This window comes from Mesoplodon bidens (genome assembly GCF_964165515.1).
Source record: "Mesoplodon bidens genome assembly, chromosome: 16".
Classification (NCBI taxonomy): Eukaryota; Metazoa; Chordata; class Mammalia; order Artiodactyla; family Ziphiidae; genus Mesoplodon; species Mesoplodon bidens.
The window spans coordinates 17,986,883-18,563,598 of NC_138173.1; the positions used below are offsets into that span (position 1 = coordinate 17,986,883).

The window sequence follows — 576,716 nt, forward strand, 5'->3', positions numbered from 1 at the left end:
TATTTATCCACATGAGTGATAATAGGGAAGTTTCTCTTCACAGAGTATCCCAGCTACTAAATGAAGAAATGATAGTATTACAGTGTTATAGTCTTGCAAACCTTAATTCATTAACGGATCTTGGCAATTGTGATGGTTAATTTTATGTGCCAACTTGGTTAGGCTCTAGAACCCAGCTATTGAATTAAACACTAATCTAGGTGTTGCTGTGAAGGTATTTTGTAGATGTGGGGAACACCTACAGCCAGTTGATTTTAAGTAAAGGAGATTACCCTCAAAAATCTAGGTGGACCTTGTCTAACCAGTTGAAAGCCTTAAAAACAAAACTGAGTTTTCCCTGAGGAAGGAAATTCTACCTCAAAACTGCAATATTAATTTGTGCCTGAGAGTTTCCAGCCAGTCTGCCCCCATAATCCCATAAGCCAGTTCCTTGAAATCCCTCTCTCTCTCTCTCTCTCTCTCTCTCTCTATCTATATATATATACACGTATGTGTGTGTGTGTGTGTGTGTGTGTGTGTGTGTGTGTGTGTGTATAATTTCCGGACAGATACAGCAATGTTAATCAAAGGCAGTTCTTGCCAAAACAAACAAACATGACGCTGACCAAGATTTTAGATCTAACTATCCATTTAGAAAAAAACATAGAGCACAAAGGAACATATGAAATGGCATCACAGGGATGCAGTCAGCAATAACGGATTGTGGAGTTTCGACGTGTGACAAATACTCTTGTTCTTTCAACCAATAAATTGTTATAAATAAATAGAGAGATGGGAGGGATAATACATAGATTAACAGAGACGAGACATAGCAAACAGGTACAATGTATGGACTTCATTTGGATAAACTGTTAAAAAAAAAAAGAAGAAGATACTTTATGAGACCATCATGGAAATGTGAGCACTGACTGGATCTTTGGTAACATTAAGGGATTACAATTAATGTTTTAAGGTGTAATAGTGGGTTTTGTTTTGAAAATAGTGGTTTGCGTTTTTAAAAGAATTCTTATCTTTAGAGAGACATACTGAAATGTTTATGGATAAAATGATTAAATGTTTGCGATTTGCTTCAATACAACGGGTGTGAGAGGGCGACAGTGAGAGTAGAGATGAGAGAAGGTCAGCCGCGAGTTGCTAACTGTCACAGCTCAGGGGCTGGGACACTGGATTTTATTATCCACCACCTGCTACCTTTGGATACGCTGGGCACTCTCCACGGTTAAAAAAATACCAAACTGAGCTCCAGCTTACAGAGAGAAGGAAGGGAAAAGAGAGAGGCATTCTCCATCCCTTTAAAGTCACTTCTCGGAAGTCATACACACAATTCTGCTTACATCCCATTGGTCAGAACGTAGTCACGTGGCCACAGCGAGCTGTAAAAGGAAGTGACAAAATATCTTCCATTCTGGGAATCATGTACCCAGCTGAAAAATCAGGGGTCCTTTTACGAGAAAGACGAGGGAACAGGCGCTGTGAGAAAACTTTAGCAGTCCTGCCACACCGGCTAAGGCAAAATATCTATTTAAACATGTGAACATGTCTTTCCCTCCCTCCATGTCTGATAACATAATACAGGACCTATTTAGTAATGGTCCAGCAGAATTTGAGCAAAAGGTATCAGAGTATGACAGATTTGGGGTCGTTATGTCACAACTCTTTAAAAACAGACAATAAGTCGTTGCTCTCCTAAAATATAAAATCAAGATGAAAACTGATCCGTTAACTATAGGTCAAATACTACTACAATAATCCACATTGTAACCACAGTCTCTGTTATAATAGAGAATTTTTCCAAGCCCAGTGGAAAAATTTGAATAATCAATACAGCAGAATCTATATTGATGGCAAACAGTGGCGAAGCCCCCCTCCATTATGTGGGCCACAGACTCTTCCAGGGGCCCTGTCACATGATAAATTCATCCATCCATCGGACCTTTCCGAGCACTTAATACACGTAAGTCGATTCAAAGAACGATCTACGAAGTGTTCCTCTAGGCTCTGCCCGCATGTACCACTGCCTCTTTCAATGATGCAACATCAACAACCCAGCTCGTGAAGGATCACATGATACGACCACTTAATACAGCACCTGGAACGGAGCAGGCATCAAGAAGCTTTAGCTTTTACCGGATTAGTCTTCTTAGTTCCCCAATCAGGGATCGAACCTGTGCCCCGTGCTTTGGAAACTCAGAGTCTTAACCACTGGACTGCCAGGGAAGTCCCTTAAGCATATTGCTTTTAAAAGCAGAATCCTTAACCAAAATGTTTTAAATGTAATAAAAGGTGGCTTCAACAGAAATCTGGTTAGATCTATCTTTAGTTTTGAAAGTACTAAGAAGGTAAGAGGTACCTGTTAACAGAGACTGAACACACTGAAGTAACACCAGCATGTTAATGAAAAGTTGCTGAGGTTAATATAGGAACTTTCATTAAGAACCTATAGTATGAAGAAGATCTTTAATTTCTTAGTGATGGAGAATAAAATTGTTCAGTGAAATGAAAAACAACTATTTAAAACCTCTATTTTTAAAAACAGCCTCGGTTGGGAATTCCCTGGCAGTCCAGTGGTTAGGACTCTGGGCTCTCACTGCCTGAGGGCCCGGGTTGAATTCCTGGCTGGGGAAGATGCACAAGCTGCAGAGTGCAGCCTAAGTAAATAAACAAACAGATAAAAAAATAAAAACAGCCTCGGTCATTGCAGTAAAAATCCACTCTTATGGAAGAACTCCTGGAATTAGAATTGTCCATACTCCCACATCCACAAGCCAAAATCTAAAGATGAGGAAGGAGATAAGTGAAAGTCATTGGAAATTTAGTAGGGTAAGCATAGGTTTTCAGTCAGGTCTATACATCTGTATAAGAAGAATATCTTACTGCTGTCTGAATTGCAATTCTTACTTGAAAATTAAGGACTGGTTCAACAGAAATCACTGATTTACAGACCAGTAAGAGACCTAATCTTCTAATTTTTGAATTAAACAACTGAGGTTTGGGAGGGTTAAATGCTTTACCTCTAATGTGTATATAACAAGGAACAAAAAAAATAACTATTAATTTTATCAAATTCTTGCTCTTTTTTTTTTTTAGGAGGGAGGAGAGATGGACAAGGGAAAGCAGTTTAAAAAGTATTAAGATTAAGCTCTAGCAAAATTAAAAATAAGAAGCATGCAAAATACTAGGGAAAGTAACTGCTAAAACTGTATGCAAAGTTCTTATCTGGACACAAGTATTTCCCATTTCCCAAAATTCATAAGCAGTTAATTAGCCCATTTGTGTTTAAATATTCAACTCACCGGAAGAGTTACTTAAGCATTCTCTAAGTTAAGAACACACTAGCCTGTGATTTAAGAAATGAAGAAATAGGGACTTCCCTGGTGGCGCAGTGGTTAAGAGTCTGCCTGCCCATGCAGGGGACATGGGTTCGATCCCTGGTCTGGGAAGATCCCATATGCCGCGGAGCAACTAAGCCCATGCGCCACAACTACTGAGCCTGTGCTCTAGAGCCCCCGAGCCACAACTACTGAAGCCCGCGCGCCTAGAGCCCGTGTTCCGCAACAAGAGAAGCCACTGCAATGAGAAGCCCGCGCACCACAACGAAGAGTAGCCCCCACTCGCCACAACTAGAGGAAGCCCGCGCGCAGCAACGAAGACCCAAAGCAACCAAATATAAATAAATAAACTAATAATAAAAAAAAAAGAAATGAAGAAATAAAGAAGCAATAGCTTAGGGGCTTCCCTGGTGGCGCAGTGGTTGGGAGTCCGCCTGCCGATGCAGGGGACGCGGGTTCGTGCCCCGGTTCAGGAGGATCCCACATGCCGCGGAGCGGCTGGGCCCGTGAGCTATGGCCGTTGAGCCTGTGCGTCTGGAGCCTGTGCTCCGCAGCGGCAGGGGCCGCAACCGTGAGAGGCCCGCGTACAGCAAAAAAAAAAAAAAAAAAGAAAGAAAAAAGCAATAGCTTCTACAATATATCCACACCCACCTATACACCCTAAAGACCTCTGTTCCTTCCCCATGCCTGTCACCCAATCCTGGATGGAAAAAACCCACTTATTTTCTTGTTAACCTTTCTGTGCCTCAGTCTCCCTAGCTAGGGAATGATAATCTCTGCCTTACAGAGTTATTGTGAAGTTAAAGGGAATTTAAGAAAAGCACCTAGCTAAATGCCCAGTGCACTGCTCTAATTCTCAAAGAAGAATCTTCAGTTCAGACCACAGTAAGGTATTTTTATACATAGAAACAAACGACAGCTGCTATTATTATCATAATCATAATTATAATCATATCATAATATCATGACTGTTATTGTTATAGGACAAGAGTCAACGAATACCTGGGGTCCAGGAGGTCCTGGTTGACTCAGTGCTTCTTCTTTCCCTGTCAGGGTAAATATGCAGCCCTAGATCTCTCCTGTTCTTACTCATACTGTCCCATTCTTGCCTTACGGTTTCCATTCCTTCCTCTCCTTGAAAAATATAAATTTTTTTTCCAAGATGTCTATTATTTTTAGTTTTCCCATTTGCTGCATTCACCAAGTCTCCTTCCTTGTGGTTCCCTTTCCTTATATGATTTGTAATCTTTGACTGCGAGCTCATCTTTAGAGAGATTGCTATCTACAGGAGTTCAGTGTTCCCTGAGTTGTGGAAACTGCTATACATCTCTCTGTATGCTTCCCATTGGTCTCTACTTGGCCCTGGGTTTCAGAGGTGTCAGGCCAGTTAATATGCCAGTTTCTTAGACTGTGGTCCCTAAGTCATATAGTAATGTGAATTCAGACCTCAGACTTGAGCTGGTGCAGGGTATGATGCTCTAATGTCTAGCAGCTGACTCTTTCCTACTATAGTTCAAGTGGACGGCAAGCTTCCTTACAGCCTCCCCAGGCCAATGAGGGGTATTTTTCTAGTTATCATCTCTGTGTCAAGGTACTTGTGGCAGGTTGCATTTTCCAAAGAAGGATGCACTAATATATATCATCTCTGCAAGTTCTTCCTTCAATATGACGTTGACACTCCTCCATCAAGAGGTGAGGTCTGTGTTCCTTTCTCTGAAACTAACTTCCTTAGTCAATAAAATGCAGTAGAATTGACACTGTGATGTTCAAGGCTGGGCCATAAAAGATGATACAGTTTCGGGGCTTTCCTGGTGGCGCAGTGGTTGAGAGTCCACCTGCCGATGCAGAGGACATGGGTTCGTGCCCCGGTCTGGGAAGATCCCACATGCCGCGGAGCGGCTGGGCCCGTGAGCCATGGCCATTGAGCCTGCGCGTCCGGAGCCTGTGCTCCGCAGCGGGAGAGGCCACAACAGTGAGAGGCCCGTGTACCGAAAAGAAAAAAGATGATACGATCTCCACTAGCTAACTCTCTCAGGACACTCACCTTTGAAACCCGGCCACCATTTTGTGAGGAAGATAAGTGATAGGAAGAGGCCACCGTAGAAAGGTTCCATCTGACATCCACAGCTCAGGTCTCAGTCCGCAGCCAGGATCAGCCACCAGACATAGGAGTGAGTGAGCCTGCAGGTGATTCCAGCCCCGAGCCTTCAAATCTTCCATCTGAGGCCCCAGACATGGTGAAACAGAGCCAAGCTGTCCCTGCCGTTCACTGTCCAAATTCCTGCACTGTCCCACAGAATCCATGAGCACAATAAAGGGTTGTTTTGCACCACTAAGTTTTGGAGAAGTTTGTGATGCATCCATGGTAACTGGAACAGTACTCCTTTGTGACTCCCAGCTCTCAGCAGATGCTCAACGCTGCCTTCCTGTGTGAGCATTCCCTCATTTCTGCCACCTGGGGGTTTCCTCCTCTTGGTTCCTAGCTCAGCCACATGGCCATAAATTATCTTAATATACTTTACCCCGCATTTGAAATATATGGAAGCAGTATGGAGTTTCTTCATGTCCGCTTCCTCTGCCACACTGACCAGAAGTTCCCAGAATAGCTTTTCAAACGATGACATAAAGAACTGAAGAATTTAATTTCTCTTGTATGTAAAGATACTTAAAAATCAATAGGAAAGTGGACCCCAAGATACTGTGTTTATTAAAGAACAGATAACTCATTACAGAAAAAAATGGTCAATAAAAGTTTGCCCTCACTAATACTCAAAAAAAAGCAAAATAATATAATGAGCTACAACTTTTGCCCTGAAAATAGCAAAAATTTTTTTTCTCTACTCCTAGACAGTGTAAGATGGGGTTCAAGGAAACAGCTACTCTCGTAAGGTTTCAGTGGAAGTATTAGTATAGTTCCAGAGAGCAATCTAGCAATACATATGTCCTTATAATTTTATATACTTTTGACTCAGCAATTTCACTTCCAGGAGTTTATCCTAAAGGAACAATCAACGATACATCCAAATATTTACCTTCAAGGATGTCAAATCCTACATTTTTTATAATAGAAAAGCAAAAAGGCTGAAAACAGCCCAACATCAAAGAGCAGATGGTAAGATTATCTTTATTTTTAGCTTTGATTAAACCAAAATAATCATCAAGTGAACATAAGGAAAGGCAAGTTGTAGATCCTTTGAGAAAGCTAGTTATTTATATATTTGCAATGCCAGTCATTGTGCTAGGAGGTGCAATACAAAAATGATTATGATGCAAAAGCGTACAGTCTACAGGGGGAACAAAGTAACCAAACACTTACACTTCACTATAATACATATTGATGATAAAACTGTGTTTAGATTTTGTGGGACAACAGGGCCTTTGCTGACCTAACCAGACTGGGGAAGAAGGAGAGTTTTGCTGTCGTTTATGAGCAAGGGTTGTTCAAGCCAAGTCCCACGGGTTTTGATAAACAGAAATGGACTGTGGCAGAGTAGACTGGATGCCCAAAATTCTTGTTCCTCCGGAGAACACAGTTGTTCCTAGAAAGTGGTTACCTCCTTGTGGTTGGAATGGGAGTGAATGCAACGTGTGACACTTTGTGCAAGAAACTTCAGAAGCAGGTCTGCTTTTTTTTTTCTTTTTTTGAGGTCACGCAGCTTGTGGGATTTTAGTTCCCCGGCCAGGGACTGAACCCAGGCCCTATGACAGTGAGAGTCAGGATGCTAACCACTGGACCGGCAGGGAATTCCCCCAGGCCTGCTTTCTCCATACTTCCCCCTTCCCAGCCTGCTGGCCGCAGTTAGCCCATAGTGAAGCTAATGAATGGCAGAGCCTGGGTCCTACTACCAATGGGAAGAAAGCTGCCTGCTGACCAGGAACACCTGCCTTGGAACTGTTATGTGAGCAAGAACTCAAGTTCTGTATCCTAAATCACTAAAACGTTGGGGACTGTTTGTCGTTATAGCTATCAATACCCTAATACATGCAATTTTTTATTCCCAAGGGTGAATATGTTAGCTCACTTACTCAAATACATTCGCTAAGCATATACTATCTGCAAGTCTATGTGCCATGTGCATGACAAATACAAAGGCAAACTAGAGATTCTGCCTTCACAGATTTTCCAGTCCAAAAGGAAAAACCATAGCCACTCATGCAACTATAGTATAAGGCAAAGTGTCACATTACAGCCTTAGGGGAGCTAAATGGACAGATATACAGCATCTCACATCTGAGGAGTTCAAAGGAGAGAGATGTAACTTTCACAAGGGGGTTCAAAAAAGACTTGGAAGAAACTAGACAATGACATTTAGATAGAAATGTGGGTAGAGGCCCTGCTGGAAAAGGTAAAGATGCGAAAGCTGCCTTGGAGAGTGGAGGAGGGGTTCAGCACCGAGGCAGGACCACAGACGCATTTGAACGCCGGCCAAAGTGGCGTGCACTTTCTCTTTTAGCAATGAGAAGGCATGAGGGTTTTCGAACAGAGGTGTGGCATATTCACAGTCATGCTTCAGGAAGATTAAGATGGCAGAGACTGGAGCCAGGTTAAGAGACTACATATAATAGTTCAGAGTGCTTAAATTAGAGTAGTGGAGAGAATTTGACAACACTGACAATTGACTGAATATTGGATGTTCAGGAAAGGAGAAAAAGAGTCACAGATGACTGAGGCTGTGAACTAGGGTGACCAAAAGAATTACGGAAGCATGAATTCAATCCAGAGAAAGTGCGAGTCTGGGGGTGGAGGGCAACAAGCAGCTCAGTTTTAGATAAGATTAGTCTAGGACATTCAGGTGGAGATATATAACCTGGATCTAAGCTATAGGGATATTGAAGACTATAGGTTTGGTTGGGAGATGAAGCTTTTAAGAGTTATCGATTTACTGGTGAGAATTAAGGCCAGAGATTGGATAAAGTTGGCAAAGGAGATTTTCCAGGGAGAAGAAAACCAGATTCCTTTAAAATATATGCAAGCCAGGAAGATAAAGAAAAGGCAGAAAAGTGACTGGGAAAGGCAAATGATCCAGAGGAACCAGAATTGTAGGAAGAACCGGACCATGTCCAATTCTACAGGAGTTAGTAGAGAAAGGAACTACATATTAACAATACTGTAACAGCAAACGCACGATCTCTTTTAATCCTCAAACAACCCAATGAAACACAATGCCCAGTCAATTACTCACCAGGAATTCAGATCCGACAAAGAACATAAGCATTGCAGTTAAATGAACCAGGATTCTAATCGTGGCTCTGCACTTCAATAGCTGCATAACCATGGGGTCATGAAGAAAATAATAGTGCCTCTGACTCTCACAGGGTTAGTGAGTATTAAATTTTAAAATGCATGCAGGATTTTGTGGCTTTGAAAATTACCACAAAAATTAAAAATGCTACTTTTGAAGTTAAAAAAATAAAATAAAATAAAAAAATAAAATGCATGCAGGGGCTTCCCTGGAGGTGCAATGGTTACGAATCCGCCTGCCAATGCAGGGGACACAGGTTCGAGCCCTGGTCCAGGAAGATCCCACATGCCGCGGAGCAACTAAGCCCGTGTGCCACAACTACTGAGCCTGCGCTCTAGAGCCCGCGAGCCACAACTACCGAGCCCACGAGCCACAACTACTGAAGCCCACGCACCTAGAGCCTGTGCTCCACAACAAGAGAAGCCACCATCATGAGAAACCCGCACACCACAAGGAAGAGTAGCCCCCGCTCGCGGCAACTAGAGAAAGCCTGTGCGTAGCAACAAAGACACAACACAGCCAAAAATAAATAAATAAATTTATAAAAGAAAAATAAAAGTAAAATGCATGCAAAACGTTCAGCACAGTGCTGGGCATGTAATAAACACTCAATTAATGGGAGATATTGATTTGTTTTTTAGACGATAATAAACACAGATTTTTTTCACCACAGCCTGTTGATGGACATGTTAATCAGTAAAGACTTTTTGGAAGGCAAGATCCCACCAAAATTTTTTAACGTACATACATCTGACCCAGCAATTCTGCTTCAAGGAATTCACTTTATAGAACTGTTCCCATGTGTAAGAATGCTCATTGTTGCATTGTTTGTAATAAGGAAAAATTGGAAGCGATCTTCAGGAGAAATGGTTACATAAATTATGATACATCTATACCATATAATCATACATCTATGTGACACACCTATGAAATATTCAATGAAGACCTAAGTAAACTGCTGTGAAAGGTATTCTCCACATCTTAAGTGAAAAAAGCAATTACTCAAAAGAATCCATATATTCCACTGATGACCAAAAACAAATGAAAAGAGAATAAATACTAAATTAACTGTAAGAAGTGTTAGAAAGTAAAGAAAGGACCAGAAACTAAAGAGGGCTTTCACCTCTTAAGTCTATATACTCCTGCACCCGAGCCGCCCGCAGCCTCCGTCAGGTCCTCAGCCCCGGCCTCCCCGCCAGCCCTCCTCCAAGAGCGTCACGAGGACCCTTGGGGAGACCCGTGTGCGTCACTAGAATAGATGCCCTTCTTGGGAGGGGGCCGAGCCAACTGACCTCAGGGACCCACCTCCCCTTCAGACCTGACCCGGCCTCCCCCGTCCCCTCCACCGCCGGCACGCCCCTGGCCAGGGTTCCCCGGGACCGGTCGCACTCACTGTCCCCGCAGCTCCGCCGTGGAGGGGAGGGGCTTCTTCTCCGGCCTGGCCCGCGGCGGCGGCGCCCAGGTCTGGGGCGGGGGCACCGGGCAGCGCGGGAGCCAGTGGCGGCCCGGAGCTGAGCCGAAGCCCCGGCCCAGACCTGCAGAGCCGCTGGGCTGATTGCGGCGGCGGGGCGGGGCGGGCGCCCGCGCGCTCGCGCGCGCTCGCTTGGGCGCCGCTCTCCGGACGATCATGCTCAGTGGCCAGCAGCCCGACGACACTCGTGAGCGCGGCTCGCCCCCTGCCCCGCCGATGCGCGCCCGTTGCTAGGCGCCCGTAGCTTCCGGGATGCCTTCCGAGCGGTCACCGGGCGCCGTCCCGCAGGACTCTGGGGGTCAAGTCAGGTTGCCGCGCCAGGATGGTGCCTGGGCGGCGGGGAGACCGCTAGGACTCACTGGACTACTGTAGGGGGCCGCCGCAGTCGGAGTCACGGCTGCAGGGAGTGGGGTGGCAGGAGGCTGCGGAAACGAGCCCCAGTCGTGACACCAGGTCAGTGCGGCACGAAAGTGGCGCCACCCACTGTAGACAGGGTGGGTAGTGGGCAGTTGGACAAGGTTGGTGAGGTTCGGTTCTCTGGGTTGCATTTTTAAGATTCAAACTAACCAGGCTCTCCAGAGTACTGATGAGAGTGGACCAGCAGGACCTGACTAGAGCAAGCTTCGGCAAGTGCCGTAGCCTTCCCGAGTTCCCTCATCGTGCGCTCCCGGATTCCGCGTTCTACGCCTCCACTGTCCAGGTTCTTCCGTGAAAGGCTCAGCGCACGTATCCTCCCTAGCTGGGAAGCCTAGCGGCCTGACTCAGACAGTAGTGGCTTAGCCTATGTATACTCTTACCAAGTTGTTCCAAACCCTGTCTTCACGTCTTGACCCCTCCGCTAGGGCTGCAAACTTAGCCCTGGTAAGATGGTTTCGGATCCCACAGAACTCCTGAAACTGCTCTCAGCACACCACTTTTGTTTTCATTAAGTTTGATACTAACCTTTCCTAGCTCCTCTGGTTAAGAAAACCAGCTCAAATTAGACCTGGAACCTAACCACTTAGTTGTGTGACCCTGGAAGTCGGGAAAGTTAGCCCCTCGTCTAAAAAATGGGGACAGTGGTATACTTCCCTAATAGAATAGGCTGCACATTAAAAATCACATGGAGACTTTAAAGGGAAAATGCCTGGGCCCATCCCCAAACCAATTACGAATTCAGTTCTGGAGTTGCAGTCACAGTGGAGACCCACCCAACCAGGATAAGGTGGATTAAGTGTACACTAGCCCTCAATATATGATCAAATGTTTATTATTAAATCAGTCTGTTTTGAGTTTGCTATCCCCTCCTCTTGGCTATCAAACCCCTCACTGACACTCTTACCCAACTCTCTGCCTTGGCTCATGCTGTTCTACCACCAGGTGCCCAAATTCGACCTCCTCTGTGAAACTTGCTAATCCTCACAGCAGGAACCATCTCGTATATTTCTCTAACATATTTTCACATACTATTACCCCTACCCGATAAACCTCATTTTCCCAAGTCCTCCTGAGTAAAAAAATATCTATCTAATCTCCATAAGCTTCCACTCCTCCTCTCACCATTCCCCACCCAAACACCCAAGGACTAAAATGTGCTAACACTGGAGATGAAAAATTTTAAATGGCTATTGTCCATAAAAGGCTTGATTCACTCAATCAAAAAAGCAAAGGACCTGCAATGCACTAGGCATTGTTCTAACTGCTGGAATAGAGAAGGCTAAGACTCAAACCTGATACATACTCAAATCTTCAGTGGCTGGGAAAAGTAATAGATAACAAGTAAATGAAAAAATTATTTCTGATAGTAAAAGATGCTATAAAAAAACAAAAACAAAAAACAAGGTTACATGAAGAGATGTCAGAGATCCTTATCCAGAACGAAAAAGCCAAGTACACAGACCTCCTCCTCAGGGCCGAGTGTTCCAGACACAAGATTTCAAGTGCCAAGACTGTACATTAGAAGCTTGACATTTTTGAGGAAGAAGAAAAAAATATAGCTGGGAGCCACAAATTAAAGATCAAAGAATGGCCCTCTCAAATATCTCCCTGCCCTAATTTCTAGAACCTGTGAATATGCTACCTTATGTAGACTTTGCAGATGTACTTATATTCAGTATTAAGGAATTTGAGATGGAGAATTATCCTGGATTATCTGGGTGGCCCAACATCATCACAAAAGCCCATAAAAGAGGGAGGCAGGAGGATCAGAGCCAGAGATGATGGAAGGATGGAAACAGAGATTACACTTTGAAGATGGAGAAGGGGCTACAAGCCAAGAATTCTAAGCAGCTTCTAGAAACTGGAAACGGCAAGGAAACGGATTCTCCCCTAGAGGCTTTGGAAGGCAGGAAGGCCTGCTGACACCTTGATTTAGCACAGTGAAACTGATTTTGAACTTCTGACCTTCAAAGCTGTTAAGACACTAAACTTGTGTTTTAAGTCACTTACATTTGTGGTAATCGGTGACAGCAGTGATAGAAAACAAATACTTAGTGCCTCGTACATGTCACGTCAGGCACTGGGTGGGATGGAAAAGCGCCCACCTGAAACAGTTAACTGCTGGGGCTTCCCTGGTGGCGCGGTGGTTGAAGTCCGCCTGCCGATGCAGGGGACACGGGTTCGTTCGTGCCCCGGTCTGGGAAGATCCCACATGCCGTGGAGCGGCTGGGCCCGTGAGCCATGGCCGCTGAGCCTGCGCGTCCGGAGCCTGTGCTCCGCAACGGGAGAGGCCACAGCAGTGAGAGGCCCGCGTACCGCAAAAAAAAAAAAAAAAAAGTTAACTGCTGAAGAGAAGGGAGCACTTGAATGAGAGGCACGTGTATATTCTGGCTAGTTTGATACCAAATCTGTAAAGGAAAACAGCGGGAACAGAAAGTTGTCTGTCTTCCCTGCAGATGGTCCCCAATGACACTTCAAGAATCTGTCACACCCTAGCCATCCTTGTGTAGCACTCATGACATTTGTGTTGTCTATCTTGCCCATTAACACAAGAAAGCAGGAGCTACTTTCCTTTGTACACCCCTGCTAAGTGCTCAAGCTACACAGTAGACAGCATTTACTTAGCACTTTGGGCCAGGCACTGCCCTAAGCATTTTCCATGACCTGACATATTTAATCTTCACTAAAACCCTATGAAATTCGGTACTATTATTTCCCCCATTTTGCTGGTAAGGAACCAGAGGTGAAGTAATTTAATGGCTCAAACTATTAAGTGGACGCTGGATATGAATTCATGCAGTTTGGCTCCAGAGCCAGCATTCTTAATCCAGTTTACTACAAAGGAACCTTCAAAGATAAGGAAGACCAGGAAGCACCGGGAACAGACAACTCAACTAGGGTAGCTATAGGGGAAGACCTAATAAAGCTGGAACTCTGAAGGGTACAAAAAGGCAATGTACTTATGTGAAGTGAATCTTTGCCTAAGTAGAACCTGGGTGGCCCAGACTTTCATCAGAGGTTGGTTAGCCTTCTAGTGCATGTGAATGATCTCTTGTAGAAAGTGACACCACTTTCAGGGGAGTTTTTTAAGTAAAATAAGATATTAAGGTGCATTTCAACAGGTTCTAATAGTTCACAAAATATTCTCATGCTCAGTTTTAATCCTTACAATCCTGTGAAGGCAAATGATTATCCCAATTTACTCCCTAGCAATCTGACAGCTGTAACTGTCACCTGACAGCATGCTTTTTTTGTTTATTCCCATTGCTTTAGTTCTCTACCATATGCCCAGATGTCCTCCCCACCTCCAAACTCTCTCATACATTTCCCTATCCTCTGGTCCTCTAGCCACATTCGGAACCTATGTGGACAGTGAATCCCCAGGACTGAAAACAAACGTGTCTGCAGAGGACAGGCACAGCCCAGACACTGTTTCTTTCCCCTCCATATACCTACAGATCTTCCTATCCCCCTCACCAGCTTCACCAGTCTTTGCTATTTTGGGTAATGATGTGTCAACATCCATGGACTGCAAAAAATGTGCCACTCAGTGTCGAGAGTGGGGGGACGGGCTGCTTAGGGGCAGGAGGCTGTAATGGACTCCCTACTTTCCACTCAGCTTTGCTGGGAACCTAAAACTGCACTTAAAAAGTTAATTTTTTTGAAAAAGACATTATTAAATACCACCATCCCATATATAGAATGCCATTTCTATTACTATTCCAAATCCTACATGCCTAGGTAGTTAGCAATATGCCACCTGAACAACTTTATTACAGTAATTAGATGTTTTCTTCTGAGCCACTCCTACCGTTCAGAATACTGGATGTGCAAAGACTCGTGGGCTATACTGTGTAGTTACCTACCAAAGCAGTAAAACAAAACAGGTCATTTCAAAACTTAAAAGACTTTTAGGCTCCACCAAGAGACTAATGTATGATTTTGTTACACATTGATCCAACTGTTTACCAAGATATTAAATTTCTTGCAAAACACTATAGACATGTATACACGTAACATTGGTTTTATAAACCAATAACCTTGATTTCCCTCCAGGAGTCACTGACCTTAAACTCACTAATCCAAATAGCTTCCAACACCCAAGAATTTAAATGTATTTGTCTAGCAACTTTCAAATACTAAAAAGTCATGATTCTGGTGCAACAAAATCAAAAGAATAGGGCATCTATTTCATATGGCATCATACCCTTGGCACAATCAGTGAGAATCATAAACCTTTTTACTTTTATTATATATACTTCCCATTACACTACACTTAAAACTTTCAGGTTTGCTAGCCTAGGTGAGATGATACATAAAAACATACAGGGGGGGCTTCCCTGGTGGCGCAGTGGTTGAAAGTCTGCCTGCCAATACAGGGGACGTGGGTTCATGCCCCGGTGCGGGAAGATCCCACATGCTGCAGAGCGGCTGGGCCCGTGAGCCATGGCCGCTGAACCTGCGCGTCCGGAGCCTGTGCTCTGCGACGGGAGAGGCCACAACAGTGAGAGGCCCGCGTACTGCAAAATATATATATATATAGTTAATGTTATTTATAAAAGCCTTTCTATTTCAAGTTTTTGCTCACTGGTATTCTCATGAGTTCTTTAGGTGCTCCAAATAAATTGCATCCATGGGCACATTTCATTTCTTCCTTCTTGATATGAAATGTGTATGATATACACAATATGTAGTGGAATTATTAGGAGCTCACGTAAGTATGGGTAGAAGATGCAAAGCAAAAACGTAAAAGTGAAATGCAAAAAGAAAATGACACATTTACTCACTACCTTATAGGCAAGCCAAAGCCTGAGAAAATGGAATTTCAGCAACGGATTTTTATTCGTAAACTGAACCTTTACTCATGCACAAAGGCCTGTGAAATGGGCTTTCTTAGAATAGACCCATTTTGGCCAACTCAAAAGTGAAAAATCAGGACTTCGTACAGGAAAATCTTCAATAAACCCCAGGAATGTTTTTCACAAGATACAAACTGGACCCTAAGTTTTACACACAACAGGCTGTTGATTTGACTTAACTGTGTCATACCAAGATTTGCCACAATAGTTAGGGGACGGCAGAGGAAAGATAAGAAAAAGTCACCAAAACAATACATTTCAATTTGAAAGCAGTCACTGTTTATTAACTGACCAGATTACAAAAATAATCATGGTAGATACCTGAAAGGAAGGGAAAAAAACCCATTAAACACCTTAATAACTAAAAATTAACATAAACCAGGAAGTTATAAGAAATACCAATTCAGCCATTATTAAGTAGGAAGGAAAAAAAAAAAGGCTTTTTCTTCTCTCCATAAACGTCCTCAAAAGGAGAAACCAAACCAACTACGATCATATATGATGGCTGATTTCCGCCCCCCACTAAATACTGCGTAGAACTCAAACCAAACCCTTACCAGCATTTAAGTCATTTTCCCTCCAGTATTAAGTAAACTTCTTTCAGGATGTAGTTGCTCACCTTAGTTCATCCTTCTTATAAGTCTGTTGATCTGGTCTTCCCTGTTGCCAGCATCTCCACCTTCTACAAAATGGGTAGTCTTTTTCTTCATTCCACCTCGTGGAGAAGACAATTTGAAGGGCCACAGGAAGTTGTTTGCTTCTTTGAAACGTTTTCCAACAGTATAGATCTCATGAATCAGATCCTCCATGCAGATAATACCGTATTTGCCTGAACATGTTCAAGATGATTTAAGGTTACTAAAACTGTTTATTCTGAGACTATTAAATTTTTAAGGCATAAGATAGGCTGTGACATAAAGAATTAGAAGTAAATGAAGAGTAAAGTAACGAAGAAGGAAATACATGACTTTATTTACAAAGATACAGCTCAAGCCAACAAAATCATACCTTCCATTTTTCATAAATATTGTAGGGAGTAACGGAAGATTCGTAATAGTGAGAAAAGTCAGGCCACAAGATGCCAAAAATATCATTTTGTCTGATACAATAACTTTTATAATTAATAGTAATAATTTTTCCCCAAAGAGGCAGAACCTACCAAGAGATCGAGCAATCAACACGTTATCTGTCAGGGCAATTCGCTTCTTGTTGATTTTGCCATAACCACGCTTGTAGATCAATTCATTTACTGACTTCAGGTTTGGGTACCTAAATATGAAAATACAGATATAAATGACCAAGTAAGACTATCACTGTCAAAACACCTGCCAGTTTACCAAACAGAAATCAAAGACACCTACCCCCATGCAATGTATGGTTCCACAATTCTCAGCATGTTAATTGAAGCCTTGTTGAGCTTCACAAAGGTGCCATTGAAAATCTGACGGAGGCGAAGAAGCTGCAACACCTTTCGAACCTTTGGGCTCACACCATTGATACTGCAATGAAAAAACACAAAAAATTCATTTAGCTTTTATCAGAATTTTTACTAGTAAAAGACGAGAAACTAACTATTACAATTTTGGGTAACAAGTGTCACACCTAAATAAGAATCCTCTCATGTTACAAAGACCACTTTTCCCTTTAGTTAGTTGTATTCTATTACCTCTGCCAACTTGCCTCCCCTGCAAGTAAACTGTCTCTTGACACATACCTTTCACACTTAAAACCTTCCCTAACGCTCTTATTACTTCTAGTTTTGCATACATCTTTGTCATAGCACTTATGAGGCTCCAATTTAACTGCTTTTGACGTTAATCTCCAGGACACTGAACTCCGGTGCTCAATTCGAGAATGGATAGATACTTTGGGCACAGGGCTTACAATCACTAAAATACTCTCCTCACCACCCAAATATTTTCATTCCAATGTTTTACAACCAAGGTCCCCACAAGTCCTGTGAAATTTTGCTGGGATTGTGTAGCTTTCCCTTTAAAACCAGAATGCAGTAAAAACTGAACTTACCCTCTGATCCTGATGACAAATGCCAGTTTGGGTTCTGCGGGTACGTAGAAGTTGCCAGCTTTTCTTGCCATCCTAGCCATTCGAATTTCCGTTCTGTACATCTGCCGGTATTCCTTGTGATAGTGCTTAGCTTTTTCATAGATAAGCTTCCTCCTTGCCTTTCGAAGCTGAAAACCAACATCAGTTATTCATCTGCTTTTTAGCTCCCAAACACAACTAGCAGTATCAGAGTTCTTTCCAAGAAAACCCTTCCCTTGACGCTTTCTCACCACAATATGCGTTAACACTGCAAGAGGGAGATAACTAAGTTCCTTTGGAAAGGTCGTTCTAAGTTAACCACACTCACTGGTTCAGCAGCTGAAGTAAACGAGCCTTGTTAAAAACACTCACCTCATTTTCAAGCACAGGGCCTTTTCTTAACTTGGTGCCTCAAAAAAGTTTACTTACCATCTTCTGGGCAAATTTCTTTCTCAGGCGCTTGATCTTAAGCTCTGCGAAATTCTTTCGCTTTTTCTTAAGGGTTTCTGGCACAGCAGGAACCTTCTTTTTCTTCTCCCTAACGTAAGCAGACAGAGCGTTAGTTCAGAAAGCTCACAGCACTGCAGCACTCCCATTCTGTAGAGTGCTCTCAACACTACTATGGCCACTGACTTCAAACGTACTTTTAACTGCTGTAGCGTGCTATGGTGTATGATGCAGATTTTGGGAAATTCCTAAGCCAGTAATCTTTACCTTTAACACGGACCACTTTCTTTAAACGAGTCACAAAAATAACAAAGTCACATTTAATCTACCATCACTCTCGGGGTCCCACGACAACAAAAATGCCGAAAGCAAACCGTGCAGAGTAAAAGGCTGCCGCAAAACACTGATCCCTAGACTATTAGTGAATGTGAGTCTAAGAGGACTTAAGAGTCTCAAGGAAGAAAAAAAAAAAAAAAGCCCCAAACAAACCCCCAACGACAACCCTGGTTCAAGCCTCAAGCTCCATATGCTGTAAGCAGAGACCTGACGGCAGGGACGCTTCGGACAAATGCCAGCTAAGGAAAAAGAACCCCATTCAAAGATTCTGAGCCTCCTTCAAAAGACGAGGGACTGGACAACCTGTCGGTTCCGCACATATTCAGCTCTCACACCTCGTTCCCGGTAACTCCAAAACCTCCGCCCCAAGGCCTCCTGAAGCCCATTTTAGCCTAAGACCAGCAGGAGTGTCACACAACTTCACAAACACACAGGTAAGTCGACAAAGAGCCACGTTACAAACAGAACGAGAGAGAGTGAGACAAAAGCCTCTGGTTTCGGGGATGGAGGAGGATACTCGAGAGGACGAGGAGAAACTTACTTAGCAGCCTCCATGGTTCCAGCCGGGAAAGAGGAAGTTTGCGCATGCGCGCTGTCCACTTAAAGACGGCGAGCGTGAAGCCCCACGGCTTATAGGTGTCCCAGGATAAGCCAGAAAAGAACTCAGAACTGAGAACTCGTATTGCAGACGCAGAATTAAGAACTGCCTGATTCAGCCTCTTACGATCAAGTTTCAAGTAAAGTCTGTATGGGAAAAATTAATGCATTGGCTAGACTATTTAATCAATATGATGAAAGCAAAGAGTGCCGATACCTTGACTACTCGGGGTCCTAATCCCTGGGCTGCGTTGACAGGATACGGCTCGAATTCTACCCAGTAATATATGCAAATGACGCGCGGCCGGGGCGCGAACTACAAATCCCGGCATGCATCACTTTCACGGCCCGCCTGGCGGGAGGGCAACGCTTGACCGGGTCGGCAGGGAACCACGGCGGTGGTGATTCCAGCCGGGGAAATTGAGAGCCTTTGGGCCTACGTTCCAAAGGGCTAGGTACGATTCGAAGTTGCTGCCGGCTTTTGACCGCCTTCTCGGCTCTTTGCCGACCCCAGTAGCAGACCGGCACGCCCGTTGCCGCGCTGCCGAGGTCCTTCTCTTCGTTCCTCCAGCCTGCAGGGCTGTCTTCCGCAGCGCCTGATCGCAGGCGGGGCCACCCAGAGCCCCCTGGTTAACGAAAGTGACGAGACGGGGACAAGCGAGGAGCGGACGGCCAAAGGAAGATGGCCGGGGCACTGCCGACCGTCCGGCCTGGCAGGCGGAGGCCGGGACACCCCATGGCAGGGGGCGTGAACCGCGAAGGGAGGTGCGAGGAGGGCTGGAGGCTGCGGCCACGGCCATGTGAGAGGGGCTGCCCCGCCGCGGTTCGGCGGACGGCGAGCGGGCGGCGAGCGGGCGGGGGGCTGGGCCGGGGGCGGGGTGCGCCCGGGGGCGGGGAGGGCCGAGCCGAGGGAGGGCCGATGCCGCCGCCGGCTCTTCCCGGTCGCGGGTTATATAGCGCGGAGTGTGGAGCCGTCTCAGAGGCGGCCGGGAGCGCTCCGACTTGCAAGCGGCGCTGCACTTCGGAGCCCGGTGCCCGAGTGACAGCCGCGGGGAGTGCAGGGCAGGGGGACACGAGACCGCGGAGGCAGCTGCAAGACGTTGCGGAGCGCTCTCCTGCACCGAGCGAGTCGCCCCTTCCTGGCGTTCCCGCTGCCCCGCACCCCACTCTTCCACCCTCTCGCAACTTGGATCAAGTTGACAACTCCCGCGGCGGCCGGCCGGCCCGTGCCGTCTCCGCTGCGCGCCCCTCCCCCGGAGTGAGAGGGAGCCGCCGCGCCGGCTCCGGGGACGCTCGGGCGGCGGCGGCGGCGGCTTGGCCATGAGAGCAGCGCGCGCCGCCTAACTCGCGGCTGTCACCGCCGCTGCAGCGGGACCGGCCGGCGGCGCGGGCGCTCCGGGACAGGCGGGCGGCAGCCGGCAGGAGGCGCCGAGCCGGGCGGCTGCCGCGGCGGGCACAGCCCGGGGCCACCGCGCCGAGCCCGGGCGGGAGTGGCCCCGCGCAAGCGGGGAGCGGCGCTGCGCACTCCAGCCCGGCGGGCACCTCGGGGGCGGGCGCGGGGCGCAGCCTTCTGGTCCCAGCAGCTCTGACAAGCGCCCCCAGGCATCTCGGGGGCTGCGGGGCGCGGGGTGGGCGCGGACGCGGGCGCTGGGCTCGTGCGGGGCCCCGGACGTCGCGATGAACATCGTGGTGGAGTTCTTCGTGGTCACTTTTAAAGTGCTCTGGGCGTTCGTGCTGGCCGCGGCGCGCTGGCTGGTGCGGCCCAAGGAAAAGAGCGTGGCCGGCCAGGTGTGCCTCATTACGGGCGCCGGCAGCGGCCTGGGCCGCCTCTTCGCGCTCGAGTTCGCCCGGCGCCGGGCCCTGCTGGTGCTCTGGGACATCAACACTCAGAGCAACGAGGAGACGGCGGGCATGGTGCGCCACATCTACCGCGACCTGGAGGCGGCGGACGCCGCGGCGCTGCAAGGTAACTGGGACCTGCACCCGAGCATTGTTGGGTCAAGCCTCTTCCCACCCCCGCGCCCTACCCCGGAGGGCCCCGAAACCCCACTGTCACGGTCAACCCTGCTCTCGAGGAAGAGGACCCTCCCCCCCCCCAGCCCGGTCCTCTGCGAGTGGAATTTGTCCCCTAATAAAGGAACACGATCACCTCTGTATTAGAAGGGAGAAAGTGCGCCAAAGCCTTGTCTTAACGGAGGTCCTGTCCCTTGGAGCACGACTGTGGGGTTTCCCAAGTCCTCGGAGGCTAAGGAAGGCGAGGGAACTTGTTACCACCGGTTTGAATCCTAAAGAAATGTCTCAGTCTCGTTGGTGAATGGGAAACTAGTGTCTTTGGGAAGTTGTTCTCAGACTCTACTGATGCATGTGTATATGTTACTGCGGTCTGAACAGCGGAGACTAGGGCAGCATTGATGATTTCACTATAACTTTAGCCACGGGAAAATAATTAACATTGTTTCACCAGAGACAAGTCAGTACTTTAGTTACATATTCAGCCTGATTGAAAGGTAACCCCCTCTCTTAAGGGAAAACGCTTGAAGGATTCAAGCCCTATTGTAAAATTCATTCCCTGTTTTTGATAACCTTAGGAAATCTGCATTTTTGGATATTTATTAACTAACCTGAATCTGAGATTTTTTTTTTTTTTAAAGCCAAAGCGGAGACCGTAATTGACCATAAGTTTGGTTCTGGGAGATTTGGTAATGGCTCTTGCTTTTTGACAATTTTTTCGTCTCCAGGGAAAACATTGAACTATATCGGGAAGATTAACTTGGGCACCACCCCCTCCCCCGTATTGATCATTTGTCACCAAAATTATTGGCACTTGCCTTTTAGGTCAGTAAATCAAAGGTCAAAACTAGTATGTTTTCACCATTGGTAAGAGAGTAGCAAATACAGATTTTTGTGCTCCCTGCCCAAACCTAAAAGGGAACAGTCGTTGTTTTCCAGGGAAGGTTTTTTGGTTTTTAAATTGAGTTATGTGGTAAAATTGCATATTTACCTGTAAACTTGGTTTATATAAGAGTGCTTCTTTGGGGAGTTCAGCTACTCCAGTTAGACCAAACCAGTGTGAGTCCCACTTTTTTATGAGAAGCTTGGTTGATTTCTTGGCTTTGGATGAATTCAGATCATTAATTACAATTTTGATTTGTGAGCCTTGAGGTGAGTTTCCATTTTGAGGGTGCACATACTAAAGAGTAAGAGCTGTTTCTGGCCACTGTTCCCCCCAAAAGAGGAGTGTGTAGTGCATGTGTTTGGGAGGAGGGGGTGTTACTCTCTGGGCTGAGATCAGTTCATTCCAGGTGTCTTTAGCTCCGGGAAGCCGATCCCATGAGGTCTGACTTGTATTGGGCTTGTCACAATTACATGATTTTCCCCTAAGCAGAGTTATCCAGTAAATTGCTGTAATTCCCAAAGACTTTGGGGGGAGGAAGGCAGCTGTAAGTTCAGTCATTGGCAAGGCTTACGGTGTTAGAAATTTGAAGCTCACTGTAGTGATTTTTGTTTTGTGTGATCTTTGTCCTACTGATGGCCATGTGACTCATGTTTTGCACCCCCCCCCATCCCTTCTCTGTTCCATTTTTTTTTCTTCATCTGGACTTCTGAGGACAGCTGGGAATGGTGAGGAAGAAATTCTGCCCCACTGTAACCTGCAGGTTTTTACCTACACCTGTGATGTGGGAAAGAGGGAGAATGTCTACCTGACAGCGGAGAGGGTCCGCAAGGAGGTTGGCGAGGTCTCAGTCCTGGTCAATAATGCTGGTGTGGTCTCTGGGCATCACCTTCTGGAATGTCCTGATGAGCTCATTGAGAGAACCATGATGGTCAATTGCCACGCACACTTCTGGGTAAATATAAACATCCTTGTTTTTATTACTGGGCCCTACTCAGCAAGAAGGCTGGGAAGGAGTGAGACTTCAGGACCAGCCTGAAAGCCACCTGCACTCTTTCACCACAAAGCTTACTTCCAATTCACTCTTCCTCCGGTGAATTACAACGTATGCCGGTTACTATTAGATCGTTGTTTTCTTTTTTTTTTTTCCCCTCCAATTCAGTATTTCTGGAGAGAGTGGAGGACTGAACATTTTGAACTAGTTTGGAAGATTGCCATAAAAATAACAAGAGGGAGCATAAACCCTGGGTTTGTTTATTTTACTTTCTGTTGAGTTTGTAAAACTTTGGTTGTTCTTATGAATTCCTAAAGTCAGAGTTTAGGCTTCCAAATTACTGCTCAGCCACATTTTAGAAAGTGCCAGAGATTCTGAGATCAGCACTTGTGGTCCCATGGGAGTGGTCAGGCCACCCTGGCAGTTGCTTACCATCCACTGACTGTCCCCAGGGTCTGTGACATTGTCCTGTTGGGGTATATCTCAGAACTTTCTCAGCTTAGAGGATGCGTCTCTTCGGAGAACAGAAGTCACCCTGATAGGACCACAGAGTCCCTATGTAGAGGGCAGGGGTGTTGTGAGACCTGGCAAACCGGGGACATGCACCATATCAGCTTCTAATCATCAGAGCTATTACATCATCTAAATAGATGAGAGGGGAGGGCCTTCTGCTCTGGGGGCAAAACTAACCCAAGTTTTGCAACTAAATTTATCTTCAGTAATGGTAGGTGTGAAGTTCTCCCCTGTAACTGTACACTCTTGACCCACTTTTTGCTTTTCTTCCCCCATAGTATTTCCCCTTTTCTTTTGTAGGCAGGTAGGATCCAATAAAGAAAGGGTAAGGAAATAAGTTTGTTGTTTTTCTTTTTTTTTCTCTCCCATAGGCGGCTTAGCCTTCTAACAGAACACAACAAAGAACTGTTTCTCCTAAATAGGTCACATTAAACCTCATTGATTTTTTAGCAACTGTTTTAAAAACTTAATCTAGCTATAGAAGCACTTATTCAAATGTTGCTCCTTGAACATTAAACCATTTCTCTGCCCCTGGAAGAAGCTTATTTTAATGTTGTATTTTTAAACGTGAGCTTTATTTAATTCATTTCCAAAGCTCCAGAAATGAACATTTAAATGACGTGAGCTAACTCATATCTATGTTTTAAACGCATAAGGAGGTTACCAAATACAGTTTGGAGGACTTTGAGTGTGCTTGTGTGTGTGTGCACCGGGGGTGGGGAACTGAATATAAGTCCTTGCTGCCGTGAGGGCCACAGGCGGCAAGTGACAAAGGGGTGGATCAGGTGAGTAAAAGCCAGCACAACAGAATAAACTTGGCAATTCAGTGTATCAAGAATCTTGTGTGTTTATGATTCTGAGTAAAACAAACAGCCACCACTTGAAATAAAAGATGCACATAAATTGCAAGTAGACTGTAGTTTTCATATTTAAAGCCTGGTAAGGATGAGGCTGCCAGAGAAACTCCAGCTGATTTCAGTCAGGTTGTCATCCTCAAACAGATATCCAGCCATCGGGCAGCTAGTTATGAACCACAGACACGAGGGTTGTTTTTTCCAATAACCTTTGACTGAGATGATATATGGTTTCCAAAATATGAACTTTTACCTACACAAAATACTCTGAAGTTTAACCATCTTGCCTACGTTCTCTGCATGAATATTTTGCTGAATTGTACAATTTCAAACATAACAAGATTTTTTTTTTTAATTTATATTTGGCTGCATTAGGTCTTCATTGCTGCGAGCGGGCTTTCTCTAGTTGCGGCGAGTGGGGGGCTACTCTCTTTGTTGCGGTGCATGGGCTTCTTACCGTGGTTGCTTCTCTTGTTGCAGGGCGCAGGCTCTAGGTGCATGGGCTTCAGTAGTTGTGGCACGTGGGCTCAGTAGTTGTGGCTCGCGGGCTCTAGAGCGCAGGCTCAGTAGTTGTGGCGCATGGGCCTAGTTGCTCCTCGGCATGTGGGATCTTCCCGGACCAGGGATCAAACCTGTGTCCCCTGCATTGGCAGGTGGATTCTAAACCACTGTGCCACCAGGAAAGTCCCAAACATAACGAGATTTTTAAAGAAACTCCATACGAACTCCATACAACTGCTCTTATAAGCAATTAGGTACTTGTAAGAGAAAAGAAGCTTCTTTTTGCTAGACATCCTATAAAAAGAGCTAATTAGAGTGTAGTAAGCATAGAAAATCCATTGCTTTAGCTTTGAAAATGCACATTTAATTTTCTAAGTAGAAAATTAAATCAAATTTCCAACGAAAAAAATTACTGTGGACCTGAATCTCTATACCAAGGAGGAACATACCACCTCCTCAGACTCCTTACTTTGCTTAGAGATGCTGCTTAACATCACTTTAGAGAGTTCTTGGAAGCTTTGACAGTAATGACGTCACTTCATATTAAAATATGGGAGGCTCCTGAATTCTCCAGCTGTTTTTCCCCTAAGCATCTAAACTTAAGAATTTATTTTCTAAATTGAGTCAAAAAATTCATTTCAGAGTTGGAATTTCTGGCTGCTTGCCAAGACTTACAGACCTTTTAAGAAGAGCTCTAGCAACCAAAATTTAAAAGAAGACTTACTATAATTTTATAGTGATTTATTTTGTGTGTTTTGAGGGGCGAGGTTTAAGTGGTACAAGTTACCACCTGAATTCAGCTTCCCTTCCCGTAGCCCCCTTAGGTGAAAATGCTCATGGTAACTGCTCCAAGATGTATTGGCATGTGCTCTTTTCCTTCCAGAAAAAATAACCAGCACGTCTTTTTACTGCATCTGGGTGGGGAAAAAAAGTTGCCCCATACATTTCAAAGAGTGGATCAGCTGAGCAAAGACTTGTTCATCATTTGAACAGGTCATCTTTAACCAGCCTTTTAAGTAGCAGTTGGTGTCTGTTTTCATAACATAATAAAGAGCGTGTTGATCCTGACCCAGAGGTAAAGTCGTAGGCAGTGAACTAGAAACCATGCGGACGTTCGTTCACTGAAGAGCTATGGGGGCTCCTCCTCCGAACCATGCCTCGTGCCCCTCCCCCGGCCTGGGAGGCCCTCCTCCGCTCCGCATATCTTTTGAGCCCTGGCTCAAGTTCTTCATATGACCTCCATCCCCACTCCAGCCCTTTTCTGGCATTTTTGCGTACCAGAGCCGCAGGGATCCTTAAGAGAGCATCTTGTGCAACCCCTTGTTTTCTGACGAAGCTGCCGTTAAATGACTTGCCTCTTCTTTCCCTTGATCTCTCCGCAGTGTTTGTTGTCACCCCCACCCTTTGTGCATAGTATGTGCTCTTTGGTGTAACTTTGGATTCGTTGTGCCCTGAGATCCCCCTGCCAGGAACAAAACTCCACTCCTAGTCACTCAGTAAATGTTTGATAGTATAGGCTAAGCTTCTGCTTAAATATTTAGAAGGTAACCTATTCAGAGAATGCTCACGTGGGTCTGGCTTCTGAAGTTTCAAAGGGTAAGCCTCATGTTGGACTAATCAAGCTGCATAAGATTGGCGGGATCTCAAAGGGAGGCTGTCTCATTCGTTACTGTGTCTGTCTCCTTTTGTTTTCCTCCACAGCTTTTCCATTCTCCCTGCCCTACCTGTAAGCTTGTTTTTTACTATAGTATATTGACTCTGCTCATTGGTGCGAGGCTAGTGACTTTGAGAAGGCTGGTGTTGATAGAGCAATTTGACTCAGCTCAATTTGAATATATGGCAGTCATTCATGTTTGCCAGTGGCCGAGCCTCAGGGAGAGGATTCCTGCTGCAGTTCCTTCCTTGCTTCTTAACCTCGAACCTGTTTGCATACACATTAGAAGCTTTTGCAGTACTTGGCATTATTCTGGCACAGCCCCCCAGTCTGCTGTGATACTTTACCATCCAGTGTTCTCCTATCACCAGCAGCTCTCCTAGGAACCTTCTCTTGGTCACCAGTCAAGAAGTGATAGATTTGAGGTAGGTTCTAATCAGCGTGATCTGTTGTGCAACATTCACAGTTAGGACAAGAACGTGAGAATGTGTACAACACAGTGCACTTGAATTTTGGCATAAGTCAGAGAAACAATCCACTCAGGTTCTTTCTGTATCTGGGTGAGATGCAAAAGCTTGAAAATACCTCTCTAGTATCCTTTGAAATATGGAGAGTTGGCCTCCATATAGGAACTGCAAACACGTTTCCCCCAAAACATTTAAGTATTGCTTCATTTGTTATTTTTTAAGAGGAATCTTAAAAAAAAAAAAAAAATCTTTGCTTGCCATTTCTAGAAGACAAAGTTTATCTGTAGATCCTTTTTGACCAAAGAGCTGCACTTGGCATTTATACATGAGCAGCAAATTGATCCCCGATTAACCAAAAGGGGGAAGCAAAAGCATTTAACTCCCGGCCTTTTATGTTCTGAAGAAGTTTTGCATGGTAAAGGACTAAATCTGTCAAATCTGCTAGTCGGTAATTTACTTCTATTGATATGATTGTCAGACAAGATAATTGGTAGTTAATTAATAGACCACTTAACTGAAAAGGTTTCACAGTTTTAAAATACTAATTACTGAATTAGGCATTTATCTATATCCAAGTGTCTAAAGTCTATTTAGTTAAAATCCATCCAGGAAAAGTAAAAGCCCACCAGCTAGATCTGAGTAATGTAGCACTTAAAGACATTAGTGCTATGGTTGTACCTTATATCTCATGAATGGTCCCTAATCATTAATGTTTAAGTTCTTATGTGATTTACTGGTTTTTAATCTCAAATACTATATTCCTCTGTTCTCTGGTTAGAGAAATCTAGTTGTGGTCAAGGCTTCTTAGATTTAGAATTTAAAAAAAAATTTTTCTATTCTTATAAAATTATTGGGCTGATACTTCCTCCTCCAAAGCATAATATTAAGAATTCTATGAAGTAGTGTTTTCCCTACTAAAAACTTGAAATTCATGGTGTATTTTCAAGTCTGTACTAGACCTGGCTTTTGTTATTAAATGAATTCATATGCATAAAAATCAAATGTTTGAGCTTCAGAAATAAACTTTTTGTGCCTTGAACCAAACTGTAAATTGACATAGGGTGAGCATACTTTATCTTATTAATTCTCATGGTCACAGTTAAAAACCGAGTAAAACATCTCTTTAGATAGCGACTGCTTGGATACTTGGAACTCTATAACCTATCAGGGTCATTTCACAGCCTACCTTCCTAACGTAAAATAAGATCACATGCTCACTGAGCTTTAAGTTTCTATATTTGATATATTACATGCTGGACCCAAATCTAGTGCTACTAGAAATAAACATCTATGACATGATAAACCGTCACTTTACATAACTGGTGCGAGCAGGGAACCATCCTATAAAAATCTTCCCAACACCCTTGATATATGTTGTAATCTGTGTCTGGTTATCTGAGTTGTTTAAAAAATATTGCTAAGTAACCAATGTCATACGAAAAAATAGCAGGGGCTTGCTTAATGGCCAAATCCAATGTGTGATGTGACCTTTCTACAGAACGTGAGCCTGTTGACCATCTCTTTGAAACGCTGGTGCTCTAGCTTCCATGATAAGCCCCCTTTCTCCTGCTTCTCTTCCTGTCTTCCCAATCCTCTTAGCCTCCCTACCTCCGAGATACGATAGCTGTTTTGTTTGGCACGCGCAGACCTCTTCTCATTGTGCACCTCTAGTTGAGTAATCTGTTTACTTCGGTGGTTTCAACTGTGATTTCTAAGAGTTCCCAAGTTCATACAACTGTTTGGGCTCTTCCACGCATTCCCTAAAACCAGCAAACCTCAAAACTGAACGAGTTCCTCTTCGCCCCTTCTTGAACTCCCTGGCGTGGCCAGTATCAGGCTTGGAAACCTCAGCAGTGTCTTTAGTTCTCCATCCCGCACGCATTCATGGGTCACCAGATCCTGACTGATCTGTTGCTGTCGTGTACTTTGATCCCCTCCTTTCCATTCCCGCCTCCTCCTTCGTGCTTCTCTCACCTCTTGCCTGGTCTCTACAAAGAATCTCTGAACTTCTCTCCCGTTTCCAGCCTTTGCTCTCCAACCCGGGGTTATCTAAGCAGACTTGAGTTTGTTATATGCCTGCTTATCGACGATGCTGACTAGAACCTGCCCCAAGCCCTGCGTGACCATATTGTTCACAGCGTGAAGTCCAGGCTTGTGAGCATGGCAGCTTAGGCCTTCCAACGCTGCTTTCCACCTGCCTTCCAAGCTCATCGCCTATTACACCCCCTGGTAGACTGTAAACACCAGCCAGGCTGGACACCACGCTGGGCCTGAAGGGGCCTGGCACACTCAGCTCTTCTGCCATTTGGGTCCTGTCTTACTGGGAGAGAAAAGTTGAATAGTTTAGACAAAATGTGTCACTACTCCTGAGAAAGAGAAACGAATACATTCAAAATCTTTCCATGTTGACATCATAGTGTCTTTATATATTAAGGGGGCAGTCCTTGTAGAATAGTGTCAAGTTCCTGGTTCAGGGAATGGTCCTCTCTTGTTTGATTATGTGCTGTTTATCTTGATTCCTGGAAGCAAACTTGGTATTCTTTTCTCCCTCGTTATTTCTACATCCAGGGCTTTATCCAGTATCTGCCCAGGTAGAAATTAATCTATACGGCATGTCAAAGTGGAAGCATCTGTTAACCTGCGCTAAGGCTAACACTGCTGGAATAGCTTTTTCAGAAAGACTGAGTGGAGAATGCCCGGCAGAGCCCTCAGCCACTGGATCCGATGCGTGATCGGGTCACTGCGGCCTGGAGGAGGGCTGCAGACCCTATGGTTAAATGCTTAACTGCTCACATTCTCAACTTATTCTCTTTCTTTACGTTTGTTTTTACCCTAACCATTTTTCAGATTTTTCAAGATCTTTGGCAAATTCTAGTGAGTTGACTTGAGTAACTTGAACATACCTAAGGTGTGACACTCAGAAAACACTTCCTAAGCAGTTTAATCACCTCACTGGGAAGGTGGAATAATTTTTTTAAAGTAGGAAACCCCTTTTTATTTAAGTTTTTTTCTTGAGTTGAGGAATATTAATAGCAGATTCATCTAAAATTTCTGTTCTAGTTCTTTCAGAAACTAAAATTAAAGCCTATTTCAATTAAGGTAAGTAGGCAACTTGCCTCTGTCTAACCCCGCTGTCTGCCTGCGTGGCTGGATGCAGAGAGGACGTGTGCGGTTTGCTAGCTTGTGTTGGAGCGCTCAGGGAAGGAGGCTCCTGACCTTGGCGCAGCTACAGACACTACACTTGGAAAAGTGCACTCGAGCCTGTGTGAAGTCCTAAGTCCCCGGGATGGTTTTGGACCCCCAAGTTGTACTATGCTGAAATTCCACTAGGGGGTGTGCTGGCAGGGTGGATTTGTGTCTTATTTCCTTCCGCACACAGCCAGTAATTGTCCCAAGATAAAGGGCCTTTTGTCGTTGATCTTTGGAGTATGACAAACTGATAGTCCTTAAGAAATAGGGACCTATTCCCGGCCTCAACTGAATGGGTTAAATCCAATGTTCTGAGCCTGTAACTCTAGGAATCAGATTAAAATGTGTGAATGTCTCTTGGTTTAATTAGTTGATTTCTTATCTCCGAAGTTACTATCTGTAGTTAGCTATTCAAAGAACTACCCCCTTCTTATAGTTCTATTAACTGAGCTAAAAACTCCTTTTAGGCGGAGACCCCTTGTAAAGCATAACCAGAAAATAACTTGGAGGATGGAGTCTTTTAATTCGTTCTTTGAAAATATACGGTAGACAGGTAAAGCATACAGCTGGGCCCCTAATAGGGCCGCCTCAGAGAACCTCCCTGCCTTGTGACCTAACCCTGTTCGGACACCATTGTTCAGAGTAGAGGTTGTCAGAGTACGGCCTTAGGACCTAATCTCGTTTACCCTGACACACTTGGCCAGCCGCTTCCCGTCACCTGGACCTCTGGGTTTACCCAGGCTTATCACAGCACTGGCAGGCATGCCTTCCAACAGAAGGATGCCAACATCTCTGACTTGCTCTTACCCAGCACGGCCCGTTCTTGAGTTTCTTTTTCTTTTTTACTTTATTTGTCAATTCCCTCAAAACTCAAGTTCACACCTGTCAGGGACCATTTTCCTAAATGCTCTGAAGCTGAAATTAAGTGAACCACAGGGAAAAAAAAAAAGAATATCCTCTCATAATGATGATAAAACTTTCAACACCGCAGCAAGTGCTGCTAGAATATTTAACAAGGAAGGGCAATTACTGCTGCAACCTTGAGTGCTGTCAAATGAGCCCAACTGACAAGCCACTTACAGTGAATTCACATTCGGAAACACAACGTGACTTGGTCTGTGAAACGTTCAAAGATCGCGCAAAGATGTGTGAAAGGTGACAACGGTGTTAACATCGTGAACATTGGCGTTTGCGGGGTTTGGGGAAACCACAGTGTTTCTCTCTCATTTGCTGCTTGCATAAACATGTGAATTTCTTGCCTTTCCTTCAAATGGCTTAGTACTGGAATTTCTGAATATTAACACGGTTCAGCTTCTTAGTGTTATTCTAAACAATGGGGCTCAAAATAACACTTCCAAATCAGTGTAACCGGGAAAATATTTGTGGTGTAACTTATGTAAGCACATGGGTATTTTGAGGACAAGTGCAACTTAAAATTCAAAGCCTGAATTTTTTTCCCACCTGCAAATTGTAATTAACATACTGCCCCCTACTGATTTCTCAAGGATTTTTTAAAATGGGGATAGTTCTACCATCTCTTGGGAAAGAGAAACATCAGGTGTAATAAATTATTTTTAAATAGTTCTGTACTAACTTTTAGTATTTTTGCATTTGCTGGACTCTTCTCCGTCAAGCAGTGTAATTTGTGTTTTTAAGCGTTGATTTTCTGACCCCAGTAGAACAGAACTAAAGAAAAGGATTCGAGAAGTGGCGTTACTGGAAAGTGTCGGTTGTTTCCCAGCATCTCCCGGGATTCCAGAGGAAGGGGGCAGGCAGCTGAAGCAGCTGTTAGCCCAGCGTTCGTGAGGCTGCTTCTAGTGGTCAGGTCCTGGGTTTTTGCCGGAAGTGTGGTCTGACACTACGTGGAGGGCAGGGAGGCTTGCGAGCCGTACATAGTAAGAACCAGGAATTGCAGGAACTTGAAGAAACGACATAACCAAAAGTAGATAGCACTTCTCACCCAAATAGCCTATAAATATATGCTTAATTAGCCTTGGGTACATTTACTCTACTTTTACCTAGCACTTAAATTTTACAAAGCCCTTTCATAAACACTTTTCTCTCATTTGCTCCTCATAGCAACTCTGAATTTTAAGTAGAGCCATTATCCCCATTTTTATGGATGAGGAAACAAACCGAGAGAGGTTATGGGACTTGCCTAAGGTCACCACTGGGGAAGGAAGAAGCTAGGACCCAGACCCTCAGCCTAGGGCTTAGTTTAGAAGCTCTACAAATACTTATCTGGGCTACATGTTCAAAGCTCCTGGTAGATTCTCCTAGGAGTCACTTATGCTTGTGCCCTGTGGTATAATGTAAGAATCCACCTTCAAATGTTGATTTTTTTTTTTTATTAGCACGGTTAGTTTAGCAGTGACTAATTAACCCTAGCTTAATATCTCCAGGAAGTTTGCTCCATAAATGAGACAAACATGTAAAATGTAAAGACCCAATACCACACTAGAATTCTATTACCAAAGCCCAATTCATGTGTTGCTCTGTCCTGTTTCTGTAATTTTCCATGGTCTGTGTCTGAGATGGTTACCTCATTGACAAGAGTGTGGTGTATCCTTGGTCCTTCAGCTTCCTTCTCGTCCTGGTTTGCATGTCAACATTGACAGGACAGACATAAAAAGTAATGAATAAAAAGGGCTCTTCTACAAAGACTGGATGAGCAAAGTTCTATAACTACTTGGAACTGAAATGGCAATAACAGTGTTGTTTTAGTTTAGGCTTTTGTTTGTTTTAAGCTTATCTCCTGGAAAATATAAAACCTTTAGTCTGTTACATAATATTCTTTTGAGAGCAGAATTCCAGGTAACTCCACGAGCTTTGCCTTGGAAGTGCTAATCATGGGGTCTCAAAATTGTGCAGTTTTGGCCAGCTGATGGCGTCCAAACTTGTGGCCCAAGTAGCTGACTTTTAAAGGGGTAACTTTTTCCTAGGTAGGGTTTTCTCACAGGCTTACCAAAGCATGAAAGCTTCAGAAAGGTAAATGTGGAAAATTAAAAAGGTAAATGCTGAGGCTAAAAGGGTCTAAATTCCGTGTCTTGAAAGCTAAGCCCTCAAAGCCTCTGTGAGTAAGGGGGAAGGATTTTGAAATCTTCTAGGTCTCTTTGAAAGCTTGTTCTAATGGGGTCAGGGGTGTCTTAGTCCATTTGGGCAGCTCTAGCAAAATACCATGGACTGAGAGGCTTATAAACTACAGGAATTTATTGCTCACAGTTCTGGAGGCTGAAAGTCGAAGGTCAAGGCTCCAGGAGATGTGGTGTCTGGTGAGGACCCACTCCCTGGTTTGTAGACAGCCATCTTTGCTGTAACCTCACACGGTGGAAGGCGGTGAGGGATCTCTCTGGGGTCTCTTTTATAAGGGCACTTATCCCATTCATGAGGGCTCCACCCTCCTGACCTAACAACATCACATTGGGCATTAGGTTTCAACATGAATTTTGGAGGGACACAAACATTCAAACCACAGCAGAGGGTCTTGCTAGTGCTAAAAATGGATCCAAGGCAAATATACATACAGTCAGTCTGTAAACTCCCATAGTTGTCCATACAAAGCTCCCAGGGATCTTGACATCAGTTTGAACTGGCATTTGTCTGATAAACATTACTGGGGAAAGGATGTGGGAAGTGGACAATGGGGCCTCTCAACCCCTAATAAATACTCTGGTTCAGAGAACACAGGTAGGATAGAGGGCAGAGAAATTAGTCTGCCTTTATTTGCTGAATTTCTAGGAGAAATTGATCTGAAGCCACTTGAGGTTTAGAGTAGACATTACCTGGCTCAGGCTACAACCTTGTAGCTCAGCCTGTGGTCCAGAATGGCAGCAATAACATCACCCCATCAGGCTGCATGTTAGAAAAGCAAGCTCTCAGGCCCTCTCCTCTCCCAGACCTACTGGATCAGAGTCTGCATTTGATTCAGATCCCAGGTAATTGTGCACATCAAAGTTTGAGGAGGAATGGCTCTTGAGCACGTATTTCCCTTCCCACTTTCTCAATATTCTGTTGTTGTTTTTTTTTTTTAATTCCCTGAGCTAATCAGCCCTTCAGGAATTTTGTACACTAGGAAAATACTAGACCATGCACGCTAGGGTCCGCCTTGTCTAGGTGGTGTTTTTGTTTTTTTATTTGGGTTCCAAGCCATTGTTAAAGGAGGAGCCCAGGTGCTCTCTTGCTTACTATCCCCCTTGGTTGCTGTGCCCAGGATGGAGTCTCCAAAGCCATAAACATCATGGTACAGAGTCAAGGCTATGCACTGAAGAGATATGTTCTTCCTGCCCAGGACCAAAAAGCTGTCTGGAAATAAGTTGCAGGAGGGCGGAGACCTTGCCTCTTGAGCACCCTGCTTCTCTGCTCCTAGCCCCTGCAGATTGTCAGCATTATCTCCCTTCAGTGGTATTTCTGAATTTAGTGGTAGAGTGGTGGTTTGAAGGTATTGGCATGTAAACTACAATGGGCTTTTGAGCCCATATGTAAGTTGTGACATTTTTTTAAGCCTAGAGTGTCTTGCTTGCAAAGCTAGAAAATGTCATTATAATATGAGACTTAGAGCTTAGAAAAAATCATCACGGGACTATATGGAACCTGATTTGCTGATGTTCACGTTCCTTCTAAAGGGTGGTTCTCATGGGGCTCTTTTCCCCTGAGGGGCATTTGGCCACATCTGAAGACATTTCCCCTTGTCAGAACTGGTGGGGTTGTTACTGGCATCTAGTGGGTCGAGGCCGGGGATGCTGCTAAACACTGTACAACGCACAGGACAGTCCCCACAATGTAAAATTACCCAGCACAAGATGTCCATGGGGCTGAGGCTGAGATGCTCTTTTCTAGAACACTGGCTCTCAAACGTGGCTGCATAGTCAAGTCACCTGGGGAGTGTCGCCTTCCCGGGCCAGATTCCCTCCCGGGTATAATTGGGCCTCAGAGGGGGTGTGCCTGGGCCTCAGAAGGAACACCTCCCCCGGATAATTCCAATGTGCAGCATAGTTTGAGAACTGATTTCTAGAAAAGGTGGCTTTTTACAATCCTTCAGTGTCTTTAAGAGGTTTGCAAAGTTTTTGTTTGTCTGGTTTTTTTAACAATGCGTAGCACAATACAGGTATCTCATAGACCCCCTTACACAGTGAGTTAAGTTCTAAGTTGTTATAGTGCATGCCTAAGAATAAAGTGAGTTGTCAGGAGTAACCTCTTGATTTTATGTATCTGGAGTTTAGGTAAACGTTTAATTTTCTATAAAGCCTCCACAGTAAGCACGCTGGAAAGCAGAGAAGAATTTGAACTCTTTGCACACGTGAAATACGAAGGGTGACGGAAGGGGATCACGGGGGCCTTGCTGGGCTGTGGCATTTGGGTTGGGCGCGGGCTGGGTCCCGCCACTTCAGATGGCCTAGGCAGTGGCTGAGCTCACACGCACGTGGTTCTGGCTCGTGGAAGTAGTTGCCAGTCGCTAGAGCAGAACCGAAGCCTCTGCCCTGTGGAAGGTCTGTTTTCATTACAGTTTCGGCGACGTGATTTGAGTTTGGGGCAAAGCAGAGAGAGGGATTAATGACAACCTGTTGTTTCGCAGACTATTTGGCTGCAATTTTGTGGGCTATTTTCACTGTTCTGTAAAGAGTTACTAGATCGGGTCAGGGGCTTGGGGAACACTCCTTTGATCATCTAGGACTCAGCCAGGGGGAGGGTCGGGGAAAGCAGCCTTTCAGAACCAGTGCGCAGCATTCATCGTGCCTTTTAAAACATTGAGCTTCCGTGGACTCAGGTAGAAGACAGAAAAACGATGATTGTAGTTTTTTTTTTTAATATGTAAGAGGCATGGATTCACATTACATTCTTTTAAAAGACACCGCCATGACAACATATAAATGTTTAATGAATAGATATTTTCACTGCTCACCAGATGCTGGCAACTGCACTAATGGAGTTGATACCTCATTGAGTCATTTATGAAAGTCTTAGGCAACGTTAGTTGTTATACCTAGTTATACCTCTGTGTTGCGACTTGTGTATTGAACATGTGGTAAGAAAGAACGAATTATTGGATGTAAGCCGTCATAACATTTTTGAGCTAAGAAACCTTGGAGATCTCCTTTTTGTCTCACAAATGAGTTAAGCCAAGAGAGGTCAAGTAACAAGGAAGGTTAAGTGATTGACAGTCAGGACCATGTGGTTTCTGGACTCTAAAGGCCAGTGTACTTTCCAGACAGACTGAGTTTTAAGTCCCTTCCTTTCTGGTATTTCTGCACAGGGAACTCCGAAGTGTCAGGGAATGTTGATATCTGAGTTGCTGCCTTGGGGTAGATTCATCCCATGTTTTAACAGTGGGAAGGCAAGTTAATGAAGCATTTATTTTTGCTGAATAACTAATGTTGTCATCATCTAGGTGTTCATTTGAAAAGCTTCGCTCTTTTATTAGCTTCTTGGTTGCAGGGCAACTGTAGGAGTATACTTGTGCATGTGTGTTAAGTATTAACTGCTGATGCCTCTAAATGTGAAAGCAAACCCTGTGGCCTCAAAATAATAACAAAAAGGACAGTAGATGTAACATTGATATGAATTTGATGTTTATGACATATTCTTCTCTATAGCTAAAGAGAGAACATTTTGTGTCAAGCAGGTAGAGATTTTCATGAACATTTTGTTAAGTCTGAGAGTCGTTCCAGGTTTCAGTATCTTGGGGCTATATTGCACAATTTGTCTGGAGACCTTTCTTATCTCTACAAACACACCCAAATAGCAAAGAGAAAAAAAAAAAAAAGCCGTCATCGAATTACATGAATTTCAGAATTTGTGCTGTCAACTGCAATTAAAGTATTTAAAGTCAGTTTATTGCTAACAAATACAGATTTGGGCTTTACTTCCTAGTTGAAGACAGTTTTCTAATGAAAAATTTCAAGTTACACTTTCTGTGGTCAAAGTGAAGTTTCTAGAGTTTGGTGCTCAGTACGTTGATTAAGCAGATACCTGTAAATCTACTGGACTAAGAATATTTAGCCATGGGTTCCTTTCCCAGATTAGCTTGGGAGTATGTCACCCTTTTTTTAATCTTTGAGCACACTAATGATTAACCCTATTAAATAGCCTTTTAAACCCAGTTCCCTGTATTTTCAGCACCTTCAATAGTTTGTACTCTTGAATCATAGTTTTCCAGGAGAAGTGACTGAATTTTCATAGAAGAGTGCCACCAGATGTCATTTTAGCCTTGTAAATAAGCAGTATGTTCCTCTGTGATTCCAAAAGAGATAAGTTACTCTCACAGCGGCAGGTGGAAACAGCAAAACACCAAGGAGAGTCACTGAACCATTTGGAGGGGAACCATAGGGATGTTCAGTTAAACGTTCTTTGTTCGATGGAGTCTTGATTGTATTTTTTCCAGATCATATATACTGCTGCTGTTTGGAGATTCTGAAAATCCTTAAACATAAATACCTCAGAAAACTGTACTGTATATGTGCTCATGGTGTTCAGCCTTTTCCCATTGTAATATGATTTTTGGTCCCCTTTAGAAATGAAAGTTTTCTGTTTCTTGGACATTCAAATGAGAGAAACCCTTCAAAATGATTCTTTTAAAAAGATACCTTTTCTTGAATTGACCACAGGACAGTCATGCAAATGCACAAAAATAGAGTTTGAGGCCTTTTCCTAACTGTGAGAAGTTAACTTTGCTTTTCCCTTAGTATCCATTATCCTTGAATAGCTTGCAAATACGGGAAACATTCCGAGTGTTTTACCTGTACCTTAAAAATGTCATCAATCGTGAAATTTCAAAAGTCAGCCTTTGCCGGATACCACATTTCTTCACGTTCTCTTTTGTTTAACTTTAGGTTAATTTGTCCTGACAGTGCAGCTGCGGGCTCTGCATTGCAGTCTGTCATTAAGAGCACCAAGAATGATCTGGAGGGTTGGAACTGTTGGAAGTTAATTTGGCGTAAACCTAACATTCAAAGATTTCTCAAGATATGACATGTCGTGTCTGTGTCCAGTCACACTTCTGTTTAAGAAGTTCTTGTTTATATTATAAATATGACCTTTACAGTTATCTTTCAAAGTGCCCAGTGCTTTGAAGAGGAACCCCGAGGAGCTATGGAGATACTAAACTTGTGAAGCATGTTTCATAGGAATGTCAGTGTCTGTTTGAATATCCTCTTCCTTCCTCCCTTCCTCCCTTCCTTCTTTCCTTCCTTTCTTTTTTTAGTCACTTGGCGACCCTGTCAGCTTGGCAGCTTATGGTATTGGAGTCTTGTGATAAAATTAATCACAGGTAATCAAAGGTCTATCATCACACTTTTTAGCCAGGATCCATTACTGAAAGAGTTTTCTCTTTTGCAGATAAAATAATCCCTGGGTCCCTTCCGATTCTAAATTGTCTCACTGAACATACAAATTGGTTGCTGACTCTGAGACTCCCCCCCGCCCCCCCAGGTCAAGAGTCAACCACATTTTCCTGATGACGATCTAGATGTCCTCCCCTGTGTCTCAGACATTTGAATAAGAGGACAGAGCTCAGAGTGCGGTTCTCTGACTTAGACTAAACATCCAGCTCACCTTGCCACCCACTGTTGGGACCAGCTAACTCTGGTGACTGACTCTGTGTATTTCCTTTAGCGATCCCTTTACCAGCTGGTAACTCCCGATCCGGATAATTCGTCCTTACAGCAAGAGAACACAATGGTCCCGGTGTTCGGCGGCGGAGTTGCCCCTCTCAGATTCACTGTCGGCGGCACGTGCGTGAATTTACACTCAAGCCACTTGGGCGTGTGCCGCAGATTTGCTCGTTATGTTCTTCTAACGAGTCTCAGACAAAGATCACGAACGTGAGCTTGAAGTGACTGGTGTCATGGTAACTAGCACTTCACCTCTTGCTGGTCCCCATTTCATACGCGCTACAATATTTGTGCACATTAATAATTCATCACAAAGTGCCAGATTTCTTTGTGCTGTCAAACTGTGTCAAGGACAGATTGTGCTGCGCTATCTCAGGTGTCACCCACCAGACTGCGGAGGGCAAGAGTAATTAGAAAAGAAAACTCGTCGGGAAAGTTCCCGCGAGCATGATGCCTTCTCACCACCCATTTACAGCACTGTTTCTCGTAACGTAAGGCCTAGACTTCGCGTTGATCAAAGTCTATTTGGTCATGTGCCCCAGACACAAGGCAGGGGTTTGGTTGTGGAAAGAGGGCCCGGGCGGTAATTGCTCACCTCCACTCAGGCAGCAAAGGAAATGATTAACAGCCTCAGCGCTCAGTCACGTGGATCAGGCTCCAGCCTGAGCCCTGCAAACTCGGGTTTAAAAGGAAACCTGAGTGTCCCTGGTATGAACGCTCTTCCCCCAGGCTTGCCCTCGCCCGGCATCCAGTAGGAGCTGAGTGGTGGCCACCAGCTTTGGAAGACAACCAGTCTGGGTCCCAGGGCCGCCCGGCCCTTGGATGGCTTACCTCCCCTCCCAGTTTCCTCAGCACCTTGTCTGGTGTTTCCGACATTGCTAGTAGTTGTAATAACTATAGTAGTAGACGTGCAAGTGGTGAGCCTTTCTAAATAAAGAGCATAGACCTTTGTCTTGGCATGTAGAAAGCACAGTGGCACGCTGGATTTTGTTTCTACAGAAGGTCCCGGATGAGGTAGGAGGCACAGATTTTATAAGAAGTGTTGACCTGCCACAGCCCTTTTTAAAAAAAAATCAACCCCTCCCTCTTAAAAGAAAGCTTCATACTAAAACAGACAGACCTGTGCCACACTTTACTAGCAGCTTAAAGTGAAGCCGATTTCCCTAAAAAATATGTTTGCAACCCACAGTTGGAAAAGACTTTAGCCACATAGCTATATTTGGATTCTTTTGTTGCTCTCTTTTTTCTTATTTCCTTTAAGTGCAAAACCAGTAGCTTAAATGTCCCTCCAAACTACTTTGGTGGGGGGCGGGGTGAAGGGAGGAAGGCAGGCCCAAATCACAGTCTTTACCATATGTAGCCACAGCACCCTGCTCTTGTAAAGGATAGACTAAAACTGTTGTAGGTTTGATGTACTGATGGAACACAGTTAGATGCTGGTGAGGATAAATTCTGCTTAGAGACGGGAATGAGACCTGCTGCCATGTTACCTGTCATCGCTTGGCCAGATCATAATACAAGACCTGCATGTAGTAGGTGCTCAGGAAATACTTGTGGAATGAATAAGCTAATTCTGCCAGGTCAGGAGGGGACGTGAATGCGTTTCAGAACTTTGCGAGAAATTCAACTTAAAAACAGTCAGGAGGGACTTCCCTGGCGGTCCCGTGGTTGAGACTTTGCCTTCCAGTGCAGGGGGTGTGGGTTCGATCCCTGGTCCGGGAGCTAAGATCCCACGTGCCTTGCAGCCAAAAGACCAAAACATAAAACAGAAGCAATATTGTAACAAATTCAATAAAGGCTTAAAAAAATAAAATCCAAACAGTGAGGAATTTGGTGGTCTTCTATCACCTACCTTCCTATGTGCTGGGGATCTGGATTAGTCATTTAACACCTGCAGGCACCACCACGGAACACGAACATGGAGAAGTCATTAGAGCCCGCCCACTGGGTGTCTGGGTTTCTAGTCAGGGCTGGCCACCGGGCAGAGTTAGTGTGGAAACAGGCTGGGAACGAGCACGGTCGGCGATTCGGATTTGTCGGGTAACCACGTAGAAAATTCCTACTGGTATTCTGTACTGTGTGTAATTTCTTAGGTTATACTCTTGAGTCCTTCTACTTACTTAACTTAAAAATAAGACCTTCATACTAAATCTATCCCTCTCTTTCAAGACTAGGGCAAACTTTTAAAACTTAGAAGTGGTCTCTGGATAATGTCAAGACTAAATTTTATACTTTTTAGCTAATTGAAGAACAATTAATTATAATCAGATATGTAAAAGAAGACTTAGGCATGATTACTTAAGGATGTGTTTCGTAGTTTAGATTGGAATAGATGAGCTTTCTTGTGATGTTACTATATTGTAATTCTGTCCCCATATATAAGCTATAAAGCCTGAAGTTTCCAGGTGCTGTAGACTGAAAGGACAAAACAAAACAAAGCACCGCAGAACATAATTATATGTTACAGTGAATGATACTGATTATATGTCTTAAAAAAATACGGACAGGGGCTTCCCTGGTGGCGCAGTGGTTGAGAGTCCGCCTGCCGATGCAGGGGACACGGGTTCGTGCCCCGATCCCGGAAGATCCCACATGCCGCGGAGCGGCTGGGCCCGCGAGCCATGGCCGCGGAGCCTGTGTGTCCGGAGCCTGTGCTCCGCAACGGGAGGGGCCACAGCAGTGAGAGGCCCGCGTACAGCAAAAAAAAAAAAAAAAAAAAAAAAAAAAAAAAAAAAAAAAAAAATACGGACAAAGTCAAGGTGAATAGAATAATATTAGACAAAGGCTTAATACCATAACTACCTGCGATAGAGAATTATTGAGAGACTCTGGTGACATAATTAACATACAGCACTTTGAAAAGCATGAGAGGCTATGTAAATACGTGATGAATATTACACTTTGAATTATATAGGAGGGCATCGGGGTAGATTGTCAGAGAAGAGTTGAGATCATGGGTAAAACCTTACAGGTGAGAATAAGCATGACACAGGTAACAGCAGTGAGGAGGCCCAGACACATGGATATAAGGGGACCAGGGGGTTATGTGATGATCAGGAGTCAGACTGGGGAAGACCTTGGGGTATTTCACAAAAATTCATCTGGCAACTGAATGCATCACGGATTGGGACATGGAAAAATTTCAAAATTAATGGAATGACCGTTTGATCTTGTACATGCAGAAGCTATCAAAACAAATAAAATATGTATGCAAAAAGTCAGTGATCTCTTAGCTGGGAAATCCTCTGAGAAGGGAATGCAACTCTCCTTTAAGTCCACTGGTTAGTGTTTGGGTTTTTTTAACTTCATAAATCATGGGAAGCTGTGTTGGCAGTGGGAGATAACTCAGCAGTGGACAGATTGCTCTTTGCTGCTTTCTTTTAAGAAGCAGGTTATAAAACTGTTGGGAGCCTGGTGGAGTAGTTAATAGATCGTCTTAAGCAATTTGAAGTAATTAAAAAAAAAAATACAGCCTTGCATCTGGGAGGCAAGAAAGCTAGAGAGAAAAGAGAAGTTCGGTGAGTGAGAAATCGATGCCGCCTTTTGGGTCCACCGCCCTGGGGCTTCTGCCACATGCTCTGCCCTCTAAGTGGCCAGTCACCTGCCTCCGTGGGGGAAGTCACCCCCCAGCGTACCCCACAGTGGAGTGTGGTCATTCAAATGCTATAAACTGTCTCAGCAGAGTTAGTGTTAGGACACATTTTTCATTAAAATGATTCTGTACTTTACCCTCCTTTTTTTACACCTAAAATACTTGACCTCCCGTGAGCATACTTTGATAATACAGCTTGGATGCTGGAAGATGCTTCTGGAATATCTCTTCATTCATGGTTCTGTTGCTGTGTAGACACAGCCATGAGGTAAACATTACACGAGGCTTCTATTCGTGGGTAAGCGGGAGGTCCCTCACAGACCATGAGATGCTGCACTGAAGTGTCAGAGCATGAAAAGATCTCTGACCTGGGAGTAGTTTAGATTAGCAGATAACTATCACTTGAAAGGTGATAAAGAGCCTTCTCCTAATGGCTTTCTTTTCATCTCTGGACATTGTCCCCGAAAGCTCTTGTGTTACAGTCTTGTTGGTCACGGCTTTTAACAGGCCTGCCATGCCAGTGATACGGTGCTAAGTGAACCAGACGCCTAAAGGATCTTCTCTTTTTGATAAATGTAAAATAGTTTCAAACAGATTGGGAAATGTCACATTAGGTGGGTAAAACTTTGTTGCGTGATCTTGGCTTTGTGGGGGTTTTGTTTGTTTTTTGTTGTTGTTTTTTAGGTGAAACCCATAATGTCAGTTCTAAAGCTTGAATCTTCCTTTTCTTTCAGACCACTAAGGCTTTTCTTCCTACCATGCTGGAGATTAATCACGGTCATATTGTGACCGTTGCAAGTTCCTTGGGATTGTTCAGCACTGCTGGAGTTGAGGTTTGTCATGATACAGCATTTCCTTCCTTCAGTCGGTTGATCTCGTGAGGAATACACCAAAGTCCTAGGAAGGGTACCTGCTGCCCGCATATTCCTGAAAGGCCATGAAAGCACGCTACCTGTGTGCTGCTTGTGGAATGCTCCCCGGCAACCCACGTGGCTCTATGTCTCCTGCCATAAAGTCACTTATACTAGTTTGACAAAGCAGCAGCAGCAGCAGAAGTAGGTGGGCCCGTCCTCAGGACGGCCCCCTTTTCATTAGCAGTTTTGCCTGACAACAGTGGGAAGGCACAGGGTCAGGATGAAACTGGAGGGCAGTGGCAGTGCCACAGGGAACAGATACATGAGGCCAAAGGTTGACATTCTGTTTTGGTCAACTTGCCGAAAGCGAGCTATCTTGTGTTAGCTCATCAGATGAGATGGTTAGGGCTGGTGTGAGGTGTCTGTAGAACTGGGCTTAACATAAGTCTGTAGAACTGGGCTTAATCAGACCCCGTTCTTCACCAAATTCAAGTTACAAAGCGTGTTTATGTGTATTGCTCGGTGCTGTTTGTCCCGTGGGTGCCTGTAGCGGAAAATTGAAAACACCATCCCGTGCAAATATGCAAAAGGATGCAGAAGAGACGGCTTCTACATTCTACATTTCAACTCCTCATTTTAAAGTTGGGTAATGGAGAAGAACTTTCTTTCTATTACCGTGAGTCCTTAGGTTAAGTTCTAGTTTAACTTTACAAGGTAGAGTTATCATTTCCATGTTCGCTTGGCCCTAAAAAGAAAATTGGATCATAACGGCTTATAACCCCAGCTAAACTCGCCTTTGTTCTCCTAGCATTAATTTAAACAAACTGGTTTTTCAGTCTCCTCTACTGAACAAGAGACCATTTGTAAATTTTCCAGACACTTCAAAGTGAGCCTCTCTCCATTTTTAGCTCCAGCTTGTTAGCTTTCATAGAGTCCTTTGTGGTAATTTCCCCAAAGTAATCTGATACTTCGTTGATGTGGCAAAAAGTGTTCATCTGTTTCTGCCGTTCCTTTGAAAATATGATTTCTGCACCGAACCACATCAGATATCTGTCTTTTAAAAATGCTCTCCTTTGCTTAGCTTAGTCACCTGTAACCTTTTATATCAAACATGTAACCGGAGTCACAGGACCAGGGCAGCTTGGGGTTGGTCAGGGATGTGAACATGTACTGAGTGTTTCTGCTCTTTCCCCTCTGCCCCAGGATTACTGCGCCAGTAAATTTGGAGTCGTGGGTTTTCATGAATCCCTGAGCCACGAGCTAAAGGCCGCGGAGAAGGATGGAATTAAAACCACGCTGGTTTGCCCCTACCTTGTGGACACTGGCATGTTCAGGGGCTGCCGAATCAGGTCAGTCAGGACCCGCCTTCACGCTGACAAGAAGCGGGGCTAACAGGTCATCTCTCCATCTTGGGAGGATATGTGGAATGAATCAGATCTCCAGCCATAATCCACCTTGCACCTCAGTATCTGTCATTTGGCAGTTCACTTGTAGCTTTCGTTGGTCAAGGTCTGTAAAGTTGAGGCGTGTACGACTGACAAGCAAGGACTGGTATTAGCTCACAGAAGGTGGCCTACGAGCATCAGTAGGAAACAGCTTTTCTGCACCTTCAAGGAGCAGATACTCAGGATTTTCCTTAGAAGCTCTTTCCTTAGGAGTGATTTTCTTTCTTTAATATTAATGTTAGTACCTAAATGCGACTTTGGCTTGGATACGAAACAATGTCACTGCCATAGAAGAGGGTGGTCTTTCTTCCAGAAAGACCCTTGAAGGAGACACCCCAGGTTTGGGAACTTCCTTTCTGCAGAGAGTGTATGTAGCTAGATTCACTCTGGCAGAATGAGAAGAAACGCTGAGATTTTCTAAACATGAAATGAAATACCACCACACTTTGGAAGGAGGAGGCACGTGGGAATAGCCCTGTCAAGTCACATCTGACTTGAGCTAAGCGGAGTAAACAAAGCCGTGACTCATCAAGAGGACACTTGTAAAGACCTGCTGACTGTGAGATCTTTGCTTGGACGAATTTGACAGGCAAAGCAAGAGAACCAAACGAGTTCCCCATGGGTCAGGGCTGACCTGGACACATTCGGAACCTGGCCACGCTGTGAACAGGTGGAGGTGATTTGAGTCGTTTCCATCTCAGGCTGACTCCAAGTCTGGACCAGGAGCGGACTCGGCCCTGCCCCTTTTACCGTGTGTGGGCGGGGTGTGTGTTGGTTTGCTGTTTGCCTCTTACGGACTTAGGAAGGGGTTGCTGCGGGTCTGAGGAGCTCTGTTTCCTGTTTAGCATCACAGCAGGTGTCCGGAGCTGCCGGGGGCGGGGGGGGGCGGGGGGGGGACGATGAAAAGGAAAAAGAATAAATTATATTAAGTTATTTCAGTGGGTGCCTGCATGAATTCAGCTGAAGGTAGGATGTCTCTGTGCACTTCATTTCAGAGACCCCCGGAGAAAATGCCACGGCTTTCCCTCTCCAGGCACCCGGGAAAGCACACAGCTGACTTATATTTCACTCAGAAAGGTTACGTTGCTGTTTACACACCATCATTTGAACTACACTTAATACTTAAAAGTTTGGCATCTTGTTTGGGTTTAGTGTCTGTTATGCCAGACACCCTCTCCTTTTTCAACTGAAAGAAAAAAAAAAGTAATTTGGAATACATTTCAAGGCATTTTGAAAACAGGGCTTTCTCACTTTACAGAAAAGCAGACCAATTCTGCTTTTTTTTTTAACTTGTTTTCCAGACTATGCAAATAAAATGTGTTCATAGTAGGAAAATTTAGAAGATACAGAAAAAGCTCAACGAAGTAAACAAAACGAATTCCAAATCCTGTTGCTCAGATAACGTCATCCTTCATGTTTTTTTTTTTTTTTTATAAATTTATTTATTTATTTATTGAGGGCTGAATTGGGTCTTCGCTGCCGTGCACAGGCTTTCTCTAGTTGTGGCGAGCGGGGTCCACCCCCCATTGCAGTGTGCAGGCTTCTCATTGCGGTGGTTTCTCTTGTTGCGGAGCACAGGATCCAAGCGCACGGGCTTCAGTAGCTGTGACTCAAAGGCTCTAGAGCGCAGGCTCAGTAGCTGTGGCACACGGGCCCAGCCGCTCCGCGGCATGTGGGATCCTCCCGGACCAGGGCTCGAACACGTATCCCCTGCATTGGCAGGCGGACTCCCAACCACTGTGCCACCAGGGAAGCCCCATCCTTCATGTTTTGATGTGTATTTCCAGTCTTCCCTATTTTGTGTTAACTCTTAATTTCGTCTCTTGAATGTGTAACTCTCAGGAAAGAAATTGAGCCTTTCCTGCCCCCTCTGAAGCCCGATTACTGCGTGAAGCAGGCTATGAAGGCCATCCTCACGGACCAGCCCATGATCTGCACCCCCCGCCTCATGTACATCGTGACTTTCATGAAGAGGTAAGTGTGAGGGGGCTCCCTCCTCGGCAGGTCTTCCCCTGTCCTCCCCGTAACGTACGGAACACGCCACGCCTCACGGTGGCTAACTGTGACTTTTCCTTTTCAGCATCCTCCCTTTCGAAGCAGTTGTGTGTATGTATCGGTTCCTAGGAGCGGACAAGTGTATGTACCCCTTTATCGCTCAGAGAAAACAAGCCACAAACAATAACGAAGCAAAAAACGGAATCTAAGGATCTTTTTTGTATGGAATATCATTTCTACCAGAAGACGATCAAGATATCTCGGTCCGACCCACATCAGCATGATTGATACTCTCTGGATTCTAAATCCGCATTGACTTTTTTTGTTTTTTTCAAATCAACTTTTTAAGAAAATAAAGTGTGAATTAACCGACTAGAGTGCTTGGAAAATGTGATCAGCGTAAGTGAGCTTAAGTTGTTGCCAATGGGGTCCTTTTCAGGCAGAACCCTAAAACCAGTCTTATCTTTTAGACAAGCGCTGTGTGATGTCTCCAGGCTACCATTATTTTTTCTGAATGAGCAGGGAGTCTCGAGATGATAACAACAGTGTGTTTCATGTGTGTGGTTTTTCTTAATTCCCATAGAGTTTATTAATTCTTGTAATTAATCTCTAGCCAATTGACACCCTTGCAACTTCAAGGACTGATAGTGCTATATTTTCTCATGTTTTTGAAGTTTCAGTTTTGCAAAGCCCGTGTGGCTCTTTCATTGTGTTTGTATGTACAGCTCTTTTAAAATGGCATTTTGAAATCTCTATCCATTGCAAGTAGATGATGATGTCTGTTACAGTAAAGGTGATCAGGTCTCTTTGTTAAAGTCATAACGACTAGAGTGTTGGTCGAATTTTAAAATGAGTCTCTGAGATCTTTCCTTGAGTATCTATTCCCCTGGAGACCTATTTATCCAAAAAAAGATCATACATTTTCTACCTATGAATTTTGCTGCATACAGAAAGTGCCCTTTCCTCAGGAAGTTGCTGTGTTTCATTTCTTTGGATGGACTTTGATCTAGAATACATAGCAGCTCTACAAAGAAACAGTTTCTAAAAATGGGAACTTCTGCATTTAAAAACGTCCCCATTTTTGTGCCAACTATGATTAGCAAGGGGGAAAAAAATCTTATACTATGGAGTACATATGGAAGGGTGTAAAGATTCTTTTGAAAGTTTTATTCACATTGTAGAACAGCAAATGACATTTTTACAGTATTTTTTTGTAAAGCAAACTATTTTGTGCCTTGAATTTGGTAAATGTGTATTAGTGAAACGTTGTAAAAGTGAACTTCTACCTCTGTATCTAAATGTATACCATCCACTTGTAAATTACTATAAACTATTACGTGATTGCTTTTTTTTTTTTTAGAATGTCCTGTTTAAATAGTGACCAATGTTTTAGGCTATTAAAATAAGCCATCTTTTACTAATTAATTGGGAAATTTTATAAAGGACTGATTAAATTTAAAGAAAACTTACCTACAAATGACTGCGTGATTATTAGTTATCAGCAGTGTCGCAGGGACACTGTGTTCTTTTTTCTCTCCATGCCACATCACACCTCGAAGAGAAATGTTTGAACGGGATAGTGTTCAGGAGCAGACATTGATAGCTTTGGTTGCCCTACACTCAAATTTCCAATGTTACCATCTTCTTAGATTAGAGACTTTATCAGGAGCTTGTTGATAGTGAAAGTGGGGGGATAGAAAGAATCCCATTACCTGTGTGTTGTCTGGCTGCACCACAGCTCAAATCTGCACTGTACCCACATACAGGATAGTGCTGGCTCACTGCTAGTGTCCCCAACACCGGTCTTAAGGAGCAGCTTCATTCTGTGTTTGAATTTCTTTTTATAAATGACAACTAAACCTGAAGCCATTATAACACTGGAGGCACCGGCTGCCTCTTATTTTCCATTTTGGATTTTAAGAACAGTTGACCCTTGAACAACACGGGGGTTAGAGCCCCGACTTCCGTGTAGTCAAAAATCCACGTGTAACTTATAGTCAGCCCTCCGTATCCGTGGTTCCTCCTTAACCGCAATTCCCCATCTGCTGATTCAACCAACCTTGGATTGTGTAGTACTGTAGTATTTACTACTGAAAAAAATTTATGTATACGTGGACCTGTGCATTTCAAACCTGTGTTGTTCAAGGGTCAACTGTACTTTGAAGTAACCTCAGAACAATGTGGGGTGGAGACTTATTTTCAGGGGTTCTCGGGGTCTGCCCATCAGTAAACCCCTAGCACCCTCCAACCATCCTACAGAGATCTGTTCTACTTTAACAACCCACTCAACAATCTTAAGACTAAGGAAAGTCTTCTTTACATTTAATTTTATTCTCATGTGTTATAACTTAAACCTATTTCTATTCTTGTTTGTTACTGCCCTTATAAGGTTGTCCATCTCTAAATTCAATAAACCAAATTCATTTAACTTTTTGGTAGAAGTCTTCAATTCCCATGTCCCAGCCTTAGTTGAATTACCTCTGTGGCTCTCCCTTGAATGTTGTCCAAATTCTCTTTCCCATCTTTAGCCGTGGAGTTTGGAAGGGGACACAGTTAATGCAAATTTAGGACTGCAGGATTCCTACGTGCTATGTAGCTTCATACCAGTCTCCTGTTCTTAGCCTAAAGCTGTACTGATGATGTGGATTTCCCCAAACGTGAACTCTCTTCTAGTCAAGCCTGCACACCTGTGTTGATCATTTAAGTAATTGCCAGTGTTACTTTTCTTGCTGATTATTCATCGACACCCCCGACGCCACCTTGAGATTAATGCTGACTTTGAATATGTTCCCTTTTTCTGTCGGTTGGCCCTTTTAGGCGATGTTCAGGACCTCTGGGCTCAAGGCTGACCCCCTAAAGAGGCCACTTCTGTTCCCCAGCTAGAACTGGCTCTCTCTCATCTTGGGGCCCAGGAATCAAAAGTTTTGAAGGCAGCAAAGATAAATTCCAACTATTGTTTTCCCCCTTGATCTACCAGGTCTGTTGCTTTGTCACAAAAGATTAGATTAGCTTGACAGGATTGAACTACATAAAGCCAGGCTGGTGTTTTTTTGTTTTTTTTCTTAAAGTATCCTGTTTCCTTGAAAGGCTATAGCTTTCAAATTTTTTCCCCAAGTTGAAAAAAAAAAGTCACATGTATTTTTCAAAGTTTTCTTTTCCAACTGGCAGAAATAATTTGAAATTGGTATTGACTTGAATCTTGGAAATTTGCTTTTGCCTCCAACAAAACATAAAATAAGTGAGGGTTGGGGGAGGAGGGTAGTTCCTTCTGTGTCAAATGTATTGCCTGTGTCTGATTAAAAAGAGGAGAGGATTTCCCTGGTGACGCAGTGGTTAAGAATCCGCCTGCCAATGCAGGAGACACGGGTTCGAGCCCTGGTCCGGGAAGATCCCACACGCTGCAGAGCAACTGAGCCCGTGCGCCACAACAACTGAGCCCATGCACCGCAGCTACTGAAGCCCACGAGCCTAGAGCCCGTGCTCCGCAACAAGAGAATCCACTGCAATGAGAAACCCGTGCATCGCAACAAAGACCCAACGCAGCCAAAAAATAAATAAATAAAAATTTAAAAAACGGAGGAGAGAAAGCAAGGCTGTAATGGGCCAGAAGTGGCTGGGACACAGGGCCAGGGAGCATGGAGTCAGCATTTGCCCACACTCAGTTTGATACACCAGGCATCTACTGGGCCCAGGGACTCAAGTAGCATGCAAGTCACAAGTTCAAATACAAGTACCTTTCTGTGCATATGCCACAGATGAAGCCTCAGGCGTGTGATGAGGTTTCAGCAAGGTGGGGAGGCAACTGAGATAAGCCTTGAAGGTTGGCGATGAAACAGAGATGAGGATGAGAGCTTGGGCGTTGCAAAGAATGGATTATCAGGAAAGGCCCAGGGACTTCCCTGGCGGTCCAGTGGTTAAAACTCCACACTTCCACTGCAGGGGGCACAGGTTCAATCCCTGGTCGGGGAACTAAGATCCCACATGCGGCGTGGTGTGGCGGGAAGGAAAAAAAAGAGGGAAGGCCCAGAGGTTGAAAAAGGACAATAGTCATTGTGCCTGAAACAGAACACGCGAAGGGAATGCCACGCATCCCCGACAAAAGGCCCGTTTTGAAAAGAGCCTTCATTCCAGGAGGAGGAATGGGTGCTTCATTTGGTGGAGAAGAGGGACGCCCTGGGAGGTTTCTTAGCAGGAAAGCGACAGGAGCACAGAGTTGCAAAGTTAAGAGCGCCAATCAAGCTGCCGGAAGAATTCTGAGTCACGGCGAGCCAGGAGAGCGGTCAGGAGGGAAGCTCACAGGCCTGTGAGCCAGCCTGGTGGTGAGACAGGAAAAGAAAAAAGACAGTGAGAATTTAGGAGGGAGAAGAACCCTGCAAGGCCGAACAGCTGATTGCCCATGAGATCTAACTTAAGCTTGAGTGACTGAAGCCTTGCTCGTCAAGGGCCAGGTCATTAATGGTTTTGTTTTTGTTTTTTTTTTTAACTTAAAATAAGTTTTGTTATTTGTTTTTTGTTTTGCAGTACGTGGGCCTCTCACCGTTGTGTCCTCTCGTTGCGGAGCACAGGCTCCGGACGCGCAGGCTCGGCAGCCATGGCTCACGGGCCCAGCCGCTCCGCGGCATGTGGGATCCTCCCGGACCGGGGCACAAACCCGTGTCCCCTGCATCGGCAGGCGGACTCTCAACCACTGCGCCACCAGGGAAGCCCTAAAATAAGTTTTTTAATTGAAGTATAGTTGATTTACAGTGTTGTGTTCGTTTCAGGCGTACAGCATGGTGATTCAGTTATACATACCTATATATATTCTTTTTCGTGTTCTTTCCCATTATAGTTTATTACAAGATAGTGAATATAGGACCTAGAGATTATCATACTAAGTGAAGTAAGTCAGACAGAGAGAGCCAGGTCGTTTTTAAGGGACTTACAGTGACTGTAAGAAATGTTGCATTCGAGATGATGATCAGTCCCTGGCAGACACGGGGACATTAGACCTGGCCTTCAGGAGAGAGGTGGGTGCTAGGATTCTGGACTCAAGGAAACTGGGAGTGGGGACGTGCAGAATGAGAAGGTCCGGTGCCCAAAACCTGGGGAACAGGAGGGAGCAGCTGAAGGGAAAGTCATAACGGGTGACGTCTGAGCGAATTTCGGAGGGGAACTTCCTCCTCCCGAGGAAAAACCAGACTAGAAACAATGATCTCCTCTGCCTGGGCCTAATCTCCAGTCTGAGTCACATTTAAGAAACCTCAGTCTGGCCCAAGAAAAAGAGTCTGTGTGGCCAGCCCTGGGGCAGATGCCCACAAGGTGAAGGGCCGTGTCAACAGATAGCCCAAGGGGTCTATCTACCCGGGCACCTGGGTCTGTAGTAACTGAAGCCATTGTTAAAATAACCAAAGTAGAATTTCTTCCGAAGTGAAGCCTGGAGACTTCAACATTTGACAGTGTTTTTTGCTTGGCCTCAGAAGCATGACTTGCTTAAATGTTGGAGGCCATGTTTCATGAGAACCCTGGGGAAAACCAAATGCTTTTCAAGTATCACCAAATGGATCCATGTTAGCTCAGATGAACTCCTTTTGACGTGCCAGAAAGATGGGGCAGAACCGGCTTCTATCAGTCTGCTCAACGAGACAGGCTCCTATCTGGTTCCCGCAAGTACTAAACTCTCAGCCAAGAACTGCTCCGGGCAGATCCCCAGGTCAAGATGGACCTCCGAGCACTCCCCCAGCTCTCCCAGGAAATGGCAAGGCAGAGCCGTGTGGGACCACAGTCCTAGGTACTATTTATTATGACCCTTCCTAGGCCCCACAGTTCCTACAATACAATAGCACTTAACACATTTTCCCTATGCTCTCTTTGGGCAAGCACTGAGAATGTGCAGTCATGAATCCTCCTCGCTAGGTAATTATTTCTCATTTAACTTGCTCCATTTCTGTAGAGTATTTCCAAGATGTCTTCCAGGAGCTTCTAACAAGCTTTTCAGCTGTCAAGTGTTGAAACCCTTCTAACCACTAGCCAAAAGCAAGAGAATTGATTAGCAAGAAAAACAAAGCATCTTCAGCCCAGATTCTAAGTTTGAGGTTTTCCTGTCCAGGTGATTTAAACCATGCTGCAGGGAGAGATGTGTGGTCATAGCAGCCATGAAAAATGCCCCCTTGCCTTGCCCACACGTCCTGGGTGGTCCGCCGGGACTGCACTTGGGAGGTCTCCCCTCCCCCGCAGGGGAGGAGCCTGGCCCCTCCGTCCCAGCCCCCTGCTGTCATCCCAGCTAGCCTGGCTCTGTGTGTAGGGCGTGCGAGGTCCAGGAGGCCAATGGGCTTGCTGGGATCCTGGCCCCAACACAGGCACACAGCATCCTGAAGCCATAGATTTCCCATCTGAGCTCAACATTTTGGGTCAAAATGTGTCCCCCCCCCTCCTGAAAAGATAATGTCCTGAAGTCCTAACCCCCAGATCCTGTAAATGTGACGGTATTTGGAAATAGGGACTTCACAGATACAGTCATGATAAGGTCATACTGCATGGGGGGGTGGGGGACCCTAAGCCCAATCACTGGAGTCCTTAAAAGAAAGATGGAAACACGCAGGGAGAAAACCATGTGATGACAGAGGCAAAGAGGGGAGGGATGCAGCTACAAGCCAGGGAGTGTCAAGGATTGCCAGCAAGGACAGCAGCTAGGAAGAGGCCAGGAGCAGGTTCTCCCTCAGAGCCTCCAAAAAGGAATCAACCCTGTCGACGCCCTGATTTCTGATTTTTAGCCTCTGGAACTCTGAGAGAATACATTTATCAAAAACGATATATAGGGGCAGGGGGAAGGGTAAGCTGTGACAAAGCGAGAGAGAGGCATGGACATATATACACTACCAAACGTAAGGTAGATAGCTATTGGGAAGCAGCCGCATAGCACAGGGCGATCAGCTCGGGGCTTTGTGACGGCCTGGAGGGGTGGGATTGGGAGGGTGGGAGGGAGGGAGACACAAGACGGAAGAGATATGGGAACATATGTATATGTATAACTGATTCACTTTGTTATAAAGCAGAAACTAACACACCATGGTGAAGCAATTATACTCCAATTAAAAAAAGAAAAAAACTATATATAGGGCTTCCCTGGTGGCGCAGTGGTTGAGAGTCTGCCTGCCGATGCAGGGGATACGGGTTCGTGCCCCGGTCCGGGAGGATCCCACATGCCGCAGAGCGGCTGGGCCTGTGAGCCATGGCCGCTGAGCCTGCGCGTCCGGAGCCTGTGCTCCGCAACGGGAGAGGCCACAACAGTGAGAGACCCGCGTACCACAAAAAGATTAAAAAAAAAAAAAAAAAAAAAAGAGGACACACATAAAGCACTCGGTACTGTGCCTACTGTCAATTATAAATGCCGAAGAAAAGGCATTAGGTTGAATTATATGAACTCGCTGTGACTCAATTAATTTTGACCTACATGCATCAAAAGGCAGTTTCATAGGGTCCAGCCTAACAGCAATGATAGTGATGGTGGTGGTGGTGAGAACAGAGACCTTGTTTATAATACCGTTTGGTTTTTCCAACAACAGTTCTCACTCTCTGACCCCAACCGAGCGTCCGACAGTTCAATTTCAGTGCTGACACCATTCAGCATTAGCACAGACCCCACAGGTTAAGGGCTCAGTCTCACAGAACTGTACCCACTTCAGATGCCAGCTGCAAATGGGGGCCCCAGACTACCCCCACATCTGTCCAGCTGACTCCAAATTTGGGGGTTCCCACAACGCCGCCTCAGGTTTGCTAATAATTCTCTAGAACAACTCAGAAGGTGGGCAAACCCTGTACTTAAGATTACAGTTTATGGGACTTCCCTGGTGGTCCAGTGGGTAAAACTCCATGCTCCCAATGCAGGGGGCCTGGGTTCGATCCCTGGTCAGGGAACTAGATCCCACATGCATGCTGCAACTAAGAAGCCCACATGCCACAAGTAAACATGCCACAACAAAGATCCTGTGTGTTGCAACTAAGACCCAGTGCAGCCAAAATAAATAAATAAATAAATAAATAAAATTAAAAAAAGTTTATTATAAAGGGTACGAATCAACAGCCCAATGAAGAGGTACACGGATCAAGGAGGGGACGGGGAAGGTGGCACAGGGCTTCCGCGCCCTCTCCAGACACATTACCCTCCCAGCGCCTCAATGTGTGCACCCACCTGAAGGCTCTCCAAATCTCGTAGTTCAAGAATTTTTATGGTGGTTTGAAGAATTCTTTGGCAGTCCAGTGGTTAGGACTCTATGCTTCCACTGCATGGGGCACGGGTTCTATCCTGGTCAGGGAACTATAAGATCCCTCAGGATGCGAGGTGTGGCCAAAGGAAAACAAAAATTTTTTATGATGGTTTTATTATGTAGGCAAGATTGACTGAATCATGGGCCACTGATGAATGAACCCAATCTCCATCCCCTCTTCCTACCCTAGAGGTTGGAAGTGGGAGGCGACAGATGGTAGTTGAAAATTCCAACCCCCTAAGCAAGGCCAGGCCCCTCCTTGCAACTATCTAACCGCCAACCTTTGTCATGTCATTAGCACAAACTCAGGGTCGGTTGAAAGGGGCTTGTTATGAATAACAAGAGACACTTCCTTCACTCTTGAAGTTCCAAGGGTTTTAGGAACTCTGTGCCAGGAACTGGGGGCAAAGGACAAATATACATATTATCTTTTTATTATACCACAAATTGTTTTGCAATTATTTGTACATCTGAGGACAAGAGTCCTGTTTACTCTTCTCAACCATCGTAGTCCTCGCACCTCAAATAGAGTCAAGCATGCAGTTAGATGCTCAATTAATGTTGACCTGAATGACCTCTGTGCTTTTCACATATTACCTGGTGGCTGTCTCATCTGTGAAATAAAAAGGCACTTTCCCAAGTCTTCTGTGCACTAAAGGAATTTTTTTTTCTGCTCTGTTGCTTCTAAAGGCACTACGAAGACAAAGGAATTTTCTATTCATATGACCTTGTTGAATTTATTCCAATCAACCTCACCGGTATGCAAGTTTCTGAAGGCCAGAAAAGTTTGTAAGGCACCTACAGATGCTGCTCCACGGATGCTGGCCCTTCCAACCCCTCTGAGTATCTCACCAGTCTTGGAAAGTCAAGAGAGAAAAACAAAAGTTAGCCACGTTTTGAAAAAGACAAGCATTGACACAGACACAGAGAAGTTGAATCGGACTCCTAATACACCATTTCTTCTGGCTTGAAGTGACAATGGAAAGCTTATCCTCTGAGGAAAAGAAGAAGAAGAAGAAGAAAAAAAAAGAATAACTAGAAGCTTCTATTGTCCAGACGCTGCCTTTCATTTTCTATCTACTTGCTTTGCCGTGACTTCGGCAATGGCATTGTCAGATTTTCTGGGCTTTACAGCAGGATGGATGCTAAAGGGTCTTTGCAGCAGGATGGATGCTAAAGGGTCTTTGCAACATCCCCGGGAGGGGACCTAAAGATGCTTTTCTCATGACAGCCTCTGGAGCCCAACCCGCTGCCCTCAGCATTCCTGAAGCAGAAGGAGGCCCTCCAGCACTGCGATCTGGGAAACTCGGAACCTAGCCAGGGAGTGAAGAAATGAATCCGGCTGTCACGGAAAGAACTAGATGGAGCAAAACCTGCGGCCCTGGGGGAGATTCCCTAACCACAGTTCCTCCAGCTGCTCCGACTTCCTGCTCCACCACCACCTGGAGTCTGTCCCTGAAGACCTTCCCACAGCCAGCTGAAAGCCCAGGAACCATTCCTCCATACCTGCTCCAGATGCAACACAGCACATTCTGGAGAAGACAGACTGGCCCAATTTCCCTCTCTGGGACGGGGCTTTGGGGAATGAGTTTCATTCGCACCTCTAGGTTTTAGCTCAGTGAGCCACAGAATAAAAAGTTGTGTGCAATTTGGGTACTTCTGGCCTATTCTCAATGAATAAATGTCCATTTGAAATGATTTATCCTAGAAGAGAAGAAGTAGTATTTTATGGATGGAAGAAAAAAATCGAGTAACTTCAAAGATCAGTTAAATGTCAGCTAAAGAGGGAACAGTGAAGTTATGATGGACTAGAGAAAAATGCACACAACTGCGGATCCCCCAGGCCAGTCTACTTGGCTCCCCTGGCAGTGGAGGTTCAGAGGCTGAGATAGATTCCTTAATCAGCCTTAGGGTTTCTAGTATTTTCTCATTGTATCAGACCCTTAAAATCAGATTCATCTGCAGTTGAACCAGTTACAATTTGGGAGGCAGGAAGATGAAAAAGGAAAGGAGAAGAAGAAGTTTCTGTGTCCAACTTCAAAAGAGACCTATTTAAAGAACACACTTCAGTCTTAGAAGAGCAGCTATTTCAAAGACTAGAACCCTTGTGTGCTGTTGGTAGGAATGTAAAATGGTGCAGCCACTATGGAAGAAGTACGGCGGTACCTCAAAAAATTAAAAATAGAATTTTCACGTAATCCAGCAATTCTACTTCTGGGTATATATCCAAATCAATTAAAAGCAGGGTCCTGAAGAGGTATTTGTAACCCATGTTCATAGCATCACTATTCACGATAGCCAAAAGGTGGAGGACACTCACTCGTCCACTGACAGATGAATGGATAAACAAAATGTGGTATAGACATACAATGGAATAGTATTCAGCCTTGGAAAGAAAAGAAATTCCGAGACATACTACAACAGGGATGAACCTTGAGATCATGGTGCTAAGTGAAATCAACCAGTCACAAAAGGACAAATACTGTATGCTTCCACTCATATGAGGTACCTAGGGTAGTCAAATTCATAGCAACAGGAAAGTAGAATGGTGGTTGTCAGGGGCTGGTCGAGGGGCCAGGAGCGGGGACGGGAAATGGGGAATTATTGTTTAATGGGTACAGAGTTTCAGTTTTGCAAGACGGAAAAGTTCTAGAGATTGATTGCACAGCAATGTGACTATACTTAGCCCTACTGAAATGTAAACTTCAAATGGTCAAAAGGGTAAATTGTACATTATGTGTATTTTACTACGATTAAAAACAAAACCAACAAACCCAAAACGAAAAAACCACTTGAATGGCCTGGCCTTTGGGGCCACTATTGAGAAGGCAACATTCCATCCATAAGTAGCCATAGCAGATGGTCTCCTTACCTGATGTCCTTGCCTGTGACAAGAGAGGGCAAACACTCTCCCAGCGTTTCAAATCACAGGGCAAACACTACAAGCTGATGCCACATGCTGGACACTTAGGATGCAGAGGTGACCAGGACACACATCCTCAGGGGATCGAAGGCCGGACACTCAGATGGAGTGACTTCCCTAGGAGCACTGCAAAAACTGTTGCCACGTGTACTTTCTAAGTGACCGGCACTGCTGCTGGCTCTGGCTTTCTGTGGCTTCTCCAGCTCCCAGGCTGCACCCCACTCACAACGTCAAGCATGCCCACGGGAAATACAGCACTATTTCCCCACAGGTCTCCTGAGATGCTCCTAGAAAAGCGCTCCGCTGTCAAGAGACTGTTCCCAGAGCACCATGAACACCCCTCAGTCCTGAGGGGTAGCCGCCTCTGAGCAACCCTGGGAATTTGGCTGCTGTTTACACCTCTGTGTGTTTGATCCTGGCTGGACCAGTGCTCTCCGTGCAGCAGGCTTGAATCTTGGTTTCCTCTGAGTGCTTGACACCCAGTAGGCCTTCAGGGCACACGAGCTATTGCTTTGCACCCTTGTTTTCCTTCCCAAACTGAGGAAAGAGTTTACCCAGTTGGGAGCCAGCTCTCTGACTGGCCTGGGGTGGAAAGTAATGGCAGCCACAATGACTCTTCCCAAGAGTTCACCTCAGTTGGAAATGACCTGAGGCTGAGGCCCTGGCGGGGAACCGACAGCCCGCAGGCAGCCTGCAGAGCCAGCCGTGGGCTCGTGAGGACCCCAAGGGCAGGGGGCAGGCCACCAGTTGTCCCAGGCTCTGCAGAGTGGCCAGGTGCTAACGTAGATGTCACCTAGTAGGAAACAGGACACCTCTGGGCTCCAAGGCCTTCAGGCCAACTTTTCTCAGCCACACTCACACACCTGAGTAATAGAGGCCACACCACAAACTGGTACAACTGCTCTGTTGCTGCATCTAGAGGACAGTTCCTGGCAGGTCGCTAATGAGCTTCCGGGCCCTTAAAATCCTCAGATGAAACTTCCCATTCACCTTGTTGTTGTTATTCTGCAGCTTTATCTCATCAATTCTTAATTGTGTATCATCTCATTCCTGCATCCGACCCACACCTGTTTCCCTACCCCCACCCCCACCCCCGCCTCCATTCCCAACATTCTCCTGGATTTACCATCTCCCTAGGGCTCTTTAAGCTTTGGCCAGGCCATTCCTACTATTTTCCCACTTCCAACATGGGGTCCCAGGCTTACTCCTTCCACAGGGCCCCAAAATTGCTCCGCCAGAAGTGCAGTCTCCCTCCCTCTGCTGAGCTCTCAGAGTGCCAGGTCTGTGTTAGGGGAACTCACTGTTCGCATCTCTGCTGAAAGCAGTTAAAAGGCAGGGAATCTTGGGGCTTCCCTGGTGGCGCAGTGGTTGAGAGCCCGCCTGCCGATGCTAGGGGACGCGGGTTCGTGCCCCGGTCCGGAAGGATCCCACACGCCGCGGAGCGGCTGGGCCCGTGAGCCATGGCCGCTGAGCCTGCGCGTCCGGAGTGGGAGGGGCCACAGCAGTGAGAGGCCCGCGTATCGCAAAAAGGCAGGGATCTTACCATATTCATCTTTGCATTTCTCCTCCCAAGTGCCATTACCCATGCGTCGTACACAATTTGTGCTCAGAAAATGTTTATGGCAGGGCTTCCCTGGCAGTCCAGTGGTTAAGACTCCACGCTTTTCCTGCAGGGGGAATGGGTTCGATCCCTGATTGGGAAAGAAATCCCACATGCCGCACGGCGCAGCCAAAAAAAAATTTTTGGAAAGAATACATGCAACTCAATAGTAAAAAACCAAACAGCCCAATTAAAACATGGGCAAAAAACTTGAATAGACATTTCTCCAAAGAAGATCTACAGATGACCAAACAAGCACATGAGAAGATGTTCAATGTCATTAATCATTACAGAAACGCCAATCAAAACTGTAAGAAGATACCACTCCACATCCCCTAGAATGGCTATCATAATAATTAAAAAACAACAACAGAAAATGAATGTTGGTGAGGATGTGGGAAAACGGGTACACTCATACATGGCTGGTGGGAATGTAAAATTGTGCAGCTGCTGTGGAAAACAGTTTGGTAGATCCTCAAAAAGTTAAACACAGAACTACCATAGGACCCATCAATTCCACTCCTAGGTATATACCACCAAGAATTAGAAATAGGTATTTAAACAAAAGCTTACACATGAATGTTCATCACAGCACTGTTGTCAATAGTCACAAGGTGGAAACAATATAAATTTCGATCAACAGATGAACCTGCTATACGTGTTACAACATGAATGAGCCTTGAAAACATTACGCTGAGTGAAAGAAGCCGGTCACAAAAGATGACACATTACTGTGTCATTCCATTGTATGAAATGTCCAGAACACGCAAATCTGTAGGGACAGGAAGTAGATCGGTTGTGGCTTACAACTGGAATGGAGATGGGGGTTGGGGAGGGATGGCTGAAATGTATGGGGTTTTTCTTTGGGGCGATAAAAATACTCTAAAATGGACTGTGATGATGGTTGCACAACTCTGTGTATAGACCCAAAACCATTGAATTGTACACTTTATTTATTTATTTTGGCCCTGCCTTGCAGCTTTGCGCGATCTTAATTCCCAACCAGGGATTGAACCAGGGCCATGGCAGCGAAGGTGCCAAGTCCTAACCACTGCACTGCCAGGGAATTCCCTGAATTGTACACTTTAAATGAGTGAATTGTATGGTACGTAAATTATATTTCAATGAAGCTCTTTTTTTAAAAGAATAAATAAATGTATTTAATAAAATTTTACCATTCAAGTTTTCGCATTCGTGTCTTTGAATACTCATGCCATATACTGAAGACGACATGCCATCATTTAAAATTTGCTGGGGCCCAATTTGAATTCCATAAGTCAAGAAGCTAACATTCTTGAGGGAGTTCTTGGGCCAAGTGAGGAGACCAGATGCCCGTATTAATGGATTTTGTACATTTAGTTAGAAGAGAAGTGACTGAAATTCTAATACCACTTTGTTTCTTTGTGGGGGAAAAAAAATGGCCCCAGTCAGTGAGGAGGGGAGTCATAAAACGAATAGGTATAAAAAAGTGATGTTGTTCACTGATTAGAATTCCATGAAAGTCTTTGCATTTCCCCAGGAAACACTGAGCGTCTAGTGTGTTTAGAATCCTGGCTTTTAGAGAGGGGAGGAAGCTACCACAAATCTGGAGGCAGTGTGTCCAGATTTGCAGTGCTTTTTCCACACAGGTGACTCCAACCTGGAATTGATAACCAAACAAAACTCACTGGCTAGAGATGAAGACCTTTGCATACAGGTACCATGCCTTCAGAGCCAAGGATACCCCAGAACCTCATCTACGACTCCAGGTCAGTTATGGACAATCAGGAGAGAGAAGCTTTGCTGGAGGGGGAAGTACAGGGGTGATAAAAAAAGATAGGCAGGGCTTCCCTGGTGGCGCAGTGGTTGAGAGTTCGCCTGCCGATGCAGGGGACACGGGTTCGTGCCCCGGTCTGGGAAGATCCCACATGCCGCGGAGCGGCTGGGCCCGTGAGCCATAGCCACTGAGCCTGCACGTCCGGGAGAGGCCACAACAGTGAGAGGCCTGCATACCGGAAAAAAAAAAAAAAAAAAAAAAAAAGATAGGCAGGCAACAGGGTGGCTGTGGTGGTTGGATCCTCCTCCAGGCGAGGCAACCACTGTATATTTATAGAATAACAAAACAAAATTCATCCTTTGTATGGTTGTTGAAGCTATTAGTTCCTTCCCACCCTTGTGTCTGTCCCCCACCTTAAAACAGCTGGGCTGTCCCTTGCTCTTGGCCACAGGAGAAGAAAACCTCACAGTAAAGGATCTGTAATCAGATCTCACTGTTAATCAGGGAAATGGGATTTAAAACCACAAAGATATCATTTCGTGCCTAACACTATTGGCAAAAGAGAAACAAGTCTAAAGCACATTGTCCAGGGTGTGGAGCAACAGGAACTCATAATTGCTGGAGAGAGTGTACAAGCTTTGACATCTCCAGAAAAATTCAAGTGGCACAGACAGCAGGACCCTACAACCCCACCCTAGATAAAAAGTCTAGAGAAATCCTCACACACATGCACAAGAGGATGTGAGTAAGAACGACCAATGTATTACGTTTGTATAAACAGATTGAAAATGACCAAAAGGTCCATCAGGAGAAGAACGGATACATTGTGATATGTTCATTCAATGGATTATTGTAAAGCAGTGAAAAAAGGAATGAACTATTGCTCTATGCATCAACATGTATAGGTCTCAAAATGTGTTGTTGAATACAAGAAGTACATTGCAGAAAGATGCACTATGTTATTTATTTACAGTTCAAAAGTATGTAAAACTATTTTATTTTTTTAAAATAGCAGGATTATTCACATCCTACCAATTTTTAAAATATTTTATTTATTTATTTATTTGGCTGCATTGGGTCTTAGTTGCGGCACGTGAGATCTCTCACTGTGGCACGCGGGCTCCAGAGCACACAGGTTCTGCAGCTGTGGTGCGTGGCAAAACTAGTTTATGCTTAGTTATGCATGCATATATTAAATATAAGTATAAAAGTATACACAAAATGCTAAGCACCAAATTCCAGATAGTGCTGTCCTCAGGGGAGAGAAGAGGATTGGATGAGGGCTGAGTATGCAAGGGCTTCAACTGTACAATGTTTTTCATATTTTTCTTATATATATACATACATATATATGTATCTCTGAAGGAAATACGGAAAAACGCTAAACTCTAACATACTGGGCAGTAAATGCGTATGCTCGTATTCTTTTTTTTTTTTTTGGCTGCGTTGGGTCTTCGTTGCTGCACATGGGCTTTCTCTAGTTGCTGTGAGCGGGGGCTACTCTTCGTTGTGGTGCATGGGCTTCTCATTGTGGTGGCTTCTCTTGCTGTGGAGCACGGCCTCTAGGCGCACGGGCTCAGTAGTTGTGGCGCATGGGCTTAGTTGCTCTGCGGCAGGTGGGATCTTCCCGGACCAGGGCTCGAACCCATGTGCCCTGCATTGGCAGGCGGATTCTTAACCACTGCGCCACCAGGGAAGCCCTATGTTAGTATTCTTTATATTAACTTTTATTCTTTTTTTGCATGCTTGAAATACTTCATAGTTTCCTAAAAGTCTAAAGATAAAGAAAAGAAATCTGGGAATCGCTTTCTGCATTTGTCTTCTAAAAATTTAGGAAATTAAAACATCCCTTAGAGGAAAGAAGAGATGTACACAAGGTATTTGGGCTCAGGGGGTTTAAGAAGAGTTAAGTGAGCCCACTCACCTTTTTTTTCTTTTGGCCGTGCCATGGTGCAGGCAGGATTTTAGTTCCCCAACCAGGGGTCAAACCCATGCCCCCTGCAGTGGAAGCTGCAGAGTCTTAACCACTGGATGGCCAGGGAAGTCCCCCACTCACCTTTACACCATGGAAATACTCCTAGGGCTGAGGGACTCACAGGGGAAAAATGGTCAAGAGGCCATGAAAGAGAATATAGATTCTGTAGTCCGTGGATAAAGAGCCTTCCGCCCCTCCCTCATACAGAGACATGAGGAGGTGACAAGAGCCAAGACAGTTTTGGGGGATTTGAGTTAGAAAAGACCTGTGCCCTATCCGAGGGACATGGTTGGGCAATCTGCTACCTTAGTGTGTCACAGAGACAGTACAGTAAGTGGGTTCAGAGCCCCAATATGACTTTTGTGATCCCGAGTGTGGAGCTACACAAAGCCACTAGGGAAATAGAATCCAAATGTGTATCATTAAATAACCATGAGAGTTGTGGTCCTACTAGACAGGAAGAATATATGGGAGTGGGGGGATTCTGAACAGAATTGGGCAATAAATAAATAAGATAAAGCAACCTTGGTGCAGACAGTTGCAGACTCAGACCAGATGGGAGACTTAGGCTATATATACCTTCAACCCCAGAGATTCCAAACCCCTCTACAAGGCAAGAGTTCAACTCAACCTGTCTGTGGGTCATGAGGAAAACTGGAGTCCGTGTCCACAGCAAAATCTCTGTTTGCTGTAACACCTCAGTCCGCTGAGATGGAAACTACAACTTGCTTGGTTCAACTTTACTCTTTCCTCCATGAGTAAGTGTCTTTTGACCTTGGAAAGGGTTCAAATTAAGTATTAATACTTTTCGACTGGATTTTGCAATGATTTGTGTATATTGGGCATTTTGAGTGTAATGTCTAAGAGGAGCTGGCATTAAGGAATCTAGTATATTATCTTCATGATTCCAATTTAAAATGTATAACTGAGTAATTGTTTAGATTTGTGATTTTACTAGGTTTATAAACAATTTTGGAATGTTTATGAGAACTTGAGATGCACTGGATTTTTAAGTTTAATTTATTATACTTAATAGGATTGTTTTAGTATTGGGGAATGTTCTGATTTTTAGATATTTGAAGTGTTTATAAATAAAACCAAATAGGCTACATTTACAAATCTGATTTAAAATATATAAGGGGATTTAATTAACAAAATGCAAAAAGCCCCTTTAAGAATGATTGTTAAAATTTACTGGATTTATAAATAAAATAATGAGAGTTGTCAGTTGAACTTAAAAGCTTAAGGAAAATTAGGGGGTTTTCCTCAAAGTATTATTTAAATAAATTGAGTAGAATTTTTTTTTAAAGTAACCACACATAGTGTCTCTTCTACACACAGAGCTCCCCTCCAGGACATTACACAAGTCACTGGCCATCCCACTTTACAGAAGTAGCAGAGGGGCTGCCCGGGGACCCACGTGTGGGAAGGGAGGACAGGCAGGGGCACCACTACAGGCTCATGTCTGGGGCCAGATGTTCCTCTCCCTGATCCCTGCCACTGTGTAAACAAAGAAGCTCCATGGAATCTTTTTTCCACCTTTTTATTATGAAAATTTTCAAACATACAAAAAATTGAAAAACATACAGTACAATGAACACCCATACACCTACCCCCTAGATTCAACAGTTGTAAACTTTGTCATACTGATTTTATTTACATCTATCATTTAGCTAGCTAGCTATCTTACAGAACCATTACAAAGCAATTTGCTGATATCATGACACTTTATCTCAAAATGCTTCAGTAGAAATCTCCTAAAAGTGAGGCTATTTTTTTTTTGCCATACGTGGTCCTCTCACTGTTGTGGCCTCTCCCGTTGCGGAGCACAGGCTCCGGACGCGCAGGCTTAGCGGCCACGGCTCACAGGCCCAGCCGCTCCGCGGCATGTGGGATCTTCCCAGACTGGGGCACGAACCCGTGTGCCCTGCATCAGCAGGCGGACTGTCAACCACTGCGCCACCAGGGAAGCCCGAGGTTATTCCTTTATAGAACCATAATACCATATCACACCTGACAATGTGAACAGTGGTTAGGACTCTGAGATTTCACTACCGAGGGTGCAGGTTCAGTCCCTGGTCAGGGATCAAGCCAGTTAGCACAGCCAAATTAAAAAAACAAAACAGGGCTTCCCTGGTGGCGCAGTGGTTGAGAGTCCGCCTGCCGATGCAGGGGACACAGGTTCGTGCCCCGGTCCGGGAAGATCCCACATGCCGCGGAGCGGCTGGGCCCGTGAGCCATGGCCACTGAGCCTGTGCGTCCGGAGCCTGTGCTCCACAACGGGAGAGGCCACAACAGTGAGAGGCCCTCATACAGCAAAAAAAGAAAAAGAAAAAAAAAAAAACACAAAAAACCCCCAAGGATTTCCTAATGTCATTTAAATTCTCAGGCCATATTCAAATGTTCTCAAATGTATGTCCAACTGATTTTTTTTCTTTGGGGTCTGATTTATTAATTCACATTATGTTTTTGAGATACACTTATGCAGTGTGATGCAGTAGTACATTAATATATACTTAAATAGAATATTGTACAATGTATTGTACTGCTACAACATATACCATTATAATATATATATATATGTTTATATATCCATTCAACTGGTTATAAGTGTTATCTTCTCAAGTTTTTGCTTATCCAAATGATGCTTTCTTAAACTACACTCCAAGCAAGAATCCTGCATTGTATGTCTCTTTATATTATTTTAATCTGGAACAATCCTTCATCTTCATCATTAATTTCATGAAGGAATGTTATTCCAGGGTCAGTTGTCTTGAAAAATGTCCCAAATTCTGAATTTGTCTTTTTTTTTTTTTTTTATGACAGTATTTAATCTGTTTCTCTATCTCTGGTTTTCCTGTAAACTGGAAGTTAGGCCAAAAGGCTCGTTTAGGTTCAAGTTAAATATTTTGGGCAAGAAAGCTTCATAGGTGATACTGTGTACTGAATATTGTATCATATCAGGAGACTCATAATATTAGATTGTCCCACTATAACTTGGTTAAGATGGCAGTGTGCTTGGTAAGTACTGGAACACAGCAAACACAAAACAAATATTGTCCATTATTAACCCCATTTTATAGATGAGGAAACTGAGACTCCTATGTTTTCAGCGAACTTTCTTCAGGTAACCTAGCTTATGAGTGACAAAGCTAGTACTCAATCCCAGGCCCTCTGATTCCAAATGCAGTCTTCTTTCCCTTCATGATCCAATTCCCAGCTTCTTAGAGCTAAAAGGTACCTTACAAGTCATTCAGTCACTTGTTAGTTCTTTCGGCAAATAAGTAGTGCAAGCTCACTATGAGATGTGCAGGCCGTGTCTCAGGCACAGGGGATACGTCAGTGATAAAACAAGTCCACAGGGAGCTTACACTGTAGTGGTGTGAGATGGGCAGTAAACATAAACAATAAGTAAAATTATAGAAGATGTTACATGATTTGGAGGAAAATAAAGGAGCCTCAGGGGAATGGGGTGGGTCTCACTGAGAAGGTGAATTTTGAGCAAAGACTTACAGGAGGTCAGAGGGTGAGCCATGTAGAAATCTTGGGGGAGAGGGCTCGAAGCAAAGGAAACAGCCAGGAGAAGGCACTGAGGCAGAAGCAGGTAGGGCAGGTATATCTGAGGAATATGGAGAATAGACCCTCCTGTTCCCAGCCCTGAGCCTATCCAGCATAGGTGCCCCATTACAGCCGTTCAGTGCACAGATATGTAGATATATGGACATATTCCTTTGCCTCTGTAATCGTCGGTGTATGAGTCCCCACTCAGGTACCTGCAGGTGCAGTTCTGTGTCCCTTTTGCCAACCTGCTCACCTCTGACCTCTACCACCAGGCCCAATCACCGTGTGATTCTCCCACAGGATGATCAAAGAGGAAAGGAAGGAAGCTCACGCCATGTGATAGCAGGGCAAAGGAGATGGGCACAGCTTTGGAGGTTGAAAGGTCATAGCTTTGGGGCCAATGGCCTCTCTCTGAGGCTTCCACCCACATGAGCCCTCAGCCTCTTAGAGGTCACTATTGCAGACAACGCGAGAAGAACGGTGACTGACAAGACAAGCAACCCACGAATCTAAATCAATAAGTAATTTGAGGTGAGGCCTAGTAGAAGAACTTGAATTGGAAGCTGTGGAAAACTTGGGTTTCCAGATTTCTGCAGCCCCACCCCTGATTTACCAAACTGGAGATGGGCGGACACAGCTGCGCATCCCGGGAAGAAGTTCTGGAGTACCACAGAGAGTAGGGAAACACGTGTCAGTCTTGGGCCTGCCCTGGGAAGGCCAAGATGGATCTTCACGGGCACCCATCGAGTTAAGAGCCCGGGCTGCACTCTCTTGGGTCAGTTGTTGGAAAAGTCTGAGCTCGAAGAGCTCATGAAGCTGATCAGAACCGGCGTGGTACCGTGCTGATCACAGAATGCATTCATTCACCCACTACGCAGACGAGGACATGGCTATAGGTATGCAGCCAGGATTTGGACCAGAGCCGTAGAGTTCCTGCCGCTGGAGGAAAGGATTATCCCGGAGTGGTTGACCTGTCCCACCGTGAGCATGGACGGCTCCAACCAAGCGCCCCAGATGCACCCCTTTGCCCAGAACTGGTGATGCCGCCATGGGCAGCCCTCCTGCCCTCATGTTCACACTCCATTCGGTACCCAGCTTCCTGTCCTGGCCAGAATGTTTCCCACCAGCTAAAACAGTTTTTGCTCACTGGGGCTGGAAAACAGGCTGTGTAATGAATAGTTAAAGGAAACATTCAAAGTGACTTTCTTCTCATCCCCAAAGTAAGAGATTTCCTGCCTAAGATTTTCAAGACTTGAAGTGAGGGTGTGAGAGAATCAGGGAAGCTGAAGGAAATGCAGATGTGGCAGAGGAAGCCATTCTTAGGAAAGGTTCCAGGTGGAGTTCCCCAGAAGGGTTTTCTACAACGTTGGGTTTAGGTTGGCCAAGTCTCATGCCAAGGGGACTGAAGTCTAGTGCAGGACAAGGCAGAGACAGTGTCAGGAGGCCCAAGTCGGAAGGAGAAGCAGGTTTTCCTTTCTGTCTGCAGTGCCCACGCAGCTGTGGTCTGGGGGACTAAACTGGCCTTTCACATTCTAATTCTTCCATTCTGTGTTCCTGGCCCCGTGTCTGATGATCAGAGATGCACATTTTTAAAAGAGTTTCATCAAAGTCTTGCTTAGACACAAGAGGAGCTATTAACTGAAACCACACTCTTTTCGCTTTGAAGACAGACAAACAACAGATAAGAGAGTCTTTGTGTAGTTCAAATGGAAAACGGTCCATAAAGAGCTCGGAGGACCTGGCTGCGGAGCAGAACAAACATGAGCTTGATGGGCCGTGTCCAGCTGAAGCCGAAATACAGAATGCCGGGGATAATAACAGCAGACTCTGACTGAGTGCTGGCTTTCATATAGTAGCTCAGCTAATCTTCACAACAACCCCGTGAGGCAGTTACTATTATTAAGCTCAGTTACAGAGAAAACAGAGGCGCAGAGACAGACATGGACTCATTCAGCCCAAGGTCATATAGATGATGCAGAGCCGGGCTTAGAAAACCCGTAATCTGGTTTCGGAGTCTGCACCCAGCTACTCCTGTTTCTCACTTGCCCTCACTTTAAGTCGGCGGCTGACGTCCCTGTTTAACAAAGGAGGTTGGGCTCCAATTCCTCCACCACACATGGAAGTGAAACAGGACGCAGAAAGCCAATCCCACACCCTGATGATGAAGGGAAAACCAAGGGGAAGAATCGCATTCTCCAGATGCATTTGCCTGTGAAGCACAACCTCACGCACGGCAACTGAGCCAAGTCCTGCCTCTGGTTCAACAACACCCAGTAAAGGAAAAGATGCTCAATAGCATTAATCATTAGGAAGATGCAAATCAAAACCACAGAGGGATCCCACTCCATACCCAGTAGGATGGCTATCATCAAAAAGTCAGAAAATAAGAGTTGGTGAGGATGCAGAGAAATTGGAACCCTCATACATTGCCGGCGGGAATGTAAAATGGTGCAGCTGCATTGGAAAATGGTCTGGCAGTCTCTCAAAAAGTTATAGAGTTACCATATGACCTAGCAATTCCACTCCTAGATATATTCCTCAAAGAACTGAAAACCAGGATTCAAACAGATTGTCGTACACAAATGTTCATAGATAGCCAAAAGGTAGAAACAACCCAAATGTCCATCAACGGATGAAGGGCAAAGCCAAAATGTGGTATATCCTTTCAATGGAATATTATTCAGCCATAAAAAGGAATAAAGTATATCAGTACATGCTACAATGTGGATGAACCTCAGAAACATTATGCTAAGTGAAAAAAGCCAGATCTATTCTATGATTCCATTTATATGAAATCTTATCCAGAAGAGGTAAGCCCCTGGAAACAGAAAATAGATTAGTGGTTTCCTTCCAAGGTCTGGAAGGAGAGAGGTCTGGGGAGTGATTACTTAATAGATACAAGGTTTCCTTTTAGAATGATGAAAACGTTTTGAAACTATAGAGTTAATGGCTGCACTACATTGTGAATGTACCAAATGCCGCTGAAGCGTTCACGTCAAAATGGGTAACTTTATGTTGTTTGAATTTACCTCCTTTTTTTTTTTTTTTTTTTTTTTTTTTTTGGCTGTACGTGGGCCTCTCACTGTTGCGGCCTCTCCCGTTATGGAGCACAGGCTCCAGACGTGCAGGCTCAGCGGCCATGGCTCACGGGCCCAGCCTCTCCGCGGCATGTGGGGTCCTCCCGGACCGGGGCACGAACCCGTGTCCCCTGCATCGGCAGGCGGACTCTCAACCACTGTACCACCAGGGAAGCCCTACCTCCATTTTTTTAAAAAAAGCAAAAATAAAACCTAACATGTAGAAGAGGGGAGAAATGTAGTTTGGCACCCATTTTTCTGAAAACCTGAGTGTTTTGGTGAGTGTGGCTGAGTGTGAACCTTGGACTTCATGATAATGATGACGTACCTCCTCTGCCCACGCACTGCTCTAGGGCCTCACACCGTTGACCGATCCACTCCTCACAACACCCTGAAGGCGAGGTCCAGGGAACATACAGTCGGCTGTACACATAGAAAAAGGCAGAGCTGGGATTTGAACCCAGGCACTCTAGAGTTCATGGCCTAACCCAAACAACTCTGCTTTTCTGTAGTAATAGTGACAATGGTGAGAGGCACACCAGCCAACACTTAATGGGGTGTGCTCTTAGTAGGTGCTAAGAAGTTTGGTTGTTCACATGTTCATTCCACAAATATTTATCGACCACCTACTCTGTGCCGGTTGCTCTTCTAGGTGACAGACCAGGTCCCTGTGCTCGGGCAGCTTACATTTTAGGAGGGAGAGACAACACAAGAATGAATGTGAATCTTACACCAGGTAAGGGCTAATCAAGAAAAAGAAGGTAAGGGATAGGGAGTGACAGGCGGGCTGGAGGGAAACCAGTTTAGCGGGGAGATCCGGGGAGACTGCTCCGAGGAGGTGACACTGAGCAGATGTGATGAAGTGAGGGAGGAAGATTGGCAAAGACCTCGGGGAAGAAAAGCTCGGCCAAGGAAACAGCAAGTGCACAGACTCCAAGATGAAAGCCAGCTTGGGGAGCAGCAGGGAGGCCCGTGTGGCTGGGATGCGGGGATGGGCATCGTGGGGTGGAGAGTAGTCATCAGATTCCTGCCCAGAAGTCAGAGCACAAGGGGACTCACAGAGAAATGTGAAAGTTATTCTGTCTCATGAGAAGTCATACACTACCTCGATGACCTCTCACAAACAACCCTATGAGGCACGTCCTATTATTGTTATAATCATCCCTGTTTCATAGGGAAAGAATCTGAAGCTCAGAGTGGTTAGGTAACAAATTCAAGATTCCAGAGCCACTAAGTCTGGAGCTGGGATTTGACCCAGGTCCCGTGATCCGAGAGCCCAAAACCTTAAATAAATGAAAATCTCACCTACAGATCTTTTAATAACACAAGCTCAGGGCTTCCCTGGTGGCGCAGTGGTTGAGAGTCCGCCTGCCGATGCAGGGGACACGGGTTCGTGCCCCGGTCCGGGAAGATCCCACGTGCCGCGGAGCGGCTGGGCCCGTGAGCCATGGCCGCTGAGCCTGCGCGTCCGGAGCCTGTGCTCCGCAACGGGAGAGGCCGCAGCGGTGAGAGGCCCGCGTACTGCAAAAAAATAAAAATAAAAATAACACAAGCTCAGCCTGAGGCTGAGCTAGTTCAAGCCCCGGTAGAAATGCACACGCTCTGCCTACACGCTGCACTTGAGGCAGAACTTGAGAGGCTAGGAGGTGACCAGAGAGGAAGGAGGATGGTGTTAGCCCTGAGCCCACACTATCTCAGCTCCATCCACTCTCAGCCTTGGAGCTTGGCAGGATTAAAGCCTGAGTTTAGCAGTGAGGAAAAATGAGACACAAACAGGCCTTTACCTTGCCACGTGTGCTAAGGGGGTCAGGTGGCAGCGCTGGAACTTGGACCCAGACAGTTTGACACCAGAGGCAAGGAGTTTACCCACAGACCGATGTTACTTTTATCATGGGTCCCTGATGGCATTAGATCCATGAACTTCAAATGGCATCGCCTCCCCCATCCTGGACGCCTACCCCTGAGGGAAGGCAGAGGACCAGCCAGCCACCCTGCTTCTCCTCCCACACCCCTCTTCCCAGTCACCCTACATCCTCAGAGCTTTCTTCCCCCCTGGCTGTCATCAAATCCTACCAGGCTGCCTTGAGCCTGCTCATTCCCTCTTCTCCACACCCAGTGCCCCGTGACTCTGTCACTCTGTCACTCACAAATTGGGAATGCAGAGATGACCAGACATAGCCCCACCCTCAAGGAGCTTACTGTCAAGCAGGGAGAAACCGATGAGTAGACAATTCATATACGGTGAATAAGTCCATGGGAAAGGAAGGCATAGGGTCACGCCTACAAGTGTAGGGGAGCGGGGGATAAGGGTGGACATCTAGGTAACCTGAGGAAGTCAGGGAAGGCTTCCTGGAGGAGGTGATACCTGAATTCAGCCTTGCTGGACCGTAGGGACGAGAGGCACAGGCCAGCTCACGATCCCCCAAGAATCCTGTGCTCTGCATACTCTCTAACCTACAACTTTTGTTCAAACAGTCATTGGAAGAGTACGAAGAAATGTTAACAGACCTGGGTTCAAATCCCCATTCTGAGACAACCCAACAGCCTTAAGTGGGTTGTTTAATCTTTCTCAGCCTTCCTTTCCTCAGCTGTGAAATAGAATAATACCTACTGTGTGTAGCTATTGGAAGAATTAGCAATAACATATGTCCCAACCTGGCACATGGCAATTATTTAATAAGTGGTTTCTCCTGATCGTAGACTGTTTGTTCTGCCTGAAATACCTTTCCCCTCAAACCTCAATTTCTTTAAGAAATCATCTGAGATCCAAGAGTTAAAATTAGTTATTTCCTCTTCCAGACCCATTTCACTGCTCTTAGCGCACATCTCAAGTCTGCCTTGCATTAGTGACGTATGGCGTGTCTGACTCTCCTAATAGATGCTCAGCTCTGAGAATAACAGTTGTGTTTCATTCATTTTTAACCCTCAGTGCTCAGCTCAGCCCAGGCTTATCACCAGTGTTTGTAAGATTGAAATATGGACCAGATCCTGTCCTGAGGGATGTCTGGGGAAATTGGGGGTGGGGTGGGGGGGTCATTCTGACCGTGGGCCACAGCAGGGACAGGCCAGGGGACAGGGACCCAATGTTGACTGTGCAGTGACGGGGGAAGGGGGTAGGAACAACATAGGTCAGATCCAGAAATGGTGGAAAATACAGGAAAGAGAAGGTGGACATTAATAAAACTAGAGGGCTCCCCTGCTGGCGCAGTGGTTGAGAGTCTGCCTGCCAGTGCAGGGGATACGGGTTCATGCCCCAGTCCGGGAAGATCCCACATGCCGCGGAGCGGCTAGGCCCATAAGCCATGGCTAACGGGCCTGCGCGTCCGGAGCCCGTGCTCCGCAACAGGAGAGGCCACAACAGTGAGAGGCCCGCGTACCACAAAATAAAATAATAAAATAAAATAAATTAAAAATAAAATAAAATAAAACTAGAATACTTTGAATTGTCTGACCCTATAAAATGGACATTAAAAAGCTTCACATTAAAAAAGCTTCCACAAATAGGCAATCCCCAAAAGAAGAGACTTAAAGAGACATTCATCGTATGAAAAAATGGCCAAACTCACTAGAAGTAAAAAAAATGAAAATTAATACAAGACACAAGAGCTCAGAGCGGTAGAGACAGAAACTATGTGTCCCACTAGCGACCCTCTCATCCATCCCCGGCAGGATGTAAACTGATCCAGCATTAAAGTGTGCATACCCTTTAATTCTATCATTTTACTTCTGCGAACTTCTCTTAAGGAAATTATCAAAAAAGAGTGTGATGGACTTCCCTGGTGGTCAAGTAGTTAGGAATCTGCCTTCCAATGCAGGGGATGTGGGTTCGATCCCTGGTGGGGGAACTAAGATCCCACACACAGCGGGGCAACTAAGCCCACGTGCTCTGAGCCCACGTGCCACAACTAGAGAGACTACGTGCTGGAAGGAAGATCCTGCGTGCCGCAACTAAGACCCATTGCAGCCAAATAAATAAATAAATAATTTTTAAAAAAGGAGCAATGTCAAAAAAAAAAAAGAGTGTAATAGTACATATTCAATACAAAAAGGTTTTACTACAGCCTTGCCTATAATAACAGCAAAAAAAATGGCAAACAATGAAATACCCAATGATAGGATGCTATTAAATAAATTATGGCACAATATTATGTAGCTGTTAAAAATAATGTGGCAAATCTGTATTTCTCAACATTGACAGATTTCATGATACGGTAAAAGTTTAAAAAGCAGGTTACAAAATGATAATATCCTATTTTTGTATTTGTATATTTATATACATAGAGAGAGAGAATTTTAAAACTCTCCTGTGTACAGTGGTCACATATACATACTTTCTAATTTTTCTGCAATTAAATAAAATAAATTTTGCATTCTATGTGGGCTATAAGCGACCTGGCCCTCAGGTAAAGCAGGTAGCCTCCTCCTGTACGGTGAACTCCTGGCCGCCTCGGTGTTCACTGCACCCGAGATCCCAGGTACTTGGTCCCCATCAGGACATGAGTCTAAAGCCACCAGCAGAGAAACTCTTCCCAGACCAGAGCAGGTCAGACTGTGTTGCCCATGAAAGCAGAAGGGGGAATCTGTTGGCAGATGGACAGATTTGTGAGGAGAGAGGTGGGGCTGCCCCCAGCAGCTCTGCTCTGGAATTAGGGGTTGCAAACTCACATGGGAAGTCGGACAGCCCAAGGTCCTACCCTACAAAGCAGGGGTGTGCCATCGTGGGGAAGGAAAGTAAGACCCTCTTCCCCAGGAGGTCACCAAATCAAGACCTCATTGTCACAGCCAGTCATTACAATGTCAGGTTTCTCCAAGCTCAGATAAGAGAAATCTGATATTTGATATTAACTGATTGCCAGCCAGTGTGAGAATTTCTCCCCGCTCTAGGCACATCTCTGTGCAGAGGGGTCCCCAGGAAGCTGGCTCCAGGCACCAGAATATGTTTGAAGTAAATCCTTGGGCTTGAACTTGCTCCAGGCTGCAGGAAGCTGAGACCTCTCTGGGTGAATAGAGAAGCAAACAGGATGGAGTTGAGAAGAAAAGCAGGAAGATGGTCCCTAGAGATAGGTCCTACTTCCTCTAAGAGTCCCCCAGAACTTTTCCTTCTATTATTCATTGACATTGAACACTTCCTGCTTGGTACTATTGTCTTTTCAGGCACTTCATAGCTTATCTCCTTTATTAGATTGACTATGCCCCGAAGGAAGGGCTAGTTTCACTGGTCTTTTTATCTCCCCGCCCCCTACCTCTTCAGTACCAAGCATGGTGCCTCGTGCAATAGGAGCATTCCTTCAACACGTACTTACTGAGGTCCTACTCTACTCTGTGCCAAACGCTGCTGGAGAGTCTGTAGTGAACAGGGCAGACAGGCTTTCAAACTCATTGAATACACATCCTAGTAGATGAACACCAGACCATATACAAATAAATAAATGAGAGAATAGGACACCTAAACAATTATTTGATTTACATAATTCGAACTACATTTGTTCAGCAATTCTCAGTAACACTGAGAATAATAAAAAGAACAATGACATAAGGCAAGCAATTCCACCTGCCACTGCATTCAGTGAGTCCACATCCAGAGAAAGCATGGAATGGAAGAAGGAAATCTGTTGTCCGGTCCTGAGCATCTCACCGTGCTGAATGGGACTCTGAGGTTCATGTAGTTTTTTCATAAAGCTTCACTCTTAAATAAAAACCATCTGGTGTTTAACCAAAGGAAACAGTGATCTGTTCCAACTTGGAGGGCAAAGAATTCTGTTAAACTTACTGAGAGATGGTCTGTGGTTTTTCAATATGGTGTCTCCCTTGGTGGTGGGGGGGGTTTTAAGGGTTATATTGATTACATGTCATTTCCACAGTACATGTAGACTTTAGACCTAATTCCTGATGAAGTTTGACTCCCCTGAATCTATGCTATCTGCTAATTCTCCTAACTCAATAGCTGGTATCTATTAATAACTCCATACCATTTTTTATGAAGTCCTTATTATGGGTCAGTACCTACTCTAAACAACGAAACTAGAGATGAATCCAAAGAAGTCCCGCTCTCAGAGTGTGAACAATGTCTTATATTTGCATGCTGTCTTCTATCTACGAGGTATTTTTGTAAAGCTGCCCTAATGGTTTTTCTGCCCAGCATCTCTCCTCTTTTTCTAGCAACTGTACCCCCTTGCACCCATACTTTTACGAAATGCTCCTTCTCAAGCTGCAACCCTGAGTTTTGAATGGGAGTTACCACTGTTTTCCAGTATCTCATCTCTTGTTCCTCAGTGGAATAGTACCCTGCACCAGCCTGGCCAAAAGTTCCAGGGTTTGTCCAAGTGGAACTAAAAGCAGAGCTGCAGGCATTTCCGGTGGGGAAGCGCTGAGAGCCGATGTGGCAGTCGCAGCTGGCCATGCTTCCGTGCCACGTGGAGAAATGGGAGCAGAAACGAGTGAGATGGGGAGGCAGCCTCCCAGCAGCAAGCATTCCTGCCGCCCAGAGGATTCCCCGGAAACATGAGATTTCCTATCGATGCTTCTTTTGCCTGAGCCAGTTCAAGCTGGCGTTCGGTCACTTACAACCAAAGCGTCTGAGATATACGCGTGTTGAGATATCTTATCATTTGCTCTTCACCTTGAGGAAGGAGCTCAGAGAGGTTAAGTGAGCAGACCCAGAGAGAGCAGCAAGAGTTTAAACCGTGCTTCGCATCCTTGACCCTTCAAAGGGGTTTCCCCGCTTCTGATGCCGCCCCCTCGCGCGTGCGTTCTGCGCACTCAGGTCCGCGTCTGTTTCACCGCGCAAAGCTGCGCTTGGCACGTCTGGGTCCCAGTCCTCCAGGGACTCAGTCCCGGCAGAGACTCCTCCGCAGTCCTCCTGTCCACCTTTCCAGCCCGCACTCCCTCCCTCAGCTCGTGTGTGCCCCCTGCAACTCCCAAGCCCTAGTGAGTCATGCGCTCGGGCTCTATGGGCACGCTGCACCCCCTCACCCCCACCCAGGACCCGTCTCCTGCCTGCCCACCTCAGAGGCCTGGAACGTTCCTCCAGTCCCCAGGCAAACGGTAAAGTAGCTGCCACCTGCCACCCCAGGCAGGACCACGCCTCCTTCCTTTGCACCTTTCTCGGATCTGCCCTAACAAGGCACTCGTGTCCTTGTTTCTCATCCTCATCCTCTGCCTTCTAGAATCCAGGTTCATGGGGACAGGGATAGTGGCGTCATCTATCTCTAGGCTCTGGCCCAATGCCTGGCACGTGCAGGTATTCACTCCATGTTTGCAGAGGGGACGAACAAGGGGATGAGGAGTATGGAGGTCGATGCAAATATCAAGCATTCATACTTCATTAATAATCAGCATCAGTTTGCGGGTCGACTGATGTGATCCTCTGAAGCCAGTGAGAGCTGAACAGGCAAATCTGAAATACCTTTCCAGAGATTCATCTTCACTGTATGTACCCAATTAATGCGGGACCATTAGTCCTTTCTGAAGCTGCCAGGACCTATTAAGCCATTTAACTTACCCTCAGGCATTTCAGGATCAGTCCCAAGGGCATTTTTTTCAGGCCTGGGCAGCCAAAGCCTAAATGACTTAAATGGTGAGCTTTCTATCACTCCCACTGGGAACCCATCCACCAAAGCAGCTTTAATGGATCTAAAGCACTGTGAAGCAGGAAATCTCCTACAGCTCAGGCTGGAATCTGCCTCAACCCTTAAAGAAATACTGGTCTGGTGCCCTTCCTAAGGGCTGGCCTTCTGAATAACGGGAACAGGAAACCACGCTCTGTAGAGCGATTGGAATGGTCCCAGGAAAGTCCCCAGGCCTAAAGCATGTGTGTCTCTCAGCCACTCACTACAGTGCCTGAAATTCCCTCTGTTAATCACTTAATAAATATTTACTGAGCACCTACTAGGTGCCAGGCACTTGGGGATTCTGACACGAATTGTTACACATTTGCTATTTTGAGCTAAGTGCGGGCTTTATGCTGAGCTCAAAAGCACGAGTCCCTTCGAGGGTGATCTACTAAGCGTTATCGGGCATTAATACCATCCTGCCAAGGAGGCTACTGGGGCAGGAGACACCTGCATGGTGGGGTCTTAGGACAGGTAGGGATGCAAGTTGCTGGGGAACCAGAAGAGGTGTGAGCCTACAAGCTAACTCCAAGCGTAGCAAGTGACCATCGTGGTCAAGGTTAGCCCTCTCTGTGTCCCCCCCACCTCACCTTCAGCACTCTGGAGTTGCTAGATCAGAGAAACAAGCAGAGTGGACATGTCAAATATACCTTGTTTATGGGATTAGCCTGTATTCCACGGCTCGGTCCCACTTTTAATTCCATCGAGAAACACCCCAGGTTTGCATTTGGAGTGTGGAAGCATGTCTAAGCTTCCTAGTTTTGGCATTCAGTTTAGCCCCTGTGAACAAAACTAATGTCAGGGTGCAGTCATAATTATAATACAACAACTACAGCTATCATTTATCAGGCACCTACTAGGTGGCAGCCACTTTACCAGATGCTCTATTTAATCCATTTTTCACAGTAATGTCGAGGGTGTTGCATTTTTAAGAAACCAAGTCTTAGAGGGGCTGTTTGCTCAAGGTCACACAATTGGTTGACATCTGAGGTAGGGGTGCCAACGCAGTCTCTGTGCGGCTCCAGAACCCATTTTCTTTACTGTTAGGCTACAGAAATCATGGGTAAAGTTAATTTTTAGTACCATCCTTGTCTAGACCCAGAAGGGGCAACATGAGTAATGCTAACAGAACTCAGGAAGGGGAAATGGGTTTGCCCTCTCAGACCTGATATAAAATAAAATAACAAGAGAAAGTTCCTCTGAGGAGATGGAATGGCTCAACCATGACCTGATTAAAGATACGGAGAAAGGAAGAGGGTTAGGTGGCCAGGAGGGGACTCCTACAACAGGTGAAATCAGGGGCACACATGTCTATGTTTCTGGCCCTGTTCTCTTAATACCAGAAAGGAAGTGATGGGCAGCTGTTGGGGCAGTTTTCCCTCTGGTGGAGACAGATGTATCGGAAAGTATCCCAGCCCGATGAACCCAGCCACCGCCATCTTCTCCCACTGGATGTTGGTTTCCCATAACATGCTGTCCAGTGGCCACGGATATCTGATCCTTGATGGTTCAGCTCGTTGTAAATGAGCAAACTGAAATTGTGATTATTCATTCTATTTCATGAACTTAGGGCCTAGTACCTCCAGATATACCAGTAACAGCCCAGAATCCAGACCCTGGGGCCCACCAGTGAGGTCGGTCTGAATGCTGAGCTGGCGGGTCCCAGGCAGACCCCCTAGAGGGCCTCAGGCCTTCTTAGATGGTTACAGGTCCTACCAACCCTCCTTCCCACCTTAGGAATCTGGTGCCTTTGAGCTGGCCCTGGTCCAGCTGCACTCTTCACGGGAAACCCAGGGACAACCTGGTACCCACAGGGGTGGGTGTGCATCTTGCCAGACTCCTTTCCCATTTTCTTTGGACTCTGCCTTCTAAGATTTCATGCACCTTCACCTGATAAGCCAATCCACATGTTACCTTTCCCCGGCATTGAAAATAAAAATAGCTTCTGAAACATTAAAAAATCATTATCATTTTTATTATAGAAAATATATCATATATTTCAAATGTATTATTAAATATTGCATTGTATATTATTTATAAATATTTTATAAATAAATATTATTTAGTTATAATTAAATTCTAGAACTTTTCAACATACAAAAAGCAGAGAGAAGAATATGATGAACTCCTACAGCCTCATCATCTAGTTTCACAATAATCAACATTTTTGTCAATCTGGTTTCATCCATCCCCCCCACGTTTTTGCTCTGAGCATTTTTAAAGGAAATACCAGAGGACATATGATTTTACCCACAAAAACTTGGGTATGTGCCCTTAACAGATAAGCATATTTTAAAAAACATAACCATAATGCCATTATCACCTTTAACAAAATAAACAATAAACCCTTCATATGATCTAAAACTCAGTCCCACTATTCAAATTTCCCAGACTGTTTCAAAAATGTCTTATTATAACTAGTTATTCATACTTCTCTGAAGACAGATATAACAACCAAATTCAGCGTATGAGCCTTGTTTACTTTATAGGTGTTGTCATAGATTACCTATCTTAAAATTCCCTGTCAGCCTTTCACTAGATAGTTTTAGCAGCCATTGATGATCATTTCTAAATCCATTATCTTATTAGGGGTTGCAAAAGTCATGATTTTCTAATTCTATTATTCCGTATTATTAGTGAGAATTTTGTCGTAAAGGTGAACTTTACCGTACCAGCTCTTTGGCTCCTCTGAGATACAGTTCATGCAGGAAAGGTGGGATATTCTTATTTCTATCAGTTTTCAGAGAGTTGAGTTGGTACCCAAACAACCTCTAACAGTGACCAATAAGGAGCCTTTTATTTTTTAATCGTTATGAACTTTGAGTTTTCTGTATTTTCCAGCTTTCAATACGTTGTAGTCATTATTCTTTTTGATGCTAAAAATTTCCCATCTCTGGCCATTAGAACTCTCCGTCTGGCTCCTGGGCCAGCTTTTGATAGCTTCCCTGCTTTCTGGCACAATCGTGGAGGCTCATCTTGAACATTTCCTGCCCTAATCAGAAATCAGCTATTTTTCCAAGGAGCTCTGGTTCCTTTCAGTGTTGCAAGCGTCTTTAAAGGATTCCCCTTGGGGTGATAACATACCCTAGAAGAACTGAATAAAACTGGGAATTGAAAGCACCAAGTTGAGTAAATAGGACAAAGGTTTTCTTCTTTGGGGATGGAGAAGGGTAGGATGAGGGGAGAGAGGATTGCAGAGGCCCTTGCACAGTTCTCCCTGCCCTGCTCATCTCTTTCTCTGAACCTCTGCTCCCCATACCCTCTATTCTTAGGACTAGAACTTTCCATTGGCATTAAGTGCAGGTGAAAGGCAGTCAACTCGGGACCCGGGGCCCCACCTGACCTCCCTTTTCAAAGAGGCCAGACCCTCTGTCCAGTGTTGCATCACTTCCCACCCAGCCCTTCCTGAGCCAACTCCCTGATGTCTCTGGGAGAACACGGCCTCATCCCAGTGACATCAGGGAAACTCCTGTTTCCAACAGTTTCTCCTTCAGCTGCAAAAATGTGCAGCGGTAGACAGGGTGTGGGCTTTTGAAGTCTCTGCAGGAAGCAGAGTTGTTTTCTCAGCACCACCTCTGAGCGCATCTTCTGTGAGATCTGTGGTTGCTCAGCTGGTGTGGCGCCCTCGCATCCCCTCACCCGGTACCACCACGCCCACGTGGGTCAGGGAAGGCAGACCTCCCACCACGAGGAGGGTGTTAAGGACGGCAGAGGACCAGCACAGAGGAGCAAAATATAACAGAGGCGGGCAAGGGGGATGCCTGATACCCCTCCTGGTTTTCCTGAATGTTCTTTGTTTCTTCCACCCCTGCTCAAAGAGACAATAAATATCACTGCACCTAAACTTACATCAGCTTAAAAGAGCCTGAAGGTCTGCCACACTCCACCAGTGTTCATGAAGCTAGAACGGCCATCTCATATGGTTACCACGGTCCCCTGCTACTGCCAGCTAGAAATGTTGTTTATCGGGACTTCCCTGTTGGTCTAGTGGGTAAGATTCCAAACTCCCCATGCAGGGGGCCTGGGTTCGATCCCTGGTCAGGGAACTAGATCCTACATGCATGCCGCAACCAAGAATCCGCATGCTGCAACGAAGATCCCACGTGCCGCAACTAAGACCCGGCGCAGCCAAAATAAATGAATAAATATTTTTGAAAAAATGTTGTTTATCATCATAACTTCCTCACTGTCCCCCAAATCCCTGAAGTCAAGGAAAGAAGAAGTCCCAGCTTAATAACACTCAGGTGCTGGCTAGAACTGACACACAGCTCAAAGGACCTACCGCGTGCCTGGGGCACTTTCCCATGTGTTGTGTTTGCTCCTTCCAGCAGGTCTGTGGACAGATATTGTTATCCCCATTGTACAGTTGGAGAAGTTGAGGATCGCTAGAGGTTAAGCCATTGGCCCAAGATCCCACGGTTGGCTCAGGTCAGGCCTCAATGTCCTGAGGCCTTCTGCTCCCCTCTGTTTCTGCTTTCCAAACTCGGCAGTGAACTCTTACTTGGGACTAGAAAACCTGTAATATTTTTCCTTTTAGGAGCAAGAAGTTGGATAATTATTGCTATTACAGTATTAAAACCACCATATCCTGGGTGATTACCACATCTGGACTTGCACTGCAGGTCACACTGGCCGCCATTGGGCATGGCTACCTTCCCTCAACTAGGCACTTTGTGTTTATTATCTCATTTCATCTTTGCCCCAGTTTATAAAGTGGCTTTTAATATGCCCTCTTTACATATGAAGAACTTTGTCTAATGCCACCAAGATTTGTAACTAGGCATGACTCCAAAGCTCACACCTTTTCCAATTAGCTGCCCTGCCTGTCAAAAGTAGGTCATCTCTCCATCTTTCCCAACCCTCAATTTCTCGATTGTGGTACATAAAATGCATAAAAATGCAAATAGACACTGCAGTGCTTCGATGTCTGAATGGTATTCAACCTCTGTTAACCTTATTATTTTTTTTTCTGGCCCCCTGGCTTGCAAGATCTTAGTTCCCCAACCAGGGATCGAACCTGGGCCCCAGCAATGAAAGCGCAGAGTCCTAACCACTGGACCGCCAGGGAATTCCCTTTGTTAACCTTAGAAGACACTGGAATTTGGGACCCCATCCAGCCCAGTGTTCATCAAAGTATGGCACTGTTTGGGACTCCAGAGCATTTTAGCTGATATTCAATATTTTTAATTTTTAATATGCTTTAGAAAAAATACAAGCAGCGCACCAAACCTATTATTTAAGATATTAATTAGGATGAAGCTATGTTTTTTTTTTTTGTTAATTTTTTTTTTTTTTTTTTTTTGCGGTACGCGGGCCTCTCACTGTTGCGGCCTCTCCCGTTGCGGAGCACAGGCTCCGGACACGCAGGCTCAGCGGCCATGGCTCACGGGCCTCGCCGCTCACGGCATGTGGGATCTTCCCGGACCGGGGCACGAACCCGTGTCCCCTGCATTGGCAGGCGGACTCTCAACCACTGCGCCACCAGGGAAGCCCTATGTTTTTAAAAGTCATTAAAAACAGTAAGGTAAGGGGAATTCCCTGGCGGGCCAGTGGTTAGGACTCCATGCTTCCACTGCAGGGGTCCCGGATTCGATCACTGGTCGGGGAACTAAGATCCCATAAGCCACGCAGTAAGGCCAAAAAATTAAAAATTAAAAAAAAAATAGTAGGAACTAATGTTGCAACGGGTTCACGGAAGTGGCAAAAATCAAGACTGTAAATGACAAGTATGAGAAACGTGTACACTTCAATGTGTGATGAGCAAACGGCTCTCCTGTCTCTGGGGATCCCCACCACTACACTGACTTTTTAGCAAGTTAATAGTAAGGATTATAGGGCTTCCCTGGTGGCGCAGTGGTTGAGAGTCCGCTTGCCGATTCAGGGTACACCGGTTCGTTCCCCGGTCCGGGAAGATCCCACATGCCGCGGAGTGGCTGGGCCTGTGAACCATGGCCACTGAGCCTGCGTGTCCGGAGCTTGCGGTCCGCAACAGGAGAGACCACAAGAGTGAGAGGCCCGCGTTCCGCAAAAAACAAACAAAAAAAGGATTGTAAAGCAGCATGGGGTTCGCTGGAATTGTCTGTTGCTGGCTTTTCTCACTAAATGAAAATGGAGCTATGGATTCTTAGTCTCCGCACAGAAATAGAAAACATAAAATAAAGAACATCTTTTCCGCTTTATGTAGACGTCTCGTGAGATTTACTGAAAAACTACCTTTAATGCTATGAGAGTTTATGGGACATAATAATCCGTCCCAAGAATAAAGAGTAAATGGAATGACGATTTTCTAGGAAGTGCTGAGTCTGGCTGCGGAAGCAGCAGAAACGAGCCCAGAGAGGTTTTTTAGCAGCACTCAAGGGCCTTGGACAGCCGTGAACTCTGATTAAGAAAGCACTCATCCCTTTATCTCCGTGGGAGTCGGGGAGCGCCTTCTGTGATGCATGAGGGTGTCTGTCTTATCTGGGGATTTCGTTTGGCACTACAGAAAATGATTCAGGGGTGCCTCCATTGCCCAGAAGGAGAGGCGTGAGGCGGGCCAGGGGAGACACTCTGTGGAGTCCAGATTCTCACTGACGTTCCTCAGCAACGCTGTTGAAATGGTTCATCCGCTGCCTGGCCTGGCTTGGAGGACAGCTCCAAGCTGGGTTTCTAAGACTCAGTAAAAGCCATGGTAGGAAAGCACAGTCGTTCACGGAATCTCTTTTAAAAACAAGGCTGTTCTGTATGCAGAAATGTTCATCATAGCACTACAGGCAACAGCAAAAAGTTGGAAGCAACTGTGTCTATGAGTGGGAGACTGATTTAGTATATTGTGGTATGTCTGGTATGTCGTGTGATGAAATACAGTGAAACTATTTTTTGAAAGATGAGAGCAGATCTCTGTGAATTGACAGGGAAAGACATCCAATATGTTTAAATGGAAAAGATAAGCCACAGAACCAGTAGTAGAGGGTGATCCAATCTCCGTGCATGGGGGAGAAAATGTGCCTGAAGACGGGGTGGGCAGAGCTCCTTGATGACCTTGGGGAGGGGGTGAGAATTGGGTCCCATGACGCTGGATACTGCCTCTCCTTTCATGATTAGCTGTTCTAGGAGAGGAAGACAGACATCTTTTAAATTTTATTTATTTATTTATTTTGGCTGCGCCGGGTCTCAGTTGTGGGGTCTTCATTGCGGCGTGTGGGATCTTTTAGTTGCAGCATGTGGACTCTTAGTTGCGGCGTGCCTGCGGGATCTAGTTCCCTGACCAGGGATCAAATCTGGGCCTCCTGCATTGGGAGCGCAGAGTCTTACCCCCTGGACCACCAGGGAAGTCCCGGAAGAGAGACTTCTGACAATCTGAGAGGACAAGTGGGCTTGTAACTGAGCTTGTTCCCAGGACCCTTTTGGGGAAACCTGAACCCTTTTCTGGAACTGGGAAGAACCGCCAGTGGGCCCCATCCATTGTCTGTGGAGGTAATCAGACTCACGGGGTCCTGAGGACCAGCCAGCCCAGGGCGACATTGAAGAGGTTGGGGCCTATTCCACCCCCGGGACAGAACCACTTCCTCTTCCCTCTTCCACAGTGTTCATGGTCCCTGTCCTATACCTGAATTACCCAGGGCCCACCTCTCTTCCTTGGTCATTTCCCTAAACTCAAGGTCTTCCCCTCCCTCTATCCTTTAATCCTATCAAGTCATCCTTCAAAACCCCTGGAAGGAAACCAATAAATTCTAGGTGGATCTGCCAGGCAACACATTTGCATATTAACTGGGATTTTCTGGGAAAAGCTCCTTACCCAAAACAAATCCACCCATTCTTTCAACATGCACTTGGTGAGCACCTTGCTCCAGGCCAGGTACTGGGAATAAAGAGTGAGCCCTGCCTTTATGGGAGGACGTCCTCCAGCCCTGCCAGGTGGAGGACATCCTGCAGGGTCGGAGTCCAACACAGGCTGGGAGAAGGGATTTCAGACAAGAGGGCAGCAAAAGATGTTTTGGGAGAAGTGAGCTTCGTCAGGGTGATCAAAGCAGACCAAGTAGGCACTGCCCCAGCACTTGTGGGAAACTATGTTCTTGGGAACAGTCAATTTAGGGATAGGAGAGCTGGGTCCAAATCTTGTGTCCATCACCTACTCCCAAATCTTGTGTCCACTTGGGCGACCTTGTGCAAATCAAGTCACTCAAACCTACAATCTCCTCATGAGTAGAATAGGGATAAAAACAGTGCCTGCATCCTAACCCATGGGATTCTAGTCATACTAACTGAGACGTGTTGTATTTTACGGTCCACATCACAACGTCTCAGATGAATGTTGTTGAGGTGCCACTAGCTCTTTCAAACAGCGCAGTGTGACCTTAGGGGGCTGGGTTCACGACACAGCAGGTTGACACAGTGGTCAGGGGCCAAGCAGCAGTGCCAACAGTGGTCAGATGCACAGACTCCAAGGCCAGGTGTCCTGGTCCAACTCTGTGGCCTTGGGCAGGTGACTTAAATTCTCAGGACCACAGTGTCCTCATTTTAAAATGGAGACAGTAATACAACTCAAGACATTGCCCTGTTGAGAGGATTAAATTCATGTGAAAGCAACATAGATGGTAATCTACTTGACATCAATCTTGGTGATTGTTTTTTTGGATTTGACACCAAAAGCAAAGGCAACAAAAGCAAAAATAAACAACTGGGACTATATCAGACTAAAAAGCTTCTGCACAGCAAAGGAAACCGTCAACAAAATGAAGAGGCAACCTATTGATGGGAGAAAATATTTGCAAATCATATATCTGATAAGGGGTTAATATCCAAAATATATGATGAACATATACAACTTAGTAGCAAAAACCCAAACAATCCAATTTTTAAAATGGGCAGAGGGGGCTTCCCTGGTGGCGCAGTGGTTGAGAGTCCGCCTGCCGATGCAGGGGACACGGGTTCGTGCCCCAGTCCAGGAAGATCCCACATGCCGCGGAGCTGCTGGGCCCGTGAGCCATGGCCACTGAGCCTGCGCGTCCGGAGCCTGCGCTCCACAGCGGGAGAGACCACAACAGTGAGAGGCCCGCGTACCGCAAAAAAAAAAAAAAAAAGTGGGCAGAGGGTCTGAATAGATATTTTTCCAAAAAAGACACACAGATGGTCAACAGGTACATAAAAAGGTGCTCAACGTTACTAATCATCACAGAAATGCAAATCAAAACCACAATGGTATCATCTCACCCCTCTTAGAATGGCTACTGTAAAAAGGTAAGAGAGAAATGCTCGTGAGAATGTGGAGAAAAGGGAACCCTTGCGCGCTGTTGGTGGGAACGGTAAACTGGTGCAGCCAGCATGGAAACAGTATGGAGGTTCCTCAAAAACTAAAAATAGAACCACTATCTGATCCAACAATTCCTCTTCTGGGTATTTATCCAAAAAAAAACCCCTAAAACACTAACTCAAAAATATATCTGCACCACCATTTATTGCTGCTTTATTTACCATAGCTAAGATGTGGAAACAACCTAAGTGTCCATTGGTAAATGAGTGGCTAAAGAAAATTTTATATATATATATATATATATGTAAAGTACATACTTTACAGATATAATATATATTATATATATATAATATATACTTTATAGATAAAATATATATTATATATATAATATATTTATATATATATAATATATATATGAGTATTATTCAGCCATAAAAAGAAGGGAACCCTGCTATTTGTGACAAAATGAATGGACCTTGAGGGCATTACACGAAGTGAAATAAGTCAGACAGAGAAAGACAAAATCCATATAGTCTCACTTACATCTTGAATCTAAAAAACCCAAAACCAAATACCAAAAACAAGAAAACGTCCTGAATTCATAGATATAGAAACAGATCTGTGGCCGCCAGAGGCAGTGGGTAGGGGGGCACGGGCGAAATGGGTGAAGGGGGTCAAAAGTACAGACTTCCAGTCATAAAATAAGTCAGTCCTGAGGATATAATGCACAGCATGGTGAGTATAGCTAATAATACCGTACATTTGAAAGTTGCTGAGAGAGTAGATCCTAAAAGTTCTCATCCCGGGGCTTCCCTGGTGGCGCAGTGGTTGAGAATCTGCCTGCTAATGCAGGGGACACGGGTTCGAGCCCTGGTCTGGGAGGATCCCACATGCCACGGAGCAACTGGGTCCATGAGCCACAACTACTGAGCCTGCGCGTCTGGAGCCTGTGCTCCGCAACAAGAGAGACCGCAATAGTGAGAGGCCCGCGCACCATGATGAAGCGTGGCCCCTGCTTGCCACAACTGGAGAAAGCCCTCGCACAGAAACGAAGACCCAACACAGCAAAAATAAATAAATAAACTCCTACCCCCAACATCTTGTTTAAAAAAAAAAAACGTTCTCGTCCCAAGGAAAAAGAAGTCTGTAACTATGTATAGTGAGGGATGTTAACTAGACTTCTTGTGGTGATCATTTCACAGTATATACATATATTGAATCATGTTGTGCAACTGAAACTAATACAGTTATATGTCAATTATATCTCAATTTTTAAAAAATTCCATGTAAAAGCAGGTGAGCAGTGCCTGACTTGGGTTGGTCCAGTGTGAGCTATTGGCAGGGACTGCCGAGGAAGGGTCATGCACTTGATGATGACTAAGGCCGGGTGGTGGGAGTGCCAAGCATGGGGGCTGTAGAAGAATTCTGCTTCATTTCCCAGCAGAAAGGAGCTGAGAAGAAGCATTGCATGACTAGTAGTGTCTATCACACTGATTCTCTGACTACAACATTAGTCACAGATAAAGAGGTGTCAAATCCCAGCATGTGAGGCTTTACATTTTTTTCTGAAAACAAGGATGGGGTCCAAATAATAAGACAAACAGTGGGCTATTTAAAAAAGAGCAAAGTTAGGGATTTCTACAACCAGTTTTGAGGAAATAAAAATCAATGGAAGACAACTATTCTGAAATGAATTACATTTCTGAAGCTGTTGGATTCTGAGAAGTGTCTTCCTGTTGACCTGGGGGATTCCAGGAACACTGGGGGCTTCAGGTGTCATTCAAGCGTCACTGACCTCACACCCTGTCGTGCTCACATCCAGATGGGAGATACGGGGAGACAAGACATAGCATCATCTGTCTTCTAGCATTAGCGGTGAGGTGTGTGCTAAGTGCCGGTGGGCAGCATAGCAATAAAGCCTTTGGGATTTCAGAGGAAGCCTGGAGTTTTGAGGCCTGGATGAGTAGGGAAGGATTCAAGGAGGGGTGGGCTCTGAGTCAAACAGGATGATGAAAAAGGCTTAGTCCTAGAGAAACTCTTTGGTACCAAAAAAGGATCCATTTTAAGCCTCTTCAAATTTGGTATGAGATGGACTAGAAAGGAAAGAAAAGGAGAATTTTAGGGATTAGTATGGCAGAGGATCTGTGGGCAAGGGTCTCTTGGACGAAGTAAAACCACAATCTGTCCACTGGCATAAGCTTCCTGGGGACCTGGAGACCTCAAGCCTCAGACCATCAATGTACCTTTAGACCAGACAGCAGTTAATTTTCTAAAAATATTTTTTCAAGGACTTCCCTGGTGGTCCAATGGTTAGGGCTCCGTGCTTCCACCGTAGGGGTACAGGTTCGATCCCTGGTCGGGGAACTAAGATCTCGCAAGCTGAGTGGCACGGCCAAAAAAATTAATTAATTAAAATTAAAATTAAAAATTAAAAAGAGAGAGAGGAGAGGACCATGTGAAGATAAAGGCAGAGGTTGGAGTGATGCATCTATGAACCAAGGGACATCAAGGATCACCAGAAGCACCAGAAGATGCACAATGCAAAGTATTCTCCCCTATAGCCTTCAATGGAGCCCAGCCTGAAGATACCTAGATTTTGGACTCTGGCCTCCAGTACTCTGAGAGAATACATTTCTGTTTTCTTCAACCACTCAGTTTGAGGTAATTTGTTACCAGCAGCCTCAAGAAACTAATACAAAACTCTTGAATTTTCTTTATATGGCACTTAACAGAAGATGTTGATTCAAAAGGGGTACTTTTATTTTCAAAGGAAGCCCTCTCCCCGCACTAAAAAAAAATTTTTAAGTCTTTATTGAATTTGTTACCATATTGCTTCTGTTTTATATTTTGGTTTTTTGTCCGTGAGGCATGTGGGATCTTAGCTCCCCGACCAGGGATCGAACCCACATCCCCTGCATTGGAAGGTGAAGTTTTAACCACTGGACCGCCAGGGAAGTCCCCCCCCCACCCCTAGTAAAATTGACCAGGGAGCATCATTCAGAGCAGAGGAGGGAGCAGAATAGAAAGCGTTTGGCCCCAGAATTGACTCCCGAGCTGTGCCCCTGGAGGAGTCAAGACACGTCTCTCCCTCATCTGTCAAATAAGGATATTCTGGAGACGAGCAAATGGATAAATCACAGGGACACATCACGTCGACATAAAGGGTTGACTGCTGCCTTTTCCATCTCTCTCACCTTCCGGTTCCCTACGAGGAAGAGCCCCCTTGTTGACGTTGTAGATCCAATGGCTGTTCCCTTAGAGTTGGTGGAGAGAGCGCAGAGTGTGAGCTCTACAGTCAGACTGCCTGGGCTCCCAAGTCTTACAGCTCTGTGACCTGGGCCAGTTCCTTCCCCAAGCCTCCACTCCTTATCCATACAGCAAACATAATAACAAACATATCTAGCCTACTGCACTGATCTTAGGTTGGATGTAAAGATCGAGGAACTTAATACATGGAAGGTGGTTGATTAGCGTAAGGCTTGGCCCATGGTCAGCTCTCAGAAAAGTTGCCTGTCCTCATCAGCACCATCATTCAGCTCTGACGATGACGGGTCCAAGCGTATGGCCCCATGGAATCAAGCCATCCGCCTCAACCTCAGGCCTCCCGGGTCCCCTTGCTTTCCCTTCTTCTCACCTGCAGAACTTGCCTGTTCTGAATGCAAATGCCATCCCCTGGATGAGGTAAAACTGATAATCCAACGAACAAGAAGCTTTATTGCCGAGGAGGAGGGGAAGCCAGGAGGCAGGGGAAGATGCCCGCCCGGCACTCAGCACAGGGTTTCTCTCCCTGCAGCCAAAGTTGAGAAACACGATCAACAAATCATAAGAGGTCCAACATATTCACTGTTTTCGCTAATGAAGAGGACGTTTTTCACAGTTAATATTTTTGTTGTGAAGAATCACTTATCTAAAGTTTGGCAATACCTTAGATTACTTTTTTTTCTGTTAAATTCAAGAAAATTTGAATGTTTACCTTAAAACACCATATATTAAATAATCTCATCTATGTCAAATTTATCTGACCCCTATGGTTCTGTAAGTCTATACGCACACAAAGATGTCGGGGAAGATGTTCATCAAATGTTGACAGTGGTACGTTATGATATAATTTTCCTTTGTACATTTCTGTGTTCCTTGGGCGTGTACAAAAAATATGTATTATTTTCACAAAAACAACAAAGTAATTTCTAAAAACTTATCTGTTGGTACCTAGAATAGGCAAATTCAGAGAGAGAGAAAGTAGATTAGAGCTTACCAGGGGTTGGAGGGAGTGGGGAATGGGAAATTATTATTTAATGGGTACAGAGTTTCTGTTTGGGTTGATGAAAAATTTCTGGAAATGGGTAGTGGTGATGGTTGCACAGCATTGTGAATGTGCTTAGCGCCACTGAATTGTACATGGAAAATGGTAAAAATGGTAACTTTTATTATACAAACACACACACATATACACATATACATACATGTATATATATGTGTGTGTATAGATATACACATATACATACATATACACATACATGTATATATGTGTGTGTGTATACGTATACATGTGTGCATAGATATACTCATATATACATATATACACACAGAATCTCTCTATATATATTTAACCATTAATGAAAAAAAAAAAGCTTCCCTCTTGTGTTTCCCGTCCCTCGGGCACTCTGACAGTAATTGCCTAGGTAACCAATATGGCGGATGAGCTTAGGCAATGGGCTGGCTTCTCCTGTTCAGTATTCGCATGAATGAACCTTAATGATTTAACCTCAAGAGGATACTAAAGTGGGGATTTGAGGACCTTAGGCAGGGCCCAAGGGAGAAAACCCTGCTAAATAACTTTGAATGGAAGAGAGGGGTGGAGTTAAAGAGAATCCTCCCTGTTGCCCTTGAAAGCTTGGCAGGTGGGTGGGAGGTTTCTTTTCCTTTTCCTTTGCAAAACTGACCAAGAAGTTCTGAGCTCTGAGCTGCTGTTGGATCCCTGTGCTCTGTTTCCCATGTTGGGCCCAGTGATCCAATAACCAATTCCAAGTTTACATCTGTGTGTCTGGCCTGGAGCCTGTCATCTTCTCAGGAAGTGTAATCCTGGACTTCGTGCTGTCTCTCTGAGGATGACAGATGGGTCAGCAAATCGTGGGCTGGAGAAGGGAACTCAGGCCCCACCTCCGGCCTGTCAATTCCAAGCCCCTCGGAACCTCTGTTGTAGATTGCTGCCATGGCAACTGCTGGGGAAAACACCTGGCCAAGAAGGAGCCTGCCAAAGCCCACTGTAGCAACAGCAAGAGACTAGGAAGAGGGTATTTCCAGGACAGTCAGTGAGCAATTAGAGATGAGGGGGCCAGAAGTGAGCCAGCCAACCTGAACAATCTGGAAGTGTTTGACCCAGAGTTTAAACCACAGAGGCCACAAATATAATTTTTTAAAAATCAATATAATTGCTTCTGTAAGTGCTAAATACTGAAGGACTCTTTGTAAGTTCCTTTCACAGTCTCTATTTTGGGGCATGACGACCAATAAGAAGGCTGGCCTCCATTCCTGGCCCTTCATGGGATTTATAATTACAGCAGATCCGCAGAGAGCTCACAAACACCCCGGCGGGCCAGGCGGACACCAGCTGTTCGCACACAGACCTTGAAGACAGCGATGCCTGCAGACAGTAAAACACATTCTCATATTAGCGTCTTGCTAGGAGCACTGCTCGCCTACACTGTTAACGTAAGTCACAGGAGGCAAAGTGGCTTCCCTGTGTGTGTTTCTCCTCTCCACTCCCCCTCCCCCCCCCCCTTTTTTTTTTAAAAACACGGAGTTTTAAATTTCAGGTTCTGTGATCTAACTTCCCATTTCCCACTCACAAACAAATGACATCTGGCCACTCTCAACAATAAACTTGGAAAGATGAGACATTTCCTGTTAGTTCTCCTTGTAACCCCTGCTTAAACTTTCAAATTCCTGAAAGAATTGCCTGAAAAATAAATGGATCATTAAAAAGTGAGGAAAAGGTGGGGACTTGGGATGGCAGAACCTGTCACATGGGCCCTTTGACAGTTAATGCTGATAAGCTCTTACCAGTACTTCAGCTTTTTTTTTTTTTTAACCATGTCATAGCACCAAAAGATCAAAACAGATTTTTGTTATTCTGCACAACCGCGCTGTGGAAATAGCAATCGGAAAAACCTTCCACCAGGCTGCTGAATCCCCCGTCATGACTAAGTGCCCAATCCCTTTCAGCGGTGGCAGAAAATATTATTTTAAAGTACTCGTCTGTTTTTTAGCACCCTGCTTATCTAGCCATTCCTGACAAATGGCATATGGCCTCACAACCTCAACAGTTACACAACGCTTTTCACCTCTTTCAGATCTGCATTTCCAAACCTGAACTTTATTGTCTCATCTTCAACTGCCAGTAGGACATCAGGGCATTTCTTCTTGGAGGGCTGCCTTTATCTCATAATCAGCATGACTAAGACTGCTTACTCCTTACCAGTTTCCCAAAGCCAGCTCCCTTTTCCACACTTCCCCTTTCTCTCGATGATTCTTTTTCCAAGACGCAGGCTCAAGCTGTGACGTCACTAACAAGGACCTGGGCTCTTCCCCACCTAAGCCCATGGAGACTGTTCCATCGTATCACATCACACATGTCCCCTCTTCCCATTTCTACAACCACGAACCTTCTCTGTGCTTGACAAGTCCACTGATTTCCTAATAGGTTTTCTCTGCCACTTCCTGTCCCCACCCACCCAGGAGGCACCCGACAGGGAGTCCTTCTAACCCATCACTTTAATCCGGCATTTTCCTGCTCGCAGTTTCTCCTTGCCCTCTCAACACTTACACAGCTTGGGGGCTTCCTGGGGGTACCACTGGGTGGTCACACAGCGCCCCACGTGGGCTCAGGAGGGCGCTGCACTTGGTTCACTGCTCTGCTGCACTGTCTTGAAACTTGCATGGTTGAACAAGGGCCCCTGAATTTTTATTTTGCGCTAGGCCCTGCAAATGAGGTAACCGGTCTTGCTTCTGTGCTAAGTCCAGACTCCTTAGCTTGGCATTAAGAACTCTCACAATTTGGCTGGCCCCTCCCTCTAGCCTAATGATTAGATCTTGACATCAACCCTCCACTGCAGCCATTCACACAGATGGTCTACTGTAACTGGAACACGCCATGCTCATTCCTGATTCGACTTCTTTGTTCATCCAATTCCTCTCCCCAACCATACCCTCCCTACTCCTCTCCATAATCTCTCCCTCTCTCTCTCACTTTTTTTTTTTTTTTTTGGCTGCACCACGGGGCTTGTGGGATCTTAGCTCCCCGACAAGGGATCAAAACTCAGCAGTGAAAGCGCAGAGTCCTAACCACTGGACGGCCAGGGAATCCCCTCTCCCTCACTTCAGTACTACTTCTATTTCAATATTCCCTTCCTCCATAATCTCACCCTACTCCCTACTCCTCTGACAATAATGATCAGCCTCATTTGGCTCTTACACAGTTATTTTTCTTATTTTCTCCTTTTACCCCCCAAGCCTTGTCCTCCCAGCCAGCAAACACTGGGTTCTGGGAGCACGTCTTCTGTGTCAGTGTGGTCCCTACCATGCCTTGTAGGGCGCATGGCTGATAACCAATGGATGAGCTATTTCTCTCGTCTCTAGTGAGGGTGTTAGAATGTCTCCACTTTATAGATGAGTAACATACACAAAGTGGGTTAAAATGTACTCCAACGACTTGTAGAAAATATTCACTGAGCATCTCTATACATTAGTTCAATAAACATTTATTGAATGCCTGCTTTGTGCCAGGCACTGTTCTTCTCTAAGCAATTAGAGAGGCAGCGGATCGGGTGGCTGCCAGCTATTTGGGTGTCCCCTACAGCCCCAGGGACGCTCTGTGGCTGGGTCCATTCAGTGCTGCCCTCGGACTCAGGGGCAACATCCTTCAACTCCCGGCTGAGGCCATCACAGCCATGTCTGCTCCGGGATCTTGGTACCCAGTTCCTCCTGGGCTCAGCCCGAGGCCGGATCTCTGGTCTCTTCTAGCTCAGGTTCCTCAAGCACACCTGAACTTTGTGCTGTCAGCTGTCGACTTGGGATGTGGCTTATAGGAATGTTGGGGGAGAAAGGGCGGATGCTCATCCTTGCCCCCTATCCTTACTTCTCCACTTTTTCTCCACTAACTCAGGAAATCGAGTTCATAAGGCATTTGTCCAAATCAACGGTTTCTGCCCCACATGCCCTCAAAAATCCCCAAGTCCCATCTTTCCCATCGTACCTTCCCTGAGGCAATGAACGCATCTCTGGGGCGGTCTGTCTCGGGGTGGAGCAAAGGGTACAGGGTAGAAGGAAATATTGGGGAGCAAATAAGTTAATCTTTTAAAATTATGTAACACCTCACACTCCTCCATTTAACAGATACTAATGGAGCATCCCTTCCACATGACAGGCCCTGCACCAACCACATAAACAGAAAATAGCAACAGCCCCTGCCCCTGGGGCCCATAACATACTGCTTTTTCCAATCTAGAGGGAAGGAATTACAGACCTTCCAGCACTAAGGAAACTCTTAGTCAGCTCTTCTGAAAACTGCTGTCCCAAAGGGAAATGACTTCTTAGACACAGAGCAGGAGGGGCTATTAGACTTTTTCTTTTTCTTTTTACTTTGAATTTTATTTTTTTATACAGCAGGTTCTTATCAGTCCTCCATTTTATACACATCAGTGTATCCATGTCAATCCCAATCGCCCAATTCATCCCACCACCACCACTTCCCCCGCCCTCTCCCCCCTTGGTGTCCATACGTTTGTTCTCTACATCTGTGTCTCAATTTCTGCCCTGCAAACCGGTTCATCTGTACCATTTTTCTAGGTTCCACATATATGCATTAATATACGATATTTGATTTTCTCTTTCTGACTTACTTCACTCTGTATGACAGTCTCTAGATCCACCTAGACCTTTTCTTATAAATACAGATAAAAAGAACAGACAGCTCCTGGTGGGAACAAAAGCACTGTGTGGGACACACACACACACTGATATATGTTAAATAAAAAAACTACGATTTCTTTGATCAGTGACATTCCTCTTCCTAAAACGGCCTCCGTTAGAGTTCATTACGCTTCCAGCTTTGGAAAGGAATGTGGGCAATTTTTCTTCCCTTAGGTCCTTTTTGGAAGTAAAGGGACGGAGGCCGGGGTGTTCCTGGTGGCCTTGCACAGGCAGGTGTGCTTGGGATCCTAGGTTTCCCATCCTGTGGTGACTGGCTGTCAACTCTGAGAGGAAGAGAAGTTTGAGCCAGAAAGGAGAGAGGGGGCCAAGCCTGCAGCGCTGGGGTGTTCGGACGGGAAGCTGCTCCGGTGGTGAATGGAAACGGTGCCTCATTCCCCTCTCAGATGGTGCTGAGGAAAACGCTGCCCCGAAAGATCCTCACAGGGAAGTGGAGGAGACGTCCCACGACCACAGGAGGCCAGCTACGTTCTGAGAAGAGCGGAAGAGAGAATTGTGAAACTCCCTGATGGCTCAATCCAGAAGAGCGGGATTTGCTTCTCGAACGCCCCAGAATTGCTTCCGGAAAATACTCATTTTTAATTCAGATGGATTCGTGATCACAAAGGAAAGGCATGTTGATGTCTTGTTCTCCGGCAAAGTGTTTCTCACGGTGGGATTTTTTTAAAAAAGATAAATAGGTCATTTATGAAGCTACTCATAGGAAACAAAATGTGTTTCATGCTTCTTTGAAAAAGATTGCATTTTTTTCTCAAGAAGTTCTTACCGAACCAAAATCAGAACCCAGCCACGGAGGAAGACAAAGGCATTTTTACCTTCCTCGGTGTTTGTTGAGTCCACGGGTGGGGGAGGGCCCTGGGCATTGCTTGATGCTGAGGATGAACGCAGGTAAGACAGAGCCTCGGTCCTCAAGGAACTTGCAGCCCCTGGGGTGGGGGGAGAGAGAGAAATGCTCAGATGGAGAGTGAGGAAGAAGAGAAAGAAGCGTGTGAGGTAGAGGTGGCTAAAGTCCTGAAATAGCTCACATAATTCATGCTGTGGCCTCTCCCGTTGCGGAGCACAGGCTCTGAACGTGCAGGCTCAGCGGCCATGGCTCACGGGCCCAGCCGCTCCGCGGCATGTGGGATCCTCCCAGACCGGGGAACGAACCCGTGTCCCCTGCATCGGCAGGCGGACTCCCAACCACTGCGCCACCAGGGAAGCCCCAACGGCTTCCATTTTGTAGTGGGTTAAAGCCAAGTTTCGACGCCATCTGCCCTGGTCCCTTGCTCTCTGGCCTCCTCTCCTCCTCTCTCACTGCCCCTCACCAGACACGCCAGCCTAGGGGCTTTCAACTTGCTGTTCTCTCTGCCCAAAACGCTCTCTCCAGAGGTCTGCCCAGGGTGGCTTCCTCCTTCAGGCCTCAACTCAGCTATCACCTTCTCTGTGAGGCTCTCCTCCCACCCTGCATCACCAACTTCCCAAAAGCAAATGGTGAACCCTCAGGGACCCGTGGGCCCCACTTTGAGAACGGCTGCATTCAGACTCCATGAGAGGCTCATTAATATCCAGCTTCCTAGCCTGTCCCCCCAGAGATGCTGTTTTAGTGGTTCCAGAGAAAAGCCTGGAACTCTGCATTTTAAAAAGCAGCTCAAGTGATTCTAGTGATGTGGTGCAAGATCACCCTTTGCAAAAATAATGGGAAGCCATTGAAAAGTTTCAAATTGGGAATGACAAGATTAGATCAGGCCTACAGGGAGGACTGGGGGGGGCCACAGTCCTAATCTTTAAGAGATCACGGGGGTCCAAATCAAGGGTCAGCTAACCATAGCCTGTGGGTGAAATCTGGCCCTCCACCTGTATGTGTAAATAAAGTTTTATTGGAACACAACTATATCCATTCTTTTACTTAATTGCCTATGGTTGCTTTTGTGCTAGACCTGCAGGGTTGAGTAGCTGTGACAGAGACTATAAGGTTGGCAAAGCAAAAAATATTGACGATCTGGGCCTTTTCAGAAAAAGTTTGCCAATCCCTGATCTAAAGCAAGGGTTGGAAGGCAGAGAGAAAAAGTGACCAATATTTGGAGACAAGACGAGATGAGTGGATGGGGTGAGGTTAGAGCAGGGAAGAGCCAATTTTGACTCCATGTTGGATCTGCATCTTTGACTTTAGCCTTTGCTGTTCGTTGCATTCATTATTATAATCATACATGATGGCCTGCCTCAGGGAACCCTACCCACGTGTGGATGGCTGCAAGAAAGAAGAAATTAACACATCCCCCCCCGCCCCCGGCCAAGGCTGGCGATTCCAGGAGATGTTTTGCAAGACCGACGGCCCTTTTTACTTTACTTCCTCCCTGCCTGTCCCTCACTATTTTGCCTTTTGACTCTACTTCCCTTCTGATGCTATAAAAAAACTGGCATCCAGACCCCGATAAGATGGTATTTTGGGGACCCTAGTCCGCCATCTTCTCGGGCTGAGGGCTTTCCCAATGAAGTCGCCTTCCTTGCCTCAACACCTCGTCTCCCGATTTATTGGCCTGTCAGGTGGGGAGCTGAGTGAGCTTGGACTTAGTAACAAGGTGGGAGTGGGGAGGGAGGAGCCAAGCCTCCAAGGGTGAGCCCCGGGTCTCAAGCTCAGACCACTGGGTGAAAGTGGTACCACCAGATGACATTTATGTTGCTGGAAGAAACCCAGAGTTTTCATGAAGATGGTAACTCTATGTTTTGGAACAGACATTTTCCAGGCGTAACATACAGTTTCATTAAGATTTTCTGTAGTTCATCCCTAGCAGGTGGGTATTTGCTGCTCAGAAGTAAGACTAACAGTTTTATCAGAGGACTAATCTAAAATGCGGTACCTCATTTATCCTCATCACCCGACGAAAAGGTACAGTTATTTCCATTTTACAGATTAGAAAAAATGAGGCTTACAGGTTAAATAATGTGCCCAAGGACAGATCTGTCAGATTCCAGGGTTTTTAACTTTGTCCTTTGCAAAACTGAAGATGGACTTCGTACACTGTGTGGTTTGCAAAAGTGGTTTTTAAAAGACCACTTCCAATGACAGGTAATAGAGGATTCTGTTGTCTGTGCTTTTCTGCCCAGAGCTTGTCTTATCCTTTGCTTCCTGCTTCTAAGTCAGTTTCTGATCCATAACAAACATTACACTTAATCCCATCTATGCTAACAGAATATTTTTACTAGCAGTTGTGCAAGACTAGCAGACTGGCCAAGGCTTCTGATAGGCTAAATAAATTACATCCACTGACAATTTGCTCACACTGATTGATACCTTCAGAACTGGAATAGGTGATCCAAGGTGAGATCCATGGTGCCTCCTATAGCCTGAGGGAAGAGACTGTGTGTCCCCAAACTGAGGATGGGCCCACTGACTTTTAGCACAAGCTCTACTTTTGTCACATTGAAGCTAAGTTCATTTCACAGCCAAGAGAAAGGAAAGGGAAGTCTTTACTCAGTCTATTTTACCCCCTCAGGTTAAGAGCCCAGCAAAGCTGCTACCACACGGTCCAAAAAAGAAGAGAACTGAGTTTATTCACCACTTTACTTCAAGAAAAGCAATACAGAAATCTCTTGCTAACCTGGGATTACTTTCCTACAAAAGATTGAGATTGAAGAGGAAGGAGGGGCTAGCAACAGGAAAAACAGTAAAATGATATGAGTTCTAGAAGATACCACTTCCAGCTGCATTGCTGTAAGAACCTGTTCCAGTATATTGTTCTTCCTTTATTTCACCCTTCCCTGGCTTCTCATTGCAAGTAAAATAAACTCTGAACTCCATACTGTGGCCTACCATCCCCTATGATCTGACCCTCACCTCCACGCTGGCTTCTGTGGGGTCCTCAGACTCATCATCCTTTCCATCTCAAGGCTGTTGACCCTCAGACTTCTCCCCTGTTCCTCATCCTTCAGCTCTTGGCTCCAATTTGACTTTTTACCCAGTGACCCAGTCATTCTCTTAGCATCCTTGGTTTACTTTCTTTGTGGCATACTGATCAGCAATACTCTTGTGTATGTATTTCTTTAGTTGTCTGTCTTTTGCCAGCCCTACTAGAATGCAGATTCCATAAAGTTAGAAGCTGTGTTTGCTTTTTCAGTGAAATGTATTGAATGCAGAGGACTGTTAAAAAAACAAAATTCAACTGAGTAAATTTAGAGATCTAGTTGGTTTTATTTAATGATTTATGAATTGAGCAGTAGCCCTTCTTAGCAGATAGAAAGGAGCTCCAGGGACTTCCCTGGTGCTCCAGTGGTTAAGACTCTGTGCTTCCAATGCAGGGGGCACAGGTTCGATCCCTGGCTGGGGAACTAAGATCCCACATGCTGTGTGGCCAAAAAAATAAAAGGAACTCCAAGGAAAAGGAGGCAAGGAAATTATTCTAACAAAGAGTGGATTGTTTCAGGGAAGGTCGCTTTCCTTTGAGGGAGGGTAGGGGTCTGTCAGGCAGATTACCTCACTACTGCTGACCAGGTAATTCCAGATTGACTGGTTAAAGATCACACTCCTGGGAGAGGCTGAAACTGAAAATAGATTAGATATAATATTAAGTCTTGGTTTGTTCATGTGGGGTTTAGCACGAGTGACTCCATTTTGGGCCCGTTGTTTCTTTTTTAAACAATTTCACCTTTTGATCAAACTCTCAGCTTAACTGAGAGATGTGACCAAAATTTAAGGCGTTAGTGCTACATCCAGCTACCACTCCGAAGTTCTCAGTTTTTGTTGAACTTGGAATTCACAGGTAATGACTTTTTGGGGGCGGGGCGGTACGCGGGCCTCTCCCTGTTGTGGCCTCTCCCATTGCGGAGCACAGGCTCCAGACGCGCAGGCTCAGCGGCCATGGCTCACGGGCCCAGCTGCTCCGCGGCATGTGGGATCTTCCCGGACTGGGGCACGAACCCGTGTCCCCTGCATCAGCAGGCGGCCTCTCAACCACTGCAGCACCAGGGAAGCCCGGTAATGACTTTTGATTCACATTTTTCAAGTTGGTCATTCTCTTCATTCCCTTTTTCATGTTCCAGTCTTAGGGAGAGCATTTGCTTGATGGTCAGTGACTGCAAACATGCATTTAAAGCTTTTGAGAGAATACAGTGCACCAGGGAGACTATTACAATTATTATAAGTCTGGAGTGCACTTCAGAGCCGTGGCCCCTAAAACCCAAACAAATCAAAATCAAGTTAGTCAAAGAAAGACCCTGTTGAAGGAATCACTTTCTTAAGCCAGTTTTCTCAAATAATCAAGAACTTGAAGACGAATCTTTGTTTTCTAGGCAGATTACTGTAGAAGATAAAGAAAAACCTTTTACAGTCTCTTATCAAGAGCTGACCAACAGTCTAAGAAAATTTTGTCCTTTTAACAGAGAGAAAACCAAAACCAAAATTTAATTTTGCACCAGCTTACTTTTGATATTAAAACTCATTTTGGGGGGCTTCCCTGGAGGCACAGTGGTTAAGAATCTGCCTGCTAGTGCAGGGGACATGGGTTCGAGCCCTCGTCCGGGAAGGTGCCGCGGAGCAGCTAAGCCCGTGTGCCACAACTACTGAGCCCGTGTGCTACAACTGCTGAAGCCCGCAGGCCTAGAGCCCACACTCTGCAACAAGAGAAGCCACCGCAATGAGAAGCCTGTGCACTGCAAAGAAGAGTAGCCCCTGCTCACCGCAACTAGAGAAAGCCTGCGCACAGCAATGAAGACCCAACACAGCCAAAAATAAATAATTTTTTTTTAAAACTCCTTTTTTTTTTACTCAAATAAAGTCATTTTAACCTTAGTCAGCTTGGTCACACATAAAATTCCTTTCCAAAAATTCTTTTTCCACATACCTTCTACAACTTTATTCTTTACATTCAGATTTTGTCCTGTTTTACTTCTTTCTCATTCTGAAATAACCAGCCTCAGTTTAGAACAAAATTACCTTCTTTTCCCTCAACAAATTGCATCTCTATTCCACATACCATCTTTTACCAAAAATAAGTTCTATTTCCTTACATACAGATATGTTTCCCCTATTATTTCTAGTAGTTTTAATCACATATACAGTTGACCCTTGAACAATGTGGGGATTGGTGTGCTAAAGACCCCTCCCCCAGTGCAGTAGAAAATCCATGTATAACTTTTTTTTTTTTTTTTGCGGTACACGGGCCTCTCACTGTTGTGGCCTCTCCCGTTGCGGAGCACAAACTCCGGACGCGCAGGCTCAGCGGCCATGGCTCACGGGCCCAGCCGCTCCACGGCATGTGGGATCCTCCCGGACCAGGGCACGAACCCGTGTCCCTTGCATCGGCAGGCGGACTCTCAACCACTGCGCCACCAGGAAAGCCCCATGTATAACTTTTAAGATGGACCTTCGTATCCACAGTTCCATATCCTCAGATTCAACCAACTGTGGATAGTGTAGTGCTATAGTACACATTTATTGAAAAAAATATAAGTAGACCTACATAGTTCAAACCCATGTTGCTTAAGAACTAACTGCACTAGAATTTTTAATGCTCAAAAACCTTCATTTTTAGTGAAAGCAGTAAACAATTATGAACTGCCTTTTACATTACTACAACTGAATTCTGAATATTTTCCCAGATCACGTGAACCTGAAAAGTATTTGAGTTAGTTTCTATTATATTTTTGAGAATTTTAGGAATACTTAATTCATACAAGCATTTCATTTTCTTTAAACCAATTAAATGGAGCTCTTTTACAAATGAATTTTGGTACTTCCATCTAGAGGGAGAAAAATACCACACATCCACAACATGTATATATGTACATATGTAAACATACAGAGATGTAAACAGAGATCTTACAGCTCCTGTTCTAAGATTTTAGCTATAAATCAGGTACAATGATACAAAAGTCACTATTTATAAAATAAGTTGTATTCAGATTGTGTTTTTAGCCGATGAAATAAGATTCCCAGCTCAGGCAAAGCTTTTGCTAATATTTGTGGAGAAGACACAGATTGTTCATTTGCCTAAATCTCAAATAATATTTCCCCCTTTTGTTTTCCTTCTGCTAAGAGTTACCTACCTGAAGTTTTCATTTCAAAGAGGTGACCTAGATAAGAGTTCCTGGAGAAGACCGGGTAGAATATTTATATCTCAAAAGCACAGGGAAAGAACGAAAGTTCCCCCAAGAAGGACTTTTTGTTCCCTAAGGCCAGAGTTTTTACAATATCTACAAACCTTTTGGGATGAACAGGTGAGGTTAATTGTTTAAAAGCGTAGGTGGACTTTGAATTGTTTTTAGAGCTGCGTTTCTGGTCTTGCAAAGATTTGTAGGATAAAGATAGTTGCTTCTAATTCTTCCAAGAATTGGGTTGTAGCCTAAATGATATCAAGGGGCTGAACTGCTCATCCAACTACATTATTCTTAATTTGCTTCTTTACGTCAGGGAGAAGATTTCCAACTAAGAGGGAAATCAGAAGAATTAGAGCTTTATCTTTGGAATGTTTTTCTTTCCCTCTGGGTACATTTAATTTAGGGGAGAAGGCCTAAAAAAAAATCCTATCAGGCATTTTCAAAAATCCTTTAAATATCTTGTGACAACCCTATGGACTCAAGAGGTATCCCCAAAGAGGTGGCAAAAGATATTTTATTTTTCTCTCTTTACTGGGTACTACATGCAGAGATTTGGGAGAGGCAACTGTGGTAAGAATTCCCACCCTTAGCTGACTTCTACCAGTTTTCCCAGGACCCCCCTCTGTAGGCTTTGGCATCTACCAGAATTTGGCAATGTTTTTCATTTTAGTTTCCCTTGGCTGTTTAAGGGAATAATGTCACAGTTTACTAGAAAATCCCCCAGAGACTCATCAACTCTCAGAGGGGGCCATATGGGAGCCCCCTCCCATAGGGTAAATATGGGGGCGCCTCCAAAGTCCTCTCAAAGTGCTCAGCTATGGTCATGAGTTCACTCAAACCAGTGGCCGCCCATCCTGTTTTCTGCCTTTTTATGAATCCACTTATCTCAGGAGATGATCCAATTACAAAATATTTTGAGGATCCTTCTTGGGTTTAGGAAATTCTTTAACTATGGCCCTTTGTTCAGCCTTTGACCAAAGAGTAAAAGATAACCTGAAGAGGATAGCTTGTATCCTCCAGCGGTCTTATTTTAGAAAGGTAACTGTTTGATAGTATCTTCAGAGTAGAAAAGCAATTCAGACAGAGACTTTCTAGAATGAGTGCTCAAATAAAGGAGGTTAGAGGAAAGCAGTAGGAGTTATGTCAGTCTTATAGTCTTTGGTTTTAGGTACCTCGTACATCTTTAATTTTTCATTAGCTTTTGCAACAAATCTTTCAATGAAGCTATTTTGGAGTTTTGAAGCCTTTTGGAGTCTTCCGCATGCCAATTAAAATAGGTATCCTTTTCAGTTTGTTTAATTTGGGAACCCTCGCTTTCAAGTGCACTTGTTAAATGAGCCATTCTGTTTAATTGGAACATTCCCCATAATGGCCATTGTAGTTCTAGGTTGCCTTAGTAAAATTTTGGCATTTGTTAGATACTTACAGCTACCAGGACCACAGTTCTTAGATGTAAAATAAGCAGAAGGTGGCATGCTCAACTCTGTGGAATTTAAGGATACTATTTTTAATCAGTCAATCAATTAATTAGCTAAGCCTTTGAATCTCTTGGAGCCAAACTAATTCTTAAGGGGGATTTGTCACTGAGTTGGAGACTGTGTGGTGTTTTACAGTGTACCTTGTCGCATGGAAATTTTCTTAAGGTTGACAGGTAATCTCATGTCAATCTAACCTATTTCGTGACCAGCTTATTCCAACACGGTTGTCTTAGACTTAGATGGTGAGCACTCTAACAGCTTTCAAGTGCTAGATCTATGCCCATCAATTTTGCAGCTTTTTGGCTTCCGAGATTTTCATTAGCAATAGCCTTTACCTCATGTGCACATTAATAGAAACCAACAGTAACTGAAGAAAGAGGACTGTGGACACCAGCATTAACCAAAGAGATATCGCTGTGGAGTGGCCAGTAGAAGGTCTTGTGCACACCACCAGCAATTTCCAACATGGAATTGGCGACTGGGGAAAGAATTAAACCAGGAGACCCCAAAGAATGGGGATGGCAGACTGAATCCAAACAAATGGGGAACTGCAGGTGCCACCAGCTGTTCCCAGTGTGGAATCTGGGACAGAAGCAAGGGCTGGGGTTTCCTATAAAGTGGGAAATTATGGACTGAAGTACCAGCAGTTCCCAACGTGGAACTTGGGACTGAACGAGCAGACCTTAACAAATGGAGCTGCACACCTACACCAAGAGCTACGAGGTCGGTTCTGGGTGGAACTGTTTCCAGCTCAAGCTGACCTGCCCTGGCCTGGAAAGAGAATGATATCAGGAGGTAGACGTGAAAACAGTGGAGCTCAGAACTGAGAGGAAGTTAACCCACAGTCCTCAGAAATGGCAAGAAACACAGAGAACTCAAAGTGTGCTTGGGTACCAATGCCTGTGTTTCTCCTTGTCCTATCACCCTGCCAGGTGACAAGAACATGAAAAATGTCACTATCTCAAAACAAAGGATTCTCCACAAAGACACCATTAACAATGTTAAAATATTAGCAACACAGTGAGAAATTTGCAACATATGTAGCAAGCAAAGGATTAGTAAAAAGAATATAAAGAATGCTTATGAATCAATAAGAAAAAACAGATAAATTAATTTTAAAATGGTTAAAGAATATAAACAGTTTTTAAAAGAGAAAATACAAATGGCCAATAAACATATAAGGAGTTAGTGTCTTTAGAATGCAGGGAAACATAAATTAAAACAACGAGGCCCTAGTTCACACCTATGGGATTGGCAATATTTAAGTTTGATAATATCAGTGCTGGTAAAGACGTAGGGAAAGGGAAACCTCAGAGGGCTTTAATTAGATTCGTGGGTTCGTATCACCTTAGGGGCAGCTATTTAACATATCTATTACAATATTGCAACTCAGATTTCCTATTCCATGACCAACAGTTAGACGTCAAGGTAGCTTCTCTGGAGAAACACCTGTACCTCAGTACAAGGGGGCACCTGCAATACCATCAGTGCAGCATTGCTTGTAAATGTGAAAGTTATAGACATGTATCACATGGGGAAATGCCTAAAGAGAACAATGCATGGTACCTTCAGAGAACTGAATTACATCTATATGGATCAATAGAGATAACCCTCAAAACATATTGCTAAGTGATAAAAGCCATGTTCACATTATATGTACAGTATGGTAGTAATTTGTATAAAAACACCCACATAGGGCTTCCCTAGTGGCACAGTGGTTGAGAGTCCGCCTGCCAGTGCAGGGGACACGGGTTCGTGCCCCGGTCCAGGAAGATCCCACATGCCGCGGAGCGGCTGGGCCCGTGAGCCATGGCCGCTGAGCCTGTGAGTCCGGAGCCCGTGTTCCGCAACGGGAGAGGCCACAACAGTTAGAGGCCCGCGTACTGCAAAAAACAAACAAACAAACAAACAAACAAAAAACACCCACATGAAATAATACTATGTATTTTCTGGGTGTGCATATAAATGTATGTAAGGTGTTAAAAGTGATCTGGATGTATATCCACCAATTCATAACCGTGGTTTCTTCTGGAAAGAGGAGAAGGTGGTGAGATTGGGGGAAGGTGGCTGAGGAGGATGTTAGCTGTCTGCAGTTCCCATTCTGCACCCAGTGCTGATCAGTGAGGGTGCTCCCCAACATCAAATAATTCATTCAATTCAATTCAGACACTATGTACATGGAGATAGTGTCAGATCCCACAGGTTAAGTGTGCAGTCCTACAAAACTGCCCACCCCCAGCTTCAGAGGCCAATAGCAAGTCCAGGTTGTTACTGGTGCTTCTGACAATCGGGATCAGAGGTTCCAACAACCCCCCTCCGTGGGTTCAATTAATTTGCGGCTCACAGAGCTCAGGCAAATATTTACTTACTATATTTCCAGTTTATTATTAAAGGATATAACTCAGGATCAACCAGCTGGAAGAGATGTACAGGGCAGGGTATGTGGGAAGAGACACAGAGATTCTGTGCTGAGCGCACCACTCTCCCCAAATCTCCACATGTTCACAGCCTGGAAGCTCTCTGAAGCCTGTCCTTTTGGGGTTTTATGGAGGCTTCATTACAGACAGACGCATGATTGATTAAATCATTGCCTAATGGTGATTGCACTCAGTCTTTAGACCTCTCCCTTCCCCAAAGGTCAAGGGTGGGACTTAAAGTTCCAGCCCTCTAATCACATGCTTGGTTCCCCTGGGAAGCAGCCCCCATTCTTAGGTTACCTAACGGCTTTCCAAAAGTCACCTTATTAATGTAACAGACACCTTTATCACTCTCATCACTTAGTATATTCCAAGGGTTTTAGGAGCTCTGTGCCAGAAGCAAAGATGAAGACCAAATATATATCTTTTATTATAAACTACAATATCACAGCAGTGCTCTGAGTTTTTGGAAGAATGTGTTCATCCATCTCTTGTGTAACTGAAACAAGTTTTTAAATGATTTTTATTTTAGAAAATAAACTGTTCTCCAAACGTATGGGCACTAAGGGGGGAAAGCGGCGGGGGCAGAGTGGTGGTGTGATGAATTGGGAAATTGGGATTGACATATATACACTAATATTTATAAAATAGATAACTAATAAGAACCTGCTGTATAAAAAATAAATAAAATAAAACTCAAAAATTCAAAAAAAAGAAAAGAAAAGAAACTGTTTTCCAAGGGTTAGGTACAGAAATTGACAGTAAGCCATCAGAAAATTTTATAGCAATTTGACATTGCCCCAACATCCAAGCTCATGATCAGTGGGCGCATCTCAATAAAGAGAATGTAGGCCGGTTATTGATCTCGGTGAAAGTTTCCTCCAACTGTTGGCAGAAGAGGAAGGCAGAATGATTCCACGTGAGAAAGATTTAAGATTTTCTGGTGTGAGGTGGAGGGGACCACCTAAGAAGGAATAGGAGTGACCTCTAGAAGCTGAGGGCAGGTCCTGATTGACCTCCAGCAAGAAAACGGGAACTTCAGTCTTACAACCACAGGAGCTGAATTCTGCCAATAACCTGAATGAGCCAGGAAGCAACTTTTTTCCTGAGCCTCGAGATAAGTCAAGCCAACATTTGGAGTTCACCATGAGTGCTATTTGAAAAACAACAACAACAACAACTTGGATCTAATGCCAGGGTCAAGGATGTATTTTCCTGGGATTGGTCTTCTGTCTATATATTGGAAAGGTGGTACCAACTGCTCTGTTTTTCTTTTGTTTAAGGCTGTGGTTCTTAGCTAGGGGCAGGGAGTGGAGTGCTTTCTTCCCAGGGGACAGTGTAAAATGTTTGCAGGGGAAAAAAATCTACAGGCATTTGAGATTGTCACAATGACTAGGAGTCTCTCTTGCCACTTACTGTGAGCATTGAAGATGCTACACACTAAACATCCTACAATGCAAGTCCCCATGAACATGCAGCAGCCCCATGAACTGTCCTGCCAGATGAGAAATATTGGCCTTAACAGGACCAAACTGAACCTCATATATGTAAAAAGGTCTAAGATACACTTTTTTTTAATCTATAAATTTAAAATTAGTTGGTGAAGGATTATTATACACTTCCATTTCCATGAAGGCTGCTTTTCTGTGCAGATAGGACCTCATCACCATCTAATAAGGCTCACTGATGGCTGAGCCAAGAATACATATCACAGGGCTTCCCTGGTGGCGCAGTGGTTGAGAGTCTGCCTGCCGATGCAGGGGACACGAGTTCGTGCCCAGGTCCAGGAGGATCCCACATGCTGCGGAGCGGCTGGGCCCATGAGCCATGGCCACTGAGCCTGCGCGTCCAGAGCCTGTGCTCTGCAACGGGAGAGGCCACAACAGTGAGAGGCCCGTGTACTGCAAAAACAAACAAACAAATAAACAAAAAAGAATACATATCACCCAAAATCAACAGGTAGAAGAGGGGTAGGAGGAGGAGGCCAATATCACACCCAAATTGCAGTCTTGCTGATTTCTAAATCTGTGCAAATTTATGAGGAAGGCCACAGGCAGGGCATAAAACAGTGGGCTGCTGCTTCTGGTGTAATAGATTTGATGCTGAATACATGTTATTGGGAATGGAAACTGGAGTCTGGAGAAGGCACCACGAATGACACCCTGGGGTGCAGGGCAGTGTGTGTTGGCAGCTGAAACTCGGCCCCGCAAGAACTCAGGCCTCACAGGCAGTTGGGCCAGAGAGATTTATGGACCCCAAGGAACGTGTGCGACCAAGGCTGCTCAAAGGAGGCCATACATTGTGAGATTCTGACTGTCAAATAACATGTTGGGGTTTCTTCAGTGGTCCCAAGACTTAGAGATTACATCTTTAACACATCAATAACTTAGCCTCTGGTTAGCAAGGTTCACTGGGGCATGACTAATCAGCGGATGAAAGTGTCTTTGTGGGGATTAACTTTAATGAAAAGAAAAGGAATAGTTATTTGGGGAGTTTGAAATCTTCCATAAATCAAAGCGAACACTGACAAAGCAGGTTCATAAGGTAAGAATGAAGCCATTGTGGGGAAAATTAAGGAACAGCTACTTTTTATATAAATCACAGATCAGGGCTACATTGGTTGAGGATTCCATGGGAACAGGACCATTTAACTTCTTCAGGTGTAAAGGAATGATATTTGGGGGAAGCTCCACTCTCCTTAAGGGAAACCAGATGTCCTGTGTCCTTATTAACCCTTTTTCACTGACTTGCAAAACAATCTGGCAATGGGCTTATTGAATCTTTGAGCGAGTGATCTCCACTTATTCCAAATCCAGCTTCCAAAGAACATGCTGAACCCATCCCTTACCTAAGGGCCCTGTAATTCGGAGTCTATCCTGGAAACCATGGGAACGACTCCGTGTAGGCCACCAATCACTTAAGAAAGATGACTCTCTGTCCCACTGAGGGCTTAGGCAGTAGATTTATAAGAATAAGCTGGACTTCACTGTAATCAAGTGATTAAAGTTTACTCCTCTAGGAATAGGTAAAACTGGCCCATACCTCCTGACACAATGCACTGAAAAGGATGCTGCATCACCAATGTTCATTTCTGCCAAAGACGTGTAACCTGAGCCTAATCAGGAGGAAACTACCAGATAAACCAAGGTTGAGGGAAATTCTACTAAACGACCAGCCAGTTCTCTTTAAAAAAAAATAATAATCAATTTTGTAAAAGACAAAGAAATTCTGAGCAACCATTCCAGAATAAAGAAGATTAAAGAGATATGACAACTAAACCAATGTGTCATCTTGGACCAGACTCTCCTCAAGACAAAAGTCACCATTAACAACATAGGGATATTTGTGAAATGTGCATATGACCCATGTTTTAGTAATAGTACTGAACCAATGTTAAATTTCCTGAATTTCATAATTAAATAGTAGTTATATAAGAGACTATCCTAGTTTCTGAGGGTTACATGTAGAAATATTTTGAGGTTAAAGTTCAAGGTGTCTGCAACTTATTCTCAAAGGGTTCAGAAAAATTACATATGTTATATATATAGATATCTATATCTTTATCTATATCTGTCTATAACTATATCTATATCTATCTATCTATAGAGAGAGAGGGAGAGAAATAGAGACAGAGACAGAGAGAGAAAGAGAGAAATGTAGCAAAACATTAACTAACAATTGGTGAACCTAGATGAAAAGTACATAGGAGTCTATTGTATTCTTACAATTTTTGTGGAGGTTTAAACTTTTTTCAAAAGAAAAAATATTAAATGAATCAGACACATTTTAAGAATAGTAAACGCAGGGAGAAATTCACATAATCTTTAAAATTTTTTCTAGCTGAATTCTGGTTGGTGGAGTCAGTGACAGTCTATTGGAATGTGTGTGGTATGAAAGAAATGGTTAATAGTGTCAGTTAGGAATGCTTTTGACTTTAAGTTTCCTAAACCCACCTTATACAAATATGAATCTTTTTCTCACATCAGTCATTCTGGAACTGGTGAGGAGATTCCCAGGCTCCTATCCTTTCACTCTGCATTTTAAGTGGATTGGCTTTGTGTCTCATTGATACAAGATGGCTGCAGCACTTCCAGGCATCATGTCTTCTTTCCAGAAGGAAAGAAGGTGGAAGAAGAAAGAAGAGGTTGCATCTGTTTAGGAAAGCAAAAGTTTTGCCAGAAGCTTCCAGAGGGCAGTTACAGGTAAATATACTCGGAACATGTCTGTTCTCTAGTTATCCCTTCTCTTGACCATGAAATTATATATTACCAAATTTTAGAGAAAGACTGGTAAGTAGGAGCCTGAAGAATGGGTTCAGTCCTGGTTCTGCTTTTCATTCTATATGTGACTTTAAGCAAGTTGGTCAATCTTTCTGGACCTCCATTTCCTCATTTTTAAAATGAGAGCTTTAAACTTGTTTATCTCAAGTTCTCTTCCAACAGTAATAATCTATGATTGTATAATATTTCCTAGTGTTTAAGGGTGCTTTTGTCTGAAGTGCACACAACTCTGACTCAAACTGGCTTAAGTAATTAGGAAATTTATTATTTCACAAAAGAAGAAGTTTGGGTGGACCTGGATTCAGGTTATTTGATTTAATGGGTTGATGGCACCACCCATTAGCATCACTGGCTCTTTCCATCTCTCCGCTCTGCCCCTGCTCGACTGGCTTCATCTTTGTGCTGTTGATGCAGCTCTTCCAGGTAGTGTATCCAGGCAAGACCATGTGCATTAGAAGAAGAAATAGTATCTAGTCCCACGGTTTTCTCACAGCAGAGATGAAACTTATACAGCAGCCTCCTAGAAGAATTCCTCTTATGTTTCACTAGACAGAATTGGCTTGTGTGTGGGTCCTGAGCCATCACTGAAAGAATAGAATTACATAGTTGGTTTAGACTAACAGGCTTAGGCTAATTACTTGAGGTCAAACAGATTTTAGGTAGTCAACCATAATGTGTTTGTATTAGTCAGGGTTCTCCAGTGAAACAGAACCAATAGGAAATTAGATAATAGATGATAGATAGACAGATAGATAGATAGGTAGATAGATAGATTAGATTTATTACAAGAATTGGCTCACATGGTTAAGTCACTGAGACAGCCCCCAATCTGCTGTCTGCAAAGCCAGTGGTATAATTCAGTCCGAGTCCAAAGCCCTGAGAACCAGGAACTGCAATGTCCAAGGGCAGGGAATTTGCCCTTCCTTTACCTTCTTGTGGACTGGATGAGGACCACCCACATTGGTGAGGGCAATCTCTACACAGTCTACTGACTCACACGTGACATCTCGTCCAGGAACACCTTCACAGACACATCCAGAAATAATGTTGTACCAGCTAGCTGGGCATCCCTTAGCCCTGTCAAGTTGACACATAAAATTAACCACCACAGTTATTTACCGATAATGGGGAACTATTTCGGAAAATAATTTTTCTTCCAGATGCCACAGGAGGGTTCATACACATCAAAGGCTCACATATATTTGTTCATGACCCTAAATCAACATTGGCCACTTTCACTTTAACCAGTGAAATATCTCCTTCACTGACTGCTCTAAGAAACAGCCCAAAAGAAAATACCCACAAGGGCCTGGAGGGGAGTGAATGTCTCTAGAGTTTGCTTATTTTAAGTATATGTTAATTCATTCACATACATATATTCATTGAACAGATATTTATTGTGCACCCATTATATTCCAGGCACTGATGAAAAGCTGTAGTCTCCGCCCTTAGAGAAGTTGTACCTTGGTGGTGAAACAGACACCTTAACAAATGATTAATGGTGAGAGTCAGTAGGAAAGAATACCTAAAGACTGGGGTGACATCGCAAAGGAACACTGCAACTACCTCAGATACTTGAGATTCCCATGATACTAATTACGCTATAAAATATAAGCAAGATGTTCGTGTATGTGAGTGTGTGTGTGTTGTGTGAGGCTACAAAAGGTGGCCTCCTTTTGTTTCTTTTATCTGAGATATTTTTTAAAAACCCTATGTGTGGGCTTCCCTGGTGGCGCAGTGGTTGAGAGTCCGCCTGCCGATGCAGGGGACACGGGTTCGTGCCCTGGTCCGGGAAGATCCCACATGCCGTGGAGCGGCTAGGCCCGTGAGCCATGGCCGCTGAGCCTGCGCGTCCGGAGCCTGTGCTCTGCAATGGGAGAGGCCACAACAGTGAGAGGCCCGCGTACCGCAAAAAAAAAAAAAAAAAAAAAAGGCTGACTTGCAGAGTCGTTCTAAGCCCTGTAAATACATCCATGGTAGGAATCATTAAAAAAAAAAAAAAAAAAAAAGATTCAGATATCAGAGTCTCTGGGAGGGGACCCAGACGTCAGTATTTTTAAAAGCTTCCCAGGTGATTCCAATGTACAGCCAAGGTTAAGAGCATTAACCAGGGACAGTGGGAGGAATATTTGGGTCTTTTTCTTTTTTGTTTATTGATTCTATGTCATTTACAACTTAAAAAAAAATCAGATCAACTATAGATATATTATAGACTAGAATGAAAAATCTATATGAATTTTCAAAGACATTTTCCATTTGCAATGAACTGCTTACTGCTTTAGGTTACATCCTGCTACCAAGGAGAGACATAATTTATGTGAAAGCATCTTGCATCTTCCAAGAAGCCAAGATTGAGCTGTATCATTCTAGGCAATCTTTGCCTAAATCCCTCAATTTGCATGTTGATGCAGCCAATGGATAGGATTTCCAGGGTTACTCCTCCTGCAACCAGCTGAATTTACTTTCTCCAGAATGCATTCGTATCTATTTTTTTCCTCCACCAACCAACCCACCATCATGTCTCCCCTGCCACCGGCAATGGCTTGCTAATGAGACCTCTGGCCATATTCCCTGCATTCCTTACCAATAACAAGATTGGTTATAGGAAATGTAAGTCTGATTGTGTATCCCTCTGACCCCAAACCTTCAATGGTTACAATTGCACCCAGAATAAAATTTAAACTCTTTACTTGGTTTACAAGTCCTGTCCACTGCTCACCTCCCCAACTTTGTCCTGCTTCCTTCTCTCCCAAACATCTTTGACAGCAGGCTTCTCTCAGCTCCTGAAAGAAATGATTCCCCATCTAAGGCCTTTCATCCACCTCAAAAAATTTCCCCAAATCTCCTCATCCTTCAGCAATTAGTTTAAAAATGTCACCCCAGACAGCCTTCCCCCCCAGCTTGTCTAGGGCAGGCTCCCCGGCCCCCAACTGTGCTCTATTGTACCTTCTGTTTCATCTAGGCCCTTTAGAACAGTTATCACAGTTTGTGATTACTGTTTTCTTCCTCTCCTTCCTCCCTTTCCTCCTCCCTTCCTCCCTTTCTTCCTTCCTTTCTTTCTTTCTTTTCTTTCTTTCCTTTCTTTTTCTTTCTTTCTCTTTCTTCCTTTCTTTCTCTCTCTCTCTTTCTTTCTTTCTCTTTCTTTTTCTTGCTCTATCCCTCTAGAATCTAAGTTCCTTAAGAAAAGGGATTAAGTCATTTGTTTTCCACTGTGTTCCCAGGACCAAACACACTGAGTAGGTGCTCAGTCAATACTTATCACATTAATGTTAGTTTAGTGTTGCTATCAGCCAACCGTGACTTCTCTCTTGTCCACACAAGTGACATGATACGCATGGACTGGCGTGCCCCAGCCCATAACGTGAGCTGTGGGACAGGAGTGAAGGAGGGCCAGGCCTCTGACGGGGCAGCTGCCACTCATTCCTGCCAACTGTCACCACATAGGCCCTTGGTTGCTGGATCTTCCAACATTTCAAGAGATGCAGACAATCCAGATCTTATGTGATTTAAATATCTTGGCAACTAAACTAAACTTAAAAAAACAAAACAAAACCCAGCCCTCTGGGAAGCCAAACAAAACACATAACACATCAGTGGGCTGGATCCAGCCGGAGGGCTGCCAGTTTGCAACCTCTGCTGAAATCCAGATGGATGAAATCCATGACTCTGCTCTCATCTGCCAGCCCAGTCACCCTATCAAAGGGAGGAATGGGGTTAGATACGGTTTGGATTATCAGTGTTTCCTAAGAAAAGATAGTCCTTTGAACCATGAATTCGACTCTGTATTTCAAGGGCTGTTGGCCCAGGGATGGGGCGAGCCCAACAGCCTGCCAGTCATTAAACATTTCTTTGTACCCAGTAGGTGCCAAGGAGGGTGCAGCCCTTGGGGCAGTGGCTGGAGCTCCGAGCCTTGAGCCAGGCTGCTCCAGCCGGCTCCTTCTTCACTCCGCCCTCCCCACCCCGCCCCCTTGAAGCTCCAGCTTCACTCCTCCCTTCTGCTCCCCTCCTGGCTCCCTAGAAACCTGCTGGCCCCCAACCCCACCTCCTCCCCAAAGTCCTGTCAGAGGAGGTGTTCATCCTTCCAGCTCCCCTTGCCCAGCAGAGGCAGCGCTAAAGGCGATGGTTTGGGTGATGACAAGCACCGGCTGTTTTGCTACACTTTATTTTACTATGTTTGTTTCATCACATATCTATCCATCCAGCCCTCTCTCCATTTATCAATACATGTTCTTTTCTGACGCATTTCAAAGTAAATTGTACACATCAGTATATTTCCCCACTTCAACGTGCACTTTTTTTTGGCCCTGAGGCATGGCACGTGGGATCTTAATTCCCTGACAAAGGATTGAACCCATACCCCCTGCAGTGGAAGGGTGGAGTCTCAATCACTGGACCTCCAGGGAAGTCCCAACGGGCACATTATTAATATTCAATATTTGTTAATGTTTTTTAATTTGAGATAAACATTTACCTTCAATGAAATGCACAAATCTTAAGTATCTAGTTTTGAGCTCTGACAAATGCGTATACCCAGAACATTACAATCACCCCAGAGAGTTCCCTCATTCCCTTTCCCACTCAATCCCCTACCCTGTCCCCCAGTACTGCCCTCATAGTTCTCATCATAGATGAGTTTCCCTGTTCCAAAACTTTATATAAATGAAGTCATTTAGCATGGACTCTTTTGTGCAAGGCTTCACTCAGCATTTGGGATTCATCCAAATGATGAATTTGTATGATCCTTTGTATGTTTATCTAATTTCCTACTGAGGGGCATGTGGGCTGTTCACAGTTAGGGGTTATTAAGAATAAAGTTGCTGGGCTTCCCTGGTGGCGCAGTGGTTGCGAGTCCGCCTGCCAATGCAGGAGACACGGGTTCGTGTCCTGGTCCGGGAAGATCCCACATCCCACGGAGCGGCTGGGCCCATGAGCCATGGCCGATGAGCCTGCACGTCCGGAGCCTGTGCTCCACAATGGGAGAGACCACAGCAGTGAGAGGCCTGTGTACCGCAAAAAAAAAAAAAAAAAGGACAGGCATTTTGGTGTTCATTTCTCTTGGGTAAATCCTTAGGGGTAGAATGGCTGGGTCACAAAGCAGATGCATATGTCATCGGGTTTTGATTGGAGTTTCCATTTGATCAAATGATATCAGCAATCACATCTGAGTTTCTCCTCTGGGCCGGATCTGGCTGGATGTGTCCAGAAAGTAACAGACAGAACTTGCCTTCAGAGAGCTTGGAGTTCAGTGAGGGGGACAGGCATGCACATGTAGCCACTTAAGTGACAACATGTGGGACCTGGGGCTTACCATCTGCTAAGGAGAGAATGAATAAGGCAGCCCATGCGTTTGAGCAGACAGAGGCTGGAGCATCCCGGAGGGCTTCATGCAGGAGGAGGACTTGAGCCGCCCCTGGAAAGGAGGGGGAGGAGGGAAGGGGGAGGGGCAGACATGTTAGAAAGGAGGAGGTGAGGAAATCACAGGTGCAGGGCAGGGCCCGGTCTGTTCAGAAGAGGAAGAGAAGACAAGTTGGCCTGGCCTAGACGGGTCTGGAGAGGCTGCAGAATGTTTGGGGCTCAGACCATTGACAATCAGGTTCCAGAGCTACGGGTCTTGAAAGGTTCTCCTCCTTCTTCTTCTGGGGCTCAGTGAGTTGGGTGATCAGTAATTTTAGTCCCCAAACAAAACTCTCAAAATCCAGAGACTACTGTGGAATTTTCAAGGTCGTTAGAATTTCCGGTTGCGGAAAATTATGTTATTTCGGCGCTGTCCTAGTGATGTTCCAACTTTTTAGTTTTTCAGGCAAGTAGATAAGCTTCACAAGAACTGCACACAGCAGGAAATCTCTCATCCTAGCACCAAGCGGTCACTGTCACTGTGTCTTAAATGCCGCCCTTTGTGACTTTGGGTGCCCTGCTCTCCGCCCTGTGCCGCCGGCGGCTCTGGAGTGGGGGGAAGCAGGACTGGGGCCACAGTAGTTAAAAGAGAACACCTGGGATGCTCCTGTTCCGTCCTCGTGGCCTGGCCCACGAACAAGCCGCTTCAGATGGGCCGACAGGGCTGGGGGCTCCCACGTGACAAAGAGCCTGTGCTTCTTGCGTTTTGCACTCTTTCCTGGTAGGACATTCCATCTCCTGACAAAAAGAAATGTCTCCACTCCTTAGAATCTGTGTATCTTTTCCAGACTTAGCAAGGGCACTACCCTTGACGAAGCTTAGGTCTCTGACTCAGAATCCTATAAAGATGCTCAGATGGCCTCAGGCAGGAGAAAATCTGTTGACCAGCCCTTGCAGATCTTACAACACACTTGGGTTGCTAAGGCTCCAAACTGGCCTATGTGTGACATTACGGAATAGGCTGCCCTGGGGAGATGGGCCCTCCGAGAGGCGATGGAGAACCACAGTGAGAATAACCTAGACTCTTGGCATATGATTTCGTTTTCTTTAGCGTTAGGAGACACAGCTTGCTGAAAGGGCTCCAGTGGAGTCCAGGGTTACAAATCTCAGACCTCTTCGTGATGGATGTGGTGAGGACAATGGCCTTGAGTTCCTGGGGTGGCAGAACCGCCCACGGCTAGAGGGCAGCTGGTGTGCAACTGCAGGGATCTTCGTGACTTCCTCTCCCTGCTCCCAGGGGATGGATGCTGGCAGAGCAGGGCACAACTATCCCTATTTGTTTGGTGCTTCTGGTTTTAGCATTAAAAGTCCCAGGTCCCAGGAGACTCCTGTCCTGCGCAAACCGAGAGGGTCAGTCACCCCGTAAATGGCAACAGTCCTATGGGGCACTTTCCTCTGAAGTTTGGGTTCCTCTACAGCCTCAGAGGTATATGATGACAGCTCCCAGCCCAAATCCAGAGCCACCTCTCCGCCCAACAAGGGCGGCCAAGTGGAGGGCAGCAAACGGTCCTCTTCCAGCCACGCCAGCTGTGAGAACGGGACACAGTGCCTTGGACACAGAGGAGAAGTCAGGGCCACAGGTTCAGCTGCAAAGATGGTTTCTGGATTAATTTCCACCGTTTCTGATGAGGCAACAGATTTTTTTTTTTTTTTTTTTTTTTTTTTTTTGCCGTACGCGGGCCTCTCCCTGTTGTGGCCTCTCCCGTTGCGGAGCACAGGCTCCGGACGCGCAGGCTCAGCGGCCGTGGCTCACAGGCCCAGCCGCTCCACGGCACGTGGGATCTTCCCGGACCGGGGCACGAACCCATGTCCCCTGCATCGGCAGGCGGACTCCCAACCACTGCGCCACCAGGGAAGCCCGAGGCAACAGATTTTAAACAGCTGTTTTATCTGCAAATTTCAGAAGGAGCTAAGTCTATACCCGCATTGAGATTGGCTCTCTGACCTGGAGGTTGGAGATCAGGTCATTGTCAGCTTTCAGAGGGCTTGGTTCTGGGCTGGGTTAGTAGGCTTTGGGTTCTTGGTTCTGGGCTGGGTTAGTAGGATTTGTCCCCTTTCCCACCCAGAGGAAAGAGGGCATAGCTTCGGAGCACTGTTCTTTGTTACACAGCACAGAGTCAAAAGGAGACACCTCGGCTATGCAGGTTTTATCTCTAGAGGTTCATTCTCTTGTAAGTGTGTTCCTCTCTACTAGAGTTGAAGGATCTGAGATTCTTACCCCAAGGAGGCCATTTTTGTCCTCCAAATACGTGAGAGCTGCTCCTCCAAAGGAGATCACGGAAGCCGTTGCTGTGTGATTGGGTCTGCACCACTGGTCTCTTGAGCCACTGTCTTTCTGAGATGCCATGGAAGTCTGGGGTGCCCCATTGTTCTACAGGTGTTTTGCCAAACTGTCTGAAAGAGATCTCATTAGTGTGGACATGCCGCATCAGGCTCCGTGTTCTAGGGGTCCCTTCCTGTCTCTGTCCGTCCCTCACCTCCAGTCCTGACACTGCAACGATGCTCTGATGACAATATCACCGACTGTCCCTTGAGGATGTGAGGCTGAGCTCAGTACTGGCGGCTCTCAGACAGCTGTGGCATCTGTCCTCCAGCAGCCATGCTAGCCAAGACGTACAATGTGTTCTTCGTTATGGGCTACACGGGGGGTCTGAATTACAAGGAAATAATTCAATTTAGCAGGCTAGGGTGAAATTGCCAACCAAAAGAACAATTTATGAGATCATCCAAACCTGGATGTGAAATTAATGCCATACACGATAACTCACCACAGACCACCTTACTTAACTTTGTTTTTTCCTCCTAATAGGATTTTCCTGCTATCATTTATGTTCCAGACAATATGAAAACAATACAACCATCATGCTAGAAATTACGCTAAACCTGAAATACAAAAAGTTATGACAGTAGTGTGAGCTTTAAGCAAATTGGGCCTTTTATAAATGAATTCATTTGAGCTGACCAGTCAAAGGATGCTTTTTAATAATATTGCAACCTCGTGGGCTTCCCTGGTGGCGCAGTGGCTGAGAGTTCGCCTGCCGATGCAGGGGACACGGGTTCGTGCCCCGGTCCGGGAAGATCCCACGTGCCGCAGAGCGGCTGGGCCGGCGAACCATGGCCGCTGGGCCTGCACGTCGGAAGCCTGTGCTCCGCAACGGGAGAGTCCACAGCAGTGAGAGGCCCGCGTACTGCAAAATAAAAAAAAATAATAATATTGCAACCTAGTAAGAAAGGTGGGATTTTGGCCAGTGTAGCTAAACCAGAACTTTCTGAGGCACTCTTGTTTCCAGCTCAAGCCCTGGTCCACAGGACCACACTCTCCTAGTGAACTGGTATTGACTCTGGATTCCCACGGGGCAAGAAGGAGCATGCTTCAGGCTTTTCTCATCCTTTCCTGATCTGCCCAGCAGGGGTCAGAATCCAAAACGAGTCATTGTCGCTGTCCTTGAGGAGCTTACAGATGAGATATTGAGGAAAAGTTAATACAGACAGAGCAACAGTAAAGAGCACAGGATAGCACATGATGGTGGCCTGGAGCTTAATGGTGGCCAGAGTGTTTGGAGCAGCTGCAGGGCTGAGCGGGGCTCACAGTGGACCCAGGGCTGGGAGACTTGAATCAATGATGCTGACTAAAGCCACAAACACACAGTGATTGTGATCGTGTCATAGCACGTAACTAAAATTAGCCTTCAATGCAAGAAAGAATGGGAACTTAGTCATCTGGGCTCACCTAGTCTTGGCATCTGGCCCTCTTCTATAGAAACTGATGGAAAAAAAATTAGTGCTGTGTTCAGCCGCCTGTGTGAAAATGGCTTCAGCCCCAAGTGGTTCTACTCACTCATTTGGAGAAGGCCCCCCTCTTCTCCAGTTCACTCAACAAGGAGACAGAAGGAGTGAAAGAGAACTCCAACCCTGTTGTGCTACTGATAGGGAATTGTGGGAAGCATTCTGTGCAGCAGAGACGGAAGCCAAAGGGTGATTTAAGGTTTGCTTTTGCCAGTTTACTCTAGCATTTGGGTTCAAATCTATAGAAAATATGAATGAAACTGTCCAGTTACCTACAGCTGCATAACAAATCATCCCCAAACAATCCCCAGAGATGGAGCAGTATACTTTCTCACAATCCTGTGGGTGACTAGATAGCTGGGTGGTCCCTCTTCTCCACATGATGGTGGCAGGGGGGTGTGGTCACCTGAGGCTTTATTGGTTTGGAGCCTCCAAGATGGCCTGCTCACATGGCTGCCAGATGATGCTGGCTGTTGATCTGGAGCTCAACTAAGGGTATTGACCAATGTGCCTATGTGTGGTTATGGCCTACTCCCTGTGGCTTGGGCTTCTCACAGCACGGTAGCTGGGTTCCAAGAGTGAGACGTGGAAGAGTGACCCAACGGGGAAGAAGCAGGAGGCTAGACCTGGAAAGTTAGGTCTGGAACTGGCACGACATCACTTCTACCAGATTCTATTGATTTAGCAATTACAGGGCCAGCCCGGACTCAAGGGGAGGGGAAAGAAACTCAGTGGAGAGAGTGACCATTTACAGCCATTGTTAGTCCACTACCATTCAAGCTTAATTATCACATTTCCATATAAGTCAATGTGTCCCAGTCTGTGCCCGCACAAGCCCCATCCTCTCAACCTGAGTCCCCTGCACAACTCTTGCTAAGGACCCTCACACCAGGCTGACTTCCAATGGAGTTTAAACCAGTACCCTCTTCGTGGCTCTTCTCTCGAAGTAGAAGCAGAGTTAAGACCACAAGCCCACCAGAATGAAGGACAACTTCCTGCCAAGTGGGAAGGAGCTTCCAGCTGGGAGCACCTCGGAGGGGCAGCATGCACAGGCTGGGCACCCCATGCCCATCTATCCGCAATTACTCCGTCTTCAGACGCAGCCAACACCCCCCACCAGTCACAGGTCACTGGGGAGCCCTCAGATCTGAATGACACTCGCTAATTTGCAAGTTCCCATGGGCACGGCCCCCTCCTACAGCACGAACTGCAGCCAAGCAGGCACCCAAGCGGGCAAGTGGGCAGAGGTACTGACAGCAGCATCCCTTCTTCACCAAGTACGTGGACACACATCGCCAAATCGTCCTCCAGGAAGTTGTACCAAGTTACAGTCCTCATGTCTAGTGCACGAGTTTATCAAGTAGCTGGAAGACAATGGACTTAGACTTGGCTTGAGGCGCTGTCCGGCCCCTCAAAAGGAGAGTCAGGCTGCACTTCTGTGCATCCTCCTCCTCCTCCTTCCTGAACAGGTCTGACAAAGGTCATCCAAGTCCTCCTCATGCCAGATCTTAGGGGCTCTTTTCCTGTCTTTTCTTGCTCACTCATTTCCTCTCTGTGGCAATTGGCGCTCTGGACCCTCCCGTCCTCCCCCGGCCATCATTTTCTTACCACGTCCATTCCTTCTCAGACTCCTGTATGAGCTTCTATTTCTCAGTCTGTGTCTTCAATGTTGGTGTTTCCCAAGCTTTGGCCCTTGGCCTTTTGCTCTTCTCTTACTCTACAGGATCCATCTGGAGGATCTTCTTGAGTCACATGTCACTGGTTACCACCCATGTGCTTATTGCTTACAAATCTCTTCTCTTAAACTTTGATGTGTCTCCTGATCTTGGATAGTACCTCCTCAGTTACCAATTGAAGATCTTTCTCTGGATGCCCTGCAGGCATGTCAGCTAAGTCCAGAACTGAACTCATTACCAACTTGCTCTTCCCCTGTATTTCCTAGCTTAGTGAATGGTACAGCCACTTACCCGGCTCCCCAAGCCAGGGCCTGGGAGCCAGCCTAGAATGGCCCCCTTCAGCCCACCCCTACATCTGTCTGGTGATTAGCCCCGTCCAACCTACCGTTTTATGCTTCCTGTTCTCCCTCCTCTTGCTGCTGCCCTCATTTGGACCCTCGTTATCTCTACTCCATTGTAAATAGCCACTTGATGACCCACTTCCTGTGCCTCTACTTCTCCTTCTCAGGGTGGTATGCTGAGAAACAAGGGAAGAAGACCCTGGTAGTGATGGCATATTTGTAACCAGATAGGACAGAGGGATAAGCCGCCTTTTCCATACTGGCCATGGGGACAGGGCTATTTACAGTTCTTTCTCTTTACCACCAAGAAACTTACCAACAGATGCCGAGACCAGCCCGGGTCTGACACCTCAGAGGTACCTCACCAGTCTTGGTTTCCTGACTGCCGACATTGTGTGTGCCTCTCTGGTCACTGGTAGCCCTCTTCTGCCATCTTCCCCTAGTTCCCTGAGGAGTCTAGGGCAAAAAGTGTAGCATGAAGTGTGTGGGGAACGTGTAATCCCTTTGTCAGAAATAATTCTCTGACCTGTGGGTCATTCTCACCAAATGAGTCCCAAGAGGCATTAGGCACCACAGATATTTGGCTTTGTGGAGAAGGCATCTCAAAGATGATGATCCTGTTGTCTGAGTGGCCCACAGGGGCTTCCTGTAGATGCTCCCTGGCCCAGGTCTCTGAGAACATTCAGTTTAGAGTAATATTTGTTTGTGTGCATGTTTTATAATTGCCTTTAAGAAACCAAAATTCCCTAATGCAAAACAGGGCTGTGACTTATTCATCTCAGCCTCTTTCTCTTCTCAGCACCTGTCGTATCTGGCACACAGGAATTGATCCATAATTATTGATTAATTCACAGACTGGCATTTGGTCAACAATAACTCATGTTTATCAAGTACTTGCTCTGTGCCACACACAGTTCAAAATACTTCACGTCTTAACTTGTAAAACTCATTTATTTAACCCACAGAACAGCACTGCCATCCTCACTTCATAGCTGAAGAAAGTGAGGCTTGGAAAAGTTAAGGGAACTTACCTAGAAATATACAGGGAGTTAGTGGAAAAGCCAAGTTGAACCTAGGCAGTCTGACTCTTGATTCCCAACTCTTAACCGTATCCAACACTGCTTTCTTGGTAAAAGGTGGATCAGGATTATACACCAGTAGTTGGGAAGGTTGCTGTTGGTGGTGGAAGTTGTGGTTGTGGAGGGGATGGTGGCTCAAAAAGCCTCAGTTATCACGGGAACTTACCCCAGAAAAAGTAACCATGCAAACTGTATTTCTACAGCACCTTAGTTGAAGGTTGGCTGGTCCAGGTCACCTAATCTGGAAAGCAGGTATCCAGGGTAGACATTCTTTTCAATATCAAAACCTGGGTCACTGGCCTGTGTTTCCCCACGATGCTTCTCATAATCACTGTGGAAGCAGGAGAAACTGAAATCAATTCCTAATGAAGTGTATCTATTTGTCTTATTGCATTTGCTTCCCTGTGCATCTGGTTGCCATTTCATCTTCCCAGTTGGACTGGAAGTGCTCTTTTCTGCTTTGGGTCTTCATTGCTGCTCGCAGGCTTTCTCTAGTTTTGGCAAGCGGGGGCTACTCTTCGTTGCGGTGCACGGGCTTCTCATTGTGGTGGCTTCTCTTGTTACGGAGCACGGGCTCTGGGTGCATGGGCTTCAGTAGTTGTGGCACGTGGGCTCAGTAGTTGTGGTGCATGGGCTTAGTTCCCCCGCGGCATGTGGGATCTTCCCGGACCAGGGCTCGAACCCGTGTTCCCTGCATTGGTAGGCGGATTCTTAACCACTGCCTCACCAGGGAAGTCCGGACTGGAAGCTCTTTGAGGGTAGAGACATTACTTGAAGCTTCAGGGGGTTCCCCACAATGACTAACTCAAGGATGGAGACTCAATCCATATTGCTAATTGATGAATAGATTAGAATTTGGTTAAGGTTGGAAACTAGAAGGGAAGATATGTTTAGCCAGACATTTCCAAGGCTAGTGGTGTCTTCTCCTCCTAAGACAGAGGAAGTGTCTGTAGCGGGGATGAACACTTGAAGAGCTGTTGTGCATTATGTTGTGATGACTGTGGAAGCTACTCTGGTTCCAGGCCCCCCCCCAAAAAAAAAAAAAAAAAAGAGTCCTGACCTTCTCTGATATCAGAGATAACCCCATCAGCTGAATTCCCCTTGGAGTTCACATCCAAGCCTGATCTTTGCCAAAACTGGGGGCTTGATAATGATCTCAAGTTGGTGAAGAAGGATCTAGTTCCTACCCCTGCACTCTGGGAATAAGGAAACCCGAGTGGCCAAACATCTTTCTGGAAAATGATGACCCGTGTAGCTTTAGGGGCAGGTCCAAGAGGAAACAGAAGATGCTGACTGCTCACTCCTGATGCTAAGATGAAAGCATTCACAGACTTACCTGCCGGGAACAGTGGCTCTGTTCCTGTCATAGGTGCCTTCTCCAGAACTTTCCACTTCCCCATGTTTCTCCAGTGCCGCTTGGCTTCCTCACCCACTTCACTGTTGAATCCAAATTTCTGATACTTTCTATTGTCTGCTTCCTCCCACCTACTTAAATAACCAAGTCTCCTCCCTTCTTTGAGCTCCCTTGAAAATTTAGAAGTGTGTGTGCTTTTTTGTTTTAAATATTTATTTATGTGGCTGCACAGGATCTTTAGTTGCAGCACTTGGGCTCTTCAGTTGTGGTATGCGGGATCTAGTTCCCTGACCAGGTGTCGAACCAAGGCCCCCTGCATTGGGAGCACGGAGTCTTAACCGCTGGACCAGCTGGGAAGTCCCCGTTAAGAATAAAGTATGAATGAAAATTAGACCAAGATGGCCTCCATCTCTACTCACCTCAGTTGTAAGAATCAGAAATGCCTTGACATTTACGATCCCCTCAGGATAACAAAAGCAGGGATGTGGCTGCCGATCTTCTGGTTCTGTAATCACTGAGGAAGGATGACAACTCTACTGCCTAATTATCTCATTATTCATGCTGAAGGAAAGGAGGCTTTTAAAAATATACTAATTTGGGATCACTGGGAAGTTTTCTTTTTTTTTCTCCTAGGTAGTTTTGTGACTCACTCAGGATAGCTTTGTGGTTCATCAGACCCTTGAAACTAAAGACCTAAAGGATTAAAGAAAACTAAACAAAACAGTAGAGGCTTCATAAATCTCTGACCAATCTCTGACTTTTCGGAGACTTACTTATTTAAGCTTCACTGTTTACATTGAAAGGAAGAACTACCACATGATTATAATGCACTTTGTCCCCTGGGAGGTAGCTGAGGCAGGCACCTCCTGGGTTTTCTCCCCAAACTCCCTTCTCTGGTGACTACTCTGCCCTGTTCCAGAGGGGCACAGTTGGTGCAGCCATATTTGTACGAGTGGGTCAGGGGTGAACGTCCCGTCCAAGGTGAGCCAATCAGGAGTCCCTTCCTACAACCTGGGGAATGAAATCCAGAGAGAGATTCAGTGCTCCTTCAGGTGGCTGTAAACTTGGGTGCTACTGGTAGCCACGTTCTCTGGTATGTGTACTTGAGAGGCAGGAGCTGGTGTGGAGGGAGAAATGATTCACACATTCAGAGGGAGGTGGGGAATTGAGAGAGAGGGAGAAGGAAAGCTTCCTGGTTTCCCCACAGCCTTGTACTTCCTGGCTCCAGTTAATTTCTGCATTTCTGCCCTGAGCTTCTCTAAAATGCCCCTGTGGCTTTAGAACACATTTTCCATTGCTGGTTTGAATAGGTTTTTACAATTCACAGCCAAAGAATCCTAACTGATATGAATAGTATTTTTCCTTGCAGGTATTTGATTTTAAAAATTCACATATTAGAGGCAAAATTTGAATTCAAGCATACCACTAGTAATAGAGGAATTAACGGTAATATAAATTTAGAGCTGTAATGCTCTTAGAGGCTGTCATTTTATAGATGTGGAAACTGAGGCCCAGGAAGGCTAAATCCCTTGCCAAGGTCACCTCTGTGTCTGACCCAGGACTTTAGACTCTTGACTCCTAGACCATGGCTCTTTCCCTCACACCCTCTAACTCTGAAATATTGAATCTACATTCATAACTTGTACAATTTAAAAAATAGACCATCCACTTCTGCATATTCTTATTCCTACTGTTTCGGATGAGAAGTTGAAACTTGAAGATGTTAAATGACTTCAAAAAGACTATACATTAACAGAAGTAGAACTAGAAGTTTATTCCCAGGCAGGAGGCTCCATCCAATAGGCCAGACTTCTCTGTCCATGCGTCCAGGTCACCACTGATCTGCTTAGGCTGGCAAATCCACCATGGCAGGGCTTTTAGGGTCATTCACCTACTCAACAAACATTTATTGAGTACTTACCATATTAAGGTGGGCACCATTCCACACCAGGAGATACAACGAGGGGTAAATTCAGTTGGGCAGCCTTGAGTGTAGGTGAGCTTTGAAAGCTTCACCTGGTATATGTATATCTGGGGCTGGGGGTGGGTCCGGTCAGTAGACGTGTGGGTTGTGTGGAGGTGAGATAAGATATACTACTAGAGTTCAAACGTGGTGGCTTTTTGACAGCGTCACCAGAATACAGCATGGTGCCCAAAGCATAGTGAGATGAGTGAGGGAAGGAATAACGACTCAGAGACAAACAATGAGCTATAATGCAGGGGTTCCGAGTAAAACACGCTCACCTCTCATGCTCATTTCCTGGTCTGCCTTTCCCTCAAGCTAGAATGTGCATTCCTGAGAGGGAAGTAGTTTCATTTGTTTATTTATTTTCTGCATTCCCAGCATACATCAGAGTGTGCTGGGCATCCAGTCAAGGGAGCTTTTAGTTATGTTAAGAGGTTAGAATGTAAGAGGAAAGTCAGCCCCACAAGGCAATTTATCAATGAGTCTCTGCAAGGTGAGATGGAACTTGGGTGGTGTCTGCCAGAAACCAACAGCTGGGTTTGACTCAGTCTAAGAAATCTTTGCTTTGAGCCAGAGAGTACAATGCCCCTCCTTGTGAGACATGTATCTGTGATTGTGGAAATACAGGAACGTATCTGGGGGGTGAGGACTGGAATTGAATCTTCTGGCCCGGGGAAGGGATATACATGCAAAAATGGGAAGATGGGAGGCAGGATGGTGGGTCTTCATGGGTCCAAAGTCCTCTGAAGTGAGGGTTTTTTTGACTCGCTATGTTTTTGGTTAAGAAATGCCAGAGTACCCCTGAGGTTGAAGGTACCATAATCTTATCAACAGTAATGCCATGTATTATCATGAGTCTCTGTGTCAGGTTAAGCAGTGAGATTTCAAATTTATGTCTTCAGCAGGTTTCTCTATCATCGTTTTGATAGATCATTCATTTGTCCACTTATTCATTTGTTTGATGTATCCATTTATCAGGCACCTATATCACGGGAGGGGGGGGTAGGTCGGGGGTTACTCAGAGACAAATTCACATGGGACCTTGCCATTAATGACTTCTTCGCTCCGTGTGCAAAACTGTTAGGTTTTCTACCACCCTTGCCATAATGATAACAAGTGGCCTTTGGAAATTGAAAGGTACAGGACAAACCCTGGGCAGGTGCACTGAAAACTCAACGGCAGCAGGAAGGATTTAAACACCAATCAATTGGTCTGGACCACATTTCCAAGGTCACTGGGAGTCCCGAAAACCTCCGTATAATAAGGTAAGTTTCTCATTAATCAATTTTTATTTTATGGTACAGGAAATTGGTTGAAGCTGTCAAAAAAAAATCACCATTGAGAATGTTTGCTGGGCAGAAGAATACGAGGGCAACTCAGAGAGGTCACCCCGGGAAAGGGGAGGAGGCTCCTTGTCACAGCCTGAAGGGTGGTGTCTCACCACTGATCTTTTGGCAAGTTGTGCTGGAAAGGGCTGGTCAGAGTTCCAAAGCACAATATTATATTTCCAATTAAAATGCAAAAACCAACCTTTGTCATAAAACACATTGGCCTCAGCACTGGGAAGTGACTACAAAGCCTAGTGCTGATTGAGAAAAGCTGAAAGCAGACACTGTAATTGATAAAGGAGATAAGTCAACCTGTGTCCTTTAGAGAATAACAAGTTCCATTTTTCATCAAAAAGATCTCCTTGTGTTGAAGAAACATTCTTTCAATAAATCTACTTAATGGTTTCCCCCCAATGATATATAACAGGGCAAGCGATGGCAGGCCACCCGTCATTTGCATTGCTAATTCAACCCAAAGAAAACCCAAACGGTTCCCAGGAAGGACTGCTAGCAAACTCTCTAAAGGGCAAATATCTAAAGGCTTCTCTGGGCTCTTCAAGCAGGTAGATGGGTGGGATTCTGAATAAATATCCTCTCACTAAACTTGAGATCCGATGCAAAGGTCCATCCCCTACCCACCCCGTGGCCACTCTGGCACGCTCAGCTCTGAGGGTGACTCCGTCAGATAGCTCCAGAGGCCAATGCCTCAGATACTTGGGTTGTGAGAACTGATTAGCTTTGTCTGTGCCCTGAGCTCATCCCTCTCCCACGACGGCCCTGACGGCCTTGGTGTTTTGGGGACTGTGGGCCGTGAGAGGTGGTCAGCGTTTACGGCATTTGGGAAACTGAAGATGCGTTTTAAAGATCCAGCCTGAAGTGGTGCCGGAGCCTCAGGTGCTGAAGGCCCAGGGGGAAGAAAGGGCCTGCCCCCTTCCGAGGGGATGATTTAGGGCCCTCTGTGCAGGGTGCCAGGCAGCAGACTTATTGTTCAACTCGGCTGATCTTCGTGAACCCCAACTTTACAAATGGGCTGTTATGTCCACGAGGGCCCAGCTTTATGGAGCAAAACCTATTTCCTCCGAGGGCACCCAGCCCTCTCGATGCTGGCGGACTTCCCCACATGGGAGTCGTTAAAAACAACCCTAGAGTGATTTCCTTCTGTTGCTGTTTGTTTATTGTCCAGTCGCGTGTGAGTCAGCCAGATCATGATTTGTGGTGGTTTTGCTCGTGAAATCTTACAGGAACAATGAGACGGCGTTGGCTGGTCAGGAACCCGGTTCCGAGTCACCCGGGAGGCGGCCCTGCAGTTTCGCAGAGACGGCCGGTGGCACGAGAACCCGCTAGTGTCACTGCTGTGCAGGGTGACAGGGCCGGGTGGGCAATGGCCTTTGAGATGGGTTACGCTGGGGTGGTGTTTCAGAGAGGAGAGCGGGGCAAGGAAAGAACAACACTGAGCACACTTCACACAGACACCGACCACATTTTTACTGCATTGGCTCCACGCTGGATTCCAACATGCTGGTCCAGAGCGTGGCTGGCTACAAGCTGGCAGGACCTCTACGGCTCCTCCCACAGCCACAGGCTTTCCCTTCCCCGCCATGAACGTTATTTCTCTTGATCCCACTCACTGCCCCAAGTGCAGAGGCAGTTATCAGAAAACACTTCGGATGCAAACAGTGAGTGTCTTACAACACACGGATGGGGTGGGTGCAATGTCCACTGCGAGCGTGGAATCCACAGAAATGGCTGGAGAGGCAAGACGCCTCCTTAGTGGCTAATAGGATGATGGCATTCAAAACCCACAAGTGGTTTTCGTTTTCTTTTTGAATTCCTGGAGTCTATTGAAACTAATTGTTCCTAACATTATTTCCTATTTGTAATCAAATGTCTGACCTGATTTCAACCATGTTTGTTGGCATACATCTTTGAGTGGTGTGCCTTGAAGTTATTCAGACTGATATAGGATGAAGATTACAAATATCTGCATAAAAAGAGAAACCGTGTGACCCTATATGAAGACAACGACCGTCACATTCCACAGCACATCATTAGTTAATCTTTGAATCGTCAGGCATTATTTAAAACGAGAGAGAATATAAGTGAACACAAGCCCCACGACAAAACAATCATAACAACAGAAGCAAACCCAATTTCTCTATTAATCACTTAAGAATTGTACCTCTGTTTCTAACGCTTTTCATTAATTGTTATTTTAAGCTCCAGTAGCAGGATCAGATCTCTGCTGCCTCTGGGCAAATGAGTTATGATCTGATCTCAAGTTCCAAGGGAAATGCTCAAAGTTTTATTTTCCCCCAGTTGAATAAACAGTACTACGTCTATGATCTCTGGTGTTAGAATAGTGTTGTCTTCACATAAGACCCAAATCATGGTATTCGTCATTCATTTCCTTGAACACAGACACCCTCATGCGTGCTGACAGGTTTATAAGGATGCGGTGGCGGCCGTAGCTCTGGGAGCTGCTACATGACCGACCTTGACTTCTTGCAGTCCTGAGCGATGGAGCCCGGGCGTGTCTGGTTATTGTCCGCTTTCTCTCCCAGATGCTGGGCTTGTCTGGAAGATTAATACATTAACAAGAGCTGAAGGTCCGGGGTTGCACATCTTCAGACATGTTTGTTAGCAGATGGCACACAGGATTCAAAGGTCACCACAAAAGTGACATTTTAAAGTGAAACAACAATATTTATGTTCAGATAGTCTACTGATGAGATCATGTGGAAATGGTTTTGATTAAATTAGCTTCTAAATGGTTGCCAATCTATAGACAACTTAAAATGCCACGTCTGTTTACCGAATGTTTTTTTCTCACACTCTCACCTTTTAAATATTAATGACCAGATGCTGTGTTTTTTTTTGGGGGGGGGGCGTTTAGGATTATTTAACCGCAGGATTCGTATATTTGGTTTTGACTTCCTAGGTTATCCAGTTTTTTTCATTCTAAAAATGTTATCTCCTGTGCGAGTTCTGAAATCTCACCTGCTATTATTTCTGCTTTGAAAGAATTTGGATTCCGCTGTTGTAAATACAGTGGCTTGCAATTTCTTTAGTATAAATTGGGTCTCTGGAGAGACTTAAAGTTCAGTCTCTCAGATCAAACCTTATGTTCAATATCATAAAAGAGGTATGAGCTGGATTTCAGAAATTCTTATTAAATCTGCCTCTTGGCTTCTGTAGCCCTCGGGAGCCACACTTTTGTGACAACGTGCGCTTGTGTTTCATACAACAATGTGAAAAACAAAATGCAGCCAAGGGGAAGGAGCCCTCCTCTCAGCTTCTTTTTTTTTTCCCCCTCTCTGTTGTGCCTACTACCTAGCAGGAATGTGAATGAAAATATTTACCTCAGAAAATGGTTTAGTCAGAGAATGCTCAACAGTCTGAAATGGGAATTCACCTTTTGCAAGCCTTGCAAACCTCCGTGGTCAGCAAAACCCACAGAAATATTTCCAGCAAAGGCATTAAAATGCAGAAATAATGATCAATCAGTAGATTAAAACTTTCACAGACATATTTACAGGAAACAAATATGACCATATAGACTGTCTCTTATTTCTTTACATTGAATTGCATTAGGAAACATTTTGTAGGGTATAGATATTATTGTCTTGAGTTTTTCACCTTATTATTATGTCTATCTTATTTTTCATACAGTTACAAAATTACAAATGTAAGAATACAACAGAAGATGTACTCACTTTTCAAGAGAACCTTTTTCAATATTCATTGCCCCTTCCATTGGATCCAATCCTTGTTCAGAAAATTGTTTCAAGGCACTTAAAGCTGCCTAAAAACGAAAACAAACATACAGACAAGCAGATTCAGTTACTGACTTTCATGTAATAAACAGATATGTAATAGTAAAAGAAAGCTTTGATATATAGTAAAGGCTATCATTTCCATTAGTCTAAATAAATGCTTTTCTGTATCATTTAACAAAACTACATTTAAGAGGCTGTATTATGATGAAGCAATGCATATGCTATGAAGGCTTTATTTTTGTGTGTCTGGGGGAAGAGGTGGAGAGAGGAGTCTCCATAAATCTCATGCCTTATCCATAATTTTGTAAAATCACAATGTTTTATCCGCAAATGTAGAAAACACCTAGTAGAAGCCTGTCATTCTTTGATGATGAGTTTTGCATCATTTCTCCTCACATTACTGAAACTCCACATTGTCTTCCTCCAGACGTGAGAACATCAGATTTTTTTCCAGCTTTCCAAAGTTAGCATAAATGTATTGTTCAATTTCATAGACATGTAGCCTCAAGCAAGTCACAGAATGTGAGCCCAGAAATGGACCAAATACACCCTTGCATACCGAGGGGATGGTATGATGGTATCCTGTGAGGAGAGAGAAAATTTGCGCTCCATGGGGCCCTGGGAAGGCAGGCCTGGCCGCGGCAGAGCCTCCTGTGGTGTGGATATGCCGGGGATGTGGGATGCAATGTGGATGCGTGGGATGCTGAAGGGTGTTGACAGGCTGGTGGGGGCTCGCTGAATAGCTGGGAGGCACCAAAAAATGTGATGCTGATAAGATCTGCATAAGTTGTTGACCCTCTAGTGCGCGGTCCAAATTGTTATTTCTTTGAATAAGAATTTGGTTCTTCATCCCCTCCCCAAACCCCAGCACTTCTCAGGTCAATTAGAAGAGCTTTGTTGTGTCTGAGATAGGTGTGAGCTGGCCAAAGTTGTTTGCATCTTGGAGATCCTGCTGGGTCACACTTTGGTCATCTGTAACTTCTCAACTGCCTCTGACAAAGAGCGAACTCTGCCAGTTGCTCAAACTTTTATCTGCCAGGGGCCCCTTTTGGGTAGCTGAGTGCATGATCTCTTCTACATCTCTTTTTTGTTTGTTTGTTTTTTGCGGTACGCGGGCCTCTCACTGTTGTGGCCTCTCCCGTTGCGGAGCACAGGCTCCGGACGCGCAGGCTCAGCGGCCATGGCTCACGGGCCCAGCCGCTCCGCAGCATGTGGGATCTTCCCAGACCGGGGCACGAACCCGTGTCCCCTGCACCGGCAGGCGGACTCTCAACCGCTGCGCCACCAGAGAAGCCCCTCTTCTACATCTCTTTATGCGTAATATATCTTTTTGGTTTTGAGTTTTCAGCTAATAGGCTTTATTTTTTTTAGGGCAGTTTTAAGTTTGCAGAAAAAATGGAGCAGGGAGAGTTCCCATATACCCTCTCCCACTCCACCCTCTACACTGTTTCCCCTATTATTAACATCCTGCATTCCCGAGGTACATTTGTTACAACTGATGAAATATCGATATATTATCATTAACTGAAGTCCAGAGTCTACAAGTCTGTGTTGTACATTCTATGGATTTTGACAAATGTATAATGTCACATGTCCACCATTACAGTATCATACGGAATAATTTTATTGCCCTAAAAATCCACTGTGCTTCAGCTGTTCGCCCCTCCTCTCTTTCCCCCCAATCCCTGGCAACCCCTAGTATTTTTTTTTTAATCTCTATAGTTTTGTCTTTTTCGAAATTCATACAGCTGGAATCACACAGTATGCAGCACTTTCAGATTGGCTTCCTTCACTAAGCAATATGCATTTAAAGTTCCTCTATTCTCTATGTCTTTTCATCTCATCTCTTTTTCACTGCTGAATATACTCCATTGCGTGGATGTACCATAGTTTCTTTATCCTTTTATACCTATTGAGGGACATCCCGGTTGCTTCCAGTTTTTGGCAATTATGAATAAAACTGCTATCAATATCTGTGGGCAGATTTTTGTGTAATATTTTTCCTCTCTTCTCTCTCTGTCGTTCTATCTTTTAAATCTCAACCCCTATATTCAACCAAAAAGAAAAAATATATCCTTTCCTTTCTTTTTTTAGGCTACTTCTTCCTTTCAGATCTCTAAGCTGGTCTCCCCAGTTCAGACGTGCTAATTTGAATGCTCACTCACGCCTGCAGCCCCAGCCCGGGCGGGCAGGGGGAGGCCGTGCTTGGGCTCTCTGTTTCATCATTATCTCTTTGAACCCGGAGTCCTGTGGGGATGTCAGTGCCCTACCCCACTACCCCTGATCTTGGTACAGGCTCCTACTATACAGCAGCTGGTGTAGGCTGTAGTGGCAGGTAAGCACTAACATCGGTTGCGTAGGAGCAATGTGGCCATCTCACTGGGCACTGTTATTGGTTGAATTGTGTCCCCCCCCCCATATTCATATGTTGAAGTCCTAAACCCCCACACGCAGAATATGGCCTTATTTGGAAATAGGGTGACTGCTGACATAATTAAGATGAAGTCATGCTAGATTAGGGTGTGGCCTGATCCATTATGACCAATGTCCTTATAAAAAGGGGAAATTCAGAAACAGAAACCCACACAGGGAGAACACCGTGTGAAGAAGAAGGCGTAATTGGAGTGATGCAACAGAAGTCAAGGAATGCCAGAGACTGCCAGCAAACCACCAGAAACCAGGAGAGAGGCATGGAACAGATTTCTCCCTCATAGCTCTCAGAAGGAACCAACCCTGCCAACACTTTGATCTTGGTCTTCTAACTTCCAGAACTGTGAGACAATAAATTCCTGTTGAATTTTTTTTTTTTTTCTGGTACGTGGGTTTCTCACTGCTGCGGCCTCTCCCCTTGCGGAGCACAGGCTCCGGACGTGCAGGCTCAGTGGCCATGGCTCACGCTCCGTGGCATGTGGGATCTTCCTGGACCGGGGCACGAACCCGTGTCCCCTGCATCGGCAGGCGGACTCTCAACCACTGCGCCACCAGGGAAGCCCCCTGTTGAATTTATTGTTGGTGGTCCTTGGTTATGGAGGCCCTAGCAAATGAATACAGGTACATCATCATTCCTAGTTAAGGAGAGTAGAACCTCCTTCTCCTCTCTCTGATGTTTCCTTATATTCTCTTTTTATTATAAAAATAGTTTTTCATTACAGAAAAATCATAATATGTAGGCAAGCAAAAAGAATGTGAAAATATTCACAGTCTTACCCGCCACTCACAACTTGGTGTACATCTTTCCATACCCTTTTCTATCCCCTCCCCATGTGTACACTCTCTAACCTGGATCATATCCTAACACTGTTCTAGAACCTGCTCTTGTCATTGAACGTGAGCAGTTCTCCACCTCAACAGAAACATTTCAGCAGCATCATTTTGCAGGACCGCACAGTGTCTCACTGACTTCATGTGCCTTTCTGTATTTAGACAATCCCTAGTGTTGGACATTGAGGCCACACCCACTTTTTAAGCTGTTATTAACACTGCACCAAGCTTCTTAATGGTTAAAAATCTTTGAGTACGTTCTCAATAATTTCCTTGGGATAAGTTCCTAGAAACTGAATTTCTGGGCCAAAGGGTGTGCACATTTGTAAAGATCTGATATAAACTTCTCCCTGCCCTCCGGGAGGTCGTACCCACCAGCACTCTGAGACACATCTGCTTCTCTAGGTGCTTTCGTAATCACCCCTCAGAACCACTCTGTGGATCACTGGAGCGAACCAGTTGTGTCATTTTACAGCCCCACTTTATTTTTCATTTGTCCATCCCTACCATTGACCTCATTCACTAGACTTGGCTTCGAGTGAAGTTTGGTTGCTTTCAAAAGTTAAATTCACCCTCAAAAGACTCAGATTTGGACACATTTCCGCCTAAAAGAAAGTAATTCGCAGAGATATTTGATTCTTATTAAATTCAGTTAGATGACCTCTGAGGTCCTTTCAAGTCCTGAAATGCTGAGGAAGCTGGGCAGCCCTCCCGGGTGACTTGGCTGAGAATGATCCCGTGGGTGTGCACATCCCTGTGGGCTCATCACTTGAACCTGAGCGCTGCAGTCCCGCCTTCTGTGAGCGTGCGCGGAGGTGGGAGCCCGGCCCGCTCGCTACTAACCTGTAAAGACCAGTCCGAGCCGGACCTCTCCAGGTAGCCCAGCTTCGTAGGGTGGGCGAACGAACAGAGAGTTCTTTGTATATTCAACAATTTTTTTTTTTTTTTTTTTTTTTCTGTACGTGAGCCTCTCACTGTTGTGGCCTCTCCCGTTGTGGAGCACAGGCTCCGGACGCACAGGCTCAGTGGCCATGGCTCACGGGCCCAGCCGCTCCGCGGCATGTGGGATCTTCCCGGACCGGGGCACGAACCCGCGTCCCCTGCACCGGCAGGCGGACCCTCAACCACTGTGCCACCAGGGAAGCCCTATATTCAACAATTTTGAACAAATGAACAACTATTTTGTTCTGATCCGTTAATGTGTGAATTAATGGTAGGAGTGATGATTTTTATCCATTTCTTCCCAAATGGATTATTATAGACGACTATTTCAGTGCCTTCTATAATAGTCTATCTGCAACGTGGTTGGCACTGCTGAACGAGACTTTTGAGCGCTCCAGGGCTTCTTGGTCCTGTTTTATTCCCAATAAGGCCAAAACGACAACCAAAACGAAATCGTTTTCTGAAAATCGCTTATAGGCTACTTGTAGCCCAGTTTCACTAGCTGCTTTGGAAATACTTGTTGCCTGAGTACCAGGAACCAAATGTCTTACTGCACCGAGTCCAGGACCCAGTGACACCTGTTTGCATCCACCCAAAAAGAGATGCACATATGAGATGAAGGCGAGGTCTCGGGGAGCAGGTTGGGTGTTTTAGCTCTTGCAAAATCTCCTGGATGATTTAATCAATGTGACAGGCAGGTCCCCAAGCGCTGTCAAGATGATTGTCATTGCTCCAGGCACGTCCTACCAGCTGGAATGGCGGAGTGCTCTTTCACTCGATGCCATGAAGGACTTTCAGAATTCTTGTGTGGCTGCTTCCCTCCAAAGGTATGTTTAAAAGCTTCCAAATAGGGCTTCCCTGGTGGCGCAGTGGTTGAGAGTCTGCCTGCCGATGCAGGGGACACGGGTTCGTGCCCCGGTCCGGGAGGATCCCACATGCCGCAGAGCGGCTGGGCCCGTGAGCCATGGCCGCTGAGCCTGTGCGTCTGGAGCCTGTGCTCCGCAGCGGGAGAGGCCACAACAGTGAGAGGCCCACGTACACGAAAAAAAAAGAAAAAAGCTTCCAAATAACATTCCCTTAACTGTCTGATGAGATAATTCAGCCCACATCTTATTGATAACCCTGAATACAATCCCTTATAAATATGAGAGGACTTCTTTCTACTTTATAAAAGGGAATGAAGACACTTTATCTTCTCTGTAAACAGCAATCGCTGCCATTTGATGAGCATCCCTCTGCCACAGCCATGAGACTGGGTCCCTTACCTGCGTGACCTCAGGTGTTACCACAGCCCTGCAAGATAGGTCCTTCCCATGAGGAATTCAGCAACCTACTCGAGGTCACATGGCTAGTAAGTGGTGGAGCAGAGAGAGATGTGAACCCAGCCCACATCCTTGGTCACATCACTTTATTTCCTTCAAACGTAAAATCTGCTCACATTCAGCCTAGGCAACTCCACCACAACTCCTTTTAATATCATTATTTCAAAATCACTCCTATAACCTCCTCTATATGAGTATTTCTATGGATTATTTTCCATGATAATGAATTGAGGTAAGCTCATGAAATGATCTCCATTTTCTAGAGAAGGGCTTTATTACCTTGTACGGAATCACACAGTTTCCAGTCTCCAGCTTTTCTGGGGTCCCTGGGTTGACTTCTGAGACCTCATTTGGCACTTCTATAACACTTTCAGTTTGGTTAAAACTAAATTGCTGGGCTTCCCTGGTGGCGCAGTGGTTGAGAGTCCGCCTGCCGATGCAGGGGACACGGGTTCGTGCCCCGGTCCGGGAAGATCCCACATGCCGCGGAGCGGCTGGGCCCGTGAGCCATGGCCGCTGAGCCTGCGCATCTGGAGCCTGTGCTCCGCAACGGGAGAGGCCACAACAGTGAGAGGCCCGCGTACCGCAAAAAAAAAAAACCAAACAAAACAAAACTAAATTGCTATAGCAATTATTTCATCACTTAGAATGACCCAAAGGCCATAATTCCTTGCCTTCCCTCCCGTCGTTCTCAGAAGAGTTCATCTGTCACCTTCCTGTGGTGGCTGGGAGGAGGGAGAAACGAGATGTAGTGTCTGCCTGGGATTGTGGGGTGGAGGCTGCCCACTGAGAGGAGGTGCTGGGACTGCAAAGGTGAAACAGAGAGAGAAAGAGGGCTTGGCTGTGCTTTAGAGGGAGAGATAAGCCAAACGTGTTCAGGGAAGTCGAGATGGGCAGGGGCTGCCAACCAGGCACTGCTCTGACAGGTACGAATAGAGCCCTGGCCCCGCTGCTTCCTCCCAGCTCCTCAGGAGCTCCACGAGGAATCAGGGGCTCTCCTTCCACTCCCAGCCCCACTCATCAACCACTACTTCCCCTGAAAGGACACTTTACCGAGTAAGAAAGTCCATGGAGTGAGACGGGTTTGCTTCGCCTTCTACAGCAAAACGCCCACAACAATAGGCTAATGCAGCAACCCCAAAATAGCCACATAACGTTTAGCACGACCCAAATATCGGTCATTTCAAAGAACAACGTACAACGGAGTAGCATTTCGAACAAAAACTAAAATTGAACAGTCCACAAAAATGTTTTACTGTGTTCATCCAAATCTGTCCAGAAGATGGTAAACAAAATCCTTATGTTTAAACTACCTGAGCTGAATAAGCTGTTACTTGCTAGAGGCCAGTTGCTTTACAAAAAATTAAGAACACGTTATAAATATGTGATGTAATATTAAAGGACACTTTGGAGTGAGCGAAAAATCAAATAGCCTTCATTTGGGGAGACATAGTTGAAGTCCGATTAGAAGCAAGTTCATACACACACACACACACACACACACACACACTGGAATATTACTCAGCCATAAAAAAGAATGGAATAATGCCATTTGCAGCAACATGGATGGACCTAGAGATGATCATACTAAGTGAAGTAAGTCAGAAAGAGAAAGACAAATACCACATGATATCACTTACATGTGGAATCTAAAAAAAATGATACAAATGAACTTATTTACAAAACAGAAACAGACTCACAGACATAGGAAACAGATTTACGGTTACCAAAGGGGACAGTGTGTGGTGGTGGGGGGAGATGAGTTAGGAGTCTGGGATTAACATACACACACTACGTAAAATAGGTAAATGACAAGGACCTACTGCATAGCCCAGGGAACTGTACTCAATAACCTATAATGGAAAAGAATCTGAAAAATAATATATATATATACATATATGTATGTATAACTGAATCACTTTGCTGTACACTTGAAACTAACATAACATTGTAAATTAACTATACTTAAATAAAACATTTTTAAAAAGAAGCAATTTCTACCTTGTCCATTACTGAGATGGTAAAGAGATAAAAGATGTTCAGCTCCTGCAGCCTGCAGGTCACCCTCTCAGCACAGACAATTTGCCATGTGATAAATGTAAACTAACCTTGGGGAGTCGTGGGGAGGAGGTAAATCTGGGTTCCTTAATGAACAACATCCTGAATGATGCTTAAACCCAAGTTGTATAACTTCCCACACACTGTGGATTCGAGAATTTCAAAGATACACTAACATAAGTACCCAGAACCCTCCATATGGCTTTGACCATAAACAAACAGACAACTATATGATTTCATTTCCAAGGTCAGAAAATGTTTTCCTAGCAAATCAAAACAAACTCACTCAGCATCCTTTTGTACATTACCACAGTCTACCAACTGGAATCTTAAACTTTAGCTTTATGATAATTTATATGTTCTGGGACTTTTTTTTTTTTTAAGGTATATCCAAGGCAATAGATGTAGCTTTGTTTGAAAGGAGAAAAATTTTTTAAGTGTTTTAAAGAAGTGGATGACATTTCCTTTTCTTATTCCTGTCTTTTCAGCTCAACACTTGTATCCATTTGTGTGTGTGTGTTTCCCTTAGAGGAGGGCATCTGCATAGATACACAGAAGTATTTTTGTCCCCCAAAGATTTTACAACTGTTTTGGGAATAACGCCCCACAGGTTCTAAAACAGATGTCGCTGCCATTTCGTGTATCGCTTGTTTTGTGCGTAGTTATAGCAATGCCAGAAACATGATGCCAATAAGATACTTTCCATGCCTGTTTGTTGGTCTTGGTTCACACGTGTGTGTGTGTGTGTGTGTGTGTGTGTGTGTGTGTCCACAGGATGGGGGTGAGCCTTTCCAGCCATTTCTGCAATTTCTAACTTTTCTCTTGTCGATCAGCAATTTAGCAAACTGTGTTGAAACCAGTGCCTATTCTTCTTGCTTCCTTCTGCAGGGACTAAAGAGTTTGTAATGACAACACAGCAGCGTTAAGTCATTCTCTGAGAGACAACAATGGTTCATTAGCAAAATGTGAATTTTAACTCATCCCCTCATGACACGCAGTTCTTTTCGGAGTCTTTGAACAGGATGCCCAATGGATCCTTTTCTTTTTTTTTCCATTTCATACTTTTCCCACCGATTTCACATCCTGAATCCCAGAAACAGACAGGCTGTTCCCATTAAAGTCAATGGTAACCATACATGTCCGAATGTGGCCTTCATTTTGAAGTAAGTGTTCAAGGTTTGTTTTGTTTTGCCTTTTCCCCCTAAAGTGCTTGCTCATATGGAACTCTTCCTGGGAGCAGGTCTAACTGCTGGATTCACTTCAGAACGCAGGCATTAGACATATATGCAGCTCATTAAATCAGTCTCCTTTAATGAGAAATGATAGGCTTCAAACTGCAAACATCTTCATTTGCAGCTGAGGACTCCCCTCACTTCTCTTCCCAACAATCTTTGAGACCGACTCTCCATGAAGTCATTTAAAAATGACTGAAAAACCAGAAGGTCTTTTCTTCAGTAGGCTTGAAGTCTTATTGCCCAAAGAATGTGAATTTTAATGTTTCTAAGTTATCATTTTCTTACTTTGAATGGTCTATAACAAAATGCCAAGTCTCTCTTTATATAAAATAAGAGAAACCCAAAAGAGAAAATTGTATTTCTAAATTTTATCACATTATGATAGGAGCCTCAGTCTATGACTTTTCAGATGAATCAATGGTAGGACTTTAAAAATAAAATAAAAAGTTGATTACATTGAGCTTTAATTAAACCGTTTGCTGCCCTGCTTTCTAACAATTTCATTATAGTCCACACTTTCATTTATGCTTACACAATCCTCTTGGTTCAGGTAATTTCCACAAAATTGGTACCTTATAAAAAAGCTCTTACTGTTGGAACAAAGGGATGTCAGTTAAGGTGATGGCTACCCACTGTTTTAAAAAAAAAAAAAAAAAAGAGGTGTGGGTGGTCGGAAGACTAAGGTGTGCCTTGGACAGTCTCCTAAGGCAAAGAATAGGAATTTTGGCTCCAGAATTTGGGGAATTAGTACAAAATTGGGCACTTAAACTATAGACTTAGCCATCACCTTTATTTCAGCAATCAGGCACTTACTGTTGGGTAATCCACGTAGTTGCCAGCCTTGACAATAATACAGAGTTGAATGTGAAGCAGGATTAACTGTGCTAAGGAATGTTTTCAGTGTGTTTAGGACAAACTTGAGCAGCGACATCCATGCTGCCATGGCTTCCTCCAGTCACGCTGTTTCTGTTTTACCAATAGCATTCCTTTTAAATTCGTGTGTTGTCTTTTACTTAATTATTTTTGTTTCAACAAAAACCCCCCTTTATAACGGTGTTTACTGAAACATGGTGTTGGGCACAAAGGCAAGTGTCCATCTCTCTCTGAACTTGGCAGGATAATCACCCACAAAGCTGTCCTACCCCCCAGAATCTGAATATGGCAAAAGTGATTTTGCAGATGGGACTGAGGTATGAACATTGAGATGGAGAGGTTATCCTGGATGATGCACGTGGGTCCAATCTAATCACATGACTCCTTAAAACCACAGAACCTTTCCTGGCTTTGGTCAGAGAGAAGGACGTGGCCAGGAAAACATGCTCAACAAAATGCAGTGTTGTTAGTTTTGAAGACGGAGGAAGTCAAGGAAGGTGTGTGGCCTCTATAAACTGGAAAAGGCAAGGAGACCAGTTCACTCCTAGAGCCCCAAAAAGGAACTGCCGACACCTTGATTTCAGCTCAGTGAGACTCCTGTCTAACTTCTGACCCACAGAGCTCTAAGACAACAAACACGTTTGTGTTGGGCTAAGCCACTCAGCCTGTTCATTTGTTACAGCAGCAAGAGAAAACTAATACACTCTTCCAGTCATCTAGACAAGGAAGTGAACGGGCATGGCATTTGGAGTCTGTCAGGCCTAGATTAAAATGTCAGCTCCACTGCAGACCAGCCGGGTGTCTTTATGCAAGTGACTGTATGTCTCAGAGCCTCGTTTTCATCATCTGTAAACCGGAAACTACAACACCTACCACGTCGAATTGTTTGAGAGGCTAATGCCTGGGCTATAGCGGTGTTTTATAAATGAAGGCCTGTAGTACACAACTTTGTCTGTTGAGCCCAACATTCAGTCATACAATTCTTTATGCTCTCTGTCTCCATGTTAATTTATGTCCAGTTTCCTGTATATTTCTATCGACTTCCTCCAGCACATTGCTCATCTATCTCTCTTCTAAGAGACCCCTATCATTCTGCCTCCCCCTTAATCAACAGCCATTAATAACTCACAGCCCCATGATACCATCCTATATTCTTGGCCTGGCATTCAGGGCCCTCCCTCAGCTGACACCAGTCTACCCTAGAACCTCACGTGCTGCAGTTTCATTAGTGTGTTTTCTAGAGTGTGATTTCCCCAAACAGCAGACCAGTCACCAGCCTCAGGAACACCTGGCAGGTGTCAGTGTTATCAACAAGCTCCCTGGCCTATCGGCCTAAAGACACACCAATATTTCAGAAGCCCTGCCCGCATGGATCTTCCGCCCTGGTCAGATTGATCTACCTCCTGTCTGGGAAGATATCAGGGCTTTCTACCTCCACACGTCTGTTCCTGCAGGCTTTCTGACTTCTCAGCGTGGTCTTCTTGGATTCCCAGCCTGTGTCCCACCCATGAATTTCTGACAGCCCCGGCCATTTACCTCCCTGGACTGTAAGTCAACTTTAACGTGTTTACATGCTGTCTCCCAGGTAGTTGGTCTGTTGGGGCCATTTTCCTGTTTGAAATCATCACAGTGTGTTTACAGAACATCTTCGAGGAATACTCTTTGATAGATTATCCTTCGGCTTCCATGTGAAGCTCACCCAGACAGGCAAGTGCTTGCAGACACATTTCTTCTTCCTGTTTTCTCTTTATTCTCCTATTCATCTTGCCCTCCCTTGCTTTCCTCCCCCTGCAGGGCCTCCTCCAAAACTTCTCTCCATGGAGGCTCTTCCTCCTCCCCGTCTGCACCCCTCCACCCCTACCCGCAGGCTCTGCGGCCAGGGCACCATGGGATAGGCCATCCCAGGAAAGCAGGGCTGGGTTGTAGCTATCCGTGTGAGAGAAGGTTCTCCTTCCCCACAACTTACCTCCAAAGAATACAGAGGATAGTTACTGCCTTTTCCAAATGTCAGTCATGGGCTGCAACCAGCGCTCAAAGCTCAGCCTTCCTGGGGTCCTGTGAGGCTACAGAGGGAAGTGCCTGGGAAACCCTCCCTGGGAGGACCCCACAAAGGGGGCTTTGCCTGAGACCCTTGAGATGGGGACATCCTGAAACAGAGGACCAGAGGGGAGCCTCTTCCGCCCAAGGAGGCCTGGCTCTATGGGGCAATCGAGGCTGAATTCTGCCTCGGCAGCCCTCCCCTCTGCTGCCCCAAAGGTTCATTTGGGATTTCTTGGTCCTTTGAGATGCTACTCCAAAGAGAATGAGAAGCATTCCCGCTGAACATGGGCACACACTGCTCTGTCTATTCAGGAATTTCATTTGGGTTTGAGTATGTGATTGATAAAAACTTACATTATAGTTATTTCACAATTTTTACTGCCCTTAATGTATTCTTGGATTGCCCGGTGGGGAAGGATGGGTAGGAACAGAGAATGATAGTCAAACAATATGATGTATAAAGTTCTGTTTAATTCTGAGCCTTTGGTTGTATTGCAATAGAGTCATAGGTGGTAAAGGCAGGTGGCCTGCAGGCCTTGTTGATTCTCTCAATGGGTGAGGCACGCAGAAGTCTGACTTTTTCTTGGGGCATTTGGTGGCCATCCTAGTGGTCAGATTGCAGGAGGGAGGGGCCAGAATAGACCTTCACCTCCATCCCAAATGCCTCCTTAGCCTCCTACTGACACCTGATTAAGGTCCAAGCATGCACAAAAGTACAAAGAATAGTACACTGAACCCTCACATGCTTATCATTCAGATCAAGAATTATCAGTATTTTACCAATCTTGTTTCATGTATCTTCATGTTTTTCCTGTAGTATTCCAAATCATATATCAGGTAAAGATACACGCCATTATCAGACCTAACAAAATTAACAGTATATCCTTTCTATCATCTAAATACCCAGGTCATGTTAAAATTTCCCTGATAGGGCTTCCCTAGTGGCGCAGTGGTTAAGAATCCGCCTGCCAATGCAGGGGACACGAGTTCAAGCCCTGGGCCGGGAAGATCCCACATGCCACGGAGCAACTGAGCCCGTGTGCCACAACTACTGAGGCCCTCGCGCCTAGAGCCCGTGCTCCACAACGAGAGAAGCCACCGCAATGAGAAGCCCGCGCACTGCAATGAAGACCCAATACAGCCAAAAATAAATAAAATAAAAACAAATAAATAAATTAAAAAAAAATTTCCCTGATAGTCCCAATAATGTCCATTAAACTTGGTTTTCAAATCTACATCCCATCAGTTCATGAGTTGTATTTGATTGACCTTTTAAGATCTAGGAGTCCTGTGGCAGCAGAATAAGGCCTCTCAAAGATGTCTGAGTCCTGATCCCAGAGACCTGTGAACGTTACTTTACCAGGGACTTTGTAGATGGGATAAACTGAGGGTCTGGAGATGGGATGATTAGTCTGGATTTCCCGGTGAGTCCAATCTGATCCAATGAGTCCTCAAAATTAGAGAACCTCCCCCAGCATTGGTGAGAGACAGACATGATGAGGGAAAAGGGATCAGAGGGATGTGATGTTATTGGCTTTGAATGTGGAGGAAGCGGCCAGGAACCAAGGAATGCAGGAAGCTCACAGAAGCTGGAAAAAGCAAGGAAACATTCTCCCCCTGAGCCTCGAGGGAGGAACACAGCCCTGCTGGCACCTGGATTTCAGCCCTGTGAGACCGTGGCTGACTTCTGATGACAGAAGTGTCAGATAATACACTTGTGTTGTTTTAAAGCGCCCCTCCTTTAACAGGGGGACTGAAGTCACACAGAGGTGTAAACTCTGACACCAGGTTCTTTCCCAGGAGAGACCAGGCTGGTGCTGGGCCCGAAAAGGAGGCCCGAGGGCCTGCCTGAGACGTCTGGGGAAAGGGGAGGCTGGGGGCCTGAGAAGTGGGACCGGCTGAGCTGCAGGCCTCATCAGGCCACAACCGAAGAGCTCCCCACCCGTCTCAAAGTGGGCTTCACCCTAAGATCAAGTCACTGAGATCAAGGCACCTAATCCCTTCTAGGACCTCCCTCTGCCCTCGGGGGTCCAGGCACCTTCGTTCCTGCGCTGTGCCCGCCGCCTCCTTTCGGTTCCTTGACTGTGACGAGCTCGCCCCCATCTCAGGGACTCATGCTGGCCGGTCCCTCAAGCCACCCCCTCCTCAAGACCGGCTGCTTGTCAGCCTTCAGATCTCAGGCCAAGGAGGCCTCCCTGACCGCTCCAGAAACTCACATAACTGTGTTCATTATCCTCATAACACCTGTCACTGCCTGTGATTAGTTCCTAGGGGGCGGGGTCCGGTCTGTCTGAGTCACGACTGGGTACCGACCTTCATTGTACAAAGAGTCACTGGGAAGCGGGCGCCGCACTGGGCACCAGGAAACTAAGCTCCGCGGACACACTCCCTGCCTGTTCGTGGCGCGCCTCCCAGCAGGAGGGAAAGCGTGCAGACCACGCCAGGCTAGCGGCTGACGCTGTAGAGGCAGCACATACAACGGCAGCCTCGAGAAGGGCGCCCAGGGCTCCCCGGAGAAAACTGTGTCGCAGAGAGGGCACATCTGGGGTGAGACTTAGGGTGAGGAAGACTTCTTCACGGAGGCGGACAGGGAGAGTAGAGTGATGCTGGCAGGGGGAGCTGCTCCTGCCAAGGGGCTGGAGCTGGGAGGGAAGGAGGGGTTGGGGACTCGATCGGGTTTCAAGCTGTGGTGTAGAAAAGGGAGGCGCCGCCGTCTGGGAAAGCCTGAGCCAAGCCCAAGGGGCGGAAGCCACAGGCGGAGAGATTTGGTCTCAGAACAGGAAGGAACCTCGTGTCCGCGGAGAGCAAGCTGGGCTCTGAGGAAGGACTGGGTGGCGCCCATTGCCAGGCCGGCTGTCAGGTAGGAGGCCGGGCCTGGAGCAGGTGGCCGTGAGGTCCCTCGTGTCTCAGGCTCTCTGATGCTCTGAGTCAGGACAAGGTCACACAGGGGAAGAACGCCAGTACATCTGCAGGGTGGGAAGGGCTGTTGGAGAGGTGACATGTAGAGCTGTGTCACCTGGGATGAGTGTGGTTTGCAGGGGAAAGCTGAGTCTTCCCTGATAGGGGTAAAAATTGGACCTGAGCTTCACGATGGGTCACGTGAGAAAGCGTCTTTCCCTTGTTGCTCCTCAGCATCTCCATTTAGAAGACTGAGTTGGTAAAACCATCCTATTACAGGGATTAACTGATGGACATGTCCTGGAGGTGTCTGCCACATACCGTCCTATGTGGTAAAAGTTTTTTTTTTTTTAATATCTTACTTTTTAAATTTTATTTATTTTTTGGCTGCGTTGGGTCTTTGTTGCTGCATGCGGGCTTTCTCTGGTTGCGGCAAGCGGGGGCTACTCTTCGTCATGGTGCGCGGGCTTCTCATTGCGGTGGCTTCTCTTGTTGCGGAGCACAGGCTCTAGGTGTGAGGGCTTCAGTAGTTGTGGCTCGCAGGCTCTAGAGCGCAGGCTCAGTAGTTGTGGCCCACAGGTTTAGTTGCTCCGCAGCATGTGGGATCTTCCCGGACCAGGGCTCGAACCCGTGTCCCGGGCATTGGCAGGCGGACTCTCAACCACTGCGCCACCAGGGAAGCCCCGTCTTGATCTCTAAGTCCATCCTTGGACCTCTTATCTTCTCTCTGGATAGTCTCTCCCTAGATGATTTCATTGAGGCCTATGGCTTAAATCCCTTCTAAATGCTGATGGCCCCAAATCCCCATCTTCAGCCTAGTCGTCTGCCCTACAGTTCGCACACATAGCCGCCTGGCGGGTTTCTCCACTTAGGAGTCTAAAAAGCATCGCAAACCTGCCCAAATCCGAACTCTGGATTATCATCGTCAGACATCACCTCTGGCAGGAAAGGGAACCCCCGTTCAACCCGTGGCTCAGGCAAAAACCCTAGGACTCAGCCTCACTGGCTTCCTTTCTCTCACCTCCCACATCTGACCTATTACCGAGTCCTGCCGGTTCTTCTTTGCAATGCAGCCAGAATCGAACTACTTCTTACCACCGGCTCTGCCCCAGCCTCACCCAAGCCACCATCACCTCCCAGCAAGACTCGTCATGGAGCTTCCTAACCTCTCTCCCTGTGTCTGTCTCTGCCCACCTAAAGCCCATCCTTCGAACATATCTGGAAAGACAGATGTGAAAGGTAAATGAGAACAGGTCACAACCCTGCTCAAAACCCTCCAGGGGCTTCTAGTTGCTCTTAGAACAAAACCCCAATTTCTGACTTGGGCCCGAAGCCCTCCGTGGCCTTCCCCATCTGCAGCTCAGTCTCATCAGCCTCATTACCACACTCTTCCAAACCATAGAGCTCCGGCCACACCAGCCCGTCTGCTCTTCACAGGGCACCCTGAGTTCAGTGCTGTCTCTAGGACCTTCACGTGCTTCTCCCTAGACCTGGGGCTCTCCTCCCAGGTCTCCACAGGGCTCTGTCCCTCACCTCAGCCAGTTCTCTCCTCAACTGTCACCCCTCGAGACCAGGGGCCCTTCAGGGGCCACACACTCCACTTCCAGCCTGGCGTTCTCGCGTCTCCTCACACCGTCTAATTTTTAGTGCTTACTGGCCCTAAATTTTTATTTATCTATTTAACCATTTCCTCGTTTATTGTCCACGTCCCCATTAGAATGTAAGTTCCATGAGGGCAGAGATTAGTCTGTTTTGTTCATTGCTAAATACTCAGCACCTAGAATAATAGGCACTCAATACTTATTAGCTGAATGACTGAACAAATGGTTAAAAACAGTGACCAAGTTCAAGAATATCTAGCCACCTCCTATATACAGTATAGTTTTAATAATTTTCAGAAGTTCCCTATGGAAATTAGGGAGTAGCTCATTTCCTCCATTTATTGAAACCCAGAAGTAAGCATTCATTTGATGTTTAAAGACTGATTATTCAGCTGAAGTGAGTAGCTGCTACATGTTGGTCTTGCAAATGCAGAGAATTAAGTATCGTGATAGGTCTCCAGTGTGGGTATTCTCACACATTGTAAACTTATTTTATGCCAATTACATCATTGCAACTTTGGAAGAAACGTTATTGGAATTAACTTTAGTTTTTTTCTAGAAAGTCTTCATTTTTTTAAGCTAAATGTAGTCACTGTAAAGTTCAAGAAGTAAATTTTATCTTCTTTTTCTAGGTACCACTGAAAGAAAAGCACATCTCTAATATCACACTTGGTTTGGTAATTTTTAGAAACTCCATTAAAAGTAATTGTTAAAGTTTATAATTAAATAAGCATCTCAAAGGAAAAACTAGTATCCCGGTTTCCTAAAAACATCTTCATTAAGACGATATAATCAAACAAAGAGATTTACTTTGTGTTTAAATAATTATGATCACAAATGGTCCCCTTCCCCCCACCTCCACACCAAAATGAGAAGTAGTTTAGTATACTTTTGGGGATATGGTTTCCGTCTGCCAAATACTTAAGTACAAAATTCTCCTAAGTCGTTTCAAGAAACTGCTAGTACTCTAAGAGGGTTGACATCCTAATATATCCAAACACAGTTTTTTTTTTTTCCTAATTGTTTGGCTGCAGATGAAGATGTAAGGTTATAAGTATAAGAATTTATGCAGTGATCAGTGATGGAATCCTAATCCATCTTAAGCTGTCAGCGTGACAACTGGCAGTCCCCAATGTGTATTAAGAGACAGCGATTTTTTTTTTTTTTTTTTGCCTGAGGGTACATTCCCTTTCAAAAGCAGAATATTTTTCTTCTTTTGCTTTCTAAAGATATCATGTTAAACTCCATTCTTAAGGGTTAATCTTTTAAGGAGGCAAGATAAATTGGAGAGAAAATGTGAGAGGTTTATAAATTGGGGGAAAATGCAACATGAGGCATTCCAATAAGCAATTTCAAATCAAAACCTTAACTTGGACAAGGGACATTATATCAACCAACAGCATTCTTTAGAAATGCCTGACATTCAGTTGGATAGAATTATATATTGAAATAGACTGTAGGCATATTGGGGATGTTTTCCCTCAAGCATCTGGTAGTATCAAAGCCCAGGAGGAAGAGCAGGTCACCGTGCCAGAATTTAAAAGCTTCCTTTTGGATAAATATGTGGAAAGGATAGGAATTAAGTTGTCAAAAGGCTAGAAGAATTTGCTGAAAGGGAGGAGGGTGCTAAAAGCAATAAGCTATTTGGAGTTCAATAGCACGCAACTTTAGGGCCTTGTAGAGCTTGTATTGTTAGCCAAGTAAGGGTAAAGTGATGGCTCAAAAGAGGAAAATTAATGAATAAGTACAAACATAAAAAGCAACAAGGCAATACCCTGATCTGTGAAAGTAAGAAGTACTTATAGAATCTCAGAGGCAATGTGGGATGAGCCCCAAGGGAAATCAGGTACCTCTTCTGTGAAGCCTCCTCTATATTTGGAAAAGAATAGTGACTGGTGATTTCTGTGCCCTGTATTAGTCAAGGTAAACTAACTGCTAAACAGTCACCCCAGAGACTCAGTGGTCATGGAAAGACCAATTGGGTATTGCTGGGCGGTGGACCCTGGTCAATCAAGGTCCCACACCCCTTCCATCTTGTGACTCTGCCCTCCTCTAGGCTTGCATTATGTTCTTCTACATTCAGCCAGTGGAAGAGAAAATAAAATGGAAGATAGTACATAGGAGGATTTTATGAACGAGAACTCAAAGCCCTCATGCTCCAGAACCTAGTGACATGACCATACCTAACTCCATGACTACAACCAACTCCAGGCTGGGTAACTAAGTCTGGCTGTGAGCTGAGGAGAAGAGAAGGCAGGTGTGGTAATTAGCCTCAATTAGTACTCACAAGTGGTACCATGTTATTGCACTCATTTGCTGAGGCATCTGCAAGCCTATCTCTTCGTGCTAAAATGGTAAGTCCCTAGAATAGGGCAGAGTTGGCTGTTATTTGTTTTGTAGCTATAGCACCAACACTGGCATGGAATTAACACTCAACTTGTAGTCAGGGGACCTGCGCTGCCTGGTTCAAAAAGCCCAGCAGGGTGACCTGGAGATGTTAAGACTGGTTGTCTATGCACGAATATTGCCAAGAAATGCCCAGATTTTTCTCCCTTCCTCAAGATGGCCTCTCTGTGAAGATATTTCCAGAGGGCAAAGGGACCACATGCCAACAGTGGGCAAGGGACACTTACTTTGTTAATTCTCATTGTGTCTTCATGCAAGAAGCCTTCCCAGAGTCTCTACACCTCTTAGGAGGTTCTTCAGTGGGGGAGGGAGAGGTTGGGTTTCTGAATGACAGAGGATGGGGTAGAGAGTTTCTAGTGAACCCAAACCTTGGGAATAAAAACAGAAACAAATCTTTATCAAGGGTAAACCAGACTTCCTTATCAACTGAGAATGAAGTCAGAAGTTATAGGTGAATAAGTAGGACTATAGAACTTTACCAATATCTAGAACCTTATTCTGTCTCCACTTGGTTTCATACAAAGTGGTAACAGCTCCTGTGTGACTGACAGAGTACTAGTATCTAGAATATATAAGTAAAAAACAAACAATCTACTTAGAAGATGGGCAAAGGACATGAAGAGAAGGTTCACCAAAGAGGATCTACAAACAGCAAATAAACATGTGAAAAGATGCTCAACGTTACTAGGCAATAAGACTACGATATCACTACAAACCTATTAAAACAGCTAAAACAAACAGTAGTGACCACACCAAATGATGGAGAGGGTTCAGAGAAACTGGATCTCTTATACATTTGAGATGGGACTATAAAATGGGCCAGCCACTCTGGAAGATAGTTGTCCAGTTTTATAAAAAACTAAATATAAACTTACTATACAACCCAGCAAACATATTTTGGGGCATTTGTCCCAAAGAAGTGAAAATTTATGTCCACACAAAAACCTGTACACAAATGTTCATAGCAGTTTTATCTATAATAGTCCAAAATAGGAAACAAACAAAATATTCCACAGTAGATGAACTATTAAACAAACTGTGGTAATCCGTACCATGGAATACTACTCAGCAACATACCGGAATGAACTACTGGTACACACAACAGCTTGGATGGCTCTCAAGGGCATTGGGCTGAGTGAAAAAAGCCAATCCCAAAAGGTCACATACTATATGACTCCATGTATATAACATTCTTGAAATGACAAAAGTATAGAGATGGAGAACAGATCAGTGGTTGCCAAGGGTTAGTGATGGGGGTGGGAGGAGGAGTGGGTGGAGGGTGAGACCATAAAGGGATAGCACCAGGGAGGTCTTTGTGGTGATGGAAGAGCTCCGTATCTTGACTGTGGTGGTGGTTACATGAATCTACACATGTGATAAACTGGCCATAGACTTACAATACACACGTGTCACTAGCATCGATGATATCTTGGTTTGGATAGCGTATAGGTGAATAAAATAGAACCATTGGGGGAAACTGAGTAGTACAGAGTACACTGGACCTTTCTGTACTATCTTTGCAACTTCTTGTGAATCTCCACTTATTTCAAAACAAAAATTAAAAACAAAATTAGAACCGTGCTTTTTGTAAAACTAGCATTTTTAATTAAAAAATGAATAAGTCTCATTGTAAAACTTTGAAAAATACTTAAGTGTTAAGGAAAAGTCCCCCATATTGTCTTACCCTTCAATTAACTCCAAGCCCACACCCTGAAGTAGCTGCTAATTATCAGTTTAGTGTGCATTTTTTCATCTATTTTATTTGATATATCCTTATATACATATATGTGAACTCTTTGTTTTTTCCTCAAATGGAATCACTACGCTTCTTCTTCTGCAACTTGCTTTTTTCAGTAGTAATAAGACACCTTGGACATCTTTTCATGTCACCAAAAATAACCCTATCTCATTCTTCTTAATAACAGCATAGAATTCTACGGTATGGCTGTGCCATAATTTATTTAATCAGCCCCTATACTGGACATTTCGATTGTTTCTAGCTCTTACAAATAATGCTGCAATGGATATTCCTTGTACATACCTTTTGTGCAAATACATTTATAAGATAAATTTAAATTTCTGATATTGTCAAATTGCTTTCTGAAGAAGTTGTAACAAGTTATGGGTAACCTCTACTTTAAAGAGAACAGGAAGTCAGGCTGAGTGGCCAGGGTCTGGAAGGGAGGTGATCACGGGAGCTGCCCCTGGTGGGGGAGGTGGGCCTCCTGAAATAACAGATCTGCCTCCCCCTCCATTCATGGGAAAGCCACATTTATTGGAAGTTAGCATCGTTTTCAGGTTTCCTCCCTCCTCCAGGTGGCTAGGGGACACTTCATCCGTATGTAGAAATGAAGTGGGAGGGTAGGGCTGGTCTTCCCTCTCAAGACTCACTGCGACATGCCCTTGAGCTGGGTAGGGGACATCTAGCAGTGGGATTATCAGCTAACACCATCCCAACTTCTCGTCATCAAATTAGTTACTAAAAATTCAATTCCCTCTTTAAAACCATTGGACATCTCAGAGAACTTTCCAGTTGACACTGGTTTCTGGATTTAGAGGAATACATTTAAGGAATTCATTTATGATGTTAAAATGTTTCCTTTAATGAAGGCAACACTCATGGAATGCTATGATCATTGTACAAACCAGTGAAAACGTCATTTTTCCACGATTACTCTAAGGAAATACCCAGTTTGATCACCCACTCTCTCTAACACGAGCGTCTCCGGACTCTTCACTGTCAGCTGACCACGTGAGCGTGGCAATATGGCTCCCGATGGCTTCACCACAAGGGACCTCTCCAAGTTTTAGCTTCTGCTACTCCCCTTCTCCCAGTTATTTCCTTTTTTGTAGCTTCAACTTGCATGTAGTTTACCTACATGCATAATGTTCTTTCTTACCTCCCTGCCTTTCTCCTCTGCTGTCTCTGCTTAGAAACAAACGGACTCCCCACCTGTCTTAACCTAGCTGACTTTTATTCTCAGATCTAATGTGGACATCTTTCGTCCAGGAAACTGGCTAAGGGCTTTCACTGGGACCAAACGTCTGTTCTGTGCAGACACCTAATACTTTCTACCTAATACTAAAATAATCTATTTGTCTGTCTACCCCAGTAGGCTAGGAGCTCCTCAGAACTATAGGCATGTCTTCTTACCCGTGTTTTTACACCCAGTACCTAGCAGAGCAGGAGCTTATCGCGTGTCTGTGCAGCTCTGCTGAATCATCCCCACAATGCACAGGAGTCTGACTTGAGTTGAGTAACTAAGGATTCCTTCTCTCTCCCCCTCAACCTGTATTTGTGTGAACACAGCCTGGGCTAACTTTTGGCCAAGGGCAATAGATGCAAGAAATCTGGAATCCCTGGCTGGCCTCCTCCCCTTATAGCAGAAGGGGTATTAGAATGAATATTTTTGTTGGTAAAACAAGTGGTACTCAAGATAAGTGGTATGTTTAAAATGACATGGGACCACCTCCCTTGCATTACTGAAGAATAAGGATTGGCAAGCCCAGCAGCCTGATTCCTTCTCCGTAGCCCTTGAGGTCTAGAGCTCCATTGTCCCCACCTCCTTCGGGGGTGTGGTCACCTGACCCACCTGTATGATTGGCAGGCCTTGTTGACAGGACATTGATGTATCTGCTGTGTCTGAACCTGCTGGAGCACCTGAGGCCAGGCACAGGTTTCCCTGCATTTACCAGAACAGGCTGGCTAAAAAATTTTTGCCCCTGTTTATTAAAAAACACATTGTGTGTTTGGAGAATTTGGTCTAATGATTGCTTTCATTTTAACACACCACAGGATGTAAAACAAGAGACAGCAAGCTAGCTTCTCCCATCCTTAGTTGCCAGAAATGACCAATATTGACCACAGGACCTGCTGGTTAATGACAGTCCCTTCAAGAAGCATGTGCCACGCTGGGTCTCAGTCATTGCCTCCTTCTTCGTTGTTCCCACCACAGACCTAACCCCAGCACAAATCCACTTCAACTTTACAACAGATTAGCCCAGCTGCCAAGTGACGGAACTTTCCTAAGGAGGACCCTGGGCAAAACTCTAAAATGCACCTGCTGTCAACTTGGTTCTCTCTTAGTTGTAAGCATCATTGAGTTTTAAACTAGAAGAAGTAAATGTTGGCAAAATCATCCTGGCTGACAGGAATTCATGGATCACAGATCATTTGGGAAGAGATCATTTGGAGAAAAAATTCCCAATTGATTTTTTTTTTTTTTTATCATTCGTTAACAGGAGACACAGGTCTTAGAAGGGTTGAGAAACACTGACTGGGACCTGCACCCATAATTTGTTCAGGAACTTGTATCTCAAGGAGGTCATGGATACTTCTAAGGTCACAGGGCTGGTAAATGGCCTGCCCTGGCCTTGAACCCAGATCATCTGTTCCCCTTGTTGGAGTGGAACAGGGCGAGGACAATCAGGCTGGAGGGATGGCTACATGCATTTGATCATTGGATACCTATGGCGAGCTGAGTGCCAGGCCCTAGGTCAGGATCTGGGAACACAGAGATGAAGGAGAGACAAGCCTGACCCGAGGTGTCCTGGGCAGACAGGGAGCACAGAAACACACGTGATGACACATGCAATCTGGGCCAGCAGGGTGCTGGTGGGGGGACCCGCAGCCTGCTGGGGGGTGGGGAGGAACCTCTTGGGTGAGGTGCAGCTCGAGGTTTGTAAAGAAAGAGCACATGTGGAGAAAGGCACCCAGGACGGGGGCCAGCATGGCAGGGGCACTGGGGTGAGAAGCAGCGTGCCTGTGTGCTCAGGAAGTAGAAGGCACCAGTGTTCCCGAGCAGCAAGGGGACGCCGGGCCTGTCCTCACAGGGGATGCCGGAGAGTGAGGCTGTATTAGTCCACTGGGGCTGCGTAACAAAACACCATGGACCAACAGACCGGGTGCCTTAGACAACAGAAATGTACCCTCACGGCTCTGGAGGCTGCAAGTCCGAGATCAAAGTGTCAGCAGGGTCTTTCCCCTTGGCTTGCAGACAGCCACCTTCTCGCTGCATCTTCACAAGGTCTTTCCTCTGTGCACACGTGTCCCTGGTGTCTCTGTGTCCTAATCTCCTCTTCTTATAAAGACACCGGTCAGATCGGATCAGCGCCCATGCTAACAGCCCCATTTTAACTTAATCACCTCTTTAAAGGCCCTATCTCTAAACACAGTCACGTTCTTCAGTACTGGCAGATGGGACTTCAACACATGCATTTTGAGGGGAAACAGTCCAGCCCATAACAAGGGCCATCGTGTCATTTCGAAGAGCAGGGACTCTAGCCACACACAGACGTTCACCAAGACAGTGACGTGACCAGATTTGCGTTTCTGAAGGAGCCCTGTGCTTGCAGCTGAACAGTGGCAGTGGCAGGGAGACCGGGCAGAATGTAGCAGAGCGGACCAAGCTTTTCTCTTCCCAACTGGATCCTTCCTCAGCTTTTCCCCCGACGACAGCCTCGTGGTTACAGTTTCACTCTCTTCGGGCCCAGGTGGCCCAGACCAGGGCAAACTGGTTCAGGGGCAGAGAGGCAGTTCCCGGGGCGTCTCCTTGCTGCCCCCTGAGTGAGGAAGTGCCCTGCTGGGTCCCTGCTCTGACCTGACTGCTGGGCACCTTCTGCCAACCCCGATGGAAGCAACACCTTCGTAGCGGGGCCACAGGGAGGGCCAGAGGTGGGCAGAGGCCAAAACATCTGCCAAGTGACTCAGCACGGGACCGGGGCCAAAGGATGGGCCAAGGCTCCCGGAGGCCAGGGGCTGAGTGGGAAACGAATTCATGGCCCATGGTTGCTGCTCAGACAGCATCCTCACGAGGCCAGGTGTTTGACTTTGGGCCCATGGATTTAGGGCTCTATGAATTCAGACAGGGAAGAGATTACATTATGTTATACGTACTAACATCTAACAGAATCTTAGCACTTCTTCAGGCAAAATATTAGAAACGTTGGAATTATATTAGAGGTATGGTTACCAGACCAACTGCTAGATCTTGTTAGTGTGCGAATAAACAGGTTTATTGCTACAGCACAAATGTATTCTTTTGATAATTGAATATTTTGATACTTGATTTCGATATAATTTTTAAAAATCTCACGTATTTTGGGGGTTAGGGTTAGCGAATATTCTTCTGTGCAAAGGTCCGCAGGTTTCACCAGATTGCCGTGGCTCAAAAGAGGCTAAAATCCCCTGCTTAACCAAGGCCATGGATGACGTGAGCTAGAGTCCAAAGAGAGCAAACTAAATGCCCATTTTACCCTCTAATAATAGGACGTTTGGGGACCAGGACTTCAGAAAACTGAAGCTGCTCCTGAGCAACTAGAAAGTTCAGGGCTTCAAAATGTAATACAGATCAAGACTAGAAGGAGGTGTTCCTTTGAGGACAACTGTTCTGAGCTCTTCATTTTCCTTTTGCACACGAATCACAAGCCTGAAAACGGAGAGACCGTTTGTGAAGTGCTGACCGTCGCCAGGTCACCTCTGCCTTCAGCCTTGGGTGTGTTTGTTTAAAAGCTACCAGTGTGCGCCAAACCAGGGGGAGGGAACAGAGTGAGGGGTTTTGCTAAAATCACACCAGTCAGTGTGTGTTCGGTCTTTGCTCCAAGCCGACTAGAAGCTTCTGTTGTTCTGTACGGAGACACCACGGGGTGTGGTGGCCTGGGGACTCTATCACCACCCCGAGAGGACAGGAGGCAAGAAGGCGCCGGCTCGTGCAGTTGCCCACCACCCTCTCGATCCTCTGAAACGTCTGTGCATGACACGTCCAAACACCAGCACACAGGGTGTGCAGACCAGGCACAGGAGGAAGCGTCCGTGAAAACGCCAAAAGGCCCAGTGGTCCATGTACTGGTGCTACATGCCGCCGGGCCAGGCACGCAGCTGGCGGGCATCTTGCTGCATGTCTCTCCCTAAGCAACCGGGTAAATGGAATCCTTCAACAGGACGCTCTTCCTCCCAGCCGCTCTCTCCTAATTCCAGGCTTTCTACTTTTGAGATGTTGTCTGTGTTCGTCCCACTTGAACCTACAGCCGTCAGCCCCTTTAATAGGGGTGTCTATAAAGAGCTGCCCTAAAATATGCTTTTCCAGCGCACTTAATGTCTTTCCAATTAAATCCAGATGTGAAAAGCTGAAGGAACAGTTCTCAGGACTGAACAAGATGACATAAATCTTGCAGCTGACAGAGATCCCACTGAGCTCGGTTGGGGAAACTCACAGAGAACTTGTTTGGGGCCAGGAAAGCGGCTGGGTATAAAGACAGATGTGTACACTCGGATGCAAAAAAATATGTTAAGAGAGAGAAAACACTCTTCTAACCCAGTGCCTGCAAACAGGACTGGAGGCACAAAGCAGGTTGGTTGAACTCCCCTCCCACACTCCGCTACATCAAAGGAGGTGATTGAAAAGGCTTTGCTAGAAAAGAGACCAACCCAGCGATGCTTCCTGGTCCCCTTAATTGCTCTTCTCAGGGAGAGGAAGGTGGGCACTCCTGACAGACCTTTGCTGGAAGAGAACAAGGGCTGTTTGTGCAGCTGAGATGAGAGTTTGGCTTTTATTTTTTTAATTATCAGGTTTTGTACACTTTCCAGAAAGTTCCTTTTAAAAATAGTATATTCTTCCTCCTCTTCTCCAGATGCTAGGAAGTACAGGTTCAACCCAAACCGTGTCTATTTCAAAGGGACACAAAACCCAGAGCTGGAGTTCAAGGAGTTTGGTGGCATGCTGCCCAAGGACTAAAGCCTTGGGTTTTCTCTTACCCTCCCGGTCATTTTGTTTTTAAAGCTTGGAACACAAACTCCCCTGGAGGATGGGCTGCTGCAGGATGCAGTGTGGAGAAGGGCAGGGCAGGCAGTGGAAACCAGCAGCCGGGTGCAGGGAAGGAGCCCAGGCCAGAGCCAAGGCGGTCACGCTGACCGACAGGTGTCGGGTGGACAACCAGCTCCCCGCTGCATCCGGAAGGTTCGCTTTCTAGAGTTTCAGGAGCTCAGGACAGCAGTGTGGGTTTTTCCCCCTCAGGAGCCTCCCCAGTTATCCCCTGCTTCTCCTCTCACCCCTCTCCTGCCCCATCATGGCAGCAGCTCTGCGACAGAGGACAGAGCGGCTGACACTTGCTCACGAGGCCCCCTGGCAGGGCTCATGAGGCCCCCGGTCCCCTCAGCGGAGACTTCTCGCTTTTTCCTGCCGTGCCTCCCACGGAAAGCCCTGATGAGAGTGCATTTCATTGACAGTTTTATGACCCTGACCATCCCCCCTGTAACCATATCTTTAAAATGGCTCCTTGTGTTCAGGTGGGTGAGAGCAGGGCTGTGCTTTTCTTTCTACTTCCTGCTGCTAAGACGTCTCTGCCTGAAACAGTGGGACTAAAGTATTAGAAAGTGAGTTCTGGATCACAGAGCTGAGCACATAACTTTGACCACTTTTATTTTCCATCTTGAGATAAAAGCCAAAACATGTTTTTTAAATTTATGTTTTACATCTTTTGGTTGGGTATTGTTTTTCTGAGCGAATTCGAAGTATTGTAAAGATGTCTTCAAAGATAGACAACTTCAGCTGGAAAGAAATGAATGCAAATTACAGTGTATCCCGGGGACATGCTAATTTATAGCACCGTAAAGGTACAGTTCAAAGCTCGAAGGAGCCAGAAGGAAGTTGGTGGATTGATGGTTTGCAGTAAGAAAGGTTTAGAAACAATAAAATGTAACCAGGATTTTAGCTTGAAAATGAGCTAAAGGGTCCATTTGTTCCAAGTTACTGAGTTTTTAATTTAGATCTGCTGTTAAAACCTAATGCATTTTGTATCTGTGGTTAGTAAATGACTCTAACCCAGTGTCTTTAGGAAAAATTACAAAAGAGCAGGAATAAGTCTCAAAGATAAGACTCACAGCTGCAGGTTTCTTAGCAAAAATGTAATCTCTATATCTCACCTTTAAAATGAGATTACAAAGCACAAAAGCTTAAAAAAAAAAGACACACCTGTGATTTTCTTTTTTTTAGAGGTTAGCAATTATTGTAAAAGGGAAAGCACATTTCCATACAGGCAAAATTCACCTGTAATAGCATATAAAATATTGTATATTCATGAACCACTGCTGGCAATTATTTACCCCAAACATTTGAACCTGAACAAGAATGCAAAAGCTATCATTCGACATATAAATACGTATATAAACATGTATTCCCATTTCTTTGCTCACTATTCATGTCATTTACACTCTACATCTACACTTAAGGTGGAAATGTATTCAGAAAACATATTCTTTAGATTCCAAGCGCTGTCTGGGAGAAATTGAGAGGCACTTCGCTACCCAAATCAAGCTGATGAAAATCGGCATAGGGGCTTGTCACAGCCTGAGTGCTTTGAGGCTGGAGTAAGTAGATCAACCAGTTTGAAACTGGATAGCTCTTTTTAGAAATCAGAAGGAGAAACTTTTTTTTTTCTTTTCTTTTAATGAATTCTTAGGATAGGTAGATTTTATTTTTCATTTTATACTAAAGAGAAATATAACCTCTGGTTTGGTAACACAAATAACATCTCTTTCTAAAAGACACAAAGCTATTGATTAGGCATGTCCTTTTTTTTTTTTTTTTTTTTTTTTTTTTAGGAAGACAAATGTCCTAGGTGTGGGTCAGAGCAGCTAAGCCACTCTCCCCATTGGGGTGCCTGTCTCCTGAACAGATGACTTGCCCCAGCGACCACTCTGTTCCAGAGGACAGGGCTGTGTGCCTTCACTTGGGTGCACGTCTGCATGGGCAGAAAACAAATGGGCACTTTCACTGAATGTTGTCTTCCTTTTACTCAAGACCATCTGATTCTAAGTATGTTTCTTAGAAGAAAAAAAACAACAACAACCAGAATATTAGACTATTTAAAAATGAGTTATCCTTAAATAAATTATCTATAAAATAGAGGTTATTAAATTTGCGAGCCGTAAAGCAGGAATTCCGTTTGCCAGTCCAAATTAGCAGCTACAAATTCTGCACTTTAGGTTGCATGTTCGTTTTTAAAATGCCACACATTCATAAAGTTGCTTTTTACTACACATGCCAAAACATTAAACAGTAACTATGATATAACACCCACTGGACAAATTTACAATTTGCAGGACCCTAAAGAATAATATTTCATCTGGGATTAGCTGGTTGCCTATTTCATTTGCAGACTTGAGCTAATTAAAAAAATATTAAGTGGATCTACTTTCAACCCACATACTTACTCTTGCTTTTTTTTTTTTTTTAACCCATTTCGCCCCCTGCCTCCCTGCCCCCGACTACCATCACCCCCCAACCGCCACCTCTGCTTCTGGCAACCACCAATCTCTTCTCTGTACCTATGAGTTTGGTTTTTTCTTTTTATTTCATACATACTGAGATCATACAGTATATATCTTTCTCTGATTTATTTCACTTAGCAAATGCCCTCAAGCTCCATCAATGTTGTCACCAATGGCAGGCTCTCCTTTTTTATGGCTGAATAATATTCATATATATATATGAATACATACATGTATTCATATATACATACATATACATACATATATACATATATACATACATATACATACATATACATACATATATACATATATATGTGAGCCATGGCCGCTGAGCCTGCGCATCCGGAGCCTGTGCTCCGCAACGGGAGAGGCCACAACAGTGAGAGGTCTGCGTACCGCCCAAAAAAAAAAAAAAAAAAAAAATTGAAATCAAGTATCAAAATATTCAATTATCAAAATACACATTTTCTCCATTCATTTGTCTATTAATGGACACTTAGGCTGTTTCTATGTCTTGGTTATTGTAAATCATGCTGCAACGAACATGGAAGGGCATATATCTTTTCTGTTTTTGTTTTCTTTAGATAAATACCCAGGAGTGAAATTGCTGGATCATATGATAGTTCTATTTTAAATTTTTTGAGAAACCTCCATACTGTTTTCCACAGTGGTTGCACCAGTTTACATTCCCACCCATAGTATACAAGGATTCCCTTTTCTTCTTATAATCCTTATGCTATCTACATATGCTTCTTGATAATGGCACCATAAAAATGGATTTAAAAGACTTCTTCATGTGATTTTCGTTCACACCTGTATTGAGGGATATGATTCTAAACCCTAACTCAGCGGTAGCAACAGAGAAGGAAAGTGAAGATTAGACGCACAGGAATGGGCCCTTGGGGCCCTTTTCCCAAGAGTACCATTTACCCATCCACTCTTCTTCAACATAACAAAAGTAATAACAGTCCATGATGAAGTCTTACATTTGAATGGCATTTGCCATTTAACCATTTTTATAGAGAGAAGGCTAAGAGTAAGAGACAAGGAAAAGACAAATGGGGACATTCTTTCAAAGGCAATTCAATATCATCTCAGCTTATTGGGCTGTAGATGTTCTAGAGCAGCAGTCCCCAACCTTTTTGGTGCCAGGGACCGGTTTCGTGGAAGACAATGTTTCCACGGACCGGGGCTGGCGGGGGGTCAGGGCGCGGTTTGGTTCAAGCTGTACCGCGAGCAATAGGGAGGACGGTTCAGGTGATAATGGGAGCGACGGAGAGCGACGGGGAGCGGCAGATGAAGCTTCGCTCACCCACCACTCACCTCCTGCTATGCGGCCCGGCTTCTAACAGGCCGCGGACCAGTACCGGTCGGCAGCCCGGGGGTTGGGACCCCTGTTCTAGATGGATGGCCTGTAGATGTATACTCATGCCCACAGAAGATTGCTTCGATGACTTTACAATAAGGCCAGCAGTGAGACTGGCCTCTCATGACGCGTGATGAGAGGGGAGACGTACAGGTCTGTCCTTGTTGGGGCTGGTGGGTGGGTGGCTGTGAAGCAGGCAGACTACTTTGGTGGGGAGGACTGGGTCCTCCCCAGGCTAGAAGAGGAGTGATTTTGGCAGTTCTTCCAAGTCAGCTCAGGCCTCAAGATAGGATTCAGCCTTGAGTAGAGATGGAAGTACGTAGCCTGGTCATCCTCTTCAGTGCTTGAAGCATGATACTGGAATTCTCCCATGTGCAAACCCACCAAATACATGCCTTGCTGCAGGCAGAAGGGCCACCTGAATCCCACCTCTTTGTACAGGTCAGGAAGCCCACTGCCTGCTCCGCTCAGGCTGGGGCAGAGACTCACTGCCATCTAATGGTGGGGATGTTTCCTCCAGGAGTTGTTCGCAAAGGAGAGGCCACAATGATTTGGAGAACTTGAGGGCTTTGGTCTCTGGTCAAACTATTTCTCTCTCAGGCTGTGAGGCTGAGGTGGAGGGTCCAGGAACCAGGACCACCGGTCAGGGGTCAGAAGCCAACATGCCCCAGAGGCCCACTCCAGCCACAGCGAAGTCCGAAGTCTCTGACCAGATCTCCCTTGACCTGGGAAGGGTGTGGGAAATGTTTCCAAGGGGCTCTGGGGCAGCCACAAGTCGGGGCAGGAATGGAAGAGTGTCCTCACAGCCCCCAGAAAGAGGCCCAGCGGGTGCTCCGTGGCTTTGATTGGGCTAGTCTCTGCCTAGAGGGCCCTTCCTGTCTGCCTTCCCATGAAAACCCACTACTCATTATTTAAGATTCAGCTAAACTGTCATTTCCTCCCTAAAACACTCCCCAAATTCCCCGAGAATGAGCTGTTCTGCTTTTTGTACTCCAGAATGCTTTGCCCATATACCCATTATAGATTTTTATTACACTGATGATATGCAAGACTACACATCTTTGTACCCACCAGGTCATGAGCTACTGAAGGTCAAGAGGTGTGTTGTATTTATCTCTGTAGCCCCAACACAAAACCCAGAATATAAAGCATGTTCAATAAATATGGATGGATGGATGGATGGATGAGAAGCTGAGGCCTTGTGTCTGAGGGTGTCAGCCAGATCAAAGTTCACTGGTTATTTTTAGAGTCTAAAAAGATGGGTTCAATGTCAAGGTGCAAGTGAAAAAGGAATCCACTTACTGGCACAAATTAATTGTGGAGATGTACTCTCTCTGTTGGGCAGGATCAGGCTTAGCAGTAAGACAAACACTCTTACAATATTCAGATCTGGGAGCAGATGTATTTCAGTCTTGTTGCCACCGAGCATTGTTGAATTAAAAGTTAAACAGGGCATAATTACTGCATGAGATTAAGCATAAAAGGACAATCTAAACTATACAGTGAGGTCTACTTAGATTCCAGTTGGTGGTATGGAGGAACTTAAACAGGACCTGTTTAAAATAGGTGAGCCTAAATTAATCCAGGGTAAGAAAGGGAACCCCTCAGCTTGCATTACATGGAGAAAGAATAACTGAAATCTGCCCAGAGTTATCAATCATTCATTCAGTCAGCTATCTTCTGAATACCTCCTAGGTGCACAGCATTGTCTGGGCTTCAAGGAGCGTGTAAAGAAATAGGCAGTGTGCACATGAAAGGAAGAATTTGTTAAGTGGGAGTGAGAGGGAGCAGGTGCTCCTCAAGGCAGGAGGGGGAGGGGGCCGAAGAGCCGAGATATGAGGCAGGAATGAGCAGGGGGCCCAGAGCTGGAGGTCTTGGCGAGGTTCCATTCCATTCCATCTTACCAGATAATTACTCTCTTCCTACCACTCATATGTGGGTCACCTGGGGTGATCCAATTCTATACTTTTAGAGGCATGGACATTTTCTCTAGGACAACACTTATATTTTTCAAATATGGAAAATTTATACACAAACACATTTGGGCATCCATTCAAAAATGGAAACAGTACAGGGACTGCTGAATTCAAATCTGAGGCGTATTAGAGAAAGTTTTTATTTTGTAGTGAACCACACACAGTGTATTGAATAACTGTAAACAGGGAAGAGCAAGATCTGACCCCATGTTGGTTCTGTTTCTTTTACTTTAACCTTTGCTTTTCATTGCTTTTGTCACTATAATCACTAAAAGGATGCTATCCATAGCTGTAAGCATACATAATGGCCTGCCTCGGGGAACCCTGTCCTTCTGCCTGAATGTTAAACTAAACTAAAGCCTTTGTTCGGCTGACAGGGAGACACTGTGACCCTGCCCACCTGTGAATGGCTGCAGAAAAGAAGAAATTAACATATTTGCTCCCCGAGCCTGGCCAAGCCAGGAGATTTTTGCAAGACTTATGGCCTTTTTACTTCCTCATCTCCTCCCCCTCTCTGTTCTATAAAAGAAACTAGCATTCAGACCCCGATAAGATGCTATTCTGGGACGCTAGTCCGCCATCTTCTCGGATGCCCAGCTTTCTGAATAAAGTCGCTATTCCTTGCCTCAACACCTCAGCTCCTGATTATTGGCCTGTTGTGTGGACCAAGCACACCGAGCTTGGATTTGGTAACATAACCACATTTACCAACTGAAACCAAGGTCCTTTTCTTTCCCCAAATCTCTAATGCTCTGATTTGATAAATGCATCGATACTTGAATTTGCTAATGACCTTCTTTTAGCCCTGACATCTTTCTTTAATTTGCATTGGGCACTCTTTGAAATGCTATGATTTTTCCTTGAGGGCACTTTATATCCATGAATTAAGATATTTTTCATAATTCTCTCTGGTCTTTTCTTGCTAATCCAAGGCACTGAAAGGTACAAAAATGACCGTTTCCCAGTGGGAAAAGGCGAGGACATTACAGACCTAATCAAGCTTAGAAATAAATACAAAGAAAGAAACCTCAAGAACCAAAAGAGTACTTCCCTTCTGATGTTAGCATCTAAATGCCAGTCAATAACACAATAGCCTGTAGGTTGGTGTCCAAGTACAGGCCCTTGGGGGCTGCAGGACCCACGAGCCCGCAGCAGGGGACCCCACAGCCTCGGCTCTTACACATGCAGTTGGGTCTTCATCTCAAATGAACCATTCATACTTAGGCACCCTCTCATATTTCCATTTGTAATGTTGTCATAAAGAAATCTCATTTTATACTTTCCAGACTAATGATTCGGTACAAAAAAGATACACTGCCAAAATAAGAGAATGGGGGAGGAAAAGAATTCTCGCAGACATTTGTGAATCAGCAAAGCGACAGGCCGAGAGAAACTATACAGTGACTTTCATCTCCTCCCACGTCCCAGTGACTCCGAGGCTTTGTGCACAATCTATTTAATCTGGGTTTTAAATACCACTCTTGGTTTTCTCTTTGGTGTCATATTTGTCTTCATCTAACTTTCCCTTCTACTGAGATTGTCTTATTTTAGCTGTTTTAATTTATATGATTTCCACCAGGATAGGCATGCTATGCAAAGTACTGAATGACAGCTTAACTAGGTTAACAAGTTCACATGGGCACTGACCAAGCAGAGCTGACTGCTGTCCTGGGCTGGGGAAGGGTCTTAGACGCCCCGTTTTCACTGGGTGTTACTCCTTTGGTAGCTGGGTCTTGAGGAGATGAAGTTGGGGGGATCTCAGAGGGGGACTTGGGGTTGGTGGCAGGCACTGAGAACTTGAGGCCACAGCTATTACCAATGGGTACAGAAGTATTTCGATATTTTAACAACCAGTATGGGCATACTAACATCCATCTGATGAATATCATCTCCATTAAGATCTATTTTAAGGGCTTCCCTGGTGGCGCAGTGGTTGGGAATCCGCCTGCCAATGCAGGGGACACGGGTTCAAGCCCTGGTCCGGGAGGATCCCACATGCCGTAGAGCAGCTGGGCCCATGTGCCACTACTGAGCCTGCGCTCTACAGCCTGCAAGCCACAACTACTGAACCCATGTGCTGCAACTACTGAAGCCCGTGCGCCTAGAACCTGTGCTCCGCAACTAGAGAAGCCACAGCCATGAGGAGCCCACGCACCACAATGAAGAGTTGTGCTTGCTCGCCACAACTGGAGAAGGCACGCGCGCGGTGATGAAGACCCAATGCAGCCAAAAATTAAAAAAAAAAAAAAAAAACTATTTTAAAATTTCATTCCTTAATCTGATTTTTAAATTTCCTTACCAGGAACCTCACAGGAGGAACTACTATTTAATTAAAATTCTCAGCTTGGGCTTCCCTGGTGGCGCAGTGGTTGAGAGTCTGCCTGCTGATGCAGGGGACACGGGTTCGAGCCCTGGTCTGGGAAGATCCCACATGCTGCGGAGCGACTGGGCCCGTGAGCCACAACTACTGAGCCTGCGCATCTGGAGCTTGTGCTCCGCAGTAAGAGAGGCGGCGATAGTGAGAGGCCCGCGCACCGCGATGAAGAGTGGCCCCCACTTGCCACAACTAGAGAAAGCCCTCGCGCAGAAACGAAGACCCAACACGGCAAAAATAAATAAATTAATTAATAAACTCATACCCACCCACCCACCCACCCAAAAAAAAAAAAATTCTCAGCTTTACTTCCATAAAATTGGCCCTAGAATTGACTTGGAATTTTGGTTTTCACAATTATGGTTTTTCTGATTTGACAATTCAGCTTCATGATAATGTATCTGAATCTCATGGTTTCTATTCTAACCCAAATTCAATATTCTAAGATATTCAGGAATATTACTTTGACTCCTGTTTTCATTTTAATGCACAAATACCTTTTTACTTTATCAGTTCTTTGGACTTAATCCTGTCTAGGAAGTTCATAGAAACAACAAAGAGAGAGAAAAAAGAGCTGCTGTTTCATTAACAGTTGCCAGACATCCCTCCCAGTACTTGTCCAGCAAAGCTCAAGGAAGAAGTTTAAAAACTGAGAACAACAACAACAAAAAATACCAACAAAAAAGTCGATATAGAATGTTCTTTTTTAAAAAAGAATCTTTACTCACTTGAATACCATCTCTGACTGTAATAAAAATGTTGGCTCTTTCTGAACCCCTTTAACAAAGATATAAGAAAGTTTCTCTTGTTACATGACCCGATTTTTATCATGTGTATTCTCAAAAGGGAAACCAGCATTTTATCCTGATGTGTTCAGAACCAAAGTGGTGTAAACCAAGCTCTGAATACAGAAAGAATAGGAGGAAGCTGAGGCTGGTCAATGGGCGGATGGCACTGGAGAAGGCAGTAACACTTGACGTTAATTATACATCTGCCCACCCGGTCCTAGGCAGGGTATTTGCCAAGAAGTTCTTACATTCCTGTGGCCAGGGAACAGGGCCACACTAAAGTTCCATGGAAAACAACAGTGCCTTATAAAACATTTTAATCACTCCAGCTCCCCGCGATGACTAAATAATCTAACAAAAATTTTCATTGAATGGAAGTCTACTTTTGTGAAAGTAATCAAATTTGGACTTGAAAGTTTTTTGTTTTTTTCTTTAAAGAGGTTTCCTTTCTTCATTTTTCTCTCATGACCAACAAATGCTGATTTAATGTTAACTTGCCAAGGTTTTTAGACTACAAAGATAGATGGTAGATATAATTTACAAAACAAAAGCCAAAAATCAAAAAACAACATCAAATAAAGGGCGCTCTTACTTTGAGTGTATAGTCACAGAAGAGAAGCAGAGATGCTTCTCACCTAGCATGAAACAAATTAATTTCCAACAAACACAGAGAATAGGAACCATTTCAGATAGGCTTTATCATTATATTTGTACAAAAGAGGCATAATTTTCCAGGCTATCGAAATAGCTTTAGAGAATACCTTTTCTGTACCAAAATCATAAATTCCTAAATCTGTTCTGAGAGCCCACTGCATGTCCAGGCTTTATTATAGAGGACAACTTTTTTTTAAAAAACTTTTTATTTTATATTGGAGTATAGTCGATTAACAATATTGTGATAGTTTCAGGTGTACAGCAAAGTGATTCAGTTATCTATATACATGTATCTACTCATTTTCAAATTCTTTTCCTATACAGGTTATTACAGAATATTGAGCAGAGTTCCCTGTGCTATACACTACGTCCTGTTGGTTATCTACTTTAAATACAGCAGTGTGTACATGTCAATCCCAAACTACAGAGACAACTTTAAATAGCTGCAAGGCGCTCTGGTTTCTGGAGCTGCATTTTTACCCTTCTCCTTGCCAGGAAGTGGAGGCTCCTACATGAAGTCTGTTCTCATTCAGGTGACTCCCCGCCACAGAGTCCACAAACAGGGGCCCTAGCATGTGCAGGGCTCCCACTGAAATCAAAACCCATCCCCGACTCATGCAGCTCTGTCCCCCGATATGGCTGCATCCCACACACGCTGCTGTCCTCACACCCACGCTGTTGTCACAGCACCCGCCGCACTGTTACTAAGGGCCCTGGTATGCTGCCGAATACACGCACTGAAGAGGAATTTCAAAACATATTTCAGGAATCCTTGTCCTTGGTTCCACGTCTTCATGTGCTCAATGTGGCCACTGTCTCTGGAGGAGCGGCTGCTCTCGGGCATGGCTCCCCGTGACTCTGGAGGCCTCCTGGTCCCCAGCTCCGGTCGTGAATATACAATGGACATCAGAGGAATGCTGCAGGAGGAATCTAGGGCGAGCCGAACTGGCTCGTTCTCCTCCTATGAGACCATTCATACAGGTCAGCACAGCTCACGTCACCCTCGTCCTCTCCTCGGCAATGGCTGCCAACCAGAGCTCCAACTCAATCCCAGTTTTGTATCCTTATCTTCTTAAGAGTCTCAGTGTCTTAGCCTGGGGTACCCGACGAGTTATGTGTCTGGTAAGCACCCCCCCCACCCCACCCCCTTGGGTGTTGTGGAGTAGCTGTTTTCTGTAGATTGAACCAAGCAAGAACTCAAAGAAAAGTTGTTGTTCTTTTGATTAAGTTGGTTTGGGGAAGGCCATCTGTTCCAACTGAGAAAAGGGGCCTGATTCGATAGATAGCACAAAGGACTAAATCAATACGTGGGTCTCTTAATTCTTGTTAAACATGTAGGCTAAATTCCTATAGGGGATGAGAGAAGTTTTGAACAAGTTTAAACATATTTGATGATATTTAGCTTCGGAACGCCTTTCCAACCTTTCCTAGAAATTGACATGAGTAAACCAACAGAGAGAAAGGATGGCTAAATGGTAATTACAAAGGCTTTTGAGGAAAACACTTAAGTGAGAGGGATGATTTCTGTCCTCTGCCAAGGCTCTGAGGACTCTTAGACCCACAGTCTTCTAGACTGGAGGTGTCTTGTGGCATTCCCTAGTTGCTTTGGAGGGTTCTGCTTTGGTGACACAGAAGCATCCGCTGCTTCTAGGATAAGAGTCACAATGATTTAGTGCCAGACTCTGCACATAGCTTTGTTTTCAGATTCTTCACACTGATGTCATAAGGAGCTCTAAGATTGTCCTAGCACACTTAGGACATGTCGGTCACATTCCACAGATTTCCAATATACTTCTGAGAGCAACTCATTCCAAATGGTTTAGCTGTTGGCACTAGAATCAGCTTTGGATTGGGAGTCTGAACTACAGCTCTGAGCTGTAGTTTTTGGGGTTCACCTGCTCCCCTCCCCATCTTCCCCCAACTCTTTTCCTTCTTTCATTTGAGTTCAACAAACACTCACTGAATAACTGTGTGGCAGGTTCTTTGGTATGTAGTAGGGGATTATATGGGCTGGGAGTCAGAGCGGCCTGGCCTGGAATCTGGCCGGGAGACTTTGGGGAAATTGCTTCACCTCTCTGAGTCTCAGTTTCTTCAGTGAGTGTCCTCAGATGAGTTCGTGCACACAAAGTGTTTCCCACAGTGCCTGGCACAAGGGAGATGTGCAATATATCGTAGCTCTCATTATCACACAGATGTACATGATGGAGCACAAACAGCTCATGGGCTAGTGGAGAAGGAGAACACTCAACAGGCCATTGCAATACTTCTGGTAAGTGCTGGTTTTGAAGGAGTAAGAACGTATCCCATCCTTAGTTAGTAATTAGGTGGAAGGTGAGGCTCAGGGGAGGAATACAAGAATTGAGACCTGAGCTATATCTTATTGGATAAGTAGGGGAAGACAGCCTCTCTCTTTGGTTTGGAAGAAAATCAGAAACCATGTGGAAGCCTAACTAATTTGGTATATATGGGGTGCCATTGGAGGAGACACACGATTTCTTCTGCGTATTTGCAAATGCGTCTATAGGCTAAGGACAGGATGCCGCTTACATCATGTCATCCTGGTGGCAGCCCAAGAAGTCAACAGATAGCGTAAGGATGGCAGCCCGTGGGAGGAGGATGGAGACTGTGTAGCAGGGGGAAAATGAGGTGGGGAGAAGCAGAAGTCAGGCAGGGACCCAGCCGCAGGCTTTCATCCATCTGTGGAATGTAGGGGAACTCTTAAACTTGGAGCCTGCAGGGATGGAACTGGCCCAGTCCCCTGGGACTTCAGGCTTGGGTCCCTGCCCGGCTGCGGTGCCACACCTTGAGCTCCAGCTCTACTGTTGCCAGCAGCTCTGCTCTCAGCCTTCTCCTTGGCCAATCCAACCTCCCTGCTTCTTTGTCTAGTTGGGTTACCTATCCCAAGCCTGTCACCTCACCTTCTCTGTCAACCTTTTAACCACTATCCCCCATTTATAATACTTTGTCCACATCTACTAATAACAAAACACTTTAAACCTAAAAAATATGTAAGAGATTTTCCTTATTCCTGCTGTATCCATGAACTTCAAGCGTCACCTACATTGTGATTTGCCAAAATGTGTTTTTAGTCAATTTAATGTCTTTATGATACCTACTATGTAAAAAAATATGCACCTCATTTGAGCGCTTTTGGAATGCACACAATCGATCAGGCAACAAAGACTCTGGGATTCCAGAGTGTGTAGCCAATGATGCGGAAGGAACTTCTCTGAAAATTGTTTGCGCGTTAGATAATTAACTTGAAGGCAGTCATATCAGGAGGTAATGAGAAGGTTTCTTTTTCTTCCTTCTGGTCTGACTGTCTGCCTGCTTTCTGCTTACCAACCAGCATTCACTGAGCCAAAATGGAAAAGGGGGGTCTAACAGACCTGGCTTTGACTCCTGGCTGTGTGACCATGGACTAGTTAATTAGTCATTATGACACTTGCTAGAGAGTGATAAGACTAATACTGCCTAGTTATATCTTACTTTATACCTTATCAAAGCAATATGCTGGTCTTTGAAAGTGAAAATGGCCCATAGATCTCTCTGTATGGCAAAGTACATGGGCTGGACTTGTACTGGTTCATTTGTACTCTTCCCTGACCTGCTTTGAACCAGCGAGATACAAAATAAAAATGGCTTTTATAACAACATTGTCCAGAAAAATTGTAATCCTCATATCTATTTCTAGTGTACCAGTTCTGAAGGGTAAATATGCTTTATGCATGAATTTCTGAGTACTTGATTGTAAAGGATATTGCTTCATAAGAAAGACTGTAGAAAAATAAATCACCGTAATTATTATGTAAGCTGATGACATATAACAAATGTTCACAGTTCAGGTTCCTAAATCTTTCTAAGTGGTCAAGGCCTTAATCTGATACTCTTTCCACGACTTTGCTAAAAGTTTATTTATTGATGTATAATCCATGATTCAGACCTTCCTTTTATGGAAAGCATATTCAAGCAGAGGAGTGGAACTATCTACTCCATTTGTGAAGGAGACTTTCAAGAAGGTAATTTCCTTTGGTTCTGATTTATCCCATATCTGGGGTGAACCAAAGTTTGATTTCTGCAGAATGATTTCTGATCAGTGAGCAGCTGCAAGGAACATCCTCAGGCTGCAGGATGCAGAGCAAGAGAAGGAAAGGACCTTACGGCTCATGGAATTGACTTGGAGCATTTTTCATCGGAACCTTGCCAGTGAGCAGGTTCACTCATCTTGGATGTGCGTGGACCAGGGAGTGGGGGCCGGTGGCTATGAAGTCAATACTTGAAGGTGGTGCATTGGGATTCTTTCTACTGAAGGCCAGATTCATTATGAAACTTTTTCTTTTTTTTTTTTTGCAGTACGCGGGCCTCTCACTGCTGCGGCCTCTCCCGCCGCGGAGCACAGGCTCCGGACGCGCAGGCTCAGCAGCCATGGTTCACAGGCCTAGCTGCTCCGCGGCATGTGGGATCCTCCCGGATGGGGGCACGAACCCGTGTCCCCTGCATCGGCAGGCGGACTCTCAACCACTGCGCCACCAGGGAAGCCCTATGAAACATTTTTACTCCACCAATTTTTTTTCTTTTGAATAGAGAGTCGGGATTTTTGAAACAATGCTTCCCAAGTTGCCTGAAAATGTGTAACAATTTCTAGCTTTTGAATGAAACTTTTCTGGGATATGGCCTGAAACAGCAGGCCCTAGTTTTGTTTGTTTGTTTGTTTCAACACAAGAAACAGGCTGGCAGATAGACCAGGCAGAGCCCTGTTTCCAGAGGCTACTCAATCTTCTAAGCTCACGCTAAGTATAAAGTTGGTTCTCAGAGTCTTCATTTTCTCTCCGAATCCTCTCTGAATGAAGGTCCTTGCGGCTGCTCACTATTCTTTTGGAGGGTGACACCTACTTTCTATTCTCCTTCACTTTGAATATCATTTTTCAAGCTTTCTGGGAAGCACCATTACACTTCTATGAAGAGACTCCAACTGCCAATCTTGAAATATTCTTTGAAACCAGTAACACCAGGTGCTGTGTTCAAGAAGGAAAGGAAGCAGCTCCATAGAATGTACAATACAACATTTGTTTGCAGGGAGCATTGGATTTAAACACACACACACACACACACACACACACACACACACACACACAACTGCAGCCTAAATAGCTCAATGTTTCTCTTGAAACACTCTAAGGGTTTCAGGAAATGCAAGGAAACTTTTAAAAACAGAGCATTAAAAAAATGGAAACAGAAGAATCAAAGGAAACATTAAAAAAAGGAATCCAAGTTGAACAGGGCTTGTAATAACATGCTTAAAAGAACGGAAGTTGGGAAGATAGATGAAGTTATATCATCAACCTGCAAATAAGAATAATCTCTTTCAGCATGAGAAAAGATCTACTCTTTGTAAGCAATTTTAGAGGGGGTGGATTTGTTTTTGTGATATCATTTTAGGAAGATACAGCTCAAATGAGCTCACTGCCTGTTGGAGGATACTGCTATTTTCTCAGCATAATTTATGTATGGAAGCAAAGTAAATGGAAGAATAAACATCAACACGATGTTTTCTACGCTTGCCAAGAAACTATTATTTCTTCTTGAATTTTTATACAGCCTTGCTCTTCAAAGAGCAGAGACCTGCAAAGGAGGAAATTCAGGTGGCAGAGAGCTGACCCCCAGTCCCTTCACGGGGGGGACCCCAGTGGGCTGGTGTGTGTGTCAGCCCAAACGCACCGACAGCTTGGGTCTGGCCCAATTTCCTGGTCACTCGGGCAGCGTGGCCAAACAGTGCTGGGGTATCTGATTCAATGCTCAACAGTTTAAAGACATGATAAACATTTCAAATCTTTTTGGAGGCATGTTTTATGTTTTCCAGCACTTGTGATAATATTTTATTAAGTGTTTGATGGCAGTTTTTTAAATCACAGTTCCTTTATGATATCCGAGAATACAGCCTATCCTCCTTACTTAGTTTCTACATTTAGTAGGAATGTATTTGACTGGAAATTGTGCTAGACCCATCTTCTTTGTTAGTGGAGGTATTAGGGTGACTCATTTTTTATTTCTTTTTTTAAAAATATTTATTTATTTATTTATTTACTTGGCTGCATCAGGTCTTAGTTGCAGCATGTGGGCTCTTTGTTGCAGCATGCGGGCTTCTCTCTAGCTGTGGCACACAGGCTCCAGAGCACGTGGGCTCAGGAGTTGCGGCAAGTGGGCTTACTTGCCCCACGGCATGTGGGATCGAACCTGCATCCCCTGCATTGGAAGGCAGATTCTTAACCACTGGACCACCAGGCAAGTCCCTACTTTTCATTTCTTAATTATCTCTTCACACTAATTATCTCTTTTAAACCAAGCTTAAGTAGCTGTATGTATTTTTTAAGGGAGGTGATTAACTTCTCTCCCCGCTAATGGTTTAAAACTCTCCTTCTCCTAAACTTTCCCAGGAGTGGCCACTTTAGATTTGTTGCGACTGACACTGAACATGAATAGTTCCGTATGTCCATCATAGCCTCACTTAGTTGTCATCCTTTAAACACATGTGTGCACACACAGGTATATGTGTGTACACGTATTGCTTAGTTATACCACAATGGCACTTAATATCCCTTGTTCTCCACTGCCTTATCTTTGTGTCTTCATTGTTCTGGTTTCCTGACCCCTGAGTTTAAAGGCTACTGCTATGCTATGGTAGGGTTATGCCCAAATGTTTTCATCTTTATCTTTTGACCAGTTCATCAAATGCTAGGGAAGCGCTTTTGCATTTTAGAATAGCATACCTGTAGATCTCACAAACCCAAATGGCAGTCCCTAAATTGCATTGCTTTAATGAGAAACACCATGGGGTAATCCCATAGCTGTTTTTCATGAATTTACTCAATCATCTTTACTATTTGTATGTTCTTTTCATTTTTAATGTGGCAAAAAAATGTGAGTCCTTCTTTCTTTACACTGTAGTTCTGGGGGTTAAAAAAATAATAATTTTGCCAGCTATTATTTCCCCAGTCTTTGTAATAAAATTCCTGTAGAGGAGAGGTGAAAGGGCTTGAGCAACACCTTCCAGCCTCTGGCTTGTTAGAGAGGATGAAGGGTTTCTAAGCAGGATGAAAGAAATAATCCAGGAAGGAAGCTAGGACGAAAAGGGGGTGGAGGGAAACCTAAGCCAGTGTCAAGAGGTTGGTAAATAGAAGAATGTGACACAGAAGAGCAAAATGAGAGAAGCTACTCGGATAAATCTCACCATCCATCCTCGAAGGCCAATTTCAAAGGCTTCTTCTCTGGGGAGCCATCTCTGCCTTCCTCACCCTCACACTCTCTCACCACTGGTGTCCCAGGACGTTTTATCTGCATCTCCCTTACAGTCCCTGCCAATGTCTACTTTGGATTATAGGTATTTGTGTGATTTCCTGTAAGCCCTCCATTCATTCAACACAATAAACAATTACTGAGCTCCACCTCCCTTGATACCAGGTGCTTTGCTAGATGCCAAGGGTACAAAGATAACTGGGACATCATCCCTGCCCTCAACAGGCTAACGGTGGCCCAGTCCTTGCCTACAATACCAGGCCTGTTCCCTGCTGAGACCCATCATCTGGTTTCTGTGTCATTTCTCTGTCAGTGCAGTCTCTCTTGCCTGAAATGTTCTTGTCTCCTTTTCCTTTGTTTGTCTGTCAAGGCTCAGGCATAAACTCCTCAGGAAGGTTTTTCTGAACTGCCAGACTGGGTTCCCATATCATATGCACACTTTTCTTTAGCACTTCTCATAAATCAAGACTTTCTGTTTACAAGACTATCTCCTCCAGTGGATCCAGTGTGGGAACCTTGCCTTCTAATCTTTGATTTTCCAAGATCAAGGACTATGCCTGGTCATAATGTCCCTCTAAGGTAAGGTGGGAAAGATATCATTTATCCCTTTTTATGGGTAGGAAAACAAAGGACAGTGCTGGAGGCTGACTCCCCTGCCCAGATTCATATGTTGAAGGCTAATCCCCAATGTGATGGTATTTGGAGATAAGGCCTTTGGGAGATAATTAGGTCATGAGGTTAGAGCCCTCATGAATGGGATTAGCACCCTTACAAGAAGAAACAAGAAGAAGATCTCTCTCTCTTTGCCAGGTTGGGGGCACAGCAAGAAGACGGCCATCTGCAAACCAGTAAGAGGGCCCCTACCAGAAACAGACCATGATGGCACCCTGATCTTGGACTTCTCAGCCCCTAGAACTATGAGAAATATATTTCTGTTACTTAATCCACCTAGTCTCTGGTATTTTGTGAAAGTAGCCCAAACGAAGACAAACGGAGAGGATAAGTGACCCAGCCCCAGATTTAAATGATGGTAGGGGTTGGGCAAGAAGCCACATCTTCTGCTCTATCCACCAGACTACCAGATTTCCTATTAGAAAAAGGTGTACCTGTTTCTTCTGTGTCATCTTAGAAAGAACGTTTGGATAGAAGACTGAGTAGAAGCATTGGGTGATGCAAAGATTCTGGGACAGACATGGTAGGATGCCTATTTGACAAAACAGGGAAATAAGTGAAACACTGTTTTGTAGTCTCTGAAGAAGACAGGTTCTTTTTCAGAAGAGGGCTAGTGCTGCTGCATGGATTCTATCCATGTCAATTCAAGAAAGGAAAATAATGTGGGTCAAAGGAAACAGGGTGTAAAGTAGATTATCAAGTGACTACTTCTGCCAGGCAAGAACACACATGAAAAAATATCCGGACAGAGGGCACCTGGGAAGAATTAGATTAAAGCTAGAGTTAAAGCAAAGCTGCATGGAGAACCAAGCTGCAATCCAGGAAAAATGGGAAACAGCTGAACAGGTTTATGAGTGAATATCTAATTGATGTGACTTTTAAATGTGCTGATATATTTTATTTTTATGGAAGGGTGACAAACAGGCAGCACAAAGCGGTGGAAGGGGCCTGATTGTCCCATTTTAATTCAGAAGCTCTGGTTTTAGGTCTCTCTCTTAAAACTCACAGGCTCTGTCACTTCGGGCAAGTAACTTAGCTTCTCTGAATCTTAGTTTCTTCTTAAAATGATATCATGCTATACTTTTATAGGGTCGTTGTGAGGACTGACTCTTCATTAAGAAGTCCAGATTTGTTTTTCACATTACTACATTCGGGGTTGGATTAGGCTGTTAGCCAGTTTTCTCAAAAGCCTGTAGGCAGATACCCCTTTATGTCTTGATGGCAAATTTCAGTTACATGGCCACCCCCAGCTGCAAGGGAGTCTGGGAAAGTAACTACCAGTCTTGCTTTGGTGGGGTTTGTTTGTTTGTTTTTGTCTCTATAAAGAGAAGGATTTCAGGCCGAAGGGAGTTAGGGAAGGTTTCTGGATCCGTCAACCTGTGCTTCAACACCCCACGCCCAGCTGCAATAGCACCTGCGTAAGTGGACAGAAGAACGGGATCATGGGACGAGCAAGCTATGCCGTGGGCTTGGGCTGATGGATCTAATTAAATAGCTCATTAAAAGTAATAGAGGCGGTGGGTGGAGTAGCCCATTAAGATGAACTGCGGAAGCGGTGCCACCACGAGTTTCCAGGAATAATACGTAGGCATGCTTCCAATAAAACTGAGTAGGAGATCAGGCTGCTTTCTTTTAGAGTCTCCCTTTTTCATGATCCGATGTCACCATGTGCTCTCACTTTTCACTTCTCCTTCCTACCCACCCCCAACCCTGATGGTTTTTAGTTCTCCTAAATCAGCACTCCAGAATGCCATTTTAGGGTGGGCCCCATTTCCCAGGATTTTCTGTTTCTCTCTCTTCTCCCCAGTAACTCAACTATCTTATGTTACATTTTCTCAGACTCCAGTTCTTGGTTAATTGCCTCTGCAACTGAAAAAGAAAGAAAAGAATGAAGAAAGGAATGAAGGGAAGGAGGAAGGGAGGGAGGGAGGAGGGAAGGAAGGAGGGAGGGGGAGAGAGAGAGGAAGGAGAGAAGGAAGGAAGGAAGAAATTCGAGCTAAGATGAGGTGGGTTAGCCCTCTCTTAAAATATTTACATTTTAATAGTAGCCGTTAATGTCAGAATGCAAAGTACTGCAATAGGTATGATTTGGGGCATTGTGCAATAGGATAAGACGAGTGGAAAAGAGATTTTCAGATTAGGGGACCTCGCCTTAACTTTGTCAGATAGCACATCCCCACATTGGTTAAGCCAAAGGCCAAGCCCGTGAACACCATGTGGGAGCAGAGATGCAGGAAGGGAATGCAGAACGGACTTGCCTCTAATCAGTGTGTGGGGTGATAGGACAGGGTGGTGGTGTGTTACAGCTGGGTGGGGAAGGACCGGTCTGTCCAAACATGAGAAGGAAAACTGATGTGCTAAGGAGGGATGACACTGGGTTTAAAATAAAGCTTCATAAAAAGCTACACAGTTGGGTAACACTCAATCAAAACGCTGCTGCTAATGGACGATTAGCATGGAGATAAAACTGTGAATTACACGTGGTAACCACGCGGGGAGGGGTGGGGATAGGGAGATAGGACTGGGGGAGGGCATAGTGAAGGTAAATAAAAGTTAGCCTCACACTAGAGCAACCCCAGGCAAAATGAAAATGTCTTTGCTTATTCTTCAGTAGAATGAATTTTTTATCCTGTGTGTTTAGCTACAAGTGTGTCCTATTAGAAAAGCATCAGTAAAAGAATATATACAGACAAATTAGGGAATAATTACAGTATAATCACTGGCTTTACCACAAGAATTCTCCTTGAGTTTTCCTTAAGTGCCACTTAAAATACTACTCAAGTTACCAAAGATCTTTTCTTTTTAATGTAAGGCACAGCTTTTAAGAATTCTATTTCGTAAGGTAATTCCATGTAATAGAGAGAGAAAGGTTTTGGTTGATTTAATTCGGCATAAAAAAAGAAGAAACATACACTGCTAATAGAGAAAGGAGATAGAAAAATGCAACCCACCTTCAGCTGTAATAACGGGTCATTTTATATGCTGTGCCAGTAAGCTCCTGTTTCACCAAGAAGAATTCATTAAGTTAGAAAGTCAATAAAAGTGAGCTTTATTAAAAAAGAACTGATGTAATTAAAGGTACTGGTGAAAACTAGCTCAGTTACAAAGGGGAAATGACTCAGCGGCACGTTTAAGAAATGAAACAATGTACCATGGAATCTTCTCCCAGTTTAAGTTATTTCAGAAAAAAAAAAAAAGTATGGTACTCTACATAATTTGTAATAGCCAAGGTGAATGCCAGCATGATGGAGGAAGAAGTGCTTCCATAAAACTGTCATTCTTCAAATAATGGTGAATTATAGTATTGACAGTGCTTGCAGCCCAAGAAATCTGTTCGCGGAGGTGATAAGAAAGCCCCCGCACGACTCAGGCTGGCAGCTTAAGGTGGGTAGAAGCGGTGTTCAGCAATACTGTTCTGGATGTTACCATCTAAATGAGAATACTGAGTCTCTGGAATACGTAAAGCTGCAGACTGGGGAAAATAGGTTTAATACTCTCTGAAAATCCCAGATCAAATGATATTGCTGTGGAAAGAAATGTATAGGCTAGTCAAATGAAAGAACATGCACACATTAAAGGGCAGCAGAGTGCCCGTGCAGTATGGTGTTTAAAAAGCATCATCCCATCCGAGCTTATGTGGTCTGAGTCACATGGTTGGAATATAGGGCAAAAATCCACACGCCTCAAGACCAAGTAATGTGTACGCTGGGCATTTTTGCAGACCTCAGATACAGGGATATGCAAAGAAGCCAGAAGAACCCTGTGAGTGACTACCACCTTCTCCCCCTTGGGGCCTGCAGCTTAACGTTTTCTAGTGATCTGAACACTGGCCTGGGAGACAGAGAAACAGCCCGAGGCCTGGATTTGCCAGTGATGCCATATGACAAGCTGCTGCCTAGTCTAACACCTTCTAATATAACACCATCCAAAGGATTAAGTGCTTACTGGCTAAAAAATAAAATGAAAAGGTGGATCAGAAGATGCTCCAAGCAATAGAAAGCGTAGTGCAGCATTCTACCAGCTGCCTCACCCCTATGTCGAAGGGAAAATAACAAGGGGTATTGTGAGAAGAAGAGAGATGGAGAAGCTTGGAAATTGCCAGTCACAAAAATAATAAATAACCTATAATAAAATCAGTTGCAAACGGATGGCACTTTCCAAATTGGAATAGAACATTTTCATATGCTCTGTGATCCACACAACCTCTCTCGTCTACCCCCAGAGAGTTGCCAAGACAATCAAATGAAATATTTTCTGCAAGAATGATTTATCAACTATAAATCCTTTAAGAATTTATGGTGGCGAGTGGTCTAAATGGTTAAAAAAACAAAACAAACCCCAAAATACCTCAGCAAGCTCGAAGAGGAGTGCCTGAAAATGGTTAGGCCTTCATCATATTCCTAGAGTCTGCAGGCATTTTTCTCTTGAAATGCCTGCCAACATACATCAGAACTGCACAATTTGGGGCAGTAAAAGGGAGACTGTCTAATAGAGTATAAATGAAAGTTGGGTGACCAAGTTTGGGGGATGGGTTATTTCATGATCTAAACTGTCAACTTACCATGATATGTAAGGGAAAAACATTAGAAAAAGTTTTGGTGAATCTGAAACTTTAAGTTTACCCTACCTAAAGCTTTTGCTACCCACAAATTGCTGCTCTGTTAACAAACAAAAGCAAAACCCCAAACTACCACTTTCTATCTCTAAGTATTGCTTAGGACTGAGTGTTCCTCAGCTTTGCTGTATTTGTCCCTCCTCATGCACAGGAGGTGTGTCCCATCCACCCCCCATCTTAATGGGTGTGTCTGTTGGGGAGAGAAGAGGAAAAAAGTAGGCTGGTTTCAACTAAAATTAATTCATGCCTTTTGATATATTATAAAGCTAATTTCTACCCAACCTTCCAACAGATCAATAGTCCATATGCCAATGTATCACAGAAGGCTACATTTAAAAATGGATCAGTCTCCCCATTGGAAGTGGGTACGTATGTTCTCCAAAAGATATAAAAGAAGGTACATGCCAATATTCATAATAGCCAAAAACTGAAAAGGATAAACTGTGGGTAGTCCAGTCATGGGATATTAAACAGCAATGACAATGAACGACCTGCAATTACACTCAACACTATATATAAACAAAAAATTGAGTGAAAGAAATCACAAAAGAGTATTTACAGCAAGATTCCATTTATGCAAGGTACAAAAACAAGCACAACTCAATGATGTTGTTGGGACCCTTCGGGAAGGGGGTGTGACTGAAAGGGACACAGTGGGGGCTTCTGGGATGTCAGTGTGTTTCTTGATCAGGCTACTGGTTAAATAGATGTGTTCAATTTTTGAAAATACATCAAGTGTGCACTTATGGACTTTTCCCGTGGTATGTTTTACTTCAGTAAGACATTTTTAAAAAGTGAAGCAGACTCTAAGTTGACGGGATTCAATTAGATTTGTTCTGACCAGTACTGTGATACCACCTGTTTCCAAACTTCCTAGCTCCCGTGGATCAGCAGCAACTGAGGAACAGAAATTTGATTGGTTTCTGAGGCTTAAAATTGAGACACAGAATATATAAATAAGTACTTTTACTTTTACTGTAAATCATGGATTCAGTAAAAGCATCTGTAAATTCAATGGGTCATGGATTTTATTTATTTGTTTGTTTGTTTGTTTGTTTGTTATTTCTGAGATATACATTTTAAAGTAACAACTAGAATTATGACTTATAACATTATACCAGAACATATAAGATTTTTAGAAATGTCATGTAATGTCTGAAACATTTATATTAACATATTTCCATACAAATAACCCAAAGAAAGTTTAGTATTAGTTGTTTTTTTGGTTTGTTTGTCTTTTTATACTGCAGGTTCTTATTAGTCATCAGTTTTATACACATCGGTCTATACATGTCAATCCCAATCGCCCAATTCAGCATACCACCATCCCCACCCCACCGCGGTTTTCCCCCCTTGGTGTCCATATGTTTGTTCTCTACATCTGTGTCTCAAATTCTGCCCTGCAAACCAGTTCATCTGTACCATTTTTCTAGGTTCCACATACATGCGTTAATACATGATATTTGTTTTTCTCTTTCTGACTTACTTCACTCTGTATGACAGTCTCTAGATCCATCCACGTCTCAACAAATGACTCAATTTTATTCCTTTTTATGGCTGAGTAATATTCCATTGTATATATGTACCACAACTTCTTTATCCATTCATCTGTCTATGGGCATTTAGGTTGCTTCCATGGGTCATGGATTTAGAGATCCATGGATAGATACTCTGAATTCAGCAGATGATATTTTGGTTATATGGATTTTGTTCTACTTTTGAGATGTCTTAAAAACCTTGGAGATGCCATATCCTCTATATGACAGAAATCTAAACAGTGAATCAAAACCATCTACTGAATTTCTTTAAATTGACAAAGGGTTTTCCCATTGATATATGATCAGGGTCTCATTTAATGCTAATTTAGAATCATTGAAGATCCCTTTGCAAATGATCATGTTATGATTTTTTTTTTTTTTTTTTTTTTTTTTTTTGCGGTACGCAGGTCTCTCACTGTTGTGGCCTCTCCCGTTGCGGAGCACAGGCTCTGGACGCACAGGCTCAGTGGCCATGGCTCACGGGCCTAGCCACTCCACGGCATATGGGATCTTCCCAGACTGGGACACGAACCCATGTCCCCTGCATCGGCAGGCGGACTCTCAACCACTGCACCACCAGGGAAGCCCGTGTTATGATTTTTAACACTCTCATTTTATAGATCAAGAACCTGAGACCCAGAGAGGTTAAATGATATGCCTGTGGCCAGACAGATATTCAAAAGCAGAATATGGGCTAGAATTCAGGTTCCCTAACTACTAAACCAATTCACTTTCACTCTAGCTTTCTGGCTTCCATTTCATTGTTGATTCAGGGAATCATGAACAACTAAAAAGAGATGGTATGAAATGAAGTTCTAATGGGCCAACACTAAAATTTTAATTTACTATGATATTTACACATTCTAAAGAGCACGGCCAAGAAAGTATGTGTTCCTAAGTGATTACTGATTTTTAGAAACTGGATAATATCAGTTTAGGAACTCATATGTTAATACTATCTTTTAAAAAATACTAATATATTGGAAATTATGATTATTTTTACCAATGGGAGCTGTGTTGGCTATTTTATTTTCTTGTTGAAGAACACATATTGTCAGAAGAGCACTAAATGTCCTCAGACCAGCCAGAACAGAATTTATCAGACCCTCCTACATACATCTGAAGACACATATCTGAGATAGATTTGATGTTATCTATAACTTCTTAGCTTCAGGCTACTGGTCACACAGATGTATTCAATTTTTAAAAATATATCAAGTGTACACTTATGCACACTTGGGCTATTTTTACCTTACAATGGCCTTTCAAGGACTATTTACCTGCTGTGGGTCATTACTATTTGTAAATAGTAATAATTACCTGAAGTTGAAACCATTTACAGTGTTCATTCCATTTCCCAGGACGTGTACGGCTCTGACTCACTAACTGTAGAGCAAAGTAATTTCATTATTTTTTAACCGATTTACCTTCTGGCTTTGTATTATGGGTAATGTACTGTGACTTGGTACTGTGACCCTTATTCAGATTAAAAATATAAGTTTCCTTGATCACGGCTGTGTAGCATTATAGTCTGATTCAGTACAGTTCTAATAATAGGAATTGCTAGATGAAACTAGGTTAAAAGGAACCATCGAACAAATGAATGAACAACATAAGATTTTGTGGCAGATGTTAGGATTCTCAGGCTAAGGCTCTCAGATGACTGGGTATAAACTGCATTTCCCTCTCATTTCCTGAAGAAATGGTAACATCTCTCATGGCCCTTGTACCCATGGATGGACCCGTTAGCCATAGGCTCAGTGGACACACAGAGATAAATGCTCACAAGTGGGTTCTAAGTACTGTAGAAACTCGAGCATAGAGAAAATATTAATTACATACCATTCTAGTCCTAAACAACAGCTGGGGGTGGGCATGATATGAGATCAATGCATCCAACAAATACTTCTTGAGCACCTATTCTGGCAATTGGAGCTTAAATGAGATAATCCATGTGAAGGGTTTAGCACAGTGACTGGTATATGATGAACACTTATAAATGTTATAAGTAACACTTCCTAAAGGAAGTGACATTGAAGCTGTCACAGGAAGGACGGGAAGAGTTAACCAGGCAGATGGGAGAGCTGTCAAAGACAAAAGAGGCCGGCACCACTCTGGGACTGTCAGGGGTTCAGGAAAGCTGGGACACGATGTGGCAGAGGCAAGGCCTGGGGCTACAGAGATGGGCAGGTGGCAGAGTATGAAGAGCCCCATCATCCTCGTTACAGAGGTTGGTTTTTATCCTCTGTGAAGTAAGAATCACAAAAAGCAGTGCTTTTCACACGGTAGGATCTCATCTATTAGTTAGCTCTGAAATCATTTTCATGGGTTTCAACCAGCATTACTTTCTCAACAAAAGAGATCAAAACAGAATAGGACAGGACAGAATAAAAAACATAAAACTTGTTTATATATTTATGTGTGTATTAGGTCATGATGTTCAATTTATTTCTTATTGTAAGCCACAGCCCCAAAGTTTAAAGGCCACTTCTTTGAAGTCTTTAAGTGGACAAATGATACAAACAGCCTTGCACTTTGGAAAATCAATTTGGCTGCCATGTAGAAAGAACTGGAGGGGAAAAGACGTGAGAACAGGGAGGACAATTGCCACAGTCAGGCTACAGATACAGTGTTCAGCTGAGGGCAGGTCTCATGAGGATGGATAGAAGTTCTGCAGATGGGTACTGGGATGCTGAGGAGGATGAGAGTGAGGGGAGGAAGGTGTCAGAAATGCAGCCTGGCTTGCCCAAGTTTCTATCTTAGGCAACAGGTTGGGCAACCAGATGAGTCTTGCTGCCCTCCTCTGGGGCAAGGAACATCAGAGCCAAGGCGGTTTTGGAGGCACAAGAAAATTATTAGGTCTGGACATGCTGAGGCACAAGGTTGAAAATATGAAGGGGCTTCCCGGGTGGTGCAGTGGTTAAGAATCCGCCTGTCAATGCAGGGGACACGGGTTTGAGCCCTGGTCCAGGAAGATCCCACATGCCGCGGAGCAACTAAGCCCGTGCGCCACAACTACTGAGCCTGGGCTCTAGAGCCCGCGAGCCACAACTACTGAGCCCATGTGCCACAATTACTGAAGCCCGTGCACCTAGAGCCTGTGCTCCGCAACAAGAGAAGCCACCACAATGAGAAGCCCGCGCAACCGCAATGAAGAGTAGCCCCCGCTCGTTGCAACTAGAGAAAAGCCCATGAGCAGAAACGAAGACCCAACACAGCCAAAAATAAAATAAATGTAAAAAATTTAAAAAAAGAGAAAATATGAAGAATAAGCACCATTTAGATAACTTTCTCTATAGAAGAATTTCTACAAACCAATCATTATCAAGTGTCTATTGTCTGACGCTAAAAGTTAGCACAAATGTTGGTACTAATGTGAGCAATACATGTGTGTGTGTATTTTTTTTTTTTTGTAGTAAGGAAATAAAGTACATAAGGGAATTGCAAGTGCCCAGACTTTAGGAACAAGTAGAAAAAAAAAAAAAAGATACCTTCTAAAGTAAATGCAATTAAGAATCCTTATTAACAGAATAAGGTTAAAGGTTAAGGACAATGTATATGAGTATCTAGCATAATACTTGACATGTAGTAGATGCTCTATAAATGTTAGTTTTTCTTTCCCTCCACTTTCCTATACCTTGTCAACAGGTCTCAAGATACAGCAATATAAACTATTTACATGAGTATATTTCAAGTCACCTGATAACTAGATTTACCAGATGATGCTATAATTCACAAAACTGATCATGTTCTTTGTTTTACAAGGGCTGCCAAGAAGTTAATGGGCAAATCCATGATGCGTCTCTAGTAAATGTACAGAACACCCATTGTGAGCATTTTGTATATCTCACCCCAGTCTTATTTCTAAGCCTTTTTCTTAATTCCTCAATTTCTCCCCTTAAACAATGTCATTGAGAAGTTTTTAAAGTCACTTTAAATCTTTTTTGAAATAAGTCAAAGCCTGTAGACGGATAGATGGACAAATAGATTAGACAGACAGATGGCTGAAATTCATGGATGGCTGCATATCTGATTATTAATCAAAGACCTATGAGCCTGAGTAGTTGAATTAGTTCACTGATTTCACTTGTTTCTTTCTTTTCCTAAAAAAATTTAAACATATACAAAAGTAGATAGAATAGTATAATGAATCCCCATGAACCCATGCCCCAGTTTCAAAAACTGCCAACTCATGGCCAGTCTTTTTTCATCTAAACCCCCATCCAACTTCCCAACTCCTGGCTTAATTTAAAGCAAATCTCAACCACTGTATCACTGCACTGGTAAATGTTTTAGTATAAATCTCCAAAAGATAAGGACTCTTTAAAAACACAACCATGGGGCTTCCCTGGTGGCACAGTGGTTAAGAATCCACCTGCCATTGCAGGGGACACTGGTTTGATCCCTGGTCCGGGAAGATCCCAAATGCCATGGAGCAAGTAAGCCCCTGCGTCACAACCACTGAGCCTGTGCTCTACAGCCCGTGAGCCACAACTACTGAAGCCTGCGTGCCTAGAGCCCGTGCTCCGCAACAAGAGAAGCCACCGTAATATGAAGCCCGTGCACTGCAGCAAAGAGTAGCCCCTGCTCGCCGCAACTAGAGAAAGCCCGCACGCAGCAACGAAGACCCAATGCAGCCAAAACTAAATAAAATAAAATAAAAATAAATAAATTAATTAAAAAAATTCTCATTATGAAAAGTATAATACAAAGAGTGCATATATACAAATTTATTTAAAAAAAAATCAACAAACATCCATGTACCCACGTCTCAGGATAAGAAACAGAACACTAGTATCTTGAAAAAGCCCTAAAATCTCCTTCCCCAGTTGCCTCCCACTCCCTTCCTATGAGTGACCATTATCTTGTTTTTCTGTGCCAACATTCCTTGGTTTTTCTTTATAACTTTACCATGTATATCCTACCGCCTAAACAACACTTGGGTTTAGTTTTGGAAAACCTCACAGCAAGCACAGACCTAGCGGTTTAAAGAAATTCGAGCAATATCGCTGTTACTAGATGGAAGGTCAGGAGAAGGCAGACTCAACAGGGGGCTAGCCCGGTTCAGGTTCTTTGAGGACTTGCAAGAGCGTCTACTGCAGAAGTCAGAGGGCAGCTGAGCAGCCCTGAGAGACAGAGGTCTCACCACCTCTAGGCCAAGGTCACAGCCACAGTGCCGACCAAGAACCGGACATCTGGCAGGACTGTGGTCAGGTGTAGGCTGCTCTCTATCTTCTGTATTTTTTTTTATTGTGCCAAAATGCACATAACATAAAATTTACCGTTTTAACCATTTTAAAGTGGACAGTACGAATTATTAGAGAAATGCAAATCAAAACTACAATGAGGTATCACCTCACACTGGTCAGAATGGGCATCATCAAGAAATCTACAAACAGTAGATGCTGGAGAGGGTGTGGAGAAAAGGGAAACCTCTTGCACTGTTGGTGGGAATACAAATTGATACAGCCACTATGGAGAACAGTATGGAGGTTCCTTAAAAAACTAAAAATAGAACTACCATACAACACAGCAATCCCACTACTGGGCATATACCCTGAGAAAACCATAATTCAAAAGGACACACATACCCCAGTGTTCATTGCAGCACTATTTACAATAGCCAGGACATGGAAGCAACCTAAATGTCCAACGACAAACAAATGGATAAAGAAGATGTGGCATATATAAACAATGGACTATTACTCAGCCATAAAAAGGAACAAAATTGGCTCATTTGTAGAGATGTGGATGGACCTAGAGGCTGTCATACAGAGTGAAGTAAACCAGAAGAAGAAAAATATCGTATAGTAACACATATATGTGGAATCTAGAAAAATGGTACAGATGAATCTATTTGCAGGACAGGAATAGAGACATAGACGTAGAGAATGGACATGTGGATGCAGGGGTGGAAGGGGAGGGTGCGACGAATTGGGAGATTAGGATTGACATATATACACTACCATGCGTAAAACTGATAGCTAGCGGGAACATGCTATAAAGCACAGGAAGCTCAGCTCGGTGCTCTGTGATGACCTAGATGGGTGGGATGGGGGGGCAGTGGGAGGGAGGTCCAAGAGGGAGGGGATATAGGTATACATATAGCTGATTCACTTCATCGTACAGCAGAAACATAATATTGTAAAGCAATTATACTCCAAAAAAAAAAAAAAAAGGAAACCAACCAAGTAAATACATAAATAAATAAATAAATAAAGTGGACAGTGCAGTGGCATTAACATTCAACTACTGTGCAAGTATCACCACCACCCATCTCCAGAACTTCTTCATTTCCCCGAACTGAAACTCTGTACTCCCAGCCCCTAGCAACCACCATTCTACTTTGTCTTTGTGAAGACAGGTACCTCCTGTAAGTGGAATTGTACAGTATTTGTCTTTTTGTGACTGGCTTATCTCACTTAGCAAAATGTCCTCAACTGTAGCAAGTATCAGAATTTCCTTCCTTTTTAAGATTGAATCATATCCCATTATATGTATATACCACATTTTATTTATCAATTCATCTGTTGATGGACACGGGTTGCTTTCACATTCTGGTTATTATGAATAATGCTGTATGGGTGTACACATAACCCTTTGAGTCCCTGCTTTTAAGTCTTTTGGGTATATACCCAGAAGGGGAATTGCTGGCTCATATAGTAATCCTATGTTTAATTTTTTGAGGAACTGCTACACTGTTTTCCACAGCAGCTGCATCATTCATTTTTACGTTCTCTTCGACGGTGCACAAGGGTTCCAATTTCTCCACATCCTTGCCGACACTTATTTTCTGTGTTTTTGACAGTAGCCATCCTTATGAGTATGAAGTAGTAGCACCTTACTGCAGTTTTTTTTTTTTTTTTTTTTTTTTCCCGGTACGCGGGCCTCTCACTGCTGTGGCCTCTCCCGTTGCGGAGCACAGGCTCTGGACGCGCAGGCTCAGCAGCCATGGCTCATGGGCCCAGCCGCTCCACGGCATGTGGGATCTTCCCGGACCGGGGCACGAACCCGCGTCCCCTGCATCGGCAGGCGGACTCTCAACCATTGAACCACCAGGGAAGCCCCTTACTGCAGTTTTTACTTTCATTTCCCTAACATAAGTGATGCTGCATATCTATTCATGTGCTTATTGGCCCTTTGAATACCTTCTTTGAAGAAAAGTCTACTTAAGTCCTTGGCCCATTATTGAATTGGGCTGTTTGGTTTTTTGTGGTTTGTATCCTCTGATTTTAAACTCACCATGTTCTACCTCCAGCTCACAGGAGAATATATTGGCATAAGTGAATTAAGAGTCCTCAGACGATCAGGAAGCAGGACATGGGGAGGAAGGTAGGAACTTCATTAATACATGATTAAGGGAAAAAAGAAATACAGCAAAGGATCTGGGCCAGGTTCACCTGGCATAATGTCTTCAGGTTAAAAAGACTGTACACTTCCAGTAGTGATCTCAACAGACAAGATGTCTAGCTCTTGAGTCATACCGCTCCACTCCGCATTATACATGACGTATCCTGGGATCACCCTTCATCCTCCCCATGTCCATGGCCTCTGCCCTGTTTCTATATCAGAGCTCCTGTGTCCTATCTTGTTCTTTCTCTCACTTTGAGGGGGCATATTTTCAAGGTTTTTGAGAAAGGGGGCATAGAAGGTAAATATTTTGAGACTTGGCATGTCTGAATCTATCTTTATTTGGTTCACTCATTATTGATGAATAGTTTGAGTTGGTAGAGAATTCTAGTTGGTGACTATTTTCCTTCAGAATTCTGAAGGCTTTGTTTCAGTGTCACCTTCCTGCACTGCTTTTCGGAAACCCAAAGCCATTATGATTTCTGAGCCTTTACTTGTGATCTCTAGAAGCCTGTAGTTCTTCTCCTTGTCCTCAGTGTTGTGAAGTTTCACAATGATATGCTTTAGTGAGGAGCGATTTTCACCCATTTCATCATGCACTCTGGGTTTTTTCAATATGGAAACTCCCTTCCTTCTTCTCTGTACTGTACTCTATTTTTTGAGACTCATAATATTTGGATGTTGGACCTCTTTTGTTTTCCTACTTTTCCATCTCTTTGTCTTTTTGTACTGCTTTTTGGCAATGTTCCTCAACTTTATTTTCTAATCCTCTTATTAGCAAACAAAAGCGTATTTCTGGGAAATAGCATCATCATATTTGTACGCCGCATCGCAATAAAGAAAAGGGAACACCTTCTGAGCAAAAGTTTTAGGCCAAGTATAAAAGGAAAACAGGGCAAAATGCTAGCAACAGCAGCTGTAGCTGTAAGACCAGGTGAAGTTATTATTAGTGCAGTGTGTGGCAAAGGCTATTGTATTTCTTTGGGTCTACTGAATAGTCAGCTTTACCCAATTGTTCTCTGCTCGCAGGACTTGTTATAAAATTTCTCCCCCTGGGAATTCCCTAGCAGTCCAGTGGTTAGGACTCAGAGCTTTCACTGTCAGAGGCCCAGGTTCAATCCCTCGTCAGGAAACCAAGATTCCGCCAGCCATGCGGCCAAAAAAATTTCTTCCCCAAAGACCCCACATTCCAACATAAGAACAGAAATTTCTATCAGCAGTAACATCTTGGAGTGTTTTTGTCTTTCAAAGAATTTGTTCATTTCATATAAATTATTGAATTTATTGCCATAAAGCTGTTCATAATATTTCTTTATTATCCTTTTAATGATTGTAAAATCTGCAGTAATGTTACCCCTCATCCCTGATAGTGGAAATTTTTGTCTTTTCTCTTTTTGTCCTGACCTCTACTCTGGCCAGGGGTTTATCAATTTTATTGATCTTCAAGAACCAGGTTTTGGTTTCACTGATTTCCTTTTTTCTTTTTGTTTACTATTTCACTGAGTTCTCCTCTCATCTTTGTTATTTCATTTATTCTACTTTGGGTTTATTTGCTTTCCTTCTTTTAATCTTTGGAGGTGAAAGCTGAGGCCATTGATCTGAGACCTTTTTTTTTCTAATATAGTCACTTAGTGCTATAAATTTCCCTATAATTACTGCTTTAACTATGCTGACAAATTTTAATGAGTTGTATTCTTGTTTTCATTCAATTCAAAATACGATCTAATTTCCCTTGTGATCTCTTCTTTGACCCATCCATTATCTAGAAGTGTGCTTTTTAGCTTCCAAATATAGGAAATTTTCAATATATTTTTATTAATTTTGAATTTAATCCTATTGTAGTAGAGAACATAGTTTGTGACTTGAATCCCTTTAAATTTATTGAGGCTTGTGTTATGGCCCAGAATATGGTTTGTAGAGGTGAATGTTCCATGTGTACTTGCAAATAATGTGTATAGTGTTCAGTGGAGTGTTCTGTAAATGTCAGTTGGGTCAAGTTGGCTGATAGTATTTAAGTTTTCCATACCCTCACTGATTTTCTGTCTACTTGTTCTCTCAGTTATTGATCAAGGGGTGTTGAAGTCTCTGACTATAACTGTAGATTTGTCTATTTCTCCTTGCAGTTCTATCAGTTTTTGCTTCATAAATTTTGAAGCTCTGTTAATAAATGCATAAGCATTTAGGATTGTGTCCTCTTGATGAACTGGTCTCCTTATTAACATGAAATGATCTTGTTTTTTTAGTTGGAAAACCCATTTTATTTTTTTTAACATCTTTATTGGAGTATAATTGCTTTACAATGGTGTGTTAGTTTCTGCTGTATAACAAAGTGAATCAGCTATACATATACATATATCCCCATATCTCCTCCCTCTTGCACCTCCCTCCCACCCTCCCTATCCCACTCCTCTAGGTGGTCACAAAGCACCGAGCTGATCTCCCTGTGCTATGCAGCTGCTTCCCACTAGCTATCTACTTTACGTGAAATGATCATCTTTATCTTTGGTAATAATCTTTGTTCTAAAATCTACTCATCTCATATTAATATAGCCATTTCAGCTTTCTTTTGATCTTCTTTGAATATCTTTGAGTGCAGAGAACAGACGGCCATGTATATAGAACAATCATCTCTATAAAATATCTGACAAAAGTCATAACATCAATACATTAACAAGTTCTGTGTGGTTGAAAAGATGCCATTTAGAGCAGGGCAGTGTGATTTCCCCAGACTGGCAGTATCAGCACCACTTGGGAACTCGATAGAAAGCAAATTCTCCAGCTCCACTCCAGACCTACTGAATCATGATTTCTGGAATGGGACCCAGAAATCCGTGTTCTAACAAGTGTACCTGGGAATTTCAAGGCTTGCCAAAGTTTGAGAGTCATTGCCTAGAGTCCGCTCTCACTTCTGATTCTAGGAATAAGTATCTGGATGAAAATACTTATTGGTGGTAGGGAGGTGAACCCAAAAAACTTTTCTCAAGCTAGAAGGGTATTTCTGCAACCTTACATTTATATAGTGTTGCCCCAACCAAAGGCCTGTTTTTGAATTAGTTATATAATAATACTCCTGATTAAAGTGTAATAACAATAAATAACTATAGAAAGAACTAACATTTGCTTTAAATAGGATCATATTTCAGGAATATGGGGAAACATGCATTGCTCTGAGTTTTCAGCTATGATTTTTAAAGGTAGAAAATGCTGCTTGTGGAGACATCATAATGAACTGTCACTGCATGTGACTCCCGAGTCTTGGGGATGAATCAAAGTGCAGGATGACTCAAAAACTCCCTCCTTTTCAAAGAACTCTACAGGGCAGAACTTTTGTTTTCCTTAAGGTCTGGTACAGAAGGCAGGTCATTTTCTCAGTGAAGTTTCCTTACTGTGCAGTTGGTCTGTGTATATATAGTCTTTTGAGTGCCATCCCACACAGGTGGGACTGTTCTTCCTTTTATATAAATGTACTTTTTTACCCGGAGAACTGCTTTCTGCTGCTGCTGCTAGTCTATACCATGTATAAAGCTCCTGCACTCGGTTCTTTAGACACATGATCTCATCTAATGCCCACGACCACTCTGCCAAGCAGGTCTTACGTTCCTCATTACTGACAGGTAGAGCAGCTGACCTGTGCTCGTACTGCCGGGGAGTCTAGGTGGGGCAGCAGATTTCTCCCTGAATCCAAACCCAAGAGAATTCCCACTGGGGCCACCACCGCTACTAGTTATAGCTTCAAAACATAAAGAACAAAGGGAAAAGACTCATGATCTAGAAAAACCTCTTTTTTTTTTTGTTTGAGTTCAAAAATTTCATACACATTTGAATGGTAAACAAGTTGGTTTATTTCAGCATACATGACATATTTCTAGGTATGAAAGGAATCCAAAAGAAGGAGAAGAAAGTCCTTGCCTTGGCACTTTGTAAACTTACTACACGCAAACACACACCCTCACACAAACACCCTAAGCCAAAAAAGTTCTTTTAAGAAACGGTAGCAGAAGTCATTTCAGTATATAACCTTTCATTTAATATGATCTAGACTACGTATTTGTATGAAATGTACTCAGTTTTATTTTTTATTTATTTATTTTTTTTTTTTTGCGGTACGCGGGCCTCTCACTGTTGTGGCCTCTCCCGTTGCGGAGCACAGGCTCCGGACGCACAGGCTCAGCGGCCATGGCTCACGGGCCCAGCTGCTCCGCGGCATATGGGATCCTCCCGGACCGGGGCACGAACCCGTATCCCCTGCATCGGCAGGCGGACTCTCAACCACTGCGCCACCAGGGAGGCCCTCAGTTTTATTTTTAACAGAAGTCTTATTTAGGTTACAAGCTATATATACTACTTAATTTTTTCATAGAAAGATCAAGACTCACTGATTGCGGTATAGAAATTTTATCATATAGCAATAATTGAGGACTGCAATATTTTTATGTATAGTTAATTGATTTGAACCACTCACTAAATAAAACTTAAGAACTTCATTTTCAGGATCACATGAAGGATTAGGTTCAGATTAAATGGTGCTATTTAGCCAACTGGGACGGCTTAATTGGTGGTTTTCTCGACAAAGAGTGGTAAACAGAGCTCCCATACCTTTTCTAATTTCCTTGTATCAGAACCAAAAATAATATTTAATATTTGCTTTGTACCTTACACAAGAAACTTTTTAAAAAGCCCCATGCAGAGAGTGGTCAGTGGTCAGCGGTCAGCAAAAGAATTTAAAAGCCTAAAACAAGAAACAACTGGAGGGTAGAGTGGTTGGTCTTCCCTTTTTGGCATCTATTCCTAGTAGCATAAAAATGGAGTTACAGAAAAAGTGTTTCAACATGCTGATAAAAGATTAAAAAGAATCACTTGGCTTGAAGGAATTTTAACAACATAACATTAAGAGGAGAGGAGGCTGTAAAACAAAACCAAAAAGCATGTCCACAAGAACTTGAAGAAATCAGGAAAAAAAAAAAAAAAAAAACCAAACCAACCCTCACAACTTGTCTAGACAATCATGAACAATCATTGACTTGGTTTGTTATAATTTCAAATTCACTTCTCTTAAAATATGTGATTTATGTGTGACCATTTACACAGCTCTTATCTATAATTTCAGAGGTGATCAGTTCAAACTTTAATGAATTTTCTTAATACTGAATTTTTAAACCTTTGAAATCTTATATTTCAGTAATGTACTATTAACTTAACATTTAAGCCAAGCTGCATGATCTAGAGAAAATGCAATCTCTTCTGATGATTAAATTTCAGTAATTGAACATAAAAACATGTGGAACAAGAAGGACTGTATAAATGAACTGTCAGCATATATTACAACATTACAGGGTTGCTTAGGTAAGAAAATGCTCCTTGAAGAAGTTGGCACAATAAGCAGCCGCTTGGAAAAACAGAGGAAGTGAGCTATCACTGCAATAACGAGGAGGAATTCCATTAAGGCTCCAGGCCAGGTATGTGAAGGAGGTGTGATTGATGTGCGGGACCCAGAGATTCACTGTGTGGGACATTCTGAGGCCATGCCTACATGCATCAAATGTAACGCTGTATTTGGTATCAGAGTCTGACTGAAGTGGCGTTTACAGAGTCATTGCTCTTGCTAACTCTTTACTTTTAAATGCTAAGGATTTTGTTTCAGCCATGGCGTCAGCAAGGGAGCAGTTTTTGCGAGGAAAAGAAAAATACAGCCATGTCCAGAGTTAGTCTCATATTAAGATGTGATTAGTGTTCACTTTTAGTGTCAACGACAATTTAAAAGGCTACATTTCATACAAAGTCAGGGATGACAATGACCATGAGCTCATCAAGTCCCCATGTTCCTATCATTAGGTCCCTTTGGCTATTGCTAATAAATGGTAAGATTTTAGAAGCCAGCATAATGACATGATATAAAAACAATTTTAAAAATTTGATATTTATGAGTACAGGAGTATGGAAGAAGTCATTGTTTTGAAGCTGCTTCTAGAATTGCTACAGAGCATTGGAATTTAGTTCAAGCTAACATAACTTCCTTGAAACGTTAAAAGGCTAAGGTTAGTTCCAAATATATATTTCTAGTGTAAGTGATCATATAATGGAATAGAGGTCAGCTGGATGGATTTGAATATTTTCGGTCTTTAAAACATTCTTTCTGGAATACAAGTGAAGCACTGGAAATCTAGCACAGTAGAACCTTGTTAATGTATGAATTTTTATTACATGAATTCTGATACAGGGACGGCTAAATAATGTTTTACCAAACCCACCTATTACTTACAATAAAAGGATGGATGATACCTTAGTTTGTAAGGTGGATGTTAGTCCCGTTTACCAACACCCAAGTTATAGAGAAAAGGTGCTGCTTTTCTGTCTCCTGCTACGCACAGAAGAAGGAAGCAGCCCGGGACCCCTAGTTCTGCTACTAGCTCATTGTGTGACCCAGTTAAGGCAGTCAGCTCTCAATGGCAATGACAAATGCAAAAACTATGCACGCTGGAGGTTAGTTTAAGGTTCCCTACAAAGTTTTCTCCAATAAAATAAAGTTTGACAACTGGCTCTGAGAGAAGTAAAAGACGTAACCTGAAGGTATTTGCTTTTTCCCCATTAATTATTTAGGAATTTTACATCATAATTGTACTTCATCCTTCTTCCAAGACCAAATTCAGATGGACACGTTCTAAATCCCACGGGCAAAAGAAGCAGCATGGCAGCCAGCACTGCCAGAACAGTCCCTGTTATTTGAATTCATGACGCCATCCTCAACACCAGCAACTGGTATTACAGGCAATTTCTAAAATGTTGCTCCGTTTTGCTTTTTAGAGAACTACATCCCTACACTTTTAAAATAATAATTTGTTCTAAAATGATTAATCAGTTTAATATGATATATAGCCACTGACTCTCTTCTCCGCACCATTCTGTGGACTTAGGAGACGATCCTCAGCCCTCGAGGAGTTTACAGTCCAATGACCAGGTGGCTCCAGAAGAGAAGTGAAAAGTGCATGGAGGTTCAGGAAGGGAGGGCTCTGAACCAGCCTAGAGAATTAAGAAACATGTTTCTGGATAACGGTGACCTCTGCAATGGGATTTCAAGAACCAATATAACTATGAAAGAAAAAGCAGAACGAAATGAACAGTCAGGAAAGCCCGAGGAAAATTAGGTGGTCTGGCCAAAGCCGGAGTGTCTGTGAGATAGTTGGGAAGAGAGGCTGGCAGGGAAATTTGGGGTATACAGTTTAGGATCTTTGATTCTTCTGATAAAGGAGTCCAGACAGGGAGGAAAAAAATGGAGGCCAGGCCTCTCTCCACGGACAACTAACCTGAAACTGCATCAACTAAGTACATGATATACTGTCATTCCGCTTATTGATTGTGTTCTCTCAGTGAGAACAGGAATCTTGTGTGCTGGCTCCTGAATCTCCAGGGCCTGCCCCTAACAAATACCTAAATTTTTGTTGAATAAATAAGTAAATGAACAAATAACTAAATCTATTAATTAAAGGTAAATGTGAAGTTTTATATTTTACTATTAGTATATCTCTTCGTGCAAATAAGTTTCTATGTGATTTATTTCAAGTAAATGAGCACCTGAATAATTCAGTGGAGTTTTCTTTCCTCCACATTACCTCCTTTTGAGGTTACTGAAAATATTATATAAATAGAGAAAAATTAACAAATTTTATGTGCAAGGAGTTGAAGTTGTAAGCTTGTACTAGAGACTGGTCTTGCATATTATTAACTATCTATTTGTATTAAAGCAAAATAATTATTTTATCAAACATGACCTCTAATAACAGAAAATGCTCTCTCAGTTTCTCCTGAAAAATATCTATTCTCCATATCTGCTTTTAAAAGGTTGTTTTAGGGGTTTCCCTGGTGGCGCAGTGGTTGAGAGTCCACCTGCCGATGCAGGGGACACGGGTTCGTGCCCTGGTCCGGGAAGATGCCACATGCCACATGCCGCGGAGCGGCTAGGCCCCTGAGCCATGGCCGCTGAGCCTGCGCGTCCAGAGCCTGTGCTCCGCAACGGGAGAGGCCACAACAGTGAGAGGCCCGCGTACCGCAAAAAAAAAAAAAAAAAAAAAAAAAAAAAAAAAGGTTGTTTTAAGCTAGAAATCCAAGAAAATCTCTTATAATGGTCACAGAAAACCGTATCTAATATTTCAGAATTTCCCTCTCTCATTGGCCATTGACTCTTGAAATTGGTGCCACTGACAAATGTAATATGCTCTTTCCCCCCAACCTGTGGCATCGCTCAAGCAAGGAAGTATTTTAATGGAGCCACGGCTTAAGAACTCTCTTGTCCATCAAGCTGACAATGCTATCCATACGGCAGTTAGGGAAATGATGCAAAGAACTTCCTTTTGAAAGAACTCTCCAGAACTTACTTCTGGGAAGGACCTTGGGACTCAGTGCCTGCTATTAACTCTGGTGGGTGGTGGGAGTGGAGGTTGGTTGTACTGATGGAAGAGAGGAACCCTGGTGTTTCCTCCCCAAACTGAAAACCGCTAATTGTCACTGGAAATTAATAAAGAGGTGACCAGACGACTTATGAATTTTCTGTAATAATAGAGGGGGCTCCCAAACATGGCAGTGATTATGGATGAAGAATGTACTTTTCTCTCCTTTCCTGTAAACACCCTGGAGTGCCCTTCTATTTGATAAAGAGGGTGACAGGGGATCTGATGTGTTTGTTTGTTTAATGTCCCGCTCTTGCCTGTTCCTGCTGCACTCTGCAGCACGAAAAAGAACACTTTTCTTGCCAACTGCACATGTAAAGCATCTTGGCACATCTTAAGAGCTTTAAATATATCTGTACAAGGCAATATTGTGGCATTATTATCAATGTTGAACAGTGGTTTAAATAATCCCAGACCAAATTAGCTTGATTCAGGTTAACGACTGATACAGCAAGAGAAAACCAACATTTGGCATCTAAGAAAGGAGAGATTAAAGTTACTTAAAAACCAGAATATAAATTTTCATTAGGTATAACCTACATATAACATAAAAATGAATTCATGCTTTATAATGAATCATAACCTACATTAACTGTGGTGAAATATTTGGGAGAATCAGTGATTCTGAAATGTAAATTTTCTTATCTAATTTGGGAAAAAAAATCAGTTTACTGTAAAGAAAAAACATTTTGTGTGATGCAAATATTTAATCCAGGCAAAAACAGTTTCAGTTTTGTGGCACAAAGTTTGTACTCAGTAAATGTTAAGGAATATACGGGTGAAAGAATGAAAATTTTACCATAAACATTTTTCGTCCTTTAAAAGAATAACGGGGTAATATAAGTGTACTCTTATACAGAGTATAAATTTTTAAATTACCTTTATATACAAACATAATTTAAAATTCCAAATAAAAAGATGGGACTCAAGTCAGAAAACAACATATGTATTTTTTATATTTTTACTGTGCTATTGACATCATGTTTGCATCCAGTTGTGAATGTTCAAAGGTTAAAAAAACATGTACAAGTTTCCTATTTAGAAGACGGAATTCATCATAAAATAGCTTTTGATTACAAGGAATCCAGTGTTTACGTGTCTGCTAGTCCAAGGAAATAAAGCTGCAATAAAGGAAATAAAGCAGTAATAAATTCCTCCAAAGCAAAGGTAAAATGACCACTCAAGCCATATCTCTAAAAATCACCTTGAGGTTAAATCGGGAAGAAAGATGAGGAAACGGGCAATTAAAGATCAGTCTTTTAAATTTGAGGTCTCCTCATTGACAATGAAAGATTCAGTTACTTAAACTGTTTTTCGCTTTTTCATTTATGAGTTGCTTTTAACAATATTTCATTCCTCAACAGAGGAAATAAGGAATGCTCTTAAAAGAGAAAAAGCTATACCAGGCTATTAAAATCTTTGCTAAGAAAAATAAACAAATCAAGATTGATCTCTTGGGTTTCTCAGGAGTTCACCAATTCCAAATCTTCACATAAGTTTCGAAAGGGAAGAGAACAATAAAGCTTCTCTATAATACAGTGCTTAATAACTCACGGGGGGGGGGGTTTGCAGGGGTTACTAACAGTGGCAATTTGTAAAATGCATTTGACTATAATTAAAATAAGTACAAGTTGAAATGAAAATCCAAGTTTCTGTCCCCCAGTACTGAGAAGTATGGGGCAGTGTTTTCTACCAATTCTTCAGAGATTTTCTAGAAGAGTTTTTAAGAAAAGATTGAATGTGCTGTTAGCAATACTTTGGCAGAAGGGATTGTGGGATGGGGAGGGTGGGAGGGAGGCTCGGGGGGAGGGGATGTGGGGATGTATGTGTGCACGTGGCTGATTCACTTTGTTGTACGACAGAGACTAACACAGTATTGTGAAGCAATTATACTCCAGTAAAGATTAAAAAAAAGAAAAAAGAAAAAACGAACAGCAATGTAACTATTAAATATGTCTACAGAGCAAATGCAAGGCAGACTTCTTCTACATTTAAGCACACTGGCAAGTTGTTTCTTTTTCAGGAGGTCTTCAGTGTTAGACTGATAGACCAAATGAAAAAGATAAAAAATATTAATCACCTTACTGAAAAAAGACCAGTGATTTCCCCTTGTTTTAACATTCTCCCCCTGCTTCTTTTAAAATCCACCAAAAAGACACAGTTTGCTATAAATGTCACACAAATGGAATGGATCAATAGTTCAGGACAACCAAAGGAGGCCTTAATCTAATGTACCGCTGTTGTCTGTCAGCCCATCTCTCCTGGTTTAACAATCGGAGTTTAACTACTTCACGATGAATGAGACAGGGTGCAAATGACCTGAGTGTTTCAGCCCATAAAACAGGCTTAGGGAAATAAAACTTGCAAATTTCATCACCAGCCTTAGATTGGCCATCACTGGCAATACGGTTAGGGTTTCGACAGAGGCGAACAGTTTGAAAGAAATTATCTAAGTGTGATATTGGGTAATGAAATGCCAATAATTTACATTTAAAGTACCATTTACCCCAAAGCAGCCTCCTATCGGCAAGATTTGCCGTTAGGTAACTGAAGTTCGGCAGCTCTGAACTGAAAGGCGGTGAGCTGATTGTCGGAGGACCCACTGAGGCTGAGAGTTCTGTAGACTCAGTTTTCAGAAAGTTTCTCAGGAGCATTAACATGTAGCCGCATTAAGCAAAAAAGACTCCAGTTGTTAACAGCGGTAGGTCTATTGTTCTACAAGAAATATATTTCAGGAGGTTCATTATCAAAGAAAGAGGATGGGGGAATCCTTTTTGGCATTCTGCATATAAAATCTTCTCAAAAAGACATCTGCAGTTTAAAAAAAATTCCACCTACTTTTACTACTACAACCCTTGTTAATTTTCTACAGTTCTCTGCTCTGACTTAAAAGTCATTTCCTTAAGAAAACAGATGACAGACAACTTGAGTGACTGATTATATTGTGCCATCACTTTGTTTTTCTCCGAGGCCTTGGTTTAAGAGGATGGATGTTAGTGTAAATGACAGAAAGGGGAGCTTTGCATAAGATTTCACTTCTGTTCAAAGACAAGCTAATGTAACCTCACTGCGGTGCAATCAACTTGACAAATGGACACCGTGCAACCCTCTGCCTCTCACTGAAACCCGAGAGCCTGATTTACACAGTGTTCTCCCTGTAGATGGAAAAAGACTTCATGCTGCTAGGCTGTATAATGGGTTGATCTGATAATTCTCTGCATGTCATGAAATTTGATAATATGGAAGTGAAATGCATCTCAAAGAATGAAGCAAGTTAATGAACTTATAAAACTACACTTAAGTCTTTTAAAGCCAGAATAAACAGAAAAAGGGACTTAGCTCAAACCACAGCGAGAAAATGTAGCAGTCCTCATGCCTAACTCTGCAGTCAATTAAGGATATATGGAGAGATCCCAGCTCTAAAGAGTACAGCTCTATTTAAACAATTCAATATAATCTGTAGACCTTGGTGTGCCTTATCTTTACCATCAGATTTTGCCAGCCCTCAGTTCTTTACCTCAAGAATTTTACATTACTTTATCCTGTTAAATTACGTCCCTGGAAACTTAATATTTTTCCTTTTAAAGTGGGAAATTTCTGAAAGAGTTTATAAATACTACCATATTTTACTACTATGTTTTACAATTACACTACTATAATTTGCAAAATTAACAAATAGTTCATCTGGAGATTTAAACATATCCTAAACCACTGATGGACACACACGCACACAAATCAGGGCTTCATAAGAAATATAAACTTTTGCTTTAAAGACACAGTATAAAGTCTTACTTATTCAAAGCATGAACGTTTAGATAAATTACTTTAAAAAGAAAACGCTCTGTAGTAAAACTGTCTGTTGGTTTTAATGCTTGCAAATAAACACCACGAATGTAAACTGCAATCAGAAGCAGTTTTAACACATGGACACGTTGGATGAGGTAGAATTTTAGTCTTCTGTTTACTTTGCTGTTGTCACAAATAAAAAAAGCACTTATGGAAACATTTCATGCTGAAGTGAATGGATTTCAACAGCTGCTGATTTGGTGACAGGGAGAACCCCAGTGGAGACATCCTGCTGAATTAACGTTTTGGAAATGTTGAAAAGAAACTTCAAACAGACCTCGTTTAGCAGGCGGTCAAAGATTTTGCTCAGTGGGGATCACTCAGCCATGAATCAGACTTGTCAATAGTTGCCCATTTTCTCAACAGGTGATTCAAAAAGGCACACAGTCTATTTCCCCTAACATTTCTGTGTGTGCTTGCATGAAAAAAAGTTATCCTAGATTTCAGCCCTGACATTATTTAGGAAGGCACAGCATGCACAGGATGCACAGTTGGGGAAATTGTAGTTTAAGGGATTTAAACACATTAAAAAACTTTTTGTACTTATGTTCTTTTCTAACCCAAAATATTTAGCTAAGCTATATTTAAAATCTACTGTTTTTCAAACAAAGTTTTATGCTAAGTTAGAAATCTAGAACAGATTCCATCAAAGAATTATAGAACAGCAAGGGATCTTGGAGATAACAAAGATCAGGCCCCTAGTTTTACAGATGAGGAAACTGAGGCCTACAAAGATTTAGTAGAGATTTAAGTAATTTGTCAGCGATCACATATGTATTGTCAGAGATCACATATGTATTTCTTGATGTCTTAGAACTTAGAATGTCCATCTGCTGACGTCCCAGCTCAACATTCATTATACTTACCCTTAAGAAATAAATCAGATTTAAGCTTCATTTAGCAATGTAAAAATACTTAAGGAAAGAAACTGTTAAGCTGGGCAAGATCTCATAGTTCAGTGTTTTCCTGATGTGGCATGTTTTGATTTTTTTTTTTTTTTTCTTTAAACTGGCCACAAAGAGAGTTAATGGAAAATTCCTTCCCCACATCACCAAGAAGTTGGGGTGGAGCGGGGGGGTGAAAAGAGGGCCAGTACCAAGCTTTGTTTCCAACTCTCAACATTTAAGAGTTTAGTCCAAATATAGAGTACAAAAATAATAAAGCATTTCATTGTTAGTGATTCAGATTGGCATTGTAAACTATGCAATACAAGCTACTATTATGTCAGAAAATTACCAGGTATCCATTCAATGAACCCAGACTATTTTCTATTGTTCAAGGATTTTTTGTTGTTTTTGAGAGCTGAAGTACAGAGTTCAGTGAAAGTTCTCAGAGGTGACTCCATTGTCATAGCGATGCTCACCAGCTTAGCAATCTCACCTACTGCTCCCATCAATACACAGTCGTTACCAACAAAAGCGAAAATAGAACCTGAGGCTTAGTTAATCACCTCATATTGGCAAGATGTACCCTGTTGGAAAATACTTTCCACATAATTCAGAGACAAAAATTAGGAGGAATCATAAGTAAATGACAATCCCATAAACAGACACACACAACCAGAGGGCCCAAGTTCACTAATTCTTGTTATCAAAATTTACCTTTTAGAAGTTTAACTCCTCATATGGTTAAGAGGAAACAGGTACTCTCATACTAAGGTTGATGGGAGTATAAAAGACAGATTGGGTTTATATATCAAAATGAAAAATGTCCTCAGCCTTTGACCCAGAATTCCCACATATAGAAATTAACCTTGAAAGGACATAATTCAACAAGCAGGGAAAGATATATGTGCAAGGATTTTCGTAGCAGTTATTTTTTATGGTAGTACAAAGTTGGAAATTAAGTTAAATTAAAATTTTAAATTAAAAATTGGCAAGAAAATAAAGGTACATACATACAACAGCACATATGCAGCTGTTACACATGGTCATTCACTTAATATAAAGCTACAATAAAGCTATTAAAAATCACCATTCATTTAATATAAAGTACCGTAATATTAGCATATAGACTGACAAATTGATTCATGGAATGGAATAGAGAGCCCAGAAATAGACCCACACTTATTTGGTCACTTGATTTTCAACAAAACATCAACGTAATCCAACTCTGTTAGGATTCCCTAACTGAAGACGACATGTAAACAGACAAACCAACAAACAAAACCTTGACTTCTTCTCTCACCCCACACAAAAATTAACTTTAGATCTATCTGAGACCCAAATGTAAAAGCTAAAACTATAAAGCTCTTAGATGAAAAAAAGGAGAGTATCTTCACAAATCAGGACCAGGCAAAGGTTTCTTAAAGCGGAGATAAATAATCATAATGTAAAACTTTAAGGAATGCATCAAAATTAAAAACCTGTGCTCATGAAAATACACTGATAAGAAGATGAATAAGGAAGCCAAAGACTGAGGAAAAAATATTTGCAAAGCATGCATGACAAAGAATTGGTATCTAGCATACCCATAAAGTACTCCTATAACTTAATAAAAACACAAACAACCTATTTTAAAATGGGCAAAAACTTGAACAGACTCTTCACAAAGAAAAATATATGAATGACCAATTAAACACATGTAGAAGTACGCAACATCATTAGTCATCAGGGAACAACAAATTAAAACCATAATGAGGTATCATTACACACCCACCATTATGGATAAAATGAAAAGGACACGCCCAACGTTGGCAAAGACGTGCAGCAACTGAACTCTGCACGCGGTTGCTGGGAGCCTCTAACGGTGGCTTACAGAAAATGTACGCCTGCCCGATGACCCAGCAATTCCACTGTTAGGGATTGATCCAAGAGAAATGAAAACATATCCATAAAAGACTTCTACAAGAATGTTCATAGCAGCTGTACTCAGGGTAGTTAAGAACTGGAAACAGCTCAGATGTCTATCAAAAGTAGAATGAATAAACAAACTGTGGCTTATTCCTACAATAAAATACTAAACTATTTGGCAGTAAAAAAAACAAAAAACCATGGACACATGCAACATGGATAAATCCCCAAAATGTTTTGCTGAGTAAAAAGCAGCATTACACAAATGAGTGTACACTATATGAGTTCATTTATATAAAGTTCTGGAACAGGCAAAACTAATATATCATGGAATAATACCAGAACAACGGTTGCCTTTGATGGTGGCAAGGGCTGGGATTTACTGAAAAGGGACCTGAGGGAACTTCTTGTGGTGATGGTAATGTTTTATATCTTGATAGGGGTTTGAGTTGCACAGGCATATAGTCAGAACTTGTCAACTGGTACACTTTAGGATTTGTGCGTTTTATTGTGCGTAAATTTTACCTCAAAAGGAAACAGAGGAACCATAAACAAATATGAACTCAAGTTAATGACATGCATGCTATATTATTGGGGGGGAAGAGTATAGGAATGTCTGCTCCTTTGAAAGGCATCCCCCCAAAGACAGGTTAATAGAGAGATGCTTAAATAGAGACATACATGATGAAGCAAGTATAGTAGTCACAACTGCAAGTGATTTACAATGAGCATGTACAATTTTTCAAAATAACATTTTTCCAAACTGACATTTTACCTCTACGAATAGATACTTCTTTCATCTTTGTATACAATGAAGTTTGATGACTGAATGATTTTCAAGTCTATCTATGGCAAATGTCAAAAGAAGATATAAAATAAAGCTAGCTCAGTCTGATCAGTGGGTCTGAATATTAAAGTTTGTCACGTTTTTGAACAATATGAAAATGCAGCAGTAGTTGTATGACCTTCTATTAAAAATCTATGACCTGGCTCAGAGCAAAGACTCTTTTAAAACGATCTGTATTATCAACAAACTGTAAGCCACTTGCACTGTAATTAGAATCTAAAAATTATTAAGAAAAGTTAACTTAAATTTTAATGTAAAGTTTTGTTAACAAGTAAATTTTAAATTTTATAGATTACTGATTTATACGCATACAGAAGGAAAAACAACATTTTCCCCATTGTGTTGTGTCAATAAAATGGAGATAAACAAATCGCAAGACACTGTAGAACGCCCAGGGTCAAGTATAATAACATTTTATTATAATCTCAAAGTTCCTTTATCATCTATTTAGAATAAAAACCTTAAGTCTCTTCCCATTTCTAAATTAATATATTCTATTGATAAAAGGAAGAGTTTTTACTTTTATTTGTTGGGTATGATTTTTTATTTGCAATTGAAACAATAAATCTACTTTATATCACATGCTGGGATGGTTGGCTATAACCCAAAATACCCATGTAAGGAAACTGATCTGTTCAAATTAGAAGTGGACTGGTCCCTTTAGGTATTCTAAGCACTAAGTATATTACTATATATAAAATTTAATGAAATACAGAGGAATATGTTTATGGCATTCAATAATTTACAGATATTATATTAAGTATGTTACTTCATATTATAAAAACCATGCCACATAACAGGCCTGAGAAGGATTTCTTCATTTTGCTCGGTGATATACTTTCTGCTCTGAGTTATACAAATACTTAGCATCACATGTAAATAAAGTAGAAGTCTCTGCCATTTAACTGGAAATGAGAGGGTTTTTTTTTTTTTTTTACTGGTTAATGAGTATAAGAAATGGTTAAAATTTTAAAAAGAAGTTTATTTCAAACATTTACATTTTTCTAACGTTATTTTAAAAAACAGATATCAGTTACTTTACCAAATGATTTCATTACTTATTTAGTGTCTCCTTTATTTAATGTAATATTATAGTCTTCCAGTTATTAAACAAAATGCCAACAAAAAGTCATGCTTTTTTCATTACTTAATTTACCTACATTACCCACATTTAAAGACAGGGGCCCTTAAAATAAATCATAAACTACTAGTAGGAGTAACTCACAAAGCTCAATATATATAATATATATGTATATAGTTAATACTAGTTCTTGGGTTTATCTCATGAAAAATGTGACTATAAAATAACAATGATTAAAATATCTCAGAAATTATGTAGACAAATGAGCACTGTCTTATTAATATTCATCTAGGGAAACAACAATTAATACAGTTGGAGAATTCCATTTTGGAATTGTCTTTCACAAGATTGTCTACCTCAAGTGTATGTGTTCTCACTCTCTCTCCCCGACACAAACACACACACATACACACATATGAAGCTGCCTTCTTTTATGATCACACTTTCAGATAACAATAATATTACTTAGCCAACATCTCCAAATAATTTGTAGTTATTTCTAAAAATCAAAGCCACCACAAAAAGTAATAAAATTGCTACCAAAAATGTTTGGAAAATTCTGAAGACATTTCTGAAAGTGGAAACTTACATGTATCACTAAAATAAACAAACATACACTGCCTCCCAAGATGCTAAGATGACCACTTTGGAGGAACCAACACTTACTGAGATGTATACGCTCTGGAATGTGTGTTTGTGTGTTTATGTGTGTGTGTGTGTGTTTTAACTGCCACATCTGAAGGAAGTGTCAGAATGGAAAGAGCTGGGTCAGATATCAGAAAGCCTGGGTTTGAGTCTCAGCTCTGCTACTTATAAGCTGTGCAAGATTGGGTAAGTCCCTTCACTTCTTTGGGTTTTGATTTCCTCCTCTTTAAAATAAGAGTTTATCTAGACTAGCACAGTCCAATAGAAATATAACCTGGGCTACATATGTAATTTTTATAGCCACATTTAAAAAGTAAAAGGAAACAGTTGAAATTAATTTTAATAATATATTTTTATGTAACCTGATATATCCCAAATATTATCATTTCAATATTTAATCAATCAAAAGTCATTAATGAGATCTTATACATTTATTTTTGGTACTAGATCTTTGAAATCCTTATGGCACACATCTCATGTGGACGAGCCACACTTCCAAGGCTCAGTAGCCACGTGGGCTAATGATTAACACACTGGACAGCACAGATCTAAATGGTCGCTAACAGTTCTTTCCACTTCAAAAACCTACTATTACTTTGTTGTCAAAATTAATATATTAACAATAGAATTAGTATAAAACTCAGCGCAAGCATATGAAAACCATAGATTTAATGCTTCCATGGAGCATCTACTTTCATCAGGAAAGGTTCATTAATTTCCTATTTTATCTGGCATTTTTTAAACTCTAGATGATTCTTCCCAACACTGAACGATCATTAAGAAGTAAAGAACTGGCAATTATCTTCTGGACTCAATGCCACAGAGAGTGGGTTACTTAATCTATTAAATTGGCTTAAGTCTATTAGTAATTGCCAAGTCCCCATTTCATATTATATGATGTAGATGTGGCCTTAATCTGAAGCTTAGATCTTTATGTAATCATAAAAATCATAAGACTGTTTCTCAAATGAATAAACATCCAAAATTACTACTACAGTGATAAAGCCTATTTAATTTCTGCTTTGTTTCATTTAGTCTAAATTACTAAGGCTACCAGGGTTTTATATTAGTGAACCGCAGCACAAGTGAATCAATGTCAATAGTAGATATCATTGTCAATTCTTGGGAGCTTATTACTGAGAAAGGCCATGTGCATTAAAACAGGTAATAATATTCAATTATATTTTCTTAATGATAATTGAGAAAAATGTATAAACCATTAGCTATGTAGTATCATTAGTCATTTAGTAATTTAACAGCTGGAGTAGAATTTACTTGCACTACAGGACAACTTTTCAATTATCAATTATACCTGCAACAGACTCCTACAAATTATTTTTCTCCAGGTACAACTGTACATCATCTCAATTAGCTTATGAGTTTGTTATACCAAACTTTACAACAATTATACAGATGTACTCTCTGGCATTACTATAATCTTTTGAACCTTCTCTGTCCTCCTTAAATTTATAATAGAATAATAATAGTACACTCAAGTGTTTCTGTACCATTATAAACCATTATATAACAGAATTCTTATTTTTTTAATAAGTTGCTAATAAAACATTCCACATGCTTCGTCAAAATATAAAGGTGTTTCTGCAAATCTCTAAAATGTATGTCAACATTATATACAGTGAAAGCTGGTGACATTAATTCATATTTATAGGTGGCAACATAACAACATATTGATCCCTTTAATAATTAGCATAACATATATTGTGTTTGTAAATGTCCCTATAGGATAGAATCACGTCATTAAGTCAATTTTCTACATGATTTATATTATTTAAGGAGTATTCAGCAGAGCCAAACTGACACATAATATTGTCATTTCTGGAGGAAAAAAGGTACGCGTTATTGCTAACCTGCAGTCACCTATAATTAATTTCTCCAGACTATTATCTTTCACATGTCAGAGGCCAGTGAAGAAAGTAATAAAGGCAGAATCAGGAAACTCTTAATGTTGTGTGGCCCATGCCTAGTGTACGGCCTGGCACTTTGGGGACGTGTAATGTTTGTTGTATGAATGGCCACACAGCATATACACTATACAGTACATATGTGTGTAAACACTGTGGCTTGCATTCATTCTATCTATAAAGAAACACACATACACACACAGTACATGTACGGTGTAGGCACGTTTCCTTGTTTTTATTCTTACTAGAGAAATCTGTTGGTGAGAACGGTTCATCTGATCCTGAAGTCTGAATCTTAGCTCTCCATTTGGGCGACATCAAAACTCGAGTCCTTTTCCTGCTTTCACTCATTATGCACTCCATTCATTCATATTCACATAACTGGCATATGATAGGCATGGGGCTGATACAAAAAGACTAAGTTTACCATGAAGACAAACAGACCAATCATTATTGTTTTGTAAACAAAGGAACTGCTATTTGGGGAGATCAAGAAACTTGCCCAAGGTAACCCAGCCTGTGAGTACAAGAACCAACTGTCAAATCTCAATCTGTGCGTCTTCCGACTATCCCTAGAGCTGAAACATACCGAGACGTGGTAAGGCAACATGATGGTTAATTTTACGTGTCGGCTTGGCTAGGCTGCGGTGTCCAGTTGCTTTGTCACACACTAGTTTAGATGTTGCTGTGATCGTATTTTGTAGATGTAATTAATATTTATAAGCAACTGATTTTAAGTAAAGGAGATTATCCTCGATAGTGTGGGTGGGGCTCATCCAATCAGTTGAAGATCTTAAGAGCAAAATCAGGTTTTTCAAAGAAGGAATTCTGCCTCAACACTATAACAGAATTTCCATCCTGCCAGCCTGCCCTACAGATTTCAGACTCAAGACTGCAACATCGACTCTGTGTTTCCAGCTTGCTGACCTGCACTACAGACTTTGAACTTGACAGCCCCCAAAACTGCATGAGCCGACCATTTAAAATGTCTTTCTCTCTCTCTACGTATACATGCTACTGGTTCTAGTTCTCTGGAGATCCCTCACTGACACAAGGGGTCACAGCTAAATACGGAGGTTGGGAAAACATCAAAATGTGGATGATAACGCAAGTCATGGAAGTGGACAGGACACAAAAGGAACCAAGGAAGCATGGGTAAAACAACTTGGGCACAGCAGCACTTAAGAGGCCAGTAAAAGATAATGAATCAAAAGGAAGTCAAGGGAAAAGAGGGTTTCATGAAGGAGGGAAGCAATCCTGCAGAAAGGTCAAATAGGATGAGGGCTGAGTATAGGCCCTGGTATTTGGCAATTGGTAGGACTAGGGTGACCATGGCCAGGGCACTTGTAATGGTGGTTGGGCTGGAAATCATACTGTATTCACTGATTGCCTACCAGTAAATAAAAGGGTGATAAAGTGCAAAGAGTCTGGCAATTGAGGAAAGGAAGAAAATAATATTAAAGCTCAAAAAGGAAGGTATAGTGGAGGGGGAAGATTTTTTGTTAATGAGGGAGATACTTGCAAGTTGAGGGCAAGAAGCCACTGGAGAAGATAAAGGTAACTGTTGAGAAACCAAGTCCCAGAGGACATAGAAAATCCTAGAATATGGGCTCTAGACATCAGGGGTAGGGAATGACTCTGATCAGAAGTGAAACAGCTCTTTGTCTAAGACAAGCAGTGTATAGATAAGAGATCGGTGCTCTCATGGATTGCTCTGGAGCTGGGGCTCCATGCCTTTATTTTATTTATCCTTTATTTTCTCAGGGAAATTCAGAGGTGAGGTTATCATTGAGAGTCTTTATTAAATTATATATGTGTCTAGTACTACAAGGGATTCAAAAAAGCATGAGACCTATTCGCTACCAATCTACTTGTCCAGCTAATATGGCCTGGTATGTATTTAGTCACTAAACAGACAAAAAGTTTTAACCATTCCTAGAGTTAAATTATTACTAGTATTGGGTTACACAGTATACTGTGGGAAACCTTTAGCAAAATACACTCATTTCTGCCAGTAATTAGTAAAAGTTACTACTGGTCCTCTGCTTTTCATCATTTGTACACATTTTTTAATAGAAGCTAGAAAGTAGGATTTCCGATACATGGTTTAGTTACAATTCCAATGATAAAGTAACTATATGATCTTAGTGTCCACAAGACCACTATTACAATATATGAGCATGATAAAATAGCACAGCACACTTTAATTTTATTATGTTCAAATGTTTAGAAGACTACACTTGAGACTAGTGATCAATAAGTCTTCTCTTTTATTATTTTCTTAGCTGTGGATATAAAGTGATTAGACAAATAATATGTAACAATTTTTTTCCTTAAAATATAAAGGAATTTACACAGTTTTCTCACATTCTATTAAACTAGGAGATGGGTGGCTAGAGGCTAAAATGTTTAGGTTCTCCAGTGATGCATTAACTAAACCAAAAGGGCAACTTTACTCATTTCAAAATGTTTTATTATAACAGCAATCTTCGAAGGCAAACACAAAAGGTTCTACCATGCTTCGATTTTAAAACATAAATAACCAATTTAATGCATCACTAATGGTGTACAATAGATGTCTTCTTGTAGTACCAATTCAAATAAGAGACTGATGTAATCTGCCAGATACTTCAAAGTAACTAATTTGGTAATAAGAAAACACTTCTATTGTGTAAACTTTCCTACTAAAAAAAATTGCGGAAACCTTCCCAGTTGGATATTTACTAAATAGAAGTGTTGAACTCTCATTAAAATGAAAACTAGAATTAAGGAATTTATGTCTTAAAAATTTATCTTGAATAACATTAGGCTTTTAAATGGAAATATATCTCTAAACAAGGAAAATAGATATTAATGGCAAAGTATGACCTATTTTAGAATTGTGTTTATATTCAATGTATTTAATGTCATATCTTAAAGTTTTAAGTATCTATTACATTTGTTGCTATTATGTTATACACCCTATATACACATACTCCAGATGCCTTATCTATGAAATAAATATAGTAGTACTTTTCTATAAATCTTCCCCAGCATGAATAAGTAAAACATTCCCCAGATTCTAAACTTCTGAAGGTAAAGGCTTAGGTCAGTTTCCTGATCATATTGTATTATAATGTTTAACATATTTTTCCAGAGAAAGAACCTTAGACTTCTCTCTGCCTTTCTTCTCCCTTACCTATCATGGAATCCATAATTTCAGCCTTAATAGAAAAAAAGAAGTATGAAATTCAACAAGTATTTCCAAAGCAGGTTTAATAAGATTATTGTTTGTTGACCAAGGCCATTTGTAATTTGTCTTTTGGCCCACAAATGTCAAGCAAAATATAAATGTAAATTAAGACATTTTCAATTATCAGTTGTTTCTTCTCCAGGAGCAGCTAATCCTGGGAAAGTACCTATTATTCCACAAAGGAACAAGAGAGAAGGAGTTTCCATTTCTGCAGCCACTGAAAGGGGGGTGTCCAGGAGTGGCACACAGGAGATGATTCTTAGGGCTGCTTTCAATGGTATTCAAAAGACCCAAGAGCTAATGACCTAATATTTTTTTATGGCTAAGGATAGAGGGGCAGACGTAACACCCATGATGTTACAGTAGGACTTTCCTTTACTGCATAATATTTTAGGATATTTGCTCTCAATTAAAGAAAAAAACTAAATGATTTGAACCATGTAATAACAAATTATATTATCAAGAGGGCATTATATTATTTATTCCACAGAATTTTAGAGCTAGAAAAAAAAAGATATTTCTTGAATTAATTTGCTAAATTATTTGTTGCTTAATATTCATTGTTGTGTATGTCCTATGCCAGTGAATGAGCCATGACTGCTTTGCATGCTTGCATATTTTCATGGCTTCTTATGACCTGCTGGATGACATCCAAATTCTTTGTCCTGGTGTCCAAGGCACTTCACGGTCTGATGTCTATCTCTCATTCTAGCCCTTGTTCCTACTAAGATCTGAAGACCAATGCTACACTTTAACCAAAGTGTCCTGTCCCCTACATGAGCCCCCCCACTACCCACCAGTGCCTGGGCTCACGCTAGCCCAGCTGCCAGACCAAATACCTTTTACTAAATGCCTTTTTCCTCTATTGTTTAGAGGGAAATATGGTTCATCCTTCTCCTTCTCTAGAGAAGGCCACCTTCTGCATAAAATTTTCTTAGTCAAAATCATTCCTGTCCCTCAAATTTCTTAAACATTGTGCTTATATTTCTCATAGGCCAGTTATCTTTAATTTGCATTACAGGCTTTCTTCTAATCATGGTGATCAATCTTTAGGGGCAGCATCCATTTCTTATATACACCTTGAGACACATATCATCACACTGCCCTGTATGCAGCAGACATTCAATAAAGGTTTATTGAGTGAATTAACTTTTATGTAATCATAACGTTTTATTCTGGATTTATTCTTACATGAGCAGTCACTGTAGAAACCAGCGGCAAAACCATTACTGCCTATAATCTCCTCTCAAAAGCAAATAAGAGAAATGATTAATCTCTCAATTACAAATTCAGTTGAAGGTGAGACTAGAGATCAGCCTCATTCATAAAATGAGACAGAAGAAGCCCATAACAATACTGATGCCAGGGACTACGCAAGAGGCCCTGAATGATAGGTTTCCTTGTAACTGTGAAAAAGATACACTGCATATCAAAGCGTGCATGGGACACATCATTTGGCGTAAAATAGGAATGAATACATGGTACACTGAAGCGCTTTATAATGAAGTTTTGTTGAATATATTCTTTCCTACTCTATTGAAGTGGTCAAATTTTAACATCTCCAAATCAATGAGGCTTAAAGTAATAGCAAGGCTCATTTCCTGGGATGATACGTGATTCTCTGTTCAGAGTTTGTCATCTACATAAATTGAAAAGCCTGTAATGGAAGAATTAATAAAATAGGGTTTCCTTTCATGGAACTGACCTAAACAGTGAATCACAATTTGAAAGTTACTCATTTAAAACAACAACAAAACACCCAAGCACCTTGCCTCTGCTTCAAAAAGCAACAGTGTTTTGTTTTGTTTTCATTTTGGCACATAGAGATACTGAATAAATATTTGTTGAATGGATGAATAAATGGCTGCTTAAAAAAAATCAGAGTATTAAATAAGAACACTGTGACAAGTGATGCAATGCTAATATCTGAGCGTGCACTTTAGGGGAAGAAACTAAAAATTTGTCTCTTGGCTGAGATTTGAGAAATGTCCCCCCAGTATACTATTTCTGGTTGTGCAGGACTACAGTTCCAGGGAAACTCCACTGCTCTCTGGTGATTCTGGCCTGAGCTTACAAACTTTACTGGGGGAGTCAGTTTCTGTTAGAATAAAACTGCTGCCTTTTCAAAGACATCTGGAGACAAAAGGACACAGTAAGACATATATAAAAAGAAAGAAAAAATACCTAAGAGAAGGGAAATCACTAGCAATGTTAATAATGAAAATAAAAGTGGACCATTATTTGGTGACTCTAACAAAAAAAATCTTTGAATAGCATACTTTAAACATGCTATTTTGTCTCAGGCTATCCTGAAGCATATTCCCAGTCCTATGTAATTAATGAGCCCTCCAGAAACTTTTTATATTCATGCAACTCAAGAGAAGAAAGCAACCTACAGTAACAGATATTGGTTTAAAGAGGACTTCTGAGAGCTTCCTATGAGCTACCACCAGCTATAGCAGCTTGCTTAAAACAGAATTGATCGTTTAGCTCAGAATTCTTCAACAGTTAGTATTTCCCAAGGACTCTTGGGACAAAATTGTCAATGACCACAGTAATTTTCTCTTTAGTATTTTATATAAATATTTTAGTATTTTACGTGGTGTCCCAAAACATTTATAACTCTTTGCAACCAAAACTCAGCACAAGATATATCTTCACCCTTCCTTCTTCTACTTCATAGGAAACTTTAGGATTATATAGACTATGTATGTCAAATGTATACAGTGTTTGAATTTTTCAAAATGACGGCTTTAAGGACACATCGCTTAGGAAGAAGTGACAAAGCAGGGTGTAGGAGCCCTGCTGTTCTCTCTCCCTCCGGCAGCTTACTTTTGCCACCTAGTGGGAGGCAGTTTCACAGTTAGGTTTGTGTTTTGCTCGAGGACTGTCTCCTTCCTTTAAGATCTAAGAGCAAAGGTCAGCTTCTAAATAGAATATGATCAAACACTTTTCTTTCACATTGGGGGTTTTAGATAGTTTGGGGATAACCTTAAGTAACTTCTCCAAACGGGTCTGTTCCATATCTATTGGGTTTTTTTCAAGCAGTTAGTTTTCACTACAATGATTAACCTAGAGGATTCAAGGTAAAATAAAATCTTCTTATATAAATTTCTAACTCGTAACTCTTAAAAAAACACCTGGACTTTTCCTGGTTTCCAAAGATTCTCTATCCCTTTACCTTGTAGGACTTCACAAAGTCTATGTTTTAGCTCATTCCTGTTTTTTATACTTATGTGAGGACCAAATCTATATTTTCATCCCTAATTTCTCATTGTGGTTCTAATCTCAAATTTTCAGTTATCTACTGAATATCATCCCTGGAACTGACACTGAGTATGTCAAAAACCTAAGTCATCATCCTCCCAAAGAATCAAAGAATGGGCTTTTCTTTTGAGGCAGTGTGGCAGGCTTAATCAGAGCTAGACTGCAGTCCAGGGTTAAAAATGGCAGAGAAAAAAATTTTTTTTTATGGATGTAAAAATTAATGAAACAAGTTAAGCAAAGGGAACAATCAGAAGTCAGGCTCAGTTTACTGGGCTGGGTGGGAGGAAACATGATGATCAAGAGTTTGGGTGGAGCAATAATAATGAACAGGAATTGAGGTCGGGAACATAGGAAATTTGAGGCAGGTCACAAAGCTTAAAACAAAGAAAATTGGAAATAAGAGGCCAGAGAGTTTGGAGAAAGTATCATAGCTCAAGTCCTCAGGCTTAGGTACATGCAAGGATGAATAGGGTGAGGACCAGCAGATTCGTGGAGTCTTGGGCCTGGAAGAGCATGGTGATACCTAGGTTCGCACTCCACCTCTGTCCAAACAGGAACCTCCCCTCCCGTGCCCCGACCCCCAATCCCCATGAGGTCTGCTGGAGACTTTCTTGAGTTCCTGACCCCAATCAATTATTGCTTATCAAAACTGCCATGATCATAAATGGCTCTATAATCCTCTCCGAGGCTTCGAAGCTTTTTTTTAACACCTTTATTGAGGTATAATTTATATACCATAAAGTTCATCTTGTGTGAGGAGTTTCAGTAAATTTAGGAAGTTGTAGAAACATCACCACAGTCTAATCTTAGAACATGTTTATCACTGCAAACAATTTCCCTGTGCCCATTGCGGTCAGCTACCATTCCCAGCCCAAGGTAACCCAGGATCTGTTTTCTGTCTCTACAGATTATTTGCCTTTTTGGGAAATCTGATATAAACAGAATCATACAATATGTCATCTCTTGTGTCTGGTGTCTTTCACATGGCATGTTTCTGAGGTTTGTCTTTGTTATAGCGTGTATCAGTTCATCCTCTTTATTGCTAAATAGTATTCCATTGTATGGCTTTATAGCATTTTGTTTATCCTTTCACCAGCGGTGGGCATTCAGATTGTTCCCAGTTTGGGGCCATTATGAATACTGCTGCTATGAATATTCACATACACAACTTTGTGTAAACATATGCTAATTTTTCTTGGGTAGATGTAGGAGTGCAATTGCTGGATCCTGGAGTAAATTTAACTTTTTACAAAACTGCCAAATTGTCTTCCAAAGTGGCTGTGCAATTTTCCATTCCCAACAGCAATCTGTGAAGGTCTCAGTTTCTCCATATCCTTGTCAACACTTGTAATTGTCTGCCTTTTTTAGTAAAATCATCTTAGTGGGTATGAAGTGGTATCTCACTGTGGTCTTACTTTACATTCCCCCAATGGCTAATGACATTGAGTATCTTCTCAGGTGTTTATTAGTCAGCTGTATATTTTCTTTGATGAACTGTCTACATGTATCATTTAACTTTTTTTTTGGCCATGCTGCACGTGGGATCTTACTTCCCTGACCAGGGATCGAACCCATGTCCCCTGCAGTGGAAGCGTGGAGCCCTAACTACTGGACTGCCAGGGAATTCCCATCATGTAACAATTTTAATTGAGTTGCTTTCTTCTTATTACATTATAAGAGCTCTTTGTATATCCTAGATACAAGTCACATTTCAGATATATAATTTGTTAATATTTTCTTCTAGTTGGTGGCTTTTCTTTTCATTTCATTCTTTTCATTTTCTTAATGGTGTCTTTTAAAAAAATTTTATGTTTTTGGCCGAACTGCACAGCATGTGGGATCTTAGTTCCCCGACCAGGGATCAAACCTGTGCCACCCCCGCAGTGGAAGTGCGGAGTCTTAAGCACTGGACCGCCAAGGAAGTCCCCTTAATGTGTCTTTTGAAGCACAAAAGTTTTAAGCTTTGATAAAGTCCAATTTACCAATTTCTTTTTTTTATGGATTGTGCTTTTGATGCTGAATCTAAGAAGTCTTGGCCTAACCCAAGCTCATGAAAATTTCTCCTGTGAGTTTTTCAGAAGTTTTACAGTTTCAGGCTTTACATTTAAGTCTATTCAGCCATTTAATTTTTGTATACAGCTGAGGTAAGAGTCTAAATTCTTTTTTTTTCATATGGATATTTAACTTTTCCAGTACCATTGGTTGAAAAGACTATCCTTTCTCCATTTAATGTCCTTGGCACTTTTGTTTAAAATTGATTGAACATAAATTATAAAGGTTCATTTCTGGACTATTCCATTTGATTCTGTTCCATTAATCTACATGTCTATCCTTATGCCACTAACTTGAATAATGTAGCTTTATAGTTAAATGTGAAACTGAGTAGTGTAAGTCTTCCAATCTTTCTCTTCTGTTTCAAAAATGTTTTAGCTATTCTGGGTTCTTTGCACATCTACATAAATTCTCAACTACATAAATTGTCAACTTCTACTAAAAAAAAAGCCTTCTGGAATTTTGTTAGTGACTGCATTGAATCTATAGGTCAATCTGGGGAATTTCCAACTTAACAATAATGTCTTCTAATCCATGAACATTTAATGTCTCTCACATATTTAAATCTGCTCTAATTTCCCTCAGCAATGTTCTATAGCGTACAAGTCAACATTTCTTTGGTTAAAAGCTATTGTGAATAAAATACTCAATTTTATTATTGGAGTATTTGTTTCTAGTATATAGAAATACAATTGACTTTTGTATATTGATTTATATCCTGTAACTTTGCCGAACTTGCTTTAAGTCCTAATAGGGCTTTTGTTTGTTCGTTTGTTTGGTTGTTTTTCTCTTAGGATTTTCTACACACAGGATCATGTCATCTGCAAATAAAGGTAGTTTTGTTTCTTCCTTTCCAAACCGCATGTCTTCTGTTTTTTTCTCTTTCTCTTCCCTCCTCCCCTGCTCCCCATATTGAACTGGCTGCAATCTCTACAACAATGTTGAGTAGAAGTGGTGAAATCAGGCTTTCTTCCCAAACTCAGGGAGAAAGTATTTAGTCTTTCACCATTAGGATGACATTAGCTGTAGGTTCTTCATAGATGCCCTTTATCAAGTTAAGGAAGTTCCCTCCTGTTCCTAGATTGTTCAGAGTTTTTAATCAGAAATGGGTGTCGGTTAAGCTAAATAAAAATGACTCACAACTATGAGTTCTACTCTTTAAAAAAAAAAAGAAATGGGTGTTGGATTTTGTCAAATGTTTTTTCTTTCTCTACAGAGATTATCACGTGCTTTTTCTCCTTTATTAATATGATGTAAACAGCAACTGATTTTCAGATATTACACCAACCTTGATAATGGTGTTTAATCCTTTTTATATGTTGCTTGATGTTGTCCAACAGTTTATGAGGCTCTGTTAATTTTTGTATTCCTTTTTCTGTTATTCAGAGTAGATAATTTCTTTTGATCTGTCTTGAAGCCACCTCTTTTGGTTCTTTCTTCTGCCATCTCAACTCTATTGTTGAATTCAATCCCTTTACTGAATTTTTCATTTCAGTAATTATTTTTTACCTGTGGAATTTCTATTTGGCCTTAAAATTTTTTTCTCTCTTTACTGAGGGTCTCTATTTGTTGAGTCATTGTCACTATGCTTTCCTTTAATTCTTTAAACATGGCTTCCTTTACTTCCTTGAACGTATTTATTATACCACCTTTGAAGTCTTTGTCTGCCAAGTCCAACATCTGGGCCCACAGCTTTTTTCCAGGGAATACTGGTTACCCTTTCCTTTCTTGTAATTTTTTGTTGAAAACTAGAAATTTAGATACTATATTGTAGTTACTCTCGGTTTTTTTTCTTTTTTTTTTTTTTTGTGGTACACGGGTCTCTCACTGTTGTGGCCTCTCCCATTGCGGAGCACAGGCTCCGGACGCGCAGGCTCAGCGGCTATGGCTCATGGGCCCAGCCGCTCCACGGCATGTGGGATCTTCCCGGACTGGGACACGAACCCATGTCCTCTGCACCGGCAGGTGGACTCTCAACCACTGCGCCACCAGGGAAGCCCGTTACTCTGGGTTTTAATGTTTCTCCTCAGGATTGCTGTTGTTGCTGTGGTTTTCTTGCTTGTTTATTAATCTGCCTAGATTAAATCTGTGCAATCTATTTCCCTCACAGCATGTGGCTGCTTGGTCTCTTCTCAGTTTTTTAAAAAATTATTTTCTTTTTAAATTTTTAAACCCAGTTTCCTAGGAGTAACCCTTGTGTCTGTATAGCTTAGTGGTCAGTCAATGATTGGACAGGTGGTTGTGCTTAAATATCCTATGCCAATAAAGCTTCTACTCCCTGCCAATGAATCTGTGTTTGGGTTGGAGACCACATTCAAAGAACAGGCAGTTCTCGAGTCTACCTTGGCTTTTACTTGCTGCTAGGCCCTCCTGCATTCCCTTTTAAACTCAGCCTGGGGTATGTAGATAGCTTGAGCCCTCTCTGTTCTCTCCTGCATGTGTATGAAGCCTTCTGGTCAGCTGTGTTGACTTTATTGAGGACCCTTATCACTATATCATTTTCTGAGTCTCCCTGATAAATTTCTGACTAGTCTGTTGGTCCAATGTTGACCCCAGCCAAGACTGTAAGCTCAAGTTCACTGAGCTGCTAGCTAGCCTTTCCTGTTTGTTTGCTACTAAGATGTTTACTGTTATTCACAAGGCCACTGGCATGGGTTTTTCATATTCCACTTCAAATCAAGTAAGGCCACTCCTCCAGTGAAACTGCTGGTTTCCATGGCTTTCCTTGCCCTTGCATAACTAATGTGCTGACTGAGCCTGGAGGTGGGGAATGAGATCAGCTCCAGGCAGGAACACCACAGAATTCTACCTTTCACCTGAAGTTCAGTAGTTTTTCCATCAATAAACATTTCTCAATTTCGTGAATGCCTCTGATCCATTTCCAGAGTCCTAAAATTGATGTTTTTGACAATTCTGTACAGTTTTTTGTTATTTATTTATTTATTTATTTATTTATTTATTTATTTATTTGTGGTACGCGGGCCTCTCACTGCTGTGGCCTCTCCTGTTGCGGAGCACGGGCTGCGGACGCGCAGGCCCAGCGGCCATGGCTCACGGGCCCAGCCGCTCCGCGGCATGCGGGATCCCCCCAGACCGGGGCACGAACCTGCGTGCCCCGCATCAGCAGGTGGACTCCTAACCACTGCGCCACCAGGGAAGCCCTCTGTACAGTTGCTTTTTGGAAGGAAGATTTGCCCAGCTCTCATTCTGCCATATTGGTAGTCTGCCTTTAAAGCTATTTTTAATTGCTCTGTTTCTTTCCACCATACCCAGCTGGTCACCAAGGTCTGCTGCTTCTTTCTCTGCAATGCTGTTTTCTTTGCCATTTTTAGAGTCACACCCATCAAGGTCATCAGCACCCATTCATTCCTGAATTACAATGACAGAAGCCTTCATCACAGTCAGTCCTGCATCCAGTTACTAGACTGACCTTATGGACACCAGTATAATCATATCCCTTGCTCCTGACTGAAGCATGGTTTTTTGTTGCAAAGAACATAAAACTCATACTGCTCCATCTAGATGTCAAGAATGTACTCAACTGTCTTGGATCTTATGCAACAACATTTATTCCTGGAGCTTCCGCCAGGTTGAGTTTTTCTTCCCCCACATATTCCTCGCCAACTTCCATGCTCCTATTTTTTTCTCATGTTGTTTCCCCTATATGGAAAGCCCTTATAATCTGTCTTTCATTTCACAGTCCATCAACTCCTAAAAGAAGCTTAATCAGGTAAATTCTTCTGCTCTTGATTATTTCCATATGCTACAGTAGATTTCAAAATTCATATATGCATAAATGGATTTTAAAACATTTCTGACACTAAATCATGTTGCTTTGCAATTAGTCCTCAATTGTTTATGAATATGTTTTGTTGTTTCTCCAACTTTTTTTTCCTTTTAAATACTTTATTTTTTAGAGCAGTTTTAGATTCACAGTAAAATGGAGCAAAAAGCACAGAGAGTTCCCATATACCCTGTCTCTAACTTTTAATTACAGTCAATTTGAGGGCTTTCCTTATTTACAAAATAGTAAATACTTCTTCAGCATCTAGTAGAGTGGCAGAGATACAGCTGGTGCTTAGTACATGACAGCTGAATGAATAAACTAAAATGTTTCTTGATTTCCTATGGACACTTTCAAAAATCTTTTAAGAAAAAGGATCACTTTAGAATGTCTTCCCTACCTCCCTGCCCCCTTGAAGAACTTAACTCTTTCATATAGCTCTGAAAGCAGAGATGATACTAAAAGTATTTAGTAATTAGTGTGGCATGGACACCAACCAAAAGGATCAGACAACAAAACTAGACAACAAAACTAGCTGGCCCAAGAAACAGACAACAAAACTAGCTGGCCCAAGAAATGATCCATTAGTTCCTAGATTGTGGAGAGATCCCAGAAGTCTCAGACATGAGGCCATGATGACAGAAGATGAAACATGGGGCAGAAACTATCTGCCAAGTGGCAGGAAGGTATTTAGACATTTTAACAATTGGTACAATGGGCACAGGCTGAATACCAGTTCTGCGAACAAGTAAATTATATCTGGATTTTATAATGACTGTAGACTATAATATCAATAAAATGGACCTCTTGTCAATCATGAACAGTTTCCGATTTGGAGAGCAATATGAGAAAAATGAGTCTCAGAAATGCAAGATGCAGCTAAGAATAGAAAATGGTCAGAAGCCAAGCTCAAGGGTTGGTTAGGCAGTACAAGATCAGAGAGAACAAAAGTACTAGCAGGCCAAGACAAACAAACAGGGCAGACCCTAGGTAAGTAACCAGGAGTCAGAGTTCAAGGTAAGGTAGGTTCAGTCAGGCAGACAGTAAGGAAATAACTAGATAAAGGCTGCAGCAAACAGTTGTCTGGAAGCAGAAATGTATCAGCAACAAGGAACTGGCAGACAGACAACTCTGTCCCTGAGCTGGAGATTTTCTTACTCTGTGCTCCCTACTACGGCAAGAACCTCCGTAGAGGCAGGACCTGTCTCTGCATGTGAGGTTAGGTGAGCCAGCTATAAGGTCTGTCAGCATATCAGCCTTTTAGAGTGAGAAACGTAAGTGTGGGTCTTGGTAGAGTGATGACACTTCTTACCAAAATGTACCAGGTTTGCGGGTAGCACATCACTGTACAGTCTATGAAGGGCAATAGGGACATTTTAAAATCACTACGTTGGCCCTTAGTATTAAATTTCATACATGTTAAATATTTAGGGTTTAAAAACATGTCTTTATATTCCTTCCATCAGAGGATACAAAAAAGAAACCAAGTCACTAAAGAGTATTTTAAAAATATGTGACCTGAAGAGGCATTAGCTGCTAACTTAGAAACAAAGAGACCAGGTCAAATAACTATTAGCAATGAAAGAATAAAATTGAAAATTCTGAAAAATAACCAGTAACTGGTTAGTCTAAAAAGTAGTTTTGGAAATGGGGAGAGGCATGACTTAATTGAAGGTGTATTGCTAAGAGAGAGAAGGTTACTGTTTTTCAGTTTTAAATAGTGTAATAAATCATATACAACACTGTAATTTGAGGTTACGAGGAAGGTAATACTCTTTAGGTTATAAAAGTCACCTCCAGTGGGCAATAATGCTCTCAAATCTGTGGCCTAGGGAACTATATTCTATTGATCGTCACTTTTAAAAAGTCTATATAGGCAACAGTTTTCCACTATAACTTTCACATCCATTTAGCCAATTATATACATATGGTATTTATTGGCTCAATAGTGTATCTGGTTATGCTTCATTACCATGAACTGTTAACAGAAAGGTTTTTAGGATATTTCCCCAACGATCTTCAAATCAACATCAAATATCTAGACCTACAGAATAGTAGGAATATTAAATTCTTACTTAAATAATTTGAAATTAGAATACCAAATTAAAATTAAGGAACTACTGGGACTTCCCTGATGGCACAGTGGTTAAGAATCTGCCTGCCAATGCAGGGGACATGGGTTCGATCCCTGGTCCGGGAAGATCCCACATGCTGTGGAGCAACTAAGCCCGTGAGCCACAACTACTGAGCCCGTGAACCACAACTACTGAAGTCCACGCACCTAAAGCCCATGCTCTGCAACAAGAGAAGCCACTGCAATGAGAACCGCATTGCGCGCACCACAACGAAGAGTAGCCCCCACTTGCCACAACTAGAGAAAGCCCACGTGCAGCAACAAAGACCCAACACAGCCAAAGATAAAAAAAATAAAATAAATAATAAAAAAATTAAGGAACTACTAACATGGAGTATGTACACAGGTCTAAAACTGAATAAAACTTATAGGGAGAAAATCTAGGAAGCACTTTTGGACTCTATTTGTCTCCTATGAGATCATGAACATGAAATTATCTTCAAAGAGATAACCTGTTGTGAAACACTGAGCTACAGGTAAGGTGAGGTACAGAGCAAATAACCATGCTGAAAATCTTTTCTAGTGCAGTTGGGGAAAAGTCATGTTTTTTAAAACCTAAAATTTCAACTTTCTGTTGATTAGCTGTTATTCATCACTTCAGGAAAAAAAAGCAAGAGAAGGAAAGCAATAAGGTAAATTCGTGGGTCTTGACTATAGTCCAAAATTATTTTATAGGTTAAGCTAGTAAGTCACTTGTGTGCACAATATCGCTGGATACATATAACCTTTTAGAAATGTGGTCATGCTGTACTAAGCATAAATGAAATTATGAGTCAGTTGTAAAATACATAATATTCAGTCTTCCCACTACCTTCCCCTATAACTCACTGTTGGTTCTGGAAACTGCTTATATATCTGAAATGAAAAAAGATCACTACGGAAACAATAGAATATTCCCTATTACTTAAAATAAAAATGCAGCTATGAAGCTTTTCTAAGTGGGATTTCAAAAAGGAGACAAAAGTAACCTTTGCTACCAGCAAACTTTCTTTCAATGCTCTGATAAATACTGATGAAGAAAGATAATTAATTTTTCCCTTAGAGAATAAAATTGGTTTCTATTGTCGAGTAAATAAATCCAAAATTCACAACCAAATCTAACTGTGCTATAATACAGGCAATATTTCCAGAAGATTAGCTCCTTTCTGAAAGAGAATGAACTCTGAATGACCATGTTTAGAATAACATTTGATACAAAATTCAAAAAGCGCATGCCTAATGTTTCTTCCTTCTAGTTCGGGGATTAGATCAGCAAACTTTTTCTGTAAAGGGGCAGATAGTAAATATTTTAGGTGTTGCAGGCAATATGGTTTCTGTCGTAATTACTCATTTCTGCTGTTGTAGTGAAAGTGGCCACAGACCATACCTGAACACATGGGCATGAGTGTGTTCCAATAAAATTTTCTTTATGGATACTAAAATTTGAATTCCATATAATTTTCACATCTCATGAAATATTATTCTTCTTTTGATTTCTTTCCAACCATTTCAAAATCTAAAAGCCATCCTTAGCTCAGGTGGTAAGCTGGATTTGGCCCATGGGCTGTGGTTTGCAGATTCCTGTTCCAGTCCATTGAGTAATAACTATCCAGTGGTGAGAAGCTGTTCCTGGTGACCTTACTTTCTGAAATATTTTTTGAAGATATGACTGAATTTGTAACTATGTGTGGTGATGGATGTTTACTAAATTTGTGGTAACCATTTTGCAATATATACATATATCAAATCATTATGTTGTACGCCTAAAACTAATACAATGTTATATTTCAATTCTATCTCAATTAAAAAACAAACAGCTAAAAAACAAAAACAAATGTTATAGAAAAAGGTTTTGACAAAATTCAACAACCATTATGATAAAAACTCTCCAGAAAGTAGGCATAGAGGGAACCTATCGCAACATAATAAAGGCCATATATGACAAACACACAGCCAACATCATTCTCAATGGTGAAAAACTGAAACCCTTTCCTCTAAGATCAGGAACAAGACAAGGTTGCCCACTCTCACCACTATTACTCAACATAGTTTTGGAAGTTTTAGCCACAGCAATCAGAGAAGAAAAAGAAATAAAAGGAATCCAAGTCGGAAAAGAAGAAGTAAAACTGTCACTGTCTGCAGATGACTTGATACTATACATAGAGAATCCTAAAGGTGCTACCAGAAAACTACTAGAGCTAATCAACGAACTTGGTAGAGTAGCAGGATACAAAATTAATGTGCAGAAATCTCTTGCATTCCTATACATTAATGATGAAAAATCTGAAAGAGAAATTAAGGAAACACTCCCATTTACCACTGCAACAAAAAGAATAAAATACCTAGGAATAAACCTACCTAAGGAGACAAAAGACCTGTATGCAGAAAACTATAAGACACAGATGAAAGAAATTAAAGACGATACAAACAGATGGAGAGATATACCATGTTCTTGGATTGGAAGAATCAACACTGTGAAAATGACTATACTACCCAAAGCAATCTACAGATTCAATGCAATCCCTATCAAACTACCAATAGCATTTTTCACAAAACTAGAACAAAAAACTGCACAATTTGTATGGAAACACAAAAGATCCCAAATAGCCAAAGCAATCTTGAGAAAGAAAAATGGAGCTGGAAAAATCAGGCTCCCTGACTTCAGACTATACTACAGAGCTACAGTAATCAAGACAGTATGGTACTGGCACAAAAAAAGAAATATAGATCAATGGAACAGGATAGAAAGCCCAGAGATAAACCCACGCACATATGGTCACCTCATCTTTAATAAAGGAGGCAAGAGTATACAATGGAGAAAAGACAGCCTCTTCAATAAGCAGTGCTGGTAAAACTGGACAGTTACATGTAAGGGAATGAAATTAGAACACTCCCTAACACCATACACAAAAATAAACTCAAAATCGATTAAAGACCTAAATGTAAGGGCAGATACTATAAAACTCTTAGAGGAAAACACAGGCATAACACTCTATGACATAAATCACAGCAAGATCCTTTTGGATCCACCTCCCAGAGAAATGGAAATAAAAATAAGAATAAACAAATGGGACCTAATGAAACTTAAAAGCTTTTGGACAGCAAAGGAAACCATAAACAAGACGAAGAGACAACCCTCAGAATGGGACCAAATATTTGCAAACGAAGCAACTGACAAAGGATTAATCTCCAAAATATACAAGCAGCTCATGCAGCTCAACATCAAAAAAACAAACAACCCAATCCAAAAATGGGGAGAAGACCTAAATAGACATTTCTCCAAAGAAGACATACAGATGGCCAACAAACACATGAAAAAATGCTGAACATCATTAATCGTTAGAGAAATGCAAATCAAAACTACAATGAGGTATCACCTCACACCGGTCAGAATGGCCATCATCAAAAAAATCTACAAACAATAGATGCTGGAGAGGGTGTGGAGAAAAGGGAACCCTCTTGCACTGTTGGTGGGAATGTAAATTGATACAGCCACTATGGAGAACAGTATGGAGGTTCCTTAAAAAACTAAAAATAGAACTACCACACGACCCAGCAATCCCACTACTGGGCATATGCCCCGAGAAAACCATAATTCAAAAAGAGTCATGTACCACAATGTTCATTGCAGCTCTACTTACAGTAGCCAGGACATGGAAGTGTCCATCAACAGATGAATGGATAAAGAAGATGTGACACATCTATACAATGGAATATTAGTCAGTCATAAAAAGAAACGAAATTGAGTTATTTGTAGTGAGGTGGATGGACCCAGAGTCTGTCATACAGAGTGAAGTAAATCAGAAAGAGAAAAATATCGTATGCTAACACATATATATGGAATCTAAAACAAAAAACAGTTCTGATGAACCTAGGGACAGGACAGGAATAAAGACACAGACATAGAGAATGGACTTGAGGACACGGGGAGGGGGAAGGGTAAGCTGGGACGAAGTGAGAGAGTGGCATGGACATGTATACACTACCAAATGTAAAATAGACAGCTAGTGGGAAGCAGCCGCATAACACAGGGAGATCAACTCAGTGCTTTGTGACCACCTAGAGGGGTGGGATAGGGAGGTGGGAGCGAGACACAAGAGGGAGGAGATATCGGGATATATGTACACATATAGCTCATTCACTCTGTTATACAGCAGAAACTAACACAACATTTTAAAGCAAGATGTTTAAAAAAAAGGTTATTTGAACTACTGGACTAGTTAGTGAAATACAAAATGTAAAGAAAAAAGATATGATTGAATTTCTTAACTATAAGATATATTTGTGTAAAATGGGAATTTTATATAATAAATGAAAAGCCAGGGGAAGAAAGTTTAGTCCTATAATCATGGGATAAGTTTCAGATAGGAGAAATATTTTGAAATATAAAAATCAACAAATATGAAAGCACTTTCCCCAAACAAACATCTTGATGTACCTTTTTAGTATCTTTCTCAGCATCCTACTTCATAAAAAGTAAACAAAAATCAAGTTATGTGTTGAATTTTGGCAGCTCCCAGAACTTCCTAGAAGCTGCCAATGGCAGTGATTATAACCTCTCTTTCAGAACTCTATGGCCCTCAGCACTGTGGCTTGATAGTGGAGCAAGTGGAACAGTGAAGTTCAAAACTTATACTGAATCTGTGTAATACAAAGAATGCCACAACCCTATCGCAGGTACCTCTAGGATAATGCAGTGAGGGCTGTTATTATGCAGTGTCTCTCCTAAGTGTCCCTTATATTAATAAAAAGCTGCTTTATTTGTCTTGGGAAATTGTTGCTCAAACCTATGAAGTTTGTGCCTCTTTATGTTCTGAGGGATGCAGTCCCAAATGGCGCTATGCAGTGAATACTGACTTGTATATTACACTGTGAAATGCTAGAAACAGGAGGCAGCCCTGGAACTTGAGAAAAAAGTAATTTAGACACTGAGAAGGATGTACTCGTATGCATGACAGGTTAGAAGAATTCAGTTACAAACAGATCAGTAGAGAAATTCACGGAGATACATGATGGATTCCTGATGACAGTTACATGTATTCAGAGTATGTAAATACTCTGAGGTCACATATGGAGGGCCTCAGGATGCTTTCACAAAAAACGTGCCTATAATGCCACCACCAGAGAAAGCATCCTGGGCCAAACATTCCATCTCTCTCACCAATTCTATCAAATGAACCCTACCAAATCCAAGTCATTCTAATTTTTCTTAGAAATTCAATTCATTTCCGTCCTATAAATATGTATGGAGTTACTCCTAAGTGCCAGAGCATAGACATGGAGAATACTAAGGCAAAGAAGACACCGCTCTGGACCTCACTGAAGTCACTGCCCAGCGGGGTAGACCAATATGGAAACAAATAATGGGAAAACAGTTGGATAAATGTAACGGTGGGATGATGTAAAAAGTAGTTTTGGGGAAGGCTGATTGACTGAAGTGACATGTTGGCTGGACCTGATGGATAAAACAAAGTTTCTCTTATCAGCAAGGAGAGAACAGCCCAGACAGAGGGAACAGTGCCAATAAAGACAGATGCAAGAGAGCAGGAGACGTGGTAACTCAATACGGCCAGGGTATAAAGCATGCGTACAAGTTAGGCGCAGGGTGAATAGTCAAGGATAAGGCTGGAGACACAGGCAGGGACTGAGTCATAATGCCCTTGGATTTCATCCTGTCCAACACACATGTGGCTACTGAGCACCTGAAATGTGGCTAGTCCAAAATGAGATGTATAAAAAAAGCACAAAATATCTCAGTAATTTAAAAAGTTGATTACAGTTTGAAATGATACTTTAGATATACTGGGCTAAATAAAATATATTATTAAGATTAAACAGTTCCTTTTTAGTTTTTAAATGGGTCTACTAGGAAATTTTAAATTACTTATGTGGTATTTTATCCATCCTGTAGTAGTCTTTGTGGTTGATTCCTCAATAACCCTTTCACCCCAAGCATTTAAAGTAGTAGTGATCCCTTTTCTCTTGCCAGTGACTAGTTTAGACATGGGCATGTCACCGACCCAATGCAGGCCTGAGCTACGAAGGAAAGATAGCTGGGGGAGTTCCAGATACAGATGCCTTTGCCCCTAAAAGGAGAAAGAAGAAGATCAGATCTCATGTTTTCTTTTGGATGTGGCTATGTGGCCAGTGACACAGAGAACTACTGTGGCCATCTTTCCATGACACAGAGGATAAAGCAGAGGATGGCAGAGTTAAGAAATGAAATAACCCAATTCCCTGCTGACTTCACTGAGCTGCTTTATCAACCAACCTTGGAGTTCACCCTTCCTCTGAACTTCCTGTTATGTGAGATAACAAGATTCCTTATTATTTAAGCCAAAATGAGTCAGTTTTCCTGTTACTTGTAGCCAAAAGCATCCTAGCTGATACACTCCATCAGACTAAAGGGCAAGGTAGTAGCTGTATTATCACTTAAGACCTTGTAGCACTACAAAAGTTCTGTACATAGTCTACGATCAATCAATATACTATTGCTATAACAGTATATACTTAGATATGAGAGAAGGCTGTTTCTCTTTTAGTTTTAAATTACTACGCAACTGTAAGACATTATGACACAATTACTCAGGCAAAGAGACTTGTAATTAATCAGAAAAAGAACTTTGAGCAGAATTTAATTAATCAAAAGTAGAGGAGAGTACCCATAAGATTTGTAAACTGTTACACTTAATGGTTGCTCTTTGATGGAGAGGTCTGCCTGGAGTTCTAGTCAAAGCACACAGGTTGATTGATGCTACTAATCTGGACATAAACCCTTAAAGGCAATGTAGCAGATGAAGCAAATAATCAAACGGTACAGCTTCTACCTCACAGAGTGACCATGAGAATTAAGCAAAATAATGTATGTCGAGCCTAGCACAATATATAGTAGTACATGGTAAACACATTATACATAAATCTGGTTCTCGTTCAAACTAGTAGTTACCAATGGGAAGGGGGAAGGGAGGAGAGGCAAGATGGAGGTAGGGGATAAAGAGGTACAAACTACTATGTGTAAAATAAATAAGCTACAAGGATATATCGTACACCACAGGGAGTATAGTCAATGTTTTATAAAAACTATAAATAGAGTATAACCTTTAAAAATTGTGAATCACTATGTTGTGTACCTGAAACCTGTATAATATTGTAAGTCAACTATACCTCAATAATAAAAAAAAGAAAAGAAATTTGGTTCTTGTTTCTTTTCTCTTGTAAAATCGTTGATTGTTCAAATTCTAAGTAATGTGTCAAGTATGCATTGTCAGTTACTCTATACAATAACCTCACTTTGTGATGACTAGGGTCAGATTACAGCAAATACTAATAGACATGTTATACTTCACTGGCTAGTTAGTACTTGGTTAGGTGGTTGATTTATTAGTTCATTCTTTTGTTTATACGAAGTAGGTGAGTTCCAGAGCTAACCTGAACAAAATAAGGTAGGGAGCGACAACACCATAAGCCAGGAATTAAGCTATGGTATTGTGACTAACCTATGCCTGCTTACCTAGTATTTGTGAAATGGTGAGATTCATAATTCAGTCTGAATGAAGATGAATAAAAAGAAAATATAAAGACAAGGAAGGAAGTTTGTGACTTTGAGGCTGTAACAGAAGGTGACTGATGTAATTAAAAGAGAGAGGGAGAGGTACTCAGTAACATTTAAGAACGACGAAGAAAAAAAAAAAAGAATGATGAAGAAAGATGTACTGATAGAAAGGGTATCAGGTCAGGAGAGAGTACAGATAGTATCTGCTGAGTTATACCAAGACAGGCTATCCTAAAATCCTTTCTGCAGTATTACAAACAATTTTGCTTTACTAATATACACTATACAATATAAATTTAATTTCCAAATAGGATATACTGAAAAATATTCAGCAAAACCCTCACTAGCTCAATCTGAACAAATAAGTGTGTTTTTTAAAATTCAATTTATGAATAAGGATGATGGCTCTTCACTGAAGCCATACGATCTATAAATTTTAAATTTCACAAGACGATTGGCTGAGCAGGCTATAAGAAGTTATTTATCTAGCTTATTACAAGGACTGTCAATCAGTTATCTTTGGATGCTCTAGAATCTAGTGCAGGATTCCCACATAGTTGTTCAGTTAACAAATGTTTCTAAAAAAATCAACATCTATAAATTTAAACTATATTTATATTCTGGACAATTAAACATTCTAAAATAATGTGAATTTATAATATCACATTTATTGTGATGAATAAGGCAAACACCTGTAGAACATCTCACCCAAACACGTGGGGACCTCCAGGCAGACACCACCCTGAATGACTGTCCACTGCTTGGATGAGAATTCAGAGTTCCCAAACAGGAAACACTGGCCGACAGACCCTTTCCCTAAAGTCAGACGGTGGCAGGCTGAGACCAGTTTTTGGAGACGAATAATTATTCTAGGAGGTCTGAAGCAAGCCTTAACTAGCCACTTGGTATTCGAAGGAGCTCTAAACCAGGCTATTAGTTAAATATAGTGTGTTTCCAAGGTGGACCCAACACATAGCGAATACAGGAAAGGGGACGTCATCCTTCCACATTTCCTTGGGATCAATACCACATGAGTAACTGATAAAAGAGTGAGTTTGGCTTTTTTTAAAGTTAGGCTTATTGAGGTATAATCTGCAAACAGTAACATTTACCCCTTTCAGTGTACAGTTCTGTGAGTTTGATGAATGTATACAGCTGTGTTTCTACCACCACAATCAAGATATAGTACATTTCCATCATCCCCCAAAATTCTGTCCTGACAATTTAGGGTCAATCCCTCCCCATCCCCTGGCAACCACCGATCTGTCTATAGTTTTGCCTTTTTCAGAATGTCACACACATCAAACCTACCGTAGTCTTTTGAGTCTGGTTTCTTTCATCCATTACAATGTAACTGGCAACAAGGCTAGTGAGACTGGGAGGAAGTGAAAAGGAGAAAGGCAGGAATTGAAATTGGAGAGGTAGAGGGGGCCAAACCACACAGGAACCTGTATGCCGTAACAAAAGGTTTGGATTTATAATAGGTGTGATGAGAAGCCACTGGAAGTTTCTAAGTCGCTGAGTAACGTGACTGAATGATTATCTTAAAAATAATTTTGGCTACTGGGTGGCAGACAGCCCATAGTGGAATGAAAATAGAAATAAGGAAGCCAGTTTAGAGACTACTGCAGTGGTCTGGATTAAAAGTGCTAGTGACTTAAACTAGAATGGTAACCCTGGAGGTGGTGAAAAGTGGTCAGATCAGAGATGTAATTTAGAGGAAGAGACGCTAGGACCAGATGTGGCACGTGAAGGGGAGAGAGGAGGCGAAGATGCTTCAAGGGGCTTGGCCCCAGCAACAAGGTAGAGATGGTCGTTTACCAGGATGGATAAAAGAAAAAGGAGATTAAAGATAAAAGCAGGGAAAAGCAGGTTTGGGAGGGGGGAAGGGAGATTTAAGAGCTCCATACATTTCGACATCACCAGCATATAGATACTGAATCTCTTCCCCAACCGTTTTGCATATCTATATTGACCTTGATAGAGAAATTTCACTTAATGGTCCCTGTCCTGTTACTCTTAATACAGTAAGGGAATGCACTGGTAATACGTTCAGTCTCCACCTCACTGGGTTCCTAGCGTTAAACGTATTTTTAATTAAGAAGTTGTAAACTCTATTCAATACTCTGTAACGACCCATATGGGAACAGAATCTGAAAAAGACTGGATATACGCATATGTGTAACTGATTCACTTTGCTGTACATCTGAAACTAACACAACACTGTAAATCAACTATACTCCAATAAAAATTAATTTTAAAAAATTAAAAAATATCACAGCGAGGGAAGACTGTACTAACATACTTGGTGATGCCAACCAACAATGCCAACCTAAAATAAACACTGGGAACTCCAACACCAAAAAAAAAAAAAAGATAAGCTGTAAAGGTTCAAGGCCAGAGAGTTCTTCCATTTCTCACCTCCATTTTCTATACAGATAAGAACAACCTGAGTTTCACAGGAAGGATGCCTCTAAATTTTACATATCCTTTTTTTTTTTCAGAATACTTATTCTCTTGTTCAACTGCAGGGGCTCAAATAATCTTTTAAATAACAGTAATTTTTCTTGCTTTAAAGTGCTTCCTGTTTTCTAGTATTTACAAATTAACAGGTGAGAAAGCATTCAGTGGCCCATCTTTTCCAACTTATGAGGTCACGTTTATGCTTTTGGTATGGTGAAGGAGTAACTCTTGCTTAGACAGACCCTTAGTTTTTCTACATTTCCAACCCAATGTAGAAAGGCCAGAGGGTGTGGAGTAGGGCTTTACTCTGTGTCTGCTCTCCTCAGGGAGCCCAGTGACCCAAGCACAAGGGAGGTGCATGGATCACACCACCGCCCCCACTTTGCACCTCTGAGGCCACCAAAGTAGAGTGTTGGATATACAGGATGGTCGTTCTAGTCACGGCTCCATTCATCCAGCCCTCTATCCATCCGCCCATTTGACCATTATCGACACATTTCCTGGAAGTCTCTTTCTTTCATCTTAAAATTTCATGCAAATTTGTCATCTATAATGCAGTTGTATTTACTTTATATAAAAATGTCTTTATTTACTTACCACTGAGTAATTGACACTCCAGATAGATGTAGAATAAGACCATTTTGTACAGCTGTGCAGGTTGTGCACTGCACACCTTGATGGGGAGGGTATTCACACTGTAGTGACTGGATTTACCTATTATGACAATTTTCTGTTGGACAGCAGTAAAGTGTTTGGAGGAAGAGGTACCTTTTTTCTAATTTGTTAAAGTGCCATATGGGCTAACTGTAGCCCTGGACTTTGAGTGCCTGGGCATATGGTCTGGGCACAAGCCTGAACAGTCTCATTATTTTACTCATGAAGAAGCCAAGGTCCAAGAGGTGAAGAGACAAGGTCCCACGGCCAGTTCCTGGCAACTCCAGGTTCGATCCCAGTCTCCATTCCCAGCCCAGTGTTCTTTCATAACCATAAACTACCTCCGCTAACAGTGAGTTGTTCTTCTCAGGTGTGTGGGTTTCTGAGAATGATTTCATTGCTTTGCCTAAGGAGAGACCTTTGCAGGATGGCTGTCTCATGCTGCTCTTGCCACGTGTTTCTGCCATCCGTGGATACAGAGTTAGATACAGCAGCAGCTAGACTTCTTGCCAATTACTCAAAGGTGCTGGAGGGTAAGCTCCATAGGAGCAGGAACCACGTCTAACATTCTTACCATGTCCTCAGCACCTGGCATTTATAGTTTTATACAGGGAAACGTAATCCTTTCTGTTGGCTAGTTTAGCCCCTGTCCCTCAGAGCCCTGCTGTACTCTCTTCTGCACCTGGAGCACACATCAGTGCAAAACCCTGAGAAGCACTGGAGAGACGTCTAAGCTGCTTCCCAGATCGACATGCTATTAACTGTTTATTACTGGTTGGGCTCATTCAACCAAGAGCAGGAAGATCCGTTATAGAATCATAAAATGGTGGCACTGGAATGAATCTTGTCGGTCAACTAACTCAACTCCCTCACGGAGCATCCTAGGAAACAGGGTCCTGAAGAGATGATAGAATCCACCCAGGGAGCTATCTGCAGTAGCTTACATATGCTGTGGTTACTTCCTAAAACTCAAGACGTTTTGACCAATTAGTTGTTCTTTCCAGGACACCACAATACCTTGCCACCAATCAAAAGATGACTGGAAACCCATAATGTCAGGGACATCATGAACTAGAGAGGTATGCCCTTAAGACTGTTTTCCTGTTTGGGCTGGACAATAAACTATGTATTTGAGAAGTTACACTATTATGCTCTTTTTTTTTCTCTCCATGCAAGGGCACTATTCAGATAGAAAGAAAAAAAGAATCAAGCAGACTATTAGGAATTCTCAAATTTACTGGGAAAAGGATATGAAAGTGGGTTATGATTGTTCTGTATGTAAATGGTTAATTTAAAAAGCACAGCTGGTTAGTCATACAGTAAACTGTGTATGTCTATTAATTTTGACTCCAAACTAGAAATTCTATGACCTAGGTCATTAGGTTTAGTCTAATCTGATGATTATTTTAATTGCAAATATGTATTATAAACAGGATGTATTCTCAAGCTGCTATCTAAACAATCAAAGGAATTTGTTTATTAAGAAAATATACTTTTCAGATTTTTAGCATTAGTTCAGAAACAGAACTTTAAAAGTAAAAACAACACTGGAACTTCATTTTAATAATATCCCAAGTTATAGGAGTAAATTGATGGCAAGGTTATCTTACATATATTCCGTAACACTAAACTCTCTTCAACAGCACTAAATGAATGTATCACAGTGAGACTCCAGTGTTATCTACATTATTTTGCTGACCCTTCTTTCTATATATAATTATTAAAAATAAAAATAACATAGGGCAATTACTTCTTCCTTATAAGAGGATTTTATATTTAAATTAATAATGAACCACAAACTAGAAGTCTAAACTAATTTAAATCTCCTAAGGTATCAGTTTCCCAACACACACACACAAAATCTTGATTTCTCAAAAGTCCAGCAAATGGCACTAGTGGCTCACGTATTAGGGAAAGCGAAGCTGTATGTGTGCACATAGCTTCCATTCTGGAAGCTGATGGTCTCTGATTTCTTAGCTGGGCCATAGTGCAGCAAAATGGCAGTGGCATATTATACCTGGTCATGGCTGGCTTCAATGGAGCTTCCAATAGCATGGAAAGTCATCTGCACAGGGGCTAATGTCAGACAGGTCACACACTCTTTGCCACTTTGTCTATCACAGTAGTGAACCTATAACAGAACACATGCAAATCTGCTGAACACCACTTGTAAGAGGGAGCCAGATGCAACAGGTCCTTTTCAAAGGTTCTAGCTTTCAAGAAGAAATTCAAATAATTTATGTAGAACGCAATTCAAATATTTAAAACCTTATTGGGACTTGAAGATCTATGGAAAATCTATTAATTCCGTTTTAAGTACTTGCGAAGTTGTAAGAGAGTTTAGGAAATGCTTTGCGGGGTGTTCTACATTAGTATGGCCAGTAGAGAAACTCACAACTAAATGCTACACCCATCTTTTTTGTCCAACGTTTCATAATGTATAAAGGACTCCAGGGTAAGCATAAGTCAAGTTCATTTGAGTCTAATGAAATTTTGTCAACCTGAATTTTCCTCATCTTTGACTCTGTGTGTGTGTGATTGCCACCTGATTGGTAGTGACATTTTTCTATTCTACACTATAATCCCTATAAAATCACTGTTGAATACACACACACACACACACACACACACATCTCACTACCTCATGCTCTGCTTGAAATTTTGACAGTATAATCAAATTGAATAAACCTGAAATGATTTGAAATGTGCAGATCAAAATAAAGTTACTATAATATCATTTTTCTTTTAGTTACATACAACCAACCATTATTAAAACCACGTGTAAGACACTCTATCAGAGGTAGGGTATGGGGGGGGCGGGTGGTGGGGGAAGTGTGAGTCCATCTGCCCATTGGGAAAATTTCCATCCTTCCATTTATCTACTTTCAAAAAAGTTCTTTCAACCAGTGTTTAATTCTAAGCGAATAAAGTAAAAATAGCATTGCTTCTGTAATAAATTAATAAAAACACGCCTGTAGATGTACATATATACATACAATATGGATCTGACAGAAAACGACGATATAAATCCTAGTCTAATGGTTTAATAATTCAACATTTTGAGACCAGTAAGGTTGTTAAGATTGGCCATCGGTGTCCATGAAGGTGGGGAAACTTCCTGGCATCTATAAAAAGTAGCTTAGAGGTCAAATCAAGCCAACATACAAAGCTCTGTTCCCAAAGTACTTTAAAGATTTTGTTATAAAAATATTTTTTCCAAATCAACTTTGGGGCAAAAGATTTGACAACAGTTTGAATTCACTGTACCTCCTGAAAAGGTCACAGTGTGCCTGAGTTCAAGAATGTGGACCTGTTGTTCACTATGCAGCAGTGAAATATGATGGGGGAAAATGAAACTTAACACGTAACAGGTTTATGCAAAAGCCAATCAGTGGTGACACTATAATAGATACAGTTCACAACCATTTACGGTACAGTTAAAATATTATGTCTGATATAGTGCTATCATAAAACATGCTTTTTAAAATAAAATATAATCACCCTTTGACATCAATTGAAAGTCTATATGAAAGACATGACACTCTCCTAAATATCCAAATTGACAGTGAACACACTCATGTATCAGCCGACTTACTGTAGCTTTATTTTTTCTTCTAGAGAAATGAAAACTAGGAAGGACAAGAATAGCACGAGACAATCCCAGTCAAAAAATAAATTTCAAACTTCATTTCCATCAGTGGCTTGGATACTGTGACGGAAAGAGTTGACTTTTCTCCTAATGCACTGTGAGCCCGCAATACCCTATAAAATATTATATATCCTGCAGGCATTAAATATTAGTGAACATGTAGAACTCATACATACAAGATAAATACAAAGGTGCAAGTTTCCACACAGCTCCAAAGAAAATGTCACAGCACCCAGTAAATGTGACAGAGATTGCTAACTGTCCTCCAATATTTTTCCACAGTAATTATTAGCTGGGCACAGGATAAAGATATTTCCCAGGCTCCCTTGTAGCTATGATTAGTAGCTATGACTGAGCAGAATGTAGATGAAAATGCTGCGGTAGTTTTCTGGAAACTTTTAAGAGATTTCAGGTGTGTGCCTTTGGCTCTTCTTCGTCTGTTTTGCTGCTTGGAAATGTGGACATGGCCATCTTTGACCATGAGGACAAGGGCCGAAACTTAGAGATGGTCGAGTGGTGAGTTGGAGGGAACGTGGGTCCCTGAAGAGTTCATGGAACAGAACCACGACCCTGGCCCTAGACTGCAAGCTTATGGACCTTTATGTGAGAGAAGAATATACATCTATTTTGTTTAAGTCGCTGGGCTTTTTCTTACTCACAGAAGAACCTGATCCCACTGAGATTTTTCCTATTGCCCCAAAACGGACACCAGGACCCAAAGCCAACAACAAAAGGAGCTCTAGAGAGCTGCTGACATTTAGGGCCAGGTCTTATTCTCTCTTCCCACCTGCTTGTTAATAGTCAGCAGAACTGGTCCAACCATAAAGAATACAAAGAGGCACTAGGAAAAGGCAGGTGAGTGGGAGGGGATCATTTGGCTGTCAGCCTTATGAGGAATACAGTATTTCCTGTGAGTGGGGCAGCTCTAAGAAAAGAGCTGACAGAGATGAGGAGCACCTATATGAATGGGAGACAAATTTCGTCCCCTGGCAGTAGGTTTGCTGAGAATTGAACCTACAGGTCCCCACTGAAAAGAAATCTTGACTGAGTCTGATGTATGTCCCTAGCCATTTGGAAGCAGATGAAAATACAGAGACTGAGTTTGGAGATATCTGAGAGCTTGCTGAAGGAGCCCTAGGCACATAGTATCCCTGAAAACAAAAAAAGGATGAAGGAAGATGCTCACGTGGATCCCCACGGCCCTTGGAGGGAACGAAAAAGTGTCTCAGCAGAAGCCAAGGGGCTACTCAGGCCAAGCAAAGTGACACCTACCAACAGCGGGGCCAGGGGCATGCACCACTGGTAAAGCCGAAGGAAACATGGTTGCCCTTCAGGGACAGAGGGAATGGGGAGAAAGTAAACACTGCTTCAAGAAAATCATGAATAACTACAGATGGAGTATAAACTTTAGAAATTGTGAATCACTACACTGTACACCTGTAACTTACATAATATTGCACAGCAACTATACTTCAATAAAGAAAAAAGAAGAAAAAAAAAGATGAACATCATCTATGTGGAAGCCAGCAATGGATGAAACCAGGCTAAGGGTGGCACCCTCCCCTCCCCTAGTCCCCCTCTCAGGCTTCCAACATCAGAGGAGTAACTAGGTCATGAAACAGAGGTAGAGTATGGAGGAAGCTGTCTCAGAAGCAGATCAAGCTCCTACCCCACTAACCACAAATATTCAAAGGTGCTGGCGTGAGAGGATAACAAAAAGAAATCACCGTATACCCTCCTTCCCCTACGTGTCTTGAACCAAAACAACTGGCTGGCAATGGGGGGACATGAGCTTGGAGTTTTACGGTGAACTGGACTAGATTTTTTAAAGCTAAAGGTAACTAGAAAACTATGGGATTTGCCAAAGATATAAAGAAACATGAATGGGAGATTTGACAGAGCATGGGGGAAAGTGGTGACTAGAGAAATAGTCATTCCATGTTTATCCCCCCACTGCACTGAGACTGTACCCCCCAAACAGATAAAAATATGTAAAAAATATAGGAAACTACTGTTTGAGGACACAGTTTCAAATTAAACAAAAATTAATAATATATAGGTAAAAAGCCTTAAGAAAGAATCATACTTTACACAATCAATCCCTCATAAAAACAAGTTTGATATGGCTCCTCAGTTATTTATTTTCTTCTTGGACATAAAAACATTAGAGTTCATAAAATTGTGAATTTCAAAAAAAGAAATGTGTGAATGACATTTTAAAATTCATCCTTCTAAATCGAAAAATGCTTCCTATGATTCAAAGCATCAGCAGAAGCCAGGAATCTTAGAACTCTAGAATAACACAATTAGGGTAATAAAACTCCATTACATTCTATAAAGCACAAATCTTCAGGATTGATGGGTGAAATAATTCTGCTACAACAAAGCAGTGTTTCTACAAATATGGCTCTAAAATTTCCAATATGCAATGTCATGGGCCTTGATTTTGATGAAAGAAAAATGAATAAAGATAATTTTAGAAGATTACAAAAGTCATCTCCTATGTTGATTTTAAGATTTATTGTTTATGAATCATATCATTTTGCTATCTTTCATACTCTAAAATGTAAGCAACTAATCTTGATTTTTTATACTGTTGCAGCACTTGCTCTGGATTTAAAACACCATCAACCACAGCAAACTGACATTTTGTTTCTTTCTCATGGACTTACAAAAATTATTCCACTGAAAGATGGGTCAGAAATTTCAATATATGTTAATTTAATGTGGCTTCCTTTGAAATTTGCAAATCTATAATAATTTTTATTTTAAAATAAGTTCCCTAGCTTGATTTGTAATCATATAAACCCAGATGAGATGCTATAATTGCGCATTCTGATAATGATTTTGCCTGTCTAGAGATTTCTTCTTCTTGAAGGGAGAGATACAAATCACTTCAACTATTCAGATAACTTACAAACTAAAGAATTCAAAGTTCACTCAATTTGTGATGTTTTGTTTAAATGGCAAATCTTGACTTGATTTGAATAATCCCATTCCTTAAAAAAAAAGAAATAAAGAAAAATGCTATAAGCTTTAAAATAATTTACATGAAAAGCTACGTATGTGAATGTTTTTCATGCCCAGCTGAAAACATGAGGGAGCCATTCAAATGAAAATTTAAATTTCCTTCCCCCTACCTCCAAAAAAAGTTGAGTCAAATTGTTTCCTGCAGGGCTGAGAAATTCCCTGATGCTGTAGGACTACAAAATATTTTACTAATCTCATCAGGGAACCGGTTAACTGCTTGTCTGTTAGATGTTTTTAATGGTCACCCACTGTGGGACAAAAATGAAGAGGGTATGAAAAAGATCCATGTGCAAAGAAAGCTGCTCATTAGATCATTAAGGAAAGATAAAGGCCTGTACATTCACATGTGAGAACACAATCACTATATCAAGAAAACATGCTTGGGCTTCCCTGGTGGTGCAGTGGTTGAGAGTCTGCCTGCCGATGCAGGGGACAGGGGTTCGTGCCCCGGTCCGGGAGGATCCCACATGCCGCGGGGCGGCTGGGCCCGTGAGCCACGGCTGCTGAGCCTGCGCGTCCGGAGCCTGTGCTCCGCAACTGGAGAGGCCACAGCAGAAAGAAAACATGCTTGATTAGTACACCTCAGGTTCATGGGTTTACTCCACAGCAGCAGGCAGGGATCACAATGTAGCTACTGCATAGAAGCCCTGCAAGGAGGGGTAAAGACAGCAAGGAGCTAACGGGCAACAGTTCAGTACTAGATCTTACGATACTCAAAACGTGCTTGATTCTTGCAGAGCCTGCACAGTAGCTACACAAAAGACCTAAATCTTTATTAACATAAAAATCAGCATATTTTTGGCAAAGCACAAAACAATACTGCTTGACAAATATTACACTAGTTAAATAGGGTAAACTGGTATTAAACATTTCTTAACTACTTTTTTGGATGACTTGAGAACATGTAAACCATCTTACTTATTTGGGTTAACTACGGGCAACAGTACAAATCTATGTTATTATCTATTTATAATTATCGAATTCATTTTTAAGTAATAAATAAAAATAAATAAATAAAAAATAAAAGGAGTTTCTCCATGAAAAGCACTTAGAACAATGCCTGGCTTATGGTTAGCATTAAAATAAATATTAGTCTTATTATTAGAATAACACATCCCATAATACAATAAAAGATATGACATGATGTATAATTATGAAGAATAATATTACATTAGGATAATGTCTGTCACTGACTTTCCCTAAAGCTTCTTTCCCCAATTCTTTTCATCACTAAAGGCAAGTCCTTTGTAACTAAAATGTAAACATATATTTAACATGCTCAGTCATGTACTGAGTGTTTTAACTGTATGAGTAATCTGTTTTACTCTGCATGCAATATGCTTGTCACATTAATGCCTCGAAAGGGACAAGTGAATGAATGAAATCACATTATACAGACTGAGACTCAACTTGTAATTATCTTTTCTCTCTTTTGGAAATTCTATGCTCAGGAAAAGCTTTGAAAATTACATGCCTATATTTGGTGTACAAAATCTACCAGCGATGTACTGATTTATTTCTAGTATAAGTCACAGATAAAAACTGTCTAACAAATGCAACAACAGATGTGCTGTCAGGATTGATAAGGAAGATAATTGTTAAAGAAGATAACATTCTTTTTTTTTTTTGGTACGCGGGCCTCTCACTGCTGTGGCCTCTCCTGTTGCGGAGCACAGGCTCTGGACACACAGGCTCAGCGGCCATGGCTCACGGGCCCAGCCACTCCGCGGCATGTGGGATCCTCCCGGACCGGGGCACGAACCCGTGTCCCCTGCATCGGCAGGCAGACTCCCAACCACTGCGTCACCAGGGAAGCCCCTGCATTCTTACTTCAAGTGATGAGTTTGTACATCACACAGATCCTAAATTTTTGTTCACTGCTTTTCTGTTTCCATTGACTATGCCAGTGAAGGTCTAATGAGGCAGCTAATTAAGATGTAAATTATATATATACACACACACACAAATATAGTTATTTTAGTTTTACACTTCCACCAAAAGAAAACACTAGGTGATTTTTAAGTCGATTACACATCTACCAGAAAAAGAGCCTCCCTCTTTTTTTTTTTTTTGCGGTATGTGGGCCTCTCACTGTTCTGGCCTCTCCCATTGCGGAGCACAGGCTCCGGACGCGCAGGCTCAGCGGCCATGGCCCACGGGCCCAGCCGCTCCGCGGCATGTGGGATCCTCCCGGACCGGGGCACGAACCCGTGTCCCCTGCATCGGCAGGCGGACTCTCAACCACTGTGCCACCAGGGAAGCCCTCCCTCTTTTATATAGTATGTACTCATGCTTTGATATACTCACACACATCTACTTACAAGCTGCATTAAAATCTACAGGCTTGGGACTTCCTTGGTGGTCCAGTGGTTAAGAATCCACCTTCTAATGCAGGGGACATGGGTTCGATCCCTGATTGGGGAACTAAGATCCTACATGCCACGGGGCAACTAAGCCAACGCCCTGCAACTACTGAGCACACAAGCGAGTCACAACTACAGAGTCCATGCGCTCTGGAGTCGGCACGCCACAACTAGAGAGAAGCCTGTGCACTGCAACGAAAGATCCCTCACGCCGCACTGAATATCCCACGTGCCACAACTAAGACCCGACACACCCAAAACTAAAATAAATAAATAAAAATTTTAAAAAATCATTAAAATCTACAGGCTTTGCAAATAAATAACCTTTTTTTTTCCTGTTGGAATGTGTTTTTTTAACATCTTTATTGGAGTATAATTGCTTTACAATGGTGTGTTTCTGCTTTATAACAAAGTGAATCAGTTATACATATACATATATCCCCATATCTCCTCCTTCTTGTGTCTCCCTCCCAACCTCCCTACCCACCCCTCTAGGTGGTCACAAAGCACTGAGCTGATCTCTCTGTGCTACGCAGCTGCTTCCCACTAGCTATCTATTTTATATTTGGTAGTGTATACATGTCCATGCCACTCTCTCACTTCATCCCAGTTTATCCTTCCCCCACCCCGTGTCCTCAAGTCCATTCTCCAGTAGGTCTGCGTCTTTATTCCGGTCCTGCCCCTAGGTTTTTCAGAACTTTTTTTTTTTTTTAGATTCCATATACATGTGTTAGCATACTGTATTTGTTTTTCTCTTTCTGACTTACTTCACTCTGTATGACAGTCTTTAGGTCCATCCACCTCGCTACAAGTAACTCAATTTCGTTTCTTTTTATGGCTGAGTAATACTCCATTGTATATATGTGCCACATCTTCTTTATCTATTCATCTGTTGATGGACACTTGGGTTGCTTCCATGTCCTGGCTATTGTAAATAGAGCTACAGTGAACACTGTGGTACATGACTTTTTTTGAATTATGGTTTTCTCAGGGTATATGCCCAGTAGTGGGATTGCTGGGTCGTATGGTAGTTCTATTTGTAGTTTTTTAAGGAACCTCCATACTGTTCTCCATAGTGGCTGTATCAACTTACATTCCCACCAACAGTGCAGGAGGGTTCCCTTTTCTCCACACCCTCTCCAGCATTTATTTTTTGTAGATTTTTTGATGATGGCCATTCTGACCGGTGTGAGGTGATACGTGATTGTAGTTTTGATTTGCATTTCTCTAACGGTTAGTGATGTTCAGCATTTTTTCATGTGTTTGTTGGCAATCTGTATATCTTCTTTGGAGAAATGTCTATTTAGGTCTTCTGCCCATTTTTGGATTGGGTTGTTTTTTTGATATTGAGCTGCATGAGCTGCTGGTAAATTTTGGAGATTAATCCTTTGCAGTTGCTTCATTTGCAAATATTTTCTCCCATTCTGAGGGTTACCTTTTCATCTTGTTTATATTTTCCTTTGCTGTGCAAAAGCTTTTAAGAGAAATAACTTTTTAACAAGGAAAACTTTTTCCAAGGTCAAAGGAAAATTACAGTTATACAGGCACTCGGTATACCACCAAAGTCAAACATGAAAAATCTTCTCCCAAGACGGCCAAACAATTCTACTACTTTTCATGTATTAAAATTCTGCTGTATTTACTATCACTTCCAAAAGTGGGTATCAAAGACCTTACAAATCTTTTCATTACATACTGGTTTAATTCATAATGGCATTTAATTTTTTTTTTACAAAAATATTGGAATATTTTCTTCCTACTCAGGAATTATAGATTTTAGAAACATACTATATTTGTATTTAAAATATAATGAAATTCATGATGAAAAGCCCATTTATGACTTCTGTTTCCAAACAAGATGGAATAGATGTACTTTTCCCTATTCTTTCTGCTAAGCATAAGTAAAATCCCTTGATATATACATAAAACAAACATAAGAGGACTCAGAAAGGTACAGAGAAAGAGGAAGACCAGGTAGGGGTTTCATGACCCAAGGAACAACACAGTGGTGAATTCCTGGTTTTTCTTTTTGTCTTATTTATCCTGGACTGGGTGCTAGAATAGTTAGCACCCTGGAAATGTCAGTGGGTATAGGAAAAGAAGCCGCAAGAAAGCCTGCTCTCTCTAACCAAAGGGCCAGAAAAGGAATAACGTAAGCAAGAGAGAAAATGTTTAGACAATAACTGCCCTCCTCCAGTCAAACACCATTAAAAAGTGGCACACCCCCAAATCCTCACCCCCATCAGCAAACGTCTACTGGGGAGCCTAGACTTCCACTCTTGCCAGACTGGCATGAGGTAACCCAATTCCCCTACTAAGGTGATGACATGACACAGAAGGCTGAATGAGGAGTCAAGACTTTCATGCCTGCTGGATTCCCAGGCTTTTCAACTTTATCTGGTGATGTTGGGCACCCTACCCCTTCTCACTGGAGTGGTATCAGGGGGGCATGGTGGAGGGTCAGGACTTCCGCACCATCCATCTGTAACAAGTCTCCTTCCTCCCACCAGGTTGTCAACAGAGACTAAGTGGGGAAAATGAACTTCTACCCATACCTGGTAGCACAAAGACAGCACTCCAATACCCAACTTGGCATACTGCCAGAGGAGGCTTACTGAAACAGAAGACTTAAATAAGATACAGAGACTTATTATACCCATAATGTCCAGGATTCAACAGAAAGTCATTCATTACATCAAGAACCAGAATAACCTCAACTTGAATAAGAAAAGACAATCATGAGATGCCAACACCAAGACAGCATACTTGTTAAACTTATCTGACAAATGTTTTAAAGCAGCTATCATAAAAATGCTTCAAAAAGCAATGACACACATACCTGAAACAAATGAAAAAAATGTATAATCTCACCAAAGAAATGGAGATATAAGAAGAACAAAATAGAAGTTTTAGAACCTAAAAACCAAAATTAACTCAATGGATGGGTTTAACAACAGAATGGAGAGAACAGAGGAAAGAATCAGTGAACTTGAAGATAGAAAAATAGAAACTCCCCAATCTGGACAACAGAGAAAACAGACTCAGGAAAAATGAACAGAGCCTCAAAACCATGTGGGACCACAGCAAAAGATCTAATATTTGTGTCATCAGAGTCCCAGAAGGAGAAGAGATAGTGATTGCAGCTAAAAAAGAATTTGAAGAAATAATGGCTGAAAATTTACCGAATTTGGGTAAAAAGATATAATACACCTACAGCTTCAAGCAGCTGAACAAACTCCAAATGTGATAAACACAGAGAAACCCATGCCAAGACACATCTTAATCAAACTTTTAAAAGTTAAACTGTTATTCTGGAAGCAGTGACCTATAGAGGTAAAACAATTTGACAGTAGTTTCTCAACAGAAACCATGGAGGCCAGAGGAATTGGAACAACATTTTTTAAGCACTAAAAAACTGTCAACCCATCATTTTACATCCAGCAAATATATCCTTAAACAATGAAAGGGAATCTAAAACATTTTCAAATGAATGGAAACTGAGAGTATGTTACCAGCATACCTACCCTAAAAGAATGGCTGAAGTAAGTTTTGAAACAGAAGGGAAATGATAAAAGCAGGAATCTTGGAACTCCATTGGGAAGAAAGAAAGAACACAGAAAGGGGTAAAAATGTTGGTAAACACAATAGACTTTCTTTTCTTGAATTTTCTAGGTTATGTTTGATATTTGAAGCTAAAATTATAACACTGTCTGATGTGGTTCTTATATATGTAGAGGAAATATTTAAGACAATTATAAACTGAGCATATAAGGCACTGAGAAGGGCACATCACTTCTGTGATATTCTTACCAAAATGCATGACCTCAATCAAATAATGAGAAAATATCAGAAAACCCAAATTCAAGAACAGTCTATAAAATAAGCAACCAATATTATTAAAAATTGTCAAAATCATGAAAGACTAAACAACTGTTATTGATTGGAAGAGACTTAAGAAGCATCACAACTAAATGCAGTGTGGGATCCTAGACTGGGTCCTGGACCAGAAAAATGGCATTAGTAGGAAAACTGACAAAATCTGAATAAGAGCTATAGATTAGTTAATAGTATTATGTCATCATTAATTCCCTAGTACTGACAAATTTATGTTATGGCTATATAATTGTTAACATCAAACTCTGTAGTATTTTTCTGCTTTTCTCTAAGTCTAAAATTATTTTTTAGAGGCCATTTATAGTAGGAGAGAAAACCTTTAGTGCTTCAGAATAAAGGAGACTTGAAAGAAGCGAAGAGGCTATTAGAGGAGATAATAAACAAATTTTTCTACGCCTATCAGAATTTTATACTAAAAGAATCTTCAAACACAAGAGAAGGGAATCAGTGGAGACTAAATTATCTCTTAATTAGAAAAATTAAGTCACTGAGCAATGTGGTACTTTCTATCTCTGACACGGGAAGTAAAAAGGTTGCAGAAAAAATTTTCCCAAGCATAAAAGCCTAGAAAATTATAATATCCAAAGCATCATGAAAAAGAGAAGTTAAAGGTTCCTGTTTAAGTTAGAGTTTTAAGGAGAAAAAATGTGTAATATAGGCCTATGCCTGGGAAGCCTACCAATGGGGACCAAGAAACTTGAACCGAGAAATATCAGTAAATGCTACTGATGTGCAAAAGGTAAGAGGAAATAAGTTGCTGCTTAAACTGCAAATCCAAATTGGTAGCAAACACCACCTATGACAGATTATTTTTTAGCTATTTCTATTTTAACTCTAGGAAAGTACTGCTATTACCAACTCAATGCCCCCCACACCCCATATTCACTTTATTATAGAAAGTTTCCACTGAAACTCTTCTAACAGGGAGCAGTAACCACCTAAAAGCCAATTCTGTTAGGTTCTTCTTTGACAGAGAAGTTATGGAAAACCAAGAGATGCTACTATCCTAGAAGCCAAAAGAAGAGAAAGTTCAGTATGAGACAAAGTTTGGAGTCTGAGTCCATCAAGGTTAAGGACCTCAGAAAACAAAATTCAAAGTATGCAGAGGAATGTAACAGAACCCAGTCTCTGTAATGTACCATTAACAACAGTCAAGATGCAATCCAAAATTACTTGATCTAGAATAAATAGGAAAACCTGACACACAATCAAGTGAAAAGACAATTAAGACTGAATCCAATATATCTGATGTTGAAATGAACATAAAAGGTGTTTAAAGAACCTATTATAACTATTTTCAAGGATGTAAAGGAAAATATGTCTAAAGTAAATGAATGAATAGGTAATATCAGCAGAGAAACAGAAACTAAAAAGAACCATATGGAAAGTCTAGAAATGAAAATACAATACCCAAAGTAAGAAAAAAAAATCACTGGATGAAAGAGATATAGAACTTATAGATACACAGAAATAATACAATCTGAAGTTCAGAAAAAATTTTAATGAATAAAGCCTCAGGATTCTCTGGGACAGTATAAAAAATGCATGTAAATGGAGGGAGGGAGAGAGAAAAGGTAGCAAAAAATTTATTTGAAGAAAATATGGCCAAAAATTTCCCCAATTTGCTGAAATCAATAAATATACCAATTTAAGAAAGCAATAAATATGCAGTGAGTTCAATAGTAGCCCCCAAAAGATATGTTCAAGTCCTAATTTCTAGTACCTTTAAATGTGACCTTATTTGAAATAGGATATTTGCAGATATAATTAAGTTGAGATCATCCTGGATTTAGAGTGGGCCTTGAATCCAATGACAAGTATCCTTGTAGCTTTCCCACATTTTGAATTATTTGCTTAGGACAAATAATGTCAAGATGGCCAGTTAGTAATTAAGTGATTAAGTAATTAATGGGTATATTCAGTGGTATTTAAGAACAACTGGTTGTGTTCCAGTTTCTGGTAATGGAAGTATAAATTCACGAGACAAAGCCTCTTGCAGATAACAATACACGATGTCGACAAAATAAAATATTTGAAGACAGTGGAATGTGATCAAAAGTAGGAAGACATCAGGGCAGAATTTTCCCTTAAAAGACCAAAACTATATGGAGTAAGAATTGTGAGTTTATGGCTTTTTCTTGCCGGAGGGCATTCCTCGTTTCCTGTGGTTCTACTGGTAGAACACTGCAGTCTTACCAGCTGGAGATAGCAGTGGAAATAGCTTAGGGGTGGCGGATGAGCTGGTCATTGAGGGAAGAGATTCTAGACATGAGGTAGCAGTAGACGTGGTGAAACACGAAATCTGAATATAAACTCCACCCAAAGCCCTGCTGACTGCAAAGCTCTACACGGACAGGAAAGACACTAGAAGACCTGGCGTAGAAACAGGCAGAAACCAGCGCGAAGTCCGTTAAGGTCTAAAAGTCTGACACTGTTTTGATTGAGTGTAGTCCCTCACGTGCACACAGCTCAAATGACAGAAAGCTAAAGCTTTACTGGCCTGAAGTATCAGAGGAGATGGGCTGGCAGATCAGCTGAAAATTGGGGGTTGTGGCGGGGATGCTAGAAGCTAGGAAATGCAAAGGGTGAGCTGGAGCAAAATGTGCCCAAATAATTAGGTAGGCACAGAAAGACTGCAAGAGGAAAGGCTGCAGCTGGAAACTGAAGAAACTAAGTGGAAATATCAGCTGAGGGATATCACCACGGTGGAGTTCAAAGCTTCAAGTTTTAGTCCAGGCAACTTAACTGAGTACTAGACCAAAAACAAAAAGAAAAACAATAATCTACAAAAGAAAAGACGATCCAGAGTTGCTATGACATATGATAATATGTCCACAATGTCCATTTTTCAAACAAAATTACAGACATGCATAGAAATCGAAATGAAGCATATTCATAAATAAGGTGGTCAATAGGAAACTGACTCCTAATGGGCCCAGAAGTTGGGTTTAGATGACAAAGACTTCAAAGCAGCTATTATAAAGATGTTCAAATAATTTTAAAAAGTGTGCTCTCAATGACTATACAGATATGGAATCACAACAAAGAAACAGGAAAAAAAACCCAGAAGAACCAAAAAGAAACATTAGATTAAAAAAACTATAATAACTGAAGTGCAAAATTTATTACATGGGCTCAACAGCAAATTGGAGAGGACAGAGAAAGTAGTCAGTAAATCTGAAAATAGATCAACGGAAGTTACACAATCCAAAGATGGAGAAAAATAAACAGAGTCTCGAAGACCTGAAGGACAATATCAAGAGGCCCAACATATATGTAATTGGAGTCCCAAAAGGAGAGGAAAGAGAAAAGGGCAAAAAAATCTTTTGAAAAAACTAGCCAAAAACTTTTCAAAACTAGTGAGAAATATTATCTTAATCTAAGAAGCTAAATGAATCCCAAGCAGGATTAAAAACAATCCTAGACATAGCACAGCCAAACTGGTGAAACCAAAAATGAACAGAATATCTTAATAGCAGCTAGAGTGAAACAACACATTACATATATGGTGCAGAAACAACTGGTTATCCTATGGGAAAAATAGGCTTCAAGTCTCACCCATACCATACCCCAAAAATTAAATAGATATCAGCATTAAACATAAAAGCACAAACTACAAAATGTCTAGAAAAAAATCAGAGAAAATCTTTGCAACCTTGGGGTAGTCAAAAATTCCTTAGATAGGACCAAAAAGGCACAGTTTATGGGAAAAAAATGTAAACTTGAACTTGATCAAAATTGAAAACTTCTTTTCCACTTTTCAAAAGATGCCATTGAGATAATGAAAAGACAAGTCACAGGCAGGGAGATAATATCTGCAACAGAAAGGGCTTGTAACCAGAATGTATAAAGAACTCTGAGGACGCAATAATTTAAAAAAATCGCAACCAGAAACTGGGAAAAAGATGCGGAAATTTCACAAAGATATATAATTGGCCAACAAGCACAAGAAAAGAAGTGCATATTATTGGTCATCAGGGAAATACAAATTAAAATACCAGTGAGATACCACTGTACCCTTCACAGAATAAGACTGATCATATCAATGTATGGAACCCTCATACAGCGCTGATAGGAATGTAATATGATACAACACACTGAAAAAGAATCTGATAGTTTCTTGTAAGCTTGTATGTATACTTACCATGTGACCCAGGAATTTCACTCTGAGGTATTTTTCCAAGAGAACTGGAAATATGTCTGCACAAAATCTTGCACATGAATGTTCACAAACAGCTTTATTCATAATAGCCCCAAACTGAAAACAACTCAAATGTCCATCAACAGATAAACTGATATATAATTTGTGGTGTACATCATACAATGGACTAGTACTTAGCAATACAAAGGAACAAACTACTGATATACACAACATCGACAATCTCAAAAACATTACAGCTAGTGAAAGAAGCCAGAAACAAAACTATTCAGGCTGGATGATTCAATTTTTGTGAAATTTTAGGCACAACTAATCTTTGTGACAAAAAAGATATCCTGGTTGCCCAGAGCCACAGAGAGGTGAGGAAAACAGGCTACAAAGAGGCACCGGGGAATATTTTACAGTAATAGAAATATTCCCATCTTGACTGTGGTTGTAGTTACATGGTGGTATACATTTTTCAAAACTCATCAAACTGTATAACTAAAATGGGTGTGCTTTATTGTATGTAAATTATACCTCAATAAGGTTGATCAAAACATTTCAAAAGTGTAGTTATCTGATACAACACTTGGAGATACTAAGTCATTGCTCATACTTCTCATAAATAATCATAATTAATCTCCCAATTAATTTCCAAGTAATTGCTACCTTAGGAGACTAACCATTTGAATTTATCACGTGTTCAGATGTGACTGTTTGTCCTTTCACTTCCCCCTTTCCCCTGGCGACACTCCACATCCCACCACCAACAATCCCATCCTAATGTCAGCTACATGAGGGCAGAACCCTTGACTGTCATTTATGCTATATCCTCAGTGCAAAAAGTGCACCTGGCCCATGGCAGGTGCTCAATAGACTTTGGTTGACATAATGAATGAATGAATCTCTCACATTGTTGGTATTCATCAGGAATCTCTTCCTAGGCCTTTACCCACTTTCCCTGGTCAATCTTTACTACTTTTTTTTTTTTTTGCAGTACGCCTCCTTTATTTTATTTTATTTATTTATTTATTTTTTGTGGTACGCGGGCCTCTCACCGTTGTGGCCTCTCCCGTTGCGGAGCACAGGCTCCAGATGCGCAGGCTCAGCGGCCATGGCTCACGGGCCCAGCCGCTCCGCGGCATGTGGGATCTTCCCGGATCGGGGCACGAACCCATGTCCCCTGCATCGGCAGGCGGACTCTCAACCACTGCGCCACCAGGGAAGCCCTTTACTACTTCTGTGGCTTCAATTACATCTGTACATCGATGACTCCCCAATCTCTGTGTCCTATGCTCTCTTGCTCATCACCAGACCCACTGATGAATGCCTACTGGACAACTGCCTTTGAAAGTCCCACGGGAAACTCAAATTCGCCATGTTTAAAATGGAACTCATTAACCTCCTCTAAGTTTATTCATCACGTTCATACTAAAAATAAAACCTTTCCTAAAACATTCGTATTACCTTCCTACTTTACTTCATTCTCAAATTCTTGAAATGAATGGTCAATTCATCCTCAAAGAGTCTCTAATTACTCTTCAACGCCATTTAAATGTAGCTTCCATCCTGACCAGGACAGTGAAAGCATCCTCACAGAAGTTAGCAGCCGAGATCATTTAATTCTCTCAACTGTACCGTGGATGCCTGCACCTTAGCCCCACTCCTCTACGACCATTAGCTTTGCTTAATTCAATCTTTGCTATTTCTCTACTGGATTCATGCAATGTCACTCTAATTGGTCTTTCTGCTACCAATCTTTTTGTCTAGTTCCTCCTCCACATGCTTACAGAATTATTTTTCTAAAATACAAAACCAATGTCACTACCCTTTAAAAAAGAAGTTGGTGGTCTCTGACTAACAGCTAAACTCAAATTCTCAGCAGCACACGTCTTTTCAGCCTACTTGCCGACCACTTCCACTTTGAACTTAAGCATTTTCTAAAACATCATGCCCTTTTGTTTTTAGTAGTCAGCTGTTTCTGCCTGCAATTTCTTTTCTTCTTATTCACCTTAAAAGTCTATGTACTTCTGGGCTTCCCCGGTGACGCAGTGGTTGAGAGTCTGCCTGCCGATGCAGGGGACACGGGTTCATGCCCCGGTCCGGGAGGATCCCACATGCCGCGGAGTGGCTGGGCCCATAAGCCATGGCCGCTGAGCCTGCGCATCTGGAGCCTGTGCTCCGCAACGGGAGAGGCCACAACGGTGAGAGGCCCGCATACCACAAGAAAAAAAAAATAAATAAATAAATAAATAAAATAAAATAAAATAAAAATAAAAGTCTATGTACTTCTTAAAGCTTATTCAAATGTCCCTCTGCTATGAATTCTTCTTAATTCCTTCAGTCAGAGCTCTTCATTCCCATCCATGATTCTTGACATGGCTAATCATACCTCAAGTGATGACACTTACTATGTGGGGCAGGCATTATCTACGTTGTTTCCTGCAGCATGCTACAAATATTTAATTTTTTTATAATTAAATTTTTGCGTAATGTTCAAACACTGATCCCTGGAGACCAGACTCAATTGTAATAGTGGCCACTCTTCTGTATATTGGTTTTATTTTCCGTCTGTCTCCAACTTGACCATAACGCTTCCTGTACCCACTGTGTGGTATGCTACCTGGCACGTGTAGGTATGTATTAAGTATCTGCCCAGAGTGACTAAACAAACGTTCCAGTTCCTGTTGTTCAGCTAAATCAATTCCAGTATTCAATGAGATGATATTGTATAGCCAGATTAACTTCATATCCATCCAATTCTTCACATACATACTGAAATGACTGAAAACTATCCTTAATGCACTATTTTTCTCTTAATAAGAGTTTCTGAAGCTATGAACTGTGTATCCTTTTCCAGCTGTACTCCTTGTTTTCTCAAATGTTCCACTACAGGACTTGATTCTGAACTTTTCTTATACTTAAAAAAATGACAATACTACAGATAAAAAACATTTTCAAAGTTTTTCAAATATCTCTTATCTCTCACAGTTGTATCTGCTTTTTGATGTGACCATGTCAAGATACCAGAACTTTCCTGAACCTAAAATCTATAAGGGTTTAAAATTAACTAATAATTCTCTATGTGGAAATGAGTAAACTGCATTACTAATAGGATGTTTTACTTCTGTGGTCCCTCAAATGTGTATTTACATCATAAAGTTATATCTTTGAATAAAAACTAAAGTTCCTTCCAGCTCAAAAGAGAATTCTTAAATGACTCAGACTCAGTTGTGTACCTAGTGGAGGGCATAAATAAATTTATTAATGAAATCTATGACTAAACCAAAACAATATCCAGAAGACCATGGACTACCACGAACACTAGTCCAACCTTCAGGGATCAGGCTTCAAACACTATACAATAGCTGGATTTAAAATTAAATGAAGATTTGTAAGCAAGAAGCAAAAATGTATCAGGCACTTCCGCTGCATCATAAAATAATGTAGGTAATGCCTCCTTCACTATCTGATACATAACGAGGCAGTCAATAAATGTTAGTTTCATTTCCCTGTTTACTCATATATCTCCTAATGCCCCTGGTATGTCAGAGTAGTTTTTTTCCGTGTGCAGAAATCTTTTACATGCAGTATTCCACATACTGTTCTCCTTCTCAAGAGTTGTCCTGGGTGAGAAGAGAACAATATATCTGAAATTTTAGATGAAAATTCATGAAATTCATGAAAAAAAAATCTCAGCCATAGCTGAATGCTGGAGAGAGGGAAACAGATAATTTCAACATGACTTAGAATGAACATAGGTATATAGATACCAGCCTGACATGTACCCGATGGGTACTACAATTAATCTTACGTTACTAAGTAAAAATCACATCATTGCCAACCTTTTCTAGCAAAAGGAAATGAAATTCACCTTTAGATGAAAAATGATCTCCTTTTCCTCAAATTGATTGAAGAAATAATTGATTATTGGTTTTCAAATAATTCCAAATAGAATTCTCATGCTGACTTTAAATCTTTTCCGATACAAACAGAAAAGGCTACAGCTATTTCTACTTGGGGATGACACAGAATGGCAACTATTTTTTTCTGCACCTCAGTGGCTCATTTCAGATCCACATCAAAGTCACTGTGCCAGGACAGCTCTTTTGTGTTTGTATATTACTCTTGCTTTGAAATATGTGTCTTACTCTGTATGTCCTGGCATATCAAGGCTCAGAATGAGTACCTTTGTCTTTCTGATTACATTCTGCAGTGATTTAGGGTGGAGTTAGTTAGTCCTGAATAGTTTATGCAGTAATAATAGACTGTTTACTTGAAGCCTGATTCTTATTTATGTTACTGTTACTCATCACAGTATGTTTTTATATGGATCAGGATTTCTTTCTTCAAATGTAATATTTTTCTCTAAAGAGTTGGAAATTTCAGCAAAGTAAGGTGACCTATAATTCTACTGGTTTTTATGAAGTATGGTTATGTGATACGTAGTCTGTGTACCCTTAAGGGCTTGGCCAAGTACATCAAGGCCTAAAGAAACCAGACAATAAGTCAGTTTGCATGAACGTAGGCTGCCCATTTGAAGAACAAACCTGAGTTTTAGGGTCCCTACAGGAAAACCAAGCCTTCAGGAGAATACTTCCAATTTCTCCAAGGTCTCTGAAAAGCAGGAGAGGCTAAATCCAAGAGGGCTTTTTAAGAAGTGACTATAAATCAGAGCAGAATCTCTTGACCCCATGCTAAACCAATATATGCTTTGCTCACTGTACTCTGAGTAATTTCTCATCACTTTATACATTGTGTAACAGTGTAGACGAAAATTTGGGCTCAGAAGTGACACAGTGAGTTATGTTTCAAGGACAAATTAGAAACGGGGGAAAAACATATTTCTAAGTGGAAGAGTATATGTATATGCATGATTTCTTTCTCCATATTTTCCTATTAGAAATCTACAAAAGTTGACTTAAACTGGTCTTTAAAAAAAAATGGATCCCTTACTCTTCAAAAAAAACAAGCTGCAAATAGCCACTTTGATTATAAATATATAGATTACAAAAAGTGAGGTATAGGGAAAATAAGAAAAAAGAGAAAGGAAAAAGGTTGATTCTCAAATTGGCCAAGCCCCACTCCCCATGTCCCAGCTCAGTGTAGTCTGTACTACGGTCGTATTGTTAAAATATGCTATGTGTCATACATGTCAAAAATAAATATTGAAAAGAAGCTCATAACCATAAAAGAAGTCTGCTATAATCATACTAAACTTCAAAAAAGGAGATAAATTATTATGGTTGAAATGTATTATGTTTGAATTGTATTTGAAAAGAAAGTTTTTAATTAAATAGATACTTCTAAGCCTTCTACTGACATTCTCATCTTGCTAAAAATGGCACCAGCATCATAAACTCACAATAATGAACAGCCTCCCTATAAAACACTCCTTGATTTTTATAAAATATACTTATTATGGTTTAACTAAGACACCAACTAAGTGCTTCTTTACATTCTTTATGTGAGAAAAACAAATCTAGTTTATCACATTTTACCCTGAAGGCTTTAAAAACAACACTGTTCAGTGGATGATAATCACAAGGAAGGGTACAGACTAAAAGATTAAAATTAAATCTATCTATCAAGGATAATTTACTAAAATAATTCATTTTAATTTCCAATCTAATCATGTTCTAATGACTCATTTAAACAATGAAACTGCTTATAGTTAATTATACAGAGAGATTTCTAATGTAATTATATGGAAAAGCATATTAAAGATGGAAAAACTTAGAATCATGTAAATTATAACACAACAAAACAGTCTTCTGCTTCAGCTCAAAAGCAGAGCATTTCAAAAATGTCTCCATAACAATTTTCTTTAAAAAGCTGAATGATTTTGAAATATTTTGGCATTGTAATTAAAGGGTATCAAGTTACGCGCCAAGGAACCCTGAACATACAGTATAACTACATTTCAAGTGAATTTTTATGAAATGCATAGAAGTTATAGAAGCATACTAACTAGGCTGGACAAAGTCTGAGGTTCACAGAACTACTGATATAAAACTTTCTTCTTCTAAAAGATAATAAATCAGTAAGAACATTCAGGTTTTAAAAGAAGATAATAAAAATGTACTCAATAAAAATTCAAAAAATAAATATTCACTTATGATAGAGATCCAAAGGCTTGCATCTAAAATGTGATTAAAAACTTTAGGTGAGCCCAAGAAAGGATAAAAGAATTACTGAGAATGTGCAAGTGTTCAGTCATATTCTGACCTATGAAGTCAGCTTTATTAATAATAACTTTAATTGTATAATAAATTATTCTGTAGATTTAAGCAAAAGGACATGAGTTTAATACCTACATTCTGGTGAGCAAATAAGCTTTTTGTAACTTATAAATTTCAATTAATGAAAAAAATTTAAAAGTTAAAACAACGTAGTTTTCAGTACACTAATATATTTTTTTACTTTGTAATACAATATAGCTGTCACATACAATGGCTCTGGTAGGCTTAAATCAAATGTCAGTGGGCACGGAGGGCCAGAGAAGGGTTTATATACAATATTCAATAAGCAAAAATATCTACTCAGTGTACAGTAACAAAATTTTAAAAGTACTAACCTAGAAACACAGAAAAAGAATTTATTGTTTTTAAATTCCAGAAATGAAAATAACATAACAGCATGTCATCCATAACAAGCTGGCCCTATAATTTCTAAACTACAGTCCAATTAAAACATTTAAGAAATAGAAACAATCTACATGTTTTTCTACCAGGTAAATATACCTGAGAAAGTTACCTATAAAGAAAGAGGCTTTAAAACTCTTAACCACAAAGACTCTTCTACTGTGACATTACGAGGACGTGCTGGGCATCTGACGGGGAGGGAAGCCATTTCCCACAGTCTGTTCACCACACACTGCAAGCTGCAGCCCGTCAGCAAAACAATACTTCATACCAACACCAAGCTCATTTGACCAAAGCAGTACAGTAATGTTTTAAAACCATCTGTTTATCTTCATTAGTATGTGAAAATCACCGTACACAAATTTGGAAATGTTTAACGTGTCCATAAATAAGAGTGTATTATCTCAGCATAAGCTTTAAAAAAAAAAAAACAAAGGTCTGAGTAGTCAGCCCAAATATAGGAGAAACAGATTCTACATTTTGACTAAAGTAAAGGTATTTTAAAATTATAGTTGTTGTCATTGCTAAGAATTAACAAATAAATACAAATTTAGAACTTTAAGTAGTTCTTCTGGCAGCAAAATTACATCTACCAGAGGAACATCTCCAACCAGAAAATCAATTCAGAGCTTGAATGCAATTTGTGCTTTGTTTCTATAAAAATGCAAATGCAGTGTTACTTTCAGACATTTCTAAATGACTAGATCTGTAAATAAACAGTGAACTCCTTTTCATCACAGTTTATTTCTAGTTCACCCTATGCAGATTATAGATAGAACTAAAAATTGCTTAGTTTTTTTTTCCAGTACTTTAACTGTGTGAATCAAGGTCCTTTTATTTTAAACAGTGATTTATTGTTATTCTTAAGGTAAACAACGAAAACAAGTTCTAAATTTTAATTTTTAAGTTAAGTGTTTAAAATTTCAGATGACAGAGCCAAAAACTGGTTAACAGCTTTTTAGATTTCGTATTAATCGTCTAAGTAAAAACACTCACGACTACCTGGCAATAGATGTGAAAGAATCAGGTTTCTGTGATGAGAAACAAAAAAAAACATGCAAAATACCCCCTAAAACACATGTGATCTTCTCTCTTATATCTAAATTTGTAAAATTTTTATAAATATATGATCATTCTACATAATACAGATCTTCTAGAAGATTTCTAAAGGAAATTACAGTTTTTGGTCTTAAGGAGTAAGACTAAGATGGAAAGGGGGGTGAAAATAATGAAATCTGAGGGAGCAGTCCGCTCTTTCTACACACAAGCACGCTGCTGTTCACCCAGTCAAGTGAACGATTACAGTTCAGTACAGGATTTTCAAGGCAGCTAAGAAGTCAGAACACAGGTATTTCCTCTTCCTAGAGTTAACAATTCTTTAAAAAGTTCTATTCATAAAGGATTGTTGGTTTTTTTTTCAAAAGGGAACACTGACTAAACGGGGGGGAAAAAAGTTTCCAGCCCCCAATTCATATACACAGCAAGCGGACTATAAGCTAGATTTAGACTGCCCGGTGAAATGGACTTGTTGGTACCGCTTAAGGTAGGCACTACCCTAGATGGTTCAAAACACGATCTAGTCAAACGATACATGTTTTTATGCCTCAGACAACTAGAAAGCATTACTGTTCTAATACCATGTTTAACTAACTCCTAAGATAATAGACTTCTAGGATGTTGTACCTTAGTGGTATACCTGAATCATTACTAGCAATAGAATGCCAAATTCAAAACTGCTATGAAAGTAAAATCATCATTAGAAAAAACCCTACTGTAAAATGAGGGAGGACTTAGTGCTAATACTAATACCAAATGGATGAAGGCAGAATTCTGGTTTGGGGAGGAGAGTGAGGGAACAGATGCACCCAAGCAGAACACAGAACAGAGAATGAAAAATGTTTTAAAAAAAAGAAGAAGAAGGAGGAATATGGAGGAGAGCCAGGCAGCAAAAGAATTACTGGAGAGAATGAAAAATCTTTAAAATGAGGCACGTGCACATGACTCGTTTTTCTGTCCTCTGTGTTCCTAACGATTTACAATGTAAGTGGCACAGAAGTCACACTAGCAGGCAAGGATGAGCTTTCTGATGGATAGAGATGAAGGATTTGGGGCTAACGAACTGTTTTGTTTTCTTGTTTTTGTTTTTGCTTTTAATTCATACCTGAAAGCCTTGAATCCTTGCTAAATATTCCAGCTGTTTTGAAGGCTGTACTGGAGAACAAGGGGGAGGAGGAGAACTTCCTTTTAAACCTATGGCTTCAGCTGTAGGAGATGCTCCATTCATAAGGAGTTCCCTGGCAATTGTAGCTGAACTACTCGAGGTGGGAGATATACTGAAGAAAGAGCTTGAGGGTTGGTTCATGTCTTTGGGTGACAAATAGCCTAGAGTAGTGCCAGAGATTACTTTGTGGCGGCTCGCTTCCATCTCTTGATAAACATCAGGAGACAAATGAAGAATTCCTTTTGGAGCTACAAGTAAAATAAAGGAACATTGTTATTACACATAAAATAAGTGGAACAGAAACATGTTATAGCATTATTAACTCAAGGATTTCACTCGACACAGTGACTGAGCAGTGAGAAACGCTGTTAAGCAAGCACCTTCCCCACGCTTGCAGAGGCAACGGCAGTCTCCTGTTTGGAGGTGAATAATGTATGTTTCAATATTCCTAGTATCATTAGTATAAACAAGCCACCAAAGTGACTTCAGGGGAAAGTGTACGTGGTAGGGAAGCTATGGAAGTGCAACATGGGATAAGATTAGGAATGTGCAGGGTCTTCATCTTGCACCTTGATATTTTATGATCTCATAAAAGAGATCCCTAACATGGATTTTGCTGCAAAATCCCTAACATATGCAGCAATTGAGACACAGTGGGTAAAAATGAAGGCTGGGTCAGTCCAAACCACCTGAGGAACAAACTCATACATCCGACGGCCTACTGGTGTTCTCCTATGTCCCACCGTCAACTCTATCTCATGAACATGTCAAAAAGCGACAGAGCATCTTCTCCCCCAAACTGTCTCCTATCTGGCTTATCTCATCATGATACCACCAACCACCTGCTCAGCTGCCCAACCGGGACTCCTGGCAACCATCTTTGAGTCACCCACAAACAAGTAACTGCCGTGTGCAGTCTAGAATTTGCCCCATCATCACCAAGTGCATTAGTTCAAGCCAGGCCACACACAGGTTCTAATATCAAGAGGAGTGAGCCTGGGGCTGTGTCATCAGTTGGCAGGGTCGTAAACATATAAAAACAGCACTTTCCTTTGACTACCATTTGTCTCAGAGAGGTTTCAAACCACATTTCACACTGCTTGTTCTAATGTCTTTGGGTCAGATTTTAACGACTCTCAAATCATGATATTATCTTTTGAAATTACTGATAAATCACCACTTTTGGAGAACGGGCTCTGAGAGACACAACTTAATTCCCTTGGTCCTGCCTCCCCCTTTCCCACCACTAACCTCCTGATTCAAGCCCTCAGTGTTTCTGGCCAGGGTTACTTTAACAACCACTAAAAGTTTCACCGCTGCTAGTCTCCCCGGTGTCCATTTCCCAAAATGTGTTCTATAACACAGTCCCCCAATATAAGGGTTCCATGATAAATAAATTGGGGAAATAATGAAAATTATATCACACACAAACAGCCCTTCTGGAGGATTAAAAATGCACATTAGCACAGTAAAGACTGAGAAGTCCAGAAGAACAGAAATCTATTCAACTTGGTTTAACCCAGGATTTCCCAAATTTATTTTATATCCAGGCTTTTCACATAATATTAATAATATCTAACACTCTGGGAAATGCTAAGACCAGCCACTCTCTTACTTTAAAGTCTTCACTGGCTCCCCATCACTTACACGATAAAATCTAAACTTCTTAGGATGACATATGAAGCCCTCAGTGACCTGGCCCCTCCTCACCTCTCCATCCTACTAAAATATTCATGCGGAACCCATGCTCCCATCATGCAAATATATTCACACTTCTTCTAATACTCTGGCGTGTTTGATCCCATCATATCTTTATTTCTATTGTACACACATACACATACACACACCAGTTAAGCTCCGACTACTAGGTTCCAGGCACTGTGCTAACCAATACTGTCCTGACCTCAAGTCACCCTCAGTCTCTCAGGAGAGGAAAATGAAAGGGATAAATAACACAGTGCGGTAAGTGCCTCTGGAGAGGTGGGTTAGGGAGCGGTAGGAGTGGGAAAGGAGAAGCACTAGGAGCTCAGCAAAGGCTTCCTGGAGGTGGTACTGACGGCACATTTCAATGGATGAGGAGAACTGGGCCAGGGAGGAAGAGGGCTGAAGGCAGATGGCAGCATGAGCAAATGCAGGCACCGGGGGAAGGAGGAGGCGGGAAGGGGCCGAGCTCCAGGAGACTTCATCCTGACGGCTTTAAACATAAAGGAGTTGCTTTTAAAAATAATTTACATATGGCACTTCCCCGGCGGTCCAGTGCTTAGGGCTCGGCGCTTCCACCGCAGGGGCTTGGGTTCGAACCCTGGTCCGGGAACTAAGATCCCGCATGTCGCACGGCGCAGCCAAAAAAATAAGTGATTTATATAGCTTAAAATAACATATCAATCCCATTTTATGGATTTACTTTATGCCTTTGTGTTTGTTAGCTTTATATCCAGGAAAAAATTCAACAAAAAAATTTAAAAAGAAAACATATGCATTGGAAAAAATACAGATGAATCTAACTAGCCAGAGCAAACTACTTTTACATTTGGCTTTAAAAATATACTTTTAGTCTTGTTTCCTATATACCTTCTTGTTAACTTGAAAAAATAAGTTAAAACATAAAAATACCACATGAGGGCTTCCCTGGTGGCTCAGTGGTTGACAGTCCGCACGCCGATGCAGGGGACATGGGTTCGTGCCCCAGTCTGGGAAGATCCCACATGCGGCAGAGCGGCTGGGCCCGTGAGCCATGGCCGCTGAGCCTGGGCGTCCGGAGCCTGTGCTCCGCAGCGGGAGAGGCCACAGCGGTGACAGGCCAATGTACCGCAAAAAGAAAAAAAAAAAAAAAAAAAAAAAAACCCACATGATCCTTTTGTTGTTTACAAAACAATATACTTTCATTAATAATTTTAAGGCTTAAATTTTCATTATATGAATTGCTTCCTTAAACAATTCTGCATTGTTGGACATCTAATTTATCTCCTTTTCATGCAATTAAAACAATAGAGTGAAACACATTTTTTGCAATTACATCCTTATTCACATGAAGATTGATTTCCTTCACTTAGAAGCAGAATTGCTAGTTCGAAGAACACGCATTTTAGTTTTTCTGACACTAACAAACTGCTCCAAGTTGGTACAACTCCCACAGCTGAGCCAATTTCACGCTTCCATACTAATATATGCAAGTTTCTCTTTCCTACTTTGGTATTGGACATTATTCTTAAAAAAATCCTTGCCACTGTTCTCTGTTAGTGTTGGTAAGTGGCAAAGATTTTTTTAATAATATCTCATACCAAAATAGGAAACAAAGGTACTTTTAGGCCCACCACCTGACATCTGGGGAGGTGAGAGGAGCTGGAGATTTGAGCTCAGTCATCAGCGGTCAGCAGTTTAATCAGTCATGCCTACATAATGGAACCACCACAAAACCCCTAAATGAGGAGGTCTGGGAACCTTCTGAGTTTTGAACACATCCACGTGCCGGGAGGACCGGGCTCCCCACCTCCATGGGGACAGAAGCTTCTGTGCTCTAGAGCTTTTTGAAACTCACCCTGTGTACCTCTTCATCTGGCTTTTCCTTTTAAACTCCTTTATAATAAACCGGTGATAGTATCTTCCCAAGTTCTGTGAGCTGTCGTACCAAATTACTGAACTGGAGAAGGGAGTTGTGGGAACCCCCTGAATTTATAGCCAGTTGGTCAGGAGTACAGGTGGCAACATGGGACTTGTGACTGGCAGAATGGGGCATCTTGTGTGGTGGAGCCCTTAATCTGCGGGGTCTGTGCTAAGTCCGGGGAGTGTCAGAACTGAACTGTAGGACACCCTGTTAGTGCCTGGAAAATTGGAGAGTGGGTTGGTATGGGGGAAAAAATGCCTATACATTTGGTATCAGAAGTGTAGCAAAAACAGTCATATGTCAACACTGATCAAACTGTACACAGATGTGCAGTTTATTATACTTCAATTTTATCTCAACAAAGTAAAAATATCTGCCAGTTTGATTAAGTGCTATGTCATATTATTAATTTTTTCACTAGCTGCACAAACACCATATGTAATTCTTACTTAAAGAATAACTCAATGTATGACTCTAAATTCTATACTCAATTTAAGAAATCAGGAAACTAACAGCATTATCTCAGCACTGCTATTATACAGAAGTAATGGGCTTGCCAACAGCAATATTATAAAGCAACGAAAATGCTCTCCCAACACTCAAGAGAGGCATTACATCACAGTATAAGAACTCATGCAGAGTACAGGCTCCCTTATTCTACAGTAAAGCCTGAATCGACTTTTCTTCATGAATATATAAAGAAGATTCCTTTCTGCAGAGCTCAAGTGATGTAACAGCCATTGAAAGACTGTAAAGGCACATGTGGATTTATGCGGTCAACTACTGAATGATTTTCAACATGAATATTAGTAACAGTGTTTGGATCAGTCACAATTCATTTAGGTTCTTCCTGTTGTAAATTTAAGTCACTTTTCAGTAGGTAAAGATGGAAAAGCAGATCCAAAGAGTAAGTTCAGATATACATATCTAAGGACTTTCAACTGTCTCCTGAAAAACTATATCCATTTATTCTTCTATTAGCAATGGGTGACTAAAACCTGTTTTCCTACACGTCTGTCAAAACAGGCTTTAGTTATTCGAAATAATTACTGCCACTCTGCAACTTCATTGTTACATTAATTTACATTTATTTGATTACTGCACAGATAAACTTTCTCTCATGTGACCACCTCAGGCCCAAGCCTTTTTTCCTGTTGGCTTTGACCTCAGTTTTGCTCATGGCCTTGGAAGGTATTCCCTTGCTCAGGCTTGTTATATCTGTTATATTTACCCTCTATCTGAAGATGTCCCAAACCCATTCTCCCATCATTTATCTTCTGTCCCTGATTTTGCCTTTAATACTCCCATCTTAATACTGTCAATCTGAAACCACTGTACGTGGCTACACCGCAGATACAACACTGGCACTATTCTAGCTCTTTACACGCATTATCTCATTTAAACCCCACAACAACCATATGAAATGGATTTTTATTTCTCTATATTATAGATGAAAAAACTGAAGCACAGAGAAGTCACAAAACACAGCCAGGGTCGTATGGATAATGATTAGCAATGCTAGACTTTAACTCCAGGTAGTCTGTCACTAGAGCTTGGATACTTAAACATTACATTAAATGGCCCCCTGAAAGAACAAGAAGAGCACAAAATGCAATGTCCAGCCAGTTCCAAACACCTAGGTTTAATCCAGGAAGTAAACTCCAAGACTGAGGTTTACCCAGATTGGTTCCACGGTTGACCAATGTCATCATGGTTGTTCTTAGATGTTCCAGAGATTGCCTCACCAAAATCTCCCTAGATTATACAATGTTCATACAGGATTTTAAAAGCCCCAACTTGCCAGGGACTGCGACATCTTACAAATAAGGAATGCCAGGCCATGGTGCCCTTTTTACTTGTTTTCCCCATTAGGTTCACGCTTCCCTCAAATAGGTGTGTAAACCCTCCAGCACGCAAAGCCTCCTGCAGCATTTTCCTGGAGCTCCAGTTCTTACTGGAAGAGCTGAAGAGGACATTTTGAACTGAGATCTCTTAAAAGGTCTTATCATATGCATAGATAAACAAACTCAGCAGAACCTGGCCTTTTGATGTTCACTAACATCGTAACTCTTCCAGAGGCTGAAGAACACAGATGAGTAGTAAGTGGTATCAGGCGTATCAGAACAACAGGGCAAGTCAACGGAGCAAGAAAGATAATGTCACTTCACTGGTACAAGTGGTTAATATTAGTCTGTAAAGAGGGATTTCTCTGCAAGTCTGTGGAATGAACACATAGCTACTGCTTAATAAAATGAACTTGTCACTTTTTATACCAAAGCTCTGAGAGAGAAATCTTACTGCTTGTTTCCAGAAATCACCTTGAATTCTTGCCTCAGTACTGTTAGACTCAATGTTCTGTTTATAAATATTCAAATACCCAACAGTACTCAGGTCTACTTCTGTCACAGTGAGTTTTTCCTAACAAAAAGTTATAATTCACACAGAGGTAAAGTACTTGCGTAAATGAAAGAAAGAGCAGAAACGGTGGTGGGTTCTTCCGACTGAGATTTAACACGTGTGGGTAGACTCCGCTCCTATGTAGACACCATCAAGGATGACTCGCCACATTTTAAGAAGAAAGTCAATTATGTGTATGTGTTTTGAAAGCTGGTGCCTCAGAATTTTGTTCCTTCTCTGATCAGACGTTTTGTTTAGTACGACCTCAGAAGACAGAGTCCTGCTTCCTGACTGGCATCAATTATCTTAAAACACACCCCAGTTTTTGAGGGTGTGTGCCTGCCAATTTAGAACTGGATATCTCAAAAGTTACTTGGTTGCTACTGGCAAAATAGATTCTTAATGAGTTTTATTTTAATCTTCTCTTGTCCAACGTTTCAAGTTTCAGCCAGGTATAAATACATTATGTGACTGGTTTTCCTGTTGTAAAAGTAAAGTCCACCTCTCCTAGCATTTGCTACTCACTGAATTTCCCTTGTGTGTCCTGATGGTGGCAAAATCTCATCATTCTAATCTGTTTAAAAAACCTTATCTTTAAAGTTTCAAAAAATTATAATTGAAAAATTCCTAAAACCTGGAAAATAAACTGCTGGTTCAAAACAGGAAATCTGAGAAAAGAATGAGCAAAAACAGCAAGATTTATCAGTTTGATAGTGATTCTAAAAAGGCATTTATAAGAAAACTCACAAAATCCAGGTAAGGTCTGTAGTCTAGCTCATTGTATCATACCTGTGTCAATTTCCTCCTTTCGATAATGTACTATAATTACGTAAGATGTCACCACTGGGAGAAGCAGAGTGATGGGTACACGCAACCACTCGGTACCATTTTTACAACTTTAAAAAGTTTTAAAAACCCAACTACACGAAAGCATTGTTATGCTGCTCTGGGCATCTCCCAGAACAGAGGTCCTAGAACAAAGCAGTGGTGAGAGGTCAAGGTAGAGAGGACCTTGAGGGCTCCAGCTTTGACCACTGATGTGCCTAATGTGCAGCCCTGGCTCCCCAGGCTCTGGCTGCTTGACCTGTCGTTCCGTGAAAGTAAGGGAGAACCTGATGGGGGTGTGGGCCCCATGGCTGGGATTCTGCTCTTTGCCAGGGAAGCTTGAGGTCATTTATTAGGTGAGAGTACATGCGAGCCAAGAAAGAACCTACTGGACCACCATGGCCATCCTCCTGGAGTGGAGGGATAGACAATCCATCCTCTGCGTGATCTTTAAGCTGCTAGGCTGTTTGGAACTTAGAAATTCCTCCTTCCCATGGCCCTGCTGTTGAGATGAATGAAACAGGGATATTTTGGTGGGACCCCACCTCTCTCTTCCCACACAGCTCGTTATCTAGCTGGTCTTCCAGTGGAGGGCCTTGGGTCACTAGTCCTGCTGGATTTTTAAGCAACTATTTAAATGGAGACAAAAATTAATAATGCAAAATTTGAGGGAAACTCTTCTGAAAATTAAACTAAGAAAGGAAATGCTGGTTAAAAGCAATACAATGAAAAAGTAAAACAAACAGGTAAATAATTTGTTAGAAGTTCCTTTTTTAAGGTCAGTTTCAGAATCACCTTGGAAGGTGAAGCCTCAACTAGCGAAAATCTGGTCACATCTTATGGTATAGATGAGACTGAACCTATCTGGATTAAAAGAAAAAGCTACATTTAAAAAAACAGTCATTACTGAATGAATGAACAAAATGATATATTTTAATGTACTCAAAAAGCATAACTTAAATCAGCGGTGAAAATTAACCTGGCTCTTGCCCTTGAGTTGGATGAAAGCACTGATTTTGTTAATTTGTGTATTTTATTGGTCTTATTTTTTTTTGCTACATTTAACATGATGTATGTGAAAAGTTATTAATTTGGTGAATGCTTATGAATAAAACTACGGACAAAGAACTTTTTGGAAGATATGCAAGTCTTGTGGTGAGCACAGTACCAAGAAGGAGAAGTGCTTAGTCCATTCCTGATCCACAAAGGTGGAACTCCAGGGCAGAGGCCTGACAGGACAGCATGATGCAACAGCCAGCACACCTAAAAGAGACTGTGCCTTGACTGTATCAGCTGTGCAGTTTGCGGGGGGGGGAGGGAACAAAATGGTAAATGATAAGTTTTCTTTAATAAAACAAAAACAACAATAACAGCAACAAGAGAGTTTTTTTGAATATTCATCGTTTCATTTTTTAAGAAAACAATTTGAAATGAACTGGGCAATGCTTTTGGAAAGCCTGTTCTATTACACAAATGTACACTAGCTTAGCCAAAGAAAGGGGCCAGTCAGAGTTTTCAAACCCAGGGTTGAATTGTTATTTTTTCTTTAAAAGAGAAAAATAAAAAGTATATAATTACGAAGGACAGGACCCTGAGTATGGTGAGTAAACTCACCATTCATCTTAATAGTAAAGGAGGTCTCACTTAGTTGGCTTATGTAGCAGAAATGTGTTCAAGGCTCAACATTTTCCATGAAGATAGAACTGTGAATATTTCTACTGAGCAGGACAAAACTTCTGCGGTGATAATGAAGTGTGAGAGCAGCTTGTGAAGACAATGAGTCGCGTTCAATTATTAAGTTTATTCAAACGGGATAAAAACATTGCTGGTAAAATAAAGATCACCCTCATTAGTTATCTTTCTTCACAGGAAAAAATCCATTAGCGACTATTTCCCTAAGACCATAAAAAAGACTAAAACACGGATTATGTAAATTGCCACATGACACAAATGACCAATCCCTCAGCAGGAAGAAACACATACTGAAATGCCTAACACAGCAGCCCCAACAGTATCCTTCTGCTAGCATCCTGAGCCTCTGTTACAGAAAGCTCACAAGACAGTCATAATTATAGCTAAAACTCATGCAGTCCTTACTAGAGAGCAGGCTTTGCATATATTAGCTCAGTAATCCTCACAATGACCCTATGAAGCAGGGATTATGATCCCACCCCATGGTCTCAGTGAAGACCACACAGGGAGCCTGGACTTCTACCCCAACCTGGCAGTAACGAGTGGTGTCAGAAGAGGAAGAGTGGAGAGTCAGGACTTTAATCATCACCTAGTGGTAACAAGGTTATCCCCACTGTGGTGTCAGTGAAGACCATGTAGCGACCAGAATTCCTACTCCATCCAGCACTAACAAGGAGTCCCCCACACTGGGCACCAAAGGAATCAGAGTGTGGAAACTGAACTAGAATTCTAAAAAGTGATCAAGTAACCCACAGGGAGTAAGAAAAAGAAAAGAAAACAGAAGAATAGAATAAGTAAATAGGGACTTTCCTGGTGGCGCAGTGGTTAAGAATCTGCCTGCTAATGCAGGAGACACAGGTTCGAGCCCTGGTCCGGGAAGATCCCACATGCCGTGGAGCAACTAAGCCCGTGTGCCACACCGAAGAGTAGCCCCTGCCTGCCACAACTAGAGAAAGCCCGCACACAGCAATGAAGACCCAATGCAGCCAAAAAAAATAAATTTTTTAAAACCCCTACTTTAAAAAAAAAAGAATAAGTAAATAAGATGTCAGACTTAAGTCCTAACATATCAATAATTACACTAAATATAAATGATCTAAATATACCAATTAAAAGGAGATTGTCAGAGTAGATTAAAAATATGACCCAACTACATGCTGCCTAAAAGAAATTCACTTCAAATATAATTATATAGGCAGGCTGAGAGTAAAAGGATGAGGAAAAAAGACATATCTTATAAATATTAATCAAAAGAAAGCAGGACATTCTGTTTCCAAATGATGACATGTGGAGATCTACAGACCCACCCTAACAAACAGCCAAAACTAGAGAATATTCATTTTAAAATATTTTTAAGTCCTTGGAAATTGAATATAAGGGCATATAACAAACAAAACATTCTCCCATGTAATGAGAATTTGGCTGGACTTTGTCCCCACTTCCTGGGAGATAGCCTCTAAAACCTTAGAATTTCATGAGTGACAGGAGTGTCTTTGTTATTCATGGGGCACCCCTTGGACCACGTCAGAGTTTATGCCAACAAGATGACTCAGACTGGGGGATGGTTATGTCAGAAAAACCAACTATGTGATTAGAGGGTTGGAGCTTTGAGTCCCATGGTAGCAGCCCAACCTCTGAGGAGGGGAGGAGGGTTGGAGATTGTTATCAACCTCATGGCCAGTGACTCAATCAGTTATGCCTGTGAAATAAATGCCCACAAAAATTGCACAACTCTGGAAACTGAGTGTCTAGCAGGCAATACTCTGTGCATATTACACATCACTGGGTAGGGAGTGACACATTCCTGACTCCATGGGAAAAGGACATCAAAAAAAGTATACCAGAAGCTTTGTGTTTGGGACCCTCCAGATCTTACCCTATGTGTCTCTTTCTTTTAGCTGGTTCTGACTTGAATCATTTTTGCTATAACAATATTGTAATCATAAGTATAAGACTTTCCTAACTTCTGTGAGTCATTCTAGTGAATTATCAAAGCTAAAGGGTAGTGGGAAGCCTTGAATTTATAGCCAGTTGGTCAGAAGTGAGGGTGGCTTTGGAAATCCTCCCAGTAGTGGCTGGTGTCTGAAGTGAAGCAGTCTTGTAGAGGACTATGCCCTCAACCTGTGGCACCTAGCCTAGCTCCAGGTTTTGCATCAGAAGTCATTGCACATTTATTCAGGAAAATCTAACAAATCTCAATAAGAATAAAAGTCTTTGGCACTTGAGCCATGACCCATTCCGTCCGCCACATGCAGCTACAAAGATGGGGCTCTTTTTCTCCTCAACCGCCTATAAGTAATATGGTATCTCACCAGAACGGCAGGCCACCAGAATTTCTCACTTCCCCCAGCTCCAAGCTTCAAAAGTTAAATTCCGCATGTATACAGACAAAAAGTCAGGCAATCCCTTCTTCCACCCAGCCACCACTCATACAGGCACAGCAGGCTGAGAACACTTGAGAACTGACTGCTCTCTCCTCAGCTTGCTCATAGGATGGAAGTTCATGTCAGAAAAGGCAAAACAAGAACACCAGAGATTACCTCCCCTGACCAACACCCTGCTCACAAAGCAGGGGTGTCACTCTCAGAGAAGTGGGCCACTGTCCCCATTCCCACTCCAGAACAGTGACTCAAAATTCTGCCCAGGGGTGAGGTAGTCCTTGAGAACAGAGCTCTGAAGCTTTCCCAAAGAAAGTGACTTTATTTTAAATGGAATGTAGGGAAGTTCAAGCCTAAGGGCACTCTTGAAAACACTGGAGATTTGGGGGCTAAGCAATTCACAGGAGTCTAGTAGCTTCATGAAAGCAGCAGCAAGTTCCAACGTAAACCAGCTAACTTCCCAGAAAGAACGAGGGAAAGAGACAGCTAAGAAGAATGACCCTAGGGACAGAACGAATCTGAAATACTGGCCTCAAAAACTCTCCTGAAAAGGGACCAAATTTAATTGTATCAGAATGAGAGCAATTTATATTCTAAGAAAACAGTAGGGCTATATGCTGCAATTAGTGGAGCCTAACAGCTGAATGTTATATCATAATAGAGGCAAAAAGCTTAACAGATCAGAAAGAGAACAAAAGAGAGCCCTACTAAATCTGTCATTCCATGTGACCATGAGCATGCTAAAGATACTGCCTCTGAGAGTTGACAACCAGAGGCTTCATTCTGCAAGAGAAATAAATTTCATAAAAATAGTCCATAGCAGAAATTAAGGAAACAATATTTCTGAAGGACAAATTCTGAAAAATAAAAATTTGGGGTCAGAGTGAATACATTAAAAAAAATAGTCCAGCTTTTCCTCTAAAATCAGGAACAAGGCAAGAATCCCCCATTTCTGACACTTCTATTCAACAAATATTGGAATTTCTAACCAGAGGAATTAGGCAAGAAAAAGAAATAAAATGCATGCAAACTGGAAAAGAAGAAGTAAAATTATCTCTATTTGCAGATTATATAATCTTTTATATAGAAAACATGAAAGATTCCACACAAAAAACCTGCTAGAACTAATAAATGAATTCAGCAAAGTAGCAATACATAAAAGTCAACAGACAAAAATCAGTTGTTTTTCTATACACTAACAATAAACAATCTGAAAAGGAAATTACAAAAACAATTACATTTACAATAGCATCAAAAAGAATAAAATATTTAGGAATTTTCTTAACCAAGAAGGTAAAAACTTATACACTGAAAATTATAAAATACTGCTGAAAGAAATTAAAGAACACACAAATAAATGAAAAGAGATCCTGTGGTTCATGGATTGTGAAATGTAATATTATTAAAATGTCCATACTACCAAAACAATCTATCGATTCAATGCCATTCCTATCTAAATCCCAGTGGCATTTTTTTACAGAAATTTTTTAAAATCCTGAATTTCATATAGAACTACAAAAGACCTTGAACAGCCAAACCAATCTTGAGAAAGCAGAAAAAAGCTGGAGGCATCACACTTACTGATTTCAAAATATATTAGAAAGCTACAGTAATCAAAACACTAGAGGGCTTCCCTGGTGGCGCAGTGGTTGAGAGTCCTCCTGCCGATGCAGGGGACACGGGTTCGTGCCCCGGTCTGGGACGATTCCACATGCCGCGGAGCGGCTGGGCCCATGGGCCATGGCCGCTGGGTCTGCACGTCCGGAGCCTGTGCTCTGCAGCGGGAGAGGCCACAGCAGTGACAGGCCCGCGTACCACACACACACAAAAAAAACACTAGAATACTGGCATAAGTACAGACACAGAGACCAATGGAACAGATTAGAGAACCTAGAAATAATACACATATATGGTCAACTGATCTTCAACAATGGTGCCAAGACTACATAATGAGGAAAGAACAGCTTCTTTAACAAATGGGGAAACTGGATATCCACATGCAAAAGGATGGAATTGGATCCTTGTTTTATACCATACACAAAAATCAACTCAAAATGGATTAAAGACTTAAACATAAGACCCAAAACTATAATACTCCTAGAAGAAAACATAGGGGAAAAGTTTTATAACATTGGTCTAGGCAATGATTTCTTAGATGTGATACCAAAAGCACAGGCCAAAAAATGCAAAAGTGGACCAAGTGGGAAGATGTCAAACTAAAATGCTTCTGCACAGAAAAGGAAACAATGAACAGTGTGAAAAGGCAATTTATGGAATGACAGAAAATAACTGCAAACCATCTATCTTATAATGAGTTAATATGCAAAATATATAAGGAACTCCTGCAATTTAATAGCAAGAAGACCTGGTTAAAAATGTGCAAAGAAAGACACTTCTTCCAAGAAGACATACAAATGGTCAACAGATATGAAAAGATGCCCAGCATCACTGATGATTAGAGAACTGCAAACGCAAAACCACAATGAAGTATGACTTCACACCTGGTAGGATGGCCATTATTTTAACAAAAAGGAAATAAGTGTTGACAAAGGTATGGAGAAACTGGAATCCTTGTGCACTGTTGGGAGGAATATAAAATGGTGTAGCCACTATGGATGGAGCTACCTCAAAAAATTACAAAAAGAACCACCACATGAAACAGCAATCCCACTAGAGGGTATTTATCCAAAAGAACTTGAAAACAAGTTCTCAAAGAGATATCTGCACTCTAGTGTTCACTGCAGCATTATTCACAACAGTTGGGAAGTGGAAATAATCTAAATGCCTATCAATGGTTGAATGGATAAAGAAAGTGTGGTTTATACACATCATGGAATATTATTCAGTCATAAAAAAGAATGAAATCCCATCATATGCAACAACACGAATGAACCTTGAGGAGCTGATGCTAAGTGATATAAGTCACTCACAGAAAGACAAAACTACTTGATTTCACATAGATGAGGTATATAAAGTAGTCAAACTCATGGAAACCAGAAGCAGAATGATACAGGGGAAATGGAGAGTTGCTATCCAATTAGTAGAGAGTTTCAGTCATGCAAGATGAAAAAGTTCTAGAGATCTGCTGTACAACATTGTGTTTACAGTTAACACTATTGTACTATACACTTAAAAACTGTTAAGAGAAAATGGAACAGATGAACCGGTTTGCACGGCAGAAATAGAGACACAGATGTAGAGAACAAATACATGAACGCCAACGGGGGAAAGTCAGGGGTGGGGGAGTGGCGGTGGTGGGATGAATTGGGAAATTGGGATTGACATCTACTAATATGTATAAAATAGATAACTAATAAGAACCTGCTGTATAAAAAAATAAAACTCAAAAATTCAAAAAAAATAAATAAATAAAATAAAATTATGGATAGTAAATATCTTATATATCAACAATGAACAAGTGTAATTTGAAATTAAAAACACAATACCATTTATATTAGCATCTCCCAAAAATGTGATGCTTAGGTATAAATCTAACAAAATATATACAGATCTGTATGAAGAAAACTACAAAACTCCGATGAACAAAATCAAGAAAAACTAAATAAATGAAGAGATATTCCATGTTCATGGATAAAAAGACTCAATATTGTCAAGATGTCAGTTCCTCTTAAATTGACCTACAGATTCAATGCAATCCCAATCAAAATCCCAGCAAGTTATTTTATGGATATCAACAAACTGATTCTAAAGTTTATATGGAGAGGCAAAAATCCTGTAATAGCCAAGCCTGCATTGAAGGTGAAGAACAAATCTGGAGGACTGATGCTACCCGACTTCAAGACTTACTACAAAGCTACAGTAATCAAGATAATGTGGTACGGGTGAAGGAATAGACAAACAGATCAGTGGAACAGAAGAGAGAGCCCAGAAATGGACCCCCATAAACACAGTCAATTGATCTTTGACAAAGGAGCAAAGGCAATACAATGGAGCAAAGACAGTCTCTTCAACAAATGATGCTGGAATAACTGGACATCCACATGTAAAAAAATTAATCTAGACACAGACCTTACATCCTTCACAAAACTCATAGTAATATATGTAAAATGCAAAACTATAAAACTCCTAGAAGATAACACAGGACAAAATCTAGATGACCTTGGGTATGATAATGCCTTTTCAGATATAACACCAAAGACAACATCCATGAAAAAAATAATTGATAAGCTGGACTTCATTAAAATTAAAAACTTCTGCTCTACAAAAGATATTATCAAGAGAATTAGAAGTCACAGACTGGGAGAAAATATTTGCAAAAGATACATTTAATAGGGGCTTCCCTGGTGGCGCAGTGTTTGAGAGTCCACCTGCTGATGCAGGGGACATGGGTTCGTGCCCCGGTGTGGGAAGATCCCACATGCCGCGGAGCGGCTGGGCCTGCGAGCCATGGCCGCTGAGCCTGCGCATCTGGAGGCTGTGCTCCGCAGTGGGAGAGGCCACAACAGTGAGAGGCCCGTATACCGCAAAACAAAACAAAACAAAACAAACAAACAAACAAAAAAGGTACACTTAATAAAGGACTGCTATCCAAAATATTTTACAAGGAACTCCTAAAACTCAAAAATAAGATATCAAACAACCCATTTTAAAAATGAGCCAAAAACCTTAACAGACACCTCACCAAAGAAGATACCCAGATGACAAATAACCATGTGAAGAGATGTTTCATATCCTATGTCATCAGGGGAATGCAAATAAAAACAACCAGATATCACTACACATCTATTAGAATGGCCAAAATCTGAAACACTGACATCACCACCAAATGTTGGTCAGGAGTTAAAGCAACTCCAACTCATTGTCGATAGGAATGCACAATGGTACGGCCACTCTGGTAGGTAGTTTGGTGGTTTCTTACAAAAGTAAACATACTCTTACCAGCAATCATGTTTCCTGGTATCTATTCAAAGAAGTTAAAAACTTATGTCCGTGTAAAAATCTGCACACAGATATTTGTAACAGCCTTATTCATAATTGTCAAAACTTAGAAGCAACCAAGATGTCCCTCAGTAGGTGAATAAACTGTGATACACCCAGACAATGAAATATTACGCAGAGCTAAAAAGAAATGAGTTATCAATCATGAAAAGACATGGAGGAACGTTAAATGCTTATCACCATGTGAAAGAAGCCAGTCTTAAAAGGTTACAGATCTGTGATTCCAACTACATGAGATCCTGGAAAAGGCGAAACTATGGAGACAATAAGAAAAACAGTGGTTGTCAGGGGTGAAGGGAGGTAGGGAGAGAGAAAAAGACAAAGTACAAAAGATTTTTAGGGCAGTGAAAATATTCTGTATGATATTGTAATGATGGATATATATCATTACACATTTGCCCAAACCTATAAAATGTACCTAAGCTTCACTATGGACTTCGAGTGATCATGATATGTCAATGTAGGTTCATCCTTTGTAAAAAAAATTAAAAAATGTACCACCTAGTGAGTTATGTTGATAATGTGAAAGGTTATGCATATATGGGCACAGGGTTTATATGAGAAATCTCTGTATCTCCCTCTCAATTTTGTTGTAAATCTAGAACTGCTCTTAAAAACTAAAATTTTTTTAGAGTAGCAAAAAAAATAAAATGTGTATTAGCACAAAATGTAACAAAGAAAAGGACACAGTTCAGTGGTAAATGTGCTCCACTGAAGCCTTAGCTATCAGAGTTCAAGTTGCAGATTGTCTCTTTACCTTGTTTCCTTCAACTGTAAAATGAATTAGACTAGAACCTGAAAATCTCTTTCAGCTCTAAAAGTCTATGAATCATCTTAACACAAACCAGAAAGCTTGGAATAAAACAGTACACTTGAATAACATCACCCCGAAAGCCTGAGAGTGTTTTTAAAAATGGACTATTACTAAATTTTTTAAGTCTTAAGAAAAGTCATGTAAAGCAGATGGCTGTTCCATTGTTAAAACAAACACTGCACATGCTTCCTCAGCCATTTTAGTGTTTTTACATGATCCACCCAAATATCAAACTGGTATCTGAAACAATAGTTTGGACATTTTCCACGTTATGAAACATCCTAAATGTTTTTTTTAAAAGATTCTGGTACCTGATATATGAAACATTCTTTCAGGAAAATGTATACTTAATTTTAGTGGAATTTCTTTAAGAAAACATTATTCAAAATTTCCTTAATTATCAGCAAGTGATATATATAGAAATAAATATGTTGTCTAGTGACAAATGCAGACCTCAGAGTCCGAAGACACAAGTTCAAGTTTTCACTATCTCTAACTGAGTTGTCCTCAGGCAAGTTATAAAATCACCTGAGCCTCAATTTTCCTGTTTGTAAAATAAGAGATTGGATGTTCTCCAACCTTTTCACACTTAGGACTTTTGTCTTCTTTTTGTTCTATGCATACCATGTTTCAAGGATCTATCTTTCGGACAGACTGCATTTCTTTAGAAATAATAAATCATCTTCCTGTTCCTTCTACCAAACAGTGCCAATCTGAGATTCAGAACAGTCTGAGATATGAATTCAGACATACATTGTTCTAACCCAAAGCAAAGCAATCTTCTAAGAATGAATGCATTATTTCCATTAGGTTGTTGAAATACCAATAATGACACCTATTATTATAGCAAGTGCAGCAACACCAAGCTGAGAACCACAAGTCTAGATGATATCTAAGACCATTAATATAGTGGGAAAAAAGTGAAAACACTGTTTTTTCGTTTGTCCAAATATTAAACACTGACAATTTCAGGTACTGCACTATATGGTTTTATTTTTAAATAAAAAACAATAGATTTTTTTTTCAAATTACACTTTGCATTTTTTAAAAGTTCCCCCTCCTTTTCTAATGGGGGGAAGGGGAGGAGCTAACCACGTTTATATTACAGATTGACAAGCTTTTCAAGAAGTAATTTCAACTTTTAAAAACTTCGTTGAAATCACCAATAAAACAAAAAATAGTACAATGCAGTCTATAAATACTTTCTGAATGAATGAATGAATGCTACACTGATCATACACAGACGTTTTAGGGAGACTGTCGCCACTGCCTTTCTGAACCTAACTGCCTTCAACCACACAGTTCCCTGCTGCTTCTTTTAGTGCTTTTAATTGGTGCTCTGACTACCCTTGCTCCTCTCATTTCTCATGTCAAGGAGATTTTTATCTTCTCAATTACTTATAATGCATGTAGTATGTGCAGAAAGATCACAGACAAAGCATATCTTCTTCCACATTTGTTTTAAACAAAGTTTAAGTTTACTCATGTTAAAACAAAATACTCAATGATTAAAACTGCTGCATAAATAGTCAAATGAACAGAAGAGAATAGAAGGTCCAGAATAATACCAAATGCATACAGAATCTTAGTATAACAGTCAAGTCTCAGTGCAATGGGGATTAAAGTTGGATCCAACTTTCGGTATAAATCCCAGAGGGATCAAAGATTTAAGGACAAAAAATAAAACTAAAGAAGTTCCAGAAAGTAACTTAAAAGGATTTTATATAATCTCAGAACGGGGAAGGCATTATTAACTATGTTAAGATTACAAATGCTATAAAAGATTATAAAAGAAAGGCCATTCAAATACATTAAAAAGAAAACCAAACTTTAAAAGAAAATTCCAGTGGGATAGGGAGGGTGGGAGGGAGATGCAAGAGGGAGGAGATATGGGGATATATGTATATGTATAGCTGACTCACTTTGTTATAAAGCAGAAACTAACACACAACTGTAAAGCAATTATACTCCAATACAGATGTTAAAAAAAATGAAAAATATAAAAAAAAGAAAATTCCACCATAAACAAAGAGAACAAGAAAAAATTAGCAAGTCATATTATAAAGGTACAAACACACACACACGCTCTTTTCAAGTAAGGAAAAAAAAAGATCAACAATCTAATTTTAAAATGAGCAACAGATATAACTATATCATTGACATAAATAGTGTAGAAGTGAAAAAAAGTACAGAAATGACTCATAAATGTACAAAAAATATACTCAACCCCACTCACAAAAGGAAAAATGCAAAATAAAACTACACAGAATACCATAGTTTAGCTATCAGATTGGCAAATGTCCAGAAGTTTGAGAGCACCCTGTTACTGAAGCTGTGGGGAAACAGGAAACCCCATAAACTGCTAGTAGGAATGTAAACTGGGAAATCTCTATTGAGCATAATCTGGCATCATTTATCAAAATTATAAGTGCACATATTCTTTGACTTAGTATTTCCACTTGTAAGAATTTATCCAACAAATACACTAGCACACACTTAAAAGGATGTATGTATGAGGTTTTATGCAGCAGTATTATTTATAATATAAAAATACAGTAAACAATTCAAATGCCCATCAGTTCAAAACTAGTTAAGTAATAAAGTCCTACACATTATCAATATGGAAGGATCTTCAGGACATATTGTTGAGTGAAAAGAAAACTATATAACAGTGTGTCTACAATGCTAGAGGATAAAATAATGCATGTTTGAATTTGCTCCTATATGTATAAAAAGGTTCTAGAGTAATATTAAAGAAACTAATCAAAAATTACTTGTTTGGGAGACAGGGTCGTAACTGTGCTAATGGGGACAAAAGCACAGGGAGATTTCTCACCTTTTCTGCATTTAAAAATTTTATCCACTCAAAAGACTAAGTAAAAATAGAAGAGTAAAATAAATAAGATTTACAATATAGTGGAATTTGAACTGAAGTCCAACTAAACTCATCACTAAAATGAATTCAGAGGTACAGAATGATTTTAAATGTTTCTACTTCTACTAGATACTTTGAAGGGCTCTCCACTCTTCCACTACAAAGCAAACAGTATTTCCTGTAAATCTGAATGTACACATACCCTGTAATTCATAGATTCCACTCCTAGGTATGCTCCCAGAAACTCTTACATATGTGCACCAGGAGACATGTTCAAAAATGTTCACAGTAATATTGTTTATAATAACAAAATCCTGAAAATATCCCAAGTGGGTTAATAGGAGAATAGATAAATCAATTATAGAATATGCACACAGTGGATGAAATAACTATATGTTAACAAAATAAATTAATCTTAAATTATAATTTGAAATGGGAGAAAAAAGTTCCAGAAAGTATACAGTACAATGTCATTTTTCCTAAAGTTAAGAAAGCAAAACTAAACAAATACTGTTAAGGACTCATACTTATTTGATAAAACTATATGAAATAAAGGGTGGGGTGACTATATATAAAATCCAGAGAGTGGTTACCTCAGGTGGGGAGAAGCAAGGTAGGCCAAGGGACAAGAAAGTGGTGAAGGTAACAACATTGGTAACGTTCTGGTCCTCAAATGCAGTAGTGGATTCGTAAGTGTTCATTTTATCATCATGCTTCATAACTTGTATGTGTTAAATTCATTATGTATCAAGTATTACCTATATTTTTTCTTTAAAAATAATACATGTTTAACATTTCTTCGCAAATTATAATATATTATATGGGAGTTATAAACCTCCATCTTTCTAGAGAAGCTGATGAATGAGTACTTACAAGAATTACCCTTATTTTATCCTATGTTTATTGTAGAATTTCTTTGATAACAGAGAAAATAATTTAGTAGTTCTTAATACTTCAACTTTCAGTCTCTGGGAGACTTTCATCTGTGTGTCACTGTTCTGCTCTGTTTTGGTTATAAGAATATGAGTTTTAAACACCTTTGATCCCCGCAGGGCTCTGAGAATAAGGAGCACATATTTCAGATTTCCAAAACAAATTTCAGAAACTGAAATTTCACTCAAACTTTAGAAAACTACTCATTTTCTCCTCTTAAAAAAAGTCATAAAAGTCTCCCCAAGTGGACTTAGGTATTCAGTAACTACCTCCATAGCTGTTTAATATATACCATTTGTTTAAATTCAGCCAGATTGTGCAATTCAGGCCAAAGTTTGTGTATCTGTCAGAGTTTTAAAAATACTTCAATTTTTTATGATTATAAACCTGTGTATGTTTATTATGGAAAAAACATTCTCTTATTCCATATCTTTTAGTTAAGCTTTAGAAAAAAATGGGCCTAAGCTTTGTATTCTTGTTTCTTCAGAAAGGCAGTGCTAATTCACAATCTTCTCAGCAGTAAGTGAGTACCTGTTTCTTCAATGGCTAGAATCATCATTTTTAAATTCTTGTCAATTATATAGATGCGAAATTATATAACATTTATTTCTAATCTGGACTTTCCTGATTGCTGAACAGTTTTCATTATTTAATGTCTGGGTTTTTTTAAATGACTCCCTAAGTCCTTCCGCCATTTTTCTATTGGGAAGTTACTTAACCTGTAGGTGTCCTTTGGGTATATTTAACCTGGTGCTTACATATGCTGCAAGTTATGCTTTCTGTTTGTCATTTGCCTTTTTATTTTCTTATGCTGTTCCCTGAATTCATTTTTAGTTTTTATGTATCTAAATCCATCTCTTTTTAAGTTACGATTTCATCCTTTGCTCTTATGCTTAAAAACACTCTCATACTGCAATCAATAAATGTATCCTAAAATGGTTCATATGGTTTCATTTTTTAAAAAACATATATCTGAAATCTTTTTGTATGTAAAAATGTAAGTCAAACAAGTTTTTTAAATCATGAAAATTTTTAAATTCATTCAATCTTTCCTGAGAATATTTCACAAAGATACACTGTGTTAATCTGATTACAGGGACTTCCCTGGTGGTCCAGTGGTAAAGAATCCGCCTTGCAATGCAGGGGACACAGATTCAATCCCTGGTCAGGGAACTAAGATCCCACATGCCACGGGGTAACTAAGCCCGTGCGCCACAACTACTGAGCTCGTGCACATCAACTAGAGAGTCCGCATGCTGCAAACTACAGAGCCCACGTGCTCTGGAGCCCACGCGCCACAACTAGAGAGAAGCCTGAGTGCCACAATGAAGAGCCCGTGTGCCTGCAACTAAGCCCCGACGCAACCTAAATAAATAAATAAATAAATAAATAAATAAATAAATAAATTTTAAAGTCTGATTAAAGACTTTCCTTCTAGTTTTAGATTATTTTTCCTTAAATGAATGGGCCCTTAACTACAAACTCAACTGGTATGCCTAAAACAAAAGCAAGCTTAACACCGTCTCTCATTCCCCTATTGAAATACCAATGGAATAAATCTAAACTAAGAAGGTAAAATACCATACTCAGAAAACTGTAAGACACTGATGAAAGAAACAGACGACAACACAGATGGAAAGATATACATGTTCATGGATTGGAAGAATTAATATTGTTAAAATGACCATACTACCCAAGGCAATCTACAGATCCAGTGAAATCCCTATCCAAGTGCCAATGGCATTTTTCACAGAACTAGAACAAATAACTCTAAAATCTGTATGGAAACACAAAAGACCCTGAATAGCTAAAACAACCTTGACAAAGAAGAACAAAGAACATGCTCCCTAATTTAAAACTATATTACAAAGCTACACTAATCAAAACAGTATGGTGGTACTAGCACAAAAGCAGAAACAAAGACCAATGGAACAGAATAGAGAGCCCAGAAATAAACCCATATACTTCTGGTCAATTAATCTATGACAAAGGAGACAAGAATATACAATGGAGAAAAGAAAGTCTCTTCAATAAGTGGTGCTGGGAAAACTGGACACCTACATGTAAAAGAATGAAATCAGAACATTCTCTAACACCATATACAAAAATAAACTCAAATGAACTAAAGACTTAAATGTAAGAATGGAAACCATAAAACTCCTAGAAGAAAACATAGGTGGAATACTCTTTGACATAAATTGTAGCAACATATTTTTGGATCTGTCTCCTAAAGCAAAGGAAATAAAAGCAAAAATAAACAAATGGGATCTGACTAAACTTAAAAGCTTTTGCACAGTGAAGGAAACCATTGACAAAATGAAAATACAACCTATGGAATGGGAGAAAATATTTGAAAATGATATGACCAATCAGGGGTTAATATCCAAAGTATATAAACAGCTCATACAACTCAACATCAAAAAATAAACCCCATTAAAAAATGGGCAGAAGACCTGAATAGACATTTTTCCAAAGAAGACATACAGATGGACAATAGCCACATGAAAAGATGCTCAACATTGCTAATCATCAGAAAAATGCAAATTAAAAACACAATGAGGTATCACCTTACACCTATCAGAATGACTATCATCAAAAAGACCACAAATAACAAATGTTGCTGAGGGTGTGGAGAAAAGGGAACCCTCCTGCACTGATGGTGGGAATGTAAATTGTTGCAGCCACTATGGAAAACCGTATGGAGGTTTCTCAAAAAAACTAAAAATAGAGCTACCATATGATCCAGAATTTCACTCCTGGGGATTTATCTGAAAAAAGTGAGAACACTAATTTGAAAAGATACATGCACCCTAATGTTCACAGCAGCACTGTTTATAACTGTCAAGATATGGAAGTAATCTAAGTGTCCATTAATAGGTGAATGGATAAAGAAGATGTGGTATATACGTACAATGGAACACTACTCAGCTATAAAAAAACAACAAAATTTTGCCATTTGCAACAATGTGGATGGACTTGGAGGGTATTATGCTAAGTGAAATGAATCAGACAGAGAAACACAAATACTGTACGATATCACTTACATGTGGAATCTATAAAAATAAAATAAACTAGTGAATACAGCAAAAATAAACAGACTCACAGATGTAGAGAACAAACTAGTGCTTACCAATGGGGAGAGGAAGAAGGGGAGAGGCAAGAAAAGGGTAGGGGATTGAGAGGTAAAAACTACTATGTATAATAAATAAATAAGCTACAAGGATATACTGTACAACACAGAATACAGTCAGTATTTTATAATAACTATAAATGGAATATAACCTTTAAATACACCTGAAACTTATATAATATTGTACATCAACTATACTTCAATTTTTTAAAAAAGACAACAAATAACAAGTGTTGGCAAGGATGTGGAGAAAAGAGAACTATTATGCACTGCTGGTGGGAATATAAATTGGTGCAGCCACTATGGAAAACAGTATGGAGATTCCTCAAAAAATTAAAAACAGAACTATGATGCAGCAATTCCACTCCTCGGTATTTATCTGAGGAAAATGAAAACACTAATTAGAAAAAAACTTATGTTCACCAATGTCTTACAGTTTTCCGAGCACAGGTCTTTTACCTCCTTGGTTAGATTTATTCCTAGGTATTTTATTTTCTTTGATGCAACTGTAAATGGGATTGTTTTTTCAATTTCTTTTTGTGACAGTTCATTGTTAGTGTACAGAAAAGCAACAGAATTTTGTACCCTGAGGACAATTTAACCTGGCACAGCTAGCACCTAACTGTAAGTAGACAAAAAAAGTTAAAGTATATGTGCATTTAATTTTTGAAGTGGAAGATATTTTTTAAAATATTACAGTCATAAGAAACTGCTAACAGTTACAACTAAAAAACAGTTTAAATGGTTTTGTAAGTGACTGTGATTGCAGAGCCTGGTTCCTGACGACTTGACTGCCTGCAAATTTAAAACGTGGACCTAATTTTTGCATGCTTCCCAGGCTTTCTTCATTGTACTGAATTGCACTGAATCCACAGATTGCCTTGATACATACAATGGAATATTACTCAGCCCTAAAAAACAATGAAATCTTCCCATTTTCAACAACACGGACGAACTTAGAGGGTATTATGCTAAGTGAAACAAACCAGACAGACAACGACAAATACTGTATGACTTCACTTATATGTGGAAGTTAAAGACAAAACAAATGAACAAACATAACAAAACAAAAGAGTTATAGATACAGAGAACCAACAGGTAGTTGCTAGAGGGGGTTGGGAGGAAAGAAATAAATGAGGGAGATTAGGATGGTACAGACTTCCAGTTGCAAAATAAATGTGTCATGGGTATGAAATGTACAGCGTGGGGAATATAATCAATAACTATGTAATATCTCTGTATGGTGAAATTATAACTAGACTTACTGTAGTGCTCAGTTTGAAATTTATAGAAATATTTAATGACTATGTTGTGTAACAGGAACTAACACAGTGTTGTAGGTCAATTATACTTCAAAAACAAACAAACTCATAGAAAAAGAGATCAGATATGTGGCTACTAGAGGTGGGAGGTAAGGAAGGGGGAACTGGGTGAAGGCAGTCAAAAGGTACAAACTTCCAGTTATAAGTACTAGGGATGTAATGTGCAATATGATACATAGCATTAACACTGCTGGATGTTACAGATGAAAGTTGATGAGAGAGCAAATATTAGGATTTCTCATCATAAGGAAAAATATTTTTTTCTACTTGTTTAATGTTGTATGAGACGACAGATGTTCACTAAAATTACTGTGATAATCATTTCATGATGTAAGTCAAATCATTATGCCTGTACATCTTAAACTTATACAGTGCTATATGTCAATTATGTCTCAATGAAACTGGAAGAAGAAAAAATAAAATAGATTGCTACAAGTCAGCTACACTCTTAGATTTCCAACATAGTATTTATATGTCTAAATAAATAATTAAGTTGAATCATTTGGCTCTGTATTTAAATCTTATTGGCTCCAACTAATTTAACTGTCTCATTACGAAGTGGCTTCTGCTATGGGAGCCCCAAAAGGGAACTGTTCAGGGAATTCTCCCAAAACACTTAAAGAATCTATTAATCTATTCTCACCCACCCGCCCCACTCCAAAATGTAGAGGTTCTAAATACAGCACACAGCATAGGGGAAACAAGCATGCAATCTCTCTGATGTCATGTCACCAGGATGGTTTATCCTCCTGGTTTCAGGATGTACAGAGTTTAATAATACATGGCTATAACACAAAAGTGACCAAAATTTTGATAAGTCAACTTCAATACTGAAAAGGTTATTAAGAATTCTTTCCCATCCCAAAAGTATTTGTCTTGGGTCATCTCTAATGAGCCTTAGAAGAGCCAGCGTATTTCACAGGGGCTAAATAAAACTTTTTAAAAGGTTAACGGAAAAATATTTATGTGAAAAATGCCTCCGAACAATCTTTTAGTGGGTGGATTCGGCACATACCAGTGAATGCCTTTGAGCTTAGTCCAATTTCGAATTAAGCTAGAGTTTACCTTTAAGAAACAATGAACCTGCTTTTAAGTAAAACCCTGTGTTAATAAGAAACATGGAATGTGAATACAAAAAAAAAAAAGATTTTATCAACTGAACTGTATCTAAAAATTTTACAAAGTTTTCCATGAGCCGTCAGTAAGTCTTTAAAATGCATGATCTTTTAAAAAACTTGTTAGTCATTCATCTGTAAAAATCTAGCTTCTTATGTGTGTGCCAAGCATAAAATTGCCCCATGCTAAATTTAACACAAACCTCACATTAAAGAGTTATGTGTTCTTGCACTTCAACATGACTATGACAGTGATTCACAGGGTGAAAATACACTGAGAATAGTCTACATTCTGCAATTCAGTGCAATGAGGAAAGGCTTGTGAAGCATGCAAAAATTAGGTCCATGTTTTAAATCTGCAGGCAATCAAGCCAGGAACCAGGCTCTGAAATCACAATCACTTGCAAAACCATTTAAACTATTTTTTTGTTGTAACTGTTAGCAGTTTCTTATGACTGTAATCTTTTTAAAAATATCTTCCACTTCAAAAATTAAATGCACATGTACATTAACTTTTTTTGTCTACTTACAGTTAGGTGCTAGCTGTGCCAGGTTAAAATTGTCTTCTTTCCCCTTTCCAATCCTGTATTCTCTTCTTTTAATTTTTTTTTGAAGATATAAATTTTTTTAAATTTTTGGCTGCGTTGGGTCTTCATTGCTGCACGCGGGCTTTCTCTAGGTGTGGTGAGTGGGGGCTACTCTTCGTTGCAGTGCATGGGCTACGCATTGCGATGTCTTCTCTTGTTGCAGAGCACGGGCTTTAGGCACGTGGGCTTCAGTAGCTGCAGCACACGGACTCAGTAGTTGTGGCACGCGGTCTCAGCAGTTGCGGCTCATGGGCTCTAGAGCGCAGGCTCAGTAGTTGTGGCACACGGGCTTAGTTGCTCCGCGGCATGTGGGATCTTCCCAGACCAGGGATCAAACCTGTGTCCCCTGCACTGGCAGGCGGATTCTTATCCACTGTGCCACCAGGGAAGTCCTCTTCTTTTAATTTTTGTACACTGTGGTTCCAAGTTAATTTCATAATATTTATCCAAATAATTGTTGGCTAAAAATTTGTTCTTTTTAACTACAATTTGTGAAGTAACGTAGTTTAATCAAAAACAAATGAAGAGAGTCACTTTATGATGACATTCTGTTTTCTACAAAGTAATATGTTACCTTTTCATATGTTATTCAAGGATGATTAATCATTTTACAAATGCTAGAAAATTAAAGATACTCAACACTATAAATTGATGTGTAACTCTTAACAGAGCACATTGAAAAATAAGATGTAAACTGAGTTGCTCAAGGTCAGACAATATGGCAGTGAGGCAGGCAGCTCTGGCAGTCTCTCAAATTCCTGTCTTCCCACATGTGCCATACTGAGACCCCTGCTCTATCCCCTGCCTGCAAAACACTAACACAGGTATTATCCACAGGACAGGAACCACCTAGGGCAGAATTTCAAACTTAAGGAATTGATTAAGTAGAAGAGAATTTAACCTAAATGTTATCATAATATATGACTTCAAATTATTTTTTAGGTAATGGAGTCATCATAGCAACCAACTTTTTCCTAACGTTGTATTTAAGTAGCTATGAGCTGGCTCCAGAGGACCTGGGGGCTCCACTAGAGAGAACTAGCGCTGGGGAAGAGAAACAGTTAATTTTCAGAGCTGGGCTGCCCTCATTGTCTGTGGTAACCTGCAGGCCACTCACAGAAGAACCTTGTATCAGCTTTCTCACCTCCTCACACTGGGAAGGGGTGACGGATCATCCTTCTTTCAAATTTTCAATTTGAACTACTCCACTGTAGACCAGAGGAAGTCCTAAAGTGTTAACAGTTTGGTTAAATTTTGAGGGGGCTTCAAATAGCTTTATCACTTCTAACATTACGTTTAAAGCAAATCTTTTATGCAATCTTACACGTTTCTCATTACTGAAACTCACTGGCCTCTTTGTGATATTTCTTCCCCTACTTGCAAAGGAGTTCCAAATCCCTTAGCAAATTATGAAAAAAATCAACAGACATAAAGATGAGGGTCAAAATATCACTGTTTAATGATGGGAGTTTGCAGGCTATCTACAATATGCTTTCATGTTAAAACTATCAAGTTAACAACTATCTGACTTCCATATTCAAATACATAATGTTTATGTTCTTTGAAAAAATATCTAATGCCAAAAGTAACTATTCAAATATAAACCATATATATTCTTTGGTTCACATGTACATGCAAAAACTCTGACAGATAAAAAGTATAAGAATGGAATTTTTGGCAAGCTTACACTGAATTATAGAATTTTTATTTAAAAAACGAGAGAAGGCATGGAAGGAAATTAACATTCATTATGTGCTTACTAAGAAAGAGATACTGTGCTAAGTACTTTACATAAAACTGAAATCAACTGAATGTTTCTTACATTCCTTGACCAAGTAATTATAATCGTATATATTCAAACATCAAAGGAATTAAAAACAAACTCTCTGAGAATCCTGAACTGATTCCATTTTTTCTTTGGGCAATGTGCTAAGCCTATCACATTCATCATCCTTACATACAGAGACAAAAGGCCCAGAGTCATATTACATTATTTAAATTATTCCCAGAAAGTAACTCATGAATACTATTACCTCACTGAAATAGACTTTCCAAGAGGCTAGTTTTGATGATCCAAGAATTCAATTCTCATAAGCATGCTTTGATAAGAGTTTGTTACAAATTTCATTATACATCAAGAGATGAGCTGCTAACATGAAAGAATACTCTCTTCATTATGACAATTTACATATTTAAGCTAATTCAGCTTCTGAAGGTTATGAAGAAGAGAACTAGGGTTAGAAGTGAGAGAGATCTGACTTCACTTCGATGGGGTCTTCACTGGCTGGCTGTGTTGTTTTACTGATTTACAGTAAAATAGTCACTTCAGTGACAACAGATGCTTTTTGGGAAAGGTGGGGAGGAAATTAAGCAAAATATCTATGCTTCCAGTGCATAACCGCTTGATCATGTACCTTTGAAAAAAGAAATAACCTGAAGTGGATTTTTAAATGTCTGATATACTATATTTGGAATAAAATTGTGAGCAATTTTATTCTTACATTTCTGATATTTCAATTAGTGACTTTAATAAAATATCAAAAATTCTAATGACTCAGCATGACCTGAAAAATGTGGGTATTACAATGTTAAATGAAACCCAGTACAAACTTTTGTCTATATTATAACTATGTAAAAATGTGTGTGTGTGTGTGTGTGTGTACCTAAAAAGTAGAACTGTGAAAACAGTTGATGTTGGGTTATAATGGGCTGATAGATAATTGTTTTTCTTTCTTGATTCTTTTCTATTATAATAATGTCACAAAAAAACAACTTATAAAAAAAGAACATCACTGCTTTATGGATAAAATAGTACTCCGTCTGCAATGACTTAACCATGTTAAAGATATGAGTACCTGTGTCTTCTGTCAGTTCCAGGAAAGCAAACACCACAACTTCCATGCATCCCTCATAACACTTAACGTCTCATCTCAGGTCCAAACAGACCCAGTAAATACCCAATGAGGGACAAGTCACTGAACCACTGATGAACACCAAGTGTAGTTAATATAAAAATAGAAACTTACTGTTATTTGTTGGTTCAGGAAACCCAGCCTTTGGACCACTCCATCCTTTGTTTTCCCCTGTCTGAAAAATTAAACCAACTGTTTAAGTCCTGGGAAAGAGACTCAAATTCAAAAAGAAAAAAGTTGACTAATCAATTAAGCAAGGGCAAAGGTTATTCTGCTCATTCTCTCCACCTCTGACCCCAGAACCATGGACACAAGAATAACTAACATGAACAGTACCATCTACCCCTTTTCTACATTCGAATTTGTTTCTTATGTCTCCTGCTTTTATCTGTTTATTTAAACTTATAATTTAAGTCATCAATAAAGCCCCATATTTAGTATATGTATTATATTTATACAACATGGGCTCTACCAAGGTGGTGAAGAAGTAAATAATTCTTTTTCAAACAGTAGACAATAATCATCACAAGTGCTAAAGTGACTAAAAGGGCTTCTTTATCACTTCTGAAGTCAAATTAACAATAGAAATATTACTATGTCTGTTCTGGAAAAGTCCTGACAAGGGTCGCTGAATATTGCTAATGACGTGCAAAAAAATTGAAAACTAAACCCTAACTTTAAGTGAAATCTGGAATATCCTGGCATTTCCCAAATGATTTGGTCAATGTGTAGTGTAAAATACATTCTGAGCTCAGATATTTTGAAGTAGTAAGTATTTTAATCACATTATAAGTGACTTTAACTGGTTACATTCTCTTTTTGTGGAGCTGGTGTTAAGTACTCCAGGAGGGGAAAAGGCCTATTTCCTATTATAAGCAGTATTTATGTTATCAGATGTCAAAGATCAAATGGACAAATTAAATCCATATATAAACACAAACTACATTTCCAGCAAATAGTGTACAACTGTGAAAGGACGGAGGAGAAAACGTGTGTTAAATGCAGATACACATGGACGGGAAGGCCTGAGGAGACTCCCACTCACAAGTTCTCTGTGAAGCACAAAACAGGATCACAGAATGAGAGGAGAGCTGACGGAGGGGGTTATAAATCCGAGGAAAGTGTACACAGCAAGGAATAAGTCACTTCAGGGGAAGAAAGAGCTGGCTGATTAGAAGAATACAGATCCTCAGGCACTTGAGTGCTCAGCTGAAGTTGGTAATAATACATTTAGCACTTCATTTCTCCTTTTCTCTCCTTCTACTAATAACCAAAGTTACTTAAATATTAGATTTTATTCCCTAAGCCTAATTTTTCACCTTCAACTGACTCCCAAGCCTGCTGCTCTCTGATTTCTACCCCAACACTCTAATGAAACTGCTCTTGTGAGGTTTCTGCTTAAACATGACACAGTGACCACAAAGCATAATCTCTTCTCTCTCCCCAAACAACTCTGAATTGATAATCCAATAATCCATAAACTCTCTCTCTTTCCCTCGGCCCCTACCCTCCCCAGAATATGAAAGGAATCAACAGCAGAAGAGGTAAGTCCAAGTTGGTAACCTGGAAAGCAGATTAGTTGCAACTAACTTCGCAGATGTGAGCTGGCTGAAACCTCACCTGCAGAGCAAGAAGCCAGCAAAGAGCTAACAAAGAGTAAATCAGTTTGTGCTCCAGGACCCCAGAAAGCCTCGGGAATCAGAAGCACACCTGGTACTTCTAAAGATGAATCCTGGAAGAGCCTGAAAACAGAAAGATTGTTTGAAGGTCTTTCAAAATGCTATGAGACTTCCAGGTTACCTCTTTGACCCCAAGGAGACAGATTTCCTAAAAGGTTTCCTCTTCAGAAAGGCCTAAAACAGAGAGACTCTGGACACCAGGTACAGCTGAGGATGGGATGGATCTATACGCCACACTGCAAATAAGGAGATGGAGTCCAAAGCTACATCCTTACATTCTAGAAGATAAGGTTCCCCAGCTCCCTTCCTCACTGGGCCTCAGAAGACAACACCCAGCCTACCAATCCACAAGGATGGTGAGGACAACACAGGGAACTGAATAAAACTTCAAAAAAAAAAAAAAAAGGTTTAAAAAAAAAGTTCTCAGAGAGAAAGAAAGAGAGAGAAATATTACACCCATTAAACAAGAACAGGAGGTTATAAAGAGGAATATTCTGAGAATGAGAAAGAGCTCTGGGAAATAAAAAATACAATAGCTGAAGCAAAATATTTCAAAGAAGGACTGGAAGACAAAATTGAAGTAGAAAATAAAGAAAGAATCAAGATCATCCATTAGACTAACAGGTAACCTAGAAACAAACATTAGCAACAATGGAAGGAAAGAAATTATCAAAGAAAAAATATAAGAAGTTTTCCACTTTTAAAGTATATAAATTTCTGGACTGAAACCCAAACACCTAACAATATTTATAAAAGAATATACAAATCAAGTCAATCACCCATGAATTTTCCAAACTCCTGAGAAAAGAAGTTAGAAAAGCATCAAGAGGGAGACGAAACATAAAGGTTTCATAACAGGCTGAAGAATCAGAAGGCTTTGATGTTTCAACAGTAATGCTGAGAGGTAGAAAACATTGGTGCAATGCCTTCAAAACTCTGTGAAAAAAGTAGTTCTAATTTAGAATTATGTCTCAGAAAAACTATCAACTGTGTGGGAAACATAAAGATGTATCAGACCTATAAGATCTCAAAAAAATTTACTCCCCATGTATCCTCTATCAAGAAGCTACTAGAGCTTCCATAGTAACAGTCTGACAGAAGAAGAGATGTGCCTATTTCTCAACATAAATGCTATTTAACTCAGCCTCTAATGTTTCTCAATACACAATGTCCAACATTCATTCAAACATTATGAGACACCCAAAACTGCAAAAAGAAATAACCCTTTGTCAAAAGGGGGAGAAGTCAACAAAACAGGACCCAGAGATGACCCAGATGCTAGAACTCTAAGAAATAAATTTTATAATCCCTATGATTAATAAGTTAAAAGATCTAATGTAAAAGGCAAACAACATGCATGAACATTTGGAGAATTTCAGGAGAAAAACAGAAATTATAGAACAAAAGCAGATAGAAATCCCAGGGAGATAAATACCACAGAAGAAAATTAATATTGATGTCATTATTAACAGATGAACATAGCTGGAGAATAATCAGTAATACTGTAGATAAATCAATAGAAATTACTCAAACTGAGAAACAGGAAAAAAAAGGAGTGAAAAATAAAAAGGAACAGCAGATTCTGGATCTATTAAGACAATACCAATGGGCTAACAAATGTGTAACTGTAAACTCCCAAGGAGAGAGAAAACAAGGAAGAAGAAATATTTTAAAAGATGATACTTGAGAATTTGACAAAATAACTGAATGACAACAAATCCTAGATCCAATGTGTTCAGAGACCACGAAGCAGGAAAAATACAAAAAGGGGAAAGGAAAGAGGAAGAGGAAGAAAAGGAGGCAAAAGGGAGAAACGAAAGAGGAAGGAGGGAGAAGAGGGGAGAAGAGAAGAAGGAAGAAAGGAAAGAATCAAATTTAGACACATCAGAGTCAAACTGCTGAGAACTAATGAAAAAGGAAAATTTTGAAGGCCTTCAGAGGGGAAAAAAAAGCACATCAAGAGGGGAAAAAAAAGGCAGATAAGAATTACAACAGATGTCACATTAAAAAAAAAACTATGCAAGTCAGAAGACAGTGGAACAAGATCTTTTAAAGTGCTGAAAGAAACACAAAAACCCAGAATGCCGTACCCAGACAAAAATAACTTTTAAAATGAAGATGAAATAACAAATTTCTCATCAAACAAAAGCTGACAGAAATCACTGCCAGCAGACCTGCTAATACAAGTAGTATTAAAGGAAGTTCTACAAGCAAGAGTATAATACCAGAAAGAAATTTAGATTTTTACAAATGAATGAAGAATTCTGAAAATGGTAAAAAAGTGAAACTAAATATAAGATACTTTTCCTGATTTTAACCACATAAAAAGATTGACTATATAAAGCAAAATTAGTAACAACAAACTGTGGGTTTTATACTATATAGAGAGAAGTAAAATGTATGACCACATCGAAGGTGAAAGAGAAAAATAGTGAACAAAGAGTAAATGGAAGGAACAGAAATAACTAATAAGATGGTAGATTTAAATCCAACCACATCAACAGCTATAATAAGTACAAATGGTCTGATCACCCCCAACTAAAAGGCAGAGATTGTCAAATTATATTTTAAAAAGCAAGACCCTATTATATGCTTTCTAAAAGAAACCAATTTAAACATAAAGACACAGATAGGCTAAAAGTAAAATGATGGGGGGAAAATATCCCACACAAACACTAATCAAAATAAAACTGGAGTGACTATATTAACATCAGACAAAGAAGAATTCAGAACAAGGAATATTACCAGGGAGAGAAAAAAAATCACATAATAATAAAGTGGGCAAGTCATCATAAAGGCATAACAATCCAAAGGTTTATGTATGTAACAACATAGCTTCAAAGTACATAAAACAAAATTGATAAAACTGAAAGTAGATAAATCCAAATTTCTAGCTGGAGACATTAACACTTGATAGAAGAAGTAAACAGAAAATCAGAAGAGACACAGGACTTGAAAGAAGAAATCAAAGGGAAACTAGAACAAATTTTGAAATGAATAAAAATAAAAACTCAACTAGTCAAAATCTGTGGGACAGTGCTAAACCAGTGCTTAAAGAGAAATACATATCATTAAATTCTTATATTAGAAAAGAAGGAAGTTCTCAGATCCACAGTCTAAGCTTCTAGCTTACAAAACGAGAAAAAGAATGGAACACTAAATCCAAAGCAAGTGAAGGAAGGATAAAATAAAGAGCAGAAATCAATAAAATTGAAAATAGAAAAATAGAGAAAAACCAATGAAACCATAACCTGGTTGTTTGAAAAGGATAAAAATAACTGATACACTCCTAGCCAGACTGGTCAGGGGAAAGAAAGAGGAGAAACAAATTATCAATATCAGAAATGAGAGCGAAAGTACCACTACAGATGCTGTAGCCATTAAAAGAATGATAAGGCAGTGTTATGAACAATTTTATATACCATTAAACTCAACTTAGATGAAATGGACAAATTCCTTGAAAGATTCGAACTGCCAAAGCTCACTCAAGCAGAAGTAGATAATCTGAGTAGTTTTATATCTATTTTTTAAGCTCAATTTATACTTAAAACCTTCCTACAGAAAAAATTCTAAACCCAGATAGCTCCACTGGTAAATTCTACCCAACAATTAAGGAAGAAAGAATACCAAACTCTTTGAGACGATAAAAGAGGAGGAGATACTTCCAAACTCACTATAGGAGGCCAGCACTACCCTGACAGTGATACTAAAACCAGTGTTTCTACTTGGGATGATGAAAACTTTCTGGCAGTGGATAGTGGTGAGAGTTGCGCAACACTGCAATTGTACTTAATGCCACTGAAATGTACACCTAAAAATGGTTAAAGCGGTAATCTTTGCTATGTATGTATATATAGCTATCCCCCACCTTTTGAAAGTTTACTTTATGCCATTTGCTTTAATGAAAGACCTGCACTAGTACCTGTTATTGCTGACCAAAAGAAATCCAAAGAGGGTTTTCACTTTTATGACAAACCAAAACTACTATTCAGCATTTATTTTGCAGGTAACCATCACTGAGGCAGTGCACACCAAGAGCGGCAACTTCATTCAGCATCTCAGCATCCAGCCGCCATAGCTTTGAACTGCGTCTGAAGATCTGTGCTTTATCTGGATTTATGTTGTGCATCCGTTACCAAGATGTGTCCTAAGGTAAACACTTCCTCATTTTAGGCCATTCTGGCTTACAAAATGTTTCATAGGAATGCTATACTTTCAGATAGTGGGGGAAACCTGTATCACATAAATTTTAAAAAATCCAACAATAAAAAAATTCACCATATCCACAAACTAAACAGAAAAGTCATATGAGTATCCCAACAGATGCAGAGAAAGCATTTGGCAAAGTTCAACATTCACTGATAATTAAGGGGAAAAAAAACTTCTCAATAATGCAAGAATACAAGGAACCATCAGCCTGATATAGAGCATATATAAAAAGCCTACAGGGGCTTCCCTGGTGGCGCAGTGGTTGAGAGTCTGCCTGATGATGCAGGGGACATGGGTTTGTGCCCCGGTCCGGGAAGATCCCACATGCCGCAGAGCGGCTAGGCCCGTGAGCCATGGCTGCTGAGCCTGCGTGTCTGGAGCCTGTGCTCCGCAACAGGAGAGGCCACAACAGTGAGAGGCCCGCGTACCACCAAAAAAAAAAAAAAAAAGCCTACAAGCATCACAGTATATATTGATGAAAGACAATGATTTCTTCGTAAGATCAGAAACAAGGTAAAGATATCTGCTTTCCTATTCAACAATCAATCACTTCTATTCAACACTGTTCTGGATGTTCTACTCAGGGCAATAAAGCAAGACAAATAAAAAGCATACAGATTAGAAAGAAAAAAAAACTGTCTTTATTCACAAATGACACATCATCAATGCAGAAAATCACAAAAAAATCTATAAAATAAGCTAATCTAACTGATAAGTCAGTTTAGCAAGGTCATAGGATACAAGGTCAATATATAAAAGACAATTGTATTTCTATATGCTAGAAAAGAAGAATTGGAAATTAAAATTAAAAACCAATACCATTAACAATAGCATCCACAAACATGAAATGCTTAGGGATAAACATTAAAAATGTACAAGATATTTCTATGAAAAAGTACAAAACACTGCTGGGATCTATTTCCAAAAACCTAAATAAACAGGGAGCTAGATCTTGTTCATGGGCTGGAAGGCTCAATATTCTTAAGATATCAATTTATGCAAAACTGATCTATATAGTCAACACAACCCCAAAGAAAAATCCCAACTGGATATGGTTTGGTAGAAATTGACTCTACAGTTTATTATGAAAATACAAAGAGACTCTAGATTAGCCAAAAAGATTTTTAAAAAGCAGAACAAAGATGGAGTTCTTTATCTGATTTGAAACCGTAGCAAACAAGCTACACTCTATATACAGTTGTAATAGCTAAAGAATAGACATACAGATTAATGGAACAGAATAGAGAATCTAGAAACAGACCCATACATATGTGGTCAATTGATTTTCAACAACGGTGCTAAGGAATTCAATGGAAAAAACACTCATCTTTTAAACAAATGTGGTGCCTGAACGTACATAAAAAAAGGAGAGAAGGCAGGAAGGGAGGAGAGGGGAGTCCTTCATCTGATAGAGGACTGGCACACAAAATATATAAAGAACTTTTACAACCCAATAAGGAAGCAAACCATCCAGTTTTTTAAAAGACAAAAATTTTGAACAAATACTTCATGGAAGACATATGAATGGTAAATAAACACATGATAAACTACTCAGCATTATTAATTAGGGAAAATTTAAAATCCAAAGAGATAATGTTATACACCTACCAGCATGATCAAAGCTAAATGACAGTAACAAGAGCGGGAAAAGATGTGGAGTAATTGGAAATCTCAAACATTGCTTGTGGAAATGCAAAATGGTACAGCCTCTCTGGAAAACATCTTCAGTTTCTTGTGAAGTGACACGGTACTCATTATTTAACTGTGTACCTATAGGATATACTAGAGAATATGTACAATAAAGATTTTTACATGAATGTTTGTAACCACTTTATTTATAATAGCCTCAAACTACAAACAACCTAAATGTTGGTGAAGAATAAAACAGTGACAAACAATAAAACAGAACAAATGAATAATAAATGCAACAACGTGCATGAATCTCAGCAATAAGAAGCCAGACACGGGGCTTCCCTAGTGGCACAGTGGTTAAGAATTGCCTGCTATTGCAGGGGACACGGATTCGATCCCTGGTCCAGGAAGATCCCACATGCCACAGAGCAACTAAGCCCATGGGCCTCAACTACTGAGCCTGCGCTCTAGATCCCACGAGCCACAACTACCGAAGCCCTCATGCCTAGAGCCCGTGCTCCGCAACAGGGGAAGCCACCACAATGAGAAGTGTGTGCACCAAAACAAAGAGTAGCAGGGGGCTTACCGCAACTAGAAAAAGCCCGCACACAGCAATGAAGACCCAATGCAGCCAAAAATAAATAAATAAACTAAATAAATTTATTAAAAAAAAAAAAGCCAGACACTAAAGGCTACATAATGTACGATTCAATTTATACAACATTTTGGAAAAGGCTAAATTATACAGACACAAATCAGACCAGTGCTTGGCAGGGGCTGAGGAAAGGGGAAGACATTTACTATAAATGGGCATTAAGGAACTGTTTGGGATAACAGAAATGTTATAAATCTTAATTGTGGTGGTGGTCAGTGCATGTACACACACAAACACACACACACACACGTCGAAATTTATTGAACCTCAACTCGATAAATCTGAATATTTTTAAAGGGGGTATGTTAGTGCATACACATAGAATATCTCTGTAAGGATATTTATTTCATCTTTATTTATCAAATCCTTACATAAGATTCACTGTATTTCAGACACTATTCTACACGATGTACAAATATTAACTCACTGTGGGAGATAACTTTTTAGTTAGAGAGACCAAGAGACTGAGGGTCTCAGGGTGAAGTGAGACATTTTTTTCATTTTTTTCACTGTTTACTCTTTTGTGCTATTTAAATTCTTTTAATCACGTACATATCTTGCTATTTTTTTTAAAAAAAGCCAACTTTTAAAAAACTGCTTTCATAGGTTTTTTTAAAATTGCTTTTGCTACATTCTCCAAAGATCTTCTTATTGACAAATCATCATATTCACTCCTTCTCTTATTTGATCTCTGCAGCACACGACTGCCACCTTCTCCTTAAAATCATTCTCTATTGTCCCTTTTGCAGGTATTCTTTCCTCCTCCTTCTTCCTGTACCCCCACACACATTATCTGCTACTGAGATCTCACCACGTACACCTCAGAAGGACTGCTGGTGTCTTTCCCCTCTCCTCTCTACCACCACTGCCTTAGTTCAGACCCTCAGCATCTTTCACCTGAACAATCCTGCTAGCACTGGCCTCCCTGCCTTCAGTCCTGTCCTGCCCAAATCCATTCACCTCATTACTTACAGGACTGTCTTTTGAAGAAAGCAAACCAGATCATGTCACTTTCAAGTTCAAATCTCAAATTAATAATTCAAAAGCTTTTACTTCACATAAAAGCAGTGGTCTCAGCTATTCCTGACTTTCCAGATTCATCTTCACATATCTAGAATTTTAATTATACTAGAATTTTTGTTATATGATTAAAGCTCCTCACCCCTAGCACTTACTGGTCAGTTTCTCGAGTGCAGGGACAAAATTCCAGTCATCCCGTTATCTTCAATTTTAAGTGTTTGGCATTTAGTGGGGGTGGTGGTTAATTTTATGTGTCAACTTGTCTGGGCTACAGTTCTCAGATATTTGGTCAAATGTTATTCTGGGTGTTTCTGTGAGGGTGTTTTTGGAAGAGATTTACATTTAAATCACTGAACTTTGAATAAAGCAAATGGCTCTCTATAATGTGGGTGGGCCTCGAAGTCCTGCCTAGAAAAAGGCTGACCTTCCCTGGAGTGAGAGGCAGCTCTCTAGCCAATCGCCTCTGGACTCTGAAGCTCCTTCCTGAGTCTCCAGCCTGCCAGCCTCCCCAGCAAATTTTGGACTAACCAAGCCTCCAAAATTGCATGGGCCAATTCTTTAAAAAAATCTCCGTGTGATACACACACGCACGCGCACACACACACACACACTCACTCTCTCTCTCTCTCTCTCTCTCTCTCTCTCTCTCTCTCTGTCGGGCTCTGCTCCTCTGGAGAACCCTAACTAATAACACAGTGGGTAAGCAAAAAACGTTTTTCAAATTAATGAAATTAATGCCAGTTTTTTGTTCTATTTTATTTTCACTTAACTTACAAATAAATGTCTATGAGACTTATTTTGACATATTTTTATAAATCACCTATCAATTTTAAGTCAATATAAATGTACTAAGTTAAAACAACATATACACAATATAAGAACTATAGAAACTTGAACACATGTTAGGTTTCATGTTACAAATACTTTTAAAAGAAGAAAAAGCATTCGTTAGCCAGGTTATAAAAACAGAATTGAAATCTCCAGTGATATCACACAGACAAATAATTTTTAATCACTCAAAATAACTGCCTAGATATTCGTAGTGTCTTAAAAAGAAAAGCATATCTGAATATTTTTTAATAGATGATTTCATTTCTACTCTAACCTTCAGAAAGGTGTTCCTTCAGAAACTGAAAATATCCCTGAAACAGAATCCTTATGTGAGAAAATGGCATGGAAAAAAGCATATTGTTTATGATAGAAATAATTATTATGCCTGTTTTGTGAATGTTCATACAAATAAAATGTTTAATAAAAATAATTTATACATATGTATAGATAAAATGATAATTTAATACGAAGTGAAATGAAGCCAGTTCCTGCCAAGTTATCTGCCAAGTCCTGAATTCAAGGTTCTCAGCTTCTCTTGCAACAGAGGTAGGTGTTAATGATGTCATTACATGCTGCAGAAGAAACAGGGGACCATGAACACAAGTCTTGGCAGAAAATAAACACCCTCTGAGTTTACCTTTAATTTAAAGTAAATAGAAAAATTAGTTTATAGAGTGTCTGTCCTATATAGTTCCTGCCCTAAAGGTGTAATCAGGATCTTTATTTCTAGTATTTTCAGCTGTATTCCAGAAATAAAGGCTAACAACCTCTATTCTTAAAAAAGCACGAATTAAAACTGTGTACATAAGGCAAAAATCATCAGTCAGTGAGCTAAAAATTATTACATTGGTATTATATAAGATATGTAAAATGATACAATGAACTTTTAGTATTTTCTAATTGTAAGATTATAATATTTTATCTTGAACCCTAAACAGCTATTATTTTATACCTGGAGAATCTATCTTTAAAGAGATGAAGACAGAGTACCACCTTAGAAAAGTTGAAACTTGACATCTACTTTAACACCAGTTAAGACAGTACTTAGAGTCAAGGAACGCTGGGACAGAATTTGCTCATCACTTTTGTACGCTGACAGGATAGGACTTGTCCATGCAAATTTAACTCTCACCTTGTCAAGTTGATCTTGAAGACTAGTGGATGCTTTATAACCAAGTTGTAACAGCATTGCTTCTGCAGCATTTTTTTTGGCTATCTTTTTATTAGGTCCTGTTCCAGTAGCAACTTCATTGCCTACCTTGACCTGGTAAGATTAAAGTAAGAAATTAATGATAGTTGCTTTGGTAACAAACCTTAACACCATAAAGCAATGTGTTCTGCTCTCTAGCATGCAAAAATATAAAGTTTAGTCCATAATAAAAATGGCAATTAAGATCCCTTTTATGTAAAATATATATGAATATATACATGGAGAAAAGTATGGAAACATGGTCCTCAAAATGTCAGTGGGGGTTATCTCAGGATGACAGAATCTTAGAAGATTTGTAGTTCCTTACATATTTCTATATTATTTGATTTTTAAACAATAAACTTGTATTATTGATATAAGCAGAAAAATAAAATTCACATTGTAGAGAGTTGATTACGACTACATTTAGTATTCTTTACTTAATAAACTGAAAAGGCTGAAATCCATGTTGCTGCCATTTAAAATAATGTAAAAATGGGCAGAGGAGCTGAATAGACATTTCTCCAAAGAGGATGTGGAGATGGCCAAGAGGCCCATGAAAAGATGCTCAATATCGCTGATCATGAGGGAAATGCAAGTCAAAACCACAGTGAGTTATCACCTCACACCTGTCAGAATGGCCATCATCAAAAAGAACACAAATAACTAACGTTGGCGAGGATGTGGAGAGAAGGGAACCCTCCTGCACTGTTGGTGGGCATGTAAATTGGTGCAGCCACTGTGGAAAACAGTGTGGAGGTTTCTCAAAAAAAACTGAAAACAGAATGGGAGAGAGGGATAAATTGGGAGACTAGGATTGAGATATACACACTACTATACACAAAATAGATAACTAATAAGGACCTACTGTATAGCATAGGGAACTCTACTCAAAACTCTATAATGACCTATATGGGAAAAGAACCTAAAAAAGAGTGAATATATGTATATGTATAACTGATTCACTTTGCTATATCCTAAAACTAACACAACACTGTAGATCAACTATACTCCAATAAAAATTTTAAAAAAAAAAAAAAGAAGAACTACCATATGTCCCAGCAATTCCACTCCTGGGTATATATCTGAAAAAAACAAAAACACTAATTCAAAAAGATACATGTACCCCAATGTTCATAGTAGCATTGTTTACAACTGCCAAGATATGGAAGCAACCTAAGTGTCCATCAACAGATGAATGGATAAAGAAGATGTGGTATATATACACAATGGGGTACTACTCAACCATAAAAAGAGTGAAATTCTGCCATTTGCAACAACATAGATGGACTTGGAGGGTATTATGCTAAGTGAAATAAGTTAGACAGAGAAATACAAACACTGTATGATGTCACTTATATGTGGAATCTAAAAAATACAACTAGTAAATATAACAAACAAAGAAACAGACTTACAGATACAGAAAACAAACTAGTGGTTACCAGGGGGGAGAGGGAGGAGGGGAGGGGCAATATAGGGGTAGGGGATTAAGATGTACAAGCTACTATGTATAAAATAAGCTACAAGGACATACTGTACAACACAGGGAATATAGCCAATATTTTATAATAACTAAATTTATGAATTATTGTATTGTACACCCATAACTTACATAATATTGTACAATAACTATACGTGTATAAAAGTATTTAATCCAAAAAATAAATTTTAAAAATGATATCATTTACAAAGGTTTACATTAAATAGTTTCTGAAGATAATTAATATATAAAGGTTAGTACAATACTGTGGTTAAGAACAAAGACTTCCAAGTCAAATTCAGTTGAAATCCAACTCTACTACTTCCTAGCTGCATGAACTGATTCAAATTATTTACTATCTCTAAGCCTCAGTTTTTTAGTCAGTAAAAGAGAGATAATACAATGACCTAATAGTGTTGCTTTGAAAATTAAACACAAACATGATGTAAACTACAGTGTATGTTACAGTATGTGAGTATAACTGCTCAATAAATGGTAGCTTTTTATCATTAGAACTATTCCACAGTTACCTTTTGTGAACACTTGATATACACATGTATATATGTACATCAACATATTTAAATACACATCAGTCATTTTATATCCACGTGTACATTTCCTGAGTTGGGTAATGATTTTTGAGACTTGAATGTGCTGAGATAATACAAATATAAAAAGTAAATTAGAAAACAAAAAAGGAAAGAATTACAAGGAGAAATAGAAAATACACAATGAGAGTGGAATTTGTTTTTATACGTTGTTCTCAGTAACTGAGAGAAGCAGACAAGAAGATAATCACAATTTTGGAAATTAAACAATCTAAATAATCTATGGGCAAAGAAGAAATCTCACCGGAAATTAGAAAATATATTAATAATAATGGAAATACAATATATCAAAACTTGAAGGATGTAGCTAAAAGAGTGTCTAGAAGAAAATAAATAAGCCATAAAAGCTTAGAGAAAGGCAGAAAAGTAATAAGCTAACTATCCATCTCAAGAAGTTAATTCACAGCAAAATACACCCAAAGAAAATAGAAAAATAAAGACAAGAGCAGAAATTAAGGAAATATAAAACAAAGCACAACAGAGAAGTTCAAAAAGCTTAAAGTTGGTTCCCTGAAAAGACTAATAAAATGATAAACCAAAGGTAATACTGATCAAGAAAAAATAAGAGAAGACACAAACAAGAATGAAAATGGGAGATTACTATAGCTTCTGTGGCATTACAAAATAATAAAGGATACTGAATATTTCAGCTAACATTTTTTGACTATTTACATAAAATGGAAAAATTCCTAGACAATACAAATTACCAAAACTGGCACAGAATAAACTCTTAGCTATATAGGTCTGTAACTAAAGAAATTAAAACCACAATTAAAAACTTTTCCACAAAGAAAACTTCTGAGAGCTTCTCCAGCAAGTTCTACTCAACATTTAAGGAAGAATAATGCTAATCTTACAAAAATTCATCCAATAAAAAAAGAGGAATCAGTCCCCAATTATTCAGTGAGGCATCACTTTGGTTCCAAAATCCAACAAATATAAGAAAAAAATTTTACAGACCAGTTTCACTCATGAACATAAATACTAGTTTAAACCATATAATAGTACATAGAACAAAGCAATATTAAAAGGAAGAAAAATTGTGACTAAGTTAGGTTTATTCCAAAAATGCAAGATAAGTCTAACATTCGAAACTCAAACAAAATCAACGGAATCTGCTGTATTAATCAGTTGAGGAGACAAATCATATGATCTCCCTAATAAACGAAGCAAAAGCATCTGCTAAAACTCAACATTCATTCATGATAAAAAACTCTTAGCAACTAGGGAAGGAAGAGAACTCAAACCTCAGCAAACATTATACTTAATGTTGAAGTTCTGAAATTAGAAACAAGACAAAAATGCCCTCCATTTTTACTAGTACTTAACATTTTACTGCAAACCCTGGACATAGCAATAAGGCAAGCAAAATAAAAGGTTTAAGAATTTGAAGTGTAAGAACAAACTGTCATTATTTGCAGAAATAATATTTACAGAGAAAATCCAAGAAAATTTATGGGTAAATTATAAGAATTTATGAAAGTACAAGTTCTTGTATAAAAGACAGTATACAAAAGCCAACTGCCCTTGTATATTCCATCAACAATTAAGTAGAAAATGAAAAATATTAAAAGATACAATTTATATTAAACAAAAATCAAATACCTATGATGTTTAAAATCTTTACACATAAAACAATACACATTATTGAGAAATATTAAGATAAACCTAAAAGAGGTATGCCATACTCATGCACTGAAGACTCAATATTATAATATCAATATTTCAAATTGACCTATAAATTCAATAAATTCCCATTAAAATCCCACACATATTTTTACAATATTTGACAAGCTGATTCCAAAATTTACATGGAAATGCAAGGTGCAAAGAACAGCCAAGATCCTTTTGAGGAAGAACAAGGTGGGGGCATTATTCTTCGGGATGTCTAGACTTATTATAAAATTAACATCAGGGAAAAGAGAGATAAACTTGACTGCCTTAAAATGAATTACTTCTATTCCTCAAAAAGTATCATTAAAAAAGAAAAAGAGTCAAGTCACAGCACAAGAGAAGATATTTGAAATGCCATATAACTGCAAAAGGCTCACATTTCCAGAATATGTAATAGATTCCTATACATCAATTTCTTTAAAAAAACAGCCAAAAAACGAGCAAGAAAGCTGAACAGGCAATCTATATCTGAAATTTTGAATTGTTTTATCAAATGTCACTGAAATTTGTTTAAAAAAATTTAGAAAACTTCAATAGCTTCACGTCACTTTAATAAAATTTCACAATGACACTACTATACTGGGTACTAGCAATGAATGGCTACGTGATACAACTAAAACTAGTTTTCAGATACAATGTATGATAATTCTACACATATTTTTCTTTTTTGGCTTTTGTGTGTAATCGTAACATTGGTTATTTCACTTGTGTCAGAACATGTAGATTTTCATCTGGTATCCACACATGTGTACTGTCTGCCATTTATTCTTACACCATTATTGAGATTTTTATTTGTATTATTATTTCCGTCACTACTTTTAAGCTTCAGTGAACCAGTTCCTTTTAAGGAATTAGGGATATGCAACATAGTGCTTAAAGAAAAACTTAACAATTATAAATAATGTCCAAGTTATATGACAAAGAACTGCACTTTCTAAACAGAGTATAACGCAAGATGAACTAAATAATATACTTCTTGCAGTATATGAGACACTAAAAATGTACTCATTATAGAACCTCTGTAACAACTATCACAAATCTTATAGTTCAGATCTGTGCAACGTTTTTGAAACATTTCATTGCTTCTTCTCGTGAAACCAGAAACCACCACATTATGACAAATCAGCAGTAGTCTATGGACCCCACTCAGAAGCACTGATCTAGTGCTGTTCACGGCAGATCCTTGGAGCTGGGTGAACACACACACCTCCCACATCTGTTGGCCTGCACCTGACCCGATGTATCAAGGCCCTGTGTGTCCTTGAGTCCCTGGCTAGAGCCAGCCTCTGCTACCTGTTGTTTTTTCCAGTGCTTGGTTTGTTCCCCAGCTTCACCAGACCCTGTGTTGTTGCTGGAATGCATGCTAGCTAAAAGATTAGGCCAGCTACGTCAGAAGCTTCCTCTACTGCTCTGAGGGTCACAAGACTTGCCAAAGTAAATGGCAGCAAAAGATAACTGAGCAGCGAAAGGTGTTTCATCTGTTTTCACAAGCTATATACGTCTTGTCATTCTCATTCAAATCTTCTGCTGCTTCATCCCTAAATCTCATTTACCTGCCCAGGCCTGAGGCCCTCTGGCTCCAGGTTCCTGCTCTTGGGCCACGGGGTTCCCATCACAGAATTCACCTTAAATCTATGTCTGCTGGCTTTCCATCTGACCTACTCTGACACCTCAAGACTTATGTCCAGAACAGGTGTTTCCAGATTCATTTCTCCCATTCACCCACCCCTTGTCTGACACAAGTTTTTATAGTTGCATGGTTCAATAGCTTGTGAGTAGTTGGTTACCCCAGAGTTATTTGTTACTATTGAAAAAGACCACTGTGCTAAAGGACTTTGATTCCCTGCCAGCACTCACAGTGGTCACTCAAAAAAAAAAAAAAATCACTGCATTATAAAAGTCAAGTAAGTATGTAAGTAAACTTCCAAAAGTCATCTTCCTACAAAGCTCACAAATTTTATAACTATTGTAAGACTTTTAAATTAAAATGTTAATTTTTCTGCAAAGAAGCTCAATTATTTTGCTATGCAATAAATTTAAGACAGCCAGATTTTTTGGCTTTAAACAAATCATTTAAATTAATCAAGTCATCTGGACTTCCTGGCAGTCCAGTGGTTAAGACTCCACGCTTCCACTGCAGGGGGCACGGGTTTGATCCCTGGCCAGGGAACTAAGATCCCACATGCCACACAGCACGGTCCCCACCACAAAAAAAAACAAGAAAAAAAAAAAACACAAGATACTATTTAAAAAAATTTTTTTTAATTAATCAAGTCCTCAGAAAACCAACAAAAAAATTCTAAAATAGCATTTACCAAAAACTTAATTATCTTTCACTGAGTCACAAATGAAATTTCCTTTACATATATTTTTAAAAATCTGGAGATCTTAATCACAGGTAGAAAAATTAATATCATACAACACATAATAACAGAATGTGCTGATATACAATTTAGTTATTGTTATTTTCTCTTGAAAAATTAAAATATGCCTCTCCAAAAAAAAAAAAAAAAAACTTTAAGAAATTTTCTCTGGACCTAAATACCCAAATAATGTCATCAGAGATTTTCCTTTACCTAGTAATCAATAAAAGTAACTACATCCATTTTATAACACACGTTTGGTTTGTGGGGATTTTCTGGTGACAGATAAATATGAGCACATTATATTTAGACAGTTTACTTCCACATTCAATTATAACGATTCAATTATGATGAATGATAACATTGTTTAAGTAGTTTATACAAAAGCCTTTACTTTGATGAAGTTGCTGCAATACTGTAATGAATCCACTGGGGCTTTCAGAAGAAGGAAAAAACAATATGAATTCAGTGTGAAAACATTTAAAAGTACAGCCAAATGTTCCTGTTTGACTAGAATGTTTATGAATACCCATAAAATGGAAGCTCGCCTAAGATATTCTAAATTCCTCTTTCAGAAGGGGTACTCAATATACTCCACAGGAAAGGAATTGTTTAATAAAGTCAAAGCCAGTTTTTATTCCTGACACAGGTCTAAAATGTAGGAGATTTTTTTTTCCCTCAAGTTTTGGAGTTCAAAGAATATTTTCTATAATTCTTTAAAGTCAAGAATGTAAAAAGAAAAACAGTGCACATGTTTAACAAAGTGAAAATACTGGAACCACACCGTTGCAGGTCCCAGTGACATCCAGACAATAATGTGTTCACAAACCACAGAGAATTCCCCCTCTCTGGATATCTAAGTTCCCAACCATGGTTTACCTGTAACTACATCATAAGTTTATATCGCCAACAAAAGCCTAACATACTAGCTCTCAATCAGGCAGGCAGCAAATACACCTCACAGGTTTATGAAGGTCCTACTACATACATACCGCCACATTGGGTACTGTGAGATAAAGAAACATGGGGATTACAAATGAGGAAGGAAGGTAAAATTTAGACATGCGTGAAAGTTAATCGACATGAGATACTGTATTTGAGTCCAGAACGTTTGCCATGGGTCAGCACTTAATTAACATCTGTTGATTGTAACTGGGTTTTATTAAAAATGAGAGCCACAGGTTTGACTGGAAAAAGGTTCTCTGACAAGCCTATTATAACAGAAACAGTTGAGACAATGAGAATTTACATACAGACTGGGTGTTAGATGATTCTAATGAACCATGCCCAATGTAAGAAAATGTAAGAAAAACTTCCATATGTTTTAGAGATACACACTAAGTATGTAGGCTAAAATGACACGTGGCTAGAAAGTAGCTTTAAAATACTTCAGGAAAAGAAGGAAAGGAGGGTGGGAGGAAGGGAGGAAAGAAACACTGATAGCCAAAGCAAGTACAGCAGAAATCTTAATTGTTGGCTTTGGGTGATGGGCATATTCCCCAAGATGCCATTATACTCTTCCATTATACTACTTTTTAAAGCATACTATTAAATATATCCACCTTTGGCTATGTTTGAAATTTTCATAATAAAAATGAAAAGTTTCTGTGATACCAGGGCTTGACTTGGCAAATGAAGGTGGATAGCTATAGGATTTAAAACGAAGGAGGGCATTTTAGGTCTTCTACCTCATTCCAGTCCCCATCCATCGACCAATACACCAGCAACCATTCTTCAATCTTCTTGGCTTCACAACGCAGCAGTTAAATCTCTCAGCAATTCCGAGTCCCTCAGTCCTCACCACAATTAGGTAGCCAGCTAGCTCCCTTTTCCTAATTTTTCTAATAACCCAAAAGCCCATGCTCTTGGCCCTGTTCCACATACTACATCCACCCTTCTAAATCTTGTTTCTAATTCCATCTGTCTTTTATTCCCAGTAGTTAATAGACTCCAGCTGCAAATTGCAACACATTAAGTTACAGATAGGCATTCTCAGTGATGAACTCTGTGTGAGCTCACAGTCCCTTAGGAACTCATACTATCTATTCTAACATGTCCTTGACACTTGAATGTTTCAACCAAGTTGGTAGATGGGCCTGGAGGGAATGAACACTTTAAACGTAAACAGTTTTACCTTCTACTATTAATTCCTAGTTTTCTTTTCCACTGTATCTCTATTCCAGCTTCAGGATTTCTATATTTTTTCAATAGTTAAAAAAATCTTTTAATATAAAAGTTAGAAATACCTGCATCACAAATTCCCGACGTCGAGGCATTCCTCTTTCTGAAAGCAGAACGTAATCTGGTTCCTTTTCCTTTTTGGCCTGTTGAATTTGAGCCAGGCGGCTAATGGGGTTCATTCCTTGACCATATTCTGGTCCAGCCTAAAAAAATTTAAGAAAAAATTTCAAAACGTGAGACCTGCTTTTAAAACTTGTTACTAGATCCTTAAAGAAACCATGGTTCTCACCTCCTCCCCTGCACCCCCAAACTCTGTCTGAAATAAATGAAAATTTATAAAGGAAAATTATAAAATGGATCTGAAACTAGGCTTCTATAGGATTTAGGGCTCAGAAGTATTATTGATAAGTTGGTCAACTATCCTTCTAAACTCTTTAATACAGTAGGAGTTGCTTCACAACTTCTATTCATCAAAAAACACCAAAAAGAATGTAAGAAGACAAGCCATGAACTGGGGAGAGATATTTGAAATACATATAAGTTAAAAAAAAAAAGATACATCCAGTATCTAAAATATATTTTTAAAACTCCTAAAAAGTATTAAGAAAAAGACAATCTAAAATAAAAATGGGGAACTCTCTGGTGGTCCAGTGGTTAGGACTCTGCTTTCACTGCCAAGGGCCTGGGTTCTATGCCTGGTGGGGGAACTAAGATCCCGCAAGCCATGAGGTGTGGCCAAAAAAAAAAGTGTTAAAATAAAAATGGGCAGGACTTCCCTGATGGTCCGGTGGTAAAGGATCCACCTGCCAATGCAGGGGACGTGCACTCGATCCCTGGCGGGGGAACTAAGATCCCACATGCCATGGGTCAACTAAGCCCGCACGCCACAACTACTGAGCTTGCATGCCTCAACTAGAGAGCTCGTGTGTGGTAAACTATAGAGTCCACTCGCTCTGGAGCCCATGTGCTCTGGAGCCCACACACCACAACTAGAGAAGCCCACACCCACAACTAGAGAGAAGCCCACGTGCCACAACGAAGAGCCCGCGCACTGCAATGAAAGATCCTGCATGCCTCAATGAAGAGCCCACCTGCCGCAACTAAGAGCCAATGCAGCCAAAAATAAATAAATAAATAAATAAAAATTTTACAAAAGAAAAAATGGGCAAATGAGATGAACAGATATTTAACAGAAGAAAAAATATATATAAAAAAGATAATCCATCTCATTAAGACTCAGAAAATGCATATTAAAACCACAGTGAGGGGCTTCCCTGGTGGCGCAGTGGTTGAGAGTCCGCCTGCCGATGCAGGGGACACGGGTTCGTGCCCCGGTCTGGGAAGATCCCACATGCCGCAGAGCGGCTAGGCCCGTGAGCCATGGCCGCTGAGCCTGTGCGTCCGGAGCCTGTGCTCCGCAAGGGGAGAGGCCACAACAGTGAGAGGCCCGCCTACCGCAAAAAAAAAAAAAAAAAAAAAAAAAAAAAAAAAAAAAAAACCACAGTGAGATACTATTTCATACCTATCAATTTAGCAAAAGAAGTCCAACAGCCTCAACTGGTGAAGATGGGGAGTAACAAAAACTTACACAGTGCTGATCATAATATAAACTGGAAAACAATTTGGCAATGTCTAGTAAAGCCAATAAATAACCCACTCCTCAGTAGCCTATTCAACTAGAAAACTGTTACTAGCTCATTTGTATGGGAATATCCACAGCACATTATTTGAAAGAGCAAAAAAGAAAAACTGGAAATAACCTAAACATTCATCTATAAAAGAAAAAATAAATTATGGCATGTTCATACAATGGAACGGCACGTAACAGTGAAAATGAATTAAGTATTGCTACATACATCAAGATGAATGAATTTAAGAAAAAAATGGTAAGTGAGAAAAGCAAGCACAGAATAATATATCAAGTATGATATAATTTATATAAAGCCCATTAAAACTACAAAACACTGGTGAAATTAAATAAGATCTCAGTAAGTGGACAGACACACATGTTAATGGGTCAGCAGACTTAATATTCTTAAAATGTTGATTCTCTTCAAACTGAACTATCAATCAAATCTATCAAATCAGTCAAAATCAATCTATCAACCCCAATCAAAACCCCAGCATGCTCTTTTTGGGTAATAATTAATAAGCCAATACTTAAAATTCATATGGAAATACAAAGGACAAATAGCCAAAACAACCTTGAAAAAAGAACAAAGTTGGAGGAATCAGACTACCTGATTTCAAGATTTATTATAACGCTATAGTAATCAAGACAGTATGTGTGGTACTGGCAGAAAGACAGACAAAGAGATCAATGAAACAGAACAGCATCCAGAAGTACATCCACACATATATGGTCAACAAAGGTGCAAAAGCCATTCAATGGAGAAAGGGTAGTCTTTTCAACCAATGGTACTGGAACAATTGGATATTCACATGTAGAAAAAAACCAAAACTTCAATCAATACCTCACTCAAAAGTTAACTCAAAATGGTTCATAGGCTTAAGTGTAATATCTAAAACTAAAACTTCCAGAAGAAAATATAGGGGAAATTCTTCTGGTTTGGTTAGGTAACAATTTCTTAGATACAACACCAAAATCACATTCAATAATAATAATGATAATAAATTGAACTTCGTCAAAATTAGTAACTTCTGTTCTTTAAAAAGGACAAGCCACAGGCTTGGAGAAATATCTGCAAACCACATATCTGATTTAAAAAGAACTTGTACCCAGAATGTATAAAGACCTCTCAAAATTCCATAATAAATTTATATTTTAAATGTATTATTTGTTATTATTTAAATTATTACTTAAAAATTTTTAAGTGAGCAAAAGATGTGAACAACACTTCATCAAGCTTCATGTGCTACTGTATATACAAAAAAATGCTCTATCATTAGTCACTAGAGGAATGTGAACCAAAATGAGATATCAATATGCATGTATTTGAACAACTGAAATTTAACTATACTATGTGTTAGAAAGGATGTGCAGATACTAGAATTCTCACACATGGCTGCTGAGAATACAAAATGGTTCAATCACTTTGAAAAACTATTGGCAGTTTCTTAAAATGTTGTATACCTACTAAATGACCACACCACTCTACTCCTAGATGTTTACCCAAGAGGAAAAAAAAGCATATGCCCAGAAGACTTAGACACAAATGTTCACAGCAGCTTTATTTTTAATAGCCCCAAATTAGAAGCATCCCAAATATCCAACAAAGAGTGAATGGATAAACAAATTATGGTACAGCCATTCAATATAATACTACTTAGCAATAAAACAGAACCAACAATTAATAGCTGTAACAACATGGATGAATTTCTAAATTATTATACCGAGTGAACGAAGCCAGTCAAAAAAAGAGTGGTTGCTTGGGAATTGAAGGTGGGGGGATTCCAAAGGGGAATGAGGAAACTTTGGGGAGCAATGGACAGGTTCACTGTCTTGACTGTGGTCATGGTTTCACAAGTGTATACATACATCAAATCATATCAAATTGCATGCTTTAAATATGTACAGTTCACTGTATGTCAATTACACCTCAATAAAGCTATTTCAGAAACCAAGCAAATACCATTTTTCAGAAGAACAAACATAGTAAAACTGTAAGCTTAGGAAACATTAAACACAAAACTAATGATGGCAGGGTACCTAAGGGAGGTGGTATCAGGATGTCACAGAAGAGGGTATACAGACAGCTTCAACCTTACTGAGAAATGTTCTGTATTCAAGCTGGGTGGTAGGTCTTACTTCCTCTTACTTAGTATGCTTTGTAACTTACATACACATCCTATATGAACCGTTTAGAAGGCACTCTATTTTTAACTTTATATAAGGTAATGTTTATGAATAAAACTTGATAAAAGCTTTTTTTAAGTTTATGTATAGCCTTTTTAGTGGCTTCTAAAAGGTTTACAAACAAACAAAAATAACCTTTGCAAATCAACTATTTTTTTCTGCATGCAAACTAACTTTCTTCATATATTATTCTTAGAAATGAAGGTCTGCATGTCATATGGTCAGCACTTTATATCCACCTGTGAAAATTTACTCTAAAACAGGTATTAGAGGCAAGGGTAATCACTAAGTTACAGTTTATATACGTTACACTAAACTTACAGAAGAGCCACTATATAGTCTTAGCTTTTCCTGTGGTTGTTGAGTCTCGACCATATCTAACTTGGTGCTGCAGGTACAGCCTCTAAGTCAGATTCTGCAAGGTCTTTTAAATTATGTTTTGGGGATTTGGGGTTTTACCCAAAGAACAATGAGAAATTACTAAAAGATTTTAAGTAGAGGCATGACACGATCTGATCAGTATTTCTAAAAGACAACACTTTTAGAAAGATCTTTTGATGTCAAAATTACTTGTAGGAAGAAGGCCAATTAAAAACCTACTGTAGGGGCTTCCCTGGTGGCGCAGTGGTTGAGAGTCTGCCTGCCGATGCAGGGGACGCGGGATCGTGCCCCAGTCCGGGAAGATCCCACATGCCGCGGAGTGGCTAGGCTTGAGAGCCATGGCCGCTGGGCCTGCGCGTCCAGAGCCTGTGCCCCGCAACGGGAGAGGCCACAACAGTGAGAGGCCCGCGTACCACAAAAAAAAAAAAAAAAAAAAAAAACCTACTGTAGTAGTTCAGGCAAGACATGAACATGAGTTGGATCAAAAGGGTGGCAGGGAATGGAAAGAAATGGACCAACTTAGGAAATATTTAAGTGATGGAATCAATAGGGCTTGATGATTGACTCTATACAAGGAGGTGGAGAGATGTTAAAAATGACTCCCAGGACTCTGTTTCAGCAGCTGGCTGGGGATGCCAGTCACTATGATAAGGAATGCAGGAGGAGGAAGAGGTTCAGAAGGGAATGCGATGAGTTTTGGACAGAGTTTCAGGGGCCTGTGAACTATTAAGTGAGAGGCCCAATAGGCAGCGTCGGGCACAGAAGAATATTTGGGAATCATCTAAATAAGGACTGAATTGAAGCCCTAGAAGTATGAAGAGCAGCCTAGGAGAGAGTAAGAGAGGGAAAAGACTGAGAACTTCAATACTGCACTAGTTGGGTGGAGGGGGAGAAGAAAGAAAAGGAAAATTTTAGCTTTTGATAAAATACTGGTTTCTACTTCTACTTACATACCAAGAAAATGAAAAATATATATATTGTAATGGAAGTAAAGAAGGACTGATGAGAAAAGACAAATACAGATAATAACCCGTAAGTCTAAGATTGAAATGCCAATGAAAAGGTAAAGGGAAGCTCTTGGGTCTCGCACTAGAAGATGTCCATGAAGATGGTCACATAAACATGTACTTCCAATGGTATGTTGTCTTTATTCCTGTTTAAGTTGCCTATTTTATAAGAATGTCTGTAGGTTCCAAAGATGTTGTTGATACAGATTCCAATGACAAAGAACCAGATGCATAAATCCAATCAGAGAATAATGGAGTTCTGAGAACATTAAGAATGGCTGGTTTCTTCCCTCGATTGAAATTAACTACTAGCACCCTTGAAAATTAAGTTATTCCTTGGATAGCAAGTCTTAGATTATCATTCTACAAACCAGTAGGGACAGTCTTATTCAGAAAACTTTATCTCCAACATCAGAAAACCTTCTTTGAGGCCTCATCTTATAGAAGAGAACTACATTAAAGAACAGAATCTAAACCCAAAGACACCATCAGGGCAGTATTACATTTTAATAACGTGACTCTGCAGAGTAAGTTAAAATCCAAAAGGAGTTCACAACCAATCAGTTTCAAATGGGCACTGGCATCAGATGTGACTGGACCTGAAACCTGACTCTGCTCTGTGATCTTAGGGAAGTTTCTTAAACACCAAGAACCTCATCTGTAAAATGGGGATAATATCTACATCACAGAGTGATTAAGAGGATCAAATGAGACAATGTGATAATTTCATTATTCTAAATAAAATCAAGGTAAATCATCAACAGCTATTTTCTCTACTTCTATTGCATAATAAGGAATGGTAGACCCTAGATGTAGAAGACATTTAAGGAAGTGACTAAAATGCTGAAAACCAAGACACTATCCAAGCTGATCCACTCACTGGCCCAGTAAGTGGAAGGTCTGATCATACTCAAAATTCTCTAGATTCCAACTCATTGTATGCATGCTGCTTTCTCAAAATAACCTTACATTTCAGAGAATATCTACAGACTTTAACATAAGACAGATATGGTACAAGAAACTCCAAGTGTGATGTATGTGAGGAAAATTGCAGGGGGCAAACCAAATCTGGGGCTGGGGGAGGATCAGAGAAGCCATCCCTGAAGAAGTCAAGTTTAAGCTGAGATCTAAATGGTGGATAGGAAGAAAGTTCTAGAATAACAAGCTTATATACTGGAGGTAGTAGCATATTATTTTTAAAATTCAAAACGTTTCTCCCCACTTTGTGGAATAACATTTAAACAATACTCCTGCTCTTAATGGCTATGGTTAAAAGTAACAAGAGTTATATTTATATTCTACTATAAAAAGTGATAGATCTTTTCTAGACTAAAGGCTTATGATTCTTAATTTATTAAGATTAGATTTAGTTTAATAGATTAGGTGGAAGTTAATGTGACCAGTTTTGCACTGCCATTCTGATGCAGAACACTGTTCTTCCATCATGGAGAAGCTATAGATTTTATATGTATAAAGATTTAGGAAAACAGGCCATGGATACATTCATGCACATATAAAATGTGAATAGAATTAGATACAAAATAACAATAGCTAATGTTTATTGAGTAGTTATTATTTGCATTGTTAATAAATAGTTAATAATAATGACTAATGCATTCTATGTATTAGTTCAAGTAACACATAACAATCCCGTGAAGCAAGTTCAATTATTATTCCTACTTTATAAATAGAGAAGTGAAAGATTAGAAAAGTTAGGTAACTTGCTCAGGTCACAAGGATTCACACTCCAAGGTCATTTTCTGACTCTGATGGCCATTTTCCTAACAACCATATCCTACTCCCTGACCATGTGGTTAGAGCATATAAATGAAAGCCAGTCCTCAAAACCACTGTGACTCATGATGAGTGGATCTATTTGGCGTTTATTTTTAGTCTACCTTGCAGCACAACGTAGAATGCTATTTCAGGAAATGCATAATCTACAGCCTCTTAGTGAAGTAATGACAGTATTCATTAAAAAGAACAAGTATTTATGTAGTTGTTTATATAGGTATTTATGTAAATATGTATGCATGTATTTTTAAATAAAGCAAAGGTACAAAAATATAAAACCTACAGAAATATTTCAGTTGTACCATTGCAGGATCGAAACAAAAGAAATCCATCAAAGATAAAATGTACTTCCCTCCTGTCATCCGTGATACTCTGAAGAAGTCTGCTAAATAAGCGAGGCTGAGCTGGCCACCAATGTGCTGGCAGTTTAAGGCTTTCTCTGGGAGCAGAACTCTCGCTCCATTCACGTCACACACACTGAGTGTCTGCAGGCACCGTTCCGTGCTAAGTGCTAATTCATCTCATTCCTCTGACCTCTGCCTTTTTTTTTTTTTTTTTTTTTGTGGTTAACGTAAATAAAATCCGATTCAGTAAAAGAAAGAGTTACAACACCTTGAATGTGCTCTCTTTGACACGGTATTCATGCCTGAAAGAATAGAAACCAAATCGCCCCGCTGACCTCCTAGGGCTGCTATGGGGATTAAATGAGATAAAGCATGTGAAGTGCTGGGACCATGTCTGACACACTGAGTGCTTTATATTTACTGGCTGCTTCTGCTGTCATCAATGTGACGATTACTCATGATTATTACTCTGCATCTAACCACCATGTCCTGAAATCCTAAGCAGTCACCATACAGCAGTGTGGTTTGCAGAAAGAACATTGGATTACAGATCAGTAGTTCAGGCTGCTGCACACAACAGGTGAATACAGGTGAGAAAATTCTTTGAATATGTCTCATAAAACCTTATTTGTAAAATGAGGGGTAACACCTGCCTTACAGAATCATGATGAGAATTTTACCAAAGGTGATCATGAATGGGAAAGTATTTTTTAAACCATAAAAAACTATAACTATTTAAGGTATTATTATTTCATGAACAAACACAGGTATACAAGTGCCTAAAAGCAAAACAGAATTGTTATTCATTTATAGACACATGTCCAACCCTGATTTTGGGACTGTTTATAACCACAGGTTTAAGTGCCTGGCCTATGAAAAAACTTTTAGCTACAGATACTATAATGTTTACATAGTAAAACTAACGTTCACAAGCATATACTTACCTTTACTATTGTTTTAGGGCGTTTTTTAAAAAACAGTTTCGGCTTTTCAACCACAGGAAGAGGTGGAAGTTTCTTAAGCTCCTGCAGGACAGTGGTTGCAGCACGTTTCTTGGATAGTTTTTTGCTATTTCCCTCTCCTTCTGCAGAGAACTCTCCCACTGACACCCGAGTAACAAAGCTTTTCATATGTGGTGGTCCACTTTCTTTAATAATCTATTGAATGTAAGTAAAATATTCAGTACAGGCACTTAAGATGTGGTCTTATGGCATGAATCTTTCTTAATGTTCATATCATAATCAAGATTGAAATTATTAAGAATTATGCCAAGATCATAGATTCCTTCAATAAAGCTATTATGAAGTCATTATACAGGGACTATTCATTTATGATTCTTATGATGCCTAATGAACTGAATTTGAAAAAACAGAAATCTAAATAAACACATTCAATTCATGGTCAAAATTGTGTTTTACTAGCTTAAAACAGGCAATTCTAATTATGGTTACCCTGTTTCTTGTGGAACAGAAAATTAAGAACATAAAACATACCATATTACATTAGGTACACAGGACATCCAGAATGATAATTTGCATATAACTGTGTACATACCTTTCTCCTCTGTAAGAGTAAGTTACTGGAGTGCCAGGACTATGTCTTATTGGAGTTTTATAACCCATAAAGCAACCTGTATGTGGAAGCCTCTCAAAAACAGGTTATGTATGAAAAATAACCTAATTTTGATGGAGACCTCAAAGGCTGTTTTACAAAAAGGAATGTTTATGCTCTGTGACATGATCTTAAATAGGTAAGTAGATATGCCATAGAAATACCTAACTTTTTAGAGTAATGGATTATGAATCTGTCTGCTACAAAATGTTCCTAAATCCTGAATTAATGGCTCTTTTTAAACTATACCAGTTTTTGGAGGAAAAAGGCCTTCCAAAACCTGAGTGCTTTATAGTCTCCTTCAAAAGTCTGACCTAAAAAAAAAAACAAAAAAAAAAAACCCTATTTAAATAGTTTACCACTGAACATTATATTAAAAATCTGTCTTTTAATATTGGATACCAATTAGGAAAACATACAATATCTCAATAATCCAATATTATTGGGGGTAAGGAATTTATGATAAGCATATTTTCCAAGTAATTTAAGTTTACAAGTTGAAACACCAAAACTGTTTAACCATTTTGATGGACGTCTTCCTCAATTAAAAAATATACATATAGGGCTTCCCTGGTGGCGCAGTGGTTGAGTCCGCCTGCCGATGCAGGGGACATGGGTTCGTGCACCGGTCCGGGAAGATCCCACGTGCCATGGAGCGGCTGGGCCCGTGAGCCGTGGCCACTGAGCCTGCGCATCTGGAGCCTGTGCTCCGCAACAGGAGAGGCCACAACAGTGAGAGGCCCACATACTCACCCCCAAAAAAGAAATATATATATACATATATACTTTAGTGACTAAATATTTAACCTTTTATTGTTCACATTAGATCATCATTATGAACATAAGATATTCTACACTATACTATACTGATGCCTCTAAGGACACCTAAGACTTTTAAAACTGTTCCTCTTCACTGTAGCCTTTAAAAGGCCCCATCTTCCAATGACTTCTGAGTTATATGCAATTACTTTTGATAGGTTTTCCATATTTTCCCTATCATTTCTTGCTGGGACCAACAGGCCCTCAAGTACATTCTCTTCCTGCCTTCCTCCTTTTGCTGCCTTTAACCTCTATGGACTGAGAAATCAGATAACCCGACTTGTTAGGACTGTGTCTAAGGAAGCAAACAGGTCTTCAGTCGAGGTAAGTAGATCCTGCCAGAGAGAGTAAAATGTGGGAGCTTTCCAGTTGGTGACCATCACATAATTTGAAGGAAGATAGATACTCATCAACTGTTTCAGCTTATTTCCTGGGTTTGGCCTATTTTCTAGATATTTGAGTTGCAAAATTAGTGACCTCTTAATAAAGGAGGTATTATAACAATTTAACATTTTTTCTCTTTTAAATGTCACACAATTTTATAAATATTTTGTGACATTTATCTAGCTGTAAACTAAAGAGCTGCTTAATTACTTCTTGGTGACTTATTATTACAGGTTAAATTTAAACATATTTTGGCCTCCATAAATTTAAAAGAAATTAGATATTAATATATACATGTCACCAAATATTAACTACACTGAATATTTTCAATGTGATCTTATCAAAAACACCAAGTCTTATAGGTTATTACAAATTATCTTAAACTCAACAAATAAATTTTATGATGAAACTTGAAATATCATGTACACAAATGGCTTAATACAGAAAAGGCAAAGAGAATCAGCAGGAATCCATAAGTTCTATTTTCTCAGGGCTTGTATCATTTCATGATAGAGAGTTCAAATGTAAGGAAGCACATTAATTCTTTCAGGATACTAAAATTTTATCTGTCAATCTTATTTGTTTATTTAAAATAATAAGGAGCAAGGAGGGGAAAATGGGAGATCTCTGATGAACACATACCTCAAAACTGACGGGCATATTTCGCTTCAGAGCAATTTCAAACACTAAGCTGATCTCAGACTTATTTGCATCTTTGTCATCATCCATTTCTTTTCCTGATTCACCATTCTAAATCACAAAAAATAGGATGACATTGAATCTTCACTTTGTAACAAACTTTACATGTATTTAACAATCAAGAGAACCTATCTAAAATACAATAGGAAACAGGAAACCAGAAACTGGATCTTGTGGATTTCTATGTAACCACCGTAGTCCAGGGCTTTGTTGTGAGGCTTCTTGTGCTTTGGTTTTAGTTTTTTTCCTCAAAGTAGAAGGATAAATGCTGAGTGTGGAAATCTCTTACTCAACCATTCACTAATTTGAGTTTATCCTATATCCTCAGGCCCAGTTCTCTTTAGAGACCTCCATTACACACACACACACACACACACACACACACACACTACCTCCACTGGTGTATGATACTTAATCTTCTATGAAGACTAAGTTGAGGAAAGAGTGCAGGATGCAAACCAGGATTTTGGAGTTCTGCCCCAACTTATTTATTCACCTATTTAACATTTACTTCTGGAGGGCCTCACATATACTGAACACAGTACAAGCATTAAAGAGATCAAGAGACACTATTCCTGCTGTCAAGAAGCTTATGACTCAGTGGGAAAACAGATAAGCAAACAGATAAGGGTCATAATAAAAGTGTACAAGGACAAAAATTCTAAGTCTGCCATTAACTAAGATAAATCTCAAAGGGGGAAGAAAACAGGCTTGAGGAAAGGGAAACTGCACAGGCTGAAGCGCACAGTTTCAAATAACTAAGTGCAGAACTCGCTAAGAAGGTGACTTATTAGACACGCCTGGGCTGGAGATACTATTTTGAAGTCAACAGAGAAAGTAGCTGAAGCCATGGGAATGAGTGAAATTACTGAAGATCAGCCTCAATAACCTCACTGGTAAAATAAAGTAGGACTAAAAAGTTCATAAAGATCTCCTCCACTTTAAACTCCTTGATTCTAGATTAATTAATACAATGTAATCCATGCTCAATAAACCGTAGCATTCAATGCAAGGTAAATGAATATTATTTCTCATCCTTGCTCACATTCCCAAATCCTCCCTTGCCTGGAAACTCCACAGGGTGAACCAAAGTGCTCAAAGGTAAGGTCATCCCAGCAGGAACACAAGAGCCTAATATAGCACACAGGTTAGCTGAGGAGCAAATCATAGCAGATCGCTACTCTGGCGGTCCTTCCTATCAGCAGAGATTTCCCTTATTTGTAAAAAAGCATTTATTTGTCTTCTCAGTAATCTCCCTAGGCAACTATAAGAAACAGGCTGCCATATGCAGCAGTGACCCACCTGAGCTGACTTTTCTGGAATAGGTTCATTCTGCAGTGCTTGAAGGGCTTTCATTGCGGCATTGTGTCTAGCAGCTTGTCGAGTCTTTCCTTCCCCAAAAAATTCATTATTTCCTACTGTCAGCTGAACATAAAAGATCTTGGGCATTGGGCAATGATACCTAAAGTAAGAAAATAAAAATATTACTGTTAGCTCAATAAAATCACTCTATAGGGACTTCCCTGGTGGCTCAGTGGTTAAGAATCCACCTGCCAATGCGGGGGACATGGGTTCAATTCCTGGTCCGGGAAGATCGCACATGCTGTGGAGCAACTAAGCCCATGCGCCACAACTACTGAGCCCGCACTCTAGGGCCCGCGAGCCACAGCTACTGCTGCACGCCTAGAGCTCGTGCTCGGCAAGAAGAGAAGCCACCGCGATGAGAAGCCCGCGCACCACAACGAAGAGTAGCCCCTACTCAACGCAACTAGAGAAAGCCTGTGCACAGCAACAAAGCCCCAACGCAGCCAAAAAAAAAAAAAAATCACTCTATAATCATTAATAAGATTTATTTTCTTTAAAATGACACCAACCATATAATGCACTATACCCTCTTATTAACCCCAATAAAAATTTTTTTGTTCGTTTATTTACTTATTTGGTTGCTCAGGGTCTTAGTTGCAGCAGGCGGACTCCTCAGTTGTGGCTGGCAGGCTCCTTAGCTGCGGCATGCACGTGGGATCTAGTTCCCTGACCAGGGATCGAACCCGGGCCCCCTGCATTGGGAGCTCAGAGTCTTAACCACTGTGCCACCAGGGAAGTCCCCCCAATAAAGTTTTAACCTCACGAATGTATTTAAAAGATAAAATGTGAGTCAATATATCTATCAATAATAAAGAATGTATGCTGATCTCCATGAAAAACATATTTTAGAAAAGAACACTGAACATAGATATTGTAAAAATTATTTAATTATATCACAGAAGACTTCCTGGCAAGAAGTTTTCAGTCACATTTTGACAGAAGTCAGCCAAATGGTCTGGTGCTGAAGGACTGGGACCTGCCACAGAGGTGAGAGACAAGCAAGACCATTTAGGTGACAACACGCAGGCTACTGTGCTTTTAGCAGAAGATAATTATGATTAGACATAGGAAGAACAGTAGTAGGATGGAGCTACTACTGCAAAGTAATAAGTACTTTGCAAAGTAATAAGGAGATCAGATTCAACATAAGAAAGAATGGAGAGTTTAAGCCAATTCTTAAGCAGAAAGAATCACAATAAAACGTATTTAAGGTGAAAAGTTTTAGCAGGTTTGTGTTTAATGAGACTGAGGTAAGGATGCATGACTACAAAGCTGCAATGATGCAGACCTGAGGGGACAAAGGGGGCTGTAAGAAGAAAGAACAAACTTAGAAGAAATTAACAGGATATGCAATAAAATCCACTAATTTAACAATTATTTATGGAGCACCTTCTTATGATGGGGGAATATCACAGTGAACAAAAACACACATTAGAGTGGAGAAGACAGACAATAAGTAAGATAAATATGTAGAATATCTAGTATGTTAGAACTACATGTTGAATAGAAAAAGAAGGAAAGGTTCAGAAATGTCAGGTGGGGTGGCACAGGGAGGGGGGGTTAGATAGAGTGGCCAGTGAGTGTCTCATTGAGAAGATGACAATTGTGTAAAGGCCTGGCATAAATGAGGAAGGAAACCACACAGATACGTGTTCAAGTAATTCAGAGGATTCCCACCTGGTTAGCATCAAGGGAGTAAAGGAAGGAAAGCTAAGAGGTGGGAAGAGGTGGCCAGATTCCATAGGGCCTTCCTTAGAAATCACTGTAAGGATCTGACTTTTACCCGGAGTGAAATGGCCGGATTTTAAAGAGAGAAGCAACATAATCTGACTTCCATCGATTGGAAGGATCGTCTGACTATTATGTTGAAAACAGACTGCAGGGGAATGATGACAGGAGCAAGGAGATCTGTCAAGAGGCTACTGCAATGATACAGAAACCTGAACTAGAGTAGCAGCTTTGGAAGCAATGAGAAGTACTTGGATTCTGGATGAATTTCAAAAGTAGAGAAGATGGGTTTACCCAAGGACTAGCCATGGAATAGGAGACAGGCGTCGAGGAAGACCCCAGGGTTTCTGACATGAGCAGCTAGAAGATGGAGCACCCATGCACTGAGTTGGTGAAGACGGCAGAAGCAATGGGTTTGTTAGGATCAACAGCTCTGGGCGATGTTCAATTATTCAGTCTGTTAGACATCCGGATGAAGAGGTCAAAGAGACAGTCAGATTTATAAGTCTGGACTCCAGGAAAGAGGTCCAAGGTGGAGATAGAATTGGGGTATCATCAATATGTAGGTGAAATTTAAAGCCACAGGACAGTGAGAAGTCTGTGGGAGGGCGTGACTGACAGGAGGAAAACCAAGCAAGCAGAGTGCCCTTCCTGAAAGCCAAATGGGAGAAGTCTATCTAGCAGGAGGGAGGAGTCAGTCGTGTCAAATGCTGCTCACACGTCCAGTGAACTGACGACTGAGAACTGTGACCACTGGGCTGAGCAAGTTAGCAAAACTAACAGATTCGATTTTGATGGAATGTTGGGTATATAACTGCAACACTAAAAAATTAAGTTAAAAATCACTCCTGTGCTGCAAAGTGTCTCTCTTTTCAAGCAAAGAGAAGCCAATCGAGGTCTTACTAAAGTTGTAGATGATTATTGGACATCCAAGTGGGAGAGCTCTATATTCAACCTGGGATAAACTGCATGGAGCCCACTCTATAAGAATTCACAGGCAGATGGGACTAATCAGTGAAGGTTTACTGAAGGTGAACGACTAGAAATGTACATCGGTACTGAAGATGCAGATTTGGGAGGTAATAATTGAAACCATGTTGAGTGGATAAGCACCTGGAAAGGGTAAGTGTAAAAGAACCAAAAAAGACAGCCTAAGGCTGGGATCTGACTAATGCCCATGATCAAAAGGCAGGGGAAATAATAGACAGCAGCGAAGGAGATGAAAGAGGGTCAGAGTTAGAAAAGAAATTATAACACAATGTCAGGGGAAGGGATAATCAACAATGTCAAATGTTGTGGAGAAATCCAGAGTGAGTATGAAAAAAAAGAAAAAAGAAAAAGTCACTGTTTTAAATTTTTTAAGTCAATTTTCTTGGCCCACAGTTTTCTATTAAGATAAATAATTTAAACGTGTTTTTACTGCATGTCATATGTTCTCATTTTTAATTGGGAAATATAAAAAAGTTAAAGGAAGAAAAAAAATCACTTATAGTAAAAGATACTTTTAACATGCAGAGACTAAAAAGCATTAAAACCACAATCTTTTTTGCTCTTTGACTGCAGTAACTAGTGATGCACTGAAGTACGCAATTTCCTATTACCTATTTTATTTTAGATCCCTTTAATGCAGAAATTTTGACAGACTAATATCATCAGTGCAGGTTATTTTCATTTTGTTTCCCACAAAATTCAGTTTTCCCACCTCCACAGAACTTTATGCCTATTTTTAACTGGTTTCACTATAAAACTTCAAAACAAACAACCTGAAATCAGAAATTTACTTCTGGACTGAGATCCTACATGGCAAGCTTTCCCCACAGAGCAAATGTTTACAATTAATTATACACTTCTGAAAATAGAGGTCCACAACTGGAATGCTAACAGACCTTTAACTATGGTGGAGGGAGTGGGCGCCACTATAATCACTAAGGCCTGCTGACAATTACAAAACTCATTTCGGTTTGCCACAGAGACAAACAAAATTTCTGTTCATTGTAACTTTACTGGAATATGATGTCATAACACATAACCATACTGAAACAATCTGCTGATTTTCAGACCAAAATATTAATTGCACACTAAAGGGCCCTTGGGGCCTCTTCCTTTTTGGGCATCAAATATGGCTCTATGTATGTGCATGTGCCTGATGTGGATACATATGTACATATATATTATACTGTATAAATATCAGAGGGAGAATTGGGTATGTTGTATTTTTAACATAAAAAGTAAAATATTCTAGCACTAACAGCAGGAAATACCAAGACCTGACGCCTGACTTGTTTCATTCCAGTTTCATTCCATCCTCTTACTTAACAATGATTCTTAATAATCTACCCCACGTGGTTTGAATACCTTATATATCACATCTCCTCATATCATCATGACAATTAAGATTAACCAGAGTACTCTCATTAATGGCTCCCAGATTGAATTACAGGAGAGAAGATGAAGAATTCTTTTCGTGTTAGGTCCTGGTCTCTAAGTATTCATGTCCCTTGGTAAAGAAGCTCAAAGTTTACTAACCTTAAAGGTTGATATGCTCTATTTAACGGAGTTCCTTTTTCTATTTTTATTTATTTCTATTTTTATTTATTTATTTCTGGTAAAGTGCTTCTAATAAGTGATGCACTTATTTCTACAAATTAGCACATACATACTTACCTAATCTTACACTGTTATTCTTGAATGATTTTCCTCAATTAGAATATTATGATCAGTGCTTAGATCCCTATCTTTTACTGTTAAAAGATGAGCCACGAAAACTCACGCATCCAGGCTATTAAAGTTTCAAGGTCAAACGGCTTCTACCCTCAGCCTCCAAAGTATATTTTATAAAGTGTGATCCCGTTTTCGTAGGAATCATCTCTAGGGCCTGTTACAAATGCAGATTCCTGTGTTCTAACCCTGACCTGCTGAATCAGCCTCTGAGGATGGAACAAGAGTCTTCAGTTGCACAGGTTTTACTGGTGGGTCTGCACATTAAAGGCTGAGACACCTGCTCCTCAGGTCAGCACAGCCTACAATGTGGCTGATGCTGCTTGATGACTGTTTCACACCCCATGCAAGCAAAGGACTGCACACATTCCTTATAGCACCACGGTTAAGTTTCTTACATCTCTTTCTCATTTCATCCTCGTGGCAGCCTGGTGAGACACATGTCCCCATGGTCACCTTGAGACGTAGCAAATCTCCCCAACAAAGTTGCTGGGGGTCAAACTCAGGTCTGCCTAACTTCAGAGCTTAGGAAACTCTTAAGTAGTTTCCTGAAAATCTGCTTTATCTTCTTCTATTTTTCTTCATAAACGTTTATTAAACTAGCTATGTCCTTGGCGGGCCAGAGAAGCTAAGGCAAGGGTTCTTTCTAACCTAATAAGGTCCACGAACAGACTTCAGAGGTGCCTTACCGAGTAGGTGCTGAACAAACAGACCTCCACAGTGAAACTCCATGTTTTTAGGGTACGTCAAGCCAAGCGGGGACAAAAACAGGCAGGAGCACAAGGTCAGAAAAATGGCTCATGTGCCACACTGCGTAACAGTGCAAGTTTTATAAAGGCTGCTTGTTAAGACCGCTTTTTTTCCCCATTCCTCTTTGCCCTCTGTCCACCGGAAGTTTTACAAAAAAACCCACAAAATTTCAGATAAAAGCTTCCCTTTCTTTAGATCTCAAAAAAGTCTTTAGATGTGGCCTGTCTTCAAGACTTCACAAGTCACCACAAGAATAAAGAAAGAATGACATTTGGCTCCTTTGAATTAATACCTGACATTCCTTATACAATTTCGTTTTGGTTTTTGAGCAAAGGGAAGATTTTACATTCTTACATAGTATTCCTACAAGAATATGGGTATTCTTATTCTTATATTTGACTGTCAGTTATAACAACTTTCTATACCATAGATCCTTGCCATCCTCCCTAAATCGACCTCATTAATGCCCTCTGTGTGGACTCATTTTGTGTTTATCTTTCTAAACAACTAAAATCCTCCCTACCATTCTGTGACTGCCTTCTCCATCATCTCCACTTTCCTAAGTATCATTTTTACAAGGTGAGAAAGACATATTCCAAATAACATTCGAACTTTTAAAAATTGAAAAATAATTGCCTCATTTTATTTGATAGCATTATCATAAATCTCAGCCCAGCTTAAGCGTTCATGTCTCCTCTACAGGTTTATGTCTTAAATATATGAACATGTTATCTTCTGATCTAATTAGGAGAGGCTTTGGATTTCTGTGTTTACTTCTAACATTGACTGAAAACAGAAATGTCACTTAATCTTTCTATCTCAGTTTACTTATCTGTAAAATATTTGCAGAATTTATGTTTAAAGAACTATAAAGGCCAAAACTTAGAATTCAAATGCCCTGCTGATTATTTTGACTCTTTGTACACGTTTTGGCACAGCTAAGCATTCTTTTTCTTGCTATTGAAAAATAATAGGTTTTATCATAAAGCTATAAAATAGTCCTTGGCACATTTTCAAGCTTGTATGTATATAAAACGCCTAGATAGGAGAGAGTTCTTTCTCTATTCACATCTATAAATTTTGAAGATATATCTTTTATGGGATCTGAATGTTTAGTCTTGAGAAATTTCAAAAACTAGGATCTATCAGAAAAGATTCACAGGACGGCTGAAAATAAGCTTTAAAAGAGATGTAAGCATATGCTATTCTATTTGTAGAATTATAATTATGTTTAAAATGCATAAGGGAAAATATAGAAAGATATGCACTGAAAGCTGGGATAGGGTGTTTGGAAGTGATGGAATTATAAACGATATATTCTTTCATAATTTCAAAATTTTAAAATAATATGGTTATACTGGTATATAAACAAAAGGAAATACTTTATTGATAAGTCTAGTCCCTGTCCAAACAAAAGTAAACCTGTGCTCAAAATGTAAATTTGATGAATTAGTGGAATGACTTGTGGAATACAGACTATGAGCCACAAGAGTCAATAACTTGTACCGTGTCACTGACGCCAGTATCACAACAGGACTGTGGAAATCAGAGCACCACTTTATACACACACAGTTACCACCCTCAGTCCCAAACTTGGATCCAGCGTAAAACTATTCTTGCCCCTTCCCTAAATGGGTATCTAGATAAATCATCATCACCACCATCACCATCATCATGATGACAGCCAACACACAGAACTCACCACGTGCCAGCCACTATCTGAAGCTCTGTGCCCACTCATCTCTTTCAGTCACGGTAACAACCTCAACTTCACTTTACACGCATGGCAATGAGGAACAGAGATGTTCACTTATTTGTCCAAGGCCACCCCACTTGAGCCAGCGTCTGAACCAAACAGTCTCACTCCAGAGGCTATGGGCTGAACCTCTACACTAGGCTGCGTCTGAATGAACTGGATAAATGAGCACTGTAAGCTGCAGAGCTGCTAACTGTAAACTTTGGAGAGGTCATGGTAGACTTGGAACATCAAGGCAATGTAAGCCAAACTGAGATCAGCGGTGACATCAGCTCCAAAGGGAAAGCTGGGGCACTGTAAGCCCAGGAGGCCGAGCTGTTGCCAGCACCCCTGCTCTCTCTCACACTCTGCCTCCTCTAGTAACCCGCCTTCCGGGAACCCGTGCTTAAACGCTAACGTTCCCACGAGGGAACTGCGAGTCAAAACCACAATGACACACCACTGCACACCCACCAGGATGCTTACAGTTGTGCAGCCACTGCTGTTCCTTAAAAGTTAAACACACGATTACCATTTGACCCAGCAATTCACTCCCAGGTATATAAAACTGAAGAGGAAGTTTTAAAGGTGTGTAAACAAAAATGGGCATACAAATGTTCACAGCAGCATTATTCATAACAGCCATAAAGGAGAAATAACCCAAAGGGCCACCCAACTGATGAATCAAGAGACAAAATGTAGTATATCCAAACAATGGAGTACTGAAGAGCCATACAAAGGAATGAAGCACTGATACATGACACAATGTGCGCGAACTCTGAAAACATTACACTAAGTGAAAGCTAGACACAAAGTCTACACGTTGTATGATTGCATTCAGATGAAATGTCCAGAATAGGCAACTCCACCAGACAGAAAGTAGATTAGTGGTTGCCAGGGGCTGGGAAGAGGGAAAGTGGGGAGTAACTGTTCAGGGGTAGGGGGATTCTTATGGGCGTGATGAAATGTTCTGGAATTAGATAGTGGTGATGGTTGTACAACACTGTGAATGCAGTAATTCAGTGTACTGAACTGTACACTTTAAAGTAGTTAAAATGGTGAATTTTATGTCTGTTTTACCTCAATAAAAACCAATTTAAAAAAAAAATGTTCATACTCCCTAAGGTTCAAACTTCTGTTTCTCATAGACAAGACAGTCTTCCTAGGTGATGTCACCTGTTCCTATTTACATTCTTGGCAGACTCCCAAAAATTAGCCTGCCAAATTGGGGGAGTGCAAGGGAGAGGGAATAAAAGTCACCTCTCCCTTCTGAACGCTGAAATTAATAACCTGGTCTTCTTCCTGCCCTTGTCTGATTGCCAGGGGTGGGGGTTGGTGGGCGTATGTGGATTAAATTATGTATTCAAAAAATATTTATTAAGGACCTAATTCATGCCAGGGACTGCTTTAATCCCTAGGGATGGTAGACAGGCCTGAGGAGACAATCAATCAACCAATCAATCAAATAGTATCAACTAGTAAGATGGGCTAGGAAGAAAAGTAAAGCAGAACAGAGAACCTCTTTTAGGATGTGACATTTGAATAAAGAGTTGGTTGGAGTAAGAATTCTAGGTATGGGGATGCCTGGAGGAAAAAGTGCTCCTAGCAAATGAGATAGCAAGTGCAAAGATCCTGGGGTGGTAACATATGGGGCATTTTTTGAGAAACTGCAAGTGTTCTTATACCTGGAAGAAGTGAGTCGAGGGGTGAGTGGCAGGAAACTAGTCACAACTTAATTCCACATGTGATGGAAGCCATCGGAGGTTTTTAAGCAGGGAAGTGACACAGTCGGACTTCTTACTTAAAAGTCTCTCACTGCTGTTTGCCCAAAGAAAGTCAAGAAGAGAGGGGCTGGCAGACCACTGCATAGTCTAGACAAGTCATCTGTGAACACAGGAAACTGAATTGCCCAGAAGAATACAGGGTTTTGCCGGCAGTGCTGAAAGCCACCTAAGAGTTGCGTTCATTATTTCAAGATGGGACCGGTCAGCACAGTTATGTTTTTCTGTAGCTTCCTGGGTACAAGTACAGAGTCAGAAGAGCTGGACTTAACCAGTTACAGTTCTGCTAAGGATCAGTGATCATTCAAGCAGGGAAGCACTGGAAAGCACAGGAATTAAGTGACTGACTACAGGACTGGTGAGAAAAGAGTGATAAACTCCGGGGAAAGGCAGCCCTGCAGAACTTGGCAAGTTAGTAAAGGCTGCAACCGCCCTGAACCTCTGCTCGGTGTTTTTCCCTAAGCACAGGTAGCAGAGGACACCCCCTATTTCCTGCCATCCCACTGGAGGGCGGGCGTGTAGCTGGAGCGGCCAGCCGTGCCTCTCACGTGGTGGCCGACGCCCAGTGCTAGAACTTGTGGCAGTAAAGCAGGGTCCCCGGCAGAGGCAGCTGGGGGCTCTCTTGCCAGAGTGTGCCACCGCTGTGTCCCCCCAGGTACTGCAGCACACCGTCTGAGACAGGTAAATGGCTGGCACCACAGGCAGCCAAGTGAGGAGTGACGGTACAGGAACAGGGGTCGGGTCCTCAGGGCAGCATTTCTCAGAGTGTGGGTCCCACACAAAAACCATCAGAGTCCTCCTGGAGGGGGCTAGGAACACCTGTGGAAACGCAGAGTCAAGGCTGACAACCAGACTCTCTGGGCGAGTCCAGGAATCAACATGATTACCAAACAGCCTTGGTGATCTTTATGGATGCTGAAGACAGAGAGCACCTCCTTACAGGGCTCTCCTTCCCTTCCCTTGCTTGTGAATACGAGGACTTTTCATTCCTGAATGTTAACTTGGTCCCATCTCCCTTACTGAATTCTCCTGCCTGCCTCTAACAAATTTTTAGTTCTCTTGCAATTTTCCAGATAATCACAACTGATGCACAAAAAAATGATACTTCTTCCTATTTCTTTCCACATTTCATTCCTTTTATTTTCCCTAATTGTGTGGGTTCATACCTCCAACTGAATACCAAACAGCAGTTGATAACGGATGGTCCTGTTTTTTACTCTAATGGGGATGTGGCTAGTGTGTTCTCATTAAGCATAACGCTGGCTGTTGAGGTGGTTAAGATGGGATGGGATGGGACTTCCCTGGCGGTCCAGTGGGTAAGACTCCACGCTTCCACTGCAGGGGACGTGGGTCCGATCCCTGGTCGGGGAACTAAGATCCCGCATGCCTCGTGGCGCGGTCAAAAAAAAAAAAAAAAAAGATGGGATGGTTTTGTGTGTGTGTGTGTGAGAGAGACAGGGAGAGAGTATGTGTGGGTGCATCTACAGAGTACACAGTTTACAGTGTTAAAGTAATATTCAGTTATTCATAATGTATTGGATTTTCTAAGTTGAGAATGGATTTTTTATGCCTTTTCAGTGTCTGGGTAGTTGACAATTTTTACTTTTCATCTCTTAATAAGGTGAATTTTATTAACATATTTTCTAATCGTGAAACAATTTTACATTCCTAGGATAAATCCCACTTGGTTATGGTGGTTCTTCTTTCAATGTACCGCCAAATTCTGTCTGCCAATATTTCAATTAAGATTTTTCCATTGATATTCTACAAATAATATTGATTTGAAGCTCTATCCTTTGTTGTTATCTGAAACTCGCATTGCTGAGCTAGACACCAAGGTTATTTTTGGTTGCCCAGAATAATCTGTTTCCAGTTTTCCAAAGGTTCAGTAAGATTCCTCCATGAAACCACCGAGGTCAGGTGCTTTTCTTTCAGGGTGCTGGGCGAGGGGTGGCAGTTAGCTATTCCATTACTTATCCTTTTACATCTAGAGCAACTGGTTCTTTATTTTCTCCTTTTGAGGTCAGTTTTGATCATTTCTATTTTCCTACAAAAGCATCCCATCCATCCAAGGTTCTGAAATCGTTTTCCATGAGTTGAACAAAGTAGTCCTTTATGAGAATTTTCATTTCTTGTGCATCTGCAGTGTTCCCCCATCTCAGACCATGTTTTGCACATCTGTGCTTTAAACTCAGAATTGCTTGCCTTGATTAGGCTACATATTTAAATATTTTATTGGTTCTAAGAACAAGATATTGGATTCTGCATTTTTTTCTATTATTCTTCTGTTTTCTAATTAATCTATTTCTACATTCATTTTCCTTCCTCAGACTTTAGTCATTCCTTTTCTAACTTCTCACAGTGGATATATAATTAATTTGCAAGGTATCTATTAACATAGCTATAAGGTTAATGAACCTGCCTTCTCATAGGCTTTATGTTGTCTGAACTATCCTGTCTTCAAGAGGGAAAAACACTATACAGTGTTTCCTAAGTATTTTTGGTAATGAAACCCCCTTTTTAGCGAACTAGCATGTGTATTCTACAAAACACACCTGGAGACATGCTGCCTTAGTTAAGAGTCTGTGTATTCCCACAGGTTATTGTTTAATCTGCTAAAAGCTTTTTATCTTGAATATAATAAAGATTACTTAACATTTTACGAAATACAATTAAAAATGTTTATCAAGTACATTTACAAGCTTGATAAACTTAAATAAACACTCAGAGAGTGAACAGAGGAAAAGATCTTTAGATTACATTAAGATCAATTGGATTTAAGCTCCATCTACTCAATCCATAAGCTCTTTGGGTAAGAGGACTTATTTTCTCTAAGACTCATCAGTAATATGAAAGATTTTGTCTGTATCAACTTTCTCAATCTGATTCAAGTGGCAAATAAGGGGGAAATTATAGTATTTTTCATGAAATATCATAACATATCTGTGTATTTACTTAGGAGCAATTTTCAAATATATATGTGTATGTGCACTTGGAGTGAACTTTGCACTTCAAAAGCTTTTATAAAATGTTTTAAAGGAATACAATTTAAAATTTTAATACGTACTCACTAAATACTGCATGCTAGTAGTCTAACAGCAGATCCTTAGCTTAAGAAAATTATGGAAAATAGGGCTTATTTTTTCTTTGAGTTGTAAGAAGATTCTCATTATTCAATTCCATCAACAGATCATCTTTGATTAAGAGCTGTCTGAAAATGTTCTTTCAAGACCACTGGTGAAGAAAATCTCTCGAATCCTTCCCAGCAACAAAATGGTTCCTGAGACTGGTTCTAGAAAATATTTTAAATGTTTGTTTCTTCATTAGCTTAAGCCCCAAAGTAGATGGTTTTGAGAAGTTTGAATTTTTATAAAAATACAAACATAACAAATCATAATTTTAGAAGGGGTTTCACACCCTTTGTGGATAAACTAATTTTGTAATGTCTAGAATACGAGATTCAAATGCATGATAGAGTTTGCACCGGAATCTTCCAAGAGCTTTAGAAATTGTTTGCTTTGTTACAATGTTCAACCCAGACATCTACTCTAGTGCCTTTGCTGATCAGAATTAACTATCAACTTTGGATGCTTGCCCACTTCAAATACTCCCAGAAGCAACATGGAGACATTACATCAGCAGTATTGCAGAAAGATTAATGTGCTTTGTTTGGAGATGCAAACAGTAATTATATGCACTGCATACTTCTAGTACTTTATCTTTTTTACCCAAATCTAAGTGAATCTAGTTGTACATTTGCATATAGTTTAATGATAAAAATAATGTGTAGTTAACAGATATTCACTGGAATATAAAAAATTTACTTGGTATTTTCCCAGCTAATTGTTTTTACAGCTTGACTTCACTTATGCATTAGCTATATTCATAAAAAGGTTTACATAAAGCAAATATTTTCATACTAAATCCCATTTTCCACTGTTGCCCAGTATTAAATCTTGAGCTGTATTTCTACAGGAAAATGTTGGCTCCAACACATAAAAATTATAATTAAACATCTAAAGATGTATGCCAAGAAATAGGTACATTTTATCAAGTATTTTATAAAGTACATTTTATCCTCTCACCTGCAATAAAGATTAATCAAGTGAATAACTGTTCTGTTTCATATTCCCATGATCGCTAGAAGAGCATATACATTAAAGCTCCACCAACAACAACAAATGCGGAGTTTGGGTGACTTCATAGCAACTGAAAGTAGAAATATAATTTATTAGCTGAAATTGCCACATGGAGGTACGCTGTCAGGTAGATTCAGGCAATGCAAGTAGTCTCCGATTATTGATAATAATCATTGAAAAGTCTTAGAAATTTCTTCTGGTTATTGGTAATACACTTGGCATTTTATTATAATCCATACCAGATGATTTACTGGAATTATACCGATCGTTGGAGCCAACAGCACCCTCTAACTCAAAGATTACTTTTCAAAGAAATGGAAACAAAGGACTTTCTCAACTACCTGGATCCTTTTACAGTATAAAAAGTGTAAAAAGCACCTTTTGCTAAAATAGAAGAGTACCTGGGACCTTTAGAAAACTCTCCTACTTTTAACTACAAATCCTTTGAGGTAATGCTAAGCAATTGAATTTTCAGCCATTTCAAATTAACTGTTTAATTTTTCTGCACAAATCCTCCCAGGAATACTACGTGGAATGCAGTTATCTATGCTCTCGTTCCCCGTATCGCTGCAGATGATCTCGGTATGCTTTTCATCAGTAAGTAGTATGAGTTGTGCCTTATTCCAGGATGTGCACTAAGCTGAGAATCATCAAATCTTCTTCATCTCTGCCATGAACCCTGAGGCAAAAACATGGCATGGCAACAAATCAGACGATATTGGTAAAGCTGTGACACTGATATTCAGTCTGACTACCACACACGGGAAAAGGCTAATACTTAGAACTTTACAAGGCTAACAGTTCCAATCTCTGATTATGATGGTTTATTCCTGTTCACAATATGGATAAGAAATTGCATTTCAGTCATGCTGCAAATTCTCTTCTGTGGGCAAAGTAGCTTTTGAGGTTATTGTTGAAGAAGTGTGCCATGATATCCTAATATTCCAAAAGAGGCGATGTTTACATGAGTTAGCATAATGCAGCAGAAAATGCGTGAGCTTTGAAGAACCCAATCCTGGGTTGGAGGGCCAGCTTGGTCCTCTACTGGCCTGTAACCCTGGGCAAGTTACACTCTGTGCCAGAACATAGTAGGAAACTATAGTTGTTTGTCCTTCTTCTTTCTTGGCAACTAACCCAACATCCTTCTTAGATATTCCACAGTGTTGCTATGATACTTCAGCCCCTCTCGTGTATTTTTTTTTTATTCCCCGTAAATAACCTAGGGGCCTTGCCACCAGCTCCACGTTACTATGTCTGCTGCGGAAGGCCCAGGAAGGGCCGCAGTGATGCTGGCAGGCCTCTAGGCTTCCACTTCACAGGCTGGATGGCACCCCTGTCAGGGCTCCCACCATAGCGGGGAGAAGAGCATCCCGTGTCTCCCTAGGAACACTGCCCACTGGTTCATCAGTCATTCGAGATGCCAATGCGCTTCAAAATATCAGAAGGCACACTGACATGTCCAGAGATTATGAAAATCAGGAAAAACCAACTAAATAAATATTCCGATGAATTTAATGTAAAATAATGAATATTACTTTTACTACAACTTTTAAAATTCTCTGTTTTATGTCTTAAGGGACATCTATTTACATGTTTGGGTTACTGTTCTATCCATATAAACTATTACGTGACCTGTCAGTCAACCACAGTGTAGGAGTCTAGTAACTCATTTATCTTTGAAGAAGTGCATCTTGACCAGAGAGTGTGAGAATGCCAACAAATAATGAGAAAATAAAGAAAGCGAGTGGGTCAAGGCTCTGATAACTGAAGCCAAGAAAAAGCCTGGGAAATGAATGAGTAATAAGCTCCCAGGAAACCTAAACTGAGAAAAGCAGAAAGCCATCATGAGAATAATACCTGGGATAATTAAATATATAGTCCAAACAGTAGCCTAAGATCCTAAACCTGACCCAGAGGTAAAAGAGAACAGCTAAACAGGTGAAGGTGCTCATTTTCATCTCGATGAGGGAGACAAGGGATGAGGAAAAGAGAGAAAAAGCGCGCAATCAGGGACAACCCTGGTGGCGCAGTGGTTAAGAACCCGCCTGCCAATGCAGGGGACACGGGTTTGAGCCCTGGTCCGGGAAGACCCCACATGCTGGGGAGCAACTAAGCCCATGCGCCACAACTAATGAGCCTGCGCTCTAGAGCCTGCGAGCCACAACTACTGAAGCCCACGTGCCTAGAGCCCATGCTCGGCAACAAGAGAAGTCACCGCAATGAGAAGCCCGCGCACCGCAACAAAGAGTAGCCCCCGCTCGCCACAACCAGAGAAAAGCCCACGTGCAGCAACGAAGACCCAATGCAGCCATAAATAAATAAATTTACAGGAAAAGAAAAAGCACACAAGCAATGAGAGTGGAAAATACCTGATGATATTAGGTATAATATCAGTTTATCATATTCCATTAGAAATACAGACTATTGAAACTCAACATAAAAAACTTATTGGATTTAGGAAAGATCAGAACATGAGATAGTTTTATTTTCGTTTTAAAATGTGATATGTAGACAACTCAACAGTTCAATACAGTAAAAAATGTCTTGCTGCCTTTACTGATTTGGAGAAAGCCTTCCATATGTTCTTAAAAACACAGGATGTCAAGCAAAATCAATGGGTCATTCAAACCCCAGTGTGTATAAGGTTCCAGAAGTATGTGAGGAAGCAACATAGAGAATTCTGAAAATCTGAGACCTACATAGGAGTAAAATAAGAATGCATCTTGAGCAAATTCTATTTGTTTTTGTTATTCTCTTTTACTTACTTTTACTATTCTCCTGAAAAGTTCACTCAGGAGGACAAAAGAAAGGCTCACAAAAAAGACAACACAGTCTATTTTGCAGAAGGTGACAGTTCTTGTGAGACAAGGAGAGAAATCTACAATGTAATCTGAGATTGTAAAACTGGAAACTCCTAAGCCCTAGAGGCTTCAAGACTGACAAGTGTATGAGCGCTGTGATCCCCCAGGGAGCGAAATCACCCAGATACGCACGAGAAACCCTGGCCAGAAACTGAATACTTCTGAGCTTGGTGAACTTACAATGAAGTCAACTAGATGAAGAGCTAATGTTATCATCCTGGTTGTCATCTGACTCTTGTTTTATCAAAAATGTAATTCTGATAACATCAAGATAAGTATATTCTTTTACTTCTCAGATTTAAGAAGGCAAGGACTCCCCTGAAATGCTTGTGAACCCTGTAACAGACCGTAAAACTTCTTCAGTAAAGGAAATGCTTAGAGTGAACAATTCACATAGTGTTCTGGGGGTGATGTTCTAGGAGGGCTATAAAGGGTGGTTTCTGTTCAGACACAGGGAAAAGGGGAGCCTTATTCACTGTAGTCCTAGTGTCTCCTATCTGGCATGACACCTAGCACTTAAAAGGAGTCTTTGTTAACGGAGTGAGTGATCACAGCTAACATTTACTGAGCCGTCCACCCTCTGCCAGCATCGTGCATCAGGTAACTCATCTAATCCGCACCACCGCCCTATGAGGTAAATACTATTATCACGTCTATTTTACAGCTGAGGAAACCGAAGAACAGAGAAGCTGAATAACTTGGCCCGGGGGAGCCAGGTTTCAAAGGAAGGCAGGCTGGCTCCGCAGCCCCTTCACTGCTCCACCACACACTGCAGTCCCCCCAGCGGGAGACTGAATGGCTGTGGGCAGCAAACTGGCCTAACAAGGGCCAGGGTCTAAGCTGTGTGGGAGAAAAGCAAATCGGGACCGCAGCCAGCTGAGTTCTAAGTAAAAGAATGCCTGTGGGGTCCGGCTGGGGAAAGCGCCAGGAGTGGATGCACCTGGTTGTGACGGTGGACTCAGTGCTTCCCAACGTTGGGCGTGATCAGTGACCTCGAGGCAGAGGCCTGCCACATTGATGAGGACAGGCTGGATCTGCGGTTTTCATCCTGGGCTCTACATGGAAATCACCTGACTTACAAATGAGCAAGAAAAAAGACCAGGAGATCAACAGAAACACAAGCAAAGGTTATAAACTCACTGTTCACAGAAAAGGAAATATAAATAACTCTTACACATGAGAAGATGCTCAACTTTACTGATAAAGAAAGTCAAATTAAAATGCCAAAAAGGGATGACTTTTCCCCAAATTAGGTTGGCAAAACCCCCAAAAGATTCAAAAGAGCCTCATTTCTAGTCCGGATGATTGTAATAACCTCCTCCTCTTAGTTGCCAAAGACATCCTTTCAAAACCTAAGTCAGATCATGTCACTATTTTGCTCAAAACCCTGCAATGGTTCTACATCTCGCTCAGAGCAAAACCCACATCCTTCCAGTATCGACCGGGCCTTACACGCATCTGCCTCCAAGTCCTACCACTGGCTGCCGCTCACAGTGTTCAGCACTCCACTCACTCCACCCCTACCGCACTGGCCTCCTGCTCCGACTCACCAGACAGGCTTTCACCTTCGGGCCTTTGCGATGCCTGATCTCTTGCCTCTCCCCCAGAACATCCTCAAAGCTCACTCTCTCTCCTCCTTAAAGCCTTTGCTCACATCTCACCTCCTCAATAAGACCTCTGTACTTAAAACTGTAATCTTCGTCCCTTCGCTCCGCGCTAACCTTTCATTGTCTAACCCACTATAAAATATCCTTTACTGCATTTAATTTTTATTGCCCACCTCCCCGAACTAGAATGTAAGCTTCAACAGGGCAGGAATGTCTATTTTATTTAATGATGTATCCAAACTACCTATGCACATGGCTAAAACGTATGCACAAAGATATATGTGCTACAACACTGCTACAGCAAAACATCCAAACAACTGTCCATGAATAAAAAATTAGTTAAATAAATTATAGAACAATCACACAGTGGAATGCTAAACAGGTTTTAAAATAAATGAAGCAGTAGTCCTGTTTCCAGTATGGCCAAGTAAGCTCTGACTGGACCAATCCTCCTGCAGAAAACTATAAACTGAACAAAATATGAAAAACTGAAGAAGGAACAAAACAGGCAATACTGGAGTGGGGTTAACATCTGGAAAAAAGGAACAGCACAGGATGAGTTTCTCTTTTTTTTTTTTTAACAGCTTAAACTTGAGGGCAGGTCCCAGGCTGTTCCACGTGAGGCAGCTAAAACACCAACAGAGAACACACAGTCTTATTGGCTTGAACACCCAGAGATAAAAAGGGTTCAGCGCAAGTATAGTCACTGAAAATGACTGTCTCCTTCAACTAGAAAATAAGGGGGAAATCCTAAAAATAGCAGATCTAGAGAAACGGAACCCCAAATTCTGTGCATAAAACTCTGCCCGAATCTCTACTGATCCCTGAGCCACACTGGCATGGGACAGACTCAAAGCAACGGAGCTAACAGGTTGAAACTTGAGCTGCTGCCCAATCAGAAAAAAATTCTGTCAGTAGACTTCAGCCAAATTAACTGCCTGCTTAAAAAAATTACTACACTTCAGAGGGATGTAACAGAATCTAGTTTCCACAACATGTAATTCAAAAAGTCCGGAATATAATCCAAAATTTCTCAACATATGAAGAAGCAGGAAAAAATGATCTATTCTCATAATAAAAGACAATCAACAAAAAACAAGCCTGAAATAACCCAGATGTTAGAATTAGCAGTTATACTATGCTCAAAGATATAAAAAGAAAATGTGATTTTAGTGGATAAATGTATGGGACCTCTCAGCAGAGAACTATTAAAAAATGCAAATGGAAATTCTAGAACTGAAAAATATAATATTCAAATTTCAAATTCACTAGACAGGCATAGTAACAGAAAGGATATGGCAGAGTCAAGATTAATCAACAGAAATTATACAACCTAAAAACAGAGAGGAAAAATTATTGAAAAAAATGAACAGAGCCTTAGGAACCTGTGAGACAATATTAAAAGGTCTACCAGAAGGAAAGGATTGAAAAAAAGACAGCAGGAAAATATTAAAAGACATAAGAGCCAAAAACATCTCTTGGTGAAAGACATATTTACACAGCCAACAAGTTCAGTGAGCTCGAATAATTTAAAGAAAACCACACAAGACATATATCTGAATTACTAAAAACTAAAACGACATGTTACATACAGGGAACAATCATTCAAATGCTGGTTGACTTCCTTTTTTATCATTTTTTACATTTGTTTGTGTGTTTGTTTTTGAATGGTTGACTTCTCATGAGAAAAAACTGAGGCCAGAAGACAGTGGAACAACATCTTTAAAGTGCTGAAAATAAAAACGTTGTCAACTCAAAATTCTATATTCATTGAAAATATGTTTCAAAAATGAAGGCAAAATAAAGACATTTTCAGTTACTAAAAATTAAGGGAATTCATTGCCAGAAAACCTGAAGTACTATAAGAAATGCTAAAGAAAATTTGAGGCTGAAGTGAAGCCAGATGGAAACCTGGATCTTGAGAAAGGAATGAACAGCACGAGAATGGTCAATGTGTGAGAAAATGTGAAAGACTATTTTTTTCCTTTTAATTTCTTTAAAATATGTAGACTATTTAAATCCAAAATTATAACATTGTGGGGTTCATAGAGTATGCAGATGTACTACAAATGACAACCACAGTGTAACAGATGTGCGGAGAGGTTAAACAGACCCCTATGGTTATACGTTTCTAAAATCTTCATACTAAAGTTACAAAAAAATGGTGCAACTCCTTATGTAGTAATATAGAATAATCTTTAAGGTGTATCTCAAATTTTAAAAGGATTCGGAATATTGTTACAGAATGATGCTTTCTTAAAGTAAATATACACATACGGCCAGAGGATATCTTGAAAGGAGAAGCATGAAACTGGCAAGGGCAGACTGAGTGCCGGAACACAGGGGTAGTACAATGTTCACACTAATGTTCAGATTTTTAAAATTTAGTACTATGTAAAAGTAATACAGGGACTGCCCTGGTGGCGCAGTGGTTAAGAGTACGCCTGCCAGGGCAGGGAACACCGGTTTGAGCCCTGGTCCGGGAAGATCCCACATGCCGTGGCACAACTAAGCCCGTGCGCCACAACTACTGAGCCTGTGCTCTAGAGCCCGCGAGCCACAACTACTGAGCCCATGTGCCACAACTACTGAGCCCGCACGCCTAGAGCTGGTGCTCCACAACAAGGGAAGCCACCACAATGAGAAGCCTGCACACTGCAACAGAGTAGTCCCCGCTCGTCTCAACTAGAGAAAGCCCGTGTGCAGCAACGAAGACCCAACGCAGCCAACAATAAATAAATAAATTTATTTTTTAAAAATACAAAAAAATTTTTGAATAATATACACACAAAAATAACAGCTCTAAGAACCTGCACAATAAGAAATGTTTAAACTGTCCTTGATTCATTTCCCAAACCTATGACTAAAGGAAAACCACTCTCCTCCCTTTTCTTAAATAACAGCTCTTCTGTCTCAAAAGAGACTAGTATTGTAGGTACTGATTTTTTTTTAAAATCACTCTTTGATTAATTGAGCCAACCAAATATAGTAAGAAAACTACTCAGGTCATTTGAAATACTATTTAAGAAAAGACTTAGACCAGTGGTCTGCAACCTTTTTGGCACCAGGGACCGGTTTTGTGGAAGACAATTTTTCCACGGGGCGGTGGGGAATGGTTCAGGCGGTGATACGAGCGATGGGGAGCGACAGGGAGCGACGGGGAGCGGCAGAAGAAGCTTCGCTTACTTGCCCGCCACTCACCTCCTGCTGTGCAGGCCAGTTCCTAATAGGCCACGGACCAGACCGGTACCGCTGACATAGGCCACCCAAGTAACTCTAATTATAACTGCAATTTCACTGGCAGTTTAACAAAGTTGCATCCACTAAAATTCTAAACTTAGTATCTTCCAAGATACGCTTAAAAGCAGTCACTGTCCCATGGCTTATTTATTTTAAAGAGTCTTTTTTGGATATCTCTGACATTCCTGGCCAAACTGAATGAAATTAACTATCTCTGAAAACACAAAAAAACTATTTGTTGAACATACAAATAGTTTCCATTAAAAATGTCACAATATATTTTTTACTTCCTAAAGATTGATATGAATTATAACCATTCTTTTGGTGTAAACATGAAAAAACTAAAGTTTCATATTATTAGAAGGCATCCATCTTGGTGTTGTGGATTAATATATAATCTTTCCATGTGATGATACACTCGTTTTACTAGTTCTTTGGGTTCTGGGTTCCTTTGGATTTTTAAATCCACTTGTCAATCTTCTTTAATAGTGTATTTTGCCCAATTTATCTTTGTACCTATACCAACAAAGGAATAAGACCACAATTTGTGAATACTCAATCTGCCACAATCTTCTTTAATCAGGAGATTGTATATAATGTTTCTATGCTATTTGAAGGGAAGACATCATCCTAGCTTCATTTGTGCTAACAAGGAGAATTTATTATGAAAAGATCTGGGAAAGGGATGAGGTGCTAAAATGAAAGACACAGACGCCTACTATATTGAGCTGGTTTTCTTCTTCATAAATGAAGTGTTAATAGTGAGATGTTAAAGACCCACACTTGATACCTATTCTCTACAACCCTCTCAGATGACTCAGAATGAAAATAAGTTTCTGTATTACAACTCAAACTAAAAATTATACTGAAAAGGACATGTTTAAGCACGTTAGAGATATGTACATATTTCAAGCTGATTCTTAAAAACTTCATGTTTTAGGTAACTTTGAACAAGACAGACATAATTTCATTATTCTTGTTCTGGGTTGATATTGCTTTTGCTTCTCCCAAACCATAAAATTTACAGGAGAAATAAATTCATCTGTAAAAGTGTTCATATATTTGGAAACAAAAATTAAATCAACCCTCTACAGAGCCAAGAAGAGAGTTACCAAACAGAATACATAATAGAAACTTAAAATTATACAAAATTAAACTGGTAGCAACACTTATATCAAAGGGGTGAAGTAGTTTAAGAATATTTACTCTGGGGCTTCCCTGGTGGTGCAGTGGTTGAGAGTCTGCCTGCCGATGCAGGGGACATGGGTTCGTGCCCCGGTCCGGGAAGATCCCACATGCCGCGGAGCAGCTGGGCCTGTGAGCCATGGCCGCTGAGCCTGCGCGTCCAGAGCCTGTGCTCTGCAACAGGAGAGGCCACAACAGTGAGAGGCCCGCGTACCGCAAAAAAAAAAAAAAAAAAGAATATTTACTCTGGCTACATTAGGAGGAAAAGTCAATTACTGATTCACTGGGCCAGCGAAATCCAATAAGAATGCTATTCTGCTGCTTATAAGATCATTTGAAATAATAATTTTTAAAAAAGACTTAGTCTATCAATGTCAACTTCAAATATAACAGTTTTTTTCCCATAAACCAAGTAAATGGGGAAAATATAGAATTATTCCAAATTTGTTTATCCTACAAAGAAATACTTTCCAAACCCAAGTGCTTCCTATCACAATATATGACATTATATACTGTTTACTGATCAATAGGAAAAAGGAAAATGTTAATTAAAATTAAAATAAAATATACATCTTCTACCATTAAAAAAAAGAGAAGAATAGAACCAACAGGGTCAAATAAATGCAAACTATTAGAATTGGTTATATATAAAAAATAGTTCCCTATATTTCATATAGTTAGAGTTATAAAATAACCCCATAAACCTTGTTACTCATTAATCTAGATCAGGGATCAGCAAACTTCTCCTGCAAAGAGCCAGAGAGTAAATATTTCAGGCTTTGCAGGCCATACAGTTTGTATCCACCTACTCAGCACTGTGGTTGGAGTGTGAAAGCAGCCACAGACAACACATCAATGAATGAGCATGGCTGTGATCCAATAAAACTTTATGTATAGTCACTGAAATCTGAATTTCATATAATTTTCACACATCACAAAATATTCTTCTGATTTTTTTCAATAATTTTTAAAAGCACAACCTTAGATTATGGACCATAATAAACAGGCAGCACGCTGGATTTGGCCTATGGGCTAAGGTTTGCCAACCCCTGATCTAGAAATACATGAAAAGTAGGTACTAGTAATAATTTCCAAACATTCTTTTTAATAATAGAATATAAATATTGTTGCATTTTTACTCTACCATTATTTTTCCAATATATTAAGTTCTAAAGCAGCATTATCTGCCAAAATAACGACTGACCCAAAACTAAGAAAGCTAAAATGAAGAATTCTTAATACTTCAAAGCCACAAAAAAGGACTAACAAAAAAGACAGAAAAGTGTTATTTCATTACACATTCCTAGGTCATAAATTTCACATGGAATTAAACTGATTCTATATAATGTCTGCCCACTGAACTATCATGGAGTTTTAGTTATTTTTATGCCAAATCTAGAATTTCATTCACCCCACATGTAAAACAGTATTAAAATGTGGCCACAAGAATTCTGGCATTTTCATAGTTAATGCTATTCTGTACGTTAATAGTGAAATGTCTTAGGAAAAAAAAATCACAGGACACAGTCATGGAAACTGTACTGCAGTTGTAGCTTACCTATAACTAGTTAAGATCTTGAGCAAATCATGTAAGGCAGCATTTCCTGAAGTCTGTTCTGTATCCACAGATGATTCACTAACATAACAGGATCCATGGCCAAATGAGTTTGGGAAATGCTATACATTAGACACGTTTCTAGAAGATTTATAATGTACATAAGCATACCATAAGTTCTACTCAGTTTGAGCAGTACTTATTAACATCCCCCAAAACTAAAATTCCTTAAAACAACACACTTCGGAAAATTTTCTCCTCAGTAGAGATGAGAAAAATATCCCTTCAGGTTCTAAACTTTAAAATTCTGTGAGATTATTTGTGAAAGCTGCTCAAATATTTAATTCAAGTTTACAAACCTGAACCCTCTGGACCAAATACACTCTTTATGCTCCCGCAACACTGTGACCTTCCTCTTTCAGAGCACTTACCTTCGGACTGAAATCATCTCTCTAACCATCTAGACTCACCTCCTTAACTGGGAGAGGGAATCATGCTCCATCACTCTTGTCTGTTTAACACTTAACAGAGTGCACGGATCATTACATGTTTTGCTTTTTGTTTTTGTCTTTATTCTAACACAACAAACTCCTATTTGATTGCCCCACAACCATTCCTACCCTTCTCCTATTGCCTCTCTATGCACCTATGGTCACGTTTCCTCCTCCTTAAAAACATTCATTTCCCACTCCTCTTAAGATGGAGACCAAATGCCGTAAGAGGATCCCAGAGGATCTAAACTTCTCCTGCTTTACCTCGTATCATATCATATCACTGTTCCTCTCTGCTTTATACATTTTAGTCACACAAAGATAGTACAGATGATATAGTAAACGGCACAGAGAAAAAAGCAGGACAGGGGACTGGGAATGTCAGGGTGGAGTCAGGTGGGTGGCCATGAATGGCATGACTAAAAAGGTTCCATTAGTGAGAGGGAACAGAAAATAAACACCTCTACACTGTGAGTCTGGATGACTGGTTTGGAAAATGCAGCAGGTGTGGCTAGAGTGGCATTGGCCTGGTGGAGAGCAGTACATTAGGTCAGAGAGGTAATGGGAGGCCTGGTAGACCAGGGCCTTCTAGGGCACTGTGCATGCAGTCAGTTCCCATGATGACCTCTCTAACCTAGATCCTGCCTCTGAAGCCGTCTCCTGTATCGAACTGTACTTGACAACTGCCCCTGGATGTCTTACTGGAACGTTTAGCTGAGGTCTTCATCCCTGCTTCAAATCTGTTTCTCCTCCATTCTTCCCCATCTCAGTAAATGGCACACTCTACACACTGACCAAAGCCAGAAACCTGAAAGTGCCTCCCACTGAACTGAGAATAGACACAGAAGTCTACTGAACATTCTCCATGCTAGGTAGCCATATCCTTTGATTAGCAGGGTAAAGTTGGTGAAGAACCTAATCCCATATACGTAGCACTCCACTGAGTATTGCTTCCCAGGCATATATTACACACATACTTGCATCTAATTCCCATGTGAGGGAATTAACATTCCTGTGGGGGCAGAAGCTGGGTGAAGTGGGACATTAAATTTGGGTGTCCCCTGAAATGCCAAATGTCCATCTAAGACAAAAATGGTGCAGGACTTCCCTGGCGGTCCAGGGGTTGGGACTCCGAGCTTCCACTGCAGGGGGCACAGGTTTGATCCCTGGTCGGGGAACTGGGATCCCACATGCCACATGCTACATGACTCACCCACAAAAATAAATAAATAAATAAATAATAAAAACAGTTCTTTAAAAAAAAAAGGTACACACACCTAGAGTTCAGCCCTAACAGTAGCTTTAGGCGAGGAGGCAGCAATCATAGAGGAAAAGGTCCCACACAAAATGTTAGTAGCAGCACCTCTCAAAGGTGAGACTACAGATAATTTAAATCAAAGGTTTGTATGTGCTTGTCCTAGAAGGTCACAAGAAAATGAGGAGCTAAGAAGGCAGAATGCAAAATTAGACATGGATTTTGAAAAGTACATTTTATGAGACTTGCTGGGGTCTTTCACCAGCAAAAACAGATTCTGACACCTACTTTCCTTTCTACTTTTGGTAGTCCTATTATTCAAAAATCTTTTGTGAAAAGTTTTCTAGCAATACAAACTTCTATCTTTATTGAAACATCAAATTAGCTATGTATGATGCTTTATTCCTAAAGTCTAATAAAATTTATACACATAAAAGGAAATAAGGGGTTCCAGGAGAAGATGGAGCAGATGCACTTCCTTCCTTTCCTCATGGTAAGTTCAACTAAAACTCCAGGTCATTGCATGTACCGTAAACTTAAGAAAATTCTGCAGGTTGGAAGAAGGGAAGCTGGCTAGAGAACTTGGAACCAGATGAACAACATACCAGGATTTCTTTTTGCCTAATATATCCTGAACTGGGTGCTAAGAAGCCAGCAATCTTAAAACGTCAGTGTGTACAGACGAAGTGCACACACACACACACACACACATACATACACACAAAGAAAGGCTTATCCTCTCTAGTCAAAGGACCAAGAAAAGGGCAATCATGCAGGACAGAAAGATTTTAGACAATAATTGCTATACTCCAGCAATAAAAAAGCTGCAACCCTATCTCATCTCTGCCAGCAAGAGTTACATAAGGAGCCTAGATTTCCACCCTCCCCAGCTATAATGAGGAGTTCTTTTTCCCCTGCTGGAATGGTGTCAGAGAAAGCCAAGTGAAGTTGGAACTTTCATCCCTACCCAGAGGTAATGAGCCTCCTTCTCCCCTATGAGGTATCAATGACGCTAAGTAGGGAACCTGAATTTCCATCCAGACCTGGCAATAACATGAGAAACTCCTCAGTTTCCTGCTGGTCCAGTGTCAGAAAAAGCCTACTAAAAAGAGGATTTAAATAAGCTCCACAATCTCATAACATAATACCCAAAATGTCCAGATTCTATCAAGATCAGTCATCATACCAAGAACCAGGAAAATCTCAACTTTAATGAGAAAAGACAAACACCAGATACCAAATTAAGACAACACAGATGTTGGAATCAACTGACAAGTATTTTCAGTCGTCATAAAAATACTTCAGTAAACTATTACAAACATACTTGACGCAAACAAAAAACACAGAAAGTCTCAGCCTCCAGAAAAACAAAACAAAAACCAGAAGATATAAAGAAACAAGTTGAGATTTAAGGACTGAAAAAACAGTAACCAAAATGAAAAATTCACTGGAAAGGCTCAACAGCAGAACAAAGATGACAGAAATTAGAATCAGTGAATGTGAAGATAGAACATGAATTTCTCAACCTGAATAACAGAGAGAAAACAGACTGGGGTGAAAAATGAACAAAGACTCAGAGAACTGCAGTGCTATCACAAACGATCTAACATCTGTGTAACTGGTGTCTCAGAAGAAGAAAAGAAAAAGTGTATAGGGTTAGAAAATAATTCCTCCTCAAAAATGGCTGGAAAATTCCCAAATTTGTCAAAAGATGTAAACTTACAGATTCAAGAATTTGAGCAAACTCCTAACAAGATAAACCCAAAGAAAACTATGCCAAGACAAATTCCTGAAAGCTAAAATCAAAGAAAAATTTTAAAAGCCACAAGAGAGAAATGATATCGTATCACATCCTATCAATAAAGGAAAATCAACTTGAATTACAGTGAATATCATATCAGAAACCATGGAGGCCAGAAGAAAGTGACACAGCATTTATCATGTACTGAAAAAAAAACTGTCAACACAAAATTCACCATCCAATAGGCTAATCCTTCAGGAATAAGGGAGAAATCAAGGCATTTTCAGATGAAGTTAAACTAAAAAAATTTCTTGCCAGTGGACCTATCTTAAAAGACTAACAACAGAAAGATCTTAAAATGGAAAGAAAATGCTAAGATCTTGGAACATCCAAAAGGAAAAAAGAACAAGGGAATAATTATAGATAAACAGAGGAGTTTTTTTTTCTCCTCTTGTGGTTCCTATACTATATTTAATGCTTGAAGCAAAAACTACCATTGCCTGATATGATTCTCAAAGTCCGTATTTAAAACAATATTACAAATGAAAGACCGTAAAGGGACTCATAGGGAAGCTAAGGTTCCTAACTTTATTCACACTGGTAAAATGCAGACACCACTAGACTCTGATAAGTTATATATGTATAACATAATACCCGGAGCAAGCATTTAAAAATCTATACAAAGGGATACACCCTGAAACACTAGATAAATCAAAATGGAATACTTAAGGCACAAGCAACCCATAGGAAGGCAGAAAAAAGTAAATAGACAAATGAAAAACAGAAATTAATAAACTGATGAAATGAAAAACAGAAATGAAATGAAATAAAAAATAAAATAAAATGGTAGATTTAGGCCCTAACATACCAATAATTACATTAAATATAAAATGGTCAAACTATTCCAACTAAAAGACAGAAATTGGTAGAGTGAATTTAAAAACATTATCCAACTACATGCTATCTGTAAGATGCATGGGTCATATTGGTTAAAAGTGTTGTTAAGTTTGTATCTTCACTGATTTTCTTCTGGTTGTTCTACCAATTGTGAGAAGTATATTGAAGTCTCTAAATAAAATAGGGGATTTATCCACTTCTCTTTCAGTTGTGTCAGTTTTTTCTTCACATATTTTGCAGCTCTCTCATTTAAGATTGCTGTATCTTCTCAGTGGATTGACCCTTTTATCCTTATGAAGTGTCCCTTTTTGTTTCTGGTAATTTTCTTTGCTTTGAAATCTACTCTGATATTAAAATAGTACTCCTTTATTTTCACTAATATTTGTATGATACACCTTATCTATCACTTTACTCTCACCGTAACTATAGCCATATATTTTAAGTGAGTTTCTTTCCGACCACAATGCTATGAGACTAGATATCCATTACAGGAAAAAATCTGTAAGAAATACAAATACATGGAGGCTAAACAACACACTACTTAATAACCAAGAGATCACTGAAGAAATCAAAGAGGAAGTCAAAAAATACCTAGAAACAAATGACAGTGAAAACTCAATGACCCAAAACATATGCGATGCAGCAAAAGCAGTTCTAAGAGGGAAGTTTATAGCAATACAATCCTACCTTAAGAAACAAGAAACATCTCAAATAAAAAACCTAACCTTACACCTAAAGCAATTAGAGAAAGAAGAACAAAAAAAAAAAAACCCAAAAGTGAGAAGGAAAGAAATCATAAGATCAGATCAGAAATAAATGAAAAACAAATGAAGGAAATGATAGCAAAGATCAATAAAACTAAAAGCTGGTTCTTTGAGAGGATAAACAAAATTGATAAACCATTAGCCAGACTCATCAAGAAAAAAAGGGAGAAGACTCAAATCAATAGAATTAGAAATGAAAAAGGAGAAGTTAACAACTAACAGTGCAGAAATACAAAGGATCATAAGAGATTACTACAAGCAACTCTATGCCAAGAAAATGGACAACCTGGAAGAAATGGACAAATTCTTAGAAATGCACAACCTTCCGAGACTGAACCAGGAAGAAAGAGAAAATATGAACAGACCAATCACAAGCACTGAAATTGAAACTGTGATTAAAAATCTTCCAACAAACAAAAGCCCAGGACCAGATGGCTTCACAGGCGAATTCTATCAAACATTTAGAGCTAACACCTATCCTTCTCAAACTCTTCCAAAATATAGCAGAGGGAGGAACACTCCCAAACTCATTCTACGAGACCACCATCACTCTGATACCGAAACCAGACAAAGATATCCCAAAGAAAACTACAGGCCAATATCACTGATGCACACAGATGCAAAAATCCTCAACAAAATACTAGCAAACAGAATCCAACAACACATTAAAAGGATCATACACTATGATCAAGTGGGGTTTATCCCAGGAATGCAAGGATTCTTCAGTATACACAAATCAATCAACGTGATACACCATATTAACAAATTGAAGGAGAAAAACCATATGATCATCTCAATAGATGCAGAGAAAGCTTTCGACAAAATTCAACACCCATTTATGATAAAAACCCTCCAGAAAGTAGGCATAGAGGGAACTTTCCTCAACATAATAAAGGCCATATATGACAAACCCACAGCCAACATCGTCCTCAGTGGTAAAAAACTGAAACCAGTTCCACGAAGATCAGGAACAAGACAAGGTTGCCCACTCTCACCACTATTATTCAACATAGCTTTGGAAGTTTTAACCACAGTATTCAGAGAAGAAAAAGAAATAAAAGGAATCCAAATCAGAAAAGACGAAGTAAAGCTGTCACTGTTTGCAGATAACAGGGTACTATACATAGAGAATCCTAAAGATGCTACCAGAAACTACTAGAGCTAATCAATGAATTTAGTAAAGAGGCAGGATACAAAATTAATGCACAGAAATCTCTTGCATTCTTATACACTAATGATGAAAAATCTGAAAGAGAAATTAAGGAAACACTCCCATTTACCACTGCTACCAAAAGAATAAAATATCTAGGAACAAACCTACCTAAGGAGACAAAAGACCTGTATGCAGAAAATTATAAGACACTGATGAAAGAAATTAAAGATGATACAAACAGATGGAGAGATATACCATGTTCTTGGATTGGAAGAATCAACATTGTGAAAATGACTCTACTACCCAAAGCAATCTACAGATTCAATGCAATCCCTATCAAAGTACCAATGGCATTTTTCACAGAACTAGAACAAAAAGTTTCACAATTTGTATGGAAACACAAAAGACCCCGAATAGCCAAAGCAATCTTGAGAAAGAAATATGGAGCTGGAGGAATCAGGCTCCCTGACTTCAGACTATACTACAAAGCTACAGTAATCAAGACAGTATGGTACTGGCAGAAAAACAGACATATAGATCAATGGAACAGGATAGAAAGCGCAGAGATAAACCCATGCACATATGGTCACCTTATCTTTGATAAAGCAGGCAAGAATATACAGTGCAGAAAAGACAGCCTCTTCAGTAAGTGGTGCTGGGAAAACTGGACAGCTACATGGAAAAGAATGAAATTAGAATACACTCCCTAAAACCATACACAAAAATAAACTCAAAATGGATCAAAGACCTAAATGTAAGACCAGACACCATCAAACTCTTAGAGGAAAACATAGGCAGAACACTCTATGACATAAATCACAGCAAGATCCTTTTGGACCCACCTCCTAGAGAAATGGAAATAAAAACAAAAATAAAGAAATGGGACCTAATGAAACTTAAAAGCTTTTGCACAGCAAAGGAAACCATAAACAAGACCAAAAGACAACATTCAGAATGGGAGAAAATATTTGCAAATGAAGCAACTGACAAAGGATTAATCTCCAAAATTTACAAGCAGCTCATTCAGCTCAATATGGAAAAAACAAACAACCCATTCCAAAAATGGGCAGAAGACCTAAACAGACATTTCTCCAAAGAAGATATACAGATTGCCAACAAAGACATGAAAGAATGTTCAACATCATTAATCATTAGAGAAATGCAAATCAAAACTACAATGAGATATCATCTCACACCAGTCAGAATGGTCATCATCAAAAAATCTACAAACAATAAATGCTGGAGAGGGTGTGGAGAAAAGGGAACCCTCCTGCACTGTTGGTGGGAATGTAAATTGATACAGCCACTATGGAGAACAGTATGGAGGTTCCTTAAAAAACTAAAAATAGAACTACCATACGACCCAGCAATCCCACTACTGGGCATATACCCTGAGAAAACCATAATTCAAAAAGAACCATGTACCAAAATGTTCATTGCAGCTCTATTTACAATAGCCAGGACATGGAAGCAACCTACGTGTCCATCAACGGATGAATGGATAAAGAAGCTGTGGCACATATATACAATGGAATATTACTCAGCCACAAAAAGGAACAAAACTCAGTTATTTGTAGTGAGGTGGATGGGCCCAGAGACTGTCATACAGAGTAAAGTAAGTCAGAAAGAGAAAAACAAATACTGTATGCTAACACATATACATGGAATCTTAAAAAAAGAAAGAAAAATGGTCAGAAGAACCTAGGGGCAAGATGAGAATAAAGATGCAGACCTACTAGAGAATGGACTTGAGAATACGGGGAGGGGAAAGGGTAAGCTGGGACAAAGTGAGAGAGTGGCATGGACATATATACACTACCAAACGTAAAATAGATAGCTAGTGGGAAGCAGCTGCCTAGCACAGGGAGATCAGCTCAGTGCTTTGTGACCACCCAGTGGGGTGGGATAGGGAGGGTGGGAGGGAGGGAGATGCAAGAGGGAAGAGGTATGGGGACATATGTATATGTATAATTGATTCACTTTGTTATAAAGCAGAAACTAACACACCACTGTAAAGCAATTATACCCCCATAAAGATGTTCAAAAAAATACAAAAAAATAAAAATGGAACACTTAAATTAAAAAAAAAATTATATGCTTAATGAGCAGTTTTATAACAAGAGGATGTAAAATATTATTATAGGTTGTTCTTTATGTATTATTTCTTATTGTGAATGCATAACTTCTATTAAATATTTGCATTTAGTTGAAAAAAAAAGAACAAAGAAGAAGAGCAAAATAAACCCAAAGCAAGAAGTAAATCTAAGAAAAGAAATCAATATAAGTGAAAACAATAACAACAAAATTCTAGAGAAAAGCAATGAAACAAAAATCTTGGTTCTTTGCAAAGACTGATAAAATTGACAAACCTCTGAAAAGACTGGCAAAGAAGTAAGACACAATTATCAATACCAGGGATGAAACAAGATATCACTACCGACTCAGTAGACATAAAAAGGATAATAAAGGAATACTAAGAACAACTCTACACACATGAATTTGACAGCTGAAACAAAATGGACCAAGTCCTCAAAAAGCATAAACTGTCACAACTTACCCAACATGAAACAGGTGACTTAAATGGTCCTATAAGTATTCAAGAAATTGAATTCATAATTTTAAAACTCCTGAAAAACAAACCTCCAGACCCAGATGGTTTTACAGAATTCTATCAAACGTTTAAAGAATTAACATTAATTCTGCACAAGCTCTTCCAGAAAATAGAACAGTGAACACTTCCCAATTCTTGAGTCCAGTACTGTCCTGATGCCAAAATCAAGAAATGTACTAACAAATATCCATCTTGACTACGGAAGCAGAAATCTTTAACAGAATATCAGCAAACAGAATTCAGTAACATATATAAAAAATTATAGACCATGACCAAGTGGAATTTACTGAAGGCATGCAATATTCAAAAATCAATATGCAAAACAGTCAATCAATGTAATCCATCACACTGACAAGCTAAAAAAAACAAATCACATAATCAGAACAATTGATGCAGCAAAAGAATTTAACAAAATTCAACACTCACTCATTATAAAAATTCTCAAAAAACCAGTAAGAGAAACATCCTCAACTTAATTTTTAAAAATCTATATAAAAAAAAAAACCTGGAGCTGAAATGATGCTTTATGGTTAAAGATTAAGTTTTTTCTCCCCAAGATCAAGAATGAGGGAAGGAGGTATGTTCCCACCACTCATACTTAACATAGTGCTGTAAGTGCTAGCCAGTGCAATGAGACAAGAAAGGGAAATAAAAGGCGTACAGATCATAAAGAAAGAAATAAAACTATTTGAAGATGGCATGATTGTCTATGGAGAAAATCCCAGGAAATCTATTTTAAAAATCACCTAAAACAAGTGAATTTATCAAGGTCATAGAATATCAGGATGAAAATTTAAAAATCGACTGTATTTCTATACACTAGCAGTGAACATAGGGAAACTGAAAATAAAAATGCAAGACTTATTCTAAAATTTATATGGCAAGGTAAAAGAACTAGAATAGCTCAAGCATTCTAGAAAAAGATGAATAAAGTGTAAGGAACAACTCTATTTAACACATATTATATAACGACAGTAATCAAGCCTGCATGTTACAGATAAAGAAACAGATTAAGAGATCAAGAGAACATAATAGAAAACCCAGAAACAGACATAGGACTTAGTGAAGCAGTTTTAGATGAGAAAACAAAGCACATTTACAAAAGAAAATAACTGACTAACTGAACTTCATCAAAGTTTAAAACTTTTGCTCAGTGAAAGCCCCTGTTAAGAGGATGAAAAGACAACTACAGACAGGAAGAAAAGGTTTGCAAACAAAGGATTCATATCTAGATTACATGACAAACTCAAAACTCAACAGTAAAAAAACAAACAATCCAACAGAAAATGGGCAAAGGACATGAAGAGACATTTTACCAAGGAAGACATATGATGGCAAAAAAACAACAAGAAGTTCAACATCCCTAGCCATCAGAGAAACATAAATTAAGACCATGATGATACATCACTACTCATACATCAGAAACACTAAAAATTAAAAGAGTAACAAAAACAAATGCTGGTGAGGATGAGGAGAAACTGGATCTCTCACATGTTCCTAGTTATGATGCAAAATGGCTCAGCTACTCTGGGAAAGAGTTTGGCACGTTTCCTAGAAAACTAAGCATATATTTAACCAAACGACCCAGCTATCACACTTCTGGGCATTTATCCCAGAGAAATGAAAATTTATGTCCATACAAAAACTATGCATAATGTTCATAGCAGCTTTATTTGTAGTAGCTGAAAATTGGAGGCAACCAAAACATCCCTCGATAGGTGAATAGTTAAAACAAACTGTGATATATCCATACCACAGAATACTAATCAGCAGTAGAGAGGAATGAACTATTGACGTACAAAAAAAAAACGTGGATGGATCTCAAGGGCATTAGGCTGAGTGAATAAAAGCCAATCTCAAAAAGTCACATACTGTATGATCCCATTTATATAACATTTTGAGACGACAAAATTATACAGATGGAAAACAGATTAGTAGGTGCCAAGGGTTAGGGATGCTGAGAAGCAGGGGTGAGGGTGAGACTATAAAGGGATAGCAGGAGAGAAATCCATGCAGTGATGGGAAGAGGCCTGTATCTTGATCACAACAGTGGTTACACAAATCTACACGTGATAAACTGGCACAGACCTACAATACACACCTTGTACCAATGTCAGTATCCTAGGTTAGGACTGTACTATAGGTATGTAAAATGTAACCACTGGGGAGACTGGGTGCAGAGTACATGGGACCTCTCTGCACTATTTTTATAACTTCCTGTAAATCTAAAATTATTTCCAAAAAAAAAGGTTTTTTTAAAGAAGGAAACAAGGTAGCAAGAATAAAATAATTAAATGATTTAAAATTTTCCTTATATGTATCTTGAAAATTTACAACCTACATGCTCTTCCATTCCTAATATTTATTTTCTTGAATGACTTAAGTTCATGGTGACTTTTACTCCAGGAAAAAAAAAAATTTGAAATGAGACTCACGATTTTCCTTCACAATATCCAAAATACTCAATAACAAAATTATTTTATGGAATGGGTTTTAGAGTCGGACAGAAATAGGTTTAAACCCCAATTTTATAACTTACTACATATATGGCCTGAAGCAAATTAAACTTGAATTTCAGTTTTCCTATAGGTAAAATGGGGACAAAAATACAAACCTTAGAGAATTATCACATCAGTGTGCAGAGAAGCTGGTAGGGCTGTATACATTCTAAACATCACACTAACTTTCACTGCTACTATCTTATCTCCCTGAATGGGACAGATATTCCTCAGAAGTGGGGGCAATTTCATGTATTTCTTTTGAATCACCCTACTGCTCTCAGCATAGTGATAGGTATACAATAAATACTCAATATACATTGAATTCTCTTTGAACTTTCAACTTCTGCCTTTAAAAATTACCGTATTTCCTTACTGTAAATGATAATACTCTTTCGGAAACGGGTTAGGTTCTGTTTCTTTTTTAAATAAGAGTTTTTTTGATGAACGTAATATATAGTTGCTAAAGGCATCAAACCAACAAAGAATAGTTCAACTGGTGTAATAGTTTCAAGATGCAAAACACAGAACAAGATTTCCAAATATTCTACATATCCTGTATTCTTTTTTAATAAAAGTATCAAATCACTGTTATACATCTGAAATTAATATAATATTTTATGTCAATTACAACTCAGTAAAAAAATTATAAAGGGGAAAAAGAAAAATGTCTTGGCCCTCCCTTGTAATAACCTGTGTTGAAAGGTTATGTCTTGTTCTTTGCTAACTCTTTTTTGCCGATTCTCCATTTCCTGCTAAGCTAACAGCAGTCCTCATCGTCTCTTGGTACAACTCGAGAAATCAGACCTATCCTATGCGATATGCCCAAGAGTCATGAGCTCAGGAAAAGCAGTTAGAAAATCAGACCATTTCCCACATATCTTGTATTCTTGTTTCCAACTTTGCCAGTTAAAAATATATTTTTAAAAATTTTTACTGGGGTATAGTTGGTTTACAATGTTGTGTTAGTTTCAGGTGTACACAAAGTGATCTGTTATACTCTTTTTTTAGATTGTTTTATTTTTTAATGGCCAATGAGTGGCACCTTCCGATGCCTCATCACTTCATGACAATTATTTTTGCTTCAAATGTTCACATAAAGGATCCTATTTTCATTTAGACTGGCTAACCCTGTTCCCTATGATCCCTTTCTCAACATACAACTCGAGGCTGCTGACCCTGATCTTTCATAACTTTCTAGAGATTATTTCTATACTCACATATTCCTCATTATATAATATCTTATTTTTTCTATCACAATGGGAACTGTTAAAAAAAAAAAAAAGCCCCTGCCCTCACTCCCCAATTTAAATCTTCAAACAATTTATCTTACTAATTTGTCTCTTAGTTCTAAACTCCCAAAAAGAACTATCAGGCTACTATCAAGTAGGATTATCAAACTCCACTTTAATACAAATTACTAATTAGTTTCTTTCTCTAACTCCTAAGAATCATAGTAAAAACTTACTGCTGGGAACAGTGATTTAATAATGTATTATCAATATACCACAATAAAAACTTGTAAACAAAACAAAAGCTAAGGTTTGGGATATCGGTTCTGAGAGCACATTATTCAAAGATGCCCTTCTATATTTTAACTTCTACTTTGGAATAATATTACATACAGTAAAAAGATGCAAACGTAGTACAAAGAGTTCCCATAAACCCTTCACCTAACTTTCCTTAATGTTAGCATCTTATATAACCATAGTACATTGGTCAAAACTAAAAATTAAATATTGGTACAACAGTATTAACTAAACCACAAATTTTACTTGTACCATCTATACTTTTTCAGTAAATGATGACACCTCTGAGGTAGCTGGACATCCAGATGTCTTAAAAAATTTCTAATTATCCTCTTTTAACTTGGTCCCCAGCTATTCTATGATGAACTTTGATTCTCTGTAAGAATATGGATTCATAGTAACATAGAATCTTGGTGTTGGAAGAAATCTTAGAAGGCATGTAGATTAGTGTTTTTCAAAGTACAAATGATGACCCATCAACAAGTCATGAAATAAATTTAATGAATCACAACTAGCATTTTTAATAAAACAAAATAGAAAATATTAGACTACAACAAACATGTTAGGGTATTACTGCCTCATAAATCTTCTGTTTTAGTTGTATATGTGTATGCATACATAAATATGTACTAGGTCACACTACTGAAAAAAATATTCCTTACCACAGGTTAGTCGAAAAAGTTTTAAGTCACTCATCTACATCAAGCCGTAAAAGGAAACCTCTCTTGGATATCCTTGTCAGATGATAAGGCCACCTCCATTTAAATATCATTAAAGGGACTTCCCTGGTGGTGCAGTGGTTAAGAATCTGCCTGCCAATGCATGGGACACAGGTTCGATCCCTGGTCTGGGAAGATCCCACATGCCACGGAGCAGCTAAGCCCGTGCACCACAACTATGGAGCATGTGCTCTAGAGCCTGTGAGCCACAACTACTGAGTCTGCGTGCCACAACTACTGAAGCCCGCACACTCTATAGCCTGTGCTCTGCAACAAGAGAACCCACCGCAATGAAAAGCCCACGCACGGCAACAAAGAGTAGCCCCCGCTCACCGCAACTAGAGAAAGCCCACACGCAGCAACAAAGACCCAACACAGCCAAAAAAATTTTAAAAATTTTTAAATAGTAAAATAAATAAATATCATTCAAGGTAGGATATTTACTATTTATACTTCAGACAATAATGTCAGGAAATAATTTATAAGGAACCAACATCTATCTCTGTTGACTTCTGATCCACAAGTCACAGAAAAAGGCTTTTTTCTTCCAAAGAAAAATATCCTGCAGTCCTATTTCTTTTTCTTCTTCTTCTTTTTTTAAATCAGTGAACAGAGGTGGTTACATTATAAAAGAAAGGTCATTTTTTTGTTCTGTTTTTTTTTCTTTTTGGTTCCTAAGAAGAGACTCTGGAGACAAAGGGCAATAAAGGAACAGAAAAAGGTACATAAGGACGCTAGATTGGAGAAAAGATGCAATACCAAATAAAAAGGTCAAGTCAATAAAGGAATATCTTTGTAGCAATGACATGAAAAAAATTATCAAACTCTGCAGACAATTTCATAAGAGTACACATTATTTACTAGCAAATCTCATTTTGGAAACGAGACTTTTTAATTTTTTTTTTTTAACACACACATTCACAGAGACAGAGAAAAGAAAGAACTCCTAAACTCAAAAGAAAGGGGAGGGCTTCCCTGGTGGCACAGTGGATGAAAATCCGCCTACCAATGCAGGGGTCACAGGTTCGAGTCCTGGTCCTGGAATATCCCACATGCTGTGGAGCAACTAAGCCCATGTGCCATAACTACTGAGCCTGTGCTCTAGAGCCTGTGAGCCACAACTACTGAGCCCACATGCCACAACTACTGAAGCCCACAGCCTAGAGCCCACGCTCCGCAACAAGAAGCCACCGCAATGACAAGCCCGCACACTGCAATGAAGAGTAGCCCCCGCTCACCGCGAATAGAGAAAACCCATGTGCAGCAACAAAGACCCAACACAGTCAAAAATAAATAAATAAAATAATAAAAAGAAAAAGAAGGGGGAAAAATCATGCACAAATGAAACCTTCTCCATTACATATGAGAAAGTCATTATATGAAATTTATCAAAGCAACTGTTATTTCTGTCCAATCCCAAAGTACCTCATGTCATTAAATAAATATATATAAATATTTTATAAATATATAATTCTCCAAATCTGTATTCAGTTAACTGGCAACTTCATTCTACCTAACACGCAGAAGAAACTCAAAATGTATGAAGTGAAAAATAAATTCTGACATCAAAAAATCCACGAACTAAATAAAGCTCAGGTACTTCACACTTATAGGAGCACCACAGGGCCCAATTCGAAACCTTGTTACTCGTACTCTGCTCCCAGTTCTAACTATAATATCGGTTTCTAAGACAACGGCAGTTTAAGAACATTAAATTAGCAGGCGGGGGCAAGCACTGTATACAAATCTGCACTGACATGCAACAAGAAATAAGATGACAACCTGACCGCACAGGATGATTTAGAAAATAACAAAGCAGACTGGTGCTCAAGAAACTGATGTCTAGCATAAGAACAAACCACCATCTCATGAGGCTTATAGTAATAGTTGTCATTTATATGTTTGACACTGAGTCAGTATGTGAGATTCTTTATGTTCATAACTGTAGCATTTTTAACATGAAAAATGTATGCTATAACCTTTAGAAAATGTTCTCTCAATTACTGAAATACAAAAAGTTTTAGTTTTCAAAAAGGGGTAAAATCCTCAGCAATTTGGAACACTTGGCTGTCCAGAACAACTGACTGCCTGAGGACTGTGGTTAACGGTAATTTTTACCTTCTATTTTAACTCTTTCAAAAGTTCTATGACTACTTAAATCAACATATCATAAAGTAATCTTTGATGTTAATAGAGTGTAATGTGTCTTTGGGTTAGTATTCCAATGACTGCACATTAGAATCACCAGGGGAATGTTTTAAAACACTGGTGTTCAAATTCCCCAACCAGAAATTCTGATTTAATTACTCTAGATAGAGCCTGCCATCAGACGTGTTAAAGCTTTCCAGGAGAGCCTGATACTCACTCAGGGTTGGGAACCAGTTAGACAAATAATTTTCTGCACAACATCTTTAAGAATCTTTAAGGAATCTTCAGAGGGATATAGTAAGCAGCATTTCCCAAATTTGTCTTCAAATCCATTTTTCACAGAGCACCTTATAATTCTAACTTTGGTAATTCATCAGCTAAAAATCAAGGTAAATATTAAGTTTAGAATAAAAGTGAGCAACTTTCCAAATTTATAAAAGCTCTAATGTACTTGCAAAGGACAGGGGAAGTGAGAGAAGAAAGTAAAAAAGGGTTTACTTTTATACGGCTATCGTTTTTTTATTATATTACAAAAATTCCAAATGAAAGATTTTAATTTTAACTAAGAAACTTCACATTTTATTTAAATGATGCTTACATCAAGTCTGTGACTCAAAAGCATTCATACATTGTGAAAGCTAATTCCAAAGATAAATTCATGCTGCCCTCAAATGGGTCAAGATAAATATTTTTACCTGGACTACACCAGAAATACTGATGATGGATACAATTTTATTATTTCATAAATAGGAGAATTGTATTAAATACCATAGAAAGAAAATAAGATTTCACTTTTGAGTGCTACTGAGCTCAAAAGACCAACTATGACTGTATATTCATGTTCAAGACTTTTTAAATAATCAATCCATTTTCATCAAGCTGCCATATTTGCCTATGCATGTGAAAATCAAGATAAAAATGTACACACCTCTGTGCCTTCTGCAATGGCCATCTCTAATTCAGTTTCGCTTCAAATAAGTCCATGGCAGTGGCCTTCAAACTTAATGCTCATACCTCGTAAAAGAACTCTCATACATTTTTTATTATATTGGATATTAATTTAAATTTTTAGAAGTTTGTATTTCCTGTGATCATATGCATGAACAATAAAAAAAACACTTTTTGTGGAATGAACCACTATTGTAATTATAATTAGCAGATAAATAATGGAACATAAATATTACAAATTTTGATAAGTAATTCTTTAAAAAAAAAACAGTAAAATCTTAGTGGGCGTGCTTCTCAGTGAGATAGGGCTTTTTAAAACAATGTATATTACTATATCTGACAGGTTCTCAATTTTATTCTTATTTCACAGTTTTCTAGGTAAAATCACTGATAAAATGTTATTCACATTAAGAAGTAAATCACCCCCAAGTTTTATTATAGCAAAATTTTTTTCTGTGTCACAACTTACACTCTGATCTTCCATGAAAAACTATGTTTAACAATGTGGCAATTGACAACTTGACTGGGTACTCTTACAATTTACTGAAAGCAAAGAACTAGAAACTACCTGACTTACATTAGGATGTATTACACATTTAACAATTATTCAGTATTCAAGTCCTAGGAAGTACTCCAAAAGGGTATTACTAAGACTTATTAAATAAATATTAATTATATCTGTTATTCTTTCACTTAGCAGCACCTTCTTTAATTTGGTATACTCACAAAAGGTAGAAAATTTCAATATTGTTAATTACAATACTCTTCTGCTGATACAACATTTATTTCATAAAATGTTTTTATCTTATCATGCACTTCAAATATATTTTCACTAAAACCTTGGAGCAGCAGACTTAGCTCACTTAATTTATGGTAAACACCCACCCAACAGTATACACTGTCAACCAATCCCAAATCAGATTATCCAAAACAAGTCTTTGTTTCTCAAGTCAAATATGCTTTGGGCTTAAAAGGAAAAGATTTTTAATTTGTCTCACAAAGCAAGATTCAACTATATGCTATATACAAGAGACATGACAAAAACAGAGAAAGGCTAAAAAAGAAAAGGATAGACAAAGGCATACTAGATTAATGGAAATAAAAAGAAAACAGCAATTATTCTCCTGTTATCAGACCAAGTAGAATGTCAGCTAAAGATGCACTAATGTCAAAGGACATCTTTTAATGCTAAAATCTTCAATTTTCAATAATATATGAACATCAATGTGCCAAATAGTGCAGCAACAACCTTATGAAACAAGGACTACAGGAGATGTAAGGAAACATGGGTAGAGGCACACAAATACTAAGACATTTTAACATAACACTCTTGGTACATCACAGATCAAATGGGGAAAACATACATAAGGATATACTAGAAGACCTAAACAACAAAACCTTATACAAGATATACACACACACACTATATACATACATATATATGTGTATATATATATCAAACTTCACATCTTTTACACTTCCTCTCAAGTGCATTGGCAATATTCACACAATATTCTCTACTTTTTCCCAATGGATACTGATGCATTTAAGCTTTCTATTTCTATTTCTGATGGGCCAACTTTGGTACACAGTATTTTCCTAGGAACCTACGTTTTCAAATATATTTATACAGAAGTCTGCAAAGTAGTCTGTTGTAATCTGTTGAAATTTTTCTCAGTTCCAATAGTGATTTCCTCCTTGTCATTTCTTTTTTGTGTGTGTGTGCTTTCTCCCTTTTCTCTCCTTGATAGCTAGCTAATGGTTTGTCTATTTTGTTAACTTTAAAAATTACAGTTTTGACTTATCAATTAGATCTACTTTTTTCTATTCTCTACTTCATTCGTTTTAATCTTCATTACTTCTTTCTCTGTACTTTCATTTACTTTATTTTTTGAACTAGCTTTTATGATGTTGAGCCAGCCTATCCAACACCAAAAATATCTTTTCATTCGCTGAGGTTTACTTTTATGTCTTTCAAGAGTACTCTAAAGTTTTCCTCTTGCATTTTTGCACATTTCTTTTTAAGTTTATTCCTCATTATTTTCTCTTCAAGTGGAGTTTTCTCTATCATTATATACTCTACCTATAACTCCATGTATATTTGAAGGCTACTAGATTCTAGATGTTAATTTTACACCATGCTACCTTGCTGAATTCTTTGATTCAACTTTTTTCTAAAACTTGTGCGCCTAAATTGCTCTCTCTCTCCTCTAACTGCACTGACTAATGCCTCTAGGACAATGCTGAATAGTTTTGGAGATGGTGTGCCTTATTCCTGATTTTGATGATAAATAAGTTAAAAACGCTCTAGTATACTTTCGAGGTGTCTGTAGTAATCACCATCATGTCATTTACCATTCTGAATTATAATCGTCTACCCTCTCCCACTAGGCTATAAGCTCACGAATAAAGATGATGTCATCTTCATGTTCACCAGCATCTTGCTGATCAAAACTCTCACTGATCGACACTGACACACTGAATGAATCAATCTAGCAATAAATGTATTCCTAGTGTCAATCAGAGAAAAAACATGTCCCCAGACAAGAATCGGGAACTCAGTTGTGGTGTTAAAATTGGTGGGATCACTTCACACCCATTAGGATGACTTTTACCAAAAAAACCGAAAACAACAAGTGTTGAGAATGTGGAGAAATCAGAACCCGTGTACAAAAGCAAATTTGGATGATGTGGATTTTATTTCATAAAGTAGAAATTTCCCTACAAAATATGGGAATTGTTTTTGTTCTAGCATGTTATCCCCACTCCTTAACAACTTCACATTGCACTGAACATTAGATTCCGTACTACTGCTATAAGGCATATCTTACCCACAATGCCCTGGACTAGGTCAATGCCTTTATCACTTTTTTCATCTTCAGTTGCCTTTCTGTTGCTTCTAAATCTGGTAATTTAGCCCTCCTGTCTTAAAGCCTTCTATTAAAGCATGCCCAACCTTAAAGCACTTCTTTGGGCTGACTAAACCTGCTTCCATTAAAAAACAATTTGAAATTAAAGCTGTAAAGGAGGAAACTCCCTCTTTCCACCACCCCTTCCTTTCTTTTCTACGCCTGCCATTGTCAGACTTGCATGAGGCTCACTGCTATTGATCAGGTGGCATCAAGGGGAAAAGGTTCCTTGGAAGCCAAAGTTAGAAATATTTACAAGGTACACTGTTCACTGTAATTAAAATGAGATTTCATAGGCTATCTTGGGAACTTTGCCACCATTTATTACAATCTTTCTATGAGAAAATACATTCTAAGTTTCTAGTAACCAACACAGAAACAAACTTTGGAACATGGCCTATTTTGATGATCACCCAAATCTTGCCCAGAATTTATTAGACACAATATTCCATTTCCAAGAAATTCTATTATTACAGAAACTTCTATAAACATGTAACATAAACTCTCATTATTAAAAGTCACAGCACTTGCATTAAAAACTGTATTTAAATTTCTTTCTAAATCCAATTAACATTAAAAACTTCACAAACTCTTCACTAAAAATCAATAGTTGAAGGAAATACATAAAAAGTGATTGGATATTAAGGAGAAACACCTGGTAGATAACACTGTTTCTCAATTCATGAAGGAACTCTCCAAAACAAAAGAAAAAAAGATTCAGAATTTTTCAGATTTCTCAGAGCTAATATGAGCAACCTATATAAATTTTCTTTGCACAATTCTAAAAACTGAAAGCCCACTCATCTACCTGTGACTTGTCACTTTAAAAAGAGCTTCATAAATTGAACTGTCATTTTGCCCAGATATTTCCTTAAAACACAAGTAAATCAATAAGCATTCCTAAAGCAAGATTTTGCTCAAGTGAACAAAAAGATAAAGACATTTGTGAGACAGTACTGCTTCAAACACAAAGGGAACTAACTAACTAAGTATTGTGCTTGGTTTTCAGAACTTGAACAATAGATTAATAAAATTAGTCTCAAATAAAAGAACAGAGGGTGTGGTTTATTTCCCCTAATCTAGGATAAAAATTGTTTAAAATTTTAAAACAAATTTAGGACTAGAAAGACAGATCAATTCTTGTAAAAAAACCCCATAAATTTAGCATTTATCACATTTAAGTCATGGCTGCACTTTCCTAAAGAATCATGATAAACTTGAGGGGAAAAAAAGATAACAATTATTCTTTTGATGCTAATTTCCTTATATTCACCTTTATGGAAAATAATGCATAAACTTTTAGTATAAAGAACTCAAAATGGATCTCAAGAACATTTTTTAAAAAAACGACTAAATAAAACTCAAAAGTCAAGCCAGAATTTAAAAAGTAATTTTTTTAATTTAAGAATTGGCTTTGTTTACTTCTGCTTTTGTTTTGTGGGGTTTTTTTGTGGGGGGAGGGTATAAAAAATGTTAAACTTGTGTGGCATGAAAATATTTTTTATTTAATAAACATACGAGATATTTTAAACACTCTCTAATCCAAAGTTCAATGGTGAGCTTTGGGCCTGCCTGCTTGCCTTCAACAACAGAACAAAGGAGTATGAAGCTCTGAACTTGTATCACGGGAAATTTATTACCAAGTTATTAGTACTTGAATACTAACTCAGTGGCAAGAAAACAAAGGCTTAGCCATTCTTTGGGAATGAAAGTGAGAAAGCTGAAAGATCAAAGGTAAAATGGATGGTTATAAAGCTATGACAAGGCAGAAGAGGTATGTGTATAAAACGCTGCAAACAATTACATAAAAGGCACAGATTTTCTGAGGCTTGCGTTTAAATCCTAAGTTAATAACTGCTGAAGTACACAGTAGTTTTCCAAAGGAAAAATGACTCTCTGGGCTGCAAGGGCAGTATTATTCCAAGGTCAACTAAATTCCAACAAAAGGCCAAAAGTATGCATATTTGTATTACAGAATCAGTCACCCCTTCTCTAAAGTATAGACTCAGAAATAATAATAGAAAAAGAGCCTAATTTTTTAAAATTGGGCAGAAGTGAAATTTTTTAAATCTCTCAAAATAATAATGTCCTAGTACAAATACACTGTTATTTAAATTATTTTTAAGGAACTAAAAACATTATGGCAATGGGCCATGTGCGGTCACGGAATTGTTATATTTTATCCTGAAAACTACACTATAAGGAAGCATAATTTATTTTCTCGAACTTACAGGTGAGTTAACTGAGAATCAGAATGCTTGAGTAACCTGCTCAAATCCACACAGCTACCATTTCAACTCCAGAGGCTGCACTTGCAACTAGACTGTTTTACCTACAGTATAATAACGGCTAACAATCAAATAATGTTTACTGAGGAAAGGCAGAAGCTAGGCAATTTACAGACGTATCTTATCCTCAAACACTCTATGAGGTAAATATTATTTTAGCCCCTAGTAAGACATTTAAAATGGTTTAAGCCAAATGCTTGAGAGGCAAAAATGAGATGCTTTCTGAGAAATATTTTTAGCTTCGAAGAAAATTGAGAATTACAAAATGTATTTTTAAGTCAACTTTATTGAGATAAATTTTACATATAATGAAATGGGACTACTTTAAGCTCATAATTAATGAGTTTTGACATACATCCATATAACAATCACAAAAATCAAGATATAGAACATTTCCATCACCCAGAAGAAAGTGTTGATATCTTATAGAAGAAATCCCCACCTTTCTGTCACAATGGATTAGTTTCGCCTGTTCTAAAATGTCACAAAAATAGAATCTTATAGTATATACCCTATGTATCTAGCTTCTTTTGTCTAGCATAATGTTTTGGGGATTCATCCATACTGTGGCTTGGATCAGAAGTGTTACTACTGAGTAGTATTCCATGGCATAGTTATGATACAATTTGTTTAACCATTTACCTGGTGGTGGATATGACCAGTTCAGGGCTATTACAAAGAAAAATGCTACAAACACTCAAGTACAAGTCTCTGAATAGCCACATATTTTCATTTCTCTTAGGTAAATACCAGGAGTGGAATTGCTGGGTGGCATGGTAAGTATATGTTTAACTAGAGAGTGACAAACCATGACAGCATCATCGTACCATTAACATTCCCAGCAGTAATATACGAGAGTTCCAGTAGCCCCACCCTGTCACTTGGTATTATCAGCCTTTTTAAATTTTAGCTATGGTTTTAAGCCATATTTCCCTGATAAGTAATGATTTCAAGCATCTTTTCATGTGCTTATTAGCCATTCTTATCTCTTCTTCATTGAAGTGTCTAGTCAAATATTTCGTTCATACTTGTCTTACTGACTTGTAAGTGTTCATTTATATCATCCTGGATGCAGATCCTCTGTCAACATAAGTATTGCAAATGTTTTCTTCCAGTATATGTCCTGCTTTTTCACTTTTAAAAGTGATTTTCGGGTACTAGAAGTTTTAAATTTTGATGAAGTTCAAGTTCTCAACTTTTTCTTGTATGATTTGTGCTCTCTGTGTTCTAAGAAATCTTTGCCTATATCTAAAGTAACAAAAAAAATTTCTTCTAGAAGGTTTATAACTTTTTAAATGTAGATCTATGATCCATTTCTAATTAATTTTTGTCTATGGTGTGAGGTAAGTGTTGAGGATCATTTTTTCCCATCTGGGTATGCAACTGTTTTATCACTGTTGTTGGAAAGAGTAGCCTTTGCCTATTAACACCTTTGTTGAAATTAATTTTGAAAAAAACAGTGACCATATGTGGGTTTTTTATTTCTTGACTCTATATTCCAGGGAGCAGCAAACTTCTTCTGTAAAGGGCTAGATGGTAAATATTTTGGCCTCTGCAAGCCACAAAATTTCTGTCAAACCTACTCAAACTCTGCTGCTGTAGCATGACAGCAGCTATAGACAAAACATAAACAACTGATCATGGCTGTGTTCCAATAAAATTTCACTGACAGATACAAATTTCAATTTCATCTAAATTTTATATGTTATGAAATATCATTCTTTGATTTTTTTCTCTCAACCATTTTAAAATGTAAAAAAACATTCTTAGCTTGCAGGCCATACAAAAACAGGCAGGCCAGATTTGGTCCATGGGCCATAGTTTGCCAACCTCTGTTCTATTCTGTTCCAATGATCTATATAGTTTGGCCATCCATATCTGTGGGTTACGCATCCATGGATTCAAGCAACCGTGGGTAGAAAATAGACAGAATAAAAAAATTCCATTAAGTTCCAAAAAGTAAAACTTGAATTTGCCACATGCCCTGTCAACTGTTTTATAGCACTTACGTTGTATTAGGTAGTATAAGTAATCTAGAGATGATTTAAAGTATACCAGAGAATGTGCATAGATTATATGCAAATACTAAACCATTTTACATAAGGGACTTGAGCAATGTCAGATTATGATATCTGCAGGGGTTGGGAGTGAGGTTCTGGAACTAATCCCTCCGTGAATACCTAGGTATGAGGGTATATTATTCCCCATGCCAATATTCCACTGTCTTACTTACTGTAGCTTTATAGCAAATCTTGAAGTCAGGTAGTGTGAGCTCTCCAAATTTGCTCATCCTTTTCAAAACCGTTTTGGCTACTGCAGAACCTTTGCATCTCCACACTATGTTAATTTTATTTTACAAAAAAAAAAAAAAAAAAACCTGCTAGGATTTTGATTGAGATTGCATTGTATCTTTATGTTAACTTTAGGAAAACTGGCATTTGAATAATATCAAGTGTTCTTTAATTTGTCTGAGCAATATTTTCTCGCTTTCAGTATTCAGGTTATGCAATATTTTGTTATATCTAACAGTGAGTATATGCTTTTATGCTTTTTAAATTTTCCGGTTGTTCACTACTATTAAATAGAAATACTGTTGATTTTTTGTATACTGACCGTGTAACCTGTGATCTTGCTCAATTGATCTATTTCAGTAGCTTTTTAGTCGTGATTTCTTATAATTTTCTACATAATCATGTCACTTGCAAATAAAGACAGTTTTATTTCTACTTTTTCCAATATTTTCCCCCATTTATTTCCTCTTCTTCCTGCACTTGCTAGAACTCAAGTACAATGTCGAATAGAAGTGATTATGGTGTACATCATTGCCTTGTTCTCATCTTACAAGTGCTCAGTCTCTCACTAAAAAACATGTTAGCTAGAAGTTGTTTAGGGAAGTCCTTTATCAGATTAAGCAAGTTCTCTTACATTCCTAGTTTGATGAGTCTCTATCATGAATGAGTGCTGACTTTCAACAAATGCTTCTTCTGTGTCTAATAAGATACTCGGGACTTCCCTGGTGGCGCAGTGGTTAAGAATCTGCCTGCCAATGCGGGGCACACGGGTTCGAGCCCTGGTCCGGGAGGATCCCACATGCCGTGGAGCAAATAAGCCCGTGAGCCACAACTACTGAGCCTGTGCTCTAGAGCCCGCAAGCCACAACTACTGAGCCCGTGTGCCACAACTACTGAAGCCTGCGCACCCTAGAGCCTGTGCTCCACAACAAGAGAAGCCACCACAATGAGAAGCCCACGCACCGCAACGAAGAGTAGCCCCCACTCCCCGCAACTAAAGTCCGCATGCAGCAACAAAGACCCAACGCGGCCAACAATAATTAAAAAAATTTTAAAAAGATGCTCATATGGTTTTTCTCCTTTATTATATTAATATGGTTAATGCTTTCCTAAGATAAATTCCACTTAATCATGTGTATTAAATTATTTAAATTTTGTTGAATTTAAATTGCTAATATTTTGTTAAGGGTTTTTATATCTATGATGATGATGGATACTTATCAAAAGTTTTCTTTTAAGTTTGTCTGGTTTTGGTACAAGATAATGCTGGCCTCATAAAATGAGTTGGGAACTGAGAGTGCCCTGGTGGCCTAGTGGTTAGGATTCTGGGCTTTCACTGCTGTGGCCCTGGGTTCAATCCCTGGTCAGGGAACTGAGATCCTGCAAGCTGTGCAGCCAATAAATAAATAAATAAATAAGTGGACATGGCTATGTTCCAATAAAACTGCAGGCAATGAGCCTGCAGGTCACAGTTTGCCAATCAATGATCTAAGTTATCAAATTTATAAACAAAGTCATTCATAAAGTTCCCTTATAATTTTTTTAATGTTAGTAGAATTCCTTCTTTTATTCCGATGTTGGCAATAAATATATCTTCACCTTCTCTCTTTTGTCAGTCTAGCTAGAAACTTACCAATTTTATAAATCTTTTCCCAGAAGCAGCTTTTGATTTCATTGATTTCACTGATTTTTTCAATTGTCCACTTCCAATTTCATTGGTCTCTGCTCCTATCTTTATCATTTCCTTCTCTGTATTTTGATTTTTAATGTGCTTTTCTTTTTCTAGCTTCTTAAGGTAGAGGCCTAAAGCATTAATTTTGGATCTTTTTTTTTCTCACATAACATTTAAAAACATACATTCCCCTCCAACCACTACTTTCGCTGCACCCACATATTTCAAGGTTTCATTTTCACCTTCATTTAGTTCAAAATATTTTTCTAATATTCTTTGTGATTTCTCCTTTGACCCATGCATTATTTAGAAATGTCTTGATAAATTTCCAAATATTTGTAGAACTTACCAGATATTTTTATGATATTTATTTCTAACTTAATCCCTCTGTGGTCAGATGACATAGTTTATATTATTTCAATCCTCTTAAATTTGTTGAAAATTGTCTCACAGCACAGCATATCACCTGTCTTGCTGAATGTTCCACGTGCACTTGAAAAGAATGCATATTCTATTGTTATTGAATGGAGAGTTTCGTAACACTGGATGACAGTGTTATTGAATTCTATCAATGTCTTAGCTTGAGCTGTCATAACAGATTACCATAGACTGTGAGGCTTAAACAGAAATTAAATTTCTCACAGTTGTGGAGGCTAGACGTCCAAGATCAAGGTGCTAGCATGGTCAGTTTCTGATGAAAGAGCTCTCTTCCTGTCTTGTAGACATCCAACTTCTTATGTCCTCACGTAGGGGGAGAGGGGAGGAGCAGAATAGAGAGCTAGCTATCTGGTGTCTGTTCTTATAAGGGCACTAATTCCTCGTTGAGGGCCCAACCCTCACAATCTATCTAAGCCTAATTACTTCCCAAAGATCCTATCTCCAGGGACTTCCCCGGTGGCACAGTGGTTAAGACGCCACACTCCCAATGCAGGGGGGCCCAGGTTCGATCCCTGGCCAGGGAGCTAGATCCCACATGCATGCCGCAACTAAGAGTCTGCATGCCACAACTAAGGAGCCCGTCTGCCACAACTAAGACCCAGCACAACCAAATAAATTAACTAATTAATTAATTAAATTTTAAAAATCCTATCTCCAAATACCATTGCATCGGTGGATAGGGATTCAACATATGAATTTTGGGGGGGTACACAATGCAGTCCATAGCAGCAGCCTTACTGCTTTTCTGTTTACTTATTCTAAGCTTGTTACTAGGTGCATGTATATTTAGAACAGTTAGGCCTTCTTGATGATTTTACCCTTTCATCATTGGTAATTTTATCCCTAATAATATTTCTTGTTCTGAAGTCTACTTTGATATAAATATAGCCACTCCAGCTTTATTATGATTAACGTTCGCAAAGAATATCATTTTCCACCCTTTTAGCCAATCTGTCTTTATATTTAAGGTGAATTTCTTTACTTATCATATAGTTGTCTCTCCTGCTCTCTTACATAGTCTGACATTCTCTACCTTTTAACTATAGTGTTTTAGACCATTTACATTTAACATAGTTATCAACATAACTGGGTTTAAATCTATCACATTAGTCTTTGTTTTCTATTTATCCCATGTGTTCATTACTCTTCTTTTCTACCTCTCTCTGCCTTCTTTTAGATTACAAGTTTTTTATGATTCCATTTTATCTCCACTATTGTATTCTTAGCTATTCTTTTTTTTTTTTGGCTGTGCATCAGTATACATCTTTAACTTACCACAACTTCTCTTCACATCACATTGTATCAGTTCATGTATAATGTAAAACCCTTACCCAAGTTTTCTAGATGTTTATGGTGAGAATGTAAATCTAGTCCTAGTTATTTCATCACAGCCAGAAACATAAGCCTCCAAAATGTTTTCTTTAATAATTTGATTTTTTGTCTAATATTTTGGGGAAACATATATTGGGGGACCCTCTTTATATTATACTTCAAAGAAAACAGCTGTATTTCTATTTCATAAAATGAAGAGTATCACATCTGGTCTAACCAAGCAGTGAATTTTGTTTTAAAGGGTTACAATGCCCACTAGTTCCTTTTTTTTTTTTCTTTCAGTTACTAGTTCCTATTCTTAATTTTAAACACAGCCTGCCTAAGACAAGAGCTTCTGACTCAGAATAATCCTTCCTTTACCTTGAAATCATCTCCCTGGCTCTCTGATTCCTGGCTTCATTGAATTTCAGTTCATTCTCCCTCATCTTTGCTTTGGTAACCTATTCAAATTCTCTTCTCTGGCTTATGAAAGTTTTAAAAGACAATATATTTTAATGTTTCTCTATTATGGGTTTAGACTTATTTCCCCCAAATGAAAAACATTCCTAATTTAATTAATATAATTCTATGTAAAAATATGAGGAAATATTAAAAGTTTTGTCTTGTAGTCTTTCAGTTCTACATCTATTCTATATAGTGATATCCCCATGAAGAAATGCCGTTTTTAAAAGAAGTATCATTTTGGGCTTCCCTGGTGATGCAGTAATTGGGAGCCCGTCTGCCAATGCACGGGACGTGGGTTCAAGCCCTGGTCTGGGAGGATCCCACGTGCTGCGGAGCAGCTGGGCCCGTATGCCACGGCTGCTGAGCCTGCACTCTGGAGCCTGTGAGCCGCAACTACTGAGCCCACGTTCCACAACTGCAGAGGCCTGCGTGCCTGGAGCCTGTGCTCCACAGTGAGAGGGGCCACCGCAATGGGAGGCCCGCACACCACAACAAAGAGTGGCCCCCGCATGCTGCAACTAGAGAGGGCCCGCGAGCACTGGTGAAGACCCAGTGCAGCCAAGAATGAATAGATAAAATAAATTTATTTTTTTAAAAAAGTATCATTTTTGGGCCTCCCTGGTGGCGCAGTGGTTGAGAGTCCGCCTGCCGATGCAGGGGATACGGGTTCGTGCCCCGGTCTGGGAGGATCCCGTATGCCGCGGAGCGGCTGGGCCCGTGAGCCATGGCCGCTGGGCCTGCGCGTCCGGAGCCTGTGCTCCGCAACGGGAGAGGCCACAACAGTGAGAGGCCCGCATACCGCAAAAAGAAAAAAAAAAAAAAAAAAGTATCATTTTGAAAAGTTCCGACATACATTCCATGAATAAAGCATATGATTAAAGAGAAAGAATATATTCCCCAAACCAAGAATGTAATACACAGAAGGTAAAATTATATATAGAATGGATTCCTAATTTTCACCACTTCATATTTATTTCACTTACCCAAGAGGCTTTAGAGTTGTGTACTTGGCCGAATTTTTCCTATTAGGTTGAACCACGTGAAACTGGAATATTTACAGGTCAAAGAAAGGTCAAATATTGGTGATTTCATATGATTTAACCTCTCACTAATCAATTAAACACAGACCTTGGAGTACTAACCAAAGTGAACAGGCGCAGTCTGTATGCTGTTTTAACAGTACACAAGCACCATCTTGTGGCAGAAAGCAAAACTGTAGCTCTATACTTGCTATTGCTACAAATATATTCAAAGTTTCTCAACTGTTTCCAACATGCTTTTGAAAGGGCATTACAAACTGGTGAAGAACACTTAGATTGATAGTTTGAACAAGCTCAAAACAAATGGCACACCAACATCATGATAATTAGCAGCTAGTCATCAGCCTATACAACATAAACTTTAAAATATAATAAGCTATTTCATAAATTAAAATCTTGACTATTTCTAGTTTTACTGATAATTAACATATTGAAATAAAATCAGTTCAGATACTTCAGAAAACTTTTCACCTATCAAATTTCTACTAGTAGCCATAGCTGTCCAAAATGTTCCAAGTCTCATAGGCTTAATTAACCAGGGGAATTGGGGGTGGGGGGAAGAGACTATGACGCCTCAAGTAGGGACTGGGATCTGCCTATAAGAACAAGTAACTTTTTGGCAAAACAGTTCAAATGCTTCCCTTATTTAACTTGCTATGACTGATACTACACATGGTAAGAGAAAACTACTTTACTAACCTAGCTACAAGTGACTGGACCAGGAACTGGACACTTTAGCCAAAGGCAACCAAACACTGTTTTGACATAAAACACACCAACCATACCTGAGGACCAGAGGCACTTGGCGTGGGTGCATGCCATGAAATTGTTCCAGACTGAATGATGGCATCTAATAAAACCAAATCCTTTTGGAAAAGAAGTATAAATACTAGACGAATGAAGAACAGGTGTGTCACTCAAACTTAGGTTGTATCCTAAACAATGCCATTCTCTCCAAGATACATTACACATCCCTGTTCTGGAAGCTCTAGACCCTAAAGTTCCTCCTCCCATAAGTACCTCCAAGAAGCCCTCAAAGCCAAAGATAATCTTCAAATGCCCTTCAGTGAGGCTTCAAAGAATGATAAAATGGACTCCTCCTAAATATCTCACAGGCAATTTAAACTTAACACAGTCAAAACCAAATCCCTCATCTTTCCAAAGATCTACTCCGACTCCTCTCATTGTAAACACTATTACCAGTGACCCAGATATGTGAAAGTCATCCTTAATACCCTCTATCAACCAATGCCTACAAATGAACCTATTTACAAAACAGAAGAGTCACAGAAATTTATGGTTACCAAGGGGAAGGGGGGAGCAGGAGGGATAAACTGGGAGATTGGGATTGACACATACACACTACTATATATAAAATAGATAACAATAGCACAGGGAACTCTACTCAATACACTGTAATGATGCATATGGGGAACAGAATCTAAAAAAGAGTGTATATATGTATATGTATAACTGATTTACTTTGCCGTACAGCAGAAACATAACATTATAAATCAACCATACTCCAATAAAAATTAACTATAAAAAAATTTTTTTAAATCAATCCCCAAGTCTACCTCCTAAGTATATAGACACTGTCCCCTCCTCTCCATCCCCACTGTTCCAGGCTCTCATCACATTAAGCCTGAATTACAGCATGCTTGTAATACATCTTTCTCCCTTGAATTTTCAGCCTATACAAACTATTTTCCACATACTGTGAAAGCAATATTCCTAAAACAGATATACAATTATTTTATCCCTCAGCTTAAAATCCTTCGAAGGCTTCCAATCAGCTTCAGGATAAAATCTAAACCTCTTGGCATGCCACTTGAGGACATCCATATTATCGACCTGCCTGAACTTCAGCCTTTTCATTCCACTCAAACCAAATTGCCTGCAAGTCCATGAATGAACTAAACTTCTCAGGATTCCCTGCCATTGTTCCCAAAATCTAGATTGCTTTTTCTTACCTTCTTCACCTGGCTTATGCCTCATTAACCTTGAAGATTCAGTTCAGGTGTCAATTCCTTCTGGGAGCCTTCTTTAATTCCCCAAACTGAGTGCCATGCTTGTTCTCAAAGTTTCCATAGCATTCAATGGACACATCTATCACTGTGTTAGTTTCTTTTCATTGTCTTCCTCTTCTAGCAGACTAGAGTCTATCAGATTGTCTTTCATCAAAGTATCTACTCTAGGGCTTCCCTGGTGGCGCGGTGGTTGGGAGTCCGCCTGCCGATGCAGGGGACGCGGGTTCGTGCCCTGGTCCGGGAAGATCCCACATGCCGTGGAGCGGCTAGGCCCGTGAGCCATGGCCGCTGGGCCTGCACGTCCGGAGCCTGTGCTCCGCAACGGGAGAGGCCACAACAGTTGAGAGGCCCGCGTACCGCAAAAAAAAAAAAAAAAAAGTAAAATATCTTTCAAGTATAAAACAGACAAGCTGTTCCTATCTCAGGTGATCAAACCTATCTGTTGTACTCAAGTAGGCAAATAGTTTTATTTATATTAGGTAACCTCAGACTGATGAGAAAGACAGTGGTTATGTAACAGAAAAAAGAGAAATAAAGCAACTATAAGAGAAACAGTGTATCCCTCTTGCCTCCCGTGCAGGGTGGACACCAAGTTGAGAGCTGGTAAGCCTGCCAGTGGATGCTCCAGAGTTAGACGGAAGAGGATGAGAATGGAACAACATCCAAAGGAGCCGAGGAGAGCTAAGAGTTTAGGCCAAGACAGCAAGGGGAAGATGGTAAATACTCTCTGACAGCATTACCGGGGGGAAAAGATGGACTACAAGTCACCAACTGCAGGTTTCAGCAGGGCAGGCAAGAGAGGTATCAGCTACCTGGTGGACAAGAGACATTACTACAAAGACGCGAGGAGCCCGCACCCTCCCTTCCCACCAGGACAATACAGAAAATTCCCCCCAAACACACTGGGGAGGAAGGGGGGAGAGGCAGAAGTTTTTCTTAGATAACTTGAACAATATTTAAACGAACCATTTACAATTTGAATAGGACTAGATCTTAAATGGCCATTTTTCCACTACCAAGCAAGACTCCAAAAAGTATTAGATTGTCTGTTGATTAGACAAGTAACTTCTCCTAATATCTGAATTGTAATAATTGGTCGGTAAATATACAAAATGATTTTAAAAGCATCAGCATCCCAACACTAAAAGAAATGATATATGACTGGATAGAGGTTATCAGCTAACACTACAATGTCAATCCTACTGCAAATGCATCAAATCAATACATCGTATACTTTAAACTTACACAATGTTATATGTCAATTATGCCTCAATTAAAAAGAAAAATTTTTTAAGCATCAGCAAATATCTGATCACATGTGAGAAAGAATTACTTAGGCATAGAAGCAGTGGGAGAAATCACACCAAAAAATTTAATAGATTAGACCATATAACATTTAAAACTGTAGTACATTAAAAACAAACACAGGGCTTCCCTGGTGGCGCAGTGGTTGAGAGTCCGCCTGCCGATGCAGGGGACACAGGTTCGTGCCCTGGTCCGGGAAGACCCCACATGCCGCGGAGCGGCTGGGCCCGTGAGCCATGGCCGTTGAGCCTGCACATCTGGAGCCTGTGCTCCGCAACAGGAGAGGCCACAACAGTGAGAGGCCCATATACCGCAAAAAAAAAAAACCCACAAAACTAAAGCCGATTTTTTTAAAGCAGGAAAATCAAACAAATAGAATAGACTTAACGCTAATACCCTCAACACATGAACATCTGAAGACTGATCAAGCAATGCAATAAAACTTAGCAAATTAAAATAGACAAATCAAAATGGACAAGTAACTAATATATTTGAAAAACTGTTGAGCCTCATAAGTTATCAATAAAACCAAAAAAATTTAAACATACCACCACTTTTTAACTATCAAACAAGACAACGTGTTTTAAACTCAATGTTGTCAAAATAGTACAAAACACACTATGAGGAATTAGTATAAGCTTTAATGTAATCAGGTAATATCAATACATTACTCTTTTTAACCCAATATTCCCCTTATAGTAATATATCTTAAGGAAATAATCAGTGATGTGAACAAAAACTTGTATATACAGCATTTTTACTGCGACATTATTTATATTTGTCAAAAAAAGGGGAGGAACAATCTAGACAATCAAAAACAGGTATTTTTTTAATATACTTATCAAGTATTCATTGTTTATACCTGTTTAAATACTGGTAAAATATACCCTAGCCATATGAAGCATTATATAACCATCAAAAATATTTTTCAAAGGCTACTTAAAGATATGAAAAATGATATCTGTATTAAGTGAAAAGAGGGCACAATACTGCATACTCAAAATGAACAAATGATGATATATTCATACAAAGAAACATTATTCAGCAATAAAAACTGGCAGAACCCAGGTACAAGCAACATGGATGAATCTCAAAAAATCAAAAAACAAAAACAAACAAAACAAGAAAACCATTATATGAAGTGAAAAAAGCCAGACACAAAAGAATAAATACTGTGTGAGTCTATTTATAGAAGTTCAAGGGCAGGCAAAACTAACCTATGGTGATAGAACAGCAGTTACTTCTGGGAGGAGGTGTATCAAGTGCAAATAAGTGTGAGGAAACTCTCAGGGTGATGCAAATGTTCTGGAGTTTGATGGGGTGGTGATCACACGAGGATATAAATACGTTAAAAAGTCATCAAATAAACTATAAATACATATATACATAAGTGAAATAATAAAAAAGTCATCAAGATGTACACTTACGATCTGTGCATTTTACTGTTCATATATTATACCTCCATAAAGCAATACAGAAATTGCATATAAAGGATAATTTCAATTTGGTTAAATATATTTATATGCAAATAATAAAAAGAATGTAAACTACAACCAAATATTAAAGGTGTTTAATTCTGGGATTGCAAATTATTTGTATTTTTAACTTTCTGCATTTCCATATTCTCAACAATGAGTTACATGACTTTTATAAATGATCAGGAAAAAAAAACCTGAACTTTTTAAAAGAATTCTGCCATGCTTGCAAAAAAAAAATTCTGTTACACTTATAACTATCACAAAATTATTCAGTGTGCAGAAATACTGAGTAAATCCTTCTAACAACTTTCCTATAAGTTATAAACAGTCATATTTGTGATGTATGTGGAAAAATTAAGAAAAGCACTAATTAAGCTAAGCATCTGCTTGGTGACTAAATGAGCAAGATAACTGGAAAGCCCACACCACACTGTGGAATGATTTTAAAACATGGTCCTGCGTGCAGCAAACACAGGGCTCTTATGACTCAGCAACAACCAGCTCCTGAAAAAGTTAATTTTCTTTATTTATTACTTTAAGTATTCCTGATAAGCTTGATATACCTAAATTCCATGCAAAATGCCCCGAGTGAATTTTCTTTACAACAAAAATACCTTTTGAGTTTCAGAAACTTTTACAATATGCGTAAAATAATAAATAAGAACAAAACCAAAGAAGACATACAAACCTCTGATTGTACATGCCCCGAAAGTTGTAATTAGCTCTATAATTTGGGAAAGGCTTTGGATCTAACGGCCTGTAGATGGCAGGCTCTCCCCTTTTCATAGCAAGCCCATTCAGTTCCACAGTTGGTGTTATACTACCTGTTTAAAAGAAATATTAAAGGCACACAAGTGAAATATTTCCATAATAAATCATGCAGTCCATATTTATTTTACATATAATTACCATGGAAGAAGGTGGCAGTGGATGCCATTCTGCCTGATTTTCTAAGGGGGTGCATAAACAAGCTACATAAACAGGAAAATCGTTTCTAGTGAAATCTCTTTGGGGTTGTTGCAACATTTTCTGTACATTAATGACCAAAAATTCAACTTTATAGTCCCACTGTTTCAAAACAAGAAAAACAGAAGATTCACAGATGGCTTCGTTTGGATATTATAAAGCAACTACTGAATTTCAAAGTTACTGACTCCAGAAAGCTTACAACGACTTAATCATTAAAAGCATTATCATCTGTGACTATTTTAAGTTCTATTTTGGTTATCAAGCAACTAGAATTAGCAATATGTACACAGTCATCAGTAACTCTTGGACTTATCTAATGAAAATAAATTTTGAGTTTTTTCTATAACCAACAACAGGACAAAATAGTAAATACAAGTAATGCTTTCTGTGGATAATCTTAAAAGATACATGCTGAAGCATTTATGGATGAAGTGATATGTCTGAGATTTGTTTCAAAATAATTCAGAGCACAGAGAGATAAGAAACAAGATGGGATGGGTGAGTAGCTGTTGTGCCTGATAACAAGTACAGGGATGTTCAAGAGCTTATCTTTTCTACTTTTGTAAAAGTTTGAAAAATCCCATAAAATATAACACACAATGTACAGTTATTATGTCAAGTTATTTTAAGTGCCAAAAAGGGTTATTTAGTAAATATACATATATATGTTCCAAATAACAAATCACAAAAATGAATCTAAAGCTTTTATAGAGAGTAAAATTTATTTCTAATGTAAATTCTGTATTATTTCATTTGAATTATGCCTTTTGCACCATAAAGACTCCCCTTCATCATGAACAAAAAATGGATCCACTTACTGCAGCAGAGAAACTGGGGCACAAAGTACTAGCTGAGGGGTGGTGGAGCCTGACACAAATGCACAACTGGCTGCTAGGTCATAAGCAAGCCATCAAGAGTCATAAGCTGCTCGTTTTATGTCTCATCTCTAAAGAATTCACATGAAACCACGGAAGAGCATAATAAGAACAGGAACTAAACCAAGGTTAAGAAAAAGGAAAAAATAAAGGAGGCGGGAGGACAAAGGAGAAAGCAGAAAAGAAAAAGATAAGGATAAGAAAAAGAGCAAAGAAAAGCTAACATGTTAAATAATAAGTCAAATTAGTCCAAACCCCAAATTTAACACGTACACTCAGGGCAGAGGAAGAGCAAGTCAAGCACAAAGGGATTCTTTCTTTCTTTGTTTCTTATAGCATTTTACCGAGGGATAAGTAAAATGCACAAACCTTAAGCATACAGCTCCATGAGTTATCATACATGTAACACTCACACAACCACCATGCAGATCAAGATCTGCACACTTCCATCACCCAGAAATACCCAGTCAGTACCCACCTCCCCATGTTATCCATTCTGACTTCTGTCGTCATAGATTAGTTCTGCCTATGCTTCAAATCTAAATATGTATTAGTTTGTCTTGCTTCTTTCACTCAACATAATGCTTTGTTGAGGATCACTTTCAAACTTTACCACTGAAAAGCATTCCACTCAGTTGATCTAATCTGCCGTTGACGGGACATCTGGGTTGCTTTCAGTTTGAGGCTATTAAGTATCAAGCCACCTTGAACACTCTTCAGTAAGTCTCTCAGCAGACATATACACTCTTTTCACTTGGGTATACATACACCTAGCAGTGGAATTGCTAGGTCAGAGGGTAGGTTCATGTTTAACAATAAAGTTGAAACTGCCCGACAGTTCTCTAAAGAGAACTTTTAACACCAAACAGCCATCTACACCTTTAGAAGTTTACATTTTTCTTATTCCATAAAGATTTCAGTTTAATAATTAACAGATTAATCAGTTGTACAATTTATGTCATTACGAATTCTACTTTGCAACAATCATACAGGCACAAATAGTATAAAGTTCAAATGGGAAAACTAGAAAAGGAAAAAAAAAAAGCTCGAAAGACCTCATCCTTTAAGTATGGCAATAAACAGGAAAGTAATGTGTTTGAAAATGAACAGTGAGATGATTTTAATGCACTGGTAGGATAGACTATGTCTGCCATCCACACCAAAATTGCATTTTAGACTAGGTAAAAGTACTGTATTCATATTATTTAAATAAAGAAATAATCTCATACAAATTCCTCATCTGAAAGTAAGGCTACAGTACATTTTCTTCATAGAAATGCCAGAAACTGGTGTTGTGAAGGAGAGTAGAAGAGAAGCAGAAAAGCACAAACCACACAGAAAAGGTTTCAACTCCTCTGAGTGAAGTACTCCATCTGTTTCCTGCAGAATGAGACTGACATCTCCACACATGCATACCTCTCGTTGCTTACATAGTAATGCTCTCACAGAAAACATTTAAAGAATAACTTCAAACTATGAGCTGTCTCTAGGAAATGCTAGTACCATTGTTTTCAACATGTGACGGTTAGACCCAGGTTGCATAAAGATAATCGTTGCATAGGAATCCTCATGTATTTTATGCCTATAGAGTTGACACTGTAAACACATAATCAGTTTTTAGTGGTTTTTAGATACATTAAAGGAAATTTCTATATTTACCAATGACAAGAAAAGACTAATTAATTAGATATACAAACGTACATAACAACAATTGTGGATTCCTATCATGTGACAGATTAAAAAAAAAGATGCCACAACTAGTTTTCAAAGAGCCACGTACTACTAACACTTAAAGAAACAACTTTGTAGGAAGTTAGAAAAGTCCCTGGAACATAGTAGTCACTCAATAAATATCTGTTGAAAGAATGAATTGATTAATCAATAAATCAGGGCTCTTGGAGAAGTGATTGGAGTCAGGGCAGGGAAAACACAAGATGACCTAGGAACATCTTATCGTGCCAGAAAGAAATGCCCAAAGAACGATGAGGAAATTATCTGAAGGACACAGGAGTCAACTTGAAGAGGTCATACCACTGGCCAAATCTGGGACAATTTGAGCATCAAAATAAATAATGACGATTGAAGATCCTAAACCTGTAGGTAAAACAGAAATCCAAGAGTCTATAGTGATATAAATAAACAAACAAAAAATGACAGGGACAAGAAAGCTCTTGGGTAGAATGCCAACTAATAAATCGAAAAAGAATACGGAATTAAAAATCACCCTTTGGCAACCTTCAGAGTAGTCATGGATTCAGACAAGAATCATCAATCATCAGTCTTTCACGTAGGTGAAAGAAAGGTTGATAAGGAACAGAATGTTTATATAGTCTCAAAGTACCTCCTCAGAAAATAATTGTTCGGGACTTCTATGGTGGCACAGTGGTTAAGAATCTGCCTGCCAATGCAGGGGACAGGGGTTCAAGCCCTGGTCTGAGAAGATCCCACATGCCACAGAGCAACTAAGCCCATTCGCCACAACTACTGAGCCTGCGCTCTAGAGCCCACGGGCCACAACTACTGAGCCCATGTGCCACAACTACTGAAGCCCATGCGCCTAGAGCCCGTGCTCCACAACAAGAGAAGCCACCGCAATGAGAAGCCCATGCACCACAACGAAGAGTAGCCTCCACTCACCACAACTAGAGAAAGCCCGCGTGCAGCCACGAAGACCCAACGCAGCCAAAAATAAACAATAAATAAATAAATTTATTTAAAAATATATTTGTTAATTATACTATTTAATAATAAAACATACTTAAAATTAATTAACTTTACAATACAGAAGCCTGGCAGACATACTCTTCACCAAGAAACAAAAGACATCACTAATGGGACAAATCAGTATTGTGTGTCTCCTGATATGAAACACTGAGATGAGCCCAGGTCACTTCTGTGATATTCATGCTAAAAATGCATAAATCATGAGGAAACACCAGACAAACTCCAGTGAGGGGTATTCTACAAATGATGTGTAGAAACGTCAAGGTCATAAAGAACAAGAAAGACTGAGGAACTGTTTCAGACTGAAGTGGAATGAAGAGAAACAGTAAGCCCATGATCCTGATTAGATGCTGGTCTTACAAAGGACATAACTGGGACCATCAGTGAAGTGTGACTGGAGTCTGTGGATTACACGGTGATACCAGATCGATGTTAACTTCCTGATAGGACAGTGTCTGTGTACTTAAGAAATAATGGGTAATGGGACACCGTGTCCATAACTTATTCTCAAAAGGTTTAGAAATGTTAACCATTTCTGAGTGATGGGTACCCGGGAGCTCTATGTACTCTTTCTACAAAATTTATATGTATAAGAAATTATTTCTAAAAAAAGTTAAAAAAAATAAGAGGAAGGAGAAAGCAAAGTATTTCTATGATATCCTCCTCATTAACAGCAGATTACCCATGCTGTACTAAATTTAACTCCTCTCTGGGACATAACTACTATTTAAGGTCCATCTACTTCCTGTGAAGTCAGGACTGGATCTCCCCTCCTCTGCAGTGCAGACAGGAATGGATTGTCTTTTCAATAAAAGTGTTAAGTTAACCGAATGTCTATATATTAAAAGGAAGAAAAAAATCTTGACTCCTACCTCACCTCATACATAAACCTCAATTCCTGACAGACTGTAGATCTAAATTTAAAAGATAAAATAATAAAACTTCTAAAAATAATATGAGGTTATCGTCACAATTTTGTGGGAGATAAAGATGTCTTAAATAGAACAAAAAAAGTACCAGCATTCCAGCAATTCCACTTCTGGGCATTTATCCCGAAAAAACAAAAACACTAACTTGAAAAGATATACGCATCCCCATGTTCATGGAAGCAAGCTAAGTGTCCACTGATGGATGAATGGATAAAGAAGAGGTGATGATACACATATACAATAGACTATTACACAGCAATAAAAAAAATTTTGCTATTTGTGACAACATGGATGGCTCTTGAAGGCATTATGCTAAATGAAATAAGTCAGAGAACGACAAATACCATATGACCTCACTTATATGTGGAATCTAAAAAAAAGAAAACACAAAAAAACAGAACTCATAGATACAGAGAAGAGATTGGTGGCTGCCAGAGGTGGGAAGTGGGGGGAGGTGTAATAGATGAAGGGGGTCAAAAGGTACAAACTTCCAGTTATAAAATAAATAAATCATGGGGATGTAATACACAGCATGGTGATTATAGTTAATCATACTGTATTTTATATTTGAAAGTTGCTAAGAGAGTATATCTAAAGCATTCTCATCATGAGAAAGAAAATATTTTAATAACTATGTATGGTGACAGATGTTAATGAGATATTGTGGTGATTTCATAATATATACAAATATCAAATCATTATGTTGTACACCTGAAACTAATATAATGCTATGTGTCAATTTGACTTCCATTTTTAAAAAGCACTAACCATAAGGGAAAAGACTAATAAATTAGACTTCATTAATATAAAAATTTATGTTCATCAAAATGCACCATGAGGAATATGGAGATATTTGCCATACACATATCTGACAAAGTATATTAATCCAGAATATGTAAGAACCCTATAAGTCAATAAAAAATTGAAAAAATTTAAAGACTGACAAGGCAGTTTCTTAACAGGAAAAATATATCAACAGCAGAGAAGATCCTAATGGCAACAGGCATATGAAAAGGTAATCACTTTAATTATTAGGGAAATGCATATTAAAACCACAATGAAATACTACCATATCCCCAGAAGAACAGGTAGAAATTTTAAGATACCCTATATTGACAAGGATGTGGAAAGCTCTCATACACTGCTAGTGGGAGGGAAATGTGATGAGTTTGACATTATGTATTAACACTGAAAACAAGCAAAACCTACGACCCAACAATTCCAATCCTAGCTACATAGCCAACAAAAATGTATACATACAAGAATGTTCATAGCAACCTTACTTCTAACAGCCCCAAACTAGAAGCAACCCAAACGTCCACCATTAGTATAATGAATAAGTAAACTGTGGTATATCCATGCAGTGGGATACTACATAGCAAAGGAATACTAGACTGTTAACACAGAACACAATGAATCTCACAAACATGACATTGAGAAAACCAAGCTATCACAAAAAAGTATGATGCATGATTCCAACAAGCAGGCACAACAAATCTAGGATGACAGAGAGAAGAAGAGTGGTTCCTTTGGAGATGTTTATCCACTAAAAGAGGGCATGAGGGAGGCTTCTGAGGCACCGGTAAAGCCTGCAAAGTGTTCACAGTGCAAAACGCCATCAAGGCTCAACAACCATAATTTGTGCACTCGCCAGAACATAATATTATATTTTAAAAATTTACCTCAACAATGAATAAACGTGTAAAATGTCACACACAAAAATAAAAATAAATAAAATTAAAATTTACCCCCCAAAACCTACTCATTCTCTCAGCTCACTGCGACATCCCATGGTGGAAACTCTTACCTCCACTGGTCTGAAAGGCCAGTGAGCCAGACTCTCTCCTGTCTCCTTCCTCTGACTCCTTTGCTAGTTCACCTCTGGCTACAACCCTTGGAAGTGGACCCGACCCAAAGCTCAGCACACAACTGCTCTTGCTTCACAGCATCTGCCCTGGGGGGCTGGTCCACAAGCATGGCTTCCACCAGTGGATCAGTAACACCTGTCCTTCGGTCCATTCCAACTGCCATGGCAATATTCCAGCAGAGGAGGGGGCAACAACATTCCATGCACATGTGTTTCTTTTCTTTCTTCACCCATAAACTATGGCAGTGGTTTCCTAACTGATTTTGCTTTTGGTATTTTCCACCTTCCATTCACATGTCAAACTCAACTTCCTAAACTGCTCTTTTAAACACATCATCTACCTGCTCGTGAAAATTAATCCGAACTATGGATAAAATTTATCTCCTAAAGCTGCAGTCAAGTCCATCACAATCTACTTTCTAACTACATCTCTCGTCTTATCTCTTACTAGCCACTTACCTGCTCTAATTAAAAACCAGCTACAAGGGGCTTCCCTGGTGGCGCAGTGGTTGAGAGTCCACCTGCCGATGCAGGGGACACGGGTTCGTGCCCCGGTCCGGGAAGATCCCACATGCCGTGGAGCGGCTATGCCCGTGAGCCATGGCCGCTGGGCCTGCGCGTCCGGAGCCTGTGCTCCGCGACAGGAGAGGCCACAGCAGTGAAAGACCCGTGTACCGCAAAAGAAAAAAAAAAAAAACCGTCTACAAAAAAAATTTTTTTGCAAAACCCATCACCCAGATTCCTATTCCAATGCCTTTCCTCATCGTATTCCCTCAGCCTGGAATATTCTTTTCTCTCCTCTATACGTGCCTACTCTCTATTCATGACCTGTATCTCACCTCAACTACTTCACTCCATGTTTATCATTACTTATAATACTGATGCCTATTATTACTCACTTGGTACTTAGTCTTTACCACTGAGTTACATGTTTTATGTAAATGACTAAAATCCTCACAGCAAAGAACAATGGTTTATAACCCTTAGATATATTAAAACAAAGGCTTAATAAATAGAGGTGGTGGTGTGGTGCTAATGATCAACCAGTAATCTGAAGAGAGTTTTAAAAGTTAAAAAAATATACAGCCTCTTACCAGTTTCAAGCTGAATTGGTTTTTTTTCTGTATTATAATGATATTTTCACTTATTTACCCACACTTAATAAATACTGGAATCAGCTGAACAGATGCAAAAGGACTACTACTAGGAAAGTCATGGAGTTCTGGAAAAAGCAGTCTTTGCAAGAGGAGACTGTCTACCTAACACGTGCCACGTGGGAAAGAAGTGTCTGACCTGACTCTGACCATGAGCATGTGAACTATAATTAAACAGACTACAGAGTCGCTGCTGGCAGGCAAGTGTCTTTTTTCATTCCGTCACAAAAGTACTCCATCTAAAGCAGTATCGGTCAGAAGGTAACCACTTGCATTAATAGGTTAACAGATGAGTAAATGGACATAGGGCTGGCACTAAACTTATGGAACTTCATTAATTTGAGGCTACCAATTCATGCACTGTGTCTGATACAGGTTTGCGCTTCCCAATAGATAACTGGACATATAATGTTTTGGGTACTGCATGCAATTAGAACAACTTTTTAAAATTATTCTTAGGAGATTAAAATTAGAACACTCATTTACTTAGCAGTATATTACACACAGGTGGTTTTTTCGGATTTGTGGGTTTCTTAAACTCCATATGAATGTTCTACATGTAAATGGCAACCATTTCTACATGAACAAATAAAATAATAAGATGCTTACAGCTAGTTTTATAATTTTCTATTAAACTAAAATAAAGAATAACTATTTTTAATTATTAAATTATATATATTTAGAAAGAGAAATTGATCATTTCTATCTTTGCTTTAGAAAAAAAAACTCAGTCCTATTTTCTGTTCTTTGTATCCAAATGTCTTTTTATCACACATAAAAAGTAAATAATGTACCTTTAGAGTATCCACTAAAGCAAATTTTTAAAATAATTACAATTACCGTCTTCATTCTCTCACCTTCAGTTATTATTTGGCTGTCTTTACCAGCTGTGCTGTCAATACCTGTTGACTATGCAATGGGCCTGTATGAAGGAAAATACAGAGAAAAGCACATGCAGAGGATGACAACAGGAGGAAACGAGTCAGGGCCATACCTGGGTTATTGTTAACACTGCTTTTGGGCGGCTTCTGAACTGGTTTGGGAAGCGTAGATTCAGTCAAAGCCTTGTTAGCGACAGCTTGCTGGGCCTTCTTTATACTGCTCCCTTCGGATTCCCATGTCTGCTCCCCAAGACTCAGCTGCACTGAGAACATCTTGGAAAAACATACAGAGACAAAGAAAACATTGAAATTTTTCAGGAAATAAAGTGTGCTGTCTGAGAGAAAAACAGATACACCACAGAATCAAAATTTTAGAGCTAGAGTTGAGCTTACAGATCATTTGCAACAAAAAATCTTATTCTAACTAGTGAATGAATTTTAAGAGATTGTGCCAAATTCTGTTCTATCCAAAGGCTTAACGGCAGCTCTAAGTGTACATGTTGGGTAGAACATATCAAGAAGAAATGGCTTCCCTAAATGGAATCATACTGTTAATGTCAGTCAAACAGTCCTCAAAAAGGTAGAACAAGAACAAAGAGTAAGAGAAACTATACGAGAATCCAAAAGGTCCTGTCTCTGTAACTTTTACAAAATCTAATTCCTTAAACTTTATACTTAGCACAGTCTAGTCAGTGAGTCAGGAAATCCTATTAAATATTCTGTCACCAAGGAACTCTCAGTCCTCCACAACCAACCTTTAACCAGTCACCAAATTCAGTCAATTTTAACCTCATGAATATTTCTCAAATCTCCTTCCTCTCTCTGCCACTGACACTGCTGCACTAGATAACAGTCTTTCATCATCTTAGCTTAGATATAATAATCTCCCAACTGACTGCTGCTAAACAGAACTATCTTTTGAAAACTCAAATCCAACTGCATCACTCCAAACAACACCAGGTTAAAAACTTTCGACTGTTCCCCTTGTAACGTGGCACAAGGAGCTACCTGTTCATCTTCATTTCACACCCACCCCTCCCCTTGCACATCCTAACATTCCATTTACACCGGATTTCCATATGCATCCAAAAACCTATTGTTCACCTTTAAAATTTAGGATCAAGTTACAGGATACACATACAATCTGCTGTTTTACTCCACAGACAGCTTACTACTTTGTAGGAATATAAGGTATGAACCTCAAAATACTTATTAATTATGAAGAAATAAATGTCTTTGCAGGAAAGAAATCAGGTAGAAAATACCTTTAACAACAGAGTGATTAAAGTTAGCATCATCAATAATCATTCAAAGGGACATCATGTGCCTCCTGATATGATCCAATGAGAAGTATGTAGCATTCTTGGCTAAAAATGTTTACCCTGAATCTAATCATAGGGAAACAATCAGGCAGATCTGGGTTATGGTATATTCTATAAGACAGCTGACCTAAACTCTTCAAAACTGTCAATATTATGAAAGAAAAAACCAAACAAAAGAATGCATGGGGGCTGTCCTAGATTAAAGGATGCTGAAGAGACATGATGGGGTGTGATAAAGTACAATGTATGATCCCTGACTGGATTCGTACTGGGAAGAAAGTATAAAGGGCATTTAGAGAACAACCAGGAAAATTTGGCTATAGACTATAATATACTAAACAAACTCAGTCAAGTTTAAATTTCTTGAGTGATTATAGTACTACGACTATGAAGAAGAATGTCTTTGGTCTTACAAGATAGATATACAAGTATTTAAGGATAAAATGTCATGATGGTTGAAATTTATTTTCAAATTGTTCAAGGAAGAAGTATGTATTTATACAGAAGGAGCAAGAAAAGAAGTAAATGTAGCAATGCAGTAAATAACTGAATGATTAGTAAATCTGAAAGATCCATTATACTGCTCTTTCAATTTTTCCTGTAGGTTTTCAATTTTTTAAAATACAGAGTTGAAAATATTTATAATCATTTGAAATTCAAAATATGTACATATCTATTAAAAGTGAATAATTTTTCTTTTATTCTGATTCAGTTTAAAAATTTTACCTAAAACATATCTTTAATTCATTTACCCGATCTTAAAATGATTTTTCAATGACTAGGTCTTTTGGCTTTCAAATTACAGTATATAACAAAGAACTCTGCCACAAAGAATACATTATCTCTCCCATTCTCCTCCAAATCAGTTCATGCTCCGGAATGTTCCATCCATTATTCTTCCATTAATTCAGGTTCAAAACCTCAATAGCTTCTTTGTTTGTCCTTGCTTTCCTAAGACTTATTTAACAACACCTCAAAACCGTTCCTTGCTATTTCTGTTGTCACCACCTTAGTCTAAAGCCCCTATAAACTCAGATTTCCTGCCTCCTAATCTTCCAGATGTCATCACTTTCCCAGTCTCACTGGCCAGACACCTTTGAATGGTCTTCCTTGTCTGCTCCATTTCTCTCTGTATTCTCCCCTGCATCCAGTTGATTCAACTTCAAAAATATTTTTCAGATCTGGCCTTTCTTTGTAATGTTTGCCAATGTCTTAGTGAAGAGTATCAATGTATCCCTCTCCTAAATTACTGTAAGACCATCCTAATGCCACTCCTTTAACATAAGACTTTCTCATTCAAACTATTCTTCTTGGGAACTCCCTAGTGGTCCAGTGGTTAGTACTCCGCACTTTCACCGCCGAGGCCTGGGTCTGATCCCTGGTTGGGGAACTAAGACCCCACAAACCATGCCATCACCAACATGAACATTCTATAAAATGCAAATGTATCCAAGTCAATCCTCTGCTTTTCTGAAACCTCTTAAGAATCCCACTATATTGTACACCTAAAACTAATACAACATTTTATGTCAATTATATCTTAATAAAACTGGAGAGAAAAAAAGAGTCCCACTACAATAAAAATTTTATAATTTTGAGTAGGACTCCTGGGACATACTGTTTATGAGCTGAAGTCACAATCCACCATTTACTATGTGTAACATTAGGGAAGTTAATTCTTTCCCTCTGTTTTCTTACTTCTTTAGTGAAAGTGGGGTAATAAGAACACAGAGAATGGTTGTGAAAATTAAAACAAAATTGTGTAAATGCCCCCATTTGAAATGTAGAGATTGTCAAACTGGATAAAAAAACAAAATCCAACTGTATGCTACCTTCAACTATAAAGACACATGGTTTAAAAGCAATGGGATAGAAAAAACTTTATCATGATAACATAAAGCAATGAAAGGTCAGAATGGTTATATAAATATCAGACAAAGTAGATTCCAGAGCAAAGACTACTACCAGTGATAACAAAGGTCATTTCATAACGATAAAGGGGCCAGTTTATCAAGAAGAGGATTAACAATCCTAAACACTTGGGCGACTAATAACAGAGTGTCAAAATACATGAAGCAAAAACTAACAGAACTGCAAAGAGAAATAAAGAATCCACAATTAAAGTCAGAGATTCAATAACTCTCTCCCAATAATTGATATAACAATAACCAAGCAGACAATCAGGAGGAATATAGTAGACCTGAACAACACTATCAACCAACATAACCTGACTGCAATGTTTTTAAAACACTCTACCCAAGAAGAACAAATATACATTTGTTCTCAATTTCTCACAAAAAATTTACCAAGACAGACAATATTCTGGACCATAAAACAAGTCACAACAAATTCTAAGGAGTCAAGTGATGAACAGTATGCTCTCTGACCACAATGGAATTAAATTAGAAAATAATAACAGAAAGATCTCTGGAAAATCTCCAAATATTTGGAAACTACATAACACATTTCTAAATAACCTATGGGTAAAAGAAGAAACCAAGGGGAAAATACAAAGTATTTTAACCAGAATGAAAATGAAAACTCTACATTTCAAAAGATGGCACTGCTAAAACAGTACTAAAGGGAAATTTCTAGCACTAAATGCCTATACTAGAGAAGTAAGGTCTCAAGTAAGTTAACTTCAGCTTTAATCTGAAGAAACCAGAAAAAGAGTAACTTGAACCTGAAGTAAATAGGAAAGAACGTAATAAACGTAAAAGCGAACATAAGAAAATAAATACAGAAAAATAATAGAGAAAAAAAATCAATAAAACCAGAAGCTGGTACTTTGCAAAGACCAATAAAATTTGTAAACCTCTGTGCAGACTAATCATGAAAAAAGATACGACACAAATTACCAGTATCAGGAATGAGAGAGGTGACATCACTACAGATTCTTAAAATATTAAAAAGAAACAAGGGAATATTTTTTTAACAACTTTATGCCAATAAACTCAACAACATAAGTTCTTAAAAGCCACAGTTACTAAAGCTCATTCAAGAAGAAACAGGTAACCTGAACACCATTATACATGTTAAGGAAATTCAATCTGTAATTTAAAATCTTTCCACAAAGAAAACTCCAGGCCCAGATGGTTTTGATGATAAATTCTACCAAACATTTAAGGAAGAAATAATGCCAATTTACAAAAACTCTTCCCAAAACTTGAATCAGAAGGAACACCTCTCAACTTATTCTATGAAGCTAGCATTACCTTGATACTGAAACCAGAATAAGATACTACCAGGGAAAATAAAACTACACACCAATACGTCTCATAAAGATAAACATAAAAATCCTTAACAAAATAATAACAAATGGAATCTATCAATATAGAAGTGAGATAATACTTTACAACCAAGCATTTTATCCCAGGAAGGCAAGGGTTGATTCTACATTTCAGAGTCAGTCAATGTAACTCACAATACTAAGAGATTAAAAATGGAAAAATCGGGCTTCCCTGGTGGTGCAGTGGTTGAGAGTCCGCCTGCTGATGCAGGGGACACGGGTTCGTGCCCTGGTCTGGGAAGATCCCACATGCCGCGGAGCGGCTGACCCCGTGAGCCATGGCGGTTGAGCCTGCGCGTCCGGAGCCTGTGCTCCGCAATGGGAGAGGCCACAACAGTGAGAGGCCCGCGTACCGCAAAAAAAAAAAAAAAAAAAAAAAAAAATGGAAAAATCATATGACCATCTCAATCAATATAGAAGAACCATATGACAAAAACCAACATCTGTTCATGTTAAAACTCTCAGCAAAAAAAAATAATAATAATAAAATAAAATAAAGAAGAATTTCCTCAATCTGATTAAAGGCATCTACAGAAAAAGCTACATCTAACATCAAAATTAATGAGGAAAAACTGAATGACTGCCCATAAAGTCAAGTTAGAGATATCTGCCTTTCACTACTTTTATTCAACATTGTACTGTAAGTTCTAGCCAATGCAATTAGGCAAGAGAAATAAATAAAAGACATTCAGATTGGAAAGTAAGATTTAAAATTGTCTTTATTTACAAATAGCTTGTGGGACACCGACCAGAATCTTAAAAAAAAAAAAAAAAAGAAAAAGGTTACTAGAACGAATAAGTGAGTTTAGCAAGACTGCAAGATGCTAGATCAATATAGAAAAATCAGTGTATTTTTGAAGCACACTCACAGATATAGAAAACGAACTAGTGGTTACCAGTAGGGAGGGGGAGAGGGGTAATGTAAGGATGGAGGAGTGGAAGGTACAAACTACTGGGCATAAGATAGGCTCAAGGATGTATTGTACAACATGGGGAATATAGCCACTATTTTGTAATAACTGTAAATGGAAAGTAACCTTTAAAACTGTATTAAAAATTTTTACAAAAAAACTTTTAATGTAATATAAAAGTAACCTGATATACTTCTCTCTCTTCTAAATTCTTAGGCACTATGCAGATTCCCTATATTAGAGAGGCAGTTATTTTTAGCACTATTTCATGGTATCAAATAAAGTTAACCTACAATGGAAAAAGTAGGAATTTTCTGATTTCTGTATTCGCACTTTTATTCTACATGCTCATATGTGTGTATTTATACACAAATGTTATACATATATTTCAATGTTTTAATATGTATAAAATAAAATATATAAAACAGAAAAATACCAGTGTAGTTTTATACACTAGCAATGCTTAATAAGAATTATAAATTGAAATTTGAAAAACAATACCACTTAAAATAGCATCAAAAATATGAAATAGAGATAAACCTAAAGATGAGAAATACCTGTCCACTGAAAACTACAAAATATTGTTGACAGAAATTAAAGAATATCTAAATAAATAAGAGATACTCTGTTCATAGGTTGGCAGACTCAGTTTTTCTAACATGTTAATTTCCCCCAAATTGAGCTATAAATTAATTGCAATTCTATTCAAAATCCCACCAAGGTGTTTTATAGAATGGACAAGCTGACTTTAAAATTCATATGAAAATGCAAAGGATGCTGAATAGCCAAAACAACTCTGAAAATGAAGAACAAAATTAGAGGGCTGGTACTACCAGATTATAAAGCTACAGTAATCAAAACAGCATAGTATTTGCATAAAAGATAGGAAAATAGACCAACAGAACAGAACAGAGTTCAGAAATAAACAAACATATATATGGACAGCTGATTTTTGACAAAGGTGCCAAGGCAATGCAGTAAGGAAAGGAAAATCTCTTCAACAACTGGACATCCATATGCAAATATATATATATGTATCTTTTTCCATAACTCATCATATACAAAAATTAACTCAAACTGGTAATTAGACCTAGATATAAGACCCAAATGTAAAAACTTAAACTATATAACATCCAGAAGAAAGTACAGAAGAAAATCTTATGACCTTTGATGGGGCAAAGATTTCTTAGATATAATACCAATAGCAAAATCTATAAGAGAGCAAATGGATAAACTGCAGTTCATCAAAATTAACAATTACTGTTCTTCAAAAGACAGTGTCAAAAAAAGATAAGCCACAAAGAAGCAGAAATAATTGCAAAGCACATATCTAATAAAGTACTTGAATCCAGAGTATACAAAGAGAGGCATCACAGAAAACAGCAGAGTAGAAAGCTCCAATAAGGAACAGTGTCTTTCTGTCATATTATAAATACTCAATAGACATTTTACCAAGGATTTTTTAATCCTATATACAACTAACATGCAATGAGACAATTATCTGGGTACCTTTATCATCAACATAATTGCTGAAAATTTACAAATCATCATTCCATTATACTACACTAGAATAGGTATCATAGTTCTCAAATTACAGATGAGAAAGCTGAGATTCTAAATTAGTTGCTCAAGGCCACACAAGCTGGATAATGCAGGGCAAAGATCACACTTGGGAAATCTAGCAAGAATTTAAAAAAAACAAAACAAAAAAAACACTTCGCTTCAAGGCCACTGGGTAATACTGCCTCCCTCAGTGATATCTATTCCAAAGTAAACCTTCTCAAAGTGTCAGTACGAGAGCAGCTTTCCTAACACTTAGCCGTGCACATACACAACTCATCAAAGTAGAGAAATAAAGTAAAAAAAGAAAATACCACTTTATGTTACTCATGGCTCTCTTCCTTATACTCTATATTATAATAGCCTTCTGAGATTTGAGAAAATCAAAACAATTCATAGGAGAAATAAAGAACTGGATTTAGGTACTTAAGAGATACAGCAATGTCATAGTAACTCACTTTAATATAAGGTGTAACAAATTACTTCAGAGTTCAATTAAAAAGTGAGTATAAAAACAAAAGGGGACAAGGCAAACATTAAAATGTTTTTTATTTAGGGCTTCCCTGGTGGCGCAGTGGATAAGAATCTGCCTGCCAATGCAGGGGACACAGGTTCGATCCCTGGTCCGGGAAGATCCCACATGCCGCTGAGCAACTAAACCCCCATGCACCACAAATACTGAGCCTACGCTCTAGAGCCCGCGAGCCACAACCACTGAAGCTCACGTGCCACAACTACTGAAGCCCGCATGCCTAGACCTGGTGCTCCGCAACAAGAGAAGCCACAGCAATGAGAAACCCGAGCACCACAACGAAGAGTAGCCCTCGCTCACCGCAACTAGAGAAAGCCCGCGCGCAGCAATGAAGACCCTATGCAGCCAAAAATTTAAAAATAAATAATGTTTTAAATATATATTTTTTTTATTTAATAGTCACACATTAAAAGTTCTACAAGTTGTTCACATTCTGTAAGACTCAGTGGAGGAAAGAGGAAAGCATGTAGATAGATCACTACCTCCCATGAAGTATGTATAAGAACACAATTCTATACTACCCTGAAGACATTAATCTCTATCCTGTGTTTCTCAACTCCGGATGCATACCTGGGTCATTTGAGAGCTTTAAAAAAATCCTGATGTCTAGGCCTCATCCAAGACCAATTAAATAAGAATTTCTCAGGGTGAGACTCAGGCATAAGTATTTTTTAAAGCTCCCTTGGTGATTCCAATGAATAGCCAAGGCTGAAAACCACTACTGTAAGTGTGTGTGTGTGTGTGTGTGTGTATAAAATATATATGCACATATATGGAAATTGCCATATAACTGGTTAATGTCCCAAGAAAATTAATGAGTTGGGCCTAGGTTTAAATTTTTCATGCCAGAGATAATCATTTATTTCATTAAAATACAGTTTATATCTCACTTAAAACCACTGGTAGGCATGCATAAATGCAAAGGACTTTGCTTTCTACAAAAAGGATCCAGCTTTCTCTCCCCTCCGCTCCCTTAACTTTCTTCTGTGTCATTAAATTCCCCTTCTAATGGACCAGGTTTGTTGTGGTCCACATTATTTTTTCTAGACAGTCCCAGATTCCCTTGGGTTTTAAGGAGATCTAGAGATCCCTTTGCCAACCTACACCTACTGCTCTGGGTGTTTTGGTCATAGACCACACCATTTAGCCTGTTGCTCATTTTTAAAGAGTGAGTACTAGAGTAATTAGTATATTCTTGAATGAAAGATAGTATTTATGAGTCTAAGTAATATTAATAATTATTGTTAATATTGTTAATAATACCTTGAATAGGTAAGAAGGGTTGGGATTTAGTACAGAAATAGAGGGGTTGGCCTCTACAAGTCGTTCATCGGTAACTCAGAAGGGAAGGCAGAGTTGGGATTTGGGTTGGGATTTTGCTAAGCATGTACTAACCAAGGGGGGAAGAGAGTTGAGGGTACATACAAAGCATATGGAATTTAAGCTGGATAAAGAAACATGTGAGGACTGAGGGAAGTAAGAAATAGTAAAAAGGTGGTGGAATCAATGGATTTGTGGTGTGAAAGGACTATTGAAGTCAGACTACTAGAGGGAATGAAGTAGGTGTCAGAGACGAATGAATGCTTGAGATTATAATTATGGAGGGTCTTGCAGTTATTGGTAATGAAAAAATCAAGAATGTGACCACAGGAATGAGTGGCTGAAGGAGAATGGAAGACAACATAACTGGAGACATGCAAGAAACTGAAATGTCAGCATGTTGGAACAACCATCATTTAGACAATGATATCATCAAAAATTAAAACAGGATGAGTATTGTAGAGAGTGAAAGTGAGCCGTGAGAAATGTGATGGAATCACCCAGAGGTCAGCAAATGACTACTGTGATGTTACATTGGGGGTAAGTCTATTAACATGAAATTCAAACCTGGGGGTCAAGGAAGAACACCTGGAATTGGCCATGAGAAGCAAAGAGGACACATACTAGAGGAACCATGAACTGTAGAAGAATAAAATATTTCTTACCCTAAATAAGCTCAGTCTCATACAATAATAATGACCAACAAATACCATGGTACCACAGCACAGTAACGACTACAACTAAGAAAGTCGGAACCTGCTGGAGACCCAGAGGAAGGAGCAGAGAAGTTTCACAAAGGTTTGAAAGATGTGAGATGTGTGTTCAAACCTGACAGATGTGAAAAAACATGAGACATTATAAGAAATGAAAATAGTTCAACATGATTAAGGGCAGAAAGAATGAGTTTGAAATAGATATGATTAACGGGAATGGGAGAGGATCAGGATATAAGACTAGACAGGTAGACCAAGGCCACTACCTTTTTCTCTGAACAAAAAATATTATGAACAAATTAAAGTGCTGCCCAGAAATCCTTCATAAAAGCCTCTAATATGGAATAATATTGATGGATTTCAGTTTCATCTTATTTTCCTTACTTTGAAGGAGATGCTAGAAAACAAATAATCCTGTGCTTTATGAAGATTAACCAACTTTTAGAGAATCAACTGCTTCCACACTGTATACAAAAATTTATAATCATTATCATAATCTCCAATATCCAAGATTAAAAACGTGTCAAGGAAATTTGTGCACAACTGAGTTTTTAAAAACAGATTAATAGGACTTCCTGGTGGTGCAGTGGTTAAGAATCCACCTGCCAATGCAGGGGACACAGGTTCGAGCCCTGGTCTGGGAAGATTCCACATGACTCGGAGCAACTAAGCCCGTGCGCCACAACTACTGAGTCTGCGCTCTAGAGACTGTGAGCCACAACTACTGAAGCCCGCGCACCTAGAGCTCATGCTCCGCAACAAGAGGAGCCACTACAATGAGAAGCTCGCCCACGGCATGGAAGAGTAGCCCCTGCTCACTGCAACTAGAAAAAGTCCGTGCGCAGCAATGAAGACCCAGCCCAGCCAAAAATAAATAAATGAATAAATAAATAAATTTAAAAAAACAAAAACAGATTAATAGAGCTCAAACATAAATGCATCAGTCATAGATTTCTTTGCAACATGTATATGTAAAAACATATGAGGCTATATAAAAATATAAATCAATTTTCCATTAAAAGAATATTATAACTGAATGCATAGATAACAACAAAACTGGTATATACAAATTTTATAAATGGTGAATCTTAGAATTAAAAATCATATTGGAAAAGACATCTCACTAAGTAATGTTGTTGTATTTTACTCTGTATCCATTTTTCTGTTAGCAGTTACTATGTAATGGAAAAAGCACAGTACTTGGGAGCCACAGAATACATGTTCAAGCACTGGCACTGGTACTCATGAACTATAAAAGCAAGTTACTTAACTTTTCCGTGCCTGACTTTCTTAAAAGGAAATCAAAAATCCATATCTCATGTGGTTTCATTAAGGTTTTTATGAAGTACTGTCTCTGAAAGAGCTCTGTAAACCATAATGAGCTATAAAATTGTTTAGTTACAGACTGCAAAATATTCTTAATAGAGAACTAAGAGCCTTTATGCCATCCACTACCCCCTCCCCCCCAAAAAGCACAATTAAAACCTGAGATCATAAATCTGATAGACTATGATAAGCATGTCTCACCACCTCTCTTCAAAACCTTACCTTCGAATGAGCAGGCCCTCTTTCTTTCAGAAGTTTATACTGGGGTTGGACTCTATTGAAACGGGCTAACTCATTTACCAGACACATTGGAGTTTTCTCTTTGGGGTTTGCCATTTTATCTTGGAGAGAAGCTGTAAATAAAAAGGCTGTAAAGTTTTTGTGAAGAATGACTTTACAAAATGGAAGAAAAACTAGTTTTGAATTTTTTAGATTGAAATCAGATTGTATATTTGGATTAAATTATTTTCATGAATTTTATACAAAAATTTCAAATCACCTAAAGTCTTCCATTACATGCAACAGAAATATGTATTACATTTTAAACAATAAATTAAGGTAACTTTTTTTCCTAAGTACCTAAATTGCTCTCTATACATATATATGATAACAGCATGCTTAAAGATTTAAAACAATATAAGATTATAATAATTTTTAATTGATCCTGTAACCTTCCTTTCCTCTCAAGAAATTTTAGCATAAACACATAATTTGTATTCTTATTGCTATAAAACTAAATTTTAACTGCTTTTTCATCATTTGATCTTTCTTTTTTTCCTTCTCATTCTGAAGGAACATATTAATTGAAAAAGCTCTAGACTTGGGAATCAAGTCCTAAGTTTAATTACTAGCTCTCCCAACTACTGTGTTTTAGTAACTTTTCTTTTTCTTTTTTTAATGAAACTTTGAAAAGAAGTAGAAAGAATAATTTAAGAAATGACCATGCCCTTTTCACCCAGAACTGAAATTAACACTTTCTATGTTTGCTTTGTCTTACTTTAAAAAAGAAAAAACAGTATTACATTCCAGTTAAGTTCCCTGTATCTTTTCCAGAAACTACCACTATGTGAATTTAAAATATATCCCTCCAGGATATTCTAAAATACATTTATATGAATGCATGCATATCCAGGAAACAAATACCCAGTATTGATATATGTAGCTTTAGAGTTCACATAAATAGTAATATAATAAACATATCATTTTCACAATTTTCTTCACTCTTCATTATGTTTCAGAGAGTTAACTTACATAGATCCAGTGCATTACTTTTAACTGCTGTATAATTTCCAACACAATATTTTATCATAAATTTTTTAATCTTCTCCCTACTGATAGCAGACATTTAGGTTGTTTCCAATTCTTCACTCTTACACATTAAAACACGCTAGCAAACATCACTCAGAAGGAATGTACCAAATTACCTTCCCCTGGCAGCATGAGAATTACTATTTCCCCTCAACCTTGAAAACATGCAGTATAGTCAGATATTTTAATCTCTGACAATCTGATGTTTGACAAAACTTTGTTTTTGATCATTTGAGTTTCCTCTTCTGGGAACTGCTTCTGTCCTTTTTTCTATTGATTATTTTATGCATAATATCAATCTTTTATGGTCTGGGCCTTTTCTGCCTCAAGAAATCCTTCCCTAACCTGAAATGTCTTAATAATTTTTACTTAAATTTACTAAGTCTACTATTCTTTATCTATAAAATAAGGGTAATAATCTATCTTACTTAACTAACTCACAGATTGTTATAAGGTTAAGATTTTTAAATGCATGGTATTTTAAATTCTACCACAATTATTATTACAGCTTCAGAATATTTTCCTAACACTATAGTATTTTACCCTATATTTTTCCTTCATCTAATTTACAGACATATTTAACTGCTTTTTAGTTTTTCTTTCATCTCCCATTAATCAATGTTAAAAAACACTTTAAAACCCAACCAAAAAACATGCAAGTGGATTACTTCCTGCTCAATTAAACTGCAGTCACAATATATAGGGAATACATTAAATAAATGGAAATAGCTGATTTTAGGAACTTCATCTATAAACTTTCTATGGAAAGGTTTAATGTAGAAAATAGTATTCTTTTTAATACATTTAATTAACTTTTTAGTACCCTCTACAGGACTAATAATTTGGTATAATAACTTGATCACAATCATTATGATTAAGAAATTACTTTATAACAATACTACACAAATACCTAATAAGGCATAAGTTTAAAAAAAAAATCTAAGCAATCAACTATAGGACCAATACAGCCGACACCTAATTCTACAATTAAACCATTCTAAGTGGCATACAAACCAAAAATTAATAAATAAATAAACCTAGTAATTATTACTTTTTGGAACAGCACAAAAAAGGCAAAGAATATTAGTCAAGAAAGGTTGAAGAAATCTGCATTTTACTTATTCCATTGTATATCATTCAAATAAACATTTTATAAACTGTACCAGAAAGTCAGTCATTACAAAAAATACAAGGTGACCTGGTACTATAATCAATTTTGGTCCTTGCATACCATGGCATTAAATACTCAAGTACAGTAGACAACACAGCTAACTGAATATCAACAAGCAAAAGAAGAATGAAAATGAGAAAATACTGAAGTCTGGTAAAAATGAGTCAATTTTGCATAACACTAAAATAGCATTTATACTGCTACTATAACAATTTTCATAACTTAGTAATGCTGCATATTCATCTATTATGATGGAAAAAATATTAGGAGCATAGCAAGAATAGACAACTTTATAGTATAAAAATTAATAGCCTAGGATTTAAATATGTTTAAATGTCATTAAAATGATAAGTTTATAGCTCTGTAAACTTGGTAAGAAAATCTGATCTAAATTCTTTAAAGGAAAGTGCTAATAACATGGTATTAAACTTATATTCCATTAATTCTAACTTTCTACTTCATAAAAATAACATGAATCCAATAATGGACTCATGGAATCCATTAACGAAATCCCACAATGGATTTAATGTGTGATTTAAGTTTTGGTGTGAAAGGTGTGCAAAATACATGTAAGATCTCACTTTGATAAAACTTTATAACTAAAACCCAAACATTTAAAGTTGGTAAATTTAAAAATAATTAGTTCTAGTTCATATGTTTTATTTTACAAAATGATTAAAATTTTATTTTCCATAGTTCTTCCTCTATTCAATCTGAAATCTTACTAACTACTTGACAGAGATCAATGGTAGAGCAGTAATAGCAAAATTAAACTAAAATTTTGACAAAATATCTACAAAACTATAAAACAAATTGGTCTATAAAAATTAGGATCTATCAACTTAATTTATATATTACTTTTTTAAAAAGTCAACAAGTACAAAAAGTGAGAAATATGTACACTGTTGCATAAGTACACATTTTCAAGAGACTTAAGAATGTCCTCAATGAAGCTATTTTGAAACAGGCTTCAAGTCTATTTGGTGGCTGGAATAGTAGATACCTACTTAGAAGTAAATAAAATTAATGATAATGAATTTCACAATTCTAAAACTTTGCTTTTGAGAGAACAAATGCCATCTATTTAAGAGCCTGTTTTGGATATCTCTGCCACTGATAGATATCTACGTAACCTTGAGAAAGTACTTAAATCTCACTTTCCTGGACAGTAAAACAGAAATAATAGTTGTTTTTGTATTAGTGGATTATGGTATTGGTTGAATGAAATGATGTAAGATAGTATTAACAATAAGAATGAATTATTATTCTGCTTATAAGTAATCTGTTAAAGCACACTATCATCAAATATGCATACAGAGATATGATTTTATAAACTTTTTTCATGGCTTCCTAAGCTAAAATATTCTGAGTTAAAATGTTCGTTAGGACAAGCTGATTTTATTCATACAAATATACTTCTTTAATATTCTATAAAAAGCATGTATTTGTTATTATTTTTTCGACTTACTATAACATATTAAGTTTGTTTCTACTGAAAAATCCCCAAGTGTGATATAAATTACATTTAAGATTTCTCATATTTTTGTTAGGGAATATTCTACCTTTATTGATATAAAGTTTGTTTACATGTAACTCTCCATAACTTTGATAAGTAACACTGGTAAAATAGCTATTCATAATAACAGGATCTGCACACTCAGCAAAACAGAGACATAAATCTTTTGAGATAGATTGTTTTTATATCTTTATAAAATGCCCTAGACTCTGTGGGGCTTGAATCTTCAAATATACCAAGATAATACAGTTTACAGTTTTCAATTAACAGGCAAAATCCCTGTTCCAAAGGAGCTCAGAGTCTGGTAGAAAAACAGACACATACAAGAAACAAATACACTAAACTACAACATGAAAAGTTCTATAATAAGGCTGTTAGAAGGGACTCCTTAGGTGAACGGGGTGTTGAAAGGTAGGTTTCAAGAGGTGCTGATTAGATTAGTTAAGGAAAGTAGGCATTCACCAAGTTAGCAAGGAAGGAAGAGAGAAAGACAGTCCAGGCTTTTCCAGAGCACACATGCAGGAGAAAGCACAATAAACACATCACATTCTGGCAAATGCAAGTAGATCATTAGCAGACTATAAATGCAGAATAGGATATAGCAGAAAAAACTGTGTGACCAGAATCCACCAAAACACCAAGTTTCCTAAGCCAGAACTTAGAGTAGCAACATTTTTAAGGTAGTTAAATCACGGCCAGAGCTGTTGCTAGTAAATCATAGTCTACCTCACCTGCCGAGCCAAGTCTCTCCACAGAAGAATCCGTTTCCATCCCTGGTCCCAGAAAATGACTTGGACACAGTTTCTATGTCTCTTTGCTGGCTCCCCTTTCCCTATTCCCTGCTATTGGAAGGGACTCTTCCTAATTCCCAAGTAAAATAAAAAGAAAGAAAACAGAGTCAAAAAAGCAAGGAATTTACCTTCCACAGGTTCTTGCCTTCTAGCAGAAATATAACTGTCTGTCCATAGCTGTAACTAAAACAAACCTTATAACTTCAAATTAGACCATAACCTAAGGTGGTCCAAGCAAAATCACCACCCAAGGATCAAACTGCTCTATTATAATTGTCTGTTAATTAAGAAAAATTAAAGTTCCTATCTCATATAGACACAAAAATAAATTCCAAAAGTATTAAAATGCAGAATATAAAAATATGACAAAAGCACAAGAAAACCTGGCTAAATATTTGTCATAATCCTGTAACATAGAAGGCTCTTCTAGATAAGAAACCTAAAAGACATAATGGGATAAACTGACAGATTTAACAACACAAAAAATGTAAAACCTCTATAGAGCAGAACACACCATGAATGACACTAAAAAATAGTCAACAAACTAGGGAAGAAATACTTGTAACATGTGAAGAAAAACTGAAGAGGATAAAAATATAATCCATAAAATATGAAGATGACATAAATCAATTTTTTAAAAAAATCCAACAGAAAAAAATGCACAATCAATTCATATAATGTATTGGGTAAACACATCTGTTCAAAAAGCTAGTGTTTAAAGAAATAAAAATTTGAATTCCAATGAGATATAATTTACCCCATTAGACTGATAAAATGAAAAAAAAGTCATATAAGTATTGACAAGGATGTGTGAAAATGGGTGCAAATTCTATTGATACAAACATAAATAAGTACAAATTTTTTGGTGGGCAATCTGGGAATATTGATTAAAGTTTTTCAATTGCATCTATCTTTAAAACAGAAATTGTACGTCTAGGTAATTCATACTGCAGGAAGACTCGCAAAAGATACACAATGACAACTTACATAGCAAGACTGTAAATGCAAGAGCTATAAACAACCTAAATATTTATCCATCAATAATTGACTGGCTGGGGCTTCCCTGGTGGCGCAGTGGTTGAGAGTCCACCTGCCGATGCAGGGGACGCAGGTTCGTGCCCCGGTCCGGGAAGATCCCACATGCCGCGGAGCGGCTGGGCCCGTGAGCCATGGCTGCTGAGCCTGTGTGTCCGGAGCCTGTGCTCCGCAACGGGAGAGGCCACAACACTGAGAGGCCCGCGTACCGCCAAAAAAAAAAAAAAAAAAAAAAAAAAAAAGATTGACTGGCTACCTAAGCTACAATGGACTATGCAGCTTTGAAAAAAGAATGATGTAGTGACATGGGAAAACATTACAAAATGTTGAATGAAAAAAGCTGTAACAGCTCATTGTCTAATCTTATTTTTATTTTCTTTAAATCAAACGTGCATGTATTAAAGAAGTGGGACTGGCAGCAGGGGGTGTTTACTTTCTGCTTTGAAGTACTGCATCGTTTTACCTTTTTGTTTTTACTTTTTTTGAATATGCATAACTTTTATACCTAAACAATTATTCTACAAAGCCATACCAAATGTCGGAAACAGTTTACAGTGTTAAGTCTTAGACTCTTAATTACTGTTGTCCTTTCTAAAGTATGTACCAAGGTTCTGAAGGAAAGAAAATGCCCAAGGACCTGATTCAAAGCAGACCATAGTGCCATGCCTACAATCTCTGACTTTTCCAAGTGAAGCCACCTTGGGATTTAAACACTGCTAGAACATAGTATGGTCTTACCAACATTTGGTACGGTGGGTCTCCTTAACTCTAGCCATTCTAATAGGTGTGTAATGTATCTCATTGTAGTTTTAATTAGCATTTCCCTCAAAACTAATAATGTTGAGCATCTTTTCATTTGTTTATATGTTATCTACATATATATATATATACATACATATATATATATGAAGTACAGTGTCTATCTGAATATTTTTAATTAGGTCATTTCTTTTTCTTATTGTTTTATCTGAGGAGTTCTTTGTAGATTCTAAATACAAGTCATTAATCAGGAATATGCTTGGCAAAAAATATTTCCCAGTATGTGGCATCTCTTTTCATTCTCTTACTAGAGTCTTTCAAAGAGCAGACTTTAATTTTAATAATGTCTAATGTATCAATTTGTTCAGTTATAGATTGTGCTTTTGGTGTTGTATCTAAGAAATCATTACCTACCTGAGGTCTCAAAGATTTTCTCCTGTGTTTTCTACTAGAAGCTTTAGGTTGCAAACTTAGGTCTCTGAACCATTTTGAATTAATTTTTTCTACATGGTGCAAAGTATGGATTAAATTTCATATTTTGTATATTGATATCCAAAGTTCAAGCACTATTAGTGGAAAAGGCTATATTTTCCCCATTGTATTGCTTTTGTGTTTTTGTCAAAAATCAGTTATCTATATGTAAGTATGTTTATTTCTGGACTACCTATTCTGTTTCATTGACCTGTGTTTGTCCATCTTTACGCAAATGCCATTTTTACCATAGCTTTATAAAAATTCTTGAAATTAGGTAGTGTTGGCTCCCCAATACTGTTCTTTTTCAAAGTTGTTTTAGATATTCTAAGTTCTTGCAATTCCATGTGAAATTATTTTAGGCAAAAATGCCTTCAAGGATTAGAGTAGAATTCCCCTGAATTTACAGATTAATGTGGTGAAATTTTAACAAAGTTGAGCCTTCCAACCTGTGTACATGACATACAGTCAATTCTCATTATTGAGATGATGATATCTCAATGATAGCTATGTTTTTTAATGTTCCCACAGTGAACTATCAAATACTGAATCACTGCTTCTGAGGAAATAAAAGGTTAGGTTCCTGTAAGCCCCTGGTCATAACATTTTTGTTAGTCAATTAATAAATAACCCTGTTTTATCTGTGTTTCTGGCTAAAATCCCTTACTTAATATATACTGTTGAATCACTAATATTGAACTCACAACTAACAGTAACTCCTGCCTGAATGAAGTTTATCTAAACACATACATCTTACCCCTAAGGCATATCACAGCCTTCCTGTGCTTAGGGACACTACAAAGCACTTCAGCACTATGCTTGGGGGCCATTTTAAACAGCCAAATCACCAACATAAAGCACAAAAATTTGAAAAATGTGGCACTAAATAAACAGAGAAAAGGACGCTTGCTTATAGCCAGAGAACTGAAACAAGAAAGCAGAGTGTCACCTTGTTCAGCCTCAGTTCAGATTGCGCACAAAGGGCAACTCAAATTTTTCACACTCTGCAGGTGTCAGCAAATGATCACAAAAGCGTTGCAAGTATTATTTTGGGGTTACATATAAATTTTAGCAAATAGACCAATTCACAAATACAGAATACATGAAAAATGAGGATCAAATGGATCTCTCAATTTACTTAGGTATCCTTTCATTTCAGCAGTATTTTATATTACTGAACATAAATATTCTTTTAACTTACTTTGTTGTATTTATCCATATATGTACTTCATATTTTTGATACTGTTGTAAATGGGTTTTTTTTCAGATTCTTCCTTGCTAATGTATAGAAGTACAACAAATTTTTGCATATTGATCTTGCATCCTTCAATCTTACTATACTTATTCATTAGGTCTAGTAGAAGTCTATCAAATTTTCTACATAGAAAATCAGGTAATCTGTGAATTAGGACAGTTTTATTCCTTTCTTTGCAATGTGAATACCATTTATTTCCTTTTCTTGTCCTACTGCACTAGCTACAACCTCCAGGACAATGCTGAAAAGGACTGGTGAAAGTAGACATCTCTAACTTGTTTCTAATTTTAGAAAAAAGTGTTTAATCTTTCCACCAATAAGTACAATATCAGCAAACAAAGTTTGTCATGGATGCCCATTTTCATACTGAGGAAGTTCATTTCTATTCCTGGTTTACTGAAGGCTTTTTTAAAAATCAGGAATGGTTACTGGATTAGTCGAATGATTTTTCTGCATCTATTGAAATGACTGTTTACTTTCTTAATGTGGGGAATTATATATATTATTTGATTTTTTTGAATGTTAAACCAACCTTACATTCCTGGGGTAAACCCCACATGGTCATGACATAATACCCTTTTAAAATTTTGTTGAATTTGATTTGCTAAAATTCTGTTTAGATTTTTTACATCTATGTTTGTGAGTAGTATTGTTCTGTAGTTTCCTTGGAATGTCTTTGTCTGGTTCTGGTACCCCAGTAATGCTGACATCAAAGTCTTTGGAAAACATTCCCTCCACTTCAAATATTTTTGAAAAGTTTGTGTAGAATCAATATTATCTCTTCCTATAGTATTTAGTACAATTCACCAGTGAAACTATCTGAACCTGGAGTTTTCTTTGTGAGAACATTTTTTAAGTACAAATTTCGTATCTTTACTACATATAAGGCTATTCAGATTATCTCTTATTTTCTTCTGCTTCCTTTGGGATCTGTTCTTTTCTACATTATTAAGGTGGAAATTAAAGTCACTTATTTGAGACCTTTCTTCCTTTCTAGTATAGATATTTAGAGCTACAGATTTCCCACTAAGTACTGTTTTAGCAGCATCTTCCAATACATTGTGCTTCTGTTCTTACACAACTTAAAATACTTTATAATTTCCCTTTTGATTTCTTCTTTTAATCATGAATTACTTATAAGCATGCTATTTAATTTCCAAATATTGGGGATTTACCAAGGATCTTTCTATTAATGATTTCTAATTTAACTGCACTGTGATCTGAGAAGATTCTTTGTATGAGTTGAATCCTTTTGAATTTATTGAGACTTGTTTTATGGCCCAGAATATAGTCTATCTTGGTAAATGTTCTGTGTGAACTTGTGAACAAATGTGTATTCTGCTCTTCTTGAGTAAAGTGGTCTGTAAATGCAGCCAGGTCAAGTTGACAGTGTTACTCAAGTTAACTATATCTTTGTAATTTTTCTGTCCATTTGTTATATCAATTATTGAGAGGGGTTACTGAAATCTCTGACTATAATTGTGAATGTTTCCTTGAATTTCTATTAGTTTGTGCTTCATTTGTTTTGAGCTTAGGTACATAAATATTTAGCATTGGTATGTCCTCTTAATTAACTGATCCCTTTATTGTTATGAAATGATCTTATTTTTACCAGGTAATAAATATTCCTTGCTCTCAAATCTATTTTGATATTAATAAAACCAAGTTTTATTAAAGAAACTCCAAGTTTCTTTCAACTAAGTTAGCATGTTATGTCTTTTTCATTATTTTATTTTTAACCTATTTGTGTTTATAGTTACTATTTCTTACAGGCAAATATATGGTTGGGTCTTGCTTTTTAATCCAATTTCAGCCTTTAAATTGGGACATTTAGACTATTTACTTTTTTAAAAATATCAAACGCTACACAAATTTATGTGTCATATTTGTACATCTTCTCTGTATCATTCCAGTTTTAATATATGTGCTGCTGAAGCAACACTAGACTATCTACATTTAATGTGATTATACGTATCATTAGGTTTGAGCCTATCATCCTGCTATTTATTTTATATTTTTCCCATCTGGCCTTTGTTCCCTTCATCTTTTTGTGGTTTCTGCTGAATTATTTTGTATATTCAATTCTATCTACTTTTTTTGGCTTATTAGTTATAACTTTTTGTTTTGCTCTTTTACTGGCTGCTTTAGAGTTTATTATATATACCTTTAACTTATCATAGTCTACCTTTATATTATACCACATAATCAAGGGCATTAGAAACTTTAATAACATCCCTCCCTTTCTCCCTCAACCTTCAAGTTATTATGCATTGTAATTTTATGTAAAAGCCACACAATACCTTAATATTTTTGCTTTAAACAATAAATTACCTTTTAGAAAGATTAAACTAATAAAAAAAACTTATACATTTACCCAAGTAATTACCATTTCTGCTTTTTTCATCTTTTTCATTTTCCTGCTGCCTGAAGGACATTGTTTATAATTTTTCTTGTAGTGGGGGAGTGCTGAGTAAGGAATTTGCATAGACATTTCTCCAATAATGATATACAAACAGCCGACAAGCATATGAAAAGATATTAAAATCACTAGTATCAAAGCAATGCAAATGAAAACCATAAGATACCACTTCATACCTATTAAGACGGCCATTACCAAAAAAAGAAAGAAAGGAAGGGAAGGAGGAAAAAAATAAGTATTGGTGAGGACGTGGGGAACTTGGAACCCTTGTTCATTATTAGTGGGAATTCGAAATCATGTAGCCACTATGGAAAACAGTAATTAAACACAGAATTACCATAGGATCCAGCAATTTCACTCCTGGAAAAATAGACCCAGAATAACAGAAAGCAGGGACTTGAACAGATATATGCACTCCCATGTTCACTGCAGCATTATTCACAACAGCCAAAAGGTGGAAGCACCCCAAATGTCTACCAATGGATGAGTGAATAAATAAAATGTGGTATATATATAAAACGGAATATTATTCAGTCTTAAAAAGGAAATTGTGACACAGGCTATAACACGAATGAACTTCGAAGACATTATGCTAAGTAAAATAAGCCAGTCACAAAAGGACTTGTACAATTCCACTTATACGAGATATCGAGAGCAGTCAAACTCATAAAGACAGAAAGTAGAATGGTGGTTGACAGGGGCTGGTGGATTGGAGAATGGGGAGTCAGTGTTTTAATGGGTACAGAGTTTCAGTTTGGGAATATCAAGAAGTTCTGCAGATGGGTGTTGGTGATGGTGATGGTTATACAACACTGTTCAGCTACTTAGTGCCACCATACACTTAAAAATGGTTAAAATGGGGGACTTCTCTGGTGGCACAGTGCTTGGGAATCCGCCTGCCAATGCACAGGGCACGCGTTCCAGCCCTGGTCTGGGAAGATCTCACATGCTGCAGAGCAACTAAGCCTATGCACCACAACTACTGAGCCTGTGCTCTAGAGCCTGCATGCCACAATTACTGAAGCCTGTGTGCCTAGAGAGCGTGCTCTGCAACAAGAGAAGCCACAGCAATGAGAAGCCCATGCACCACAATGAAGAGTAGCCCCCGCTCACCGCAAATAGAGAGAAAGCCTGCATGAAGAAACAAAGACCCAACGCAGCCAAAAAAAACAAATTAATTTTTAAAAAGATGGTTAAAATGGTAAATTTTGTTATATATATTTTACCACAATTAAAAATTTAAAAATAAAACAAAAAAGTCACTTTTTTGTTTCCTCTGAAATTTTTTTTTATTGAAGTATAGCTGATTTACAATGTTGTGTTAGTTTCAGGTGCACAGCAAAGTGATTTAGATATATATCTATATTTTTTCAGATTCTTTTCCATTATAGGTTATTACAAGATATAGAATATAGCTCCCTGTGCTATACAGTGGGTCCTTGTTTATTTTATATATAGTAGTGTGTATCTGTTAATCCCAAACTCCTAATATATCCCTCCCCTGCCTTTCCCCTTTGCTAACCATAAATTTGTTTTCTATGTCTGTGAGTCTAGTTCTGTTTTGTAAATAAGTTCCTTTGTATGACAAGTCACTTCTTTTCGGAAAGCATTTTCAGTGGGAACAGAATCCAAAGTTGACAAGTATTTTATAGTCTTTTAAAAATGTCACTCCACTCTTTTCTGGCTTGCAGTGTCCAACAAAAACTCTGTCATTCTTGTCTCTATTTCTCTGTTCATGTCTTTTTTTCCTCTGACTGCTTTTAAGATTTCCTTTCACTATCACTGATTTTCAGCCATTTGATTATGATGTGCCTTAGTGTGGGTTTTTAAATGTTTCTTTCAAATCAGATTCATTGAGCTTTACAGATCTATGGAGTTTATAGTTTTTTGTTTTGGGTTTTTTTTTTTAGTTCATTAAACACAGAAAATATTCAGTCATTATTTGTTCTAATATTTTTCTGTTCCCCCCCCCTTCTCCTGAGAATCTAATTACTTTATCTTAGACTATATATTATCCAACAGCTCATAGATGCTGTTCATTTTTTTTCAGTCTTTTCACTCTGTGCTTCATTTTGGATAGTTGTTATTCCTACGTATTCAAGCTCACTTATCTTTTCTTCTACAGTGTCTTATCTGCTATTAATTCCATCAAGTATCTTTTTCTTTCAGATACTACATTCTTCGTTTCTAGAATTTCCATTTAAGCGTATTTTTGTATCTTTTATTTCTATTCTCTTCATTTTTCTATTTTCTTCTCCCTTCCTGAACACTGACAGCATATTAGTAGCAACTCTTTTGACAGCTTTGTCTGCTAAATCAATCATCATTGTCATTTCTGGGTCTCTTTCTATTGATTGATCTTTTTTTACCCTAGTTATGGGTCATATTTTCATGCTTCGTTGCAACCTTTTTTATTTTCTAATTGAAAGGAAACTGACATAACATCAAATTAACCATTTCAAAGTGAAGACATCAGTAGCATTTAGTACAGTCACAACGTTGTGCAAACACCTCTACTTAGTTCCAAAACATTTTTATCACACCAAACTAAACTCGGTACCCATTAGGCAGTTACTCCCCTTTCCTCCTCACCCCCAGGACCTGACAACAACCAACCTGTGCTCTGTCTCTATAGATTTACTTATTCTAGACATTTCATATAAATGGAATCAGACAACATGTGACCCTGGTGTCTGACTTCTTTCACGTAGCAATATGTTTTTGAGCTTCACCACATTGTACTATGTATCAGTACATCATCTCTTCTTACAGCTAAATAATATTCTATGGTGTGTATGTACCACAATTTGTTTACCCAGTCATCTAACCATTTGGGCTGCTTCTACCAACTGGCCATTGTAAACAGTGTTACTATGAACATGTGTGTACCTATATTTGGTACCTGTTTTCAATTCTTTTGGGTATACATCTAGAGTGGAATTGCATGGTAATTGTATGTTTAACTTTTTAAAGAACTGCCAAACTGTTTTCCACAGAAGCTGAAACACTTTACATTCCCATCTGCATTGTACAGGTGTTCTGATTTCTCCACATCACCATCAACACTTGTTACTGTTGGTCTCTTTGAATCTAACCATACTAGTGAGCCTGAAGGGGTACTAATTGTGGTTTTCATTTGCATTTCCCTAACTACTAATGAGGTTGAGTATTTGTTCATGTGCATGTTGGCCATATGTACATCTTCTTTGGAGAACTGTCTATGTCCTTTACCCATTTTTAGTTGGGCTGTCTTTTTTTTTCTAATATTTATTCATTTATTTTTGGCTGCATCAGATCTTAGTTGCGGCACGCAGGATCTTTTGTTGCAGCACGTGGACTCTTCGTTGCAGCATGCAGGCTTCTCTCTAGTTGTGGTGTGTGGGCTTCTCTCTAGTTGTGGCGTGTGGGCTCCAGAGCACACGGGCTCTCTAGTTGTGGCACACAGGCTCCAGAGCACATGGGCTCTGCAGTTGCCACATGTGGGCTCAGTAGTTGTGGTGCACAGGGGCTTAGTTGCCCCACAGCATGTGGGATCTTAGTTCCCCAACCAGGGATCGAATACGCATCCCCTGCATTGGAAGGCAGATTCTTAACCACTGGACCACCAGGGAAGTCCCTGAGTTGCCTTTTTATTGTTGAGTTGTAAGAGTTATAGTTCTTATATTTAGGTCTTTGATCCATCTTGAGTTAATTTTTGTATGTGGTGTGAGGTAGGGATCCAAGTTTATTCTTTTGCATGTGGATATCCAGTTGTCCCAGAACTATCTGTTGAAGATATTCTTCTTTCCTGCATTGAGTGGTCTTGGCAATCTTGTCAAAAATCAGTTGGCTATATAAGTATTAGTTTATTTCTAGCCTCTCAATTCTATTCCATTGGTCTATACCTCTTTCCTTATGCCAGAACCACTGTTTTGATTACTATAGTTTTACAATATGATTTGAAATGGGGGAGGTATGAACCCTCCAACTGTGTTCTCTTTCAAGACTGTTTTGGCTATTTAGGCCCACTGAAATTCCATAAGAAGTTGAAGATCAGCTTTTCAAGTTCTGCAAAAAAGGTCACTGGAATTTTGATAGACATCATATTGAATATGTACACTGTTTTGCAAGGTATTGCCATCTTAATGTTAAGTCTTCAAATCCATAAACACAAAATATCTTTCCATTTATTTAGGTCTTCTTTAGTATCTTTCAACAGTGTTGTATAGTTTTCAGAGTACAGGTCTTTCAATTCCTGTATGCTTTTAGATGCTAGTATGAATGGAACTGTTTTCTTAATTTCCTTTTTGGATTCTATACCGCTGGTATACAGAAACACAATTGTATTTTGTGTGATCTTGTACTTACAACTTTTCTGAATTCATTTGTTAGCTCTATTTGGTTTCTTGTAGATTCTTTGGGATTTTCTATATATCAATACATGGTAACATGTCATCTACAAATAAAAATAGTTTTACTTCTTCCTTCCCAATTTGGATGTCTTTTATTCCTTTTTCTTGTCTAACTGCTCTGGCTATAACTTCCAGTACAATGTTGAATAGCAGTGGTGAGGACAGGCATCCTTGCCTTGTCCCTGAACATAAGGAGAAAGTTTTTAGTCTTTCACCATTGAACTGGATGCTAGCTGTGAGTTTTCCATAAATGCCCTTTATCATGCTGAAGAAGTGCCCTTCTATTCCTAGTTTTTGAGTGTTTCTAATATGAACAGGTGTTGGATTTTGTCAAATGCTTTCTGTATCAACTGATACAGAAAGGTGATCATGTGAGGGTTTCTTTCCATTGCTCTATTAATGTAGTGGATTACACTGATTGATTTTCCTATGCTGAACCACTCTTGCATTCCTGGAATAAATCCCACTTGGTCATGGTGTATAATCCTTTATATATATTGTTGGATTCAGTTTGTTAGTATTTTGTTGAGGGTTTTTGCATCTATATTCATAAGGAATATTGATCTGTAGTGGTTTTTTTTTCATGGTGTCTTTGTTTGGCTTTGGTATCAGAGTAATACTGGCCTCATAGAATGAATTAGGAAGTATTGCCTCCTCTCCTATGTTTTGGAAGAGTTTGAGAAGGATTGGTGCTAATTCTTCTTTAAATGTTTGGTAGAATTCATCAGTGAAGCCATCTGGTCCTGGACTTTTCCTTGTTTGGGAGGGATTTTTTAAAAAATAAATTTGTTTGTTTGTTTATGGCTGCAATGGGTCTTCGGTGCTGCACGCGGGCTTTCTCTAAGTTGCGGCGAGTGGGGGCTACTCTTCATTGAGGCATGTGCAGGTGTATCATTGCAGTGGCTTCTCTTGTTGCAGAGCACAGGCTCTAGGTGCACGGGCTTCAATAATTGTGGCTTGTGGGTTCAGTAGCTGTGGCTCACGGGCTCTAGAGCGCAGGCTCAGTAGTTGTGGCATATAGGCTTAGTTGCTCTGCAGCATGTGGGATCTTCCCAGACCAAGGCTCAAATCCGTGTCCCCTGCATTAGCAGGAGGATTCTTAACCACTGCGCCACCAGGGAAGTCCCAGGATTTTTTTTTTTAACTGATTCAATCTGTTTACTTCTTATAGGGCTGTTGATATTTTCTATTTCTTCTTAAGTCAGTTTTGGTAATCTGTGTTTCTAGAAATTTGTCCATTGCATGTAGGTTATCCAATTTGTTGTTCACAGTACTATCTTATAATCTTTTTAATTTCTTTAAGGTCATGGTAATGTCACCACCTTCATTTCTGATTTTAGTTATATTCGTCTTTGCTCTTTTTGTCAGTCTAGCTAAAGATCTGTCAATTTTGTTATCTTTTCAAAGAACCAACTTTTAGTTTTGCTGATTCCCTATACTGTTTCCCATTCTCTATTTTGTTTATCTCCACTTTAATCTTTATCATTTTCTTTCTTCAGCTAGCTTTGGGTTTAATTTTGCTCTTTTTCTAGTTTTCTTAAGGTGAAAAGTTAGGTTATTTGTTTGAGATCGTTCTTTTTAAATGTAGGTGTTTAATGCTATAAATTTCCCTCTGAGCACTGCTTTCGCTGCATCCCACACATTATCGTATATTGTATTTTCATTTTCATTTGTCTTTAATTATTTTCTAATTTCCCCTATGATTTCTTCTTTGACCTCTTGGTTATTTAAGAGTGAGTGTACTGTTTAAATACTACATATTTTTGAGGTTTTTGGTACTCTGTCACTGACTTCTAGCTTCAATCCACTGTGAACAGAGAAGATACTTTGTATGATTTCAATCTTTCAAAATGTATTGAGACTTGTTTTGTGGCCTAACATATGGCCTATTCCTGGAGAATGCTTTATGTGCACTTAATAAGAATTTGTATGTTGCTGTTGCTGAACACTCTGTATGTATCTGTTAGGTCTAATTAGCTTATAGTGTTGTTCAAGTCCTCTATTTCCTTACTGATCTTCTGTCTAGATGCTCTATCCCTTATTCAAGGTAAGGCAAGCATTTTAATTTTGAATTGGATGACAAACACTAGGAATTTTACATTGTTGGGTACTGAATTGTGTTGTATTCCGCTATACAGTGTTGGACTTTGTTCTGGTGCACAGTTAAATTACTTGGGATAACTTGGAGCCTTCTGAAGACTCTTTCCAATGCCCTGTGTATTACAAGGTATTTACACTCTAGATAATGGAGACACAAACTATTCCCAGTTTTGTGTGAGCTCCAGAAACTGTTTTCTTACTGCTTTCCAGTAGTTCTTTCCCTGACTTTGAGTAGGTCCTGCCATGCATCTACAGATCAGAACTGAGCCAAGGACTCAAGAAGAACCCTCTGCAGTTCTCCAGAATGCATATGTGCTTGAGTGTACTCTTTAACATATATTCGCCACTCTCCCCCAAAGCTCCCTTCTCTCCAGTACTCTGACCTACAATTCTAACCACCACCTTGGTCTTCCTAAACTCTTATCTCTGTTTCCTAATCCCAACAAAATTGGGCTCTGTTTTGATTCCTCCTCGAACTACAGCCTGTAAACAACTTCCAGGCTCTACTGTAAACTAGTGCGATAGAAGGGCTTACCTCATTTGTTTCTATTCTCTCAGGCATCACAGCCTGCCGCCATCTGTCATCCAATGTCTAAAAACCACTGATCACATATTTAATATGTTCTCAAGTTATTTAAGGAGAAAGAGAATATTACTGCTGCAAAACACATTACCCCCAACTTAATGGCTTAAAAAATAAGCATTTATTTTTTTCACATAGTCTCTAAGGTTCAGCAATCAAGGAGCAGCTGGGCTGGGTGGTTCTGACTCAGAATCTCTCATGGGGTTGCAGTCAAGATGCTGATGGAGAGCAGTCTAGGTAGGGCTGGAAGCTTGACAAGGGCTGGAGGATCTGCTTTCAAGAAGGCTCAGTCACACAGTTAGCTAAAGGTCTTGGTTCCTTGTTAGCTGTTGGCAGGAGGCCTCAATTTCTCACCATGTGGGCCTCTCCAGTGGGCTATTCACAACATGGCAGCAAACTACTCTCAGAGTCAGCAATGCAGAGTGACACATTGAGGGAGAGAGAGGAGGATGGAGAAGGCACAATGTCTTTTATAACCTATCCTTGGAAACGATCCATCACTTCTACCATATTCTATTGGCCACACAAACAGATGTGCGAGAGGATTACACAGAGGTGTAAATACCAGGAGGCAGAGATCATTGGGGGCCATCTTGGAAGCTGGCTACAAAGAGGATAAATCTTGTTATGCCAACATGGCAGAAAGCCCACATCCTTCTTATACATTTTAACCTCCTTGTGTTTACTACTTTTTTAATCCAGTAACTGTACACTAAATCCTATGACTTCAAGAGAGATGGGCAGATTGTAAACAGATCCTACTCCAAAGCCAGACTTGGAGAAAAACTAAGAGTAAGTATCAGCAGCTTTTAAAAGCGAAAAGGATAGAGTTTCCAGTGCATATGGCAAGAAAGACAAGGAGAGCACTTGTAGCTGACCTGGGCTTAAGACATGTCCAAGTGCTTCACTCCCCCCCAACAAGTACTTACTCTAATGACCAACTTAAATGTCTGCCCTCCTTTCTCATCAATTTCCAGAGCAACAATAGCAAGAATACCAGTCATAGTACTATCAACAGCAGTAGCAAGAGTACTAGAACCAACACTAAGCATTTGGCCTTTGTTATCTCAATTACTCCTCAAAACAAACCTGTAGGACCATATCATTATCCCTTAAACTCTAGGCTTTTTGTTTCTTAATGACCAAACCCTGGCTTTACACTTTACAGTACACCTTGATACAACTTTATTCTTTCTGTATAACACCTGGCTCCCTCTTGCCCTATAGGATTCTCCACTCTTCTGGCACTGAAATTGTTCTGTCCTCCCTGTTCTCCTACTCCACTTGATTCAGGCTTTAAAGCTTCCCCTTAGGGCTTCCCTGGTGGCACAGTGATTAAGAATCTGCCAGCCAATGCAGGGGACACAGGCTCGAGCCCTGGACCAGGAAGATCCCACATGCCGCGGAGCAACTAAGCCCATGCGCCACAACTACTGAGCCTACACTCTAGAGCCTGCGAGCCACAACTACTGAAGCCTGCGCACCTAGAGCCCATGCTCTGCAGCAAGAGAAGCCACCGCAATGAGAAGCCCGTGCAACGCGACAAAGGGTAGCCCCCACTCGCCGCAACCAGAGGAAGCCACGCACAGCAATGAAGACCCAACACAGCCAAAATTAAATAAAATAAATATTAAAAAAAAAAAGCTTCCCCTTAGCTTCTGTGTTCCTAACAGCGATTACCAGACCTCTTTAAAAGGAACCACTACTTAAACCTCTGTTAATCCCTGGCTGCTGGGCTCTCCCAAGGCTACAGCTGCCTAACATAGACTTCCCAACACCTTAGGACACACTGCCTGGTCAAATGTGCCTCACCAACTAATCCCGAAACATTTGCCCTATTTCAGTCACTAATTTTTAAACAGTATTTCACAGCACATGGGCCTTCTCAATTTATATTTGCTACAGCTTAATGTTCAAACGAGTTTCCTTTCCCTAGGGGCTTGTAATTAATCATCAGGGAGAAGGGTCAAAATACACCAAACTCTTACTTAGTGGTACCCTGGAAACATAGGTTACCATTAGTTACTTGTTGAATAACGAATGAAAAAACTACAAACTAATGATTATAAACTCTCAAGGGGATATAATCCAAAGAATTTTTACAAATAAAAGGTAAAGATAACAGTGGACACATATAAGCAATTCACAAAAGACAAAACACAAAAGAACAAATATAAGCAAATCATAGAAATGCAAATTAAAATATCACTTTTTGTCAGACAGATTAACGGAGATTGAAAATTTGTCAAGGAAATAAGGAAACAGGCATTCTGATAAACTTTTTTTTTTTTTTTTTTTTTTTTTAGCAGTACGCGGGCCTCTCACTGTTGTGGCCTCTCCTGTCGTGGAGCACAGGCTCCAGACACGCAGGCTCAGCGGCCATGGTTCACGGGCCCAGCCACTCTGTGGCATGTGGGATCTTCCCGGACCAGGGCAAGAACCCGTGTCCCCTGCATCGGCAGGCGGACTCTCAACCACTGCACCACCAGGGAAGCCCCTGATAAACTTCTAATAGATATAATTTTGTATTTGGGGGTATTTATGCATCAAATATCTTTAAAATCTGCATACTCCTTTGATTAGTATTTCCATTTCTAATAATTAATTGCAAGAAAATAATGGACAAAGGAACACAGGTGTATGTAAAAAAAAAACTAACTGTGGCACTAACTATAACACAAAATCTGTCCAACAATAAGGATTTGATTAAATAAATCTTAGTACTTCTAAATTATGGATTAAGTCACTTCAGATATTATGTATTACATAATCTCAGTTTTTTAAAATAACATATATTCACATAAAAACATACCTGCATAGAAAAAAAATCTAGAAGTATACACCCCAAAACGTTAGCAGTGATTGTTTCTGTAAAAGAATAGTGGAATTACTTGTGATTTTTTTTTCCTTTTTACTTATCTATACCACCTAATTTTTCTACATGAATTGCGCATGGATAAGAACACACACTCTTAAAAGGCAAAAGTAAAAATGAGGAGCATGGGCTTCCCTGGTGGCGCAGTGGTTGAGAGTCCGCCTGCCGATGCAGGGGACACGGGTTCGTGCCCCGGTCCGGGAAGGTCCCACATGCCATGGAGCGGCTGGGCCCGTGAGCCATGGCCGCTGAGCCTGCGCGTCCGGAGCCTGTGCTCCGCAACGGGAGAGGCCACAACAGTGAGAGGCCCGCGTGCCGCTAAAAAAAAAAAAAAAAAATGAGGAGCACAATTTAAAGGCAGAAGTGTCATTATGGTAGCCGAACATGGAACATTCCTATGTTCCCTAATAATAATGTCAGGCAGAATTAATATCAAAAAGGATACCAAGTAACTTAGTATTCAATAGCCTAGTTTTTAATTAGTTCTAGGAACACATATGGAATAATTTGCTAGCACTCTTCAGGCATTTTAACAAAAGACCTCCCCGAATTTATTTATTAATCCTAAAGACAGTGTTGAAAATTATGCAGTAAAAATTTCAGCTGCTTCAAGATGAGCTTCAATTGCCTTTTCATGACTTTTCACATTTACCTTGAGAACCCTCTAATGCGAAACCAGTCACTGTGAAAATAATACAACATAAAAATCACTCATATGTTTAAGAATTCAATGTGACTTTGAAGTCTGGATGAAAACAAAGTCTTCTCTATAAGTTCTACTACTCCAAATTAGGTTAGCTTTTCCCCTCAGACTTGAAAAGTTTTAAACACTTAGTCAAGAGAGGGTCTTGAAGCAAGCCAAGGAATACATATCTGTTACAAGCAAAGCATGCATATCTCCAGGTACTGTGGACAATTTCTAGCCAAAGCCCAGGGAGCTGCTGTGGCCACGCAAAACGCTGCCTAGGAGTTGTTTGCAATGCCTGGTTCAACAGGACCAGTGGCACAGATGGTTAGTAAATCCTCATTAGGACAAACCTATAAACTAGAAGTTTCAATGATGTTGCCTGACATAAAGTGATCATTTCCACCTGTCTATAGTAGACTAACTGTACCCATGTAATTAATGGCAGGTATCTGCACAGTCACCTGGGGGACCCTCCCACCTACAGCACAGTTTGTACGCCACATCTCGTAAAGCTCCATCAGTGCTGCCAATGGGACTTGACAGCCATCATGAAGGCACAGGAAGCACTAAGCACAGTACGATTCCTTGTAGCCCATGTTAGTAACGTCACCGATGAAAGCAGTAGTTGTGGCACAAGAAAACTGTCTAGTTCAAGGAGAAAACCAAAGAACAACTGGGCATAAGGGAGAGATTTTACACTAATGGCATTTGTGTAAAGCAGCATCATATAATGCCAAAACGGACAACACAACTATGTGGTTACTGCTGACAAGGATGGAGATCTCCTTGCTTTAGTGTCAACCCCAGCACCATTCATCCACTCGTTCAGCAAATACATGAAAATCATATACAACAAGGACTATTCTAGGACCTGGGGAAATAGGAGTAAACAAGCAAAGTCACTTCCTTCATGGAGCACAACATCTAACAAGGAAGACAGACGTTAAATAATATTACATATTTTAATACAACTTTGAATGTCAGGATGTCATTAAATAGAAGGGCAGGGTGCTATGAGGCAAATCCTAGGCCTGGGGGTCAAGTGAACCAAGCACGGGGTGGGTGAGAAGAGGTCAAGCTAGAACGACCTGGCTCAACCTCGGACCTGGAAGAGTCTAGTTTGACTGAAGCACTTAGATTCTTTCCTGGGCACACGTTAGGTCTGAGATGCATAAAGACATCCAAGTTAAGAGATCAAGTTGGTAACTGCTACCTAAGTCTGGAGCTCAGAAGAGAGAAGTCTAGACCAGGAATAAACTGAGAAGTCATTTGCTTAGAGATGGTGTGTGATACGCAGGAACTGGAGATTTCTTAGGCCAGGTGAGCTGGAGGGGGTGGGGGCTGGGAGGGGTCATGTATTACTTCCTCAAATCACAAAAGAATTAACTACCTCTTGCAATCAAATTACTTTCTTCTCTCTTGATTTGCAAACGTGAAGTAAATCAAAGTACTTTCTATATTATAGTTATGATACAATGCCCTTTTTGTTCAGAAAGGATAAGATTAAATGTATAAAGTTCTTGGAGAAATGTCAAGACCTAAGAAAAATATTTCTACAGTGAGTCTAACGCATTGTATGCTAGAGTTTATTTAGCAGAGCGCTTTCTTCCAGCCTTTTCCAGTGCCCTAGAAAAGGACTTTTTTTAACACACTGATACAACCCCTTCACAAGATGTGTCACTAGAAATGCTTTCGGTCTGCAGAACTGCCACCTACTAAAGCTAGATCACAACTGTAAGCATTCTGAACACAACAACAAGTCCTGGAAATGTGACATCAAAAAGAACAGAAAAACCTTCTGCTCTGCACACTTAAAACTTAACTTTCAGGACTATCGCTATAATCCTTACACAACCTGCCCTGCAGTCTTCCTATGACAAATATATAGCATGTAACGGCTCTATAAAGCAGTGGTCAGGTTACGGTTATAGAAAAGCTGAGTTAAAATGCTCCACGATTTATGGCCCAAGCACCATATAAGTGTGACATGCCTTAACACAAACTCACCTGATTTATTTGAAGCATGTTAAAACAATATTGACCAAACTGCTGTATCCCTCACGGCTCCAAAAACTAGAAAATGAAAATGAAGAAATAAGTTCAACTTAGTTGGTAATCGCAATGATTAGCACTTTAAACACATGCCCGTGACCAAAATCAAATACAAAAGATGGAGTAGATCTAAATCAGCGTAGAACTTTCTATGATGATAAACATGTTCTGTATCTTTGCTGTCCAAACCGGTAGCCACTAGACACATGTGGCTACTGAGCACTTGAAACGTGGCTAGAACTGAGAAAGTAAATTTTAAATTTTCTTTAAGTTATTTAAAGTTAAATAGCCACCCTGTGGCTAGTGACCACCACACTGGACAGTGCAGATCTAGGCTGCACAAAGTCCCTTCTGGTTCTAGAGTTCTACGACAATTTCAGCAAAAGTGAAGCTGTTCAAACAATGTAAAAGTTTCAGATTAATATTTAATATATACTTCCTTTGCTCCAGTAACGTTTTAAACAGCTTTGTTCCCCTCCTCTATAAGATAAATTAAGTCTAAAGAAGATGTAACACACCCATATTCTCTTAGGTAGTATGGAAAAGAGCACATAGTAAGATTACCTAGTTGCATTCTTTTTCCTGTTTCTGATTTTATTATAATCATTATAAAAATAGCATGCATATCAAAATTTTACATAAAATTTTTGAAAAGAAAATTACCATCCTGACACATCCCATTGTTACATTTGGATTTGTTTCCTTATGGGTCTAACCTCCTCGCCATGGTTGTATTTCTTTCCATATAGCAAACGTCTTCTACACTTAATTTAAAAATAGATATCAAAGAAGGGCAGGGGGCTTCCCTGGTGGCGCAGTGGTTGAGAGTCCGCCTGCCAATGCAGGGGACACGGGTTCGTGCCCCGGTCCAGGAGGATCCCACATGCCGTGGAGCGGCTAGGCCCGTGAATCATGGCCGCTAAGCCTGCATGTCTGGAGCCTGTGCTCCACACAACGGGAGAGGCCACAACAGTGAGAGGCCCGCGTACCACAAAAAAAAAAGAATTAAAAAAAAAGGGCAGGAAAACCCACATAAATAAATAAATAAATAAATAAATAATGGGATTTTGTAATGGGAAAAGTTACATTAAAAATTATGTACAGTCCCCCAAAAAAATTATCTACAAAGCAACAACACAATTTTGACATATACCAAAGGAGCTAAATCCAATCACTCGTGTAGCAATTTTTATGCTATAAAATTTAAATACTGAACTTTCCCTCAGAAGCAAAGGTTCTGGAGATACATATATACACACAGATACCATATGAATATACGTATGTGTGTGTGTGTATATATATATTTGGCTACAATTTTTTCAAAATGACAAACTAGAGTCAATTCAAAATGACTTTCAAATTTTTCAATTATTTCGTTTTAAGAAAATTTTATTTATTTATTTTTGGCTGCGTTGGGTCTTCGTTGCTGCGCGTGGGCTTTCTCTAGTTGTGGCGAGCGGGGGCTACTCTTTGTTGTGGTGCACGGGCTTCTCATTGCAGTGGCTCCTTTTGTTGCGGAACATGGGCTCTAAGAGCATGGTCTTCAGTAGTTTGGCACGTGGGCTCAGTAGTTTGGCTCGCAGGCCCTAGAGAGCGTGGGCTCAGTAGTTGTGGCACATGGGCTTAGTTGCTCCACAGCATGTGGGATCTTCCTGGACCAGGGCTCAAACCCGTGTCTCCTGAATTGGTAGGAGGATTCTTAACCACTGCGCCATCAGGGAAGCTCCTCAATTATTTCTTACAATAGTGACCTCACCATCTGTACCAATTTTTGTATTTTCCAAGAGAATTGCATTTGTAGAAATAGCACAAGACCTGAGTACCAGTGAATTTAAGTTTTAGTCCAAGCTCTTCAGGAGATTACCTTTTTTATATATAAATTTATTTATTCATTTATTTAATTTTTGGCTGCATTGGGTCCTCGCTACTGCACACGGGCTCTCTCTAGCCACTGAGAGCGGGGGCTGCTCTTCGTTACGGTGCGCAGGCTTCTCATTGCAGTGGCTTCTCTTGTTGTGGGGCACGGGCTCTAGGCGCACAGGCTTCAGAAGTTGTGGCACACAGGCTTCAGTAGTTATGGCTCGTGGGCTCCAGAGCGCAGGCTCAGTAGTTGTGATGTGCACGGGCTTCAGAAGTTGTGGCACACGGGCTTCAGTAGTTGTGGCTCACGGGCTCTAGAGCACAGGCTCAGTAGTTGTGACGCACATGGGCTTAAGTTGCTCCACGGCATGTGGGATCTTCCCGCACCAGGACTCGAACCTGTGGTGTCCCCTGCTTTGGCAGGCAGATTCTTAACCACTGCGCCACCAGGGAAGCTCCTTCAGGGGATTACCTTTTGAGCTTTGGTAAATTGCTTTATGTATCTTTGAGTTCTTTCTCTTGCTTCTATTTTCTTCCTTTTTTCTTTTTTTAATTTTTAAAAAGTAAATGTAAGTCCTTTGGTAGGCAAACAACAAATAGAATACAGCAGAAATAATGAGCTACCGCTTCCAAGACTGGGTTATAAAAAGACCATCATTTCCCTCCTGGATGTCACCTGCTCTCGTTCTCTCACCTGTTTGGTCTTTGGGAAGCTGGCTGTCATACTGTGAGCTGCCCTGTGGTCAGACCTACATGACAAAGAACTGAGGGACACCTTGGGCCAACAGCCCAACAGAAACTGGGGCTTTCTGTCCAGTACCCCCCAAGGAACTGAGGCCTGCCAAGAGTCACATGAATGACTCAGAAGCAGATCTTCCCCCAGTCAAGCTTTCAGATGAGAATACAGCCCCAAAGACAGCTTACCTGCAACCTCCTAAGAGACCCTGAACCACAGGCACCCAGATAAGCTGCACCCAGATTTCTAAGCCACAGAAATTGAGATAATAAATATTTGTTTTAAGTTCTTAATTTCTGGGGTAATTTGTAACAATAAATAAGATACTTCCGTTCAACTCAAATTCTGTAATTCTATGGTATTAATATATTTAGGTAGACCAAAAAAAATCAATTCCCTGTTCAACATAAGCAAATGAGTAACGCTAGAATCTGAAAGGAGTAAATTATGAAACTTAAACATTTACATTCTATTCAAAAGATGACATCATTAAAAAGTGTAGCATTAGTCAAATGGTATTAAAATACACTATCTACAACTAAAACTACAAACCTAACCAGTTTTCTTTTTTTTAATTGAAAACAATTCATTTGGACATTAAAACATGAACAAACCGTTAAAAGCATCTCAGTGATCTAATGTCCCTTATTTTCCAGAATTTAACATTATTTAGTAAGAATTTACCAAATTTGAGAAATCTCATTTTGTTTTTATTTTATGTAAGCCTCTAAAAATTACAAATCCTTGTCTATAGACCTGTATGTGTTTCTTCAATATTAGATTTTGGTAATACTAGTGGCTGATCCTGAGAAGTAGGCACAATAAGATATAGGGGTACAATTTTTTTTTTTTTTTGCGGTACGCGGGGCTCTCACTGCTGTGGCCTCTCCCGTTGTGGGGCACAGGCTCCGGACGCGCAGGCTCAGCGGCCATGGTTCACGGGCCCAGCCGCTCCGCGGGATGTGGGATCTTCCCGGACCGGAGCATGAACCCGTGTCCCCTGCATCGGCAGGCAGACTCTCAACCACTGCGCCACCAGGGAAGCCCCAGGGGTACATTTTTTAAAGTTCTGATCTTCTGATATACAAAAAGCAGTTTTTTGAAAAAGCACAAATGAAAGCACGTATTCACTCAAAACTGACCATACAATTTTAAATATTCCGTAAGCCTTTCCTTCACAGTTATAAAAATCTGTATACGTTAAAACATGAAACTAATATGTCTGTAACAGCACTCTGTAAGGTAACTGGATAAAAATTCTGAACATATTCTTTTCCACAAGCAAGTTGTATTAGATCTATATCAATATAAAGATTATAACTATACCACAGGCAATTTGGAATGCCCACAGTGGCACATCTCTTTAACATTTCATGTCTTATTTAAAGACATGCCAGGTCTACTGTCCTATATTTAAAAGAATTTGATAAAATATCAAGTCATATCAATAAAATGCAGAGCATTTTATACTACCCACGGTTTCATAAAATCCACCTCTTCCTCTTCTGTCCAAAGTTTCCAGCTACCATTCATTCCAATTACAACCGTGTACTTTTAAAGAAACCTATTCACATGTCCCAAAAATGCCCTACAGTGATATCCAGTCAGGCACATTCGAACATGCAGTTCCAGATTCCAAGCTACTAAATGAAAACAGGCAGGGTAGTTTATGGAGAAGGCACTACTAACTGGAGAAGACTTGCCACTCTTGAAGAATTAAAGGTCCAACCGGTATCTGAAATGTACTGCTGATATCACTCACTGCTTTTATTATGAATTACAATTTGCTCATCTGATTAATTGAAAGCTGTGCAAAATTAAATCTATAAAATCCTCAACAATTAAATCCTGTTTTATAAAATGGCATTATTAAATTAACATATCTATAAATTTTATATTGGCACCCATCCCACGACTGACAGGCAATCCTCTCTTAAATGTCTTACCTGACAATATGAAAAGCAAAAACATTTACTATCCCCATTCTTACACTCCAGACTACTACAACACTAAATACCAACTCAAAGCTTCTTACTCTAAAAAAATCATGGGCTCCTTAAAAAGTGTTTAAAAAAAAGCTTTTCATTTTCATTTCTTTTTAAAAGTAGGTACCCCAAAAAACTATTTTTATGTAAGAAAATCAAAACAATTTAGTATAAATTTTACTATCTCCTAAGAGCCTATGAAATATTCTAAGTATATAGAAGTCTCACTCCATGAACCATTCCAGTGAAAAACCCCACATACTACCCAGCTAAGAAAAAAAGGAAACTAACATTTACCAGACACCAATTTTATATATACCAGGTGCCATATTTTGCCACTTTTATATTAGCTCATTTAATCCTCATCACCTTGGGATGCAGGTGTTATCCCCATTTTTCTAGAAGTTGGGTTACTTCCCCAGTCACATTGCTAGGATTAAAACTCAGTTTGGTCTGGTTCAAAGTCCCCTTCTTTCCATTATATGTTAAACTATAAATAAAAGCTCGACTCCTTAAAAATGTTCCTTAACAAAGGGCTTGACCTCTAAAACAACATAATGGCAAGGATTCTATATAGAAGAACTTCAGGGATTTCTTCAAAATCAATCATACACAAATATAAATTATAATTACTATGGATTCTAGACACTCATCTAATATTTTCTTGAGTATCCAGAAGAAGCACAAATATATCTATACATGATTTGATTATACTATGCCTGTCTCCAACTATTCAGTCTAATATTAACAAAACCCAATTTTGCAATATCTAGACTTTCCCCCTTTCTTTATTATGATCCGCATACATAAATGATCAGATATCCAGTGCTCAAAGTATACAAAAGAAAAGAAAACAGAGTAATAGAAGTAAAGAGAAGGTTAACTACAAGGAAAAAATCCCAACACACTGGCCAATTTTATCTTCCAGTACCTGATTCTAACACAGGAAAACCACTCAGCCTCAATTCCTATATTATTTATATACTAATAATGGTGATGAACACCTCTGATATTTTTGATATTCTTACTCTTTGTTGAAAATCAGACCAAGCCACTCCTTCCTAGAATTTCATTCCAGGCAAGCCAAGTAAGCTAAAATGTGAAATTTATATGGTTTTCCATGCTGAAGTAAGTAGGAGTAGAGACCATGATGTATATAACTGACCCTCAAATGATCCAGGAAAAAAATATTATGTGTGTGTGTGACAGAGAGAAAGCAAATGATAAATTGGTGACTCTGAGTTAAGGTTACATGAGTATTCTTTGTATTATTCTTATTCTTGGTACTCTTCTGCAAACTTGAAGTTACTTCCAAATAAAAAACTAAAACTTAAAAATTACATGGCAGGGACTTCCCTGGTGGCGCACTGGATACGAATTTGCCTGACAATCCAGGAGATGTGGGTTCCATCCCTGGTCTGGGAAGATCCCACATGCCGCAGAGCAACTAAGCCCGTGTGCCACAACTGAGGCTGCGCTCTAGAGCCCGCGAGCCACAACTACTGAAGTCCGTGTGCCTAGAGCCCGTGCTCCGCAATGAGAAGCCACCGCAATGAGAAGCCCGTGCTCCGCAACAAAGAGTAGCCCCCACTCGCCACAACTAGAGAAAGCCAGCACGCAGCAACGAAGACCCAACGCAGCCAAAAAATAAATAAAATTAAATCTTTAAAAAAAAATTACGTGGCAGTTTATCTGAAGTTAACAGTACATACTTGGATTATACAGCAACATTTTTACAAATACAAAACACAGGTTTTTAAGGAAAAATTTAGTGATGTGTGAGGAAATCTGCACTATATCCTACCAACTAATGATCACTTAGGAATAAATTTCAACTACACTGCCATGCAGTGGAACGTGGCAATGGTGCCTTGAGCTGAAAACATAGCAGGACAAAAAAAAACACAGACATCACATAGTTCGGCGTTTAAGTGTTTCACAAATCTAATACAGGCCTGCTGCAAACGGCAGCAAATCTACAATTCAAGTGGTATGTGTTATCTCTGTTTTGCAGTAAAATATAGGCAAACTGAAAAATGAAAAACTTGCCATTTTACAAAACAATCGAGATGCAGAATGTCTGGGTTTTGATGGCTTTATTAAAAAGATTTTTTTTTCCTTCTGCAACTCAATTCACAACAGTATGTGTGAATCATGTTAAGAAAGCAAGGACGGAGAAGAAATAGCCACCAGGAACAATGCTGCAATCTCTTCTCCTACAAGGTTACTATTAACCCGCCTGCCCATCACAATTTCGATTTCAAATGTTCATCATACTCCCTTAAATCACAAGGATGCATCAGAAGAGAAGTAATGCTCAGAAGTTCACCAAAATTGTGAAATCAAACATTAAAAATAAAGGTTTTCAGCTAACAGTGAAACACCTTTAAAAGATCGTCTCTATCCATTCTGGAGGAACCACCCAATTTAAAATCCTTCAGTACATTTCCCTAAGTGAACGGTCCCCTTCTCTACCCAAGTAGTTCTAAACCTTCTGGGAAAGGGGCGGCGGGACGCGTCACGCCAAGCAAAGACCCTTTCCGAAGAAAATTCTCCGCAAGTGCAAAATTCTGCACATATTTCCAGGGACTTCCAGAACCCAAGGCCATTATCCCCGCCCCCCCCCCGAAGAATCCCAGCTCAGCGTCTCCTCAGTTGCCTCCGCGGAACGCCCGCCTCGACACAATCCCCACAGTCCCCGGCCCGCCCCGCGAGGGGCTGGAGGCTCTGCCCTCGCACAGCGGATTCTGTAACTGATCTTTGTCTCTTCGCCCAACTGCCTTCACCTCGGCAAGGTCATTAACTGCCAACCACCCATTTAAGCCGAGCCCTCACCGTAGTAGTTCGTAAGAGCCACGGCTGAACTTGCCTGTCATAGGATATATTTTGCCCCCTCTGCCCCACCTACCTTCCCCATTTCGGCGCGTTACGTATTTATCACTTGCCCATTATACAGAAATAGCCACCACCACCAGCCCCCGGCGCGCCCCCGCCCCGCCGTTCCCCCTGCGCCCCCAGGCCATGGCCCGCAGACCCTCCAGGGATGGGCCTCCCGCCATCTCCCCTCCTCTGACCCCCTCCCCTCCCCAGTCCTGCCCTCCCCCACACAGGGACCCTCCCCCTCCCTCTCCGGCACCGTCGCTCCACCCGCGGTCCCCTCTTCCGGCCGTTCCCACCGCGGCCCCAACGACCCCACCTCCCGGGTCCCTGCCCCCCCCAGCCCTCCACCCTCCGTCTGTGCCGGCATCCTCGCCTTCCTCCCGGCTCCTCCCCTCTGGACACCTGTGTCGTCCCACCCCCTCCACACACGCCCCCCCCCCAATTCAATCGTCTCCTCCCCGGCTCCCCAGCCCCCGCCATCCTCCTCCCCTCCCCCTCCCGCCCGAAGAGAGCCCGAGGAGGGAGGGAAGGCGCGGGGGAGGGGAGGCCGCGAAGGGGCCGCTCTTCATGGGGTTCGCCGCGCGCCGCGGACCCGCAGGGCTCCCCAGCGCCCTCTGTCTCCCCCGCCAGCGGGGCGGAAGTCGGGGCCTCCCGGATGCCCCGCACAAGGGTATTTACCTTCTCGCCAGGGACACTTTGCAGACGACTCCAACATTGGCAAACACTACAGAGAACTGACCCCGCTCGGCCGCCGCCGCCGCCGCCGCCGCCGCCGCCGCCGGCTTCCACCCCTCGGGCTCCCCGCCCCCCGCCTCCTCCCCCCGCCTCCGCCCGCCTCCCCTGCGCTCCCGCCGCGCCCTCCCGGGCCCGCGCCGCGCGCCCCCGCCGACGCAGCCGCTCTCGCTCCCCAGCCTGCCCGGCGCGCGCGCCCCCGGGCCCCGCAGAGCCGCGCCGCGCGCCGGCGCCGGCCCTCCCTCCCTTCTTCCTTTCGCAGGCCCGCGGTCGAGCGCGGCCATTGTTCGCGGCGCCGCTCCCGCCCCCTGGCGGCCGGCCGGCCGCCGCAGCGGCGGCCGCCGCGGGCGCTGCGGTGCTGGCGCCGGCAGGCCGGGCCCCGGGGCGAGGGGCCGTCCCCCGGGGCCTTGGGAAGGCGGGCGAGCGAGTGCCAAAGGACCGTGCCCCGTCCGCAGTCTCCGGGTCTCCGGCCCGGCTCCCCGCCCCCTCGGCTGCAAAGGGTGGGCCTGGGGCAGCCTCTTCCACACCTGCACTCGGCAAATGCCTCCCCCGCCCAATTGACTCTCTGCTCTTTCCAGGTGGTGTCCGCACCCCGATTCCCCGCCCGTACCTTCCCCAGGCTCTCTCGCTACCCCGCTTTGCTCTGCTGGGGGCGCGCGACCATCCCGCGTCTGCTCCGGCCGCCACTGTGCGAAGCACGGTTTAGCGGATCCTGCACCTTTCCAGCCTGGGAGGAGGAGGGGGAAGGGGGGGAAGGGGAGGGGGTTAGCGCCACTGTCTCGCCCGGAAAACACGAGTGATCAGTAATCACCTGCTCTCCAAGGTCCGCAGCGTGGCCAGACAGCCTCCTCAGCCAAAAAAATCGTAAAAAAGAAACCCTTCGAACCAAAAAGGAGGATCATCTTAGAACAGTGCCCTAGATTCTAGATTGTTGAGGCAGGAGTGCCAGAAAACTCGAATTACTTCTTGAGTCGTCCTGGTTTTGATGTGGGTTACTGATGTCTGGATAACTTCAACCCAGTTAAGCCCAGTGAAAGTCAACACTCCATTTAGTAAATGGCATCATAAATAATGTGGCAATAAAGTGTAGAAATAGAATTATTACTGTGTTTTCACAAATTTATCCATTTGCATTATCATTCCCAGGGTTGCTTCCCGGTATTGATTCCCCGCCTGAGAAATGTCTACCAGGCCTGTGATTTCAGTCATCACGTAAAACCGATAGTTCTCCTCTGAACAGCTGGGAAGACAGTATAGCACAGTGGTTAAAAGCAAGGGCGTTCGAATTAGATAACCAGGCCAGGTTATCCACTTACTAAGTAGGAGACCATGGACATGTTACTTACCCAATGAGTCAGTTTATTCTTTTGTTCAACAGGAGAGAACATGTGATAACATGTATTTAAATGTGATAGTATGTATAAAGCCCTTTAAGTAGGACCTGGCATGCGCTAAGTCTCCCATGGAAAGAGATCAGCTACCTGCTACATTTTCCTCCTGAAACTTTTTCCTGTGCTCCTTCCCTCTTTTCACCTCTGCCAATTCCCTCAAACTTAACATGGTGCATCCTCCCTAAATCTGCATCAGTCCTTTTTTTTTTTTAATAGAATAGGGAAGGGGGAATGAAGTGTGAAAGTTGCTGGCAATGGGGGAGGGGATTCCCATTTTTATTTTATTTATTTATTTATTTATTTTCGGCTGTGTGGGGTCTTCATTTCTGTGCGGGGGCTTTCTCTAGTTGCGGCGAGCGGGGGCCACTCTTGATCGCGGTGCGCGGGCCTCTCACTGTCGCGGCCTCTCTTGTTGCGGAGCACAAGCTCCAGACGCGCAGGCTCAGTAGTTGTGGCTCACGGGCCCAGTTGCTCCGCGGCATGTGGGATCCTCCCAGACCAGGGCTCGAACCCATGTCCCCTGCATTGGCAGGCGGATTCTCAACCACTGCGCCACCAGGGAAGGGAAGCCTCTGCATCAGTCCTTGATTAATGACTTCTAGCTCAAGCCTAGCGTCCAAATGCTTGTTGAATGCTTTGAAAGAGTACATGCCCTTCACACCAGCGGTACCAAAGGACAAGCCTCCCACATTTGGGCCTTTCCCGGCACCTCGCTCTCCCTGCATTCTCATCCTCCTCTCACCCAGTGAGCAACTCATCCTTCAGATCATTCCGAAATCACCTCCTTGAGAGCATTCTCTACCTCCTCTGAGCAGGTCAGTGCTTTTCTTCTCTCTCTTCTGACATAGTAGGTACATTAGAGTGTTTTTGAGCCTGATTCCACATGCCAAACAGAACATTCTTTAAGGCCAGGCTGTGTATCTCATTCGTCTTTGTAGTCCCAGCATCCAAGAGCTAAGGGGTGGAAGTAAATGCTTTTGGAATAAATAGATGAGTTTATGCTTTTAGAAATGACTCTGAAGTGTTCAGAAATGTCATTCCCTCTTCTTCAGTCATTAAAGTTCATTGAAAACTTTATCTCCACTGTAACTTTTTCTTATAACGGATTTTAAGTCTCTGGTTATCCACTTGCTAACTAGGAGACCATGGGCATATTACATTTAAACCCCAAATAGAATGAATTTTTATTTATTTATTTATTTTTTCCAACTGACCTGCCTGGGCGCCCCTGGCCCTGGAGCCACACCGTCCCGGCCCACCCACCAACCCTTAGAATGAATTTTTATTTTTTTAATTTTTGAATTTTATTTATTTATTTTGGCTGCATTGGGTCTTCATTGCTGCATGCGGGCTTTTCTCTAGTTGTGGCGAGCAGGGGCTTCTCTTCGTTGCGGTGCGCGGGCATGGGCTTCAGTAGTTGCAGCACACGGGCCCTAGAGTGCTCGGGCTTCAGTAGTTGTGGCTCTCGGGCTGTAGAGAGCAGGCTCAGTGGTTGTGGTGCACGGGCTTAGTTGCTCCTCGGCATGTGGGGTCTTCCTGGACCAGGGATTGAACCCATGTCCCCTTCATTGGCAGGTGGATTCTTAACCACCATGCCACCAAGGAAGTCCCTAGAATGAATTTTTAGAAGCCATAATTATCAGAGAGAAAATTGTTTTTGAGCTTGAATCAGCACTTTCAATTGCTCAAGGTGTGTAGATAGCATCAGGACATGAAATCACCTGAGTGGCATGGAAATCCACGTGTCCATCTATGATCTTGGGATTTAACTTTAAAATGAAATGTTTGTGTAGGAGTTGAAAAAAACAGATATTTAAAGAGGTGTGGTCCTATTAGAAGCTGATTAAAACAAAGCAACAGATTTATCCATGTGTCTTTACCAGGAACCATTGAAGTCAAATATTCAACCATCAGAAAAGGATAATGCTTTCAAATTCATCAGGGTCAGGTTTGAGCAATTTGAATAAGACAGATTCTAGAACCACAAAACATGATTTCTCTTCCAGCTATGTCCTTTCTTTTCTTGTAACAACCCCTTCTTGACATCTATTTTCCTGCAAAATTCATCTCGTCCCCCAGCACCCACTGTATGTTATTCTCTTTTATATATATCTAAACATATTTTTATCACTACACATTATTTGTTTCTTCCAGTATACCTCAGCTCCTTGAAGACAAGAACAAAGATTTCCCCCATCTTTTCCTCTCCAGCATCTAGCACAGTGCCTGTGGTGATCAACAAATGCTGGCTGAATGAATGGATTAGTGAATTTGACAAACATTTACTGAGTACCTACTATATACCAAGTACTAGTCACAGCCCAGGGATATATTGCAATGAAAATAATTGGCAAAGTCTTTGTCCCCATGAAACTTACAGAGAAATGAATGAATAGACAAATGTGTGATTAAAAAAACACTTCCCATTCCTTTACCTATATTAGAATACCATTCTGGAAATTTCCAGTGTATCTGCCTGCTCACTAATAAATCAGTTGCTTGGGACTCAATTTTTTTTTCATAATAATGAGGTCAAAATAGTTACTAGAGTATCAGCTGCCTAAACACTGTACTAAAAAGCAGTAGAAATAAATTACATTGCAAATATAATCATTAAGAGTAAGGAAACAAAATTTTATTTAATAAAGTGTACAGATGTTCTTTTAAGTCTTATCAAACATATTGCTCAATAAATATTTTGAATAATCAATTAATTATTGATTTTTTAACTAACTTAGATACAGCAGCTGGTTCTCTAATGCCATCTTTACCAAATTTATCATTGCAATATTAGAAGTTGGAGGCAAAAGAGGAATCAACTCCTCCTATCCCCCAAAAAAGAAATGGTTATGCAATTCCTGATGAGTATAAGTTTCTTGAAAATGGTGAAAATTTTTTGCTATGTAATAGAGGATAAGATGATGTGGGCAAAATTTTGATATGTGGCACAGAATCTGGGTTAGATGATTTGGTGAAATATAAGGATTGGGCATGTGATGGAACATTTAAATATAGTCCAGATATGTGCTATCAGTTATATACCTTACATATATTAATAACAAATGGCAGCATCCCTCATCTGTTCATTTTACTTCCAGGGAAAGCTGAAGAGACTTACAGCAGATTTTAATGAATCTATGTCCCACATTAGATCCTGAATCCTCAATGACCGAATTTGAGAAAGCAAGTATCATCGCTTTCTCTAACATATACCTGAATACAACTATAACTGGCCGTTCATTTCATATGGCAAAAAACATTTACCACAGAATCATTGATATTGGAGAAAAGTTGCACTATGAAACAGGTGCCGAATTTAACACAAAAATTAAACGCACTAAGTGTTCCCATTTCTTCCAGTCAGTGACGTTATCGATGGCTTTATTGAGCTGCAAGGTGACAATGATTTGCCCCAAGAGTTGACTTCTTATTTTGAAACACACTACGTTGGAGAAGAAAGAGGCCGAGGGCCCCAAAGGTGCAGAGTTGAACCCACATTTCTCTCAGAACTTTGGAATATCTGTCAATGGACATGTGATAATACACCAAGAACAGACAACAATGTAGAAGACTTTCACAACACAAATATGCAGTGACAAACATGCATCCTATGACTTCCCTGGTGGCGCAGTGGTTAAGAATCCACTTGTCAGTGCAGGGGACACGGGTTCAAGCCCTGCTCCGCGAAGATCCCACATGCTGCAGAGCAACTAAGCCCGCGTGCTGCAAACACTGAAGTCCGGACGCCTAGAGCCCATGCTCCGCAGCAAGAGAAGCCACCACAGATGAGGAGCCCACGCGCAGCAGTGAAGACCCAACGCAGCATAAATAAATTAATTAATTAATTGGTTTTTTTTAAATCTAATGTAATCTTGGCGTGCATTAATAAAAGTTGATTAAAAAAAAAAAACCCAGGGCTTCCCTGGTGGCGCAGTGGTTGAGAGTCCGCCTGCCGATGCAGGGGACACGGGTTCGTGCCCTGGTCCGGGAAGATCCCACATGCCGCGGAGCGGCTGGGCCCATGAGCCGTGGCCACTGGGCCTGCGCGTCCGGAGCCTGTGCCCCACAACGGGAGAGGCCACAAGAGTGAGAGGCCCATGTACCGCAAAAAAAAAAAAAAAAAAAAAAAAACCAAATATGCGTCCTAGTATTTGGAAACTGATACCTCTCTTAATGAAGGAAGAAATATTAGCAAAAAGGAGGATGCAATGCTGAACAAGGAGACAAATCAAGAAGAAAAAAATAGTATAAAATACTCTGAACAAAACACTTGGAAGACAAGTACTTAGGTACAACCTACAAAATAAAATCAGTTATTTGTGAAGTATTGCCATGCATCTACACATGTGTTAAATACAACTATTTTGTATTTTGCAATAAAGTCTTTTTAATTTTGTTATTCATTTCTCATGTTTTATGTTTATGTCCTCTTTGATGTCCCATTTTATTTTTCATGATTTTATGTTTTATGGCAAATTTGCCTTATGGCCAACTAGTTGTGCCGTAAAAATGTTTGCAACAAAGATGCTTACAGTGACAATACCAGACCCAGAGAAATCCATACATCTGGTATTAGAAATGTTGGTATGAATAGTAAAGAAAAACAGTTTCCTCATTAAGTTGGTGCCCAGAGAACCAGAAAATTGCTTGATAGTGTGGGGAAAATTTCAGAGAGAGAATTTATAATTTGGCTTTATTCCACCATTGTTACCCTAAATTTCTGATGCTTTTCTTTGTGCCCTGTTTATAATTATTTAAATTTCCTTGCAATGGAATAACTGTGTAACATCTCTGAACACAGGGGGTGGGGTGGTGGCAGGTGTTGCTTCTTAAATAAGTTCAATGATTTCTTCCAACACTTATTTTGTGTCCGTTTTGAAAGACATCCTTTAGCAATCACCTTGTCGTCTTTCCTTATTGTCACCCCCATCCCCTTTTCAAAAGACTTCATTATTCTTTCTCCCTTCCCATTTATAAAGGAAGACAAAAACTGAACATTCCAGCTATTTATACCTTCTCATTCTTTCATCTCTTTGGTAACTGCTGATGACATTCTGAATTAGTAGTATATTGTAATTATAATAAACCATCCCCACAGAATTCCCTGGCAGTCTAGTGGTTCGGACTTGGCACTTTCACTGCTCTGTCCCGGGTTCAATCCCTGGTCGGGGGAACTAAGAATCCCACAAGCAGTGCAGCGTGTAAATAAGTGAATCAATAAATCAATAAACATCCCCCAAATGAGTGGTTTAAAACAACAGTGGTTTATTTAGTTCAGGCAGTTTGGGCAAGGCTCAATGACTTGTCCTTGCTCCCTGCAGTATCAGCTAGGGCAGCTCACAGGCTGGGAGCCCGAATCACGTAAGGACGCATTCACTCACACCTGTGGTTGATACTGGCCATCTACTGGGACCTCGTCTGGGGCTGTCAGCCAGAACACCTACCTGTGGCCTGTGGAGCTGCTTGGCTTCCTCAAAGCATGGTGGCTGGGTTCCAAAAAACAGGAAGCCAAGGACACTATTAAGGCCTGGGCCCAGAAGCAGGCACAGATGTGCTGCAAATTCTGCCATATTCTGTTGGTCAGATAGTCACAGGGCCCAGATTCAAGGGGCAAGACCTGACTCAGACCCTCCACGGCAGGCATGTCAAAGAAATTTAGGGTCACATTTAAAACTCCACACATTCACTGAAATACATTACCTTGTCTTTTCACTCTATTGCTCTTGCGTTAAAATAAAGGTGACATTGAAAATTTCTTTCCATGGACACCTGGGTCTGCGTGAATCAAGGCGGCTTCTTCACTCATCAAACCCCTCCTTCAACTACTGAAGACAGCTGCACACCTGAATGATGGAGATTACAGAAACCGGGTTCCAGAGGACTTCATACACTTTTCTAGTCCACTCTCCTCCCTAGGTCAAGGGGGAGGCTTCGAGCAAGTTAGGCAGTCAACAGCTGCAGCAGCAGAGGAGAGGAAGGGCTAGGTTGGACGCTGGAGGAGAGGCCCAGGCAGTAACGTGCGACTGTACATTTAGTCATGCTGTGCTTCTGTGCAGTTGGCAGTGCGCCATGCTGCCAGGGAGGGACCAGCAGAAGGCAGCCAGACAAGGTCAGGCCAACTGGCTATGTCAGGAGTGCACATCACCCAGGGCACAGGCTGTTCCTTCCTCTCCCAGCCCCACCCCTGCATCACCGGCAGACGCAAGCCATTTGTTCATTTATGAATTCAATGTACGTGTCTGCGACTGGGGCTTCCCCAAAATATGGAAGCTTGGCATGTTGAATATTTTAAGCTGAAGGAACTTGAGAAACAGCATGTACAAGACTTTCTGACCTTCCCCTGAAACAGGTCATATGTGAGATGTGTCCTCCCTCTATACCCAGAGGAAAGGAGTATCCTTATCTCTCAAAGATGGAAGGAAACAGAGAGGAATCCGCCTGAACAGGTCTTGCTAACTTTCAGCCAGTTTATTCCACTGACCTCATAACCTCCGTCCCATCACATCTTTCCCCGACTTTCCACTCTTCCTCAAACCTAGCTTAAAAGCACGCAAGTTTAATTGTTTCTTTGGGTCCTCATTTCTTTATGAAGACTTCTGTGTCACATAAAATTTGCATCAAATAAATTTGCTTTTCTCTTGTTAATCTGTCTTTTATTAGAGGGGTCCCAGTTGAGAACTTAGAAGGGTAGAGGGAAAAGATTTATTTCCTCCCCTCCACCTGCCAGTGACAGTGACATCTGTTGGGGTGTTAAGATTGTCTGGTGCCACTCTGTACCCCTGCTGCTGTGTAGGGTCAGAGGATTTGTCTGACTCATCAGCCCAAGTTCCAGTATGGTTCCCTCTGATGCTGAAAACTTGGCCTCTGTGCACCAGTGCCAAATCGAATCTCAGAGACAGGGTTTTGGGTGAAGTAGAAAAGAATAGCTTTATTGCTTTGCCAGGCAAAGGGGGGCATAGCGGGCTCGTGCCCTCAAAAATTGTGTGTTCCAACCCAGGGGGATACGGTGAGGAGTTTTATAGCAATGGTTCAAGGGTGGGGTTGCTGATAAGGATCAGGGTGTGTGCAGGGCCTGCACTCCTTTAATCTGGTCTCAGGTGGTCTCCTGATGAGTTTCTGTGGTTCTCAAGGTTATCAAATTGTGATCTTCTCTGGAATGAAGAATGCTTCATCAAGTAGCTAACATCTTCCATTTGTTGGGGGCTTTAGGAATGTAGAAGAGCTTAAACATATTGTCATGTGTATCCCTTGAGGACCAGGACAAGGACCCTGCCCCAAGACTGCACTATTGTTTCTTTTGAGTGTTCCTCTCTTGTCTCCACATGTCCTCCCTTCTGTGTTTAGCAACTGTTTGAACCTTTGGAACTCAGGGAAGGTCATGGAGGCTAAAGCCTATTCCCTACAAACAAGAAACAGGAGACACAGAAAGGCTTCCATGCCCAGGATCCCCACAGGGTTCTGCTGGATTTAACCTCCATCCTGCCAACTGCCCTCCAATACACACACACACACACACACACACACACACACACACACACACACACACCATTTCTTAAGACCTGATACACAACTACTATCCAGTACCTTCTAGCCTCTAAGCCCAGGGATGCACCTGCCCTGCATCCTCATCTCTCCAGATGTCTTCCCTTAGGGCAGTCCCAGCTGTCCGTGGATAATAAATCACTGCAGCCTCGAAGCCTGGCTGCTCCAACCTCCTCACCCCAACTTTGACCACCAAATTTTACTGAGTTTGAATGGCGTTTTCCATTCCTCCTCAGAGCCATTCCAACCTTTTGGTACCCTATGCTCCTAGCTCCCTAATTTGCCTGCAGTTGCACTGAGGGGTGTGCCCTTGACCTTCCAAGAGTCACACTGGCAGGACCACCGCTAGACTAAACACTGTGGAAGGTAAAGGAGACACAACTTCTTTACATAAACCCACTTAAACATTCCAATCATCAGGGACTTCCCTGGTGGTCCACTAGTTAACACTCCACGCTGCTCCCAGTGCAAGGGGCCCAGGTTTGATCCCTGGTCAGGAAAATAGATCCCTCACGCTGCAACTAAAAGATCCTGCTTGCTGCAACTGAAAAAAAAAAAAAGATCCCACATGCCACAACTAAGACCCGGCACAGTCAAATAAATAAAGAAATACAAAAAAAAAACAAACCAAAAAAACAGGGACTTTGCTGGTGACGCAGTGGTTAAGAATCCACCTGCCAATGCAGGGGACACGGGTTCGAGCCCTGGTCCGGGAAGATCCCACATGCCACGGAGCGACTAAGTCCATGCGCCACAACTGCTGAGCCTGCACTCTAGAGCCCGTGAGCCACAACTACTGACCTCATGTACCACAACTACTGAAGCCCACGTGCCTAGAGCCTGTGCTCTGCAACAAGAGAAGCCACCGTGATGAGAAGCCCGCGCACCACAACAATGAGTAGCCCCTGCTCGCCACAACTAGAGAAAGCCCGTGCACAGCAACCAAGACCCAACACGACCAAAAAAACAGCAATCACATTTCTTCATTCTCTCCATCTAAGTGGCCCAAGCAGCAGGGTTTCACCAATATGGTTGGGGCTCAGTGCATGGGGCTCCCATATCAAGGGCTTGGAAACTTCTCTTCTGCATCCTCTGACCATATTTTACCACTCTTGTGTGTACGGCTTTGGGTCCCCAGCAAAGGGAGTTGAACCAAGGGACCTTGACCCTTTTGTCAATCTTTATCTTAATTAATCTGACTATTGCCCCAAGGGGCTGCAGGTCAGGTTTCTCATTATAAACTTTGCTTTCCAGTTTTTAAAATGTCTCCAAACTGGGGTAAATAAAGCTGACTTGTTTGGGAGTCCCATTGGCCTGCCCAACCTTTGACAGTGCAGTGGTAAGATCTTTGTTTTAACCCCATCAATGTCAGTTTTATGTGACCCATTTTTAAATAACCATCTAAATCTTTCCACCCTGCTGGGATGAGTTCCATGACTCTTTCTTTTGTCTCTTTGTTTCACCCCATCAATATTTCCTTTATTCACCTTATTTCATTTTTTTTGTTTGTTTGTTTTTTGTTTTTTTTGCGGTACACGGGCCTCTCACTGTTGCGGCCTCTCCCATTGCAGAGCACAGGCTCCGGACGCGCAGGCTCAGCGGCCATGGCTCACGGGCCCAGCCACTCCGTGGCATGTGGGATCCTCCTGGACTGGGGCACGAACCCGTGTCCCCTGCATCAGCAGGTGGACTCTCAACCACTGCGCCACCAGGGAAGCCCTATTCACCTTATTTCTTAATAACAATTTTAAAGTTTTCATCTTCCTAAGACCTAGTCCCTTGACTCTTCCCTCTGCCTCTCCCCATTCTCTTGTTAATTAACCTAACGTTTTAATGGGCGTCTGTAAGACCCGTGAGGAGAAGCTAAGGTAGCAAATTCCAGACTGTTGCTCGATCATGCAACACTAAGGTTACATGAGGTGCCAAGGCAAAAGGGGCCCCCTTGACCACAACATTCACCATGACCCAGGTGATGGGCGTAGTCAGCAGGTGAGTACACTATAATGAAGCCAGTCCCACGTGGTCTGCAGATGAAGCATATCAGCGGCTTCATCTGGAGTGTTACACTGGTGTTTTCAGAGGGAGTTAGGCCGTCTCCCTTCTCAGGGTAAACAGATATTGTAGAGGCTATTATCCAGTTCACAAGGCTGGCTGTTCCCTCAGAAACAACCTGCTTTGTGTCTAGATCAAGTAGACTTATCTGTCATTGTTCTGTTGATTTAAGAAATGCACACCCTAAAAGTTGAGAATTACGTTTTATTTGACGGACTTGCTGAGGACTTAAGCCTGGAAGACAGCCTCTCAGATAACTGAGGGACTTCCCTCAAGAGGTGAGGCAGGAGCCAGGATATAGAGGAGTTTTTGCAAGAAACCAAAGTAGTAGGAACGTCAAAAGATTACTGTTAATGAAAGAAAAACAGGGACTTCCCTGGTGGTCCAGTGGTTCGGGAAGATGCAAGAGTCTGAGTTCATTTAAATTATTCCTTGAATAGGCACCTTATCAATGAAAAAAAAATGTTGCCTGCCATTTCGGTAAACAAAGGATGTTGCAGCCATCAAGCCATCACATGACAGCTGCCTGATGGTGAGCCCTGAGGGAACTCAGGATGGAAATAGGATGCCTGACATCAAGCACTGCAGCCACCACCAACCCCCCCAGAGTGCACCCTGAGGAGACTCAGGACGAGAAAGCACAGGATACTGACCCCAGATAGCTGAGGTGCAAAGGAATGATTTCAGTGAGCCCTGAATTTTGCATCTTCCCATATATAGAAAAGCACTAAATTCCTTAACTTGAGATATCTGGTTTTCTTTCATTAACAGTCATCTTTTGATGTTCTGACTACCTGGTCTTTGTTGCAAAAACTCCTGTATATTCTGGCTCCCCCCTTACCTCTTCAGAACAGTCTCCCAGAGCTATCTGAGCTACTGTGTCCTGGGCTTAAGTCCTCAGTTTTGTCTGCCAAATAAAACACAATTCTCAGCTTTTGGGTTGTGCTTTTTTTTGTTTGTTTTTTTCAGTCGACAGGCTTAACTATCTAGGGACAGTATTCTGCTTTTGTCATCCTGAATCCCGTGGGAGGGCGGGGCGGATGGCTGCAGTGGCTGACGACTTGCTTGATGGCCAGAATATCCTTTGTTTACTATGGCAGGTGACCTTCTTCGTCTACAGTTCAATAGTGAGCTGTGGGTCCTGGCTGAACCCAAACAGGCTCTTCCCTCTGCCTCCTTCAAAACCAAAGACACTCCCCCGAAATTACTCTCACAGTCCATTCTAGTAAAGGTTCTTCAAGAAGCTGTGGATACCGATCTACAAAATGTGATTTTGTCACACTGTACTCCCTGCTTGCAGTAGCTTCTTGGCTGTACCCTCCCCAACATGGAGGTAGGAGTATGAGGCTGAAAGTTCTAAACCTTTAGCCAAGACTTGGTTTTTCTGGTGACCGACCTACCTCCTGTTGTTATCTAGGGGCCCCAGCTACTAGTCATCTCATTAACAGACAAAAAAAAAAAAAACCCCAAAAAGACACACACTTCACTCAGGAGATTCCAAGGAGCTTAGAAGCTCTTGTGTCAGGAAAGACTAAATAGTATAATAAAAGATGATCCTACGCCCCTATCATTCAGGAAATTACAAGGATTTTAGGAGCTCTGTGTCAGAAACTCGGAGCCAAGACCAAATATATATTTCTTATTATGTTACAAGTTCCTTTATGAGAATATTTTAAATGTACCCCTCTGGGTGGACACATTTCTATAAGCACAAGTGTTACTAAGGAGACATCATCTTTGTGACAAGCAAAGAGTGAGCAGAAGAGGCACTGGATCTCCAGACCTACTGAGCCCTCAGCTAGGGCTTTGTGAACGGGCAGCCTGAAACGTAACCACTCTGTCTCTAGGCTGTGGGCTCAGTCAATTGCCTGAAGCCAGCTGGTTGCTTACTTAACACCCTTAGGTCAGAAATGATCTAACCCCTCCAATGGCACTCCAAGTTAGTGCCCTTTTTCCACTTTTATCCAGTGAGTAAGTGTCTGTCTCCCCCTTATAGAACAAAAGGAATTAAAACACTCATCACTGGATCCTATCAGGTCAGTTTTTCCAGCACTTCTTTTAGCAGCAGGCTCAATGGACACTGTCACAATTATCCTTGGATCCCCTAAATTCAGAATACAAAGCCAGAACCAGTCGAAAACAGGATTAACAATAACAAGTATGGAATCTTTTGACCGAATTCCAGACCATAAATAGGACTGATCCAGAAAGCATGTACTATTAATTCCATGGAATCATTTCAACAGACATTAATAGATGTTATGTGAGGAATGGATTCTTTGATTAAATGTCTAAGAAGCTGTGAGTTCAACAAAGTTAAAGAAGCTTTGTTAGTGCAGGCTTTCTCAGAGGCTTTCTTCTGCCAGTATAGATGAAGTCTCCAAGAAGGGATAGGTTATGCTCTGTTTCCCAAACTTATTTGACTCTAAGACCTTTTTGGCAGGGAGCACATCCATGGAGCACATTTTGGAAAACATTTAGGCACGGTTGAAATTCACACAGAGGGACTCTGCCTGTAGGTGGAGCTAAAGGCTCCAGTTCCCAGCTAGGAACTGGAAGATTACAGGTAAAATAAGAGAGGCGGGTGGGAAGCAGCCGCATAGCACAGGGAGATCAGCACGGTGCTTTGTGACCACCTAGAGGGGTGGGAGGGAGGGAGACGCAAGAGGGAAGAGATACGGGGACATATGTATATGTATAACTGATTCACTTTGTTATAAAGCAGAAACTAACACACCATTGTAAAGCAATTATACTCCAATAAAGATGTTAAAAAAAAATCTCAAAAAAACCAAAAACCAAAAAAAAAAGAAAGGCCATGACATTGCTAATTCCTGCCCTCCCATCTTTAGTCATCAATGGATCATTTTTAAAAATAAACTTTATTTTTTAGAGCAGTTTTAGATTCACAACAAAACTGAGCAGAAGGTACAGAGATTTCCCGTATATCCCTGCCCCCCATATGCACAGCCTCGCCACTGTCCATACCCTCCACCTGAACCAACACCCTGTTTACATTTGTGACAGCTGATGGAGCTGCACACAGCATTATCACTCAGAGGCCATAGTTTACATTAGGGTTCACTGTTTGTGTTGTACTTTCTACAGGTTTGGCCAAAGGTATAGTGACATACATTCCACCAACTGACCCTATTTTTGTAGGTCTTTCTCTCCAGTCTCTCGGTCTCCATTTTCTTAATTCTAAGATCTAAAACGTCATCTTGAAAGGACTATTGACAGCCCAATGTCTAAAAATTATGTTTAATGCTTTAAAGCGGGGTTAGCAAACTACAGCCTCGGGGTCAAAAATGGTCTGCTGCCTGTTTCTGTACATAAAGTTTCTCTAAAATACAGTCATACACTTTCATTTACATATTGTCTACGGCTGCCTTTTAAAAAAAAATAAATTTATTTATTTTTGGCTGCGTTGGGTCTTCGTTGCTGCACGCAGGCTTTCTCTAGTTGTGGCGAGCTAGGGTTACTCTTCATTGCGGTGCACAGGCTTCTCACTGTGGTGGCTTCTCTTGTTGTGGGGCACGGGCTCTAGGCGCATGGGCTTCAGTAGTTGCGGCATGCAGGCTCAGTAGTTGTGACTCACGGGCTCAAGAGTGCAGGCTTAGTAGTCATGGTACACGGGCTTAGTTGCTCCGCAGCATGTGGGATCTTCCCGCACCAAGGCTCGAACCCGTGTCCCCTGCATTGGCCAACAGGGAAGTCCTCTACGGCTGCTTTCATGCATATTCAGGGTTAAGTAGTTGCAATACAGTTTGTAGGACCCCTCCCCGGCCAAATTGAAAATATTTACTATCTGGCTCCTTATACAAAAAGTTTGCCAGCCCTTACTTAAGATAGAAGGTAGTGTTAGTTCAGTATTCAGTCTTTTCCAGAGTCATATTTCAATGAATTTTGCTAGTTTAAACTTGAAATGATGCAATTAATTGTAGTTCGTGCTATTTAGCCATCTCTATGTACTCTGAAAGTTTTCCTTTCTCTCTCTCTCTCTTTTTTGTTTTTCTTTTTTTTTAAGTCTTTGGCCACGCCATGGTATGTGGGATCTTAGTTCCCTGACCAGGGATCAAACATGTGCCCCCTGCGGTGGAAGTGTGGAGTCTTAACCACTGGACCACCAGGAAAGTCCCTCCTTTCTCTTTTCTCAGAGAGTTCTACCCTCTACTGTCGACTGAAAAAAAATGCACAACTTGGGAATTCCCCAGAGGTACAGTGGTTAAGCCCAATGGTAAAAAATGCATAACCTAAAAGTTGCAAGTTAAGTTTTATTTGGGGACCTTACTGAGGAGTATAGCCTGGGAGACAGCCTCTCAGTAGCTCTGAGGAATTGCTCTAAGGAGATAAGGGAGGAGCCAGGATATATTTGAGTTTTTGCTGAGAAAACAAAACAAAAAAAACCCCATGTAGTCAAACATCAAAAGATTACTGCTGGGGTTTCCCTGGTGGCGCAGTGGTTGAGAGTCCCCCTGCCGATGCAGGGGACACGGGTTCGTGCCCCGGTTCAGGAAGATCCCACATGCCGTGGAGCAGCTGGGCCCGTGAGTCATGGCCGCTGGGCCCGTGAGCCATGGCCGCTGAGCCTGCGCGTCCGGAGCCTGTGCTCCGCAACGGGAGAGGCCACAACAGTGAGAGGCCCGCGTACTGCAAAAAAAGATTACTGCTAATCACAAAAACATCTCCAGTTAATGATTTTAGTGCTTTTCTATGTATGGGGAGATACAAGTGTCTGGTCTCATTGAAATTATTCCTTAGATATGCATCTTAACTACCTAGGGCCAGTATTCAGAGCACAGAATGCTTCCTGTTTTTTTTTTGCTCTGTCCTGAATCCCCCTAAGGGCACACTGATGGGTGGAGGGAGGAGGTGTTGGTGGCTGCAGTGGCTAATGGCTTGATGGAGGGCAATATTCCTTGTTTATTGGAATGGCAGGCAACATTCTCTTTCCATACTTCCAGAAGAAACCTCCCTCCTAATGAAAGGTACATGGAAACCATTTGTTCAAGTTGGTACTTCTGGTTAAAAATGGCAGATTGAACACATCCATTTATCTCTTGTCCCTCTAACATCCTATTATAACAAAGTCAAAGAATTCAAAAGTTATAAGCTCAGGAAGAAAAATAAAAGAAACACTAGTGAACAAGAAGTAGTTAAGAAGTTTGAGAATATGTACAGTGGATGAAGAAGTGACGGCTAATGTAATTAGCCGAGAACCTAAGTGCCTGGGGAAAAATGAACGGAGCTACCAAGAAGAATCCAGGAACAGCCCAGAAACTGAGGCACCAGATAGTGCTTAGAGGGGATAATGAATTGAGTTCGCAGCATAAGAACTGATTGAAAACTCTGTATAAGGAGCCACTAAATTAGTTTCTACCCCTGCAGCAAACAGCTAAGCAACTCTCCTGTTTAGTCCCCCAAGGAGATGGGAGGCTTATTCTCTGGGGAAGCTGACCCAGGGAACACCAGGCCCAGGGCAGGCAAAGGAAGAAGGCTGACAACAAGGGCTTTGGTGACAGTGAACTGGGCCTGACACATGTACAAAGCCCTTCCCTCTCTCTTGGCGACGGCTACGTGACCACCAAAATTCACTCTCTCTTCTTCCATGACAACTGAGTTGTAGCTGGGCAAGCGGGAGGGCAGATGGGAAGCACATTCCCAGTCCCGCTGCAGCTAAGAGTGATCAGATGACTGAGCTCTCACCAGAGGAATGTCATCAGACACTATCCTGTACCTGAACTGCTCCTGGCTTTTCCCCTTTCCTCAGGCTGGGACAAGGGTTAGTCTGAGATCCTGTTTCAATGGCATAGAGAAGGACAATGCCTTAGGGCAGTGGTTCTTAAACCATGCCATGGATCAAAATCACCTGAGGTTTTATGGAAACACTAAGCCCCACTCCTGAAGGTTCTGATATGGTAAGTCTAAGGTAGTCCTGAAAATTTGCGTTTCTAACAATATTCTAGGTGATGTTGTTGGTCCAGAGACCATTCTTTGAGAACTGTTGCCCTAGGGATGTACCTAAGTAGAAGGAAACTGGATCCCTGAATGACCAGGTGGGAGAGAGACTCCATTTACCCAACCTTGACAGTTATGCAAAAGACAACTTTGTTCTTCAAGCCCCTGCACTTTGGATCTCTTCAGCAGATAGCAGGTCTATCCTAATTAACAGCCTCCCCAGCCCCGACTCCCAGAAGTGTGGCAGGCAAGCTAACACCCAGGCAAGAGACTAGAGAGTTCCCTGAAGAATCTGGTTGGCTGCAGAGAAACAATTTACAGATACTGCTGGAGTTACCCAACAACAAACAACAGCAACAAAAACCAGGCTCTCTGTCTCAGCACGTGCAGTAAATCCTACACGTTAATAAGGCTTGCCCACGCACAGGGACCTAGGCAGCTTTTTGTGCCTCCCAGACACAGGAAGAAAGTACCTAACATGAAAGACAATGACCGAAGAGGAAAAGGGGAAAAAAAAAAAAGGACTAAGATTAAAGAGAGACAATGCAATGAACAGAAGTTTGTTTTTTTAAAAAAATACCATTAATCAGAGTTTAGAGGCAATATTGTATCCTTTAAAAAGAACTGGATTGGGTTGGGATTGACATATATACACTAACATATATAAAATAGATAACTAATAAGAACCTGCTGTATAAATAAATTAATTAAATTAAAAAAAAAAAAAAAAAGAATGGGATCGGGACTTCCCTGGCAGTTCAGTGGTTAGGACTCCATGCTTCCAGTGTGAGGGGTTGCAGGTTCGATCCCTGGTTGAGGAACTAGATCCCACGTGCTGCGTGGTGGGGCCACAAAGAAATAAGTAAATGAAATAAAATGAAAGTTTGGAATTTAACAGAGAGCTTGTTATTCATGATAATGTAATAATACAAATAAATGCTTAAAAAAATAAAAAGAACTGGATGGTTTAAAAAAATTTATAATCTGAAAAACATGTTCTCAGAAATTTAAAATAACTGAAGTAAACATTAAAGTAAAAGATCAGATGAAAAACAAATAAGCAGGGACTTCCCTGGTGGCGCAGTGGTTAAGAATCCGCCCGCCAGTGCAGGCAACATGGGTTCGAGCCCTGGTCTGGGAAGATCCCACATGCCGCGGAGCAACTGGGCCTGTGCGCCACAACTACTGAGCCTGCGCTCTACAGCCTGTGAGCCACAACTACTGAGCCCACATGCCACAACTACTGAAGCCCGCATGTCTGGAGCCCACGAGCCACAGCAAGAGAGGCACCTGCTTGCCGCAACTAGAGAAACCGCGCACACAGCAACAAATGCCCAACACAGCTCCCCCTAAAAAAAGAAAATTAAAAAAAAAACTGAAACAAATAAGCAAAGAGGTGAACAATAATTTTGTTTTTGCTTTTGTTTTTGGCTGCACCACACAAAGCTTGTGGGATCTTAGTTCCCTAACCAGGGTTTCCAGGCCCTCAGCAGTGTAAGTGCAGAGTCCTAACTACTGGACCGCCAGGGAATTCCCTGAACAATAGTTTTGAAAGAAGAAAAGGAAAGAATTTTAGAGAATCAGTTAAGGAGGTGAAGCATCCCACTACTGAGAGTTCCAGAAACAGAAGATGAGAGGGTGGAAATTACCAAAGAACCAGTAAAAGAAAATTTCCCCAAGCTGAAGGATAGGAATTTCTAGATCAAAAGAGGCCATCAAGCACCCCACACATGACTGAAAAAGAAACCCATTCAAAGGCATGTCATCATGAAAATTAGTACTTCAGTGATTTAAAAAAAAGAATCCAAAATCTTCCAGAATTTTTGTTTCCAGAGAAGAAACATATCACATACAAAAGAATGAGAAAAAAACAGCATTGGCTTCTCAAAAAAAAAAAAATGAAATCTATAAGTTTGTGAAGAAATACCTACAACAAATTCTGAGGAAAAATGATCTCCAACTTAGAATTCTATACTCAGTGAAACTGTTAATCATGTAAAAAGGTAAAGACATTTTTAAACCTGAAGGGTCTCAAAATTTACCTCCTGTGCCTGCTTTCTCTTTGTACTGGGAGAGTGAGAGCAAATGAGAAAGTAAACAAAGAAGGGGAAAGAAACCAGATCCAGTAAACGGGTATTCAGTACATGTGACACGCAAAGGGATTTCCCAAGAGTGTTGGTAAAGGGAAGTCCCTGCATGACAGCTGTGGGGCAGGCCCTAAGGGCAAACAATCCAGAGCAAAACAGGAGAACGCAGGGCTTAGGTGGCATGACTCCTAGAGAAAACAGATCTGATAAATTACCTGTGGAAGACTGTTCACCTTCTGCCAAATATTTTGGTTTTTCCCATGACGCCACTCCTTTCAGTGCCCCTTCCTGAGACTACAGATCCCTGCCCCATGGATGTCAAACTTCACCAAAGGACCTACTTGGCCCAGTACACGGTGAGTAAGGTGTGATGAGTTGCTTCTGAGTAGAAGCTTTAAGAGCCAGTGTGTAGTGTGCCACAGGCCCTTTCCTGTCTGCCAATGACCAGCTGTGTTCCAAAAAGAGGCTGCTCTTCACTCAGCCCCAGAGTAGAGACAGCATGCAGCCGAACTCTGACAGACTTATATCATGAGAAAAACCAAACAAAAAACTTTGCTCTTGTTAGTTGCTGGAACTTGGGGGTAATTCGTTACCACGGCCTGACCTATATTCTGACTGATACGTTATCTGATAGTTTTGACCAAGTGGAAAACTGTATTTTAAGAATGTGGGGACTTCCATGGGGGTGCAGTGGTTAAGAATCCGCCTGCCAATGCAGGGGGCACGGGTTCAAGCCCTGGTCCGGGAAGATCTCACATGCCGCGGAGCAACTAAGCCTGTGTGCCACAACTACTGAGCCTGCGCTCTAGAGCCCGAGAGCCACAACTACTGAAGCCCGCGCACCTAGAGCCTGTGCTCCACAACAAGAGAAGCCACTGCAATGAGAAGCCTGCACATTGCAACAAAGAGTAGCCCCTGCTCACCACCACTAGAGAAAGCCTGAGCGCAGCAATGAAGACCCAACACAGCCAAATAAATAAATTAATTAATTAAAAAAAAAAAGAATGTGGGAAGACTTTGTGATAGGTACCTGTAAAATTAAGCAATTACACTCATTCATTTAACAAGTATTTATTACCTCCTAGCATATATCAGGAATTTTTCCCAAGGCACTAGGAATATAAAAAGTAAAAAGGTTAAAGAGGCAATTATTAATGTCAGAAAATGCTTATAAGACAGGGAAAAAAATCATAATATACCACTTGGCTCATCAGGGAATAATATTCACATACTTATCATATAAGCAATGATGAGTATAAAGGGAGGTAAGCAGTGAGGTAGGGAAGTTGCTAAGCTATTTAAATCCTTATACACCATACTAGGATAATATCTAAAATGGATAAATAAAATTATAAGATATAAACATATTATGAAAAAATGTATGGAATACACAAACTATTTAAGCTAATAAACAAGTTCAGCAAGATTGCAGGATACAAGGTCAATACAAAAAAACCAACTGTATTTGTATATACCACCAATAAGCAATCTGAAATTGAAAGTAAGAGAACAGTTTCATATGAAGCAGCATCAAAAAGAATAAAATATTTAGGAATAAATTTGATAAAGGGAGTAAAGACATATATCCCATGTACAGATTTGGAAGACTTAATATTGTTAAAATGGCAATACTGCCCAAATTAATCTATAGATTCAATATAACCCCTATCAAAATCCAAGCTGGCTTCTTTGCAGGAATTAACAAACTGATCTTAAAATCATATGGACAGGCTTCCCTGGTGGCAGAGTTGTTGAGAATCCATATGCCAAGGCAGGGGACATGGGTTCGAGCCCTGGTCCAGGAAGATCCCACATGCCGCGGAGCAACTAAGCCCATGAGCCACAACTACTGAACCCACACGCCACAACTACTGAAGCCCACATGCCTAGAGCCCATGCTCCATAACTAGAGAAGCCACTGCAATGAGAAGCCCGCACACTGCAACAAACAGTAGCCCCTGCTCGCCACAACTAGAGAAAGCCCGTGCGCAGCAACGAAGACCCAACACAGCCAAAAATAAATAAATAAATAAATAAATCTATTAAAAAAAAAGAAAGAAAGAAATAGAGGTGACATTAGTCAACTCGAAGTCAATGAAAATCTAAAATCAAGGGGAAACTTAAAAGGGAGCCATTAAGTTGTTAAAATACCTTTACTTCCCAAATGAAGACAGAAAAAAGCAATCACAAATAAAGTACTTACCAAGCACTCTAGAATAGTGTGACTCAAACTAATTGCTTGTGTAAAATTCAATAAAAATGAATTACTAGAAAAATGAAATTAAGAAAGAAACACATATGAACTACAAAGCCAAATTCTCATTATTAGATAAACATATATATATATATATATATATATATAAAACACTACTCCATCAAATAGCTATTAAAGTTTTAAAATATGTATTCACAATTTCTGTACTCGTTTCTTCATAGACTGTTAACAAATAGTACTCACAGAGACACAGGGCCATGGACAAATTCTGAGAAACACAGTTCTACACACTCTGTGCAACCAGATTCTTGAAATTGTATATTAAATCTTAAAATAGTTTAAGAGGCAAGAGGCTACTGGAACAGAAATTTCAGAATAGCAATCATACCAGGGAGATAAGATTGTCTGATAGTCCTACATTAGAGCATAGCACAAACACCATTCATTTATAGAAAGGGCTGCAATTATTTCACAATGAAAAAAAAAAACAGCAGGCAAACTAAGTGGACATCAATGGGAGATAGTTAAAAATTAAAATAGGGCTTCCCTGGTGGCGCAGTGGTTGAGAATCTGCCTAATGCAGGGGATACGGGTTCGAGCCCTGGTCTGGGAGGATCCCACATGCCACGGAGCAACTAGGCCCGTGAGCCACAACTACTGAGCCTGCGCGTCTGAAGCTTGTGCTCCGCAACAAGAGAGGCCGCGATAGTGAGAGGCCCGCGCACCGCAATGAAGAGTGGCCCCCGCTTGCCACAATTAGAGAAAGCCCTTACACAGAAACGAAGACCCAACACAGCAAAAATAAATTAATTAATTAATAAACTCCTACTCCCAACATCTTAAAAAAAAAAAAAATTAAAATATATCCAAACTATTGAATGGAATGAAGCTGGTTAACATGAGACGTATGTGTGTGTATCACATGGAAACAGGTCCATTTTCCTTTTTTTTTGAATTTTTAAATTTAATTTTATTTATTGTTTTATACAGCAGGTTCTTAATAGTCATCCATTTTATACACATCAGTGTATACATGTCAATCCCAACCTCCCAATTCATCCTACCCCCACCCCCACCCCCAGCCACTTACCCCCTTGGTGTCCATACATTTTTTCTCTACCTCTGTGTCTCAATTTCTGCCCTGCAAACCAGTTCATCTGTACCATTTTTCTAGGTTCCACATATATGCGTTAATATACAATATTTGTTTTTCTTTTTCTGACTTACTCCACTCCGTATGACAGTCTCTAGATCCATCCACTTCTCAACAAATGACCCATTTTTGTTCCTTTTTATGGCTGAGTAATATTCCATTGTACATATGCACCACATCTTCTTTATCCACTCGTCTGTCAACAGGCGTTTAGGTTGCTTCCATGACCTGGCTATTGTAAATAGTGCTGCAATGAACACTGGGGTGCATGTGCCTTTTTGAATTAAGGTTTTCTCTGGGTATATGCCCAGTAGTGGGATTGCTGGGTCATATGGTAATTCTATTTTTAGTTTCTTAAGGAACCTCCATACTGTTCTCCATACTGGCTGTATCAATTTACATTCCCACCAACAGTGTAAGAGGGTTCCCTTTTCTCCACACCCTCTCCAGAATTTGCTGTTTGTAGATTTTCTGATGATGCCCATTCTAACTGGTGTGAGGTGATACCTCACTGAAGTTTTGATTTGCATTTCTCTAATAATTAGTGATGTTGAGCAGCTTTTCATGTACTTCTTGGCCATTTGTATGTCTTCTTTGGACAAATATCTATTTAGGTCTTCTGCCCATTTTTGGATTGGTTTTTTTTTTTAATATTGAGCTGCATGAGCTGTTTATATATTTTGGAGATTAATCCTTTGTCCATTGATTCGTTTGCAAATATTTTCTCCCATTCTGAGGGTTGTCCTTTCATCTTGTTTATGGTTTCCTTTGCTGTGCAAAAGCTTCTAAGTTTCATTAGGTCCCATTTGTTTATTCTTGTTTTTATTTCCATTACTTTAGGAGGTGGATCAAAAAAGATCTTGCTGTGATTATGTCAAAGACTGTTCTTCCTATGTTTTCCTCTATGAGTTTTATAGTGTCTGGTCTTACATTTAGTTCTCTAATCCATTTTGAGTTTATTTTTGTGCATGGTGTTAGGGAGTGTTCTAATTTCATTCTTTTACATGTAGCTGTCCAGTTTTCCCAGCACCACTTATTGAAGAGATTGTCTTTTCTCCATTGTATATCCTTGCCTCCTTTGTCATAGATTAGTTGACCATAGGTGTGTGGGTTTACCTCTGGACTTTCTATCTTGTTCCACTGATCTATATCCCTGTTTTCGTGCCAGTACCATATTGTCTTGATTACTGTAGCTTTGTAGTATAGTCTGAAGTCAGGGAGTCTGATTCCTCCAGCTCTGCTTTTTTCCCTCAAGACTGCTTTGGCTATTCGGGGTCTTTTGTGTCTCTATACAAATTTTAAGATTTTTTGTTCTAGTTCTGTAAAAAATGCCATTGGTAATTTCATAGGGATTGCATTGAATCTGTAGATTGCTTTGGGTAGTATAGTCATTTTCACAATATTGATTCTTCCAATCCAAGAACATGGTATATCTCTCCATCTGTTGGTATCATCTTTAATTCATCAGTGTCTTATAGTTTTCTGCATACAGGTCTTTTGTCTCCCTGGGTAGGTTTATTCCCAGGTATTTTATTCTTTTTGTTGCAATGGTAAATGGGAATGTTTTCTTAATTTCTCTTTCAGATTTTTCATCATTAGTGTATAGGAATGCAAGAGATTTCTGTGCATTAATTTTGTATCCTTCAACTTCAACAAATTCATTGATTAGCTCTAGGAGTTTTCTGGTGGCATCTTTAGGATTCTCTATGTATAGTATCATGTCATCTGCAAACAGTGACAGCTTTACTTCTTCTTTTCCAATTTGTATTCCTTTTATTTCTTTTTCTTCTCTGATTGCTGTGGCTGGGACTTTCAAAACTATGTTGAATAATAGTGGTGAGAGTGGACATCCTTGCCTTGTTCCTGATCTTAGAGGAAATGCTCTCAGTTTTTCACCATTGAGAATGATGTTTGCTGTGGGTTTGTCATATATGGTCTTTATTATGTTGAGGTAGGTTCCCTCTATGCCCACTTTCTGGACAGTTTTTATCATAAATGGATGATAAATGGTAGAAATTCTTAGGCCTATGGAACATCAATCTCATTCCCTCAGGGAAACAATATCCTAAGTGGTGTTGGGTTCCTACACAAGATGGCAAAAGGCTATTGCATCCCACTTTGCCATGTGTAGTGGACTGATGGTGGCTGCTGAAAAGACATGTCCTTGTCCTAATCCCTAAAGAGTGAACATTATCTTGTATAACAAAAGATGTGATGGAGGTAAGGATCTTGAAAGGAGGAACTTATCCTGGATTATCAGGGTGGGCCCTAAATGCAATTATAAGGGTTGGGGGAATTTGGGAACAGACACACTGAAGACAGTATACAGAAGCGAAGGAACACCTGGGACATCGCCCCACCCTCCACCCCAAGAGGTGGAAGAGGCAAGGAAGCATTCTTCCCTGGAGCCACCAGAGGGACAATGGGCCTGCCAACACCTTGATTTTGGACTTCTGACTTCACAACTGTAAGATAATAAATTTCTGTTGTTTTAAGCCACCAAGTTTGTGATAATTTGTTACAGCAGCCATAGGAAATTAATACACGATGATTACAGTAAAGTTAAAATACCAAAACTTAAAACAGAATACTATAAAATTGAATGAGAACACTTTAATGCATCTTAATGAGGAAGGAGCAGGTTGAATTAATAATGACTGACATTTACAGATAATTTACTATAAGCACTTTAATGTATTAGCTGATTTAAGCCTTATAACAATGCTCTAAAGTAAGTATTATCCTTTCTTAGGGCTTCCCTGGTGGCGCAGTGGTTGAGAGTCCGCCTGCCGATGCAGGGGACACGGGTTCGTGCCCCGGTCCGGGAAGATCCCACATGCTGCGGGGCAGCTGGGCCCGTGAGCCATGGCCTCTGAGCCTGCGTGTCCGGAGCCTGTGCTCCGCAACGGGAGAGGCCACAACAGTGAGAGGCCCGCATACCGCAAAAAAAAAAAGTAAAAAAAAAGTAAGTATTATCCTTTCTTAGTACAGTGGTACAGAGGTACTAAGCCCGTGCACCACAGCGAGGAGTAGTCCCCGCTCACTGCAACTAGAGAAAGGCCACGGGCAGCAGCGAAGACCTAATGCAGCCAAAAATAAATTAATTAAAAAAAATAATGCTAGGGCTTCCCGGTGGCGCAGTGGTTGGGGGTCTGCCTGCCGATGCAGGAAACGCGGGCTCGTGCCCCGGTCCGGGAGGATCCCGCATGCTGCGGAGCGCCTGGGCCCGTGGGCCATGGCCGCTGAGCCTGCGCATCCGGAGCCTGTGCTCTGCAACGAAAGGCCTGCGTACCGCAAAAAATAATAATAATAATAATAATAATAATAATTTTAATGGAAAATAAGCTGAAAAAGAATATGTGTGTGTGTGTGTGTGTGTATATATATATATATATATATAAAACTGAATTACTTTGCTGTACACCTGAAACTAACACAATATTGTACATCAACTATACTTCAATAAAAAAATTTTTTTAAATCTGCTCTAAACATTCAAGAGCAGGTTTTTGTGTGGACATAAGTTTTCACCTTCTTTGCGTAAACACCAAGAGTGATTGCTGGATCATATGGTAAGATGTTACTTAGTTTGTAAAAAACCACCAAACTGCCTTCCAAAGTGGCTGTATCATTTTGTATTCCCACTAGCAATAAATGAGAGTTCCTATTGTTCCACAGCTTATCAGCATTTGGTGTTGTCAGTGCTTTGGATTTTAGCTAATTCTAATTAAGTGGTACATAGTGCTATTAATATCACATTGTTGTCTCTTTTATTTATTTATTTATTTATTTATTTTGGCTGCACCAGGTCATAGTTGCAATATGCGGACTTCTTCTTTGTTGCAGCGCGTGATCTCTTAGTTGTGGCATGCATGCGGGATCTAGTTCCCTGACCAGGGATTGAACCCAGGCCCCCTGCATTGGGAGCGCAGGGTCTTACCCACTGGACCACCAGGGAAGTCCCTCATTGTTGTCTTAATGTGCCATTCTCCTATGACCTAAGATACTGAATCACACTGCTTTTTTATGCTTGATTTCAATCCAATGTTAAAGTTATCTCTGAGAAGTGGAATTATGGGTGGTTTTATATTCTTTACAATTATTTGCACTTTACTTTCCTGCATCTGTAGCAGTTTGCCAACTGTATTAAAAGTTATAAGAGAAAAAATTATTTTTAAGACTTGGAATTTATGACTTTTCTAACTGGTCTGTTACCTTCTTTCTTTTTTAAAGTTAATACTACTCTAGTTGATATGCTAAATTATTTATTTTATGAATCACTGTAAATCATTTGATTTATTAATAAAGGATCCTAAATATTGATGCCAAGATAAAAGTTTTATAATTTCAAGTTACCTGTTTTTGCAGTTGAGCACGACATCTCAAAATCAGATGATTAGGAACGTCTTCTAATAATCACCTGGTGTTCACTACAGTGAGCTTCTGTTTTTGTGACTTTCCTAATATGTGCAGAATCACTTTTTTCTAGTAATATGTTTTATTTTATTTTATTATTTATTTTTGTTGGCCATGCTCTGTGGCTTGCGGGATCTCAGTACCCTGACCAGGGATTGAACCTGGGCCATGGCAGTGAAAGCCTGGACTCCTAATCTCTAGGCCACCAGGGAACTTCCCTTTCTAGTATTTTATTTTATTATTATTATTTTTTTTACCATGCTGCACAACATGTGGGATCTTACTTCCCTGACCAGGGATCAAACTCATGCCCCCTGCATTGGAAGTTCGGAGTCTTAACCACTGGACCACCAGGGAAGTCCCCCGCTATATTGCTATGTGAAGATAATGATGCATAATTTATATAATCTCAATTATCATAAGTTGAATTTTGAAAATTACTTCTAGGTTACTAATTCTAGCACAAATCCTGTCATTCTCAATTGTAGTCATCAAGTTATATATTGTCTAGTGTCTATCATAGAGCTATATTTTATGTAAGCTCTAGGATATTTAGCACAGTTTTAATAATTTATAAGATTCAATTAGCATCCTATATTTAACCTATCTTGTCTAAGATTTATTATAAAACAGTGAAAACTTGAAAATGTGCTTGAATTAGCATTTAGTAGTATCTTTGCTGGTTTTATTGAAGTGTTGAATAACAGGTCGCCTCCAGCCCTTTGTCTTTGAATTGTTAGATCCTAGAAATAAATCCATTGTAAGTGACACGTCATTCTATGCAAGCTCATAATTAGTTTTCTATTTTAACATATTACATACAGGAACTTTATATGTCATACCATTTTTACCTTCAAATCTATTGCTTGAATGGAACTTAAATCACTATGCAACTTAATATATCATTTATATCCCATAATGGTAATCATAAACGTGTTTGTGCATTAGACACCTAACCATTATTTATTTATTTATTTATTTTCAGCCTCACCACACGGCATGCGGGATCCTAGTTCCCCGACCAGGGATCAAAACCACGCCCCTCCTGCACTGGAAGCATGGAGTCCCAACCACTGGACCGCCAGGGACGTCCCATATCCATCCTTTTAAATAATAGAATTCAAGTGAATTGAGGACAAATACATATAATTTACCTCTAAAATACACAATGAATTTCTCTATGAAACATCTCTTATCAATACCTCTTATGATGTCTCTTATCAATACCTTTCAAACATTCCTCAATAGAAAATACAATTGATGATAAAATATAGGTTAATACTGACTTTGTTAACAAAATGCCAGAAAGCAGGTTTTACTCTGTCAAGTTGAGTAGATTGAGTCCCAACAAACATAATAAAAGAAAAAAATTAGCTTTCCATCACCATTTAAGCATCACTTAGCAAATATTTATTTTCTTTCCAATAGTGAAAAAATGCTCATATAAGGTACAAAAGGCCTAGGGGAAGTGTGGAAATGTGGGAAAAGTGGGCTAAAGAAAATGTGGTATATATACATATACACAATGGAATATTATTGAACCATAAAAAAGAAGGAAGCCTTGCCATTTGTGACAACAAGGATGGAACTTGAGGGCATTATGCTAAGTGAAATAAGCGAGAAAGACAAATACCATGTAATTTCACTTATATTTGAGGTCTAAAAAAGGAAATAAAAAAAATTCCCAAACTCAGCCAGAGAACAGATTGGTGGTTGCCCGGGGGCGGGGTGGAGGTGGGGTAGGTGAAATGGGTGAAGGTGGAGTCAAAAGGTACAAACTTCCAGTTATAAAACAAGTCCTGGGGATGTAATGTACGATATAGTGACTATACTTAATAATACTGTGTTGTATATTTGAAAGCTGCTAAAAGAGTAAATCTTAAAATTTCTCATCACAAGAAAAATAATTTGTAAATATGTGTGCTGATGGATATTAACCAGACTTTTTGTGTTTATCATTTTGGAATATATACAATATATACAAATATCGAACCGTATATTGTACACTTGAAACTAATATAATATGTCAATTATACCTGGAAAAAAAAAAAGCTTAGACATAAGCAACTGAAACCTGGATGGCAGGGCTGTCCCTAGCTTCTACGTCTCTCCCCACCCACCAGATATTTTATATTCATACACAACCTCACAGGTTGGAATACTTCACATAAGTACACACACAAACACCAATCTGTTATTTGCCATTTGGGCAATACGAAAATTCTGCAGTGGACCGTTGTAGGTAGATGTCTTCTGCCAATTCAATACCCCAACCTCATTCTCATTGTGTTGGGATACTCCTCCTCAATTTCACGTGGTCCTGATGGGGCTGTAAACTCGCTGCCACAGGGGCAGCCATGAGACCCAGGCTTGTCAAAGTACCTGGTACCCCCAGGCTCAGTGATGACTGAGGGGTGTTGCAGACATAAGATCCAAAAAAGAACAAGCAGAGTTCGCTTTAAGTTGGCTTTACCAACATTGGGAAAGGGTTTTCTTGAGGCTGCGAAGCTGGGAAGTATAGCTGTCAGTGACCCTGTTGCTCACCATTTGGGGAGAATTTGCAGAATAAAGCCAAGCAGAGCTGGGAGGGGAAGACTCAGCCCTCACTACCACCTTTGAGCCCTGTTTCCAGCTTTTCTGAAGCCAGTGCCACCTCTGGCTCTCTGGTTTTATAAACCAACTAATCCCTTTTAGCTTAAGTTAGTTTTACTTGCAAACAAAAATAGCCCTAATACAAAGCCCGGGTCTAGCTTGAAACATGGAGAAATGGGAAGGATGTTTGCAAACATTAAAAATTATCTGAATTGCTTCTCAGACTTTTGGCTAAGATCAAGTGTAAAAATCATCTGAAATTCCTTTTTGATGACTGGGATTTGTCACTGATCTGAAAACAATTCTCTCAACTAAAATCCCATATTTATTCTAAATAGGAATTGTATTTCCTCTTAATTTTTAGTTAGCAGTTTAAATAACTTCCTCTCTTTCTGCAAGAGAATTAAAGTTTGTACATATTGTTGTTGTTCCCTTGCTGTGTTATTCTCCCAGGCAAGTATTTACACTCCTGATACTGAGTTACAGCTGAAAATTACTTTGTCTCTGCCCTTCTGGAAAAGGAGAAATAACATTGCTCGTAACCTAAGAAACTTGGAAATGAGTTAAACGAGTCATCCTCAGATGATTCTGGCTCTGTGTCAGAATCGTCTGGGAGAGCTTTATTCCCCTAAAATATGAATTCTGGCTCCATTCCAAATCTTACTGGAAGGAGACTGAGTTGAATTGATTTAACACTCAGCAATACTATAGTGAAAGAAGTTATAATTTTTTCTTAAAGAGACAGAGATATAAAACATTATCTCTTCCGTCGCTGGGCAGCATCCATGAGCTCATGAAAATCTGTTCAGCTTTGTGAATAGAGGAAACACTTTCACCATGGAAGACTGAGCTACAGATGTACTTCCGGGAGCATCAAAATGAGAATAATGAGAATACACACATATATATTTCTACAAATATGCTACAGCTTTGTTCTGTAATGCAATGAAGTTGCTTGGAAAGAGTTTGAACTTCTTGACACTTGCCTTTTGGGCTTTTTGTGGTGGGTGCAGAGTTTGGGATTCATTTTTTCTCACTACTTAGGCAATGATCTTTTTTTTTTTTTTTTTTTTTTTTTTTTGTGGTACGTGGGCCTCTCACTGTTGTGGCCTCTCCTGTTGCGGAGCACAGGCTCCAGACGCGCAGGCTCAGCGGCCATGGCTCACGGGCCCAGCCGCTCCGCGGGATGTGGGATCTTCCCGGACCGGGGCACAAACCCGTGTCCCCTGCATCGGCAGGCAGACTCTCAACCACTGCGCCACCAGGGAAGCCCGGCAATGCTCTTTTGCATATTCCACCCTATGCCCAGGAATTACAGGGTTTTCCACTCTGGCTGGTGAGAACACAAATTCTTCCCATCTTTTCATGATTTCTGGGAGTTGCTCTTTTTGGGTGGTTCCTTCCCCAGCCCCAGATGGGTTCCTCACACGCTGAGGACTTGCTGGCTGCCACCTGTGGTACTGGAGCTCTCTCCACAGTGCTTCTGCTCCCCAGCGCTTGGACCTGACACCTCTCGTTACCCTGGGCCTCCCTTGCCTTCCAGCTTTGTCTCCTCACATCAGGAGGCTGCTGGGCTCCACCTGGTTCCCCTCTCTGCACAGCAGCCTGGAAACACTCGCCAGGCAGAAAGCCGTGCTGAGTGTAGGGTTTGCCACATCCGTTTCCCTTCTCTCAGGACCACTGTCCTTTCTTGCCTGATAGTCCATGTTTTGGAAACTGTTGTTTCATATATTTCATCTAGCTTTTTAGTTCTTTCCATTCTTTTCTGTTCTTTTACTTCTTTAAATTGATCCTGGCTACTTCACCTTGGCTGAAGAAGTTTGTGATTTTTAAAAAAGACATTCTACTTTGGCAAAGTGGTGGGGGACAGTAGCAGGGGCTTCCTCTTGGCCTTACCTAATATGGTGGCTTTGACCGCACCCCTCCTGATGGACTCGTATAAGGTTTACTTCAACTGCCATATAAGTCAATCCCAGGTATACATCCAGGTATGGGGGAGTAACCACAGAGCAGGGTCACAGACCCAGTGGACCCACTGTAAACTAGAAGTTGCCAAGGACCCTATTTATTTCCTGACCCCCCATGTATGACCTCTCTGATAGGGGAGCCATGATGACATTTCAGGCTTCTTCTGTCCAACAGTCCAAGAAATGTCTGGACTTTCCTCACTGTATAATCACCTGACTAACTAACTGTAGGTAACTTCGGGGAAGAACTGGGGGCATCATTATAGTAGCTACTTGACATGGTGCTGTAGGTTTCTTCCTCTGGGGGCTGGAACCAGCCTTACAGTCCATGGGTCCTGGGTCTAAATAGTGTTTCGTGTCTGAAAACATGGAAAATCATGTAATTTTATCGAGCTGACCACATTTTATTGAGCTCAGCCTCCTGTTCAACCGCTCTTGCATTTATTTATTTATTTATGACAAATAAAGTGCTATATATTTAAGGTGTACAATGTGATGTTCTGATACATTGATATGTATACACTGTGAAATGATTACCACAACCAAACTAATTAACATATCTATGACCTCCCATAGTTACCATTTGTATGTGTGTGTGTGTGAGAGACACTTGAGATTTACACTTAGCAAATTTCAAGTATATAATACATTATTTTTAACTATAGTCACTATGCTGTACATTAGGTTTACTCTTGCTTTCATTTAATGATATATAATGAGCAATATTCTCATTGGTTGCTTCTATTTTACTCCTCTGGGGCTCTATGTTCTAACTATCTCCAGAATTCTCTGAAGTTCAAGCCCCTTCAGCTGCAAATCTAGACAGTTATTACGATAATTAAAACTCCTTAGGATGTAGACAGAAGGGAGTCCGTGTACACTGGTGGTGGAAATGTCAATTGGGGCAGCTACTGTGGAAAACAGTATGGAGCTTCCTCAAAAAGCTGAAAACAGAACTACCATATGACCCAGAAATTCCACTCCTGGGTATATATCTCTAATTAGAAAAGATACATGCACCACAATGTTCACAGCAGCATTATTTACAATAGCCAAGATATGGAAGCAGACTAAGTGTCCATATACAGATGGATGGATAAAGAAGATGTGATACACACACACACACACACACACACAATGGAATACTACTCAATCATAAAAAATAATGAAATTTTGCCATTTGCAACAACATGGATGGATTTGGAGGGTATTATGCTTAGTGAAATAAGTCAGAGAAAGGCAAATACTGTATGCTATCACTTATGAGGAATCTAAATAATAAACTAGTGAATATAACAAAATAAGAAGCAGACTTACAGACAAAGAGAACTAAAGGAGAGAGGGAGGGGGAGGGGCAAGATATGGGTAGGGTATTATTAAGAATAATATGCCAAAAAAATTGAATAAACTAGGAGAAATGGTTAAATTCCTAGAAACATATAACCTGCCAAGACTTGAATCATGAAGGAATAGAAAATCTGAGCAGATCAATAATGAGTAAGGAGATTGGATCAGTAACCAAAGTCTCCCAACCAAAAAAAAAAAAAACCTGGGACCAAACGGTTTCTTTGGTGAATTCTACTAAATATTTAAAGAAGAATTAATGCTGATCCTCTCAAACTCTTCCAAAAATTGAAGAGGGAATACTCCCAAACTCAATTTTATGAGGCCAGCATTACCCTGATACTAAAGCCAGATAAGGATACTACAAGATATAAAGCTACAGGCCAACATCACTGATGAATACAGATATAAAAATCCTCAAGAAGGGGCTTCCCTGGTGGCCCAGTGGTTAAAAATCTTCCATTGCAGGGGACACAGGTTTGAGCCTTGGTCTAGGAAGATCCCACATGCCATGGGGCAACTAAGCCTATGTGCCACAACTACTGAGCCTGTGTGACACAACTACTGAACCTGCATGCCTAGAGCCTATGCTCTGCAATGAGAAGCCACTGCAATGAGAAGCCTGCGCACCACAACAAAGAGTAGCCCCCGCTCACCACAACTAGAGAAAGACCGCGTGCAGCAACAAAGACCCAGCGCAGCTAAAAATAAATAAATAATTAATAAATAAATTTATTTAAAAAATAAAATAAAAAATAGAACTACCACATGATCCAACAATTCGACTTCTGGGTATATATCCAAAGGAAATTAAATCAGGATCTCAAGGAGATATCTGCACTCCCATGATCACTGCAGTATTATTCACAATCACCAAGACGTGGAAACAACATAAATGTCCCTCTATAGATGAATGGACAAAGAAATTGTGATATATATATATATATAATGGAATCTTTTCCACCCATAACAAAAAACTTTGCTATTTGCTTCAACAGGAATGGACCTTGAGGGCATTATGCTAAATGAAATAAGTCAGACAGAAAAAAACAAATACTGTATGATATGATATCACTCAAATGTAGAATATAAAAAAGCTGAACTCATAGAAACAGAGAGCAGAATGTTGGTGGTTACTAGGGGCTGGAGGTAGGGAAATGGGGAGATTTTAGTCAAAGAGTGCAAACTTCCAGTGAGATGAATAAGTTCTGGGGGTCTAATGTACAGCATGATTACTGTTAATAATGCCATATTATAGGGAGTTCCCTGGTGGCCTAGTGATTAGGATTCTGGGCTTTCACTGCCATGGCCCAGGTTCAATCCCTGGCCGGGGAACTGAGATCCCGCAGGCTGTGCGGCTCAGCCAAAAAAAAAAAAAACCCAAAAAATATATTATATATATTCAATAATTATATATAATATATATTAAAATATATAGAAAGTTGCTACGAGAGTAGATCTTAAATGTTCTCAGAGCTCTCTCTCTCTGTCTCTCTGTGAGCTCATGAAGAAGAGATCATGTGAGCAGAGGATGGCAGCTGCCTACCAGAAGAAGAGGCTTCAGAATGAAATCCAGCTTGTCAACACCTTGATCTTAGAGTTCCCAGCCTCCAACACTGTGAGAAACAAATTTCTGTTGTTTCATCCACTCATCTATGGGATTTTGTTATGGCAGCCCAAACTGACCAAGAGAGAGGTCAACACAATTTATTAACAACCAGCCAATTCCATTGTCCTTATATTCATTGTTCTCTCATATTTTCCAAAGGCTTGAACCATTGTCCTGTCCAAGGCAGTCTCCTCCAATGGAACATTCTTCCAAGTCACCACCTCATTGTCAGGGCGAGTGAGTGACTGGGTTGCAAAACTCCATCTTATCATCTTCTTGACAACACCCCGTGCCAACTCTGTTGATTCGGGTTGTGCAGGAAGCAGACACTGAGTTAGGGGTGTGAGAGCTTTGTTGAGGGGAGGGGGTTGTGTAATGCTTGAAAGATAAAGACGGATGGGGCTGGGAAAACCAAGCCATGATGCAGATCTGAAACCTGTGAAGGGAAAGGGAGTAGGAAGCAGATTTGGGTAGGGAGAGCATGAGATGCAGAGAGGCAGATCTGACAAAGTCTCACCACCCTCATGGGAAGACCTAGAGCAAGGATTACCTATTAGAGAAGTCTCACTTTGAGCTGAAGGGGCCAGGCCTCCCTCCACATGCTCAGTTACTGGCTGGGGGATGCTTGGGAAAAGGGTGACTGGCTCTAAAAACAGAGGCAAATTATCCCTGAAGGGCTACAGTTGGTGGATACCAGCTAACTGCACTGCTTGCACCTGACCAGCAAGTTATTTCACAAAGGGAGATGGGAGCAGTGCACCCCCATGGTGACACACTCACCTTTTGGTCACTCGAGATATATTTTTTAGAGTGGAATGTGTACATTTCAACAGATCAGAAATTGCCTGGCAATATGTAGGTTTAGTTATTCAAATAGCAACCAAAGGACTGATCATTTTGAACCAGCATAAGCTCACCAAAAACAAGTTGCACCAGAAAACCAGCATCTCCTTTCTTTGATAAAGCTAGACAGAAATATGGCCTGAGTGGTGATAGTTTAATGTGTGACAGAAAAGTATTAGATAGTAGTTTAAAGAATACACCGAGCTACAGATACTAAATCATATTCTGTAAGCTGCTGTCCTTTGCTTGTTTTAAACATCGAAAAGAGGTAGAACAAATGCTTCAAGGTGATACCGAAAAGGAGGCAGAGAGTATGTTGAAAGATGGAAAAAGAAAACAAAAAACACAAGGCTCAATAGAATGGCAGGACTAAACAAGATGAAGCCTTACACAAAGCCTAAACTTTACTTGGGACCAAACAATAATAATTTAAAAAGAAAGAAACCTATACAGATATAAGCAAAATGAAAAACATAGCTTTACCAATCAAAATCATGTGTGATGTGGCTGCCCAAAAAAGTGAATTCAATCACAGGTGTTACTAAAAGCAGTGTCTAAACCAGTGTTTTTCAAATTTGTTCTAAACAGCAAACCCTTTCTCCTAATGCAAACATATGCAGAACATCAATATGAAATATATTCAAGTGTGTCCCTGAGGTACCTCCAAGAAATTCCTAGAGCTGTGAGAAGCAGCTTAAAAATCTCTGACCTAAATCGGAGAGTAAATTCCATTCTCTTTCGTCTATCAGAGTATTTGAAGTAGTAAGATCAATTCTGGTTACCACACTTTAAAGCACCCTTGAAAATCTTGACCCTACAAAAGAATGACGAAAGGATATGAAAATGTGTCATGTAAAAAACCAGTGGGGGAGATGTTTTCCTGAAAGAGAAATATGTTCTCAAAACATTTGGAAACATCTGGAGAAGGGACTAGGATTAAGTCTATGTGTCTCCAGAAGGCAGAACTAGAAAAAAGAGATGAACAGTGTGTATTAGTTTCCTAGGGCTGCTGTAACAAATTACCACAAACTGGATGGTATTTATTCTGTCACAGTTTTGGAGCTACAAGTCCAAGGTCAGCTGTCAGCAGGATCATGCTCTCTCCACAGGCCCTAGGGAAGACTCCTTCCTTGCCTCTTCCACCTTCTGGTGGTTCCCAGCAATCCTTGGTGTTCTCCCTGAGTGTGTCTCTGGGTCTTCTCCAATCGTAGAACACCACCACTCATATTGGATTAAGGTCCACCCTATGCCAGTAGGATCTCACCGACTAATTATATCTTCAACGACTCTATTTTCAAATACAGTCACATTCTGAAGTACTGGGAGTAAAGACTTCAACACAATTCAATCCAACACGGAGACAGATTTCAGTTCGGAAGAAATAACTTGTTAATAATAAGGTTTATTCAAAAGTGCAATAATTTTCTGAGTTAGGTTAATTCCCGTCAGTGAAGGTAGTCAGGAGTGATCGCTTCAAGGATGTTGAGAAATGACTCATTTGGTTAGGTTACTGGACTAGAAAATATTAAATTCCTTTCCAGCTTTTTGACAATAGGCAATAAGCTCATGAACCAAGAAAATATCACACTGAATATTTCATTATCATTGTCACCTAAAAACTTCAGCTTGCATCTCCTCTCAGTAATTGACTATATAAGCTACCATACTTGGTGCTATGGGGGATATAAACATATCTCCTCTCCCAAATCTGCTTCTCCTCCTTGTGTTTTGGTGAAGGTCATAGCTCTCCACTCAGTTGTCCATCCCAAGAATATGGGGGGTCATTCAAAGTATAAGCATATTGACTTAGGGCATGAAATTTTGGAGTCAGTCACTCAGGTTTAAATTCAAGCTCTATCACTTTTCAGCTGTGATTCTGAGCAAGTTGATTACAGTTAAATTTGCCTATGTTCTCATACTCTATTTTAGGCCATCATCATCCTTTGTCTTTTATTTGAAAGCCACATAATTCTGTTTAATTGAGGTAAGATGTTCAATAAACTAAAATTATTTAAAGTGTGCAATGTAGAAAAGAAAAAGTGTGTAATGAGTTTATATACACATACACACACACATATATATATATACATACATGTGTATATATATAATTATATACATGCATATCTGTGAAATCCAGATAATCAAGATAAGGAACATATCCATCACCTCCGAAAGTTTACTCATGCCTGTTCCCACTGCTCCATATCCTCTGGCAAACACTTATCTGATTTATTTTTTTATTGAGGTTTAGCTGATTTACAACACTATGTAAGTTTCAGGTGTACAACATATTAATTCATAATTTTTAAAGACTATACTCCATTTATAGTTATTAAAAATATTGCCTATATTCCCTGTGCCATACAATTTGTAGCTTATTTTATACATAGTAGTATCTTTTAATCCCTTATCCACATCTTGCCCTTTCCCCTTCCCTCTCCCCACTGGTAACCAATAGTTTGTTCTCTATATCTATAAGTCTGTTCTCTTTTGTTATATTCACTAGTTTGTCTTATTTTTTAGATTCCACATATAAGTGATAACATACAGTATTTGTGTTACTGTCTGACTTATTCCACTTAGCATAAAACCCCCAAGTCTGTTCATGTTGTTGCAAATGGCAAAATTTCATTCTTTTTTATGGTGTAGTAGTATCCCATTGTGCTTATATATACACCACATCTTCTGCATCCATCCATCCCCCCCCCCACCCTTTCCCCTTTGGTAACCATAAGTTTGTTTGCTATGTCTGTCTATGAGTCTGTTTCTGTTTTGTAAATTTCATTTGTATATTTTAGATTCCACATAAATGCTATCATATATTTGTCTTCCTCTGTCTTACTTCACTTAGCATGATAATCTCCAGGTCCATCCATGTTGCTGCAAATGGCATTATTTCATTCTTTTTGATGGCTGAGCAATATTCCATTTTGTGTGTGTGTGTGTGTGTGCGCGCGCCCTCACACTACATATTCTTTATCCAGTCCTCAGTCGATGGACATTTAGGTTGCTTTCATTTCTTGGCTATTGTAAACAGTGGGCTATGAACACTGGGGTACATGTATCTTTTTGAATTAGAGTTTTCTCTGGATATATGCCCAGGAGTGGGATTGCTGAATCATATGGTAACTATATTTTTACTTTTTTAAGGAACCTCCTGTTTTCCATAGTGACTGTAACAATTTACATCCCCACCAACGGTGTAGGAGGATTCCCTTTTCTCCACACCCTCTCTAGCATTTTTATTGTTTGTGGACTTTTTAATGATGGCATTCTGACTGGTGTGGGGTGATAACCTCATTGTAGTTTTGATTTGCATTTCTCTGGTAATTAGCGATGTTGAGCATCTTCTTTTATCAATTGTTTTCAATAACTTGTGCCATAGTTAAGAAATCTTTGCCAAATTCAAGATGTCAGATTTTCTCATTTTCTTAAAGCAGTTTCACAGTTTTTACTCGTAATTTAGGTCTATGATTCATCTGGGATTAATGTTTGTATATGGTATAAGGTGGGATTTTTATTTTTTGCAAGTGGCTCTTCAAATGTTTAGTACGACGTGTTGAATATTCTTTTTTTTTTATTAGTCTCTGCTTTACAACAAAGTGAATCAGTCATACATATACATCTGTTCCCACATCCCCTCCCTCCTGCGTCTCCCTCCCTCCCACCCTCCCCATCCCACCCCTCCAGGCGGCCACAAAGCACCGAGCCGACCCCCCCGCGCCACGCGGCCACCCCCCACCATCCATCCACCCCGTGCCCGGCAGTGTATACACGTCCATGCCTCTCCCCCGCCCAGTCACAGCCCCCCCCATATCCCCAAGCCCACCCCCAGTAGGTCTGTGTCTCTATTCCTGTTTTACCCCTAAGTTCTTCATGACATTTTTTCCCTTAAATTCCATATATATGTGTTAGCATACGGTATTTGTCTTTCTCTTTCTGACTTACTTCACTCTGTATGACAGACTCTAGGTCTATCCACCTCATTACAAATAGCTGTTTCGTTTCTTTTTATGGCTGAGTAATATTCCGTTGTATATATGTGCCACATCTTTATCTATTCATCCGATGATGGACACGTGGGTTGTTTCCATCTCCGGGCTATTGTGAATAGAGCTGCAATGAACATTTTGGTACATGTCTCTTTGAATTATGGTTTTCTCAGGGTATATGCCTAGTAGTGGGATTGCTGGGTCATATGGTAGTTCTATTTTTAGTTTTTTGAGGAAGCTCCATACTGTTCTCCATAGCGGCTGTACCAATTCACATTCCCACCAGCAGTGCAAGAGTGTTCCCTTTTCTCCACACCCTCTCCAGCATTTATTGTTTCTAGAGTGTTGAATACTCTTTTCTTCTAAAAGTGCCCTGGAATCTCTGTTGAAAATCAACTGACCCTACCTTTGGACTATCCCTTCTATTCCATTGATGTGTATGTCTATATTTATGCCAATACTTTACAATCAATTCATGTAAGCATCATCTGTTGTCTGGATTAAGCCTCTTGTTTTCTCTTCCAGTTTTATGACCTTTCCAAACACACACTCCAGCCTATGGCCAAGGTAATTTTTCTGAAGTGCAAATCTGACTGTCAGTCACTACTGCCCATAAGATAAAATCAAAACTCTATAACCTGGTCTCTCATGTTCTAGCTCTAGTTTTATCTCTTGACTTATTTCCACCACTCCCTCATCCAAATTGAATGCTACAAACACTGTTCTTTCTCACCCTGGGTTTTTGCATTTGCTGTGTGCTTTATCTCATATGCCTGGCAAATACTCTTCACTTCTGCTGGAATTCTTTCCAGACTCCCTTAGTCAGCTTTGATTGCTCCTGTTTTTTTTAAAATTAATTTTTATTGGAATATAGCTGATTTACAATGTAAATCATTTGTTTCTGCTGTACAGCAAAGTGAATCAGTTATACATATATATACATATACATATACATTCTTTTTTTAGATTCTTTTCCTGTATAGGTCGTTACAAAGCATTGAGTAGAGTTCCTGTGCTATACAATAGGTTCTTATTAGTTATCTGCTTTGTGATTGGTCCTGCTGTGATGCTCACTCAGCATTCTCTTATTACCCTAGGACACCACTGTCCTTCCCTGCCAGATCATAAGCTCCTTGGGACCCAGGAGGCACTATTTGAATGAGTATAAAGTTGAACAACACAGGTTCTTGTTCTTGAGAAACTCCCAACACGGTGTGGCATGCAGAGCAGTAAACCACGTCAGACTGTGTCACTCCCTACCCCACACCTCCAATGCTTTCTAGGTCTGTTGTTTCTGTTTTTTTTTTTATCTTGACGTTCTGTTTCCCAGATAGTCTTTGTGTACTGATCACTGTATTGAAATAAATCCCTTGGAGGAATAATTTGAGGCCTACGAAGAGAATAGCTTTCTCCAGAGAGGAGTTTTCTGATCACCTCCTGAGGGCATGGCCGGTCATGGACCTCCTCTTAATCTAGGTCCACAGCCTGACATTCCCCAAACCACTCCAGGGTGCAAGTCTGAATCAGGGCTGTTTCCTCAAGTGACCTTTACTCTGGGAGTGGAATTCTACCAGGGTTCTGGCTTTTAGTTTTTTGTTGTTGTTGTTGTTTGCTGGAGAACTAGCCCGGCCAGCCTGGCTCCCAGGAAACCGGGCCCGCCCTCTTTAAGTTAGTTTTGATGGGTGGGATGTTGGTGTAGTAACTCAAGACTCATTTGGGGCATACCCTGGGCTTTGTTTTCTGGGCAAACTTCCCTGTGATATTGCCCACACATCGGCTCAGTTTCCTAATTCCCTCCCAACTGACAAATGCCCTGAGAACAGAGGCATCTCTGAGTGCTAGGCTCATCTCTTTGTTTAGTGGAAACTTTGAAAAATCAGTTTCAATCTTACCCTGACTCGTAAAGCCCTGTATCATTTGGCCTTTGGCTTCTGCTACCCCAGTCTCTGAACCAGACACATCATCCTCTGGGCTGACCTTCATACACGTCCTGTCCTAGAGCTTTTAAAGTACTTTGCTACTTTTGTGCTTGCCTAGAACCCACCCACAAAGTTTGTACTTTTCAAGTCATGACAACACTTTTTGCAAACAACCTGTTCCTCTGATTATCAGAAACTGCCATTTCTCTGTACCCCTTCAGGCTCATCGCTGTTGTATTATCTATTTCTTATCGCCCTTATCATAGGCCTTTGGAAGATATATGCTTCCTCTTATCTGCCATCCTTCTTGGTATAGGAGAGGTCATCACTAAGTATTTGCTTAATGTCCATTTTTAACCTTAGTGAGTGTCAGGTTTACCTTTATGATCTCAGAGTCCCTTAGATATATTTAGTTTAAAACACTTATATTCTTAATTTGTGAATACATTCAAGCAATTTACCTCAGAGATAAGGCATTTTATAAAAGAAAGCAAAACCTATTAAGAATGACAAATGACTTACTTTAAAGCAATTTTTTTCAAATTCTCTGGGACAGGAAGGGTAGGGTGTTCGATATAACATTTCACACAGATGGTGGTTTGGTTTAGATGTATGTTTCAAAATTGCTAGTGCCTAAGTTTCTTTGAAAAAGCTAGGATAGAAATACAAGCACAATCAGGTTAATTCAACTAACATTTATTAAAAGCTTATGTGGCAACTAAGACCCAACACAGCCCAATAAATATTTTTTTAAAAAAGCTTATGTGATATGTACTATGTGCCACATGCTGGATACACAAACACAACTGAGACATTATCCCAGTGTAAAGAGCTCCAGATAGAAGACTGGTAGGGGGTAAAGAGGGAAGGACAAAGACGGTAACTTTATAACTACATCTGAACTGGACCTTGCAGGTAGAAAAGCAGAAAATGAACATGCTAGGAACAGGGGAGATCATTAGCAAAGTACAGGTAGTCTTGTGGCACTGTTACTTACGGAACAAGGTATGTGGAGGGCTAAAGAGCAGCCACAGAACATCGGGACCAGGCAGTGATAAGTCATAATGACAAGGGGACTGGAGAAAAGGGAAAGAAATTCCAGAGATAGTTTGAAGGTAGGCTCAACAGGACTGAAAAATGTCAGAGAGGACTACTAAATAGTGTTAGATTCTTCATTTTGATAACTAAGTCGGATAGGAATGCAATTAACTATAACAGAAAAAGACATATGGATGGCCAAGAAGCACATGAAAAGATGCTCAACATCACTAATTATTAGAGAAATACAGATCAGAACTACAACGAGGTATCACCTCACACCAGTCAGAATGGCCATCATCAAAAAAATCTATAAATAATAAATGCTGGAGAGGGTGTGGAGGAAAGGGAACCCTCTTGCACTGTTGGTGGGAATGTAAATTGATACAGCCAGTATGGAGAACAGTATAGAGGTTCCTTAAAAAACTAAAAACTGAACTACCATATAACCCAGCAATCCCACTACTGGGAATATACCCTGAGAAAACCATAATTCAAAAAGATACATGCACCCCAATGTTCACTGCAGCACTATTTACAATAGCCAGGTCATGGAAGCAACCCAAATGTCCATCAACAGAGGAATGGATAAAGAAGATGTGGCATACACACACACACACACACACACACACACACACATATACATACATACACACAATGGAATATTACTCAGCCATAAAAGGGAACAAAATTGGGTCATTTGTACAGACATGGATGGACCTAGAGACTGTCATACAGAGTGAAGTAAACCAGAAAGAGAAAAACAAATATCGTATATCAACATATATATGTGGAATCTAGAAAAATGGTACAGATGAACCTACTTGCCAAGCAAAAACAGAGACATAGATGTAGAGAACAAACGTGTGGACACCAGCGGGGGAAGAGGGGGTGGGATGAATTGGGAGATTGGGATTGACATATATACGCCGCTGGGTATGAAACAGATAACTAGTGGACCTGCTGTATAGCATGGGGAACTCGGTGCTCTGTGGTGACCTGGGTGGGACGGGATATGTGTATACATATGGCTGGTTTACTTCGCTGTACAGCAAGAGATAGCACAACACTGTAAAGCACCTGTACCCCAATTAAAAAAGTTAAAAAAAACCCCACCATATAAAAGATAAAAGAAATAGGCATTTGGGGGGCTGAGAGTGGAGATAAGAAATTTTTCATGTTAAGTTGCCTTTTCTGCAGGATATAGCCAACCACGTTAAGGTCTTGCCCGATGATATGTATCTACCCACATTAGGTCCTTGAAGATCAACTACATGTATGAGAAGATATTCTCCACCTTACTTCCTTATTTCAGCTTTCCTTATTTGTCCCTTTTATTCAGTTCATGTTTAATTTTGCCAGGTATTACGTTAGTATGAAAAGTACTGTGGAATATAGGGAGGGTTTCAACAAAACCACGTATCCGCAGTAGCTTAAACTAGTGAAGAAAAGTTATACCTTCTGTCAGAGGTAGAAGTTATTTTAAGGATTCTAATAAAAGGAGAGAGTGCCATCAAAGTACAAAGAAAGACGAACCTTGCATCTATCTAACCATCTATTAATCTAGTTGTTTAGGACTGCAGAAACAGCTTGTTGGGATAAGAGAGCTTTATGGTAGTACAGCTGCCCCAGTGAGGAGTACAGTGCTCCTGGGTAAGGAGATCCCCTGAGAAAAGAAAACTTAGAATAGCAGCAGGACATACTGAATTTCTTCCTGCCAGGAATAACTGAGATGTGGAGATATCCCCTTCTTCTGCTTACCTCCTTCTCTCTTCTCATGGCTTCAGGAGTCAGTCATTTATGTAAATTAGTTGATCCGCTTGGGAAAGCATGTCCTTATTAATCATACAACTTGAAGCTCAGAAGCACCAGACTCATGGTAACTCTGAGCAAGTGCTCCAGTCTCAATTCCATCTTTTCTGAAAATGCCCAGTCTTCTATCAGGACTCAGTTAAAGCAAAAGAACCACTAAAACACACTAGGTTACACTACTAAGCAAAGATGATCTTTAAATAAAAAAACAAGTGTCTTTAGTGACTATCTTCATTCTGTTGTATTCATTTTGGAAATGGACATGTTACTATTTCCATAATCCTTTAAAGATCACAGTCTTTTATAAAGAGGAACTATTATATAAATTTTCACATTATCATAAACTACAAAAAGGTTTAATATCTATCCAATTTAGCATTGAAGTCTACAGAAAAAGAAATCAATGACAACTGCTTTATTATTAAAAGTTACTGAATTCCATAAAGCACACAAGGTAGTTTGTATTCAACTAACAAAAGTTTGATACATGTATTTAAAAATATATAATATATAGATTTATCTGTCAACATTTATATTCTATTTAAAAAGCAGTAGCTTTACATATTTTACAACTTGATTTTATAAAATACATACATCCGCCCTATGCAAATCTTCAAGCATGAGCTTCCATTCCTATTAATAAAATGCACAATCTATATTTCTGAATATTCAGAGAAAAATGGTACCAACTAAAAATAACATATCCATTATGACTTGAACATGCACCTAATTCTTGGCTACTAGATAACTGACCTAATAATCTATTCAAATAACTATGTTCCTTGAGCTTGACAATCAGTTTGCATTATGTAAACAATCTGTGATTAACTATGAAGAGACTTGCATTTCCAGGGTATCTGACACAATCTACCAAATTCTTTATTCGTCCTGTTTCAGGTTTTTAATTAGAGAGGCAAGATTATTCAGTAATTTGATGTGCCAGGAAATCTGACAAGTGAAGTCACACCTAACAAGCCAAAGCCCGGTGAGTTTTGAAACCGTGCTTTTGCCTTTGAGAAAACAGCTCTGAGAATTACTGTGGGAGCAAATTTTTCTCAAAATCCTGATGGTGTATGTGCCAAGAAATAGAACAAGAACTATTTCTCCTTTCCCAATCAACTTGCACAACTCGAGTTCTTTAGGTTTGTGAAGACGTTCTGGTTTCTATTCAGACATTCCCTCCACATATTCAAAACAGCTTCAGATATCACAGTTTTATTAACAAAAAACTTTTCATAAGAAAGATATTCATGTAATAATTTTGGAGATTCATCCCCAACTATAAGTCCCAATGCTAATATTTGAGAATTAAAGTCACAATAAACACCTCAATTATCAGGACCATAGTCAGAACCAGAACCTCAACTTGAAGGACAGAGATCTAAGTTTGAAGTACATGTTTAGATTCCACAGGCCTCTAATGATAATGATGTATATAAATCTGTCTTTAATTTATGCTGAGAAAGTAGAAGTCTCCCACAAATTATTATTTTTAAAACACAGTTCCAAGTCTCAAAATGGTTTAGAAACTTAAATGGAAAAACACTTTCACCAAAATAAGTAATTTAATTCATTTGGGCAATAATTAGGCTTTGAGAGAGTCATATCCAAAAAGTAAATGAAATTCCCTCAAAATCAGTATTTAAGAACTAAATTATAGCTAACAACGGCTTTTTTATCAAGTAGTCAATTATTCAACAAATTTAGCCATCTACTGATGGACTAAGATTAGGTATCAGAAATTATTTTATTTGTAGGATGGAATCTTTTTATTAAATTTTTTTCTGATATAATGTAATTTTAATAATCCTCCTTCTCTAGATTTCCTAACCTCAAGAAAGGGAAAGGGAGAGGAAAGGGAAGGAAGGAAAGAAGGGAGGGAAGAGGGGAGAAAATCTGAGAGGTCAGAGGGACACTGAAGACTGATCCACTGGTATCTGTGAGGAGATAGGAAGAAGAATAAAGGAGGAATAAAAACAAAGACTGCAAAGAGGATTAGGGCCAGGAGGTGCAGATTAAAAGATACCTTCTTCACAGATCTTAATCATGCAAAGGCATGAGCATAACAGAATAGTGCAGTAGCTGATTTTGATAACAATGAATCCTCAGAAAAGACTCATATGGTCAAGCCTCAGCTCTTTTTGAAAATAAACTTATGTACACAATTACAAATCTTAAGCATTCAGCTAAAATATGTACAAAAACTAAATAAAAGTGAGATTGAGAAATGTAAGCAGCAGTAACCATAAAGGCTTAGAACTAGTGACACTGAATTCTTTATTTAAAAAAAAAATTTTTTTAAACACACAGTACCTCCTCTTCTCTTCTGTTTTTAGGAAGAAGCTTTAACACGTTTTAAACACCTCAATTCTCAAAAACAATAGGCTTTTTAAAAAATAAGAGTTGATTACCAGAAACAAGTAATATGTGGTTACATACCATTTTCATATCATTACTCATTTCAATTCATCTTTGATGCAATCTGGGAACAATTAAGCAGTCACTAGATACCTGTTTTAGAATCTGAAGAAATTATTATCCACCACAGGAATCTAATGATATATATTTTTGCATATAGTTAAAATTTCTGAAGGGAAAAAGTAGTAAACTATTCTAGTTACTTTATACGAAATATTTATATACCTAGTCAAAACAATAAGTATTAAGATCTTTCTCCAGATGAACTCTATATAAAAGCTATTTTTAGCATTTTTTTCCAGGGATTAAAAAAAAGCCTTATTTCCCTGCTAGCTAAAAAGGAGGAATTTGTACATTACAAGTAAGTCCTTTAGAGATGAATATTAAATTCCTTAAGAGAACAGCCATAAAATTTATTTTTAAAAATTTATCTTAAAAAACTGAAAACCGTTTCTCTCTTTAAAATCTATGGCATTAATTACCTACTTGACATAATTTTTTTTTTCTTTTTTTTTTTGGAAAGGGCACCAAGTTCATGATCTAAACATGCAAAATAAGGAATTGAATGTATTACTGCCATAACAGAATTTGGCAAACCAGAATGGCCTTAAAATAAATAAATAAATAAATAAAAAAGAAGAGAGTACATATTGTCCTAAATCTGAAGGTATAATTCTGTAGACCTATGCAGCAGATAGTGCCTCACAGAGGGAGTGCAGGGAAGAGGGAAGTACCATGTTCCTATGTACATTTCCTTAGTTATTCTGGTTGACATTCAACAACGCAATACAGAGAAATATTCTTTTTATTATTACAAAGCCGTTAATTGCCCTCTCTTGAGCAATGACTCTGGTAAACATCTTATGCTTTTAATAATGTAACTTATATTTAAAATTAACTTAATTAAATCTAAGTGCACAGGAGTTTTCAATGATTCCTAAATTCAACGAAGTAATGCATAAGGTGTTACCAGATTGCAAATTTTGAATGGTTGGTGCTTCTATATTTCAGGATATTTCACCCTATCTTCTTCTCCTTAAACCATAAAATGTACCAAAATTATTTGGTTTTCTTTTGCTTTCCTCTGTGTCATTTTAATTTATTGTACGGTATCTCTATGTAGAGAGAGAGGTATGTTAAAATACTATTATTTGTATTAAAAAACTCAATTGAGGCTATATATGACCTATTAATCTATACGATAGCATTGTTAACCTTCGACCTGGTATATTAATTCCTTTGGTGAATAAATGTCACAGGTCATTTCTTTATAAAAGGATTTTAGTAAGAGGACCAGCAGTACAGAGAGAGACCTCACCCCACCCCAGAGAATGATCAAGTGAATCAGTAGTTTAGAGCAGTTATGTAAAATATGAAAAATACATAATTTACAGCTGCAATTTTCATATTAAAAAGCAGTTAGAAACTAAGAGTAGTTCAAAGCATTCCAAAAAACATTTTTTTGTCTTGGTTAAATCAGAAAACTAATAAGACTGATAGAGACTACTGTGAGATTTGTGTATATCTCTAGTCAAGAACAAAAATGCTTTTAAGTTTAAACACTGGTAGTTGCTAACCAGCAGTATAAACGGTGTCCACAATTTGGTGGCTGGCCATAGTTTAAACTTTTTTTTCAAGTTATTTCTACAGCAGACATATTTTAGAAGTCTACCCACCCCTGAGTTCAACAATTATACTTTTAGAGTGTAAAATTATATGCCCTTAATTAACAACATGTACAAAGCTACAAAATGTCATCTATACAGAGATTAAAAACAATTTTTAAAATATTCTTTGCCAATTATTGATTGGATGGTTTTGCTGGGGTACATATTTCAAACCTTTTAGCCAACTGGCTTTCATTTTTAAGCCCAAATTGATTCATTATATTCACTGCAGGATATGTCAAAAAGAGTGCAACAATAGGCATTAGTAAAAATAACATTGTAGTAGAAACAGATTTTGCATATGTGAAAAGGTAATTTATAAAATACATTAATTGCTTTTTAAAAAGAGAACCTAGTTGCAGTATCATTAACTTACATGGTACTGAGAGTTGGACCTTTCAAACAATTTTTTTTTCTATAGAAAATGTTATCTAGCTGTAAGCAAAGTCTTAAATAACAACAAAACAGAGCAAAACAAAACAAATCCCTCCGGAACAGAACTGTATGGCTGTGTGAGACAAATAAGCAAACATATCATTCTATAGTGTATTTCTGCCTAAATTTTAAAATAAAAATGTCCACACTCTTTTGTTAAAACATTAAGCCTCTGTCAAAAATGTATTTCTTATTTTAGGGTACAGGATTGAAGGACAAGATGATACTTACAAGTAAAGAAAATTTACAAGAAAAAACTTGACAAAAGTTTTTCAATTAAAGTACTGTAACATTCAAACTTGACTTAACATAACAAAAGAAACAAAACTGCAAACAAAAATGTTTATGGATTTTCCAAACACAAATGAATGAAATAGTGTCCAGGCAGCAGGGCTCATGCTGACGGCTAGCGGGAAGCAGCAGAGTGTCATCTGCTGGGGACAATCGGTAACGTACAAACGACAAGCCCAACTCATGGACTGCAGCAGTTTACGCGTCACGGCCATTTTTCTTACTTCCAAAATAAAGCCCTGATTAAACCATTCATACCCTATATTACTCACACCTTTACTTCAGAGACTGAGGAACTATATACAACAAATGAATTCATTTTCACCATAGGGATAACATATTGTACCTCTCTGCCAATGTCACTTGAAAACTATCCATGTCAAAACAATTTGACAGCAGATATAAACAATTCAATAAATACGCAATGATCTTTCATTACAGTCCTTTAAAGACGCATGTTAATTCATGCTGTTAACCTTAGGTTCACAGTGCATAGAATCCAAATATAAGCAGTTGGGGTGACTTTCAAAGTAATGTTGGATCCCTCACTTTATTTATAATCCCACTCTAACTGATAAGTTCATTTCATAGGCCCTATCATGCATTAATCATTGGGTGGCAGGAGTTAATGAAAATTTTTCCTGTTACAACGTCCATTGCCGGCAATGAACGTCCCAAAACCGCCAAGGAAGTCATCGTTATTGCACAATACATGAGGACCTGGAACTTTTCCAAAAGCTTAAAAAAATAAAAATAAAAAATGGAATTATATTTGACATTTCCTGACACCTGCATTAATACTGTATGGCTAATAAAAGCATGTCAGTTGCCTGGACTGAACCAGCGATCAACATGCGCCCAGAATGCACACGAGTAAAAATGCAGTAAAAGGAAGTAGTCTTCATTGCCTATAGGTCACTTCCAGTCAAAGGTTAAAGTTCAAAGACTGAATGATCAAAGTGCTCATTTTCTCAGTAGGACTATCTTCTGCTAGGAGGATGATAACAGTGGCATCAACAAGTATCATCTTTAAGAAAAGGAGAAAAAAGATAATTAAAATAGTCAAGCATGCATAAGTAAAATCTGCAAGTTAGTCTAATACAGAAATAATTTCAAGTAGCAAGAAGAGCACGGTTTACATTTCTGACTTGTCTCCCCCCCAATCCCTGCAAATAAAAAAGTCCATTTTGTGTTCGAGTATATAGTGACAAGCAAATCAAGCTGTATTCTTTCAGGGAAATGGTAGTTTACACAAATCTTAAAATGATATTATTATCAGTATGTTCTATGTCAAATAATAAATTGATATATGTTAGCACATATTCATGATTTACCAATCATAAGAGAATTCTTTTACGGGCAACAATTTAAAACTGTAATGAGACAGGAAGTAAACTTCTGACCAACACTGTCATGCTATTTAACACAGAATAATACAAGTCATGTCACTGAAAGAAGTAACTGCACATATGAGCTACAATCTCTAAATCAATCAGTAGGAAATGTTATTAATTTCTCTTCAGAAAATAAATTTTTCAGCAAGTATACATACACATGCAAAGGAGGTCATTTTAATTTATTTTTATTTATTTATTTATTTATTTTTGCGGTAGGCGGGCCTCTCACTGTTGTGGCCTCTCCCCTTGCAGAGCACAGGCTCCGGATGCGCAGGCTCAGCAGCCATGGCTCACGGGCCTAGCCGCTCTGCGGCATGTGGGATCTTCCCAGACCGGGGCACGAACCCGTGTCCCCTGCATCGGCAGGCGGACTCTCAACCACTGCGCCACCAGGGAAGCCCCAGGAGGTCATTTTAAAAAACACAATCCCACAGGTATAGTAACACCTTCTGATAGGCTCAACACATTTATGTAACACATATAAATTCTGGGGAGTCGATGACTTATTTTACAAAATTTACTTCACAAAACCTATCTGAAGGATTTTGAGGACTGGTTATTCTTCAGAAAGAATCTCTAGAAAGAAGTAAGACTAGTGGCAACTACCCAAAAGTTGTGAAAGCTCTCAAGGAGAAAATTCTAAACAACTGGCCAAAATATTTTACACAAACCATCCCATGTTAGGATTGATATACTGCTAACAAAATTCTCATTCATAAAGACTCAATGAGAGCTAAAAAGCAGTAAATCTGACTTCTATGCTGGGCAAATTAGTGAAACATTCTACGATCCTATATGTTAAGGGTAATCTAAAGGGTGAAACAGACTAAATTTTAAAAATAAACTGTATCTAAATCATTAGAATCCTTTAAATAAATAAATAAGAACATCTTTAAGAAGAGAACAAGTAGATAGTTTACAGCCTCTAACTGTCACATTAAAACATCTGTTTCTTAAATGACTGTGGATCTTGGAATAAAGAGGATATATTTGTCATGGATCAGAATAAGCTTAAGAATAATGAGGAGCTTCCTTAAAACATTACTTCTCCAACAGAGTATTTTATAACACTAGGGTCTCTTGAAATTAATACTAAAACATTTAAATCTCTAAGCTAAAAGATGGCACTAAACTCTACCTAGTATAGTATGTCAAACTACTGGGGATGAAGTTTAGTATCGTACCACATAACAATGTTTACAATAAGAAAAGTGACAGATAAAATCCAAATTAAACATAAAGTTACCTAGTTAACTAGATAGCTTTTATCTCCAAAGACATATCATCTTTGATAGGTGGAACCATAAATGTATCTTTAACAGATTGTTAACTCTGAAAGTTTTTCAGTATAGCAGGCTGTTGTATGAATGTGCTACCTGCCACCAGAATGATTAGGAGATCTATGAGAAGCCATTCTCCCAATCCCAATCCCCATCCCCATCTTGGGTCAGATGTTAAAAGATGTTTAGGACTAACACGATACTACTTGCTTTGAATCCTCTATCTTTGGAGAAATAAGCTTATTAAATAAGTTCTGAAGATGGATTTCAATTATTTCTGATAGCTGGACCCAAAGGGACTACAACATTACATATCCATGATGGCTATATGTAATAAGGAATCTATGAGTAAAAGTTCAGTATGAAGACAGGTTATGAGCCAAACCCATGTCTACCTTTTCCCTAAATAAGAAGGGAATCACTAAGAAGCAAAACACAGTTAACAAAAGGAACACAGTTTCCTAGCTATATGAAAAGGATTATTGGGTACTAGGACTGGCTTCCAAAAAAAAAAAAAAAAAAGTTGGTAGAGTAAACCTATCTTGGATCAAGACAAATACAGGTCTATAAAAGGTGGTGAAAGAACACAATATGTTTAACCTCTTGGTTAAAGTATTTGTGGCAAAATTATGGCCTGAAAAAAAAAATCTCATAATAAACCGCTTAAATTTTTTCTGGAACTACAGAAGAACCTACTAAAATTATACCCTCAAATATAATACATAAAATACCAGTTCCAAAGAGGTGACACCTACCATGGCTAACTTCACTGGGCTTCTGGGAAATGTGAATGAGAGAACTATATTAGAAGGTGGTCATTCAATTTTCCCCAAAGTCTAAAAACCATCACATTATATTGGAAACCATCTCCCTGGATATTCCCAGGGAGAGAAGACTAGAAGAAAAGGAACATAGTAAGAGGTCAGTGGATATGAAGTGGGACGCTACCTCCAAGAAACACAAAAAGAAATCTTTACAGTTAAGCTTGTGTCTCAACAGTTTGGGAATTAAAAGTTTTCCTTTGATAAACTGGTTCAAGAAAGACTACACAGTAGACAACAGAGTTGTTATCCTGTAGGAAATAAAGGCCAAAGACTTAAACTAGAGTGAAAGTTTGGACTCAGGAAGTTAGAAAGTGGTTTTGTAACCCTAAAAGGTAGTACAAATAAAAAGGTTCAAAACTAACACAGGTAAACCTATGGATAGTTATTGGGCAGGGAGAAAAGGAGTTGGTTAATACTAGTCTGAGACAATTTTGTGTTCCTATCTCCTCATTATCCTACAAGGAGATGTTCCAGCTGAATGGAACCAGAATGTAGTCTACAGTTTTATAAAAAATATTGCTTGACTCCTCCCCAAATTACCATCTCATCAGCCTATTGGACATAGTACTGAAACATTATGCCAATTTAGTTCTTATAAGCCTAGTTTTCTGCAGCCCATACTCAGCAGCCGTCTTAAACTATACTGTTCAAGTATCTACCACCTTAAGGAAACTGCTTCAGGAACCACAGATCTGCACTCCCATCTGTGAAAAGCAACCATTTATGAAACTAAGTCATATACGTTTAATATTGACCCCAGGAAACTGATGGGTATCATGAATGGACTCTAGTTGGCTATCTCACTGAAGTATTCTTAGGATCTCATAAAAAGATACTTTTCATCTTTTTAAAGAACAATTATGTCTGTTTTACGATACAGAACTCTGAGGCTCAATCATTAATTTGTGCACTGAACTGGGTACAGATCTGTTTTCTAAGGAAGATTCTATACCTGAATCATAGGTGAATTCTTCAGCCTTTTGTATGCTGAGATGAGCTGTCTTATTCAAATACCTATTTTTGTTAGGCCTCTTTACTTTTTTAACCCTATTCTCAGCTCAACTAATTTTCAAAGCATATGGACCCCCACCTTAATCAGCAACACAGAATATCTGCATTCCAGTGCAGGAATGACCTTAATTCCTTAGTGAACAGAAACTATAAGAGAGCTCTGGACAACAGGTTGATAGTCAACTTCACGTAATTAACAACAAGGAACATGTATTCACATACCAATGACTTTTTACACTTTAACAAGTTATTGCGTTCTAGAGAAGAATCTCAAAAGAAATGCAATATAAGGTGTGATGTGTACAAAGACAGTAACAGTGGGGTAGCGTGACTGGCCTAATTTTCAAGGTATACTAATAATGTGAAAGATCACAAATTTATGCTCAGAGAGGCTTTTTTTCAAGAATCCAACAGTGGTATCTGGCAGCTCAATTTTGGTGTGTCAGCTGAGTCCTTCTCTTCTAAAACCAGGAGATCAACTCAATTTCAGATTTGTTGTTCTTCATTAATGCCTCCAGCCTACATCCTGGAAGCCCCCTCTGAGGTACCCAGATATCACTCAGTATCTGAACCAAAACCTCTCTTGCCTCTTTGATTACACCTGACAGATACTCTGACCCATGCCGACCCAAGTATTTTGGTCAGCACCACACAGAGGGGCTGTGGAGCTTGACATGAGGCCTACAATTCTGCTTGGTTTCTAGAAACTGAAATGTTAAGTGTTTCAGTGAGTTCTTCCAACTCCAAGCAAGTCTTTGTTCAGTCTCTGATCTTTTTGTTTAGCATTGCAGGTCACATCAGGACACTACTCTGATCTTGTAATCCTTTCAGAATTAGAGGATGGTAAGAAAATAACTAGAGTCCGTATTTCTTGGTAACTGGCATTAGTTATAAGGAGAACATAATCAATGAAGATCTTCTGGAACTAAAGCAGCTAAGCAGAAAAACATAAGCTGAAACTTCAAAAGTTCCAAAACAAAGCTAATGTGGTTCTGCTTAAATGAGTATGATTACCTTTTTTGATAAGATTTTCCAAATTCAACTATAATACCAAGGTGGGCTATTTTTCATACTGTTTATAACTGTTATTGTGAAATGCATAAAGGAGAAGACAATATACACTACACAGCTGAAATGCTTTAGCTTTGTAAAGGTAAAGGGAGAGTTCAAGGAAGAGTCCCTGTACCCAACCACCTGTATGACAGAGCGGGTGCCCTATCATCTCAAAGCATAACGAACACTACCTTTCTTTGATTTCGTATGACACTCACTCACGGAGCAAAACCGTCCATTTAAGGGAGAATGCAGGAGAGGAATGATTCAGGCATATAGGATTCAAGCAGGAGCAAAAAACACAGTGAGATGAGAATGGTCACTGTAAGGCAATGAACTGAGGAGGTTTTAAACAGGATTATTTGTAGACGAAAAAAATTTATCTGTACCTGGGACAGGAAACTAGAAAAGGATAGTCATGATTCAGTTGAATTACAATCAGGTGCCTTTTTAAAATGGCTACTTTGTATTGAGGGGGATACTTTTAATCTGTTTACTGGGAAAATGAATTCCTATACAAACCCTGTACTATTTTACATTATGTAAGAGGTTAATTTAGTTTGAAAAGCCTCTTTTCTTAGTACTTCTTGGCTAACTTGGGAGATGATCCACCTTTAAACTGTTAAAAGACTTTTCTACTTTAGTTATAAAAGTATGGCTTTCACAAGTAATAGATAAAAGCCATTAACTATGAAAAATAACTTCTACTATGAAGTATATTTTATTTTAAAGAATTTTTATATTTCCAGTTTTACTATGCAAGTTATCTTATTCAAAGCAGGCAATAAGGGACTTCCCTGGTGGTCCAGTGGTTAAAAATCCACCTTCCAATGCAGGGGATGCAGGTTCGATCCCTGGTCGGGGAACTAAGATCCCACATACCGTGGGGCAACTAAGCCCACACACCACAAATGGAGAGAAGCCCACGTGCTGCAATGAAGATCCCGAACGCTGAAACTAAGACCCGACACAGCCAAAAATAAAAATAAATAACTAAATAAATATTTTTTTAAAAAAGCAAGCAATAAGAAATTCTGGAAGTATTCTTAAGTAAAGGCCTTCTGATAAGTCTTTTTGACTATACAAGGCAGCATTAGAGGGCTTAAGAGATGATTATCTTCCCTACCAGGGAATAAGGAAGGGAAAAATGGGAATATACTGTCTAACAATGGGGTGGGATAGAGTGGCAAAGAGAACTGTACTTTCAAAGTATACATATTTTAAAAATTCCATCACTCTAAGACAATTTCTTCTCAAGTTTAACAAAAAGACTTAAAAGTGGTTTGAAAACACTGTGGAAAAAACAATTGGGGGATTTTTCTATTATTTGTGAGGTTGGGTCTGAAATAGAATGACTACTATCTTGGCAACTTTGACATTTTAAAAAATGTTTGATTTAGTTGTATTTGTCAACATTCTTGATTGACTCATCTTAATTTCTGATGAATTTAAGAACTTATGCAAAGGTAAAGGGTGCTGTGACACTCAAGGAATGTTTTTTCTTTTTGAAAAGGTTCTTTGTAAAGGCACAGAGGGAAGAGACAGCTTAGTATTTAGTCCTAAAAGGCAAGACGAAGTGCAAGAATGAGAAGGCAGAAATGTAAATGGAAGGAAATGGCCAATTAATTCAAGTAGGATCTTGTTTAGTTTTAGTGGACCTTCAGTATGCAGAAAGAATTCCCATGGGAAACCTGTCCTTTTATATTTAAGAATCCCTGAAACAGTAGTTATCAATCAAGTGACCATCAGAATTATTGGGGCTATCTTAAAAAGTAAAACAAAACCAGCATTCTGGTACAGTAATAAAGTTGATCAGATTCCTTAAAGGAGGGAGTAATCAACAAGGCTTTGGTGAAAGAGTTCCCAAGAAGAGTGGAAGGAGTCCTTCCAGGCAAATAGCACACGTGGAAACAACAGAGGATAAGGAATAGAGTGCCTATCATAAATAATGCTCCATGGAACACTGCATGCATCAAACATTTTTTGTATTAAAGATGATTTTCCAAGGATGGATTCTCAGAAGTTTAGCAACTGAGACAAAAGGTTCAGTCTTGAACTTCAAGCTTGTTAAATATCGCTGAACTGCTAAATACTGCTGAACTGCTGTTTCCTTAAAGGATTACACTAACTTGCTATACCACCAGCAAACATGAAAACAGTTTTTTGTCTTTTGTTTTGTTTTTTGCCATGGGGCATGCAGGGATCTTAGTTCCCTGACCAGAGATCGAACCCGTGCCCCCTGCAGTAGAAGCATGGAACCTTAACCACTGGACCATGGGGATGTCCCCTGAAAACAGTTCTATTCTACCCTTTATTCTCCCCCTCCAACACTGCATTCATTTTATAAAACTGTGCCAATTCAGTAAGTTTCAAAATATTAAATTTGTCATTATTTTACTGTGTTGAACTTTTTTGCCCACGCTTGTAATTATTCTTAAGCAACTATTATAAATGGTCTTTATTTTTAATCAAGCTATGTCTTTCAAAATTTTATTTTTTTAACTTTATATCGACTGTGATTTGAGGTTTTTCTGTGCTTTTTTTCTTTTAATTTATTTATTTTATTTATTTAGTTTTGGCTGCGTTGGGTCTTCGTTGCCGCACGTGGGCTTTCTCTAGTTGCTGCGAGAGGGGGCTACTCTTCGTTGCGGTGCCTGGGCTTCTCACTGAGGTGGCTTCTCTTGTTGCGGAACACGGGTTCTAGGTGTGCGGGCTTCAGTAGTTGTGGCACGTGGGCTCAGTAGCTGTGGCTCGCGGGCTCTAGAGCGCAGGCTCAGTAGTTGTGGCACACGGGCTTCACTGCTCCACAGCATGTGGGATCTTCCCGGACCAGGGCTCAAACCCAGGTCCCCTGCATTGGCAGGTGGATTCTTAACCACTGCGCCACCAGGGAAGCCCGAAAAGAGTAATTCTATTTCAATGTCTATTCTTGCATTATTATCTTTTGGTGTTTGGTAGACATATCCTCCTTCATTATCCTTTAATTCAAAATTCATACTGCTCTTCTCATCTTTTTCCATTACAAGCACCCACTCTATCATTCTACTGAATTACATTAAACCAATAATTTGTAAAGAATATACATTTTTATAATACTTTAAAAATAATTTTTATAAATTATTTTATGGTTTCTCGTGAATGTAAACTTTCTGTTCCTAATTTCAAATACCTCTTTGAGGAAGCAGTAGTCAGCTTAGAAAAGATGCTAGCAGCCTTCAATTATTAAGCTACCATTACCCAACGGAAACAATAGAAATTAAATTATTAAACATAATGTATTCATAAAGCTACAATCGGTAGAACCTCAAATTTTTTCAGGAATAACTATTAGAATAGGAAGAGCTTTCTTTACGTTAACGGGCCATCTCTAACAATGCGATCCCCCGCCCTAACAACAGTACCATAACTAAATGAGTACACGAGGCGTCATAACTTCTATATCAAGTAACAGGTTTCCCAACAGGCTAGTTCTAATTTGACTTAATATTATTAAGGACTTCTGTTCTGCAGTACAATGGTAGAGCAGAATGTTAAAGCGATTTTAGATTTTACTTGTATGATGGTCATGATTTTATGTGCCCCATTAAAAATCTAGTCTAACTTATCCATAAAATATCTTAAACTATTTTAAAGATTCATCTCCATATTACAAAAGTACAACATCAATTATATATTCTCTCTTTTTCCCAAGCAAGTATATATATAGTCTTTCAAACCAAAATACTGAGAAGTTATCATTCTAAAATAAAACTGCTTACCATGATACCACCATTTTGTTTTCTTTGGATTCTTGTTACATGTTCGAACATAAAAAGAATTATCTGGTGGTCGTCTCTGAAACCAAAAAGAATTTAAATAGATAAGAAGTTGTAAAACAGGAAAACATAAGGGGGAGATAGTTTTAATGAAAGCTCTAGCAAAAATATTACAGAATGCATAAGAAACAATATAAATGCAGATGTCATAACTGAAAAAATAATATATTCCAGGCAATGTAACCTCTTGACACTGAAATTGTTAAAAAAAAAAAAAAAAAAACAGGTGTGCGTATGTGGTTTGGGTTAGGTTCCAATGGGATTACTAGACAATGACTATAAACCTAAAGTGGCAGCATTAGGTTGTAAAGAATTTTGGTTTCATTTATCTTATCTCCCTAGAAATAATTTAATAATTACTTTTGTGAGCTAATCAAAACAAAACTCTACCTAACTAGGTTTGTCTGAGAAACCCTAGCAACTTATAATCCTCCACAAGGGATTATTGTTTTCCTGTAAACAAATATCATCAAGGAGAGACCAAAGGATTCGGTTTCCAAAATGTATGTAAGAGGCAAAGGGGGGAAAAGACACATTAGCATTTCTGCAATGCATACGCCCTGGCTAGAACAATATTAGAAGCATACGGCAGCTCTGCAAGGAGTTACATCAGAAATAGCTGTAACTACAACTAACAACACTGAAGACAGGTTATGAAAGAATTTTCTTGAAAACTGTTGGATGTTGATCAGACACAAGAAATATGTGCCTCTACAAAGATTTGGAAACATGTCAAATTTGTATTAAAGCCACTGAGGGCAGGTTAGTAGATAATATCATAGGTCCAACCAAATAGCAATGGTGAACAGGACCACCTAGGTAGCAGGAAGGAAAACTGACAGTCCACTGGGCACTTCTAAAATTCATATATGTAACTATGATCTAACTCTTATGAGATAATAACAGTAATGTAACAGAAAGGAAGAGGAGAGCATAAGACACTAAACGACTATACCAAGATTACCCTGTTTATACAGTTAGAGAAAATTCCTGAAAAATTATTATCATGAAATTCTATGTCTACTTTAAAGAATAGATGATCTGCTATTGTTTGTCCTATAAAGTCATAACCTGTGTTCATGTGGAATAAACTGCTACTACTGTAACAAACAATAAACTCATCTATTTATCAGAACCCAATCTTCAAAAAGCAAGTTTCTTTTTGTGAAAAAAGAAACTGGAACGAAAGAGTTATGACTAAAAAATGCCTACAGTTAAATTAAAATTTGTATTCAGGGAGCTGACTACTCTCTGAATACAACGGAAAGTGAAACTCACGGGACCATGTCCACCACAGAATAAAATTCACCTGTTTTAATAGAACAGCTTTCGGTGAATATTTAAAAGACTTTTTAAAGCCTATTTGGTGCTAGATTCCCCTCAGTGCCAAAACACGTTTCCTCTTCTTCTTAGTAATCTAGTACTTAGCACAGTAACAACGGCACATAGCAGGTACCTAATAATGTCCGAATTTTATCATTTTCCACAAAACTAACGCTGTCAGAATTCTGACTTCTAGATTATCGTTTTGGTTGAATAAATTATAATTTACAGTTTATATTATAGAATATAGTTTATCAATAATTTAAATGGAATGATTAGTCTTATACCAACTACGCAAGAAACACTAACAGCAGACAACTAGAATGTGAGGGGAAAGGTGAGGGTTAGAAAGGACGAAGGAGTTAGAGAACGTAATCATTTTCTAGCTCTTAACAGGAGATCATTACCTTTAAATGTACACAAAGCTAGTAATCAAAAGGCACACGTAAGGGCTATGCGCAGACACCACTTGTGTTCATCTTAACTCCTCTTATCAAACCCTAGAATTACTGCCTCATCTTTCTATAGATACTAACATTAAGAGAAGCCCCTGCGACTGGAAACTGCTCTGTGCCACACCTGAAGGTTCAGAGCCTGTATGTGCGGTGGAGGTGGAGGTGGAGATGGGGAGAGGAGAAAACATGGAAGCAATAAATGAATGAAACTTGTTTCCAAGCCCTTGGGGTTAACAAAAGCTCAAGTGCAGCCTAAAATGCAGCTCAGAAAAGCTAACAACGGGGAGGAAACTCAAGTTAAAAGGTGATACTAACATTAGATAATATGTACCCTATTTCATCTATTCTAAGATGTACATTTTTTTCTTAATATTCCTAAATGGGGATACATGTCTTTCAACTAATGGTGTATCACAGTTTTACTGCCAGAAGTTTCATTCCTCCTCTTGTACATAACATTGCATATCAAGGGCTCTTATGCTACAGTTAAAAAATACATATACAATTTAACCCATTATTTCCCATTCTTATTTGAACAAAAAAAAATTTTTTTAAACCTAACACCAAGAAACCTCTTATGGAACTAACATTCCAAGAAACTCACTTCGCACACAAGTGGCTTAGAGTGTTTCAAAATCTAGATAACCTACCATTTAAAAATGAAATACTATCTAAATGTTTTCTAAATATTAATTTAATAAAAATGACAGTTGAATTTGGAGAAGAAAAAAAACCTGCTAAAATAAATGAATAACCCCACAGCTCCCTAATCTCTAAGGTAAATTCGTTTTTTCCTTTGAAGAGAATACAAAAGGAAACCCCCATGGACAAGAGATGCTTTAAAACCTCTCAAGCAGGAATGACAAGACACTAACCCTCAAGCAGGAATGACAAGAGGGCCAGAAACACAGAGAGGGTTTAGATACTTTAAAAGGGTATTCTAAATTTAACTCACAAGGTTCTTCTTTCTGGTCTTTCCCCCCCTTTCTCCATCAGACACAGAATCTGTAGATTAGTAAAGGAGAATAAGAGGAAAAGTCCTGAAAATTCTACTGGTAATCTAGTCCTCCTCCTTCAACCTAGGCTTTATGATAGGAGAGGTCTGGTTCCTGGGAAATCCCCTAAAAGAGGCTGATAGGGTGGAAGCCAGCAGAGGGGAGAAGGGAGCCATAATGCTTATTCCTGGGTCTTTCCACTGTGAAATCTAGAAACAATAATTTCTTGTACACTTTTGCCCTGTGCATGCTTACAGAAATAAAATTCAGATCATTTAAGAACATCTGCAGAAATTTCCTGTTTAAGAAATATGAAACAATGTCTGACCTCTATTATCAAATTATTTTCCAATCTATTACTAAAACGTTCCCTATAACTTCGTAATAGAAAGCATTAAGTCCTTTCTTCAAATAAATTATATATTAAAATAGCTTCTCTACCCAAACTAAAAGAAGAACTATACCTGGAATAATTCTGAAAAGTCCTACCTTTTCTTTGCAGCTGGAAAGCATGCTAATAATGCTAAGACAAACTGATTGGACTGAGAGCGCTGGGGACCAGTCTTCTGTTAGAATGGATAAACAGATATGACCATTGCTATAAACATGAGGATGAACAGGAATATTTTCACCAGTAAACATGACCTAAGAAAGAACAAAATTCCATTAACACTCAAATATTCTGTATTACCAAAAAATAAAATGTTCTCCAGGTAAGTTAATATTTTAAAAACCAAATTAAAAGCAAATAAAATCAATGCCAGGAACAAGATAAACAACTGCTTTATTCTTATCAATTCAATAAGTACTGGTTTCACTATTATGAATGACCATGTAGTAGGAAAAAACTCCAGATTACCTATTTTATATTTCAGCTATTTTTCACAAATTCCTTTTAAAATTTTCTAAATTACCATGTATTTTTAGACTAGTGAAAGACAACTATATTTACAAGAATGGTTTTTCAAATTATTCATTGTTCTCTGCATATAGAAATCAAATACACTAAAATTTCAAACGAAAGTATTCAACTTTAGGACAATATGAATTACAGGCGGTAGGAACACCACTTCCACCTATAACAATGTTATTACCCAAGGTGCTATATGCAAAAAGAAATGACTGCTACATCTTCCACCTCATCTAAACTCACACTTCCATTATGTTGGGCACAAACTACCACTTACTAATCAGCAAACATCTATGTGCTTAGATGAAAAAACAAAGGTTGAATGAGTCTCCCAATTACTTGCTGTTTTGTCTCTATCTTTTCTTTTACTCAGTTCTTCTACGTTTTCCCCTTTCTCCATGTTGCCTCAGCACTGTTGTGAAAGGTAATCAATCTATTATTTCCTTCCTTTGCCCTAATAATTCAATGTCTCAATAATACTGTTTCTTAAACATATCTACCTAAGCATCTGAACAGGCAGGAGAGTAAATTCATACATCCTGAGGAATCTGTAAGCATAGCCCAAAGTAGGTCAAAGTAGAAGTCTCATATTTAAGAATGCTTAGATATGTTAGTTCATAATAAATTATTTACTTTGATATAAAAATTAATCTGTCAATCTTTTAAGTGAATTTTATACTGCAGTATAATATATAATTTTTATTGTTGCTTAGGAGTAATTCCTATTTCCTGATCCGGCCCTTAAAAAAAAAAAAAAAATCACCTGGAGAGCTGGCTAAAAATACAAATTCAAGAGCCCCACTTTCCCAGATTCTGATTCACTAGGTATAATGGCATTTTTATAAAACTCATCAAATATAAGCCAATAGTTCCCAAACTAGGCTTACAGTAAGTATATCTCAGCCCTGCAAATTACCTCACACTCAGATATAGCGGAATCTTAGTAAGGAGAAACCCTACCTTAAGTGATGACAAACTGATGAAATATATTGCTCTAGGAATAAGCCCTCTTTTTTTCCTTTATAGAGCAGAAGACAGCCAGTGAAATAAGGGTGGCCAGAATAAGGTATGCCATATTTTAATATGTGATATGCTATGGGAAATTACCATAAGCTAGGTTTTGCTTTTATTTTTAAATTTCTACCTACATATCTGGTTTTATTACAATTTTACAAATATTTACATTTAACAAAGCACTCTTTCATATAAGTAGGAGTTCTCCAATATTTCAAATATACTGCTAACATATGGGCCTCATTTCCTTGGCTGAAGCTAATATAAGACAGGAAGAGGAATTTTTTCTCAAAGGAATGACTTCATACACTTGTGTTTCTTTCTTTCTTTCTTTTTTTTTTTTCTTTAAATTCTGGTGATCCACCCTCCATTCCCACGAAAAAAGAGCTAAAGTAAAGCTGAAAATTAAAAGTAAAGTCTTAAAACAAGAGATATCAAGTGACTTGTCCTACCCAATTGCAGAAGACCCCCTGAAAGACTTGGGCACAGCTGTGTTTGAAGCACCATTTATCTCAATTATATCTATCAGAATTCGTGCCTTTTTCATCACTTTTTGCTCAAAAAGTGCTGCTCTGCAAAGGGAAATGACTGCTTAAAGCTCTTGCAGCTCCATGAGTCCATCCACAATTTTTTTTTTTTTTTTTTTTTTTTTTTGCTGTACGCGGGCCTCTCACTGCTGTGGCCTCTCCCGTTGCGGAGCACAGGCTCCGGACACACAGGCTCCGCGGCCATGGCTCGCGGGCCCAGCCGCTCCGCGGCATGTGGGATCTTCCGGGATAGGGGCACGAACCCGTGTCCCCTGCATCGGCAGGCGGACTCTCAACCACTGCGCCACCAGGGAAGCCCCCACAATTATTTTTTAATTAATTTTTTTTATAAATGTGAACTACAGTTTATTATATTATATGCATTTGATATTCCCACAATGCGCTGTGGATGTCTAGAGTGGGAGTTTACAAATCTCACACAATATGCATCTGCTTTGGGGTGTTCATTTTGCCACAAAATGCCATTTGACTAATAGGATATTTTCATGAAGAACACAGCAGTGCCCACGAGAGCTTACTCCCTGGCCACAATTATTTTTAAAGGCTATTTCTTTTCCAGTAAGGTTTTTTTTGAAAACAAGTCATGTAGAACAGTGCTCTGGTACCAAAAAAGTAAGAAATGCCAAGTTATTTCCTTTGGCACAAATGAAGCAATCAACAACCATCAAAGAAAATACACAGACAGCCAACCAAAAGGTTATCATGAGATGCTTTGACTAGCCAATTCACAAAGCAGAAGGAAAGCAGTATTCTTTTTGGAGAGAAATGATTATAAACTAAATCACTCGGTCTGAGAGCCAAGAAGTATGCACGAACCAAAAGTAAAGGAGGAGAGAAGAGAAAGAAAGGGGATGGGGAGCAGCGGAAGACACCTACGGCACAAACAGCAGACATTCTATAAGCAGAGAAGAGAGCCAGAAATCAAGGAGAAAGAAACAGTTTTGAAGTTTGAGGGGACTGAAATAAAAATAAATTAGATCTTAATAATGCTTAAAAAAAAGCAGGGGCTTTTAAACCTGCTGCATTCAGGGCAAATGCAACCAGCCTAAAACTTCTAGCAACCAAAAACAGGGGAACTAACTTGTTATACATGGTACAGGTAACCCCTAGAACCCAACCTGGCAGATAGAGAATTTTAGAAGTTTGTCTAAACATGGACAGCCTCCATCCAGGATTTCCTGAATTCCATCCAGGAATTCAGATGAATTCCTGAAATATAAGAAAAAACTTTTTTCAACAGTTTATCCATGTAAAAGGCTGGTAAGTAGTCTGCACAGACAGTTTGATGCAAACTTTGTTATTCTGGTTCTCTGCATGTGACAGAAGAGTAACCAGCGCTGAATTTCTTCAAGACTACACTGTTTTTTAAAAAATAATTAATTAATTAATTAATTAATTTATTTATTTTTGGCTGTGTTGGGTCTTCGTTGCTGCACACAGGCTTTCTCTAGTTGCAGCAAGCCAGGGGTATTCTTTGTTGTGGTGTGTGGGCTTCTCACTGCGGTGGCTTCTCTTGTTGCGGAGCACGGGCTCTAGGTGCACGGGCTTCAGTAGTTGTGGCACACGGGCTCAGTAGCTGTGTCTCGTGGGCTCTAGAGCGCAGGCTCAGTAGTTGTGGTGCACGGGCTCAGTAGCTGTGTCTCGTGGGCTCTAGAGCGCAGGCTCAGTAGTTGTGGCGCACGGGCTCAGTAGCTGTGTCTCGTGGGCTCTAGAGCGCAGACTCAGTAGTTGTGGCGCACAGGCTCAGTAGCTGTGTCTCGTGGGCTCTAGAGTGCAGGCTCAGTAGTTGTGGCACACGGGCTCAGTAGCTGTGTCTCGTGGGCTCTAGAGCGCAGGCTTAGTAGTTGTGGTGCACGGGCTCAGTAGCTGTGGCTCGTGGGCTCTAGAGCGCAGGCTCAGTAGTTGTGGTGCACGGGCTCAGCTGCTCCACAGCATGTGGGTTCTTCCTGGATCGGGGATCGAACCCGTGTCCCCTGAACTGGCAGACAGATTCTTAACCACTGCACCACCAGGGGAGTCCCAAGACCGCACTCTTAACTATCCTCGTTTATTTAATAGGCAGTACAAGCCAGAGGAGGGAATGCACATTTCAGGTTTTTTAATACAGCCAAGTAGGCTCTGAAAACTTAAAAAGACTTTAAGCTGTTTCCAGAGTTCAAAAACCTTTCTGGGGGGGGAATCGCAAATAGCTGATAAACTATCTAAAACAGATATGACAATATAACTGAATACAATGAATTTGAAACCAAAGGGAATAAAGAATTTTGCTAATTCATTTTTTAAACAATTTATTCAGATTCAAAGTAGTCACATAGATTGAACAGCGACCAGAGACTGCACACATTCCCTACTGCATAAACCATACTGAGTAAAATGGAATTACAGATTTTTAATAACAAGCTATTAAATGGAAAAAAAGTCACAATGTTAGAAAAGGATGTTAAATCTATCGCATGTGAACCACATCTGAAGTTCTGAGTCTGCATTAGAAGAAGTCCTCATATGTCTGTAAATTTCCAAATATCCCCCATCAGTGTGGCTCAAATTCAAGAGCAGGTGAGATGTGAGAGAGAACCACGCTCAGGATCCATATAATTTTGGAGGTAAGTTCGCATACCCCACATCCAACCTAAAATTTTAAGCAAGCCAACCTCTGGGTAACCTTTGGGTACTAAAAAATCTAAACTGAAAGCCACCAACGGTGACAATATAAAGGATGGATATTAGCTAACTGTTTCTAACGTGAAATTCATGGTAATCGTACCTGAGGACTTCCAAAGACTTCAGGCTCAATACTGTATGACCTCACAGTATTGAGATCTTACCACAATGAAGGCAAACTATGTGCTCAGATTAGTGCTCTGCGAGTGATTAGAAAGTCAGACACCTAATACGGTACATCAAGCGAGGTGAAAATACAATACACACAGAAGGAGCAATACAAAACAGGCTATAATTATAAAGCCAATCTTCAATATAGAAACCAAGGTTTCTACAGGGACAATATGAGGGGATGTTTTCTCTGATTAAAATTGTCAGTAGATGACAGTATTTAAAGGGCAACTATAAAAACTGAACATACAAGCAGAGAGTTTAATAAACTAAATCAAATATCTAATTATGAATAATATGTATGACACAGGTAGTCTAGCATAAATGAATGATAAATATTTGACAAAAGTGACTGGGGATAAGAATTTTAGCATAGTTTTCAATTCAATTCTCCCCTTTCAGTCATCTAATATGTATCAGCAGCATGAATATTGATAGCTTTCCCAAAGCAGGGAGAATCAGACCACGAGCAAAAGGATGAGGACACTATGAATATAAGTTCTGGATCTCTGCAATGAGGGAATTTGAAGCAACACAACAAAAGGGTTCGTGTTAAAGGGGCATGAATAGGAGGGGGAATAGGAGTGAGGGGAAAGTGATTACTCTTTTGCCCCAATGTTTCTAAAGCTTTATGATCAAGGCAAGTATATTTTTAGCATCTTTAACATAAGTCCAAAATACTGCCACCTTCCACAACCTCCACTGCTACCCTTCTGGTACAAATCACCATCACCTCTCACATGGATCACTGCAATGGGGGTACCCTTGTGCCTCCAGAAGTCAATGTGCCACATAACAGCCAAGTTTCTCCTTTTAATTTTAAGCAAGAGCATGTCGTTTCTCTGCTCAGCATCTTCAAGGGCTTCCTACCTCATTCAGAGTAAAAGTCAAAATTCTTACGATGGGCTATAAATGTCCTATGCAGTCTCTGATGGACCTTCCAGCCCAAATTCTCTCTCTGACCTAGGCCCTACTCTTCTCTTCTTGATTATACAACACTCCAGGGACCCACTTGGCATGCTCCAGATTCAGGACCATTGCATTTTGTCTTCACCTGCCCTTTCTCTCACCCCTTTGATGTGGCTTATGCACTTACCTCTTTCAGATCTCTGCCCCAATGTCACCTTCTCATGAAATCTTTCCTGATCACTCTACCCAATGCTGCAACACCCTGACTCCTCTTTTCTGCTTTTTTTCACCACCTTCCATACTATATATATTTTGCTTTTTGTTTACTGTCCTTCTCTTTCTACAAGAATGAAAACTCCATGTAAGGAGGGTTTTTGGAGGGCCACTTTGTTCACCACAGAATTACCAGCAGCTAGCAAAGTGTTTGTCGTATGATACATGCTCAGTAAGTACTTACAGAATGAATGAATAAATGTCTATCTCTCCAAATACTAAACAGATGATCCGCTTTTTTAAGTCAGGCCCAATTCCTTTTTAATTTCTGTGCTCTCAGCCATCTCTAAAGTACACAGTTCATGCTCAACACATGTTAAATTAACCAACCATTTACCTGTATCCTACTAGCATAAGGAAACAGAATACACTATATAGGAAGAATTTCATTTTCTCTATGGCTGCTGGTAAGTGCACATTACTAGAAAAGTGATGAAAAGGTGCTTCATCTCTGCTCCTATTTTAACTGAGAAAGTTTTCTGTTGCTGTTATTGTTTCTTTTAAAGCAAATGATTGGGCCAAACACCATGTTTTACATAGGTAGCCTTTTCACTGTAAAGTGAGATACATGTGAAACTAATTATAACTAGTAGACGACAATAACACAGCCTATAAATTTTATGTAGTCTTACAGATCTCATTTACAGACAAAGATCTCACTGACACAAAAGTAATAATTTCACAATGAGATATTTATTCTACAGATATGTCCTCAAATTCTACTCTTGTAAGTAGTGGTAAATTTAGTACTGCTTATTGCATAGGAAAATGAAAGACTAATTACCTAACAAGAGCCAATGCCTCCGCATCTGAACAAATAAAATCTTTGGTGAATGGGGAATTTTACTGCCCTTATCCAGAGCAATGCAATGGACCTTTGGAAAGTTTTAGTTATCATAAAAATCTTGAAATCTATATGTACATCAAGCTTTGATTACTGGACATGTTATAATTATTTTATAATCATACAGATGATGTGATTAATAGAATTTTAAAATAATTTAAAAGTATTACTGGACTCAGAGTGGTCTGTTATTTTCTCAATCATGGATATTAGAATATTACATATACATATATATATATATATATATATATAAATATATAAATTAACTGATGTTAAAAGGGAATCCTCATATTCCAAAAGATTGGGAACAACCGCCCTAGGGTTTCCACATCATTCTACATGTAATCTTTCACTTTCAGAGATAACATTACTTAATGGTTACATTAATAAAGTATGATGCAAATATTACTACACAGTTGAAGGCATGGAGGTAATGTGTGGCTAAAATGCTTCAGTTCAGACTCAACCATAAAGGGACTGGACTGCTAAGCTTGATTTGACTCCACAGGAAATAAGAACCATCACAGGATTTACCAAGAAGGGTGGGGATGGTGGTGGTGGATGTATGTGCAACAACCAATGAGGTAACTGCACCTTCAAATAAATCTAACAGCACTGTGAAAGGACGGCTAGGAGTGGAAACAACTAGAGGCTACTTTGTGATAGTCCAGATAAAAGCTGAACACTTGGACCACACAGCACTGACGATAAGGTAAGAAAAGTGGTGGACTGCCTTAAGTCTGTGAAAGGATCGGAAAAACTGCATTTAAGAGTGAGGGAAAGGGGGGAGTTTGGGGGAGAATGGGTACATGCATATGTATAGCCGAGTCCCTTTGCTGTGCATCTGAAACTATCACAACATTGTTAATCGGCTACACTCCAATAGAAAATAAAAAGTAAAAAAAAAAAAAAAAGAAAAAAAAGAGTGAGGGAAAGGAAATAAATTTAACATGAGAAGATAGGTGGACAGAAACCCAAGAAAAAATTCTTTTTTTATTTTATTTTGTTATTAGAAAAAAAACAGTTTAGCTGTGTTAAATTTGGACATCTGGAGGTGTTCAAGTAGAGATGTCCAACAGGGGTGTGAAATTAAACCTCAGAAAGAGATTGTACACAGAGCTCGAGATCTGGGAGTTAGTGGCTTACGGTGGTTAAAGACTTCAAAAAGTGAGAAGAAAAAGGGAACGCTGAATAAAGAACCTGGAGGACGGGACTTGCCCGGTGGTCCGGTGGTTAAGAATCTGCCTTCCAATGCAAGGGACACAGGTTCGATCCCTGGTTGGGAACTAAGATCCCACATGCTGTGGGGCAACTAAGCCCACGTGCCACAACTAATGAGTCCACGCTCGTCACAACTAGAGAGAAGGCCACATGCTGCAACGAAGAGCCCACATGCCACAACTAAGACCCGATGTGGCCAAAAATAAATAATTAATTAATTTTTAAAAAATAAAAATAATAATGTCAAAAAAAAAAAGAACCCAGAGGACACCAAAATCAGACCAGCGAGCAGGAGTATAACCAGGGAAGGAGGATAAAAGGAATATGGGATAAGATGACAGAATTTATTACAATGGTTCTTACGGAAATATTAAAGATGAAATTCAACTGATGGTTAAGTTTGATATTTGATTTAGAATTAAAAACTGAGAGTTTAGAGAACACTTTTTACTTGGTTTCATGTTTACAAAATATTATTTCCCTCTGATTAAAACTTTGTGAGTTCCCAAAGTAAGCCTTCTCCAATAGTCCCCTAGGCAAAGTTTCTGAGCTGGTGAGTCGTATTCTTCCTTCACATACCTTCAACAAACTTAGGTTGAAGGTGACAAGTGGATACCTCACTGCCTTCAAGCAATAACAGTAAGATGATGCTGATAACCCGAAAGCCAACAACAGAAAATGAAGATCATTTTCTGGAAAGAAGGAATACATTTGCTTTGGTTTTTGATTACAGTCTACACATGGTTATTATAGAAGCCTAGGGGTCATGACAATACATTCGTCTTTGCCTTATTTTTATGAAAAAGATAAAAAGGAGCCCCCAACCTCTTAATTTTCTGCTCACATGGAAACTTTAGAACTCAAGGAGTCCGTTTCCATTTAATTCTATGCCTTAAAACAATCATCTCTTTATCTATAGCACAATACAACAATTGACTTCCATCTATACTCTTACACGGCTAAGAGAATTGATTAAGCTGTTTGGTATATTCTATTTAAAGTAGCAATGAAATATGATTTTCCTCAAAAATAGCATATTTTAGCACCTCACATGTTGAATTTCAAGTTATTTGGGAAATTTCACTATCCACAACACCTCATTACCTAGCAATGCTTCACAGAGTTGGGCATTGTCTTATCATTTTGCTACTAGTAATTCATTACCCATCTTATCAAGCCAGAAATCTGGAATTCATCCTAGAGTCTCCTTTTCTCTAACCTCCAACGATTAATCATTCACCACAGTTAAGCAGCTCTCAATGTTTTTTCTCCACCACCATTATCCCTTGTCCAAGTTTTAAGACATTAACTAAATTGACTCTGCCCCAAATTATAATGAACAGATTTGGGGCTGATGTCTAGATATTTAACATCTTGTAATAATATATTCTGCCCTTGCAATACTAAAAGGCGCAAAAGACAGCATGCCAATGTGAAATCAAAGAAGTGCTCCTTCCCAAAAAGCACGTGCCTCTTAACGATGTCATTCTATCATCATCTTATCTAGGAAGACGTGCCTCCAGTTATTCCAAATGCTAAGTTCTCCCACAACCCATGGGCCTGTGTTAGATTTCCATCCCTTTTTTCTGCTTAACATGAATGGATAAGAAAGTCTTAAGTTTTCAGAAGTACAAAAGCAGCAAAGCCCTAATCTCAATAAGGTAAAATGTTCATATGATCTTGATTATATTATAAATAAGATAAAGGAACAAATCTATTCACATAATTATAATGAGTTTCTTTTATAAGTTTTTACTTAGTCAAAAATCACTAATTTAGCATTTTGCTATAATCCAAAAATACAATAAAAATTTAAAAAGCAAAACAGTTACCTGAGGAGAGTCAAAAGGATATCGACTACTAAACTTAAATAGAAGTTGAAATTTTTCCCCTTCATATAAGGTACCTGGTGCACCTTCCATATCTACAATCCACCTAGAATAGAAAAAAAAAAAATTAAACTTCAGTTATAAAGGATTGGGGTGAGAAGGAGAAAAGAGAACACCGAGTATTCCTCTATGCCAGGCACTGGGACAAGAGTCATTCGTGTATAACAACACACTTCATCCTCCCAACAATTATAGGAGTAGGTATTAATACCCCTGGCCCTATTTCCTTCTCTGACACTCCAGTTAAATAGCTAGATCAAGGTGAGACAGCTAACAAAGGACAGAGCCAGATTTTAACCCAGGTCTGGAAAAAAAACAAAATAAAACCCAACTTAGGTGTGCTGACACCAGAGGCTGCACTCTTCCTACTCGATTTATGCTACCCTATTTTTTCAGACTATCTTTACAATTATGGAAAAGATTTTATAGATAACATCAAACTAATCAATTGCCTTTCTGATATCAATTATTTTAGAAGCTATGAGAGAAATCAGTATCAGCAATGACTACAGAGAACTGTAGCTATCAGACCAATTTTCTCATCAGCATTCTAGAGAAGGCTAAACAGGAAAAAGGAAGCTAACTTGACATCAGTACACTTACTCTGATAGCTAGTTAAGGCTCCAGAAGGCCCTTCCTTTGTCTCTCATTATGTTTCAATTGTTTAATAAAACCCCAAATAGATTTCTATGGCATCTATGTAAGCTTACTTTGTTTTCATATATAACAATCATGAATATAAATCTGTTTATAATTATATTCTTATAACAAGAACTATCTCTTGTTCTTTTTTTTTTTTTTTTTTTTTTTTGCGGTACGCAGGCCTCTCACTGTCGTGGCCTCTCCCGTTGCGGAGCACAGGCTCCGGACCCGCAGGCTCAGCGGCCATGGCTCACAGGCCTAGCCGCTCCGCGGCATGTGGGATCTTCCCGGACCGGGGCACGAACCCGTGTCCCCTGCATCGGCAGGCGGACTCTCAACCACTGCGCCACCAGGGAAGCCCTATCTCTTGTTCTTTTAAAAAAAAAAAAAGTGCGGGTAGAGGAATAGACATTATTATGACAAAGATGACAGGGCAGAATTTAGAAGCAAAATGAGTTCCTAACTATATCCATGCCACTTATAATTATTGTATACATGGTCAATTCCTTTAATCTTATACTTTTCAGGTATAAAAACTTATTATTTTAAATACAGGGAAACAAAAGGAAGATTGAGGATATACTGTTGGGGTTCTGTTGAGCACCTCACATATTATGGACTTAGGAATATGTAAAATAATAAATGTGCTTACTCTCTGAAAGCAATCAGGCTGGAACACATATAAACCCTTAAGAACATGGTTATTCATTTTCACAATGCACGCTAAATACCTTATATGGTAATAAAAGATGCGACCACAGACCCAAGAGGCAATATTTTACAGTAAAATTAGACAGATCTGCCCCTTAAATAGCTGTGGGGCCCTGACTAAGCTGTTTTATCTCTCCTGTTTTAAGTACTTCAATTGTAAAATAGGTATTTTTAAAAATTAACCGCTAAAGCTAAAAAAAAAAGTCACCTCGAAGTGTTGTTGGAAAGATACATCACGTTACATATGCAAAAAACCTAGTACATTCCTGACATCAGAACCAGTACACAGTAAATAAAATATAATGCAAAAGCTGCATTAAAAAAACAAAAACAAAAAACCTATTCTCTTTAAAACTAGGTCCTTCCTCCTAATCAAACTTATAAGCTTTTGCACAGCACAGGAAACCATCAACAAAATGAAAAGACAACCTACAAACTGGAAGAAAATATTTGCAAACAATGAGATGGATGAGGGCTTAATTTCCAAAATATACAAACAGCTTATACAACTAAATATCAACAAAACAAACAACCCAATCAAAAAATAAGCAGAAGACCTAAACAGACATTTCTCCAAAGAAGACATACAGATGGCCAACAGGCACATGAAAAGATGCACCGAATCGCCAATTATTAGAGGAATGCAAATCAAAATTACAGTGAGGTATCACCTCACACAAGTCAGAATGGCCATCATCAAAAAGTCTACAAATAATAAATGCTGGAGAGGGTGTGGAAAAAAGGGAACTCTCCTACACTGTTGGTGGGAATGTAAATTGGTACAGCCACTAAGAAAAACAGTATGGAGGTTCCTTAAAAAACTAAAAATAGAATTACCATATGATCCAGAAATCTCACTCCTGGGCATATACCCAGACAAAACTGTAATTCAAACTATAGTTCATATATATGAACTATATATGTTCATAGCACTGTTCACAACAGCCAAACATGGAAACAACCTAAATGTCCATTGACAGATGAATGGATAAAGATGTGGTAGATATACAGAATGGAATACTACTGAGCCATAAAAAACAACGAAATAAGGCCATTTGCAGCAACATGGATGCAACTAGAGATTATCACACTAAGTGAAGTAAGTTAGAAAGAGAAAGACAAATACCATATGGTATCACTTACATGTGGAATCTAAACTATGGCACAAATGAACCTATCTACAAAACAGAAACAGACTCATAGAGAACAGACTTGTGGTTGCCAAGGGGGAAGGGGGAGAGAGAGGGATGGACTGGGAATTTGGGGTTGGGAGATGCAAACTATTACATTTAGAATGGATAAACAACAAGGTCCTAATGTATAGCACAGGGAACTACATTCAATATCTTGTGATAAACCATAATGGAAAAGAATATAAAAAAAAGAATGTATACATGTGTATAACTGAGTGACTTTGCTGTACAGCAGAGATAGGTACAAAATTGTAAATCTATTATACTTCAAAAAAATATATATATATATAAAACCAAAAACAAAAAGATGTACATATATACAATGGAATATTACTCAGCTACAAAGAAGAATGAAATATTGCCATTTGCAGCAACATGGATGGACCTAAAAATTATCATAGTAAGTGAAGTAAGTCAGACAGAGAAAGACAAATATTATATGATACTTCTTATACGTGGAATCTAAAAAAATAATACAAATCAACTTACTTACAAAACAGAAACAGACTCACAGACATAAGAAACAAACTTATGGTTACCAAAGGGGAAATGGGAGGGGAAGGGATAAATTAGGAGTATGGGATTAACAGATACACACCACTATATATAAAATAGATAAACAACAAGGATTTACTGTGTATAATAGCACAGGGACCTATATTCAGTATCTTATAACTTATAATGGAAAAGAATCTGAAGCTGTATACCTGAAACTAACACAACATTGTAAATCAACTAAAGTTAAATTTAAAACAAACAAACAGGGACTTCCCTGGTGGTCCAGTGGTTAAGACTCCATGCTTCCACTGCAGGGGGCACAGGTTCGATCCCTGCTCAGGGAAGTAAGATCCTGCATGCCACATGGTGCAGCCAAAAAACAAACCAACAACAACAAAAAAAACCCACCACCACCACCAACCAAAAAAAAAAACACCACCAAACTAGGTCCTTCCTAGCCATGAACATCCCTTTTTAGCCCCACCCCCCACTCCCACCTACTATGCTGGGATAGATAGTCCAAGAAAAAAATCACAGGACTTCTTGGTACCCTTTCGTTCTGTTTATAAGGCAATTCTTAGGACACATAATGTACCATAAATTGACATGTGACCTATCCAAGCAAAGCTCTTAAATAACAGCTAAGAGACACCTTGCAATATATGGGTGAGATAGGTCAAAGAAGGCATACTTCTCAACATTGTGCAGGATAATTTAAAAGAACGTTTTGCTAATTTAAAAAGTAACATATGTTCACTATAGAAAATTTACATAAGCATAAATAAAACAAAAATCACCCAAAGATAATCACTGTTAAAGTTTTTAGGGTACATTTCATTCTAGTCATTTTGCAGTTTCTATATCAATGGACTCCAAGTCCAGAAGAGTTGCATTAGGTGCACACTTAAATTACATTACATTCAAATCATCAATGTTCACGATTCCAGTCACAAGCACACACGCCCCAGAGTAAGGATGATGGGAGAAGTCTCACTTCTTAAGCTCCTGTGAATACCCATTGTTCTGTGATTCTAATGTTTAAAACAGGTATTTTTCACACATTCATGGCTCCTAATGAAAGAAAACAGCCATCTATGCCACTCTGAAGGAAAAACTAGCTTTGTGGATATATTAATACAGGATATATACCAATACAGCCTCTCTCAAGGGATGTTCAAAGGCAATTATGACTACACAAAATTTCTGCCTTACATGATATGATGTCTGTGGACTGTAACTCAGGGGGTGCCATTTTACTTTACTACATTGAGAAACCATTTCCCTACTTAATTAGTTCTAAGTCAATCTTTCTGTATCTCTGTTCCTTCCTTAGGACAGCGTATAGTTGATTTATTAGGTCAAAGGATATGATACGCATATATATATATATATATATGTATATATATTTTTTGTGGTACGCGGGCTTCTCACTGTTGTGGACTCTCCTGTTGCGGAGCACAGGCTCCGGACGCGCAGACTCAGCGGCCATGGCTCACGGGCCCAGCCGCTCCGCAGCATATGGGATCTTCCCGGACCGGGGCACGAACCCGCGTCCCCTGCATCGGCAGGCAGACTCTCAACCACTGCGCCACCCGGGAAGCCCCGATACGCATATTTTTTAAGGTCTACATGCTACCAAACTGTCTTCCACAAAGCTTAACGTGCTTTCATCATATTCGTTTACCCATATACCCCATCCCATATAATCCCACTTAAAAAACATTTTTTTTTTCTTTATTTTGGCCACACTGCACAGCTTGCAGGAGTTTAGTTCCCAGACCAGGGACTGAACCTGGGATGTGGCGGTGAGAGTGCTGAGTCCTAACCACTGGACTGTCAGGGAATTCCCCAAGTAATAATTAATTTTTTTTCAAAATAGGTCAGTAGTTACATCAAAACATTGCTTTTTTGCCCTATCTCTGATTGCTCTGATGTCTATCTTTTGCTTCAGCTTCTGCCGTGGCCTGATGAAAGAAACTAAAGAACTGAATAGGAAAAAGTATACATACAATAGTATTTTAAAATCAGCATTTTGGGCTTCCCTGGTGGCGCAATGGTTGAGAGTCTGCCTGCCAATGCAGGGGACACGGGTTCGTGCCCCAGTCCGGGAAGATCCCACATGCCGCGGAGCGGCTGGGTCCGTGAGCCATGGCCGCTGAGCCTGCGGGTCCGGAGCCTGTGCTCCGCAACGGGAGAGGCCACAACAGTGAGAAGCCCGCGTATCGCAAAAAAAAAAAAAAAAAAAGAAAATCAGCATTTATTTCCTGTTAACTATATGCGTCTCTTTCAACAAGATTAATATTTGGTTTGGATTTTCCTGGTGGTGCAGTGGTTAAGAATCTGCCTGCTAATGCAGGAGACACGGGTTCAAGCCCTGGTCCAGGAAGATCCCACATGCCACGGAGCAACTAAGCCTCATGCGTCACAACTACTGAGCCCGCGAGCCACAACTACTGAAGCCCGCATGCCTGGAGCCCGTGCTCCGCAACAAAGAAAGGCCACTGCAATGAGAAGCCCACACACCACAACGAAGAGTAGCCCCCACTCGCCGCAACTAGAGAAAGCCCACGTGCAGCAACAGAGACCCAACACAGCCAAAAATAAATAAATAAATAAATAAATAAATAAACTTATTTAAAAAAATTTGGTTTGTAATTGTTCCACTTTGGAGATAATGCTTCAGTGGAAGGGGAGTCCTAAACACTAGACGGCCAGGGAATTCCCAAGATCTAATTTTTATAAGACTATTTTCATATCCTGGAAGATGGTCCAAAGATAATAAAACTTTTGTGGTTCATTTACAGTAAATTATTTTAAAAGAAAAATTCTTGCCTGACAAACATCTCTAAGTGACAGGTTTACTCTGTAGCAAAGATGCTGTTTATTTTGGTAGTTACACTTTTGGCTGCATTGGGTCTTCATTGCTGCGCGAGCAGGGGCTACTCTTTGTTGTGGAGCACAGGCGCTAGGCACTCGAGCTTCAGTAGTTGCGGCACGTGGTTTCAGTAGTTGTGGTGCACGGGCTTACTTGCTCCTCGGCATGTGGGATCTTCCCGGACCAGGGCTCAAACCCGTGTCGCCTGCATTGGCAGGCGGATACTTAACCACGGCACCACCAGGGAAATCCCAGTAGTTATAATTTGTGGTAGAAATATCTATACAAATATTTCAATCTTAAAATCGTAAAATGGTCCTTTAACTTTTTATAACTCATTGTGTTGTGTAGTTCCTCCCCACCCCCCAAAAAATAAAGGTTGAAAGTGGAAACGATTGGTACCTACTTCCTTGAAAACTATAGGGCTAGCTCTTATAGGATATTCTGAGGCAGGTTAACAAAGGTAAAGAGGAAAAAGATGAAAATGGAGTATAATCCACCTGTTTAATGATACAGAACAAAAAACAGTCACTTGTTTAATCATATAGAACAAATGCTTTATACTCTAAATGTCTGCTCCATTTTAAATTGTTTGAGATAAATGAAAAGTCAATTGAGAGCCGTGAAAAGACATGGAAGAAACTTAAATGAATATTACTAAGTGAAAGAAGCCAGTATGAAACGGTTACACACTGTGTGATTCTAACTATATGACACTCTGGAAAAGGGAAAACTATGGAGACAGTGAAAAGCCCAGTGGTTGCCAGGGGGTGGTGGGAGGGGAGGATGAACAGATGAAGCACGGAGGATTTGTAGGGCAGTGAAAGTGCTGTATGATACCATAATGACGACACATGGTGCTATGCATTTGTCCAAATCCACAGAATGCATCAAGAGTGAATTGTAGTGTAAACTACAGACTTTGAGTGATTATGACATGTCAGTGTAGGATCATCAGTTCTAACAAATGTGCCACTCTGGTGGGGGATGCTGATAAATTAGAGGCTATGGCATGTGTGGGAGCAGACGGTCCATGGGAAATCTCTGTACCTTCCACTCGTTTGGCAGTGAATCTAAAACTGCTCAGTCAACTGAGAACCCAGCAACGTTTTAAAGAGATCGTTATAGAGCTAGATACTCTACGGTATCTATAGTATGTAGTAATACACACTACATTTTCTTTTTTTTCTTTTTTTCTTTTTTTTGGCTGTGCTGTACAGCATGGGGGATCTTAGTTCCCAGACCAGGGATCGAACCCACGCCCCCTGCAGTGGAAGCATGGAATTCTAACCACTGCACCACCAGGGAAGTCCCCCATACTACATTTTCAAACATCAGTATATCCATTCAACATGCCCTTTCTTCATATGCCTGTTCTTAAAGCTTGGCTCCTGTCTTAAGTACTGACTCAAATGTCAAAGTCAAAGGTAACCAAAATTGTTTCTTCTGAAAATAAATATGTCCCTGTTGTGTGAGCTTTGGTCACTTTTGCTCTTTGAACCCAGAATATCACTAAATATTTGAATTGTTCAATTTGTCCTACAAGTTGGTCTATAGTAAACTTTTTCTTGTTGGCTTCTACCCCTTTTACAGTTTTGGAGTTTTTTTTTTTTAAGGAGAGAGTCAACTGCTTAAAAATTTCCCATTTTAGAACATGTACCCTTGTCTAACAGAATTGTGAAATCAAAGGAGTGGTAAGGATAGACCACACTGGGTTGTGAAATCTTAGGATGATACTCTTGAAAACACTTTAAACTAATTCAAATGCTCATTTTTAACAGAGGGGACCCATATCTCTACTCTGCTTGGCACATACCTGGGAAGAGACTTCGGCTCCACTCCCACGGCAGGAGCTAAATTCGAGAATACTTCTATGTCCTCCTCTACCCTTCACTTCTTCATCCTCATGGAAAAGCTTCTTATTATTAAATGAGATGCTAAGAGTCTGACATTCATTCACCTACCCTTCTGTAAAGAAAGCAACTACGTAGTATGTTCAGGGGACAGGGATAGAGATACCTCTTGACTGTCATTCTCTTCAGAGCCTTAAATGTTTTTGAAAAGCCTGATAAATAACCTCATACCAAACTGCTCTATTACAGCTGAAGAGCATTTCATAACAAAGTCAGACCAAAGTTTTTAAACGCTGCCTCATTAGCAGGAAACTTTTATAAAACCAAATTGTATATATAAATGCACAGAATAAGATCTGTTTACTGTACTTACCTCTTGGTGGAAGAGAATGGGATGAAATAAGAAAGTAATTCTGTATTTTTAAAATGAGTATATATTCATACATTACATTGATAACAAAAGAAAAACAAACAAGTACTTTAAAACTTAAACACTTACTGTGTAATTGAATTTTGAACACTCTTTTCATTTAAAGTCATTCCGGGAGGTGGGTCATTTTGCAAAGCCAACAGTTCTTTCTGTAGTCGTTTCTAGAAAAGAATATCAATAACAACTTGTACTTTTTTTCCTTACAACATAATATACTTGTATTCACACAGTATGAAATCCTTGATTAAACTTCGTCCAAATGCTCATGCCTTTTCCTTTACCAGCCCCTTACATCTTCTATATATTTTACATGCCTAATTCTCAAATTTTTAATTGCCTGTCCTATAATTCACAATCTATTGTCAAAATATTTCTAAATATATTTGTAAACATAGATGCTGTAAAGTGGTTATGAAGAGCAGCCAGCTACCTATAACACTTCCAAACTACTCCATTAAAGTTATAAGGTTATAAATGCTTAAAAGTTTTAGCAGGGTTTCCTTTACTGCTTTTCAATTATAAAAACCACAGTTCTCCATAATCCTTAAAGAATGCATCATTTCAGACAGACAGGCTTTCCAGAAGAACTATATTAAGTTAAAAAGTCTTTTGAAAAAGTTTAAAATAATTTTAATTTACAATATACAGCCCCTGTTTATTTTCTTAAAATAGGATCATTCACATATAATTTAACCTTTCAACACCAGAATATAACATACCAGGGCCTGAGATACATAGTTATTTTTTCACATACTAGAAGCCCCAAAATGGCTATGTATTTGCATTCTTGTTTGTACAGCTTTTATTGTTCAATTCTTCCCTTGTTATCTTCAGTGGACATTATTTTTCAGTATACAATAAAGCAAAACAGAAACCACAGCAGCCCATAATTTACAGGTTTAAAAGCAAAATAACCAATGTTATTAGAAGTGCATGTAACATTATAAAGATTCTTAATGAACATCTTTTCTTGGATTAAAGCACACAAGAATGGATTTCTGTTCAGAACTCCAAACAACTCTCTACTTAAAAGCTAGTTTCTGATTTTTCTAGACAGTGAAATATTACTATCAATATAGCAATGTTTCTAGATCTTTTCAATTCATAACGCCTTTAAATAAGCTTACCACCATCTAACAACACTACAGGATAGAAAACTCCTCCCTTCTTTGCTGAGAATCAATGGCTCTTTAAATTGCCAAAAGCGAAAACTTTTCCTCAGATGGTGCAATATCATAACTGCTAGTAACATGGAAAATAAGATATCAACTAATTGCAATTTCTGACCTCAGCTGCCTTCTAAAATGCAAAATTACAAGTTGAAAATTAGTTTAGAAAAATTTTAATTATCCAAAATATAGAAATAAAGCTGCATAAACAATTTGTTTTGAATAAAGGAGGATTATATTTGTGGTAAGTGTCTTATGTTAGAAGAGGGTTTTTAATTTATTCTACTTCTGTCAACAAACGTGGGTTCTGTGATCAAGTAAATTTTCAGAAACACTGGGCTCAACAACAACAAAAAAAAGAGGATTTTTTTTAAAGCAGGAATTCTCAGAGACTTCTGATATATGAACTTGCACAATGATTCTCTAAGGGGAGGAAGATAACATACAGGCTTCCAAAAGTGCTGGAATCCTCTCAGTGTAGGGCATCTTTCAATGACTACATTTTGGGAAACACTGCTGTGGAAATCCTCCAGATCTTGAAAACTTTACTAAGACAAGGAAGACAGCCCTTGTTATTGAATTAAGATATAAAAGAAGGTCGATTTGCATAGCTACCAACTGAAACAGGATATAAAGGCAGGTTAAGAAGAATCATGTTGGTGTAAGTATTCCTAGGTCTCGTGAAGAGCACTGTGGAAAAAGTAAAGTTTCCCCCACCCTGACACTACTTCTTATAGGTCCACAAAGAAAGGGGCCTGTGGTATAGCCAAACTCCAAGAGAATCTCCAAGTAACTGCCTCCTGGTATTCACATCCTAGTGTAGTTCCCTCCCACACTGTACCAGAGTTGGTCTGTGTAACCGACAGAATACAGCAGAAATGATGGTGTATCACTCCCAAGATGAGGTTCTGAAAGATTATGATTTACATCTGGGTCATTCTCTCCAGAATCACTTGCCATATTGTGAACAGTCCAATTCAGAGGCCTACGCAGTAAGGTTAGGGCCGCCTGCCAATAACCATGGGTGATTTGGAAGAAATCTCCCATCTGGAATCTCCAATTCCAGCCAAGATTTCAGATGACTGCAGCTGGGGCCAGTATACTGCCTGCAAACTCAAGCCAGAATCCAACTCTCTGCTTCAAGACCCTTCGAATTACATGGGATTATAAATGCTTGTTCTTTCCAATCACTAAATTTGGGGGCACTGTGTCACATAGCGAGAGATGATTAATACAGAACCTCTGCTCCCACCTCTCCCCATCAGAAGGGGCTATCATCCACTTCATCATTTCAATTTCAGTATCACAGGTCAGAATCCAAGACATTCACTGGAGCATGGTTTTTAATCGAGGGGTGGAGTCACTACATTAAAAAGACAATTCATGCCAGTCCCTTACCGTCTCTGCTCTCAGGCCATAAACTACCTTGCACATCCACATCCTCTGCAATAAAAAGACAGAGCAGGACGAACATTTGGGGGGTTAATGAGTATTTACTAAGCACACTAATAAAACGAATGAGTTACCAGTGTACTAATACAACTTACCGGGGGGGGGGGGGGAATAAAGAGTAGAAAGTCAAACAGTGTGTCTGGCAGGCTCATGGAAACAGGGAATTCACTCTTAGGGATACTTCCTGGAACAATAATCATTAAAGAGGGCAGGAAGTGTCTTTAAGTAAGCAAACAGGTCCCTCAAGGGCCCTCTGGCTCTTCTAAGAAACTGGTTCTAAGAACCCTGAATGTGAACACAGAAGCTAAAAAAGGAGGACTTAAAGAGTTCAATGTAAAAATAAAGGAAAATTCATACTCACTTGAGAATGTGAAGAACTAACATAACTGTTTAGAGATACCATGTGTTTAGAGATCATACCATGTAGCATCTATCAACAGAAAGCTATCATTCCATGAGGAAGCATTCACCTCCTAACTTTGAAGACAAAGTGTTAGCAAAAGTAGATGAGAAACACGTGCATTAGAACACTAGCAAAAGCAGTGATACCACCAGATTATTAGACCATCAGGGCAACATTGGCTGCTTTCCTAGACAGTGGTGAAAATGAGAGCCTAGAATTGAGATAACTGGAGATAACTGGAAAATAACTGCAGAAGATAACTAAGTAAAGAAGCAGAACTACTTACAAACTACTGGGAGCTAAGGGGGCTGAAAAATTAACAGTTCCAAAGGTTCACAGCCAAATACCACCCTGTCTGTCCCTAAATCGGAGAGGTATGGGAAAATTAATTACATATATTACAAACGTACCATGGTTCTTTGAATCTAAGACAATCAATCATAAGACACACTATTATTTTATGTAATACTAGGAAAGGAAAACTGCTACCAATTAAACAATTACACACCACTGATTAGACATATCTTGGTTTCAGATATGTTAAAGTAGGAGAAAAACTGTGCATTAAAAAATATATGATATATGTTATTAATAAAAGTTTGATCTTCCTGGGGATTTCCCTGGTGGCACAGTGGTTAAGATTCTGTGCTCCCAATGCAGGGGGCCCAGGTTCGATCCCTGGTCAGGGAACTAGATCCCACATGCATGCCACAACTAAGAGTTCACATGCCACAACTATGGAGCTGGCGAGCTGCAACTAAGGAGTCCGCCTGTCGCAACTAAGACCTGATGCAACCAAATAAACAAATAACTATTAAAAAAAGAAAGTGGCTAGAGTAGACAACCCACTTAAAAAAAAAAAAAGTTTGATTTTCCTAACTCTTTAAGTACTAGAACCACCTGAAAAATAAAAATTAATTTTGAGAAAATTTAATATGCCTAAAATGATTCTTCTCTCAATATTTAACACGCACCCGGTGATACATGATCTCAATCAATAAATATGCACTTTATTCCCAGACTGTGTACAGCTGTACATCTGTCTTCCAAGGCAAAAAAGGCCAGGCCCAGAATCTAAATGTTTTAAAGCATCCCAAATCTAGAGTAAACCTGAAAATTCTATCTAGCCCTCACCTTGCATTGGCTCAAGTCTGGAAAACTCATAGGAATTTGAGCTCTTCTAAGAGATCCAAGTGGGTTTATATACACAGTAAAAAAGATCCTGATATATCTAAATACCATGAAAAAAAAAAAGATTTAACACTTTCAGAACTGGCTTGGCTTTTCAGTGGCTCTATAGTCCAGCCAGCACCTCCCTTTCTCTCCTTCCTCATGAATGCAAATGAATCTAAGTGATATGAATCCACTGAAATTTACTACTTTTGGGGGTAAAAAAACCACTGACAAATTTTGCAGTTAACTATTATCAACCACAAGATGTTGGGAAACAACACAAAACTGAATGTCATTCCTGTATGTCATCATACGATGGTTGAGAATCTCTAAGACTACTGTAACATCCTAGCATGTGTGACCCTGCACTTAAGAGTGACACAAGTTCAGTTCTTAAAGCTTTTTCCCACTTCAGTACACGTGAGGGATTATTCTTGAGATTTACTCTTCCCTATGACTGGCGCTTACTACAGGGGTCGAGAAGAGTATTTATGTAACATGAAAAGGCTGCCCAGGAGCTTAACGCTTCCTCTTCTCCACTACCACTTCTCCAAGAATCACTAGAGTAGCTAATTCACAGCAAAGGTCAAGTGTGGGGACATAAAAAGGCCAACAGAATAAAACAGATACATATATTATTACTCTTAGCCTTATGAGATTTAAAGTCCTTGGAAAGCTCAAGATACAGTTTGTTTTTTTTTTTGCGGTACACGGGCCTCTCACTGTTGTGGCCTCTCCCGTTGTGGAGCACAGGCTCTGGACGGGCAGGCTCAGTGGCCATGGCTCACGGGCCTAGCCGCTCCGTGGCAGGTGGGATCTTCCCGGACCGCGGCACGAACCCGCGTCCCCTGCATCGGCAGGCAGGCTCTCAACCACTGCGCCACCAGGGAAGCCCAAGATACAGTTTTTATACAAAAGAGTAAAAGCAATTTAAGGATCACTTTAAAAACTGTAAACACTATGGGAATTCCCTGGCGGTCCAGTGGTTAGCACTCTGCACTTCCACTGCAGGGAGCACAGGTCTGATCCCTGGTCAGGGGACTAAGATCCCACATGTCGTGTGAGACAGCCAAAAAAGAAAAAAAAAACCCAAAAAACATAATCACTATGTTCTAATCAGTCCTGTTCCATTTCCAACTGATAATATCAATGCCTGTCCCAACATAGACCCATAATGTTAAACCAAGTTTGAATATGTTGGCATGATCAGGAAATGAGATAAAATGAAGACTAACACTTTTAAATATCAAAAAAATTTTAAATGGACATGGTAAAACTCTGAACTCTAATACAGATCCCTGACATTATGTGTATTGAACATAATTTAGTCTGTTAATAATGATTACTCGCAATTATACTCCAATAAAGATGTCAAAAAGTTTTTTTTTTAAATAATGATTACTCTATTGTGTCCGGGATCTTCCCGGACCAGGGCTCGAACCCATGTCCCTTGCATTGGCAGGCGGATTCTTAACCACTACGCCACCAGGGAAGCCCCTAGACTAAGCATTTTAAATAGCATCCTAAAAAGCTCATTCATATATAAAACAGTTCAACTTCTAAACTAATGTATTTGTGTAAGTATCATCCCACACTAATATATGTTGAAACCAAGCCACAAAATATTTAAATGATACTCTTATGGTTATGAATCAAAACCAGGAGAGAATATATCCCTCTTAGATACTAATAATGGCAGTACATCAATGGACAAACTGACAAGATTCCTGGCCCTGTAAAGCTTAAACTCTAGTGAGGGAAGAGAGTTAATAAATAATAACAAAAACAAATAAGTGTATGGTATATTAAAATGTGATGAAAAATGGAGCAAGTTAAGGAGTTGGAGAGTTAGGCCTCACATCTTGTAAAATTTTATTTAAAACTGACACTTTGAGAAACTATTCTAAAGGGTAGAAATCCTTATTTAGGGTAGGAAGAAATATAAACAAGAGTGGGGAAAACATTAAAAATGTAGAGCTATACGATAATGATTGCTAATGCAACTGTACATAAAATGTCCAACATGTTTTCTGTAATTTCATCTAACAATCAACTAAAGGTGGAAGGTTAACTATAGGAGGATGTGATGGAAAAAATAATAAGAATACCATACACATTAATATCATTTCACTAATAAATTACTACTTTCCCCCCAACAATATTAAACAATTACAACATTTTTCTTCTTTCAGGGTGAGATGACATGGCACTGAAATGATTTTACCTTATTTTAAAATAAGGTAGAATTTGATTCATGCAAATTAAGAAAAAAATACTTTTTTCCTAAGTATACTTCTATAGCCCTTAATTCTAACATTTATTTATTGAAACTCGTCCCCCTTTTAGGAAATGGAAAGCCTTCAACAAATCAAGGCGTTCATTCTTATTTTAAGCTAACATTTTGAGGAATTCCCCGGCGGCCCAGTGGTTAGGATTCGGCACTTTCACTGCTGGGGGCCTGGCAGTGACCTCGATCAGTGGTCGGGGAACTAAGATCCCACAAGCTGCTCAGCATGGCCGAAAGAATAAAAAATTTAAAAATAATCTAACATTTTCAAAAATCAGACTGGGACGCAAAAAAATGACAAGACTAAATGAGTCCTGTTTCTAAAGAGCCCACAGTCTAAAAAGAGAGACAAATATGTAAATAATCTCTACATGCTTTCAGGGTACAGCAGTGTTCAAAAAGAGAGTGATCAAAGGGGAGAAAAACCAGGACCGTGGTATACTGAAAGCTAAAGGAAGAATGCATTTAAAGACTAAACAAAATTTTATTTCCAGCACAATGTAGATACTCTGAATAATTCCACAGAAAACAAAAATAAAGCGAACACACGAACTTTGAAATATTCAAAGGATCAGGGTTGGATTTCACTTTGGGGTTTTCTACCAAACCCAAGGCGGGTACCAAACCCAAGGGGGGCAAGACCAAAAAGTGAGGAATCTCTCGGAAGACCTGCATAAAACTATGACCCCTCAGTGTAATAGTGAATAAGATAAATGGCACAGAATGAGATAACAATGAAATTTACCTGCTCAGAACTTAGCAATGGGTATAGGAAGAAAAAAAGTCTCCCATGAAATGTCAAAATCTCAAGCAGACACCCACATGGGTCTGAGTCTGAATTCCTGCTGAGAACCTTAGGCAAGAATTTAATCAAGTGGTCAAGGAAGAAATGCCCCAGGCAACTCACAGAAGCAAAAAAAAAAAAAAAAAATCCTGGGGAATACAACTTCTATCCACTGAGGCAACAATTTCTTTTCAGAATCTAGAAAAATACTTTAAAAAGTAGTAAGAACCAAATGAGAAGTTATTCAGAAGACAATAGCATAAAATACCTGATGCAATAAAAATCTATCTTCCTAGCTGGAAAAGCACCAGATCCCCAATTAATTTACTTAATGTTCTTGTAGCATTTATATAACTGTGAGCAACCTAAGGCAGAGATTATGGTCTACTTATCTTTGTAATCCTAGCATTCAAAACTGTGCCTGACAAATAATCTTTTTCCTCAGTAAATGCTTTTTAAAAAATTAATAAGGATGTTGACTGCTTCACTGTATACAAAATCCAGAAACAATATATGTGTCTATCAATAATTATACAAATTACGGCATATGGAAATAAGGCTACACAACCATTAAGAATGATGTGGATCTCTGTGTACTAACAACAACAGAAGAATCCCCAAACATACTGAAACGGAAAAAAAAAGCCTCAAAAATACATATAATTCCTTTATATTAAAACAAAAGCAAGAGATTTATACAAACGTCATATAAACGCATATGGGAGAGAAGGAAGCACATCCAACTATTTTACAGTAGTTCCCTCCTAGCACCATAAATGGAGGAGAAACAGGACACCCCTGTTTACACTATATACTTTTATATTATGACTCTTCTACAATAAGAATGTAGAAGTATATTTCTTGTATAATTAGATTTAAAGGCTCAATGGATGAAGAAAGCATATCCACATAAAAGCATGAACACAAATGTTCAAAACAGCATTAATCATAACAGAAAAAAATAGAAGCTACCCAAATGTCTATTAACTGATGAACAGGTAAATAAACAAAATCTGTTGCATTCATACAGTGGAATGTTATTTGGCCATAAAAAAAAGAATGAAGTACTGATACATGCTGCAACATGGAGGAACCTCAGAAACATTATGGTAAGTAAAAGTGGTCAGTCACAGAAGACCACATATAGGTTGATACCATTTATATGAAATGCCCAGAAGAAGCAAATCTACAGACATAAAAATTAGACTTGTGTCTGCCAGCAGATGGGAAGAAGATGGAGAGTGAATGTTTATGGGTACAAGGTTTTCTTCTGGGGATGATGAAAATTTTCTATTAGATAATGGGGACAGTTGCACAACTGGGTAAATATACTAAAAAAAAAAAATCACTGATTGGACACTTTAAGTGGATGAATTCTATGGCATGTGAAATGTATCTAAATAAAAAAAAAAAACCTTTTTAAACTCAGTGGATAGGTTAAACACAGGTGAAGAGAGAATTAACACCTAGGAAGATGTCTGAAGTATTTTTCCAGGATGTAACAGAGAAACAGAGGTGAAAACATGAGACAAAGAGAATACAAGAAAATAGGAGGCAACATTTAAAGAGATAATGCATGAGAATTCCCCAGAATTGTTCAAGACATCAATCCTCAAGTCCAAGTCCAGAATGAATTCCAAACAGCATAAATAAAAAGAATCCCAAACTCACACACATCACTGTGAAAGTACAGAACACCAACTGAAAAAGAGCTAATCCTAAAACTAGAGATAAAGGACTACCTACAAAGATACATAAAATTAGAATGATGGCTATCATTTTAAGAGCAATAATTGAAGTCAGATAATACTAGGATTTAGAAAACAAGTAGAATTTTATCTTCTAAGTGAAAATAATTGACAATTTTAACTCCTACACCTAGCAAAACTAGATAGTTTCAAGAACACAGGTGAAAAGAAGGTATTTTCAGATAAAACAGAGTTTACCACCAACAGTAAGCAGCTAAACAATAAATCTTAATTTCCTTCTGGAAAATAATCCTAAATGACAAGTGAAAGATGCAAGAAGACATAGGAAGCGAAAATACATAAATATGTAAGTAAATCTAAACAATGATTGTATAAAACAACACAAGCTCACAATTCCTTATGTAAAAATCCCTGGGGCCAGATGTTTCAAAATTAAGAATTTTCTGGATTTTATAAAAATAATAACAATGCACCCCACCAAACTAATTAGTATTTAGCACTGAAATATGTGAATGTTTATAGCATATGAAATTTTAAAAAACACTAGGCAATCTCATACCCACTCATTTCAGGTTTCACCAGAAGAAAAATTTGTAGTCAACTTCCAAAAAGTTTTGATTTCTAAGCCATTTTAAATTTATTTATTTTTTCCACTTTATTTTTTTTTGTTTTTTTTTTAATTTGGGTATAGTTGTTTTACAAAGTTGTGTTAGTTTCTACTGTACAGTGGAGTTCCCTGTGCTACAGCAGGTTCTCATTAGTTATCTATTTTATACATATTAGTGTATATATGTCAATCCCAATCTCTCATTTCATCCCACCTCCCCCTTCCCCCCTTGGTGTCTGTATGTTTGTTCTCTACCTCTGTCTCTATTTCTGCCTTGCAAACTGGTTCATCTGTACCATTTTTCTAGATTCCACATATATGTGTTAATATATGATATTTGTTTTTCTCTTCCTGACTTACTTCACTCTGTATGACAGTTTCTAGGTCCATCCACGTCTCTACAAATGACCTGATTTCATTCCTTTTTATGGCTAAGTAATATTCCATTGTATATATGTACCACATCTTTATCCATTCGTCTGTCGATGGGCATTTAGCTTGCTTCCATGTCCTGGCTATTGTAAACAGTGCTGCAATGAACACTGGGGTGCATGTGTCTTTTTGAATTAAGATTTTCTCTGGGTATATGCCCAGTAGTGGGATTGCTGGGTCATATGGTAATTCTATTTTTAGTTTTTTCAAGGAACCTCCATACTGTTCTCCATACTGGCTGCATTAATTTATACTCCCACCAACAGTGCAAGAGGGTTCCCTTTTCTCCACACCCTCTCCAGCATTTATTGCTTGTAGATTTTCTGATGATGCCCATTCTAACTGGTGTGAAGTGATACCTCATTGTAGTTTTGATTTGCATTTCTCTAATAATTAGTGATGTTGAGCATCTTTTCATGTGCCTCTTGGCCATCTGTATGTCTTCTTTGGAGAAATGTCTATTTAGGTCTTATGCCCATTTTTTAATTGGGCTGTTTGTTTTTTTGATATTGAGCTGCATGAGCTGTGTATATATTTTGGAGATTAATCCTTTGTCTGTTGATTCATTTGTGAATATTTTCTTCCATTTTGAGGGTTGTCTTTTCATCTTGTTTATGGTCTCCTTTGCTGTGCAAAGCTTTTTAAATTTCATTAGGTCCCATTTGTTTATTTTTGGTTTTATTTCCATTATTCTAGGAGGTGGGTCAAAAAAGATCTTGCTGTGATTTATGTCAGTGTTCTTCCTATGTTTTTTTTTTAAAAAAAAATTTATGTACTTATTTACTTGGCTGCGCCAGGTCTTAGTTGCCACATGCAGGATCTTTAGTTGCAGCATGCGGGCTCTTAGTTGTGGTATGCAGGATCTAGTTCCCCGACCAGGGTTTGAACCTGGGCCCCCTGCATTGGGATCACGGAGTCTTAACCACAGGACCACCAGGGAAGTCCTCTTTCTTTTTTTAAATTGAAGTATAGTCGATGTAAAATATTATATAAGTTACAGGTGCACAATATAGTGATTCACAATTTTAAAAGTTATACTCCATTTATAGTTATTATAAAATATTGGCTATATTCCCTATGTTGTAAAATATAACTTTGTAGATTTTTTTATACGTAATAGTTTGTGCCTCTTATCTCACCCCTGCCCCCTTTCCTCTCCCCACTGGTAACCATTGATTTGTTCTCTATGTCTGTAAGTCTAAGCCTTTTTTTCGATTTTGGATTTGCAATAAAGTATATTAGCCAGAAATGCCTAATGTGTAAGATCAGGGCAATCAACATATAAATTAGTAGGCAGGTGATGGGAGTTAAACCCTTCCAAGGTCATTTTATTTTTTGAAAAGAGTGCAAACATACTGATAAAACTTTAGATTTTGATAACTATGTATGTTAAATTAGCTATCACAATTCTTGCAAATTAATTTAAAAAAAAGATAACTGAACAGAAAAATTGGTGAGAAACTAGAACACATGATTGACAGAAAGCATCTTAATGACCAATAAATATAGGAAAAAGGGGTCAACCTCAGTGGGGAACAAAAAAATGCAAATTAAAGCCATATTACAATAGTGACATATAGCTACCAAAATGGCTAACATTAAAAACTGACAAGACCAAGTTGACAAGTATATATGTTCAAGAAATGGAACTCTCATACACAGTTGGATGAAGTGTAAATTGGCAAACCATTTGGTGCTTCTTTGTAAACCTGAATATAAACATATGCTCTGACCCACCAATTTCATTCTAAGGTATATACCCAACATACATATGTTCGACAAAACACACGTACGAGAATATTTATAGGAGCATTATTCATGACAGGCCCAAACCAGAACTAACTCAAATGCCTATACAATAGTAAATTGAGTAGATAATCTGTGATATATTCATACACTGCAATAAAAATGAATTTTTTCTACACAGAACATGGATCCCATAAACTTAATGCTGAGCGAATGAAATCAAACAAAAACCAAAACATTAAAAAAAAAACCATATCATATAATTTCATTTACATAAAGCTCACAAACAGGCAAAAGTAACCTATGGCATTAGAAGTCAAGACAGTGGTTACCTTTGAGAAAAGGAAGCAGTCATTAGGAGTGGGCATAAGAGAGGCTCCTGGGGTATGAGTATTATTCTATTTCATGTGGTGGTTAGAAGGATGCATTCACTTTGTGAACTCTATATTTAGATTTGCGTACTTTTCTGTATATTACACATACTTTAGTAAAAATGTTTATTAAACTGTCCTAAAATTGACTGTGGTGACAGTTGCCCAACTCTGAATAATAAAAGCCATTAGCCTGGATACTTTGAATGATCATGGTATGTGCGTTATTTCTTAATAAGACTTAACAAAAACAAAAAATGTTTATTAAACAAAAAAACAAATGAAAAAAAAACTAAATACAGAAAATGTTAATTGCTGAATCTACATAAAGACTAGAGATGTTGTACTATCTTTTTTCTACTTTTCCTCATGATTGAAATTTTCGTAACAAAAAGTATGAAATAAAAACTAGAATGGTAACAGCAAAATAAATGCAAAAATAGCTAGGGTAACCTGTAAAAGAATAGGAGTGTGTAAGTTCCAAACGTGGAGAGGTGGAAAAAGCAAAATGAGAAAAAGGAAAAAGAAATCAATACTAAGACACAGATACAAAAAAAGGACAAATGAAAATCATACAAAATGAAAGAAATTCCATTATATCAGTCAGTAAAAAAATGAAAGTTCTTTAGTTAAAAGATAAATGGATGGTGACAATATACAGTTTATGTGATTTTTAAAAGATAAGGGCACCGAAAGGTTCAAAATCAAAGGAAAGAAAAGATACCAGGCCAAAGAAAGTTGACAAAGTTACACTAATATCAAGTAAAACCGACTTTAAGACCAAAAATACTAACAGAGATTTAAAAAAAACAAACTATATAATGGTAAAAGGTTCAGTTCATCAAAAGCATAGAACTTGTATACACCCCACTAATACGTATAAAATAGATAACTAATAAGAACCTGCTATGTAAAAAAATAAAATAAAATTTAAATGATAAAAAAAACTTGTATATACCCAACTTAGCTTTGAAAACAGACAAGCAAAGGAAAATTAACAAATCTACTTTCATAGTAGGAAATTTTATTACGATCTCTCAAAGTAATGGATAGATCAAGTAGACAAAAAAGCCTGTAAACTATTTCAGTCAGACTCCCCTGTCTTCTTCCGTTCTGCCAATAGAAGGTACTGGGGGGAAAAAAAGTAGAAGAAAAATGCCATTCCCCCTCCCATTTTATTCCTGGTTCTGAAACACCTCCAATAGAAAGTGTCTCCTATTGAAGTCAAGAGCTGGCAGCTGCAGATTCCAGAAAACTCAGCAAAAGTTGAGCTCCTGGGTTCTTGCTGAGTTGCAGGAGTGTACATGGTTCTACCAATTAGCAGTAACTTGTACCAGTGCTCCAGCAGCTTAGTAGCAAGTGCAGGCTCTTTGGTTCCAGCCATAGGTAGTAACAACTCCCAGATCCTTAGACAACCTCCCTCTTCCTCTCAAACCCTCTCTACCCTTTTTGCTGCTCTAGTCCTAACCATACCCATGTACCCTATTACCTGTATGAAATCTCTCTCTGCCTAAAAGTATCTAGAGTATTTAACTATTTTCCTACCTGCTCACTGATCAATAGGGCATTTTAAAAACACTGCCACTAACTAGAGAAAAAAATCTTTTCAAGCACTTACAAAGCATTTATAAAAACTGGTGTGAAGCCATAGAGTCTACCTCAACAAATTTCAAAGAACTGTGATACAAATCACATCCTCTGACCACAATGCAGTAAATTAGAAATCAACAGCAAAAAAGAACTGGAAAAAACCCACATACATTTGGAAATTTTAAAACACACCTTCAAACAACTCAATGATCAAAGAAGAAGGAAACTAGAACATATTCAGAAATGAATTATCATGGGAATTCTCTGGCGGTCCAGTGGTTAGAACTCCGTGCTCTCACTGGCAAGGGCCCAGGTTCAATCCCTGGTGGAGGAACTAAGATCCCACCAGCCCCACAACACAAAAAAAAAAAAAAAAAAAAGGAATTATCACAAAAATATTACCTATCAAAAGGTGTGGAATATAGCTAAAAGTGTACTTAACAAAGTATATATTAAGAATTTTAAGTGTTTACTTTAGAACAATAGGTCTTAAACTTTTTGGTCTCAGGAGCCTTTTACACTTATAAATTTTTGAGTAACCCAAAAAGCTTTTGCTTATATATAGGGGGAAAATATAGATATATTGCTATTTACTGCAATAGAAATTACAACTGTGAAATTTTAAATTTTGTTAATTTATTTAAAAATAAAAATAAATTCATCATTTATTAACAGACACTGTTTTATGAAAATAACTATTTCCAATACAAAATGTATTATACATGAAGACTGGCATTATCACAGCAATCAGATAAAAAAAAGAAACAAAAGAAATCCAAATTGGAAAGGAAGAAATAAAACCATTACTGTTTAGAGATGACATGATACTAAACACAGAAAACCCTATAGAGGCCACCAAAAACACTATTCAAATTAGTAAATGAATTTAGTGAAGTTGAAGGATACAAAAGTAATATACAGAAATCTGCTGTGTTTCTATACACGAACAAGAAACTATCAGAGGGCTTCCCTGGTGGCGCAGAGTTTGAGAGTCCGCCTGCTGATGCAGAGGACATGGGTTCGAGCCCTGGTCTGGGAAGATCCCACATGCCGCGGAGCAACTAGGCCCGTGAGCCACAACTACTGAGCCTGCGCGTCTGGAGCCTGTGCTCCACAACAAGAGAGGCCGCGATAGTGAGAGGCCCGCGTACCGCGATGAGGAGTGGCCCCCGCTTGCCGCAGCTAGAGAAAGCCCTCGCGCAGAAACGAAGACCCAACACAGCCAAAAATAAATAAATAAATAAATAAATAAAATAGTGAAATTGGTAAATTAAAAAAAAAAAAAAAAAAGAAACTATCAGAAAGTAAAATTAAGAAAACATTCCCATTTACAACTGTATCAAAAATTAAATACCTAGAAAGAAATCTAACCGAGGAGGTTAAAGACCTTTACTCTGAAAACTATATTGATGAAAGAAAGTGAAGACGACACAAACAAATGTAAAAATACACCATTCTCATGGATTGGAAGAATTAATATTTCTAAAATGACCATACTCCCCAAAGAAATCTACAGATTCAATGCAACCCCTATCAAAATACCAATGTATTTTTCACAGAACTAGAACAAATCTAAAATCTGTATGGAAACACAAAACTCCAAATAGCCAAAACAAACTTGAGAAAGAAAAACAAAGCTGGAGGCAACACACTTGCTGATTTCAACTTATACTACTAGGATACAGGAATCAAAACAGTATGGTACTGACACAAAAAAAGACACATAAGTCAATAGAACAGAAAAGAAAGAAAGAAACTCACACTTACATGGTCAATTAATCTGCAAGGAAGGATGTAAGAATATACAATGGGGAAAAGACAACCTCTTCAATAAACAGTGTTGGGAAAATTGGACAGCTACATGCAAAAGAATCAAAATGGACTACTCTCTCATTTCAGGCACAAAAATAAATTATAAATGGATTAAAGACTTAAATGTAAGACCTGAAGCCAAAAAACTTGTAGAATAAAACTTAACGAGCACACTCTTTGACAACAGTCTTAGTAATATTTTGGGGGATGCTACTGCAGTCAAGGGAAACAAAAGCAAAAAAAATAAATAATAAATGGGTCTACATCAAACTAAATTCGAAGCTTTTGCACAGCAAAGGAAACTAACAACAAAGCAAAAAGGCTGCCTACTGAATGGGAGAAGATATTTGCAAACAATGTTATCTGATAAGGGATTAATATCCAAAATATACAAAGAACTCATACAACTCAACATCAAAAAAACAAACAGCGTGATTTAAAAATGGGCAGAGGGGGACTTCCCTGGTGGCACAGTGGTTAAGAATCCACCTGCCAATGCAGGGGACACAGGTTCGAGCCCTGGGCTAGGAAGATCCCACATGCCGTGGAGCAACTAAGCCCATGTGCCACAACTAATGAGCCTGCGCTCTACAACCTGTGCTCCACAACAAGAGAAGCCACCGCAATGAGAAGCCCGCACACCACAACAAGAGTAGCTCCCGCTCGCCACAACTAGGGAAAGCCTGCACGCAGCAACGAAGACCCAACACAGCCAAAAACTAAATTAATTAATTAATTAAAAATGGGTAGAGGACCTGAACAGACATTTTTCCAAAAAAGACATACAGATGTCCAACAGACACATTAAAAGATGATCAACATCACTAATCATCAGAGAAATGCAAATCAAAATCACAATGAGATATCACCTCACACCTGTCAGAATGGCTATTATCAAAAAGACAACAAATAACAAATGTTGGGGAGGGTTTGAAGAAAAGGGAACCCTCATGCAGTGTTGGTGGGAATGTAAACTGGTGCAGCCACTATGGAAAACGGCATGGTGATTCCTCAAAAAACTAAAAATAGAACTATCATACGATCCAGCAACTCCATTTATGGGTATTTTCCCGAAGAAAACAAAAAGGGTAATTTGAAAAGATATATGTATCCTTATGTTCATTGCAGCATTATTTACAACAGCCAAGACATGGAAGAAACCTACGTGTCCATCAAAAGGTGAACAGATAAAGATGTGGTATATATACACAACAGAATATTACTCAGGCATAAAAAAGAATGAAATCTTGCCATCTGTGACAACATGGATGGACTTCGAGGGTATTACGTTAAGTGAAACAAGTCAGACAGAGGAAGACAAATACTATATGACTTCACTTATATGTGGAATTTAAAAAGCAAAACAAATGAACAAGCAAAAAGAAACAGAAACAGATTCATAGATATAGAGAACAAATAGGTGGCTGCCAGACAGGAGGTGGGTGGGGGAACGAGAAATAAGTGAAGGAGATTAAGAGGTACAAACTTCCAGTTACAAAATAAATGAGTCAGAGCAATGAAATGTACAACATTGGGAATATAGTCAATACTGTGATAACTGTATGGTGACAAATGATAATTAGACTTACCATTATCATTTTGTAGTGTATAGAAATATTAAATGTTGTGCTAACATAGTGTTGTAGGTCAATTATACTTCAATAAAAAATTTTTGATTTAAAAATTTTTAATTTTTAAGCATAAGCTCTTAAAAATAAAGGTAAACATATGATATACAAACATATGTAAACATACTCTGATCAGGAAAGGCAAAGTTAAGTGAAATATAAAACTCCTTTCAATTATTCATTTTTTTAAAAGTAGCTTTATCTTACATTTTTGCTAATTTCTCTTACATTTTTGCTAATTTCTGGATTTTTTTAAAAAAGACATCTAGATTTGAAAGGCAGCAGGATTAGCCCTGGTAGGCAGCAAGATTTCATCATAAACTCAAATATGGACACATACAGGCCAAATGGGACAGAAGAGATAGCCCAGATGATGCAGATCCACAAATATTTGGAAACTTGACTGTTGACCAAATAGGAAAGCTTCTTAGTAAATGGGGCTAAGACAAATTGTGTATTCATTAAAAGAAACGAAAAAAAAAAAAGAAATTGGATCCCTAACTCAACCCATAAGGGATTAAAGATTTAAATGTGAAAGACTAAACTGCAAGACTTTTAGAAGACAACAGTTTAGGACAAAATTTTAGAAAAATTTCATGAGCTCACAGTAGAAAAGGATTTCTTAAAACAGAGAAAGTACAAACCAAAAAGGAAAAAGACTGATAAATTCTCTTTGCGGTTCATCAAGACACTGAAAGTGAAAAATCAAATCTTAAACTGGGAAAAGAATTTAGTCATACAAAAGAACTCCTGGGCTTTCCTGGTGGCGCAGTGGTTGAGAGTCCGCCTGCCAATGCAGGGGACACGAGTTCGTGCCCCAGTCCGGGAAGATCCCACATGCTGCAGAGCGGCTAGGCCAGTGAGCCATGGCCGCTGAGCCTGCGTGTCCAGAGCATGTGCTCCACAACAGGGAGAAGCCACAACAGTGAGAGGCCCGCGTACCGCAAAAAAAAAAGAAAAAAGAAAAGAAAAAAAAAGACTTTGTAACATGGAATAGTACTTCGTCTAAAAAATGTACTGTTACATCCAGCAAGACGGATTAATCTTAAAAGGTTAAACAAAAGAAGTCAGAAAAAAGTAAAGAAAAATAGGGGATGATAAACAAAATCCAGGAGAGCAATTTACTCTGGGAAGGAATGAGGTACAATTAGAAGAAGTACATAGAGGGGGCTTCAAAAGTAACAGTAACTTATCTCTTAAGCTAGATGAATATTAATATTCTTTATTATTTTATTAATATTCCTTAAAATAGTCACTTATGATTTTTAAATTCTTTTTTATGCATCATACCCTTTTTTTTTTTTTAGGCCACTTAGAAAAAGCTTGGTTGTGAAAGGACGGAGAAGAAACTTTAGCGTAAGTAAATATTCATGAGACGAATCAAAGCAAAGAGGAAAGGGGAGTGATAACTGATATGTGAAATACCTGTGAGGAGATGTTTAGGATTAGGGACTGACTTTACAAGGGAATTGTTTTTTCAATGTTAAATGCCATGTTTATAAGGAAAAGACAGAATAATATTATAATTATAATTATAATATATTATAATTATAATATATTATTATAATAATAATATTTAAAAATTAAAATAACCCCTTAATCTCATCATCCATTGATCTTCCCAGGGTAGTGATTTTTCTTTTTACTAATCTGTAGTTTTCTAACATTTCAACAATGAACATACATAAAAATTTAATAAAATGAATGATAACTGACAACAGTGTGGCAGATGTACTGGAGGAGTTAAGACAGAATGAAGGCCAGGAAGCCATACTGAAAACTACGTAGAAAAATAAAGAGGCGAGACATTACTAGTGAACAATCGAGATACAAAAGACTGTATTTAGTGGTAAATGATGGGGGGAGTAAGAAAGAAAAAAATGAGAATGAGTCCAGGGTGTTAGCTTGGGTAATGGTGGTACTATTAATCTGAAACAAATACAGGAGGAGGAACAGGTAGAGGCAGCCAGTCTCTTGTCTATGTGGCGTTGGAGGCAGCTGAGATTTGGACCTGTGGATTCAAGCTTCTCGTGAATATTCAGATAGACAAAAATAACTGAATCAACCAGAGCTGAAGCCTGGCCTTCTATTTTATTTTTATTTGTTTATTTATTTATTTATTTGGTTGCAGGCAGGCTCCTTAGTTGCGGTGTGCATGTGGGATCTAGTTCCCTGACCGGGATCGAACCCGGGGCCCCCTGCACTGGGAGCACGGAGTCTTATCTGCTGCGCCACCAGGGAAGTACCCTGGCCTTTTAAAACTCTAGGCTGGGTATGCTCTCTACCATGAACCTAATGGATCCATCATGCGTACTTTTTAAACTACCTCAGCTCCAGGAGGCAATGAGTTCACAACCCGAATTTCTCAAGCTAGTTCAGAAGTTATCTGTCCAGTGTTTTGGAAATTAACGTTCCAAATACAATACCAAAGCCAAATTTCTCAAGCTAGTTCAGAAGTTATCTGTCCAGTGTTTTGGAAACTAATGCTCCAAATAAAATATCAAACCCGAATTTCTCAAGCTAGTTCAGAAGTTATCTGTCCAGTGTTTTGGAAATTAATGCTCCAAAAAAATTATTTAAGTTACCCAGAAACCTTGACTCTGAATGAAATAAAATACAGTTCTGAGTCTACCTTTCTGCCCTTGTGATCACTACATTTCATGCTATAGGTAAAAAGCAGTAATTAGCACTAAGCCTGATAAGAGTTGAGGTCTCATTTTAGCTAACCTTTTCTGACACTGGAAGAATATTTAAATGCAGTGGGTTTTTTCCTTGTAAAGGTACAATTACAAATTTTTTATTATACCTTCCAGATTTGGTTACACTGGGCTACATTCAGAGGCTTTGATAAGTATTAATAAAGTTGCTGAAACAAATATAATGTCATAAAGCATAAAACATGCTATGCAGTGGAAAATGTAGATTATAGCCAGGGTTTGGCACACATCAAGCCTTAAATAAATATGCTGAGTGCAAAGTTTGGTTTGACCTACAAATCAAACTGCAGATTTATCACAAGAGACAAGAATTAGGATTTAGGATAATAGGATCTGTCACTTATTTTTTTAAAATGTAAGTAAAATTCAAGCCTTAGAAATATAAGTGCATGGGAATTCCCAAGCAATCCAATGGTTAGGACTCCACGCTTCCACTGTCAGGGGCCCAGGTTCAGTCCCTGGTGGGGGAACTAAGACCCTGCAAGCCACGTGGTGCAGCCCCCCAAAAAAGAAAGAATACAAGTGCTATAAAGGATATATTCAATTGGCAAACTCAACACCTGCTTTCCAGGAGTGTATACTGTGTGTGACTTTGGATAAATAATCTGTAGCTTAATTTCTACATAATTAAATATCTACCTCAGATTGTTAGAATGAGATGGGTCAGCAAATTTAACAATATTTTGAAATTTAAAAAAATATTTTGAAGCTCATGAAAATATGTATCAACTTCATTTGTTTGGAGGAATTTTTTTTTTTTTTTTAACCTGGGCCCTTGGCAGTGAAAGCAGAGAATCCTAACCACTGGACTGCCAAGGAATTCCCTGGGGTAATATTTTAAATAATAAACTTCAGCTTTTCTTTCAGCTCAAATCTATAAACTGTGTCACCAATATTCTCCAAAATTCATTAATGAAAAGCTTCCTTCTAAGTAAAAATGCTAAATATGCAAAATGTGCAAACTGCCAACTTGTTTCCCTATTTTTAGCCAATAACTAAAAGAAAAATAAATAAAAATCACACCACCCCTAAAGCCAATCTCTGGTCCTTCACTTAACTCCCAGAGAAAGAAAATTCTCTCCCATTCTTGAAACCCTCCCACCTCTCTCTCTGGACCTCATGCCTTATCAACTCATCCAGGATATTGTTCTCAGGGTTAATAATCTGGTTTCTAATAACTTCACTCTTTCCCAGTCCATAACCCCTTCCCCTCAGTCATCATTTGGGTCTCTCCTAGCTTTAAAACAGTCATCATTTATCTTCTCAGTCCATTCCTTCCTTTCCTTTCACTGTCCCACTCCATGAATTCGGTCAACACCCACTGCCTCTACTTCCCCTCTAATACATTCACTTAAACTTCAATCCCTGCAAGCTTCTCAGAGTTCAAGCCACTTGCTTATTAAACCTACTGGAGGTTTAATTTCACAGACTTATCACTTAACAATCTCCCATGTGAAGAGCTTTCCCCCTTTGATTCTATTATACCAAACTTGGCTCTCTTCCTATTTCTGCGATACTTCTCACATTTTACTCGCAAGGCTCTCTTTCTGTAGGCACCCCCAGAGCAAAGTTTTCTGGTATTTTTGGTGTGCTCCTTCACAACTTTCAATTCACTATCAAGTATTTCGAGAGCTAGAAAATACCAATTCTATGACTTAGTAACAGCATTCTTGAAAACTTACTCTGAAGAATAACACAAAACTGGGTGTGGAGGGAGAGGGAGCAGCACACATGCAGCTTACAATGGTAAAAAAGTGGAAACAGGAATACAGCTAATTAGATCATGACATACTGTTAGAACAAGTACTGATGCTCAACACTCTATACCAAAAGGCAGCTTCCACAACTTTTATCTTTAAAGTTTTGTGACTTAAAAAGATTTTATAAGGTTCTTCTTAAGCTGTAAAAATAGATGGATCTTAGTTGCATAGATTTATCCTTCCTCTAGATTTAGTCTCAAAGGAACACACATCTGGTTACTGTTAGAATACTCTTCTAACAAATATGTATTCTTAAAGATGTACTGCATTCGTACTGCAAATTTTACTATTCTATGTTCAACATTTTTCAGTGAACATAAAACCTGGTTTTGCAATGGAACTCATCTTGGATAAATAAAATTGATACTATAAATAATTTGAGAACATTTTTACTCTGTCAGGTAAATTTATCTGAAAAGTACAAATTACAAATACTTTAAATTAGGGAGGCCACTTCTTGAATTGCAGGTACACCTTAAGTATCATAAACCTACGCAAGTTACCTAACTTCTGGGCCCATTTTTTCATTAGAAAAAAAAAAAGATTAACTTAAATTAACTAAAATTCTTTTTTTTTATTTTTTTAAAATAAATTTATTTATTTATTTTTGGCTGTGTTGGGTCTTTGTTGCTGTGCGCGGGCTTTTCTCTAGATGCGGCGAGTGGGGGCTACTCGTCCTTGCAGTGCACGGGCTTCTCATTGCGGTGGCTTCTCTTGTTGCAGAGCACGGGCTCTAGGCACGCGGGCCTCAGTAGTTGTGGCACGCAGGCTCAGTAGTTGTGGCTCGCAGGCTTAGTTGCTCCACGGCATGTGGGACCTTCCCGGACCAGGGCTTGAACCCGTGTCCCCTGCATTGGCAGGCAGATTCTTAACCACTGCGCCACCAGGGAAGTCCCTCTCTAGAGTTCTTTTAGTTTAAAAATTCCAGAACCCAGGTTCTACTTAATTTTCACAAGTTAAAGCTTCCTCCACATACTGTCAGCCTAATTCAGTCATATATACCTATAATTACTTTTCTGTAGTTTTACAAGTGATATACATATTCTCATTATGGTTCTAAGCACTTCTCAATATTATCTCATAAATCTTGTGTGATATTATAATAACCTCATCTAATGTGAGTAGTGTTATTTATATATATTCATATCCCTAACTATAATGGTTTAAAAATGTTCCAAAAAACTATAAAGCTGTTTTTAGCACAAACTTTTTTTGTTAACCAAGTGAACAAATTACCACTATAAAACCAAGTATGTTCCATAACTCATGTTATCATTACCTTGTATCTTATCTAAGGCAAATAAATTTCCAGTTTTTTTTTTTTTTTCCGGTATGCGGGCCTCTCACTGTCCTTGGCTCTCCCGTTGCGGAGCACAGGCTCCAGACGCACATGCTCAGCGGCCATGGCTCACGGGCCCAGCCGCTCCGCGGCATATGGGATCTTCCCAGACCGAGGCATGAACCCATGTCCCCTGCATCGGCAGGCAGATTCTTAACCACTGCGCCACCAGGAAAGCTCAAATTTCCAATTTTAATTTAAAATAGTATTGGGGAAAAGCTAGTCAGTATAAAATATTTTCCTCCCCCTTGTTCCCCTTACCCACTTAAATATACACAAAATATTATAACCCCATGCATTTCTAGGCATTATTTACAAAGAGAATTTCTATCAGCAGGAATAAAATCTTAAAATGAACTCCTAGGGCTTCCTGGTGGCACAGTGGTTAAGAATCCACCTGCCAATGCAGAGGACATGGGTTCGAGCCCTGGTCCTGGAAGATCCCACATGCCGTGGAGCAGCTAAGCCCGTGCGTGCACCACAACTACTGAGCCTGCACTCTAGAGCCCAGGAGCCAAAACTACTGAGCCCATGTGCCACAACTACAGAAGCCCATGCGCCTAGAGCCCGTGCTCCGCGACAAGAGAAGCCACCGCAATGAGAAGCACGTGCACCACAAGGAAGAGTAGCCCCCGCTCACCACAACTAGAGAAAGCCCGTGTGCAGTAACGAAGACCCAACGTAGCCAAAAATAAATAAATAAAATAATTTATAAAATGAACTACTAACCTTAACATTCCAGGTTAGTTACCTCACAAAACCCAAATATCCATCTAATGAAAAGACAGCTTGGGCAACTTTTTTTGTTACATTCAATGTATATAGCCATTTGTTCTTCCTCAGTATGTGTATGCTCGGTTATGCTATGCTGTGATTTTAGGGATTTCCTCCACCAATATTTTCTCTTGATAATGTAGGCGGAAACTTTTATAATATTAGTTAGACTCATTAACTTTAGAAAGTAAGAAAAAAGAATCACATTTAATGTTGACAGGAAGATTTTTTAACATAAGGAATACAGCAATATGCTTAAGAACTGGTGTTTAAGGTAGACAGCAGAATATCTCATACGTATATAAGTGACCAAAATAAAACTGATTTTCTTTAGAAGTTTCAATTTGTGTTTTATAAAAGACAATAACAATGTGTTATTAAAAAGCTACACAGGGGCTTCCTGAGTAGCCCCCGCTCACCACAACTAGAGAAAGCCCGTGTGCAGCAATGAAGACCCAATGCAGCCAAAAATAAATAAATTTTATTTTTTTTAAAAAAAGCTACACAGTATAAACACCACTATTTTAAATAAAGATTAAATTCAAGTCTCTAAGTCTTCTTTAAAACAATTTTTGCTTACAAATTTACACATACTTGGACCTCAGTTGTCAAAAATAGCAACAGTATGATTCTGAGATTCTCAGAAAGAATATCTTTAGTATGTTTCTTTCACTCTATGCAAACTCAGAAGTCAACAACTTCTTTAAGATTAATATGTAAAATCTCTGGAAATACAAGGCCATTACGATTTAATTTTTTTTAAAAACCAACAACTCGTTTTTTTCGGACAGTAACGCAAAACTCAGTTTATTAAAACAATAAAGAGAACATAAAATCTATTTATACCACGTTTCATTCTAATAAAGAATGAAGAAATATGAAAGTATAAATGATTAACTTATAAAATCAATTTTGGCATCCTATGTCGTCAGTTTAAGAAATTATCAATTTACCTTTCCATTGTTTTTTTCAATTACAAAAACAAGGGCTGCTGAATATTTAAAAATTTAGTCTTAATTTTTATCAGTTTATGAGGATCAAAAATAAGATAATAAAAAACGTTAATGGGGGAGTTCCCTGGTGTCCTAGTGGTTAGGATCCGGGCTTTCACTGTGGTGGTCCGGGTTCAATCCCACAAGCCAGAAAAAAAAAAAAATTCAATGTATCTTAAATAGAAAAATCTGGTTTCAGTCACAACCCGATACAACAGTCAATTTTAGAATAGGTGCTGAGAAAAAAAGGAAGAAGTATCACCTATTCACACCACTTTTGCTATTCAGGATCATAGATAATCCTTTCCAAGCCATCACCATTAACTTGTCTTAGTCTCCTCTGGTACTTCAATCACTGTCATCAAACTTCTGAAAACCAGAGGCCTGCAAGGATTAAGCCAGACGTCTATATCCTTGTAGGGGTTGTTTTTTATGCTTTTTGGTAGAAGTATTCCAAATTGAACTATTTCTTCCATTATAATTTAAATTGAAAAAATCTGAAGTAAAGCTCTGTCACTTTGAAAAAACTGTCACTACCACAGATAAAGAACAAAGAGTGTTGGTTGCTCACCACCCAATTCTACAAGAGTTAAGTAGTAACCCACTGCAGTTGCCCACCAACAGTACAACCTGAGAGGAATTCAGAGTGAAAAACAGGATAAGGAACTCTTTGGATAAACAGGCCCTTAAATAGTTAGATGCATATCTCAGGAAGAATTTCAATGATCCCAGATGCTTGTATCTTCCCACACGCAGAAAAGCACTAAAATCATTCACTTGAGATATCTGTTCTTGGTGACTAGCAGTAATCTTTTACCAAGATGTATGCTTGACTGCATGTATTTCCTAGCCAAAAATCATATATAAACTGGTTTCTCGCCTGCCTCTTTCGAGCAGTTTCCTCAGAGCTAACTGAGTGGCTATGTCCTGGGCTATAGTCCTCAGTGAGACCCTGAATAAAATTTAAACTCGTAACTCTTATGTTTTATGGCTTTCTTTAAGTCAATACCATGTTTATGGGTAATAACGCTTATCAGTAAGCCCAGTCTACACTTCACAGACCACCAACAGATGTCCTGTCCTCTGCTACATCTGAAAGAACCAATCACAAACTCCCTATACCAAAACCCCTCCACCCAATAAAACCTCATACCTCCTCCTCCCACATGCACAAACAGATCCACACCCAGACACACCCTACGAATAAAACATTTAGAAAAGGAATACAACTTCAGGAATGAGAAGTATCCTGAGACACAACATATTTGGACTTAGGGAGAGAGCAATCACATAATTTTATTCTCAATGAAGCAAGACCTAAAATCATTTGCTGTCAAAATAAGCACTGTGGACTCGAAGCTTAAGGAAAAAACCTACCATAAGGAAAAAAAAAAAAAAAAAGACTTCCATTGAAGCATTACATCCAAAGTGAAAGAATTACAAACCAAATATTAATCTAGTTGAAAGAGATGTATATAATTAACAGGAAATGAACATTAATTTTAAAATACTATATACTTTTTCCTATTCCATTCAATTCTTTAGATTTCTTTAATCGGGCCAGGGCAGAAGCTGAAGCAAAAGACAGACATCAAAGGAATCAGAGATGGGGCAAAAAAGCACTGTTTTCATATCACTTCTGACCTATTTTGAAAAAAGTATTTACTTGAGTTGCTGTTCTATTTGTTTACTCAGAAAACACTTGAGTGCTTACTACTAGTAGCACACTGCCCTTAGTAACTTAAAGATCTAATAAAGTACCTTTATAGTAAGTACAAGGCAGAAGTGAAAAATCCTATGAAAGAGGTAAAAGGTGCTGTGAGGGCACACAAGGTAAGAAAAAGTGTGTACAGCTATGAGACTGAGGCTAAGTTTGGTGGATTCATGATGCCAGATATAAAGATTTAAAGAACTAATGGGGATTTCAAATAAAATCTGAATTCAAAAAGTACAGGGACTTCCCTGGTGGTGCAGTGGTTGGGAGTCCGCCTGCCAATGCAGGGGACAAGGGTTCGACCCCTGGACTGGGAAGATCCCACATGCTGTGGAGCAACTAAGCCCGTGCGCCACAACTACTGAGCCTGCGCTCTAGAGCCTGCGTGCCACACCTACTGAGACTTCATGCCACAACCACTAAAGCCCGAGCACCTGGAGCCCATGCTCCACAACAAGAGAAGCCACCACCGTGAGAAGCCCGCACACCCCAACGAAGAGTAGACCCCGCTCACGGCAACTAGAGGAAGCCTGTGCGCAGCAACTAAGACCCAACACAGCCAAAAATTTTAAAAAAATAAACAAGACAGACAAAGAGTAGAGGGACTAATTAGGTAAGTTAGCTAGATAAGTTTTTTTAAAATCTCAGAAACAATGAAAAGACAAGACTGAGAACTGTGAAAATACCCAGAATTCAAAGTGGAAGCTCACTATTAAAAAGTGAGTAAAAAGATTAAGTATTCATAACAGGGAAAGGCTACTGACAGAATCTACAAATTTGCAGTAATGTCCAGTTCAGCCTAAAGACAGGAAAGATAGACCCAGGACCCAGAATCATAAACAGCCTGATTCTCAGTGATTTTAACAGACTGACTAAAAGCTCTCAGCATAGGCCTAAAATGGGAGCTGCATGGGGTAACAACAATAACGGCCAAAAGACTAAAAACAAGACTAACATTCCAAGGGCTATTCACATTTTAATATAGGACTCCTAAGATTATTTAAAACAATCAAAAACAACCAAACCAAACTAAAACAAAAAAACCCTTAAGACTGTAATTATTCATATTCAACTCCAAAGATTTCTGATATAAAATTTGAAGTTTGTCTAGGTAGACAACTGGCACAGAAGAATCACTAAGCTCATAACTAAGCCTAGAGGACCACCCAGCAGCAGCATAGTAATGTACTTTGTTTACTAATCCTCCTCCACAAAGAACTCTCAGGGCAGATATGTTGTTTCTTTGTATAAAATGGCCACCAAACAAGAGATTTCACAAAAATTGAAAAGGCAGTCAACATTTGCTCTGATATGTACAGAAAATGGATGTTCTTTGATAGAACTGTGATCATGTAAACAGCCAGAAACATAAACATTTTCATAGTCTCAAACCTGGTTCTTAAAAAGATCTCTCCAGGGCTTCCCTGGTGGCGCAGTGGTTGAGAGTCTGCCTGCCGATGCAGGGGACACAGATTCGTGCCCCGGTCCGGGAAGATCCCACATGCTACGGAGCGGCTGGGCCCGTGAGCCATGGCCGCTGAGCCTGCGCGTCCGGAGCCTGTGCTCCGCAATGGGAGAGGCCACAACAGTGAGAGGCCCGCGTACCGCAAAAAAAAAGAAAAAAGCAGAAATAATACAAACAGTCAATTAACAGATGGGAACAGGAAACAAACCAAATGTCAATTAATTGACGGATAAACAAACTGTGGTATGTATAACCATAAAATGGACTATTACTCAGCCTAAAAATGAATGAAGTACTGATACAAGCTACAATATGGACGAACCTCAAAAACATTATGCTGAGTGAAAGAAGCCAGTCCCAAAGGCCACATATTGTATGATTCCATTTATATGAAATGCCCCAAATAGACAAATCTATAAAGATAGAAAACAAATTAGAGATTTCCAAGGGTGGAGGTGGGGACTTGGGGGACAGGATAACATGATACACTGGGAACAGACTGACTGCTAGTGGGTAAGGGGTTTCTTTTGGGGGTGACTTTGTGAGTATATTCTTTTAGTGACAATGGCTGTGAATGTATTTTGAAAACCACTGAATTTTATACTTTTAAAAAAAGGTTATGTTTTATGATATGTGAGTTATATTTCAATTAAAAAAAGAAAAAAATTGGGACTTCCCTGGCAGTCCAGTGGTTGGGACTCTGCGCTTCCACTGCAGGGGGCATGGGTTCGACCCCTGGTCAGGGAACTAAGATCCAGCATGCCATGTGGCGCGGCCAAAAAAAAAAAAAACTGAACATGCCATGTAAAACTGAAGTAAGAGGCTCAAAATTTTACTTGGCTAACTCTCAAATTCTGAAGAAGATTGGCAAAGAATACATGCTAATTAGAAATCATACTTCCTCTCTCCTTCCTGTGGTGTGTAAATACAAGGAGAGGCTTCATATAAAGGAAATTTGTTTTTTTCCATTGGTAGCCGACACAGGACCAGGAATCAAAATTTTTTTAAAGTGAGTACTTGATAGAGGTAGTTCAAAATAAGAGGCCTATAGAATTACAAGATGTAACTCACAAACAATTCCAAAGATCTATAACATGAAGTAATTTGTAATTTTACCCCATAGGATGGGTAGAAAAAAGGTTACACAGATATTAAATGGTAAAGCTAGAATTCAAACCAAGTTTATCTGAATCCAAAAGCTGTGCTTATTCCATTGACATTTACTGAGGCCCTACTACATGCCAGGCACTGGGGTATGACCAGGAGAAATAGTATATTAATTAACAATATGTCAGGGATATGAAGATGAAATTTAGCAGGGAAAGGGGCACTGCAAGTGCCACAGTGGAAGGACTGTTTTTCTGTTGTTGTTGTTGCTGTTGTTTTTGCAGTACGCGGGCCTCTCACTGTAGCGGCCTCTCCCGTCGCGGAGCACAGGCTCCGGACGCGCAGGCTCAGCGGCCATGGCTCACGGGCCCAGCCACTCCACGGCATGTGGGATCCTCCCGGACAGGGGCACGAACCCGTGTCCCCCGCAGTGGCAGGCGGACTCCCAACCACTGTGCCACCAGGGAAGCCCGGAAGGACTGTTTTGTACTGGGTGATCAAGGAAGGCTTCTCTGAGAAAACTACATTTGAACAAAGATCTGAGATTTTTAAAAAAGGAAGTGAGCCATCAGCTATGTGGAAAAGAGTACTGCAAGCAGAGGAAATACCAGGGGCAAAGATAGCAGGGAGGCCCATAAGGCTGTAGAGAAGTGAGATGGGTGGGGCAGTGGTCATTAACAGGGATTTTGGATTATATTCTGAGTAAAATAGGGAAGCCACAGTAAGGATGTGAGTGAAGTGACATTTGACTTTTGTTTTGAAAGAATCTGATGAGTTGAGAAAAGACTGGAAGGGAACAAGGGCAGAAGCAGAGAAACCAGTTAGGAAGCTGTTGATATAATACAGATGACAGGTGATGATGATGATTTACATCAGGTAATGATGCAGAAGAGCGGACAACTGGATTCTGGATTTATTCTGAAGGTAGAGCTGGATAGAATCTGCTGATGGTTTGACTACGGAGTGGGATGAAACCAAGGCTTCTGACTGAACAACTGGAAGAACGAAGTTGCCATGTACCATATGGAGAATACTATAGAAAGAACAAGTTTGGGAAGGGAAATCAAGAAAGGAGTTTTACAAATGTTTACCTCTCTGTTAATCTACTTTTGTCTTAACCACTTCACTACACTGATGTTTGTGCAACACAACTGTTATGTAGTGAAACAGAACCTGAATCCAGGTCTTTTGATTCCAGATCCTGAGCACATTTTTCTAATAAAGTTTTACAAAAGCAACTGAATGAAACTACCGTTTTTCTCAGAATAAAGTAACTCAAAAGGCATGCACCATTTGTTGGTACTCCAAAAACTGCATTCCCAAATAAAGGCTATCAAATGAAGACATTCTTAAAACACCTGACAAACATGAACAAGTATCATGTAGGTAAAATAATGAAGCAAACAATGATATAAAGATGCAATAAAATTCATCTAACAAATGCTCAATTTAGATAAATACTATGCAGAAGTATATTTTCAGAAAAATGCCAGATCACCCCTTTAAAAATTCTCCTTAATAATAAAGATTATCTTTGAACAGTAAAGATTTGCCATTATAATTTTACTCAGTACACAAGTATATGCATAAAGAACCTTTGTAAAAATTTTGATAAAGTGACTTTATATTTTAAAGTATAAGGAACATTTTCTTCTCATTTTCTTAACTATAGAAGCTATAAAATATTTTAGTAAATGCTAAATTCTTGACTGAAGATTTAAATAATTATCCAAATGATTTCTCAACAATACCAAACTTGTTAATATGTTCATTACCTCCAACTTAACAGCATCAGTAGATTTTAGAGCTTGGTTTCCAATTCAGCTTCACTACTCAGTTGCTATGAAATTTTGGGTAAGTCACTTCCCAAATAAGTGATTACTTATCAAAAGTCACTCTTTCTATCTAACAGAATAAAATGGGATTATCTGACTTCCCATTTTGCAAGGTTGGAATAAGAATCCAGAGAGGAAGAAAATGAAAATACTTTGAAAAACATAAAGTTATGGCAAACACATAAATCAAGAAAATAAGCAAACTTTGGGGGGAATACACATGTAATTATAAATATGAATTTTGTTGTTCCTTTATAGGTATTCAACCTTACTGTAAGAAAATTGCTTACTAGATTTCTCTAGGAGGTGGGTCAAAAAGGATCTTGCTGTGATTTATGTCTTAGAGTGTTCTGCCTATGTTTTCCTCTAAGAGTTTTATAGTGTTTGGCCTTACATTTAGGTCTTTAATCCATTTTGAGTTTATTTTTGTATACAGTGTTAGGGAGTGTTCTAATTTCATTCTTTTACATGTAGCTGTGCAGTTTTCCCAGCACCACTTATTGAAGAGGCTGTCTTTTCTCCATTGTATATTCTTGCCTCCTTTATCAAAGATAAGGTGACCGTATGTGCATGGGTTTATCTCTGGGCTTTCTATCCTGTTCCACTGATCTACATTTCTATTTCTGTGCCAGTACCATACTGTCTTGATTACTGTAGCTTTGTAGTATAGTCTGAAGTCAGGGAGCCTGATTCCTCCAACTCTGTTTTTCTTTCTCAAGATTGCTTTGGCTATTTGGGATCATTTGTGCTTCCAAACAAATTGTGAAATTTTTTGGATTTCTCTAAAATAGAACTAAATTAATGCAGAATTTGCTATGTCAAGTGATCGACAAGCACTTACTGTAGTCACTATGTGCACATTTAAGGAACAGTGAGAAAGGATTTTTTTTCCCTATTCTAATGGAATCTATGGCCCAGAGGAGTGGAAGAGACCTAAAAAGTTAAATGAAAGACCCAAACCAACACTTTAGGACAAAACTAGAAGGCATCTTGTAAAGTAGCAAAAAGAAAAATACCACAATGACTGCTTTGAGAATTAAGATGATGACCCCAACTTTATGCTTTTGTTCACAATGTAATCTACTATCTACTTATGTTTCTCATTCACACAGAACACCATCAATTCTACTTTATGCTGTTCCCCTTTTCCTTCAGCACTTGCTCCAACAGCTCTCTGTCAGCCTCATTCCTAGACAGAGTACCTAGCCAACCTTCTCAGATACTGTAATTCTAGCTATACACCCCAAGTCTCCAGTGCTCAGTAAGCCTCAGGATCCATGATGACAGTCAGTTTTCTAACTTTTAATTATGCTGTAACCCTTCATAATGATGTCAACAGTCATATGAAATCTAATTGTCAAGGTAACATGACTACAATAATAATGTCAGCAAGAGCCCATACTCTACATCTCTCAATCACTACAGCCAATTATTTGAGTAAACAGCAATGCAGAGTTGTGAATAATCCAAAATAATTTATTATTTCTAACTCATCTAAGAAAAAACACACATTCATAATCCATCTCCTGTTACTAAATCTCAATCTCCTTCCATGTAGTCAAGTCAACAGTCAATAGTCTAAGACCCAATTAAGAGAGAGGAAGAAAACTCAGAAAATCTGCAAGAGTAATTCAACTGACCATTTCTTTCAATTATATCACTATTTCTGGAATTGACAAATATCAACTACTATACACTGACTTTCTAAGATCTTAAGACATAAGGTAAAAGTAGTTCATTACCTACAATCAGTAAATCTAGATGGTTAAGTTAGAAAAGTATACCAGGTATACTCAAAAACTTCCAACATAAAGGTTGAATGAAACAGCTAAATTCTAAAATCAGAAAATATATCCAGGAGGCAATATTAATTATTTTATAATATGAAATGAGCCAATAGGGAAAAAAAAGATTAGGTACAAAATGAAAAAAGAAACATAACACAAAAAATACTATTTTATGGTTTAGCTGAAAACAGAATACCCTAATATTGCTACACTTTTAAGAAATGTTTTGAATCACATAAAAATTCACTTTAATAATGCTTTTGCGGGAATAAAGACACAGACCTACTTGAGAATGGACTTGTGGATATGGGGAGGGGGAAGGGTAAGCTGTGACAAAGCGAAAGAGAGGCATGGACATATATACACTACCAAACGTAAGGTAGATAGATAGTGGGAAGCAGCCACAGAGCACAGGGAGATCAGCTCGGTGCTTTGTGACCGCCTGGAGGGTGGGATGGGGAGGGTGGGAGGGAGGGAGATGCATGAGGGAAGGGATGTGGGAACAGATGTATATGTATGACTGATTCACTTTGTTATAAAGCAGAAACTAATAAAAAAAATAAAATTAAAAATAATAATAATAATAATGCTTTTGTAGTTTGGGGATAGAAAGTTTGTACCAAATTATCTAAGTCCCGAAAATGCTAAATCTAAAAATTTGTTATCGACAACTTTTCCACATAATATTTTAAGAATTCTAGAATCATCAAAATTAAAAGTAAATCTATTTCTTTACTCTAACTCCTGCCAATTTTAAGTATCACCATGAACCCACCATTCTCAAAGAATGGTTTCTTAAAACATAATCTAATCATATCTTACTTGGTGATTTGTGACTTTGTTCTAGGAAGAAAAAAGAAAAAGAAAAAAAATGGGGAAGAACATCTCAAAGGGCTCATATAAATCTGAAAACCACAATCCTGAACCGTATATTGAAGAACAACTCTAGCAAAACTACAGAGCAGAGTTTCCCCAGCATTACAGTTGTACCAGAATACTGATCCTCATCCCCAGTGTTTCACTCTGAGCTGCTTGGCCGGGTGCTTCTAGCCTCCAACAATCTCACCCACCCTGGTGTGCAATTCAAAAAGTATTTTCTGTGTGTGCCACAGCCTAAAAAAAGGTTGAGAGGCACTGATAGAGTATACTGCAGTAGTTACACCATCAACTTTAAAATACATACTCCCCGAAAAGAATCTGAAGAACAGATATATATATATAAATGTATAACTGAATCACTGTGCTGTACACCTGAAATTAACACACTGTAAATAAACTATACTTCAATAAAAAAAAAAGACAAAACAACAACATACTCTCCAAAGAAGAAATTCAAAGTACAACAACAACATACTCTTCAAAGAAGAAATTCAAAGTCTACCTTTACTTGATATCCTGATGATCCTAAAGGCTAATTTATTTTATTCATTTATTTATTTTTATCAATGTAAGTAATCAAATCTTATGTTACATTTGTATATATGCATGTTTTTAAAATACAGTTCCTCTTACAGCTTAAGTAACCTCCTCATCAGCAATAATATCCTGGTGCCGGTTAAGATAAGGAAATCTACTGAAAACTTTTTTAGGTAGAGACATGGTTAGAGCAGCATTCATGTATAGCTTGTTTTTTCCTAAGCACTCAAACTAAAATCCAAAGAATATTTCCTAACCTCCTCCCGCAATTTTTCTCCATAGCACCATCACCTTCTAATATAATAGCGATTAACTTAAATATTTGTTCTTATCCATTGTCCCTAACCAGACTATTACATTCACAAGGGCAGAAATCTTGCCTGCTTTTGTTCACTGCTGTATCCCCAGCACCTAGATGAATACCAGACACATAGTGGGCCTTCAAAAAAATAACTGATGAGTGAATGAACAAATTTCATAATTTAGCTGTAGTTTTATGTATAATTTATTTGTTTTGAGGAGTTAAATTTTGCCATTAAGATGGTCAGGAAAAAATGTTGTTCTAAGACACAGAATAACCACACAAAGTGTTGTGTTTCAAAAAGCTCAGTTTATCTATATTAAAATATTTTTCAAGACACTACCAAAAAAGGATGTGAAGAAAAGGGAACCCTTGTACACTGTTGGTGGGAATGTACATTGGTGCAGCCACTATGAAAAATAGTATTGAGGGTCCTCAAAAAAACAGAAATTAGAACTACTATTTGATCCAGCAATTCCACTCCTGGGTATATATCAGAAGAAAACAAAAACACTAATGTAAAAGATACATGCACCCCAATGTTCATAGCAGCACTATTTACAACTGTTAAGATATGGAAGCAATCTAAGTATCCATCAACAGATGAACATATAAATAAGATGTTGGCGTGCACACATGCACACACACACAAACAATGAAATATTACTCAGCCGTAAAAAAGAATGAAACTTTGTCATTTGCAACAACACAGATGGACTTGGAGAGTATTATGCTCAGTGAAATAAAATCAGTCAGAGAAAGAAATATTGTACAGTATCACTTACATGTGGAATCTAAAAAGTAAAACTAGTGAATAAAACAAAAAAGAAACAGACTCACAGATATAAAGAACTAGTGGTTAACACTGGAGAGGGAAAGGGAGAGGAGCAAGATAGGGAGACAGGGTTAACACGTGCAAACTACTATGTACAAAATAAATAAGCTACAAGGATATATTGTACAGCACAGGGAATATAGCCAATATTTCCTAATAACTATAAATGGAGTATAATCTTTAAAAATTGTGAATCACTATATTGTACGTCTGAAACATAAACTATTGTATATCAACTATGCTTCGATAAAAAAAATTTTTAATAAAAAAGATACTACCAGAAAATCTGTATCAGGTATTTTTAAAATACAAATAAAAGGAAGAATTTAGTTTTAATTAAAATAGGAAACATCAGTTTTCCATTCCTCTAATCAGAAGACATAAGGGAATAAAGGGTGAAAAGACAGTCAGAGGTAGTACTTGGTATGCAGAAAAAGGCAGTATTGCACTGCCAAGTATTGTTTCCACTGCTTAAGTCGCCATGTAAAATTCAAGACTGTCAACATTGTTTTGTACCGACTCAAGTTTTTTTCTCTTAAAAACTGAAATCTGTCTTCTCCAGACACTAAAAGTCTAAATCTAATCAGCAAATTAGTTATCCCTATAATCCTCCTGCCAAATATAATCACAAGTATAGTGGATTTTAATCTTTTAATACAAATAATCTTAAATTGGTCATATAGCCGATCTACTGTTCAACTAGTGTTCTACAGTTCCTTTTTTGGCCTCAAATGATGAAACTTCTCTAACGTCTCTCGGGAGATTAGGGTAAAGTATAATGTTTCCTGAAATTGTTCTTGTTTTTTCTCTGGACTACTTCATGACATCTCTTCAACTAGGAATGTTATATACAATTTTCTTTTTCTATTCTGCAGAAAAGTCCAGAGGGAGAAGCAAAGGTAAAAAGAGTCTTGAATGGAGAGGCTGAAAGGGAACAGACAACACAAAAGCACAGAAGTAAATGTGAAGCAAATACGTGCACAGAAGAGGAAGAAGATGCAGAAAAGAGAAGAGATGAAAGAAAAGCACTTTTCTCTCCTAAAAAGAGGAAAAAAGGGACAGGGAAACGTGCTTATTCTTCTAGAAACAAAAGCATAAAATCCTTCCAAGAAAAACGTGGTCTCTTTAAGATGTTGTTAAAACTCTAAAAAGCGCTCAGATGACACTCCAAACAGGAGTTCTGCCTTCTCTTCCTATGTTTTGACAGAGTTAGTCTTCATCTGTAAATTAAATGCAAGCTATAGATAATGCAGAGTTAATCTCTACAAAACTGCAACTGTGGATGCCATCTTTGCCTGAAAAAAAATCAAACTCCCTGGATTTGGTAAAAAGGAGCCTATTAAGTTGGAAAACCAGAAAACCACGCATTGCCAGGTCAGGTAAATACAACACGGGTTAACAAAACACCTCCTACCAAACTAAGGTTCCACTAAAGGTCTGGGGAAGAGGGGTAAAAGGCTGTAGCCTAACCGCGACCGCAAGGGTGGGGCACCGTAGGAAATAAAAAGATTTGAGGGCGAGCTATCTATCCCGGGAGGTATGGGGAGCTGGTGACTTGTCTCTCGAGGAGACTGCATATTAGGCGGCAAAGGACTTTGATGGGCTAACGGCAGCTTCGGGGAGAGGGAGAAAATGGGCTGCTGGACGTATGTTCGTTGAGAGTGCGGAGGCTGAGAGAGGAAGGTACCCCTGGGGCAAAGGACTAAGAGCCAAAAGGGCAGTAGAGGGGCCGAGCAGGCCAGGGAGGCCGGGCGTGGGAGGCCTGAACAGAGGCCGCGAAACGCCTCTGCAGCCAGCCGCCTTCTCCGGGAACGCCTTTTCAGCTCCCCACACTCAGCCCCTCTCAGGGCCGCCCCTGCCCCAGCGACAACGGCGACAGCAGCTGTTTCCGCCCAGCCGGGGACCGCGGAGGAAAAGACATCCCTGGGGCGGGGGTCAGGCCAGCGGGAACCGTCCGTGTGAGCTGGAGATGATTCCGAGACCACTGCCGCTGAGCGAACATCAAACTTCACCCTTTCCTCCCCTTAACCTTCTTTATCCCCCAACTTCCCGGCCGGCTGGTGTCCGCTTCGACCGACCGAGAAACCCCCTTCTTCTCGCCGCCTCTCACCCCTCCCAACGCCCGGACGCTGGGGAAGGGCCGGCCACCGGAGCCACTCCGGAGCCGGCCCAGGTGCCCCAGAGTCCCAGACACCCCCCCGGACGAAACGCTCGTATCCTCCCTGCGGCTCCGGAGCCCGCCCAGATGCTGCAAACTCCTCTTACCTGCATTGACGCCATGATAGAACCATCCCCCCCAAGACCGGTGAGGCCAGAGACGCAGGGGGCGGAGCTGCCGTGTTTGCGTCACGCCGCGGAGGCCCAGCATCCCGGGCGCGGGGGGCGGGGCCTCCAATGGGAAGGGGAGTGCGCGAGGGGATTGGCTAGCGTACCAGGCGCCCGGCGCGGGAGGCGCGGACCCGGCCGCGGTGAATGGCGATGTCCGTACGTTCGGTCACATCCAGTCCCCCAGCCTCCACTAAGATCCCCACTCGCTACCCCGATCGCTTAGGAAATGCTCCTCGGGTTTTGACCCGAGCCACGATTGTTCTTTTTTTTCTGTCTATACCCCGAGATCCTGATGATATCCAGATCCGTGGGTTTTGGGGCTTTTTTTATGTTTTGTTTTGTTTTTCCAACCACAGGTGTATGGTTTACAGATTTTTTCTTTTCGGATGCTTTTTCCACACTACCATGCCCACTTTCACAGCCTTGGGGCAAGATAAAACTTGCCGCAGGGCTGCTTTCTGGTCTTTACGGACCTGGAAGTCTTCTCATATTCCTAATTTGGGGAAGAGAGACAGATTTCCTTGCACAACGGGATGAGAATTGAGGTCAGAACAGCACTTTGATATTTTAAAGGCAAGGGTAGATTTATAGAACTGAAACTTGCCTGAAGGGGAAGAGAACATTTGGAAGTTTTTCTTTTGTTTGTGTGCAATTTCTGCCCCGTTACCCTAGCCCCTCAGTTTGAAACTTCACGTGTATCAGTGATAGTTATAGTGTTATGGCACTGACATTTGGTTAGATATTTGACCCTAGACATGAAATTGTTTTTAATTTCAGTGTCACGCTATAATATACACTTATACCTTCTGTCACATCCAGAGTTCTCTTCAGCCTGTTTTGTAGTGGGCAGTTTTGTGGTCGTTCCACCTAGGGATGTATATGAGTAAGGAGAGCTGAGTACACAGAATTTATTCTGGGAGTGCACCAGTTCTGCCAACATTTATCAGAAGCCACATATTTAAAAGCTGTTCTAGAACTGAAGATGTTATTGGTTTATAAAAGGAAAATGGAAGCCAAATGTTTGCACTTCCTCTTCTTTTTTTTTTTTAATGTAGGTGGCTGATACATTGAGTAGAAGGCTTTTAGTTTACCAGACTGAAAGCTTAAAAATCTGTCATTTTATTAACTTGGAGTTCTTTTAAGAAATTTATGTAGGATTTAAATATAAGAGCAATGTAAGATATCATCCTTCCCACTCTTTAGATCATTATGTTCTCTGTGAAATTCTCTAAGGTAAAATGTGTTCAAAAAAGGAAAAAAGATCCTTAAAGTACCCTACTTATTCTATGGTATAATATTAAACACCCTATTCTTCATCGCTAGAGAGGAATTTATATTGGTATACTTTTTTTCCTCTTAGACTTCCACCCGATTGCCAGAAAGGGGCAGGTTTTCCCTTTGTTGTGCAAAATGACTGCGTCCTTGAGGAATGTTTGGAGGCTTTTGGCAACCAAGGATGATCCAGAAACATATCAGGTGTCAGCCCAGTTGTGTTGCCTACATTTCAACTGAGTAAAACTCATATCATGAAAGAGGAAAGCTTTTCCAGATATATTTTGTTCTGGAGATCTTTATCCCTATGATCTCAGAAAATTGATCGTTTTACCATCTAAGGTTCACTTTGTTTAAAAGCCAATTCTTCCTAAGGTATGTGTCTTTAGATGACCCCACAAACAAAGCATTATGACATCATCAGAATCAACAACCTGCCATGACAAATACTAATAAGGAAGAAAAGGGTTACAGGAATCCTAATACTCCTCACAGTAAAATCAACATCTGGTCCATTGGATTTTATATGTGTTAAAGAGGATCTTCATCGGAGGGAAAAGTCAGTACCAGTCATATCTTTCCAGGAAATAGTAAATAGTACATAATTACCTCACTATCTTCTTCATTCTTTCATTGATATATAAAAGATCCTGATGTACTCAGGAGCTAAAACAGTGACTTTCAGATGGGGTGGGAGCATATAATTATCTCCAGGAAGCATGAAATGTTTATATCTAAAACAATTGATTATACAGTGTTTGAGGACTAGGCTCACATCTCATTTCTTCAGTTTTTGTTTTGTTTTGTTTGTTTTTTACACATCTCATTTCTTTACAGAGTGGAGCTTCCTATCAGATAGGCAAAAGACAAAATGCCTGACAATTCCAAAAGTAGGAGAGGAAGTGGAGCTCTCACAAACTCTATATGAGGGCTTCCCTGGTGGCGCAGTGGTTAAAAATCTGCCTGCCAGCGCAGGGGACACAGGTTCGAGCCCTGGTCCGGGAAGATCCCACATGCGGCGGAGCAACTAGGCCTGTGCTCCACAACTACGGAGCCTACACCCTAGAGCCCGTGAGCCACAACTACTGAAGCCCACAAGCCTAGAGCCTATGCCCTGCAACAAGAGTAGCCCCTGCTCGCCGCAACTAGAGAAAGCCCGTGAGCAGCAACAAAGATCCAACACAACCAAAAAATAAAAAATAAAAATTTCTCTCTTAAAAAAAAATTTTTTAAAAGGGTATCTTGGAGACAACTGGAGAAATTTAAGCAGAAAATAGGTATTAGATACTATTAAGGAATAATAGCTGTCTTTGTTAGATTTGATAATCATGTTCATTTTTTAATTTCCATAGCAATTAGAAATGACCATCAGGTTCAAGGAAGTGATTCTCCTTCACCTCACAAACTACCCCCACCTCCATCTCCCTGGAAGAAAAAAACCAGGACGTACACAAGCTGTGTATGTGCCTGAGGTCTTCCCTGCCAAGGAAAAGGCAGAGCCTGTGACACAGGGGACTAAAAGCAGCTGGACTTTCTGGCAGAAAAGGAGAAGAAATATGGGAAACCAAATAGTCTAATTTCTTAAAGGACCCACAAAGGGATCAATGGGCAAATCCTGCAATATTGATAGTGTCATGTGATTTATGAATGCTTGAGTTCTAGTGATTCACTAGACCGGTGAGTTAGGAGCAGTCCTATGAGAATATGCTTGTTGGAGGATGAAGAGGCAGAGCTGACGAGTCCTTACTTGAGTCTGTGTCTCCCCAGAGTGGTTATTCTTAGTTTCCCACTGGCTGATCTCATCAGAGTAACAGAGGCAGTTTAGCAACCAGCAGCTTGGTTATTGGATTGGAAAAGGCAACAGGCCAGGAATCCAAGGCTTGTATTCTTATTCCAGCTCTGTCATTAGCAAGCTTGGTCAAGGCTCTTAATGTCTCTGGGTTTATTTCCTTATCAATAAAATGAGTAAATCAGACTGTAAAATCTTCAAGTTTTCTTTCCAGATGTCAAATTCCACGCACCTATCAGAGGGAATCAAAATTTGAAATGATGTGTTTAAAATACTATGTTTAGGGCTTCCCTGGTGGCACAGTGGTTGAGAGTCCGCCTGCCAATGCAAGGGACACGGGTTCGTGCCCCAGTCAGGGAAGATCCCACATGCCGCGGAGCGGCTGGGCCCGTGAGCCATGGCCTCTGAGCCTGCGCACCCGGAGCCTGTGCTCCGCAACGGGAGAGGCCACAACAGTGAGAGGCCTGTGTACCGCAAAAAAAAAAAAAAACAAAACAAACTACGTTTAAAAGTCTAAGATAAAATGCAATGGACATGATGTACTATTTTGAGTTTTTAAAAATCACTTTTATAAGTATAATAAGGAACTTGATTTCATTGTAATTTTTGTAGAAATACTGGGGTGCTTTAGTTAACAATTTAAAAATGCTAACATAATCCAACTGAACTGTAAATGGGATTTCAAAAAGTATCAGGGGAGGGCTTCCCTGGTGGTGCAGTGGTTGAGAATCTGCCTGCCAATGTAGGGGACATGGGTTTGAGCCCTGGTCTGGAAAGATCCCACATGCCGCGGAGCAGCTAGCCCCATGAGCCACAATTACTGAGCCTGCGCGTCTGGAGCCTGTGCTCCGCCACAAGAGAGGCCGCGATAATGAGAGGCCCGCGCACCGTGATGAGGAGTGGCCCCCACTTGCCGCAACTAGAGAAAGCCCTCGCACAGAAATGAAGACCCAACACAGCCATAAATAAATAAATAAAATAAAATAAAAAAGCAAAAGAAATCTGAATGAAGTATGGTCTTAAAAAAAAAAAGAATAAATAGCCTTTAAAAAAAAAAAGTATCAGGGGAATTCCCTGGCGGTTCAGTGGTTAGGACTCCGTGCTTTCACTGCTTTGGGCCCAGGTTCAATCCCTGGTCGAGGAACTAAGATTCCACACACTGCAGGGGCGCAGACAAAAAAAAAAGTATCGAAAACTCCAAATTCATGATTTAGAGTGATACTTTTAAAAAAGCATATCTACAAAACAAAAGTATTATTTTTATAATTTTGAATCTAAACTAGTCATTTCATGTGGATCTCCTAAGAAGAGACAATGAAAATTAACAAAATAACAGATGGTTTGTATATGTGACCTATTCTGCATGACTTACTTTACATGTCACAAACAATTGATTTATATACATATCTGGTTTGTAAATAAGACAGCACCACATGGAGTCCAGCTCATTCAGTTAAATGATTACATTTGAAACCATGAAAATAAAGAGATCACTCCAAGAGAGAGTTTAGGGGAGAAAAAAACATAATGCTGAGGTCAGTGGCTAAAGGAACACCAACATTTAAGAGAAATGTGGCCTAGAAGTCAAAAGAGTCTTGAGGAGGGAGGAAGTAATCAATAATATAAATTCATTCAAGATTTGTAAAACAAACACACACAAACAAAAACTGAATTGGCAATGTGGAGTACGTCAATGCTCTTCATCAGATTACTTTTTGTTGCAGTGAACTGTGGAACGAACTGGTAAGTGAAGATAAAGAGGCATCAAAGGCTTGGACTTCCCTGGTGGTCCAGTAGTTAAGAATCTGCCTGCCAGCGCAGGGGACACGGGTTCGATCCCTGGTCCAGGAAGATCCCACATGCTGCGGAGCAATTAAGCCTGCGAGTCGCAACTACTGAGCCCTTGTGCCACAACTACTGAAGCCCACGCGCCTAGAGCCCGCACTCCGCAACAAAGAGAAGCCACTGCAATGAGAAGCCCGTGCACCGCAACAAAGAGTAGCCCCCACTCACCACAGCTAGGGAAAGCCAGTGCGCAGCAACGAAGATCCAACGCAGACAATAAATAAATAAATAAATTTATATTTTAAAAAAAGAGAGACATCAAAGGCTTGGAGGAGATGAGAAAAAGGGAGATAAGATTGCACTAGTGACAAACCATGTACAAAAAAGTTCATAGCAGTATTTTTTGTAACAGCTCAAAACTGGAGACAACCTAAATGTCCATCAACAGTGGAATGGATAAATAAGCCTATACTGTGCTGCATCTCAGTTATATCTCAGTAAAACTGGGAAAAATAAGCACTAGCCCTTCTTTTCTTGAAGAGGAGCAACTGTCTTGCCAATTACTGAATTAAAAAAAAATCTGAGGGCTTCTCTGGTGGCGCAGTGGTTGAGAGTCCGCCTGCCGATGCAGGGAACACGGGCTCGTGTCCCGGTCCGGGAAGATCCCACATGCCGCGGAGCGGCTAGGCCCGTGAGCCATGGCCGCTGAGCCTGCACATCCGGAGCCTGTGCTCCGCAACAGGAGAGGCCACAACAGTGAGAGGCCCACGTACCGCAAAAAAAAAAAAAAAAAAAAAAAAAAAAAAAATCTGAGTTCTCTAAATAATATCAGTTTCTTGTCTAGTTCTCTTGTGATCCCCTCAAGGACTAATTATAAAGTTAAAACTCCAAAAGACCTAAATAAAATAGTGGTGGGAAAAGGAGATGGTGGGAAAAACAAAAAAGGAAAGTAGTTAACACATATAAATATACACAGGGCATAGCAGGGAAGAATAAAAGGAAAGGTTGTAATTGTCATTTCTACAACGGGTAGTAAGGTTGAAGCAGGTTTTTATGATTTTCCTCTTCCATTACTGTTTCCTTTGCCTTCAGCCAGTAAACGTCCTGCCTGGAGTTTTTTACCCAGTAGCGTGACTTGAACTTTTTTTCCTGAGGGATCTAAACTCCTGGTGATCTTGTCTTTATGGAGTTGGCAGTAATCTTCCATTAACTTTGATGCTGAATCCTGGGAGTCCCCAGGGATCCATTTGTATTCTTACTCTGAAACAACAGCATGTGAGGTGAGAATTACCTCTCCCCAGAAGGTATCTCCAGGTATAAGGGAGTCCCTGCTTCTTACCAAAAGATGGTGGCAGGTTGATTTAACTGTTGAGGAGGGTCATGAGGGGTTCAAAATGATCCCTGTTCAATTTTTTAGGTTACCACCCTTTTCTCAATCAATATCTTAAATTTTACATGGTAGACATATAACCACCAGACACTAACTGAACTGACATTTTAATTTGGCTTATTGGATCAATCTTCAAGTTTGGTTTTACAATGATCAGAAAGCTATCTGTGGTTAAATAACAGAATACTAGAAATTTCCTAGGAGTCTACTCTGCCTTGAAATTTGTGGGATTTGAGGTTGTCCTCTTTCTTTAAGCATTCAGTACCATTAAAAGCAACCACTCCAGGGAATTCCCTGGCGGTCCAGTGTTTAGGATTCCATGCTTCCACTGCAGGGGGCACAGGTTTGATCCCTGGTCAGAGAACTAAGATCCTGCAAGCCGCACGCATGGCCAAAAAAATAAAAAAGAAAAGCAACCATTCCACTTCTCAGGCTATAAATTCACACCGTTAATTCTTTTTCATTTTTTAAAATTGAAAACAGGGTTTAGTTATTGTAACTGATAATTGGAGTACAGGCTAGTGGTAAGATAAAATCAGAAACTGAGTTTGGTGCATTTGGCTTTTGTTCAGAACAAAGTATCAACTGATGAGTTTTTAATTTTTCCTGAAATTATTTCCATTAGATTTTTAAAAATTATTTTAAAAATTTTTATTGGAGTGTAGTTGATTTACAATGTTGTGTTAGTTTCAGGTGTACAGCAAAGTGAATCAGTTATATACATATATCCACTCTTTTTTTTTAGATTCTTTTCCCATATAGGCCATTACAGAGTATTGAGTAGAGTTCCCTGTGCTATACAACAGCTTCTTATTAGTTATCTATTTTATATATAGTCGTGTGTATATGTCAGTCCCAGTCTCTCAATTTATCCCTCTCCCCCTTATCCCTAGTAACCGTAAATTTGTTTTCTACATCCGTGTCTCTACTTCTGTTTTGCAAATAAGTTCATTTGTACCCCTTTTTTTAAAGATTCTGCATATAAGCGATATCACATGGTATTTGTCTTTCTGTGTCTGACTTACTTCACTCAGTATGACAATCTCTAGGTCTATCCATGTTGCTGCAAGTGGCTTTATTTTGTTCTTTTTGAGGCTGAGTAATATTCCATTGTATTTATATACCACATCCTCTTTATCCATTCCTCTGCTGATGGACGTTTAGGTTGCTTCCATGTCCTGGCTATTGTTAATAGTGCTGCAATGAACATTGGGGTGCATACATCTTTTTTTAAAATTTTTATTGGAGTACAGTTGCTTTACAATGTTGTGTTAGTTTCTACTGTATAGCAAAGTGAATCAGCTATACATGTGTATATATCCCCTCGTTTTGGGATTTCCTTCCCATTTAGGTCACCACAGAGCACTGAGTAGAGCTCCCTGTGCTATATGGTAGGTTCTCATTAGTTATCTACTTTATACATACTATCAATAGTGTATATATCTCAATCCCAAGCTCCCAATTCATCCCACCCCCACTCTTCCCCTTGGTATCCATATGTTTGTTCTCTATGTCTGTGTCTCTATTTCTCCCCTGTAAATAAGATTGTCTATACCAATTTTTTCAGATTCCACATACATGCGTTAACATACGATATTTGTTTTTCTCTTTCTGACTTATTCACTCTGTATGACAGTCTCTATGTCCATCCGCATCTCTACAAATGACCCAATTTTATTCCTTTTTATGGCTGAGTAATATTCCATTGTATATATGTACCACATCTTTTTTATCCATTCCTCTGTTGATGGATATTTAGGTGGCTTCCATGTACTGGCTATTGTGAATAGTGCTGCAATGAACATTTGGGTGCATGTACCTTTTTGAATTCTGATTTTCTCTGGATATGTGCCCAGTAGTGGGATTGCTGAGTCACATGGTAGTTCTGTTTTTAGTTTTTTAAGGAACCTCCATACTGTTCTCCATAGTGGCTGTATCAATTTACATTCCCACCAACAGTGCAAGAGGGCTCCCTTCCTCCCCACCGCCTCGAGCATTTATTGGTTTGTAGATTTTGTGATGATGCCATTCTGACCAGTGTGAGGTGATACCTCATTGTAGTTTTGATTTGCATTTCTCTAATAATTAGTGATGTTGAGCAGCTTTTCACGTGCCTCTTGGCCATTTGTATGTCTTCTTTGGAAAAATGTCTATTTAGGTCTTCTGCCCATTTTTTGGTTGGGTTGTTTGTTTTTTTGATATTGAGCTGCATGTGCTGTTTGTATATTTTGGAGATTAATCCCTTGTCAGTTGCTTTGTTTGCAAATATTTTCTCCCATTTTGAGGGTTTTTTCATTTTGTTTATGGTTTCCTTTGCTGTGCAAAAGCTTTTAAGTTTAATTAGGTCCCATTTGTTTATTTTTGTTTTTATTTTCATTACTCTAGGAAGTGGATCAAAAAAGATCTTGCTGCAATTTATGTCAAGGAGTATTTTGCCTATATTTTCCTCTAAGAGTTTTATAGTGTCCGGCCTTACATTTAGGTCTTTAACCCATTTTTTTTGTTTGTTTGTTTGTTTTGCGGTACGCGGGCCTCTCACTGTTGTGGCCTCTCCCGTTGTGGAGCACAGGCTCCAGACACGCAGGCTCAGCGGCCATGGCTCACAGGCCCAGCCGCTCCGCGGCATGTGGGATCTTCCCGGACCGGGGCACGAACCCGCGTCCCCTGCATCGGCAGGCGGACTCTCAACCACTGCGCCACCAGGGAAGCCCCTTTTAACCCATTTTGAGTTTATTTTTGTGTATGGTGTTGGGGAGTGTTCTAATTTCATTCTTTTACATGTAGCTGTCCAGTTTTCCCAGCACCACTTATTTTTCCATTGTATATTGTATAGCTTTTCTCTATTGTATATTCTTGCCTCCTTTTGTCATAGATTAGGTGACCATATGTGTGTGGGTTTATCTCTGGGCTTCCTATCCTATTCTATTGATCTATATTTCAGTCTTTGTGCCAGTACCATACTGTTTTGATTACTGTAGCTCTGTAGTATAGTCCGAAGTCAGGGAGCCTGATTCCTCCAGCTCTGTTTTTCTTTCTCAACATTGCTTTGGCTATTCGGGGGTCTTTTGTGTTTCACACCATTCATTCTTGATGTCTTCCATCTTATTCTTTCATAGGTTCATTGAAATCATCCAAAGCCCTGTCCTCAACAGGCAAGAAATAACTTGAATAGCTATTTAACCTTCCTGAGCTCTTTGATTTCAGATTCCCATTTATGAATATTGTGGAATTGCCACCACTTTTGGCCCTACCTGGGCAAGGTAATCACAATTAGATTCCTCCATTTTCTGGAGGGTTTGTTGCCTGCAACCTACCCTCAATATCAATTTCTGTAGGAGTTATAATTCCCAACGGAAAGCCTAGGTAGAAAAGAGAAGGCAATTATTGGAAGGATGTGGAGGGTTCCTTGGTCATGTTCCTGTGCCCTGGCAGTCAGGAGGCAGGGAAGAAGTCTCTATCTTTTTTTAAAATTTATTATTTATTTGGTTGTGCTGGGTCTTAGTTGCAGCAGGTGGGCTCCTTAGTTGTGGCACATGAGCTCCTTAGTTGTGGCATGCAAACTCTTAGTTGTGGCATGCATGTGGTATCTAGTTCCCTAACCAGGGATCGAACCTGGGCTCCCTGCATTGCGAGCACAGAGTCTTAGCCACTGTGCGCCACCAGGGAAGTCCCCAAGAAGTCTCTTTTTTGATTTCTGTAGCAGGGTGTGGGGATGCCCCCTTCACCTGGATTTAGATAATGGGTATTTCCCAAACCCAGGATGGGGATTTCTATGCTGTGCAGCCAAAAGAAAAGAAAAGAAAACATTCTACAAATGTCCACTACATTTTCTACTTCTCTCTTTTAGATTTCAGAATTTTTCAGTTGAGACTTTGGGGATTTTCCTGTGAGATTCTATATTGCCTGCAGATATTTCTGTCTCTTCTTTTCCAGCATTTATACCTACATAAAAAAATTTACAGCAATGTCTGGATATTTCCAAGAAATGCTAAGTAGTGTATTGATAGCAAGTATTCTCATGTTTTTTTTTTATTTTGAGGTATAGTTAACATGTAACATATTATTTTCAGGTGTAAAACAGAATGATTTGATATTTGTATATATTGCAATATGATCACCACAATAAGTCTAGTTAACATCTGTCACTATACACAGAAAAAATTTTTTTCTTCTGATGAGGTTTTAAGATTAACTCTCTTAGCAACTTTCAAATGTGTAATATATTACTAACTACAGTCACCATGCTGTACATACATCCCCATGACTTATTTTATAATTGGAAGTTTGTATCTTTTGACCCTCTTCACCCATTTTGCTCACCCCTCACCCCCCACCTCTAGCAACCACCAATCTGCTTACTGTATCTGTGAGCTTGGGTTTTTGTTTTCACATGTAAGTGAGATTGTATGGTATTTGTCTTTCTCTGACTTATGTAAGTTAGCTTAATGCTCTCAAGGTCAATCCATATTGTTGCATATGGCAGGACTTTCTTCTTTTTAAAGGCTGAATAATATTCCATTGTATTTATATACCACAATTTCTTTATCCATTCATTCTTTGGTGGACATAGATTGTTTTCAGATCTTGGCTATTGTAAATAATGCTGCAATGAACAGGGGGGTGGTGCATATATCTTTTCGAGTTAGTGTTTTTGCGTTTGTTTTTGGATAAATACCCAGAAGTGGAATTGCTGGATCATACAGTAGTTGTATTTTTAATTTTTGAAGAACCTCCATACTGTTTTCCATAGTGGCTGCATCATTTTACATTCCCATTGACAGTGCATGAGGGTTCTCTTTTCTCCACATCCTCACCCACACTTGTTAAGTGGCCCTCATTTTCAATGAGAGCACCTCTGATAAATGTTTTTTGTTAAGTATGATAACTTTAGCTTAATGTTGCTTTAAAATAATAAATGAAACATTCTATTCGTAGTGTATTAGTTTAAAATTAGGAGTGGAAATGATATTTTGCCAAATTATTTTTAAACCTCTATTGAAATGATCCTACATTTTTCTTTCAGTAAATTTACATCAATAAAATTTCTTACTTTAAACCATCCTTGTTTTCTTAGAATAAACCTCATTTAATTATGGTGTAGTATACTTTGACTATAGTCTGGATTTGATTTGCTAGTATTTTATTTAGGATTGTTGTCTCTATATACCTGTGGTATAGGCCTATAGGATTTTTTTTTAAGTCTGTTATCTCAGAATTTGATATCAGAATTATACTAGCTTTGTAACAGGAACTTAGAAATTTGCTATCTTTGTGAATCATGCTCCGTGAAGACTTTTTAAAAATACTAGAATAATCTAGTCTTACGTTTCTTTGGGAGAAATATCTTGACAACTACTTCACTTTCCTTTCATAGTTATTGATGTATTCAGATTTTGTCTTGGTTTAATTTTCATAATTTCTATTTTCCTAGAAAATCACTCAATCACAATTTTAAAAATTGGTATAAATAATAATCTCTTATAATTTAAGAGCTTTTCTCTGTTTTGGGGTATTAACTTTCTCATAACAAATGTTGAGTATTATTTTCTATCTCATCCATATATTTTTGCTTCCTCATTTTTCTCTTGATACGTCCCATGTTTTTCTACTGTTCCGAACCAGCTCTTCTATTTATAAATGTCCTTCTAATTTACTAATTCATATTTTCTAATTGTTTTTGCTATTTTTGATAATTCTTTTATCCTGATTTTGTTGGCATGTTTCAAACATTTTGAATTTAATGCTTGTTTTCTCATTCTGTCATATATAATAAAGGCTATGAATTTGCTTAGGATGGATAGCTGCACCTCATAAAATGTTACTCTATCCTTTCTTTAAAGAGTAGTCTTCAATCATAACTTTCTTCTCTGTGGCTATTTTGACGTTTAAAAACTTCCAACGGGTACTTCTGAGTATATACCTAGGTCTATACCATGATGGGTCACATGGTTTGACGTTTTGAAGAACCACCAAACTATTTTCTACAGTAGCTGCACCATTTCACATCTCCACCTGCAAGGATGAGTTGTAATTTTTACACATCCTGGTCAATATGTTAATGTCCATCTTTTTTATTATAGCTATCCTAGGGGGTGTGAAATATCACATTGTGGTTTTGATTAGCATTTCCCTAATGCCTCATGACTTGGGCAAATTTTCAGGTATTGTTGGTCATTTGTATATGTTCTTTGGAGAAATGTTTGTTCAGAGACTGCTATTATTTTTCATGGGAGAACACCAGGAATCTAGTTCAGCAACAACAATCTCGAACCCACCTTTCCTGCCTTCGCATTCAGTATTCTTCCCTGCAAATGGCAGACTGGATGATGTGTAGACATCTGCAGTTAGGTTCAGACAAATCTTTTATTTCAACATTAGTTAAGACATAAAACTTAAGGATCCAGTAGAATGATTGAGGTACTACCTTTCCACACCAATGAGATTGATTCAACATTTATTGAACACATACCACATACCATGTTTAAAGCACCCTGCTAGGGACTGGGAGAGAGAATGAGATCAACACCCCCTCAAAATATGAAATAATTCCCTTCTTTATTCCTGTTTTCTTACAATCTAGTTTTTAGAAGATAAGGCGAAAATTGCGATTAGGAAAAGAAAAACATAGCTGCATTTAAGAACAATCACATAACTTAAATTGTGGTGTCATTAGCTCTTGGCTTTTTATGACTTTACTATTGCCATTCCACCAAAGTAACTTCATAGACTCAGCTGTTTAGGAATATAAGTTTTCATTGGAGAGTTCCTTCAGTATTTAAGGATGGAATGGTACTTAATCAGGTAGATCATATATTCTTCCCAGTAACAGAAAAACTGTCTTTTTGGGGGGTGGGGCGGGGCAGGGCGGGGAACGTGCGGCCCGGCTTGCGAGATCCCAGTTCCACGTCCACGGATTGAACTTGGGCCCGGCAGTGAAAGTGCCGAGCCCTAACCACTGGACTGCCAGGTACTTCCCCAAACTGTCTGTTAATATGATGTTGCAGAGAAACCAAACTGCTGGAGGTACAAGGCTTAAACCTTGTCTACTCTGAACAAAGTAACACAGATGATGTTTTACACTGTAAGGTAGCAATTTTATAAAACCCATTTGAATCACAACTCTGACGCAGCTTTCTTAAATTTGGTTTTGTGACATGTCATGCTCCTGGCATGGTTACTGGCTACATGAGAAAGCTACTCTAATTCCTTTAATTATATATCTTCTTCCTGACCTGGCCTGGCCACTCATCTTTATTCAGTAGGTCTGGATCAAAAACATTGACTGTTGCAAAACATTTAAAGAAAAGCATCTCCCACCACTGAGGCTATTCAAAAGAACATTTATTATAAGCTCTGAAGTCAGTTCCAGAAACATTTTTGAGCAACAATAGCCCTACTAAGGATGATGTTCATTTGGATAGAAATGTTATATACTTTAAAAGGCATTTATTACTTTATAAGCCCATCTCATGCATTAACTCCCTATCCCAATTCCACCATTTCAATATTCTGTATATTATTTATTTCAGTACTCTTAACAAACATCTTTCCTAGATGTACCATTCATAGGGTGTTTCTAGAATCTAAGCACCGTGTTTGTTCTAACTTTAACTATGACCTGGATCTAGAATCTCACCATAAATTAGCTTGTGACCTTGGATTACCGTAACTTTTTGTCTTGGATCCTCATTAAAACAAAAAACAAATATCAAAAAGGAACATATTGGCTGATTCAAATGGTGGCTGTAAGAAACTAAGGAAACATGCATTTTCAAAAACAGCTGAGTGAAATTACGGAAAAACAAAAACTTTCTTTGATGGTCTGAAGAAAATGTACTTTACAATTCAAAATTATACTTGAGATGGATGCACAGATCCTTGAAGTTTTCTAGAGCAGAAATAACACTATACTGATTCAAAAGGAAAATATATTTGATAAGCTTGCATCAAAATTTAATATGCCTATAGTTAAAATTCTACTGATGTATTTAAAAAATCCTAACAGTTGATCTGGGCCAGTTGGTATGCATAGACAGAATTAATCACAAGCTTTACTTCATGATGTAAAAGGCGGCTCAAATTAAAAAATTTTAGACAATTCTGGTTGAATAAAAAGACATGAAATTTGAATTTTTCTTGTAAGCTGTCATCTTATACATGCTTCTCTAAATAATGAAGCAATAGATGCTATCACAGATAAGGGTGTTAGCATATAAATATATACCTAAATAAATATAACATTTTTGTATTAAAAATGATGCTAAGCATCTAGTACTATAAAGAGGGGGAAACAAACCTAATACTGATGCACCTGTGTCCTATATTAGAATAATAACATAAACACAAAACTTATAGAACAATATGGTGATTAAGACTATGAGTTCTATCTCAAAGCAACATTAAAATTTTCCCAGTTTAAAAAACATACAGTGTGTGTGTATGGGGAGGGGGGCCGGTGGGCAACTAAGGGAATGTGGAGAAAGGAAACTGAATATTCTATAGGGCATTAAAAAAAAGTCTTCTGTTTTCAGGTAAAGAAATATGGAGTAAATAAAGAAAATACATATGTACCTAATTCAGGATAAATTACTATATTAGAGCATAAATGAAAACTGAGTTTTGGATTGACCTGGCATTGCATATACTGATATGAAAACTGCACATAAATTTCCCTTTGTATCATAAAGTTAATGATGACCATCACTAAAATTGAATTTTCTTTATATAGCAGGCAATAGAAAACAACAAGTATCTAAATTAATCTAGTTAATGTATTTAGTACTGCTGTGTAATATTTAATGCTTAATCAAAAGTAGCAAAAGCTGAAATTTATGGACTGTTACTTAAAAGATGCAGCAAGAAAGGCATTTTTTCTCATTTATAGTTCTTCTAATCTGATCATCTGTAATGTTACAATCTTAGATTTAAGCAATATCCACAAACACAATCTTGTTCGTTCATTTAAAAATGTGGTAAACATCACCCTATCGATGTGTAGTCTCCTTAATTTCCTAGAAGTGAAATGAAGAACCAGTCACCCGTTCAAGATAACTTGGCTTATTAGCACAAGATTTTATACTTTTTAACTTAGTTTGGTGCTGTGATATACCAAAATACTTCTAGACTAATAAATATTTGTTTAAACCAACAAACCATTAGGTGTAAGATATAATATTTAAGAGTTTCTTATTATAGCCTAATAGGAATATAAAGACTTAGCACAAATATGACTAGCCTGGAATTAAATGAGATTTATATATTGCAAATAAAACACTATATAAAATCAACCACATCTATTGATTTCCAGATCTTATGTGTTTTACCAAACTTAGAAATAACTAAACAGAAGCTCAACTTAGTACTGCTAAGTCTAAATACAACCAAGCTTTGTTAATTTGTATGAATTTTCCTCTACACAGATAGGAATTACTAGCTTTAAACACTCTTCAATCTTTAACAGCAACTTTATATAATTTCTCAGAATACCTGCACCATTTTGAAAGAATAATTGATAAATTTAGCAAAACGACCCACAGCTAAGATGACAGCTCCATATATAGCAAGATGTCTCTAAATGTATTTCTCTTTTAACATGAGCTGAATTTACTTATAGTAAATTGTATTCCTCAATATTAACAGCTCTTCAAAAGGAGACTTATCTACCAATAATAATTGCATGAAAGATAAGCAGTCTAAAAAGCATAAAATAATCTAGACAATACAAAAATGAAATATTAACTGAATAAAACAAAGGATTTTGTGGTACTATTTTCTGTGCAGAAAAAGTATTGGGTAGATTTGCACATAATTCAAAAAGTAAACTAATCACCAAGTGTCAGAAAACTATTAAGGTCTCAATACTATACAAAATCATCTCTTAAACTGAACCAAATAAAAATTCCTGCTATTCAATCATATGGCAAGATGTCCTGAAGCCAATAGTTTCATACATCCTCAGAAAAAGAGAAAATTAAGGCTAAAAAGATCAAACACCAAGTGTTCATCAAACCTTTCAGTCAATAGCTTTTATTAACATGCAAGTATCATTTGCCGCAAGCTATACAGTTTTTCCTGATCTTTCAGTTCTATTTCAATATTTTGAACTTAAGGTAACTTCTGGACCTAACATATAAAGTAACCTACTAAAATGGGTCAAAGTTAAACTGTATTCTAGCTATCACCTTGACCTTTAAGATCACCACTTAGGTTTATAATTGTCATTGTCACCAAGTAGCAGAATGTAATTCTAGTACTTGATAATTCTATACTAAAATATGTAACAGTATGTCTTAAGATGTTACTAAAATATACGCAACTAACATTTATATTTAATTGCTTTCAATAACAATGTTAGGTCTTCTAAGAGGAAAAATTACTTCTACTGATCTTGGTTGTTTATGGTTTTTGCAGGTTCCAGAAAAACTGGTCCATATTGAACCAGTCTTAAAGAAGTAAGCTGAAGACTTAAATTTATAGACCCTATAATAACAGGTTTGTTTTACTACTAAGAGACAATAATAAACCCAACTCTTTTTTCACGACTAAGCAGAGACACTCTATTATAGTTCTTCATATTTTTTTTGTCTTAGTGTAAAAGCTGAATGACCTCTTCTATAAGTTTGAGTTCAGTAGAAGACCCAGATTATGGATATCATATCTAGTGGGACATACTTTAATTAATAGAAGATAATTAATATACTATATCAAAGTGCATTATTAGATTTGCACTGCATCTCTCCACATTTTTCTTATTTTATAACATTTCAGTTGAATGGAGGAAGACTGGAATTGTCAGAGAAATCTTGCTCTTAGGATCTAGATGAAAAACTTCATAGTGAGTCTTTTAAAACATATTTAAATAATGAGAAGTGTAATCACAGCAAGGGACTATGTAAGAATGAATATTGCAAAGGAAACTTTATAGTCAATGGATTGGCCAAAATGCACAATGCACATGAAACTGAAGTCATGTAGTTTACTTGTTGACCATGTGGCTACAGTTCAAAAAGTCTCTGCTCCAAAAGCTGTACCTAGTAATCTTCCAAAACTGATTTTAAATAAAGTTCTTAAATTGTAGCAATAAACAAAAAGACAAGATACACTTAAACAATACTGCAGTTTATCAAAAGACACATAAGAAATTTCAACTCCCATGTCTTTGACAGTTATAAAAATCAATATTTTGGCTAAGTTATAAACATGTTTATAATGCAATTATATGCAATTGCATAACTCTAGTAATGCTAATGACAGCTATAAGATCAGAATAGGTTTTTAAAAAAACACTAAAAACATAAAAATATGTAGCCCCATAATTTACCTGTAGAACGTGTTGAATTTATGCTTAAATTTCAGCATTTACTATATCACCACTGCTCTAATTTTAAAAATCACATCCAAAGGATAAGGCAAAACGACCTACGAATTGGCATATTTGTTTATTTCTCAATTTGTGAAAATGTCCTTAATTTGTTGATGTAGCAAACAAATTTCAACTCTGATTGCTATGCAAAAGAACAGAAGATAATCTGCTTTGCAACGAACTTTAAAGTTCAATTGCACACAGGCAACATGCTATATATGAAAAAATTACTAACTGAACTACAGGTATTAAATACTGAAAAAAGTTAACAGTTTATTATAATTTATTTTATTTAACAATCTAGGAAGTTTGCAGCCATCAGCAGTTCCAGTGCAATTTCAGGTGCAATTGGAAATTCAGGAATCTCCGTGGAGCTGTTAGTGTAGCGAACCTTGTAGGTAAAATACATGCATACTTTTGATAGCACATGTGAAGGGATCTCTCTAAAATTGACTTCATTAGTTTCGTTCTCAGCAAATTGACCTGGAAAAGAAAAGGAATTTGTTCGTGATATATGGGCTGACCTGTGTTCCTCCAAAATTCATGTTTAAGTCCTAACCCCCAATACTTGAATGTGACTATGTTTGGAGATAGGTAATTAAGGCCCTAATCTAATATGATTGGCATCCCTATCAGAATAGGAGACGAGGCTGCAGACACACAGAGGTAAGACAACAATGTGAAGACACAGGAAGAAGACAGTCATCTACAAGGCAAGGAGAGAGACCGCAGAAGAAACCAACTCTGCCAACACCTTGATCTCTAATTTCCACCCTCCAGAATTGTGAGAAAGTAAATTTTTGTTTAAATCATCCAGTCAATGGTACTTTGTTATGGCAGCCCTAGCAAAACTAATATAATGCAAAAAGGATAAACCCAACTAGCATCAAATGAAATATGTAGAAATATGTAGATTTCTGAGTAGAAACATAAAAAAAATCTTTATTAAAAAGATTCAGTCTAGGGAATTAAGTATTTATAGACCAGCAGGAGCTCTGAGCTATGTTGTCATGTGAATATAAATGATAAGTGAAAACACTATCCTTAAAGAATCTTTTCAAAAAAGTAAATCCATTGTTTTCCCCTTTAGTTTTTAAAAATATGGTCATGTTAATGAGCTCTCATAAGCTACTTCCTCCCTTTGTTTAATAACAGTTCATAAACTGTTTTTAGTGATCTCTCAGAATTTCTTTAGCTATATGATTTCTTTACTATTGGGATAAAATATTTTCTTGGCAGTCTAGCACTAGCACTGTGCACTGAATATAAAAGGCAGAAAAATGTACTTTCTGAGAATGTAGTATTTTTTAAATTTTCTAGTAATTGTCCATTGGTTGGGGGTAGGATGGGATGCAGAGAAAGGAAAGGATTCAGCAGATAATTCACAGCAATGAGGTAAATTTTTGTTTGCCAATAACGAGAACTCTCTTTCTTAAATGTATGTACGAAATATTACCAACAGACACTTACTAAGCCTTTGACACTAGACAAACATTAGTGTTTTCTTTAGGTGAAATTCGTATAACAGGTGGGAATGGAAATTGGTACAGCCACTATGGAGAACAGTATGGAGGTTCCTTTAAAAACTTAAAATAGAGTTACCATATGATCTAGCAGTCCCACTCCTGGGCGTATATCCAGAAAAGTCGAAAACTCTAATTCGAAAAGATACATGCACCCTTATGTTCATAGCAGCACTACTTACAACAGCCAAGACATGGAAGCAACCTAAATGTCCACTGACAGATGAATGGATAAAGAAGATGTGGTACATATATACATTGGACTACTACTCAGCCAAAAGAAAAGAACAAAATAATGCCATTTGCAGCAACATGGATGGATCGAGACACTGTCATACTGAGTGAAGTCAGACACATAAAGACAAATATCAGATGATACCGCTTATATGTGGAATCCAAAAAAAAGGGGTACAAATGAACTTATTTACAAAACAAGTAGAGTCACGGATGTAGAAAACAAACTTATGGTTACTGGGTGGGAAAGAGGGGGTGGAATGAATTGGGAGATTGGGACTGACATATATACACTACTATGTATAAAATAGGTAACTAATGAGAACCTACTGTAGAGCACAGGGAACTCTACTCAATGATCTGTGGTGACCTAAATGGGAAGGAAACTAAAAAAGAGTGGATATATGTATACGTATGACTGACTGACTTTGCTGTACAGCAGGGAACTAACACAACATTGTAAAGCAACTGTGCTCCAATAAAAATTAATAATAATAATAATAAATTCATATAAAAGTCACCAACTTAAGATGTATAATTCAGTGTACATTCACAATGCTGAGCAACCATCCCATCCATCTGGTTCCAAAACATTTTCGCCACCCCAAATAAAACCCACACCGCAGCCTCTGGAAAACACCAATTTACTTTCTTTCTCTATGTTTTTGGGTTTTTTTTTGCCACACTGCGCAGCTTGCAGGATCTCAGTTCCCTGACCAGGAACGGAACCCAGGCCGCAGCGGTGAAAGCACCGAATCCTTAATCACTAGACCACCAGGGAACTCCCCTCTACTTTCTGTCTTTATGGATTTATCTATTCTGGATATTTCATACAAATGGAATTATACAACAACGTGTGTCTGGCTTCTTTCACTTAGCATAATGTGTTGAAGGCGCATCCACCTTGTAGCATGCATCAGTACTTCATTCCTTTTCATGCAAACATTAGTTTGGTGCTGAAAGTTGGAAGCTTCAAAGATAAAACTCTTGTTTTTAAATTAAAGGAGATCAGGCTTTTTAGAAACCCTTTCATCTCAATTTTTAGTTAAGATTTTGTTGGCATCGGGATTTTTCCCCTCAAGTACATCTTAGTTCTGTCCAGTAGGAAAGTCTAAAGCACTTCAACTCAGGAGCAATGAGTACTGCTAGCGCCCACAGTGGGGTATCTAAGTACCATTTTCCACTAAAAAACAAACCAAAAAAAACCCACCTCCCCAAACCCCAGGGCTCTTTAACGAATGGCTGTTTTTAGGATTGAGGAATAATGTACAAAATGAACCTGAGAAACTTTATTACAGAAAGTAGTATAGCTATTCAAGACTAATAAAGCTGTGTCAGAAGGACACAGGAGGCAACCTGATGTGCTCCTTCTGGCATAAAAACGGAGCCATTTGAGCATCAGTAAGAATGACTGCACCTGACTGAAAAATATGCAAAAAAAAAACCAAACCAAACAAACACTCTTTACTGTTGGAGGATGCTGGAGAACCAATTCTTTACTCTGAAAAATTACATGTAAAGGGGAAAAAAAAATCAAGCATTTATCTTTTCTTTCCCATACAGACTATATTTCAGGGTAACCAAATAGTTCTTCTTTATAGGAGAGTTCTAACTAATAAATGCAGAAGAAATTACAGAATTAGAAAATCTCTGTTTTATAATTCCAAATGAAGTAAATCTCAGCAATAATCACAGTGAATGCTAAAACTAAATATTATATGAAAGTCTGACTGGGGAATTGCTCATGGACAAATCAGCTTGATAACTCTGGAGCCCACTAATCAGTCCTGACATTGCTAAATAGGACGATAAGAGTTCCACCTATAAAGTATTCTTGCTAGAAAGATAAACTGGATTCTGTTCAAGGCTCTAGAATTCTAATTATGAATTTACAAGATGAAACATGATTTAGTATAACCTGGATGTGGACATTATACAAATAACTTTGTTTCTAGTAAAACTGATAGTCTGAAAAAAAAAGCAGGGGGGAGGTTGCAGGGAGACTATCATAGATTTTGCAAGTGAAATAACCTAATGTCAGAAATTTGCTCGAAATACTCTTTTAAAAAAAGTTAGGATTGGGCTTCCCTGGTGGCGCAGTGGTTGAGAGTCCGCCTGCTGATGCAGGGGACACAGGTTCGTGCCCCGGTCTGGGAGGATTCCACATGCCACGGAGCGGCTGGGCCCGTGAGCCATGGCCGCTGGGCCTGCGCGTCCGGAGCCTGTGCTCCGCAACGGGAGAGGCCACGGCAGTGAGAGGCCCGCGTACCGCAAAAAAAAAAAAAAAAAAAAAAAAGTTAGGATATTAGACAAAACAAAACTGGCAGAATGTTGACAACTATTGAAGCTAGTTGATGGGTACAGGAAGGTGTGTTATGCTATTCTCTCCAAGTCTATGTATGTTCTAAAATCTCCATAATAAAAAATATAGAAAAGGGATTGCAAAGGATCCGAAATAGCCAAAACAATTTTGAAAAAGAAAAACAAAGTTGGGGGCCTCACACTTCCCAATTTCAAAACTTACTACAAAGCTACAGAAATCAAAATAGTGTGATACTGGTAAAATGACAGATACATAGATCAATGGAAAAGAATCGAGAGCCCCAAAATAAATGTACATATCTATGGTCAACTGATTATCAACAGGTATGCCAAGACCATTCAGTATGGTCTCTCTGACAAATAGTAATGGGATGTCCACATGCAAAAGAATGAAGCTGATTCACACTATATGCAAAAATTAACTTAAAATCAAGAACCTAAATGTAAGCGCTTAAAACACAACTCTTGTAAGAAAACATAAGGTAAGTCTTCATAACATTGAATTTGGCAATGGATTTTTAGATAGGACTCCAAAAATCATAAACAACAAAAGGGAAAATAAATTGGACTTCATCAAAATAAAAAACTTCTGTGCATCAAAAGATACTACCAAGAAAAAACAGCCTACAGAATGAAGAAAATATTTGCAAATCATTTATCTCATAAGGTATAAAGAATTTATAAAGAACTCTTTATAAAGTTCAGAATTATAAAGAACTTATAAAGTGTCCAGAATTTATAAAGAACTCTTAAACTCAACAACAAGAAGACAAGTCAATTAAAAAATGGGCAACAAAAGTGAATAGATATTCGTCAAAAGAAAATATACAAATGACCAGCAAGCACATGAAGATATATTCAACTTCATCAGTCATTAGGGAATTGCTAATCAGAATTACAATGAGATACCACTTCACACCCACTAAGATAGCTAGAATCAGAAAAAAGGAAAATAACAAATGTCAGAGAGGATGTGGAGAAATTGGAACCCTCATACATGGCTGGCAGGAACGTAAAATGGTTCAGCCACTGTGCAGACAGTTCAGCATTTCCTCCAAGAGTTAAACACAGAATTGCCCTATGCTCCAGAAATTCCAACCCTTAAGAAAAATTTTCTTGAGGTAAAATGGGAACAGTAGATATGTGGGAAGCAATAACTTCTATAGGTAAACTTTACATGTAACCAGGAGCACAAATCACCAGAGTCCTTCTGTAGTGAACTGACCATGGAAACATAGGGAAATGATCCTTCCTATTACAAAATAATCAATTAGGTTTTATTGAAACTATGGTAAATAACTGAAAACAGGAAATAGCAGAAGCTACTTTTTTCCCCAATGCAACATAACCATGCAGTAATTAATATTAGAACAGTTACTGTCTTTCTTTTAATGTTATGAGTCATTTAATTCAACTTAAAAACACATTCATCAAACATTAAAAAAGTGAGGATATATTAAGAGGAAATAAAGAAATGTACCTACCTGGGCCACTCAACATGGCTTTTATTGTTCCTGATGTTAGCGCATGTTCTCTTTTTACAATAAATTCATGACCATCCGAAGATATCAATTTGACATACATGGCATCAGGGCCCTCACAGCCACCATAGGTTTTCTCTTCTCCATCTAAAGTAAAGTATGGAGTAAAATAATTTTTGAATCACAAAAGTTATTAAAAATAAACAGGTTTACCAAGGTTAGTATCTGAATAACTCAGAGCAGAAACATTTCTGGAGAGTAACAGCCACCAAGATTTTAAAGTTTTTAACTTCTTATTTTATTATTCTCTAAATATTTTCCAATATCAGAATAAACTTTACATTCAAGGATGTTTACTTTATTTTTATTTTGAATTTTTGGCCACATGGCTTCTGGGATGTTAGTTCCCCGACCAGGGATTGAAAATGGGCCACGGCAGAGAAAGCGCCAAGTCCTAACCACTGGACCACCAGGGAACTCCCAAGGATGTTTACTTTAGATGAAAATTTACCAGTATTTTTCATGGAAGTATTAACAATTTGTGAACACAGCAGCACATTCAAATTTGAAGACTAAAAGAAAATATTCAAATAGTAAAACTTTAATTCTATGACCTGAAATACTCATTTTTAAAGTAAGATGCATAGTGTGTTTATGAATAAATGTTCATATGCCATGTGAGCGCAACTTCTGACAAGCCCCGTATTCTAAAATTTAGGGCCTTCTTTACTCAGCATTTTACTCTTGATCCATAAAAAAACGATCAAAACATTTTACTGCCCAGTTTAAATTATTGCAAATATTGAAATAATGACTACAGACAAATAATCAATTTTAAAAATTCAGAGTAGAGGTGGGGTGAGTACCAGCTATCTTCAATACCACCATGCTGGCTTCAGCCACAGGAGTTGGCTCAACGTAACTTTCTGAGGGAGTACATATTTTTATACAACCCTTTAAGATCTTTTCTCACAAGTATAACTTTACAATTTTGTGCTGAGAGAATTTTAATTTTTATAGTACCAATATCTGAAAGAAAATATCTTAAGGCTTATTCTAAAAACTTAGGAAGACTTAGCGGCGAGAAGTGCAAAGGATGAAGCTGAAGTACTGTTCAGTTACAAACATCCATTTACTCATTCATTTGTTATTAATTTAGAAATCCCTAAAACTGAGATTCATAAATATCAAAATCACTTATGTACTACCGCTGCCAAATATGTTTAACCTGAATCTAATCAGGAGGAAATACTCAGACAAATCTAAATTTAAATGAGTCATGAAAGACCTCACTCCTCACCCAATCCCAAAAGTAGGGAACTGTTTAAAGAAGACAAAAGAGAGAAATTAATGCAACAAGTAATCCTTGATTGGACCCTGGATTTAAAAATAATAAACCCACTGTAAAGAACACTATTGAAAAAACTGAAATCCTGAATATGGACTGAATTAGGAGATGCATGCTTAAGCATTTAGGTGTGGAGTATTACATGTACAACTAAATAAACAGAACAGAAAAAAAAGCTTCTGTGTGTTTTTGTGTGTATATGTGGGTATATAAACACATACATACGTATACACGCAGGAAAAGCAAATATGACAAAACGTTAACTAGTGAAGGCTATAGTGTATTATTCTTGCAATTTTTCATAATAAAAAGCTGGGGGACTCATAAAGATGCATGTAACTTCTAATTATAGACTATTCAAGAGTACAGATTTTTAGCAGTTTTTGCCAACCTCTAAGAACAAAAATAAAAATTATCAATTATTTAAATTTATACTTCCAGTATATATATTTTTTTTTTGGCAAGAGAAACCACTTTCTTTGTCTGTTGGGAGAGTTTCTAATTTCCTAAGGTACAATAACTAGCAATCACAAATTAAATTTGGCATAATGTTACTGATCTGCTTTTCAGAAATATATAATAAACATAAGCTGCTGATTTAAACAACTAACTTCAGTCTCCTCTACTTTCTTACTTGCATTCACTGACTTCAAAGGCCTATTTTGAGAAGAACGCTTCAACTAATTGAACTACAAAATGACTTTTATATAACTTACCCATTATGTTCTTATGAAATTCTACTTTGAGTCCACAGGAACTTTAGTAGTTTCCTGAAATATAACAATGCTGTATTGAGATTAATGCCAGAATAACATGTTTTCCCGTCATTTTTTAATACGTCCTTGGTGTTACAAGTGTAAGGACTCTCTCTGCTATGTAAGTTTCCCAGCCACCACAATACAGAACAGTATCAAGTTTCTGAACATCTGAGAGAAGATGATCACCCCCAGGACAGTAAAGTCTAAATACAGATTTTCCCCCCGGCCTTTTTAAGGTAACTATTCGGACAACAGTTTAAAAATACATATGTTGGGTTTCCCTGGTGGCGCAGTGGTTGGGGGTCCGCCTGCCAATGCAGGGGGCGCGGGTTCGTGCCCCAGTCCGGGGGGATCCCGCGTGCCGCGGACCGGCTGGGCCCGTGAGCCATGGCCACTGGGCCTGCGCGTCCAGAGCCTGTGCTCCGGGGCGGGAGAGGACACAGCAGTTAGAGGCCTGCGTACCGCAAAAAAGAACAAGAACAAAAAACATATGTTGTTCCTTAGGAGCTGAACTGAACTTGAAGGAGACACCCTTGGCCTTAAATCATCTTTGTATACTATATCTACTAGATACTGGTAAACATTAAAGCAAGTATCTGCTAAATGAATGACAACATGATAAATCCAAGGACGTGAAGTAGCTTTCATGTGAATAAAAAAGGTAAGGCTTGCCCTCTTCTTATTAAGTGTGCACGTCTATAATACATTTTACTGTTCCATCTCTTCCGCACAGAGGCTACCAAAGTTCTGAGATTTAACAATGAAGTGTTAAAAAAAAATTTCATTTTTGAGAACTCTTAAATTTCGTGAAAGAAATGACTACCAAAGGAAAAGAGCTCATGTTTTCAGTAATTTGTATTTTAACAGCATTTCTTCAAAGGAAGATTTTTTTATCCGAATATTATTTTTTATGTCATTATCAGGAAAACAGTGTATCCTAATTATCCTGTTCTCTAAGTAATTCCTGACCAATAAACCTATGTAATCCCTCACCTTAAAAAACATCATTGATGTATAGAGAGGCTGAATGATTTGCTCCAGGTGTTGACAGAGTCGGGGGGGGGGAATTAAATGTTAGTCTAGAACACTCCCCAAGCATGGAGGGAGGTATTTAAAGTACCATGTCTAATGTGAGAGAAAGGAAGCAGGGGCAATGTAACGTTTTTACCAACCATTTGAGGGCCTAATGAGTGTAAACATTGCATTAAATGCCTTGCTTTAAAACAACACTTCCACAGGGGAATTATCATTCCCATTTTAGAGATGAGAAAACACGAGGAGGCTGCCACCTGCTCAAGGCTTCTACAGCTTAAGTGGCAACATGAGAATTTAAACCTGGGTAGGTTTGCTTTAGAGCCCACGCTCCCTTTCATTATTCCATACCGCCATGGTAATAAATTCTGGCTCCTGTTAAAACTTCTTTCCCACTACTGCTGAGAGGTGCTGATATAAATCCTTAGATAGTTATCTAAAATTTAAAAACAGTAGTCTGTCAATTTTTGGTCATAGTAGTAAGCAATTAAAAAATTTATCAGTCATTATTATTTTCTTCTGTTCATACTGCTTTGTACTCCTTCTAAAACACAAAAAAAGGAAAAAATGCTAGAAAAGCTAAAAGAAGAAGAATTTCAAGTGCCAACTTTTCTCTGGAAAATCTCCAGAGCAAAACATCCAGATTGTTTACTTAACTAGCAGTAGCTAAGCAACCATGAAAAGTCACACCTTAGAAGCCCTTTGGGTAGCAACAGTTTTTCTACAGACTTCTTAATATAGTAAATCAATTCCATCATTTATACAAGGGTTAAGGTTGGGTGGGGGAGGGAGCTCCCCATCACTAACAAAGAAAGAGTAAATCAACACTAACAATTAAGAGTAAACATTGATTCCTACGTGGAAGTTAAAAATATTTGAAATATGATTAAATTTGGACTTAACCCACAAATAACCTACACAAATCTAAGTCTGGGGCTACAGAATCTCAGTGTGAACGTCTGAACATCTACGCCATAACTGAATTAGGTATATATGAATTAGGTAGGTAAGAGGAAGTGGTTGAACAGTGGGTTGAGAATAGTTCCAGGCAGAAGACATGAACAAAGTCTTGATGTCATTGTGCTTTTAGAGTGTTATACATAAACATTACTTTTTTATAGTTTTTTATTGTTTAGATTTTTATTATCTAACAAATACTTAGAAATTCTAGGTGAGCCTAGGGTCTACACTGAAATCAGTTTTTATCCTAGTATCTTTGAACATCGAAAAGATCTTTAAATGGCCCATTCCTTTTCTGATTTGAAATGTTACCCTTATCATATACTATATTACTACATGGATTTCTAGACTGTATTCTGTTCCATCAATCTGTTTATACCTGACCAATATCCCCACTGTTTTAATTACAATAGTGTGATAAACATGTTTGTGCTAAAGAGTTGGGCAAGTCCACATTTTATTATTTCACATTTCTTGTTAGGTCTACTTTTAGGTACTTTACAGTTCCCATGATGAATGGGATCTGTTTTCTCGATTATACTTTCTGAAAGGTTATTGCTGGTGTTTTAAAGAAAACCTTCAGTAAGTTGAGCTTGTATTCCATGATCTTCACAAACTCTCTTATTAGTTCTAATAGTTTTTCAGCTGACTTGCTTGGATTAGCTAAGGAGATGAGAGCAACAGCTGCAAATCTATTCCTTGTATCTTTTTGCTTTTTTACATTGGTTATTTACCTGGAAAAAATAAGGTTAGATGTCTAACTGACATCACTCACAAAAACACACTACAGATTAAAGAACCAAATTAATTTAATTTGGTTGTTTTAAAATTTGGTTTTAAAATTAATTAATTTTTAACAGATTAAAAAAACCCCACTGAACTCTAGAAAAATAGAAGAAAAAATACAAATAGCTCATAGACCTGTATAAAAATGTTTGATCCCAATGGTAATAAGAAAACTAAAACATTAAAACTTGCTAAGGGGCTTCCCTGGTGGCGCAGTGGTTGAGAGTCCGCCTGCCGATGCAGGGGACATGGGTTCGTGCCCCAGTCCGGGAAGATTCCACATGCCGCGGAGCGGCTGGGTCCATGAGCCATGGCCGCTGAGCGTGTGCGTCCGGAGCCTGTGCTCCGCAACGGGAGAGGCCACAACAGTGAGAGGCCCGCGTACCACAAAAAAAACCCCAAACAAACAAACAAACAAACAAAAAAACTTGCTAAGAACCAAGTTTTGGAGGAAAGGGGAAATGGGTGATACTAAACAAAAATAGTATATTTATACTTTTGAAATATTATGGGGCAGTGAAAAGGAATAAGTTAAACCTATATATATAATAACATGGAAATACCAAGATAAACTTAATTTTTTAAAAAGCAGATTAGAATGATAGGTACAGTTTGATGTCATTTAAGTAAAATAAGGGGTTTCTCACCTATTAACCTCATGTTTTCTGCTGGAAAAAAAATATATAAAAATAACCCTGAATAGCCAAAACAATTTTGAGAAAGAAGAACAGAGCTGAAGGCATCATGCTCCCTGATTTCAAATCACTACTACAAGCTACAGTAATCAAGACAGTATGTAAAAAACAGTCACACAGATCAATGGAACAGAACAGAGAGCCCCAAAATAAGCCCACACTTATATGATCAATTCGACTATGACAAAAGAGCCAAGAATATTCAGTGGGAAAAAGACAGCCTCTTCAATAAATGGTGTTGGGAAAACTGGACAGCTACTGCAAAAGAATCAAACTGAAGTACTGTCTCATACTATATACAAAAATACACTCAAATACTTAAATGTAAGACTTGAAATCGTAAAACTCCTAGAAGAAAACATACTGCGTTCTCTGACATTGGTCTCAGCAGTATTTTTTGGGATATGCCTCCTCAGGCAAGGGAAACAAAAGCAAAGATGAACACATGGGACTATATCAAACTAAGTAAAAAACTTTTGCGCAGCAAACAAAACCATCAACATAATTAAAATGCCACCTACTGAATGGGAGAAGATGTTTGCAAACAATCTGTCTGATAAGGGGTTAATACCCGAAATATATAAAGAACTCATACAACTCAACATTAGAAAAACCCCAAACAACCCCAATTAGAAAATGAGCAGAGGACCTAAATAGACATTTTCCCAAAGAAGACACACAACACACAGACAGCCAACAAATACATGAAAAGATACTCAACATCATTAATCACCAGGGAAATGCAAACTGAAACCACAACGAGATGCCACCTCAGACCTGTCAGAATGGGTATCATCATCTTTGGCAAGGATGTGGAGAAAAAGGAACCCTCACGCAGTGCTGGTGGGACTGTTAAGTTGGTGCAGCCACTATGGAAAACAGCATGGAAGCACTACCATAGATCCAGCATTCCACTTCTGTGTATCTTTTCTAAAGACAATAAGAACACTAATTCAAAAAGATACATACACCCCTACATTCACTG

General features: G+C 39.9%; 5 protein-coding genes across 12 annotated transcripts in view; 1 reads left to right on the top strand and 4 right to left on the bottom strand.

Annotated features, from left to right (window-relative positions):
* Positions 1–15,575: 15,575 nt before the first annotated feature.
* On the bottom strand, positions 15,576–18,732 carry RPL7 (ribosomal protein L7; the record flags this gene model as incomplete). Its single annotated transcript, XM_081258163.1, is given in 8 exon segments — positions 15,576–15,640; positions 15,939–16,148; positions 16,479–16,588; positions 16,681–16,818; positions 17,345–17,511; positions 17,792–17,900; positions 18,687–18,717; positions 18,720–18,732. Coding segments are annotated over 7 exon segments (777 nt in total). The 3' UTR covers positions 15,576–15,640; position 15,939.
* A 1,579-nt stretch (positions 18,733–20,311) lies between these two features.
* On the top strand, positions 20,312–47,768 carry RDH10 (retinol dehydrogenase 10). The gene is made up of 6 exons (XM_081258160.1): positions 20,312–20,708; positions 22,355–22,590; positions 42,740–42,838; positions 44,063–44,208; positions 46,147–46,278; positions 46,385–47,768. The coding sequence occupies exons 1-6, from the start codon at positions 20,420–20,422 to the stop codon at positions 46,506–46,508; spliced, it is 1,026 nt and encodes a 341-aa protein (XP_081114286.1). The 5' UTR covers positions 20,312–20,419; the 3' UTR covers positions 46,509–47,768.
* Positions 47,769–128,904: 81,136 nt separating this feature from the next.
* Positions 128,905–430,554, bottom strand: STAU2 (staufen double-stranded RNA binding protein 2). Of its 8 annotated transcripts, none has more exons than XM_081258155.1 (15): positions 429,872–429,960; positions 421,688–421,753; positions 398,541–398,686; positions 387,459–387,618; positions 378,635–378,770; positions 320,604–320,763; positions 319,245–319,352; positions 316,733–316,945; positions 308,511–308,648; positions 300,083–300,214; positions 289,039–289,099; positions 259,322–259,629; positions 235,457–235,570; positions 131,154–131,242; positions 128,905–130,014 (listed from the first exon to the last, which is right to left on the bottom strand). In XM_081258155.1, exons 3-15 carry the CDS (start codon positions 398,652–398,654, stop codon positions 129,921–129,923), a joined length of 1,827 nt encoding a protein of 608 aa, XP_081114281.1. In that variant the 5' UTR covers positions 398,655–398,686; positions 421,688–421,753; positions 429,872–429,960; the 3' UTR covers positions 128,905–129,920. The 8 variants fall into 8 exon arrangements, with proteins under 8 accessions (XP_081114281.1, XP_081114279.1, XP_081114278.1 ...); XM_081258153.1 differs by lacking the exon at positions 429,872–429,960 and adding an exon at positions 403,045–403,174 and having other exon boundaries at positions 398,541–398,671; positions 421,688–421,748; XM_081258152.1 differs by lacking the exon at positions 429,872–429,960 and adding an exon at positions 403,045–403,174 and having other exon boundaries at positions 421,688–421,748.
* A 43,701-nt stretch (positions 430,555–474,255) lies between these two features.
* Positions 474,256–547,016, bottom strand: UBE2W (ubiquitin conjugating enzyme E2 W). Its single transcript, XM_081258638.1, has 6 exons — positions 546,932–547,016; positions 509,531–509,622; positions 501,203–501,305; positions 491,309–491,464; positions 487,990–488,065; positions 474,256–479,693 (listed from the first exon to the last, which is right to left on the bottom strand). Exons 1-6 carry the CDS (start codon positions 546,944–546,946, stop codon positions 479,680–479,682), a joined length of 456 nt encoding a protein of 151 aa, XP_081114764.1. The 5' UTR covers positions 546,947–547,016; the 3' UTR covers positions 474,256–479,679.
* A 17,311-nt stretch (positions 547,017–564,327) lies between these two features.
* ELOC (elongin C) overlaps positions 564,328–576,716 on the bottom strand; it is a 17,627-nt gene continuing 5,238 nt past the window's right edge. Inside the window, exons 2-4 of the mRNA XM_081258223.1 lie at positions 572,217–572,270; positions 570,156–570,299; positions 564,328–565,075 (exon numbers count right to left, since the gene is read on the bottom strand). Coding sequence (XP_081114349.1) covers positions 564,885–565,075; positions 570,156–570,299; positions 572,217–572,220 — 339 coding nt within the window. The 5' untranslated portion in view covers positions 572,221–572,270 and the 3' untranslated portion in view covers positions 564,328–564,884. The remainder of the gene's footprint in view (positions 565,076–570,155; positions 570,300–572,216; positions 572,271–576,716) is intronic.

Bases quoted from the DNA above. Each gene is read 5' to 3' on its own strand.
- RDH10 (XM_081258160.1), top strand. From the start codon at position 20,420: ATGAACATCGTGGTGGAGTTCTTCGTGGTCACTTTTAAAGTGCTCTGG. The intron at 20,709-22,354 runs GTAACTGGGACC...TTCTGAGGACAG, and splicing joins GGACGCCGCGGCGCTGCAAG to CTGGGAATGGTGAGGAAGAA. The intron at 44,209-46,146 runs GTCAGTCAGGAC...TGTAACTCTCAG, and splicing joins TTCAGGGGCTGCCGAATCAG to GAAAGAAATTGAGCCTTTCC.
- STAU2 (XM_081258152.1), bottom strand. From the start codon at position 403,084: ATGGAAACGGATTCTTCTGTGGAGAGACTTGGCTCGGCAG. The intron at 320,764-378,634 runs GTTTGTATGTCT...TTCTTACTTTAG, and splicing joins CGGGGCATGTACAATCAGAG to GTATCATTGCCCAATGCCCA. The intron at 259,630-289,038 runs GTAAGTTTCTAT...TTTTACTTGTAG, and splicing joins TCCTGAACCAACAAATAACA to CTCCAAAAGGAATTCTTCAT.
- UBE2W (XM_081258638.1), bottom strand. The intron at 491,465-501,202 runs GTAACTGTTTTG...GTTCTTTCTTAG, and splicing joins ATCCTTTTGACTCTCCTCAG to GTCATGTTTACTGGTGAAAA. The intron at 488,066-491,308 runs GTAGGACTTTTC...TTTTGGTTTCAG, and splicing joins TTTCCAGCTGCAAAGAAAAG to AGACGACCACCAGATAATTC.